At 45.9% G+C, this 531,258-nt stretch overlaps 9 protein-coding genes, 9 long non-coding RNA genes and 4 pseudogenes across 36 annotated transcripts; 12 read left to right on the top strand and 10 right to left on the bottom strand.

Annotated features, from left to right (window-relative positions):
• Positions 1 to 24,281: 24,281 nt before the first annotated feature.
• On the top strand, positions 24,282 to 42,055 carry SLC48A1 (solute carrier family 48 member 1). Its single transcript, XM_081851890.1, has 3 exons — positions 24,282 to 24,495; positions 37,141 to 37,308; positions 38,719 to 42,055. The coding sequence occupies exons 1-3, from the start codon at positions 24,357 to 24,359 to the stop codon at positions 38,853 to 38,855; spliced, it is 444 nt and encodes a 147-aa protein (XP_081708016.1). The 5' UTR covers positions 24,282 to 24,356; the 3' UTR covers positions 38,856 to 42,055.
• Positions 39,099 to 43,083, bottom strand: LOC309336245. The gene is made up of 2 exons (XR_014153929.1): positions 40,740 to 43,083; positions 39,099 to 40,639 (listed from the first exon to the last, which is right to left on the bottom strand). It is a non-coding gene; the product is annotated as an uncharacterized lncRNA (long non-coding RNA).
• A 28,129-nt stretch (positions 43,084 to 71,212) lies between these two features.
• On the bottom strand, positions 71,213 to 120,582 carry LOC309336254. Of its 3 annotated transcripts, XR_014153945.1 has the most exons (6): positions 118,177 to 118,564; positions 99,345 to 99,495; positions 96,252 to 96,368; positions 82,333 to 82,449; positions 71,397 to 71,544; positions 71,213 to 71,287 (listed from the first exon to the last, which is right to left on the bottom strand). It is a non-coding gene; the product is annotated as an uncharacterized lncRNA (long non-coding RNA). The 3 variants fall into 3 exon arrangements; XR_014153944.1 differs by lacking the exons at positions 82,333 to 82,449; positions 118,177 to 118,564 and adding an exon at positions 119,900 to 120,582; XR_014153946.1 differs by lacking the exon at positions 82,333 to 82,449 and having other exon boundaries at positions 118,177 to 118,350.
• On the top strand, positions 91,113 to 117,636 carry LOC309336229 (twist-related protein 2 pseudogene; annotated as a pseudogene). Its single transcript, XR_014161614.1, has 2 exons — positions 91,113 to 91,914; positions 115,129 to 117,636. The product of XR_014161614.1 is annotated as a twist-related protein 2 pseudogene (transcript).
• LOC309336278 lies at positions 118,447 to 119,606 on the top strand. The gene is made up of 2 exons (XR_014153975.1): positions 118,447 to 118,520; positions 119,148 to 119,606. It is a non-coding gene; the product is annotated as an uncharacterized lncRNA (long non-coding RNA).
• A 1,492-nt stretch (positions 120,583 to 122,074) lies between the features above and the next one.
• On the bottom strand, positions 122,075 to 308,778 carry HDAC7 (histone deacetylase 7). 6 transcript variants are annotated; one of them, XM_081851707.1, is made up of 27 exons: positions 308,701 to 308,778; positions 306,115 to 306,339; positions 234,311 to 234,385; positions 175,753 to 175,961; positions 174,147 to 174,237; positions 163,350 to 163,452; positions 159,330 to 159,445; positions 158,290 to 158,412; positions 156,492 to 156,601; positions 155,084 to 155,206; positions 153,914 to 154,097; positions 152,125 to 152,336; positions 150,809 to 151,006; positions 149,625 to 149,853; positions 148,872 to 149,005; positions 145,996 to 146,116; positions 145,777 to 145,826; positions 142,563 to 142,670; positions 139,909 to 139,964; positions 138,854 to 138,941; positions 138,295 to 138,414; positions 133,677 to 133,774; positions 128,331 to 128,449; positions 127,419 to 127,552; positions 124,646 to 124,730; positions 124,039 to 124,171; positions 122,075 to 123,111 (listed from the first exon to the last, which is right to left on the bottom strand). In XM_081851707.1, the coding sequence occupies exons 4-27, from the start codon at positions 175,912 to 175,914 to the stop codon at positions 123,069 to 123,071; spliced, it is 2,940 nt and encodes a 979-aa protein (XP_081707833.1). In that variant the 5' UTR covers positions 175,915 to 175,961; positions 234,311 to 234,385; positions 306,115 to 306,339; positions 308,701 to 308,778; the 3' UTR covers positions 122,075 to 123,068. The 6 variants fall into 6 exon arrangements, with proteins under 6 accessions (XP_081707833.1, XP_081707834.1, XP_081707831.1 ...); XM_081851708.1 differs by lacking the exon at positions 234,311 to 234,385; XM_081851705.1 differs by lacking the exon at positions 306,115 to 306,339 and having other exon boundaries at positions 308,701 to 308,757.
• LOC309336271 lies at positions 160,995 to 163,634 on the top strand. Its single transcript, XR_014153966.1, has 2 exons — positions 160,995 to 161,140; positions 163,385 to 163,634. It is a non-coding gene; the product is annotated as an uncharacterized lncRNA (long non-coding RNA).
• LOC309336249 lies at positions 259,035 to 264,044 on the top strand. The gene is made up of 2 exons (XR_014153933.1): positions 259,035 to 259,818; positions 263,669 to 264,044. It is a non-coding gene; the product is annotated as an uncharacterized lncRNA (long non-coding RNA).
• A 24,494-nt stretch (positions 308,779 to 333,272) lies between the features above and the next one.
• LOC309336260 lies at positions 333,273 to 342,311 on the top strand. Of its 2 annotated transcripts, XR_014153953.1 has the most exons (3): positions 333,273 to 333,514; positions 335,670 to 335,852; positions 342,218 to 342,311. It is a non-coding gene; the product is annotated as an uncharacterized lncRNA (long non-coding RNA). The 2 variants fall into 2 exon arrangements; XR_014153954.1 differs by lacking the exon at positions 333,273 to 333,514 and having other exon boundaries at positions 334,536 to 335,852.
• A 7,788-nt stretch (positions 342,312 to 350,099) lies between these two features.
• On the bottom strand, positions 350,100 to 350,708 carry LOC309336235 (histone H2B 5 pseudogene; annotated as a pseudogene). The gene has a single exon. The product of its transcript is annotated as a histone H2B 5 pseudogene (transcript).
• Positions 350,709 to 350,901: 193 nt separating this feature from the next.
• Positions 350,902 to 351,512, top strand: LOC309336234 (histone H2A type 2-B). The gene has a single exon (XM_081851892.1). The coding sequence runs from the start codon at positions 351,069 to 351,071 to the stop codon at positions 351,456 to 351,458; it is 390 nt and encodes a 129-aa protein (XP_081708018.1). The 5' UTR covers positions 350,902 to 351,068; the 3' UTR covers positions 351,459 to 351,512.
• Positions 351,513 to 351,868: 356 nt separating this feature from the next.
• On the bottom strand, positions 351,869 to 352,278 carry LOC309336241 (histone H4). Its single transcript, XM_081851903.1, has one exon. The coding sequence runs from the start codon at positions 352,216 to 352,218 to the stop codon at positions 351,907 to 351,909; it is 312 nt and encodes a 103-aa protein (XP_081708029.1). The 5' UTR covers positions 352,219 to 352,278; the 3' UTR covers positions 351,869 to 351,906.
• Positions 352,279 to 353,920: 1,642 nt separating this feature from the next.
• Positions 353,921 to 354,569, top strand: LOC309336233 (histone H2A type 2-C pseudogene; annotated as a pseudogene). Its single transcript has one exon. The product of its transcript is annotated as a histone H2A type 2-C pseudogene (transcript).
• An 8,439-nt stretch (positions 354,570 to 363,008) lies between these two features.
• Positions 363,009 to 366,566, bottom strand: LOC309336231 (histone H3.2). The gene has a single exon (XM_081851891.1). The coding sequence runs from the start codon at positions 365,617 to 365,619 to the stop codon at positions 365,209 to 365,211; it is 411 nt and encodes a 136-aa protein (XP_081708017.1). The 5' UTR covers positions 365,620 to 366,566; the 3' UTR covers positions 363,009 to 365,208.
• A 136-nt stretch (positions 366,567 to 366,702) lies between these two features.
• On the bottom strand, positions 366,703 to 367,238 carry LOC309336232 (histone H2A type 2-C pseudogene; annotated as a pseudogene). The gene has a single exon. The product of its transcript is annotated as a histone H2A type 2-C pseudogene (transcript).
• A 304-nt stretch (positions 367,239 to 367,542) lies between these two features.
• LOC309335345 (histone H2B 5) lies at positions 367,543 to 368,420 on the top strand. Its single transcript, XM_081850300.1, has one exon. It carries the CDS (start codon positions 367,654 to 367,656, stop codon positions 368,032 to 368,034), a length of 381 nt encoding a protein of 126 aa, XP_081706426.1. The 5' UTR covers positions 367,543 to 367,653; the 3' UTR covers positions 368,035 to 368,420.
• A 1,094-nt stretch (positions 368,421 to 369,514) lies between these two features.
• On the top strand, positions 369,515 to 370,655 carry LOC309331678 (histone H4). The gene has a single exon (XM_081844034.1). The coding sequence runs from the start codon at positions 370,267 to 370,269 to the stop codon at positions 370,576 to 370,578; it is 312 nt and encodes a 103-aa protein (XP_081700160.1). The 5' UTR covers positions 369,515 to 370,266; the 3' UTR covers positions 370,579 to 370,655.
• A 2,962-nt stretch (positions 370,656 to 373,617) lies between these two features.
• On the bottom strand, positions 373,618 to 393,953 carry RDH8 (retinol dehydrogenase 8). Its single transcript, XM_081851814.1, has 6 exons — positions 393,785 to 393,953; positions 390,093 to 390,254; positions 385,220 to 385,399; positions 384,088 to 384,181; positions 382,350 to 382,533; positions 373,618 to 375,510 (listed from the first exon to the last, which is right to left on the bottom strand). Exons 1-6 carry the CDS (start codon positions 393,888 to 393,890, stop codon positions 375,286 to 375,288), a joined length of 951 nt encoding a protein of 316 aa, XP_081707940.1. The 5' UTR covers positions 393,891 to 393,953; the 3' UTR covers positions 373,618 to 375,285.
• LOC309336267 lies at positions 385,799 to 398,955 on the top strand. Its single transcript, XR_014153963.1, has 2 exons — positions 385,799 to 386,071; positions 398,253 to 398,955. It is a non-coding gene; the product is annotated as an uncharacterized lncRNA (long non-coding RNA).
• Positions 398,956 to 400,669: 1,714 nt separating this feature from the next.
• Positions 400,670 to 526,721, top strand: COL5A3 (collagen type V alpha 3 chain). Of its 6 annotated transcripts, XM_081851659.1 has the most exons (67): positions 400,670 to 400,816; positions 426,330 to 426,497; positions 426,770 to 426,983; positions 428,545 to 428,707; positions 437,588 to 437,710; positions 439,423 to 439,554; positions 443,266 to 443,385; positions 445,148 to 445,339; positions 448,825 to 448,872; positions 450,059 to 450,100; positions 451,736 to 451,798; positions 452,042 to 452,116; positions 452,794 to 452,877; positions 454,634 to 454,690; positions 458,838 to 458,891; positions 460,051 to 460,104; positions 460,203 to 460,256; positions 461,178 to 461,231; positions 461,311 to 461,364; positions 462,751 to 462,795; positions 464,687 to 464,740; positions 467,469 to 467,513; positions 471,598 to 471,651; positions 472,413 to 472,457; positions 472,812 to 472,865; positions 479,071 to 479,115; positions 479,868 to 479,921; positions 486,098 to 486,142; positions 487,002 to 487,055; positions 487,284 to 487,391; positions 488,525 to 488,578; positions 488,668 to 488,721; positions 490,073 to 490,117; positions 493,522 to 493,575; positions 494,569 to 494,613; positions 494,930 to 494,983; positions 496,508 to 496,561; positions 498,754 to 498,807; positions 500,085 to 500,192; positions 503,046 to 503,135; positions 504,101 to 504,154; positions 504,468 to 504,575; positions 506,549 to 506,656; positions 506,910 to 506,963; positions 507,142 to 507,195; positions 507,562 to 507,669; positions 508,662 to 508,715; positions 508,815 to 508,868; positions 510,576 to 510,629; positions 511,782 to 511,835; positions 512,081 to 512,188; positions 513,025 to 513,078; positions 513,449 to 513,502; positions 514,592 to 514,645; positions 517,080 to 517,133; positions 517,593 to 517,700; positions 518,975 to 519,028; positions 519,603 to 519,656; positions 519,744 to 519,851; positions 519,943 to 519,996; positions 520,406 to 520,441; positions 521,081 to 521,134; positions 521,257 to 521,515; positions 523,076 to 523,188; positions 523,418 to 523,486; positions 523,716 to 523,952; positions 526,143 to 526,721. In XM_081851659.1, the coding sequence occupies exons 1-67, from the start codon at positions 400,744 to 400,746 to the stop codon at positions 526,287 to 526,289; spliced, it is 5,358 nt and encodes a 1,785-aa protein (XP_081707785.1). In that variant the 5' UTR covers positions 400,670 to 400,743; the 3' UTR covers positions 526,290 to 526,721. The 6 variants fall into 6 exon arrangements, with proteins under 6 accessions (XP_081707785.1, XP_081707786.1, XP_081707790.1 ...); XM_081851660.1 differs by lacking the exon at positions 439,423 to 439,554; XM_081851661.1 differs by lacking the exons at positions 400,670 to 400,816; positions 426,330 to 426,497; positions 426,770 to 426,983; positions 428,545 to 428,707 and adding an exon at positions 433,775 to 433,911.
• On the bottom strand, positions 412,066 to 414,073 carry LOC309333487. 2 transcript variants are annotated; one of them, XR_014152535.1, is made up of 2 exons: positions 413,891 to 414,073; positions 412,066 to 412,325 (listed from the first exon to the last, which is right to left on the bottom strand). It is a non-coding gene; the product is annotated as an uncharacterized lncRNA (long non-coding RNA). The 2 variants fall into 2 exon arrangements; XR_014152536.1 differs by having other exon boundaries at positions 413,876 to 413,960.
• Positions 526,722 to 526,858: 137 nt separating the features above from the next.
• LOC309336246 lies at positions 526,859 to 529,916 on the bottom strand. Its single transcript, XR_014153930.1, has 2 exons — positions 527,482 to 529,916; positions 526,859 to 526,888 (listed from the first exon to the last, which is right to left on the bottom strand). It is a non-coding gene; the product is annotated as an uncharacterized lncRNA (long non-coding RNA).
• Positions 529,917 to 531,258: the final 1,342 nt, after the last annotated feature.

Here is a 531,258-nt window from a genome sequence, read left to right as displayed (position 1 = left end):
CCCCGTCATTAAAGGACTTTTTGTCGGTGTTTGTTTGTTTTTAACCACTAACTGCATGGAGAGCATCCTCTCGAGTCCATCCTTACTTCTGAATTGAGTCCTAATGGTAGTGCGCGCCCCCCAGCTTTCCCCTCCCACCGCCCCAAATCTGAATGAATCCCTCCTCCACCTTTTTCCTCAATGGAAGGGGTGGGAGGCAATGTTCTCGGCTCCCCTCCCCCTCCCCGTCCTCCCCCCCCCCCCTGCGCTGGGCAGCTCGAGGCTCACTTGCTGCATGGGCTTCCTCAGCAGTCCTGCTACTGCCGCAGGGTGGGCAGGTGGGAGAAGGGTGTTGCATAGCTTTGCATGCCGCTGCCACTGCCTCCTTTCCCAGGCAGAAAGTGAGAGAGCATGGCCGGCTGTAGAAAGAGCCGCCACCACTGCCCAGCATGTCCTTGCAGCTGTTCCTGGTCGGTCCCGGACTCCCGCTGCTGGGTGTCCCTGATGGGCAGGCACCATGGCGCAGGGTGCCACTAACCCTAATGGGTAAGATGGCCCTGACTATGGTCCCTCCTCCTTGCCACATCTAGGGGCAAGAATAATGCCATTTGACATGGTGTGAGTACATTATTTCATCCACTGAAGTCCCGTGACATAATGCAACACATTATACATAACTGCTTATGCTATGGTGTTACCTCATTCAGTTGACCAAACTGATCTTATCTACAGAATTAATTGCCCAAGACAGGGACCAAAGACGTAGCGGGGAGAATACGAAAGATAATTTATAGTTAAATCAATTTGGGGATAATTGGATTTCTCACCGTAACAAAACAATTCTGCATTTTGAAAAATGCAAAACTTAGTTAAGAGAATCTAAGACAGTGAAAATTCAGCGTGGCATCACAGTTGGTACAACTTTGGGCTAGATTTTATTTGGTAGAAGAATGTCCCCAATATCCTAAACCAATTAGTTAATACAGTACTAACTATTCTGCTCTGAAGCCCATCTCTCAGAAACACACTGTCCTTCATGGGGCCTTATTTACTTAACACAGAGGAAACACACCAGACTTATCTTGAATCAAATTCAAAAAGCCTCAAAAATTAATCAGTCATCAGATTCAGATCAACAATATTCAAAAACAAGCCACAATCTTACCTCACTGATTAATTCAGTTGTTAACCACGTTGAAACAAGTCATATGGGTTTATAAAGCAATTGCTCAACTGAACCAGTCCTATTCCAATATTCGCCTGCATCACAGGTCAATCACCCAGTAAAATATCACCCCCTGCACCTTGTGACACCAACCCGTCAGCCACCAGATTTGATGAGCTGGTCTGTATGAAATATTAAATTGATTGATTTCACACATAAGCGCCAGGTTTCCTAAGGCACAGGAAGAGCTGCCATTCAGTCCTGGCTCATGGCAGTTTTTACTGGCATAAATGAGAACAAGGAGATTGAGTTTGGAGATTAGGCAGTTATAATAGCGCTGTCTCTAATGGCCAGTAAAATCTTGGAAGCCTACTTAAAGGCTTCAAGGAAGGAGCATGTGTGAGAGAGATATACAGATGCTGCCTTCGGAATGCTGGATGTTTGGGCCCTTGGCTTGTGCCTTTGATTTTGGCTGTGTCCATACTAGGCTATCCTAGTATCCTGGGTCGCTGTTTCCATATGTGCGTTGATGCATCTTCGTCCACACAGGAGCATTTCAGTTTTAGGCCTCTCCAATCTATCTCAGTGTTTCCTGTCCACACTGGGGGGCTGTGCAAGATGGGATGGATATATTTGTTCTTTGTGCTGTTGTCCTCACCCACAATTACAACACTCTCACCCCCCATGAATCCCAGAAGCCTGAGGTCCATGGCAGTCAGGTGTGCAGAGGCAAAACTGGGCAGAGCAACACAAGTGATTCTCCCTTTGTCCAGTAGGCTAGTTACTTCACAGACTCCCCCCCCTCCCTCTCTTCCTCCTCCCCCCAGGCATGCAAGAGCCATTGTCAGAGTTCAGGGACACATTCCAGCCAGGCAAAAAGCAGTGCAGGGTGCAAATCAGGGCCAGGGAGGAGAGTGACAGCGGCATGATAGAACTGAACATAAGAAGAGCCCTGCTGGATCAGACCAAAGGCCACTGAATTCAGATCTCACAGCAGCCAACCAGATGCCGGCAGAAACCCAGCAACTGTGACCCGAGCGCAAGAGCCCTTTCCTCACTGGACCTTTGCTTGTGTCAGCCAACCAACTGTACACCCACAACTCTAGAGGAAGAAATAAAAAGGCAATAAAGACAGAATAGGTTTGTGAAGATTCCAAAATACTTGTCTCGAATACACTTGGGGGCGGTCAGATGCAGCATTCTGTTCCATCTTCAAATGTACTATTGCTGTAGAAAAAAATCCAAATTGGGGGAAACAGGCTGAGATTCCATCAGAACTGTCTATTTTGTAAAGCAACCCAACCAGGAAAGGTTATCCTTGCTGATCCACAGGAAATGGTGATATGACACTAATCCCTGCTCCTTGAAAACTCCAATTCCCATCAGCTCTGACAAGCATCATCAACAGTCAGGGATGATGGGCATTTAGTCCAGCCCCGCAGAACACAGTGAAATCTGTTTTGAACACCAGACTGAACTGCTAATTTGCTCCAGCAAAATCTAAATGTCTCATGACACCTTAGAGCCTAACAGCATTATTGTGACTTTGGTAGACTTCACTGCATAACAGAAAGAGTCATCCCTCCCTAGAATAGAGGTAACAACGCAGGTCTGTGCCACTTCTTTGTCAGGCTCAAATATATACAAGATAAGAACAGAGTGACTAATTTCATAGCAGCAGCCACTGAAGACATCGGCTTTCAAGCTATTACATGCTAATTTAACACGTGAGAATGAAACCCAAACTGCCCATAAATCCACCCTGAATACAAACATATTGTATTGTATGTTTTTGTAGGCCACAGCCCAGTTCAGCAGACGCATGCCTTTATTATGATTGCAGTGGCGTGTGGTGAAACTTTTCACAGGGGAACAGTTAGGGCTAGAGGTGCCAGCTTGTGAGGGGGATTGGGGGGGAGGGGAGTGCGCTTGACCTCCAGGTGTCCTGGGATGCATGAGCATTGGGCCTCCCTCCCTAAGTTGGCCAGAAGCTTCCCAGGCTTTGGAAGGGACAAACCAGGCCTCTGACAGGATGCTGGACAGGGCCATCTTAAGCATATCCGGCACTGTGGTGCAAAGCTCCCTCCGGCACACCCACCCACACCCACACACCGTTTCCCAGAGTTTTATAGGGAGGACGGTGCTGCCGGCAGGGCTGGAGGAGGCAGGCAGTGGCTGGAGGGCGGCTCCTCTCGGGGGAAGAGGCAGAGGCTGGACATGGCACCTCCCAGCTCAGCTGGCCACTTCGTGCCATGGTGGCCATGGCAAATGGAGGCTCCGGGTGCAGTGTTGCTTCGGCGTGGCATGGCAGAGGTGGGTGAGGGCAGCAAGCTGATGCCAGGAGGTGCTGCGTCCAGCCCCCGCCTCTTCCCTGACGCCCTCCAGAACTTGGTGCCCTGCCCCTCTGTGGGTAAGACTGGTGCTGGAGCCCTGCTGCCTCCTTCCCAAAGCTGCACGGGCTTTGGAAAGGTAGTGGGAGGGCTCTTGGACCCATTGGAAGGAGGCGCCAGGGAAACATTTAGGTCCACTGACTGCACACCACTGCATTGCACGCTTTCCCTGGCCAGATTCAAGCTTTGGTCTCAGGTAAGGCAGCTGACAATTGCCTTTTGTAGGGCCTCACCTTTCAAAAGGGCAGCCTTTGTTTTTAGGCCTGATGATACTTGCATAGTAAACCGTAGTTAATCATAACTGTGGTTTAAAGTGACCTGTAAACTCTGTCACTGACTATAATTTGTCAGCATTACACAGTTAATCAGACTGTAAACTGGAACAGTACATGATTCCACAGGGCATCCAAGATGAAGACTGTGCTCAGAGATTGACTTAGTCTGGCATGTTAGTCAGCGCCCAGTGAGTCAATTAACTAAGAGACCGTCCTCCCTTTCCTTCCTTCCTTCCTTCCTTCCTTCCTTCCTTCCTTCCTTCCTTCCTTCAATGCTGGCCCAAGAGAGTCAAAGTCTCCTGCCCTACACAAGGACCTTTAGAGAACTTAAGCACTGGGGGGGGGGGAATCATGGTGCCTCCTCATGTAATTCAAAATAAATAAGTAGGAAAAAGAAAATAAAAATGGGAGAAGAGTGTCCAGTGGAGTCTAACAAAACTACTCCAATGCTTTTTTTTTTGTTAAATTCTTTCCAATATCTATCTATCTATCTATCGTGTGTGTGTGTGTGTGTGTGTGTATGTGTGTGTGTGTGTGTGTCCCCCTGCTTGGCTGGTACCCTCAGCATGTTCTTAGTCTGCCTATTTGGTAATCTAGCCCTGAGCCAGACCCCCAAATGGTGCCATGGGAACAAAAGAGGTTTCTTGGCAGAATTCATGACCAAATGGAACTGCCGTGCTTATTTATATACCCCTGACCTGAGGTTTTTGCATTCAAAGTGAGTTTGCAACAAAACTAAATGCGCTAATGTTCCACAACAAGAGAGTTCATTATAAAACCCCTCCATTCCTCGGGTGCCTGGGAGGGAGGGAGGCACACAGCAGACCCTCCTCCTTCCCACAAGCATCTGGACGGTCCCTCTTTTGAACAGGATGCTGCTCCAGAGGGATCTTTTGTCGACCCATCAAAGTTCTTCAGGTATTCAAAAGGCAAAGTTGGCAAAGCTCTGCCTTGTACTATAGTGCCTTGTACTATAGTACAATCTTCACAGCTAGTCATAGGGTTGCCAGATGTAAAAAGAGCTCAGGGCTCCTGCACCTTTGGTACTGTATTTACTCAAATGTAATGCACAACTTTTTTGGCCATGTTACGTCGTGAAAATTAGAGTGCACATTAGATTCGATGGTGCATTTACATTCACCAGCAAATACTTTTTTGGTTTCAAGGTTTCGAAAATTGAGGTGCGCATGAGATTTGCTGGCGCATTAGATTTGCATAAATACGGTAGTTGTGTAGAAGGGGGATTTCAGCAGGTGTAGTGCCTACATTTTCTGAAATGTCCTCTTCTACAAAACTACGTTTGTAGGCACGTTCGCAACCCTCAGGAGCCACGCCCTCTTTTTGCACCTGACCAAGGTGGTCTCCTCCCCTGCTCTTCCTAAAAGCAATTCTTTAAGACCAGCGTCTCCAGGAAAGTCTTTCCTGTGCCACCTGAGCTTCAGCTTACAACTCCAATTCCACCTGGAATTCCCTGACACTTTTTGACAAACCCTCTCATCTCTATGCACTTGTCGAGACTCATCCAATGAAGATAATAAAACTTCTGTTCAGGGACCACACACTGCTTCTAATCCCCTGCACACAATACCTACAGGGTTGGTATGGAATTGTTCAATACAGGAGTGCCAGTTTTTCAGCTGGGCTTGTAACTGTGCCTTTCTTTGCTCCTTGATCTGCAGGCATTTAGTTCATAGCTGTCAACTTTCAGATTTGAAAATAAGGGATCAGCAGACTCACCTGTCCCAGGGACAGTCTATGGGATATCTAACAATCCGGGATAGCAGCGGGAAGCAGCGGGAAACGGCGCTGGAATAAGGGAATTTCCCACAAAAAAGGGAAGGTTGACAGCTATGATTAGGTGGCAATAATGTTTCTATCTGCTGCAAAAAAAAGCTTTACCTGCTGGTGTCTGCAGCTGAAGTGCAACGGATATCTGTATTTATATATACCGTATTTTTCGCTCTATAAGACGCACCAGACCACAAGACGCACCTAGTGTGTGGAGGAGGAAAACAAGAAAAATATATATTCTGAATTCCAGAAGCCAGAACAGCAAGAGGGATCGCTGCACAGTGAAAGCAGCAATCCCTCTTGCTGTTCTGGCTTCTGGGATAGCTGCGCAGCCTGCATTCGCTCCATAAGACGCACACACATTTCCCCTTACTTTTTAGAAGGGAAAAAGTGAGTCTTATTTTTTTCTCTTATGTTGTTAAATCAAAGCAATGAGAAGCTGCTAGGTCCTGACCACTATGTCCACCCTGCATCTTTTTTACCAATTGCAAACATCTACGGTAATCTAGCAATAAATGAAAGCTGCTGGGTTTGGGGTGGAGGGGGAAGGGATGTGAACAGCAGCCCCAGTTGATTTCCTGTAATTGCCCCATTAAACAGAGCTCTTTCCACCATGTCAAATGCAGGTACCTGAGCTCTGCTCTATCTCACACTTATCAGTTTATTTAACTGGCGTTTGCTACCTGTATCTGAGTAATCATTAATCTTTTTTAAGAGCCGCAACAGGCCCAGGCAGGCTTGCTGCTAACATCACATATATGTGTTGACATGTGAGTGGTTTTTGTGTGTGAGTGTCTGTGTGTGTCCTGGGCAAATAGCAGAACTCAAGAAGGAAACTGAGCTTTCAAAAACACCCCTTTGCAAACTGAGCTAACAGAACTTTTATCGCAAAGCATGCCTTTGGGATGCCAACCTTCCTTCAAGCCCCTGTGAATACAGTGCAGCTTGGATCAGCATGAATTAGCAGGTGATCCTGTGCCATGGGCAGTTTTACCTGCTGATTTCTATACATCAACTGCTGCCAAAGGCCAAGAGCAAGTCCAGCCAGGTTTTTCTTCTGGTCAGCTGGCCACCTTATTTCCCATCGTAGCAGCAGCAGCTGTTCCCAAAGGCTTCCAAAAGAGCATTTGGGAAGGGCATGGAGAAGGACTGGTGAGCAGGGTGAGTCCTGAGGGCCACATTTGGCTTGCAGGCCTAAGCTCCCCACAACCCCACTCTACGTAGCTGCAGGAGGGGCCCTGCTAGGATGTAGCATCAGGGCATCCCATGCTTTCTGGAGAAGAGGACCCCAACCATCCCTGGACCCCTCGGAATAGAAACAGCAACCGTAGGAATGATGCCAGAAGCAGCTTGAGCGAGGGCAGCCCCCTCAGCCTTGCCAGCAGCGGCGTAGCGTGGGTTATCAGCACCCGGGGCAAGGCAAGTAATTTGCGCCCCCTAACCCGGGGCAAGGCAAGTACAGTAATTTACTCGCCCAAGCAGCAGCAGCGAGGCTTCTCTTTCCCCCACGCTCTCCCGGAGCTGCCTCTTTTCTTTCCTTTTTTCCCTTTCTCCAAGGCTTTTCGCTTTCTCTCCTTAATTGATTCCCCCTCCACACAGCGTCGTTTCCTGGCTGCTCCCCGCCCCCCTTCCCCTCTCTCTCCTCCTCGCTCTGCTTGCCTTGCCCTGCCCTGCCTGAGGGCGCCCTGAGGAGACTCCGCTCTCCTTTTTGACCAGGCGAGGTGGAAAAAAGGGGGGAAAGTCTCTTCCCGCCCCCTCGCCAGACTCCCGGCTCGGCTCGGCTCACTACCCAGGCGGCCAGTGGAGAGAGAGCCACAATTACCATAAAGCTCCTCTCCCTCCGCTTCGCCAAGCTGTCAAAGCCCGGCAGCAGCGGCAACGGCAGCAGCAGGCGCAGCCAGACCCCCGCCAGCCAGCCAGCCAACCTGCCCGCCCGCCTGCCCGGCTTCCTCTCCTTTTTTTGCCCGCGGCAGAAGGCTTCGCTCTCCCCCTTCCGCGACCTCCTCGCCAAGCCGAGCGAGCGCGGGCTCCCTAACCCGTGGATTTTAGTAGGGGCAGAGAGCTGCTAGTGCGAGTGCGCCCCCCGCCCATGTTGTGCCCGGTGCGGCCGGCCCCCCGGCACCCCCCACGCTACGCCACTGCTTGCCAGTGCCATTGCCTAAGGAAAATATTTGCAGCTATTTCCTTTCAACTGGAAAAACCCTATTTCCCCATCCCCAACGCCACCAACAAGAAATAAATCTGGCTTGGTTTCATTCCCTTGGGACAGGCGTGACCTGTTCTGCTTTCCATGCTTCCTGACCTTAGAGTAGATGTGGGAGATAAGGACTGTGACGCAGACCTGAGAAGCGGGAGGCGGACCGTGATGGGGAAGTGCAGGAAACTCCGGAAAGGATCGCACAGTCCGACACGGAGAGAGGCTTTTCTGCACCAGCGCTTCATACCAGGCAGTCCACACAATCCTTAGTAGGGACAAATGGTGCAGAAACACCCAAAGTTGGTCAGTGGGTGCCTGGATGCAAACATCACAGGAACGGGCAGTAGGAACAGCCAGGAACGGGGTTAATTACTCATTTATCACATTTTGAATCCTCTCTCTCAAAGGAATTTAGGGTGGTATGGAGGGTTTTCTCCTCCCCAGACCTTCACAACCATCTTGTGAGGTAGGCTCAGAACGAGAGATTATGCCTGGTCACCTGGCTTTATGGGTTAACAGGGTTTTGAACCCAGGTCTCCTTCATGTTCACAAGAAAGTACTCTCTTTCTACTATAGCACACTTGCTCTCACCATGGACACTTTATAAGTGAGAATAATCATCAGCCCTGGAACCGATTTTAATTCACATTTACTGTAGTTATTTTAATATTTTGCTTACTAAAACAAAAGACCTCTAAGAAGTTTAAAGTACACTTTTCTTTAAAAATATATTTTTATTAGTTTTCAAATTATTATGGAACTACAGAGACAAGTAAACAATATCAAAAAAATTCAATAATATATCCAACTAAGAGCAGAGCATATGAAACCTAAATGCCTTAACCTAAACCTAAATGATGCCTTATGAGGAATGGCTAAGGGAGCTGGGCATGTTTAGCCTGGAGAAGAGGAGGTTAAGGGGTGATGTGATAGCCATGTTCAAATATATAAAAGGATGTCACATAGAGGAAGGAGAAAGGTTGTTTTCTGCTGCTCCAGAGAAGCGGGCACGAAGCAATGGTTCCAAACTACAAGAAAAAAGATTCCACCTAAACATTAGGAAGAACTTCCTGACAGTAAGAGCTGTTCGACAGTGGAATTTGCTGCCAAGGAGTGTGGTGGAGTCTCCTTCTTTGGAGGTCTTTAAGCAGATGCTTGACAACCATATGTCAGGAGTGCTCTGATGGTGTTTCCTGCTTGGCAGGGGGTTGGACTCGATGGCCCTTGTGGTCTCTTCCAACTCTATGATTCTAGGATTCTATGCAACACCCAGTAGTCTTGAACACAGAGTGTGAGAGCCAGTGTGGTGACTAACAACACACTGAGCATGTCCCCGAGGCGTCGGGTCTCAAATCCCACTTTAGGGATTTTTATTGTTTTTATTGATTTTAAAATGCAGTGTATAACACACTGAAACATGCAGTCCAGTCCACTGTTCTGGCTTCTGAAGAATGTGCTTGGTAGTTTTGACCAGCCTTGTGCAATTTTGTGGTCCTCGCAAATTTCTCTCCCACATTGTTCCTCAAGAATTCACAATGAAATATAGCACTGGTCGTCACAAAATTGCATTTGGAATGATCTCTGGCAAGATCCCATGACTAATATGATTCCAAACATTGGGCTGGCCTCTTGTCAGAACACGATTATGAATTCAGAAGTGAGATCTAGAATCATATTATAGAACTGTCGAGCTGAAAGGGATCGCGAGGGTCATCTAGTCCAACCCCCTGCAATGTAGGCATCTCAACAAGGATTCAAAACAGAGAATAGGGAGAGAGGTTAGAAAATGAATGGCATGAGGGGTATCCAATATCATTCCTTGGGTGCTTTCCAAATAAGGATGGGTCGTTAGTCAATAATTTACAGGAGTTTCTCTTAAGAGTTCCAATTGGCCAGCAACACTTTCCTCCAGGAATACTGCATTCTGTCCCTCCAGCCTCATAATTCACTATTTTTATTTTCCCACTGTTACTGAACACAAGAACACGATTTGTTGGTTTGGTGTACTGGGATTGCTGGAAAGATGCCCCCTCCCCATTTTGCAAGCCTTCCTAAGTATGCTGATACCAACCTTTTTTCCCTTCCTTAGATCAATTTTTGCCCCATTTCTATCAGCACTCGCCATCTCAGTTCACAGAAAACACACCGGACCGTGTACTTCTCACCACTGTTTTGAACTTACAGAATGTGGAATTTCTTTCTTTATTTTATAGTGGGGCGAGGGAGGAAGGGCTTAGGTTTCTGTATTTTATTTTGGTATGACTAGTCAACCATGCACTTTGCACATTGCCCTGGGATCTGGAAAGATGGTTTAGAATATTTTTAATCACTATCTCTGGCTGGAATTTTTGTAGCCATACACACTACTGCAGCCTTGATTCTATTTTATATGATCATTCTTACACATTTGGAAACAGGATTCAATTTTCCAAATCTTAAGTTGAAATCATAAGGCATATCTTTAGCTCATAGAAACAGTTGGCATGTTTCCTTTTATGCAAATATATGTGCAAACTTAGAGATGACGTACTTGGCATCCCTTTATGGGTGGATGGCAATAAAAAGGATCACTTCCACCTGCAGTTTAAGTGACCAGCAGAGCAGACAATGTCTCATCAGTTACATTTGGACCCTGCAAAGAGAAACCTGCAATTGGTTTTTTTATAAATGTTTGTGGGAATGTTTTAAAGTGGATGTTCAGCATCTCAAGAAATAGGATGGAATAGGGAGTTTGATTGGGCTGTATGGAACTAATGTGCTTTAGAATCTAATGCAATGCTTATTTAGAGACTGATCCAGTCAAAATAGTTGTTTTGGGTATATTGGACTCCATGGTGTGTACATGGAAAGGAATCTCAGGCCTAGGAACCAAATGTACCCTTCCAAGGCTCTGTTTTGGATCCTGGATCCTCCGAAGGCCACCCACCGTCCTCCATCACACCCTCCCCCGGCCCAGTTCCACACCCTCCCCAAGTCTTCTAGCCCAGCTGAAATGTGTCCCTGAACTCTGAGAATGCCTCCTGCTCGCCTGGATGTGTGTAGAAACTATCCTACAGAACAAACTTCACATTCATTGCTCCAGCCTTGCCTCTGGCCCTGCTCACCGCAGGCATGTGGCCCCCAGAAGTTCCCTACCTGATCTGAGAAAAGTGAGTGGCCAGTGATGCCCATTGACACAGAAGTTCCTAACTTCACATGCACACTGATGGGTCTGAACAGGCTGTGACTAACCAGGGTGTGTGTATATGAAATCACAACAAACTGTTCATGGAAAACATTACGGTAATTCAGTATTTGAAACAATTGAAAAGATCTAACAGGCAGTCTTCAAGTAACTGGTCCCATTAGGACAACTATTGTTTGCACAATGGGATTTCAGCAAACCCCCCCTTCCCTTGTACCCAACCCTATTCTGCTGCGGAGGGTGGGAGGAACCCCTAGAATGGAGGGGAGGGGAGGGGGGAGGAAGGGAGGAAGTCCCACTGCAGTAATCCATACTTAGTGCTGACTTCAAGATACATTGAATACAGCCCAAGACAGGGAATCTCGGAAAAAGAATTGAAAATAAAACTGCCAATATTGCAAAGCCGTTCTACAAATTGATGGTGCAGCTACATCTGGAATAAAGTGCAGAGGTCCAGTATTTCCCATCTCACAACAGGAGACACTGGAGCTGGAAGAGGTGCAGAGAAGGGCCGATGAAGAAGACAGGGCTCCTTCTCTACAGGAAAAGAGTGGCCTAGGACTTTGGGCTGTTTTTGTTTTAGGGGGAAATCCAGAATATAATTAAGGAAGGATGTGGTAGAGATTCTGATGTATGTTGAAGTGTGGAATGAAAGAAAGGAGTCTCCCTCTCTCAGGACTGGGCAGACCATGAAACTCAACCTGGCAGAACAAAGGAAGCGAAAGAAGGAATTTTAGAAGGATGTTAACAGCCAATGAATGAGGACCCCTTGTGGAAACATTGTGGAATTACCAGTCTTTGCCATGGTCAAAACAAAATAAAAAAATTCCTTCCAGTAGCACCTTAAAGACCAACTGAGTTAGTTCTAGGTATGAGCTTTCGTGTGCATGCACACTTCTTCAGATACACTGAAACAGAAGTCACCGGACCTTTCTATATAGTGAGAAGGTGGGGAGGGGTATTACTCAGAAGGGTGGTGGGAATGGGTGATTGGCAGATAGCTGCGATGAGCCTGTTGACGACTCTTAACGACTGCAATAGGTCTAACAGGAAAAAGCAAGGGGTGAGAAGGTGAAAAATGGCTTTGTCATGTATAGTGAGATAAGAATCCAATGTCTTTGTTCAAACCAGGTCTCTCCATAGTTTTAAGTTTGGTGATAAGTTGCAATTCAGCAGCTTCTCTTTCCAGTCTATTTCTGAAATTCCTTTGTAATAGAACAGCTACTTTGAGATCTTGTATAGAATGTCCTGGGAGATTGAAGTGTTCTCCTACTGGTTTTTCTGTCTTGTGGTTCCTGATGTCGGATTTATGTCTGTTTATTCTTTGGCGTAAGGTCTGGCCTGTTTGTCCAATATAGAGAGCTGAAGGACACTGTTGGCATTTTATGGCATACACAATGTTAGACGATGAGCAATTAAATAGTCCCGAGATGGTATGTGTGATGTTGTTGGGGCCAGTAATGGTGTTGTCCGGGTGTATGTGGCAGCAAAGTTGGCATCTGGGTTTATTGCAGGCTCTGGTGCCAGTGTCCGTGTTAGGTCTGGTTGTAGTATTATTGTGGGTTAGGAGTTGTTTAAGACTGGGTGGCTGTCTGTAGGCAATGAAAGGTCTTCCTCCCAGAGCTTGAGAAAGAGAACTGTCATTGTCCAGGAGAGGTTGTAGATCTCTGATGATGCGTTGTACTGTTTTAACTCTGATGATGCGTTTAACTCTGATGATGATGATGTTTTAACTCTGATGATGCGTTGTACTGTTTTAATGAAAGGAAGACCTTTCATTGCCTACAGACAGCCACCCAGTCTTAAACAACTCCTAACCCACAATAATACTACAACCAGACCTAACACGGACACTGGCACCAGAGCCTGCAATAAACCCAGATGCCAACTTTGCTGCCACATACACCCGGACAACACCATTACTGGCCCCAACAACATCACACATACCATCTCGGGACTATTTAATTGCTCATCGTCTAACATTGTGTATGCCATAAAATGCCAACAGTGTCCTTCAGCTCTCTATATTGGACAAACAGGCCAGACCTTACGCCAAAGAATAAACGGACATAAATCCGACATCAGGAACCACAAGACAGAAAAACCAGTAGGAGAACACTTCAATCTCCCAGGACATTCTATACAAGATCTCAAAGTAGCTGTTCTATTACAAAGGAATTTCAGAAATAGACTGGAAAGAGAAGCTGCTGAATTGCAACTTATCACCAAACTTAAAACTATGGAGAGACCTGGTTTGAACAAAGACATTGGATTCTTATCTCACTATACATGACAAAGCCATTTTTCACCTTCTCACCCCTTGCTTTTTCCTGTTAGACCTATTGCAGTCGTTAAGAGTCGTCAACAGGCTCATCGCAGCTATCTGCCAATCACCCATTCCCACCACCCTTCTGAGTAATACCCCTCCCCACCTTCTCACTATATAGAAAGGTCCGGTGACTTCTGTTTCAGTGTATCTGAAGAAGTGTGCATGCACACGAAAGCTCATACCTAGAACTAACTCAGTTGGTCTTTAAGGTGCTACTGGAAGGAATTTTTTTATTTTGTTTTGACCATGGCAGACCAACACGGCTACCTATCTGTAACCAGTCTTTGCCAGTAATTTTTGGACAAGCCACTCCATTAAGGGACTGTCGCAAGTGATGGCCTCACCTGGGTTGCTAATGGGCAAGGGGGGCGTGATAGGTAGCCTCCTCCATCTCAGGGTCTCCAAGGGAAAGAGTTCAATGCTGTTTGTGTACATTATTTCCCCCACATAATCCTGGAACCTGTAGGTTCTAAAGGGTCTGGCAGTTGTAGTAACTGAGAGTTCCCAGGATTCTTTGGAGGAAATAATATCATGGAATTGTAGATGGAAGGGACCCTGAGTGCCATCTAGTCCAACCCTCTGCATTGCAGGAATCTTTTGCCCAATGTGGGGCTTGAACCCACAACCCTGAGATTCAGAGTCCCCTGCCCCATCTACCAATTGAGCTACCCAACATATCAATATGCTCTAAATGTGCTTTAAATGTACAGTTTGTATTTTGGTAAATGTCAATGTGCAAATCTTATAAAATTTAAAATGATTTTTTAAAAGGAAAAAGGAGAAAAAAGAAACTAATAGTGTGTACATCTCAAGGAGAGGGCCAGTTTCTGAATCTGTTAGCTAATGTCACTGAAATTTGAAATTTCATATGTCAACATTTGAAATTTTTGAATCAACTTATTCTATGTTTTTATTAATTAGAGTTAAGAAGACTGTTTCTGAGGGTGTTTTCTCAGTTTCTGAGGGTGTTTTGTTTTGGGGGGGGGGCTGTAACCCTGCAATGAAGACCTAGTTATGCAAACAAATTGCTTACCGACTTGAACACATGGCTGCCCATCGAGCATAATTGTTTTTTGCTTTGTTTTTATAGTTTGTATTTGGCTTTTTAAGGGGAGAGGGTCAGGGCTGCTGGGGAGTGGGCCTCAGCCAACAGAATGACTGGGGCAGGTTCCACAGGGGCAGAAGCACTGGGACATCCAATCTCAGTGATCACAGGCAGGAGGAGGAGTTACACTAAGACCAGACCATGTCATTACCAAGGAGGCAGGTTTAGTCGTTGCTTGAAGACTATCCCTGCCTCCGGGTCTGATCCTGACTGGAAGGATACTGAAATCAGCAAGTGAAACCCACATGACCTGAAGATGCTGCTGTGCAATGCCAGGTCAATGATTCATAAGACCACTGCCACCCATGACCTGATTGTGGATAAAGGATTTGACCTGGCATGTGTGATAGAGACTTGGTTGGATGAAAAAGATGGGCCTGCCCTTGCTGCTGCTTGTCCACCAGGTTTCTCTTACACACAGCAACCCTGGTCATGTGGTCAGGGAGGGGGCAGTGATTTTTAGGAAGTCATTAGTTTGCACCAGGAGTCCTATTGGGAAGACCCAGTTTTCTCAGTGCATATTCTGGAAGTTGGGCAATAGGGGCAGTACAGGATTCCTTTTGGTGTACCAACCTCCCTGCTGCACCAAGGATTCCCCACCCAAGCTGCTTCAGGTCATGGCGGATGTGCTTCTGGAGACACCTAGTTTGGTTGTCCTAGGGGATTTTAACATCCATGCCGACACGACCTTACAAGGGGCCACTCGGGACTTCATGGAAAGCATGGCCTCCATGGGGCTGTCCCTGAATGTTTGGCCCAACTCATAGCCGCAGACATGCCTTAGACCTGGTGTTTACCTCTATGGATGTTGGTGAAACAAAAGAAGTACCATGGTCAGATCACTTCAGATCAACTGGACTTCTCCATGATCCTTCCTCTCTGCAGGGAGGTAGGACCAATTCGGATGGTCCGCCCCTGCCACCTAATGGATCCAAATGGTTTCCAGAGAGTAGTAGGGGATGTTTTGTCCCAAGCTGATGGCCTTTCAGCTGATTCCCTGTGGCCCGCTGAAATGCTGAGCTAACCAGGGCTCTCAACTGCCTGGCGCTGAAGCACCCTCTCCGATTGCATGGAGCCTGGATAGCCCCGTGGTTTTCCCTGGAGCTGAGGGTGATGAAACAATCGTTGAGATGGCTAGAGCACAGGTGGTGGAAAACTCATTCTGAATCGTAGCGGACACGGGTTAGAGCTCAACGTCAAGCCTACCAAGTAACAATAGCAAAGGCAAAGAGGACCTTCTTCACTGCCTCTATTACATCTGCAGAAAACAGCAGCAGGAGACTCTTTCAGGTGGTTCACACTCTATTGGAACCCCCTTTGTCATTGGGGCCTGGCAGGGACCCCAAGATCTCCTTTTCTGCAGATAAAGTCACTCAGATTCGGAAGGAGGTAGACTCCACCATGGGAGAAGGGCCGGGGTGGGAGAGTGCTGGAGTCCTATCTAGTCATGTTATATGGGATCAATTCCAATCTGTTACCTCTGAGGATGTGGACAGGCTGCTTGGACAAGTGAAACCAGCCACCTGTCTTCTTGATCCTTGTCCGTCCTGGCTCATAAAAATGAGCCAGGAAGGGCTGGGCGATGGGCTCTGTGGGGTGGTGAATGCTTCCCTCTGTGAGGAAGCCTTCCCAGACCCACTGAAAGAGATTAAATCGCTTCTTTAAAAAACATCTTTAGACCTGGCCAATATGGCCAACTATTGCCCAGTCTCAAATCTTCCATTCTTGGGCAAAGTGATTGAGCGGTGGTTGCTGAACAACTCCAGGCATGCCTGGAGGATGCGGACCATTTTGGATCCCTTTCAGTTGGGATTCAGGCCTCACCATGGGACTGAAACTGCCTTGGTCGTGCTGGTCGATGATCTCCGGCAGGCTAGGGACAAAGGTGAATGCTGCTTCCTAGTTCTGCTGGATCTCTCAGCGGCCTTTGATACCATCAATCATGGCATCCTTCTGGACTGTCTGGGGGTGGAGTGGGGCTGGGAGCACTGTTATAGAGTGGTTCCGCTCCTTTCTCCTGGGCCGTGTCCAGAAAGTGGTGTTGGGGGATGAGTGTTCAAACCCCTGGGCTCTCATTTGTGGGGTGCCTCAGGGTTCCGTCCTCTCCCCCATGCTTTTTAACATCTATCTACATGAAGCCACTGGGAGAGATCATCAGGGGGTTTGGGCTGGGTGTTCATCAATATGCGGATGATACCCAGCTCTACTTCTCTTTTAAATCGGAACCAGTGAGGGCAGTGAAGGTCCTGTGTGAGTGTTTGGAGGCAGTTGGAGGATGGAAGGCGGCTAACGGATTGAGATTGAATCCTGACAAGACAGAAGTACTCTTCTTGGAGGACAGGGGTGGGCTGGTGTGGAGGACTCCCTGGTCCTGAATGGGGTAACTGTGCCTGCCAGGTGCGCAGCCTGGGAGTCATTTTGGACTCACAGCTGTCCATGGAGGCACAGGTCAATTCTGTGTCCAGAGCAGCTGTCTACCAGCTCCATCTGCTACGTAGGCTGAGACCCTCCCTGCCTGTGGACCATCTTGCCAGAGTGGTGCCTGCTCTGATTATCTCCCACTTGAACTACTGCAATGCACTCTGCGTGGGGCTATCTTTGAAGCTGACTCAGAAACTGCATTTAATCCAGAATGTGGCAGCTAGACTGGTGACTCGGAGTGGCCGCCGGGACCACATAACACTGGTCTTGAAAGACCTACATTGGCTCCCAGTACGTTTCCATCCACAATTCAAAGTGTTGGTGCTGACTTTTAAAGCCCTAAACAGCCTCGGCCCAGTATACCTGAAGGAGCATCTCCACCCCCACCGTTCAGCCCAGACACTGAGGTCCAGCTCCGAGGGTCTTCTGGTGGTTCCCTCACTGTGAGAAGTGAGGTTACAGGGAACCAGGCAGAGGGCCTTCTTGGTAGTAGTGCCTGCCCTGTGGAACGCCCTCCCATCAGATGTCAAGGAAATAAGCAACTATCTTACTTTTAAAAGACATCTGAATGCAGCCCTGTTTAGGGAAGTTTTTAATGTTTAATGCTGTATTGTGTTTTTAATATTCAGTTGGGAGCTGCCCAGAGTGGCTGGGGAAACCCAGCCAGATGGGCAGGGTATAAATAATAAATTAGTAGTAGTAGTAGTAGTAGTAGTAGTAGTAACTTCCTGCATTGATATCTGGTGGAGGGGTTGGGAAGGAATGAGTAAGCAGTTTTAACAGTTTTAAATTTTGGCACACTTGATGTGTGTGTGTATTTATTTCACCCCTACAAAATGCTGATTTGTCTCAACATGCCCCCCCCCTTAAGCCATTGCTTGCAGTTTCAGTTCCTCTTACCTCTAAAGCCCCATGCTTGCTAATGAGAATCAAAAGGCTGATTCAGATATTATATTTCCTGGCTGTCCCTGGGCTGCCCATCACATGAACAAATGGAGCATGTGAGCTGGCATTATCCTTTAATGGTTGGCACCAACTCCCTGAACTGCAAAGGCAGCATTCCCATACCACTTGCACCAAGCTAAATGCAACCCTCATACCACTTACACAGTAAGTACGTAGCACAGTAAGGACTCAGTCAACATCCTATTGATCCTGCCTTCATCATTGGGTTTCAGTAGGGAGGCCTTTCCCCTCCTGCCTGAAGAGGACAATAGACCTGGGTCCAGTCTTGGCTTGGCTGGGAACAAACACAGCTTGAGGGGGGGGGGTGGAGCAGGGGATAGAAACCTAATGGGGAGCAAGATCTGTTGGAATGTTAGTGCTGTGAGCCCTTCCAACTTGTGCTCAGTCTGTATGTATGTGCAAATACAAGCATTGATCACAAAGACATCACACCACCAACTCTGTTGATCTTCATTTCAAGGAAACCAATGTCTAGCAAACCTGAAATCTCTCACTGTTAGGAAATTAGGGTGTGTGCAACAGGCTGATGTGAAGGACATAGAATGATTGTTGTTTTTTTAATTGTGGGGTGGAATTATTGCATTTGCAAACTGCTATATAACGAAAGCACGGTACCGCTCTGGCGGGAAGGTAAACGGTGTTTCGGTGCGCTGCTCTGGCTTGCCAGAGTGTGTGCAGTTGAACATCCTTCTCACATGTGAATTGTACAAAGGGGGCATCATCAGGCAGCCTGCTTCCCTACTTGCTACTTGCAAGCAGGCTGCTGTGTGATCTGGACTCCAGTAAGATCAAAACTAATTGGAATGGGGGAGGGAAGCGTTATTTCAAGATTTGCCAAGGGCAATCCTACACAACTTGTGTCGCATAACTGTGTTGTCTCTTGAAGGCTAATTAGTTAATTTATTTGGTTCCATTTATGAATTGCTTCACATAAAATATCTTGTAGCAATCTCACAGCAAAAGGAACTATAAAAACAATACAAAATAATTCTACTGTATATGTAACAAAATTCAATATACACAAACAAGTATATACACAGTTTCATGTGTAAAAACACTTTCAAATCCTAACCTATTTAGGAGCCCTGCTCATACTAAGCTGTAATAATTTAGTCATTTTCAGTTGAACAAGACAAAACTAACTCAGTAGCCTCATTCACACATAACACAAAACTTTGGGTCATGGTTTCATCCGATCATCTGTACCTGTAGTCCAGCATTTTACCCATGGTTTATTGGCTATGAACAGACCATGCTCATAAGTCAAGGTTTGTTGCCAGTTTATAATGCAAACCTGGGTTTATGTCAGGGGTAATCTTTCATAATATTTTGCCTGTATGAGGCCAAAATTTGGCACCCTCAAATGGATCACCTCAATCATGGATCTTCTCAATTTTGCGTCCCCATGTGCTGGGACACCCACACCACCTTAAATCTGTCACTGCTCATGTGAACCATGACTTAGCATTATGTGTGAACCCAGCTAGTGTCATGTTTTTTGGCATAACTCAATTGTTGAGCTGTCTTCAAAATCTCTTAATTTCTGTCACTCTCCTCGCCACCCCTACTTTTTTTTATTTCAATAACCAGCTTTCGTTTTCTCACGGGCACTTTCATAAATCAGTGTCAACATAAAATAATTGACTAGGAACAACATAGGTCAATCCCAGCTACTGTGGGAAAAACAGTGAATTCACATTTTTAATGTTCACTATATGTCAAAGCAGATTATTTTCATAGCCCAGCTTTCTCATGAGAGCCATTGGTACTCTTCTCAGTGGTCAATACCGAGGGGACACATTTTTTCTCAAGATGGAACTGTGCCAGATCTCTGTCTCCTCTGTTGGGAACAGAGCAGAGAGGTGTCTTTAGGCTGCAGATTCTCAGACTTTGTCAAAGTGTGTATAAGGTAAGTGATTCTCATGCCAACCCCATACTCACTCGGATTGCCACGTCTGCACTCCCAAAGCCTAAGAAGCGTTGGGAAAGACATAGTCATAGTGTGGGGTTCAGTGCCTGTGCCAGACTATTTTGCACCCCAGGCAAGGCTAAAATGGATGTAGAAAAAATGAAAAGCACAAAACCTGAAACTGCTAAATTTATTTAAATTGCAATAATAAGTAATACAATCATTTTTGATCATCTTTCTCAAATACAAAGGAAAATCACAAAGAACTCATAACCCACCTACTTTCAGCAGCCAGAAACACCATAACCAGCCACTGGAGAGACCTGTCAGGAGTAAGCATGAACCAACAGTACCAAATAGTATGGGAAACAAGAATCCACCAACAGCATACAAATCAATATGGCTAACCTGATCCAAAACACCCACCCACCCCACTCACACACGAAAACAAAGATCACCCCAGCCAACCACAAATGAACAGCCACACCCTGGGCCAACCCCAACCTCTCTCACCACCAAAGAAACACAAATGAACAGCAGAGAACCTGCACAAGCAACGCTGACACCAAACCCTACATACATTAAGCAAAATGGAAACATCGCCACCCGACCCTCCCCCATCTCCCCCCCTCCACTCCCTTCCCCATCCCCAGTGTCTCAACAAATGAAACTGATTAGTAAAAATGTTACATGGAAAAAATACGAGAGACATTACACATGCTTCTGTAAAACAAAAAAATCTTTAATAAAAAGAAAAAAGAAAGAAATACAAAGGAAAATGCTTCAGCACACAAATAATTTTGAATAATCTTGTGAATGGTGATGTTGAAATTTAAATCTCTTTAAAGTTTCAGGTCAAGTGCTGACACCTGGGCATGTTCAGCTGATCCTCTACCTGAGCGCTGGTTCCTCCAATGCCAGGAGAGGAGAAGTGGGCCATGCTGGGGGTGTCCGCTTCTTGCCCCCTCAAAAATCCATGCCCAGGGCCATGGTCCCTCTGGCACCCCACACCCCACACCCACAAACTCCTGATGCCCAGGCAACACCCAGTTGTGTAACCCAATATGTGGTAAGTTTAAGTATGTTGCACATACCCAAGACAGTCAATGCTGCCATGTGCTGAGGAGTTCGGAGGAAGCAATAAAAACCTGTTTTCCAAGCTCAGTGGTGTCATTTGAGTCAGTGCCCAGACCAGGAGCAGGATGAAAGACAAATACACTGAAGAAAAGTATCTCTGAGAATGTACAAAGTACCTTTCCCTAAGCACAAGCAAATCCTGCACAACTGAAATTAGAAGGCAGGATATGTGTTTGATGATAAGGAAATGCTACTTTAGTTCAGCAACTTTTCTTTCTTGACATATAATGTAGCTATGCATACTTGTTTTTTAAAATCTGCAGCTTTTATCTGCATATTATGGATAATTATGGGCTCCCCCACACTTCCCCTTGTGCTGTGCTTAGAAAGGAAGGGCCCAAGAAGTTTTCTGTGCTTAATAATAATAATAATGATGATGATGATGATGATGTTACGGAAAAATCTAGGTGTGAGGCTGCTCAGTCACCCAGCTCGTCGGGCAGAGCCCGCGGGTCCCTGCGGAATAAAGGAAGGAGTCCAGTCAACTGGAGCAAATAGCTGTAGACCAAAGTTTATTGCGCAATAGGTTCAAAGAGCAAATTTGAACCCCGAGGATGGGGTGACAAAGACTTTTAAAACTTTCCCAACCTATCCCAGAATACAGTTCGTACAGCATCATTGCTACGTCATTGCTACATCACTGACATGTCACAAAAGGGGAGGGGTTAACCTTGGCAAACCTGTCCAGACAAGTCCTTGGTACAAGATTAGCATAAGCAAACATGTCAGGGCAAGGCTCAGATATAAGATTAGCATAGACAATATGTCTTAAGTACCCACCACCCAAAAGTACAATAGAATTTCCTTTGCATGTCTGGAGCCTGAGGCGAGTCAGGTGATGAGATCTGGCTTCCCTTGGCTATCAATGAGCCCAGCAATTGTCACCTCTGGGAACTTCCTGGAGTCCTTTTTCAAGGGGAAAATAGCTTTGGAATGGAGAAAACTGGCAAAGGAGATGATTTTATATTATTTTTAAAGCTAGGTAACTTCCCTGAGCTGTCAAGTTGAAAGGATACATTCAGGCATAATATTTGTAACATTTAACTTTAAAGATGTGTCCCCCGTAATTTCAATAATAATAATAATAATAATAATAATAATAATAATAATAATAATAATAATTTATTTGTACCCCACCCATCTGATTGGGTTGCCCCAGTCCACGCAGTCTTCCCCACTCCTCTCCCAGAAAATAAACACTCTTTAGCGATAAAACAAGTATCAATCCAACACTCTTTATCACAGAATCAGAGCAAAGAGCAACCTGCAGAAAACCCAATTTGCCATTTGTTCTGATTCAGCGTTAAAGAGTACATTAGCCGTTTTTGCAACTGCATCACGCTGCTGCCTCATGTTCAGCTTGTGATCAACTACAATCCCCAAGTCCCCTTTCATATGTACACTGTCATGCACTGGGTCATTTTTGCCAAGATGCAACACTTTGCAACTGTTGAATTTCCTTTCCTTTGTTTCAGCTCTTATCAAAATCAATCTGAAATTTATTCTAGTCTTCTGAAGTGCTAGCTACCCCTCTCAGGTTGTGCCAATTACAAATTCAAAATGATTCCCATCAGGCTTTCATCTAAAAATTGATGACAAAATGTATAGAGGTGCTGACTGATTCCAGGACACAACCCTCAGTGCCCGATTACCAAATAGGCAGAGTAGACACTTTTTAGGCGACAATGCATCAAAATAAAATGGATTTGATCTTGAAAGTGTGATAGGAATTTTATGGTCTTAGATATATGGTAATGTTCATAACTGCACATACATAGATCAGCACAGGAAGACCAACCTCGAACCATTTTGATTCCTAAACTGACCAAATGTTTTCTCTGCAAGGTCAAAGTGGAAAAGCCTCCCCATTGTCTTTTCCTTCACAAATCCTGTCTTAAGCGTATGTCTGTGTTTGAATAAGGTGTGAGCCTGTGACATGGCCTGGGAACTAAGTATTTATCACTACAAAAGAATGGCCAGGCTACCCAGGAAATCCAATCAAGTAACCTGCCAGACAGGAGATAAACAGCGACAGGAGAAAAACAACATGCAAATGTTCTGTTTTAGACAGCTTTTTGTGTGTGAAGGTGTGATAATATCTGAGGGGTGGTCTTAGGTTACATCCCTTCTGTGATGTATGGGGGTGGTCTTGATCTACAGGGTGGGAATTTCAAAAGTCTTTATAAGGCCTTGCACACCATTTTTCTGGGTCCTCCTCCTTTCCTGCGTGTGAGGGGAGCACCCTGTTGCAACAGATCAATAAAGATCAAGCTTACTAGCTGCTTTGCTTCTCAATATTCTCTGGTTGGCCTCTGTTATTTTCTCCTACCAATAGGGAACCTATGTAAGGACTGTATATGGGCTCTTGGATACCCCACAAGGGAAAAGGGCAATTTTTGTTTACAACAAAAGAAAATTACAACCAAGCTTCCTTAGTTCAATATTATCCCACTACAGCCATGGGGCCTCCACAAGGTGGGAACTAAGGTGTAACCCAGCACTGGCAACCCTTCTGGACACACCCTCAAATCTGCTGAGAAGCCACCAACAAACCATTTCTAAGTAGTTTTTTTGACTCACTGTGAATCCATCTGATGTAACCAGCTTCTTGGCCAAGGTCTCGGGATGGGCTTTATCTGATAGGAAAAGGGATCCTGTGACTCTCCAGACATTGTTAGGCAACAAGTCCCTTATCATTTTGCCATGCTGGTTGAAGCTGATGGAGCATGGATACATATGTGGGGGGGGGGGGGGGCACAGTTAATCTAGCTCTTATCTGATGTTGGTTTTTGTCTTTAATTTTGTAGTTCGAAGGTGACCCCTTGATTTTGTTTCTTTTTTCATTGAATCTGTAAACTGGCCTTCAGTCCATTCTTTAGCAGAAATGAGGGGATTAAAAGTAACAACTTTAAATTTAAAAAACTAGATACAGTTAAAACGATACAGATACAGTTAAACTGTATCTAGTTTTGAAATTGTTTGGTGGGTCTTTGGACCGCAATAAAGTTTTGATTTGATACAGGAATTGAAAAAGACAACCACCACCACTTAGGATTGCAAAGCAGTTCAGAGGAGAGATCTGGGTTCCAATTCACACTTTGAGCCAGTCCCTATAGAATCATAGAGTTGTCAAGTTGGAGGGGACCCCGAGGGTCATCCAGTCCAACCCCCGGCAATGCTGGAATCTCAGCTAAAGCATCCACGACTGCTGAGCCTCCAGCCTCTCTTCAAAACCTCCCAGGAAGGGGAGTCCGCCTTCCAAGTTGCCCCGCTGCCTTTCGCTGGGCGTCCGCCCGCCCGGACTCCGGGCAGTTCGAGGCGCGCCTGGCCGCGAAGCCCAGCCTCCCCCCGGCCGCTGGGCGCCGCTGCCGAAGGGGGCGTCTCCGGCGGGGCGGCGAGGGAGGCGGAGCCGGGGAGGCAGCGGCAGGCGGGCGGGCGGCCTCGGACGGGCACCGGCGCAGCGCGCCTTCCTCTCGCTCGCTCGCTCGCTCGCTCGGCCGGCGGGGCGATGGCGGTGACGCGGAAGCTGGGCATCCGCCTGGCCTACTCGGCGGCCGGGAGCGTGTCGGGGCTGTCGGTCTTCCTGGTGTGGAACCTGGCGCCCAGCCTGCGGCAGCCTTACACCGCCGCCGCCGGAGGGCTCTCCGGTAAGACTCTGTCCGCGCAGCCTCGCCTTCCAAGGCGCAGGGCAAGCCCGCCTCGGGAAGGGTCCGCTCCGGGGAGCCCCTCTCTCCCCGCGCCCTCCCCTTCTCGCCGGGCTTCGTCGCGAGTCCGCGGCCAGTTTGCAGCACACAGCCTGTGGGTTCGCTTTTGTGCGGCGGGGCCACAGCTTGAAGGGGTCTGGGGGACTCTCGGCCCCCTCAACTTTCTGAGCAGCCAGAGCAGGGTTATTTGCAAACTGGCCTCGCGGGACAATCCACATTGGATTTACAGTATTTCCCCTTCGCTGCCCCAACCGGAGAGCCTTAAAAACAACAACCTAGTGTCCCTACAGTTCTTTCCCCGGGTGCTAAAGGTCACTTGAATTCTTTTAAGTGCTTTTTCTAGTTGTAATACTTACCAGTTGCCCTTGTGGTGAGTATAAATGTGACAAGTTGTAGCTAATCTGTTTTTTAATTGTTGTGGTTGTTGGTGTTATTATTATTATTATTATATCTGAAGAAGGGACTCGGATGCTATTTATATGGAGAGAGGCAGTTCTTGGGATATTGCAGTCCTTAGTTACACTTATCCACCTTGCCCCAACAGCTCAGAGTGACATTTTAATTCTTTGCAACCCAGGCTAAGAGATAGCAACTGGCCCATTGATGCCCAAAGAGCTCCTAGCCTATCCCTGTAACCATTAACAGCACTCTAACATATACGGTACTTCAGACTAAAGGCAGTATGATAATTTGTGTGCGTGGAGGGGGAGACAATTATTTTGTTTATTACTGCATTTACAGTGGTACCTCAGGTTACATACACTTCAGGTTACAGACTCCGCTAACCCAGAAATAGTACCTCGGGTTAAGAACTTTGCTTCAGGATAAGAACAGAAATCATGCAGCAGCAGCAGGAGGCCCCATTAGCTAAAGTGATGCTTCAGGATAAGAACAGTTTCAGATTAAGAACGGACCTCCGGAACAAATTAAGTGCTTAACCCGAGGTACCACTGTATATTGCATCTTTCCTCCAAGAAGCTGTAGGTGCTGTGTGTGAGTCTCCCTCTCCTCATTTTGTCCTTGCAACAACCCTGTGAGGTAGGTATGGCTGAGAGATGCTGGCTGGCCCAAGATCACCTCTCGGGCAGAACGGGGATTTGAACCCTTGTATGCCAGGTCCTGGTTTGACACTCAGACTGCTGCATCTCACTGGCTGTTAGGCTTTAAAGAGCCACCAGGGCACCTAATATTTAGGATCCAACCTTCTACAAAAATATGGATATGTTGATGTTTAAAAATAGCTTGGTTTCGGCATTAAATTGTTAGCAGCTTTGTACTACCAAGTAGCAGTTTTAAGACAGGGCTTAAAAGAATGGAATTTCAGCACTTGGCACCTGTTGAACTCAAGGCCACTCTAAGCATGACTTCTTCTCCCTGCATGTAGAAGTGCAGTTGCATGCAGCCTGTTTGTGGTTTGCAATGCATGTATTTTCCTGATGCCTTTTTGAATACATTCTTCCCCTTTGTCCAGCATCACAATCGTCTCTTGTAGGCAGGCAGCATGGAGAAAACCGTGTGTCTCGTATAATTGTTAGGTCATGTCAGGGTACAGCATGGCATGATGGGATTTTGGCTACTTTCTTTTTGTACTTCTGTAGTAGTTGTCAGGGCAACTGTCACCCTCTCATTATCACCTTCATGAGAATCATATTCATTTTCTTTCTTTCTTTTATCCCCAGTGAATTTCTGAACATGGTTCTGAAAGCATTGATGATGAACCGGTTTAAACCAGAGAGATTTGGGACTTGAAGGAGCACAAGTTCAAATCCCAGCTTCTCTGACTTTGTGACATTGGTGACACTAATCCCTTGGCCTTGGCTATCCTGTCTGTAAAATGGGAACCAGAATAACCAGTCCTGCAAGGGATGGGGATGACTCAGGTGCTGCCTTTGGAGCCTAGAAATGTTTTTCAGTACCTGATCATTATTACCCTGTTAGGAAGGATATTACCAAGTTAAATGAGAAGGATTGATGACTTTGTTTATTTGGGGAAAGGCAGCTGCCATTTAATTACATTTTATTTATTTATCCAGTTTGTACACCACCCTTTACCCATAGATCTCAGGGTGGTTCACAGCATAAAAATACAATATAAAAACACTACACACACACCCCCACACCCCCACCCCCACCCCCTCCCACACACACATTTAAAAGGATTGAGGAATTTAGCCAGCCATATTCATTTCTTTTTTTCTCCATATTCATTTCTTTATTAAGTACATATGAAGCTCCTATATAATAATAATAAATTTTTATTTATATCCTGCCCTCCCCAGCTGAAGCCGGGCTCAGAGCAGCTAACAACAGTAAAATAACACAGTTTACATAAATCAATTAATTGAAATACATTCTAAAATCAATTCATTCTAAAATCAATTCAGAGTCAAATTAATGGCAACCATTGGGCTAGAGCTCTATGAGGATTACCAAAGGAGGGGGTCAGACTGTGCCTTGGCCAAAGGCCTGGTGGAACAATTCTGTCTTGCAGGCCCCGTAGAAAGATGTCAAGTCCTGCAGGGCCATAGTCTCTTGTGACAGAACATTCCACCAGATCAGGGCCTCGACCAAAAAAGCCCTGGCTCTGGTTGAGGCCAGTCTAACCTCCCTGTGGCCTGGGACCTCCAAGATGTTTTTGTTTGAAGACCGTAAGGTCCTCCGTGGGACATACCAGGAGAGGTAGTCCCATAGGTACGAGGGTCATAGGCTGTATAGGGCTTTAAAGGTTAAAACCAGCACCTTAAACCTGATCCTGTACTCCACCGGGAGCCAGTGCAGCTGGTATAGCACCGGGTGAATGTGCTCCCGTGCCAAGGACCCCGTTCTGCACCCGCTGGAGTTTCTGGGTCAGTCTCAAGGGCAACCCCATGTAGAGTGAGTTACAATAAGTCTGGAGGTGACCGTCGCGTGGATCACAGTGGCTAGGTCAGGGCGAGAGAGGTAAGGAGCCAACTGCTTAGCTTGACGGAGATGAAAAAATGCTGCCTTTGTTATAGCTGCAATCTGCGCCTCCTTGGAAAGGGAGGTGTCGAAGATTACACCCAAACTCTTAACGGACGGTGCTGGCACTAATTGTGCCCCCGCAAGAGATGGGAGTTGCCCCCCCATCCCATATCGTCCCGTCCCAGCCATAGGACCTCTGTCTTCAAAGGATTTAACTTCAACTGGCTCCCACGTAACCATCCAGACACAGCTTCCAAACATCTGATCAGTGTGTCTGGGGCCGAGTCAGGATGGCCATCCATCAACAGATAGAGTTGGGTGTCATCGGCATACTGATGGCAACCCAGCCCAAAACTCCGGACAAGCTGGGCGAGGGGGCACGTAAAGATGTTAAAAAGCATTGGGGAGAGTATCGCACCCTGCGGCACTCCACACACCAAGGAGTGGCACGATGACAGTTCCCCCAAGTGCCACCCTCTGTCCCCGACCAGAGAGAAATGAGCACAGCCATTGAAGGACTGTATATATAGAGTCAGACCTCTGTTCCATCTTCTGCAGTACAGTGGTACCTTGGTTTGCAACCGCTTTGGATTATAACCGTTTTGGATTACAACCACATCAAACCCGGAAGTGTGTGTCCCTTTTTTTGGATTACAACCCATTTTCATTTTTATTACAACAATTTTTGGGGGGAGGCCCCACTGGCGAAAGTGTGCCTTGGGTTACAGCCTGTTTTGGTTTACAACCGCACCTCCGGAACGAATTATGGTTGTAAACCAAGGTACTGTACTGTACTGTCTACTGTTACTGACAGCGAATCTTTAGGGTGTTGGGCTGTTGCCTTTTCCAGTCCCCAGATCCTTCAAATCTATTTTGACCCTGAGACTGAGGTTGGAGACCTGCATGCAAAGCATGAGCTCTACCATTTGTCATATATAAACGGCTACTTATATATCGCCACTAATTCTTACAATCTATTAGAACGTGTTGTGTTCTGAGTCGAGAACCCGTGGCCCTCCAAATATCGTTAGAACACCAGCCCTGATCAGCAGTGGTCAGGGATGACGGCGTTGCCAGCCAATAGCACCCCCCCCCCCCGCTCTACTTTTGGACCTCAGCATGCAGGTAGGTATAGGCTTGATTTTTGGAGGCAGAAGGCCAGAAGCAAATCTAGACACCATCCTGGAGTTTATGTCTTCATCCTGGCTGGGTGTTCTGGCCCTCACTGGGGATGGGAATCCCACAGGCCTGCGCATGTCTGTGTGCAATGTGACTATAGCCACGTTCACAACATACATTTAAAGCACAATGATGCCATTGACATCACTGTACTTTCCAGTGCTCCCTGTGAAGAGGGATTGTTTGGTAAGTCACTCTGGAAATCGTACTTCTGAGAGGGCAGCTGGGCTCTCCTAACAACTCACAGCACCCTTTAAAAACCACAGCTCCCAGACTCTTTTGGGAGGGGAAGGTGGTATCACCGTGCTTTAAATGTATGACATGAATGTGACTTTGTGCAAAATCCATAGAGAATGCAGGAGAACCCACCCATTAATGAGCTTTTCCCCATCTGCCATGTCTAGCATTCTGACAGTTGGAAGTAAATTTTGCTAGGTTGCAGTCTTCTGTCTTAAGACGCCGTGAGCTGTAAGTGAAAGCTTCCTGCTGAACCTCTGGGCTGTGGAGTGCCTTAGCTGGGAGCTATGCCCAGACGGGGAATCTTGGGTTGGTTTGGCAGTGCAGAGGCATGCCAGTTAAAACATGTTTTGGTTTGGGGTTTTTTTATGAAATCATTTTTATTGATTTTACAAATACAAACTATAAATGAACACAAACTAGTAAAAACATATCTATATAAAGAGATTCTCCAAATCTCAAGACTTCCCCCCATCTCCTCCATGAGGGTCTCATTTTAAACATCTACAACTGCATATTCATCCGTATCAAACCATATTGTCCATAATAATTTTTACACTACAAGTGAGTCAAAATCTTGCTCTTGTTTCCATTTGCTTACAGTGGTCTCCTAAATAACATATAATTTTTCCCACTCTTTTATAAAGTTTTTATCCTTTTGATTTCTGAGTTTTCCAGTCAGCTTTGCCATCTCGGCAAAGTCCATCAGCTTGGTTTGCCATTCTTCTCTGGTAGGGACTTTGTCTTCTTTCCAGTTCTGGGATAATAACATCCGTGTGGCCGTTGTTCCATATATAAAGAGTATTTTCTGCTCCTTTGGTATGTCAGTACCTGTAATTCCTAATAAAAAAGCTTCTGGTTTCTTAACAAAAGTTATTTTAAGCATTTTTAAATTTCATTATATATCATCTCCCAGAATGCTTTTATTACCTTACAAGTCCACCACATATGAATCATAGAATCATAGAATCATAGAGTTGGAAGAGACCACAAGGGCCATCAAGTCCAACCCCCTGCCAAGCAGGAAACACCATCAGAGCACTCCTGACATATGGTTGTCAAGCCTCTGCTTAAAGACCTCCAAAGAAGGAGACTCCACCACACTCCTTGGCAGCAAATTCCACTGTCGAACAGCTCTCACTGTCAGGAAGTTCCTCCTAATGTTTAGGTGGAATCTTCTTTCTTGTAGTTTGGAACCATTGCTCCGTGTCCGCTTCTCTGGAGCAGCAGAAAACAACCTTTCTCCCTCCTCTATGTGACATCCTTTTATATTTTTGAACATGGCTATCATATCACCCCTTAACCTCCTCTTCTCCAGGCTAAACATGCCCAGCTCCCTCAGCCGTTCCTCATAAGGCATCGTTTCCAGGCCTTTGACCATTTTGGTTGCCCTCCTCTGGACACGTTCCAGTTTCAGTGTCCTTCTTGAACTGTGGTGCCCAGAACTGGACACAGTACTCCAGGTGAGGTCTGACCAGAGCAGAGCATATGATAAAAGGTACCTTCTTTTTCTTTACATTTCCAGCAGATATTTGAACTTGTCCTATACATTTTTGCTAACTTAAAGGTAAAGGTAAAGGGACCCCTGACCATTAGGTCCAGTCATGGCCGACTCTGGGGTTGCAGCGTTCACCTCGCTTTATTGGCCAAAGGAGCTGGCGTACAGCTTCCAGGTCATGTGGCCAGCAGGACTAAGCCGCTTCTGGCGAACCAGAGCAGCACACGGAAATGCTGTTTACCTTCCCGCCGGAGCGGTACCTATTTATCTACTTGCACTTTGACGTGCTTTCGAACTGCTAGGTTGGCAGGAGCAGGGACCAAGGAATGGGAGCTCACCCCGTCGCGGGGATTTGAACTGCCGACCTTCCAATTGGCAAGTCCTAGGCTCTGTGGTTTAACCCACAGTGCCACCTGCGTCCCTTTGCTAACTTAGTAGGAGTCAAATACCACCGGTACATCATTTTCATATAATTTTCTTTCAGTGTACAATGTGTCGTAAATTTCAAATTTGATTTCCATAACCTTTCCCAATCTGCCATCTGAATATTATGTCCCAAATACTTTGCTGACTTGACCTGTTCATCTTTTGTGGGCCGCTCTAAAAACCAAACTATACATTTTAACTAATGATTTTAAATAATGATTTAACATTATTTTCTAACAATTTTTTTTGAAATCTTGATAATTCACAACTAAAATTTTCTTTTTATCTATCTTAAATATATCATTTAATTGGTGAAACTGTAACCAGTCCATTATTAAATCCCTTATCTATTCATAATCTTTTAGTTTCACCAGCTCTCTATATGTCAGCCAATTAATTCTCATATTCGCTTTTTTCGAAGATATTACTTCTAAAGGGGAAAGCCACCAAGGTGTTTTTGGCTTTTTCCCATACCAGAAAGATTGATTTTCTTATTAGATGATTCTGAAAACCTTTATGCACCTTAGCTTTCTCATACAATAAGTATGCATGCCATCCAAATCTGTTTTCATGTCCTTCCAAATCTATTATATCTGCCTTTTTCAATATTATCCATTCCCAGAGTCAGCAAAGACAGGATTCCTCATAATAAGGTTGTGCTGTAATAAACCTCTTTGCTCTCTGCCTCCACAGTTGGAGGCAGCAAGGCTTCTGAATAGAAACCACGGGAGGGAAGAGGGGTCTTGTGCTCGAATCCTGCTTGCTGGTTTCCCACAGCTTGGCAACAGCGAGAACAGGGTTGGCCTGATCCAGCAGGCTCTTCTTTTGTTCATATGTGTTCTCTACAGCTCAGTCTTGCGGTAGTTTACAGATATGTTGAAGCTTGTTTTAATGAAACGGTTGCACTTTGTTTTTCCTTCTGCTCAGCAATTTTAGAATATTAAGCAGTTTAGTTGCTTTTAATCAACTAAGTAAGTGGTTGAGGGGGAAATCCATGAGCTGTGCTCCTTCAGACAGCCGATGGCAGCTCACATGACTGAATGCTGATCCATACAAAGCAAATTCCTTCCACATAGAAAAGGACTTTTGGGTAGGAGTGTATTTTGTAAAGGAGCATCAGAGCCCTTTCCTGCAGCCTGAAGCAGTGCAAGACCATGAGAACCAAGACGTGCTGACTTACATTATCCTACCTAACTAGGCGCTGCCCCCACCCAGTTTCAGACTCTGATCAAAACTCTTATTTCAGAAGGTCTTCGCACCCTGAATGCACCTCAAATATTTTACATTTTGTTTTAGTTTGTGAAGTTTGTGAGGTTTTATATTCTTGAGGTTTTAAATGAAGTATATTGTATGGGGTGTTTTTTTATTATTGTACACTGCTTTGAGACCTACGTGGTGTGAATAGCTCCATAATGGCCAGGGATTAGGAGTCCAGTCTCCTCTGGAAAGGCCACAGTTTCCTCATGCCTACTTTATGCGATGGGAGCTCCCCTCAGATCTCAAGGAAGTGCCCCACTGAATTGGGGAGTGGAGCTCTGGAAGGCGGAAGCCGCTCTCCTGATTCTTGGAATGAACCTGCAGGATGATGACATTCATTCTTAAGAAGCTTTTTTTGCTATTTTTAAGTCAGGCAGGTAGTTCAGTCGATTGGATAAAGCAAGGCTTTGGATTAAGATCTTCTCCAAAGGGAGACGTTGCCAGACAAGTGGATCAAAAGTTCAGTGTGGATGTGAAAGACGGGAGAAGCAAACAATGGTGTGTGCTGTGCAAAAGTGGGGGATTGCATTGTGTACAGGGCACACTCCTTTCAAGCTGGCCTGTTCCCTGAGCACTGCTTGTTTTGTAGCAAGATGGTTCCTGTTATTGAAGGGATTGGGTCAAGGATGGGCATCCTGTGGCCTTCCAGGTGTTTTTTATTAATTATTACATTTATGTAGCACCTTTGTCTTCCAAGGAATTCAAGGTGTACATGGTTCTCCTCTTCTCTACTTCAATCTCACAACAACTCTGTGAGGTAGGTTAGGCTAAGAGATGGCAACTAGCCCAGGGTCACCCAGTCACCCCGACCACACGTCAGGCTGGCTGGGACGGAGGAGATTTGGAGCCCAACAGCACCTGGTTAGGTAGATGGCAGCATTCTGTAAAACCAGAAAATATTGTCTACTTGGGACCTAAATGTATAACAAGCATGTGCAACTGTAGAAATGTTAGGCATTGTGGAATACCTGGAATGAGGCCTTGGAGAGTTGTTAGCAGTCAATGTAGACTGAATGGGGAATCTGTAGATGCAGTTGGACTCCAATTGCCAACAGCCTCCAGTAGAAGGTTGCTTTATATGCTCATATGTAAAATTCTCTGCAAAGAAATGCTCCCTGTGTGGGTGGGAGAAGAGGCTTCCCGGATGGCGCTTCAGCGTTAGACTGCGTGCATCTCATCACTCCCAGGACTTACTCGTCAAACCTGATGCCACATTGGTGAAGGTTCTGTGTGAAATCTCCTTTCAGTTTTGCCTTCAGGCACACTTCTTAGCCACTGCTGTGCCAAAGGGTGCCGTCACACAGTCAAAGCTGTTAATCCAGCTGGCTGCTTTGGTGATTTCTAACAGCCGCAGTTGCCGGCAGGAACACATGGTCAGAATTGGGGGCATTGCAGGAGCCCTGGGGCTCAAATTAGGCTATTGCTGGAGTGTTGATGCTCAAATTGGGGGTGTCTCTGACAGCTGGAGCTTCTAGAGGGGCAAAGATTTATCAGGAGGCATGATCTTGAAGGTTGTTTTTGGCAGAGTACATGAAAATGTGAAGGAGGCAAGGCTGCTTCTGTCTTGAGCAATGATCTCAAACGTTTCTTGTTCTAGTTACAGATAGGTAGCCGTGTTGGTCTGCCATAGTCAAAACAAAACAAATTCCTTCCAGTAGCACCTTAAAGACCAACTAAGTCAGTTCTTGGTATGAGCTTTCGTGTGCATGCACACTTCTTCAGAAGTGTGGTATCTGAAGAAGTGTGCATGCACACGAAAGCTCATACCAAGAACTGACTTAGTTGGTCTTTAAGGTGCTACTGGAAGGAATTTGTTTTGTTTCTTGTTCTGTTTCAGGAATGCAGGCCGAGACTTTACCAAGAAATGAGTCCGGGTGCAAGGCTGCATGGGTGTGGGCCAAAAGGATCCCTGTCTTTAGGGATAGGGGGCAGCGCTGGGTTGCAGAATGGTTCCTCCCTTGAATGCCTTCCTCCTCCTTTCCAGCCAGGCAGTTGCTGATGTCACTTATCTCATTCCAGCATGCAGAAAAGGACCAAAAACACACACACACACAAAAAGTTCAAAACAACTGTATTGTGGATCTGCCCAGTTGATCCTGCCAAGGGTTTGTTTGTCCTGGATCTGGACCAAATAGATCATGCTCAGCTGAACAGCCTTCTCACAATTGCTTGTTGTGCCCAGGGGTCAGGTAGCAGGAAGACACAGAAGAGGCATTTGTACACTCCAGATGTTTTGCAGGGGAAGGGTTGCTACCACTCTGCCCCAGCGGGGTGATAGGACGGCTTAGATAACAAAGACCCTAAACCCCAATCTGAGTGCTGGAGAACTGGAAAGGTCTTTAATGCTGTTACTAGCAGTGAATCATAGAATCATAGAATCATAGAGTTGGAAGAGACCACAAGGGCCATCGAGTCCAACCCCCTGCCAAGCAGGAAACACCATCAGAGCACTCCTGACATATGGTTGTCAAGCCTCTGCTTAAAGACCTCCAAAGAAGGAGACTCCACCACACTCCTTGACAGCTCTTACTGTGAGGAAGTTCTTCCTAATGTTTAGGTGGAATCTTCTTTCTTGTAGTTTGGAACCATTGCTCCGTATCCGCTTCTCTGGAGCAGCAGAAAACAACCTTTCTCCCTCCTCTATGTGACATCCTTCAACCCTGTGCCTAGTTCAATTTTAATTCAATTAAATTCAGTTTGGGAGGCTGCTGTGCAGAGTTCTTGTTTTGCCCAGCATTTTCTGCCAAGTCACCCTGAAGACTTCCCTTCCAAAGATTCCTTTGCAAAGTCATGGTTTTTGGGAAGTGCAGTGTCAGGTGTCCCCTAACACAAGGAGGCAGCCTTGGGTGCTGAATCAGTTTCTGACACGTGAGGGGGAGCCTCTGACCGCACACACTTCCTGCTGAGAGAAGCAGCCTCTGGAATGACCCTGCATTTTTTTAAAAACCATCCATATTATTTTAAATGTAGACCAGAAGATTGTTTCTTTTTCATTTCTTTTTTTGGTTTGTCAGCAATGTTGAAAATATTATTTTTAATGTGTGTTTTTTTTTTTAAAAAAAGATTTTCTTGATTTACAAAGGTGTGTGCAATCTCTCTCTCTCTCTCTCTCTCTCTCTCTCTCTCTCTCTCTCTCTCTCTCTCATTTTTTTTCCAGGTAACTTTTTTTTTCAACAAATTGGTTTCATTTGTTGAGACATTAGGAAGAATAGGGGGAAAGAGGTGGAGGGGGAAAAGATGAGTGGAGGTGGGGTTGGGTGGTGATGTTTCTATTTTACTTAATATTTTGTGTCAGCGTTGCTTCTGCAGGTTCTCTGCTGTTCACTTGTGTTCCTTTGGTGGTGAGAGAGGTTGGGGTTGGCCTAGGCTGTGGCTGTTCATTTGTGGTTGGCTGTGGTGGTGTTTGTTTTCAGAAGCCTGTGTTTCTGTAGCCTCTCTGTGGAAATCGGCACCTGCAATCTGGGAAGTTCCCCTTCTTCAGAGCTGGCAAAGCACTGCTGAACTTCCTGTTTCCCCACCCCTTAAAACTTGCAGGAATCCTGTCTTATTGCACATCCATGGTTCTTCCAGAACAGCCCTTGCCAACCTTGTGCTCTCCAGTTCCTTTGGACTACAGTTGCCATCACAGCCACTGGGCAGGACTGATGGGATTTGGAGTCCAGCAGCATCTCCAGGGGCACATTCCACGCTAGACTTCCCACTTGGGGTGGGTGTAACAATTATGCCAGGGCTGAGGGATCCCTGTCTCTCCAGATGTTGCTGGACTGCAGCTGCCTTCATCTTTTGGCCAGGCCAGCAGGGGCTGATGGAGTTGGAGTCCAGCGTTACCTGGAGGGCCAAAGGTTCCCCAGCCCTGGTCTGAATACACCTGGTCTGAGCACCAGAGATGCAATGCCAAAATCACATCAGTGCACATAATACAAGCCCTTCAGACAGAGTAACCTCTTTTGGCTGGCTGAACTGGTAAAAGTGGATCTCCCCACCACCACCCTCAATTTCCTCTCTTGTAAGGATAAAAACACCTGGTTCTAGGAACAGTGATCACCTCCATGCTGCTTCTCAAAGCTCAGGCACTTTTACATAGGTTTGTTTTCAAACCTGTGTTTGATCCCTCAGTACATCCCTGAAACAGCTGCAGATCTTGCACTCAGTCCCCCCCGCCCCGCTCAGTGCTGATGGCTGTCTGCAGCGCTGTTTTTCATCACAGGAGGGCATTCCTTCCACTGTGTCCTCTCCCTGATTTTATTTGAAGTGCTGAGATCTAAAGGTGTTCACTAATCCAGAATATGGCAGTTAGACTGGTGACTGGGAGTGACTGCCGGCACCATATAACACCTAAAGGATCTTCACTGGCTCCCATTATGTTTCCAAACACAATTCAGTGTTGGTGCTGACTTGTAAAGCCATAAACAGCCTCAGCTCAGTATAACTGAAGGAGCGTCTCCACCCCCATCGTTCAGCCTGGACACTGAGGTCCTCCTCTGAAGGTCATCTGCTGGTTCCCTCACTGCAAAAAGTGAAGCTATAGGGAACCAGGCAGAGGGCCTTCTCAGTAGTGGCACCTGCCCTGTGGAACGCCCTTCCATCAGATGTCAAGGAGATGAAGAATTACACAACTTTTAGAAGACATCTGAGGGCAGCCCTGCATTGGGAAGTTTTTAATGTTTCACGTTTTACTATGTTTTTATATGTGCTGTAAGCCGCCTAGAGTGGCTAGGGAAATAATAAAATTATTGTTATTATTATTACTACTCCCTATTGTGGAAGAGAACCACAATAGGTGTTTGGTGGGTTTTTGGAAAATATATTTTCCTGCTCAGACTTTTCTGTTCTGTTTAATGGCAGTGTAGTGCCCTCCAGCTGTTTCTTGACTCCAACTCCCATCATCCTCAGCACAGCCAATGGTCAAGGGCTGATGGGATTTGGAGTCCAGCAGCAGCAGCCACAGTCTCCCCGCTCCTGGCCTAAGACGTGTCTGGAGATGGATGATCTGCCCTGCAGTTCGTGTTGCCATTGCTCTTGATTCTTCTCCTTCTTTGCTCCCCCAGGGGTGCTGGCTCTCTGGACCCTGATCACACATGTGATGTACGTGCAGGATTACTGGAGGACGTGGCTGAAAGGCTTGAGGTTCTTCCTCTTTGTCGGCGTCCTCTTTGGCATCATCTCTCTGGTGGGCTTCTGCACATTCCTGGCCTTGGCCATCTCACAGCATCAGTGTAAGTTGGGGAGGCATTTGCTGTTCGGCTATAGCAAGAGCTGAGTAGGTTCTGTGTGGCCCCAAAAACAAAACAAGCAAAATCAAAATTTTGCTCCCGAAAATGCTGTATTCTGCAGTCCATAATCCTCAGTGGCAGAACACTTGCTTTGCTCACAGAAGGTCCTTGGTTCAGTCCCTGGCATCTCCACTTGAAAGGATCACCCGGCAGCAGTGGGGGTGGAATGGACCTTTTGCCTGAGGCTTTGGCGACTCGCTGTTGGAAAGAGCAAGCTGCACTGAGCTCGATGGGTCAGTAGACTGGCTTGGTCTAAGGCAAATTGGCATGTGCAAAAGATAGAGGGATAAGCCACAGCTGCTGCTTTGTATGCAGAATGCCTCAGGTTCTGAGCTGGGTATCTCCAGCCAGAAGAATCTTAGGGAGCAGGGCTCCAAAATGTCTCTGTGGCTAAGAATTTACAGAAGGATGGCCCAACTTTTTATACCAAGTGGGCTGCAAGCGTATTTTGAACCCACAGGCCGCACACTGCCTGGTTGTGGAGTTGGGGAGAGCAAGGCCAAAATTGGACATGCCCCCCCATGCTGCCTACCCAAAGGTGGATAAATGAGGCTCTGGGCTTTGGGAAGGAGGCACGAGGCTCTGGCAGGGTCCTAGAGCCCTCCCTCCCTCATTTCCAAAGCTGGGAAAGCACTAACTGGGCTTTGGGAAGGTGGAGGGAAGACTCTAGGACCCTGTCAGAGCCTTGTGCCTCCTTCCCAAAGCCCAGCGTCTCACCTGCCCAACTTTCGGAAGGTGGCATGCTGAGGGCCGCCAGAAAATGCGTTGAAGGCCACATGTGGCCCTTGGGCTGCGCATTGGACCAGCCTGATTTACATGGATGCTACTGTTACGAATAGACAATACTGGGAGAGATGGACTAGCAGGAGTCCAACTGAGCATAAGAGAAGCTCATATATTCCCATTCACATTACTTAGTGTTTCCATGTGTACTGGGGAGGGGAATTTGTTAGGGAACCTGCCTTGAAGGGGGAGGCGCTTCACACTGATCCACTTTAGCTTCAACTTGGAGCCAAGGGGAGCTTTGCTTTTGCTTCTGAAGCTTCAGGTGCCGGCCTTCCAAAATGCAGGGAAAGGGATCCTGCGCACCCTCCTGCTACTGCAACTCCCATCACCCCTCTGTGCCGGCCGGAGCTGAAAGGAGCAGGAGCCAAGCATCACCAGGAGGGCCTCAGGTTCCCCGTCGCTGCTGAAGTCCATCCTGCCTGGTGATTCCCATAGGAGGCATTTATTCCATTGGCTTCCTTTGGTTGTGGCAACTCATCCAGTGGAGTCTTCAGTAATGAGCAAGGGAGGCTCTGTTCTCTCTCTCTTTTGTTTAACATTATTAATGGTGCTTGTTCTTCTGTTTAGCCCTGAAAGACCCAAAGAGCTACTACCTGTCCTGTGTCTGGAGCTTCATCTCCTGGAAGTGGGCCTTCCTCCTCAGCTTGTACTCTCATCGGTACAGGAATGAGTTTGCAGACATCAGCATTCTCAGTGACTTCTAATAAAGACCCAGACTTTTAAACTCCAGCAAGGAGAGGAGGCACGTGGAAGGAGGGGAGGCCCCCCTCTGGACAGACCCTGGCAGGAAGGTGCTGGCAAGGAGGACGACCCCTAGAAGGCCGAGAGCAGGAGCCTGCGTCCACCTCTGCTTTCCCTCCCTCTGCTGGCTTCCGTAGGCGCTCTTCCTTATTCCATTTAGCCTGTCGCTCTGCCTTGCTCCCTCAGTCTCGTGCGTATGTGTGTGCTTTTAACTTTCACCAGCGTTTTGTTCCAGCTTGGAGAGATGGTTCAAGGTCCACAGCAAGACCCAAGGTTCTGGTCCAAGTCCTCCTGGGCCCAATACATTTCCCTCTTGTACTTTGGAGCGGTGGGGAACAACATGAAGGCTGAAGAAACTGGCAGAGCCACCATCGCCACCCATAAACGTTGTCTTGTTGCCGCCTGCCGGGTGTGTGGTGAAGGCCCAAGGAGGTGAAGAAAGCAAGGGACTCCTTTCACAGAGAGATGTATTTTCATAAGCGCAAGGCACAAATCCATTTTAAGAGGAAGCTATTTTGAACAGAAGCCCTGACCCCGTTGTCGTCTTGCCGTTGCTCATGGCTTTTGAGGCAGGAAGAACGTGGGGAGTTTTGTGCCCAAAATAGTCCTCTTGCCCAGTTCTTCTCCTGGCTCCTTTTAAATTGTTGGGTTTGACGTTTCAGAGTGAGATTCAGACCAGGGATGGGGAAGCTGTGGTGCTTCAGCTGCTGTTGGGCTCCAACTCCCAACTGCCTCAGCCAGCATGGCCAGTGGGCAGGGATGCTGGGAGTTGTAGTCCAGCAACAACGGGTGGACCACGAGTTCCCCATACCTGGTTCAGGTGAAGCTATGTCCCTGCTGTTGAGGGTTAGCCTTATGGAATTTGGAAGTGACATAAAACACCCTTCAAACCCCACAGCCCAGCCCCCCTTTTAAGGGTCAGAGGCTAATGTCTTCCTTGTATCCATTGTCTAAAACTGTTACATTATAAAGCAGAAACAAAGCATTTATTTAGACTCTAATGCTCCAGTCAGTTCTGAGTGTGTCATCTGTGTCTCACACATATCTTTGGACCAAAATATGTAATTAGCCACTTGGTTCTTGCACGTGAGGGTGAGTGGATGGGTCAGTGGAAGAGGAGGTTTCATGCCTGAGGATTGGGGGTGGCTGGGGTACCCCTGTGCCCCTTCACCCCAAAAGCTCTTGGACTCAGCTCCCAACAGCCCCCAGCCAGTATGGGGTCAGGAATTATGGGAGCTGAAGTCTAGCGGTGACTGGGGGGCCCCTGAAACCCTCCCCCCCATCAATTGAAAATGGACTTCAACTAAGGAATTCCAAGATAGCCACTGGTGGTTGCATTAAATAGCATCACATCTGCATTTTATTATTGTAACACTTAACCTTTTAAGATCAAGCCTGGCCAGGAGCAGAGGTGGCTCTATGCAGTGGGTGTGATCTTGTAAGAAGGAATGGGTTCTCGGAATCTCTCTGCATCACTTGGGTCTGAATTGTTGCATCTGATCACCTGTGAGGGTTTGCCACTGTGCTCAGAGTGCTCTGATGGTGTTTCCTGCTTGGCAGGGGGTTGGACTCGATGGCCCTTGTGGTCTCTTCCAACTCTATGATTCTAGGATTCTTAACCCAGAACCCTTTGCTAGTACCGGATTCTGTGGCGCCATTTCTCTTCTCCACCCCCCGGCTCACACCATTCCCCTTTGCAGTGCTGATCTTTCCGTTGGGCACAGAGGGCTTGCTGAGTGCTTCCCATCTCTTCTCAAACAGAGAGCTGTAACCATCAGCTTGTGTCTGGTAACCTGGGTCTCATCCAAACTAGGGCCCAGATTTCTTAACATAACCTTAAACTTGACAATGTGACTAAGGGATGGATCCACTCTTTATAAACTTTTTACATCCTTATACTCTGAGTGTGTGGACCCTGCACACTGTATGCTCCCCGGTATTTAAGTGGTGGCTGGCCCTTCTTGTTTCTCGGTTTGCCTGGAAGCAACTTGATGAGAACCATGTGTCCCCTTTGGAGATGCAGGAGTTGTTCACCCACTGAATGTGAGCTTATTGCAGATCTAAATCTGGGCCTATGAAAGAATGCTAAGCAGTTCCCATGTGACATGCCTGGAGACCCAAGGAAGACAGATGTAGCAACTCTTCCCACCTTTCAGTGAGTTCTGGATTCTTCATGCGGCCTCCTGCACTTTGTAACAGCTTCATTGTTTTTAAAATGGGCATCTCAACGGCCTCAGAAGTAGATCTTAAGAGACTGGCAGGTTAATGCAGGCACAGCTATTTGTAAAGGTACCTCGGACCCAAACCATTTAGGACTTTAGAACTCATCCCCATCTATTTGAATTGGGCCTAGAAGCAAGCGGTGCAGCTAGCAAGTCAAAGTGTGATGCTCCAACTTCCTGCCCACAACCAGGAGCTGGTGAGCGGCATTCTTTGCCAGCTTTACGTTTCTGAACCATCTCCAATGGCAGCCCCATGTGGAGCACGTGATGATGTCCACTGATTGCCCCCTCCTGAAAACAAGAAACTTTGAGAAGCACAGAAGAAAATTGGTGGCTGCCTATTGTTATCTATTTGCAAATGCAGGAGAAGCAAAAGGGCAAATCCTGTTGCCTCGTGGCCCGTTTAATGGAATGAGGGGCAAGCAGGGCTAATGAGAGAGCGGGTGACTAGCTAAAGAGGACTTGGCCACTCTGGTGAAAAATAATCTGCCACACCAGCAGGGGAGGTCAGTGGTCCATCTGTAGTGCATGAAGGGGTAGGCAGGCACCAGGGTGCTCTCCAGGTGCTGGACTCCAGCTCACATCAGCTGCAGCCAGCATGGGCACTGGCCAGGCATGATGGGAGCTGGAGTCCAACAGTATCTGGAGGGCTTGAGGTGGGCCACCCCTACCTTCTGTCCTTTGCTCTCCATGGAAACTTTGGCCCTCGGCTCATTAGGGGATGGGACCTTGTGATGTTGCCCTGCTTTTGCAGTACAATTCATAGGCTGCTTTCTGTTCCCCTGCTTCCGCCCTTGGAAATAACTTTTACCAGTGTGTGTTTTGTTCTCCCCTCTGTGTGTGCGCACGCGATATTGGGGAGTCAGTGCACAAACTGCTTGCCTGGGAGAAGACTGTCCACATGCCACTTTTGTTAAAAATAAAGGGGGGAAACAGTACAAGGTGTCTGACTGTATTTCTTGCAGAGGGAAGCCAAGAGGGGTGTGGGTGGGTGTGGGTGTGAGACAGAGAGAGAGGCAGAGGGAGGGAGAAACCCCTGTGGCTGGGGAGCTCCTGAGCCAATGAAGTGTGTTTTTGCCCCCCTGGTAAGAACTGGTCTAGTACACACATGGTCTTGGTTACCTGTCTGAAGCCGTCAGTATATTTGGCTGCAGGGAACTCATGGCATCAGTAAATTCACACAAATTCCTTTTTCTTATTGGAGCAGAACAACTTCAAACAGCCTTTGAAGAGCTTAGAATCTCAGATATGACAACAAGGGTGTGTGTGTGTGTGTGTGTGTGTGTGTGTGTGTGTGTGTGTGTGTGTGGAGGGCTTCCAGCCTTTTAGTTCTGCTGTCCTCAACCTGATGCCCGACAGCCAGCTGGAGGGCACAGGCTTGGGGCAGGCTGGTCTGGTTTCTCTCCATGGTTAGCTGCAAGCCCACATTAGTTAGGTTGCAAGAAGCTGGACTTCAGTGTTCAGTTGCAGTGGGCAGTAGGGCAAATGTTACGAGAGACTTGCAGAGAAGATGGGGAAAGTTTGCTGTTTTGTGGTGGCATTATAAGTTCTTTTCCAAAGCTGATGTGTGACTTTTGCAAAGCAAATCCTGTTTGTGCTTCTCATTGCCCACAATTGTGTATTGCAAAGCACAGCCAGGCACCCAGCCTTGGATCATACCTTAGCCATGGGCTAAAATGTTCATTGTGTTCCTTATTCAGAAATGGACAGCAGGTGGAATTCAATGCAACATGCATACAATTGGCTTAATATTTTGCTTCTGTTGTACCAAATTGCTGTGCCTGAGTCTGAGTAACAGTTTCCTCTCAATGGTTGCAATCCTAAACTCACTTACCAGGTAGCAAGCCCCACTAAATTTCATAGGATTTACTTCTGAGTAAACATGGTTAGGATTGCGCTGCAAATCCTTAAGCAATGTAATGCCTGCTTTTCAGCTGAGGGTTTGGCAGTGCAGAGGGGGCCTTGAAAAGACTTACTTGAAAATAAAACCCCAAGGTGACTATCACCCATGGAAGCGAAGGCTCTGAAAAAACTCAATATGGAGGCCAACTGGCCAAAATACTGGGAGATTTTGGAACAGGAGGGCGACAAATTGAAATTGCAGAGTTTTGAGAAACTTAAGGATAAAGTGCAAGACTGGCTTCATTATTTTCAAATAAGGGAGGCCTACAATTTAGATTTTAAAAAATGGCTTCCAGGTGGAAAAATCAAAATTAGAAACAGAACTGTTAGAACCCAAAGCTAAGATACTATCAAGAATGTATAACTTGCTGTTGAAATGGAATACTGAGGATGAAACGGTAAAATCTGCTATGATAAAATGGGCACAAGATATCGGACATGACATTATGTTTGCTGACTGGGAACAGTTGTGGACCACAGGTATGAAATTTACGGCATGTAATGCCTTAAGAGAGAATATTATGAAAATGATATACAGGTGGTACATGACTCCAGTCAAGCTCACAAAAATCTATCATTTGCCCGATAATAAATGTTGGAAATGTAAAGAAACTGAAAGTACATTCTTTCTTTTTTATATATATATAATTTTTTATTAATTTCCAATAAAAAATACATAACACATCACATTTCAACTTTAACAAATTTTCACTTTTGTTTTTTTTTAATAATATTTTTATTAAGTTTATAAAGTACAGAAAAAAGAAATAAAGACATAGAGAGAAAAATACAATAAAGAGATTACAAATTTCCATAATCCTTTTTTCCATCTATTGGACTTCCCCACATCCTCCAAACCCTGCATTCTCTGTAATACAGAATATCAGCAATTTGTTAACTTATTTCCAAACTTGTTGTATCTTTCATTTTATCATGTTTCCTAATTTCCATGCTGTTGTAATTCAAATCTTATATGTTTTGACTTAAACATAATAAAGTTATTTCATTATTCCACCTTTAAATTCTTGTACCTTAATTTCCATTTCATTAGTTTACCAATGCTGAAGCAAAAATTTCTGAAAAGAGCATTTTTTAACATTCATACAACTTGTAATGTTTTTTCAAATAGTCTTTGAATTTTTTCCAATCCTCCTCGATTGTTTCTTCTCCCAAGTCTCGGATTCTGCCAGTCATTTCAGCCAGTTCCATATAGTCCATCAACTGCGTCTGCCATTCCTCCAGCGTGGGTAAATCTTGTGTTTTCCAATGCTTAGCAATCAGGATCCTTGCTGCTGTGGTAGCATACATAAAAAAAGTTCTATCTTTCTTAAGTACTCTCTGGTCCACAATGCCCAGAAGAAAGGCCTCCGGTTTCTTAGGTAAGGTATATCTAAGTACCTTTTTTAGTTCATTATGAATCATCTCCCAAAAGGCCTTCACTTTCGGGCAAGTCCACCAGAGATGAAAAAATGTCCCTTCTGCCTCTTTACATTTCCAACATTTATTGTGATATATCTTAGCAAGTTTGACTGGGGTCATGTACCACCGGTATATCATTTTCATAATATTTTCCTTCAAGGCACTGCATGCCGTAAATTTCATTCCGGTGTTCCATAACCTTTCCCAGTCTTCAAACATAATGTTGTGCCCCAAGTCCTGCGCCCATTTTATCATGGCGGATTTGACTGTCTCGTCCTGTGTATTCCATTTAAGCAGCAAGTTATACATTCTCGAAAGTAGTTTATTTTTTGGCTCTAACAGTTCTGTCTCTAATTTCGATTTTTCCACCTGGAATCCAACCTTTTTATCCACTTTAAAAACCTCCTGGATTTGAGCATAGTGCAACCAATCTCGCACCTTGTTTTTCAATTTTTCCAAGCTCAGCAACCTCCAATTGTCTCCAATTTTTTCAATTATTTCCCAATATTTAGGCCAGTAGGCTTCCATGTTAAGTCTCTTACGTGCCTTGGCCTCCACCGGTGAGAGCCACCTCGGAGTCTTACTCTCCAATAAGTCTTTATATTTTGTCCAGACCATCAAAATTGCTCTTCTGACAATATGGTTTTTAAACAATTTGTGAACTTTAACCTTGTCATACCACAAATATGCATGCCACCCAAAAGCATTGTCAAACCCTTCCAGATCTAGGACATCAGTGTTTTCCAATAAAATCCAATCTTTCAACCAGCAGAAGGCTGCAGATTCATAATATAACCTCAAGTCTGGCAGGGCAAATCCCCCTCTTTCTTTCGCATCAGTTAGTATTTTAAACTTTATTCGGGGCTTTTTGCCCTGCCAAACAAACTTGGAAATATCCTTCTGCCACTTTCCAAAACATTCCACTTTGTCCACGATCTGTAGGGCCTGAAACAAAAATAACATTTTCGGCAATACATTCATCTTTATAGCTGCTATCCGGCCCAACAAGGAAAGTTTCAATCTTGACCATATTTCCAAGTCTCTTTTAATTTCTGACCAACATTTCTCATAGTTATCTTTAAACAAATTCAAATTTTTGGAGGTCAAGTACACCCCTAGATATTTTACTTTTTTAACCACATTTAATTCTGTTTCTTTCAGGAACTCATCTGTTTCTGTAGTTGTCAAGTTTTTTACTAAAACCTTAGTTTTTTGCTTGTTCAGCTTAAATCCCGCCACCCGACCAAAATCAGAGATTAATTCTAACACTCTTTTAGTGCTAGAGACTGGCTCCTGTAATGTTAATACCAAGTCATCTGCAAAAGCTTTCAATTTATATTGTTTCACTCCGACCTCAATCCCCTGTACAGACCGGTCCTTTCTAATCATGTTCAATAGCACCTCCAGGACTGAAATAAACAATAGGGGGGATAGGGGGCACCCCTGTCGTGTCCCTTTTTCTATTTTAACAAATTTTCACTTTTGGACTTCCTTCAGCCTCTCTGATAATCATTCAAATTCAATTTTTAAATACACATTTCTTAAATTCACTATTGCCTTTCAATATACCCTTTGAAACCTGTTTATCTTTTTTGCAATATTTCTTTGACTTTTACAGAGCTTCTTTAAATGCCACTAACGTTATTTCTCTATCACTTATACTTTCCCAATAGTCCACCAACTTTCCCCAGTCCTCGATAAACTTTTGATCTCGTAGATATCTAATCTTTCCTGTCAATTTGTCCAGTTCTGCGTAGTCCATCAGCTTCATTCTCCACTCCTCTAATGTTGGTACTTGTTCTTGTTTCCAGTTCTGGGCCAGTAATATTCTCGCCGCTGTTACTGCATATTGGAAAAGTTTAGAATACTTTCTATTTATTTCATTTCCTATAATTCCTAAAAGGAAAGCCTCTGGTTTCTTAACAAATGTATATTTCAACATTTTCTTCAGTTCATTATAAATCAATTCCCAGAAGCTCTTCACTTTTTTACATTCCCACCACATATGATAGAAAGTACCATCCTTTTCTTTACATTTCCAACATTTCTTACATGTTTTATACATTTTTGCAAGTTTTACCGGTGTAATGTACCATCTATACATCATTTTCATAATATTTTCTTTTAACGCTGTGCATGCAGTAAATTTCATATTTTCATTCCATAATTTAATCCAATCGTCCATTTGTATATTATATCCGAAATCCCTGGCCCATTTTATCATAACCGATTTAACTTCCTCATCTTTTGTATGCCATTCCTGCAGAATTTTATACATTTTGGATAATATTTTATATTCGTTGTTTATTATTTCTGTTTGAAATTTTGACTCTTTCTCTGCATAGCCATATTCTTTAAAGTCCTTCTTAAACATTTCATTTGTTTGTAAGTAATGCAACCAATCATATACATGTTCTTTTACCTCTTCATAAGGTTTCATTTTCCACCTCCCCCCTTCCTTAACAATTAACTCTCCATATGTAATCCAATTTTTCCTCATATTAGTTTTTTTAACACTCATAACCTCTAATGGAGACAACCAGTGTGGGGTTTTTGGCTCGAGTAGGTTTTTATACCTATCCCAAACTTCTTTCAGCGATCTTCGGAAAATGTGGTTCTCAAAGCCTAGATGACCTTTCTTCTTTCCAGACCATAAATATGCGTGCCAACCAAATCTATTATCAAATCCTTCTAAATCTAACAACTCTGTATTATCTAATTTTATCCATTCCTTTAACCAGCAGAGACATGATGCTTCATAATATAATTTCAGGTCTGGCAGGGCGAAGCCACCTCTTTCTTTCGCATCAGTTAATAACTTAAATTGAATTCTCGGCTTCTTACCCTGCCAGATATACCTTGAAATTGTTCTTTGCCATTCCTTAAAAATAACCGTCCCTCTGATTACTGGAATTGTTTGAAACAAAAATAATAATTTTGGCAGAACGCTCATCTTTATCGTTGAAATCCTTCCCCACATGGATAATTTCATTCGTCCCCACACCTCCAGATCTTTCTTTATTCCGTTCCACACTGGTATATAGTTATTCTGATATAAGTCAATACTCTTAGGGGTTAACCAGATGCCAAGATATTTCACCTTCTTCACTACTTCTATTCCTATTTGCTGTTGCATTATTTCTATCATTTCTTGATCCATATTCTTAGCAATTATTTTGGTCTTTCTCTTGTTCAACTTAAAACCTGCCACTTGGCCGAATCTCTCCACCTCTACAAGAATATTTTTAGTGCTCTCTAAAGGTTCTTCCACCGTTAAAACCAGATCATCGGCAAAGGCTTTAACCTTGTACTCATTCCGGCCTAGTTCTAGGACCATGATGAATAACAATGGCGAAAGTGGACACCCATGTCGTGTACCTTTGGTTATCCCTATTTCTTCCGTAATCACATTGTTTACAATTAATTTAGCTCTTTGTTCAGTATATATTGCCTTTATTCCCCACCTCCATAAATTCCAGATTTTTTAACATAAAATCCCATGATATATTATCAAAGGCCTTTTCCGCATCCACGAATATTAACATTGCTTGTTTCTCATTCCTGGCAGTCAGATATTCCAAAATATTAATTATATTCCTTACATTATCCTTCATCTGCCTGCCAGGTAGGAAACCCGCTTGATCTTTATGAATAACTTCTTGTAATATTGTTTTAATTCTCCTCGCTAAGATACTTGCAAAAAAATTATAGTCTGTATTTAACAATGATATAGGCCTGTAATTTTTAACTTGTGTCAAATCAGAGTCTTGTTTTGGAATAAAGGTGATGAACGCTTCCTTCCATGTTTCAGGGATTTCTTTCTCTTTAAGAATATTATCCATAACTTCTTTCAAAGGTACTGACATGATGTGTTTCATTTCTTTGTAGTAACGTGCTGTAAATCCATCTGGCCCCGGAGCCTTCCCTCTTTTAAGTTCTTTTATAACTTCTTTTATTTCACTAATTTCTATTGGGGCATTCAGCCTTTCTTTTTTTTCTGTCGGGATCCTCTGCACCTTTTTTTCTTTCAAATATCTTTCTATCTTTCTCATATTATTCCTTTCTGTTCTTTTATATAGATGTCTGTAGAAATCCAAAAATCCTTTTCTGATACCTTTTGGACTGTCTATTTCTTGTCCCTCCACGATGATTTTGTTAATAGTATTCTGTTCCTTCCTTTTTTTGATCTGCCATGCCAGCAATTTTCCTGACTTATTAGCCGATTCAAAATTCCTTTGTCTCATTTTTTTTATATTCCATTCCACTTCTCTGTTGATTATCATTGCAAACTGAGTTTGTAGGGCCTTTATATTCTGCTTTGCTTTCACATTATTCGGTTTCTTCACTAATTTCTGTTCATTGTCCATTATTTGTCTTAAAATTTCCTTCTTTCCTTTTTCTCTGTTTTTATTCTTAATTGCATTTTGCTGGATGAAGAATCCTCTCATAACCGCCTTGCTGGCATCCCTTACTGTACTCATTTTTATACCTTTGTTAGAATTGTTTACAAAATAGTCCATCAGATTCTTTTGTGCTTTCTCAACAATTTTTTGATCATCTAGGAGGTAATCATTCATTCTCCATCTGAACGTTCTTTCTTCATATCCTTGTAACTTAAATTCTATTGGACTGTGATCTGAAATTGTTCTCGGTTGGATTTCTATTTGTCTAATTCTTGGGGTTAATTCATTTGAGACCCATGTTTGGTCTATTCTCGACATTGATTGATTCGGGTCCGAATAAAATGTAAATTGTTTTTCCAGTGGGTGTCTCAGTCTCCAGATGTCAATTAAATTGCAGTTTTTTACCATCGAAAAAAACGTCTTTGGTAATTTCCCTTCTTTACTGAGTCCAACCGCTCTTAGTCTATCCATTTCCATTGACACCACACCATTCATGTCCCCCATTATGATAATCTTTTGATCTACATAATCGAACAGTTTTTCCTCCAGATTCTTGAAAAAGTCTGTTTTATTTCTGTTTGGTGTGTAGATCCCGACAATTATTATTTTTTCCCCTTGCCATTTGATCTGGACTGCAATAATTCTTCCTTCTTCATCTTTGAAAAGTTGTTGAGCTTCAATTTTGTTCTTTACATATAATACAACCCCTCTCTTCTTACTTTTGTCGGAAGATATAAATTCATTTCCTAATCTTTTGTTGATCAAAATTTTCCTGTGTCTTCTTGCCACATGTGTTTCTTGCAAACAGATTATATCCAAATTTTTCCTTTTTAAACATTGTTCAATTTTATTCCTTTTATTCCTGTCATTCATCCCATTAATATTCCAATTCAAATTTTTTAATGCCATTGTAGCTCCAAATTAAATAAATGTTTTTAAATATTTATTTCTCCTCTTCTTCTCCTTCTTCTTGATCCTCTTCTTCTTCTTATTCCAACTTTTCTCCATTCTCATCTCCGGCATCCTTTGGTTCTACTTCTCCGATGGCTGCTCCTCCCACAGCTCCTTTTTCTTCCTCTTCTTCTGTTCTTAGTTCCTTATATTTCCTCAGGAACTTACTTGTCTCCTCTGGGCTTATCAATCTGTGTTTCTTGCTTTTATAGAAAAAAGAGATTCCTTCGGGAAATTCCCATCTGAATTCAATGTTATTTCTCTTAAGAATTTGAGCAAATGCTTTATAAGGGTCTCTTCGTTTCAATAATCTTATTGGTATGTCTTTAAAGACAATAATGTAACTTCCGTCAATATTCAATCTTTTTTCTCTGTTCTTCTGTAATATCAGATTCCTCATGTCTCTGTCTCTGAATGTTATTAAACAATCTCCAGGAAACTTTCGTGTTTAACTGATTTTACTCTCATTCTGAATGCACTTTGAATTGTTTTTGCCACCTCATCTGGTTCCATCTCTAACCATTGCGCCAACTCTTTAATCAATTTCTCCTTGATATTCTCCCCCTGTGTCTCCGGTATAGCTCTCAGCCTCAGATTAGTTTCCCTCTGTCTCAATTCATTCATTGCGATCGCGTCCAAGACCTCCTCCTGAGTTTTATTCATCTCTAACATACCTGTTTTCATTTTGTCTTCCTCCCTTTTCATTTCCTTCATTTCATTTTTCGCTTTCTTCCACCCTTCCTCTAGCTTTTGTGTTCTTTTAGATACATCTTTAATTTGACCTTTGAGTTCATTTACTGTTTCATCTATTTTTTTATCCATTTTACCAATTCTACTGTCCACCTGTTCTAATTTAGTTTCTAATTTTTTTTCACTTTGTTTGATCTCTGCAAACATTTTCAAAATTTCCGCTTTAAACTCTGACTCTTGTTTTGACCCTTTCCTATCTGCTGGTGTGCCTTCACTTGTTTTCTTCATTTTCAATTTATCTATTTTTAACACAGAGATATCTAATTATCACAATCAACCATTTGGTAATAACAAATCCCAACCATTAACGCCCTCCCCCAATCCAGAAGGGCAGAGTCACCAGTCAGAAAGTACATTCTTTCACCTTTGGTGGACGTGCCCAAGGATTAAGGCTTTCTGGGAGATGATCTATAATGAAATGAAAAAGGTATTTAAATATACTTTCTTGAAGAAACCAGAGGCTTTTCTCCTGGGCATGGTCGGCCAATTGGTGCCAAAGAAGGATAGAACTTTCTTTATGTACGCTACAGCAGCAGCAAGAATACTCATTGCAAAGCACTGGAAGACACAAGACCTACCCACCTTGGAAGAATGGCAGATGCAAGTAATGGACTACATGGAATTGGCGGAAATGACTGGCAGAATCACGAGACCAGGGAGAAGAGTTGGTGGAAGAAGATTGGAAGATTGGAAGATTGGAAATTTAAAATCTATCTACAGAAACACTGTAAAATTATTGAATGTTAATGACGTTGGAATGAAACGAAGTGGTTCTAGTAAATAAGGTAAAATAAGAATATGTAAGAGTGGATTGATATTAGATGAAAATTTGAAGTTATAATATGTGAGGTTAAATAATTAAGGGTAAACTAAGAGGGTATGAATTTGCTGAACAAATTGTTAAATGGAATACAAAAAAGGGAGGTGTGAGGAAGTCATGAAAACAAGTAAATGAGTGGTAAGATATCAGAGGGATTTTTATTTTTTATTTTTTATTTTTATGCTTAATTTTGGTTTTTGTAATTTTTTTTGTATTTTTTTTTTTTTACTGTTTTGTAACCCTTTTCTTGTTAAAAATTTAATAAATATTATTATGTTCCAAATACATTTTTATTAAGGTTATGCACATAACAAACATACAACCAAATACAAAAGAAAAAATTGTAACAAAAAAAGAGTCAAGATATACAAGCCAACTTTTTCCTCTCTCTAACTATACAAAGATAGATTAATCTGGCTATTTCACAAAACAGTAAAAGATTAAAAAAACAAACAAACCCACAGAAACCGCCCCCTGGACTTCCTTCCATCCTTTTGGTAAGTATCGAATATCTGCTTCCATTACGTATTTGATTTTTAATCTATAGACCTAAATTCACACGCTGGTAGTATTTGTTCTGACCCCGCCAATCACATTAAGCATTTATTCCAATATAGTTCCAGTATTTACTCCAATTTTTCAGAGATTTCTGTTCATCGTGGTCTCTTAGTTTACCTGTTAATTTATCAAGCTCAGCATATTTTATCATTTTAATTTGCCAATCATTTATATTGGGGATAGTTTCCACTTTCCAATATTGTGCCAATAAAATTCTCGATGCTGTGGTGGCATAGAGGAATATCGTTCTATCTTCTTTCTTAATATCTTTACCCGTCATTCCCAGCAAAAAGGCTTCGGGTCTTTTGGGAAAAGTGTATTTAAATATTCTTTTAAGCTCATTATAAACCGATTCCCAAAAGCCTTTCACCTTTTTGCATGTCCACCATAGATGATATAGGTCACCCTCCACCTCCCCACATTTCCAGCATTTCTTATCTTTTAGTCTATACATTTTGGCCAACTTCACAGGGGTGTGGTACCACCTATATAGCATCTTCCAAACATTTTCTCTCAGAGACATACATGCTGTAAACTTTATGTTACAATTCCACACTTCCAGCCACCTTTCAAAATCGATGTTATAACCAAAGTCAATTGCCCATTTAATCATTGCCTCCTTCACCTCCTCGTCCTTTGTATACCACTCTAAAAGTATGTCATAGATTCTAGATAGGGTTTCGTTTTTACCTTCTATTACTTCTACATTAAATTTTGATTTTTTGTCATCAAAACCCAACTTCTTCTTGTCCTCTTTTAGCAAATCATTCACCTGGTGGTATTGCAACCACCCAGTGAATAGATTTTTTATCTCTTCATAAGGTCTAAGTCTTGGCCCTTGGTCTGTTTTTCTTAACATTTCTTCATAGGTGGCGTTTTTTTCCTCCATGTTTGTTTTCTTCACCGTTAAAGCCTCAATTGGTGAGATCCACCATGGGGTCTTTCTTTCAAGGAGATTTTTATTCCTTTCCCATGATTGGTATAAATTATTTATTATTATTATAAAAACAACAACAGAGGGGGCCTTGAAAGAGCCCTAGCCCATAGTAAGCTGAATTACAATGTAGCAAACACATCTGTGGGGTGTACTGACACCTGCAATGCTAACAGCAATAGCAATGTAGGGTTGCCAGGTAGGCAGAGAAAAACCTGAACCTGCTCCCTTCAACAGCACTTTGAACGCAGAAATCAGGCATCACACTTGCCCCAAGATGGAGCGGAATGGGATCGCCTGCTAATCCTGCAGATCGGAGCACTGTTAAAAAGACGCCAACTACAAAGGATGGCTCAGATTGGCAGTTTGTCTGCAGAGTCTAACTAGAAGTGTTACTATATGTATTGTTTGGCCGTGTGTGTGTGTGTGTGTGTTATAAATTCAAATTCCGGAAAATAGCAGCCAATGGGGGCAGGAGGCAGATCAGAATTCGGACTGTGCTGTGCAGTATTGGGTCATCCCACCCATGACATCAACCTGATCCTGTGGGACAGTCCCATATTTTCCAAGCTCCCGTGTCGGGGTTAGGAACATATGGCGCTCCAGAGGCTGTTGGACTCCCGGCTCCCATCAGCCCCAGCCAGCATGCCCGATGGTCAGGGATGATGGGAGTTGGAGTCCAGCAACAATGGCAGGAGCTTCTGCCCATTTAACTGAGGGCAGATATTGGAAACCAGATCACCATGTGGAGCGGCAGTGGGCACAGAAGGATTCTGGGGAGAGCAGGTAGGTGTCTGAGAGAAGAACTATGCAAATGTAACTAATGCGGTTTGCCTGGCCTTTTGGCCTGCAAGAGTTATCTATTCCAAATGAAACCTTGCAGCCTAGTTTAAACTAGGAGCATGGGCCCCTGAAGCATGGAGGCTCTAGAGAGTTGGAACGTATTTGCAGATGTTCTTTTTTGCTAAGGAAAGAGACATAGATCATCTGCCAGCAGGCCGCTTGTGCAGTCCCACAAAGATACACGAGGAGGTCTTTCCATTTCTTTCTCAGCCAGCCCCCCTTTCTCCACGAGGCAGCTGGCAACCATAACCCTGACCAAAAACACTCTTCTTCTGTCTTACACAAAAGCATTAAAGCAATAAAATGGCATGATCAGAAGGAGTGTGGCATAGCATTCTTGCTGAAGTGAAGGGCTAAACCAAATGAGATAATAGAGATCCATAATTGAAATTGAAATACTTTATTGTCACTTGTACAACTTGTATACAGTGAGATTACACAAGCACCCCCACTCAGATGGACATCACTCTTAATTTTTTGTAAAAGCACCGGTGGGGTAGGGGTGTTTGTGTGATTCATGGTGTGTGCCGGGGTGTGTCTGCTAGCTAGCTCTTTCCTCCTCCACCATTTCCCTTTTCTGTACCCCAAAGCTTTCCCTAAGTGACGTGGAAGCTTGTTCCCCTTGCCAGATGCGGCCACACTACAATTCCCATCATCCCTGACCACAGGCCATGCTTCCTGCAGCTGATGGGAGTTGGAGTCCAGCAACGTCTGAGCAGCCACAGCTTAGCTGCCAACAGAGGGGGAGGGCTATTTTCATTAGAAAATGGTGCAGGGGGAAGGGTGAAACCTCCCCCCCCCAAGGTTGTGCTGCCAACCTCAATTGCCACAAAATGGGGGGGGGGCTGCATTGGCATTTCAACTCTTATTAACCCATTCTGACTTCTAGTAGCACAAAGGATTTACATTTTGTCCCCTGACAGGGTCCTTAATGCAGGCCTGCAGCAGTTTCTCCTAGGCTCCTAGAAGAATAGGGGGAGGGAGGCAAGTCAGGAATTTGGGGTATAGTTAATACAAACTGTCTGAACATGGCACACCATGCAACTCCATGGCTAGGGTCAAGAAAAAGGCAACTTTGGCACACCCAGCTTGCGTACCTTGATGTCCAACTTCACCATACTTGGGAAGTGGTGTTGGGTGGGGGGGGGAGAAACATTTGTTTAGAAGATGCTGGCAGACCCTGTTTCAAGTCAAGTTTCCAAGGCCTCAGCCTCTGTCTTGGCGCGTTGACAGGGTGAGGCGTGGATGTTTGCTTCTCCTCATCTGTGGATTTTTGTCACAGAGCCAAGAAGCCAAGAGATGCTGGTGGGAGGCCTCGATAATTGGAACATTTGGGATGAATTTGGATCCAAAGGGCTGGGACGGTCTCTTGGCTTTGATAGAGTTCCTGGAGCAGGACATGTGCCAAGGCTCTGTAGCCCTGCGGTTAAACACCCTGGCCCTGCAATTCTGCAGCAGCCAGCTGAAGTCTGGAGCCAATTACAACCGGAGTGAGTTTGGAAGAGCTCAGCTGAATTCTGTCTCTCTTCCACTCCCCACCCGGTTCACTCTGCTTTTGAACATCTGGGCCTTCTTGGAGGAAAAGAATCATCCACCCATCACTGTGGCTGACTATTGCCTGCCAAGGGGCCTCAATGCATGGAGAGCACAAATGGGTGGATTCAACAGAGGGACAATAGTCAAGCAAAGATTTCTGGACTAAATTTGGCACTGGGGTTCTGGATGCTTTAACTGAAGCACTGTGGGTCTGTGCTCGTGCAATGTTAAAACTGTCCAAACTGCAGAGTATCTCCCATACGCCTTCAATTGAAATATATGGCTTTTCACCCCACATAGTAGTAAAACAGATAAAACAGATATGCTCCTTGCCTCTATGTAACAATTATCATTAACTGCTGAGCCAGCTAACTTTAAAGTTTTAAAACTATTTTTAAACTATTCAAGATTAAAACATAATAAAATTAGAACAGACCTCGGTGCTGAAGGACAAGCAGGTATACTCGTCCCCATCCTCACTTGGACCACTGGTTTATATACAATAGAGATCCTAGATGAACTTCATATATTGTTTTCTTTCTTCCCAAATCACTATATGAACCCCTTAACCCACCCTTCACCCTCACAATTATATACCGCTATGAAACATTTAAACGCCACAATTTTCAGTTTCCAAGGTTCCTTATTAATAGTGTATTAGACTGAAGGGAAAAGAGGATTTGCTCAGCTACCAAAATATACTGCTTTATACATGTGCAATGCACTGGCCAGCAGGGGTCATTCATTGCAACAGTCTGCAATTGCTTGCCATTAGATACAATGCTCAGTGCTATTTACAGAGGTCCCTCGGGTTCCAAACGCTTCAGGTTACATACGCTTCAGGTTACATATGCTTCAGGTTACATACGCTTCAGGTTACAGACTCCGCTAACCCAGAAATAGTACCTCGGGTTCAGGATGAGAACAGAAATCGCGCTGTGACTTCACAGTGGCAGCAGGAGGCCCCATTAGCTAAAGTGGTGCTTCAGGTTAAGAACAGTTTCAGGTTAAGAACAGACCTCCAGAACGAATTAAGTTCTTAACCCGAGGTACCAGTGTAATTGGAAAGTGAATGAGAAAGGCACTGCACATGGGGAAAAGTTTAAATCTTTCAATGTCCATTGCAAATCCTCCTCCCATTAGCCTTTCCTTTTTTATCCTTCCACCAAGTCTAATTTGGCAAGTATAGGTTTGGGAACACAAGAACACACAAATACACAGGCACACATGCAGAGAGAGATGCCTTACTCACTCACAAAGACCCAATATTTCTACTGTTGTGGATTCACTTTGAAGTGATGCTGGATCATAGTTTTGTTTTTGGTTTTTTTATAATAATTTTTATTGGGTTTTTACATTTTATAACAACAAACACACACACAAAGACAAAAACACACAAATACAATTTCATACCCTAATTTTCTTTACCCACTTTCATTGACTTCCCCCCACCCCCTCCTCTTACATCCCAGTTCCAATAATTAATTCAGCAAGTTCTTACCTAACCTCTTAAACATATTCATATTGCTTTTAAAAATTTAATTCTTTTTGTTTATCTATATTCAACTTATCCAATTCTCTTATAATCATTAATTTCTTTTTTTTTTTAAGGTCGATCTAACTTCCCTTCCACAAATTTTTCCCTTTATTATATTAATTATAGGTCACATTGACCAAATAAACAAATCATAACATTTTATAGTTCTATTCTCTCTCCCCCCCCTGCCCCGGTTTCTGTCCCTTCCCAAACAAATGTCCAAAAAACAAACAAAAAATAGTTCTTAGCCCGGATTCCTCACGTCCGAGGCGTCTGATTCTCTGTCAGTCCCTCTCTGCCAACTATATTGGTAGTCCTCTTTGTTGGTCCTAAGACCCCGAAGGAGTTCAGTCAGAGTCACATCATATTTTCTTTCATCCAGAATGTTTAAAAGTGGTTGCTGCGAAGGATCATCTACTTTTCCATACTCAAAAGGAAAGTCCCAATCATGTTGCTTTATTCTTTTTAGTTTTAATATTCCAAGTACTCCAGGGACTTCCCTCTTCTTCTTTCTCATCTTTCGCAGGTTTGTAATCCAAAGGTCTTCTTGCTCATACTCTAACAATGCAGATTCCTAGTTGATATTTTCCACTTGTAGTGTCTGCACTCCTTCTTTCTTCTCTGTCAATTCCAAAAGCATCTCTTCCTGCTCAGCTGCAGAGTTTTTGTCATACGTCTCCTTTGTGCATTCAGCAGAGTTGTTTGTTTCAGAATTCAAGGTCATAAATACTTTACTCAGAGCCATACTCTGCTCTTGCAGGATTCCCACGAGAAAGAACATTTTTTCTATCTCCGCCAGTAATTTTCCCTCTGCAGCCATTGTAATGTCGCTAATTCCCCCTAGGGGGCTTTCAGTTATTTAGTAGTCCTTTTCCAATAATCTGTTACTTTGTTATTATCACTACTTTGTTTCCAATCGCCTCAGCTCAAATGTATCACCTTTAATTCAGAGAGTTGTTAAATAACAAAATTCTTTACTTTGTCCGCCCGTTTGACAGCTTCTTTGACAGCTGTCAAACTCCTTTCACTTCTTCCTCCGGCACCCAAACAGGACACTCCCGGGTTTTGGGGGGGATTACACACAAAGTTCCAAAGTTCCTCCCTTTCTCTCCAGCACAAAATCTTCTTCTATCAAATTTGTGAAAAACTTTTAAATCATCAAAACAGTATTCATTCCGCCTTAATTCTCCGTTCCTTGCTTTAAATCGTCTATAAGTAGAGGGGGTGCAGACTTCCCTTTAACACATCCCCCGATCGTGCCGAATTCAAAGGGTAAAAATTTTTTAAAGTCCAAATTCCACTACTCACGGGTCCTTTGTTATCCAGTCCAAATTTTGGGAAGAAAGTCAGCGCTCTCCGGCCATGGCTCGCGGCTTCGCTCCACTGAAGTAGCGGTCTACTCTCAGCACCACGCCACTCTCCGTACCCTCTCCGTAGCCTTTAAAAAGGCTCTTCGTGGGTTGGGGAGGGCGCTTAAGGTGCCCACCGAGTCACCAAGTCCGCAGGCTTCCGCGCCTGCGGTTTCTGAGGGTCCCCGTGTCGCCGGCACGGCAAGACCCGTCTTCAGCGGAGCCGATTCCCTCCGGAGGTCGGAGGGAATCCGCCATTAGCCGTTCGCGCTAACCCAGAAGTCCGCTGGATCATAGTTTTGGGGGGATTGGCAAAGGAATGTTACTGTCTTGGAATGGGTGGGGGGTTGAAGGCTCTTTAATGGAACTGCAATGACTAGAGAATAGTTGGAGGTATTCCTTGAATGTTTTGAGCGAGAGAAGCCACTGGAACTGGGGAAGTGACTCATCCCTCATTGCCTGCTACCTGGGATAGGTGCAGGGACCAAGCCAAGAAATTCGTGCTCTAGGTAACTTATTGTTGCAATCTGTCTGTCTCGAGAGACAATGGAAGAGTGCTCCATCGGGGATAAAGACAAAGAATTGCATAGTTATAGCACCTGCTATGGCTGTAAAGACCAATATGAGAGAGACATGTTTTATTGCAGCTGAGGTGGATGAAGGCATCCAGTTTTGCTGCTGCAGATGCACCATAGAGTTTCTTCTCTCTGTGTTCCTCCCAGTAGTCATTCCTCCTCTGGTCACTGCTATGGATGCGCAACCTGTCTGCCACCACACACTGCAAGGGGTTCCCACCAGGTCAGGGTTGATGTTGCCAACCTTTGTGTCGCATCTGCAGACATCTTTGTAACGCAGGGGAGGCCTGCCAACAAGTCTGGTGCCTGAGGCCAGTTCCTCATAAAGCACATCCTGCCATCTTCCATTCTGTGGACATGACCAAGCCAGCATTGATGTGGCTGGGACAGAAATGTGAACTTGCTCAGAATGTAGGCTCGGAAGAGCACATCTTTGTCTGAGACTCTGTTCTGCCACATGATGCCCAAAATCTTCCTGACACAACACATGTGGAAGGCATTGAGGTGTTGCTCCTGGTGGGTGCAAGTTGCCCATGGCTTACTTCCATAAAACAGTGTGCTAAACTGCAGTCAGGTAGACCTTTCTCTTGGTATTGGATGCTAGCATCACACTCTCCCACACCCTGTCGGAGAGGTGAGCCATCACTGTCGCTGCCTTGCTGATATGCTTATCCAGCTCAGTTTCAATGGAAAAGTAACTGGTTATGGTAGAGCCCAGGTAGCAATAGAAGTCATTTTAGAAGAGGGCTAAGGGCTAGCTGGCTGTGCAACTTGTCACCTTCCAGATCTGGTTGGACTCCATCAGGCCCAGTCAGCATGGCCAATGGATGTGGAACTTCTCACTCCTTAGGAAAATGAGGAACACAAAACTCTTACACACTGCCCAAAAAAAGGGGCAAATAAGGACATCGATTTGCATAAACTTTGCTTAAGTGTTTTTGCTGGGCAAGTCGATCAGGTATATGAAGACGAGCAGCAAAGTCAGTCCTCAGGGAATGTGCAGGCGACCTTGGAATGGACAGCTCACGGAAGAACCCCGACCAAACCTAAGAGGAGGCGTGTAGTGGTGATAGCGGATTCCCTACTGAGGGGAACAGAAGCAGTGATCTGTGGGCCTGACAAGATGTCTCGGGAAGTGTGCTGTCTCCCCGGGGCTAAGATCTAAGATGTAACTGAATGACTGCAAGGAATCATAAAACCCACTGACAAATACCCCTTCCTCTTAGTTCATGTGGGAACCAATGACACTGCAAGCAATAGCCTCCAGAAGATCAAAAGAGACTATGAGGCTCTGGGCAGGAAATTGAAGCAATTAAATGCACAAATTGTCATCTCATCTGTCCTCCCAGTTGAACGACGTGGCCCAGGGAGAGAGGGAAAAATAGTGGAAGTGAACAGCTGGCTTCGCAAATGGTGTAAACAGGAACGGTTTGGATTCTTAGATCACGGACTGCAGTTTCTTGAAGATGGACTTCTGGCAAGAGATGGGCTGCACCTCACAACGGTTGGGAGGAATGTTTTTGCCAAAAATCTCAGAAACCTCATCAGGAGGGCTTTAAACTGACTAATGTGGGGGAGGGAGACAGTGCTCCTGAAGGTAGGAGTCTATCAATTGATGAAGATGATCATCCAAATGTCATAGACCAAATGGAGCAAACAGCACACAGACCTAGTGGTGGGAGGAAAAAATCCTTAAATAAGAGACACGGGGGAATGATTAATGGACTTCAATGTCTGTACACTAATGCGCAAAGCATGGGTAATAAACAAGATGAGCTTGAGCTCTTGGTACAGCAAACTAAATATGACATAATAGGCATCACTGAAACCTGGTGGTATAAGTCCCACGACTGGAATGTAATAATGGAGGGATACAATCTATTTCAGAGAAACAGACCAGACAAGAAAGGAGGAGGAGTGGCATTATATGTCAGGGATGTGTATACCTGTGAAGAGATCCAAGATTTAGAACCTCAAAGCCAAAGTGAGAGCATTTGGGTCAGAATTAAGGGAGAAAAGAATAACAGGGACCTCATTGTGGGAGTTACAGATAGGTAGCCGTGTTGGTCTGCCATAGTCAAAACAAAACAAATTCCTTCCAGTAGCACCTTAAAGACCAACTAAGTCAGTTCTTGGTATGAGCTTTCGTGTGCATGCACACTTCTTCAGATACACTTCTTCACACTTCTTCAGGTATCTGAAGAAGTGTGCATGCACACGAAAGCTCATACCAAGAACTGACTTAGTTGGTCTTTAAGGTGCTACTGGAAGGAATTTGTTTTGTTCTCATTGTGGGAGTTTACTATAGATCCCCAAGCCAAACGGAGGACATAGATGATGCCTTCCTGGAACAGATGGCCAAGCATGCAAAAGGAAGGGAGATAGTAGTAATGGGGGACTTCAATTACCCGGATATTTGCTGGATGTCAAACTCAGCCAAGAGCATAAGGTCAAACAGATTCCTCACTGGCCTTGCAGACAACTTCATTGTCCAGAAAGTGAGAGAAGCAACAAGAGGAACAGCCATTTTAGATCTGGTCCTAACCAATTTCTTGACTTTAAGAAAGCCGACTTCATAAAACTTAGGGAAGTGCTGGGTGAGATCCCATGGACAGTAATACTAAAAGGAAAGGGAGTTCATGATGGCTGGGAGTTTGTTAAGAGGGAGATAGTAAAAGCACAACTTCAGGCAATACCAATGAGACGGAAACATGGAAGGTGCCTAAAGAAGCCAGGGTGGCTATCTAAAGAACTTTTAACTGAGTTAACATTAAAAAAGGATGTGTACAAAAAATGGAAAAGGGGGGAAACCACCAAAGAGGAATTCAAACAAATAGCCAGCACGTGTAGACACAAAGTCAGAAAAGCTAAAGCACAGAATGAACTCAGGCTTGCTAGAGAGGTTTAAAGCAACAAAAAAAGGCTTTTATGGGTATATTTGTAGCAAAAGGAAGAACAAAGAAACCGTGGGGTCACTCAGAGGAGAAGATGGTGAAATGCAAACAGGGGACACAGAAAGGGCTGAACTCCTCAATGCCTTCTTTGCCTCAGTCTTCTCCGATAAAGAAAACAGGGACTTCCGGAGGCGGCGCGAACGGTAATGGCTGCCCTCTTCTAACCGGGAGAGGGTAGCTCCGCTGAAAAGGGTCGTCCGCTACGGCGAAGCGGAGACCCACATCGGAAAACCGCAGGCGGCAGAAGCCTGCGGTCTTGGGACCTGGCGGGCACCAGGAGCTGCCCCCAAAACGTTGAAGGAACCCCGTAAGGGGCTCCGGATCGCGGAGGGGGTAGCGGCGCTGAGGGTCGTTCCGCAATCAACGGAGCGAAGCCGCGTAGCTGTTGCCGGTGAGCGCTGACCTTTCTTCTTGGAATTTTTGTTTCGGAAAGCAACAACCCATGAGTAATAATAGACTTTGTACAATTTGGAACTTTAAAGTATTGAATTCGGCTGAAAGCGGAGTGACGAAAAACAGGAAGTCCGTCTTCCACTCTCATTGAACATCAAAGCAAAGAGCTGGAGGAGTGGAGGTAAAGAGAGATCTTTTAACCTAACTGATCTGAGCACCCATTGAACTTTATTTTAAGTGGAATAAGGACTTCATGCTTTTTAGCTGTATGGTGATACCTTTCTTCTATTGGAGCTACATTTTAAGTAAAAAACCCAGGTGCTGGAGCTGCCTGAGTAACTGAGCTGTCAGTTTGCAGTTGGCAGACTTGGACACTTTGAATCTGAACTTTGAAACAATCTGAGAGAGTTTGAACTTGTTACTTTGAAGCATTTGGATTACCAGCATGCACTATTTGAAACACTGTTGCTGCTAAATATTAAACTCTAACTCTGCTGGAATTTTTTACTGAAGGTCCCTGGATTCTGAAATTTGACTTTATTAATTTTACTGGAACTGATCTCTTCCCTAGAAACATTTTAAACTCCCCCTAGAGGATTTGGGACTTACAGCAGTGACTTTTATTTCACTTTCCTTTTCCCGGCCCTCTGTTTGACTGTTACCATCTGGGCCGTTGCTTTCTCATGGGAACAACTCAGCCTGACCTTGACTTTTAGATAACTTTGGAATGAGTGGCGCAAGAAGGAGAGGAAGAGCTAGACAAACAACTTTGACATCTTTAACCGCAGCCTCACAGACACGTAGATCATCTGTTCCTACTTTGCCTTCTGAGGAAGAAGCTGCTTCTCTGCCACGGGCAGGGGAGGGAGAAACTGAGGAATTACAGCTGGAAGATATGGCCTCAGGGGCAAGCACCTCTATTTTAGAGAGAATCTTTGAAAAATTGGAATCTCTGGACAAGAAAGTGGAATCTTTGGATAAACAGGCCGATGAGCAAACATATAAAATTGACCAGAACACAGAATGTTTAAATAGATTAACTGGACAAGTAGCACAGAACACACAAGCAATTGGAGAATTGAAGGAGGCTGCAGGAGAAAACCGGAAATTGGCTGAGGAGACCAGCCAAAAACTTGAAAATTTAGAACAAGAGGTAAGACCACTCTGCAAACAAGTAGGTGAACACCAGATTTATCTTTCTATGATAGAACTGTGGAACAGGGAGACCAACTTAAGGATAAGGGCGATACCAGAAGTGGAAGAAGGCAACTTAGCTGAGTTTCTGACTAAAGAATTTTCCAAATTTTGGAACTTAGAGGAAAAGGACTTTAAAATTGTATCAGCTTTTAGACTTGGAAGACTTATAAAGAAAGAGAAGCCCAGAGACTGTTTGATAATACTGAGGTCAAAGGAGGAAAGGGACAAGATTCTGGGCCTACACTACGGAAAGTCACTGGACATTTCGGACAAAAGAATTGAGATTTACAGGGACATTCCTAAACAACTGTTGGATCTTAGATCTAACTATTTGGAGCTGACAAGATTGTTAAGGAACAATTCAATCATCTTTAGGTGGGAATTCCCCCAAGGATTATCTTTTGCCTTTAGAGGGAAGAAGATTAAAATCAGAACGTTGGAAGACAGAGATAAATTTTTGAACGCATACGGAGAGGACCTTCACAAAGGAATTGATCTACTTCCAGGGCCTGAAACACCAGAGGCACCTGCACCCTTGGATCCAGAAGATCCAGCGAATAAGGTACCACCCCTTGAAAAATAACCAGATTTATTCAGGATGTTTCTGCAACTCTTGAGTTGGAACATTAATGGTTGTAACATTCCGGAAAAAAGGAGGAAAATTTTTCACATATTAAAAAAAGAACAACTGGACATTATTTGCTTACAAGAAACACATGTGACTAGGCTCCATAGAAAAGTGTTAATAAATAAAAGACTCGGTCAAGAATTTATATCTTCGGATAGAGTAAAGAAGCGAGGGGTGGTGATATATGCAAAAGAGAGCCTGTCACCTAAATTTTTATTTAAAGATGAACATGAAAGAATTCTAGCAATTGAGATACAACATCAAGAAGAAAAGATTTTAATATTAGGAATCTATGCACCAAATGATGGAAAATCGGAATTTTACAAGAAGTTGCATGAGATTATGCTGGATTATCTGGACTATAACAACATCATTATGATGGGAGATATGAATGGGGTCGTATCGACTAACATGGATAAGTCACAAAACCAAAATGTTACAAAAGACGGCAGACTACCAAAGACCTTTTTTGAAATGACAGACAATATGGACTGGATTGACATTTGGAGGACCAAGAACCCCCTGGGAAGAGAGGGAACATTCTTCTCTGAAGCCCAACTGACCTGGACAAGAATCGACCAAATATGGATAACTAGAGGTCTGGCACCCAAGGTTAGAAAAGTGGAAATCTGCCCAAAGACCTGCTCCGACCATAATGCATTGAAGATGGACATGACACTACTGCCAACCGGTTCCTTTAGATGGAAGATGAATGACAATTTGTTCAGAGATCAGGAGATTATTAAGAAGGCCCAAAAAGCTTTGAAGGATTACTTTGAGATAAATATGAACACTACGGTGGAAAAAAGAACTATCTGGGACGCAAGCAAAGCTGTGATGAGGGGGTTCTTGATACAACAGAATGCTGTAAAGAAAAGAATACAAAATGGAAGGAAAGACAAGATCCTACAGAAAATCAAAGAACTGGAGAAGAAGTTAAGATCTAACCCGAAGTCACAGCCGATTCTGAGAGAAATTAAACTTCACCAAGCACAATATTCTAAATTGATAAACCAGGAGATAGAGTGGAAGATCAAACTAATGAAACAAAAAACTTTTGAATCGGCAAATAAATGTGGGAAACTGCTAGCTTGGCAGTTGAAGAAGAGACAAAAACTAAACACAGTCACAAATCTAGAAATTGAAGGAAGAAACATTCAGAACCCCGCGGAGATTAGAAAGTGCTTCCAGAGATATTTCAAAAAATTATATACTCAAGGGCCGCAAGACGAGGTTGAAATTAAACAATTTTTGGAAAGAAATGGATTAACAAAGTTGTCACAAAAAAACAGAACAATCCTGAATAATAAAATAACACGACAAGAGATTGAACAAGCCATTCAGAACATGCAATTGGGCAAATCTCCAGGGCCAGACGGTTTGACCTCCAAGTATTACAAGGCATTAAAAGACTATTTGATCCAACCAATGATGGAGGTCTGCAACGAAATTATGGAGGGGAAGAGGGCGCCGGAATCGTGGAAGGAAGCTTTTATCACATTGATACCAAAACTGGAAACTGAAAAGACACAATTTAAGAACTACCGTCCCATCTCCCTTTTAAATGTGGATTACAAAATATTTGCAGATGTTTTGGCAAGCAGATTTAAAAGACTTTTAAATGAGGTAATCCATAAAGACCAAGCAGGCTTTCTTCCAGGTAGACACATGTTTGCTAATACAAGGAACATTATTGACATTTTGGAACTTTTGCAAACAGACATAAACACAAAAGCAGTGCTAATTTTTATAGATGCGGAGAAGGCCTTTGATAATATTTCTTGGAAATTTATGAAGGGAAATTTAAAAGAAATGGGAGTGGGACGGGGGTTTGAGAACGGGATTGACGCAATATATTCAGAACAAAAGGCCAAATTGATAGTTAACAATGTGGTTACAGAAGAGTTCAAAATTGAAAAAGGAACACGACAAGGCTGCCCGATTTCCCCTCTGTTATTTATTTCGGTTCTGGAGGTGCTCTTGAACATGATCAGAGGGGACCGGTTGGTGGAAGGGATTCAGGTCGGAGCGAAACAATACAAACTTAAAGCTTTTGCAGATGACCTAGTTTTGACCCTGCAGGAGCCAGAATCTAGTACGAAAAGAGTATTACAACTGATTCAGGACTTTGGTCGGGTGGCGGGATTTAAATTAAATAAACAGAAAACTAAGGTGTTGGGAAAAAAATTGACAGATACAGAGTCAGAACGGTTTCAGAGAGAAACAGAACTAACTGTGGTTAAAAAAGTAAAGTACCTAGGGGTAAATATAACAGCAAAAAATCTGAGTCTATTTAAGGATAACTATGAAAAATGTTGGTCTGAAATTAAGAGAGACTTGGACAGTTGGACAAAACTGAAGCTTTCTTTGTTAGGCCGAATTGCTGCTATTAAGATGAATGTATTGCCAAAAATGTTGTTTTTGTTTCAAACACTACAGATTGTGGACAAGACGGAGTGCTTCCGGAAGTGGCAGAAAGATATTTCTAAATTTGTCTGGCAGGGCAAAAAGCCCAGAATTAAGTTTAAGATATTAACTGATGCGAAAGAAAGAGGGGGCTTTGCCCTGCCAGACTTAAAGCTGTACTATGAAGCCGCAGCTTTCTGCTGGCTAAAAGACTGGCTACTTCTCGAGGACACTGACGTACTGGATTTGGAAGGTTTCAACAATGCTTTTGGTTGGCATGCATACTTATGGTACGACAAAGTTAAGATCAATAAGGCCTTTAAGAACCATATTGTTAGGAAAGCAGTATTTAATGTCTGGACAAAATACAAAGACTTATTGGAAAACAAGACTCCGAGGTGGCTTTCACCTCTGGAAGCTAAGGCCCGAAAAAGACACAATATGGAGGCCAAATGGCCAAAATATTGGGAAATATTAGAAAAAGATGGAAACAATTGGAAATTGCAGAGTTTGGAGAAAATGAAGGATAAAGTGCGAGACTGGTTACATTACGCTCAGATTAAAGAAGTTTTTAAAAATGACAAAAAGTTAGGGTTCCAGGTAGAGAAATCGTAATTAGAAACAGAATTGTTAGAACCAAAGACTAAGGTACTATCTAGAATGTATAACTTGCTGTTAAAATGGAATACACAAGACGAAATGGTTAAATCGGCTATGATAAAGTGGGCACAGGACATTGGGCATAACATCATGTTTGAGGACTGGGAAAGGTTATGGACCACTGGGTTGAACTTCACCGCTTGTAATGCTCTGAAGGAAAATGTAATGAAAATGATATATAGATGGTACATGACCCCAGTTAAACTTGCCAAAATATACCATTCGTCTGATAATAAATGTTGGAAATGTAAAGAAAATGAAGGAACATTCTTTCACCTCTGGTGGACATGCCCTAGGGTGAAGGCCTTCTGGGAAATGATATATAATGAACTGAAAAAGGTATTTAAGTATACCTTCACTAAGAAACCAGAGGCCTTCCTCCTGGGTATTGTCGGCCAGAAGGTGTTAAAGAAGGATCGAACATTTTTTATGTATGCAACAACAGCAGCAAGGATACTCATTGCTAAAAACTGGAAAACTCAAGATCTACCCACACTGGAAGAGTGGCAGATGCAGCTGATGGACTATATGCAACTGGCAGAATCCGAGACCTGGGAGAAGAGAGGATTGAAGAAGATTGGAATAAATTTAAGATGTATTTACAAAAACATTGTAATTTGGTTGAAAGTTAAGAAGAATGCTAGATTATAAAAAATTGGCCACCACTAAACTAGATTTGAATTCGATGATAAGTGAGATTAAAGAAAACATAAATTTTTTGGAGAATTGCTAGATTATATTTAAATGAGTGGATACAAGACCGTAAACAAGTTGATAATTTGCTTGGAAAAACGTTTTACGATGAAAATGGGAGTGGGAGACGTGAGGGAGTCCAAAGAATTGATGAAACCACGTTGTGTTGGAAGTAAGATTGTTTATTATTTGTGTATTTGTATTCAAAAACTTTAATAAATATTTTTTTTAAAAAAAGTCTTCTCCGATAAAGAAAACAATGCCCGACCTGAAGAATTTGGAGCAAATGATTCAGCAGAGGAAACACAGCCTAGAATAACTAAGGAGATAGTACAAGAATACTTGGCTAGTTTAGATGTATTCAAGTCTCCAGGGCCAGATGAACTGCATCCAAGAGTATTAAAAGAACTGGCAGATGTGATCTCAGAACCACTGGCAGTCATCTTTGAGAACTGCTGGAGAACAGGCAAAGTCCCGGCAGACTGGAGGAGGGCAAATGTTGTCCCTATTTTCAAAAAGGGGGAAAGAGAGGACCCAAATAATTACCGCCCAGTCAGTCTGACATCAATACCAGGGAAGACTCTGGAGCAGATCATTAAGCAAACAGTCTGTGAGCACCTAGAAAGGAATACTGTGATCACCAATAGTCAGCATGGATTTCTGAAAAATAAGTCATGTCAGACTAACCTGATCTTGTTTTTTGACAGAATTACAAGCCTGCTAGATGAAGGGAACACAGTGGATGTAGCCTACCTTGATTTCAGCAAGGCATTTGACAAGGTGCCCCATGATATTCTTGCAAAGAAGCTGGTAAAATGCAGCCTTGACTATGCTACCACTCAGTGGATTTGTAACTGGCTGTCTGACTGAACCCAAAGGGTTCAGTCAATGGTTCCTCTTCATCCTGGAGAAGAGTGACTAGTGGAGTGCCACAGGGTTCTGTCTTGGGCCCGGTCTTATTCAACATCTTTATCAATGACTTGGATGATGGACTCAAGGGCATCCTGATCAAATTTGCAGATGACACCAAACTGGGAGGGGTGGCTAACACCCCAGAGGACAGGATCACACTTCAAAACGACCTTGACAGATTAGAGAACTGGGCCAAAACAAACAAGATGAATTTTAACAGGGAGAAATGTAAAGTATTGCACTTGGGCAAAAAAAATGAGAGGCACAAATACAAGATGGGTGACACCTGGCTTGAGAGCAGTACATGTGAAAAGGATCTAGGAGTCTTGGTTGACCACAAACTTGACATGAGCCAACAGTGTGACGCGGCAGCTAAAAAAGCCGATGCAATTCTGGGCTGCATCAATAGGAGTATTGCATCTAGATCAAGGGAAGTAATAGTGCCACTGTATTCTGCTCTGGTCAGACCTCACCTGGAGTACTGTGTCCAGTTCTGGGCACCACAGTTCAAGAAGGACACTGACAAACTGGAACGTGTCCAGAGGAGGGCAACCAAAATGGTCAAAGGCCTGGAAACGATGCCTTATGAAGAACGGCTAAGGGAGCTGGGCATGTTTAGCCTGGAGAAGAGGAGGTTAAGGGATGATATGATAGCCATGTTCAAATATATAAAAGGATGTCACATAGAGGAGGGAGAAAGGTTGTTTTCTGCTGCTCCAGAGAAGCGGACACGGAGCAATGGTTCCAAACTACAAGAAAGAAGATTCCACCTAAACATTAGGAAGAACTTCCTGATAGTAAGAGCTGTTCGACAGTGGAATTTGCTGCCAAGGAGTGTGGTGGAGTCTCCTTCTTTGGAGGTCTTTAAGCAGAGGCTTGACAACCATATGTCAGGAGTGCTCTGATGGTGTTTCCTGCTTGGCAGGGGGTTGGACTCGATGGCCCTTGTGGTCTCTTCCAACTCTATGATTCTATGATTCTATGATTCTAAGGCTGAGACCTGGTGGCCTGTGTGTGCTTGCTCAGCCTGCTGATGGGCAAGTTCAAGGCTCCCTCCCTGCATGGTGTGAAAGTGGCCTGTGATTCTCCTTGTTAACAAGTTTTATAGGATTTGATATCGAAAACCTGCACAACCTGTCTGACCAAAACAACAGTATGAGAAACAAAAGAAGTGTATTGTGCACACGTCTCTACCCCTTTGACTCTATTGAATCTCTTCCACATAAGGACTTGCAAGATTTGAAGGTAGGGGTTGTATTTATTTTTAATAGGCAGATGATGCGTAGTCAGCCAGAAGAGGGCAGGCGCCACAACAAGATCTAAGCAGAGGAACTGTCTCCATTGGCGCTCCAACTAATTGCAGTTTTTGCAAGAGGAAAATACTTTTTCCAATAGAATTTCACACTACAGCATATTTTTCTTCACCCATCAGGAATTCCTTGAGGCTTATACCTGCTTCATGCATATATTTAAATGATGTCTTAAAAACCTAAGGTTGATATCCTATGCACACTTACCTAAGAGTAAACACAGTTGGAGATCGGAGTTGCTTCTTAGTAAACACACATAGGATTTCCACTCTTACCAGGCAGTCCTATGCAGCTTTTCTCAGAAAGATATGCTAATATGTTCAATGTGGCTTACTCCCAGGAAAGTCTTGCAGAGGATTGCTTCCTTAAGGTTTCGTTTTATGCAGATCGGATACAGATACAGGCTGAAAACACAGAGCTTAATCCAGTCCAGCTGGATTATTGTTTTTGTTTAGTTTGTGAATCAGTTTTAAAACTGTAATGAAGAGGCAATGTGTGTTTGTGTGTGTACGTGTTAAATAAAAAAAATAAAAGGTAAGAATTTGAGAGTTTGAAGGGCTTGCTAAGCATCTGCAAAACACTCTCCTGGTAAATTAATGGAATTTACAACCTGTTTATTCAGCATATCTTGATTTGCTGGCAGAAAGCTTTACATGATGGTTGCACTATTACAGTCTTTACTGAGTATTCATTCTAATTTGTTTATGGGGCAGTTATATGACAAAAAGCATTTCTGCTTATTTATTTGTGGGGTGTTTGCTATTTGTTCATTCTGTCCTTTTCTGCACATTTCTCCATCTCTTTAAAAAGGCAAAAAGTCTCCTTTTCTTTTCTTTTCTTTTCTTTTCTTTTCTTTTCTTTTCTTTTCTTTTCTTTTCTTTAGTGAATTTATTACCATTGAAGTGAAGGCCCAAGACAGGTGTTGATCATCATGTGAGCTGCGTGCAGGTGGTCTGAAGCGAGCGAGCGAGCTACCACCATTCCTGTGGAGCCTCCTTTTATTGAGACAAATATGCAAGCTAGGCAGGTACATTTTTGGGCTGTGACCTTTACACATCTTCCGTCCCGAGATCGTGGGGTGGGACAAAGCTATTTTGGCACCTGTTCCGCAGCGTCATTTTCCCCTTGCACAGTGTATGACATAGGAGACAAAGGTCTCATGGAAAAGGGTTACAGACAGGACACCGCAGACTGCTGAGACCGCAAAAGGTCAGGCAGAGGTGGAACGATGTACAGACAGCTGTGGCTTGTCTGGGGGGGGGGGTTCCCTGCACCCCAAGGTCACGCGTGCAGGCCGACCGTGGCTGCCTGCTGGTGGGGAAGTGTGCTCCCTCCGGACCCCACTCCCCACTCCGCGATATCCCTACAACCATAGAGCAATAAGGTGTTTGACCCACTTAAATTCAGCAAATCTAACTTTCCTGGTACGTACTTGATGCCCTCCTGCAAAAAAGGATAGAGTCTACAGTCACCTTTTAAATGTGTTTACCTTTGCCAGGATTGTGCCCATAACCTACAGATGCTTTTGGATTGGGGGGGATCCTGCACTTACCAGCCTATAGTAGCAGCTCGTTTGTTCACCACACAAGGGCTGTGCTGATAATGCCTTTGCTGATCTCAGCAGCTGCTTTTCTATCAGCCAACGAGGGGTCCTGTCGTCAAGCCCCTCCTCCCAGCTCCACAATAATCTGATGCCCAACCTGCACAAAAGGAAAAGTATACAGTGTTTAATGTCAAGTGGAAACCTGCTTCCTGAATACATTTTATTACACGGACAATGTTCTTTTTAAATGTGTCACATTTGCATGAAGTTGAAATGCAACTGTGGTTGCAGTTTGCAAAGGTAAAGGGCTCTTCCCCATGACCTATTTATTTCATCCTAATTTGGCTGCACGAAGCTTACTTGGAGGTTAGATTGTATCCAGTTTTTATTGAGCATTTGCTCTGATTTGATTGTGGGGGCAGTTATACAACAATGAACAGCCTCCATTCATTCCATCCTTTTCAATGCATTTTCCTGTCACTTTCCTGACTGCATAAAGTACCGTATTTTTCACCCTATAGGACGCACCGTCCCATAAGGCGCACCTAGTTTTTTGGAGGGGAAATAAAGGGGGAAAAATTATTTCCCCCCCAGGCACGGGGCTGGGGTGGGGGAAGCCCGGGCTTCCCCCGACCCCAGCCCCCAGAACAGGCAACTCTCCGCAAGCCGTGGGAGCCCAGTGCCAGGCTCCTGTGCCTTGCAGAGAGCTGCGCGAAGTCTGGGCACACTGAGCTCAGCGCGCCCAGCCTTCGGCATGCAGGCAACTGTCTGCAAAACGTGGGAGCCCGCGCCGGGCTCCCATGGCTTGTGGAGATCTGCGCGAAGCCTGGAGAGCGAGAAGGGTCGGTGCGCACGGATCCCTCTCACTCTCCAGGCTTCAGCAAAAGCCTGCATTCGCCCCATAGGATGCACACACATTTCCCCTTCATTTTTGGAGGGGAAAAAGTGCGTCCTACGGGGCGAAAAATACAGTATGTTTCCTTTAAAGCTGATTTGCCATGCTAGGGTGGCAAAGCATCCACTTTCATGGCATAAACTTAAATTTCCTGGTATGTGCTTGAATCCTCCCCACAAAATACTGAGTCTGGAAATGTCCAAAACAAATATTAAGTGCCACTGTTCTTTGTGATGGAGAATAGCTGAAGTGAAGTGTAATAGCTGCAGTGTAGTGGCTACACCCCAGGAACGCCTTCAACTGGCCGGCTAAACCAGGTGAGGGGAGCCAATGGGACTCAAGCCCTCAGTGAGTTAGGAACTTGCCTTGCATGCAAAAACAGGTTCTGGCAGGTCCAATGGTCAAAAAGATGGTTTCTGCACCTGCTGCAGAGGAAAGTGAGGGGCAGATGAGGCTCATCTACCTGGGAAGGGAGCCCATCTAGGAGAAGGAAAACTCTGATTCCAAACCTCTGCTGCCTTGCAGGAGATTTTCAGGAGAAGAAAAGTCTCAGGAGTCAAACCTACACAAATCTGGAGTGGAGTCCCTAAGGCTGGCACCTTGTAAGTCTCCTGCCAGCAACTGCGGCAGCCCAGCTGGTGATAAACATCTTGCTTTGCTTTCCCTTGGACCACATCAGCGAGGCCGAGAGGGGGGGTCTTGACATCTGGGCAGCCCAGGACCTCCATACACACTGTCCAAGCTTGTGCCTCAGGGAGGTCACTTCAGGGCTGCAAATGCAGTTGTTTGACTTCGCCCTCCATGGTTTCTTGAGACAGATGCCAACAAGTGGCTACAACTGTGAGCTGGAAAGCCCTGGATTCAAACTTCTACTTGGCTATGAACTTTCTGGGTTGTAGGGTGCCCCTGCGTGCTACTGTACAGAGCAGAGCCCTCTGAAGAGCTTTCCAGCCCAAATCTGATCTAAAGATAAAGAATCTTAAGATGGGAGGGACCTTGAAGTTGCCCATCAACCATTAGCAACTCCTGGACAGCAGACTGAGCAGGCAGCCACACCCAGGCCACAGTCCTCCCCTCTGCAGTGAGATGCATTGAATTTCTATTACCTTGGATTGCATATCTATCTATACCTACCAAGTAGCACATGCAGACTCCGTACAAATCTGTGTCCTCTCTTGGGCATTGTGTAAGTGGCCATTCTACCGTATGGCTTGAAACAGGTCACTGTTGTCTCAGTCTCCCAATGAGGATAGTAATACATGCCATACCCCACAGTTGTAACCATTCCTGGCCTTTATGATGTAATCCCAACACTTCAAAGGCAATATAAATGGGCAAAAAAGCAATAGAGTTTGAGACACTCCCATGGAATGTACCATCAGAGTCCAAACCTGGATGTAAGGCCTATTGATTTCAACAGTACTTGCTTCCAAGGAAGATGTATCAAGACTGTAGTGTCAGTGTCTGGGAACTGGGTCAGAATGATTCCCCATCACCTCCCCTTCCTTGCTTTTGTTGTTGTTTAGTCGTTTAGTCGTGTCTGACTCTTTGTGACCCCATGGACCAGAGCATGCCAGGCACTCCTGTCTTCCACTGCCTCCTGCAGTTTGGTCAGACTCATGTTTGTAGCTTCGAGAATACTATCCAACCATCTTGTCCTCTGTCGTCCCCTTCTCCTTGTGCCCTCCATCTTTCCCAACATCAGGGTCTTTTCCAGGGAGTCTTCTCTTCTCATGAGGTGGCCAAAGTATTGGAGCCTCAGCTTCACGATCTGTCCTTCCAGTGAGCACTCAGGGCTGATTTCCTTAAGAATGGATGCGTTTGATCTTCTTGCAGTCCATGGGACTCTCAAGAGCACCATAATTCAAAAGCATCAATTCTTTGGCGATCAGCCTTCTTTATGGTCCAGCTCTCACTTCCTTCCTTCCTTGCTACTTCTGTATAAATTCTTTTCCTCCATACATTGTCTTCTCAGAAGACCAGGAATAGGAGTATTTGGTTTGTACATGCATATGCACTAATTTACGTTCTATCTTTATTTTGTACTTAGCTTTATAGTGCTTTATAGTATGCTGGTGTCTCAAAACAAGGTTTAACTTGTTTTGGTGGGCAGGTGAACCAAGCAACCCTGCTGAAATTCAGAACCAGATGTGACTTACCAGCACCAGGTGCAAAACTCCTTGATTTCCCAAGCATTTGAATTGTGGCTGAATTTTTCATGCATGTGCATTATCAAAGCGTTCCTTCAGAACACAGCACTTTGAGCATCATATTACTTTTCTGCCCATTTGTGGTACAGCACCACATTGCACAACAGATCAGCCTCTTACTTCCTTGTGGCTGGTTTACAGACCACTGGATAGACATGGAGAAATTGAAGGGTTAAAGTAAGTGACCACAGATGCGCAAATATGGTGAATACCACCAACTGTTTCTGCTTTTCCATACTAGCTGTGCAGGAGGCAGAGATGCAAAATAGAGAATTAATTCGTAATAAATCTGTTTGTTTGTTTTTTAAAAATACGAACAAAGCAAAATTTTGGCTCATCGGAGTCAGGGCACATTATACATACAGGAGCTACAAACAGGCTAGATTCATATGATGGACTGACTCTGGACTTGTTTTCGTAGGCAGTTTTATGTTTTTGTGAATTCAGCAGCTTTGCTGGTTATCACCATGATTAGAGAAAACATTCTCTCTCATATGTCCTATATACAGATAGCAAACTCATTCTTGGAGTGCTAAACCTTATGTAGTCAAAGGGAACCACAAGATTTGCAGAAATACTCAAAATATACAGCCTCCCCCCACCTCCTGGCCAAAGGTGCCCAATGAGGACTGTGCATGCTTAGCAGACATAGAATGCTGATGACTGTTGCGGGGTGGGGGGGACTGAAGGGGAGTGAGGAATGGGATGGAATGTCTCAAAAAAGGGCATGGCTGGCAAGCAGGGCTTTTCCAGCTGGAACTTGGTGGAACTCAGTTCCGGCACCTCTCAGCTGAATGCGGTTGTCATTCTAAGAGAACAAGGGAGGTGTTCGTGGTGAGTTCTCACACTTCTTTTTCTAGAAAAATAGCACTGCAAAGAGTGTTGAGCAAAAGGATTCCATTCTGCAACATCTTAGTACAAATATCCCTTGCGGTGCTTCCAGACTCTCACTATTTCGGGTGCGATTCAATCCCATCCCAGAAAAATCAGATGGCGTGATTAAAGCTGATCTGGAGTTCTTCTGAAACGAACTCACTCACCCCAAAATATTGTGAAGCTTTTGTGATGAGGAAAGTGACTGGGGAAATGCACCCGCCGGGAAGTGTGGAGATGACACTTGCTTGGGACTCAAGGGCTGTCTCTTCATCCCACAAAGGAATTGGGCAAAATGCTCATCAGGCAGCTGATGTGGTGTCACCTCTCCACCCACAAATCCATCTGAACGCTCATTAAAAACAGCCCTTCTGGAAGTGACTTTACTGCACTGGCAGGCTAAATGCTGAAGACGCTGTCATGGTCAGTTCTGGTTTTGTGTGGCATACACTCCATTTCGAAGTTGTCTGACAGTCCAGTTACAAAAACAGAAAGCATTTTCTTTACCTCACTTCTATTTATTTAAAAAAGTAGAAATCTGAAAAAATAAAAGTTCTTTTAAAAAGTTAAATAAATTTGGTGATTAATAACCTGTTCAATGTAGTAAGAACCAACCTTTTGAAAATGGCAGGTATCCATCCATGACACTGGAAAGCCAACCCAGGTACGTCTGGCAGCTGAGCCACCCAACAAGCCCCGGCCATTCCTGCCTGTGTCTCAGTGCATGCCTGAGGCTCCGGGAGGGGGCACTGTGGCCGGCTGTCCTCCCCGAGGCGCCGTGCGCCTGGATCCCGTACAAGAGCGCAATGTGGAACGCGTTAATAGGGAAGGAGACGTTGCCTTTGAAGTGTCTCCCTTTGATGTTTCTCTCCCTCTTTCTCTCTCGCACATAATAAATGGAACCTTATTTTCTCTGTCAGACAAAGGGGAATCGCCCCCCTGCAGCCCCAGGCGCTGACGCTCTTTGCTTCTCCCTCCCCCTCCACCCGCCACAGCCCACATGCCAACAGGGGCCAACCTGGTGGGGAGAAGGAAAGCAGGGAGAGCGGCCAGAGCAGCAGGCCTGGCTTCTTTCCTCCTGGGGCGGAATCTCTGCTAGCAAGGAAATGCCTTGCGGAAGGACTTTCTGAGCAACCAGCCCTGCAGGGGCCTGGGGGCAGATGCCCAGGCACCCCACTCAGAGGACTTGGCATGGGGGGGGGAGCAGAGCAAGGCTACCTCAGCAAAGCTTGAAGGGAAATAGTAGAAATTTCATCTAAACCAATGTGGCCCTCCAGCCCTCTCTGTGTGGCCCTTGGAAACTCTCATTAGGCCACATGCAACCCTGTCTGTCCCCTCACTGTCCTGCTTGGCTCCCCCCAAAGTGCTTTTGCCCAGCTAGAAAGTACTATTGAGCTCTGATACATGCAGAGCAAGGCAAGCAAGGGGTGTGGCCTGGGGAGGGGGAATAGTTGGGGAGAGTCCTGAGGGACAGAAAGAGAGGGCTGGAGGACCACTTTAGGTTCTCTGGCCCGGGGTTCCCCACTCTTGTCTTAGATCTGATGTGGGGAACCTTTGGTGCTGAACTACAAGTCCCATCATCACTAATCACTGGCTATGCTTGCCAGGGTTGATGGGAATTATAGTTCAGCAACATCAGGAGGGCCAAAGCTTCCTCACACCTGCTCACACCTGCAACATCTGCTAGTTCAAAACAGCAGATTGGCAAATGAACAGATTAAGCACAGTCCAAACAATCAGGGATCCCACCCCCTAAAATCTAGTCTAATGATAAATGGTCTATTTCCCCACTTGGTATTTCTCCCTACTGGATTAGTGGACATTTTTAAAAAAACCACCCCCCACCCCCACCCAGAGGCTAGACCGGACTATTTTGCCCTCTCACACAAGCTTTCCATGGGAGGATTTTCTGAAGTGGCTCAGTCGTAGAATCGGACTGCATGTGCCATATGTTTCCCCCTGAATGTGTGGGTTAGTCTTTAGAACCAGGTTTGGTCTTTCTCCCCTGATGCTGGAGAAAGCTAACAGAGGGGGTGGCCCACAAGCCTAGGCAGCTCCCCCCCCCAACTCCCAGTCTCCTCTTCCTCCATCCTGCCCTCCTGACCAAACCAGAGAACAAAAGGTAGTGCTGGGCTGGCACTCCAGCGACATCCTGCCTTCTCTGGGTTGCCTTTGCACCAATTTCAGCTGTGCAAACATCAGAGCTGTTTGCTTTTCTATGGGCCAGTTCTAGCCCAGCAGTGGCCAGTAGTGACCCAAGGTAGCTCCTTGCCTATATGCTACTGTGAGGGTGAAAGGGGAGGTCATGGCAGCAGCTGCAGGCCCCCATGGGATCCAGGCAACACTCCTTGACTGCCCGTTCTCTACTTAGTAGAGTCCTTGTGGCTGTTTGGCATATTCCCCTCCTATGAACAGTGGAACAATTCACGGGGCGCATTCATGCTTCCCTGCAGACGGACAACTAGATGTATCATGGAAGATCCATGAACTGGATCTCCAGGTTTTATTTTTTAATAGCAGCTGTGCATGTTTGCCCCTTGGGTTGGTGTGTTGGCAGTGAGATGGTGCTTGATTCTCATTAGAACCACAGTGCTGAGGAAGGGGTGTGTGTGGTTATTTGACATTTTAAGAGAATAATACTGACGCTTATTATTTACATTTCTCACCCACCCTTCACCAAGAGGGCAGGTTACAACAATGTAAAATACAACATTAAAGCAGTTAAAAACTTATCACACCCGAAAGAATACAGTAGACCCTCAACTGGGACTCATAGTTAAGCTTTCTCTTCGCTCACCACAAGCTGTATCTAGGGATGGGTGAATTTGTCAATTTTGGTTCCTCATTTTCCCCAAGCTTAAGTTCTGTCCTCTGCATTTGCGTATCAGTTTGCGCCTTCTTGAGATGAAATGAAAATCCACCAGCATTTTAGTGCTAATTTCTCCTAATATGCACATTTGTGTATGCAAGTTTGCCCAATATACACATTTTTGCAAAGCCATTTCCCCTAATGTAATGCATTTTTAAACATTATTTTCACAAATTAAATGTTATTTCCATGCACACTTAACTGGAGTATCTCTTCCTTTCAACATATTACTCAGCAGGAGCACTGCACTGCAACATTCAGATAAGTGTGAATTATGAAGGATGACTGTGTTTCAGTTTGCACATTGTTTCAGCCGATGTGGATTAAGTAAATTAGTTCACCTTTAAATGTGAACTGAACCAAATCTCCCCCTCACTCTGAGCTGCAGCCAGGATTTGTTCACCATGAATCCCAGTTTGGATTGCACACTGAGCCAAACCTTGACTTAAAGCCCGATTGCACTGCACATTTAAAGCAGCATCAAAGCCCTTTGCACAGCCTTGGCTTCTAAAAGAATCCCTGGAAGTGGAGCTTGTTATGAGCGCTAAATTGTTAGGCTAAAATTCTCAGAGTAGCTTAACAGTCAATCCCTCTTCCCAGGGAACTCTGTAGTTCTGTGAGGGGAATCGGGATCACCTCACAATTGTCAGCACCCTTAACAAAATACTGTTCTTAGGGGAAGCCATGGCTGCTTAAAGTGGTCTGATATTGCTTTAAAGGTGTAGTGATGATGGGTCTAGCACTTAGGATGGCATCAAAAAGGACCAGGGAGGAGCAAAGCAGCGATGAGAAACTATCTGGGAGCCTGCAGATTTGTGTGGCCCCAAGAAGCCACCTTTGGGCTTGCTATATTGTGCAAACCAAGCCAAATAAGAAACAGGAAGGGATAGGGTCACATCTGCTATTCCATTCCAAAGCCCCAGAATAAGAGGAGAAACATACAGGTTTTAAAAGCAAGAGAGAGGCAATTCTTACAAGAGGAGGTAAACGAAGATGACCTAACTCTGCTATACTTCCCTGCTGTTAACCACCTCCTCCTGAAAACTGTTTTTCTATAAACAAAGCGGTGGTCAAGTCTGAGAACAAGAGTTTGCACGCCACACCTAGCTTGGCCCTGAGGGCCAGCCCCTCCTTCATGGAGAAATGAGAACAGCAATTGGGAGAAGCAGAAATCCCTCGGTAGCAGCAGCCACAACACGGGATGGCAAGATTTTTTTCCTCCCTCCTGAGTGTTTTCTTCTGCTTTTGTTAAATGCAAGGCTTATTTGTTTTGCATGTTCATTACAGGTGTTTATCAGTGGTGGACTTGATTCTGCTGAGTTAGCCATTTTATTGCCTCCTCTTTTTTTTTTTAAAAAATATTTATTAACATTTTAAAGACTGCAAAAGAAAGACAAAGAATTAAACAATACAATACAATACAATACAAATACAGAAACACCACACAACACCAACCCCCAAACATTAAATTAACAAAACCAAACAAACACAATTTAAAACACATCTAATAAGTTCAGTATCTTAACTTTCATTTACTTGTTTCAACGACCTCCTCACACCTTTTTGTATTCCACTTTAATTAACTGTTTCAGCAATTCCTTTCCATCTTCCTGTAATTTTCTGTCCTGTAATTTATCTTAACATATTCTAACCTTATTTTTCCCTTTAATATATAATTGTCTTAACATATTTTAACTTTATCTTCCCTTTAATACTCTAATAATCTATTTGTACTTAATTCCTTGTAACATTTCTGCTAAAGCCATATAGCTCCTTTCCAACATTTTTCTAACACTCATTATTTTACAATATTTTTATAAATAATCTTTAAACTTTTTCCAATCTTCTTCCACCGACTCTTCTCCCTGGTCCCAGATTCTGCCAGTCATATCCGCCAATTCCCTATAGTCCATCAACCTGGTGATCTTCTGTCCGATGCTCTTAACTCTTTTCCAAGTCCCTTCTGCGAGTCTTCTTCATATTTATACATGAACTTTACTTTGTCTTCCACTGATCTTATTTTCATTTTCCTTCCTTTGAGGCTAAAGAGTAGATCTCGGGGAAACTCCCACCTAAAGATGATTTTATTCCTTCTCAACAGGGCAACCAAATCTCCGTAGTTAAATCTAAGATCCGAAAGGTATTTCAAGACGTCTTTCAAAATTTCCACTCTTGACTGTTGTTCTTCTAAGTTCCTCTGGTAGTTCCAACAGTCTCTTATTTTGTTCTTCTCTTTTTTCCCTCCTCTTCCAAGTCCGAGAGCCCTCACAGTTTTAATCTCTTCTTGACCCAAGTCCCGGTCCCAAAAGTCATCAAATTCCTGTGTAAGGAAATCTATCAAACTTTCCTTCTCCAGTTCAGGTAGGGCTCTGATCCTCGAAATCTGCTTTTCTTTAAATTCAATCATAGCAGGCATCAACTTATGGTCATCAAATTGCATCTGTAAGGCTGGGACTCTCTCTCTCTCCAATTGTGTTACTTTAGGTTCAACGGCAATAACTTTCTCCCTAGCCTTCTCCGCAGTTTGCCATGTCAAAGTAGATTCCTGTGTCAGTTTCTGAATAGTTTCTATATTGGTGTTCACTTTTTGTCCCAAATTGTCAATTTTGGTAGTTACCACATCCACCTTTTTGTGAAGCTGTTCCAGTGAGTCACTTATCTTACATAATACAACCACTAAGGCCTCTTCTGTCAACATTCTTAACCGATTCAAGGTCCCCAGAATCTCACAGGTTTTTATCTTGCAGCTGGAAATTCCCCCAGCTCAACTCTTGTGACAGTTTCAAAAGCTTCCTCTAGAGGGAAACAGTTCCTCTAGAGGGAAACAGTTTCTATTTGTATTAGTCCTTTTAAACTCAATTCAAACAATAAAGTTAGTTTCAATTTTCTGTTACTTTTACTTCTTTTTAAACGCAGACGGAGACCAAGGAGACAATGTATTCCTCTTATTTAACTAACTGTCAGTGAACGTTCTAATCACGGTCAGTCCTGTTGGCAGCCCGTTTCCAGGATCGGAGCGGTGGTATATTAACTCTTTTCGCTCTCTCCTGCAGGTATACTCAGTCCAAGACTTTCCCCCCTCTTCTCCTGCCACCAAGGGGGGTTTAGTATTTTTTACTGATGGAAATTTAGTCCTTTACAATAGGCTTTCTGAGACTTCAGCTTGCATCCTCATTGCTTCAATCTATTTACAAAAGGGGAAGGTGGACTTCCTGTTTTAGACCTTCCCGTTTCGGCACCAAATTAAGACGTTTAAAAATCCAATTCTCCGCTCTACTCACGGGTAGTTGCTTTAAGATCAAATTGTCCACAGGAAAAAGTCAGCGCTCTCTGGCAACAGCTATGTGGCTTCGCTCCGTGGAAGAAGCAGTCAATTCGAAGCACCGCGCCGCTCACCCCACGTCGCTCCGGATCCCCGAAACCGGGTTTCCCCGCGAGTAGGGGAGGCGCAAAAGGTGCCAGCCGAATCCCACAGGCTTCACCCGCCTGTGATTTCTAGTGGGTCTCCGCCTTCGCCGTGGCGGCCAGACCCGGATTCCTACGAAGCAAATTCCTCCCGATCAGAGGAATTCCGCCATTACCGGAGGCGCTAACCCGGAAGTCCCATTTTATTGCCTCCTGTTTGACAACTGGCTTTTGAAAGCTTATGGTTTGGAAATATTTTTTTTTGTCACCTGCCTTGAGCAATAGGAGAGGTGCTCTGGCAAGGTGTTGGCAAAGCACAGCAAGACGTTCTCTCCCCCCATTTTAACTTCATAATAACCCTGCGAGGCAGGTTGCGCTAGGAAATGTCGACTCATCCAGTGAGCTTCGCGCCCAACATTGGATTTGCCTCCCTTCTCCGTACCTCATGCTCTATCTACAACCTTGCCACACTTAGACCTGGTCAGCACACATAGCAGATCAAGATAGCTGGATGAGAAGAGGGGACTGTGTTGCTTCATGCCGCAGGGCAGGGATCACATTTTCTGATGTAGGAAACAAGTACAATTCTAGCACAAGGTTGGACAAGAATTTTTCTCTCAGATATGCTTTGTTTTGTTTAGAAGTTGCATGGAATGAATATATACATACACATTTTTTAAAGATTTGCCGTACCTCCATCTCTTGCAGAAAAACTGCTTGGGGTCTCGGAATCAGAACCGCTGCTGCCTTGCTGTAGGAGCAGCGGATTTTACTGATTTTACCAGAGGGAAATTCACATCCACTTTCACCCTGTTTGATGTTGAAGGAGAGGGGGGGGAGCGGCAGGGTGAGAAAGCGTTGGGGGGGGAGGTCTCTCTTTCTCTCTCTGCCATTGCCCAGCCTTTAACAAATGGTTCAGAAGGCAAGGAAGAAAAGCAGTGCATCTGGAACTTTGCTCTGGAGATGTTTTCAGTGGCTTTTTAAAAAGTGAAGGCAGCCCGGAAAAAAGCCAAGGCAGGAAATCTTCCTTACATGCTCATAAGGAGGAACAGCACATCTGCACCTTGGACGCATATGGAGTTCAAAGCAGTCCTTGCACGCATCTCCTGCTCACTCTTTTAGGGCTGGTTTCTGCATCACCTTATCCCAGTACTTGAAAGGAGCCAGTTTGGTTGAATGAAGTTCACAGAATTGTAGAATTGGAAGGGACCCCAAGGGACCCCAACCTCTGCTTATAAACCTCCAAGAAAGGAAAGTCCACAGCCTCCCAAGGGAGACCGTTCCACCGTCAAACAGCTCTTACTGTCAGAAAGTTTTCTCCTGCTATTGAGTTGGAATCTCCTTTCTTGTAACTTGAAGCCATTGGTTTGAGTCCTACCCTCCAGGGCAGGAGAAAACAAGCTGGCTCCATCTTCCATGTGACAGCCTTTGAGATATTTGAAGATGGCTATCCTATCTCCTCTCAGCCTCCTCTTTTCCAAAAGAAAGGCCAATACTCGTGTAAAATTCTCAAAATTCACTCATGTCCCAAATTCAAAAAGTATCCCCCCACTTTCATGGGAGATGAATTGTCGCATGAAACCCTGGGATATTTGGCAAAGCTTTATCTGAAATTCATGAAAAACTAAAATGGAGCACCCATCTTTGTTCCAGTTTTTGCATTACTTTCATATTGAAATGAATATTTCTACATTATTTTAGCTCTGGGGCAGCTGACAGGGTGTCCTCTCATGTGGTTGGCCTACATTATCCTCAGTGTTTGGCCATGCTAGCTGCAGCTAATGGGCATTATAGTCTATTTATTTACAAAAAATATTTATATACCACTATATCATCAAAATAAGACAAAACCATTCAATAAAATAAGACAAAACTATATAATAAAAGCATAAAAAGTAAAAACAAACAACAACAAAGCATCTGGAAGGTACGACACCAGCTACCCTCTGGTTGATTTTTGCATTTGTTTTTGAAACTAATGCACAATTGTTAATCAATACAAAGGAATACTATTTGCTCAGATTGCTCATCTTTTTCCAACTTACCTAAATAAACTAAAAATTCTGCACCAGGAAAAGTTGGATTTGCAATACAGTGCAAATTACTCATATTTATCTTTCTTAATTTATCCTGCTCATGCTAGTCATAGTGAAGCTCTGCTCACTGAAAATCCTGGAAATTCCAGGTGTCACAGCCTACTTGAAAATTATTATCTTTGTCAAAAGTGAGACCTAGGTGAGACCACCCTAGACAGTGTTCTCATGGAGAGCAGCAAGGCTGGGAAACCTTCGAACTTTCCAATATTGTTGGATTCCAGCTCTCCTCAGCCCTATAGGAGCTATGGGCCGGTGACCACAGCTTCCCCGTTTCTGCAAATGGGTAAGGGAACATCAGTGGCTTGGGCCCCTCCTTCCTCCGCTCTGAACCAGGGATGGGGAACCAGGCACCTTCATTACATTGCTGGACTCCAACTCCCATCAGCATGCATAGCCCGTGGTCTGGTCTGATGGCCGTTGGAGTGCAGCAACATCTGGGAGGACCACAGGTTTCCCCTGCGCTGCCTAGGCTAAGCTTTCATAGCTTCTTCAGCTCTTGCCTCATGGTGGGGTGGGGTGGGGACCACAGCTTTAGCCAGCGTCTTTTAGGTTTCCATCCATTTCCAAAAAAGGAGAAGCAGCGGGGGAGGGAGTTCCATAGAGGAGATGTCACAGTGACAAGGAAATGAACGGAGAGGCCATCATCGATCAGGGCTGCAGGCGCCAGGATCAAAGGGACTTTACAGCTCGCCTCCCCGGGATCCTGCATGCCCATGTTCCCTGGGGTTACCGGAGCAACAGCATGTTCCAGCGGATGCTTTGCATTTTTATTCACACCACACATGTTTCCACTCTTCAGCAGGAATAATAAGAAAAACCTGCAAACCCAAATCTGCTGCCCACAACCCCTCCCCCAGTATGTATGCACACACACAAGGACCCATGCGCACACCCACAATCACACCCACCAGGCAGTGGCTATTTATGTCTTCTTTAATTTCTTGGTGCAAGGCATTTAGCCAGTTTTGTCCACTTAAGAGATAATTTTCTGACTCTCTGCCAGGTACTGCTGGATGTCCTGATTTTCTTGATTAGAAATCACTCTTGTATTCTGAACTGCTTTCTGGTGAAAGAAACAGCCTGCACTCATAAGGTATGAATTTGGATGTCTTTAGAAGGGCGAAGGCTGAACATTTTTTTGGTGCAGGTGGCAGTGGGGGGGGCAGTTTAAAGATACAAAGCTGCTCCATACCAAGTAGACTCATTGGGCCACCTAGCTCTCCCTTCTCTGCCCCAGGAGTAGCAAACATAGTTCCCAATGTTGATGGACTACAACTCCCATAATCCCTGACTGTTGACCATTGCTAACTGGGGCTGATGGGATCTGGAGTCTAACAAACTCTGGAAGGCAACACAATAGTAACAGAGAGACGAGTCCTGTGCTTGACTCTCAAGCAGACCCCCATATGCATTTCAGGGAAGCTTCTCCACCATTAGTGATCTTTTCATTCAAAAGCCCCCTGACGAGTGTCTGAGGAAGCCCAGGGTTCTCTAGCACATAGCAAAAGCCACTGCTCTGGTCTACTGAGCACATGAGAGGCAACAAGGAACGCTGCTCTGACACGCTACCAGGGATGGGGAACCTGTGACCCTTCAGCTGTTGGACTCCAACTCTCCCCAGCCAGCATGGCAAATCATCAGGGATGATGAGAGTTGTAGTCTAGCAGTATCAGGAGGGTCATAGGTTTCCCCATTGAAATATAATCCAGACTCTAGAGTTGCTCCTGCTCTGGCTGTGGTGTGTCACAAGCCCCTGCTGAAGGCTGAGGGTGAAATTATGGGATGCAGCTTTGAGTTGGTTCTGGCCAAGCTTGTTGTGGCTCCAGGCACATCACACTGGCCTACGTCACAATCAGGCGCTCCCTCTGTTACTTTCCACTTCTGGATGAGAGTCTTTAATGCAATAGATCTGCTAGGACAAACTTTTATGCAGATGTGGGTGGTAGTTGCTGTATCAGGGCAAATAGGTGTTCCCTAAGATGGGGTGGGGGGAAGGCATTGGCTGGCCACAGTCCACTTGCTATTTTTGAAAGAGAAGCTGATGGTGGGAGCAAAAAAACTGTGGACTGCTCAAAGGTGTAGTGAGAAGAAGAGAAGAGTTTGGATTTGATATCCCACTTTATCACTACCCAAAGGAGTCTCAAAGTGGCTAACATTCTCCTCCCCCACAACAAACACCCTGTGAGGTGAGTGGGGCTGAGAGACTTCAAAGAAGTGTGACTAGTCCAAGGTCACCCAGCAGCTGCATGTGGAGGAGCAGGGACGCGAACCCGGTTCACCAGATTACGAGTCCACCGCTCTTAACCACTACACCACACTGGCTCTTAACCACTACACCACACTGGCTCAATGGTGAGTGAACTGAGAATACAGCATGATGGGAATTGTAGTTCTGAGAATGAAAAGTTAAGAAGAAGACAGAGACAGAGTAGCTTTGATGGATCTTTGGATTTTGACAAGTTGGGAACATAAGATATGGGGAGCTATTGGGGCTAGGAGCTACAGCTAGGCAATACCCGGTTTTCAACATCATGATAGATGACCAGCTAAACATTGCAATATACTGATATATCACAGTGTCTGTCATGACTTTTTCCACATTGTGATTTTTGCATAGCGCGCGCGCACACACACACACACACACACACACACACACACAATTCACAATACATTGCCAGGTCAAAAATTAAGAAACCAATATCACGATATGGACTTCAAATCAGTTTTGGATGATATATTGATATATTGCCCAGCCCTACTAGGAGCCATTGTTTGCCTTATCCTCCATGAATTTGCCAACTCTTTTTTAAAAGCCATCCAAGTTGGTGGGAGCAAATTCCAAGTTTAACTCATCATTACACCAAAAATAGGAACCCATTAAAAAGCCTTCATTTTTTCTCTAAATTCCTTTCCACTTCCAAAACTTTCTTCTGCATTCAGCCCTTGTGAGATTATTAATCTCTCTGTCACCTTCCTCACTGTTGCAATAAAGCTATTTAAGGGGAAGGTGTCTGGCTCACAAAATTCCTGATGTTGTCCAATGCAGTCATCCATCTGTCTGAAGTGTTCTGAAATCATAACCCATTTTTCCTGTCTTCTGTTGAAAACTGACATGTTTTTCTGATTTGTAATCTAGCTAAATTTGTATGATGTAAAAAACAAAACAAAAACCCAAAGGTATCCAAAAGCCTTTTTGTTAAAAAAAGAGAGGGGCATTTATAAAGTTTTTATTTGTCAAAAGAAAATAAAGAAGTGGCATTTTTCATGGATCCTCAGTTCACCGAGGAAGCTCCAGAGGCAATTGCAATAGGATCAAGAGTTTTCTTGCAAGGAGAACACATTGGAAAGTAATGGTGGGGTTTTGTGATGTCCTTTAAAAATGTAGTACTTTCTGCATGAGCAGAAACACTGATAATACAGGGAAAATAAAGCACCCAGGCCAACAGTTATAGTAGTGAAAGCAACATCAGTTCCTCCCAAAAGATATGCTTGGAGCCTCCAGTCAGCTGCAAACCTCAGATATCTTCCAAGCTGTTTCTCTCCACCTCCCACTAAGGTTGCGCACATTACTAGCTAACTAATAGCCAACAACCATCAAAAAGCCATTAAAAACATGTATCTTACTATGTATTAGAACTGTAAGCCTGTCATCATGTTGGAGTTTGCATGGCCATCCATAGGTGGCCAATGTATTTCCAGAATAATATCAAAACAGCAGGCAGGAGAACCAACAAGCAGTGTGGGTGGCAGGCGGCCCAGGCAAGCTGTTGAAAGGAGGTACTTCAGAGAACAGTTTGGCAAAGCAGACTCTGAAGCACACACCCTCCAGGTAAACCATCATTGGCCATGCCAGTGCAGTGGTGGGCAGGGCTAGCTACAAAAAATAGGTAGAGCACAAGCAGGTTGCAACAGTTGGGTACATTTCAGATCCACATGTAGCCAGAGGTTTGGTTTCTGCACAGCAACATATCTCTCCATCCAAGGAAGCAAGGGGCATCATCACAGGTCAGGGATGCATTCCAACCAGGCTAAAGCACTCAAAGAGGATGTGGAGCAGGGCAAGAGAGCATTGGAGCTTAGACAGAGCCCACAGGACTAAAAAGAGAGGGCTGGAGAGCCAAAATTGGCTCCGAAGCCTGAGATTCCCCAACCCTGCAATAAGTAAATTGGAACGCAGTTATGGCAGATGTGGCTATGCACTGTATTTGCACCCAGACACTCATTTGGGTCCCATTGAACTTGATAGATTGGGATTTTGTGAATTGTGAATGGTGCCTGCATGCTCTCTGAGGCGATTTCTTGAGTGTACACCATATGCCCAGAGCTGAAGAGGGATCAAGATGCATAAAATATATTTGATAGACCCCGCTGCCCCCACCACCCAACCATCCAAATATTAATGTTGCAAAAATTGGATGTACAAATCCAGCCAGCCAAAATCAGCATGTCAAAGCATGCCATTGCTACTGACAAGAGCACATACAAGCAACCCACAGTGCATAGGCTGCATTGAAATTAATAGATCAAAATTTGTCATGTTCATTCATTTCAAGGGGTATACTCTGAGTAGGAATAACATTAGATACAGGCCCATGTTGCTTTTACATATATTCATTCCATACCATTTCCACATTGATCTGTGTTTTGTTTTGCTTAAAGAAAAACAACCCACGAAAAAACACAAATAAGTGAATTTCAGTTTCTTGAATGCATTCCTAAATGTGTTTTGATGCATTTTATTCCGAGAACTGCAGTGCAAAATTTGGAGATGTGCAAAATCTGAAGGATAACTGCATTCTGATCCACAGTAACAACAACAACAACAACAATATATATCTCTTACCCTCCTTTCATAAAAAGGTCTCAGGGACAGTTTGCAGCGCATGACACCACAATTAAAACATTAACTTATCCATATTAGTATGGGAGGCATACTAATCCCACATTACTATGGGAGGTCAGTTCATACTGGAATTCCCAAAAATCAAATCCCTCAGGCTTCCCCAGCTTTGACAGCACCAATCACTTCCTTTGAAGGCATTGCAATACCAGCCATCGAAAGGCACTTCCTCCCAACTTGAAGGTCCCGGAAATAACATAAATCATTCACTAACCTCAGGCAGGAAAATGCAACTTCCATACACTGCACCTCTTAAGACTGGAAAAGGTCTACATATTTTAACAATTTAAACTGCAGAGACACCATTAACATTGCTTCGAGCAATCATATGGGCGAAACCGCTTTTAAAAAGATATATTTGGAATTAATAGTTGAATGGGGAGGGAGGATTTGGTTCTTATTTGAATATAACCTACATTCCAAAACAATACTGTGAACATACAAATGTTTGTATCTTTGTATTTTAAACCAATAAATATTTAATAAAACAAGAAACGAAACAAGAACCAATACTGTGAACAGAGCCACCCTTCAGAATTCACACTTTTCCGAATTTTGCAATGTATTTCTCCAGCCAAAAAATTGCAAACAAAATTGTGTACACTTGGGGAAAGTGTGTTTTAAGATGTACATCTTGCTGAAAGTAATATAAAATGTATTGTTTTAAGCAAAACTGCACAAAAAGATAAGGAGAAATGCACATTGTGCTGGTGAACTTTAATAATGCAAATGGATGGAGAAATGTAGCAAAGTGAACTTGAGAATATGAGCTGTGCCAAAAGTGACAGTGATACGTCTCTCCCTCTGCTGGGCACTGGCAGCCCCCTCTCTCCTGCTGCTCCTGCTTTCTCCTTCTGGAGTCATCTCCACACCACCCACTCCTATACCACTTGAACAGTCATGGCTTACCCCTTTCAAAGATCCCAATGTCCCACACTAGTCTTGCCAAACAAGACAAACCCCCAGAGTCACTAGTCCACACTAGGTTTTGTTAGCCCATCTGATGACATACACCTACAATGATTTATTAGCATAGCTGCTAAATTATCTGTGGCTTGACAAAATCTGTGGCTTGACAGAATCAAATGGAGTTTGGCTTGCATGGTCACCTGGATTAGGTTTATGATCACCAGAGGCAACCAGACAAGAGGCCTGCCCAATGCTGAGTCATGTTCTGAAATGCCAAACATCTGCCACATTCTGTCCTACAAAGCCCCATATAGGATTGCTACCTCTCAAAGAGAGAGCGAGATTCACTGAAATACATGCATATTAAAAGTGATTTTGCATTGCCTTGCAGTGGAGGTGCACTAGGGCCAGAGTACTGGGTGCTGACTTGGTAAGGTTACAGAGGCTTCCAAGTCAGCCTTTGACATGGCCCAGTAAGGGCTTGCTGGGTTCTCTCCCACGCCCCAGTTCTGGGAAGGTGCACATTCCAACACACCCACCTTCACCCACCCCATCCGCCAGCTCTCTGGAGTTGCCCAAGGCCCGTCTCATTGCAGGGGGTTTGCAGGAAGCTGGATGATCGCTGGATCCCTTACAACTCGTAGCCAGTGGAAAGTCCCCAGACAGACACTTCAGGCTAAGGGAAGTGGCCCAAACTTTGGGTCCCTCAGCTGTGGGGGGGGGGACAATCAAAACTGTCCCTGCTCCTTCTGCGCTGCTTGACACAAGCTGGCTGGGTTTTGGAAACAGCAGTGGCTCCACACCTCCTTACATTTCCTCTGCAAGGCTGCAATCCTGTGCTCGCTTACGTGGGGATATCTCAGCAAAATGGGGACTGCAAACCTGCAGAGGATTGCTTGGTAAAGAGTACCGTAAGTCTGTTTACAAGTTCCAGAGACAACCCTGGGACATTTATGAGAAAAAAAGCATAGGGTTGGGTTGGAATGCTTGTGTCTCTAATGGAAAAAAACTACATTTTCAGACTTTTTTTGCCAAAGCATTTGGTTTAACTCTAAAACCAGTATGTTCCTGTGTAAACAGAAGTTGACACAGGGAAGGGACCACTTTACCTACTATTAATCCCCTGTGACCAAGATGGCAAACACCCCATCTCTCTCAGATATATCTATATCGATTTGTTCCTCCTGAGAATAGCCTGCATCGTTATAAGCTTGTGGCACTGCAGTAAGTAGCCCCAGCAGCAGCAAATGCTGCCCCATTTATCTTTTGATCAGTAGCGAAGGCACCAACCCAATGCAACAACTGCTTTGCAATCTTCATTGACAAGGTTGTGGGCAGGGGTCAGCCCCGGCAGACCCTTGTCAATTACAGTGGGTGAGGGAAACATCCTCTGGCATCCAAACGGCTGGCTAGAGCATCTGTGCCTAAGGGCTGGGGGGGGGGGAGGATGTTGGGGGAGAAGAGAAGAGGAAAGGAAGGCAATCTGGAACCCATAAGCTCTCTTGATGTTTGTATTATCGTGGAGGACTGCATTGGTCTGTGCACGGCCCCTCCCCTGGAACGCCTTACCCTATCCGTAAAGGGCATTAACAACATTTTCATAACGTCCCTCCTCTCTTTAGCCCTTTAGGAAGGGTGGAGGGAAAGGAGGGTGAATAAGCAGATCCTTGAAGGTTGGAGCAACTCAGAAAGCCTCTGCCGCTCTGGAAGCCGTGGGGCTTTTTTTTAGAAGGGTCCCACCCTTAAGGTTGCCCCATTTGAACCTCGGATCGCCTTGGCTTGGATGCACCACGGCCTGTTAGATCCAGGTCCTTGCCGCGTCTACTGAGAGGGAAGGGAAGGAGATCCGCAAAGGATGAAAGAGGAAAGCATGTGCCCAGATTCACCGGAGGGGAGCTTGGTGACCAGCGAGGAGGAGAGCGAGAGGGTCCCCAAAAAAGGCCTGCGCAAGAGGACCCAACTAGGCAAACCCTTGGCCTCAGCTCCCCTGCAGGAGTGCAGTGCCCCCTCGCCCCAGGGGAAGCGCAGCAAGCGCAGCCCTGTGCCACAGACCTTCGAGGACATGCACACGCAGCGGGTGATTGCCAACGTGCGGGAGCGCCAGCGCACCCAGTCGCTGAACGATGCCTTCGCTGAACTGCGCAAAATCATCCCCACGCTGCCTTCCGACAAGCTCAGCAAGATCCAGACACTCAAGCTGGCGGCGCGATACATCGACTTCCTCTACCAGGTTCTGCAGAGCGATGAGCTCGACCACAAGATCTCCAGCTGCAACTACCTGGCCCACGAGAGGCTCAGCTATGCCTTCTCCGTCTGGAGGATGGAAGGGGCCTGGTCCATGTCAGCATCCCACTGAGACCCACCGGGAAGGTATGTCCTGCTCCATGCTCTTCTCTTGCCTTGCACTTCTTCTCTAGGCTGAGTTCCAAGACCAGGGCATGGTTAGCTGCAGACTGCTCTTTAACTGTAAAAAGTTATAGTGCACATACAAAAAAAGCACAACTTTGGGCATGTGCAAAATATCTTTCCAGTCACCAGTGAACAACCATAACCAGCTTCCAGATATCTGCAACTAGGCATAAGGGCTTTCTGGTCAGAAGGCTGAAAAAGCATGGTACCCTGACAGTCTTTAGATTTGAGCAGTTTTAGACTACACAGAGACAATGTGGAAGTTGAAAGTGGCACATTCCTGCAGCCGATGGACACATGCCTTTCTTTCATCCCACAGTCACTTCTGGTCCCCAGACCTGCTTGCCAGAAGATAGCGGGTAAGGAATACCCACACTACAGGCAAATGACTCCTCTCTCTAAGACACCAGCATAAAACAATGTGCACACTGTCATTTGTCCCCTGTAAAAAAACTAAAAAAAAAAAATCCCATGGCATTTCGTAAAGACATTGAGCAGGGATACAAGAACTGCATCCTAAGCACACTTCTTTGGAAGCAAGCCCCTCTGCATTTGGTAGGACTCGCATTCGAAAGACGGTGCTTAGGACTGTGCAGAACTTTGCATGGGACTGGGGGAGAAAGGTAAACGTGGGTCAGCAACTTGGGTTGTTGTTTTGTTAGAAATAGGCCTGGGCTGTTGTTTTTTTGTCCCTTCTAAATTGAGCAGTTCCTGGATTTCAGTAGCAAAACCCACCACAAACTGCTGGATATGCCAAGCAGGTGCTGGATCTCAGCTGAAACCGACATGCTTGAGCTGGTCATTTTTATGTGTTTGATTAAGCTCAACCTATATGTTCATGTGTATTCAAATTTCATGAACCATTTATTTCTATAAATGGCATTTATGTAAGCAGAAATGCCACAAATATGTATCATTTTCTGCACCTGATGCAGTGCCAGCCCAAGATGGTCTCTCCCCCCCCCCTTGGTGCCTAAGCAGAGCCCACCGAGACCAACATTTTTGTAAAGTCTCACTTCACCATTCAAATACCGATTCCTGCCAATGGCTTGTCCACAAATTCAGATAAATTCAGAGATGGTCAGGCCCAGAAGATGCCTTTATCCTTTTAAATGAAAAGCTGGATTATAGGGAATTAAGTACAAATTGCTTTCTGTTTTGGCTGTAGGTTGTAATCCAACATCAGTCATATTTAGAGTAGAGCCACTGAAATGAATCGAGAGGACTAAATTGTGCCTTCTGATTTCAGTGAGTCAGTTTGGAGTATGACTAATGTTGTATACAATGTTTTATCTTTATTTTGTGTTTGGAAGGCAGACCCATTCCATATCGCCTTTATAAGCAGGCCAACAAATTTTTCACCAGGGACTCATTGCATTCATCCATTTCTAATAGAAATATAAAACCTACACTCACTGAAACATACATTCAATCCCCCACAATTCTCCTCCATATTAAACACATTCATAATGAGACAAATAGGCATGCCAGAGCCCCAAACACACTTCATAACATGACTTGCAAAGCCATCCTGTTTTTTGTAGATGCACAAACCATCTGTCACCCTTTTCATGTTCCTGCAAGAGAAGTCAGCTCTGCTGTTCCTATTTCACAGACTTGGAAATGGAGGTTGATAAAAAGAGCCAATCGCCTGGATGCCTGTTCATGTGCCTGCCCTGGATAACAATGGCACCTGATCATTATTTCTATGTGTGAAAATGATGTATACCTCCCTCAGAATAAAACCACACTTTTGGCATTATATAAATGTAAACAGCTAGCATCTCCTGCCTCCATATGTGTAATCACAAACATGGATTAAAACTGCACCACTGCAGATATGGTTTTACATTGGGATGCCACAAATAGATAAGATAAGATAAACTTTATTTGCATTAGCCAACGGCCATAGCAACATAAAACAAGCAATATATACAAATAAAATATATACAAATAAAAAATACAGCAATGGGTAAAAAGGGCAATCATATGGCCAAGATTATCATTCAGATAGTGGCCCTTAATCTCATTGCACCCTCGATAAACCTCGCAACCTTTGCTGTTGTCTGATCATTTTTTATGCCACAAATATTTATGCGCTCCTTGCTGCCTCAAGTAGACCTTAAATGCTACCCCACTTCCCTCTGCAGTTAGGGTCAACATTTTTAAAAAGTCTCACTGAACCATTTGGACATAAATTCCTGCCTTCATCTATTCTTTTCTTGCAGAGGGCAATGATTTCCTTTGGACATGGTTTAAAAAATCATGGCAGGCTTGGGTAAATGCCGCTTTTGAAAAGCACCCAAAATTCAGCCGTCTGAAGCAGCTTGCATCACTTTGCTGCATGGTATGATTGGCTCAGTTTTGGTGCATTAAACTGCGCATTTCCTGCTGTAAATTCATAGCCTGAATAGTCAGGGAGCCAGTTTGCAGTTATTACCATCAGATCCACACACAGCCACCCAAAATTTTTTGCAGGGTGTTGCGCAAACAAGCTAAATGCACATTGGATGCACAGCAATGATTCAAATCAGAGAGAGAAAGGCTTCTATGCTCTTGAACAGGAAACATGATGCACAGATATGCCTACCTCAGTTAATGAAATGCATTGCAGAACAAAGATTCGGATCTGCATTGCAAAACAGAATAATTGTAAATCAGCATGTGGGGAGGCAGAAATACTGCGGCAGGTTTTAGACACCCTAGTTGGCTACATTGTCTGCTGTGACTTTAAGGGTTTCCAGGAAGGAAGAATTTCACTAGCTGTGATCCCTTCCCCTGCCCCCCCCCCAACCTGGATTTCTCTCATTTAGAAACTGAAGAATCTGGTTCTGGATGCCACTAAGGTTGCCCAGGGAGTTAAAGAATGTTATAAGGTTACTTATTCATATCAAACAGGTATCCAATGCCAAGACCCCCCCCCAAAAAAGGAAACTTGCACTAACGTATCCCAAAATTCTGCAACAAGGAAAGCATAATTCTGCAACCCATATAAGATATGGGCAAAAATTTTGCAACCTCTCTTCTTTTGCATCATTTATCCTACATTTTGTTCTTCCTTTGCATACATTTCCCCGCACCTGTTATTTGAAGTGATGCAAATAACTATGTGACAGAGCAGGGAAGCCCAGTCTTCTGGTCGCCAGAACTCTTGTTCAGCAGGCATAGTCTTGCAACCATAAGGACTAGAAAGCTTAGGGGAAGAGATAGAACTTAGTGGTAGTGGCGCATCTGCTTTGCGTGCAGGTGGTCCCAAGGTACAAATCCTGGCATCTCCAGGTCATGCTGGGAAATAATTCTGTCAGAAACCCTGGAGAGCCACTGGCAATCCGTGCCAAGAGCACGGAGCTTGAGCTGGACAGACCAGCTTCCTATGCCTTATGAAAAAAGCAAGCAAGCCAGGATTCATGTGGCCCAGTCCTTACAACTCTGCTTTCTAGTGCTTAAAGACTTGGGGCAGAGGCCCATGGCGCAACTCTGCATAATATTTGCATATGCTGATTTCTATGGATAGATGCCTCTGATAAATTGCAATGGCAGGTGGGGAGCAGAGGTCTCACCAGGATGAAATAGGGAAAGTGAATATATATTTCTTTTTAAAAAGGGGAGGCAGGAGATCCGAGGTCTGTTGCAAAAGACACGAGACATGGGCCCTCTAGGCCACCTCTTAAATATTCCCCTGCTCAAAAGTTAAGTTCCACTGAACTTTAGGGTTACCAAAACTCCAAGTAAGCATGCAGAGGATGGAAGCTTTCAAAAATGAAGGCTGCAATCGTGCACACATTTTGATGGTTAGTTAAGTCCCATGGAATTCATTGGGACTTACTTCCAAGTGAAGCTGCACAAAATTGCGCTACAAACTCCACAATCAATATTCCAATTTTGCAGGTCTGGGCTCCCCCCCCCCCCCCGCCCGTGAGGAGAGGTTTCTGCAGAATGCTGCTTGACATTTTAAAAGACAACCCCGTCCACCTCCGATCATTCTGTTGACTTCTTCAGTACATAGCCTAGTTTCTGGACCAGCTGCTCCCCAAAGCTGCTGACCAACACCTTTATAAAAATGGGAACATTTGATTTCAAATTGACAACTAGCAAGCAAAAATATATATCAAAATCAATACTTGTAAAAACAGGAAATGGCATCAATTCTTCAAAATAATGAGAAATGATTGAATTAAGTAGCTTGCCCTGTCCTCCTAATGGGGTCAATAGAACAAATTTGATCCATCACCCCGCCAACACCCCGCAAAGGAATTTCAGAAACATGTAGGTGCAACCCTGGAAATGCCAAAAATTACCACGGACAGTGGCATCACCCGCAAAAGTGTACATTCAAAAGCACACACTCCAGGATCAGCTCTGCACATGCTGGAACAATCTTCTTGGTTAGCATGTCCCATCCATGGCTTAAGCCCCTGGGATGGGATGAAAACAAAACAGGGCAATTAATGCCGAAGAAAACGGTGATTGCTCTTTGAGATTGCTGCAGGCAGAGTATCACCCGGAAAGAGGAAAGTATATCAGACCTAGCCTGATCTCTGACCCTGTGGCTACTCTCTCCCACAGGGCAATAACCTCTCATGATGCCCCCCTCCTTCGGCTCAGCCCCTTTTTATTATACAACAGTGAATTCAGTTTTTGTTTTCTGCCATATGTTGGAAAAATATTGTCTGCTGCCGGAGGAAGGAGAGATGAAGCATGGGGGGGGGATCTAACCAACCTGAGAGTCTTTCCCCTTGGCCCCTCAACCTTCAGGATGAGTCTGGGTAACATTAGCTCCGGGGTCATTCTGTCAGGAGGACAACACCCCTCAGCTGGGCTACAGTTAGTTGTTCTTTTCCCCCAGCAAGAACTGATGCGAGCCCGAGACTGATGGCCTATGGAGGTTTCCCTTTTCTCTAGGTTGGTTCTCACTTCGTACCTTGACAATGATCATGGGCACCTTGCAAGCCAGCGCAAAGTGCTTACAGTAAGTTCCAAATATATACAGAACATACTGGATTTTTGTAGCCTGTAAGTTCCATGATCCATGTGCTCAGTCCTTCCATTAGAATCAATGGGGCTTAAGTAGCAGCTAACATTGGCTGGGCTGTGAGTGCATAAGGAACAATCCTCAGTCCTGCTCAGATCCATCTGTATTCCTACCCGAGTAAGCAGCATCTGATTGGGGCAGACATCAGAGGCATTACTACCCTACACATTTCCTCTTTTTCCTTTCTGCAGTGCAAACAACTCTCACAAATCCAAAGCACAGGGGGAAATAAAGAGAAGTCCCCTAATCAGACTTTAGGCAAGGAAATCTTGGAGCACTTTGTGCTCCTGGATACTGCAGATAGGTTCTTTCTGCTCTTGAAATTCTGTTAGAAAAGCTGGAGCTGCACAACCTGAGGGAGACTTCTGTGTTAGTAGCTGTAGCTATGCCACAGGCCTGGTTCCCCAACTGAAGCACCCATTCACAAAGGTCGTGATTTAGGACTTCTTGTCTGCACTGCCAAATTAGTGCATGCCCAGTGTCCCCTTCTCCACTTGTCCTGTGGCTCCTTCGCTTTGCCACATGCAGCAGAAGAGCCGTGGCTCAAAGACGGAGCACCTGCTTTGCACGCAAAAGGTCCCATGTTCAGTTTCTGGCATCTCCTGGTATGGCTGGGAGAAACCTCAATCCAAAATGCTGGAGAGATGCTGCCAATTAGTATAGACAATACTGAGCTAGATGGGCCAACGGTATGACTTTGTAGAAGGCAGCTTCTTGTGGTCCTGGGCTCACCCTAGATTCACTACACTACATTTGAGTTTCAGATGTTTTCAGGAGGAATGTTGGTGGAACCACCTGCCACCTGGTTCCCATTTAATCTCCTGGGTCCTTTGGTTTAAGTGGCATTTTGCTTATTTATTTTCCCACTTAATTTATTTTCCTCTTGACTGTTGCCATTTTTAAACCTGCCAATCAAACAACTCATGGCAGTGAGCGCACAAGGAGCAAAATGACTTCAGTTTTAAAAAACAAAAGATGAAGCTGTATTGCAACAAAAATAGCAAAACCATTACACGGTGAGCTAAATTCAGAGCCATCTAACCCATCCATGCTCACTATTAAAATGAAAGAGCAAGCAAAGCATTTCCCTGCCACCTCCAAAATGTAGCAAGTCTTGCATTCCATCAAGTTACCGATGGGAGAATGTTTCAGAACAAGATTAGAGAAGTCCTGCAATGCAGAACATCGAAAGCTACTTTATACCGAGTCAGACCACTGGCCCATCTATTTAAATTTACTGCATTTATATCCCAGCCTCTTTTCATCATGGAACTCAATGTGTCCTGCAATGGACTCCCAGGTGGTCACCCATTCAGGTACTAAACAGACCCAGACCTGCCTAGCTGCCGCCAGGTGTCTGCCTCACGTACCTTTAGGCCAAACCCTGGCATCTAGCTCAGTACTGCCTCTAGCAGCTCTCACTGTTCCCTGAAGATCAAGGGAGGAGCAGAAACACTGTCTCTTGATCTTCAGAAAATAGTCCCTACAGAGCAAGAGACCTCATCTGTCCTCCTCATCACTGCGCTGGGCTGGGCTGGGCTGGGCTAGGAGAGGAACCTCTCCTCCTAGCTTAGCATTGCAACAGGGACATCACTGCTGCTAGAATTTTTTTTTTTAATAAATATTTTATAAAGTTTTAGAAAAGACAACAAACATAAGAAAAAACAAGAACAATTACACAAAAATACAAAATTATAAAATACATAAGAAAAAAGAGAAAATAGTTTCAAAAAAGAAAATAAAAAACACATTTTAAGAAAAAAAAGAAGAAAAAACAGAAAAATCCCTCTTTTTACTTCTCATCTTTGATTCACTTATTTTCTTGACTTCCTCACATCTCCCTTTTTTGTATCCATGTTGAAAATTAATTCAGCAAATTCATATTCAATTTATTTGTCTAATTATCCATTCAATCTTATTTTTAACCTCGTTGCTAGAACCCCTTCAGTTCATTTCAATGCCATCAACATTCAAAAATTTTACAATATTTCTGTAAGTAAATTTTAAATTTCTTCCAATCTTCTTCCACTGACTCTTCTCCCTGGTCTCGGATTCTGCCAGTCATTTCCGCCATCTCCATATATTCTACTACTTGCATCTGCCATTCTTCCAGAGTGGGTAGGTCTTGTGTCTTCCAATGCTTTGTGATGAGTATTCTTGCTGCTGCTGTTGCGTACATAAAAAGGTGTACATAAAAAGGTGCACACATAAAATTTTTGCACACAGGAAAGAGGATGGTGCCGCGCCAGAGGGAGATGGTGCACCTTTGCAAGAACATTGGGGGGAAGAGAAGGAGGTGCCTAATTTTGAGAAAGGGCTGCTAGGCCACCAGAAGTAGCTTTGCAGCCTTTATATATACCTGGGCCAGATGCAGACTGTGGGTTCACCACCCCTGCGGTAGAGTCTCAGGTGAGGTTTTTTCCCCCAGCCCTACATGGAGATGGCAGGGACTGAAGTGGATATCTTCTGCTGGCAAAGCTGGTGCTCATCCAACGCATGATGGTTCTTTCCTAGAACAGATTTGAAATGAACAGCTGTGATGGATACTAATTTGATTAACCATGGTATTTGTTGCTACTGGATTTAAAACCAAAACCAAAATGCACAAACCTTACAAATACAAGTTGGGGTCTATAGGGGGTGAGATTCACTGGATGTATGTTGTATCATCAAGGGGTGGAATCTGGAGAAACTGCCCTCAAATAGGCTCTAGTGTACCAACAGGGTGATTTTCCTTCTCCTTTAGTTCTTTATGGTGCAATCAATCGTACGCATGCTCACTCAGAAGTTAAGTCCCATTGTGTTCAATGGAGCTTAATGCCAATAAAGTGTGCACAGGATCTTAACCCCAAACTGAGAACTGGACTACAATCCCAAGGAAATTGGGAATGTGTGTATGGAAAGTGTCTCAGAAGATACAGCATGCATCCCCAAAGGCCAGCTCCATCCCCACTTTTAGCCTGCTTGCTGAAGGGAAGCAAATAGTACGTGGCCCAGATTAGGTGGAAGTCAGTTCCCAACCTTCATGATCACATATGGTGCCAATGCTTCATTGAAGCATGTAGGAAGCACATATCAGTTTTTGGCTGGCAAACATCATTTTGACTTAAATGTTTTCCTGCAACACTCTCCCCCCACCTGCTGCATGCTCCCAGCACATGCACAAACACATGCTCACTTTCCCATACTTTAATTATTACCCAAGTTTATGTATCAAAGTGATTCTGAATAAGAGAATACCACATACCTTATCAACAATTGGTGCTATTCAACCAAGTGTCACTTAGAGTAGACCCCCTTGAAACTGATGAGCATAACCAACTTAAGGTCATTTAATTCCAGTAGATCTACCCTGAGCAAAATTTAGCTGCATAACACCTATCATGAAATTCAGAATAAAATGAATCACAGTACATAGCTCTGAGGTCACATTTCAGGGAAAGCCTCTGAAAAGAAAAATACCAAAGCAAGAGTCTGAAGCTTAACGCGGCTGGTGCTTGCCTAATATAAGTAGGAAAGGTGTTTCATAAGGCAGGTGCTGCAACACCTTCCTCCCGATAATCTTGGAGTGGACATCAAGAGCACAGGGCTCTGCTCAAAAGGTTTCTCCTGGCAAACAAGGTGACTGGACAGAAGCACATGGCGTAAGGCATTCCATGAGATATTAATACCACTAGGGATGTGGGAGAAGTTCTATATTGTTTGCATTTTAATAAGAGACTACCTAATTCACACTCCTTGAACCCAAACACAAGAAATTTGCACTTTCCTGAATTTTGCAATGCAGTTCCCCAACCTAATAATGGGTACAAAATTCATATATTCAGGGGAAATGTGCATAAATGCATACAATTGTGAAAACACCACACAAAAAATACATTGCATTAGGTGAAATTGCTTGCAATAATATTAGGTGAACTTCACACAAAAATGCTGACAATTTTTTCATGTTTTTTTGTTTTGTTTTTTAAAAACTGAATGGCTGCCGGAATGTGGAAAGCCGAATTTAAGGTTGCAAAGATGAGAAATTGAGGCAAAACAAAACTGACGTATTTGTCAATCCTTAATATCATCCATGCCACCCAAAGCTACCAAAAATGTTTTAAAAAGCAAGAATTCCATGAAAATAAAGGGCAGTCACTGCCAATGCCCCATTTGTATTCCCAGAAGGAATTAGCATGTATATGACAGGGTGCTCAGAAATCATGACGGAGCACCAGGGAGGGGGCTGCTATATAACTCAGACCCTAGAGAAGTATAGGCTTGTCCCTGTGTGATGAAGCCAAAGCCTCTCGGATCTGGGTTTGGTTCTCAGTGGGTTGTGTTGTTGCTGTTGTTGTTAAACCTAGGATAGAGGTTGCTTCTGGACTTTAGCACTTTCTGCCAGGATCACACATATATTCAAGTAGATGCCGATAACGCCCTTTGCGCAATAAGAATGCATCTTCATAACTCACCATAAAAGAAAAAGGCTACGTTGCAATAAATAACAATGGCTAAACAGTGCTATTGCATAATGGATCCATTTCCAGTAAAGAAATAAGTAGGACTTTGTGTGGTAAGATAAAAACCACTCGGCAGTGATGTTGTATAATGTCTGCACAAATTCCGTGAAAGCAAATTGGAGAGATTACTCAACGTTCGCTTTGTCTGGAAGTGACCACTGGCTCCTTTCCAGGGTTTGCATTTGATTGAAGGCAAAAACCCATTTTTTCTGAAGTGAAATTCCAGTCATCCCTCGGCTGGAACCCTGGAAAGCCCCTCCCAGTCTGTGTGGACAGCACTGAACTAAATGGACCAATGGGTCTGATGTGATACAAGGCAGCTTCCTATGTCTGTGGGGCAGGCTGCAGTTAATGAAAGAAAGGCACCAGGGGCACAGGCGGCAGCTAACCTGGAAGTAGTGTTGTTGTTGTTGTTGTTGTTTAGTTGTTTAGTGTCAGACTCTTCGTGACCCCATGGACCAGAGCACGCCAGGCACTCCTGTCTTCCACTGCCTTCCACAGTTTGGTCAAACTCATGCTGGTAGCTTCGAGAACACTGTCCCACCATCTCGTCCTCTGTCGTCCCCTTCTCCTTGTGCCCTCCATCTTTCCCAACATCAGGGTCTTTCCCAGGGAGTCTTCTCTTCTCATGAGGTGGCCAAAGTATTGGAGCCTCAGCTTCAGGATCTGTCCGTGGGTTAAGAACTTTGCCCCAGGATGAGAACGGAAATCATGTGCTGGCAGCACGGCAGCAGTGGGAGACCCCATTAGCAAAAGCGCTCCTCAGGTTAAGAACAGTTTCAGGTTTAGAATGGACCTCCGGAACGAATTAAGTTTGTAACCCAAGGTACCACTGTATAGCTCAATTCCAGTCTTTACAGTGGGGCCAGAATCTGGCCTGATTCACGTATCACTTATCTTTAGGCAGGCAAGCCACAGGGGGATGCTGGATTCTATACTAATCTCTCTCTTCTCTCTCTCTCTCTCTCTCTCTCTCTCGCTCTCGCTCTCGCTCTCGCTCTCCTCCTATGCATTGTGCAAGTTTAGACTTAAGATACAAACAGCCCTAGCCTGCTAATTCTGGACGGATGTGGCCTGGGTGACATAGCAGGTCTCCTTGCCTCCTGATGCAGCTAGCCAGATGCAAGCAGCAAAACACAACTAGGATACATTCCCACGGCCTGTGTACCCAGCATCTCCCTCCCTCAGGCACCTGCCCCCCACCCTTCATGGCAGGCAAGAAGGGGCAAGCAAAAGGGCCATGGAAGGAACAGGCAGGAAGGAGCCACAGCCGCCTTTTCTCTCTTTTTAAATCAACATATTAAAGGGCAATGAAGTGGCAAGCCTGCGGCAAGGGTTGGTGCAGTGCATGGAACATGTGAAGTCTGTGCCCAGAGGGCTTATGGTCCATCTACATGAGGGATGGGGAACATCTTGCTCTCCAGATGTTGCAGGACTCCACCTCCCATCAGCCCCAGTCAGAAAGGTGATGCTGGGAGCCGCTGTCTAGCAACTTCTGGAGGGCCAGAAGCTTCCCCACTCAGGTCAGCATTTGCTGCACAGATATCTAGTGAACTGGGAGATTAGATCAGTGATTCTCAAAGGATGCGGCAGGAGAGGATGACAAGTGTGGCGGGATACTTTTTCAAAATGAGAACAAGAGCATTGGCTATTCTTCTACAGTTCTCCATATTGTTGTGAACAGGGATGTTCAACTTGGACAAATATGAAAGACTGGAAAAGAGAAAGGCTTCTTTCTCTTTCTGTTGAGGAGTTTGTTTGTCTCAAGTAAGACCCAAATGTAAATGGGATTACCCAGCAAAAACACGCTCACTCCTCTCACTGAGTTTGTATACATACTTATTGCAAGAGGCTTGTTTATAATTATATTTTGGGAATGATTCATGTTCCTCTGTAGCTGCATTGTTTTATACTTTCTGGTTGTCCTGTGATCATATTATAAAGTAGTTGCGTTCTGTGCTATAAATCATGCACTGCTGGTTGTTTGTTTTTGTTAACAATAAAAAATCCAGTGTGGCACCAACTATTTTTTTTATTATTCTTTTTTCTATTTTTATTATTATTTTTTCCAGAGAAAAAAGGACCAATGGATTAGATGATCAGTTTAAGGGTGGGATAGTCTCTGGACAATAGGCAGAGAAGCACAGCTCTGCCTGCTGGAAAGATTGTGCGAAAGCAGATGGTCGCAGAGTGGGGTGGAGAACAGGGAGCTTGGCAAACAGGGAGGATCTCCCAGCCCAGACTGTAGCATGTCCACACTCCTACTTTTTATACCAGTTTAGCTACTAAGGTTTCTTCCCTGCGCCCCAAGGTATCCTGGGAGTTGTGGTTTCATTAGGGTGCTGTGCTAATCCCAAACACCCTCTAAGCTACAGTTCCCAGGCTACTGGGACGGGGAGGCAGGGGGGAGAGAAGAGGGAATGGCTGTCGGTCAACATGTCAGCTCAACACGGCACGTTTTACTTGAATGTCTCTTCCACTCCAGCTCATCATACTTAGCCCTGCCACTGTGCTCAGAGCACTTCACAGATCTCCTATGAAGATCTCCTATGAACCAAATGAAGCTTAAAGCTTCAGGGCCCCTGGTCCTCGAGGCAGTGGGGGAGCATTCTTTGCTGGCACCCAGGGCAGGCACGTGTGTGCCAGGTGCAGGAACTGCCTTGTGGGGGGAGGGCGCACTGCTGGAACGATCCCCACCCACCAGAGCTAAGTGGGGCCGCACTGCACTGCACTGCCTGCCCAGCCAGTGCCACCCTGCTTTGAGGAGTGCACTCACGGCGCCCTACAAGCCCAGCACCACTTTGCAAGACTTGCAAAAACAGTGCGGGCTGGCAGGGTGCGTGCCTGTTGCATCCTTCTCACCCACTCTCCAGCTGGATGACATTGTGAGGAATACCCCCTCCCAAAAAACCCCTGCGCCTGGGGTGATGGTGCCCCAGACTTGCCCATGCTACGCCTCTGCCTGGAGGATCCCCAGAAACGACCTTCATCCACATGAAGTAGCACCACTCAAATTGGTTTTTGTTGTTGTATATATTTCAACAATCCCAGAGTTTGAGAGTCAGGAGCACAGATGTTGTAAAAGTGTGGTGATCTGTCATGCAACAACCCCATTGAGAAGAGAACCTTGTTGGTTGCTAAGGGGCCCCCATGACAACTCAAGTTCCAGGGCCCAAAAAATGCAGGTCTGCTACTGCACAGTTGCATTAGATGCTTACTAACAACCATGTAAGGTTGACCAGTACGATCATCCTTAAACTGCTTAGGAGAACCAGAAGCCTTCCTATTAGGAATTGTAGGTAAAGAAGCACACAGGCAGAATCAAACATTATTCTTATATAGAATCCTAGAATCATAGAGTTGGAAGAGACCACAAGGGCCATCAAGTCCAACCCCCTGCCAAGCAGGAAACACCATCAGAGCACTCCTGACATATGGTTGTCAAGCCTCTGCTTAAAGACCTCCAAAGAAGGAGACTCCACCACACTCCTTGGCAGCAAATTCCACTGTCGAACAGCTCTTACTGTCAGGAAGTTCTTCCTAATGTTTAGGTGGAATCTTTTTTCTTGTAGTTTGGAACCATTGCTCCGTGTCCGCTTCTCTGGAGCAGCAGAAAACAACCTTTCTCCCTCCTCTATGTGACATCCTTTTATATATTTGAACATGGCTATCATATCACCCCTATATGCTACAACTGCAGTGAGAATTATTAGCCCAATGATGGAAGCAGGAAGAGATACCATTGAAAGAAGAGTGGCAGATGAAATTAATGGACTATGCCGAATTGGCGAAAGTGACTGGGAAAATTTGGAACCAGTAGGACCAGAATTTCTTGAAAGACTGGAACAAGATTATGTTGTATTTGAAAGATGACTGTAAACAACTGACATCGCTAATAGGGTTACAAGAAGCTTTGTAGGCTTAAATTATCATTTATTACTACGTAAATGCAATTTACAAATTGTTTATTTAAGATTAGGATCTAATAGTAATATTAATAAGAATAAAATGCATATTAGAGATTAAGTTGGAAAACCATAAGTTGAGGAGGAGGGAAGTTCTAGACTTATATAGCCAAATGTTTTTATTTATTTATTTATAAGATTGATGTTATGATGGAAAATATTTGGAAAAACCAATAAAAATTATTATAAAAAATAAAAATAAATGAACTGCTTAGGAGAACCCAGTAAGTTTATGGAAGAGACAATTTAAACCAAGAACTTCCTCGTTCATTGCTCAACCTTCAGGGCCACAAGACTAGATTTTATTTTATTTTTTTATTTTTAAAGAACTAGAGAGTCCCAAGAATCCATGCCTAAAATTGCACTGTTAGAATCGCTTGTTCAACAACTGCATTATGGTGGAGTGGAAAGAATACCCATCTGATTTTATTCTTATGAAAAGCAGACATGGTCTGCATGATCTTTGAGGGTGCCGAGAGATTTGAATCAGAGCTGTGGCACTGGAAGACAGCCACCGTAGGGTCATTTGGGGGTGGGGCTTTAAGTGACCACCATACCAGCAAAGGATTGAGAGCTGCACTGCAGCTCTGTCCCTCTTGGGACTTATCTCCAAAACCCCCCAAACATGTCAGGGCTGACGGAGAAAGAGCATGATGTGGACGACTGAGAGCGGAAGAGCCAAGCCTGTTTTCAAAGAGGCTCCATCCATCTCAGTAAATGCTGGCTTGGGTTTCTTTGTGGGGAGAGGGGACTTTGGCCTTGTTAAATCTTGCATAGAGATTAAAAGGGAGAGGGGTTTCCAGGATGGGCTTTTCAAAAAATCTTGGCTGGTGCATTGTTCGCTCATCCCAAGCATTTCGCTTTTGAAAGCAGGAAGGTGTGAGTTATTGCTACACATAAGGCCAAACTATTCCATGTGTTCCAATGCATGATTGATTTTCACTTGTCTACATTGTTTTCTTGTTTAATGGCATTCATGGGAAGTGAGTGATCAGGCTCTTTGCAAATGGTGTGGGTGTGTAAACCCCCGTGCTACCACCCCAACAACCCCCTCCCTGAAGATTGGTATTTGCAGAAGGGCCGTTACTATTGAACATTTTTTTTAATTTTTCCCTCTGCCAATTCCTCCCCCCCCCCAGGAAAAGCATTTCCCCCTGGATCCCCCCCCCCCGGGCCTTAATGTTCCTCTTTCCAAGAACTGCCCATCAAGGACAAAGGCTCTGTCCAGATTTTTCATCTCTGAGGTGGGCTGGTTCAGGGCACCAGCCCTGCAGAGCTCCCAGGCCAAAAGGAAAACCACAGCTTCTACCCCCCCCTCCGAAAACTTCCACCCAACCTTTTGTGGCTCCCCCCCCCTTGTGGCTCCCCCCCCACCAGCTTTGTTAACTGCAGCTCCTTTCCCTCACTCCATACAAGTTGAACAGAGCAAAAATGTTTATTAAAATCAATCAATATATCATTTGTAATGGAGGAGGATGGGGGGAAATGTGCCTCTCATTAAGAAAACTCTTAACGGGTTTTATCCCCCACTCCAAAACAATTATTCAAAAGATCTGAGGGTGGTGGTGGGGAAACATGCTTTTAATCCCCCCCCCATATTGCACTTTAACCTAAAGTGGCAAACAATCATAAAACACTAATATATGAAATGCAAAAGATTTCAACAAAACAAGATAGTAAAAGTCCAAAAATAAAATAAAATACATAGGAGCCGGATATAATAGCGGGATCTCACTAACTAAAACAACAGCAATCTGAAAAAAATAAAAACCCAGCAAAGTAGACAGACAATGCAAACAGGTTCTGCCGACTCAGAATCATCTTTAAAGAGCCGGCTGCTTACAGCCGTTTATTGAGCTTTTGGCTATTTAATGAGCATTCCTTTGAATTTCTTTTCAGGGTAGTTAGGTGGCATTTATACCAAAGCAAGTGTGATCCTGTGCATTTCTTCACCAATTTCCCATCTTTGGGAAAATCGATTTGTTGTGCAACAGCTCCAATCAACTATAATTGTACTTGAATCTGTATGTGATTTGATCTAGTTTTGGGGCTAGTGGCATTTTTTTAGGTGGAGTTTTTTTTGGTTTTTTTTGAAATTTTAACTGCACTGGACTCTTTTGGTTCAGTTTCCTTTCATTCTGAAACAAGTGGCAAGTGCACTCGCTGCCCCTTTACTATCAAGCCAGGTTCAAGCTACTTGTTTTAATTTACAAAGCCCCCGAATGACTTAGGTCCAGTGTACCTTAGGGATCCCTGAACCCTATACTCCAACTCAATTACTAAGATCATCTTGAGGAGGATCATTGGCCATTCCCTGAGTTGGTGGCGCTCACTTGAGAGTGACAAGAAACTGAGCCTTTGGCATCATTGGCCAAGTGCTATGGAATCCCCTGCCAACCGAGATCCAGAAGGCACCTTCTCTGCCAACTTTTAAACACCTGCTAGCAGTACATAGTTAGCTGGGGAAACAACAAAAGATGGATTTCTGCCCAACTGCTTCGTAATTTCAACAGCCTTAGATTCAGGGACAAGCAAGCGTCCCATGACTAGAGGCATCATATGGTGTGCACACTCATTTATTTCATCCCACGTCTCAGCTCAAAGAGGTTTGAGAAAACTCTGCAAAACATTTAAGCAGTGAATCCATCCCAACGATCTGCCCGCATCCCGCTTGCTCAAAAGCCCCTGCTGACATGAATGGATTACTTACGCAAGCAGCTTAATGTCGGAGCAGCAACCTTGCGCAAGTTCACTGCTCTGATGGGACACTGCCCACCCACGGTGACCACTGATGCGATGAGCAGCAGGATGGCCATTTCAAAAAGGTCACTGTAACTGTGTCTCTAAGAGACACTAGCAGAGACAAATGCTTATCTCACGGTGTGAAAAGCTTTACTCAACCGACTGCATCTCAAGCTGCTGCAAGTACAGCAAGAGCTTCTGACCACATCAGACAGACAGAAACTTAAATATTCCCTATGACTATGGAGAACCAAACTTCTCCTCAACTTCCTTTCCCTTCTTAGTTAGTGATCTTGTTGCTTTCTTCTTTCTTACAACCTGTATTTTAAACTTTGTTTCTGAGTCAAAATGCTGAGTTGGTTTGAAAATGCAAGAGAGAACAAACACATGTGGATCTCCTCTGCCTGCAATTTTAGATCTTCTAAAGGCTAAAGTAGATGCGCTCCAAATATGATGCTGCCACTGGTGGCCTATTGGCACCACTTTTAAGTGTGCCTGAATTCAGCTGTCAGGGAGAAAAAAGCCACTGCTTTGTAGTTTTGGAAAAGCCCACAGAGGCAGCATCAGCCCAAAGCCACAAGTGCATTTAAAAGCACTTTGGAATACCCCCCCTGCATCAGATAATGTGCATGGCCCCTTCCAGAAGTTATGCTGTTCCCGCCTTCAGGTGTCATCACATTCCCTTTCCCTGGGTGGGAACTTGGCTCCCACTGTTCTGCACCCAGGAGTGCCAACTAGAATAAAATATTGTGGGGGCCCAGGTAAGCCCCACCCTACATAATCAATCACATGATGCAGTGCACACACATTATTTCAATGGGAATGCCCATAAACTTTGTGGGGGTCTAGCCCCCTCAAATATTTCATTGTGAGGGCCAAAGCCCCACAGCCCCTAGAGCTGGCTCCTATGTCTGCATCTAAGTTTGGAAACGACCCCAAAAGGTATCCTTCTAGCCTGCTCCAACACTTTCATTCACACACACAGAGCTCTGCAGTGAAACTGACAAGACTGAGGAAAGCCTGATCAATTTCATGAGAAAACAGAGAGGAAGACTTCGAGAGAAACTGGCATCAGGGAAATCCATATTGTTTTCCCTAAACTTGCCAGTTTCAGTAGAAAGCAGAAAAGGTGTAGGTGGAGAAACTGGTGAAAACTGACAAGGTTTTCCTACATTAGTTTGTTGGGGGAGGAAAAGACGAAAAAGAGAGAAAGATTGGGGTGGGGGGCACTGCCACTCTTTTCAGAAGGGATCCAATCACACACCAGCGAAGAAGAAGAAGAAGAAGAAGAAGAAGAAGAAGAAGAGTTTGGATTTGATATCCCACCTTTCACTCCCTTTAAGGAGTCTCAAAGCGGCTAACATTCTCCTTTCCCTTCCTCCCCCCCAACAAACCCTCTGTGAGGTGAGTGGGGCTGAGAGACTTCAGAGAAGTGTGACTGGCCCAAGGTCACCCAGCAGCTGCAGGTGGAGGAGCGGAGACGCGAACCCCGTTCCCCAGATTACGAGTCCACCGCTCTTAACCACTACACCACACTGGCGAATTCAGGTTGCACAATTATAGTTTATTGGGAGGTCTTGCTCAACAAACCCACTTCCATTAAAATGGGAGTTTTGTGGTAAGGAAATTGATGGACGGAAATGCACTGGCAAGTGTGAGGCAACACTTGCTTTGACACAACTTCATCCAACCTTCCCAAACAAGCAAACCAGAATGAATGTTCATGAAATAACTTCCCTTGTCTAACATCCCTGCAAACAAATCAGGACGAATGTTCCACAAACAGTTCCTCTGGAAGTGTTCTATACGCAGGGGCGCCGACTTATAAAAAATATTGGGGGGGCCCATACCGGGGACCCCCAAGAAGGAGGGCTGAGGGGACCCCCTGGTTGTGGGGGGCGGACTAAGGGGGGGAGGGAAGGGAGACCCCCAAGAAGGAGGGCTGAGGGGACCCCCTGGGTGTGGGGGGTGTACTGAGAGGGGGGAGGGCAGGGAGAACCCCAAGAAGGAGGGCTGAGGGGGCCCCCTGGGTGTGGGGGGCGGACTGAGGGGGGGAGGGAAGGGAGACCCCCAAGAAGGAGGGCTGAGGGGACCCCCTGGGTGTTTGGGGCGGACTGAAGGGGGGGGCAGAGGGAGACCCCCAGGAAGGAGGACTGAGGGGGCCTCCTGGGTGTGGGGGGAGGACTGAGAGGGGGGAGCGGAGGGAGACCCCCAAGAAGGAGGCCTGAGGGGGTCCCCTGGGTGTGGGGGGTGGACTGAGAGGGGGGAAAGGGCCCCCCAAGTCTGACTCCGCCAGAGCCTGGAAGAAGCCCAGCTGGGCCTGCCAGCCTCCAAGTCCCAGGGAAGGAGGCGTCTCCCCGATTCAGTGGGGCTGCCCCAGGGAAGATGGGGAGCTGAAGGGAAGACTTGGAAGGGTCTCCCTTGGGGGGATCTGGGACTCCTCTTCCTCCCTGGCGCCTGCTCTCGAGGAGGCTGCTTCCCACACCCAGGGGGCCTCCTCACCCCCGCTCTTGGCCGTTCGCCCCAGGAACTCGCCGCTGTTGGGGTTGTAGATGAACCTCCGCCACTTGGCCATAGACTGGCTGAAGGGCTTCTTCTCCTCCTTGGCCATAGAGAGAGAGAGAGAGAGAGAGAGGCTGGAAAGAGAGAGGGAGCTCGGCGGTTCGCGGGCGGCGGTTTTTCCCCTGCCGAAACAACAGCGGCTCCTCAGAACCGCTAAGTAACTCTCCCTCAGGCGCCCGGCGGGAGAGCAGAAGAGAGGAAAAGGAAAGAGGGGCTGGGCCAGTTGCACGCACCGAGCAAAACTACTCGCGCCGCCTCTTTTACTACCGTAATAATTATTTGTTTTAACTCATTACTGAATGTATTTTAAAAGGTAACTATCGTCAAACAAGGAAAATAAAAAATACCAACATAATTTTGTGATTTTACAAAGCATAATATAACTAATAATTTTCTTAAATTATTGGGGGGGGGCAGAGCCCCCCCAAACGAATTTTTGAGGGGGCTCGGGCCCCCTCAGGCCCCATGGAGTCGGCGCCTATGTCTATACGTATGGAGATAAATGAAAGAGAACGGAAGCAGGAAGTTCTTCTCATGCAGACACCCCTGCAAAAATGGCGGGAAGCGGAATTGTGCTTCAGTTACTTCCACTCACAAGATTCACAATGACAGTAGAAGAACATTCAAAAATGCATCGTTGCCTTTCACACCAGTGGCAGGAGAAACGCTCAGCTGTGCTTTTAGGGCGTCAGTTACGGATTGCAGACCCAGCCAAGGCTGCCATGTGTAGTTCAGCCCCAACGGGCATGCTTGAAAGCTGACCGCCTTAGCAGCTCATCAGCTGGTCCATTTCTCCTCCTTCCTTGCATTCCAGGAGGGACACAAGAGGGGAAAATGGGGAGGAGCAGGCATTGAAAGTGTGAAAAGAAAATCCAAGTAATTTAATGTGATGTGGCTATGCTGATGATTTAGTCCAAGTAATTTAGGGTGCTGATGATTTATGGTGCAAGGGGCCTTCTCTGTGGCTACAATCCCAGGCTCCACAAGTCCGGGCCAAGAGAGATCTGGCTAGCCCCACTTCTAGTTACCTTCAGCCAGCAAGATTTTACTTACCGTATTTTTCGCTCTATAACACGCACCCGACCATAACACGCACGTAGTTTTTAGAGGAGGAAAACAAGAAAAAAAATATTCTAAATGAAACAGTGGATGTATGATTTTTGTGGTTCATGCTGTGGCCACAGACATGTGATCTGACTGTGAGTTTGGAGTAGCCCAATGCAAAAATCCTGAGGATCCATGTGGATCCATGCTTTGTAACCACATTTTTGCACCACTGTGGCCCCAGGCAAGTGGGTGCATGATTTTTTGGGTGCAAGATGTAGCCATGGAAATGCTATGTGATCTGTGCCCGAGAACAAATGTTGGAAATGTAAAGAGAATGAAGGTACATTTTTTCACCTTTGGTGGACGTGCCCAAAGATTAAGGCTTTCTGGGAGATGATTTATAATGAAATGAAAAAGGTATTTAAGTATACCTTCCTGAAGAAACCAGAGGCCTTTCTCCTGGGCATGGTCGGCCAATTGGTGTTAAAGAAGCATAGAACTTTCTTTATGTATGCAACAACGGCAGCAAGAATACTTATTGCAAAGTATTGGAAGACACAAGATCTACCCACCCTGGAAGAGTGGCAGATGAAGGTGATGGACTATATGGAATTAGCGGAAATGACTGGCAGAATCCAAGACCTGGGAGAAGAGTTGATGGAAGAAGATTGGAAGAAATTTAAAGACTATTTGCAGAAACACTGTAAAATTAATGAATGTTAAAATGATGTTGGATTGAAAATAAGTGGCATTAGCAACAAAGTTAAAAAGAGTATGCAAAAATGAATTGATAATGGGTGAAAATATAGAGTTCTAACATGTTGAGATATAGAGTTAAGATAAGTGAAAGAGGGCAAGGATTTGCTGATTTGATTATATTAATGGGAATACAAAAAGGGGAGGTGTGAGGAGGTCAAAGAAATAAGCTAATGAGTTTAAAGTTAAAAAAAAGTGGATTTGTTTTAATCTCTTTTTTTCTGTTTATTTTTCTTGTTTTTTGTCTGAGAGTTTTTTCTTTTTTGTTTTACTATGTATTTTTGTACTTTGTAAAATCTTAATATTCTTAAAAAAAAAAAAAGGAAATGCTATGTGATCTGATGGTGAATTTGGGGTGACCCAGTGCAAAAATCCCAAGGATCCATGTGGATCCGTGCTTTGTAACCACGTTTTAAGTGGGGAGGGAAGGAAAAGCACTCAAGGGACAAGGAGCACGCGTGGGGTGGGTGGAGAAGGATGCTGCTAATAATGCAGGCGAGGGGTTTAAGGGGAGAAGAAGCACGCGTGGGGTGGGTGGAGAAGGATGCTACTAATAATGAAGAAGAGGGGTATAAGGGGAGAAGGCTCCTCTCCTCTCCCGCTTTGCTCCTTTAAAGAAGCAGGCTTTCTGTCCCTCTCTCCTCCCCACTCAGCGGCTCTTCTCCCGCTTTGCTGTTTCAAAGCGAGCCACGGAGGAGGGAAGGAAGGGGAACCATGGATCCTCTGCTCACGACTGCAGCAGATCCCCCCGCCATCCGTAGGCATTCCCTCCATAACACGCACAGACATTTCCCCTTACTTTCTAGGAGGAAAAAAGGTGAGTGTTATGGTGCAAAAAATACTGGAATCAGATTTTCGGTGGAAACAGTTATGCAAGATTAAACTGGAAAATAAAAGAGGGTGGCATTTGGATGAGGGTGCTGTGTAGATGCTGCACGAAACTTGTGCTGGCAGCCCCAAGTCCACAATGAAGTCCCCTTTGGAAGGACCCTCCGGCAGGCCTGGCAGGCACAGCTGCTGAAATCCTTTCTCCATGCAGCTCCCAAAAGGTTCAGAATGTCTGATCCTCCCTTTTCTCTACTTTTGGCCCATTAGCCAACATGCAACAAACAAACAAACAAACAAACAAACAAACAAACAAACAAACAAACATTGCAACAGGATGCTTTTACTCTGATGTTTTACCTGTCTCTTGTGGCTGTTTTCAACACACTTTGTTGTATTCCATTGCTGGACTCCAACCCTCAGCACCCTTAGCTAGCAGGACCAGTGGTCAGGGCTGATGGGAGCTGTAGTCCAGCAATAGCCAGGGACCCCACTGTGTCCCTGCTCCCCACCTGCCTCCTCACTTTGCCTAATGGTATAGGTCTGGCCATGAGGATGGTGGTTCCTAAGAGGAGCTCAAGAGGAGGCAAGCAAGGACGACTTCTGAGCTTCGCCTCTTTCACTTAACGGAAGTGGCAGACCTGCCACCCCAGACCCAGTGTGGGAGTGTGGTGGTGTGTAGGGACCTTTGATGATAGCTTTGCACAATGCATTAGTGCTACATGTAACTTGGAGAGTGGAGTATTCCTGTAACATAAAGAGCTGGACTGTAGGTACTTAGCACTCGTTAGGAGCAGATAAATCTTTAAAGCAAGATAGAGTTACAAAGACTTGCTGATCAATATATATATATATAAAATCCTCATCTGGTTTGTGATCCCTGGAAGGATGGTGGTTTTCAGCTGCTTTCATTTAAATAATAAGGAAATGCAGTTCAAAAGGATCAGCTCTCTCATCTCAAAGGGGTTTTATGCATTTAATTTCCTTTGGAGAACAGGCCCCGGAGAGGACTGGGGAAAAGAGAGGCACTAAATATGAGCCAGCCCAGCCAATCAGAAGGTGCAACTTTTAGACGTTAAAGGTTTCCAACAGAAGCAAAAAGGAGGAAGACCTTCAGGCCAGGCCAGTGTCTTCCATATGTTAACATCCTTGAAGGTTTGGGCTTAACCTCCTGAGACTACCCTGAACAAACAGCTGATAGTTTAACCTGTTCAGTTGATTGTTATCACTTCAGACTGGAGACAGGGAATTTTATTATTATACATTGCATTTCTTAATACAGCTCTGCCCAAAGGACTTTCAAAGCAATATATAGCATACCAACCAACAATAATGGCATTGAAAAAAATGAACCAGGGTACAAATGAATTTTTTAATGCCTCCGTGCACAGAGAAATCTAGCACATTGTGGTAAGAGTTGTAGCTTACCCTTCTTGACATACTGGTTTTCTATGTGCCGGGTTGAGTGCATTCAATCCTGCCATCTCCCATTGCAGTAGAGGCTAGAAACTTGTTTACCATGCAATGAGCTACTTGCTGAGAGACAAGCGCCCAGGCACCCAGATGGCCTCATCCGTTCTGCTTAGCAGGGGGGAGCCATGGTGATAGTACTTGTTGCATCCAGTATAAATACAGACCTTCTGTAGGCCAGGCTGTTTGTTCCTCTCCCATACAAATACCCCCTGTAAGTTGTCAGTTTGAGTTTGCCACTGATTTCTTTTTGTGGGTTTTGTTTCTCCAGGTCCATTCAGGAAGGTGGCCAACAGGTAACACGCTTCTGCCTCACCCAAGAGCAGCAACAGAGGAACTCTTCTCCAGAGAAACTCAGGGCATATACTCTGTATGATTCTCCATCGCCAGCTCAAAAACAAGACCAAACGTGATCACCATCCTCTTGGGGAGAAGAGAGCCCAGCTGAGATCTAGGATGGAGATTCCAGACTTTCCACCATTACTCTGGGAAGAACTGCAGACATAAGCGAGGCAGTGACTCAAAGCAGGCCCAGACTGCTTTTGCTTGTAACAAGCTGATCTCAAAATGTATATCTAGAACTCTTTCGATGAGCTAATTTATTTTTGAATTTGCAGGTTTTAAGAATAATTGTTTTATTTTCAATAGCTTTCTGCTTCCTGGGAGGTTCTTTCCACCTGCTCCCCTCCAGCTATCCACTAGGACCCAAAACAACAGGAATGACTTAAATCCTCTTGAGGTGATCTCCTGTCACCCTCCTTCAACAAGGACTTGAGCTCTAAAAGCCTCACTCCCTCCTCTCCCAATGGGGTTATGGTTATTCCACTGCCAGAAAAAAACATATTCTGTACATGCTCAAGAGCATTACACTTTTGGTGGTGCTAGTTTATGATTCAAGGCTAAATCCTGCCCCTAAAACGCAGGACCTGCCCTGGCCTGGTGAGACCCAGCTTCCTCCATTGAGGTCAGCTTGCCCCTTCTAGTGATCCCACAATGGCCCATTCTGGCCGAAGTCTCATTGGGATAAGCACACCTTGCTATTGCCTAACACAGCTACTCACCGCTGCTAAATGGTCACCATATGGTGGTGGGAAATGAGAGAAACCAAATGCTTCTGGGGTGGGTGTGTATCTATCAGCAGTACAGGCTCAGTAAGTGGTGCAGTGGTCATTCTGTCTCCCCAGGGAACTGAGGGACTCATAGAATGTAGTTCTGTGAGAATTCTGAGAACCCGCACCAAACCACAATTCCCAGGAACTGTGGGACTGGGTGAGCCATTAATCTTAAAGTAGCCTATAAAACAAAGCCAAATTTATACTTCAGACATACTCATTTTTTTCTGAACACAGTGGATTGCAAAGGATGCAAGGCCTTCATTGAGAGACTGCAACTCAGTGGTGGAGCACATGATGTGAACTGCCCTGAGATGTTATGATAAAGGGTGGTATAGAAGTCCTGATGATGATGATGATGATGATACTTTGCAAACAATGTCCCAGGCATCTGGCCTCCAAGGAATGCATTGCCTGCTGCCATGTGACAGCGACAGATGTGGCACACTCTTTCAAGGCCAGATCTGCTGCCTCCTTGACAGTCCTCCCCATGTTGAATCTACAGTGGCCTCTGGGCAAAGAGGAGGTCCTGCTGGCCTCCTGCCACCCTTGTTCCTGATATAGATCTTCACTCACTACTGACAAGGAGGTGGGCGCCATTTTGTGGTATGCCTCAGGTGCCAAAACGTCTTGGGCCGGCTCTGGTCGCAGACTCAGTCTCTGGCATCTCCAGGTAGAAGGATCAGGAAACTGATGGTGGCGGAAGAAACCCCTCTCCACCAAGATCCTGCAGAGTTGATAGTCCTTGGAAAATGGCCTGACTGGTCCAAGGCAGCTCTCTTTGCCAGGGTTACTTGGCGACTGTGCTAATATCCCATCATTCCCCTTGTTGGGTGGCTTAAGGCTGGAAAATGACACTTCCTCACTAAATGTAACTGATACATTCTTTGAATTGCTTCACAGGGGGCAGAATAACTGCTGAGCCCTTGCTTGTAAGCTACCTACTGAATTATGGTACATAAACTGGGGGCTTGCAAAAGGGATGAGGCCAGAGGTGACCACTGGAACATATACCATAGAGAGCAGTAGCCCTGGCTACTGACCATGCTTACTGGAGCTGGTGGGAGTTGTACTGTAGTTCAGCAGCCTCTGGAGGGCCAAAGGTTCTCCACTCCTGATTTAGAGAGGTGTGGGAAGCAGGCAGACAGTTCCCGTTCCCAGATAGGAGGAGGAGGGAAGGGGGTCATCTGCTCTTGCCTTTAGAAGTAGCTTGATTATCTGCAAAAACCAGAATGGGAAGCTTTTCACTGCCAGCTGGAACATTGCTGGCTATGCCTGCAGATCCAACTGCTATACAGGCACAGCTGAAGAGGGTGTTAAAACAGCTGGCAACCCTAGCCTCCTGTTTCAAAGAACACAAAACACCTGTATCTTTGAACAGTTCCCTGATTCTACAAGACAAATGACTATTGTTATGTATGGTTATATGGGTCCTTAGAAAGACATTCAAAGGGCATAAATCCCTTTGCAAATGGCAGGAAGGACGTACTTTGTAATTATTCTGCTCTGATAATGCTATAGATGTATAAACATACATATGGAGAAACAGAGGGAGACTTTTTTAAAAAGTTGTTTTGCAATTGTTTAACCCCCCCCCCCCAAATTCAGGGCTTTTGGATCTTGCTAAATCTCAAGCACTTCAAAACACAATAAAAGCTATGATGGTGCCCTTGTTTGCAGATAAGACTAGTATATTTTCCAGGATTCAAAAACAAGCCAACATCCTCCACCCAATATAACATGTGATTTTGTAGTAAGAATGTTTTTTAGAGAGCCTTACCAACAAGGCTGTCAGCTTTCTGAACTGCTCCTGCTCATCTGCCTTTAACTGCTGAAGTTAAGCAAACACTTTAAAAAGTTCAGCCGGAGCCTGGAACTTAGAGGGAAAGCAAGGAGAGCTGTTCCTGGTGTGAAAACAAAGTGCTAAATATCTGCACGATGAGTTGCTGCTTAAGGTACAGGGACTGCCAATAATAATGCTGGCAACCCTTTGGTCACAAATTTTACTAGCTATACGGTTCCAGGCTTTAGATGTGCAGTGTGGATGTGAACCTAGCCTGGCATCACCTCTTCCCCACTGTACACAATACAAACATTAATTATTGTTTTGTATATTATTGTATTGTAAATGAGCAACCCAATTCACACATCTTTCAGAATCTAAAACACAGCTCCAATATTCCACAAAAGTCAGTCTTGACACTCACCTTCCTTGAGCAACTTTTCATCATTCAGCAGGATGCTGCAAAACTGAGGGACTTGCTGCCTCCATTTCCCCAAGTCTGTTTTCCTAGAAGAGCTCTTAAGAGAAGCTTGCTTCCTACTGTCTCTTCCCATCTCCTCTACTAAGCCTAGGCAAGAGCACAGCATCCTTCCCCAGCAGTTCACTTCATGGATTGAGGCCTCAGAGTAGATTGCACCAATCAAACACATCTCACTTAACTTTTGAGCCCCATCCACCACTAAGTGGGCTGTAGCTACATCTTGCTGCAAGGCTACCTTTTGAGATGGAAAAATGGGCTTATGGCCTGAGATCAGGGCTTGCACAAATGTACCTAGAGAGAGTTGGGGTTGGGGTGGGGAGAGAGGGTGGTATATGTGGGATTTTCAAGAATCACAACATAATGTTAATAAATAGCAAAACCTGCAATCCTGGGTGTCAGGTGTTGCTGTGTATCTTCACAGTGCCAGCTTCCTGATTTCACAGTGGTGTGTGTGTGTGTGTGTGGTCTTTCAAAGGGTTTTTGTTAACCTGTGAGTGTGAAGAGAGCTGAACATATTAGGCATTAATCAAGAGTAGCACTGTGTGAACCACCCTGAGACCTGCAGGTATAGGGCAGTATATAAACTCAGTAAGTAAGAATACAGTGGTACCTTGGGTTACAGACGCTTCAGGTTACAGATGCTTCAGGTTACAGACTCTGCTAACCCAGAAATAGTACCTCGGGTTCAGAACTTTGCTTCAGGATGAGAACAGAAATCGCGCAGCGGCAGCAGCGGGAGGCCCCATTAGCTAAAGTGGTACCTCAGGTTAAGAACAGTTTCAGGTTAAGAACGAATCTGCAGAACGAATTAAATTCTTAACATGAGGTACCACTGTAATAAATAATAGCACCCTGGGTCCACAGTCACAATCGTTAATAGAGATCAACTCTTTGCATCTTCCTTTCACCCACAGGTTCATGCTCAAAGACATGACCTCCCCAAAGAACCATGGGGACCCCAGCTTGCCTCTCACAAAGCTACAACTTCCCAGAACCCTGGAATCTCATAATGGTGCAATGAGACAAAAAACAACCACCCATTTTTCAAGGCTGGCAGGAATGTGAAGTGTGTGAAAGGGGCCCTGGAACTCCCATAAACCAGCACTTCCTCCTGCAAGCGGCTTAGTCTTGGAGCGCCTTCTATGATGATGTAGAGAGTTTGACCTCTGGGTGTCAAAAATGCTCCATTTCTCAGACTTTCTTAGTAATCAGGGAATTTTAGTGCTTAACATTCTGGCTTTCTGGCTCATGTTGCAGCCAGCACCCTAACGATCCCGATACCCCTGCGAATGTGAGTCAGTCCTGCATCCTAATATGTGTAACAACATCACCGCCACGTCTGGAAGTAATTAAATGTCTCCGCACTCTTGTCATCTGACTTCCTGTTGCAGCTCTCTCGTACCTTCCTCCAAAGGCTGAAGCAGCCTCTCCTTTTCCCACTTAGCCAGCAGCAGGACTCTTTAATAAGGTCTGGCATACCTCAACCCACCCCAAACAAAACACTCACCTAAACCTTGTGACCTCTCCCTGCTTAGAGAGTCTGATTCCAGACTGGTAATCAGTGAGTCAACGGTTTAGCACATTTGCACATGCATGCTCTCTCTGGCCCTAGGAAGTCCCAGGAGACCCAATCACCCTTGCCAATTCCACTAGCCAGGAAGCTCACTTTCCCAGTCTTGCTTCAATCAGGCAAGTTCAGTTCTTGGAAGGAAGAAACCATCTCATTGTGCCATGAAACTAGGCAGTACAACAAGGCTTTCTTTGTGGTGGCCCCTGCTATGACCAGAGGTGAGGTAGATCAGCACAAGATGACTTCACAATGGAGGACTCAGCACCTTGAGCATTGCCAGGAGGGTGTGTGTGTGTGTGTGTGTGTGTGTGTGTGAGAGAGAGAGAGAGAGAGAGAGAGAGAGAGAGAGATGCCCCTCTAAATCAAGTAAATCAAGTAAATAAATAAAAATTACTTAACTAACCAATTGAATTGCAGATAACTTGGTTCTGCCCCACCCCCAAAACCTGCTCCCCAACATAAATCCTGGTTACGTCCGTGCCCAGCACCCTTCCTTTTTAGCAAGATGTGTGCTGACTCCCATAGGCACCACTGATCAATACCTGCTGCTGGAAAAGAGCAGTGTTCCAGAGCCTCAGTAAGAAAATCTACCCACTTTTTGGGCAGAGCTCCAGAAGCCACCACCCTCAGCATCAGCACCAGCACTGCTACTGTCATCACCACACCTGGGACGGAGCACTCAGCCCATTTCTCATACTTTCAACTCTGCAGATCTGCTTCAACAAACAGCCGTTTATCAGCAAGCCGCCTGATGGCTGTTGGGGCTGGTTAGGGCAGCTATAAATAAAAATGCTGTGCAAGGATATTCCTGCCAAAATCCCTTTTTCTATACCTCTGTTAAAGATGCAGGAGCCCTGGGTCTTTTTTTACCTAGTCACCCTACTGCAGGTTGTGGAGGAGCCATTTTGAGGAGGACTTGTCAATGTGTGATGATGGGGGAGCATGTGCAAGTGTGCTAGCCTCCCTCCCCATCCTTGTCTCCATCGCCCTCTGCATCTTCCCCTGAACTGTGTGCAGCAGGGAAGCCTTCTGTACTCAGGGAGGCTTTGCATATTTTGGATCCTTGATTTTCCAGAGCTCCAAAACACATTGGATCAGTCAAGGAGGGGGGCCTTTGTGTGCAGTGACATTTACCCACACCCACTGCTGGTATGCTGCCCTTGGAGTGTCGGCAAAGGTTGTGGGCAGCCCTCTGTCCAAAAAGGGGTTCACCACCCCTGTTTCACACATGTATCTGTATACACACTTGCCAACTGAGAATTACCATTCATGCATTTGATGGAGGAAGCTGAAGTCCAAGAAGTCCAAACCGCAACAAACTTCATTTGCAGCTGTGTGGAACCTCCAGTTTGGGGGCCAAATGCAGATCCACAGGCCATGCCTCCTCCTCAGACCACACCCCTCTCCAGATTGCTCCATGCCCTGCCTCAAGTGCTTTCCCACTGGTTGGGATGCATCTATAAACTATGGTAATGTCTCATTTGCCTGACTGTAGACAGGCGTGTGTGAATGGAGAAACCTCTGACTTTTGTTGGAATGTAGACTACCATACCAAGGAAAGAATCATATCCATTTGCTTGGATTGCTTTTGCCTCCCTGGCAGATTTCCTATGAGCAAATGCAGTCCTCAGACTGAAACCCTGCTTTAAGGTGGCACAAGACTGCGGTTTTTGTAGCTGGTTCTAGTTGTGCCGTTGTTTGAGAAATGGAAGCAGAGCTCAGACACATGGAAGAATGGTCCAGCTTTGGGCTACAAGAAGCAACATGCATGGGCTGCAGCAAAGGCTCAATTTACTGGTTGGTTGAGATCCAATGGTTTCTATACATGGTCTGTCTGTACACTGCATCCTCCCCCCACCCCCATTCCTTAGCCAGACCACCCTGCAGTGTTGCAACCACCCATCTCTCAAATCTGGCCACTGACAATGGGTTGCGGCCCCATTGAACATGGCTATTTTCCAGGACAGGGAAATTCCTCAGCGTAGGAAAAAATGGCATTGGGATCATTTCCATGGGCGCCCAAAACCAACTGACTGCAGCTTTCCAATATACGTAGACTGCTTGTACACACAGCAAAACGGAAGTGTGCAGAATAGTCACATGTCAATCTGCATGAAGACGACATGCCTTTTCTCTACATACAAGTGCTTTTGTTTTTTGTTTTCATAGAAAGTTTGCTGTGTCAGTAGCAGCCCTTTACAGGTGAGAATTATCTACCATCCCATAAAACCATAAAGCATCTATGTGGAACAGAAACACTGCTCATCTGAATAATGGAGCATCTGCACATTTTAAAACATAAGGACTAGAAGCCTGTGTCTTTCAAACAAACAAAAGGAACATGGAAAAAACCCCCAAACAAATTAGATTTACAAGAATCCAAAGTCTGTATATTGGTTGGGATAACAGAGGACAAATTCTTCACTCATGTTTTCCATTCTACCCCCACCCCAAGTTTGCTTTTTGGAATAAGGCTGCTTGTTTTCACGAATCAGGGAAAAACAAACCAGCTGCAAGCACCATAGGGTTGTGTATTTACATAGCGCCTTGGTGATGGTGAAACAGTGGACCAAGGGCTTTGAGTCCACAAGGAGGTGCAATTGCTCCCCACAAAGTTCTATGGAAGGTAGACAAAGTGTGTGTCTGTATGATCTGTATATAGTGCAACTTAGGAAGGTCCTAGACAAAAAGGGTAAGTTTGGGACAGTGGTTAACAGGAGCTGTTTGACATCCAAATGTCTTCTTCTGAAAATTCTCCCCTTGCAAAACCCAGCTCCTATGATGATGGGGCATCCTGGCATAAGGTAACAATGTCTTGCTTAGAAAAAGGAAGGGAAATAGCATCTTGGCTCCTCCTCAGCAGGCTCCTTCCAAGTGGTGGTGGGCGGCGGGGGGGGGGCGGTCTTTGGTTCTGGAGGGGAAAAGGCACCACCCCAACGTCAGAGCAAACTCTCAAGTTCTGCATCTAGCCTCCTGTGTCCCACTGGGAACCCTTTGTGATGTCAGATTTTCAACCCAAGACGATTCCAGAGAGGACTTCAGGTTTGCGACCGCTGCTTGCCCTGTGGAGTTCCACATGAGGCAGCTCCCAGTCACCAATTAATCCTGGCCACCTGCCACAGGCCCTTTCTACAGAGTCTCTGCCTGAACTTTTAGTCCGTTTTCCAGGGGAACATGGGCTGCATGGCCGGCAGGAGCCTGGGCTGTGATATGAGTAAGAAGCCACAAAGGAAGCTGTGTTCCTGTAGGAGGATGAAGCAAGCCTTCACTGGTTCATGGGCTCTTCTTCCATTGGCTCATCCTGCCGCCTAAAAGCAAAGGAAATCAGTTAGCACAATACCTTTGTAAAATCACAGGTGGCTAAAGAGCCAGGGTTCTCTACTGGAGCATGTTGAGATTGTGCAGGTCACCTGGCAACCATCATATGCGCATTTGTAACCTCAAGGATTGACTGCTGCAACACACACTTTATGGGACAGTTCTTGAAGACTCTTCAGAAGGTGCAGAATGCAGCAAAAACAGACCTCCTGGTTGGGGTGGGACAGCATATATCGTCTGTGCTGCATAATTTGTGAACAGCTGAGGATCAACACACAACCTGAACTAGGAGTAAATTCACTTCCAGCCCCAAATATGGAGTGTCAAAAGATAAGCATATCCTTGACTGTTTCTTGTTGGAGGTGTGGAATAAAGTTATCATGAACTTGGGCCCACCAATCTATTTATTGACCATATTTGCATTCTGTCCTCACAACAACCCTGAGAGACAGACTGGATGTGAGGCCACCCAGTGGGTTCATAGAGAAGTGCGCACATGAACCCAAGTTTCCCAGATTTAAATCAAATGTTCTCATCTAATATATCACCCTGGCTCTTTCTAAAAGTGGTGGCTGTCTCTTCAAAGTGTGAGCCTCCACTGAAACAGATGCTGCAATCCTCACTGGATGGCCGTTTTGAAATGTTTCCTCCTGCAAACAAATGCATTTCAGCCGTTCCTAAAAAAAAAAAAAAAAGTCTGATGGAATTCCCAGCATGTCCCAGAAGGGTACATGAGCTCCAGTAGGATTTGCATTTGGGAAATTTTGCTTCTTCCCTTCTTTCAAGTGGTTATCTTTTGAATTAAATGTTGTAGCAGCCATATTTATAGCTGTATGTGTACATGCGTGCACAGTTTGCCTGCAAAACCGACTTTCACCCATGAAACCACTTTCATAGTCCAAGGAGGCATAACTCACCTTTTCTCTGCCATTACGGAAAGTGAGGCCAGTGCTGTCACCGTCTCCACCTCTTCTGTGTCATGATGTTGCGCTTCCAGGAATGAATAAGCCACAGTGGGGGCAAAGCGCCGCACAGAGCTCCAGTACTGGCCTGAAACAGAAGAGCAGGATGAGTGCCTGGCTTGTCCCCACTGGCCAGTACTCAGTCAAGCACCTAAAATGGTGCACAGGGCACAGGAGCTTCTTTGAGGGTCAGAACCTATTGACCCAATCCCACAACCTCAGGATGCTGCTCTCAGCTGAGTTGTGATGGCAGCCTATGGTAACCCAGGGCAAAACAAGACTGGGTGGTAAATACACCTTTGCATTTCATGTGCAGGTTTTTAAACAACAAGCTGCAGCTATTGGTGTGTCGCAATGGCACCAGAACAGGCGTGGAAAGGGAATTTAACCTTTTCTCTCTCCTGCTGTGGTCTTGAGGAAAAGGGAAGCAAAGCCTTTCCTTTTGAACTCTGAGATACCAAGGAAAAGGCAAATGACAGAACTAGCTGCTGCCTGTTAGTCCACCCTTCCCACAGGCCTGCCAGCCTGCTGTGCAGGAAGGAAGGGCCTTCACCACACTTACTTTGTACCCGGATCACTGCCTCCAGGGAGCGCACCGCGTTGGCACTGGGCTTCTGCTGCAGGGTTTCCTCGGGGAGAGGCTCAAGCTGTGGGAACAAAACAGGCTGGGATGTGACTCTCATTCTCAGACTGTGCTATGAATGGTTTGCACACAAGCAGGTCCTCACAGTGAGCTTTATCCACATGTCCAACTGCATGGAGATGGACTCGGGGCTTATCCACACCTCGGTTTGCCCCACCATTTTCCCCTGGGAAAACTCACAGTCTAGTGATGAATCAGAAATGACAATCGGGTTTTCTGTGGAGTGCTGATTGTTCCAATTTAGCACTAAAGAGGGGTTTTCTGAGGGAAAGCAGAGGGGCCAAGGCAAAATCGCTTGGACCCGTGCCTAGAAAACATGGGACAATTGAAATAATAATAATAATAAATTTTTATTTATATCCCGCCCATCTGGCTGGGTTTCCCCAGCCACTCTGGGTGGCTTCCAACAGAATATTAAAATACAATAGTCTATTAGACATTAAAAGCTTCCCTAAACAGGGCTGCCTTCAGATGTCTTCTAAAAGTCTGGTAGTTGTTTTTCTCTTTGACATCTGGTGGGAGGGCATTCCACAGGGTGGGTGCCACTACCAAGAAGGCCCTCTGCCTGGTTCCCTGTAACTTGGCTTCTCACAGGGAGGGAACCACCAGAAGGCCCTTGGCGCTGGACCTCAGTGTCCAGGCAGAACGATGGGGGTGGAGACGCTCCTTCAAGTATACTGGACCGAGGCCGTTTAGGGCTTGAAAGGTCAGCACCAACACTTTGAATTGTGCTCAGAAATGTGGAGGAAGTGTGGAGGAACCCTCAGAGAAGAAAAAAGGATGCTTGCAGGCAACTGTTTTACAAAAACTGTTTTTTCATACAGAGCAAGGGGTTTTCAGCCTGAAGGCAACATTCCTTTGTAGAAGGTGTAGAAAATAATCCTGCTTGTTTAAACAGTGTTTTAATGAGTATGGTGCAAGGTGGTCTGCCATTTGTATTGTAAAGTGTGTGACGGGGGAAGTTGGAATGTGCTCAGAGGAGGGCCAAGATAATCAAGGGTCTGGAAACCAAGCCTTATGAGGAATGGTTGAAGGAGCTGTGTATGCTTAGCCTGGAAAAGAAGAGACTGAGAGGTGGTATGATAGCCCTATTCTAATAACTCAAGGGCTGTCCCATGGAAGAGGGAGGAAACTTGTTTTCTGCTGTTCCAGAGGGCAGCTCCCCAACCAGAGGAATCAAGTTACAAGAGAGGAGATTCTGACTAAACATCAGGAAGAACTTTGTGATGGTAAGAGCTGTTTGACAGTGGAACTGACTCCTTTGGGAGGTGGTTGGCTCTCCTTCCTTGGAGGGTTTTTTTTAAAGCAGAGGTTGGACAGCCACCTGTCATGGATGCTTTAGCTGAGATTCCTGCATTGCAGAGGGTTGGACTAGATGACCCTTCCCACTCTACAATTCTATGGTTCTGTCTGGTCAGGTGAAAGTCAGAAGGGGTGGAGACGCCTTATCTCAGTAGCAAAAGAGGGATGTTCTGGTTGGTGACTACAGGCTTAGAATTTTCATTTGGACTGTGTGATTGGCTGGTGCTGGGCTAAGAGGGACCACAAGAAGGGTATAAATGGCCAGGTGCTATTGAGTTGGGGCCAATCTATTCCTGTGGGTTGGAGGCTGGGTCCATGTTGGTTTGTGCTAGACTTGAGAGGAAGACCGAGTGGCTTGGTGGCAAAAGACTTTCTTGGGTGACCAGATCACTTGTCTCAGGCTGAAGAGACAAGGGGAGGACCTGTCTGCAGCACTGACGGAGAGCAGGAGGCAGTTTGAAATGCTGCCCTCTGGTGCCTGGTAGCAAAGTCAGAGGAAGACTCCAGGGCAGGGCAGGCTGCACTAAAGACAAGGCCAATCGGGCAAGAGAGTTCCTCAGAGCTGTCTTGGTGCGTGGACCCATCCAGTTGGACAAAACCACCCAAGCAAGTACAGATCAGCTCCTGTGAGGGCTGGGGGAAGTACCAAGGGCAAGAGCCTGTGGTTTCCCATCCCTGATAAGGCAGCGTTTCCCAGACTTTGGTCCCCAGCTGTTGCTAGACTACAGCTCCCATCGTCCTTGACCATTGGTCCTGCAACATTCTGTGATTTGCCTCAGGTGCCAAAATGTCTTGGGCCAGACCTGGCTGGAAGAAATAAATTTGTGGAGTGGCCACATCTGAGTGGTGATATCACCTGTTTGGCTTACAGAAGGTCTCAGGTTGGATTCCTGGCACTGCCAGTTTTTCTGTTTCTATTTTAGATTGTGAGCCTCGTGAGATTGGGTTCTATTACACCTGGGTTTTTTTGTAAAGTGCTATACACAGTTGAGGGCAATTTCGCATGGGGGTTTCGTTCCTGGCCCCTGTGCATGTCCTGCTTCATCCCTGTACCGCCCATTTCATGACGTGTTGAGTGACATTTTGGGTCAGTTCTGGGTTTGGTGCTGTGTACGCACACATGATGGCAATAGTTGTAGCCTGTACATAGATGGCAGTTACCAGTGCGTGTGTGTGTGTGTGTGTGTGTGTGTGTGTGTGTGTGTGTAGGTGCTGGTACTCACCATGAAGTTGTTATATTAAGTGCCACACTTTTAGCATTTGGGGAGAAATGGTGCTGGTCTTGCATACCCTTGGGTATCCCCAGTAAAAAGCACTGGCAGTTACCTAAATATATCATTCTAATCCCCGGAGGCTGTCCTTGATTCTGCTAAGGATGGGCTCCACTCACCTCATTGCCCAGCAGGACAGAGACACAGGCCTCTGAGGCATCGCAGATGGCAGTCAGATCATGGCCCCCTTCCAGGGCAAGGACAAGAGCACCTCCAGCCACACTCATCAGCTGCCGGGTCATGTAGCCAAAACCTGGAGGGAAGCCAAAGGAAATGGGAGAATTAGACTTTATGGCCCTCACAGACAAGAGCACCCTCCCTGTGCATGGAAGATGTCCCACGCTGTCCTCTTGAACACACCCAGACATTCCACACTTCTCTCTCTCCCTTTCTGCCCCCCCAGCACCCCACTTTCTCTGAACCTCCTTCCCAGTTATAAAGTGGATGTGGCTGATTCATAAGGCAAGCACTGCAATGCCTCCTTCCCCAAGGAGTGACATCTGTAGTCAGACCAGGCTGATGTGGGCATAATGATCAATGGGTCACCTAAGTGCACTAAATCCGTATTTGGCACCCCGCCAGCAAGTAATCTTACTGAAGTTTTTGAGTGGAGTGCTAAGCAGACATCGATGCCCCCACCTTTAAACACTTTCTGGATATAACTGAATTGATGGATTCCTTTTCTGGCCTTTTTTAGGACAAACTGGTTGGGAACCCAGATTCCATTACAGACTCTGAAGTCCTGATACTGTAAAGAGCGCTTTTCCTGCTTAGCTACCCTGCGGGTCCTGTTTCTTCAGATACACCACTGTGTAACCAAGGGCTGGTGAGGAGGACACCCTGTTCATGGTGTGAAGGCCACAGTGGGCTCTGAGGCCCTGGTGTTTGATTGTGACATCATTATCATGGGGTAGGTGAGGATGCCATCATTTCTGACCAAACCTGGACCCCCAATCAGTCTTAGGTGATGGAGGCAGATTTCTAATTATCTGGAAAGAAGGGTGAGTTTTTCAGTCTGTCAGCAGCCTTACATTTGGCTGAGACCTTGTAGCCTCCCAGTGGCGGCGGATGGCCGTCAGCTGCATCAAAGCCGGCAGACACCAGTACCACATCCGGAGAGAACTCCTGGGCTATCGGCATCACAACAGTCCTGCAGAGGAGGGAAAACAACAAGAGTCTAGGGTGGCTAGCATCACTGTCACTGGGCTAGCACACTCAATGCTCCTGGGCTTCTGCTCCCAGAGTAAAGCAGAACACACTCTAGCTGTAAGGATGGTGCAGAATTCTGCATCAAACCCCTACCAAAAATTCTGCAATGCAAATTCATGACCAGTGTGTAAGGCACAGAACTGTGTGTGCTTTTACGATGCATTATACTTCTGCTCGAGACTATCCATATTCCTTCCTTCCTTCCTTCCTTCCTTCCTTCCTTCCTTCCTCTCTGCAATAATTCATTCTGATTTTTGCAAGTCACGTGGAAGAATAAGAACCTACACATGGCATGGCCTGAAGGCACCTGATCATTCAGCCACCTTGCTGAAATTAAGAGGGTCGGGGTCTGGTCCCTGACTAAGTGGGGGATCACCTGGGAACCCCATGAATTCAATCCTCAATCCTATTACGGACGGAAAGTGGACTATAAATAAAGCAAACCATAGAACACAAGGCACAGACACACAACCTTCTATGAAATATTAAGACCAATCAACAGAAGACAATGGGCCATATAGAATTTTTACCCCAAGGTGCTGCTTTATAAAGTAATTATGGAAGGGTCATAGCTCAGTAACAGAATGCCTGCTTCTTTTTAGACAAAATGAAACAGGAGGTTTTTATTACAGATTTTGAGCAATGCAGTTGAAGTACCAGACAAACAAAAAATAAAAGGGAAAGTTGAAATAGGAAAAGGGGACATGTATTGAGGCGTTTTTCACCATATAACCGTTAAATGTAATACAGTATACTGCCCTGCTGACTATGACGGTCAAGAAAAAGCTGACCAAATGTTGACAGAGCACCTCCAGGAAGGCCCTTGAAAATCTGACACAAGTAAGTGTGCATTTCTGTCCTAAGACTTTTCCTGAAGCTTTTCTTCCGTGGCTAATGAACCAATGTTTTCTTTCTTTCCATAAAGCAGGAGAGGGCAGGAAAGTTTAGGCAGGAAAATGTCTGGAGGGGAGAGGGTTGAGATGCAGTCTCCAACCTAGCATAGGTCTTTCAGAGGAGACTGTAGCTGCATCTCCTAAACAAACAAGCAGTCCAAAACACTCCCCCCCCCACAAACCAGAACACCCACCAAACATGAATAAATGAACAGGACTCTGAGGATTTTTATTTTCTGAATGTGGTTCAGCAACATGGATAGCTTGGCCAATGTTCAGCACCCTCTCTTGCATCAGAGACATTGGCAGCCATTGTTTGTGCATTTTCCAAAGCTCACTTTAGCAAATTAAGGGCTAGAACTTCTCTTTCTCCAGCTGAGCCTAGTTCGATCTTCTACTTTTTGCTATCTTTCTTTCCTGAGTTCCTGTGGTATGACATGGACCCGGTGGCCTATGGCTTCTCTCTCCCTGCTCCTCTCCTCTTTCAGTGTTTCTCAGATGTTTTGAGCTCAGCCTCCCTCCCTTCCCCTTGACACTCGGCCAGAGGCGAGCTGCTTCTCAGCCCTGTGTTGCCAGACTTGCTTTCTGGGACCACTTCTAAACCCTTGCCAGTCGCCTTGGGATGAAAGCAACCCAGAGCCCTTGTTTGCATCAGGAGGCTGTTCTGTAGCGCTGCCTGTGAAATGACGAGAGCTCACGGGCTTGGACCCGTTCCCAGCAACGCCAAGGCTAAGTTGGCTCAGGATTGAGTTCCTTTTTAGATGCTCCGTGGCGCAAGCTTTTCCCAGCTCTCATACAGAAAGTTCAGCAGGCCTGCAATCTTGCCCGCTGGGATGAAATCCCAGCCTACTCCAAAGGCCCATCCATCAGCTGGGTCATGCTTGCCAAGCAACTCAAAAGAGGCACGATATCCACAGGGCCTGGGAGCTGCATTTCTGTGTACAGTGAGGGTGGGGGAAAACTATTTATAGAGCCCTTTTAAGTGCAATCAAAGCACATATGCTGGGCAGCTGTGGGAGGGCGGCCTTTTTCCAAAGCCCAAGCTTGGCACGTATTGGGTTTGTGATTCCAAACTGGGGTTGTGCCAAGCAATTTCAGCCTCATTCATGGGGACGGAGTCCTGGAAGTGCAGGCTCTGGCCACGTGGCTAAGAAGAGGCCTGAGGACCCCTTGTCCCTCTCCCCACTGGGGAGCAACTCCTTCTCACACTGAGAAGGTAACTGACAGCAAGTGGAGAGTAGCAGCTAAAGGCCAAACCACACGTGACATTAGTCACACAATTGGGTGAGTGTTTTTTGAAATAGCACCTATGGAGACCCTGATCCAGACTGCATCACAAAGGGGGGCTTTAATCCCTTGTTCCCCTCTATGCTCCAGACCCTGATCAGCCTGCCTATGTTTGCTAGCTTATTTGCATTGTAAGGAGAGCTTCCATCCAGGTCAGACACAGTGCAAAGAGCAGGTATGGTGTGTGAGAGTGATCTGGATTGGGACCATTGTGGGAGTGGGAAGAGTTAAAAATTTCCTTACCCTGTATGTGCTGTGTGCATGCTATATACTTTTCTCACATAATTAACACAGGTGCTAATTGTGTGAAACACATCAGGTCTTGCTTGGCCACAAGAGGCTGAGTTATGAATCAGGAAGGTCTCACTTTTGCCTTTCCTATTAAGTCACTGGGTAGCCACACTCTTGGAGCCCCAGACCCTATTCCTTTGAAAATACAGGGATAAGAGTATGGGTCTATCTTACAGAGCTGTTGTAATAACTATAACAAGACAATGTCTGCAAAGGGCTTTGAATATTCCAAAAGTACAAAAAAATTAGAATTGTTGCAGTTATTACATGGGAAGTCCAAAATCTCTCAGAAACTGGGACCATGTTTTTGACATTGCCGCCACAACAGGGCTAGTCCATGTGGGACTCTCTAGATGTTGCTGGATGTTGCCAGCTACCATGGTCAATGGTATGGGAGAGGCTAGCAGGAGAAGCCACGCTGCAGCAACGCAAATGCCACAGAGCGAATGTGAGAAGGGGCCAAACAGAACTTTGGGTCTTGGCTTAAGGATTCCAGATGGCTTGCTAGGGGGCAGCCAGGGATGGGGGCCAGGGCCTGAGGAGTGTGTGTTGGGGGAAGTGCTGGAGCTGTCAGCAGAGGTGTGCGTGCAACTTTTGACAATGCAGGAAAGAGAAATTTACAGCCTGGTCCTAGGTTTAATCATGTTTGCTTGGAAGTAAGTCCCACTGGATTCTGTGAGAGTCGCTTCCAAGTATGTACACTCAATATTGCAGCCTTAAGGCGTCCTTTCCTGACTCTGAAGTTCTCCCCGCCCACCAACCCCCCCTCCCCCCCTCGTGATGAAAATAAAAAGAAAACCAGGCAACTCTGCATTCCTTCAGATAATATAAAACCAGTAACCATATTCAAACAGTTCATATTGCCATGTTGTAAAGTCAAAAGGGCAGACTGAAGCTTTCGTTCTAAGTTTCTCAGATCAGATTGAGGTATCTCCTACTTAGCTAGGTAGTGAAGAAGCTGAGACTGTGTGCAGAATTTTAAACTGAAAATTTCTAACAGCACAGCTTTAGAACAAATATAGGAGCTGAGATTTTGCAAGGATCAGCTCAGGTTCTGCAGAGGACATTTAATTTAGAATGTGCTACTCTCTTGTGCCTGTTTCCTCGTTCTTCTGTTTCTCCCTCCCAACTTAAATTGTAAACTCAGAACAGAAGTTGACCTTTGGAGGCTCACCATGTGGCAATCCAAGGGAGGGTCTTTTTGGCACCTCAAATGTGGAATTCCTGCCCCCTTCTGAAATAGGGCTTCGGGCAACCCTGATCAGTTTTAGATGCCAGGTAAAGACATATGTTTCTGACCAGGTGCTTAATGGGTACTAATGCCTGAGGTCACTTCTGGACAACCTGTCTGTAGAGCATCTATCCTGATTTGTTTGCAGGGAGGTTATATGGTGCTTTGTCGAACAATAGTTATCCTGCACTTTCCAGTGCTTTCCCCACAATCACATTCCTTACCAAAAAAGGTCCATTTTGGGCAGGGCTCAGCAAACTTACTGCGCCTTGGGCCGGTGTCTCCAGTGCCGATTGCATGGCGGGCCAGAGAGCGTGTGCCCATACGCGTGCACACACGCTATTTCCGGCGCACTTCTGGTTCAGAGAAGCACCAGAAATAGCTTGTGTGCATGTGCACGGGCCTCCTCCGAGCTGGATGTGCCCCAGGAATAATGTGTGCGCATGCGCAAATAATGCTTGCGCAGGCGCACAAACTATTTCCGGTGCTCCTCTGACCCAGAAGTGTGCAGCTGTGCAGCGCAGTGCCGGTAAGAGCGGGTGGCATCAGTGGTCGCCGCGGGCTGGATAAATGAGTCCCTCGGGCCTTATCCGGCCTGCGGGCCTTAGTTTGGGGACCCCTGATTTTGGTGGTTGGGAGTGGATTAGATTGCCAAATCCACTTTAAATGTGCAGCCTGAATTTGCCAGTATGGAACTGGATCCCACTTGCAAAAGAGTGACAAGCTAGAAGTGGCCTGAATCTGTTGTCATTGTGCTTTCGTATCCTGGTTGTGGTGCAACACTCGTGTGCGTGTATTAGTTAATATCTCTCTGTCTAGATTGCTTTGCGATGAAGGGTGCAGAACAAATATTTTAAATAAATGAAGAACAATGTTTCATTAAGCCACCAGTAGTGAATAAGAAGAGAATGCTTCTCAAAGAGAAACAGAACTGTGAGACTGGAGAACTCCAGACTGGTGGTGGGTATGTGTGTGTTTTGTAACACATCATTGACACAATGATAATGAATTAGTAGTGGATTTACACTGGACAGTCCACACATCAGCCTGCTTTCTTTAATGTTCTGTGTTTCTTCCCCAAAGTTACGACATAATTGCTGCTGGAGGGGCATTACTGCACTATGGTTCAATGAACGTGGAAGAAAACAAATAAACTCAAACGTAAATGGTATAAAAAGTCACAGGATTTCAGCAGGAAGCTAGAGGGCATGCACAGATTGGAAATAAAACAGTATGTCCACCCCAAAGCTTTTGTAGGCACAAGCGTTATTGAAGTGTGATCACATATAACCACCCTGATAATATCATGAGCACAAATCATCATATATGCACAATAAAAAGGATGTCTGGAGGGACCCTGAATCCTCCACTTGTTCCGAATGCAACCAAAAGGTTAATACAAGAAGACTCTACTGGTGTTAAAGCTGTGGGGGCCACAGAAAGTCTGGCATGAAGGGCAGGCCTACCGGAAAGCAGCTAAGTACTCAGGGTCCCCCATGGGTGGATCGAGGCCACCTGTCCAAGCAACGTTGACGGTGAAGCCCTCTCCAGCACCAGAGCCCACCTAAAAGAGAAAACAACACAGAGGCTCCTTATGCAGTGTGTTCTTCTGGCCCATCTCAGCCATACAAAGGGAGCTTCTATTTTAAAAAGAATCAGGGAGGAGTCAGACTTCAGCTTCGCCCCCCACCCGCCTGCATTCAGCTGTGATGAGAGAAGGAGGAGAAACTGAATGCTCCATGGTGGCCACACTGGGTTTCTTGATGTACTAGCTAACATGCTCAGAAGACCCGGGCAAATTGGATACACTCTCATCAACATTGGGTATCTATGGAATTGCTTACAATAGCAGGAAAAAGAGCAGCACAAACAATGTAAGTTGGAGATGTGTCCTTAAATCAGTTTTTAAATATACTTTGCTTCTGTGTGATCATATCACAGTGGCTTGCAAGATGGAGGTCCAAATGTAAACTTCTAAAAATGTTCTTTAAAGTACAAAGCAAATCCACAACTTCTCAGGACAGGAGAACCCAGGTGCTGTGTTTTTCTTTGGGAAGGAGAGGGACTGGTGACGAACCACAGGCAGCTTCTCCAATCTGGGGGCGGGGGTGTCTTTATAAGTTGTTGGACTTCAACTCCCATCAGCCCCAGCTAGCACCACAGTCAATGGTCAGGGATGATGGGAACTGTAGTCCAGCAATGTCTAGAGGAAAAATATTGGGGATAAGCAAGGTGTTTTCGTAGCATTTTCCTAGTTCAAATTAAAATTGGCTCTTTTCTGTGCTGCACGATGGATGGGGACACAATGGCATTTTAAGACTCACTAGAGGAAACAGCCTCATGGTGATGACAATATATATCCATTTCTTAAATGTATTAATGTGTCTTTCTAAACATGTACTGAATGCAATGCACAAAAGAAGTTTTTTAAAATAAAAACCCCAGATTGTAAGAAATCAAAACTTAAACGATTGAGTACTTGTAAGTAATGTCAGGGGATCCAGGATCCTATCACAACAATGAAAGGTTTTCACATTGCTGCTAAAGTAGTACAGTGGTACCTCGGGTTAAGTACTTAATTCGTTGTGGAGGTCTGTTCTTAACCTGAAGCACCACTTTAGCCAATGTGGCCTCCTGCTGCTGCTGCACCACTGCTGCACGAGTTCTGTTCTCATCCTGAAGCAAAGTTCTTAACCCAAGGTAATATTTCTGGGTTAGCGGAGTCTGTAACCTGAAGCGTCTGTAACCTGAAGCATATGTAACCTGAAGCATATGAGCTCATAGCTGTGAGGCCAAATTCACATACAAAAGTGTTTTCTGAAATATGCTCATGTGGTGTGATACGTTAAGAATGTGAGCAGAGGATTAGCTACTTCTTCCAAGCTGCAGCTCTACGTACAGGAAGCACGCTGACTTCTTTACCCCTCTGCACGGTGGGCCCCAGTTATACGTTGCCAGCTAAATCAAGAATTATCTCAAAACTTGAGTGCTGATTTGGCATTGGTGATACCGCAGAGAGTTTGGGGCTTGTCTGTGTGCATGTGTGCATGGTCATGTGCACTTGTGTGCGTGTGTCTAAATGCTTGCACCACACACCATAATGCCAAATGAAAATGCAAGTCCAAAGCAGGTCAAAAGAATGTAAGAGTAGCCCCTGCTGGAGCCAACCAAAGGCTCATGCATCACCCTGTTTTCCACCCTGGCCAACCTGACGTCCCCATGGGAAGACCACAAGCAGGACATGAGGGCAACAGCATTCTCCTCCCTGTGATCCCTAGCAAGTGGTATTCAGAGGCAGATGCCCGCTGACCCTGGAGGTAACTTAGGTCCCCAAATATGGCTTTTTATTGCTGTAAACAGAGAGCAAGCATAGCCTACAGCAGGACTGGCATATACTAACTTTTATTACATGTATTTCAATGGTCCTTGTAGAACTTTGAGTTGCATGCCAGCTGTTGGAGTTTGCTCCACAGCCTTCATCATCTTTGGGATGCAACCAGGTGACAGGACAGGACAGGAATTTTGCAGGAGGGGCCAGAGCAGTGGCCTTTTTCCATGGTAGCAAGGGTAATCAAACAAAATCAAATGGGAATGGGTGATGGGGGCAGTGGGTGGGTGGGTGGGAGGGAGGAGATAATATCTGGTGCACAGACAACAAATTTATGCATGTCCAATTAACATTGTACATCAGCACAACCCAGAAATGGCCAGAAAAGGGGGCATAACAGGGGTGGGGGCATTGATACACGTGAGGGTCAGAAATACCCCCCCCACCAAACGGTTGTTGCCTGTAGTTCTGCACATCTATATATTAACTTGTATGCTAGTTGGGAGGGAGGGAGGGAGGGGGGGACCCATACCAGAGGCCCTGAGAATTCTGCTCCAGTCCTGCGTCTCGGCAGAGCTGCAACATCAAAATAGACAGTGGGGCAGATGAAGGAGGGGGAAACAGCTCATAAAGTGCAGGGAGGGGAGCCTCGGGTGATACGCCACAGTCTCACAGGGATTCGCACAGCATCATAAACAATCCCTCAGCCCCTTTGATATCTCTTGCTCACAGGGAAAGATGAGAACCAGATGGGAGCCAACTATAGTTCTGGCCACTCTCAGCGCTAAGCCCCTTTGAAAGCAGGTTGTAAAACATGATGGATTTGAAATGACAAAGGGAGTTCGGCCGACTCTCCCCAACCCTTGGCTTGCATGAATCCCCACCGTCTCCTGCTAGAGCTCTCCAGTGTTGCCATAAGGAGTTCTCCCTTGAGAATGCTTTCCCCAGCCCTTCAAAGAGGGCACTTATGCTCCTAACTGGGAATTTTTGTCATTTAAAACCTTGTGAATATGGGTGAATGTGGTATGTAAATACTGGAAGCAGCCACTGCTTAAATCCTGGTAGGTTTCCAAGGGCTTATTCATACTGCATTGCACTTCAGACAGTGTAACCTCCTGACTGCTTGAGCTGATGTGTCCACCAACGCCCCAGTTGCTCAGGGAACAAAGTTGGTCAGTCAGGATGAAAACTGTGGGAAAACTGAACTACCTGTGTAAGACTAAGTTCTGGGAAGCTGGTTGGGAAGAGACCTTAGAAGGTAGAGAAATTATAGGTCAGAGTGCTCAGAGGAAGGGTGGCTGAAAGAAAAGGGGAGAAACAGAGAAACTTGAAGGAAGGGCAGGTAGAATAAACAGAGGCTTGAGGGCTGTGGGCCATGGAGATAAGAGAGCATGAGGTTGGTAGGCCTTGTCCCTGGGAGGGTCCTGTGCTTTTATGAGAGGGATGGGGACTGGAGGCCCTCCGGATGTTGTTTGACTCCAGCAGAAGGGAACATTCTGCCAGCTCTGCCACCTCCCATTTCCGCAATATTGTGACTGGGCAATCATAAAGAAGCAGTGAGGGAGAGTACTGGTTCCGTTTATCAGTTTGAATGGATCAGTCAATTCCTGGGCTAGTTTTATTTCAGGGATCTGGTGGATGATGCAAACTTCCTGTCTTTTGTGGACAAACAAAAAGATACATTTGCATCACCCATATTCTTTTCTTTCTTTTTCTTGGTGGAGGAACCAAACACCTATCATTCCTGGGCCCTTGTGATGCAGCAATCCATTCACGGTCACATGGTGAGTGCATGATGAGACCTGTCAGCACTTGTGAAATGGGGCTTCCCCTCTCTCCTCTTCATACCCCACACTCTCCCCATATCTGCTTACTTGAACAGATTTTTAGAGGGCATGTGGGCAGAGGGAGGAGAGAGGGAGAACATTCCTTTGCACAAGTAGAAATCCTTGCACCAAAGAAATGTTTGCTTTAGCTTTGCTGTTGGCATCTGTCTGTCTCGAGAGACAATGGAGTGTGCCTCCAGGGGTGAAGTCAAACCACTAGAGAATCACAGCTCCTGCTGTGGCTGCTGAGACTGGCAACTCGTAACTGCTACCTCCTGCATTGTTTTCACTGCATTAGCAGCACCAAAGTGACCTCTCTGGGATGCAAGCCTGGGCAGTGTGTCTGGAGGTCCTGGGCTGCCCAGGTGACAAACCCCACTCTAAGCCTCAGTGATGTGGTCCAGAGGGAAGCAGAGAAAGATCTTTGTCACCAGTTTGGCTGCAGGAGTTACAGGAAGGAGGCATACAAGGCACCATCCAACCATCTTAGGAACTCTTGTGTAGGGTTTACTCTTTACCCTTTTCTTCTCCCAAATATGTCCCACAGGGCATTCACTTTAGCACTACACAGGATTCTACCCAAAGCTGCTAAGTCAGGATTTGAAGTCAGGTCTCCAGAAGCAAAAAATCACTATTTGATTTTGATTTTATAGCCACACTGGCTATAAAACAATGTTGCTTGGCTTGCATTGCTCAATTCTGAGATGCCTCCTGCCTCAGGGATGCAGACCCTGTGTCCCTCCAGATGTTACTGGCTCTCATCACCCCCGGCTCACATGGTGAAAAGTCAGGGATGATAGGAGCTGCAATCCAACAGCATCTGGAGGGCCACAGGTTCCCCCAACCTGTCCTATCTCCTACCCACTTTCCCCTAACAAGGGGCTGTCTTTCCAGGGTTGTGAAGAAGAGATTCATTCAACAAAAGCTCACCTCCTCGGCTGCTCCGCTTCCAGGGAAGAAGTTGCCATCATCATGGCGATGCAAAGACATGTAGAGGACATTTGGGTCCCTGTAGAACACTTGCTGAGTCCCATTGCCATGGTGAACATCCTGAGGAGGAGCAGGAAGAGGGCAAGACAATGTGAGAGAATGCTGTTATTATTATTATTACTGATTAGATTTCTGATCCACTCTCCACTACAAAGTCACGGAATGGGTTACAACAATTTAAAAATGCAATATTAAAAACAGTTTAAACAGATTACAATCCAGACACCAGGGTGGTGCCCTGAAATAAATATCTCAGGGGTTAAAGGCCAGGTGTGTAAAGAGATGCATCTTCAGCAGCCAATGAAAAGTACAGAAAGAGGATGGTGGATGTACCTCGTTCTGTAGGGGTGGGAGTGGGAAGCCGCTGGCCATCTACTCTCACTGCCTCGCCTGCTTGCTGAACCCTAAGATTACATTCTACCTCCCTGCAAGAATCATGGGAAACCAACTTGCAGTCTGGGAAGAGGGAGAAAGACCAGCTTGGTGGATGGAGACTCACCCAGTCTATGATAAGAATCTTGCTGATTTTCCCTTTCTGCTGAAGCTGCCTGGCTGCAATCGCCACTGAATTGAAGAAGCAGAAGCCCCTGGCAAGGAAGGAGGAAGGCAAGAAGGTCAGCATCCAGGACAGACAGTGCCCTGGGGTACTCCCCCACCCCCCACCCCTGGGGCACCCAAGGCCCTCCCTTGTGTACTGTTGCCTCCATGGAATGGACCACTCCCTGTCCCTTGTCAAAGGCAAGTCTTATAATATGGAGCGAATTTTGACATTCCTCAAGAGGACCAGATCACAGGCAGCAAAGGTGATGAAATCTGTTGCGCCATTCCATTGATGCACCTCTTTTGGACTCCACAAAAGTGCATCACAAGGACACATTTTTGACCCCCTTGCCACCAGAAAACTGTTTTCTCCTGGAGACTTGCCAAAGCCTGAGCTCAGAATTCCTCTGGCTCCAACATCATGCTCATCGCCTCACAGATGCAGCATCAGGTGGTGCCATGCATGTGTGAATGAGCAACCAGGGGTCAGACACCACATGCAAACCTTTCACATTGTCTCAGACACCATGCTTTTCACTGGAATCTTTTCATGTGCTGAGCTGAGAGCCAACAGGTGCTGTGCACTGAAGTGATGCAACTCACATGTCTGCACCAGGGTGAATCCTTCAAGTGCCATTGTTTCTTGTACAGGCCAAGACTTTTACCACTTTCTATAGGTTAAGACTAGCATCTCAAATGGTGCCTGGATTGCAACTGGGAAATGGTGCAAAGCCTGGAGCATTGGGATGATGGGCTCAAAGGGCACCTTCTCATTAGGATGAAAAGCTTTGACGCAGGAAGGAGAGGACAAAGGGCCAGATTGGACAAAGGGCAAGCTATCGCAAGCTGCACAAAACCTCCAGTTAGCACAACGTGGTTCTGGGAGAAACCCTTAAAGAGCATGGGGGGGAGGAGAGGGGGGGTTGTTCTGTCTGGCAGGCAGAAATGCTTGTGCAGATGGAACTAGCATAACAGCACAAGAGTGAATTCCTCCCCGAGAGGTGCAGTCCTTACATTGCAGTTGAGGGGTCTGCGTGGTGTCCAGGAGGTCGTACAACAGCAAAGCCATTCTGCAAAAAACATTATAAAAAAAACGAAAACTGGGTGACTGGTTTGATAAACAGCATTGCGGCATCATTGCTATTACTGTTGCTGTCATTACTAATATCTACATTGCTTAAAATAAAACAAGTGCTTCAAGGATATTTTAAAGGTCCGAGTATCAAATCATAGATATTGGATGAGTAATCATAAGTGAAGTGTCAGTTACAGATAGGTAGCCGTGTTGGTCTGCCATAGTCAAAACAAAACAAATTCCTTCCAGTAGCACCTTAAAGACCAACTAAGTCAGTTCTTGGTATGAGCTTTCGTGTGCATGCACACTTCTTCAGATACACGTGTATCTGTGTATCTGAAGAAGTGTGCATGCACACGAAAGCTCATACCAAGAACTGACTTAGTTGGTCTTTAAGGTGCTACTGGAAGGAATTTGTTTTGTTTTGACATAAGTGAAGTGGTTTTTGACTTCTACTTGTTTCGAATCATGTCTGAATATATGTGGTGGCAAGTTAAATAACTGGACTTTCTTCTGTTTTCTTTCTTTCTTTTTCTTTTGCCTTGGTCTCATTATTCTTTAGATCTAGTTACTGCACTTACTGTATTCATTACATTTCATAGGCACATCACAGCCAAAGCGAAGCTCTTCTCTCTGTCACTTAGGTGACTATTTCTAGCATCTGACAAGATAGGCTTTGGCCCCCAAACAGAATAAATGAGGTTTGGTGTGTTTGCTTGTGTGTTAGAAACCCCCCCCCCCCAATAAATGAGTTGGCCTTAAAGATGTCATATCACTCTTCTTTGGTTTTTTTGAAGCAACATACTAAGAAGGCTGTTCCTTTGGGTAAGATTTTGGGTAAGATCTGGCCGATTTTGGTGGGAAAGACTTAAACCTGTGCTTGACTATTCCACTGAAATGGTTAGACAAAGAAGCGCTTAACTCAGTTCCCATTTAAGTCCAGGTGAAAACTGAGTCGTGACTAAGGTGAGTCCCACTGATTTCCAATGGGACACAAGTGCACTTTGCTTGCTCTGGATCCAGCCTATTAAACAAACTGTGCTGATGAAAATACTGGCATTTTGAGAAAGCTTTTTTGTATAACATGATCTCTTAAACACTCTTAGAACAGAAAGAATGTTATCTAAGAAATGTGTAACTCTGGTTTGATAATATATTACAAAACCTGTCAGGCATGATTCATTTAAAACAAATGCTGTTTCTGATTTATTTGCCTCTCTTGTAGTTTGGGGTGGCTTTATAAAATCAATTACAACACTGCTCACTCCATCAAACTATGCATCTAAAGGAAATAACAGCAAACTCATGTAAACACAATTTAATGCTGACAGACATATACCACTTTGAGGCTTAAAGCTAAACATTTAAATGTTTGCCCTCACTCTCAGCTGATTTTGTTTGCTGCAAATGCATAGATTTTTTTTTTGGGGGGGGAGCATTTTCCCTCATCAAGAGAAAGAGAGAGAAATTCAGCCTGAAATAGACATTCAGATTAGCCTTAATTAAAATGTCCCTGGTGCAATTGCCAAATGTCTGTGAATAGAAATGGGCACCCCCCCAACTGAAAACCCAGCAAAAGGAAACATTGCTACACCTCCTCTGAAGTTTATGCCAAAGCCTTGGGGCCACTACAGAAAAGGCACTCCTCCTCCCAGCTGCCACTGTGACTTCACTGCAGGATGCGATTTTTGAGCAAGACCTTACTGTAAGTTCCTAATAGCAGCAATTTCTCACAGTAAGTCTACTGGAACAGTCTCCCCTCTCTTCAGATGTGTGTGTGTTCTGCACCATAACAAATCAAAACTTTTGAGAAACTCTAATCAGCCTCATCAGATCGCAAATCACATCTATTTCCACACATTTGCTGAGTTTTGCATCAGCTTTTCAGATTCCTGGTTTATTAAATGGCTTGGAATATCTGACAGTGAAACTGGAGACAGAATGGATGAAGGACTAGCTATAGAAAGGCATTCCTCGATCCACTCTCTACCCCATGCAACAATGAGGACTAGACACAAGAAAGAAAGAAAGAAAGAAAGAAAGAAAGAAAGAAAGAAAGAAAGAAAGAAAGAAAGAAAGAAAGGGTTATAGCTAACATGGGTCATAACCAGAGTTGATCCACTCTAATCAGTGGACCTAAAGGCCCAGATTCCGGTGGGTCTGCTCTGCATATGACTAATGATGGATATCACCCAAAGAAATATGAGATGCTGAGGACAAAGAATACAAATAGCCTGTCTATGCATTTGCAGGAATCATCTCCATGCCTTTGTCTTTTCCAAGCCACTTCCAGAAGTGTATTTCTCTGCTATGAACTCAGAGCCTACAAACTGTAGAGACCTTGGCCCTATACACCTGGCTGGTTTGGGGGCCTCATCCAACACCTGCAAGCAAATTTTTTCTCCCCCTCTTAGCACTCTGACAATTTGGGTGGTGGCAGCAAAAAAAAAGAAAAGGACAAAAGTAGACAGAGCTGTGGAGAGGTTTGTTGAAATTCTGTGCAATTCTACTCAGAGATTCTGCCGCAGAATCTGCAGAGACACGTGCTCCTTTGTGGAAGGAGGGCTGCCCTGCCTTCCTGTCATCCTCTTACCTTGAGCTGCCTGCTGGCCACTTTGAAGGCCAGTTCTGTGACGCTGCCAGCTGCCCAGCGTGCTGCATTGCTGGAGTGCAGCTCGTTCCAGATGGTGTCGCTGTCCACCTGGACGCAGGAGGAAATGAAGAGAGGTTAGCCCACAGCGCCTTGGTGAAGGGCCCCCATCTAATCCCAGATCACACAATGGCAGGATAGGAGCACACAGGGCTATAAAAGCACTGGAAAGACCCCCCAGGGCAGACCTTTAACTTTGGACCAAGGAGGTCTGGATTCAAACATCAACTAAGCTCAGAGCTCACTGAACGGCCTAGGATACCTTTCAGCCTTAGTTCTCTGCCTGTAAAATAGGCATTTTCAAGGAATCTGCCTCACAGGGCTGTTGTGAGGGCAAATAAGAATCGCTCAGCACTTTGCATGCAACAAGTGTTCATTCACGATTAACCATGGAAATGTGGTCCCCAACAAATCAAAGTTTTTGTGGGCCTCCCTCAGACTTAACACCATCCTCCCCCCAGGCTGCATTCCAGTGGGGCTCGACTTGCCCAGTACAACCCCCTCTAGGCAACAAAGTAGGGGCAGGTAGAACCCATTCTTTTTACCTTCTTGATTCTATTTGATTTTTTTTTTCAAAAACAAACATCTTGGTTTGATCAGGATCACGTCATCGGCAAAGTAAGAGCCGGAAAACCTCAGAGATTCTCTTCTGATCAACTCCATGTGTGAGCAGAACCCCCCTTCTGCCTGACTGCTCCGGGCGCGCTTCTCTCGCTCTCCCTCTCTTTCTCTCCGGGTGCAGGGGGCGGGGGGGGGGGGAGAGGAGCCAAGGCCCATCCGTAAGGACAAGGGGAAGGAAGAGGGATGAAGGTACAGAGAGGCCCAAGAGAAAGAGCGCGCAAGAGGTTAAAGAGAAGGAGAACAGGGCTGGGCTGGGAGGCAGCATCCTGGAAAAGAGAGCGAGAAAAAAACAAAAACAGAAAACAGAAGAGGCACGCAAGAAGGCCATGAACAAAAGTGAGCGTGGCAGAGTGCCCAGAGGGAGGGGGGACACAAGAGACAGAGAGAAGGAGGGATGGGGAAGATCCCCCCCAACTATCCCTATTCCCACCCCAGAGGCAATGAGGGGGCTCCCAAACTGTGACCAGGGGGCCACCCGCAGTCTGCGAGCTTCACTCAGGTGGCCCATGGTGTGTCCGCATTTAATACTCATGTTAATTTTGTAATTGTTTTTTCATTGCTTCTTTTATTTCTCATATTGTATTTTATGGGACTCATTTTGTAATGCAATAAAATACAATGTAAGGAACAAAAGAAGCAATAAAAATGCAATTAAAAATCATACAGCATCTAGCACATTGCCAAAACAGGCACAACAGAACCATTAAGTCTGTCAAAACCCTCAGCAATTTCTGTGGGTGGGGGGAGCTCTAGGTTTGAGCTCCAAAGCTGAAGAGGCAGCCACAATGGAAATATATGTGCATTTGAAGATGTATGTGATGTGTGTATGATCACATAGAGCACCCCCTTAAAGCTATTGATTTCTGGAAGTTGCAAGCATAAGGCCTGGCTCTAACAGAGATGGTAAGCACATGCACAGGCTGTACCATTTCTGAGGAGGCTCACCTGGTAAAATCCTCCCCCATACCAAAAAAACCAAATAAAAATAATGCAAACCTGTCCTATGTAGTACACTAGATGTCATGGAACAGCCTTGTCTTGGCATCTAGTTTTCTATGCTGACAAATGTACAGAGGAGCATCCTGCCATGTGAGGACCCCCCTTCCCACCACATCTGCAGTCTGAAGTGGGGCAGCACCAGTTTAAGACTTTAGTGAGTAGCAGGCCTTTGAAGCAGGGTGGCCAGCTGAAAAAAATGGACAATTGCTGTGTAGAAGCCAGAGCTTCACCAGGAGTAGCATGTCAGGTGAATGATATCTGGTGAAGTGCCTTCTTCTGCACCAAGTTCTGGGGAGCCTGTCCTTTTCTGCACTCAGTCACCCTACCGGTGCTGGCAGTGAGGTGGCGATGGGGAGAGCATATGGAAGAAGGGAGCCTTGTCTAGGATGGGCTGAACCTCTTGGTCCTGCTTCAGAAATGTTTTGGCTGAATCAGATTTTAAAGGACATCCACCCAGATCCCACCAAAAGCTCTGGCTGGTGTTCTGGATATCTTCAGGCTCTGCATGTGGATTACGGGGTGATCACCAGGCCCTGTTGCAGATGCCCAGAGGCAGCTCTTGTGGGATCTGGTGTCACCAACAATGTCATTGTGACCTCACAATGTTCTGGCGAACCCTGTCTGTGTGTAGCAAAGGCTTACTGGAACCTGCTTCATCCGGTGGCAAGATGCTGCCAAGGCACAGTGCTGGAGCCAGAACACACCAGGGGGGATTCTGGTTGGGGTGGAGGCCATTTGACTCTCTGTGGGATGGTTTATGGGGCACCTCCACTTTACCAGTTTACCCCTCCACCCCAGCCTGGATGTTGGAAAGAGATCCACGGCAGGCGCAGGAAGAAGGAGGTAAGTGGCTGGCCACAAAGAGAAGCCCAAGGGAAGGGGGCTCTCTTACTGGCCTGTTCCCTTGAGCCAGAGAGAGGCCTCCTCAAAGCAAGAGCTTCTTGGTGAGGAAAGGCTTGCTGGTGAGCAAGGGTGGCTGGGAGTGGTGGGCAGCCACATAACAAGGGCTGGGGAAGGACTCTTGATCCTCTGTAGTCAGAGACAGGGACAGCCAGAAGGAGAAAGAACAGGACAGGAATATATATCCCCCATTCCTTTGACAGAGCCTAAGGATTGTGTCACCCCCTTAGTCATATCCTCCTCTTGCCTGCGCTGATGTTGCATCAAGGAACAGCTGGCGGTGGGGGGGAACAGGGGAGGATGGCGCCGTGTGGATGCAATGAGGAGCCAGTGCATTGGTGAAGCATGGGTCCCCCCCACTGTCACCCCCCTTCCAATCCCCACTGGCCACTCTTGCTTACATCATTGCCTATCCCAGGGAGGGGTAGCTGCAGGCCAGAAGTTGCTGCGACTTAAACTTTCAAGCTGTCCCCCGACACCCACCCACCCTTGTGTATCCCAGTTGAATGCCTCCTCCATTTTGTGCCAGCCTAGCACACAAGCTGACTTCAGAAGGGAGAGCCCCTCACTGGGTGAGGCAAGGTTTGGGAGGGCATCTTTGATGAGAAGAATCTGGTTTGATAGGGAAGAAGCTTACCCCAACCCCACCACAGGGGAGCATGACAAACATCCGCTGGGAAAGGATTCCTGTGAGAGAAAAGAGAGAAGAAGAAAGGGACTGAGGGTGCAGCTGAGCATTTTATGTGCATAAGTGCATTGTAAAACATCAGTTTAGAGCACAGCTTCTGACTACAGGCCTCTTTGTTTCCTCTCAGCCTTGGGTTGGGGGCGAGGGGTTGCATGCCTTGGCTCCTACCTGCTAGCTTCCCGTTGTCCAGCTTCAGGCGGCTGAGGGGGTTGGTGCCATACAGCAGCACATGGCGCTCCGTGTGGACGGACTGCAGCTCCTCCAGAGTGGCCTTGCGCCCCCGCAGACACTGGCAGAGAAACAAGTGGCTGTATTAAGTCAAGGGAGCACAAGGGCCAGCGGCAGGCAAAGAGGTCCCCCAAGGAAGAAGATCTGGAGTGCCGATCAAAGCAGAAGTCTAGGTAGTTCTGACGCAAGGGGCGCAATCCATGCAGGGGAATTTTGCCACATGCAAGCGCTGTTCAAATGAGCAGCGTGCCAAAAAAAGGCTTGGCCGGCCTTGTTCTTCATCTCAGGCTCTTCCCAGCTACCTCCCCACACTCAATGAGTTTTTAAGTTCTCCTCTTCTGCTGCCACTTCACCTGCCAAGATGCCACCATGTTTCAACCTTGGCTAGATGTTTTTCCCCTGGTTCAAAGGCATGGAAAAAGTAAACTGCCATTGCCTAGCAACCTCAGAGTGACTGAGCCAGTCATGTTTGATTCTTAAGTGGGAGGTATGTTTGGCACCCAGACCTGAGGTTTCCCGGACCGTTCTAAAGCCTGCCTTGCAGTTGCCAGGTAAAGAGGGGAGCAAAGAAAAGGATCTACACAGGGAATCCAATTGTTCCAAAAGAAAAATGGCTGCTCATAAATTTCCCAAAAATGTGTGAACGCTTTGGTGAAACACACATCTGCCCAGCATCTGCAAAGCGGGCGTCTTCAGAAAATGTGGCAGTGTTCACTTGCAGGATAGGATTTACAGAGCCTGAGAATGCTTCGCTGCTCAGTGAGTCAACAACTTTTGAATTAACAGGGCCATCCTGCGACACTCATAATTATTTTATGTGCACGTTGGGGAACAAACATTTTAACTGCAGAAATATGCATTGTTTTACTGTTTTCTTTTCTGAAGGGCATCTTAGTCACTGGTTAGAATAAGTGCTGTCAGCTAGCATGGGTGGGGAAGGGAACAAGGACAGCACTGGGGATCCAGAGTCCCTGTTGTCCTATGATTGTTTCTCTGTGAAGAGCAGGTTTTTCTGCCTTTCATCTTGGGTTGAGGGCCTCAAAAACTTTCTTCCTTTCCTCTCCTCTTATAGTGTTCTCTCCCCCCCCCCCACATACTCAAACACACACACTCAAACACAGGCTTGTTGGGGAATTGGGGAGGAAGAGGGTAGATCCAGGAAAATACACACTTTTTTATTTTGCAGCTTGTTTTTTGGCCCATTCTATAAAAGGGCTCCCTTGGCCAATAAACCGAGATGAGCGCCGCAACCCCAGAGTTGTCCGCGACTGGACTGGTCAGGGGTCCCTTTACCTTTACCTTTATAAAAGTTTAAACTAATAAAAGCTCACTTTAAAAAACACTAATCATGCCAGGCTCCTATAGATTTTATTTAGTAGTTGGCCCCCACCTTATCTCCAAGGAGTTCAAGGTGGTGACATATGTAGTTCCATCCCCTCTCCATTTTATCCTCACAACAACCCTTTGGGGTAGGTTAGGCTAAGAGACAGTGATTGGCCCAAGGTCACCCAGTAAGCTGCAGAACTGAGTGGAGATTTGAACCCTGGTCTGCCAGGCCCTAGTCCGACACTCTAAGCACTATACCACATTGGGAAATGTAGTTCTGTGTGGGAGGCTAAGATCTTTACTGGAGAATTCTCATCACTCTCACCAAACTACAATTCCTGAGGTTATTTTGGGTTAAAAACTGGAGGATAGACAAATGATCAGGAAAAGAAGTGGCTGAGCCTTCTCCCGTGTCTTTCACTGTGGCTAGATATGCAGAAATCAGAAGGTGAAGAAGCTTTTCACAGTGTGGAGATATCACCTGTAAAGGTATGCAGATTAAGTGGCTGTTAAATGCAGAGCTACAAAGGCTGGTAAAAAGTTGGCAACCCTTGCTGAATTGCTGTAAAATGCATATATGTTTATACTTTAGAAATGCACCTTGTTGAGATGACAATCACAATTTGGGTTTGCTGGTTCTCTGTGCTCTGTCCTATTTCCAGACTTCTCAGCCACCATAAGAAAGCATGATTAAGCAGCTGCCAAATTAAACTCAACAGATGCATTTCTTTGTTGGGACCGTGAGCTAATAAAGCCACATGAGATTAGTGGGGAGAGCTGAGCACACGTCCAGCGTGTCTTTGAAGTTTCTACTGCAGCCACATGCATGGCTGAAGGTGGAAGTAGTCTCTTCTCTCTTTCAATTTAAACTGGAAAGGGGGTTACTTCTTCAGCATACAATAGAAACTTGAACACACACACACACACACACACACACACTCCTCGCTCTTCATCATCTTATTACTTTCACCGTGATCTTCTATGAGCACCTGAAAGTGCAACAGGCAACCAGTGGTGTTTCCTGGCTATAGTTCCAAGAACAGTTACTCTAAATTTTCTAACCACTTGGAACACAAGGGCCACTCCTTCATCCAAAGATAAGAGAAATGCCCTGCTCCTAGATGTACCAAAAGTAAAAATACTGGTCATAAGAGGAGTTAATAGGCACTGTGACGAAATTATATGTTTCAACTCTAGCACTTGTGGTTGCAGAAAATTCCCTTTCTTCTACTCCTCTCTGCCACCTCCTTCCTTGCATAGATAAAGGTATCCCAATGAGCTAAAAATGAAAAGGAAGCAGAATATATTATGAAAAGCCAAGCAAATATATCCCTGGATGCTTTGTTTGAAGAAAGTGTTCAGAACACAGAATTTGGAGGGTATGCATGTATGCAAATTTCGTGCAAACTTCCCATCTCAGACTTCCAAAAGCTACAGCAAAACAGTCTCAAACCCTCCATTCATTACACTGGACCTGCACTGCCTCCTACCTCACACTGACTGCGTAGGCCACGTTCTTGCAGGCGAGACCAGATGCTCTGGATGCGGCCAGCATGTTCAGGGTGGTTGCTGTTGTCACCACACGAGCACTGGTGCTTCAACATGACTGAGTCATACACGATGCCTGCAACGAAAAGAAAAGCAGCACCCAGGTCACTCACAAAGCTGCAACACTCTCTGGGCTTGGTGAGCACTGGAAAACCAACTCGAGCATACAGGAACCATGTGGCACAGCTCTTCCAGAATGCAGTATGGACTGCAGGTGTGGAATTAGGAACTGCAATAATTACTAATGTAAATAAACACTCTGGTGGGGAACATGTCCTGGTTCTTCTGTCCACCTTTGCTTCCCATCCTGCACTCAGCTCCCACCTGTGGCTCCTAGAAGTTGTCAGCATGTGACAGTGGTCACAATCCCGGGAATGGCTTCAACTGGCCAGGTAAACCAGGTGAGGGGAGCCAATGGGTCTCAAACCCTCAGTGAGGTGGGGACTTCCCCTGTGGTCTTGTCACCTGGGTAGCACAGGACCGCCATATACACAGCCCCAGAGAAGTCACTTCAGTGCTGCTAATGCGGAAAACAACAACACCAAAGCAGTGGTTACAAGTACCCTCTCCCCTGACCATTGGGCCATGTTGGCTGGGGCTGATGGGAGCTGGAGTCCAAAAGCATCTGGAGGGCCACACGTTCCCACTCCTCTTGTAGGGAGTCCTTGGCTTGTGTGTGAAAGCTGTTGCGTTACCTGTGGTGAAGCGTGGCTTGTTCGACTGCTCTTGCACCGGCAAGGGGATTGCCTTGGAAGATGTGTCCTGGCTCAGGTGGGACGCAGTGGCAGGGGCAGGTGACGAATGAGCTCTGGAGAGCGGCCGGTGGGAGCCGCGGCTTGCCGAGACAAGCAGGGAGTCAGGATGCCTCCGCAGCTGCTGCTGCTGCTGCTTCATGCGCTGTTGCTGCTCCCAGACGTACTGGGCCTGTTGACCGAATTAAGAGAGGCACCATGTCAAACAGGGAACCCCCTCATGTCCCCTGCTACTCCTCTTGAAGCGCAGCTGTGGGGATACCTGCCTTCAGAGAGACGCGGAGTTCGCACCTGGGTAGCTGCTGCCCTCTAGTGCCTCTGCCCTGCATAGGCAGAGTCCCTTTGGTTCGCCATAAGCAGAGGCTGGCCAAGGAAAGTGTTTCTGGGGTGCTGGGGTCTAGTTATACTGATGGAGCACAGAAACAACGTCACCCTATTTTGCTGGTTTGTGAGTGTTGCAGAAGTTGGTGTATCCCATTTAGCAAACTGGGTTTGCTAAAGAATCTGGGTTTTTGAGACAGGAAGGGCTTTAGGCGCTTTGAGAAAACATTTGGAAGGAAAAAGGTGTTAAGCAGAAAATTACCTCAGGGAAAAAGGAGTAATTCCTGACCCCTTGGAGTCAGGAAGCTTAAAGAGAGGCCACTAAATATTTTACTATTAGCCAAAGATCACTGCCGTTTCCTGTATGTATGGACTTACACAGCGAAATCAGGAACATTTAAAAAGGACCAGAGTCACAGAATTGTAGAGCTGGAAGGGACCCTGAGGGTCATCTAGTCCATCTCCCTGCAATGCAGCAATCTCAACTAATCTGTAGGGTGCTGGGAGCAATAACCCAGGGAGCTGACTTATGCGGAGTGGGACCATTGGTCCATCCAGCTCAGTATGGTCTACACAGGTCGGCAGAGGCTCAACATCATCTCTTTCAGACAGGGTTCTCTCCTAGCCTTGCCTGGAGATGTTGGGGACTGAGCAGGCAGGGGGACCTTCTGCATGCAAACCTGATGCTCATCCAGTGAGCTATGGATCTTCCCAAACCTGAGGATTGGGACATAGCATATTGCTGACATAGCATTTTGAAATGCAGAAAGCATTGTGTGTGTGTCCCTTTTGCTCTCTTCCAATACCTGCTGAAGGACATGCTCCTCCTGAGGCTGACCCAACCGGCAGCGACTTTCTGTCTCTTTGCTGCTGCTTCCCCCTGCTGGCAAAGGCTCTGCCTGGGCCTGGGCCGGGTCGCTCGGATCTTCTCCTGCCTCTGCCTCCATGTCTTCTGAAGAGGGGATCTGCTGCAGCCGAGGTTTCTCGCTGGACTTGGCCATGCGCTGGGGTGGGAGGGAGAGAAGACCGAGTAAATCTGGGCTACGCAGGCTCAAAATAACCAGCCCCACAAATTTCACTGGTTCTGCAAACGTAGGCAGTTTGGCTGTGTTTTCCTATTCTGCATCCTGTATCTGAAATGCATTGCATACCGATGAATGGCCAGGCACCTTTCCTCAAGAGCTTGTTAGACGAGGGAATTAATCATTTTATTTGTTTGCTGCCTTTCCAGAGTTAAAATGATGCTCAAGGTGGCTTACAATATATTAAAAATTACATAGCAAAAGTGCTCATAAACAAAACGCCAACAAGCACACAACCAAACAGAACAATTTCCACATAAATCATAAAATCCAAAGTAAAGATACAAAAATCAACAGCAACCACCCCTCCCCACAATAAACCCCCTAAGCAACCCCCCAGCCCAAGAGTTTGTTCTGCAGCCTCAGCTTTTGTAGCTGGAGTCAGTCAGGACCGTTTCCTCCCAGGCCAGGTGGGCAGAGAGCAGGTCTTCCAGGACTCCCAGCCAAGACAAAAACAGAACCTTGGGTGCTGGGTTGCAGCACTGCCCCCTGCACTGCATTACCACCCCAGCACACAAGGAGTGCTGCCTAGAGGCCGTTTATGTCAGTGGCCCCCTCAACACAGGGCACAGAGAGCTGCTTTATATGAAGTGGGACCAGCACTCCACCTAGCTCAGCATTGTCCACACTGCTCTTGGCTGTGAGTCCTGGAAGATCTGCTGCCTGCCTTGCAGGCCTTTTTCCACCTGGCCTTGGAGGGTAGGACCCAGACTCCGGCTGCAGAAGCTGAGGCTGCTGGATGACTCTTGGGCTGGAGGATTGTTTAGAGGGTTATTGACAATAATTTTGTCTGTAACTTTATTTTAGATGTTATGATTTATGTGGAAATTGTGTACTTTTTGATGTCTTTTATTAGTTAGGGCTACTTTTGTTACCTTGAGCATGGTTGTAACTGTGGAAAAGCAGCATACAAATGCGTGGATGTATATATGTATGAATGGCAGTGATTCTCCCAGGTTTCTGGCAGGGCACATTCCCAGCCCTGCTTCACGACTGAACCCAGCCCTTCCCCATCTGGAGGAGACCAGAGAAGAGCCTGCCTTGCCCAGCTGGGTCTGCTGCTTCAGCCTCTCCAGGAAGAGCGCATGGTGCTGCTGGTAGGCCAGCTGTTGCTGGACAGCTCTGGGGCTGGACGGCAGAGGCTCCGAGCGTGTCCTTCCCAAGGGCTTGTGGGGCGTAGGCATCAACAATCGCTCTGGGGGAAGCAGCTGGGAGCGGCTGAAGTGGAAAGGGACCGTTCCCAGTCCTGGAACTGCAAAGGAAAGAAGAGAAGCTAAGAATATAATCTGGAATACATCGCTTGTCAGTATTGTTCCCATAGGTGGGAAAGTGGGAGAGTGAAATGTTAAAAACCCAGTGTACATTTCCAGCTAAAGCAGGCTCTGCGTTCACAGCACAAGCGGGAAGGAAATGCAGCAAAGCGAGTTAAGCATCACTTTGTGATAGTTCCTCCATTTTCACGTTTCCATCCCACAAGATTAAAATAACAACAACAATGCAGCAAGAAAACAGGCAAACAGTTTCTGCTGAATCCTTAGAAATGTCAAAGTGGCCTGGAAGGGGCTTTTGTCTGCCTCACTCATCACAGGCTGCCATAATAATAAAAAAAGAATGGAAGAAAAAACAAGAACAAATTCCTGAATTCTGTTCTGATTACCTACTCCAAATTGTGAAGGAGCAAAATCCTTAGATTTTTATTTTTTTTAATGCCAGAAATCTGCTTCTATCTGCTGCTTAAAAAATCTAGAGGAGCAGTGATAAGTGAGGCACATTCACAGCTGTCACAGCACAGGTGGCTAGCTGGGGCGGCAGAATTCAGACGCTGCAAGGTTAGTCTGGAAAACCCGTCCATGATGTTCTCCTCTTCCCCTCATTCTATGTAAGGGGCAGAGGAAAGGAGCTGCATGAGAGTGTCGGGATCTCTGTTTGACCGAGCTGATAAAAGCTCATCCTCCTCTGGCCGAGTCCTTCGGAATCGCCCTCGACGTGATTGACGACCTGAGCTTCTGATAAGGCTCCAGGCACAACCCCCATTCAGCAGGGTTTCCAGCAGCATGCGGAAGGATGAGATAGTATGAGCTACATGCTAGGAGTTTTATTTCTAACTACACAGACAGCAAAGAAAAATACATCCTCTCTCTGTGAGAGCAGAGAGCAACTGAAACGAACAGGAAACCAGTAACGTCACATCCGTCTCCCGTCTCCTGTGAGACTTTCAACAGTATGGAATGTGTGGAATGTAAACAGAGTCTTGTGACTCCAAAGCACTGCTCAGTAACAAACAGAAACTAACAGAGAGAACACTTAAGCGGGGACCACAGTTCCTCTTCTTCCTCCTTCTCCTAAGATGTCGTGTGGGGCAATCAAAACAAATGTTCTTGCAATAATGCAGTGTGAGCTGCCTCTCTGCATGGCATTTAATTACATAGGGTTTTGTGGCACAATCTTGTCCGAAGGCCAAGATGTAAGGGGGGCAATGAAGGACATAGCATGATGGTTATTGTGGTATTTGTGATGATCATCAAAGCAGCAAAATGAGGAACTGACAAGTGCAAAAACATATATATAACCTGCTTGTTCAGTATGAACGTTATCAGCCTAGAGCATTCTTCTCCCAAGAATCCCTCTGCTGCTACAGAACCTGCTATAAACACTACAAAACCCATCATGCTGTGCTATTTTTTTCTCCCTCGCATCTTGCTCATCTTCAATCACCCTTTGAGGAATACTGAACACAGTTCTCTTTTGTCTATGCAAACACGCACCAGTATCTTATTAAGTAAGACCCTTCCCTGCCCTATTGCCCCAAAGTGAGGGGCTGGTACGCACCTGTCACAAGAGGAGAATGGGGGAGAGAGGGCTCCAAGATTATAACAGGCTGCAGCCGAGTGGACAGTGGGTTCCCAGGCTCATGTTGCTCCAAGCTGGTTGGCAGGAAAACGGGCGCATGAGTGCTAGTCAGGACAGGCACCTTGTGAGCAAGGCCTGGGTGTGTCCGATGATCTCCATCGCCCTACAGAGAGAGAATTGGAGACGGTGGATCAAGAACACCTCCCTGAGCCCTGAACCTGGTCACAAAGTTCTCAAAGCGATGAGGTGGGTGCAAAACAGGTGAGGTATGAGGGATTAGTTCAGATCAGGGGGTGGGCAGAAAGGAGATTGAAGAGGCAAGCAAGGAGATTCTGCCCCATAAAAATACTGTCACTGAAGCTTTTCTTCAGGAGAGAATCTGAGTTTGCTACTCAGAGAACTGTAGAGTTGGAAGAGAGCCCGAGGGGCATCCAGACCAGCCCTCAGCTGAAATCAATAGGCCTAACTTACTCATGCCCACTGGTTTCAGTGGGTCTACTCTGAGTAAACCACAGCAGAATACCACACCCAGATCACTTGCCCCTTGGCAATGCCTGGTACTCTAGAAACGGTCCCAGGTACACAGGAGAAGAGCCCTGCTGGATCAGGCCAAGGCCTAGAGTGGAACACAGGAAGCTGATTTAACCACTGGTCCATCTAGCGCAGCCTTGTCTGCACTGACCAGCAGCAGCTGAACATGGATTCAGGCAGGGTTTCCCCCTCCCCCGCCCTGGAGATGCCAGGGACTGAACCTTCTGCATGCAAGAAGAAGAAGAAGAAGAGTTTGGATTTGATATCCCGCCTTTCACTCCCCTTCAGGAGTCTCAAAGCGGCTAACATTCTCCTTTCCCTTCCTCCCCCACAACAAACACTCTGTGAGGTGAGTGGGGCTGAGAGACTTCAAAGAAGTGTGACGGGCCCAAGGTCACCCAGCAGCTGCATGTGGAGGAGCGGAGACACGAACCCGGTTCCCCAGATTACGAGTCCACCGCTCTTAACCACTACACCACACTGGCTCTCAAGGCAGATGCTCTACCGCTGAGCTACAGACCATCTAGCTCAGCTTTCTGTTTCCCACTGCAACCAACCCAGATGACTCCAGAAGCTTCTATCATGGTTGTCCCCTCGGCAAAGCCCCTCTAGACATACCCTGGCAGCCGCTGCAGAAGTGGTCGGAAGTCCAAGGGTGAGTGCTGGGAGGGAGCCAGTGGTCTGAAGAGCAAACTGAGCCAATGAGCTCTCCTGCATTCTCAGGCGCTGAGCAAGGGGTGTCTGCATTAAAGATAGCGGGTGGGAGAATCAATCAACTTCAGTGACTTTCAAGCTTCTGGGCTCAAGGGGATGCATGAGCTGTCGCCAAGCAACTCCACTGTTGCTCTTCTGCCATGGAACCACTGCATGGCGGAGAGGATTCTGGGAGATCTGCTCAGGTTATGTAGACCCTCTGACAGACCGGCTGGTCCTTCCCATCTGCATAAATCATGTGTGCCTGTGAGAACACTTCCCAGAATCCTCCATCTGCAGGAGATCCTCAGCAGACGTTGCTGGCAGATCCTGGCTTTGATCTTGTTTGAATCTCGAGTCCAACCATTGATGCCCATTCACCCTGATTCCACCACATATTACAAAGGAGAACCAGCAAAAGAGAAGGGATCTGCGCAATGACATGTTTGTGTATGGGAACTATATGTGCAGCAACACATTTACTCACTTTCCAACTCTCCACTTTTCAACCACTTTGATGTCGCAAAAGCAGAAGAAAGTTGACATATTTACACCTTTCTGCCCCAATTTTCTAAGAAAGGGCCTCTACAACCACTAAAATACCACTGGCAATAACTTATTAACATAGGAAACTGCCTTAAATGGAGTCGCACCACAGGTTGGTCTATGTAACTCAGTATTGTCTACGATTCTACAGCTGAAAGGCAGGGGCTTTGCTGAGTTTCAGGCAGGGACTCTTTGCCCCACCCTGCCTGAAGATGCAGGGGACTGAATGGGAGACCTTCTGCTTTTAAATATATGCTCAGCAACTGAGCTATGGCCCTTCTTCAAAAGAAGGAGGAGGAGGAGGAGGAGGAAGATTTCTTTAAAAAAGAAAGAAAAAAGCAGTAGATAAAACCAGACAGAAAAAAACAGCTTAGCAAATGGGCCTGCTGGAAGAGGCACAGTGGTGAAAAGGACATTTTTTGCAATGGACTTAAAATTTGCCAAATCGTAGTGCAAATAACCCTCAATTATAGGGTGAATGTTGTAAAACTTAGAGAAGATTGGAAGCATTTGTGTGGGGAGAAGGGGCTGATGAGGGAGTGAAACGGAGCCATTCTTACTAGAATTAAAATGATCAAAAGGCAGGTGGAAAGGTGTTTGTGTGTTACAAGACACAACTGCCTCTTTGTGTGATCCTGGTAGGTGGAAGCCAGCATTGGGTAGGTGGGTGGGTGCAGAGCCTAGGAAACCTGCTCTTCCTGCAGGTTTTCTTGGCTTACTGATCCCACAGGCCAGTCACAGACTCCATGGGGATCAACCCAAGTCTCCAGTCCTACAGGGTCCATACCTCTTGTGCAAGTCCTGGCGCGGCCGGCAGGGCTCCGTGCTCTGGCACCAGGCTGTCATTGGGTGAACTGCACCCAGACACTGGGGTGCTGCTGCTGCTGGGAGATGAATCTGCAGGTGAGAAAGAACATGCACGGCTTTGTCTACAGCAAGACCAGGACAAGCAAAGGAAGGGGAAAGAGAATGCTCAGGTACACAGTCATGGGAGACTTGAGGATTACTGGAGGAATGCCGTAAGTCTTGGATGCAGTCATGATCAGGTATCGGGAACCTGTGGTCCACCAGACGTTGTGTGACTCTCAGCTCCCATCAGCCCCAGCCAGCATGCCCAATGGTCAGCGATGATGGGAGTGGTACTTGGAGGGGGACAGGTTTCTCATCCTTGGTTCATGCCACACAGGTATGGTGAACCAATCATGCAGGTTCACCATGAAGTTAAGCAGGTTCTATTTTGTTTATTTTTAAGATTTCTTACTCACCTTTTATCATACCATCCCAGGGTGGGTTACGACAATATGGTATGCAATTATAAAAACGTGGAAGAGTTACAATTATCAAACAAGTAAAATTGTTTTAACCAGAACAGTATAAATTCAGTTACAGATAGGTAGCCGTGTTGGTCTGCCATAGTCAAACCTGGTCTGAACAAAGACCTTGGATTCTTATCTCATTATACATGACAAAGCCATTTTTCACCTTTTCACCCCTTGCTTTTTCCTGTAAGACCTATTGCAGTCGAGTCGTCAACAGGCTCATCACAGCTATCTGCCAATCACCCATTCCCACCACCCTTCTGAGTAATACCCCTCCCCACCTTCTCACTATATAGAAGGGTCTGGAAACTTCTGTTTCAGTGTATCTGAAGAAGTGTGCATGCACACGAAAGCTCATACCAAGAACTGACTTAGTTGGTCTTTAAGGTGCTACTGGAAGGAATTTGTTTTGTTTTGAGTATAAATTCAGGAAGTGTCATTCCCCCGTGCAAACAGATGCACATGATAAGTTATACCTCTACCCAGCTGCATGAAGTACACAACCTTTCCCTCTTATAAGCCATTTCTTTTCCCAGAATACTTCATTCTGTCCCAGGTTTGTACCCAAACCCAACAGTATTCCATAGCTCAGTCCTCCTTGGGGTGTTTTTTCTTTAGGTTCCCTCCCACCTTACAGGACTATTTCCCAATGGGGGGGCACTTTTGCCATCTTTCGGGTTCCGCTGAACTTTTCATTTAATAAATAAAAATAACTGTGTTGTGGGGTTATTGTTTTTGCTTATTACCATGTTGTATACTTTTGTGTTGTCATATCGTAAACCACCCTGTGATCCTTGGACAAAAGGGGCAGGGAATAACTCTAATAAATAATAATTACATTTAATAAATAATAATAAATTTGATACTTCTCCCTTATGGGCAACACCAGGAACCACACTGGATAACTCTGACCACAGCCACACTGGACTGTTGTAAGGCAGGCCTGCATAGCTTGTGACCCGTCAGCTATACACAGTGGAAGTATCAGGAGCGCCCATATTCACTGGCACTGAAACGAAGGGGGAAGCTAAGCTTGGGGTGAGCAAGCTCCCCAGACCTCTGTTTCAAATGGGCTCATCTCAGCTGACTGAATGGGGGCTTCTTCACAAATAAGCTCATTCTTAGCCCAGCTGCGTCACAAACTATGGTCCTGCTGCATTCCCAACAAAGGCAGTTAATCCTCTGAACCAGGAAATCCTTGGAACCCCGGAGCATCCTCATGGCAATGGATGCTCCATAGCAAGACCACACCCACCAGACTCTTACCAATGGCTTCTGCCGGGCGCCTCTTCAAGGAAGGGGGTGCACTCTCCTTGCGCGTCAGTGGGTTTTTGCGCCGCTCGCCGGCCTTCTTTGTCTTGTAGCGCAACTTCAGGTTGGGTTCAGACGCTGTAGCAAATTCAGGAAAGAAGGTGAGAACCACCATATTTGACCGCTGGGGGTCAGGAAGTGCACTGGCCAGTGAGTCTTTGCTCTGGCAAGGCAGGCTCAGCACAAAGGTTGGGGATGAGAACCTCCCCAACTCCACAATGGGGAAGATGCAGGGCTGGTGGAACCAAGGCCAGCCCAAAACTCAGGACCTCTGCTAGTCCCTGAGGCAGAGAATCCAAATGTATGCCATAAGGTGGAACTGAATGAATAAAGGTGATAGGCAACATCTGCACAAAGCACAATCCAATTTCTCATCTCATCTCACATTGGTCATCTGTCATGGATGCTTTAGCTGAGATTCCTGCATTGCAGGGGCTGAACTAGATGACCCTTTGGGTCCCTTCTATCTCTACAATTCTTTGACTCTGTGATTCTTACTGTCATCACCCTTATCATTGCTACTAGACTGAAAGGGGTGAGGAGGCCAAAGGAGAGGCCACCTCTCAGCAGAGGTGGTAGGGAGGCCCCTCTGAAGCTAGCCTGCATGAGACTGCATGAAAAGTTGCTGGTGCACACACATCTTAAGAGACTTCCAGGCTTTCCCCCGATTGTTCTATGCTTCCTGCCTGTTACCCTTGAGTCTCCCTAATTATGACATTGTTTTTGTACAGCCCCGTTTTCTTCTTTGTAAGCCACTTTGAGCATAAACTGTTTGTGTGTGCGGAAATGCAGCATTCAAAAATATGAATGAGTGAATGATTAACCCAGCAGCCATGTGTCTCACAGATAAGCCATTGATCACGTTCCTCTCCAGGTCAGGAAAACCAGGTTTCTGCAGATCAGACCAAGGCTGGCAGCCCTGTCCTCCTTGCCCCTCCCTGGTTCACCTGGCAAACCCCACAAAAATGCTCTCTGACACTGCTCTTGCTCCTCACCTGTTTTCCTCAGTGGAAAGTGCTCTGGGGAGTCTCCGGAGCTGTTGGAGACAGGAGGGAAGAAACTGGGGAGGGCAGGGTTGGATGGGCCTTCATGTTCCATTGGTTCCAAAGATCTGCATGGAGGAGAAGAGAGAGCTTTGCTGCTGACTTGGTTTGACCTGAGCCACATTGTGGTTAAGGGAATGAGCAACCAGGGAGGAAGTCTGCACTTCAAATCTCATCTCAGCTGTGAACTATGGCTGGAGACAGACAGTTGCTGTGTCAAATCTGGCATTGCACATTTACCTGTAAAGTATTTATACCCCTCAGAGCCAGAGATGCTGGGGACTAAGGTATCACCTTTTGTATATAAAGTGTTTTCTCTACCACTGAGCTCGTGTGTGTCCCCCACCCCCTGCAAAGTTCATCCTTCCAGGAGCAGCTAATGTCACTCTTGCAACCAAGAAAGGACACTTTAGACACAGCACTCTTCCTTCCTATCTCCAACAACATTGCATGGGAAGTGACAGTCAAAACGGGTCTTATTCCCAATGACTTACAACAGCCTTCGCCAACTTGGCACATTCCAGTCTATTTGGACTTCAACTCCCATCATCCCCAGCCAGCACTGGCGGGGACTGATGGGCACTATGTTGGCTAAGGCTGGCTTACACTTTCATACTTCTGTGCAAACTAATGACATTCTATTTGATTTGTGAAAGCTGGGTGGTTTAGGGCTTTCCATGTGATCAGTGCCTCAGATTTATTAGACCTACTTGGGATATAGGTCAGCAACCTTTGACTCAATTCTCATACTTCGATCATCCCAAACCAAAACCTTCCACACATTCTCTCTGACTTAAAAGCTTTAGATGTAACGTCACGGAGCACTACAGAATGGAAGACCAAATTAAATTATGCAGAATTTTTCAGCGTTCTTTCTAGTTACCGTATTTTTCGTGCTATAGGGCGCACCGGCCCATAGGACGCACCTCGTTTTTTGGGGTGGGGAATGAATAAAAAAAAATTATTCCCACCCCCAGCCGTGGCTGCCGCCCCAAGCCTTGCACATGCCTGCCCAAAGCATGGGGCACCCTCCGGAGGGCTCCACGTGCTTCGGGCTGCAGGCTGCCGCCCCAAGCCTCGCGTCCCCGGCGGGACCTCCCGCCGGGCGCGCAAGGCTTGCAGACACTCGCCCGAAGCACGGCGAGCCCTCTGGAGGGCTCCGCATGCTTCGGGTGGCAAGCTGCCGCTCCAAGCCTTGCGCGCCCGGCGGGAGCTCCTGCCGGGCGCGCAAGGCTTGCAGACACTCGCCCGAAGCACGGGGAGCCCTCCGGAGGGCTCCGCATGCTTCAGGCGGCAGGCTGCCACCCCAAGCCTCGCGCGCCCGGCGGGAGCTCCTGCCGGGCGCGCAAGGCTTGCAGACACTCGCCGGGGCTGCAGGCTGCTGCCAGCAAGCCTTGTAAGCCCGCAGGAACTCCCGACAGGCATGCAAGGCTTGCGGATAGCTTCCTGAAGCCTGGAGAGCGAGAGGGGTCGGTGCGCACCGATGCCTCTCGCTCTCCAGGCTTCAGCGAAAGCCTGCATTCGCCCCATAGGACGCACACACTTTCCCCCTTCATTTTTGGAGGGGGGAAAGTGCGTCCTATGGGGCGAAAAATACGGTATGACATCATGCTCTTGTGAAAAACTTGGCTGACATGACTTTATCGGTTTGGAGGGTAAACAGGTCTTGCAGGTTTGGGCAGTGCATTCTGAAAACCTGTCAAACATGTTTGACTGGAGAAGGAAGTGGGGGAAAGAGATTTGTGTGGATGACATCAGCAATGGTACTTCTATCATACCACTTTAAACTCGCTTCCATACAACAGTGCTTCTCCAACCTTAGCCACTATCTCTCAGCCTCAGTCCTTTACCTGCAACAAGGAGATGAGAATACTGGTCTGTCTTACAGGACTGTTGCTAAGGCTGACTTTGAGCACTTAGAAAAAGCACTACAGGGATCTCTGCAGCTGGACTCAGCCCACTGAGTTCAAGAGGATTACTCAGTGGTGCAGGCTGTAGCAGAGCCCCATGTCTCGCAGAAGCGACGAGCTGTGCGCGCGTCCGGGCTGAAGCTCTCAGCGCTCGCCGCGGTCCCCACGCGTCAGGGCCGCGGAGGGCGCACCAGGCAGCCCCTCCTCACAGCCCCGTCGCTGCTGCTGCTGCTGCAGCTGCTGGGCCATGTTGCATTTTCCTTGCCTCTCTGCCCTCCTCCTCCGGGCAAGCGGCGTCGTTTGGGCGGCAGCGCCAGCGGCAACTCGCCTCAGATCACCTGACATGGACCCGCCGCCACCGCCGTGGCTACCTTACCGTAAATACCCCAGCCCAGGCAGCAGCAAGAAGAAGCTGGCAGCGGCGGCAGGTTAGGGGTTAGGGGCGCAAATTACTTGCCTTGCCCCGGGTGCTGAAAACCCACACTACGCCGCTGCCTGCACTAGCATGCATAAAACTTAAGTACGCCTGCCCCCTGAGTCCTGCCACCCACCCACCGGCAGAGCAGCCTTCTCTAACCTGGTGGCTTCTAGATGTTGCTGGACTACAGCTCCCATCATCTGTGACCACTGGCCATGCTGGCTGGAACTGATGGCACTGTAATCCAAAACATCTGGAGGACATCGGGTTGACGGACTACTACAGGTTTTCTTTCTTCCAGATGTGGAAAGCAGCTAGCACAGCAACCCCCCCCATTCTTTTTGGGTCTGGAGATACATCTGGAAATGTGTCTCCAGACTAAGCAACTGTTGTGGGCACCATATAATTTCTTTCACCAAAGAAAAACTGGTGGTGCTGGCAAGAGGCAACACATCTACGAACACCCCAAAACAAAACAAAAAAGCAGGCAATACCCGCCTCATAAACCCTGGTACCCCCATTCCAAAAAATAAAACATTTTAAAAAGAAAATATTTGGGATGAGTGGAATAGTATGGATGTTTCTGATGGTATCCATGGGCAAGATCAGATCAGAAGGAGCAGAAGTCCTTTTTCCACGTGAACCTTCCTGACCAGGACCATGAGAAATGACAGGCACTCACAGGGTATGTATGAATGTATATGGCCGGCACTTCTTTTGTGACATAACCCTGATTGCTGGTAATGTAAATGGGCCAACTACTCTGTCACAGGGTGTAATAATAGAAGTGAAAGCAGGTCACTGGAAATGTGCCCAGGCAAGGCAATGGTGTGCCAAGAGCCAGAGCACGGGAGGTGGGAGGTGTAATACCAGACAGGCTAATCATGATCCGAGGGGTGTGTGAACTGGCTCAGTTTTGCCAGCACACCAAACACCCACAGAAAGCAGGTGGAGGATTATGGAGATGTAAAACCAAGTGCATGAAAAATAACACGGCACCAAGATGTGAAGCAGGATCCTATGCATGTTTACGTGGAAATGCAACCACTATATTTAAGCAACTTGTGTTGGGGGGCAGCATATGGGCATGTGCACCAGCCCCACCCTCTACCCTCTGACTTCCCTGCTTGAGCAGGGAGCTCTGAAGGGGATTTTTAAAGATTATTCCTCATGACTGGGAACTCTGATAATTCAGGGTTCCCAACCGTGGGAAGGTCAGGGTGGAGCAGCTCAAGAAGGGTGTAGAACACACACTGTCCACAAGCTGCTTAAACACAGAACAGAGCCTGCATGTGGCTTTTGTTCAGTGGGCCTTGCCCAAGGACCAGGAGCATGGAGGATTGTCTTCTTCATCCAGAATGTCCATTCTAGCCAATGGAGTTTTAATGTTCATAGTACGGGTGCAGAAAATGATATGAGCATATGCTGTGTGTGAAAATGGTGTAAATCAAGGGCGCTCACATCTGGATAAATCAGGGTGAAACCCAGGGTATAAAATCAACCCAACCAGCTGGAGATCAATAGCCAAGCCATCCCTGCTTTACATTCTTTGGGGTTTGGGCTTTAACAAGAACTGAGACCTGGCATAGGACACAGCCAGCATACATGTATGTATTGACCTATATGCATCTACAACCAGATCACCTGTATGTAATGACTGGTGCATTGGTCCTTTCCAGAGCAGCCTGCTGTTTCTTCAGGATGACCTCAGCCAGCTTCTGCTTCACAACCATACTCGCTACAGCACCTGTTGAGCAAAAAACCGTCATGAGACGATGCCACCGAGACACAGCTCAGAGCCGTCTTTAGCACCTGCCACCCATCAGAATTAGGCTTCAGCTCCTTTCAGCAAAAGCCACAGCCCCTGAAGCTGTATCAACCCACTGGTAGCAAATCACTGGGAATTTGATTAAACTCAAGATGCATGCTGTCAGGGGTTCAGGGAGAGAGGCGCAGATGAGGGAGGAGACAGAGAGTGAGGGGGAAGGATTCCAGAGTGACGAGGAAGAGGATGACAATGACCCAAGATTGTCCATGAGTCCGTCCAGTGAATCGGAGGACTCCCAAAAGGGAGCCCCTCTGGTCAAGCCAAGGGAAGCTAGAGGGGGAAGCAGTCAGGAGCAGGGAAACGAAGGGGGAACCCCCAGTGGGAGTTGGAGAGCGAGACCGGCTGCTCCGCTGGAACGGAGTGAGGGGGGAGGAGTGACCAGTGTGTCAGAAGGAGCAGAACAGGAAGCAGAGAGGGGAAGGAGATCAGGGCAAAACGTCCTGCCGGAAGGGGAGGAAAGTAGTATCGAGGGCAGTGTAACTGTCGAAGGCAAGGTCAGGAGCAACGTACGCGCGCCAAGTTCAAAATGGGAGGCGCGCGGAAATGAAGAGAGTCCTGGGGAGGAGCCTGGTCCCAAAGCCCGAAGGAGGGGGGAGGCGGCGGCAGAGGACTCAGCCTCTGGAGAGTCCCGAAGGGAGAGAACACAGGGGGGCAGAAAGACCCTGTGGAAAAGGAAAGAGAGAAAGAGGTGGACCAGTACAAGCCTCTTAAACTGGTGTAGAGGGGGGACCGACTCAGAGGGTACTTCAGCGGTCTAAGCGTAACAGACGTAGAGTCACGGACCTCGGATGTAAAGCGAATAATGTTCTTCAATAAAAGCTTTTGTACATAAGCTGGAGTGGACTTTGGTCTCTTGTGAGCTGGGACCACGGGTGACTCTGACACATGCTAACATTTTTCAATAAGTAATTAAAGAATGGTTTCACTTAAGAAGAGTGTGTGCTTTAAAAGAAGCAGCTTGCCATTCTCACTTTTCAAAAGAGACATTTGGTAGGACATGAAGGCAAATGTTCCCCCCTTTAATCCTCATAATGTGGTGATAGTAAGTTGCAAAAGTTAGCAACGCACCAAGTTTTTTCTCTTTGTCATAGGAAGTCATCTTAATTCAACTCAGACCAATGGGCCCACCTACCACAGTATTGTATATATACCAAGGATGGGGAACCTGTGCATCTCTGGATGTTGTTAGACTCCAACTCCCATCAGCCCCAGCCAGAATGGTCAATGGTCAGGGAGAGTTTGTAGTCCAGCCACATCTGGATGGCCAAATGTGAAACATCTTGTTCTGGTTCTACCTGACTGGACTCAAGATCATCTCCTTGCACAGCATGGGCTCCACCACTCAGCAGCAGCTTTGTCCAAACCAATTTCTGCCAACCTCCTTCATTGAACGGCCCCAACTTGTACCACAATCCCCCCCCATATCCTCACCATTCACAAAACTTTCCACTGTGTCTCCCATGAAAACACCCCCCCCCCAAAGTAAGAAGCTCCAAAAGCTTTGGCCTTTTCTCAAATGAAAAGCCACCCTGCTCCCTGATTGGCTGTGGGGCCCAGCAGAATAAGGGTCAAGCTCCTCACAGCCCTCAACTGTTCATTGCATGACTCCAGGGGGTGTGGCATTGGGAGCAGAAGGGGGGCACTCTGACCTAGAGCTGCAGAGATGCCTACTTTGCACATCATAATGATCAGAGAGAAGAGTTGCCAGCTGTGTGCAGGAGCTACCCTGCTTTGATCATCACTGTTCAAAGAAGTGCAGGTTTGTGGGAGGCGCTGCTTCTCTATGAACACCTATGAGAGATCAAGGAGCAGGATGAAAGCACACACTCTCACATGCACCTTAGAGCACTTTTATGTTATGTAGAATTGCTTGCAGGTTTCCTACAGACATCTGGTTGGATACTGTGAGAATGAAATGTTGGACTAGAACATTTATGTTCTTAAGGCAATGTTTTCCAAACTTGGGTCCCAGTTGACTACAACTCCCATCATCCCTAGCTAGCAGCAATGCTTGTTTTCTAGAAAAATGGGTGCTGGTACTCATCATGAAGTTGTTACAGTAAGTGCCACAATTTTAACAACAAAAATGAGGTGCCGGCACTGCGTACTCTTGAGTACCCGGGGGGGGGAGCACTGGCTAGCAGGACCAGTGGTCAGAGATGATGGGAGTTGTGGTCCAACAAAGCTGGGGACCTAAGTTTGAGAAACACTGCTTTAAGGGAAAACACACTCAGAACTTGGATGAGGTCACCCTTCCTGTGCCTCCCCAAGAACCAGATTGCTGTTTCCAGTATCGGAACTGTGCTATGTTATTCTGGGGCACAGCACCACCTCCAAAGTGCTGACACAGCATGGGAAGTGACTGAGAGGAATTCCCAGGGGTGTCTCTCAGCAGACCCAAGAGGTGTGAGTGCAAGCCAGAAAGTAGGCTGCTTCCAATCACTATAAAACCACCCCAGCAGAGTGCTATGGATGGGCCTTGGGCCAAGGGGCTGAAGTTCACATTCCTCCTAGCCAAGGACTGCCTAGGTCATCGTCTCAGCCTCAGTTCCCTATGTGTAAAACAGGTGCATTACTGAACCAGCTGGCATGTATGGATTTTTTTAAGTTACATTTTTGATTTTTTAAAAAATAATCAGTGCAAGAACATTACAGCCCCACTAGATAAGAAATTCCATTTACAACAGAGTAAGTCTGCCATCCTCAGCTAAAGACAGGGATTTCAGATTAATATTGTATCCTTTCATCTACCTATACTGTCACTACCAAATGCTTTTTATTAATACAATGAGATGGCGGCAACCCTATGCCAACTCAGTGGGACTTCTTTCTGAGTAGCAACATATAGGATTGGACTCTACAATGTGTATTTTTCTTTCTCTACTATAATTTATGCTGTGTATGATGCACACACACAAACACCAGACCCCCAGGTATATAAATTCAATAAATAAAAATAAAATAAAATAGGAGAGTTGTATCTATCCAGGAAGAAACGGGTGCAAGCCAGCCCACTGTTCTAATTTTGAAAAATCTCAGGATCTTATGCAGATCCTATGATATGCAGGGCTGCTTTGAGTGTTATTATCTGAAAACAACAACAGCTGGGTGTAACTTTCTGAGTCACTCCTTGGTCTGAAAAACATTTGAGATTACAATGTTCAAATGGTGCAGGCTCCAGACCTCAGAAGCTTTCTCTCCTGATGATACTTGGCTACCACAATGCGTATGAAGACGTATTCTAGGAAATGGTGGGAGATGCAGCTGCTCTCCATTTTAGAATCTGTGGGGTTGAACACACTTACAATGCAAGAGCAATGCAGCTCACTCGGACCATTAAGCAGTGCATCACATGGGCTGAGACTAAGGGAGAAGAAGCTTCAAACAACAGGTGATTTGAAGGAAGGGAAAACAGAAACCAGTGAAACAGGGAAGGTGCAGCTCTACAGCTGGACGCTAGATGGCAGGAAGGGTTAACATATGGGGACCAATGCCATCAGCAGTATGAGAAATTGGGCGCCCCTGGTTGCTACTGACATGGACCACCTAAATATCTTAGAACTGCAAGAGACCTAAATTAGCTGGCTACTGAGGCAGGGCCATCCACCAGTTTCCTTTCCTGATCAACCACCAAACTCATCCATCTGCTTCCGAATAGTCCTGTCGGTCAACTCACAGGCCCCATCCATACACCCACTTCAGCTTATTTGTTATTAATTTATTGATTTATTTGATTTATATACCACCCTTCATCATAAGATCTCCAGGCGGTTCACAGAATAAAATACAGGATAAATACAGGAGTGCTGCCCCTCATGGCCTTTTCCACACTACTGGCCAACGCACAGCATCCAGTTACACTGAATTGCAGCAGGGAGTGGGCTTCATGTGGCCCTTGGATGAAATTTCATGTGAGTGGCAAGGAGCAGAGGAGGGGTAGCAGAAAGAGACACAATGGAGCGCCAGCATGCAGCCCCTGACAGATCAGCCCTGCCCCCCGGAGAATGCAGCCCTCAAAAGAGAATTACGGGCCAGTCCTTTGAAGGATGCCAGAAAGTGCATGGGGCGAATTGTTCATTCCACCCACCGGGGATGTAAAGAAGCTGGGGTCAGACTTACAGGAAGATACAACCAGGCTAAAGATTAAGAAATGCCACTAGCTCCCTACCTTGCCAGCAGCACAACTGTGGAGGTGAATCACCAAGATGTGAGTCATCAAATGGGACATGTAGTTTGTCCCAGTTAACTCTGATATTCTGTATCAAAAGCAGGGACTGTGGCTCCTTGGCCCTCCAGATTTTGTTCAACTCCATCTCCCATCAGCCCCAGCAAGCATGGTCAAGGATGATGGGAGTTCTAGTCCAGCAGCATCTGGAGTGCCACATGTTCTCTGCTCCTGGGCTAAAGCATTCCTGCAGGTAGGCTCCCAAACCTGCCTAGCAAGGAGATTCCAGAACCCAACCCATGCAGTTTTCTCTGCTACTAGGCTGCTCTTCAGCCTGGTTCACACATTTCTGGAGTGCTGTGGTTGCTTCTTCTTGGGTCTCAATCCTACGCAGTTTGGGAAGCTGGGAATCATGTGGGATGGGTGCAGCACGTGGATACTACCAATGGCAGCAGCTCCAAACCTCCAAACCTGAGAGCCATGATCTACCGCATCCCATGATTCCAGGATTCCTTCTTCACTGGAACATCACAGGAGAAAGCCATGGGAAGTGGCCATTGTGCCATGAGCTAAAGTAGTCCAGCCATGGAGTAAATCACCAAATGGAGGAAGCTATAGAATCTCTTGGCTGGGAAGTTTCATGGCACAGTTGGGTAGGCATCTGCCAGGAATGCTTGAGACACAGGATATCCTGTCTTGGGGTAACAAGGGTGAGTTACACAGCTTATTTATTTCCTTGCACTGCTGTGCTTCACGGAGGGCTGCAACACTGCTCAAGTACGCACCGTGACACACCCTATTTCATGGAGCATCAGCCTGCCCCATGATTGCTTGTATCGCCTGGACCACTATATGCCACGAGGGAAGTGCAGGCATGAACACAAAGTGTTCCAGGAAGGTGCTGACTGAGCTTACCAGGTGCCTAGCAGGATGCTGATGCTGGTCACCCATTTCTCCTGTGCTCCCAAATTTAACATGTGTCATAGACTATGCCAGGTCTCCGCAGCCTGGTGCTCTTCAGATGTTTTGGATTATGACACCCATCAGCAGTAGCCAGCATGGCCAATGATCAGTGATGATGGGAGCTGTAGTCTGAAAGAGCTGGCAGGGACCAGGATGGAGAAGGCTGGGTACCGTCATGTGCGCTGTGCTCTTGCATCAAGACTGTGGCTGTAAACTGAGGGGCAGAAGGAGACAGCACACTCAGAACCAAAGGCTTTACTTCTCTGGCAGCTCCCGAGCTGAAACAGGAAGCCTTTTATAGGCCTTCTTCCTGTCTAGAACTGCCCAAAGGCCAGCCACGGTGGGCAGGGCCAGGCCTGATCCTTAAAATGCCAAGGAAGCGGCTCTAAGCTGTAGTTCCCATAGTTCACCACATGGAGCAGCAGTACACAGAACGAAAGAGTCCTGGATTCTTATGGCTGCTTTCACACATACAAGGGCCAACCTGGGTCTGTTAATATGTCATCCAATCCTAGGCATCTGACAGACATTTCTGTATGATACAGCTATTTGGGAAGACACACAATAGACTCATGCTATGCCTTTTTAAGTGTATATTAAATAGGTAGGCGTGTGCCTAAAAATGCAATGTGTGGTTTCATTTAATCACACTGTGAAGGCAGAAATCACCAAATGGGGGCAGCTGTACTTTAAAGCACCTAAATTAAAATTAAAATAAATCTAGCTGTTTGCATTTGTGCCTCTGTGCCCTGAACAGTTCTGCTGCTTTCTTTGGCAGAAACAGAAGTATGCCAAACAAGCTGATATTTGCAAATTTTATTTTATTTTTATTTATGTATTAGATTTATATACCACCCTCCATTATAAGATCTTGGGGTGGTTCACAGGGTAAAATACAGGATAAAAACCATGAAAATAGGTAAAAACAAAACAGCAAAACAACCCCATGCCTCCCCACAGACAGATTTATAAGGCTGTAGAATATTAATCAACCAAAGGCCAGGTTGAAGAGAGAAGTTTTTGCCTGGCACTTAAAATATATATAATGAAGCACTCCACAACTGGGGAGCCACTATAAAGAAGGCCCATTCTCGTGTTGCCACCCTCTGGACCTGTCTTGGAGGAGGCACACAGAGAAGGGCCTCAGATGATGAAAGCAGAGTCCAGGACAGTTTACATGGGGAGAGGAGTCCTTCAGGTATTGCAGTCCTGTGCCGTTTAAGGCTTTATAGGTCAAAAGCAACACTTTGAATTTGACCCAGAAACTGATTGGCAGCCAGTGCAGTCAGGCCAAGATCTGCTAAATTAATGCAAATTTATACGAGTCATTCAATTCAGGGAGTTGGACTAGATGACCCTTGTGGTCCCTTTCCACACTTCAGTTCTTTGATTGTTGGTGTTTTCCCACAGCACGGGGGGGAGGGGAGGTTTAACCCTTTCCTCCACAGCTATGATCCCAATGACACCCTCTCCCTCCATGCACTGCAATTAGCGATGGGAAAAGGTCCCTTTAGGACCAATGGAAGCTTTCCCCCTATCACTAATTGCAGTACACAGAGGGGTTGCCATTGGTATTGAAGTTGTGGAGGAAAGGGTTAAATCTCCCCTTTCCCTTTGCTGTGGTCCCAAAGGAAATCACTACTCCTGTTCTTGCTATAAAATAAACAAATATCACTGTCATGACCACTAGTGACACATTTAATGCCTGTACTCTCCAGGAGCTCAGCAAAGGTCTGACAAAGTCTACTGTCTGTCTCCCCCACCCCACCCCCCACCTGGAGGTGTTTGGGATTGAATCTGGGATCTTCTGTACACAAAGCATGAAGTCTACCACTGAGCTATGGCCCTTCCTAGGAGCATGAGAATTCATGAGAATTCATGTGTGCAGGGATCTATGGAGCCTCTGAATTCTGTGCTTTTCTTAATGGTTGCTTAAGGGTGACTGCTGAAGAGACCACTCTTCCCACTGTTTTTAATACCTGCTGTTGAGAAGCAACTTGGTTCAAAACACAATGAGATCTAGTGTTTTCTTACTGATGATTTTGGGGGAACAAGTTCACCCTTTCGGCTCCCTCATCACCTTGCTGAAGAAGCTTAGGTTTGACTGGTCCATCTGCATCCCTGACGAATGTGCCCAATGGAACATGCTGGTTACATGGAAATGTCCTGCATCTTACAAAACTGCATCTGTTAGTGGCCAAAGGAGGTGTGTGTGGGGGACACTCAGCCAGCAAACATTTTTGCATGCAGTGAAGCCTCTTCTAATTTTGTGCTGCACTGACACACCCACACCTGTTCCTAGGCAAGCTCTGTGATGCTGGAGTAACACAGCACAGATGGGAGCTATATCTGCCTCACATCATCACTGCAGGCAGCAAACGACTATTGCCAAAGCAGGCAAGTTTCTCAACACTTGTGGGATTTTTGCTCTGTTACAATATCCATACGTTAAAAAAGGTGGGGGGAAGCAGGAGACATCTAGCGCAATGTTCAGGCAGCCTTATCATGACTCCTGCATGCCAGGCAGACAGGAAGAGATGGAATTAGCGATAGGAGGGTCTGAGAAAAACAACACTGGAGGAAAAGGAGGGCGGTTTGCTTATTTTTCATTTCCCTGTTTCCTGGTTTAACCTTCCTCTGCATTTGTAGTTGCAGCTTAACCCCAAGGATTATACAAAAGATCTAAAGTTCCCACCCACCTGTAGGAATTTCATATTTCATTAATTCTCTCAATTTTTAAGGGGGTTAATTTTTGAGGTGTTTCACTTCTCCCTGCTTTGGATGTGTACCATGTGTACATTTAAGGGGTTAATGAAAAGGGAAATGGGGTCAGTTAGATCTCAACACAAGTAAATGAGGAGGGGGACAGAAACCTACATCCAATGTGCTGAGAGTCTCCCCCCCCCCCAAATCTCACATAACGTTATGTTAAAGTCTTCCAAATTGCCTTGTGATTCTTTTTGACAATTTGTGGTATGTCACAATGAAAACAACAAGGAGTATTGTGGTAACTTAAAGAAACAGTAGCTGCATCCAAACAAAGTGGTTACACTCAGGTTTCACTGAAGTCATTGTGAAAAGTTGGTCATGTCAATGGTTTCAATGGAAAGTGTAACTAACACCGTCAGGATCCAACCCTGATTGCGCCATTAGCTTTCATAGGCACTAAACCACTGAGCCTCTTGGGCTTGCCAATCAGAAGGTCGGCAGCTCAAATCCCCATGATGGGGTGAGCTCCTGTCACTCTGTCCCAGTTTCTGCCAACCCAGCAGTTCGAAAGCACGCCACTGCTAGTAGAAAAATAGGTACCATTGTGGTGGGAAGGTAAATGGTGTTTCCATGCACTCTTGTTTCCGTCATGGTTTAGTCATGCTGGCCACATGACCTGGAAAGATGTCTGCAGACAAAACGCCAGCCTGAAAGTGAGATGAGTGCCGCAACCCCATAGTCAAGTTTGACTGGACTTAACCCTCCAGGGGTCCTTTACCATTTTTTACTTCATAGGCATGAGATACAACTGAGTGTGAATGTAATACTCATGCTTTAAATCTGTTGAGTCTTTATAGTTTCAGTAGATACTGAATTTATGTTTCGCTGTCAGCACAATAACATCTTTCACATATGGTTAAGGATTTGTGAAAGCTCTCCTTTTACTTCTATGGGTATTTGCACCTTACCACTTACTGGTATTTCGTGTTTGGGGCATTTATCTGCAAAAGAGAATGTTGATTTTTTTTTTTTTTTTTTTTTTGCAGGGGGTGGGCAAACTGGATTCATACTATTGTTATGCATCCTGTGTTTATAATTGTATCTGCTACCGAACTAACAGTGTGTTGAGTTTTCATTCAAAAGCATATCAGACGTCTCTCTATGAAGACATCAATCAGGGTTATGCATCCATTGTACATTATTATTTGCAAATGACTTAACTGTTCCCTGTCTGATGCATCCATTTCTTCACACAGACATTCAATAATATGATTTTTAAACATACTGCCATATCTACAGTTATACACAACAGGGAATATGAACTTTTCACAGAAGAAATAATAATAATTTAAGAAATGATAGCTATTGAAAGCATCTCTATATATTATTCCCAAGTTTACCTAGAGTCAAATATTGCAAACAATTCTCAAGACATGAATTTTTGTTTACAAATTTAAAGCATTTCCCCTTTGTGTCTGCAATAAATCAGAATGTTTATATCTCTAAACCGACACTCCTAGACACCCTTACTAGGGAATTAAGTCTTACTGAACTCAGGGCTCCTCCACACTTCTGCTTGCTCCTTGCCTTGAAAGCATTGGGTCCCAGTGGTTTTCTCAGTGTCCCACTTTCTAAGCCTGGGTCCAAGTGGTTTTGCATTTGCCCCACAGCATTCCCCTGAAAAATATGCTCTTTATTGCTGAAGCAGGATGAACGGAAATCTGCAGAAAAATATGGTTGCCATTTGTTCCAATTCAGCAGTAAAGAGTGTGTTTTTTTCTGGGGGAAAGCAGCACGACAAACAGAAGTGTGGACGAGCCCTTAGTATAGTTTATTTTACAGTAGACATGTACAGGATTGCACTGTAAATGTGGGACCAGATTCCCACCTTGAGTACCAATGGAGGATAATCCATTAGGGCAAATGGGGCACTGTCCCACCAATGGCCAGATTCTTGGCTGGGGTTGCCTTCAGAATTCACATAACCTATTCTTTAAAAAAAATGTACAGGCTGACAGTTTGTTTCCAGAGCCAATTCAAGGCGCTCACATTAGTGTTCAAAGTGACTTCAGCCCCAAATATCTGAAAGGCTGCCTCCTTTCCTACAGATCCTCCTGGGGGTTAAGCTCACCAGAGAAGACCCGCTTGGTCGTTGCACCTCCCAAAGAAGTTTGGGATGTGAGGAGGGAGAGGGCATGTTTTCGTGGTAGCCCCTAAGCTGTGGAATTCCCTCCCCACAGAGGTACGTCTGGCTTCTTCATGAATGCTGCAGACCTCTTTGCCCTACCCTTTCAAGACCTGAGATGTGTGTCTTCAGGGCTCACCCTGTTCCTGTAAACCATTTAAACTTTCTTAATTGTTGCAACCTACCCTGGGACCAGCTGGTGAAGGGCAGGTAATAAATGTAACAGCAGCATCAGCAAAAGCCTCATTTTGTCCTTAGCCAGTCAACCTTCTTACTTATGACCAATCTAGGGGGCAGCACTGGCTGCCAGCTTCCTCCTTGCCCCTTGTGGAACTGAGCCAGGAAGACAAACCGAGAATCAGTTGGCTCTGCCTGTGATTGGCTCTGACTGGCTCTGGATCCACCCTGTGCTTGGCCTACCGGCCTCTTGCCCTACCAGTCCAATGGGTGCCAGTCGCCATTGCCAGATACATCATGTCACATAGCAGGTAGAAAAGAGTAGGTGACACAAGATTATGAAACAGCAAGGAAGGAACCGTGGGCACTCCAGTCAGGGGGACGTGGGGGAAGGAGAAAGTGAGTGGCTCTTACTGCGTTTGCTTTTGTCTTTATTCAAGAGCAGCCGCAGCTCCTGTTCCTGCTTCCCGGGCACGGGATCCTGAGGCGGTGGCTCCATCGACACCTGCAAATGCAGAGAAGACGAGGTTTGATGAGCATATCAAGGATGGAGTCCAAGGGAGGGGCCATGGACCAGAGGAAGAGCATGTGCTTTGCATGCAGAAGGTCCCTGGTTCAATCCTCAGCATCACCAGGTAGGGCTGGACATGTGCCCTGCCAGAGACCTTGGAGAGGTGCTGCCAGCCAGTGGAGGCAACCCTGAGCCCAATGGACCAATTTCCTGGCTCGGCAGAAGACAGCCTCCTGTGTTCGTATGAGTCAATAACCTCTTCAGGAAGAAAGCTTTGTGTGAAATGACCCACCTGGAGTCTGACACCCGTGTCTGAGACACCTTGGTTCCCAGCACCAGGGATCAATGGCACACCCACGGCGGGAGACTGCTGAGGAGGCAAGATGGTCCCCCCCTGTAAGTGTGATCTCAGGCATTAGTTGTGACTCAAAACACTCCAGGGCTCCAAAGGAGCATGAAGCGTCCAAACTCCTTCCCTCTGCCAACCCGACTCACTTTCAGGGGCTGCGGCCAAGGCAGACCCAACCTATGTGTCCGGCCTATGTGTCCGCTGAGTCTGGATCTTTCTACCCTAAATGGCACCTGCTCTTCAGGATCTCCTTCTACTTGTTTCTTTAACTGGAATACCAGGGACTGATCCTGGTACTGCAGCTAAAGCATGCACTCTGCCCCTGGTGACTGGACCCATACTCCCTTTAGGTTTCCGTCTTTCAATCTACTACCCCCTTTCATTGCTCCCCTCCCTTCCAGTTCTTATATGCAATTAGGTCACCCCACTCACCTGCCATTGCCTTGTTAACCCCTTCTCTTCCTGTCCTCACACCCTGTCTGGGGTGACACCCTGTCTGGGGTGACTGTCTCCCATCTGACATTCCTCACAGAAGCTGAGCTTTGCCAACATGCTACTGCTGGCACCTTCTCCATCCATGGCAAAAAATGCCCACGAACACTTTGCATCATTTGGGGAAGGAAGGTCACAGACAACCACCAGATGACAGGGCTCCAGTTGCCAACGTTCAATGGTACAAAATTTGCTTTGGGTATATAGGTATAACTTGAGGAAACTGCATGCCCTGTCTGTGGAACCAAGTAAGCAGATGAGGCAAGCTAGGGAACTTGGTGGCCCCTTGATCAGACGGAAGAGTAGCAGAAGCAGCTCCTGGGATTATGGAGAGTCCCCTATAGCACCACAGTTCTTTCATAGAATTGTAGAGCTGGAAGGGGCCCTCAAGGGTCATCCAGTCCAACCCCCTGCAATGTCAGAGGCATGGCTCAATAACACAGGAAGTCTTCGGCTGGAGGGGAGAAGTCCATACGCAGGAAACAATGTTTCCTAACAATGTTTGCTACAGAAGTGCAAAAGGAGCTCTTCTGCCAAAGAAGCCCCATGAGAAGCATCAGGAAGGCAATTGAGGCAAAGCTGACTGGAGACTAACTGCTCTTTGGGGCAGTATATGTATGCATCACCTGCTTCCCTCACCCAACCCTGAGAAAGTGCAGGATACTGACCCGCAGGTGCTGGTGGCTGAGTTGCTCCACTTGCTGGTACTCCAGTCGGGGGTGCAAACTAGCCAGGAAGAGCTGGTGTTGCAGCTGCTGCGTCTGCTTCAAGGCCAGCAAGGCAGTGTCAGGGCCAGGTTTGGCGAGACGCTGTCCAATCCGCAGGTCCATGGGGATGGTCTGGGGGACCCGCAAGGAGACGCAGAGCTTCACGGCGGCTGTGGAAATGACAGGAAAATGCACTGATCAGTATGTGCCCATCACAGATTCTATTAGGTTTTGCCGTTTGTGCCACTTTGAGCTTTTACTCAACTAAGCTGTATGCCTTAGATACACTTTTCCCCAGCCTGGTGCCATTCAGATGTGGCTGGACTACAACTCCCATCATCCCCAGTTGCAGTCCAACAGCACCTGCAGCCCCAAGGTTGAAGCACACTGTTTCAAAGCAGTGGCTTGCATTTAATGTCTGGACAAAATATAAAGACTTATTGGAAAATAAAACTCCAAGGTGGCTTTCACCGCTGGAAGCTAAGGCCCGAAAAAGACCCAATATGGAGGCCAAATGGCCAAAATATTGGGAAATATTAGAAAAAGATGGAGACAATTGGAAATTGCAGAGTTTGGAGAAAATGAAGGATAAAGTGCGAGACTGGTTACACTACGCTCAGATTAAAGAAGTTTTTAAAAATGACAGAAAGTTAGGGTTCCAGGTGGAGAAATCGAAATTGGAAACAGAACTGTTAGAACCTAAGACTAAGGTACTTTCAAGAATGTATAACTTGCTGTTAAAATGGAATACACAACATGAAATGGTTAAATCGGCTATGATAATGTGGGCACAGGACATAGGGCATAATATCATGTTTGAGGACTGGGAAAGGTTGTGGACCAACGGGCTGAACTTCACTGCATGTAATGCTTTGAAGGTAAATGTAATGAAAATGATATATAGATGGTACATGACCCCAGTTAAACTTGCCAAAATATACCATTTGTCTGATAACAAATGTTGGAAATGTAAAGAAAATGATGGAACATTCTTCCACCTCTGGTGGACTTGCCCTAGAGTGAAGGCCTTCTGGGAAATGATATATAATGAGCTGAAAAAGGTATTTAAGTATACCTTCACTAAGAAACCAGAGGCCTTCCTTTTGGGTATTGTCGACCAGAAGGTGTTAAAGAAGGACCGAACATTTTTTATGTATGCAACAACGGCAGCAAGGATACTCATCGCTAAGTACTGGAAAACTCAAGATCTACCCACACTGGAAGAGTGGCAGATGCAACTGATAGACTATATGGAACTAGCCGAGATGACCGGCAGAATCCGAGACCTGGGAGAAGAGAAGGTTGAAGAAGATTGGAAGAAATTTAAGATTTATTTAAAAAAGCATTGTAATTTGGTTGAATGTTAAGATGGAGGCTAGATCATAAACAATTGACCACCACTAAATTAGATGCAATTAGGATGATAAGTGAGATTGAGGAAAAATCATAAACCTTTGGGAGAACTATTAGATTATATTCTAAATGAACGGGACATAAGAATGTAAACAAGATGATAAATTGCGGGCAAGAATTGACAATGATGCAAGTGGGAGCGGAAGACGTGAGGGAGTCCAAAGAAGTTAAGAAATTATGTTATGATATATGTTACATTGTTTATTATATTTGCATTTATGTTTAAAAAATCTTAATAAAAATTTATTTAAAAAACAACAACAAAGCAGTGGCTTGCTATCGGAGTTCCAAGGAACGGTGGCATTTCTAGGAAGCCTGGCAAAGCTTCCTCAGTGAAAAGTTCCGGAATGTTGAACAGGCTTCTCCAAAAGACAGCTGGCTCACATCTACCAGTAATCGCTTTCAATGCCCACCACAAAACAGTGGTTAGCATTCTGGAGCAGACTTCTCTAACCTGGCACCCTCCAGATGTTTTCAGGTTACAAGTCCCATCAGCCCCACCCAGGGAAGCAAATAGTCAGGAATGATGGGAGTTGCAGTTCAACACCTTCCGGCACACCAGGAGGTTTATATGTATTTAACATGTTTACTCCCCACCTTTCCACTGCAAGGTATTCAAGGTGACTAACAATGCAAAATAAAGCAATTGCCAAATACTATCATATACACTAACACAGACATGTCCAACTTCCAAGAGACTGCGATCTACTCCCAGTACAAAAAACTGGCAGTGACCTACCCATTGTCACTGGAGGAACAAGGAGCATGCGCCAGGTGCGTGTGTGGAAGGAGGTGGCTAACTGGACGTGGGAGGGGGGAGTTTAAGGGGGGGAGGGAAAGGAGGCAAAAGTTCTCTCTCTGAGGAGCCAGTCAGCTTATCTCCCCCGGCTCAAGCGCCTGCCCCCCCCCAACCCTCCTTCCCTCCCATTGCCAAAGGGACCAAGGACCCCAGTGAAGGCTGGGCTGGGCGACATTCCTTGCACTTGCCACCCGGCCTGGCCTTCCCTGCTGCGGCAATGGAGGGACCCAGCGCTGGGGGGCAGCAATATTCCTTGCCCACTTTATCTAATCCCACCATTGACCAGGATCACACCCACGATCGACCGGTTGGACATGTCTGCACTAACACATCTGGCAGGCCATCTGGTCGAGGGGTGGAGCATCTCTCTCATCAACTGTTCACCAGAGAGCATTTGGCCCTTCAGATGCTGCTGAGCTACAGCTCCCATCACTCTGGCCCATTGGCCATGTTTGCTAGGGCTGATGAGAGTTGCAGAACAGCTTCATCTGGAGGGCCACAGGTTCCCCACTCCTGAGCTAGGGCATTAAGGAACTTGGAGAACATGCAAAGTGTCCAGTGGCAGCTCCTTCTTCTGCAAGAAGATCTGCTGGAAGGTGATCAAAGCAGAGGTGGAAATGTCTGAGCAGAGAGGTAGGTTTGCCAACATGCAAGTCCATGTACTTGTAAGTGCAAGCATGAAAGATCAATGGTTGCAATTGTGTTTCAAAGTTTGAATAGCTATAAGGCCTTGATGCCATTTGCATTTGTCCGGTGTTTCTGCTTTTTGAACCAGAAAATGGTGCTCATGAGCTTTAACTTAACCCCCCCCCCCAATTTAAGTATATGGAGATAATGAAAGGTAAAACCTGAGCAGAGTTCCTAAGAATTAAATATATGTCTCTGTTTCCATGAAAAATAGCTTTTCATGTATGACTGAGTATCTGGGTGTGTCTGGTCCCCCCCCCCACATTGCTGCCCCGCCCTACTGCCAGCTTTCCACTGGGGGATGTGTCCCTCAGCGCTCCCTCCAAAAGGGTTCCCTTCCCCTAAACTAGTCCTGCCCCCTCCTTGGTGAAGGAAATTCAGAGCTGGACCATCTCTAAAAGATGGATGTCCAGCCTCCACATAAATCCCTCCAGCAACAGACCCACCACCAGCAAAACAGGCAGTAATGCCAGAGAGATGACGTTATGATTCCCCAAAAGCCCCTGGGAACAAAATGGTATTCACTGGGTGTCTAAAGGATAGTGATGTAGTTGCCAAATGAAGATCTCTGGGGACAGTACTGTATTCCACAATCAGGTCACTGCCGTAGGAGGCCATTTCCTCAGTAGCCCCCACCTAACTCCCAAAGCTGGCAGCACCACAGCAGGGCCTCAGCTGATGTCCACAATGAAGGGGCAGGTTTGTTCATGCTGCGGAAGAGACACGTGGTGTAAGGCAAAGAGAAGATGCAGGTGGGTAGGGAAGCATGACCAGGAGCCTGCAAGGGAGAGCAAAGAGCCCTCCTGGCCACAGAATAATACCTGGTATCAGAAAGACCAGACCCCGTGGCAGACGCTGCCTTTCCCAAACAAAACTGCCTCTGGCCAGCTTGGAACGCCAGCTGAAAGGAGACTTAGAAATCTATCTGACAGCTAGCCAGTCAGTCAAAGCAGCCACATTGAGGACTAGAATCATTGTGCATTGTTTCCGCTTCAGTTAACTCCAAGTAACAGAATAATCCATGCTGCAATTCTGTTTCCATGCAAAATTCAATGTAATCCAGATCCCAAAGCCATTCTAGTGGTGCTGATCCACTGAAAACCAGTTGTGCTCAAATTCCAATGAAATTAACAAGAGGCTTGGTTTGGGCAAGAGACTAGTCTCATTAATTTTAAACCTCCTTTAAAACCCCCCCCCCCCCAAAAAAAGAAACCAGGGCAGTTGGCTGCATTTAGAGTCAAGTACATTCTGTGCATGTTTGTTTTTTGTTTTTTAATAATATTTTTATTGAGTTTATGAGATACAGAAAAAAAGAATAAAAGACAGATATAAGAAATAAAATAGAAAAGTTGCGAATTTCCATGATCTTTTTTTCAGCAAATCTAATGGACTTCCCCGCATCTTCCTAACCCTGCGTTCTCTGTGATACAAAACATCAGCAATTTGTTAACTTATTTCAAAACTTATTCTATCTTTCATTTTATCATGTTACCTAGTTTCCAAAGTGTTGTAACCCAAATCTTATACGTTTTAGCTTAAACATAATAAAGTTATTTCATTATTCCACCTCTGACTTCTTGTCATTCTGTGCATGTTTGAATGTATCATGCCACAGATTATTCAATATTTGGCGCAGAAGACAGCATCCTGGAAGCCTCTGCTTTCATTTTAAAATCCAGCCTGCACAGTTGTAGAGATCATTCAGGAAAAGTTGCACACCTTGACTGGTGCTAACTTCCAATTCAGCAGGTAGCTTGACAGGAGTGAGTGATATATATCATTCCCTGTCCCCTCCCAGGTTATCTGCATATTAGTTTCAATTTGGCATGAACAGGCATTTTCCAGGGGCAGAATCTGGGTCGGTTTGGCACAGACTGTGGATTGTGGGTGGCAGTGAAGAGATGGCAGAGTGTACTTAGCCCTGGTTATGCTGCGCTTCTTTATCGAAACTCCCAACTAGCTATCAAGCAGCCTCAAAAGGAAACCAGATTAAGATTCCACCCCAGAAAAACAAAACCACTAATCGCATCCTCTCCCTCCAGACACTCACGAACAAGCCCACCAAAACCACCCTGACAGCTAGCGAATGGCTTGCTTTTGTAGCATCTAACATGATCTGACATTTTTGGGTGTTAAACTGATCCTTGGGAGGAGAGCCAATATGAAAACACACACACACACACACACACACACCCCAACCACCTCCAGTTGGCTCAGAATAGGAGAAGCAGGCAACAGGGCACTTGCAGGAAGGGAAGCAGGGACACCCCAGCCCTGTCCTGCCCAAGAAGCAGAGCTGGCTGGAGGCTGCTGTCTTTGTTAACTTATTCCAAACTTCCTTCCGTGTGTCAGGCCAACAGGATAAACAGGCTTAGAAAAGTGGAACACGAGAAATGAATTAAGGAAAGGCTTCCCACAAAGTGGGTTGCCTGCTACATCTCTGCACGAGTCCCTGATCCAGCAGAGCCTATTTCCAATCCAGAGGAGGAAGGTTCCCAACAGTGACTCATGCAGAAACACAACAAGCTGCAAATCTGAGAAGCAGCTGGGCAGGTGACAAATCCTACATCTCGTTCTAGGGCAGAGGACAGGCTTAGTTCCCCACCCCAAAAACAGTATCCCAAAGTTTGATTTTCTCCCCTGAATGAATGCTTTTCATTTGTATGAGGGAAAACAAAACACAAGCTCACATATCATAGAATTGTAGAGTTGGAAGGGACCCTGAGGGTCATCTAGTCCAACCCCTGCAGTGCGGATGGCCATCTACTTTGCTGGCCTGTTTTCTGATGGCTGCACACTGTGGTTAATCTGTAGAGAAACATGCTTTTGCCTTCGCTCCTCTGCCATCCATCCTCTACCTCGCTGCCTTCTGCCAAATCACACCATTGGCTCATCTCCGTGTTGTCCACGCGGCAGGCCCTCTCTCCTGGTCTTAACTGGGGATGGAGCCTGCGACCTTCTGCATGCAGTGCACACACTCTGCTGCTCTAGAGTCACAGATCTTCCTTTGTGGAGATCAGAAGCAGAATCTGCAGAGTTTCTAAACCATCTCAGATAGCAGGAGTTCTGGGGCCAGATGAGGCAGGGTCAGCAAACTTTTTTAGCAGGGGGCCAGTACGCTGTCCCTCAGACCTTGTGGGGGGCCGGACTATATTTTGAAAAAAATTAATGAATGAATTCCTATGCCCCACAAATAACCCAGAGACGCATTTTAAATAAAAGGACACATTCTACTCATGTAAAAACATGCTGATTCCTGGACCGTCTGCGGGCTGGATTGAGAAGGTGATTGAGCCGGATCTGGCCCCCGGGCCTTAGTTTGCCTACCCATGAGGCAGATGGACGAATAGGCTCACTTAAGTAAGTCCAACAGGCAGCTTCGTGCACACCCAGAAAGCAGCAGAGGAGAACACTGGGTCAGGATCCTGGTAGCAAGAGACACTGCCTCCAAATGGGCTGCAACTTTGGCCTCTTCTTCCAAAGGCCAACCTGGGCAGCCTCCTGAGGTCAAGTCCCTGGGGAAGGTCACATTTGCTCATTATTTCAGCCCTGAATTCAGCTTGGCCCAAACCACTTCTTGCTTGCTAGTTTATTTACTTTTAATGGTCTGCCAGGGTCTCATTAACCAGACCCTGCTGAGAGTGCTGTGACATTCTCAGATTAATGGTGCCCTCTGCCAGCTGCTATTAGCAGCTTCCATTGCCACCCCCATGCCCATCGAGCCTGCGGACGGGTGTTTTCTAAGTGCTGATAAAAAGCGCAGCCAAACATTTGTGCCTCATGAGAGTAGCTGCAGCATTTAAATCATTGCCAGCACATCATAATGCCGCAGGATCAAAACCTCACAGGGTCTTCAAGAGAACAGACAAGGCGAAAAGGAAGCTGTCCTAGGAACACTTTCTTAGTGGCAAGTGCCACTGAAGTCAATGGGACCTACTTCCTTCCCACCCCTTTTTTCCCAACGGGACCTACTTCTGAGAAGACGAGGCATAGAGCTGCCCTGCCGGTGATCTGGCATAGCAGCAGGGTTTGGGCGCAGGTGCCAGGATCCTTCTCACCAGCCAGAGAAACTAGAAAGTCAGCAAGAAGAGTTCTGCTAGCTCTCCCTGACAAGTTTTCGATGTGCGAGCACCCCTTTTCCATAAAGGCACATGCTTGCCTGAAATAGCACTGTACAGGAAAGGCTTTGCCATTTGTTAAACATATGAACTGTCCGGTGCTTACCCCATGGGCAAAAAGCCACTGTCGTTTTTTGGGAATTAAGAGAAGCACCATCCCTGGAGCTCAGGAACACAAACTTCTACCTCTTTCATCTCCCAATCTTTCCCAACAACTGTTACGCAGATGACTTCTTTCGTCAGGTATGTGCTTCTATTTTGCTGAGCTGTATGCTGCCGTGGGTGGTTTAATGAGGCATTATCACCCTCCCACAGATTCTCCCAACAACAGCTGCTGCCCCAAGGCCAGGGCCGGGCAGCCGGGTATACATAATCTCTGGAAGCAAGTCAGGCTTCTGGAAGTCCGTTTTACATCCCTACTGTCTTTTCTCGGGGCATCATGCCATGTGGAGGCAGCAGCAGCAGCAGCAAAGCCTCTCCTGCTCCCTCTTCCCCTGCATGTGTATTCTGTGTGATCTTTCTTTCTTTCTCTCTCAAAAACTAAGTTTCTAAGGCCCTAAGGCCATAGGAAAGAGTATGAGAAAATGTCTGCAGTGCCTGGGAAAAGACGCATAAAGCACACCACGCTGCCTGCAGGTGGGGGGGGGGGGCTTTGGTGACCCAAATTCATCTCCACACCTGTTTCCCTGGCTATGAATGGTCCTTCTGTAGGAGTTTTTCAGGAAAGTGTGCCTTACTTCTGTGGAATAGAAGAACTGCCTTCTGCATTTTCTCTTGACGTCTGGAATTCAGAGGTATACTACCTCCAAACATGGATGCTCTGCTTTAGCATGAATTTTTCTAAACCGGAGGTGGGGAAGCTGATGTCCTCTGGATGCTGAAAGACTACAGTTCCCATCATCCCTGACGATTGGCCATGCTGGCTGCTGGGGATAGTGCAAGTTGGGAGTCCAATAACACCTGGACAGTCACAGGTCATCTCAATTGAAATATGTGGCTACCCAAGAGTTCTGTTTGGTTCTGCTTCCACCATCCAGGTAGCTCTCATTTCTGGAGTGGGCTGTTAGATAAAAGCCATCGCTTGGGCGTGGGCAACTTGCAGCCCTTGGCTGATTTCATGCAGATTGGGGAGCATGGGTGATGCAACAGCAAAGGGGTGGCACAAAGAGAGAGAGGGAAGATGGTGAAGGTCCACGTTTTCCCCCTCTGGTCCCTCCCTCTTTTGACCCTGGACCCACCTGTCTCTAGCCCCTGTTCTCCACGGGCTCCACCCACTGGGATTCAAATAGAGCCGGATATAGGGCAGCATGACCAGTTCCCTTGTACTGGGTGTCGGGCCGAGGGGGTGCCACAACTATGATGCAGTGAACTGAGCAGAATGGAAGCCAAGAGGTAGGGGCGGGTTTGTTTGCCAGATTTTGCCCTCTCAAAAGGTGCTGCTGCTGAAATCTGAAATCCCAAAGTCCACCCCTGTTCACCAACACACCCTGGCAGATTACTTGAGGGACAGTGGAGCTCAACAACAACAAAGGGTCCCCAAGCAATCCAGATTAGTTCTGTTTTCCGAAGGACCCCTATCTGTTCTGTGGGGCAAGTGCAAAACAGCCATAATTCTGACTTTCACTTCAGACTTTGGGATCATCAGGGGCAGAAGCCGGTTTTGCTCCCCACCCAACAGATGGCGACAAGTGGGTTTTGCTTGGCTAACTCAGATGTGAGATCTCTCCACTGACTCTCCTAGGGCTGCAGCGATCACCAAAAAGAAGCCCCCAATGTTCAGATCCTTTCCTCCCAGCCTTTCGGCAGCCAGTGTCTTCCTGATGTTTTGAAGCACAACTCCCACCTACCCCAGTCAGCACAGCAGGTGGGAGCTGTCTTCCTGGAGGCTCCAGGTTGGGGAGAGCCGTTCTATGTGCACATGCCCCACATGCATTAACACACCTGCCAGGGGAGCAGGCATTCCACTGCTGCCATGGCTGGGTGGGTGTGTTGGGGAAGGTGGTTTCCTTTCAAACAGCTCCCAGCGGCCGTTGGAGAAAGCGGCATGTGTTTCCCTGCACACGGAAAAAGGCCTGGCCCCCAAGTTGTGGGGCTGTGGCTTTGGCAGCAGGACAGACGCTGTCAAAAAGGGCTGAGCCCAAAGCCTTGGCAAGAGCCCGAGCAAGGGAGGTTTCTGCCTAGAGCGCTACCTTGCCTAGTCGGGGAGAGAAGAGCCAAGCACCTTGGGAAAGGGAAAGGGAGACGTCGCTTCCCCCTGGAGGATGCAATGGGTTCCGACTGCAAGCTGATTACATCAGCACAGGGAGGATGCGGCAGCAGTGCCAAGGGAAGCAGAACAAAGATCAAAGGCAAAACAAGTGCCTCTGTCCTATTAACGGCCATTTGCATAAGTCGGGGTGGATCTCCCAACTGGTTGGGCTGGAAGTTCACTCTGGGCTGGATGCAGCAAGGCAGCTTGTTCAAAAGGCGCACCAGCCCCACTGCAAGAACACATCTCTCTGTGTGAGAGAGAATGTGGCCCTTGCTCTGCACCAGGTGTGGGGAACCCCTGGCCAAACCACAACTCCCACCACCCCTAGCTTCTGCAGGGGCTGATGTGAGTTCAGCAATACCTGGAGGGGCATAGGTATTTGTGCACATGTGCACCATCAATGTGCCATCTTATGCTCACATCAGAGACTTATGGCACCCAACGCTAAGCCATCACTGTGGGGGAGAGGGCTGTGTCAGCCATTTGTGGTGCTACTGAGTCTTTTCAGAGCCTTTAAGGGTTCGAGTTTCTATATTCATGTTCTATAGGCTCTCCTTAAGAATTTAAGCAAAATTGCCTGGCTAAACTCAAACGATCTTACTATACTTTTAATGCTTTTTGTCACCCTTGTCTGCTTTATCATTTTAATGTTTATAAAGGTTTCAGCTGATTTTTATTACTGCTTGTTGTACACTGCTTTGGTATTTGTTTAATTGAAAGCTTTTAAATCCGTAAGTTAACAGAAGAGAAATGGAATGGTTTGGACCAGGGCACTGTGTGTGCCATAACCCCACTCCAGCAAGTAATACAGCATTTATTTGCTTATACAGCTGCCTTTCTGGGGAAGCTCTCCCAAAACAGCATATAGTCATTAAATACAATTAAAATGCACACCAGCACACGAAACAAATAAAACCTAGGAACAGAACCACACAGAAGTCCGGCTTGCCAGGATGCAAGAAGAGCCCTGCTGGTTCAGGCCAATGGCCCTTCTGTTCTCCCAAGGGCCAACCAGATGATGTAGCTTCCCTGCATAGAGAGAGCATGGTGCTGATAATGCCAAGGTTGCAGAGTCGATCCTGGTGTGGCACAGCTGCATATTCCTGCAGGGCATCATAACCAGATGATCTTCAGGGCCCTGTCCAACTCTACAGTTCTCTGATTCTGTGTCTATGGGAGAAGGATGGACCATAGCCCATCTTCTTAGGTTCTGCTGTGTCGGACACTTGTGTGATTTTGTTGCTTGGCCAAAGACTCTGAAGTGCTGGGGCTAAATGAATTTCTTGGAGGAAGGAACCAGGGACATGAGGGGTCACCATCCTGTCTCTGCTGCTTCTGAACCTCGACTGTTCTGGAAGGCAGGCTTGAGAAGATGGTCGCTGAAGATGAGCTCAAGGCCTGGTAGGCTCATAAGGTTGTAGGCAGTCTTTCAAAAAAAAAAATTAAATTAAAAAAATGCTCCAAACTGTTGCAGGCATAAAGCAGAGCTGTAGCTATGGGGGAGGGGGGAGCTTTTTTTTTTTTTTTTTTGCCCTGGGAAGCCTCCAGAGGGGTGCCATCGAGGCTCCCAGCCCCCCCCCTCTCTCTCTCTGTGTGTATATATACAAATGCATGTGTGGTGAGTGTGCCCAACCTGGGTGAAATGGGGCTCACATCCTGCCTCAACAAACATCCTCCACCAAGGATCGTGGAGATCCCTGGCTGTAGCATTTGACAGCTCTGCGTGCCTTTCACTCTCCCTGGTCACTGCCAGACAACCTGTGCTTTGAGCAGAGTGGATTTGATTTAAATCACTAGTCAGTAAGACTTGATTTAAATTTTTTTTTTACAGAAAGACTCATTGTTGAGGGTATAATTTTAATATTTACAACAAGACAAAGGTTTCATTTTAGGAATAATAATTTTTCAGAGTAGTTTTGCTTCTACATTCAGGTGCCTATTCTGTACAGTTGAGGGTGAGTGCAGTTGCTGAGACCCAGTGGGATTGGGAAGAGGTTGCCAGCTGTGAAGTGCCTTCAGCACTTGCCTCAAGTCCGAGTTGCACAGACATGAACAATCATTACACAAAGATCCCAAGACTTGTGGAGTATTCTGCTCACAAGGTTGCACTTTCATTTTTACTGCTTCACACTTAGCTACTTGTGCAGATCTATTCCACTCCAAACAATCTATTCATTGAACCTCTTGGAACTTAGCATTTAAGGCGTTGATTCTGTTGTATGTAAATTTGCAAAAGAACGATGGGATTAAGGTTTTTTCCCTCAACTCTGTATTTTTATTTTATAACATTTTTTTCCTGTGAAGAAAAGGCATGCTATCTCTGTAGACACAAATTTACACTTTTAAGAACTGCAAAAACAAGCATCTGTGATAATCTCATTAGAAAAACTGCCCCAAATAATCTTACAGAAACCTCTGGAAGAGCATGACATTGTGAATGGATTAATGAAATTCAGTTACCAAAAAAATAAACATTGCATATAAAGCCTCATGCTACATAATTTTTTTAAAATCCTTATTTCCTGATGAATAGCCTTTGGACTATAATGTAAAAATAGAAAACTATCTTTAGAAAGATGTTTCATCCAAAAGCATTTTATTTTTAAGAAATCCAATTTAAATCAACAAAATCCAATTTAAATAAACAAAATCCAATTTAAAATTTAAAAATCTGATTATTTTTATATAAAAAAATCAATCATTGATGTTTATGCCCCCTGGCTCTGAGCTCCCAACCTGGATGATTAGATGATTACCAGCTATTTGCTGAGCATTCACTCTTATATGCTTGCAGAGAGGTTAGATGACGTTGCATCTAGCAAACATTATTCCACACTTTCCAGTGCATTTTTCCTGTTACTTTGCCTATTACAAAACGCTCAGGGGTAGGTGGGTGGGTGGGTGGGTCTGCAGCTCCAAATCCAAAATCAGCCACAGTTAATTTTGATTTCATGTTGATTTCATTTCACAGTTGATTTCATGTTAGAAGGTGATCATGTTTATCTCTGTGAAAATATCCCCCTGCTGTTATCTCTATGTTGAGCTCCTGCAAAAGATACAGGAACAAGCCTCGCCTCGCCCCGCCCCCCTGCCCCGGCCAGTTGGCAGCAGAACTGGCAAGGAACAAAGGCAGAAGCAAAAAAACCGGTTGGCTAAGTTTTAATGGTAAAGGATCAAAGGCATTATCCTTTATGAAAAGGGAAAAGATGCCAGCCAAGTTCCCTGGTTCAGTTTCCTTATAGCCTGCCTACCTGAGGGTTGGCAAGGCGGCCAGCTGATTTTAATCGCACCCAGCAAAGTGCTCCCACTTTTCAGTCTATTCCAACCTTTCCAGTCTAACTGGCAAAGTTGAGGGGAAACTGCCAGCATCCTGAGGCCAGAAGCGTAAGGTGATCTGCATGGGCAGAACAAGTGGGCAGGGATTTATGACCGGAGCAAGACAGGGTAAGTGGGTGGGCGGTGGATCACAAGCCAACAAATCCTGCCCAACTGGAGATCTCTGCAGGGCCCAAAGAGTTTCGGGTTGTCAGCTTCTGTACTGTACTCTGCTCCTGTGTCTTTAACCACAGGCTGGCTTGAAAACTTCAGGAGGTAAGAACTGCTTGTCAGACACACATTCCTCCACCCTTCCATTCCATGTGATGAAAAGCTTCACCAGCCAAATTCTGAACATTAAGGTGCTGTTTCTAAAGACACAGGAACAGGCCAGGACAGCTGGCAGTCCTTACAATAGTTTTAGATTAATCTGGGCTTGTACTGCTTGTGGATCCACCAAGTCAAAAATCAGCCAATTGCCACCCACTGTGTGGCCCAATAATAATATATTTTGGGGGGTTTTCGGAGCATGCATAGGAACTGCAAAAGTATGTGGGCTGTTATCAAGTGTCCAGAAAGCCATAATACTGTATGCAGCTAGTGGGCTGCCATCAGCTTGGGGTGGAGAGCTGTTTAGCTGAGCAAGCCAGGATCAGGTCCTTCACTTTTTAGAAAGCCATTGATAAATCTGTATACATCAAGGAACCTAAGAAGGAGCAGGAAGATGAGGTGCTTGTTTGCTATGCTGTCTATGCCAACTTATTGTATGCACATGCCCCATAAAGGTAGTACATGAGACCACTCTGTGCTCATCCTTGCTTACAGGAAAAGTGGGGAGGAAGCAGGCACAGCAGGTATGTTCCGAACCTTAGGCTGATTGTGAGAAGTCACTTGTTGCATTGGATTGATTTCACAACTGTTGGCACCTAAGGATGTGAGCAGGGCACCTGGAATGTTCCAGCCAACCCCTCAAGAACCTGACCCAGGTTCCTCCTGGCTGCTGGTCTTTGCTAGTTAGGACTGGTTGGCTGGGGTGATCCAGGATGATCAGTGTCTCGCTTCATTTGGGGAGCAGGAGCAAGGGTGGGCAGCAGCTAATTCCTTCCCATTTGAAGGAGAAATTTGTGAGATCTTCAGTAGTCATCCATCCATCCAAAGCAATAATTGGGCTCCCTTGATCTGAACAATTACTGGGCAATCTCTAATGTAACAATTCTGGGCAGGTGATTTGATTATGTGGTGGCAAGTACAGCTCCAGACATGTCTGAATGAAACGAGTTGTTCAGATTGTTATCAGTTTGGCTTCAGGCCCAGTTTTGGTACTGAAGCTGCCTTAGCTACCCTGGTGGAAGAAAGACAGACAGGGAGAACATTGCCCTGTTGATCTTCCCAGGTCCTCTGGGCTGCTTTTGATGCCACTGAATGCAGCAGTCTCCTTCTAGGCTCTCTGGTTAGATTAGGTGTTGGGGGTGCCATTACCCAGGAAAGTAAAAAGCTCCTTTACTCTACCATTAGGCCACCTAGCTTAGGACTGCTCATGCCAGGTGTGGGGAACCTTTGGTCCTCCAGATGTTGTTGAATGACAACTCCCATCAGCCCCAATCAGCAAGGCTAAGGATTATGGGAGCTGTAGTTCAGCAACATCTGGAGGGCCAAAGGTTCCCCATGCCTTGTTTACACTGACAGCCAACAGCTCTTGGGGGTTTCAGATGGAAAAGTCCCTACCTCACCTGGTGATGGTGGGATCTTCTGCAGTGGCTTTGACTCCTGTCTGCCAAGCCTGACCCCAGAAGCGGTACAGGGGAAACTGGTGCTGTCACATGGAACTGTCCTGGGGGTTAGATACTCCTGGTTTGAATTCTAAACCCCTAAAAAGGCTTCATCCAGTGTAAGTCAGGGCACTCCTCCTCCCATCAGAAACCAGCTCACGTGGTGCTTTTGGTTCTTTGAAGGAGGCTTTTCTCTGAGTACCAACCTGCACTGAAGTTACATTGGCAGAAGCAGCGAGCGAAGCTGTCACAAGCAGTTATAGATGAATCTGTCTATTTGTGTTCTACATCACTTCTGCATGTTTTTACTCGTGGTTCAGTGCTGTTACATTTGCGCATTAATAGTATGTAAATAAACATTTTCTTTTTCTTTCTTTGCTGTTTCTTTTCTGCTTTATTGTTCATCAACACATCTGTACAACGTTCATTCATTATTATCTATAAATCAAAATTGTCAAACATCACACCAACACCAACAAAAAAAGCTACAAATTCTCTGACATTAAATTTTCTTTATCAACCTATGACTTCCTGTCCTTTCCACATTTCTTCTGTCACAATAGCTATTTAAATCCTTGCTTCAGCACTTTTAAACTGCCAAGAGCCGCATCAAAACATTTGCAGAAGTATGAAATCTGCTGGATGACTTAAGTTTAAAGCTGCACATCAGAGGTGCAGATAAGGTTATTTCATATAGAAATATACAAAGATGGGATTCTTCCAGCCTGCCTATTCTCAACATGGACCTTATGAAATCTCCCCTCCCTTAGGATTTGAATAGCTCACTCCCTGTTTTATTCTGGCTAACATTTGCATTTGTGCGGGGAGGTTGCAGAAGTTTGAAAAATTTTAAGATTAAACAGAACACAAACACAATTATGTTCTGTGTAAAACTGTTGTTGTTTTTTTAACATGGTCTTTACCTGCCCTGAGAGCACTTTTGTGGCATGTGTCAGAACATAACTTTTCAAAAATAGTAATAGAATAATGGGTAAACAGGCCTTTGGTCCATTTAGTTCAGTTTTGTCTAGACCAGGCTTTCTCAACCTTGGGTCCCCAGATGTTGCTGAACTACTAATCTCAGGTCCTGCTAGCTAGGGATGATGGGAGTTGTAGTCCAGCAACACCTGGGGACCCAAGGTTGAGAAAGGCTGGTCAACATGGACAGGCAGTCACTCTCTAGGGTTTCATTCCCAGCCCTACCTAGAGATGCTGAGGACCGAACTGGAAGACAATATTCCACCACTGCGCTGTGACTCCCTCCAAAATTCAACCTTTCCTATACAGTTTTACCTTGGTTTTCGAACAGCTTGGTTCTCAAACGTCTTGGCCCCTGAACGCCACAAACCCGGAAGTGACTGTTCTGGTTTGTGAACTATTTTTGGAAGCTGAACGTCTAATGAGGCTTCTGTGGCTTCCAATTGGCTGCAGGAGCTTCCTGCAATCAGAAGCCACACTTTGGTTTCTGAACCAAACCAAATGTTTTGGAAGTTGAACGGACTTCCAGAATGGATTCCATTCGACTTCCTAGGTACAATTGTACTGGGAATCAGGCTCAGGCTGCCTGGGTGAAAACCAAGAATCTTAGCCACTGGATCATATGGAGGAATGTGAAATATTTAAAACAAATAAATGTTTAAAGACTTAAATAGAGTGTGCTGCAATACATATGCACCACCTGCCCTTTGTGTCTTAGTGCTTTGACTACAGCCTGCTGAACCAGTGGCAAGCAACATCGCAGCACCAGGTGGGCCAGTAGGAGGCGCCATAATGTCCACACTGCTCTTGTCCTAATGTGTCACAGGCTGCCCATTCAATAGCTGAGGGCACTTCTGGACTGCCACTGTGTTTGCATAGGATTCAGGCACATACTGGCCCATTCAGTTAGGGCTCATTTGGAGCTCTTCTGCAACTAAATCAGGTTCTCCAAAACCAACCAACCAGGCTTTTTGTGATCAAGAAAGTGATGCAAAGTATGAGATAGAACTTGCTTTCACACCACGTCATCTAACCTACCTAAAAACAAACTGAAATGAATGCTCACTAAATAGCCAACCGCCAACCGCCAACCTCTCTGCAAACATATCATGATATATGCTCAATAAACAGGTGGTCTGGAAGCAGCCCCAGCATCCTCCACGTTGGGGACTACAACATCCCTGACTGCAGGCCATGCTGGCTGGGCTGATGGGACTTGGAGCCCAGTGACACCTGGAAGGCCACAGGTTGGGGAAAGACTGTGTTATAGCATATTTTCTTTTTACAAAATATTTCCTTTGCTTTGTTTTGCTTTCTGAAGGTCCCTTCCCTATGGCCTCACACAGTCATGTTTCTTCTCCCTGCTTCTGAGCATTTGGTTCTTTAGACCTTGACTATAGCCCCTTGCAGACGTACTTCCCAACTTTCTCTTGTTTTCATATAGGGCCTGCACAGGGCAGGTATAATGCATGTAGCAGCATTTCTCAAAAACATAACATGAGCTTCCCTTAGAGGAACCAGTTACAGCCCTGCTATTTGCATAGACAGCTGCTGACATGATCGGCTGCAGAGAAGAAGACATGCCAAAGAGAAAAGGGCAACCTCTTCCGCCGGTGCAAGGATATTTACATTTTCATGTATTTTAGCATTTGGCCCACCCTGCTAAACGAGAGCCCAACATTTAATTTAATGAGCAGTCAAAACACAGCTTCAACCAACAACCATACCAGCAAAATAACATTCTAATAGTATGCAACCACAAAAGACACACACAAACCTATCAAATAAAGGATCTCACATTGTTATGAAATTATGAAGCTCCAAGCTTTGCTAAGGAGTTGCAAAGGAAGGGGAAAAATCCCAAAGAATACCTCGCTGTGTGACCTCAGGACAAAGGGCACCACTCAAAGCATGGTGGTGAGAGTGCAGGACTAGGACCTAGGAGACTAGGGTTCGAATCCCGACTCGGACTCTCAGCCCTACCTACCTCACAGGGTTGTTGTGAGGGAGACTGCAATGGGGCATGGAAAAGGTGGCCCATGATTAGCCTGCAAAATCTTTTGAACAAGCCCACCAGCTTTCTACTGCTTTCCCGCCTTGGCTTTCATCTTGCTCTAAAGCAGTTCAAATCACCTTCTCTTGCCTTTCCCAACAGACTTGCTGCTTCCCTCGGGAAAGGTAAAAGAAGCTGGATGGAGCACCTTGAGGGATGGAACAAGAGGGTGATGGAAGTCAGCTCTGTCAGCAGCTGTCACCTGCAGTGCCTCACTGTGAGGTTCCCAAAGGAGCTGAGCAGGACCAAGAAGGGGAGATCTTGCATCTGAAATGAGAAAGGAGTTCTTGAAAATAGGCATGTCCCAGGCTATGAATCTAAGGTCTATGTTGCTGAGCTGCCACAGAAAAATCACTTCCCTGCCTTCTGGGAAGGGATCACATTATTTGGGGGTTTAGAATCATAGAACTGTAGCGCTGGAAGGGACCCAAGGGTCATCTAGTCCAACCCCCTGAAATGGGAAGGATGCCTTCACTGGTATCTGTCTTTGTGTATGCCACTGACGCACAGCATACCTTCAAACACCTAGCAAACAACTCTGTTAAATCACTTGGGTGTTACAGAGTTCACACCTTTCTTTATATTTCTTTTAATAAAATCAAAAGAAAGAAAGAGGCAACAATAAACCACAAATGAAGGCAGGATTGAGGCTTCGCAAACACTGCATAGATTTTCAGCTTACACAGAACTCTCCAACAGTGAGGTTTTCTGCAAACTGAAAAACCTGCACACTGTCCATAGTTGATTCAGCAAAAGGTACTACATTTGTGGCTTGTTGCTTGAAGTGCAATGCGCTTCTGTGGGCAACTTCTGTGCAACATGATAACTTGCCATTTGTTTGCCTTCCTCCTGGTTTTAGAGTTCTGCTGTTCTGCTTAATCACAGCAGAATCCCCCACTCAAAGTTCCAGATGGGGTCTGCCAGCTGGCCTCGGGTACCATCTGAGCATCCTTGTGAATGGCCACTTTTTCTGCACCTTGCAAAAGTTTGGGTGAATGTGCTGCAACTTGGAGGTGCCGGTGGGGGGGGGGTAGGGAGCGGAATCTCTTTTGCCCCAAACTACTACAGTGGTACCATGGGTTAAGTACTTAATTCATTCTGGAGGTCCGTTCTTAACCTGAAACTGTTCTTAACCTGAAGCACCACTTTAGCTAATGGGGCCTCCCGCTGCTGCCGCACCGCCGGTGTAGCACGATTTCTGTTCTCATCCTGAAGCAAAGTTCTTAACCCAAGGTAATATTTCTGGGTTAGCGGAGTCTGTAACCTGAAGCGTCTGTAACCTGAAGCGTATGTAACCCGAGGTACCACTGTATTGCAACATCACCAACAACCACAGCCAACTATTGTGGCTTCTGCCTGGGGTGCTCTTGGTTTTCAAGCTGTGAGAATTGCATTATTCACTCTCATCGCTCCAAATCATCAAAGTAAATCATTAAAAGGCACACACACACACAGACACCTATTTTGCTGAGGTTGCAATCCACATAACTCCTCCTACTGTAGAGCCCAATTTATCTTAGCGTGCCTTTAATCTGTGAGGGTTCCCCCATTCCCTAAAACATTATGCTGTGCTGTGATTGCCTTTTAACCTGCTGTTTAAGATCTGGTTTTAGCCACTGCTGTTTTTTAATGGTTTGCTTATCCAGCTAAGTCACACTCAGAACAAACCTATTCAAGTCAATGGACTTGAGTAACACAAGTCAGGAGCTAGCGTGGCACAGTGGTTGGAGTGTCAGATTGGGACCTGTGGGGCCAGGGTTCGAATCCCCACCTGGTCATGAAGTTTCCTGGGTGACCTTGGGCAGGTCAGTGCCCCTCACCTTAACCTACCTCACAGGGTTGTTGTGGGGATGAAATGAGGGGGAGAAACGTGCACCCCACCTTGAGCTCCTTAAAGAGAAAAGGTGGCATATAAATGCAAAAAACAGATAAACCCACTGTATTTCAATGAGTCTGCTAAGTATGGCTAACATAGGATGTTACCGCATGGCAACTGCGTTCAGCTGTTCTAATGGTTTTATTGAACTTCCACTTCTATAAGCCAGCTTTGTGTGTCTTCAGACTTTTAAAGATGAAATGCAACAACAACTAGTTCTGGGGCCATTGGAAGCATAAAAAATCCTTTCCACCTATGGCAGCAGAACAGAGTGTGTTGGCCCTGCCAACAGCACTGCTAGATCCCTTATCAGGTGGGCTTTTGACACAGATCTGCAAATCCCTCCATCCTGTCTGCTCAGGAGAGACTGGCATATCATGCTTGTGTGATGACACAATCATGGCATGAACTCTTGAGATGGACTACATGACACCATAAGCCAGTCACAGTGCACAATCTCTGCATGCCAAAGGTCCTGGGTTTTCAATCCCTGGCATCTCCAGGCAGGGCTGAGAGACTCCTGCCTAGACCTGGGAGCCCAAGTGTTGGTGGACTCCAACTCCCACCAGCCCAAGCCAACATGGCCAATGGCTGAGGAAGATGGGAGTCCAAGGACCTCTGGAGAGCCTCAGGTTCCCTCCCCACTGCTGCTCTGCACTGGCTGGTAGTGGCTCCCTGGCCCTCCGTACTGAGTTAGGGCATCCTACAGCCCACCACACATCTTTGTCAGCCCCACACTAGGACTACCCTCTGGTCCATTTAGCTCAGGGCTAACAGTCTGACTCAGATAGTAGATACCTAGAGCAGAAGACAGCACGAAGTGCCAGTACTTGGCAAGTCCTCAGATTCCCAATTTATTGCGTGGGGAAGGAAGGAGGCCCTTAGGGAGTTCCCAGCTTGAGGAGGAACTTCAGTGGAGCAGAGCTGGCCACTCCTTGGAAGAGAACTGAGAGCCTCTTCTGCAGCTCTTTAGGCAAAAAGCTTCTCTCCCCCGCCCAGTGGCCATTTCCTTCTGCCTGGCCATTTCTTTAAGGGCTGTAGCTCAGTGGCAGAACATCTGCTTTGCCTGCACCAAGTCCCAGGTTCCATCCCTGACATTGCCAGGTAGGGCAGGGAAAGACTCCTTCGTGAAACCCTGCAGAGCCACTGTCAGTCATTACAAGGAACTAGATGGGCTGTTGGCCTGGAGCAGTACATGGCAGAGTGATTCTTTCAAAAGTAAAGCAGCAGAACCAAAATCTAGCAAACTCTGCCGGCAAGACAGCATGTGCCAGAGCGTAAGCTGTCTCTTGCTGGCTCATTTTACAAATCAGAATCTAAAGAACAGCAAGCAAGCAAGACTTTATAGGTTGTTCTTTTGGCCTTTAACTGTGTGTGTATGTGTGATCCGAAATAATCTGTGCAGATAGGGGCACAGCTGGGCCACCAAGCCGATGGAAGGCACTCCATGCCTCTGAGGTCACCTGAGCCTCAAGCTGCAATAATGGATCCAGAAGGGCCCCAAAGCTGTGCACCAGCTCCTTCAGAGGGACTGTAGCCCCATCAAGAGCAGGCAGCCTCCCATCGACCTGGTCTAGGGAACAGCCCAGTAACAGGGCCTCAGTCTCATCGGATTGAGCTTCAGTTTGTTGGCTCTCATCCAGTCCATTATGGAGGCTTGTTTGTTGCTTTGTTGTAGTTCTTATTTTTATTATGTATTTTGTTGTTTTTATATTGTAATTAAATGTTGAGAATTACACTGAGATCTACAGATGAAGGGTGGTATACAAATTTAATAAGTAATAATAATAATAATTGGGCCTTGTTTTTTAAGGAATCTGGGTTAGAAAACATTTTTTTTAGGAACCCCAGTTAGAAAACAGCCAGACTTACAAAAGTGTAAGAGAAGCAGAGTTGACAGCCCTGCAGTCTTGAAAGTATTTATAGCCACTTCCCTTTGCTACCATAAGAGTTGTTTAGGCAAATACACAGATGTGTTAATGAATACTGATCTCTGGGCAGATCAGAAAAGGCAGCTCATCCAGATTCATCCCCCCCCCTTCTACTATTTCCTCTTTTGAAGCTCCAGGAGGCTTCCTTAATGGCTTTCTCTGCTTTCTCGAAATCCTTGGCAGGAGGCCTCCTGGGGAGGGGGGGAAGTGGAGATGCCATTCCGGGACAGAGCCAGTGACGGCAGAGGCAGTTCTCGCCAACGTCAATGCAGAAGCAGGGAGGGAGAGGGAAGAGAAGTGCTTTTGTGCGCCTTGCCTGCTCATTCTTAGGAGAGGGAGAGCCCTGTGGAATGACACCAGATGCACCAGGAACAAAGACTGGCAGGATTAGATGAAATGAACCAGGCGGCAATGAAAATTAGAAAAATAACAATAACTGAAAACTCTCAAGACAGGAGGCAGATCAGGATCTGTTGGGATAGCAGGGTGGTTTGCAGTAGTTCAGGCAATTGCCAATCGCTTCTCAGTCACAGGGGTTGTATCCACACTCAAACAAGGCTGTGTTGTAATCTCTGATCAGCAGATTGGGACTTGTGCATACAGGTCATCCCAGTGGGTAGCTTGTGATGGGGTGCAATCAGCCATGGGCTCTGTGCCCTCAAGCCAGTGTTTTACAACTCAGCTCTCCTTTGTTGGATGGACCTCGAGGTGCTAGTTAAAAAGAAAGCAAGGTAGACCCTGGAAGCTTGGTGTCTGTCTAAAGAGGGAAGAGGGATCCGGATACATTGAGACCCAGGAATCCAAAAAGCTACCAAGCTACAAATGGTGTTGTGAACTTACTTATCCAGCATCAAATATGTATGAAAAAGTCCTGTAATAGCTTTCATTCAACTGTCAAGGATGCTGCAGAAATGGATTTCATGAATCAGTAGGGGGCTAGTCTAGATGTCCTTTGGAGGTTCCTCTCGACTCTATGATTGTGTACTTCAGTGCTGACTTGACCCTTTTTATTATCTATTATTTTTATTTTATTTATCACCCAGCCTTCATTATAAGGTCCCAGGGTGGGTTATAGGAGGAGGAGGAGGAGTTTGGATTTGATATCCCGCTTTATCACTACCCTAGGTAGTCTCAAAGCGGCTTACAATCTCCTTTACCCTTCCTCCCCCACAACAAACACTCTGTGAGGTGAGTGGGGCTGAGAGACTTCACAGAAGTGTGACTGGCCCAAGGTCACCCAGCAGCTGCATGTGGAGGATTAAGCATTAAGAACAACATTAAAAACTCTTAGGTACAGTGTGCTTACAGTTTCTGATTCTATGGTTAATTTTAACTGATTTTCTCTATCGTTTCTCTTCTAAACCTTCGTTGTACACTGTTTGGAAACTAGCATGTTGAGCAGTCTATACATTGATGAAATAAATAAACAAACAAATAAACCAACCAACCAAAGTGAGGGTTCTTTAAATGCTGCTATGTTAACTCTCGGCCCAACAGAAAGATGCTTATAGCAACATTCCATTCTCATAACCAACAATCACTTTGTGAACCCCAGTCTATGGACACTTGAAGATCTCATCCAGTCTCCTTTTTTGAAGTGAAATGGAGCATATACTGCTCTAGCAACAACTTCAAGGTGAGTTCTGGAAAGTATTTTACAAAGTTCTCGGCTCAAAAGGGGGGGAGGGGCAAACGACAAAAATTAATTACTCCAGATTCAGATCCAATCACTGTTGCACATTCCTGAAGACTCTTCCTCACCTGTCTTGCAGTCACTTACTCTCCAACTGCCTATTCTCCACTGGTTTAAAAGCCAAAAGCTTGATTACTGCTTTAGTTCAAAATTTAACAGTTGCTGGGGGATGAGGGTCATAACTGTCCAACAAAAAACATAGATCTAAAAACATGGTAGACTCGCACACGCTGGCCAGCTTCCCTTTTGACTTGACATGTTTGCTTTTGGCTTCTCAGAAGTATGTAAACGCAAGAAGCGGGCGGGGGGAGTGCCAGCCCACAATGGCACCCACCTGAGAGGGGCCAGAACTGCACTGGAAAAAAGCACTGCGTACAGCCTTACGATCCTCTCCCAACTCCCATGCTCAGGAAGGAGTACATGTTTATATGCTCAAATATTTGTTCAGCACTTCCCCTGCTTTCATTTTACACTTTAAAAAGTGCTCTGAAATTTGGGCTGGGGGGGGCACCTTTGTGACAGGCACAGGGGCCAGCCCATCAGCATTTTGCTCAGAGAAACATAGCACCGTGCAGACATGCCTTTCAATATACATTCCCCCCCCACCTGCAGAATGCTGTGGCCCCCACTCAATCCTACTTCCTCCAGGGACTCTCCATGGCACGTGTGAACTGCCTCACAGGGGAAAGCTTTTCAAATTTTGGGGTTCTTCTTCCTGGCAGAGGTGAAATGGAGATATTTCACCTAAGGCCACCTTGGATTTTATCAAATTGGAAGGTAGCTTGGCTGACATGCCTTCTGGAGCTGTTCTAACCTTCTGCAGCCAGCACCCCCTTCATCTCCCCCAACCCCCCCCCAAAAAAGAAAGAAAAAGAAAAAGATTTGGGACAAGGGTGAGGCCCGGACTTTGCACCGAAGTAGTGACGGCTGCTGACATCACTTTCCATGAGAACGTTTGCATTGGCTCTGGCACTGCGGCAGCGCTCTCCACCCAGCAGGGACTCTCCCCAGTTCCACTCCAGATCCAATTTCAATGCTTGTTTGCACAGAAAACAGCACAGGAGACAAAAGGAATGTCCAGATTTAAGCCGAGGAGCTGCCTTGCACAATCTCTGGCCCCAAGGGGGAGGGACTTCCACAGCCATTCAGAGAGAGAATGTGCTTGGCTCATGGGGATTCAGTCTGACCTGCCCTTCCACTCAGCTCTCAAAAACTTTGCTATACGTTGGATATTTGTTCACCGAAACGGGTGAGGAAAGCCCCACCTTCCCCTTCCACAAAAGGCAAAATCATAATTGGCAGCGACGGAGGCTGTTTCTTGGCAGATGGACCTGCAAGAGTCAGACCAGCTGCAATGCAGAGTGGGGTATGTGTGTCCGTACACACAGAGACACACAAACACACACATGCACAGCAGAGGCTTTTGTTTATTTGGCTCAGTCACACACAGCCTCTCCCTGCTGACCCGGTCCCTGGCTCATGCACACAGCCAGCCAGCTAGGAGGAACTTCTGTACCAAAGCATGGTCCATTCTTCGTATACTCTCAACCCTTAGCAAAAAATGGGGGAGGGGTGAAGCTGCAACTCTCCAGATGCTTCTGGACCACGACTCCCATCATCCCTGGCCATTGGCTGTTCTGGCTGAGGCTGATGGGAGTTGGTGTCCAGGCCACAATGCCCTAGCCTAGCCCTTGTGCAGAGCTTCCATTGCACAGAAATAAGAGCTTTCTCAGAGCTTTGCTACCACTGCACTAGCAAAATAAACTGGGGGTGGGAGGAAATAGGGGGTCAGCGGCAGGGGAAACCTAACACTTTTGTGGGTGGGCACTCCAGCCCCCAATAAAAGTGCTGGTTTTGACCTATAAAGTCTTAAATGGCTCAGGACTGCAATACCTGAAGGATTGCCACTCCCCATATGAAGCAACTGAGTAGATGATGGCTCGGTAATTGTATGATTTTGTATTTTTATTTTGTGAACTGTCCTGTGGACTTTGGATGAAGGAGAGAAATATTAGGTCAGTGAGTGCAGCTACAGAAATTCCAGGAAGCCCCAGGCCCTCACTTGCGCAGTGCCCTTGACGCCACCAAGTGCTTCTCCACCCTTCCTCCATGCAATCGGATGCTGCTGGTACTAGAAGGGGGGTGATGTAACAGGATAATGACATCAGGATGTTTACACACACACACACACACACACACACACACACACAGAGAGAGAGAGAGAGAGAGAGGGAGGGAGAGAGAGAGAGAGAGAGTGTGTGTGTGTGTTTGTGTGTGTTAGGAAGGCTTCCTCAAAAAGAGTCTGCCGTTTTTTGGAACACACAGATATTAAGACACAGGTCTTTGGAGCCCTGCCAGCCCTGAAGAGTATGATGGGGAGGAAAGCCACATTGCAGCAGTAAGAAGTTTGGCCAAATTCAGCATCTGCATATTGTTTCCAAGGGGGGGAAAGGAAAAAAGAGGAAAAAATAAAACTTGCACACATTTTCCCCACCCTGAGGAGCATGGTGAAATAAAAAGCCCAGGGTCCCAGCATTTCCCATGGCAGGCAGAATGAGAGTGCCAAGCCCGCTCTTGGCACATGCGGCATGTGCACCGCCCACCCTGCCATGCCCCTCGCCAAAGGGCACTGCAGTGACGCACATCCCGCACAAAACGTTACAAGGCTGTGTGGACCCAACATGTTGAGGCTGCTCCATCCCACTCCTGCCAGCCCTGTGTGCATTCCAAAGTGGATCCTTTGCCAGCACTATCTCCGTGCTACAAGGCCTAGCTCCCCCCCCCCACCTCGCCCCCTCTTTTAGAAGCACCCAGGACAGATCGAGTGCATTAATTGGAAACACAGGGTGTTGCAATCACACATGGATGACTCTGCTTTCAGGAACAAATGTATTCATTCTTTGTGCTGGAAGCAGTTCCCCAAATGGAAGGGGGCACATTTTTGCTGAATTAGCTCATCCTCCCTCCCAACGTGAAGGCAGCAAACAGCACCACAGGGACCTCGCAGCCCAGGCTCCGGACACTGCAGCTGCGCCCAGGCAGACGTGCTGCTTGCGTCAGAGAGAAGGCCACACAGAGGTGGTAGTGGCTGCCTCAGAGATCCCTGCCTTTCACAGCCAGCGGCTGTTTGGAAGAGCTGGGGAAGAGATTTTACCATGACTTAATTTGAGCCCGAAGGTCAACATCACATTTACAAAGTCAATAAGGAAGAGCAAAATAAAATAATAACAATGGGCAACATCCAGCATTAGTCATATGCAGAGTCAAGCCTGATGTCAATGGACTTCATTGGCACTACTCTAAGAATCCATTGGGTTCTACCCCATAAACAGCAGCTCCTTGGAACACGAGGGGCTCCTTTTCAAGCTTCAACCCAATTAAAGACATTTTTAATCAAGCAATCATAGGGATGCTAGGGGAGCAGGGGCAGGAGAGTGCTAGAGTCTTGTCTAGTCGAGTTGCATGGAATCAATTCCTATCTGTTACCTCAGAGGATGTGGACAGGCTGCTTGGACAAGTGAAACCAACCACCTGTCTTCTTAATCCTTGCCCATCCTGGCTTACAAAAGCAAGCTGGGCAGGGCTGGGCAATGGGCTCCACGGGGCGGGGGGGGGGGCTTCCCTCTGTGAGGGAGCCTTCCCAGACCCACTGAAAGAGGCATTTATTAAACCAATTCTTAAAAATACAAGGCAACTTCTTACGTTCCTGTGAAATGTCCAGCAGTGCCTCTTGGGAACACAGAAAGCTCCCTTAAATTGAACCAGGCTCTTGGTCTCAGTACAGGGGAAGTGTTGAGATGCTGCTGGACAGCACACCTGCCATCCCTGATCATCCGACATGCTGACCGGGGTGGATGGGAACTGGAGGGCCTTACTTTCCCCCTCCCTGATGCAGGAAATAGACACAGCCTTAATCGACAGCACAGTTAGCACGGGGGTTGATCCTGTCCTCGTGTGTGGCTGCTTTCCAGATGACTATTCCACAGAAATTGCCTTTCTTCCAAGCTATGAATGATCTCAAACATCTCCCAAGTTCAGGCAAGTTCCAGTTCTGCCATTAACCACCTGCTGTGTGTTTATGGTCCAGGATCTAATTTTAAAAACAAACAAACATCTATTTGTGAAACTATTCCAATCCAAGCAGATGGGAATCTATTGTTCAAATTAAGATTTCGAGGCACATGGCTGGTGTAAACGCTGTACAATGAACTGAGGTGGAAAAGAAGGCTAAAAGCCCTGCCTAGGGCCGTAACTTTCTCAAGTGCAGTGACCTCAGCACTAACCAGCTACCCTTTACCGCTTGAATATTGAGATTTTAATCAAAGGAGCACCTCTAGGCTCAGCTAACATCATGGAATTTCCACTTCTGGCTTTAAACTCATTGGAAAGTTTCAGTTCTCTTCAGTTCTTGAGAGCAATGTCAGAACTCCCCATTCAGGCAAGCTTGTAAATAGCTACTCGCCTACTCTTCTGCGGTGAGTAACCATTGCCACTAAGGTGAACAGCTAGAGAAGAATTTGCAAATTACGTGAGAGCTGCTTCTCTACCCTTGCCACCCTTTCAAGAGGGGAAAAAGGCCATCAGCGTCCTGGGCCGCATCCATACCACACATTTAAAGCAGCTGGCTTCCCGCAAAGACTCCTGGGAACTATAGTTTGTTCAGAGCACTGGGAATTGCAGCTCCGCAAGGGGGTAACCTAGAGTTCCCAGGATTCTTTGGGGAAAGCCATGTGCTTTCTATGTGTGGTGTGCACAACGCCTTACACTGGGATAGAGAGGCAGGTGGGCAACTAATCCATGTAGATCAGTGGTGTCCAAACTTTTTTCAAAGAGGGCCAGATTTGATGAAGTAAAGGGCCATGAGGGCCGGCCAAAGGGTCAACCAAAGTGAGACCAGAAAACTCCTTAAAAAAAAGAAGAAAAAAAAGACCCACCCCTGTTCCTCAGTTTTTGGGGAGTAATTCAATTATGGTACTGATTCACCAATAACTTTTAAAACAAACTCACATTTTTTAAAATTACATGAGGTGATAAATGACTGGATCAATGACTGAAAATATATGTATATATAGCGTAGGCAGCAGCATCTCGAGGAGTGTGCATGAACAAAGGCAAAGTGCTGAACCGAACATTTGATTTGCTGGCACAGTACGGCCACATGGTGTGTGCAGGATTCCAACTATGCGTGGGCAAGACCTCGTGCAAAGTCAGCTTGTACCGTGAGATCTCATGAGAAAAGCCCTTCCAGTTCTGGAGCTGTCGTGCAGTACAAGCACTGAGAGATTAAAGGCTTTTTGCCTGCTGCATCCCCTTGGGGTTACCCTGTGCAAAAAGAGGTTTCAAGCTCTTAGCCTTGCTTCCTGGGCTAGACCCACTCGAGGTGCCAGCTCTGGGACTGGTAGGCACGCTCTCCTCCTCTCTGGCCACCTTATAGACGGCAGGCTGGCCAGACATGGGTGGCTCCAAGGGTAGCACCCTTTTCACATACACACATTACCGTTCGACCTGAACCCCCACGTAAGATGCAGGCTGACTGTGAATGCATCCATCACGTGAACTGCAAAGCCAGGAGGTAGCCTGTGCCACAATGCAGGCTGTGACTTTCTCTCTTTAAATCTTGTATCTTTTGTCACACTTCCACATTGGGGGAAATTAAGTGGTAACAGTCTTATCTGCCCACAGTGCTGCATTTTGCATGTGTGCCGAAGCTGGTAGTATTTCCAGATAATGTACTTTATTCTTCTACATGAAGCTGGGGAGAAGCATGGGGACTATCAGATTTCCATTTTTTAAGCAACCATTTCAAATACATCTGGCAGAAAGGTAACAACTGGTTCAGAGATTTGAAACCCTTCAGGTTCAACACAATGGGCCTATTCACTGACAAAATGCCATTGTGAACTGCTATGTGTGGCTAGATATAGAAAAAATAGTTTGTTTGCATCAGGGACAAAACAAAACAAAACAAAACACCTTATGTATCAATGCACTAAGAAGCAGAGAGAATTTGGCTTCTACCTGCTTCAGTGAAAGGCTCCATCTAACGCAGCTCAACTGACCTGCAGTCAAATTTAGATAGCTTAACCCATGGGTAGGCAAACTAAGGCCCAGGGGCCAGATCCGGCCCAATCCCCTTCTAAATCCCTGCCTTAAAGCTGAGAAGTGTTTCTGTGACATCAGAGCAGCAAAGCCAATAATAACACATAGCACTGCAGCTTCCATGGAGATCAGCAGTTCTGGCAGATGACCCTCAGATCATGAATTATAAAGGGCATTTGTCTAGATACATTTTTTTAAAAAGCACATACCGTGATCACTGCTCTGTCAGCAGATCTTGAAAGGCTGCATGATTGGTCTGAAGTTCCAGTATCTATGTGCAGGCTTGCAATGGAATAATAAGGGACGGGTAATCCAATTACCGTATTTTTCGCTCTATAAAATCATAGAATCATAGAATCATAGAGTTGGAAGAGACCACAAGGGCCATCGAGTCCAACCCCCTGCCAAGCAGGAAACACCATCAGAGCACTCCTGACATATGGTTGTCAAGCCTCTGCTTAAAGACCTCTAAAGAAGGAGACTCCACCACACTCCTTGGCAGCAAATTCCACTGTCGAACAGCTCTTACTGTCAGGAAGTTCTTCCTAATGTTTAGGTGGAATCTTTTTTCTTGTAGTTTGGAACCATTGCTCCGTGTCCGCTTCTCTGGAGCAGCAGAAAACAACCTTTCTCCCTCCTCTATGTGACATCCTTTTATATATTTGAACATGGCTATCATATCACCCCTTAACCTCCTCTTCTCCAGGCTAAACATGCCCAGCCGTTCCTCATAAGGCATCGTTTCCAGGCCTTTGACCATTTTGGTTGCCCTCCTCTGGACACGTTCCAGTTTGTCAGTGTCCTTCTTGAACTGTGGTGCCCAGAACTGGACACAGTACTCCAGGTGAGGTCTGACCAGAGCAGAATACAGTGGCACTATTACTTCCCTTGATCTAGATGCTATACTCCTATTGATGCAGCCCAGAATTGCATTGGCTTTTTTAGCTGCCGCGTCACACTGTTGGCTCATGTCAAGTTTGTGGTCAACCAAGACTCCTAGATCCTTTTCACATGTACTGCTCTCAAGCCAGGTGTCACCCATCTTGTATTTGTGCCTCTCATTTTTTTTGCCCAAGTGCAATACTTTACATTTCTCCCTGTTAAAATTCATCTTGTTTGTTTTGGCCCAGTTCTCTAATCTGTCAAGGGCGTTTTGAAGTGTGATCCTGTCCTCTGGGGTGTTAGCCACCCCTCCCAGTAAGACGCACCAGACCATAAGACGCACCTAGTTTTTGAAGGAGGAAAACAAGAAAAAAAATATTCTGAATCTCAGAAGCCAGAACAGCAAGAGGGATTGCTGTGCAGCAAAAGCAGCGATCCCTCTTCCTGTTCTGGCTTCTGGGATAGCTGTGCAGCCTGCATTTGCTCCATAAGATGCACACACATTTCCCCTTACTTTTTAGGAGGAAAAAAGTGAGTCTTATAGAGCAAAAAATACGGTAGTTCTTAAGAATCTTGCTAACATTCAACCAGGGATTCAAACAAGGGTTGCAGCTGTTGAGACAGAAGTGGACTCCTGGCCCCCTTCCTCCAAATCAAGGCGGCCTCCTCTTGCCATTACAGGGCATGTTTTGAGAGATATCCTTACCCTTCTTCACCCCTCAGATTGCTTGGAAGAGTACAGCAAATCAAACTTAGTGAAACAAACAAACGTTAATCTCGGATACTGTTGGTTACACTGCATGTGATGAAATTGGAGAGGGGAAGAGATACCTTTCAAGATGGACAGTGGCACTCTGAAAAATCCATCACCTTCCCCAGTAACTCTTCGGACCATTGGGCTGGTCCTGCTCTCAAACCCCATTTCCCAGGGCTGGCTCACCCATGCAGGAACACGGCTTCATTTCTTTACACTTGACGGCAGATGAATGTGTGAACGTATTCCATTGAAAAGGACTGCTCACATTCACATGTCAGAATAAGCTGCTAGTTTACTATGAATAAGCACTACATTGCTACATGCAGCCTGATCACACATCCCCTGGTGGAAAATGCAGTGAAGTCAAAATTAAGCTTGGTTTGCTGTGCCACCCAAACCCAGGCTCCTGGGCCAATACAATGGGGGAGACATGAATGCTCTGTTGGTGGCATCATAGCCATTGTGCTCTATTCACTGCAGTCTTCAGGGAATGAAAACCAGCCCTAAGCATCCTTTGATTGGGTCACAAGGATGCTCTGTGCGCGCGCACGCACACACACACACACTTATTTTATAATGGAAAAAGCACTTCAAATTCTTATAGCAAAATGTTTCAGATTTCACCTGCATGAAGGCAGAAGTTGAAAAGCTTTGCTATAAGAATTCTAAATCTTTCTTTCTTTCTTTCTTTCTTTCTTTCTTTCTTTCTTTTTCTTTCTTTCTTTCTTTGGGGGGGGGGTCTACCAGGATCTGTATCAAACTTGTCTGTTGTGTTGTTTGAAGCTTTCATTAGACACTTTTATACACTCCAGTTTTGAATGTGTTCAAAGAAAGTGTGAACGCACACGCAAGGGGCATTTCCTGACCCGCAAGAGGGTGTGGTGTGGCAGAGATGGGCTTCCACACACTCCGCCAAAGTGGACAATGACCCAGAACGTAACCCATGTGCAAAATGGGGGGGGGGTGCCAGTACCTGTGTGTATCTGAGAATCTCAAGACCTACACAGGGACTGCACCCTTCCTTGTAAGAATTTTGCAACAGGAGCTGGTCTTAAGAGGTAGGATTCCAAGATATAACCTGCCGTGTTTATAACAGTAATTTTCCACCACCGCCACCACCTCTGGACGATGTCTCTCTAGCCCAAATCTCACACCACCCCCTACATATCTGTAGGTTTGTCAAACATTCTTTATACTCAGGGTGAATTGTGGGAAATGGTATCACAGTGTGATTTGGAGAGAGGGAGTGCAGTGTTTAAAAAGAAATAGTGAATTCCACAGATGCTCAAATCTTATAACAACTAAATTTATGACCTGTATAACTCATGCTGATCACATCATGGTCAGTGTTTTGTTTTGTTTTTAAAGATTTTATTGGGCATAGCCCAGAGTCTTTTTCAAGCAAATCTTCACAACTGTCAGGGATAAAAACTTGTTGATTTTTAAAGGGAGGGAGGTGAGATTCCCTGGAAACTTCCTCCTGACAGAGAAACTCCTGGGCCCCAAGGCAATGTTAGTGAAATCCAAGGCTGGTCCCACTCTTAGGCTTGGCCCCCTTTCAAGATAGGAGTGGCCAAACCTATTTGCGGGTTCTAAATGGGAGGCCAAGGTGGCTGACTGAAAACAAGAGCCCCCACAGGGCAGGAGTTTGAAAGTCCAGTGGGGAAAGTAGGCCAAGAGAGAGAGGAGAGGGCCTGTACAGGATGTGGGGTGGGCAGGTGAGGAAAGACCAGGAAAACTGAGTTTGACAAAGGAATTCTCCAAATCTTTACCTGCAGGAAGCATGCCTGCAAAAGTGGCTGACTTACACAAGGAAATGCATCACAGGATAAAGGAGGACACCCATTTGCATTGCTTTGCGCAACCGAATTTATATGGTTTGGTGCACATTTGGAAATCATCACTGTAAATTAAGCAGAAATGCAATGCATGCCAAGGGGCGATGGGTAACTTCAAGGCTCCTGCTGGGCCTTTTTATGGCTCCTGATCCTCAAACCAGATGTGGACCAGAAGCCGCCCATCAAAGGCAGAACACCTTCAAGCAGAGGACTGTTCATTGCAGGACACTTGGCCATCTGAATGCCTGCCCCATTCTTCAGCGGAGGACCATGTTCTCTGTGTCCTCTTCCTCCTCCTCCTCCTCCTCCTCCTCCTCTCCTCCACCCCCCAGGCCCTCCTTGCTTGTACCCACTCCCTTCCCAGCAACCCCCACTTTTTTTACTGTCTCTGCTGCTTGTTTGCTGCATCTCTTTCCTGCCTCCTCCCCTAAATCCCCTGAGGATCTGAATGATTAACTCTAGGCGCTCTTCTGGGAAATGCAAGGGAGAGATGCTGCTGGCAATCGCCATTTTGGAGCAAGCCCCCTTCCGCCACCTCCCAACATCTCATTGGGAACTTACTCATAGCTAAAGGCAAAAATCAAGGAAATCTCTCGGCAGCCTGGCTGAGGCCTAAGGCTGCAATCCAGGGATGGGGAATCCAGCCCCATGAGCTTGAAGCAACACAGCCAATGGTCAGCTGTAGCTCAACAACATCCAGAGGGCCACAAGTTCCCCTCCCCTGCTATAACCAGTGCTTTTTTCTGGGGTGTATGCAGGGGTACGCATACCCCTAAATATTTTGTGAATCTAAGTTTAGCTTCATTTAGGGGCACTATTTCAATATGAGTAGGAAAATTAAAGTGCCCATAAACATTTTTTTTAAAGAAAAAAAGCAGTGGTACATGTGACTATTGTAGCAGGAACCCCCCCCCCCCATCATTCAGTTTGTACAAACTTCACACACACTCACACACTACATACGCTACGCTTCTGTTATAAATTCATAGAAAATCAACCATCATCGGATTTGCACTGTTCTACTTTTATTTTACTCCATGAAGGAAGGACTACAAAATGGGGAAGGTTTGATACAGGGCACCATAATCCCTTCAGCATCCCAGCACATCCACAGGAGCCCTGCCCAGTTGCTATGCCAACCCTGATGGTCCTAGACAGAAGACAATCAAGATCACAAAGAACTTGCATATGGGAGTGGATTCAGCATGGACTGGAACAAAGGACAATGATCAGATCTTCCCTCAGGGGGCAGGAAACTGCGACTACCTTTTATCTTCAGAAAATGACTCATGGGGAGGAGGAGAAGGGAACCAGCCAGGTGACAGGACACTCAGGTTACCACCGCAACTCCTCCCTCAACCCCTCCTTTCTGTAATGATGTTTCTGGGGGTGGGCTTGACCTAGAGGAGGGGAATTTCAAAAGTTTTTATAAGGTCTTGCACACAATTTTTCTGTGTCTTTCCTCTCACCTGCAAGTGAGGGGAGCACCCTGTTGCAACAGTCAATAAAGGCCAAGCCTACAGGCTGCTGATTTGCTCCAATTTACTCTGGTTGCAGTTACAGATAGGTAGCCGTGTTGGTCTGCCATAGTCAAAACAAATTAAATTCCTTCCAGTAGCACCTTAAAGACCAACTAAGTCAGTTCTTGGTATGAGCTTTCGTGTGCATGCACACTTCTTCAGATACACGTGTATCTTCAGATACACGTGTATCTGTGTATCTGAAGAAGTGTGCATGCACACGAAAGCTCATACCAAGAACTGACTTAGTTGGTCTTTAAGGTGCTACTGGAAGGAATTTGTTTTGTTTTTACTCTGGTTGGTGTCTCTACTTTTTGTCCAAGGGAGCCCTCGGATTTTTCCGGTAACACTATAACCACATGTACCACTACCTAGGAGTAAGAACCACTGAGCCTGATCAGCTTATGGAGCAACAGACTTCTGTGCTTCAAAGTTGCACAGTCATCCTAGCTTCTCAAGAATTTATTTCATAAAATTTATGAACTGACAAAAGAAGTTATGATAAAATGGGCAGTCGATTTTGGATATAATATTGATTATGATAACTGGGTAAAATTATGGAATGAAGGTGTGAGGTTTACGGCGCGTTCTACTTTAAAAGAAAATTTAATGAAAATGATGTACCGGTGGTATATCACTCCGGTTAAACTAGCAAAAATGTACAGAGTGGGTAACAAAGCTTGTTGGAAGTGTAAGTTAAAAGATGGTGAATTTTTTTCACATGTGGTAGACATGTGAAAAAATGAAAAAATTCTGGGACATGATTTATAACCAAATTAAAAAACTTTTAAAATACACTTTCCCAAAGAAACCAGAGGCTTTTTTGCTAGGGATAATAGGGGATGTATTAAGAAAAGAGGATCATAAATTATTTATGTACGCCACGACTGCCGCTAGGATTCTAGTGGCTCAAAAATGGAAAACCCAGGAAATCCCAACTTTAATGGAGTGGCAGACGAAAATGTTTGAATACGTAGAATTGGAGAAAATGACCTATAAGATTCAGAACCAAAAAGTAACAAAGTTTGAAAAGGAGTGGAGTAAATTTGTTGAGTACATACGGAATAACTGTAGAAGCTTAAAGACTGTAGCAGGATTAATATAAATCTTGTGATGTGGACAGCGTGTAAATAAGAATCTGTAAGAGAGGATGTTAATTGTGAAAGCCGAAGTAGGGAAGGAAGGAAGTCCGGGCGCGATAATGAGCATGGTAAATAAGAAGATACAAAAATGTTGAACATAAGAGTATATGTTTTATTTAATTTTGTTTTGGAAAACCAATAAAAAGCATTTAAAAAAAATTCATAAAATTCATTGACTGCTTAATGGAGAAAAAACCTCAAAGCAGTTTACAAAAAAGTTAAAACTAAATTTTCACTTTAAAAAAATCACAATGATTTAGAGCATACAAAAAATAGACAAAAACAAATTAAAACTCACATCAACTTCTAAACATCTGGGCAGGCAGGCTTGTCTGAACTAGAACGTTTTTACTACCGGTAGGTGCTGAAAAGAACACAGAGAAGGCGCCTGCGTGACCTCAACAGGCAGGGAGTTCCAAAGTGCAATTGAGTTCTTCTTACCAAGATGGAACGGATATTCTGTGGCACCTGTAATAGTGCCAATTCCGCAATCTCATGAGACTATTCTTTCCTGTGCAGGGATACAGAATTGGATACCAACCTAACTAGCTAACTTTCCACACTGATTTCAATGGGATCTAAAGACAACCAACTTACGCTGGATTCAAACCACCACATCTGCCAGTTCCTCAGAAGTGCAGCATTCTGTACCCTGGAAAATGCAACACTGGCTGGCTGTTCAAAGCTACTGCGATTCCTGCATGGAATGGGACTGAACGGGGTTCAGGGGCATCTCCATGGTGTTTCTGTGCAACAAGCAATACCAAAAGAATCCACAGCCCCCATTTGAAAAATAAATAAATCCCTTTCTCCAGCATTCAAATCCTAGTATTTTGTCACTGGGAAAATGCAATTCTTCTCTCAGCTAGTGGGGCCCTTGCTTGTTGGAAGTCCTGAATGGAATGTGGTTGAGCAAGTGATTAGGCATCTGTGGATGCAAATAAACAAATAGTGACAGCTTCCCCCACCCACCATGCTTGTGCCATTAAAACATGCACCTCTGTGATTATTTTCTCTCCCGTTACACATATTATTCTCCTTAATTGCAGGAGCACACCTTGCAACCATCCAAAATCCACCCCACCCCCCACACTTTTCACACTAGCCACAATCTAACCCGGCTTTCCTCCAAACTACTGCTTTCCAGGGTTTTGGACTCCAAATCCCACTAAGCCCAGCCAAAACAGGAAGTAGTCAGGGACGATGGGAGCTGTAGTCAAGAGAAATCTGGAGCATGCCAGGTTAGTCAAGGCTGAACTAATCCAGCCTCATCCACTGGCCCTGACCAAAACCGTCCCCATTTTAAGAAATGTCTTGATTTAAATGGAGTGGGAGAGAGAGATCTTACTGGCTATGTGCTCCGTCCGCTGCAGAAACCTCATTCATCCTGCCCTAATCAGTGCGTCTCCCACTGCAAACAAAAACAGAGTTTATCTCCCCATCCCATGACCCCGAAAAAGCACTAGCCCAAGTGTAATGCTGTGGGTAGAATGCTTGTATATAACTTAACTGAAAGGGGCTTAGCATGAGCTGGGCCTGTCTAGAACAGTAATCCTATGCACATTTAGTTAGGAAGAAACCCCACCAGGGCCGTCTTACTCATAGGCGCTAGGGGTGCGGTGCACCTGGGCACCGGGCTCTCAGGGGCGCCAGACCGAGAGTCTGGGGAAGAGCCTGCCCGTTGGTCGGAGTGCCACAGTGGGCTCTTCTGTTGCGAGTTTGGGGGCGACTGAGCCAGCGAGGCACTGAGGCGGCCAGCTCCGCCCTCCCATGCGCCGGGGGTTGGGGCACCGGGCAGATCTTTGTACCCTGGTACTGCATATGTTTAAGACAGCCCTGAACCCCACTGAACAAAGTGGAGCTTATTTCCAAGTAAGCATGCATAGAACTATGCTGTAAAGAATCTGCAAGCAGTTGCTGCATGTGTTGGTGGGGCAGGGCCTGGCCTCCCCAGTCCAGTTTGTTTGAGACTGCTGAGTCCAGCAATCCAAGTCTAAGCAGCCAGGATTCCCTCCCTTTTTAAGCACAGCTGGAAGCTTTGGGTTGGAATGGGCAGCTGTGAATAAAGAAAAAGAACAGCATGTATTTGGAAGAAATCAGCTCTAGGCTGTTACCAAATCCCACTTGCAGATCACTGCAGCCTTCACCTTCACCTTCTGTTGGCAATTAATAGTAATAATAATTTTAAAAGATACAAGGACTAGAAACACTATGCTAAGTTATGGGGGCAGGCAGGTGGGTAAGGTAGCACCTCTGGAGCAAGTGGTTGGTGTGCTAAATGCCACATTTCACACTCCCATTTCCAGATTCTCAGCCCCCATGCCAGCAGCCAAACTTGGTAATGCACCAAATTCCCAGCACATGCTGCTGCTGCTGAGTCTGCAGCTGGCAAAAATCTGCACACCTCCAAAGCCTAAGCTGGCTCCTGAGCCTCTACTGCCTAGGCAAAGCAGCCAACGGTGCTCAGACCACCAGCTCCCGGCAAAGCTGCTGTCCTCAGCCCATCTGGCAAAATCATTCCTTCTCTCACCCCAAGCAGCTCCCCCCCCCGCCCCCCCGCCGGCCAACACATTTGTTTCTGAACTTGTCTAAACTAAGCAGGGAAAGGAATGTCTCTTTGGGGAGTCTGGCAGGAAGTGGTTTGGGTGCTTCTCCCCCCCCCCCCCCCCCCCGTTTACCCAGGATCCTTTCATTTCCAGCTATTGTGGGCAGAGGAAGCAGCAGCCCCTTCTGAGGATGCACAACTGGAACACTGCAATCCTGGAGGAGCCTCCAAGAGCAGATCCGCTCAGCCACTCAGGGTGAATTAAACCCACCATTGACGAAAATCCATTTGGTCTATTTATAGCAACTGCCAAAGACTGCCTAAGTACTCTTGCACAGCTTGGAATATATAGTCTCCTCTTCCTCTCCTTTATATAAGAAAGGAAGGGGGAAAGAAATTCCAGCAGAAGTGGGAAGTGGGACAGTCTCAACAAGTTGTAAAGTTGGCTTTGGATACATTCAATGTTCAGCTGCAAAAAAGCAGTACATTTCAAGAAACTTGTGCTCCCTCTCTATGATTTTTATTTTATTTTCAAACATTTCTATACCAGCCAGGGTGGTTCACGATGATATAACATCAAGACCAACAAATGAGGGAGTTGTGGTCCTACAACATCTGGAGAGCACCCCCCCCCCCCGCTTCAATGGTGTGTGTCATTTTGTGATTTACTCTTCCAAATTTGCTGACTTGTTATTATCATCATCATCAACAACAACAACAACAACTACTACTTGCTGGTTCTGACCCCTTTTATTTTATAGCACTGCTGTCTTTCATTATAGGTCCTTCAGATTGGTGGCTTTTATCTTAGTTATTCCATACTTGGTACTGTTTTTAAATATGCTCTACACAACTAGAAAAAAACTTGAAAAATTTGTGGTCTACGAAATTATGAAATACATATTATCTATATTAAGCCTTCCCCAAAAAACCCTGAAATCCCATAATCCTATGCAACAGAGGTAGATTTCTGAACACCCAAAGCCACCAGGACTATCCCAGTTCTTCCTCAGTCCAGCCGCACTTCCATGTCCACACTGCATGAATTAGTGGCTTGCTGCAGGCCCACTCAGTGCCCCAGTGCAGGTGATGGGTTGGCACAGGAGAAATGAAGCCTGCTTCCTCCAGGTACCATCCAACAAGCTCTAGAGCATCACAGGCTGCCAACGGCTACAAGCCATGGTGTGTCCTCTCCTCTGTCGCAGGCAGCCCACCTCCAAAGAGTTTTGGTCCTGCTTGCGGGCTTCCTTAGGCACCCAGTTGGCCATTGTGAGAACAGGACACTAGACTGGATGGGCCTTGGGCCTGATCCAACTACATCCTTCTTATGTTTATCACCTGATGTTTGCCTCTTAGAATAGGATTTGTATGTGCAAATACTGAAAACTCACATATAAACCTTGAATTTTAAGGCAAAGAAGAATCATCATCTGAGGTCACAGAGGCCATCCTAATCTGTTGCCAATAAAGTTACAACTCTGCAATTGTTCTACAGTGCACAACCCACGCCAATTTCCATATACTTGCCACTTTGCATCTTTCATTCTGCTTCTCTTACTCATAGAGACATGCAAAACAATGGCACCTATCCTCTCATCATGGAAAATCCTCCTCGGCCCCCTCCCACTCAAGAGTGCAGTAGGTCAGCCTTTCTAACCTGGTGCCCTCCAGAGGTTGTTGGACTACAACTCCCACCAGCCCTGACCATTGGCCATGCTGGCTGGTGCCGATGGGAGCTGTAACCCAGCAAGACTGGAGGGCCAGTTTTCTCTGCCTTGCAAGAGTGTAAGGGTGAGAATCAGCACCACCTCTGCACCCGACCTCAGAGGACCCCACAGTGTCCTTCCTGACTGGAAGAGAGGAAACCCAATGCCTCAACTCATGGCAAGGACACAGGCAGCATCTTCAGAGAGCCAATGATTCTGCTGTGTTTTTGTCTCAAGAGAAAATGAACACTACAATATAAAAATAGATGCTGCAGAAATAGATGATTTATTCTAGCCCAAGGCTGACTGGAATGAGGAGAGACCAAATCTTTTGCAGAGATGCATTGGGCAACCTCCTCTCTGCGTGGGTATTTCAGAGTCACAGGAAGCTACAGAGATTTCCTTTTTCATTAAGGAGCACACAATTTAGGAGTTACAGAGAGCTAGATACTCTTTAAAATCAACCAACCAATCAAACAAACAAACAAACAAACGCAAGAGGAATTCATTTGTGCAACACTTCATTCCACTAACACAGCAAACACAAGCTGAGGAGCTAGTGGGGGTGAACCAACTTGGAAGTGGACTCTTTGCATTGATAAAAAATATATAGTTTAAGAGTTCCAAGTTTGAATAGCTAGTGTGGACACTGACCTGGGAAGTGTGGTGAACTTGGGTCTAGGCCACCTCAAGATGGTTTCTGAGATTTTGACAGAAACACATTATTAAAAAATATAAACAAATAAAAGCCTTTAAAAGAGAAATTTGGAGAGTATTCTTATGGCATATGCTCCCAAAACATGTCGGCTCTCCCAACTGTGATGCACATGGCTTTTGGTGTGTCTCTTTTTTCAAAGGTTTATACACTGTAACTTTAAGAGCATGTGCTCGAGTTTACTTTTCTTTCTTTTTTAAAAAATAATATTTATTCCAATTTTAAAGGTTACAAAAAGAAAACACTAAATTCACACTAAATACAAACAGACAAAAAAAAAGAAAAAAATAAGAAAAACAGCACAGAAAAATACGAACAAAAAACAAAACAAACCTTCCAGTAACTTATTTTCATCTACTTATTTCCTTGACCTCCTCACACCTCCCTTTTTTGTATTCTAGTTCAATTAGATGTTTCAACAAATCCTTCCAATTTTGTTTTTATGCTAATAATTTATCTTAATATACTGTTATTCATGTCTTTCACAAATTAAAAAGTCAATTTTAACCTAATCCTTATATCATTTCTGCTAAGACCACATTACTTCATTCCAACAACCTTCTAACATTCCTTAATTTTACAATGTTTCTGTAAATAGACTTTAAATTTTTTCCAATCTTCTTCCACTGACTCTTCACCTTGGTCTCGGATTCTGCCAGTCATTTCCACCAATTCCATATAGTCCATCACTTTCATCTGCCATTCTTCCCGGGTGGGTAAATCTTGTGTCTTCCAATACTTCGCGATGAGTATTCTTGCTGCTGTTGTTGCATCGAGTTTACTTTTCCCTCCTCCCTCCTAGTCCTTTTTCCTTAAGTGTCATGTCTTTTTAAATCATGAGCATGAAGGCAGGCACTGTCTTAGCATTGACTTTTGTAAGCTGCTCTGAGAGCCTTTTTAGCTAAAGCACGAGCTATAAAAGCTTTAAATAAATAAATATCAATAAAAATAGGAGTATCATATTTACTGTCTAGCTGTTTAAACCGTGCCTACTGCTTAAGTGCACCAGTTTAGCAAGGAAGCGTGGAACTGAAGCTCCATGGTGAAGAACAGCCTTGCTGTTGATCATGAGGCTCCTGTATGGATGCCATACCTTATACCGTAGCTCAGCAGAAGAGAGCACACTTTGAATGCAGAAGATCCCAGGTTCCATTGCAAACACGGGTGGGAAATACTAATGCCAACACACACACATACTTGGAAATGCTTCAAATGCACTTCACAGCCTTTTCTGAAACCTCTGCCTTGATTTGACTTGGAAGAAGGGACAGGATAGGAAACCAATACTCAGTTGCAAAGAAGGCTGCACCTCTCATGCCACATGGAGATCAGAAAAGGACACAGCAGACAAGAAGGCAAATTGATGCCTGGGGTCCCCTTGCAGACGCCCTGGCAGGGACCAAGCGTGCAGATATGTTCTTGGACATCTCCCACTTAGGAACGAACCCACTGTCCTGCCAGCACTGGGGCCCCTGTCCACTGGCCTGGGAACAGGGAGAGGGAAGTTAATGATGCTTCTTTCAGGACCAGAACTGAGATAATGACGAGAGGAGCTGCCAAGGACAAAGGGGTCCTGACCTCAAGAAAGCCAAAAAACAAAAGCAAAACCTAGAACTGCTTGATGCTACATTGAATAATAAGGGCTGCTCGCTGGGCCCTCTACTGCAGCTTGAAATAAGCAGTGGAGGATTTGGCGAACAGCTTGTCTGGGCGAAGGACACACATCAAGGCATTACCTTCCACTGTGCAAGATGAGGGGTCCATCTAGTTCAGTGTTTCCCAACCTTGTGCCTCCAGCTGTTTTTGAACTACAACTCCCATCATCCCTGACTAGCAAGACCAGTGGCAAGGGATGATGGGAATTGTAGTCCAAAAACAGCTGGAGGCACAAGGTTGGGAAACACTGATCTAGTTAAATCAATGACCCACCTGGTCAATGACCCACTAAAGCAGCAATGTCCTCAAACACAGGTTCTAAGTCTGTCCCAGACCTTCTACCTGAGCCCTCCTGTCATTCTGTGCTTGAAGCATCACTGGCTGGGCTATCACAACCCGTTCTGGTTAAAGCTATGAATCATAGAATCATAGAATCATAGAGCTGGAAGAGACCACAAGGGCCATCGAGTCCAACCCCCTGCCAAGCAGGAAACACCATCAGAGCACTCCTGACATATGGCTGTCAAGCCTCTGCTTAAAGACCTCCAAAGAAGGAGACTCCACCACACTCCTTGGCAGCAAATTCCACTGTCGAACAGCTCTTACTGTCAGGAAGTTCTTCCTAATGTTTAGGTGGAATCTTTTTTCTTGTAGTTTGGAACCATTGCTCCGTGTCCGCTTCTCTGGAGCAGCAGAAAACAACCTTTCTCCCTCCTCTATGTGACATCCTTTTATATATTTGAACATGGCTATCATATCACCCCTTAACCTCCTCTTCTCCAGGCTAAACATGCCCAGCTCCCTTAGCCGTTCCTCATAAGGCATCGTTTCCAGGCCTTTGACCATTTTGGTTGCCCTCCTCTGGACACGTTCCAGTTTGTCAGTGTCCTTCTTGAACTGTGGTGCCCAGAACTGGACACAGTACTCCAGGTGAGGTCTGACCAGAGCAGAATACAGTGGCACTATTACTTCCCTTGATCTAGATGCAATACTCCTATTGATGCAGCCCAGAATTGCATTGGCTTTTTTAGCTGCCGCGTCACACTGTTGGCTCATGTCAAGTTTGTGGTCAACCAAGACTCCTAGATCCTTTTCACATGTACTGCTCTCAAGCCAGGTGTCACCCATCTTGTATTTGTGCCTCTCATTTTTTTTGCCCCAGTGCAATACTTTACATTTCTCCCTGTTAAAATTCATCTTGTTTGTTTTGGCCCAGTTCTCTAATCTGTCAAGGGCGTTTTGAAGTGTGATCCTGTCCTCTGGGGTGTTAGCCCCCCCTCCCAGTTTGGTGTCATCTGCAAATTTGATCAGGATGCCCTTGAGTCCATCAGCCAGAAAGACAGGCCAGCCTACACCCAAAACTCATCCTTAACAGACATCTATCTTAACTTCTCTTTGAACATATCCAAGGAAGGAGATTCCACAACTCATTGAATTGCTCTTATATAGTCATGATTTCTTTCTCCTCCTCTTCCCCGCCCACCTGCCCAAATCTCTTTATGTTTACTCTTAATCTGCTTTCACCCATCCAATAATCTAAACCCTTTAACTTCCTATTCTCCTATTTTCCCCCTTTCTTACATTCTTCTTTAAATACTTGAGTTTTGTTTTTGATTTTTTAAACAACAGCAAGTCAACATCTCTCTCCTTAATCTTATCTCTCCAGAACAAGCATATCCGCTGCTTTTGGCTTTTCCTCTTCAGGATACTTGATCTTCCTCATAGCTTTCCTCTTAATCCTTTTCAACTTGTCAACATCATAATTTTACTGAACAAAAGTATTCCAACCATGACTTCCCAACGCAGCACACAGCGATAACATCACCCCTCTTCTTATTAGGCAAAACACTTGGCATTAGGTCAGGTACATGCTATGCAGATGTTGGATCAGTTCATATTGTTATACCTAACTAGCAGTTCATTTTTCATGTCTGCAAAAGCTGATGTTCTCCCTGCTGCCCCCAGCACTCCTGACTAGTTGTTAGGGCAGTTCACAGATGAAATATTTGCGTTTTGATCAAGTCCTGATCCAGCCTCAAAGCAATAAATCCCTGTTTAAAAGTCCTGCAGCACTGCCCTCCCCCCGCTGGTGTTGCACTCCAGCTCCCATCAGCCCCAGATCCAGGATGATTGGAGTTGGAGTGCAGCAGCATCTGAGGGTCAAAGGTTCCCCATCCCTGACTCCATTGCTGAATTGCCCATATCATGTTCTCATGTTCAGCAAAAAGTACCCCCTTGGAGCTAGAAGGACATGATTTAAGCACTGTACACTGTACACTGTAGTTAATTGTTGGAGCTTGTCTTCACTTATCCCACCCCACTGCCCTGCTCACAGTTGTGAAGAATATTTCTATGTTATAAATGGTCTGTGTCAACATTAAGAAAAAGAAGAAGGTAGAGAATAATATATATGTGGATGGCCCCTGGATCAAGTGGCTTTTCTTCTTTAAGTTCTCAGAGTTCTTAACCGAGCTCAAGGTTGTCCTCTGAACTAGCCAGATGCTTAACTGAGAATCAATCATAGTCAGTCAATCCTTGGGGGGGGGGGGGCACAAGTTTTTACAGCTGTCATTATAACATTAAGAACAACATTAAAAACTCTTAGGTCCAGTGTGCTTACAGTTTCTGGCAACTAGACATTCTGTTTTGGTGACTGTAACATTGGTTTAGGAGCCATGTGGCACTTAGCTTATGTATCTGAGTTTCTAACACTGTGTACTGTAGAGATGAAGAATCTGTGGCTCTGATGCAGCTGAACTACATCAACCCAGACCACTGACCATGTTGGCTGGCGCCAATGGAAGCTGCAGTCTAACAACATTTTGAGGGCTAAAAGTTCCCCAGCCCGGTGTCTATTTTGCATGATTTCTGTTTTAAATATTTCTGTTGTTTTCTGATATCTTTATTGTACATTGTGCAGAAGGTGATCACAATAATAATAATAATTCAAAGTACGATCAGCAAAAGGCTGAAGCAGAAAGAAAAGCAATCTAAATTATTCCTTTTCATAAAATCTGGCTCAAGGTGTGCTCTGCAAAGCAGAAAAAACGTCCTTCAGGAATCATAAATTTCACAGTTCTCTCTTGCATTATAAATGGCAATCAATCTAGATCAACTTTTAAACTTTAATCAAAGCTTTGGTTTATTGGTTAAACCCAATCAATTTTCTGAAGCTTGAAGACTGAAACTACAAACTGATTACAACCACCCTCCTTGCCTGGACCGTGAAAACTTTGTTCTAAAATCAATCAATTAACAATTCTGTGCCAAGGAAAAGCTGGATTCTCGACAAGCAGAAATTATGCAAAACTTTGCTTTTCTCTAATGCAGCACAATGAATTCATTCCATTTTTAAAAGAAATTGTTTTACAGAACTTATTCTAGCACAGCTAATCACAAGGAGGGTTTTTTTGGGAAACCATGACTGTTTAAAGTGGTCCAAAAGGGTTTTAATTGCATAGTGAAGGTGGGGCCTAGGACCTGGAAGACCAGGGCTCAAGTCCTCACCCCACCCAGCCAGGGCATGGAGCTCCCTGGGTGGGCTAGTCACTGGCTATCAGTCTTACTTACTTACTTACTTATTTTACTGTCCTCAATCCAAGGATCACAGGGCAGCTTACAATATAAAAGCACAAAAATAATACTATTACAAAACCAAAACAAAAAACCAATAACCAATAACCCCAACAGTTTTAAAGGCCACATATTGTTTAATTAGCCAAAGGCCTGGGAGAAGGATGGTTTTGCCTGGTGCCTGAAGATATGTAACGAAGGCACTAGCTGAATCTGCCTGGGCACAGCATTCCACAGATGGGGATCCACTGCAGAAAACGCCCATTCTATTGTTGCCCCCCTCTTGTGGGGGAAGCACACAAAGAAGAGGCTGGTCACAGGATCTGCGTTCATATAGGGAAAGGCAGTCCTTGAGGTACTGAAGTCCTGAGCCATTTAAGGCTTTATAGGTCAATACCAGCACTTTGAATTGGGCCCAGGAACCAACTAGAAGCCAGTGCAGTCGGGTCAGGATTGGTGGAGTACGCTCAAACCATCTTGCCCCAGTGAGCCACCAAATTCTCCACCAGCTGAAATTTCCAAATCATTTTCAGAGGCAGTCCCACATAATCTATCTCACAGGGTTGTTGTACAGATAAAATGGAGTGAGAGGAGAGACTATGTCTGCCACCTTCAGGTCCTTGGAGGGAAAAATGTGGTAGGAATGCAATACAGTGGTACATTGGTTCTCAAACTTAAGCCGTTCTGGAAGTCTGTTCCAAAACCAAAGCGTCCCAAAACCAAAGTGCACTTTCCCATAGAAAGTAATTAAAAACGGATTAATCCGTTCCAGACTTTTAAAAGCAACCCCTAAAACAGCAATTTAACATGAATTTTACTATCTAACAAGATCATTGATCCATAAAATGAAAGCAATAATCAAGGTTCTGTACTATAACATAAATAAGATAGTATTGTAGATGATAAAAATAATAATAATAAAAATTCTTACCTGCACTGATGATTGTCATTGTTTGGATGGGGGGCTTTTATCCATTTCCGCAGTCACTCACTCACTCACTCAATCAATCAATCACAAAAGAAAAAACAAGCCACAGTCACAAAAATGAAAAAGCCCCACAAACAAAAACACAAAAAATAGCAAAAACAAAAGCACCAAATATCACCTCAGAACACTGCAGTCAGAAATGGAAGGCTTTAATTACGATGGGGGGGGGGGGCTTACATTTGCCACACAAGGGTAAAACGGGATGAAAAAAGCCTTAATTACTATGTGCGGGATTCAAATGAGCTGTGCAGCAGTGAAAATGGAAGCTCAGGAGCACGTTTGGCTTCCGAGGCAAAGTTCGAACACCTACTTCCAGGTTTGCAGCGTTGTTGTTTGGGAACTAAGCTGTTCGAAAAGGGAAGTACCACTGTAATAGGCAACGATAAAATAACTTATCTACTTCTGCCTCCAAGGAAGCAGAAAACAACTCCTTGTACTTTCCGGTATCTGAAGAATGCTGTCACATCACAAGTCTCCCCTTCTTCAACTACTCATCACAGAACTTGTTTTCCATCTTCCTGCCCTCTCCTGCATCTAGAACCAAATCCTGCACTTGCAGAAACTGCAGCTGACACCCTACCTGTGGTACTTAGGCAGCACTGGTCTTCAACTGATGGGTCAGCCCACTACTAAAGGGATGGGCAGAACCTATGGCTCTCCAGGTCTATTGGACTACAGTTCCCATCAGCCCTAGCTAGCATGGCCAATGGCAAGGAGTGATGGGAGTTGTAGTCCCAACAACACCCAAAGAGCCACCATTTCCTCATTCCTACACTGATGGGTCGCAGCCTGATCTAAGTGGGTCACAACAAAAAACTACCACTATACAAATATATGGTAAAAATAAATGGGTCCCCAAATGTACGGGACGTGGGTGGCACTGTGGGTTAAACCACAGAGCCCAGGACGTGCCAATCAGAAGGTCGGTGGTTCTAATCCCCGCGTCGGGGTGAGCTCCCGTTGCTCGGTCCCTGCTCCTGCCAACCTAGCAGTTTGAAAGCACGTCAAAGTGCACGTAGATAAATAGGTACCACTCTGGCGGGAAGGTAAACAGCGTTTCCGTGTGCTGTTCTGGTTCGCCAGAAGCGGCTTCGTCATGCTGGCCACATGACCTGGAAGCTGTACGCCGGCTCCCTCGGCCAATAAAGCAAGATGAGTGCTACAACCCCAGAGTCGGGAATGACTGGACCTAACGGTCAGGGGTCCCTTTACCTTTAAATGTACATTGGGGTTAAAAGGTGGGTTCCGGTCTGAAAATGTTGAAGTCTATGACTATACACAGTGAGTCAACCAGCAGCAATCTCAAATGTAACTGCTAGATCAGAGCTTTCCAAACTTTTCATGTTGGTGACACACTTTTTAGACATGCATCATTTCTCAACACAGTAATTCAGTTTTACTAGCAAACTGGAGGTTAAACTAACCCCTTTCCAGCCCTGGGAGGCATAGGGAGCATTCGCTTGACACACCTACACACTGTTGCGACAACACAGTTTGGAAAGCTCTGCGCTAGATGCGTTAAAGAAATCTTTAAGTATCCTATCCCTGGAGATAACCAAAGGCTCTCTTGCTCTCTACACATGTGCCAGTACAGCTAGAAGGCACAAAAGAGAGAACCTGTGGCATGGGAGCTGGCATTCAGAAAAAGACTGTGATGTGGTTGCAGAACTGTAAAATCACATGCATGGAGTTCCCATTCAGGAGCTGGCATTGCTACAGCTGGGCAGAGTGTGATCAAGAGAAGAGGCAAAAACCTATTGCCTGGTTATTTGCTTCCCTCACAAGCCTCCTACACCTGAGATTAAAAAAACACTGCAACACAAGGACAAAACAGGAATTGTTAACAGTTAACAGTGGCAGCAGTCTAGCCCAAACATGGCCCCTTTTAAAAAGTGCTATTGATTTCCAAAGGGAAGCACCTGCTGAATATCAGGGACAAACCAGAGCAGGTTGAATCCTGAGCATCTCTAGTTGGAAAGATCTGGTACAAAATGATGGGAAAGAAAGACCTCTGCTCTGAAATCCCAGAGAGCCATTGCTAATCAGTGTAGATAATAGTAGGCAAGTATAAGGCACTCTTCTGCAAGTGGACTTCAGTTCTTAACTTTTGTCTGGATCGTGCCCAGTTCTAGGGCCTTATATCCAATCAGAAATAAGAAGGTAGTAAGAGTCCCTGGCATTTATGCGTAGTTTATGCACTATGTGACCTGAGATTGCAACACACTCCTGGGAACTCTGCACAGAATTTGCCATTTCTTCATCTTTGAAGAGAAGCTAGCAATGCCTGTGTTGCCCTCCTCCCTCTAGCCTTGCTTTCCTCTCATGCACTCTTTGGGTGCATAAGGAGAAGGTGCAGGTGGGGGGTGGGGAAGCTTGCCCTGGCAGGCTGCAAAACAAAAGGCAAACAGCAAAAGACCTAAAAAAAGAAGTTCCCACACAGCATGGACCTGTCACAACTGTGGGAGGAGATCAGCACAGGTGGCAAATGTCTCGACGTGGGTGGGGAGATAGCATCCCCCAGGTTCCACCCTGGAACCTGCCCTTCCTCTTCCACACACCAAGCCATTATCACTCGCCTCATCGGATTGCAGCAAAGGAGAGATTTGCATCACCCACACAGCTGGGACAGAAGCCACTCGCTCGACAGAAAGGCACAAAGGCTGGGCTGGAGCCTTGTCACTCATGCTCACCTTTGCTTATATATCAGGTGTGCTGACACTGGGAGCAAGCTAAGAGGTGTGCACTTGTTATGCAAGCCCTAACTGTCCCAGGGACCGTTACTGAGGACCAGTTTCACCACACAGCAAAAAACAAACAAACAAAACCAACCAACTTGACATTCTGGGTCAGCTAATAAAAAATCCACATGGCAAACTCTGCCACATGCAGCCCAGGAGTTGCTTGGAGGATTATTAGCAGATTTGGAAGATCCACAGTGGTTGACAAGGCTACCACATCTGTTCCATGCTGGAAAGAGGATTTGAGCCTGCACTGCCCAGCTCCACATGGTTCCTTAACCTGGGACTCCAGCTCCCATCACCTGCTCTCTGACCACATTGGGTTGACAGGTGTCCATGACACCTGGAGAAAGCACTCTCCCATGTGCCAATTTAGCACACTGAGGAATTGAGGGTGAAAGAGAAGTCACGCTCACACCATCCCCACAGAGCCACTGGTGGAGGAACGTGGGCGGGTGGGGGAGCGCACGCCCCTGGCACCATCAGGGAGGGGGGGTACCATCGTGGCCGCCCCCGGGACACGTGCCGTACACCCCGCATTGTGCTAGGTGCCATGCCCCAGTGGGCGGCACGCCACACCCCCAGGACTGACACCACATCCCCACAGGTGGCACGCCGCCCCCCCCCCGCCCCCAGTGCCGGAGCATGCAGCTTCGTCACTGCACAGAGAGTGCTGGTCTGGCACTTTTCCATCATCCCTTTCCAAATCACAGATGAGACATTTGCAGAGTAATAGGCACTTTCCTCCCATTTAGAGTCACGAGGAGCTGGTAGGGGGAATCAGCAGCTTGTGCCTTTGGGCAGAAGAAGGGGGGGGCAGCGGAGGAGGAGGGGAACAGTTTCCCAGCAGCAGCTCTAGGTTTAGATTGCAACAGAATTATGTATGTATTGGCTAGAATTATGTATGTTGTGTGTTTAAGGGGGTGGGGGCTCACGTCAAAACACACAGAAAACAGAGGGGCAGCTCAGCCCACCTTTTAGGCCACAGTTTAGATGATGGCAGTAAGGGTAAGCAAGCATGGTCCATGCATTCACCTATATTGATCTGGGTACATAGGCTGCCTTTCTATCCCAGCCTTCCTGCAAGTTGTTCAGAGGGGCATACAAGGCTCTCTTCCGATCCTCACAACAACCCTAAGAGATTGGTTAGGCTGAGAGCACATGAGTGGCCCAAGGCCACCAAGGAAGAAAGTTGAACCCAGGCCTCCACATGACACTAACCCTGATTGTTCTGGACTGCACCTCCCATCATCTTTGACCACTGTCCATGCTTGTCTGGGTCAACAGAGTCCCAACAATATCACGGTGGACACACACACAGGTTTCTCCATCCCTGTTGAACCACTAGGTCACAATGGCTATTACAAAAGACATGCTCTTTGTTGCTTAACACTGTCAGAATGGCCAGAAATAAAGGTCAGAGAGGAGGTGGGAACAGGCTTTGCTTGGAGTCTGGAGGGGAGAACATCCAGCATTAAAGTACCTCTTGCTGCAGCTATAGAAGTTAGAGAACTCTACAAAATTCCTCTCTCAAACAGACTCCGTTAATACAGACACAACCCTGTAATTTATAGCTCTCCTGTCAAATGAGCTAGATGATCATGAATTTAAAACATCTGGGCTGGAATCAGTCATGTTCCTCTCCCCCTTCTCTATGTTTACAGCTGTTATTCTTATCTTGCTTCCCTTCCCCACCCTCAAAAGTCTTGAACTCCTGACTGCTGTTGGGCAACGTGACTTACTCAACTAGCTGGTGGGCTAAGAATAGATGCCGTCCATGAAATTTCATGTATCCAGGACTGGCACGCTTGGAGCGTAAAAGAGGAATGCTGAAACAGGATGTGGGGAGGAGGCCATGTGCAACATGCATCTCAGAGGCTCAAGAAGGGCCTTCACAGAATAGACACTCTCTGAGGCACACACAGTCTGTGGAGACTGTACGTGTGGAAAGTACAACAGTTTGGAATTCTTCAGCTAAGAAAGAAAGAAAAACTGCTCTTCTTTGAAAGCTGGAATTCTCAGGATATAGTATTCAATGCACCATTTCAAATCCCACATCTCATGCAGCAAGACTTCAGGAATCCTAAAAGGCGAAAACCACCACCAATGACTAGGGCCTGATTCCACAAGCCCATCAGCTTGGAAGTGGATAGACCTGCATGATCAGAAGGGGCACAGTGAACCAGCACACAGGACACACAGAAACCTCGGACCGGAAGCCCCACGGCCCAACTACTAGAAGCAATCTCTTGCCACCCGCTAGCAGTCCAATAATCAAGGGACGGACGTTTTCCTCTGTGTTTTCTAGCTGCTCCAAATGAGATGGCCAACCTTCCTAAGCCCAAAGGACGCACTCCTCCAGAGAGTCACACACCGGGGGTGGGGGCAGGTTGGGCAGGGGGCAGACGTAAGCTAAGCCACTAACATGAATTTTTACCTTTGTATAATTGGCTAGCTTCTCTGTGAGGGTGTGACCTGGGAAGAGTTATAAGGTCTGGAGGGCCGCATTCAGTTCCCAGGCCTAAGGTTCCTCAAGCCTGACTTACGGCCCAAAAGGGGGGGGGGGTGAGAGGGAGTAGGCAGGAGCCTCCAGGCAGACTTTGCCTCTTGCCACAAAAGGCTTAAAGCAGAGGTAGGCAACCTAAGGCCGGTGGACCGGATGTGGCCCAATCGCCTTCTCAATCCGGCCCACGGATGGTCCGGGAATCAGTGTGTTTTTACATGAGTAGAATGAGTCCTTTTATTTAAAATGCATCTCTGGGTTATTTGTGGGGCATAGGAATTCGTTCATTCCCCCCCCCCCATATAGTCTAGCCCACCACAAGGTCTGAGGGACAGTGGCTGAAAAAGGTTGCTGACCCCTGGTTTAAAGGTTATCTGCATGTCCTCCAGCTTTCAGCCCTGGTGAGGCTGGGACTCCACCTGGAGAATGGGGGCCAGTCAGGGTGGTCCACACAGTGGAGGGCTGTGACTAAGACAGTGGCCCAGTTTTAAAACATCAAAACAAAGATGTATCACCATGCATCTAGAATTTCCAGAAATGCACATTTCCCCCCCTGTTTGGAATCAAAAGGCTGCTGAAACACGAAATTTGTGTATGTGAAAAGGCAGCTTTGACTCTTTGCCCAAAAGCCTGGCCTATAGTGTCAAGCTGAAAATATTTCAATTTATTCCCAATATTTGCATGTATGTGTGTCCCCCTCCCCGCCCCCAAAATATCCGTATCTGGAATTATGTATTTCTAGATGCCCAGTGAAAGAAGCTCCCCAGCTGCCTCCCAAAGCCACTTCCTCACTTTACAGTGTCCATTTGCCAAGCCTGCTCACTTGCTCTACCAGGAACTGCCTACAGGAGTTTTTTTGGAGTGACTGTTTGTTATGCACTCTGTTGCCTCTGAAGAGCATTCAAATAAAACCCAGCAGAAAGGCAGCTGGCAGGCTCAGGTGGCTTTCTGATCTATTATCTAGGCTATAAATAGCTGCTGGAACCCAGATGCCCGGCTTCTAATGGTTCTTGGAAAATTCTCAAGCACACCTTAAAGGGGTGGGAGCAGACCAATAGCACCTTAACTCTTAGCAGAACAAGGCTTGAAGGCAGAAAACTTTTGGAAATACCGGTAGGTCGCTATGAAATAATCTTTGCCACTGAACAGTTTGGCTACACTGGGGCTACAGTTTATTAAAATTATTATTTCAACTAGCAAACAGCCTTTTCAATTGCACCCCAGTTCCTAGCACCATAATTCTGAAACCAGGTCATGTTTTTTTTTTGGGGGGGGGGAGAATGGGGTGAATCATACATCCCTTCCCTTTGTTTTGTATGAACTGTAGTCACTTTGGGGCAAAGACTGCCAATGTTGGGAGATCTCATGCCTGACAGAGCATGGCGAGTTCAAGGATTAAGGGAATGAAAAGGTCAGGGGTTACAGACAGCAATGTTTTTCCAAACATTCTACAAACAAAGAACACTTTAAACATAGGCTGCCTGCTGAGGAACATTGCACAGGACGTTGGGACCACATTTTAGGGCACATACTTGGTTTCACACAAAGCACTGGCCAGGACAGCTGGAGCTCCTCATTGGCCCAAGTGAACTGAGTGTACAGCTTACAGGAAAAAATCAGTGCTGGTATAGCATATATTTAAAGAACATGAGTTCCCCCTAAGAATTTTGGGAATTGTAGTTTGTTATGGATGCTGGGAACTGTAGCTCTATGGAGTTCCCAGGATTCTTTCATAAAAGCCTCGTGCTTTAAATGTATAGTGTATATGCAGCCTGAGCTACAAATCTTGCCATGAAAACACTGGGTGGCTTTAGGTCAGCCATTCTTTCTTAAGTCTCAGCCCCCCCCCCCCAATCTGGAAAAGGCAGGGCAGGGATAATAATTCTGACTTACTTTACAGGGCTGTTGTTTGAGGTTGCTCAAAGGTTCACAAATTATGAGAACAAGAAAGAAAAAACAGAAAATATAGGGTGAAATTGATCCGAAACTACAACTGAGGTCAGTTGTAGTTTTGAAATTAGTGTTCGAAATTAGCCAGGCATATTTTGCACCTGCCTATCGACACTTGCGACTGAGTGAAGATGCCTGGGCACCAGAATGGGGCCCGACATCTCCACCATCTGGAGGTGCATACCTGGGGGGATCATTGGATCTTGACTGTTTTTACACACCAATACCCCATCATGTAGAATTCCATCAGATATATTTTATCTGCACAATTGGAATGAGTTTCAGGAACCAAAATGCTTTTTCTGTGCAGCCAGAGCAGGAGCAGACACCATTAAGAAAAGGATATCCCTGGATCAAGTGATTTTTCGTCTTTAAGTTCTCAAAGTTTTTAACCTGGCTCAAGATTGTCATCTGAACTAGGAAGATGTTTCACTGAGAATCCACCACAGTCAGTCCATCATTTGAAAAATAAAACTTTAGCGTTGTCTTGCCCCAAAATGGCAACTAGGCATCCTGTTTTGGCAAGTGTTACCTTGGTTTAAGGAGCCACGGGGCACCTGGCTTGCATATCTGAGCTTCCAACACTGAGGCGGAAGAAAGACGTGTACCACTTGTGACTGCAGGTGGGGAAATCACATGCCTGAATGCTTTGCCATGGGGCAGCGGAGAGGAAAGGGAAACCCTATGTAAGGAAAGCAGATGGGTATAGCAAGGTCATCTAGTTTTTGATGTTTGTTTTTTGAATACAGGGAAGAATTTAATAGTCTCTCCCACCCCACCGAAAGGTAACAAGCAGTTTGAAATGGTACAATCCAGGAGCAGCTGTACCACCTGAGCTGCATATTTGAAGAGGAAGGCGTGTGGCTGGGTGGTAGACCCAGAGCAAGAAGCACGGATTAGCTGCAGCTCCCTGTGAAACAAGGCAGATCTCCCCCTCCACTTATCTGGCATACAGGCAGATAAATAGTAAGCCATCTGCCCAGTGCGAAAAGAGGAGACTAATCTCTGAATGCCAGAAGCTTTGACTGACCCTCCTCTTACTTGAGGCTTCAGCAAACGCCTCTTGAACATTTTCCAAAAAATGTAAACGTACCCATGATGAAAGCAGAGGTTGCTCAGCAGCAAAGCTGTATGCCAGTTCCCCCAGCCCCACCCACCCAAATAGCACAAGAGTACACAAATTTCACAGGTCTGGCTATTAATACAAGCACAAAATAAAATGATGACAGAGAGGAAAGTTGAACAGTGTTTTCCACCATTTCATCCATTTTCAGCACCTCTTTTGCGGAATTCAGCAGATTTAGGTTGCCATGCCCACTGAACATCGCCAGGTCTGTTGCTCAACCACACTCCCTCAGTGTGGTTAACATCCCGAAAGAGAGGTCCTCCTCACATTTTGAGGACTCTTGTTCCTGACCATTTCACAAACTTCAAACAGATTGCACTCAAGGTCCCATGACAACAACCTAACAAAGTATCACATTCAGAGGTGCATACTAACTACCAAAGCCTGAAGTGTGTTGACTTTTCATCTGCACCAAGTCATAAGATCAAGTATAGGGACAAGACCATGAGCTTATCAACACTTACCTTTTGCCTCTGCACTTTCTAGGCACAGCCTGCACTTTCAAGTTCCGGGTCCGAGTGCTCTATTTTGGCTCTGAAGCTTTTCCCACAAAAATCCACTCTTCACCGCAGCATCGCACCAAATTGCAATTCACAGAAAACTCGAATTGCTGTTTGTTGCCCTTCAGCTTTAAAGAGTGAGTTATCATGGCAAAAGCTGTGGGGCGAAAAGAAGAGCGCTCCAGTGTGGACTGGGAAACCACGGACCTGTGCCCAGAAAGTGTGTGGCAAAAGTTAACTGTGGATAAGGCCTGAGACACAATCAGACAGACAGACACCTCAAGACTGCGAAGACAGCTAAGCTGTGCTGCTTTGACCTGTTGTGAGCACACTGGAAAGTTCCCAAGTGATTCTTACCTCCAAAAGGATGGTGAATGAGGATGAAAGGAGCACCACCAGCGCATCACGAACCATCTCTTTACATCCAGAGCTTCTCACAGACATTTCTAACTTGGGCTGTGTGTGGGTGTGCAGAGGCTTTAAAGCTACACTTCATTAAATGTGTCGAGCAAGCTGGAACTCATCCAAAGGCCAACTAGTGCCACCCATTGCTTCAGCCAAAGCAGCACTGCTCCCTCATGGAAACCAGGAATAGATGGCCAGGTCTTCATGCAGACCTGGGGCCTGGCCCTTAAAAGCGCCCAAGGCCCAGAGAACCTAGGAAACTGCCTCATACCAAGTCAGATCATTGGCCCATCTAACTAATAGTGTCCGTGCTGACTGACAGCAACTCTGCAGGGTTTCAGGCAGAGGATATTCCCAGCCCTACCTGGAGACGCCAGGGATTGAGCCTGCATGCAAAGCAGATACTCCACCACTGAGCTGTACAACCCTTTCCCGAGTGTAAAGGCCACACCATGTCCCAGTTTAAGCTGCAGATTTCAGATAAATTGAAAAGCAGGATGCTGAGAACAACTTAGGGAAAACTAGTCTGTGTCCACAGGTAGAGAAATGCAATGCGGCGAGGAGAGATTTGCAGTCAAGCAATATATATATAAAGCGTTTTGAAAACACAAGACACACTTTTATAAATACCATCTGCTGTATGCAATGCTTAATCTCAGGGTTATGAGCTTGAGCCCCACAATGAACCAAAGATTCCTGCATTGCAGGAGGTTGGACTAGATCAGGGGTCGGCAACCCGCGGCTCCGGAGCCGCATGCGGCTCTTTTACACCTTTGCCGCGGCTCCGCAGATCCTCGGGGACCCTGAGCAGAAAAGCAGAAGCACCAGAAAGAGGAAGGGGATGGAGCTGGGCAGCCGAGCCGGGCAAAGCAAGGCAGCGGCAGCAGCGGAGCTCGAGAAGCGGCGGCTGCTGGGATGGAGGAGGAGGCGGCGGCGGCCGGAGAAGGGCTGCTGCTGCTGCTGCTTCTGCCGCCGGAGGGAAGCTCTGCCAGGCGGTTTCATGGCTCATAGCTTCCCCCGGGGTAGGACGGGCGGTGGCGGTGGAGAGGGGAACGCCTCGTCTGGAAGACGGTGAGGAAGCGGCCGAGCAGCTCACGGCGGCGCCTCTTCCCTCATAGTGCAGGGAGCGAGGAGGAAGAGGAGGAGGGTGGTGGCAGGAAGGCGCGCCAGGGCGCGCTCCTTTTCGCCGTCGCGGCCGCCCGCCCGCCCTCAGGCCCCGCGCGCCGCGTGACATCGAGAGCCGCCCACCCAGGCCACGCTCTCCTCAGCCCCGCGCGCGAGGCACCTGAGGCGAGGGAGAGAGAGTGCGCGTGCTCGAGGGAAATGGCGGGGCGGGGTTTTTGTGTGTGTGTGTGAGTGAGGGGTGGCGGTGGTGCTTCGGGATCCTTTTCCGTGCCTTGCTTCTGAGTGGCCGCCGAGTTGAGGGAGAGCACCTGAGGTGAACCACAAAATGGGCCCGCACTCCCTGTCAGGGAGGAAGGGGTGAATTACGTCAGTGACAAGGAGGGGGTCCAGAGGTAGCCAGCAGGTGCCGTGATGCAGCATCTGGGCCTCAGAGAGAGGCGGGGGAGCACGAGAGCAATTGCAGAGGGAGGGGGGCTGTTAGGCACCAAAATCCTGCCTGCGGGATTTCCCCCGTTCTCTCGTGCCTATGCAATCCCTGCCCTTCTCCCTTCCCCCTCAAGATTTGCTGCAGAGACAAGCAAATGAAGAAGAAAGGGAAGAGTATTAGCTGACATGTCCCTGGATCCCATGGAAAGCACCACAGATTCCTTTGCTTACCAGCTCTTTTTATTTTAAGTTGGCTTCAAACCTGTAATTGTGTAGGTGTATGTATGTATACATACATATACACACATAAATATTCATATCTCTTCCCTCTCACCTTCCTTTCACCCAGTTTTTCTGGCACTGGTTTATAAATGCTGCTATGTAGAAATGATGAGAAAGTTGCACCAGCAGAAGGAATGGATATGTGCTGTTAGTAAAAAGAGAGGCAGTTGAACTGCAGGGAGGGACAGACACTTTTCTATGTATTAATTTGTATAATGCCCTCTATGCACATGGTGCTTTGCAAAAAATGGATATGAGAGGTACCATACCCCTCTTTGCTATCTGAAATAGACTCAGGGAAAAGAGAGAGAATGGGGGAAGGGGAAGAATGTGTGGTTATTTACATTTGGCTTGTTTTGCGGCTCCCAGTTTGTTTTTCCCTTCGGAAACGGGTCCAAGTGGCTCTTTTTGTCTAAAAGGTTGCAGACCCCTGGACTAGATGAACCCTTGTGGTCCTTTCCAGCTCTACAGCTCTATGATTCTAGAGGAACATTACTGGGGAAGGAGGATTGGGAGGAAGCAAAAGGATCTAGACAACTCACGCCAGTGAGCCAAGCCACAATGAACAACGTCAAAGCCATGCACCCAAAGAACATGTAACGGGGCGCAATGACACTCCGGGCAACATCGCGCGCCTTAAAGGTGGGGGGCGGAGGTTGGGGAAAGAGGTGAACCACCAGGAAGCCACGAGAACACGGGCAGTTCATTGGAGGCCCCAGTAACTTGTGAGAGTCTTCCCTCGAAGTCCACGCGTCATTGGGACTGCAGCCCCGGGCGCTCAACAAACCTTGCCCTCGGCACAGCACGCGGCCTCTCCGCCCCCCGTCGGCGGAGAAAGAGAAAGGAAAGTCAAGCCTCCGCCTCCCCTTTCTCTTTCTCGCGGGCGGTCCGGCCAAGTCCCTCGCCTTGTCACACACATACACACACACACAGGCCGAGTCACGCGGGGGGGGGGAGATGCAAAAAATAGCTTCTGCGGGCCTCGCCGCCTCCTTCCTTTCCCTTTCTGCCGCGCATCCCCGGCAAAGCGCCGTCTCCCTTTGCGCCCTTCGCAAGCGCAGCCGCGCGGGCAGCCGGCACCCCTCCGCCCTGCAGGGCGCAACCGGCCGACCCGCCCTGGCCGGAGAGTCGCCCCCGGCGCGCCGCTGCTCGCGCCTTACCTTGGCTGGAGGCGCCGCGGTCGCCGTCGGCGCTCACGCCCTTCTCGTCGCCTGCTGCTCGCCCTTTAAGTCCATCTGCGGAGGAGAAAAGAGAATCGGCGTCGTGAGTGGCGCTGCTGCTGCTGCTGCTGCTGCTGCCGCCCAGCGCAGGGTGCAGTCCGGGCATGGGGGGACTCTCCTTCCGCCGGCTGAGCCCCGTCGAGCCCGCCTGCGGAGCTCACATCCACGGCTCCGCGCGGACCAGCGAGCCGGCTGCTCCCGCGGCCATCCAGCCCGCGACGCTTTTGTCCTTGGCGGCGGAGAGAAAGTCGAGCTCAGCGGCGGGGCTCGGCGATCCCGGCCCGCTCCATCCCTCGGCAGCCGCGGGCGGATCCACCTGCGCCCGGCCCCGAGTCTCCCCGCCTGCTCTCTTCACACCCCCCGACGGCAGCGAGCGCAGCGAAGGCGGCGGGGGAGGAGCCGGCGAACAAGAAGGAACAGCGGGATGGAAACGGGAGGGGGGGGCGCAAGAGAAAGAAAGAAACCCACACGGGAGGGGGCGGGGGAGAGGCGCATTGTTCGCCAGGGGCGCTGGCGATTGGCGCAAGCGCAGCCAAGAGGCGGGCTGACGGAAAGTTTGCTGTTCAAGCGCTCCATCTGGTGCCGGGATCTCGGGCGCGGAGCCCCGTCGCCAGCGGCTCCAAAGCTTCTCTTGTCCTGGGCCGGACTTTTAGAATGAAAATTTGCTGGAGCCACACCGAATTAATTATTGAGAAGAAATACACGGGGGGGAAAGAAGCAAGTTGATTCCTTGATTGATAATATTTAACCCAACTACTTTAGAATACGATCATGGGTCATCCATAAAGTACAAAAGAAATCAGCTCCATAAGGACACGAATCATTCCCAAAATATTATTATATATGAGGCTCTGACATGTGCACGATAAGTACCTACAATCCCAATGACAGCTGTGAACTTGCCTTTAGCCGGGTAATTTCATGCATATTAGGTCTCATTTGAGACAAACACGCATCAACATAAAGAAGCCTCTCTGAACTTTCATGTTTGTTCCCTGTTCACAACATCACGTCAAGGAGAACTGCGGAAGAACAGCCAATGCTCCTGAGAGAGGCGTGGATACTGTATCTGGTTGTATATACCAAAATTTATTTTGATACTATATGATATGACTCGATACTATACAACCCAAAGCGCACACTGATTCCCACACCCGCCTCAAACTGAATTTAATTTCATTTAATTTCGAGTTGCCATATTCTGAAGAGCAAAAAAGAGGACACATTTGCTGACTTCTACGTTTAACTATGGATTCCTATGACAACTCTATCCACGAAAAAGAGGCACATGGCAACCCAAGTCCGACCAAGACATTTGGCTACCTGATGTGAATGACAAAAGAATGCCCCTCCCTGCCAGGGAACGAGGAGTCAGTGAAGAATATTGGGTTATAGCTGGGTTGTTTTTATTTTGATCATGTATTTTGTGGTTTTATATTCTGATTTTATCCTGTAAATCTCCCTGAGACCTCTGGGTATAGGGCAGTATAAAAATAATAAAATACATACTCCCAACTTGGTGCCCTCACAGACTTGCTTCAGCCTTCGTTTTGTGTATGGCATGTTTAACCCCCCCCCCCATCTTTCTCCCTCAAGTAAAACTAAAGTTATTTCTTTGGCTATGCAAGTCTGCATTTAGCCTTCCCCCCACAAATGTCATAAACTTTTTACAATACCTGTGTTGTTTCTATTCCCTTGTCTAAAATAAAAATATTTTTTTAAAAAAAACCAAACAAACAAACGGGCACTGCTTTCACAAAGTATACAGGTGAGGCAACCTTCCCCAAACTGGTGCTCTGGAGATATTTTGGATTGCTGACTGGGGTTAATGTGAGATGCAGTTGAAACACCTGGAGGGTCAAGACTGATAGAAGTCATTTACCTTTCCCCACACATTCCAAGTAAAGGAAACATGCAAGTCTGAGTCACACTCTGCTTACCTGGGGAGGGGGAGACCCAATGAGGTGCCCCACTGAACTCGAGGGGCAGACATGGGTCCCAGTCAAATGCTTAATAATGATTTAAATCCCATTGTTTTCAATGTAAATTAAATGTGACTGATAGCACACTTGCTCAGAAGTAAGTCCTGCTAAATTCTATGGGGCTTAGTAACAGGTAACTATGCATGAACTGCGTAAACTTGTTTTTAATGGCATTTACTTCCACTTTGTGCTTAGGAAGGCAGCCTTGAAGAGATGAGAACTAGCACAGCATGGGGGGGGGGGAGAAGGGCTGTTTCCTTAGTATCATATTGTTAATTCACATTTCTCATTCCTTTATTACCAAAAGGATAATATCCCAAGTTGTTGTTTTTTAAAAACTACAACACCTAATTGGATCGAGATATCTTTGTGAGAGATCAATCTATGCTTAATCAAAGTATGATTCTGAGCATTAAGAGAGATTGCTGTGTTATGTACCCAGGAAGGGGAAAGAGTAATTATTGATATTCTACAGCATTTTAAATAAGTTTGGGGGTATTCTTTTGTTGTTTCCGTTTTAACTATTTGTGCTTTTATCTTATGTTTTTATCTTGCGAACTGCTCTGAGTTCTTTTGACAAAGGGCATTATATAACTCAAATAAATAGATAGTACATTAAAGAGAGAGAGAGAGAGAAAGGAATCAATTTGTGGTGCCTTGTGAGACAGAGGCTGTGGCGGAATGGACAGTTTTATGGGTGGAATGGTAGCAATTCTTCTCTTCACCCTTTGGAGCTCCCTGAGTAAACTTCTACTATGGTTGATGGACAAACACAATAAATGTTATTCTCTATTCCATAATGCCCCTACACCATTTTTATTTTTTATTTTTTTTAAATCCTGTTTATTGGAGAATGGAGGAACTACAGCTCTGACTTGACTCACTAAACCCATTCTTAAAGAGGGTGAGGGGAGCTGCGGGCTTGTGAGCCAGAAATGCTGGTGTTGGTCGCCAGAAGGTAACACTGTATATACATTTTTACCGGACCCAGATTCTTGATAAAATCTCTTTCCTTCTTTCAGTAAGTTTACAGCCCTCATGGTTGGCAGAGTGAAAACTTGAAAGTTTCATGCGTTTGGTATCACTGGAAGAAGGTGTTTAGCTAGGCAGCCCCTCTTCTCCATCTCCTACCCTGCCCAATACTCTGCATGCTGCAAGCCACACCCTTGGCCTCCAGTTCTCTCTGTTACCACCAGTGCCATAACTAGCATTTCTGACACCTGTGCAAGCATCCAAAAATATGCCCACCCCCAACCAAGGGACCAGCAGTGGAGGGCACTTTAAAGCTGGCTATGAACTTTTTAAAGGTGCACTTCTGAAATCCCAGGTTCTTCCTGCTCCAGCAGAACTGCCTCTATTGAGGAACTGTTGTGGAAAATAAATAAATAAAGCTGGTGGCTGTCATCATCAATCGCCTCCTTCCTCACCAAACAGCACCAAACAGGGTTTTGCTGTTTTAGGATGCAGGCAGAGGGCTAATAAGAAACTGCTGCAGAACCACTCTGCCTGCCCAAAGCAAGCCTCCGAGATGGCAGTCTGATACACATTTGCTCAGAAAGAAGCTCATCATGTTGAGTGAGGCTGACTCTCAGGTGTGTATATGATGCATATCTGTTTTTCTGAGGAACAACAACCCTCCATTACCAAAACAATGCTGACTACAACAACTCCCCTTGTCCCTAACTATTGGTGATACTTAATGATGGGAATTGGAGTGCTGCAGCAGTGGCTGGGAGTGGGGGACAGGTTCCTCACTTCTGGTGTAGAAAATGAGAAAAGGCACCAGTTCCACTTCACGGAGCCCTAGGGAAAGTATGTGCATTCTGTTACAAAACTTTGGTGCTCTCTAGATAAAGTAAAAGGCACTATTCTTTTAGCACACTCTCCATTAATTGCATTTTCTTATGGGTTCTCTTTAATGCCACTGCATTTACAAAGTGTGATAAAGTAAAGCAGTCCCAAGAAGTGAATTTACCCAGCAGCTGAGTCATCACCTGGCATCTCAAGAAAGGAACTTTACCCAGCCTTTACCCAGCGGTTGAGTCACTGCCTGCCTTATGTGATGAGTTTGCCACTTCATTGGCAAACAAAATTGTTTTAGTTCGGCTAGATCTGGGACTGCTATTCAAACACAGAGGCTGTGTGTGTGTATGTCTATGTATGTATGTGTGTTATTCCAGGTATTTGAATCAAAACCAGCATCAGGGTGATGCAGAAGGTTATGTCTAGGCAAGAGATACATAAAAGGTCCCTTGAGGGCTAGATCCCCATCTTAGCAGGTGAAAGGTCAACTCCCTTACCGAAAAGGGTTATCAGTAGAGCTGGATCATTGTTCAAATGTGAACATCTCAGCACTCATAGAACTGCCAGCTCAACACAGACACCTTGCAAAACAGTTTTGCAAAATTCTTCTGGAAGTGAGACATGTTGAAGCAATAGCTTCTCCAGCCCTCTTCCTCTACTAGAGCTTTTGTATTGCTCCTTCCCTATTGGCAAAAGTAATGTACAGAGGATGGGGCAGGACGGGGTGGATGGAGAAACTGGGTGGGTTATCTTCCATTTCCTCTGCTCTTTCAAAGGTATATGCCAGGGAAAGCTCATGTGGTGTCCTCCAGATGTTGCTGGTCTACAAGTTCCGTTATCCCAGACCATTTGCCATGCTGGGTTGGGCTGGTGGGAATTAGCATCCACATTTAGTATATCACAGAATAATGGAAAATACCCCAGTGTAGTCTCTCTGGCAACCCTACCTACTCAAGGTAATGAACCTCAATGGCCAAATCGGGGTGCAAAGATACAAAAGAGGAGAGGACTCGCGTGCTTGTAAGAGTGGCATAAGAGAAGGGGTTTTTAGCAGATGTAGTTTGTCAGCTATTAAATCCCTCTCTGCTTCTTGCATCTGCCCACCCTACTTGGTACTGGCAATTTAATGGTTATTACCCCAGTTCAAATGTTTCAATTTCAGTTAAGATTATTGAGCGAAGAGTTTCTCTTCAGAGTCAGGTATAGCTGGATTTTATCTCCTGTTCCAGACTCCGGTTGCTAGAGAGCAAACATCAGCAAAAGGAAACTATTGTAGTCGGAGGAAACTTTCAAAATTTAAGTACATGAGAAGAGTCCTGCTGTATCACTGCCAACCTTGCATTTAAGCACTAGCCTGGAAGTGGTAAGCAACCAGAAATTCCATGCAGGTTAGTGGGAGGACTGGAGGAGCAGGAACAGATGACTCCTTACCTCCTCTGCACTCCACACAGAAACTAATCAGGATGCTAGAAGAGATAAACCCCCTCTTCTACATCCAGCATAGAAATGCAGTGAACTGCCTGCAGGAGCCACTCCCCCCCCCCCAGTTTGTTTGTTTGTAGGCTGGTTGGTACCTTTGTTGAGTTTATTTACAAGGCTGTCATATATCCAGATGAGAGTGAGGCTGGAGGTGTTTCATTTCACTGCTGTCATTTCCTGCGCCTGGTCTCCAGGGGACTCAGTTACGAGCTACACTTCCTTTCAAGTGGCTGCTTCTCTGACATTTGATATGACCCAGCTCATCAAAACCAAAACCAAAAACTACGTCAGCAAGGGAAGAGGCATAAAATTAGCACAAGCCGCTCTCATGCGGCTATTTATACCCACAAGACAAAAACAACACACACAAAAAGGTAGCTTAATTGGATTATCATTACAAGAAAATATATACCAGGGAGCATGACTATCATGGAAGTGGGGGAAATGTGTTGTACAAATCAAGAGAATTCATTCATGTGAAACTAAAAAAGAAGTCCCAAGATGCTAAGGTCCTAGCAAGTGCCACAAGGTCACTCAGAGTGAACATGGTATAGATGACCCAGGTGCGAAGGAGGTAGGAAACTCCTGCCCCCCAATAGTTGTTGTGTAGAATAAAGGTGTGGCTCGCATGGCTTTACAGATATTCGAGGCTACATTCTGCAATTGTAGGAATAGCTCAGTCAGTTCCAGAGTAGCACTTCCTATAATATGGACACTCATTCGGCCTCATACACTCTACCACTGAATTATGGCCTTTCTTGTGGCTCTACTGCCTGATGTGGGGGTTTCCCATACTTGAGACACCAAAGAACCATGTGATGATCCACCAAGCCACCCTTTATGGTGACAAAGTGGAGAAGCCATCAGGCAAAGGCAATTTCCAGCTTCTTGCTCAAGAGGGATGTGACACATAGACCAGCTTCAACTCATCTTCTTCTAAAAGACCAGGAACTGCATTTCTAACAAACAGAATTGCATGAGGTTTCCCTGGCCACTGGATTGCACTTCCCTTTTCCAAAGAAGGAACAGCACAGAAAGAAAGAAACCCATTGACTCCCTCTGCAAGGATGCACATGGGCTTTTCTCTTCAATGTCTCCTTCAACATCCCCATTGACTGGAAGAGATCGTCCTGGCTCAAGCCAGCAGATGAGAAGCAACTGGGTCCACAAAAGAGAATGCTGGCTGCAAATACAGGATCTGCCTTTCTAAGGGATACACCAGGTAAAATTTCCCTCTTCAGCAGACTCCTAAAAGACTCCCTTTCCTCAACCCAGAAACCTATTTGTAGGCCTCCACCTGCATGGTCTAATTCAGCTTTCCCCAACATGGTACCTCCAGGTGTTTTGGAGTACAGCTCCCATCTGCCCTGGTCAGCATGGCCAATGCTCAGGGATGAAGTGAGCTGCAGCCCAGCAACATCTGAAAGGCAACAAGGCTGGTCTAATGGAAGGACCAAACTGTGACTTAGGGACTGTATGTGGTCCTTGATGATGTTCAAGAATCTGCATGGAAATTCAAGAAGAAAAGCACCTGTTTCCTCAGAGGAGAAATAAAGGTTTGCCCTTAGTATGTCCTAACGGTCAGGAGTACCTTTACCTTTTTTAGTATGTTCCCCTCCCTTCTCTTGGCCACATGCAGAATCTATGTACACCAGGAGGCAGGTAAGGGAGGCAGCATTGTCACCCCAAATGGGCAGGTAGTATCCATCTCAATCTGTCCTGGAGACTGAAGTCACACATCAAAGTGGGATGCAACAGAGACACTGCTTCCCCCATGTCATTGCTGCCCTGCCTGTTGCTTTGCATACGCAGCTCTCAGTGAGACAAAACAAACCTGCTCCCACACCATCAGACTTCTTTTTTTCTGGCTAAAGAAAGTGACAGTGAATGCACCTGAAAATGTGGGGTGCTTGAGGCAACGTTGTTTAACCTCCCTGCAAACAAATGAGAATAAATGCACAATAAATGGCTGAGAGCCTCAAACCTCCCCACAAGCTATGTGTAAATGTAATCAGGATGAGTGCTCGGTAAACAGGTTGCCTGGAAGTGACTGGTGACTCATGCAGAAGCACGGAGGGATGGCTCTCTAAGCCAGCAATTTGGGTGGGGGTCATGTTCCACAGATTGTGCCTAAAACCAAAATTGCGTGTATGGGTTCAGTGGCAGCTGCGATTGCCAACTGTCATTTCCCCTGGAACCCCTCCCCTTTTTTCTTTTGTTTTGTTGTTTTATTGCCACACACATAAAGCTGAATGTGCCCAAGTTAAATGCTTGAAAGTTCTGGGGTAACTATAAAAGAAATGCTGGGGAAACACAGGGTTCCTCTTTCAGGAAGGCAGCTCTGCAGTGAACAGAAGGAAAGCAGCACCTAAGCAACTGGATCCACCCAAACTACGGTAAATCAAAACCAGAAAGAAGCAAAGGTTGCCTGCAGTGCATATGTGTTCTACATTTGATTCCAAATAAACAAGACTGTGAGCAACTGCTCTGCTCCTCTTTCTACTTCTTTCAGGAGAGTTACAGTTTGGGCCATCTTCTGCTCAAGGGGAATGCAGAGACCCCCTTCCCAGCCCCAATCCTATGGCTCTGTCTCCTAGTGGTACAGGAGAGAGGTTTGCTTTAAATGACTTTACATTGATTTAAACACAAACACACACTTGAAAAGCCCAGTACAAATGGACAGCCTGGAGACATGGTCACATCACAGAGGACTAGTATTTACGATAATTACCCCTCCATTCTGGGAACTCTGCAGAAGTGAAGGGCTGGGTGCTTTTTCAGAGGGGTGAAGGTGATGTGACAGACTCCTTGATGCCCACAGTCTGACTCTCTTTCAACCATCCAAACCAGTTTCCCACTATGTTTGGAAACAGATGACAGGGTGTTTTTTCTCCCCACCTGAGATTTGTAGGTAGCTTGGAAGAAGGGGTCAGTGCTCCTAATGTACATAGTACCGTTACAGTTTTATTTCTGGAAAACAGGCTTTGCAGGTTTTTGTTGTTTTAAAACCTACAGAACCTGTTTGACCAGTAGGCAAACAAAAATTCAGGAAGCGGAGCCATCTGCCAACCACTTTCTCTGCATTGTTAAAAACAGTTCTCTGTCTCTGTTCTCAGATTTTCACAGTGCTTTTTATAAAAGCAACAACCCTGCAAAATTCTTTCAGCTAAAGATGGCAGTAAAGAAATGAGACCATTTTCTACCATGCTGCCTTTGACTCTTTTTCTTTTCTTTTTTAAAAGGATTGTCTCTTTCCTCCAACAGGAGGGACAGAAATGTTATGTTGGAAATTAAAGTGAAAGAACCAGCTGGGTGCAGCAGCAGCAGCAGTGCCGTTCCTCTGAAAGAGTCTGGTTATAGTTAGGGGCCTCTCTGACCTACTTTCTACATCATTTACTGACGGAAATGTTAACATACTCCCCGTGCCCCAAACAATATAAACCATGGCATGGCAACTTTTTTATTTTCCGGCCAATGGATCGTTCTCAGAAAAATCAACACAGAGAGAGACAGAAAGAGAGCGCAAGAGGCTGCCCTGCCTGCCACTCGGCCCTTCCTCCTTCAAGCTACATTCGTGTACCATTAACAAATGACCTTAACCGCCACAATTAACATTTAAACAGGGCTAGCCTCACCCTTGCTTTCAGCAGCAAGACACTCCCAGCGCCAATTATAGTTTGGCCACAAACATCACAGGGCTGTGCGGAGCATAATGGCTAAGAGATGGAGCTGCCGATCAGGGCATCCCAGTTCAAATGTGCTGTGAAGTCACTAGATGGCCTTTGCGAAGTCTCTCACTCTCACTCACTCACCTCCCCGCCCCTCCACCTGCAGCATGGGGGATCATTCTTCTTTCTTCCATTCCTCCAAGGTGCATGTAATTGTCTTCCTCCCCATTTTATCCTCACAACAACCCTGTGAGGTAGGTTAGGCTGAGAGGGAGTTTCGTGGCCCAGTGGGAGAATTTGAATCCTGGCCTCCCAGGTCCTCAGTGGACACTCTTTAACAATGACACCACATTGGTTTCCAACAGAGCTGTTGCAAATACTCCAACTAGGTAATGACTGTAAAGCACTTTAAGCATCTGAATTGCATTTATCATTCCATTTGTACCCTAGATTTCTTCCCTTAAAATTTAGAATCCCTGACCAGTAGTTACTGCCACACCTACCCCATGCATTCACAGCACATGACTTCTCCTAAGGAATCTTGGGAACTATAGTTTACCCCTCCAATTCCCACCACCCTGAACAAACTACAGTTCTCAGGATTGTGGAAGGCCAAATGCACTTTAAATGTGTTTTAAATGTATGGTGTAGATGTGACGTGTACTTGCACAGGCAGCTCACCCCAGCCTATGCCTGATGGGTCTCCGCTGGTAAATGGCTCCAGCCCGTGAGTTTGCACCTCAAAGACACTATTTTTGCACCAAGACCGAAGCTCTGGTTGCAGCTGTGCCTACACACTGAAGCCCCTGAAGCCCCTGCTGCCCCTGTTTCCTTGTTATATGTTTGCTTCTCATCTCTGCTCAGGGTGTCTTGGCAATCGTAACCTGGCTTCGGTTGCCAGAACCCACAGTGTCAGGGCAAGTGAATGATCTTCCCCGCCTGTGCAAATTATCTCCGTTTACCAGAGCCACACTCTAGCAAAAGGTCCTTGGAAGCCGCACTAATAAATAATCAAGGTAGAAACACACAACAATCACACTGAGGTTCAGAGCAAGCTCCCTTGACTAGGACTGCGAACTTTTTATCCTCCTCCTGACAGGATTGCATGTGCAGTTCACAGTGGTGTGACATACAAAAACCTAACAGGAGAAGCTCTCCCCATAATTATTTATTGAGTACATCTCTCTACCCCATCTTTCCTCTGTGGAACTCCAGGCAGGGCAATGGACAGGGGGTTTCCATGCAATCTCCCATCACCACATGGGCCAGATCTGGACCAGCTGATCTTCATCACAGTTGCTGCACCACCTTGTGCCTTCAGATCCCGTGTGGTAAGAGCCTGCATGTTGTAGGGGTGGGGAACCTCGGGTCCAAGGTCGGAATGCAGCCCCCCCCCAGGCCTCTAGAGCTGGCTCTTAGAACTCTCCCCTTCCCTCACCCTGCTTCACCTCTCCAAGTTTTTGCAGCTGGAATGTGCTCCTGAATCCTGATAGTGCCTCTTGCTTGCCTTGGTGGAAGATAAAGAGGGTGTGAGCATGTGTAGGAACTGGCCTACTGTACACAAGGAAAATTCACATTAGTTGTTCCACCCACCTTTGTCTCTGGATGTCGTGGACTGGTTGGACGCAGAGGAATAGTGGGAGGAACCAGCTGGGGAACCCCCAAGGGAAGAAGGCTCAGAGGCTGGGGAGTGATGGTGGGACGACAATGAGTGGTCAGAGGCAGAAGAGGGAGAAGACTGGAAGGAGGAGGTGGCAGAAGCTGAAGAGGTAATGGGGCTTAGTGAGCTGGGAGAGTCTGGGGCAGAGAGAAGCCCAGAAGCAGAAGCAGAAGCTCAAGCCGGAGAGTGGGATGAGGGAGGCCAAGAGGCAGAGAGGAGTCAGTCTGGCGAAGAGTCACAGGTGTTTCCCCCTCCTGCTGCAACAAGCTCCCCTCTCCGCTTGTCTCCCAGAACCAGAAGTAGTATGAAAAGGGCGGAGGAGAGGTTGGTTGCAGGCAGGCGCAATCTCCAATTGCTTGGGGAAAGCCCTGGAAAGGAGGAGACATAGCCTGTTGTGAGGAGGCAGGGATGTTCAGTCTTGGCAACTGATTTTCATGGAGGAAGGCCACTGGGAATGAGGTGTTCTGCTCCTTAGGCCTGACACTCAACCAAGTCTGCGGAGGTTGTGTTTTTGCTAATGAAGAGTTATCTCCATCTTTGAACTGTGCCCACCTGCATGCTCCTGTGACCCTGGCACTACTCACCCCTGGCATGAGACCTTTGGAAGGCCTTTGGGATTTGGCTAGCACAGCGTGTGGCAGCAGAGCCAACGAAGAGCATAAAGGGGAAAGTGGTAGTGGTGGGAGTGGTAGACCATGTTCTTCACACCGAGCCTGGGGAGCTGCTAGTAGTGTACTTTGGGCTTTCAAATTTCAGCTGTGCCCTGGGCTCCCCCCGCCTCTTGCACTCCATTCAAGTCACTGTTGTGGCACCAACTGCTGTGCACTCTCGGCTCAGTGCCCAGGGTGGGCCAACCAGTAGCATTCCCCTAATCTGCCTCTGATGTTGCTCCATCAGAACAAGCAGGGCACTGCCCCACCAACCTCAACCTGCCCTCAGCCGCCACCACCCATCTGCCTGTCTCCTTTCTTACGACCAGTTCTGGGAGTGGCATTGCCTGTCAGTTTCCTCTGTGGCAGCCTCAGTCTTGCCATTGCCCCTTGCAGAACTCAGCATGAAGAGCACAGGGACAAAACTAGGCCACATCTGTACCATACATTCAAAGCAGTACTGTACCACTGTAACAGTCATGGCTTCCCCCCTGCCCCAGACCCTTATTTCCCCCGCAAAGCTACAATTCCCAGCTTGGTCGTTCCCTCTTCCCAGGAAACTCTGGGAACTGCAGCTCTGGGAGAGGAAAAGGGCTCTCCTAACAACTCTCAGCACCCTAAACAGGTCACAGTTGCCAGGATTCTTTGGGGGAAGCCATGATTGTTTACAGTGGTGTAAATGTACAGTGTAAATGGAGCCTTAGGTGGCTCTTCCTGTCACTGGCTCTAGCCTCCTGCTGGCTCGATAACGTCCACCAAAGCTGTGCCACGAGGCACCATTGTGCTGAACTCTTGGAAGGGCAGGATAGACATTTAACAAAATAAATAACTTGGGCTTGCTGTAACTTAATGCAAGGGAAAACCTGGCTGGTTAAGTGCCTCCCTGTGGTGTCTGGCACAGGAGTATTCCCAGGAAATGAGGTCGCAAAACATCTACCCGTAATCCTTGGCAGGACTCAGCTGCACCCCTATCTGGACAGGGATGGCCTAACTTACAGCATCTGTGCTCTGGCAACCTCTAGTTTAGATTCCTGTAACACATTAAACAGACAGCTGCTTCTGAAGAGGATTTGGAAACTTCAGCTATATGCTCAAGACAGTTTAAGCATATAATGGATCGTGGCCCAACTGCACTGCCTGCCAATTCTGGACCCAATTCAAAGTGCTGGTTTTGACCTACAAGGCTTTAAATGGCTCAGGACCACAATACCTCAAACCTCTCTCCTTATGAACCTACCCTGATGCCGGGATCATCCACTGGGCCCTTCTTCGTGGGCCTCCTCCATGAGAGGTCCAGAGGGTGGAAACACAAGAATGGGCCTTTTCTGTGGTAGCTTCTCATTTGTGGAATGTTCTCCGCAGGAAGGCTCATCAGGTGCCTTCACTACAAATCTTCATTACATATCTTTAGGCATCAGGCGAAAACATTTATCCTCAACCAGGCGTTTGACTGAGTAACATTCATAATAATAATAATAATAATAATAATAATAATAATAATAATAATTTATAATAATAATTTTATAATAATAATTTTATAATAATTTATCTCACTGGGTTTCCCTAGCCACTCTGGGCGGCTTCCAAAAAATATTAAAATATATGTCTATAATGTCTATTAAACATTAAAAGCTTCCCTAAACAGGGCTGCCTTCAGATGTCTTCTAAAAGTCTGGTAGTTGTTTTTCTCTTTGACATCTGGTGGGAGGGTGTTCCACAGGGCGGGTGCCACTACTGAGAAGGCCCTGGTTCATTGTAACTTGGCCTGGTTCACTGTAACTTGGCTCAATGTGAGGGAAGTGTGGTTATTGGTTTGTTTTGTTTTATTACATATTTTGTGTTATCTATGTTGTGAACCATCCTGTGATCTGTGGATGAAGGGTACTATATAAATTACAAACCAACAAAATAGCATTCTTGAGCCCATGAGCAACATAATTGCTCACTGCTGTGACTCTGGCATCTAAACCCTTGGTGGAGAAGGAAGGACGTTGCTCCACAAAACCACTCTCCACCCTATGCATTGTCAGGGCACCACCACAAGTTATTTTTGGAACCCAAACCAGTTTATTCTGGTGAGAGGTTTCCAAAGCGTGGAGTTCCTCTTCTCTCCTCGAAAGGCACGAGAAGTGGGTTTCTCGCCACACCTCAAAGGAAGGCTGCTTGGGGAAGCCATTTTTAGAACGCCAGCTGGGGAAGGAAGGCGCTGCTGGGGGAAGAGCTGAGATCTGAGTCCTTCCTTGCTCACAGCACGATTGCAAAAGAAAGCATCCGGAAAAATAGAATGTGATTCACCCCAGTGCATTGCGCAATCTCCAGGCTGCAAGCCACAGGAGGGATGCAAATGAAGAGAAAAGAAGAGGCGGTCCAGTTGGGAAATATGTGCTTGTTGGCACCCAGTTCTGCCCTTGGATTAAGACCAAAGTAGGGGGCAGGCCTGGGGAGCGTGCCCTCCTTCAGTCAGGAAGAGGATGAACGGGCAATCAGTGTTTCAATTCTGTGAACCCCCCTGAGACCCCGGGTATAGGGTGGTATATAAATAATAATAATAATATTGTAGGTGCTGCTGCAACCAGGCTATGGTGTCACTCTCAGTCAATGGTGATGTAAAATGGATCCACAGATCCACAATGGTGATGTAAAATGGATCCACAGACAGATTTCAGGCTTGCAGGATCTACTTTGATTGATTCATTGATTTTACTAGGATTCCAAGGTCCATGAGGCTCCAAAAATAACAAATTGGCAAATCAAATTACAGGAATTGGTGGAGACGGCTCAACTGACTAGTAAACTCAGAGGAAACTCAAAGCAAATTTGCGGAAAAATGGGATGGTTATAGAAGATATGTTCAAAACTACAATAATAGTTTTGACTCCGTACTAGCATTCGAGTGATAAAAGAACTAAAAGGAGGTGGACAACAATTAAGGTTGACAATTGAGCTCTTGGTACAGCAAACTAAATATGACATAATAGGCATCACTGAAACCTGGTGGGATAAGTCCCATGACTGGAATGTAATAATGGAGGGTTACAATCTATTTCAGAGAAACAGACCAGACAAGAAAGGAGGAGGAGTGGCGTTATGTCAGGGATGTGTATACCTGTGAAGAGATCCAAGATTTAGAACCTCAAAGCCAAAGTGAGAGCATTTGGGTCAAAATTAAGGGAGAGATGAATAACAGGGACCTCATTGTGGGAGTTTACTATAGATCCCCAAGCCAAACGGAGGACATAGATGATGCCTTCCTGGAACAGATGGCCAAGCATGCAAAAGGAAGGGAGATAGTAGTAATGGGGGACTTCAATTACCTGGATATTTGCTGGATGTCAAACTCAGCCAAGAGCATAAGGTCAAACAGATTCCTCACTGGCCTTGCAGACAACTTCGTTGTCCAGAAAGTGGGAGAAGCAACAAGAGGAACAGCCATTTTAGATCTGGTCCTAACCAATGTTGATGACCTGGTTAGTGGTGTAGAAGTGGAAGGATCATTAGGCGCGAGTGATCATGCCCTTCTGAAGTTTACTATACAGCGGAAAGGAGCAGCCAAGCATACTAGGACTCAATTTCTTGACTTTAGGAAAGCCGACTTCATAAAACTTAGGGAAGTGCTGGGTGAGATCCCATGGACAGTAATATTAAAAGGAAAGGGAGTTCATGATGGCTGGGAGTTTGTTAAGAGAGAGATAGTAAAAGCACAACTTCAGGCAATACCGATGAGACGGAAACATGGAAGGTGCCTAAAGAAGCCGGGGTGGCTATCTAAAGAACTTTTAACTGAGTTAAGATTAAAAAAGGATGTGTACAAAAAATGGAAAAGGGGGGAAACCACCAAAGAGGAATTCAAACAAATAGCCAGCACGTGTAGACACAAAGTCAGAAAAGCTAAAGCACAGAATGAACTCAGGCTTGCTAGAGAGGTTAAAAGCAACAAAAAAGGCTTTTATGGGTATGTTCGTAGCAAAAGGAAGAACAAAGAAACAGTGGGGTCACTCAGAGGAGAAGATGGTGAAATGCAAACAGGGGACACAGAAAGGGCTGAACTCCTCAATGCCTTCTTTGCCTCAGTCTTCTCCGATAAAGAAAACAATGCCCGACCTGAAGAATTTGGAGCAAATGATTCAGCAGAGGAAACACAGCCCAGAATAACTAAGGAGATAGTACAAGAATACTTGGCTAGTTTAGATGTATTCAAGTCTCCAGGGCCAGATGAACTGCATCCAAGAGTATTAAAAGAACTGGCAGATGTGATCTCAGAACCACTGGCAGTCATCTTTGAGAATTCCTGGAAAACAGGCAAAGTCCCGGCAGACTGGAGGAGGGCAAATGTTGTCCCTATTTTCAAAAAGGGGAAAAGAGAGGACCCAAATAATTACTGCCCAGTCAGTCTGACATCAATACCAGGGAAGATTCTGGAGCAGATCATTAAGCAAACAGTCTGTGAGCACCTAGAAAGGAATGCTGTGATCACCAATAGTCAGCATGGATTTCTGAAAAATAAGTCATGTCAGACTAACCTGATCTCGTTTTTTGACAGAATTACAAGCCTGGTAGATGAAGGGAATGCAGTGGATGTAGCCTACCTTGATTTCAGCAAGGCATTTGACAAGGTGCCCCATGATATTCTCGTAAAGAAGCTGGTAAAATGCAGACTTGACTATGCTACCACTCAGTGGATTTGTAACTGGCTAACTGACTGAACCCAAAGGGTGCTCATCAATGGTTCCTCTTCATCCTGGAGAAGAGTGACTAGTGGGGTGCCACAGGGTTCTGTCTTGGGCCCGGTCTTATTCAACATCTTTATCAACGACTTGGATGATGGACTCAAGGGCATCCTGATCAAATTTGCAGATGACACCAAACTGGGAGGGGTGGCTAACACCCCAGAGGACAGGATCACACTTCAAAACGACCTTGACAGATTAGAGAACTGGGCCCAAACAAACAAGATGAATTTTAATAGGGAGAAATGTAAAGTATTGCACTTGGGCAAAAAAAATGAGAGGCACAAATACAAGATGGGTGACACCTGGCTTGAGAGCAGTACATGTGAAAAGGATCTAGGAGTCTTGGTTGACCACAAACTTGACATGAGCCAACAGTGTGACGCGGCAGCTAAAAAAGCCAATGCAATTCTGGGCTGCATCAATAGGAGTATTGCATCTAGATCAAGGGAAGTAATAGTGCCACTGTATTCTGCTCTGGTCAGACCTCACCTGGAGTACTGTGTCCAGTTCTGGGCACCACAGTTCAAGAAGGACACTGACAAACTGGAACGTGTCCAGAGGAGGGCAACCAAAATGGTCAAAGGCCTGGAAACGATGCCTTATGAGGAACGGCTAAGGGAGCTGGGCATGTTTAGCCTGGAGAAGAGGAGGTTAAGGGGTGATATGATAGCCATGTTCAAATATATAAAAGGATGTCACATAGAGGAGGGAGAAAGGTTGTTTTCTGCTGCTCCAGAGAAGCGGACACGGAGCAATGGTTCCAAACTACAAGAAAAAAGATTCCACCTAAACATTAGGAAGAACTTCCTGACAGTAAGAGCTGTTCGACAGTGGAATTTGCTGCCAAGGAGTGTGGTGGAGTCTCCTTCTTTGGAGGTCTTTAAGCAGAGGCTTGACAACCATATGTCAGGAGTGCTCTGATGGTGTTTCCTGCTTGGCAGGGGGTTGGACTCGATGGCCCTTGTGGTCTCTTCCAACTCTAGGATTCTATGATTCTATGATTCTAAGGATTTATTATGTTTTCAGAATGTATTAGAAAAGTTATATAGAAAGGTTTATTGTTTTGTGTACATTCAAATGTAAGATAAAATATATGCAAAGGGACTTGACAGGAAGTCAAAGTTGAAGAAAAGATTTTGAAAGATAAAAGGGGAAAAATATTTACTTTCATTACTATCATTTTGTGTGCGGGTGTGGGTATGTGGGTGTCTACACATATGAGTGTTGTTGTATGCAATGTTTGGGAGGAAATAAGAAGGTAAATAACAAATAAACTAAATATCGATGTATGTAATTTTTATTTCTTAATTATATTCAGTGGTAGTATGGCTGTATTGTTTTTTGTAACATAAAATCATTCAATAAAAATTATTTTTTTTTTTTAAAAAAAAAGGATTCCAAGGTCCACCAACTAGATGCAGGGGTCCATGGATTTGCTTCAGGAGGAAAGAAATACAAAAAACCTCATACAAAAGCTTTTGTATGAGTTTGGATTTGATATCCCGCCTTTCACTCCCCTTCAGGAGTCTCAAAGCAGCTCACATTCTCCTTTCCCTTCCTCCCCCACAACAAACACTCTGTGAGGTGAGTGGGGCTGAGAGACTTCAGAGAAGTGTGACTAACCCAAGGTCACCCAGCAGCTGCATGTGGAGGAGCAAGGAAGCGAACCTGGTTCCCCAGATTACAAGACTACCGCTCTTAACCACTACACCACACTGGGAGATTTAGGGCATCACATTGCAGGACAGAGTCTCAAACAAAGATGTGCTCTCCCAAGCCCACATGTCTGCACTTCTGTCTCTGCAACATCTACACTGGTTGGGTCATGTACACAGAATGGAAGATGGCAGGATCTCCAAGGATATGCTTGATGGGGAACTGGCCTCAGGCACCAGGCCCATTGGCAGACCAACTCTGTGTTACAAAGAGGTCTGAAACTGTGACACAAAGGCTGGCAATACCAACCCCACCATGTGGGAATCCCTTGCAGGTGACCACAGTGCCTGGAGACAGACAGTCAGGTTGTACATCCACAGCAGTGACCAGAGGACAAAAGACCACTAGCAGGAGAACAGAGAGAAGAAATGTCATGGTGCATCTGAAACCGGATACCTTCATCTGCTCCAGCTGCAATAAGACATGTCTCTCCTGTATCGGTCTCTACAGCCACAGAAGGAACTGTAACTCTCCAACAATTACAGTGACTTTACCCCCAATGGCACACTCTTCCATTGTCAAGACAGATGGATGCTAAAAATATGTTTATGGGCATTTTTCTGTGGAGAGGGTCCATACCCCTCATCTGATTCTGAAAGGGGTCTGTGTGACCCTCAAAAAGGTTAAGAACCACTGAGCTAGAGGCAAACCACAGTTCAAAATAGTGGCTTGTGGGAGGAGTCAGGTGCAAAAAAAGATGGTGGGTCAGGGAGCAGAGCCAATCACCAGATCCATCACCAGGATGACCTTCACACACATGTACAAATTTACTTTGGAATATTTACCAGGGTATTATTCAGGCTATAAATCAGGGGTCGGCAACCTAAGGCCCATGGGCCACAAGCGGCCCGTGGGGGTCGTTTAACCGGCCCATGAACCCCTGCTGCCTGCTCGGTCAGCTCCCGTGCATCGTGCTAAACTGGTGCGGAGCAGAGCGGGGACTCCTGCAGCCAATGGGAAGCTGTGCACACCTCCTCCGTGCCAGAAGGAGCACCAGAAATAGTGTTTGCACATGTGTGCATGTGTGTGCACTCTGGCCCACCGCGGTGTCTGCGGGACCGTGAACTGGCCCAAGCCACAAAAACTTTGCCAACCCCTGCTATACATAGTATAACCCTACAGTACTCAGTTTGCATGATCTGAACCATATTTGCAGGGCTAGTCAACTTGTGAAGATACACTCCTCAGCTCTGCCATTTTGCACCTCCACTTATGAAGGAGAACAGTTCCTGGTTGATGTGATTAAAGCACCGGGAAGATTGCCAGATAAAAGAGATAGAAGAGAAAGATATAGGTCAGCTAAATTCGTCATAGTAAGAGATGCCTCCCGTGACTTTCCCTCATCCATGCAGCTGGCATCCTTAGGCAGGCCAACGAGATCTGGAGGAGACTACATTGCCTATCCCTAATCTCAGGCAGACACCCATTCGCATGCATTGACCAACCACATTCCCCATGTATAGTTTGCTATAAATCTTGGAAGAAGCAATTCCTTTGTGCACACAGCATAACTTTAAATCACAGCCCTGCCGCCACCCCCCAAAAGGAATTATGGGAACTGTAGTTTACCTCCTCACAGAGCTACAATTCACAGCACCCTTAACAAACTGCAGTCCCCAGAATTCTTGGGGGGGGGGGCTTAGTGTGTAGAGTTTCAAAGTTTGAACTGGATTTAAGTTAACAAAGCTTTTCTACAAGGAGCCTTCAGCTCTCCAGTTTTTGTGAGGGGGCTGAGCCAGAATCCCAGGATGCCACTGCTGGATCAGTGCCCTGCAGACACCACAAAAGTCTCCAGAAGTTTATCATTAGACATAGCCCCAGCATGTGTTGAGAACCAGGGACTTTCCAAGAGTAACCCAGGGAAAAAATAATATTTATATGTATATATATTTACAATATTTCTATGCCACCTTTCCAAGGCTCAAGGCAGCTTACAAGAAATAAATGTTAAGGCACATTTAAACAAACGATAAAATCCAAGAGAAATAACTCTGAAAAATCTTCAAAGACCAGCCAGCAGGACTGAAGGCAGGATGGAAAAGATGTGCCTTGCGAACTCTGCTTACAAGCCAAAGAAGCAGGAGGAACTATTAACTTTTGGGGCACAGACATTCCACATCCTGGGGGCAACTGACGTATTTATTTCTTCCTTATTAAATCCACACCCTTCACTTTTCTTCTAAGTATTCAGGCACGGTTCTGCACAGGCACCATTGTATCTTCACAACAACCATGTGAGGGTACGTTAGGCTGAGAGTAAGCTTCATGACTGAGTGAGGATTTGAACCCAGAATTCTCCAACCCTAGTCCAGCCTTCTAACCACTACACAGCACAGGTGTAAAAAGCCTTCTTGTGGCCACGATGGCTTGCATCTCATAAGGAACTGGGCCTTGAAGCAGGGCCTGAATAAATGACCAGCCATAATTGCTAGTGGGAGAAGCAGCATCTAAGACACACACTCTGAACTCTGCGTATACATTACTTTTGAATAGACATTCATAAGATTACAGTGTGAAATGTGCAGGATCTGTGCTATGAAGAACTTTTAGTAACAACAGATGTGTGCTCGGAAGCATACTGTCAACTACAGCAATCAATGTAACAATGTAGGCTGTGCATATATTCATTTCCCAGGCATCAGGAGACAGGCAAGTCTCACTTCACACCAGAATCATAGAATCACAGAACTGTAGAGTTGGAAGGGGCCACTACAACTGTCATCTAGTCCCACTCCCTGCAATGAAGGAATCCTTTGCCTCATGTAGGGCTCAAACCCACAACCCTGAGATTAAGAGTCTCCTGCTCTACCAACTGAGCAATTCCAAGTCCTCTTCCGAACCATCTTCAACGGCACATTTATTTATGAAATCGCACGTGTGCCCCCCCCCCACTTATTAATCACACTTGCATCTTGCCTTCCTCCAAGGAACTAAGGGCAGTGCCCACAAGGGTGTTTCCATGTTATCTTCACAACAAGCCTGCAAGGTAGACTTAAGAGCATGCAACCGGTGAAGTGAGCTTCATGGCTCAAGGACTTTGAAAAGCTAAGGGGCGAGGAAATAAGCATATTTGTTCAACACTCCTTGCCAGCAGTTTTCCCACTTGTTCTATTATTCCAGCTTTTGACTGTTCCCCAGCATGGGGGTTGCTTTCCTCACCCGGCTCAGGAAAAGAAGTTGATCTGTCAGACTGGTGGGCAGCCCACAACCTGCTGACTTGAGTGCTGGGATGGTTAGGAACAGCTGGTGTTCTCTATCTTCCTCTGTCTCCTTAATTATTATTATCTGCTGATGCATGGTTCGGGAGAGGAATCAGACCAGCGGTTTCATGCCCTGCCTTGCACAAGACTGCACCAGTGAAGCTGGGAAAGCCACGCTTCTGCTGAGCAGGGACGCAGGGCAGGGCAGGGCTGGGTGTGTTTGGCAGCCACAGGGTTCACACGCACACGGAGCCTGGGACTTTTCAGTGCACTTGATTTGCAACACAAAACCCATCTGTGAACAAACTTTGTTCTAGATGTGCAGCATGAAGACCTAGCCAGATTCCCAGAAATATTTTGCTGACACCAGCAAGGTACAGACTGGATCAGGAGGCAAATGGAGGTTTCAGCTGCAGCACATTGTCGGTTGGGGTCCAAAGGTTCCATCCAATCTGTGAACAGGAGGAGTGGAATTCTCCTGCAAGCAGAATTCTCCTTTTGTGAACGGAATTGTGAGAGTGGAATTCTCCTTCCATGAGCGGAATGGAATATTTGCTCCCATTCCATAAGCACGGCTGATCTGAAATGTGTGTGTGTAAGGAGGTCTCCAGTTTGCATCCTGGCAGGGGACCCCCTCCCCATATCTGTCACCTTTTAGATGAGCACAAGAGCAAGGGGTGTGTTTCCTTTAAAGGAGACTGAAGCAGCAGTATGGGTAGCTGATCCTGCCACACTGTAGTATAGTGGTACCTCAGGTTAAGTACTTAATTCGTTCCGGAGGTCCGTTCTTAACCTGAAACTGTTCTTAACCTGAAGCTCCACTTTAGCTAATGGGGCCTCCTGCTGCTGCCGCACAGCCGGAGCATGATTTCTGTTCTCATCCTGAAGCAAAGTTCTTAACCCGAGGTACTATTTCTGGGTTAGCGGAGTCTGTAACCTGAAGCGTATGTAACCTGAGGTACCACTGTATTGCTGTAGATTGGACTTCTAGAAAGCAACGGAAGATGCTTTAAAGGAGAGTGCTATGTGCAGCCCAATTTTCCCACTTTCTTGGCAAGGGAGGAATACCATTTCACAGGAAAAGGCGATTCCCCTCCCTGCTGGTGGTGGGTCCTGGTGTTTAGAACAAAACTCCCCCTGTGTTCCAAAGCATCATTTTCCAAAGGGAAAATCAAACCTCAAAAAATACAATGTAGCTCTAATGATAAAATCCAGCTTATATCTCAGCACTTTGGTGACAAAGGAGATGCATTTATCCAGTGTAGTAGCTGGGGGCAGCATGAATGCCTCCAACAGAGCATGGGCAATAATATGGGAGGTCCAAGATCACAAATCTACCGCCGGCAAATTTACTTGAGTAAGCCATTGTGTCTTATTCATTATGCCATTATTTTTTAAAGGAAAAATAGTGTTCCACCTCACAGGATTGCTGTGAGGCAAGACACAATGAAGATTGCTAAGCAGTTTGCACAAGCCTTTCCTGTCACAGCTGAGGTGAAGCATGATGGAACTGGAGATCCAATGCCTGGTGCTGCTGCCCCAGTTTCCTCATGGCCCTTGGCCGTGGGTCACACCCCAACCAGACAGGCTGAACTCCAATCCCATTATGGAGAGAGTAGGGCAGGGGGTGTAGGAAGCGGGAGGATCTGGTTGTCCCCATCCCTCTATAAATCAACCGTCTCCATCCTGGCATCCTCTGGATCAGAGTCAGCCAATGTGGTGACCCCAGATTTTGCTGGACGACACCATCTCTTGCCACTGGCCATGCTGGCTGGAGCTGACATCTCTGCAGGGCACCCCGAAAAGCACCACATCAGCTCCTCCTGCTCTGGATGCTGCACTACAACTCCCATCAGTTCCAGCCAGTTAGGGATGATGGGGGTTGTAGTCCGGCGACATCTGCATGGCACCAGATTGGAGAAGGCCAGTGTAAATGCTTGCTTTAAAAGCCGTTGTTCCAAGTGGGCACTGTGTGCCCATGCGAAAGAGAGAAGGCAAGGAAAGGACATCAGGTTTATTTTTTGGCCTTTGGCGCTGATGCTTTTGGCACCAGCCTCCAGACACGTCTGTTGCTGTCACCTTTTCCCCTGGTACTCAAGCAGCTCCTTCCCACGGCAACAGGATGCAGTTTTTTTAAAATATTCTCTTTTCCCCCCGATTCCCCCCCTCCTTGAAAATAGGAAAATGTGATTATAAAACCACAAATTCTGGCAAACAGCAACAGAGCAGAAGCAGGATGCAAAAAATCACTTGCGTCTAAACCAGTCTAAGAATGAGCAATTGGAATGCCACCGTTAGCCAGCTAGGGAAGGGCAGCGTACAAGTGAAACAAACTGGCTGCTGCTGAGGGGTCTGCAACTGCCTTGACCACTGACCAGCTTCCTGAGCCCTTCTAGGCTAATTGGTTTACTGAAACATGGACCTAGGCAGCATAACAGCCTTCTTCCAAGTGCTGCTAACCATCCTTAACTTGATGAGTGAATCTAGAAAATGACACAAAAAAAGTCATCACATACCCTTCATGTCCTGAAATCTAAAATTACCTCTATACTCATAGTGAAGGCCAAACCAGGTGCTAAATTAAAGCACAGACTACACACATTTGCAGATAAAATTCTGCAATTGGTTTCTTCTTCTTCTTCTTCTTCTTCTTCTTCTTCTTCTTCTTCTTCTTCTTCTTCTTCATTTATCCCCTCAAAACTTGTACAGGAACTTGGGGAAAGGGGGACTTTGAGGTAATGCATGAGTGACCGGGTGGGCCCTCAGCTTCTTCTGTCTCATAAGGTTTTTGTGAGAGTAAAACAGCTTAAAGTTTTATGTCATGCCTGAAACTCCTTGGAGGAAAATTGGGGGCGGGGAATGTGATAAATAACTTCTCAGGCATAACCTGGCAGAGCCAAAAGAAGGGGTGGTAAGAAAGGATGAGGAGAGGAGAGGTGGATTGATTTTCCAATGCGTCCTCTGCTTTCTCAGATGCATTTGTCCCACTTCCTGGTCATGGGAAATTTAAATAGAGGTTCATTCAGGAGCACCTTGACGAGTCCTGACATGTATGATATGAAATGTTGGTGGAAAGGCATGCAAGGCAAATGCTGGATTTCCAACGCATCCTCTGCTTCTCAGGGATTGCGATGGCTGTGGACCTCTCCCAGTATAGAAAACACAAACATATAAGGGGCAGAACCAAGGAGAGCTGCAGGTGGACCTGCCAAATTAAGTGAAAAACACGCCCCATAACTGGAAAGAAATGCGGGGCAACCTAACCCCGTCCCTCTCATCTGAACTCCCGGTGCCTTCAATGCACTCCCACCCCAGGAGCTCCCAGGCCCTTGGACTGGGACACTCACCTCTGTTTCAGCCACACTCCAGGTCAGGGCCAGCAAAACCTGTGGTGGCCACACCCATGAAAATGCCAATGATTTTTCATTAGTAGGTTATTTCTGGGCAGGGATGGCCCAACCATGAAGTATGGTGAGGCGGTTGCCTCAGGCAGCAAACTCTGGACAGCTGGGAGAGGTGGCAGATCCGCCCCCCCCCCTTGCACTTGTTGGCCTTCTCTGCTGCTGTCGCTGCCTGCCACACAATACCACCCACTCTTCTCTGGCATCCATTTATTCCCCGGCCACCTTCAGTTGTGTCAGGCAGCAGCAGCTGCGGAGCTGGAGGGGGGCTGTGGAGGAGAAGGGGGCAACGGGGGGGGGGAGGAGGCATTCTCAGTTTTGCCTCAAGCTGCAAAACCTACTCAGCCGGCCCTGTCTCTGGGGTCAGATGAGACCGAAGCCCAGGTGGGTGCATGGTGTGCATGCTTTGTTGACCATTTTCAGCAGCACTGGAAAGCACCCTCTTACACCCTCCCATTGGTGATTTTGGATTGTTTCTTTGATTTAGCTGCTGCATCAAAAGAGGATGAAAGTATCTGCCCCACACAGTGAGGTGACGAGTGCAGGAGGTGTTCCTCTTGATGCCTCTTGCTTGCCTGGGTGGAAAGGGGTGTGCATAGAAACCTCCGGCTTTTGCGTGGGTGGAACGTAGATTATGGTGCAAAGTTTGGAGTCGCACCTGTTGCTCCACCCATTTTTGCCTCTAGCTTCGTCTTTCACTGGCATGCGGCCCCTCCAAGGTTGTCCACAAGGCAATATGGCCCTCAGACTGAATAAGGTTCCCCATCCCTGACAAACCAAATCCAATTGGTTACACAAAAAACAGCAACATATCAGGAAATGTATGGGCTGTTTGCTTTAAATTGGGCTCCCCAGTTGTATCTTTACAACTATGCCCGATGACTTAACAGCAGGAGACTGTGACGTCATAATGGTTGCTACATGATGCAGCGGTTGCTTACATGATCTTCTGTGGCCAGGATCAGTCCCTTTTCTGCCTTTGCTGTGCAGTGTATCTATTTACATTTCCCTACGATAGATTCTTTATGCAAAATAGGAACAAGCCCTTACAAGAAAAACAGCAACAAAGATGCTTCAACCACGGAAAAGAGGGGAAACAAACAGCAGCAAATCTGCTTGGAGAAAAAGGCTACTTGGCATTGTTGATGAAGTTATACAGGTAGAAATGGTTACAGCTATGGTACTTTTATCACTGCCCCCCCTCCCAAGGCCATACCTTTCGGAGCAGACTTAAGGATGCAAACTGTTTCCGCCACAATCTGTCGGATCTCTTCAAACGGATAGGATGTAAGGACTGGCTGGATGCAGAGAAATGGTGGGAGGAAGCAGCTGGGGAACAACCAGGGGAGGAGGTGTCAGAAGCTGAAGAGGTAACAGGGCTTAGTGAGCTGGGTTAGGCTTGGCAGAGAGAAGCCCAGGATCAGAGGCAGGAGCTGAAGGAGGAGAGGAGGGAGGCCAAGAGGTAGAGATGAGTCTGGCTGATGAAGACAGCTGTGGGGAGTCTCTGCAACTGCCTCATGGGGGCAAGACCTGCCAGAGATGAGTTGCTGTGCTCAATAGGCCTGTGGCACTCCTCTGTTGATCATGTTTTTTTCTAATAAGGAGTTAACTCTAACTTTCAGGGTGTGATTTACTGCTGGCTCGCTCTTGACATGGTCCTACCTATGACTGGCATTGCATCCATTTACCAGCCTCTTTCAAGGCTGGCCTGATGCAGGAACACCTCTGAAGGAGGCTGCTACGCAACTTCCTCAATGCCCTGCTAGATTCTAATGACAATTGTATTGTTTAACCACTAGTCATTCCAATAATAAAAATAGAAACACAGCTTAAATCTGCAGAAGCAGGAAACTATAAAAATACCACAGAGTCCTATCGTCAAAAAGAAATTTCTATTTTGGCATGGTGAGATACTCTATAGCTGCCTTTCCCAACCTTGGTCTCCATATGCTGCCAGGCTACCCCTCCCATCAGCCTCAGCCAGCATGGCCAACGGTGAGGGGTGAGGAGAGTTGGACTCCACCAACATCTGGAGAAAAACCACATTGGCAACCCCTGCCCTACAGGTAGCATATTTATCACATCTGTGCAAATGGCATTTCTTTCTTTTTTAAAAATAATATTTATTAACTTTCCAACAATTTAAACACTACAAACAACAAAAAGAAAAAAAAATACAATACAATACAAAAACACTACTGTCAGGGAACTGCCATCGGAGCCAGAGGGAGAGGGAGGGCTCCAGAGGGATTACGGAGAGCGTCCCAGGAGGGAGAGAAGCAGCCCAGCTATTGGGGAGGGAAATCAGCATAGCACCAGTGGAGAAGGGGGGCAGATGGGGGAATCGGCGAGGTGGCTCCATGACTCCTCGCCGGAGACCAGTGGGGAGAGCACGGGTCCTCCGCTGCCCACACCCTCCCTGCGCAGAAGGCTTCCGCGCAGGGAGAGTAGGCGGAGATTAGGCGTCAAAGAGCTTCTTTGCTGGAAGAAGTTCAAGAAACGCCCACTGACGGATTCTGCCAGCGATTGAGACAGCGACAGGTGAGTGGCTGTCCGGACAGAATCGGGTTCACCCAGGTAACTCAGGCTGGTGTGGCGACGACTTACGCACGAGCAACCCCTAGAACCATTACAACTACCTAACACAAACACATTAAACTGACAGAACAAGACAAAACAAAAACAATTTAAAACACATCAAACAATTTCAATATCTTATCTTTCATTCACTTATTTCACATCTCTCAAATCATTTGTTTCTCCAGCCTCTGCCAAGAGGGCTTGACAGCGCCTGTCTCCTGGGAACTGAATAAACAGAGCAATGTAACAATAAAGTAAAAATGACAGAAACATTCTGAAGCCCAGAATCCAGGAGCCCATCAGCACTGGCTTGTTGGCACCTTAGAGCAATGAATAGCTGGTTAGATATTGAGACATTTTCTGAAATTTCAGGACGATGTGTTAGATGGTCATGGAGAAAACACTGCAATTTATGAGCCTCGTTTATGAATTTATAATATTTGTAATCTGGGGGGAAAGCCAAGACTTGGCTATGATCCCTATTGCCCTACTTTAAGCATGTAATCTTTGGCTAAACATCCATCTGTTTTTCTAGTGTTACAAACTTTGGATCCGTTTAATTGGTAGATGAATCAGCTAAAGCTTTAATTGCAACTTAAAATTTGCCTGCCAATTAAGCTGTGAGTTTTGAGTCTGAGAGGCTCACCAGCTTCCTTGGCACCAGTCCAGCAACGGATTATTCGCTACACTTTATGGGCTCCCTCTTCCCCTTGCCAGATACTTAAAAATAACCAAAACAGATAAATGAAAATACACAAGCTGTAAAAATGTAGCTATCAAAAACATTTATACAAAATCCTTTAAGCTGTTATTTGCATTCTCGTAAGCTCTGCTCAATATCTAAACGTTTTCAACCCCTTTAACCATTTCTTAGCTTTACTTGCCAAAACTAAAGGCCAAACTCTGTGCTGCCTCCGTCATGACTGACACAGCACAAGCAAACTCTGTTGGCCCCAAAAACATGTCAGTGCAGCAGCTGTGCAATGTGATGTCACTGCAGTCCTCTCCTGCTTCACTGGCTGCCGTTTTTGGGCGCAGATAGGTGCTGCTTTGACTAGACCAAGAGTGGGGAACTGGTGGCCCTCCAATTGGTGCTGAACTACAGCTCCCATCATCCCTGACTATTAAGCCACGCTGGCTGAGGATGATGGGAATTGGAGTCCAATGGCATTTGGAGGGACAGAGGCTCCCCACCCCTAAACGAGGCACTGCCACAATATGCAAACAAGAGGTGTGGGTTGGCATCAACCATGCTTTAAATTTAAGGTAACATGTTTGATCTAGCTGAGATTCCTGTCTTGCAGGGGGTTGGACGAGACGACCCTCATGGTCCCTTCCAACTCTTCAATTCTGTGTTTTCAAGAAGGCAAACCATAATAACGTTCATATGTAGATTAAGTCACTAGCCCTTATGATCCCCACTCTAATTAATTGGTGGGATGGAAATTGAAGGCCACACTTCACCTCTGGAGGCGCACTCTCAATGCAAACGTATGCCAACAACAATAACATCCTGAGCAAGGACTGCAGGGGTATGGAGTCAAGCACACAGGAAAGTCTAGCCCTGAAGCAACCTCTTCCGCCCACAAGGCAAAAGAAAAAGACAATCCTCTCTCACCAGAAATCTTTCAGCAGCTTTGACAGACTGACAAAACTAGGCTTTGAATCAAAGTGCCTTCTAATATAGTTTTAGGCGAGACAAACCACTGACACTGAAAATTTTGAATTGAAGAAAAGTTTCCTGTGCAAGTTAGGGATAAGGTAGCCAGGGGTCTTAAGGTGGTTAACAGAATAAAATCAAGATATAAAACCACAAAATACAGAATAAAAATAAAAACAACCCAATAACTCCCCAAAAAAACACACATTATAAAAGGGCATAGTAGTACAGTGGTACCTCAGGTTAAGTACTTAATTCGTTCTGGAGGTCCGTTCTTAACCTGAAACTGTTCTTAACCTGAAGCACCACTTTAGCTAATGGGGCCTCCTGCTGCCACCGTGCTGCCGCTGCACGATTTCTGTTCTCATCCTGAAGCAAAGTTCTTACCCTGATGCACTATTTCTGGGTTAGCAGAGTGTGTAACCTGAAGCGCATGTAACCTGAAGCGTATGTAACCTGAAGCATATGTAACCCGAGGTACCACTGTATTATTTACTGAATTTATATATAAAGGTTGCCGGGCTCCAACTCCTGGCAGCCCTGGCCAATGGTCAAGGATGATGGGAGTTGTAGTCCCAAACAGGCTTCAGGTTCTGGATACCTGCCTTAGAGAGTGATCTACTTTAGCTGACTATTTTACTTGCATGTAGACAACAAAGCCAAAAGCTTGCCTAACAACTGTAGGTGGCATCAAGCTTGCCTAGTTATTTGCAGTTGGCATCGATTCAGTGCTACTAATGAACTCACAAAACAGATTTTTTTTCTGCAGAAAAATAAAGCACTGGACCTCACTGGACACTGGTTTTCATCTGCTATCATCAACAGCCAGCAAATATTGCCTGAGAGAGAACCCTTTCTCCTCTTTGAATAACAAGGGCCGAATGGAAGCACCACTTTAATACTAACTCTGTTCCAAAAGAGCAGGGAGAGAACCTGTGGCCGTCCAGTCATTGGATTCCTGTCTGCCCTGACCAGCATCACCCAGTGCGGCACGAGTTCTAGTCCAGAAAAACCTGGAAGGTCACAGGTCCCTCATCCCTGAAACGTAGCGCTGCATCAGCAGGTAGGACACACAACACAAGATAACACTTGACAAGTTCAAACCTTGCAGAATAAAACCTTGAAATAAAGATTGGCTTGCCGGACTAAGGAGTGGATTTCGAATGGCTTCTCTACAATGTAGTTCACATGAAACTATTTAATACAGAAATGAGATATGTAAAGGGTGGAGCTCTAGCACATTTACTGCTATTTAAAGTAATAATGAAAAAAAGAGAATGGGAATAGTAATACTCTGTCAATGACGTCTTCTGAACGGTGGAGAAGACTTCAAAATGCACTTCAAAGTAGCAAAAAACAGCCTAATACATTATGAATAAAAATGAATTTTATTAACCACACATTCAAGCTTGTACTTTAAAAAATATATTCAGTGGTTTTCTTCTACGGTTTCTGAGACAGAAAGTATTCTTCTTTCCTCTGCGTAAGGGGAAAAAACTGACTCGCTCTGTGACCCCTCAGTCATGTTCGCTTTCTGCTGTGAGCCGCTGGGCGCTGCTTCCTTCGCAGAATACCCAGCGACTCAGCAGAAGGCTCTGTGCTGAATCAGATGAGTTTGCAGATGTCAACTGGAAATTATGTATTTCCTTTGAAAATAACAAGGCAGGATGCAAACATATAACAATATTATTGTTGTTGTTTCAAAATCAAAATCAATAATATAGTTGGTCTGAAATGGTTACCCATAAATCAGGATGTCTAAAAATAAGTAGTTGTGGGGAAGGGGGCTTACATTAGCCCCCACAGGGCTCCTCTACCCCGCCACATTTCAAGCAAATTCATCTATGAAAGGGGAGAGTAGGGTATGCTGAAAGTTGCCACTTGCTCATGCACCACCACCCAGCACAAGAAGCACCAGCAGACTTGCAGGCACGGGCGCAGTCAGGGGGGGCGGGAGGGGCTGCTGCCCCACCCCCAAATCAGTAAAAAGACATAGCTAGCTGAGGTTCTGCCCCCCTAACAAAATTCCTGGCTACGCCCAAGCTTGCAGGAGTCCCAAGTGGAAAAAAAATCTTTTGAGGGATAGAACTGCGGAAAGGAACACACACATCGCCAACAGCCCAGTGAGGACAGACAGCGTTGGATGATATTGGGGTTTGCATGTGTGGAAATAAAGAATAGGGTGGGTGGGGGGTGGAATGGAGTCAGCTGGCTGGCTGGAACAATGAATAGAAGCGCCCCATGCTGCCACATTTTGTTGCAGGTCCCACGTGTGCTTTGTCAGTTACCATTGATGCCTGGCCCCTGGTGGCTGCTGGAGACTGCACCACACACAGAGAGAGAGACCCCTCCACCTGCTTGGGGGCAGAGCTGAAGGGGACAGGGAGTTTTTAAGAGACAGAGATGTGTGCCTGGCTGGTAAGAAAGGAGGCCAGAGGAAGAGGGTTTCAAGGGGAACTGGTAGTATTGACATCAGCTGGGCGGGTGCCTTCAATGTACTCTTTGCAGTCTTTGCTAAAAGCATTTTTGTTTTGCCAAGCCTACCCAGATATTTAGAATGCCAATATGGTTTTAGTTTATTGTTGGATCCTCATTCACCCCCCCCCAAAAAAAAGAGTTTTGTTTTTTTTACTAATAATATTGCTGCTTTATTCTGTTTGTAAACTGCTTTGAGGTTTTCTATGATCAAGTGGTATATATGTTTTATGAAATAAATAATTGCATAAATACATCAAAGATTGACAGTGCCTGCCTGCTGCCTGCTTCTCAGCTTGAATATTTCTAAGTAAATAAAAAGTAAAAAGTAAATGAACAGATATGACAAATAATTTCAGCATGTTTTCAGCGCTATTTGTGCATAAGGAAACTGACCCTATTAGGAGGTTCTCCAGCTTCTGGGGGCAGCAGGGAGAGCGAGAAATGAAAGAGGGAGATGCTTCACAGTCACCAGATTACTCAATCCTTGATGGTGACTGACAGCTGAAGGTGTAAAGTGATTGAGCTGAAAAAGGGTTTGCTTGAGGTTGGCATGGGGTGATGCCAACGATGCCTCTGTGGTTTTCCATCTGCAATGGCTCATTCACACTTGAAAGTCATCCTTTCACATGGCGGCTCTATATGTGAACCAGCCTGAAACTTTAATCAGATGCTATAGGAGGAATACTTCAAGGTCTTGGACGAGCTGTCACATGAAACAAAGCAAAGGCATGTGGGGTTCCTTTGTTTAAGGGGAAAATAATACAATCACTGAGTTAGAGAAGACCTAAAAGGTCATTCAGTCCGACGCCCTGTCAATACAGGGAATCTGCTGCTACCCCATCCCTGATAGATGGTCGTTCTACTCAGAAGTAAGACCCATTGATTTCAATGGGACTTATTCAAAGGTTAGTGTGCACAGCATTGAAGCCTAAGGGGAGCATGTATAATTCATATAAAATTATGAATGGTATAAAGAGAGGCAGGCACCCCCTCCCCAGTATATTTATTTATTTTATTGCACCTCTGTCTTTTCCTCTGAGGAGCTCAAGGCAGTACAGTGGTACCTCGGGTTAAGAACTTAATTCATTCTGGAGGTCCGTTCTGAACCTGAAACTGTTCTTAACCTGAGGTACCACTTTAGCTAATGGGGCCTCCCGCTGCTGAGGCGCCACCACACGATTTCTGTTCTCATCCTGAAACAAAGTTCTTAACCCAAGGTACTATTTCTGGGTTGGCGGAGTCTGTAACCTGAAGCGTATGTAACCTGAAGCATATGTAACCCGAGGTACCACTGTATATACAGTCCTTCTCTCCAACTTCCTCTGCACAGCAATGCTATAGCTGGCTTAGTGTTATTGACCAACATTCACCACTGAACAGGGATTTGAACGTGGATCTCCCCAGGCAATGTGACACCCTTAGCAGTATAGCATGCGGTTCTCTTTAGGCCCATCCAATGAAAATTGACAGGAGGAAGTATTTTTTTCACAAGCACACACATACAAACATATGGAACTCACTGACACAAGATCTGGAGACAACCACGGGATAAGGTTGTAATTCCACACAATTACCTAAGAGTAAGACCCATTCCACTCACTTTTGAGAAATGACATAGTTAGTTATCTTTAAAAAGATTTATTTCACAAATCTGTGGAGGAGGGGAGGTCTATCAATAACTATCAGCTATGAGAGCCAAGTGGAATTTCCACATCCAAAGTTTGTATATCCCTGACTGCCAGATACTGAGGACACACAACAGGTGTAAAACCAGCACTGTCATGCCCAGGTTGTGTTAAGTGTCCAAAACAACAACATCCATCTCACACATTGGAAAAGATAATATTGTGATGATGATGGCCAAATAACAACTTGCTGCCCTTTCTTGGAACTCCAAACCAGCCGTCTGTTGCAGTCATCTCACTCTTGTCTAATAGTAGGGCTGGCCCTGATACAAACTCTGACAGGTTGGCTGCATCCCAACCTATAAGCCCATCAGAGCTCTTCCACCCTTTCTATCTCCCACAGCTCTGTATCCCTTCTGCCGCACAAAGTGAGTTAAACAGCTCAAGAACTGCAGAAGAACAGCTCAACATGTCCATGACCTTGGAAGCAAACACTTCATCCAATAAATATGTGGATATTTAATCTGGTCTGCATCTTTCATTTGGAGGAGCCAAAGCAACTACCAACACTTCAGTCTCCTCCAAAAGATTTCTTCCAAGAACTGACGAGGAGCACCAGCTCCTGAGTAGTCACTTCTCGCCAAAGTTTTTGCTCGCTTTATATAAACTGATCTTGCACTTTCACATAATGTTTCACTGAGGTAACATTGAAAATATCCCAGAAAGGAATTTAAAGGACTACGTGGAATTGCACAATCTTTGCCACGAAGCAGTGATCGACTGGGTACAATGTGAAAAGTCAAGGCTTACTCCATGGGCCGCAAGAAAATAAATCAATAAATCCACCCACTTGGATGGCTAAGCTCTGCAAGATTAAAAGACGTTATAGCATTTATTCAACACTTGGCTTGTACGCAAAGTTGAAGAGACCAGAGCTCTCAAGTACAATCCTTGACATCTTTGGATAAAAAGATCACGTAGCAGGTGTGGGGAAATGATTCAGTGAGGGGAATTCAACGTCACACTATGGTGCATGAATGATCCCCTTCCTCCCCCCACAGGGGTTCTCCTGACCCCCCATGAGCCTTTCCCTGGGAGGGAGGGGCCCTGACTGACTCCAGCTACAAAAGCAGAGGCAGCTGAAGAGGCCAGAGACCATCTTGGCTGTTTCTTAGTGCAGACCCAGGTCACCGATCCTGAGCTTCCACAGTTTCTGCTGTGGAAAACGTCACATGGTGTGATTTGAGTGGATTTTGGAATATAGGAAGGCCACCAACCCATCTACTATCTACACGGACTTGCCGAGGCTCTCTGCAGTTTCAGGCCTGTTTCTCTCCCAGTCCTACCTTGAGACGGCAGGCAGAGAACTTGGGACCATCTGCATGCAAGGCAGCTGCTCTACCACTGAGCTACGACCCCCCCACCCCGGAAAACTGCACTTTCTGGGATTCTGTAGTGTGAAGCCATAACAGTGAAACCAGTATAAAACTGGTAGACTTTAAAAGGATCAGTATGCCCACAGACCATAAAGAAGGCTGATTGCCGAAGAATTGCTGCTTTTGAATTATGGTGCTGGAGGAGACTCTTGAGAGTCCCATGGACTGCAAGAAGATCAAACCTCTCCATTCTGAAGGAAATCAGCCCTGAGTGCTCACTGGAAGGACAGATTGTGAAGCTGAGGCTCCAATACTTTGGCCACCTCGTGAGAAGAGAAGACTCCCTGGAAAAGACCCTGATGCTGGGAAAGATGGAGGGCACAAGGAGAAGGGGACGGCAGAGAACGAGATGGTGGGACAGTGTTCTCGAAGCTACCAGCATGAGTTTGGCCAAAGTGCAGGAGGCAGTGGAAGACAGGAGTGCTTGGCGTGCTCTGGTCCAGGAGGTCACGAAGAGTCGGACACGACTAAACGACTAAACAACAACAACAATGCCCGCAGAAGGGGACTTGGGTGCTGAGCAAGCCACTAGCTCAGCATTTGCAACAGGTCATGGGCAGCAAAGAGTCCATGGGAATGCCACAAGCCCTTCATCTTAATTAATTACTTGATTTGACTCAAGACTCATCCAAATCAGGTCAGGTGGAGTTCCCAGATCCTTGTGCCAAGTAGGACCCTCACGCTCAGTATTGTCTACACTGACTGGCAGCGGCTTTCCAGGGTTTCAGACTGAGGGCATTCCCAACCCAACCTGGAGATGCTGGGGACTGAATCCAGGACTTTCTGCATGCAAAGCAGATGATCTCCTCACTGAGCCAAGCAGCTGTCGTGGCTAATACAGCTGGTCCACCACCTACTCCTGGTTTAGTTCTGGGCTGCATACAGTGTTTTATGGTGCTTGGGTTTTTATTCCAGTTGCCTCTTAGCCTTACTGTTGTTTCACTGCATTATGGTTCCATGTTTGTTCTCTTTTTATTTGTACACTGCCCAGGGGATTTATTTTTACGAAGCATCTCATAAATATAAGTAGCATATTGCAGTTGCTAGACATGCCCCCACTTCAAGTTCACACACACATATTGTGTTGCCCTCTTGCGTTGCCCACAACAATTCCCACCCCCACCGGCAGCATGGTGTCTATCTCCCTTTGCAGATGGGGGAGTGAGAAACATTTCACTTCCAATCTTCTGATACTGAACTTCCCTGTGGCTGAGACAGCAGAGAGGAGAAGGAAAATGCCTTCAAGAAGTGAGATCGGAGCTTGAGAGTCTGGGGCAGCACAGAAGCCCAAAGTTAAAATGATGCACCCCCACACCCTCCTTCTTCAAATTAAAGCACCCTTCTTTAGAAATGACACAAGAGGTATTAGCAGGAAGAAAGCACTATCCACTTTTGGAATCTGAAGTGCCGAGTTCAAGCTGTTTCACCATGGATAAGACAGGCACTGTTGAGATTCTTTATGAGATCTCAGCGTAAAATGCTTTCACAGCAGCCTCCACCCCCCACCGGCCACCAATTTGAGACAACAGTCTCATCAGTGGCGTAGCAAGAAAACTGCTAGCAAATTTGCAAAGCTAAGCAGGGCTAGGTATGGTTTCAAATTGGATGGGAAACCATGTATTGAGATGCCTGCATCACAGGGGTTGGACTAGATGGCCCTTGGGACCCCTTCCAACTCTACAATTCTATAAAACAATTTCCACCATGCTGGCTTTGTGTGGTGCCAGTTATGGAAGGAGAGCACCTCCTGCTGGAAGTGGAAATACAGTACACTGGGCTCAGGACAAATGGCTGCAAAGTGATGAAGTCCCGGCAGACTGGAGGAGGGCAAATGTTGTCCCTATTTTCAAAAAGGGGAAAAGAGAGGACCCAAATAATTACCGCCCAGTCAGTCTGACATCAATACCAGGGAAGATTCTGGAGCAGATCATTAAGCAAACAGTCTGTGAGCACCTAGAAAGGAATACTGTGATCACCAATAGTCAGCATGGATTTCTGAAAAATAAGTCATGTCAGACTAACCTGATCTCGTTTTTTGACAGAATTACAAGCCTGGTAGATGAAGGGAACGCAGTGGATGTAGTCTACCTTGATTTCAGCAAGGCATTTGACAAGGTGCCCCATGATATTCTCGTAAAGAAGCTGGTAAAATGCAGACTTGACTATGCTACCACTCAGTGGATTTGTAATTGGCTGACTGACCGAACCCAAAGGGTGCTCATCAATGGTTCCTCTTCATCCTGGAGAAGAGTGACTAGTGGGGTGCCACAGGGTTCTGTCTTGAGCCCGGTCTTATTCAACATCTTTATCAACGACTTGGATGATGGACTCAAGGGCATCCTGATCAAATTTGCAGATGACACCAAACTGGGAGGGGTGGCTAACACCCCAGAGGACAGGATCACACTTCAAAACGACCTTGACAGATTAGAGAACTGGGCCCAAACAAACAAGATATATTTTAACAGGGAGAAATGTAAAGTATTGCACTTGGGCAAAAAAAATGAGAGGCACAAATACAAGATGGGTGACACCTGGCTTGAGAGCAGTACATGTGAAAAGGATCTAGGAGTCTTGGTTGACCACAAACTTGACATGGGCCAACAGTGTGATGCGGCAGCTAAAAAAGCCAATGCAATTCTGGGCTGCATCAATAGGAGTATAGCATCTAGATCAAGGGAAGTAATAGTGCCACTGTATTCTGCTCTGGTCAGACCTCACCTGGAGTACTGTGTCCAGTTCTGGGCACCACAGTTCAAGAAGGACACTGACAAACTGGAACGTGTCCAGAGGAGGGCAACCAAAATGGTCAAAGGCCTGGAAACGATGCCTTATGAGGAACGGCTAAGGGAGCTGGGCATGTTTAGCCTGGAGAAGAGGAGGTTAAGGGGTGATATGATAGCCATGTTCAAATATATAAAAGGATGTCACATAGAGGAGGGAGAAAGGTTGTTTTCTGCTGCTCCAGAGAAGCGGACACGGAGCAATGGTTCCAAACTACAAGAAAAAAGATTCCACCTAAACATTAGGAAGAACTTCCTGACAGTGAGAGCTGTTCGACAGTGGAATTTGCTGCCAAGGAGTGTGGTGGAGTCTCCTTCTTTGGAGGTCTTTAAGCAGAGGCTTGACGACCATATGTCAGGAGTACTCTGATGGTGTTTCCTGCTTGGCAGGGGGTTGGACTCGATGGCCCTTGTGGTCTCTTCCAACTCTATGATTCTATGATTCTATGATTCTATGAGGGGAGTGAGAAGTTGCTGGTGGGGGGTGCTTAATCCTCCCCCTTCATACATTCCCGCCACCTTCCATCAACTCCTCCCTCCCAGCCACTTTGCTCTTGGAATGGTTGTCACTTTCAAGGGGAAGGCAGTGAGGGATGGTGAGGGCTTCAATGTACAAGCGGGGAAAATTGTGACCCCCCCCCCACTGCAAGTCACACACCCCTCTCCCACCGAGACTCGGATTCCCAGGTCTGTGTCTACCACCCATCTTGTCCTGCAGTGTTTCCAGAGTACTGTTTGGTACTCAAGACACCACAGATGGAAATGTCTCTTGTAGCTCATGCGACGCAGCAGCAAATGCAATAGCTGGATCTGCATATGCTTCTCTCTCTGCCCCCCCCCCCCGCCCGACACACCCAGGGTCAGTATTTGAGGTCTCGAGGTCTAGGGTCCAGTTTTTTGAAAAATCCCTGAAAAAAGTTACACAACTTATTATTACTACTTGTGACTTTCACTCCCCGCTCAGCACCCACACATTAAAAGGCACCCCTCTGAATGCCAAGAGAGCCTCCAAATTGGACCTGAGGCCCCACTTGTTCAGCTTTTGGAAAGTCAGACACCTGAACACATTTCCTGCCTGTCTCAACAGCCCCACTCCATCCTCCCACCTTTCTGACAAGGAAAAGCAGATCAACCAAAAACCTGCCAAATGAAAAGCTATCAGAGCGGTACGGCCAGCTGTCTCAGGCAGAGGGTGGGACTGACACAAGTCCACTTTCTGAGAGATGCGGATCATTTCATTGGTTGTGAGCCATGTAGCTGCCAAACATGTTGAGAGTCCAATTCTGTCTGGCAACCAGGCAATAAAATAACAAAAAAGGAAAAGTAGCAAAAATTCCAGCAAGCAGTGGGGGCAGCAGCTCAAGTTTGTTCCAGTCTTGCTCACTGCTGCACATAATGGGCTGCGTGTGCCTAGCTTAGGACTGCCGTAAACAAGACTTGACTTGGCCTGCTCCATCCTGTATTCCAGGGGTAGGGAAGCTCTGGCTTAGGGGCCAAATGTGGCCTCTCAAGCTGGCCCTGGGTGCTGTCCCCAGGCTGTATACCCTCCACAGCCACACAACCTCTTCCAAAGCCACATCCCAGATGGGACTTGCTTCACACCCTCCTTGGGTGTTTCTGCCTGGCCAGAATGTGTCCCTGAATTTTGATAATGACTTTTGCTTGTTTGAATAGAAGATAGATAGGTGTGATTTATTGGGGGTAGATACTAGCTCCCATGGACTGGCTGGACACAGAGGAATAGTGGGAGGAACCAGCTGGGGAACCCCCAAGGGAAGAAGGCTCAGAACCTGGGAAGTGGGGGTGGGGCAGCGATGAGTGGTCAGAGGGAGGAGACTGGGAAAAGGGAGTGTCAGGTGCCAAGGGGTTAACAGGGCTTAATGAGCTAGGAGACTCCGTGGCAGAGAGAAGTCCAGATTCCGAGGCAGAAGCTGAGGCAGCAGGGTGGGAGGCAGGGGAGCCGACTTGGGCCCCAGTTTATGGGCGCCCAGTGTGGGTGGCCTCCTGACATCACGCACATGCCCTGGCCTCAGAGCCGAACTTCACCAGTACAAAACTGATGCGAGTTACAACTTCAGGACATAAGGAACATATCCCTGGACAAGCCCTCACCGGATGCCTCTACAAGACATTCAGAGCATCCATCCGGGAAACACAGCCAGATGGGTGGGGAATAAATAATAAATTATGTATATTATATTATATTTCTATACAAACAATGTGGAGTCCAATATGCTCAAAGTAATAACTTTTGCTAAATCAATTTCAGCTCTACGGAACCTCCAGTATAGATTTTAAAGCAATTTTCAAATGTTTAGGTTGTATAAAGCCTTCTCATTCCCTGTTCCACACTCCTCTAAGTTCCTGAACCAATGAGCCAATATGCACCACGTCTTTCTAGCTGCTAAAATGGAAGGTAGTATAGCTCCCTGTCTCGTGATATTTTGGCCACAGTGCCAGCCAACCAAAGCCATCACTGCAACTATCCAAAGCTAGGGCATTGATAGAAGGAGAAACTATAGCGGACATCTCTTTAGTAAAAGATCTCTTTAGTAAAGTGATCATGATCTTCTGAAGTTTACTATACAGCGGAAAGGAGCAGCCAAGCATACTAGGACTCAATTTCTTGACTTTAGGAAAGCCGACTTCATAAAACTTAGGGAAGTGCTGGGTGAGATCCCATGGACAGTAATACTAAAAGGAAAGGGAGTTCACGATGGCTGAGAGTTTGTTAAGAGGGAGATAGTAAAAGCACAACTTCAGGCAATACCAATGAGACGGAAACATGGAAGGTGCCTAAAGAAGCCAGGGTGGCTATCTAAAGAACTTTTAACTGAGTTAAGATTAAAAAAAGATGTGTACAAAAAATGGAAAAGGGGGGAAACCACCAAAGAGGAATTCAAACAAATAGCCAGCACGTGTAGACACAAAGTCAGAAAAGCTAAAGCACAGAATGAACTCAGGCTTGCTAGAGAGGTTAAAAGCAACAAAAAAGGCTTTTATGGGTATGTTCGTAGCAAAAGGAAGAACAAAGAAACAGTGGGGTCACTCAGAGGAGAAGATGGTGAAATGCAAACAGGGGACACAGAAAGGGCTGAACTCCTCAATGCCTTCTTTGCTTCAGTCTTCTCCGATAAAGAAAACAATGCCCGACCTGAAGAATTTGGAGCAAATGATTCAGCAGAGGAAACACAGCCCAGAATAACTAAGGAGATAGTACAAGAATACTTGGCTAGTTTAGATGTATTCAAGTCTCCAGGGCCAGATGAACTGCATCCAAGAGTATTAAAAGAACTGGCAGATGTGATCTCAGAACCACTGGCAGTCATCTTTGAGAATTCCTGGAGAACTGGCGAAGTCCCGGCAGACTGGAGGAGGGCAAATGGGGGGGGGGGTTGGACTCAATGGCCCTTGTGGTCTCTTCCAGCTCTATGATTCTATGATTCTATGATTCTAAAAAATAGAATAGCTGCCTCTTAAACACCCTCGACAATATTCAGTTTCTGGATGGGTGATTGTGCAGAGCATATAGGGGAAAGCAGCACAACAACATTTTGTGGTCAGAGCAATAAGAATCAGTTTAGACACAGCCTATATCTGGCCACATAATTCACAAGCAAAAATGGGGCTACGCATTTTAAAATCCTAATTGTCCCATGTCATCTGTAATCATACTTAATAGGTCAAAATGAAGCTCTGTAGCTAAATCAGGGGTGGGAAACTTCAGGACCAGGGGCCAAATGTGGCCCTTTGGGTCCCTCTATCTGGCCCTTGAAACACTCCCAATCCACCCTCCTCACTGGTCTTGCTTTGGACTGCAAATGTTCTTGCCTGACTTGGATGTGTCTTTGAACTGTAATCAGGGCTCTTGCTTGGCTGGATGGTGAACTGAGCAAGATGAGTGAATGTGTGCAGTAGCCCATGTTTGGCCCCTTGGCTCTGCCCATCACGGGGATGCAGCCCTTGAGCTCCCCTTTCCATTGTGGAATTCCATTCACTCTTCTGTGTCATTTTGCAACACCTCCACCTACCATAAAAAGTCCTCAATACTGCTTTTTTGCACTCATTATCAAGTTGGAGAGCTGCATGGCAAAATTTGGAGAAGTGTGAATTTCAAAGGATAGCTGCATTGTGGTTCATCTCATATTTTGGAAAGTACAACATTCCCCCAATGCATCCTTTCCCCTTAATATGTATGTTTGCATACACAACATTTGGGTTGGAAGACTGAGTAACAAAATTCTAAGAAGTGTGAATTTCATGCTTTGGCTGTGGCTAATTAGGGTTGGAGTCCAACAGGATCTGGAGGGAATGCCAATAGCCGCTGCCCCCCCCCCCCCAATGATATATGGAGAGAGAAAGAATCTACTGACATCTTTCAGCAACCGACAAAGGTGAAAGGAAAAGGTGAGAGATTTACAGTATAATCCTGGTGGAACTATCAGGTAGAATTTCAGTTTGTGTGCATGGAGGTTGCTTACAATGGGACAGATAGCCTCCTATGCATTGGGGATGCTAGACCATTGTGCCAAGTGGGTTTTTAAAGAGACAGGCATCATAGAATCATAGGTACCCTGGGAGCAGGGTTTGATCTGCAGGTACATTTTGTTTATGCCATATTGTATTTTATATTTCTTGTGAGACACCCTGGGAACACTATGTTGAAGGTGTGCCACACGAATTTGGATTCTTAAAAAAAAAACCAGGAGAAAAAAGACACCTCTGCTTTGTTGTTGTTGTTGAGTTGTTTAGTTGTGTCTGACTCTTCATGACCCCATGGACCAGAGCACACCAGGCACTCCTGTCTTCCACTGCCTCCCGCAGTTTGGTCAAACTCATGTTGGTCGCTTCTATAACACTGTCCAACCATCTCGTCCTCTGCTGTCCCCTTCTCCTTGTGCCCCCAATCTTACCCAACCTCAAAGGTTTTTTCCAGGGAGTCTTCTCTTCTCATGAGGTGGCCAAAGTATTGGAGCCTCAGCTTCAGGATCTGTCCTTCCAGTGAGCACTCAGGGTTGATTTCCTTCAGAATGGATAGATTTGATCTTCTTGCAGTCCATTGGACTCTCAAGAGTCTCCTCCAGCACCACAATTCAAAAGCATCAATTCTCTGGCGACCAGCCTTCTTTGTGGTCCAGCTCTCTCTTCCATACATCACTACTGGGAAAACCATAGCTTTAACTAAACAGATCTTTGTCGACAAGGTAATGTCTCTGCTTTTTGATATGCTGTCTAGGTTTATTATCACTTTTCCCCCAAAAGCAGGTGTCTTTAAAAGGTAAAGGGACCCCTGACCAGTAAGTCCAGTCATGGACAACTCTGGGGTTGCGCACTCATCCCGCTCTATAGGCTGAGGGAGCTGGCAGTGTTCTCGGTAGACACTGGAGCATAGGATAGTAACAGGAAAACTGGCTGATAACTCTGCAGCCAAAATGTCAAGCCTGACAGCACTGGTTAAAGAGCAATTCAGGGGAACCAAGAAACAGAAGCCTAGTGCTATTTCTGTGGCTGTTGCCCATGTGCGTGTCAGCAGCATAGGATGTTTCAAATGTCTGCTCTGCATTCTGTACATCCCTCCATCTGAGGGGGCCTTCCCTCCCTGTCTATATCTCATCTTGTTCTCTCTTGTGGTCTGCATTCTGCATTGTGTGAGAGCCACTATAATTTCCAAGGCTGGTTTCAGAATGACAGAAGCACCCAGCCTTACTGCTGACAGCCTCCTTGTTTGCCCTCTGGATTACCTGTCAATGTTTGTCTGTTTGTTTAAAGCTTGTGTCCTTCACTTTCCAATCACAGCTCCTCTGACAGGCTAAAACCTTGCAAGGCAAATGGTTGCTGAACAACTCCAGGCACACCTGGAAGAAGCAGACCATTTGGATCCCTTCAGGCCTCATCATGGGCCTGAAACTGCCTTGGTTGCGCTGGTTGATGATCATAGTCAGCAAGTAGATCTAGTTCAGTACTGTCTGCACCAGGGATGGAGAATCTGTGGCCATCCTGGCGCTGTTGGACTCAAAATCCCATCAGCCTCAGCCACCAAAGCCAATGGACAAGACTGATGGGTGCCGTAGTCCAACAACATTTGAGGATCGCGATCTACAATGATTGGTAGCAATTCTGCTGGGTTTCATATAGGGTCTTTCGGAGACCAACCTGGAGATGCCAGGACCTGAACTTGGGACCTTCTGCATGCAAAGCAGGTGCTCTACCAATGAGCTACAGTCTTTCCTCTGCTAGCCATCACTAGGGAAAAAATTTCTACTCCATCCCAACTATAATTCCTAAGGTTGCCCATATGCATTGACCGCGCTGCTGTGCCTTTAACAGCAAACTGGCCTGCAGAAATTAAGCAAGTGATGCTTATCTTCACACAGATCTGGAAAATGTTGCTGGCTAAACTGCTGCATGGCACAGGCTGTTCCCACATGACAGCACACCAGACACACTGGTTTGCTTGGACTGTACTCACTGGGGAGCCACAGCTACTACCTTGTCTCTGATGGATGAACCTGCACTGCTTATTCTCCTACGCCTTACATCTTTAGTGGTCTGCTAGTGTTGTTTTTAAAAGCTTTATGTATACACCTTACAAATGTAATGTGCAAAAAGGGAACTATCAAGGCAAAGACAATTAAAAGAGAGAGAGAGCTGCCAACACATTTATCTTCCATACTTTAATATGGAAAATTTACAACATTTCAGTGTTGATTTTTATTTTTATTGCCTAAAATAATAATTCCATCTAGAACACCACAGTCTTCTAAAGCTCAAGCAGAGGGGTCCTTTCACTCACCCTTCTCTCTCACACACCATAGCCCAAGTAAAGGACAGAGAGCAAAAAGCAAAAGTATGAATCACTCCTGACTATATTCCTATGTGTGTCTGTTTAACTCCCCCAATGTTCTGCAGAAAGAAGGGGAAATAAGCTGAGGACCATGCATTCTTTCCCCAAATCTCCTCCAGCCTGTTAATCTCATGGCCCCTTCCAGAGCTTTTTTCCTGGGGGGATGAAGGTGCGCATACCCCTAAACATTTTGTGAATTGAAGTTTGGCCTCATTGAGGGGCAGTATTTCAATATGAGCAGGAAAATGAGAGTACCTCTAAACATATTTTTAGAAAAAAAGCACTGGCCCCTTCCATTAGAACCTCTCTCTTTCCCTACAGGTCTCTTACCTATTGTAGCATCCATGACTGATCTCTTAAGACGGGTCCACAAAGCATGCTGAGGCCAGTCTCTATCATGGCTGCTCGTAGGTTAATTAAGCTAATGGCACCACGGAAGGCTTGGGTGTCTCGGTACTATCAGGTGTCCTGCACATGCTCAGACATTCTGCACCAAGTGGAGTAAATAAAATTGAACAGCACCTTCCCTGTTGTCATGTGCTGCAACCTAAACTGCTAAACTATTGAAGCACACAGAGGCATAAGCCAAACTAACAAAATGACCAAAAGGTATCTGGGATGGCCAACTGCAAGAGGATATCATCTGGACCTTCCATAGCTCTACTTGTACGGAAGTGAGAAGTTCTGCTGCTCACCTCACTCCTGAAGGTGTAAGCTGAGCCGTCAAAAGTTTTCCCTGTGCTGCAAGGATAGGGATCCTTGGCCCTCCAGATATTGCTGGACTGCAACGCCCATCGTGCCTGGCCATTGCCCATGTTGGTGGGGCCTGATGGGAGCTGGAGTCCAGCAAAACTTGGAGGACCAGAGGCTCCCCACCCTCAGTTCAAAGAGCAGCATTACATTTCATTATACTGGTTTTCAAAACAATTTTTATAAAGTTTTATAAATACTGGGGGGAAATCATACTCGCAAAAGATTCCTGCATTGCAGGGGAATGGACTAGATGACCCTCATGGTCTCGTCCAACTCTATGATTTGATGACTACAGCTCCCATCATCCCAGACCATTGGCCATTTTGTCTAGGGGGCTGATGGGAGCTGGAGTCCAACAACATCTGGAGGGCACCAGGTTCCCCACCCCAGTTTAAGGGAATCTTGGGGGGTCCTTGGAAACACTGCAAGACTCCTCAAAGAGGTGCCCGCCTAAGAGATGATGGTGCCTGAAGCCAAATGGTGCCACTCAGCCATCCTAGAACCAACATTTCAAAGCCTTTCTGCGCTCCATTTTAACCTTCTTCTCTTCAGGGTCAGCAGTGGCACCCTGCGAGCCGCACCCTTGTCCCAGGAAGCCAGTTCTTGCTGCTTGGCTCCCGGCCTCCTCTTCTCTTCTCATTCTTGTTTATTTAGTTTCTGTTCTGCTGGAGTTATTTTTAGGTAGTGATGCCTAGGGTATTTTGATGAAGGATATCCGGTCTAAGCCACTTTCTGGGAAGCCCATATGCTTTAATTACTAACAGCCCCATTCAGTTGTTGCGAACAAACATAGAGCTGAGTCGTTTCGGTGGGGCATGTTGAGTCAATCAGGAAGCCTCTTGCAGCAGCAGAGAGAGAGAGAAAGCAAAGAACAAGTCCAGGCAACGGTTGCTGCTCAGGGTTTTTGACAGGCCGGAGGGTGAATACTGTCAGATGGTTTGCCAGCAGATACATCTGGAATTTGGAGCTAAATGTTTCAGCACCAATCTGGATATACTGATCTGACCATTTATTTAAAAACCATTTTGGCTTCACATATGGAAACACGATTATAGCTCCCATGAGGGTTCCACAGCCATGCATTCTTAAGACCATGTTTTCCCGACCCCCCTTTTCCATTTATAGATATCTGTGGTGGTGTTTATTTGTAATCTTCTGAACCCAATTTTTAAAAATTGTTTTGAAACTAGTTATTAGTTGCTTTTATTTGGTGGTTGCAAATCACTTTTCCAGTTGAATGGGGACTCGTGTGTTGAGAGTCCTGTACTGCAAAGGGGCTGGACCAGGTGACCCTCAGGGTGCCTTCCAGCTCCACAATTCTATGACTTCCATGACCTTGACATTTGTATGAAAGGTGATTCATAATTAAATATAACAACAACAATACCTGCCTCTGGTAGTTTAAAGCACTGGCAGCTGGCAAGATATTCAGCATCCTTCAGATGCTGCAATTCTCCAGATTTTGTGATATGGTTTTCAGCTAAAAAAATAGTATTTTTTTGAAAAAGTAAATTAGAATAAAAAGTGCATGCATTGAAATAATATATCTATTTAATTGGCATTTTGAGAGAACACACAGATGTTCTTATTGTTTTTAACAGATTAATGTGGAAATGGGATGGGACAGGCAGATACAAAACTGACATGTGCGAGAAACAGACTGATCCATCCATTCCTGGATATCTCTGAGAAGCTCATAAGCCGCATCAACATTCTTCTTCTGCAACATCCTGCCTTGACCCATCCACATTCCTACATTACAAAGCCACATCTCCCTGATACCATTCTGCAAATGTTAGGATTGTACACAAACAGCATGAGTTGCCTTTAGCCATTAAAACACTCTGCACTCATGATGGTACTGTATTCTTTCTCTGAATGTGGATGGTAAGAATAGGTGTGGAGAATGTTTTATAAGACATGCTGGATCCTGAAATAGCGTGAACTTACTTCCACCCACCCCAGTGAAGTTCTGCTTCCTGCCCCTGAAATTTTTGTCCAGCACACAATGAAACATCTGTCGCATCGCTGTCCTAAAATTGAAACACAACACGTACACACACAGCTATGTTCACTCCTCTGATCTGACTAATTACGGAATCTCTCAGGGGAAGCACTGGGTCTGATAAAGAGCCCTCTGTTTTCCCTCCTCCACATTTGCTAACTGAAAAAAAAATCTGGTGTCTATTTTTAACCCTCGAACGCCCACGCCATGGTGCGCCTTGTGCTAGAGAGTACAAGCAGGCTGATCCGCTCTCTGCTCTGTTGGGAGTTTGCCAGTTTCTCAGCTACGGCTGGCAATGGTTTCTGCTCACAAGGGCAAATAACAACTAGAGCAGCACTGCAGCAGATCTGGTGGGGAGCAGGGGTGGAGTGGCTGCTGCCTCCAAAATATATGCACTTGGAAATCTATACAAATTGTTGCAACCCACCCCTGGGACCTGATGGTGAAGGGCAGTTAATAATGATGGTGATGATGATGATGATGATATATTGCATGTGCCATATCTCAGCACTTCTCAGACTGCTGATACCCAAAATACATCCCTCTTTTTTAAAAAAAATAAAAAAATGAAATCACTGGATTTATAAATTGCACCAGAAAGGATTTCCTTTAGAGTCTTTACCTGCCCTCACAGGAACCCACTTTCTGCATGAGTCACTGTTCTGGCTATATGCCAGATTAAAAGGAGACCCACCCAGTACAGTAACTCATGCAGAAAGCCAATAGGCACCCTCTTCTTTAGATTGGTTTTTTAAGAGAACCACAGAATAGAGCTGGAAGAGATGGGGGGGGGCATCTAGTACAACCTCTTGCTTAAATGGTGATGGGGATTCCACCACCTCTCAAGGCAATTTGTTTCCCCATCAAGCAACTCTTACCATTCTCCTAACATTTAACCCCAAACTGCTTTCCCACTATTTCCATCCACTGGAAGGCCACATTTGGGCTCTGAGGTTCTCCACATTTGCTCTACGGGTACAAAAAGTAGAGTAGACATGATAGTCACCCACCCTCCCTATCATGGCATCCTTGCCAGTTATCAGCCCTTTATTCTACCTTTTTTTCTTTCTTTAAGCTAGTATCCTGCAACCAGAGATATTTGGCTTAAGGTAGGTTGGGAGTGGGGAGGGAAGGGATGCTAAGGAACTGAGCATGGGGGGGGTGTATGTGTGTGTTTGCAATAAACTTTCAAGAATGCTGCATAATTTATTTTTAAAAACCTGGCTTATTTTAACCTGACAATGAATGAAAACATGCTATAAAATATGCCAGTTATTATTTGTTTTATGATGTTGCAATCTGTGTGTCATATGCAGCTCATTCAATTATGAGCTTGCTGCTGAAATGAACCTTCAGTTTATCATCTTATGCTGCAAAAGAGGGTTGGTGGCGGGGGGGAGAATGCAACTAAAAGAAATGACAGAGAACAACCATTGGAATGCATCAAGTCCTTCTGAAACAACGTAAGAATGCTGTGTATTTCCAAATAACCATTGGCATGCATTAGAAATGGGTCGTGATTCTGTGCCCTGTCCCAAAAGCACATCTCTTTCCAAATGGCCACTGAAATGCATCAAAACTGTTCTGGATCCTAATGCAGGTAACTTGCAAGGGGGTCCCCTGTAGGCTTACCCAGACATGCCACTGCTTTCAGTGAGACTTACTCTCAAGCAAGCCTGCACTGGACTGTGGTTTGCACCGATCTTGTACATGAATGCAGGAAGCACAACAAAGTGAGAGGGGTTGGACCACTATTGTGTGCATTGGCTGTTTACATAGAGTTGGAAGGGAGCAAAGGGTCATCTAGTCCAGCCCCCTGAAATGCAGGAATCTCAGCTGAAGCATCCATGACAGATGGCCATTCAGCCTCTGCTTTAAAACCTCCAAGGAAGGAGAGTCCACTTCTTCCAGTTTATTGTTATTTGACTGGACCTTTTGAGATCAGCTTGCCACCTTTTGGAAAAACTGTTCCCACTCTTGATACAAGGTCTGAAAGAGAGATAGCAGCCCAGTTTCCAGATGGGGCAGGCCACACAAGTTAGCACCTTTTCAGATTTGTTGTGTAAGAGGGGAGCACTTTCATGAGCATCTAAGCAGAAGGAGAAGAAGAGGGTTGTTCCTAACTGCTTGTTTCCTAAACTCTGTCTAACCTAGGCCGAAACACGCTGAGAAAGAAGGTTTCCACCCATCCCATGAGGGAGGCATTCGACAGCCAAAGCCCATTCTGAGCAGCTGGGCTGTTACCATGACGTTCAATCTACAAGTTGGTTTTGCAATAAGAGCCCCCTGCTAACATACCATGAGCCCTGAACAACCCACACCCCTGGAGCACTTTGGGAGTTTGCAAAGTCATGCAGATGTCTTGCAAGAGGCACTAGCTGAGGTACTACAGGCCAGGGGTGGGGAATCTGTGGCCCTCCAGATGTTATGGGAATGGGGAACAGGAGACACCATCATCTCCTTTGCTTCAAGCAGCAAAACATATTGGGTCTGCTCTGCACGCTCCTTCTCCCCTTCTCTCTGGCTAACCTCTGGGTAAATGAATACTTGGGCCCTGTTCACACAAGCATGCTCATCCCTCTAACAGCAAGGGAAGACTTGCATGTATAAATGGGTCAGTACAGAGATAACACTACAGGAATAAAAAACCTATCATCTCTTTCAGAGGGCTGCTGAAAGGCTAAACAGTGCTGTGCATCTCGGGAAAGGGCAGGGTACAAATGAAATCAGGAAAATAAAGACGTACACAGATGCAAGCAATGGCAAGCACTCTAAAGGCACAACACTGCTTGCATGTAACTGTCACACTCTCTGGCCTGGAAACCCATTCCCAAATTCCAGATGTGCAAAGTCAATTGTTGTCAGCAATGTCACTTGGAAGCTCATGTTCACCCCACATCACAAATCAAGCCCCATTTCTCATTAATCCTCTCTTACCCAACTCAGGGTTTAAACTGAGCACCTCCTTCCATGCGGCTGAATGCTGCGACACCAGGGCCCCAGGGCATTTCCCAGGGCTCCTGAGTTCTTACCATCATTGTCCTTCCCCTGGAAACTCCATGTCCCAAGTTCATTGTGCCTATAACTGTTGTGACGTGGGGTTTGTGATTTCTGCTCTCTTGACATCATATGCTGGAGACACTTCTCTAGTAACACTTCTTTATTAAAAGCAACAAGACTAAGACCTGAGGAGGGGAGAGCTACATTTATAGGGACAGGGAACAAGCTAGAAGGGATACATTTTGGAGGGAACAATATCAGGCAATCACAGTCCTGCCTTTTGGAGGCAACCAAGAAGACAGAGGATCCAAATACAGCAGCTTAAATGAACCAATAGTAGCTGTACCCTCTGGAACCAAAAGGCAGTTACTTTACCCTAATGCAAATACAGACAATAATAATACAGATATAAAATCCTTTGACTCAATACACAACAATAACATTGCTGGGCATCAAATGTGGGCAGCAGGAGGCATTCAAGCCCTCCCGTGCTCTCATTTGTATCACCATGTACAATAGCATCTGTATTTTAAGAATGTGTTCAGGCAGTGGGGATGACAGGGGTGGACGGACAAGTTGTTTTCCATTTTTTTGGGAGTGGGAATACTTTAGTATTCTTAGTTGAATTGAAATTAAGCAAAAGGAAGTCCATCCCTATGTTGTTGTTGTTTAGTCGTTTAGTCGTGTCCGACTCTTCGTGACCCCATGGACCAGAGCACGCCAGGCACTCCTGAGTACATATCCCTATGTACTCAGCACTAAAGGGAAAGCACACTTTGCATGCTCAGAGGCTTTCTAGGAATAATTACTTCACAGATTCCATGGGTGAGTCCTGGTTTCCTGCAATCCTGAGCTAAACCCCAGTGTGCCCCAGCTTAGCTATGCTGCTCCATCACAAAATGTACTACGAAAACCATCCCTTACCCCCTCACACCTTTATGTACGTTTGTGGAATGAAACCCTAGGCTGGGTCATGTTTCTGAACCATCATGGCTCCCCATAGCAACCATTAGTGATGTTGCCAAAAGGCAGCCACCAGAGAGAACTGGTGCCTAGGAGTGGAAGTCACCTCAGAAGTGAGAGAGGTGGGGGCAAGAATGTGGTCAGCCGAAACGCAACCCAATAGATATTTTCTTTGGACAGCCTGAAGGCGAGGAAGCCCCAGTTGCGTAACCTGCTCAGGCAAAAAACATCACTCCGGCTCCGAATGGGGCAGGTTTAAACAATTCAGAGCAGGGGTGATGCAAAAGGGTTTCAAGTTTCATGACTCATGGTGATTACAGCGAGTCAGCGGAATCTGCTTTAGAAACCCAAGTTTGGCTCTGGTGCATCTTGCCCCAGGATCACCCCCTTCATGCAGAAGGGAGAAAATAAAAAGGTCTTGGGTTGGATCTCGGGGCTTCAATCCCCAGTAGAATGGCAGGAAACTCCCCAGCCCCAACTCTGCCCACACAGAAAGGGAGGGGGAGAAAGCCCTCCCCATTTCTGCTGGGCTGACTACCACCAAAGGTTGGAAATCAGAAGAGTGTCCCTTGGAAGGGTCAAACCAGGTGTGGGAAACCTCTTCTGCCCCCCAGACCTTGCTGACCTACAACTGATAGTCCTGCTGGCTGGTTTAAGAAGAAACATAGCACAGACTTAGTGAGTAAAATTTACCTAGAAGCGACCAGAAAGGAAAACATATTAAAAATTGATGCGTGTGTCCCCCTCCCTCCACCGCCACTTTTTACACCACAAATGACTCATGTGGGGATTCTAAGGGCAGCCAGACACGCAAACGTTTTTTGTGGGCAAGCATTTTTGTGGACGGTGTTAAGCAGTTGCACTTTGATGTACAGGTACCGCAAATGTATCATGTATCCTTGATGGTTTGATTTTTATGCAAACAGAACCCATGGTACCTTTCCACCATAAATTTGCTGGTGATACCTCTGAAGGACAAGCGCCATTCACACATGCCTGCTCCTCACTTGCAACATGCATGCATGACGACTGCAACACTAAGTAATGGCTTGCAGGATCAAAGGAATCATTACAGCACAGCACAGATGGAGGTTTCTGAGTGAGCTCAAACACAGTAAGACCATCCCTACTTTTGGGCAATGGGAGAGGCACATGACAATTGTTATGCAAAAGTCTCACAATATCCACAATTAAAACCACACACTGGGATTTCACACTGATCTGGGTTCCCATATCAGACAACAATTATATGCAGTCTGAACCCTCCAGACAGATGTCATTTCCCCCTTCAAGTGACTCAATGGAAGCACTCTGTACATGCTTAGAAGTACTCTCTCATATCTCCTGCACTTGACTCTCCCTGGCACTATTTCTACAGTTGCATATTGACTCTGTTTTGCACTATATTCTGAAATCTTTGTGAAATATGCAATGATAACGATAACAACAACTGTGCACCCAGGGCACCAAAATCAAGAAATTCTGGATTTTGTGGCCTGCACAAAGCAAGCAAAGCAAGCAGACTTGCACAATTTCATGTATTTTGTGTGATTTATTGTGCAATATTTTGTGTTTTGCACAATTTGTCCTGGTTTTGTTACATGTGGGGAGGGGCAAGAATCTGTGGAGGGCATTCAAACCCTGGCTCCACCCACTAGGAAACATTATTGACACAAACTGACTCCTTACCCCTGGTCCAAGGATTGCTGGATCAGAACGAAAAGCCATCTAGCCCAGAATTCTGTTCCCAGTACTGGCCAACCTCAACTGTCCCGATTTAAGCAGGACATTCCATTGGGGGGCATGCTCTCACAAGAGTTACATGACTCATGTGGGAGCACAGCCCCAAGAATGTGTGTCCCGATTTTCCTCCGGGCCACGTTGGAGGGTATGCCAGATGCTTCTGAGAAGCTTACTTGAAAGCAACAACAATCCTCTCCTGTTGTCTATGTCCATCTGATATTCTGAAGAACACAGCCCCCCCAAAAAAGACATACCTAGGCTCCCTTGCACCCTTGGCAAGGAGGTGAATCGGCACCTCCAAAGCCAGGAGGGACCATGGACAAGAAACTCAAAAGTTTGCTTTTTGTGGCCTTTGTGGGCTCCTAGCCACTCCAAGTCAGAGGCAAGATTTTTCCGCCCCCCTGGGCTTGTGCCTTTGACAGGGGCTAACGCAGCCAACCCCTAGGTACACCCCTAAACATGGAGGCTCTATTTAGCTTTTGAGTTTTTAGGCGTAACTTTGTAGCCAGAAGGCTTAGAAATGTGCTTTTCAAAAAGAAAGAAAGTTGAGATTTCCATAAAGCTGAATTCTACATTCAGCATCTACACATCCCCTTGACTGTAAGTTTTTTCCCCAGAGGGAAGATGCTAGTCTGCTTCAGCAAAGAGACCTTTAAAGATTAACAAACCGGTTGCGGCATATAAGCTTTCATGGAACAGAGTCCACTTCTTCCTGCATCTGATGAAGTGGACGGTGATCCATGAAAGCTCATGCCATAATATGTTTCTTAGTCATTAAGGTACCACAAGCCTCATTTGCGGTTTTGAGTGCACTTTGTAGGTCAGGGATGGGGGACCCGTGGCCCTGCAGATGCTCCTGGGCTCCCAACTCCCATCAGCGCTCACCAGCCAACTTGGCCAACAGTCAAGGATGATGAGAGCTGCAGTCCACCAGGAACATCTGGAGGGTCACAGGTTCCCCAACCCTGTGATAATAATCCCTGGAGAATCTTGACATCTTCCTCTTAGTGGGTCAAATGAAAGATACTGTTGCTTACTTCCAGTGTTTGTCTTGTTCTTCGGCATATGCAGAAGCCTAGAGGTGATGGAGAGAGAGACCTCTGCAAACTCCAGACCTCTTGCCTTTCTTGTCTACTGGAGGCATAAATCTCAGCTGGAGGTTTCCAGAGGGACGGTAAATATTTGGGGATAGTTGCTATGACCCCTTCAAGACTCGCAAATGCTTATTTGGTTGTCGTCATCAGTTATCATTCCCTTGGGGAGCCTGACAATGCAAAACCATGTTCATGGTGGATGAAAGAGAAAATAAAAACAACACACACTCACATAAACATAGAAGACTTCCCTCCCCCCCAAAAAATAATAGTGGGGAGAGGGAAGGGAGGGCTTGTTTGAAAAATGAACACGCAGCACAGCCCCTACTTCCTGCGATGAGGAGAGTGAACAGGAAGTCCCTGTTTCCTGCTTGTAGAACACGGAGCCCTATCTGACGCCTCCAATCAGAAAACAAGCATAGCTTTGATTAAACAAACAGAAAGGGCCACAAAAGTCTCTCCAGCACTCACTTGCAGCCCAGGTCAACACCACTGTTGGGGAAACGAGGGAGGGAGGGAGGCTTGTAGCGCTGTTAGGATAACAATCCTTCATGTTTGTTTTCTTTGCTGCTGCTTCATCTTACAGCCCCTTTGCCAACCCAGCCAGATGTTTGGGATTACAACTCCCATCAGCAAAATATCTAAGGGGATGCCAAGTTGGCAAAGGGTGACTTACAGCACCAAAACCACCAGGGCATCCATCGCGCCTGAAGCTATGCCTTGCATCCCATCCTATCAGAGTTCCTTCCTGATCACTTCCTCCTTGTTTTTCTTTTCTGGCTTCTGAAAGTTTTTCTTTCTCCCCTTCACACGCGCGCGCGCGCACACACACACACACACACACTCAACTGTTCAACTGTAACTCCCATCAACCCTGGCCACACTTTCTAAGGCTAATGGGAGCTGTAGTTCAGTAACACCTGGAGGGTCAAAGGTTCCATTTTAAAAAACAACAACCATTTGATAAAAATAATTGATGCCATTTAAAGCACACACACAACTCCCCCCCCCCCCGTTCCATGCTCTATTGCTGAGTTACATTCTTTCTTTCTTTTTTAAATGATAATTATAAGAAGTTTCAAAAATTACAAAAAAGCAAAACAAAAGAGAGAACAACAAAAAATTAACAAAACATACATAACAATACATCAAAAAAGAGAAAAAAACCACATAAAAGCCAATACACCAATAACAATAAAAAAAAGAAACACACATCCATTATTCCATATCTCCATCCTTCATTTACTTGTTTCATCGACCTCCTCACACCTCCCTTTTTGTATTCTAGTTTAATTATTTGTTTCAGCAAATTCTTTCCATCTTTCTCAATTTTTATTGAGTAATTTGTCTTAACAGTCTAACCTATTAGTTAACTCAGCAAATCCTTTCCATCTTTCACTATATTCTGTCATTCAATTTACCTTAATTTATTTTAACCTTATCTTTCTATAAAATACCTTAAAGCTTAAAACTTAATATTTATTTGTACATAATTCCTTATATCATTTCTACTAAAGCCAAATATTTTCATTCCAACATTTTCCTAATGCTCATTAATTTTACACTAATTCCCAATATAAGGTTGTTTTTTTTAAAATTTTCTTCCAATCTTCCTCCAGCGTCTCTTCTTCCTGGTCTCGGGTTATGTCAGTCCTTACTGTCCGTTCCATCTAGTCCATCAACCTGGTAGTCTTATGTCCGAGGCTCTTAAGTCTTTTCCATGTCCCTTCTGCAGATCTTCCTCTTGTTTGTACTTGCACTTTACCTTATCTTTTGTTGATCTCTTTCTTAATTCCTTTCCTTTCTCATTGAGGGGTAGGTCTCGGGGAAGTTCCAACTCAAAGATATCTCCATCTCTCCTCAGCAGATCGGCCCATTCCCCACAGTCCCATTCCCCATTAAAGGCATGTTTCAAAGTCCCTCCAAACTTAAGGGCCCCCACAACTCCAACCCCCCCCCGGCCCACTCCAGATTCAACCTTCGACAACAATGGCTTATGCTCCTGTAGGGCCTCGGGCTTCTCCATTTGTGTTACTTGGGATTCAACAGCAGCCTCCTCCATTATCTTCTGCGTTTGCACTTGCTCTGTCAAAGCAGGTTCTTGAGTTGGCTCCTGGATGGTTTCTGTATTCGCTGTTTGTCCAAAATTTTTGATTGCAACAGTCATCAAGTCCATCTTCTCATGCATCTGCTCCAAAAAAGCGCTTGTCTTGCAAAAGGCAAGCACCAAAACTTCTTCCAAACACATTTTTGTTCAAGGTCACAGTCTGATCCCACGATCCTTATCACCGCAGCTGTAGAGTCCCCAGATCGACTCCAGCAACAATTTAACAAGCTCCCTCTAGAGGAGACAATTTCTATTTGTATCCATCTTTTAAAAGCAGATCCAACAAAACAAAAAAAAGTTACTTTCATTTTTCCAATTTCTTGTTTCTTTTAAATGCAAAAGGCAAAATTGGAGACAATTTGTTTCTCTTCTTTAACTATCTGTCAAAGGATGCTCCTTTCACAGTCAATGAACTTCACCAAAAATATCTGTCTCTGACACCCCGTTCCCAGGTTTGAGACAGTGGAAATTTATCTTTCTTTACTCTCCTGCAGGCTTAAACAGTCAAAGTTTCCCCTCTTTACTACTGTTTCCAAGAGGGGTTTAGATGGTTAAAACAGGAGGAATTTTAAACCTTTATATAAAACTTTCCAGACTTTAGCTTGCACAATTTTTGCTTCAGGCTATTTACAAAAGCGGAAGGCGGACTTCCTGTTTAGAACCTTCCCGCTTGAGTGCCAAATTAAAATGTTTCTTTGCCCAATTTTCCGTTCTACTCACGGGTACTTGTTTAGAGTCCAATGGTCCACAGGAAAAAGTCAGCGCTCTCCGGCAATGGCTGTGCGGCTTCACTCCACAAAAATAGTGGTCGATTCAAAACACCGTGCCGCTCACCCCACATCACTTCGGATGGGGTTTCCTTGCATGTAGGGGGGGGGCGCTCCTGGTGTCAGCCGAATCCCACGTTCCCAGGCTTCCTCCGCCTGGGATTTTTAAAGGGTCTCCGCCTTCGCCGCGGCGGCAAGACCCGATTTTCGCGGAGCGGGTTCCTCTGGATCAGAAGAATTCCGCCATTGCCGATGGTGCTAACCCGGAAGTCTCTACATTCTTTTCCCCCAAGAATGTGCTTGCACTGACTTGGGACCCTTTTTACCGAAGATAGGAAAAGAGGTAGTCCTTCAAATGAATTCAAATTTCCAGGGCTTGATGAGCTGCACCCAAGGGGACTAAAAGATTTTGCAGAAGTGATCTCAAAGTCTTTGCCTATGATCTCTGAGAATTCCTGGAGAATAGGTGAGGTCCCTGCAGAATGAAAGCAGGCAAATGTTGACCCCAACTTCAAAAAGGGGGGGAAAGAAGACCCAAGTAACTACCAACCAGTAAGCTTGACACTGATACCAGGGAAGGTCACTATAACAGATAATTAACTGGTTTGTCTGGGAGCAATTAGAAAAGAATGATGTGATTACTAAAACAGCATGCAGTTCTTAAAAACAAGTCATGCCAGACAAATCTCATTTCTTTTCCTTTTTATAGAGTTACAAGCTTGGTGGATCAGGGGAATGCTTCTGTATCTTGCTTTCAGTAAGGCTTTTGACAAAATCCACCATGATATTCTTGCAGAAAAGCTGGTAAAATGTGGGCTGGACGAGGTAACTGTTAGGTAGATTTGTAGTTGGTTGCCTGACCGAACCCAAAGAGTGCTCATTAATGGTTCCTCGTTATCCTGGGAAAACTGACAAGTGGGGTGTGCAGGGTTCTGTCCTGGGCCCATTGTTGTTCATCATCTTTATAAATGACTTGGATGAAGGAATTGAGGGGATACTCATCAAATGTGCAGATTACAGAATTATGGAATCATAGAATTGTAGAGTTGGAAGGGACCCTGAGGATGGTCTGGTCCAACCCCCTGATGATACCAAACTGGGAGGGATAGCTAACACTACCAATGACAGAATCCAGATTCAATATGAATTTAGCAGATTGGAAAACTGGGCACAAACAAAATTAATTTCAACAGGAACAAATGTAAGGTTCTGCACAAGCAGCAGTAGCAGAAGCTGCACAAGTATAAGATGGGGGACGCCTGGCTTACTAGCAATACATATGAAAAGGATCTAGGGGTCTTGGTGGACCACAAGCTTCACGTGAATCAGTAGTGTTATGCAGCATCAAAAATAGCTAATGCTATTCTATGCTGCATCAACAAAAGTATAGTGTCCAGATCAAGGGAAGTACCACTCTATTCTGCCTTTGTCAGACTACACCTGGAATACTGTGTCCAGTTCTGGGTATCACAATTTAAGAAGGATGTTGACAAGCTGGAACGTGTGCAGAGGAGGGCAACCAAGATGATCAAGGGTCTGGAAACCAAGCCTTATGAGAAGCGCTTGGAGGAGCTGAGTATGTTTAGCCTGGAAAAGAGGGGACTGAGAGGAGATACGATAGACATCTTCAAATATCTCAAGGGTTGTCACATGGAAGAGGGTGCATGCTTGTTTTCTCCTGCTCTGGAGGAGAGGACTCAAGGCAATAGCTTCAAGTTGCAAGAAAGGAGATTCCAACTAAACATTCGAAAAAACTTTCTGACAGTAAGAGCTGTTTGGCAGTGGAACAGACTCCCATGAGAGGTGGTGGACTCTCCTTCCTTGGAAGTTTTTAAGCAGAGGCTGAATGGCCATCTGTCATGGATGCTTCAGATGAGCTTCCTGCATTGCAGGGGGTTGAACTAGATGAGCCTCGAGGTCCCTTCCAACTCTACATTTTCTATGATTCTGTGATTCTATGATTGTATGTGATGTTAACTGTCATGGCTTTTACCAAAGAACCCTGGAGATTCTAGGTTGTGGAAGCTGAGAACTCTCTCACAACAATCCCTTGGCCCTCAGGCACAGTGCTATAATTCCTAGAGTTCTCTGGGGCAGATAAGATGAAGCTTCCTTATACAGAGTCAGACCAATGGTCCCTTGCACACGGCTGTCTGAACTAACTGGCAAGTGGCAGTGCAATTTCAAACAGGTCGTGTCCCGTCCCCCCCAAGCAACGGTCATGTAGTTCAGGGGCAGAGCACCTGCTCTGCAGGCAGAAGGTCCTGGTTGAATTCCCCATCTAGGTAGGACTCTGAACTAAGGACTCTGAACTACACAGTTGCTGCCAGTCAATGTAGTCAATTCTGAGCTAGATGGACCAACAGCCCAATTCAGTACAAGGCTACGCTCTGCATGCAAGGCATATGCTCCACCACTAGAGATCTTGCATGGACACAACATTCTGCATGCTTCAAGCTTACTGGAATCCTGGGAGTGGGGTGGGAGTTCATATTAATCTTTTCTATATGCATGACTTGTTTTTTTCTTTTTTGACTGTAATGTGTAGAGTGTTTGTTTTTAGCTGCTAAGACAGGGTGGGGTGCAACAGCCCTCCTGGTACTCTCATTCAATACTTTTATTAATGGCACTTCCCCCAGCCTTTTTTGTACAGAGCTTAGAACAACGTTAGTGTGTATATTTTAAGATTGTGCCAGCAAACTGCAGCCACCTCCTCATTTGCAAGTGATCATTTGCATAAATTCCCAATGCTATTATTAGCTTGCATTTATTTTTAATGCTGGATTTGAGCAGTTGTTGTGCAGAAGACTCTTGAATTATGGGCTTTTTCTCAGAAAAAAGCTATTACACATGCTAGACAAGCAAGATGGGATTGTGAGGAGTGGGCAAGATTACAAAATGAACAGGGAGGAAGGAAAGTCTGTTGACTAGGAAGGTCTCAACCTGGTAGACCAATGCCAGTTCAGGAATGATCGGTTAGTTATTTGCATATGTTTCAGTCACACCCATTCAGCCACTGACTAGACCCAGATCTGCTTAGCTTCAGCAAAGTGGTGGCTTCATATGCTTTCCCACCATAACCTGGTTCTACTTATGCAGAAGTAGCTCTTAAAGAAAGACTTGAGAAGTGAGAGGGCTCAGTGGCAGGGCACATGCTTTGCCAAGAGAAGGCCCAAGGACCTATCCTTGGCACTTCTAGTTTAAAAAAATGATCAGAAACCACTTCTGAGCCTCTCTAAGGGAGGGATAGCCAACAATGTTGTTGAACTACAGCTCCCATTGTTCCTGATCATTGGCTATGCTAGCTGGGGCTGATTGGAGTTGTAGTCAAAAATGACTGGATGGCCCCCTGTTGGCTACCCTTGCTCTAGGGCTTCCTATGGTCAACCTCAGGCTGGAGTCTTCAGCACAGTTTTCACCACCACACCACTTCAGGCACAGCTCCCACTGCCACACGAGTTAGCCTCAGCTGCCTCCAACACAGTATCAACTCTGCATGTACATAAGAAATGTACACATTTGTAAATAGCTCATTGTGCAACACCCAAGTTGGAAAGCAAAAAATGAGTTGAGACACATGCCTTCCGTATAGAGAAGCTGAATTTGGACACTTAACCTCCTGGCCTTCTTGTGGTTACAGATGCAGCTGCTTGTCTTTCGAGTATAGAATACAGAAGGACTTCATTGTAATTAACAAACAAAAAAAGTGCTGTACCAGGAACTTCAAGACAGCTGTTTTCTTACTGGCAGAAGTCTCGTGACATTCAGAAAAACTATTGAGGTGTTTGCTTTCACTCCCCTGAAGCTCTTATAAAGCTTGGCAAGAATCTTCCCAAGAATGGTCCATGGAATTTCCTAAGCCTGTGGTTGATTCATGCATTCTGTTGTGTCATCTGATGAAGCTTACCTTCTGAATTCAAGCTCCATACAAGTTTTAGGTGACATAACTGGTTTGTTTGCAAGGCTCTTTCCAACCTACTGGCAGAGCTCCTAACCCAGGCCTGCAGCAGGGTTCCTAATTCAAAGGATCAAAAGGAAGGGGGAGGCTGCTATATCCTAGAAGGGGACAGCATTAATTCCCTGTGCTAGTCAATAGGTCAGCCAAACCCTTTTCATTTCAACCAAAAACCACACCAACCCCTGCTGTCCCAGAGAAACTACTTGCTGTTTTCCAGATGGGAAAAACGAATTAGTCTAAGCCAGTGCTTTTTTCTAAAACAAATGTTTTGGGGTACTCTCATTTTCCTACTCATATTGAAATACTGCCCCTCAATGATGCCAAACTTAGATTCACAAAATGTTTAGGGGTATGCATACCCCTGTGTCTCCCCCAGAAAAAAAGCACTGGCCTAAGCTATATTTGGAGCAGAAAAAGTGGTAATAAAATGGCAGATGACTGAGGTGGATGACAGAATGTAATATTTTCAGACTACTGCTTTTAAATGGGGGTGGGGTGTCTCCCTGCAAGTAGAATCATAGAATCATAGAATCATAGTATCATAGAGTTGGAAGAGACCAGAAGGGCCATCGAGTCCAACCCCCTGCCAAGCGGGAAACACCATCAGAGCACTCCTGACATATGGCTGTCAAGCCTCTGCTTAAAGACCTCCAAAGAAGGAGACTCCACCACACTCCTTGGCAGCAAATTCCACTGTCGAACAGCTCTTACTGTCAGGAAGTTCTTCCTAATGTTTAGGTGGAATCTTTTTTCTTGTAGTTTGGAACCATTGCTCCGTGTCCGCTTCTCTGGAGCAGCAGAAAACAACCTTTCTCCCTCCTCTATGTGACATCCTTTTATATATTTGAACATGGCTATCATATCACCCCTTAACCTCCTCTTCTCCAGGCTAAACATGCCCAGCTCCCTTAGTCGTTCTTCATAAGGCATCGTTTCCAGGCCTTTGACCATTTTGGCTGCCCTCCTCTGGACACGTTCCAGTTTGTCAGTGTCCTTCTTGAGCTGTGGTGCCCAGAACTGGACACAGTACTCCAGGTGAGGTCTGACCAGAGCAGAATACAGTGGCACTATTACTTCCCTTGATCTAGATGCAATACTCCTATTGATGCAGCCCAGAATGGCACTGGCTTTTTTAGCTGCCGCGTCACACTGTTGGCTCATGTCAAGTTTGTGGTCAACCAAGACTCCTAGATCCTTTTCACATGTACTGCTCTCAAGCCAGGTGTCACCCATCTTGCATTTGTGCCTCTCATTTTTTTTTGCCCAAGTGCAATACTTTACATTTCTCCCTATTAAAATTCATCTTGTTTGTTTTGGCCCAGTTCTCTAATCTGTCAAGGTCGTTTTGAAGTGTGATCCTGTCCTCTGGGGTGTTAGCCACCCCTCCCAGTTTGGTGTCATCTGCAAATTTGATCAGGATGCCCTTGAGTCCATCATCCAAGTCATTGATAAAGATGTTGAATAAGACCGGGCCCAAGACAGAACCCTGTGGCACCCCACTAGTCACTCTTCTCCAGGATGAAGAGGAACGATTGATGAGCACCCTTTGGGTTCGGTCAGTCAGCCAGTTACAAATCCACTGAGTGGTAGCATAGTCAAGACCACGTTTTACCAGCTTCTTTACAAGAATATCATGGGGCACCTTGTCAAATGCCTTGCTGAAATCAAGGTAGGCTACATCCACTGCGTTCCCTTCATCTACCAGGCTTGTAATTCTGTCAAAAAACGAGATCAGGTTAGTCTGACATGACTTATTTTTCAGAAATCCATGCTGACTATTGGTGATCACAGCATTCCTTTCTAGGTGCTCACAGACTGTTTGCTTAATGATCTGCTCCAGAATCTTCCCTGGTATTGATGTCAGACTGACTGGGCGGTAATTATTTGGGTCCTCTCTTTTCCCCTTTTTGAAAATAGGGACAACATTTGCCCTCCTCCAGTCTGCCGGGACTTCGCCTGTTCTCCAGGAATTCTCAAAGATGACTGCCAGTGGTTCTGAGATCACATCTGCCAGTTCTTTTAATACTCTTGGATGCAGTTCATCTGGCCCTGGAGACTTGAATACATCTAAACTAGCCAAGTATTCTTGTACTATCTCCTTAGTTATTCTGGGCTGTGTTTCCTCTGCTGAATCATTTGCTCCAAATTCTTCAGGTCGGGCATTGTTTTCTTTATCGGAGAAGACTGAAGCAAAGAAGGCATTGAGGAGTTCAGCCCTTTCTGTGTCCCCTGTTTGCATTTCACCATCTTCTCCTCTGAGTGACCCCACTGTTTCTTTGTTCTTCCTTTTGCTACGAACATACCCATAAAAGCCTTTTTTGTTGCTTTTAACCTCTCTAGCAAGCCTGAGTTCATTCTGTGCTTTAGCTTTTCTGACTTTGTGTCTACACGTGCTGGCTATTTGTTTGAATTCCTCTTTGGTGGTTTCCCCCCTTTTCCATTTTTTGTACACATCCTTTTTTAATCTTAACTCAGTTAAAAGTTCTTTAGATAGCCACCCTGGCTTCTTTAGGCACCTTCCATGTTTCCGTCTCATTGGTATTGCCTGAAGTTGTGCTTTTACTATCTCCCTCTTAACAAACTCCCAGCCATCATGAACTTCCTTTCCTTTTAATATTACTGTCCATGGGATCTCACCCAGCACTTCCCTAAGTTTTATAAAGTCGGCTTTCCTAAAGTCAAGAAATTGAGTCCTAGTATGCTTGGCTGCTCCTTTCCGCTGTATAGTAAACTTCAGAAGGGCATGATCACTCGCGCCTAATGATCCTTCCACTTCTACCCCACTAACCAGGTCATCAACATTGGTTAGGACCAGATCTAAAATGGCTGTTCCTCTTGTTGCTTCTCCCACTTTCTGGACAATGAAGTTGTCTGCAAGGCCAGTGAGGAATCTGTTTGACCTTATGCTCTTGGCTGAGTTTGACATCCAACAAATATCCGGGTAATTGAAGTCCCCCATTACTACTATCTCCCTTCCTTTTGCATGCTTGGCCATCTGTTCCAGGAAGGCATCATCTATGTCCTCCGTTTGGCTTGGGGATCTATAGTAAACTCCCACAATGAGGTCCCTGTTATTCTTTTCTCCCTTAATTTTGACCCAAATGCTCTCACTTTGGCTTTGAGGTTCTAAATCTTGGATCTCTTCACAGGTATACACATCCCTGACATATAACGCCACTCCTCCTCCTTTCTTGTCTGGTCTGTTTCTCTGAAATAGATTGTAACCCTCCATTATTACATTCCAGTCGTGGGACTTATCCCACCAGGTTTCAGTGATGCCTATTATGTCATATTTAGTTTGCTGTACCAAGAGCTCAAGCTCATCTTGTTTATTTCCCATGCTTTGCGCATTAGTGTACAGACATTGAAGTCCATTAATCATTCCCCCGTGTCTCTTATTTAAGGGTTTTTTCCTCCCACCACTAGGTCTGCGTGCTGTTTGCTCCATTTGGTCTATGACATTTGGATGATCATCTTCATCAATTGATAGACTCCTACCTTCAGGAGCACTGTCTCCCTCCCCCACATTAGTCAGTTTAAAGCCCTCCTGATGAGGTTTCTGAGATTTTTGGCAAAAACATTCCTCCCAACTGTTGTGAGGTGCAGCCCATCTCTTGCCAGAAGTCCATCTTCAAGAAACTGCAGTCCGTGATCTAAGAATCCAAACCGTTCCTGTTTACACCATTTGCGAAGCCAGCTGTTCACTTCCACTATTTTTCTCTCTCTCCCTGGGCCACGTCGTTCAACTGGGAGGACAGATGAGATGACAATTTGTGCATTTAATTGCTTCAATTTCCTGCCCAGAGCCTCATAGTCTCTTTTGATCTTCTGGAGGCTATTGCTTGCAGTGTCATTGGTTCCCACATGAACCAAGAGGAAGGGGTATTTGTCAGTGGGTTTTATGATTCCTTGCAGTCGTTCAGTTACATCTTGGATCTTAGCCCCGGGGAGACAGCACACTTCCCGAGACATCTTGTCAGGCCCACAGATCACTGCTTCTGTTCCCCTCAGTAGGGAATCCCCTATCACCACTACACGCCTCCTCTTAGGTTTGGTCGGGGTTCTTCCGTGATTTGTCCGTTCCAAGGTCGCCTGCACATTCCCTGAGGACTGACTTTGCTGCTCGTCTTCATATACCTGATCGACTGTAACGAGGGAGAGATCCTCAAATGGAGTCTGCTCTTCGTCTTCCATTCTAGGGAAGAGGACCTCAAAGCGATTGTGTATTTCTAAACAATCAGAGCGAACCCTGGGCCTCCGACTTCTTTGAGTCACGTTTCTCCATATATTTGGCTCCTGTGTTGGTGAACTAGCCTCCTTCTCAGGGGAGTCCCCTGTCTCCTCCTTGGTGGAGACGGTGTGCTCTGTTGCTTCCAGCTCTCTAATTCTTTGGAGCGTAGACACACGTTCCTCCAGTTGCTGGACTTTGTCTTTTAAGAGGGCAATCAACATGCAATTGCTGCAGGTAAAGCTGCCTGCAACCTTTGGCAAGATGGCAAACATTGTGCAGGAACCGCAGGCGACTGCAGCTGTTCCCTCACTCTCCATCTTGAGAACGTGTCGTTGAAGTAGAAAACTAACATAGCAAGCTCAGCTACAGCACCTCTCTCCAAAGCTATAGTTCTTGTTTTTTTGTTTAAAAAAAACATGCAGGGATTTTTTCTTATTAATGTGAAGGAGCATTCCAAAATGGTAATCCCTCTCCTGAAGTCTGAAGTGGTACAGTCCACTTGGCCCCCTCAAGATTCTGCCATCTCATTCAGCTACATGCAGAGACGAGGCCAAAGGCTTCAACACTTTTATGTCAGTGCTGTTTTATCATTTAGCTACACAATCCTATTATGATTGTATGAAACAAAAGATTCCCATTCTTAGGTTAATCTGGGGATAATGCATGTAAAAAATTAGAGGGACAGAAATGCTAATATCTGTCATTCACTGAGGATCTACCTGTCTGTAAACTTGGTTTTCTGAAAACATATTACTGAAACATCTTATCACGACTCTAAACCGAGGTTCTAATTCCTAGGCAATGTTGTATTTTCTTTGCTGGTATTTTCAAAACTGCCTTGGAAACACTTTACAAAGTCATCAGTGAATCTGATCTTTCTCAGCTCTTTCCACTACATTTTGCAAAATATTTTCTTGTATGCCTGTTTTACCACTAACTTTTTCCTTTGCCATGCTTGAATTTAAGAGCTGTTTTCATGCATGACTATTGGCACTTGGGTGGTGATAACCTGAAAACAAAAATGCATGCACATTCAATCAGATATGAAGGGCCCACGCTTTTGAAAATGGTTGTTTTCCCCCTTCATAAAAGTAATATATGCAAGCAGGGTCCTACTCCTTTCCCACTCCTGGCTGACACTCTTATCTAACATCACATGCCAGATGTATACCTAGTTACTTCATACTTGGGAAACTGTGGCAACTAATAGCTAAACATCTATGAAGCAACCCTTGGACTCTCTGCCCTCTGCATGAACTCACTCAAAATGCTCACAAATTGGGTCAAGTGGGCTTCCATATTTGCCCATGCAAAAACTGAACACCATTGCTGTGATGCAGTGGCTGAAGATGTAGTCCAACCAGCCAGCCTGGGGAAAGAGGGAACTGTCTGGAATTCAGAATTATTTTCTGAGCTTTAAAAGAAACTAAAACGTTATATAATTCTATGATTCATTGGTGGTTTTCAAACAAAGGTTGGGTGGCCATCAATCAATCAATTTATTTAATTTTATTTTTTAATTAAATTTATATACTGCCCTTCATCTGAAGATCTCAGGGTGATTCACAGCATTAAAATACAAAATAAAAACACAAAATGTATAATAAAAGCAAGAACAAAACAAAACAGACCCATGACACCCCTCCCCAAAGACACTGAAAAGGACATAGAATGCTAATCAGCCAAGGGGATCTTTAGCTGTGATTCTTGCATTGGGGTGCCTTCCAATTCTACAGTTCTCTGATTATGTTTCCAGATCTGGACATTACCCATCTTTGTTAACATAGCAAAGTTTCACTGCTAAGCAAACAACACACTAACAGATCAACATACACGCCAACTCAGAAGTAAGCCCCAGGTAAGTGTGTATATAGGTTTATACCCACATGACAAAATAATTTTCTCTTTGAGCTACCCAAATAACCAGCACCTTGGTCAGCAACTAGTTTTGCCAGAGGGCCACTCTGAAAAGGGAGTGGGGCATGGTCTTCCCAAATGCCTTGCTGCCACTGCACATTGCCACAACTCTTTCTGTAGCAGGCAATAGAGAGGGACATGAGGCAAGGTGTCAGGTTATAGCCAGGGATAACAAAATACTCACCCTTAGCAAACAGGTTCACGTGAAACTACTTTTGCGTTTGTTGACTTTAAAATAAGAAGACCCTGTTACTAGTACATGAATTACAAGCAGGGACCAAGAGGAGGCACTGTTAAGGGAGAAATGGAAACCCTTTGTAGAGTATTCGAAGAAGTGTAACAGTCAGATACATTTACCAGTAGGACCTGAACTGTGAGCAGCAGTAATAAACAATTAGATACTAAGCTGAGTGAAATAGGGTGGCAAAAAATGATATGCAGCAGGACAAGGAGGAATTGGGAAACCATGGAGAGATGGGAGGGGAGGGGAGTAAAGACACACCAGATAGATGAAGGTAATCAAAATTTGTATGTATTTGGAAAAATATTTTTAAAAAAACAAAAAACCAACAACTGACAATGAAGCATTGTCTAGAGACCCATGAAAATATTACTCAAATTTTACTAGCAGAACTCTTCAAAATAAAACAGGAACATCAAATGATACATCCAAAATTATCCATACAATATCTTGTGCACAGGCTCAGTATCTTAGAAAATATGAAATAATCCAAACAGCCCTATAAACAAAGGTCCCTCTCTCTCCACAATCTGCATTCCAGCTTTCATTGCCTTAGACTATTTACTCTCTCTTCATTTACATCCTCACTCCATGAAGTTTGGGAGACAAAGACTCAAAGGCAACTCCCTTCAAAATAGAGACTTGCAACTCAATACCTTCATCACATGATCTAAGATTATAAAAGTTTAGAGTAACAGAAAACAATCCACAGGTATTCATTAACCCATTGAGGAGCTTTGTTCTCCTTGGCTTTAATACAGCCCCATGGAAAAACCACGTTAAACCTTCTGCAATATACCTTCAGCCATTTTCAATTTTAGGCCATCATTAATGCACATATATTTTCATTTCTGTGCGAATTATATCAATTATACTTAACAATTCTTACCTAAAGAAGCTCAGACCATCCCTTCCACAAACACTCTGGTTCAAGATGGCTCTTGCTCAATTTGTGATGCCAGATGTGACCCCCAGGTTCTGCAGAACCCAATTACTGCTATTCTACGCTTATTTTTCAATGAAGAATCACTCTTGCTGAAATCAGAGGGAGTTATATCTCTGCTTCCATTTTAAACGTCAGATATTGTGATGCTCCCCACTTCACAAGGCTCTCAAAGGACTCCATTTTTATTCTGAGTAATCAGAGGGGAGGGGGGAAATTGCTCTATGTCAGTGCTTAGTTGCAATAAATATTTGGCTCTGGGCACTGTTTTATCAAGAGGCAAATAAACTGGCAGAAGTTCAGAGAGGAGCAACAGAAACAATCAAGCAGCTGCAGGAGCTGAGATAGGAGAGAAGATTAAAGAGCAGGATACTTCCAAGGGGTAACCACTTCCAGAGGGGCAGCCTTGTTATCCTGTTGCTGTAAAAGTGACCAGGTGTCTCATGGCACCTTTAAGATAGATTTATTGTGGCATAAGTTGTTTTTGTGGACTGGACTCCACTGGTGCATTAAGTCCATGACAGTTTACTACACCGTGAGAAATCTGGCAGTCTGGAAGGTGTCAGGACTCTTCGTTGTTTTTGCTTCAAGGGGGTGCTCCAAAGAACCACGAGAATGAGTGAGTTTTTACCTAGAAGTCTTGGAAAATTCTGTGTGATCCCTTGGACATGCGACACATTTCTTCACACAAGTTTGGGGCCATGATTGTGAAAACAGTAAATTCAGTTTAACAACTCTTCCTCCTCCTCCTCCTCCTCCTCCTCCTCCTCCTCTTCCTTTTTAATCTAATTTATTTTGCATGTTTGCAGTCTGCTTCTCAGCTTGGATCATCAAATGACCAGAAAACAAACCCAACTCAGCTGAGTCCTTGTGCCTATGGCCTAACTGCCAAATTTGTTTAAAAGTCAGAATTCGTAGTTGGTTAAAAACATGTCTAAAAAACCGGGACACCCTGAAAGCTGTTGAGCTTTTTTTTACAAAAATGCCAAAACGCCAACACAATTATCCGATTGACTTGTCTAAGATCCAGGATAAAGTGCCACAGTTTGGAAATTCCCACCCCGGGCATCATTTCTGCCTTTGAAATCCTGGTAATGTCCAGGAAAATCTGGATGTATGGCAGCCCTACTAAACTGAAAAGAAAACCACAAAAAATTAACACAGTCTTCACCAACCTGATGCCCTCCAGATGTTTTACAGCATGGCCAATGGTCAGGGATGATGGGAATTGTATTCCAACAACATCTGGAGAACCCACAGGTTTTCCTAGTCAGGAAAACACAGGAAGTATACAGAAAACAGTAGGGTGATCAAGACATAGCTGAAAGCTATCCACCTAAGACATCTGTTTTAGATATTTATTAAAACAAAATAAAAAAATTCCTTCCAGTAGCACCTTAAAGACCAACTGAGTTAGTTCTAGGTATGAGCTTTCGTGTGCATGCACAGATATCTGAAGAAGTGTGCATGCACACGAAAGCTCATACCTAGAACTAACTCAGTTGGTCTTTAAGGTGCTACTGGAAGGAATTTTTTTATTTTGTTTTGACCATGACAGACCAACACGGCTACCTATCTGTAACTAGATATTTATTAACTTCACCTTTTTCTTTAACATGATTTTATGTACATTTGTTTTTAATTGGTTTGTGTCTATTTTACTCCTGCTTTATATATAATTAAATATGTCGACCACTTGGAGATATTTCTGAGCAAGCTGTTTATAAATCTTCTTAATAAAATAATATAAAGCAATGCATCACCACCGCGGCATCTCATGTTGACATCGTTCTTCTCAGTGGAATCATGGAGAGGCTTTAAGGAGGGGGGGGGGTGGCCCTGCAGCTGTGGCACTCCAGATGTTGAGGGACTTCAATTTCCATCAGCCTCCAGCCAGGTCAGGGATGATAGGAGTTGGAGGACAGAACAACACATATATTGAAAGCACATTCAACCCAAATTTAAAGTGCATGGTTTCCCCCCAGAGGATTATGGGAGCTGTACTTTGCCAGGGATGCTGGAAATTGCAGCTTTGAGGTGGGAACTACACATCCCAAGATTCTTTGGGGGAAAGTCATGCACTTTACATGTATGATGCAGACCTGCCCGTAGCCTGCAGTATCTGCAGTAGAGCCACACAAACTCACCCCCCCCTTTCTATCCCCAAGGCAGGCAAGCAAGAGGCATTATCAGAGTGCCATACCCTCCAATGTTTTCTAGCAGAAAATGGGACAAGTGTCAGCTGGTGTGCCGGCTGGCTTGGGCAGGAGCAGGACACCCAAAGATGCGTGAATCAGCTGACTGCCTACCCTGCTTTAGCCCCTACCTGGCAGCTGCTCACTCTCTTCCCTCTTCGCTTGCTTCCTCCACTTGCACTGCACCTCAAACCACCACAACAGCAGCAGTGGCTTTGGCAGAGGCAGAGAGGGGCTGGCATGAGCGGCGCACATGTCCGCTCTGGTGGGAAAATGCCCCATCTCACCCTGCACACAAGGGTTCTGCTTTACAAAAGTTCCTCTGCTAAGCGTAAGTGCTGGCTCCTCCTCCTCCTCCTCCTCCTCCACTTGGCAGTGGCAGTGCTGGATGAAATCAGTTTCTTGGATGAAATCAGAAGCTGGGATGGCTTCTGTAATCCCATGAATGTCCTGGGGAAATAGGGACATTTGACAGGTATGGAGTACAAAGACACAGCACTCGATGAGGATGTGAAGAAAGGCTGGTAAGGGTATGTGGCTGAGGAGGGTGTGTAGCCTAGGGAGAGTGCCAAGGGCCTGATAAAGAGTTCCAAAGGGCCACATTTAGGTTCCCCAACCCTGATCTATTCCTTTGTTATGAGCATACAGACCTGAACAATGAGCTCCAGATCCCTTGAGTAATGCAACATTTGCCTCTCAGCTAGCCATCCACTACAACGATGGGATATATAAGAATGGACCAGCCAGGTAGTGCCCCTGCCCCCCCCACCCCACCCCACCCCACCCCACTGTCTCATGTGTAGCCTTCTGTCTATGGCTTTCTTTCTCCTGCTAAGGGCTGCTTTCCTCTTAACTGGGCCTCAGATCTCCTCCTTCAAGGACAAAGCAAGATCAAGCCAGGGAGCCCACCAGGAAATGCACCACAAAGAAAGAAGTAAACATCCTCCTCCCTTTGTCCAGTTTCCTTTCTAGGATGTCAATCCCCAAAGAATTTGCCAGGACTGCAGGAAAAGCTGCCGCAGCAAAAGCAAAAAACCCCATGCTGCAGTTGACGCCTAGGGGACACAGGAAGCTGCCAGAGTGTCTTCACCAACTGGCACAGGCTCTCCAGGGTTTCAGACAAGGGACAGTCCCAGCCCTACCTGTAGATGCCAGAGACTGAACTTGGCTGCTCCTGAATGCAAAGAAGAGAATCATAGAATCATGGCACTCTGGAGCTGGAAGGGTCATCTACTCCAACCCCCTGCAAGCAGGAATCTCAACTAGAGATTCATCCATAACAGATGGCCATCCAACATCTGCTTAAGAACCTCCAAGGGAAGAGAGTACACCACCTCTTGAGGGATTTCTTTCCACTGTCAAACTGCTCTTACTGTCAGAAAGTTATTCCTGATGGTTAGCTGAAATCTCCTTTCTTGTTACTTGAAGCCATTGATCCTCCCCTCCAGAGCAGGAGAAAATGAGCTTGGTCTACCACTGAGCTATGGCCTTTCCATTAGCAGGGAAAGCGACTGGTTGCCACAGGCTTCTTGCCTCGTTGCCCCCAGGTTGCAGGATATCTCACAAGTCACAAGACAATCCTTAGCCTGAGAAAACTAGAAATGAAGCAATATGAAGAGTCAGCCATGATTTAGGTCACAGTCCCATGTACAGTTTGATGAGTTTAGCAGTGTGATTCTAGTCAAACGTTCCCTACAGGGAAACTAACATGATTTCAACTTAAGGTTTATTTGGAAGCAAGTCCCATTGAATGCAATGGGATGCGCTTCTGAGTGAGTTGTGCAGGACTGCACTGCAGAGTGAGGCTTCTGAGAACATATAGATAGGACTGGACTTCAAACGGCATTTATAAAAACAGTCAAGCTGCAAGAAAACCTATTCCATGCAGCAGGATAGGGATAAGGAACCTCTGGGCTGAGGCCACATGCACCCCTCCAAGTCCCTCTGCTCTGTCAAGACCACACCGTCTTTCCAGCTCCACCTGCTACTGGCCCTGCCTCACACCATCGTGGAATGTTTTTGCCTGGTTGGAATGCGTCATTGATCTCCAGTAATAATATCCTGCTTGCCTGGACATGTCATAGAGAGGGATGTGTGAATGTGTGTAGGAATGACAAAAAGGCAACATTTACCATTGCTGCTCTGCCCACTCTGAGCAGGTGTGCCTCTCCAGACTGGTGTTTTTTGCTACAACATGCCACTGATGCAATCGCACTGCATCGGCAAAGGATCCGTACTGGACACATTGTTCTGCTTTATTAGCTGCTCAGAGATGCTTTCCCAATGTTGCAGCATTATTGTCATCTAGAGGGACACTCTTGTGCTATAGCACAACAAAAGTGGGCAGAAAAATAAACCTGGAACATTTGGGATATAAAAGAGAGAGAGGATTTCAGCAGGAAGCTATGGAACATGTGCACAAACAGTATTGAAAGTGGGATCAGGAATAACTGCCCTGGTATTACTGTGAGCCTAAATCATGATGACTGCATCAGAAAGGGAGAGGCCCTGAGTGGCTGCATGCACGCGGGAGTAAATTGCCACTTGCTACCAGCTCTTCTGCATTCACCCAGTGCAGTGCTTGCACATTTAGGAGGACTGGAATAAATGGGGGGAAATTCTCCAGCAACGCTTCAATCAGTTTTAGGAACAAATAAACAACCATTTATGTTCACCTAATTCTCATTTCCATCTTGGTACTTTTGAACATTCATGCTGCTGTGATCACTGAGAGTTTTTCAACTGAATATATAATAGATTTTCCATGTTAATCTACAATATTTTATTTTTTAAAAAATATAAAATACTCAAATGTTTTCAAAAGTAAAAGATATAAAGTACTGGATTTCTAAAGTGTTGTTGAATATTTTATTAACCAACAATATTTGATTTTAAAAAAACAACCCATTTTTTGAACAACATTTTCAAATGTTCAGAAATGGAATTCAGATTCAGAGCCCCCTCTGTTCTTCCCTGGTATCGATGTCAGTAGTTACCTGGGTCTTCTCCCCCCCCCCTTTTTTTTTTTTTGAAGATGGGGACAACATTTGCCTGCCTCCATTCTGCGGGGGCCTAACCTGTGTGTCTATTTTAGTACAACTCACAAATGCCGAGTCCAGAGCAGAACTGGCTAAATTGGCCAGTGCAGATGCAACTTTATTGTTCTCATCAAACCATGCTTCCTCTCTCGCTCTCAGAAATGTAAATATGTATGCCTTTCCTCTTTTTTTTTTACACAGTCATGCTTCTAAGCAACCTAAGAATTCGTTCCACTCACAAAACTCCTTGTGCTTCCTCAGTCTCCCTGCTTTGCTGCTTTTGCCTCACTGTCTGAAACCCTTGTACCAAACATCACACCCTGAACCCAATGCATGCCAATTGCAACAAATAACTATGAAAAGCTCTTGAAGGAAGCTGGTAACAAAAGTGAGCAAACAGCACATCACTGAGGAAAAAGTGATCTGCTCTGGATCTATTAGGCGGCAATTGTACACCCAGTTTCTTGTGAGTAAGCCCCCTTGAACTCAATGGATAGATTGCAACCCTAGCTGGACTTACTGCCAGTGGCGCAGCGTAGTTTGCTAGTGCCTGGGGTGGGGCAAGTATTGCGGCCCCCCAATGGACTAGGCAGCTGGGTTAGGGGCATGTGCCAGGGGCATGTGTGGAGCCCATGTGGAGGGCAAACAGAGCCTGCCTCCAACAGGCTCCTCACCCGCTGCCTCCCTCCACCTGCCCATTAGACAACCCCACCTGCTGCTGCGCCTCAGCTGCCTCTGGGCCAGGCTACATATTGATCATACTTAAAAGTTATTAACTTCCTGCCTTCATCCAGCCTGAAGATCTCTCCTGAAAGTTCCCTTCCTTGTTATCATCCCCTTTAAAATTCTAGATAGGATTGCACCTTGCTCATACTCATGATGGGCAAGAAGAGAAGGCCAGGAGGAAAACAGCAGCACATTGCCTGTGCAGGCTGGGGTGCCACTGAAAGAGGGGTAAAGCACAAAAGAGGCTGGCTCACTAAAGCAGAGGGGGAGAACCTTCAACTCCCACCAGTCCCAGCAAGTTGTACTCCAGCACCATCTGGAGGACCACAGATTTGCCAGACTCACCCTAAAGGCGTGGACCGTTTCACATGCAACTCTTTCTTTTCAGTCAGGTAGAATGGGCAATGCATTCAAGTGCTTCAAGGAACAGTTACAACACCAAGCATTTAACTCTATTTCCATGCTTCCCAATAGTAGCATTCTGTGTAACTCAGAACTCTGCCAATTTACCACAACAGACAATGCTGACTAGAAAAGCTAGCTGAACAGTTAATACAACTTAGACAATTCTGTGCCTTGCCCATTTTATCCATTCTGGGGACTGAAATCGCTGCTGACTTGTTTTAAGAATGTACATCCATAAATCCAGAGTCTGGCTGCGAAGGCATGCGTCGGAAGGCAGCTATGGCATGGCCAGGCCTGTCACAGGAGCCAGGCCACAGAGTTCTTTCTCTCCCACCACATTCAAGGGGCAGCATAGTGTCAGGCCATGCTTACCAGCTAGTGGTTTCCACCACCAACTCTTTGAGTGCATCTGTCTGCCTAATGTGAGAAAGTAGGAAGTCACAAGACGCACAGAAAACATCAAGAGCAGCCAGCTACCCGCAAGGCTGCCTGTTCCCATTTTCTTCTCTTAGGCAAATAAAGCAACCTGTGTGAGCTGCAACGACTCACCCCTGTGGAGTCCATGCATCCAGGGAGCTTTCAGTAAAATCCTCGAAGGCAACGTCTCATCGTTCGAAGATAACTTTTCTCTCTCTCTCTCTCTCTCTCTCTCTCTCTCTCTCTCTCTCTCTCTCTCTCTCCCTTTTTAAGAAGGAGGCAGTTTTCTTAAACCACAAGATTTACCGAGGTTCACAGAGAATGAGAGAGAGAGAGAGAGAGAGAGAGAGGGGCAGGCAGGCAGAAGGGGAGGGGCTGGGAAAAAGAAAGGCCCAGAGGCCGTATAGAATGACAATGGAAGGAAATGCTTTATCAGACTCAGAAAGACCAGCCAGCCAACTCTACCCTGGGAACAAGGGGCGGAGAGAGAGAGAGAGAGAGAGAGAGAGAGAGAGAGAGAGAGAGAGAGAGATCCTGCAGAAGAGAAAAAAGTTAGCCAAGCTGCTGTGGTCCCCTCCCTTGGCAGCAGATGTCCTCTCAAAAGCACCATGTCACACACAAGGCAGAGAACAACAATGCAACAGTCCACTCTGCTTTCTAAAAAAATAAATGTGAAAATAATAAAATGAGGTATAGTTTCTTTAAGAACCGCGACGTGGGGAATGAGAAAGAGAAAGAGAGCATTAGAATCTGAACAGCATTTTTCAGACACACCCTTCTCCTGTCTCCCTTTCTCTCTCTCTCTCCCCGACTTCCATCCTTCCAAGATCTTGTGAGTCAAAAGTTAGCAATGTGTTACCGTAATGTTACCAATGTGGTACATGGAATCCGAGAGAGTTTATAGCTAATAAAACACATACACATATGTTGAAGGAGAAAGAAAAAAGGATTCCCAAGTGGCACAACCCATCAAGACGGACCCCTGCCCAGTCCAAACTTGTGCAAAGGACACGTTTGTGGTCCAGGCAGGTCCCCACCACCAAACTTCAAAATCTCAGAGCGATTTTTGCCAACAGCTTCTCTGTCCCTGGGTGAACTCTTCTGAATTTAGGTGCAGAGTGCAAATGATTATTTTGTGTGTTTGTGTATTTGTGGGGTGTTTTGTATTCTTTCTGGTGGCATAATGTATGTTTTGTTTTTAAATGTGTTTTCGCTTGGAGATCTTTGGATAACAAGTGCCATGTTATTATTATTATTAGTAGTAGTAGTAGTAATAATAACAACAACAATCAGTGCTATTTTTCTAGGGGGGGAATGGTGCCAGAACTCAGCATGAACCCTTGCACTCTTATAGTGGTAATGGCGTCCACCTGAGAGGGGCCAGACCTGAGTTCCTGCGACTTCTGGCTGAAATAATAGTTTCTTAACTAAGTCTGGGTGTGACGTGGCATTTTCACAACTGTGCTTTTTGCACACATCTTTTAAGATTGGTAGAGGGCAACACTCTTCACATCCTACATTCTTACAGAATAAAGTTTAGTAAAAACATGCAGGTGATATTTTGGAATTCTTTTTGCCTCTACAAAAACAAACTACCTTTGTGTTCTTTGGCTTCTCTACGCACAACAGACTTGAACTGCTTCAGCCAATCCCATTTCCCAGATAATTCTGGGAACTGCAGTTCTGTGAGACATCAATAACAGAAAATTTTCAGCATCCACTCTCACCAAAATACAATTCCCCAGGATTTTTGTAAAGAGATTTGAGGACTAAAGAAGATCTGATACTGCTCTCTCTCCTACAGCAGCCAACCCCAAAGGGCTTCCTAATTTATGTGTCTATAGCTTGGCATTTCTTATCACTGAACCTACGCAGCCATTTAAAGCATATTCAATGCCCATTTAAAGCACACGGTGGCTTCCCCCAAATAATTCTGGGAACTATAGTTTGTTAAGGCTGGTGGCAATTGTATCTCTGTGAGGGGTAAGTTATAGTTTCTGGGATTCACGTGCTTTAAATGCGCACTGCATGTGGTGCAGATGTGACCATTGGAGGAACCATCTCCAGCCCGGAGCCCTGCAGAAATGGTCAGACTTCAGCTCCCATCAGCCCTGACAAATATGGCCAGGGAAGGTATGAGTTGTATCCCAACTAGATCTGGAGGCACCAGGTTGGGGAAGCCTCTGTTAGAGCAACATAATTTTGGGCCCTAGGATGGATTCAGTTAGAAATGTCATACGTCATATGGTATCTGGAAACACAGCAACAACAACAGTTTACCATGTACAATCTCTGCAGGCAGACAAGACTGGCAGATCTCATCATGCAATGCAAACATTTGGTCCTCTTGCACATTTGTTTTGGAATATTTGTGATGACCCAATAATGTGTGTTGGGAATAAGCTGGTGATTTGGAAGGGCTGTGTGGAAGCTAGAATACGTGTATTACTGGATTTAATAGATGAGGAAAACATGATGTTACTGCCTTCTGAATAACTTAAAAATAAATTCCAGTTTAAGCCAGAATATAGCTGGCATTATATTCACTTATATGACATCTGTTAGTGGAACTATCTAGACCAGATGCCTGCCTTGTCTATAGGATTATACTTATTGAAATCAGCACCAGCTACAAATAATAATAAGAAAAAGTATATGATGTGTATATGTGTGAGAGAGAAGGAGAGGGGGAGAGAAAGAGGGAGGGTTAAAATAAGGGTGAAGAAAATGGGTCTTCCAGATGTTGTTGGATTCCAACTCCCAAGCCAGCATGGCTAATGGTCAGCAGGTGATCCCAGCATGTTCAGACTCCTTCCTCTGCAACATCTGCACTGGCTTGGTCATGTCCACAGAATGGAAGATCACAGGACCCCAGAGGACATGTTCTACAGGGAGCTGGCTTCAGGCAGACCAACTCTGCATTATAAACAAGGCGTGCAAGGCTGGCAACATTAACCCTGCCATATAGGAATCTCTTGCAGAGGACCACAGTGCCTGGAGACAGACAGTCAGGTTGTGCATTCATAGCAGTAACTAGAGGAGGAATGACTGCTGGAATGAGTGCAGAGAGAAGAAAGGCCCTGGAGCATCTGCAGCAGCACAATTGGATGCCTTCATCTGCATCAGCTGCACTAAAACATGCCTCTCCCGTATTGATCTCTATAGCCACAGCAGGCGCTGCAACCGTCCAACAGCTTGACTTCACCCCCAATGGCACACAGGAGTTCCTCCATGGGCTCCTGAGACAGAAGGATGACAACAAAGATGAGCATCAAGCAACATCTAAATGTCTGGAGGTTCCCCAGTCTGGCTTTAAAGCATTTGCAGGACCCAGCATTATATCACATAATATAGGAAATGAAACTAGAATAAGTATTGCAATTAGTTAATTTGTTTATTCTATCATTTGTGAGTGAGAAATATTTAGTATCCTCCCTTCCAATTTACAACAAATCTCCCAGGACACAGCAGCTGCATAGCTGCAGAGGGGCAGGGACCAAAGTTCTTGAGCTTTTCTTGGGAAATCAAAGTTTTTGAGCTTTTTTAAAAAAAGGAAATCAAAGTTGCCACATTAGGGATTACCATGCCACCCTACAGACCCCCATGGAACCCAACAGACTGCCCCGGCTCCCTATGCTACTGCCAGGACAGCTTACAAAGATAGCTAAAACTCTGCTCTTGCAATCGTATGAAAGGGGTCAGTAGAATTAAAGAAATCCAATGTCAGATTTGAAATTAAAATGTTAGAAGGGCAGGGCAAATAAAAACATATTTACCTGTTGCTGAGGAGACAGGAGGCTGAGCACCAGGCAAGCCTCTTTAGGAAGAGAGTTCCACCAATGGGGAATCACCACCCAAAATGCCTTTGCCCATAGCTTCCTCCATGGAAGCCCCCTCCTGTGGGTCCCTCTTGCAGCAGACTTAACCACAGGGACTGCTACTCCTCAGGTGGGTGCTGTGCCCTCCATGCAGTGTCCAGCCAGACAACATTTTAAATTCCCTATGATGTCCCAAAGGGATGCTGTGCCAGGCACTCTGGAACATGGTGGGAAATGTAAAATGGCAACTCGTCGTGGTGCACAGTTTGAAGGCCAAGGTCCTCTCTTATGGCTTTTCTGCCCGGTAACTGGCATCCCACCTCTGACCAAACAGGGTTGCTTTTATCAGTCATCGCTATTAGCTGTAGAAGCCATTGCGACTTCTGGTGTCACTCCTGTGAAGAGGCCTGGTACTGCAGAGCAAGGTCTTTGGCATTCCCTTCCCCCACCCCAGACAGGTCATTGGATCTTCTCATGGGAAAAGGGCATTGGAGAAAAGCCTATTCAATCAGGCACAGAACAGAAGCTGCAGTGCTAAATATGGAGCCCACAATCCCCCCTCCCCTGCCTTTCCACTCCGCCCCCCAGCGCAGGCTACTTTGTGCTGATGAATGAAGCTTTGAGCGTCCCCCATGAATACCGCATGGAAGAAGCTGCATATCGCTTTCCACCCCAGGGAGGTTCCCTTATCAAAAGCCACTGCGTTTTGTTTGGTTCAGGACAGACAATGGGATGCTCTTACCCTCCCCCCACCCCCAACAAGTGTTACCTTATCATTCTTCTACCAAAAGATGTGAGAAAGGTCACTAGCCTAGATGACTTTTTAAAACAAAAACAACAAAAAATAGGCAGATTCGTAAGGAGATAGATCTATAGATGCAGAGCAAATATCACCGGTCATGTTCTCAGCTGCAACAGGAGCCACCAGTCTAACACCCAAAAGGCCTTGTCCTGTCTACAAATTCACACTTTGTTTTCGCAGTGGCCAACTAAGGCAATAGCTCTTTACCAGCTCACATGTGAAAGGCTGGCATTGCAAGGGCATTCAAAGCCAGAACAATCACCACAAACTAGGTCTTTAAATAAATAAAGCTGGAAGGGCAATGAGGAAAACACTGGAATACAATGGCTTGGCAGCGACATCATCTGGACACACTATGGTAACTGAAAGAAGGGATGATAACAACTCCAGGGGAGCCAGCTAGTGCTGGAGCAGCCAAGCAAAGCAGGCTACCTGTGGCTGGAAAAACTTCAGATTGATTCACAGCGGATTAGTGCATCGCGTGGCTTCTCCACCCTGCATCTGGGGTTGGTTCTTGGTCACAGGAAACTGGAGACAGGGCAAGATGGTAAAGAGTTTGACCCAATCTGACAGAAATGAAGTTCTTGTTTGGGGTTCTGGCACCAGGGGCTGCAGATGGCAGGCAGTGAGCAAGGCTCTGTATCATCTCCAGCCAAAGAGCCATGTCTCAGTTGGACCTCACACAATATTATTGGGGATGAACAATCAAGGGCAAGAAATGTACGCTCCTAGAGTCTAAGAGAGACAGTTGGCAGGAAGGTAAGAACAGATATACACACTGCACTACCAAGTTCTTTCTCAAGGGGATGGGAGGAAGCAATTCTAAGACCTTATAAAAGTATGCAAATCTATCTCATTTGGATAGATTTGGTGATTTAAGCTGTCAACCGCTTAAAATATTTGTTTTTGTCTACCTTTGACCAACTAAGTATAAATCAGTTTACCTATCACCAAAACCTCAGCACAGATGCCGTTTTTAAAATCCAAACTCATGTGAGTAAAATTGGTGCACAAGTTTACTCATATGCAAAGCATGACATCACACATCCAGCTCCTCTTCTGTAGTGTCTGCTAGAACTTTCTTCTTGGGATGTTTCAGCAGCCAGTGAGGTGAAGCAGTGGACGTGGTGGTTGATGCAGAACTAGAGCATTGTGACACAACAGGTTAAGTTCTAATAGGTCCCAGGGGCTGGTATGAAGATATATTAAGCAGCCCCTTTGCTGAAGCTTAGCAGGGCTGCATCTGGTCCATGAGGATGGGTCAGGAATTCTCTGTATGGTACTTTGAGTTCTACCCTGGGAAAAAGGTAAGGGATGTGTAACAGACAACAAAAGAAACCACCACAAAGCAAAACCAGCTGCCATTGTTAGAAAGGACCATCTTTAATATCTTCTTTTTTCATTTCCTTCTATAGTAACTCTCCTCTAAACTCCTTGCCCCTCTCTGGTCAAAATCAGGACTCACTGATTCATCAAGGATGGGGGCGGGAGCCTTTTTCAGACTGAGGGCAACTTTCCCTTCTGGGCAGCCTTCTGTGGGCCACATGCCAGTGGAGCCAGAGAAACCAATGCTGGACAAGGGAAAGACCAAAAGGGTTTGCCGAGTTCTGAAATCCCACCTGCTGACCACCATACAGTGGCGGAGGAGGCCACTCGGGCACCTGGGGCACCGTGCCCAGGGGCTGTGTGAGCCGCCCATAGGGGCAGGGCACACCGCAGGGCCTCCGGAGTCTGGCTGCCTCCTCCCACTCAGCCACCCTACAGCAGGGAAGCAGTGGGCCTACGCAGGCGGAGCCAACGCACCCAAACCACCGCTTGTCTCCCAGGCATTCATTATAATATCCATACACAAATATGATGCCTACGGATGTGTGAACTTCCTTTAGCTGCCTTTGCAAGTGTTAACACACAAACACACACACACACACACACACACACACACACATTTCCAAAGCAGTTGTGGCACTGAGAAGCGTCGTACATTAAATTGTAGAGATAAGTTTGAAGGTATTTGTGGCCAATACCCGGGACTTACGGCAGCAGGGGCGGAGGAAGGGGGGAGGTGGGGGCGGGCTGCCCCATGTGTCACCACTGAGGGGGGTGACAAAATGCCGGGCAGCACTCACCGCGGGGCCTGCAGCGTGCCCAATCCGCCACCCCTGTCCTTCCACTATGTCTCCAACGTACCGTACTTCTACAAGGCAGTTTATTGTGGACCCCGCGCTGCTCATTCATGGCAAATTTTACACAATACCCACACGGAACAGTCCTCATCAAAATGACACCCCGTATTATTTTATGATTTAATCCAGAATGCACCATTTCTGTGGAAAATCCGATGTGTAAGAAAGGCCCACTCACTTGGAGAAAAACAAAGCTCTTGCTGCTATTGTTGAGGGTTGCTTTGTGCATGTCTTAGGAACTGGACATGTTTTCATGTAAATGTGTTTATATTATAACATGCTTTCACCCATGCGTATGCTTGGAGATCAAGCAACTAAGAAGTTAAACTACAAATGATAATGATGGTGATTAGGATTATCAGGGTTAAATGAGGAGTTGTCAGTTGGCATTTTGTGGATGTTGCGAAAAAACTTGCATGCATGAACATCAACTTAAAGAATAGCACATGTTACTGCAGCATAAGCTCTCATGGACTCAAGTGCATTTCATGAGATGCACTTTTCTTCAGAGTGTTTCTTCCTGCCATGACACTGGCACAGTGGCATGGCATGGGTTGCAGGCACCTGGGGCAGGCAAGCTGCTGCCACAAGACCACCCTCCCTCCAGAGCCAAGCGGGGACATGCTGTGCCACCTGCCCACAGTGGGGAGCCCGGCCAGCCAATGCAGCCCTTGGCAAATGAACCCCCTGACATCCATGGAGAGGACGGGGGTCACCGTGGGCCTGGCCACCGTGGGCCTGGGCTGCTCCTGCTGCCATCTGGAGAGCTTGGTGTGCCAAGCACAGAGTGAGCAAGCACTGACCAGGTGGCCATTTTGCAAGGGGACCAGCCTTGGTGTGGCCTGGAACCCCCGACAGCTGGCAGGCAGCAGACAGTGAAAGACAGGGAACCGGGGACAGGGTCTGCCAGCACATGCCTGGGCAGCAGTGGCAGATACCCAACAGGCTGCTCTGCCACCTTCCCTGGGGCAGCACATGGAAGCCAATGCCTTTGTGGACGCACCTGGTTGTACCCCTTCGGAATTTTGCACCTGGGGCCACGATCCCATCTCTCCCCTCCCCCCCCCCCGCAGTGGCACAGCTTTCTACTGTGTGCCTGTTTTTTGGTGTGGTTGATTTGCTCTGGCCAGTTGCAATTGATGAATGTTCCCCTGTTGTTTGGCTTTAATCTGTTAATTAAATAAGCAACTGTATTTGTAAACCGCCCTGGGATCACAGATGACAAGCAGTGGTACAGAAATCAAATCAATAAAACATAGCCTGCTGATTTCAGTGTGGGTGGCTTACACTGAAGTAAACTGCCTTATTTCATATCTGAGAAGTTTGCAGCTGATGTTATTGCCTCTGGTTACTTTCCTCCCTCCTATTTTCTGTAACAATGTGCTCTATGGGGCACAAGAATGCATTTGCCTGGCACCTCTCGGCACCCTCTGCCAAAACACAGCTTGGCTCCGAAGCAGCCGAAGCAGCTGTAATGTGTGGCAGCAACAGCTGATCTCCATTTTATGACTAGTAACTCCAGTTACAATCCATGATTTTTCAGTCTGCCTGGAGCTATTTATAGCCGCTCCAAATAGGAAAAAAAGAGGGGCATGAGGAGGAGGCTGCGAAGAACATGTGCAGCTGTTTGCTCCCCTTTCCTGTCGCAGCCCCTGGAGGGGAGATTCAAATATTCCAAGAAAACAGGAGGGGGGGGTTGAATGAGGAACAGCTGCTAAAGGGGAGGGAAGAAATGCACCCTATAGGGAAAGCCCAGCAGACTTCAGGAAATAGACAGCGGTCCACAGATGCTTTAAAAAAATGAAAATGAAAATAAGAGACTTTATTAGGATTCCACCTAGGGATTTAGGGGAGAGCCAGCCAGAGCCTCCACACCCTGATGCTAAAAGGGGGGCTTCCAACACTACAGTTCTATAATTCTATGAAATCACACTAAGCTGGAAATGGATGGACTTTTGCAAACTAAACAGAGACTCAGCAGGGAGAGGCAGCTTGGCTCTGATGGCTTCATTCTCTCCACCCTTGCATTACAACCATGCTCACCCCCACCCTACAGACCCCAAAGGAAAAATGGTTTCCCACAGTGTGCGCTTGGCTGTGTTTCATAAAGGCCATACCAGAGTTCCAGAAATTTTCTTTTTCTTTTAAGTATGCCTTGGGAAATGGGCCAGGGCAGAGCAATAGATCTCCCTCATTGGATTTCTACTGGTGAATAGTACAACTAAGCTAGTCTTACCCATGGCATATTGTGAAGCATTCGTTTCGAGTTAGGGTTGCCAACTTTTCTACCTGTTGCTGCAGCTGGGCATTTAGCCGCAGCTAAGCAAGCAGATATCAGCAGGGGGAAATCTGCAATGGTCCCCTGCTGATGTCTGTACATCTTAAGTGGCTGTTTAAAGGTACAGGAACAAGCCTGGTTGGTTCCGTGCCTCCCCTCCCCCGCCAACTAGTTGGCACCTCTATTTTGCCCAGTGCTTCTCATCTGTATCTTTTCTACCCCACCATTTCATAAGTACCCAGCGTATTTTGAGTGTGTTTCTTCTCAATGACTTTTCTTTCTCTCTTATTCAGCTTCTGCTTTCCCTGTGCTGCTGCCTTTTTGATTGCCCCCCCAACAAATAAAACAACCCACAAAATCTTCTGAGTTATGCACTGACATGTGCAAGGTGACCGTGTCTGTGTGCAGATGAAGAGGGAAACCTGGGGAGTTGGTTGGATGGTTACTGCAGAGCCATAGTCACCAGGAGACTGCCCCCCACTGTCCGATGGCTGGGTTGGGGAATCTGGAGTCCTCCAAATGTTGTTGGACTACAACTCCAATCATCCCTGACCATTAGCAATGCTGGCTGGGGCTGATAGGAGTTGGAAGCCCCCCCCAAAAAAAAAAAATCTGGAGGGCCACAAATTCTGAGATCTTCCCCCATTTTCATATTGTTTAACATCTACATGAAACCACTAAAAGTTATTCAGCCTTCACAACTCACCAACCAAGCCTCTGTGCAGAGGAAGTTCTGTAACTTTGGTGCCGCAAAAGAAAAAACCTGTCTCAGGTCCCAGCCCATCATTCTTCTGATGGTGGTGGGATGCATAGTAGAGCCTCTGATGTTGAGTACAATGGGTGGACAGGATTCAGTGGGAAGAGGGACTCCTTCAAACATCCTGGTCCCCAAACCATTTGGTGCTTTTAAGGTCAGAACCAGCACTTTGAATTGTATCTGGAAATGAGTTAGAAGCTGGTGCAGATGGCACCAGGTTGTGGCTAAGGCTGATGGAACAATACACAAAGTGGGCTCTAGAAACCAACCTGGCCACCCCATTACGTTGTGGAAAATGCTTCTCACGCTTCCTACATTTCTGTGTCTCAAGCTGCCATTAAAAGTTTGTCAGTGTTTGTAAAAAGCAAAAAAAAAAAAAAAAAGAAGGAAAGGGTTCTGACCTCCCTTTGTCTCTTCAGCCTGGTCCTCGGACCCTTGTCTGCATAAAAGAGTCCACGAGAATATCCTTGCAGAGTTTTATTCTTAAAAGTCTTTGTGCAAAACATGCCTGCTACCAACCAACCAACCCAAACACCAGCCTCAGCAACAAACTAACATTTCTCACTTATATATACAACCTGCTGACCCAGCTTTATTCGCATTAAAGAAACAGCAGCCATTTTAGCCGTGACAAAGTTTTGAAACAGGGCCAGGAAAATAGTGGCAATTCTTGCTCACCCACACAAAGAGAGGTGAAGGAATCTGAAGGCTTCAGGCTAGGATGACCACTTGACCAATTCCAGAAGCTCAAACAGTGGTCATAGACATAGGAAGGCCGCAATGCTGAACCTACTTGCTGAGGGGCAAATTTCCCTGATGTTAGTGGGACATATTTCTAAGCAAATGTGCCTAGGATTGCATTGCCAGGCCCTTCTGCCTCACAGCATCCCTGGCAAATCTCCCAATCTGGGAAGAAAAGAAGAAGCAGACCAGTGGGTAGAGGTGATACAGATCTCCAAAATCATGAATCGTGGGGAGAAAGTCGATAGAGAGGAATGTTTCTCATTGCAAACAACAGGCAGGGCCAGCATCAAAGCTTGGTCTGGTTGGGCACCTGCCAAGGGCCCATATCTGAGCAGGGGCACCATTGAGAAGACTCAGCCCACTGGACTTGGTTTTCTCCATTGCAACCTCTTGTTCACTTGCCCCTCACTCTTGCTACCAAACAACAGCTGGGGGGAGGAGCTAACCACTGGACCTGCTTGCTCAGTGGCTGCACCTGGCAAGAAGTGGTGAGGGAGAGGAGCAGCAACAGCTAGCAACAATGGCAAGAAGGGGATAGGCTGATGGATGGGACCTGCTGAGGGTGTCTTGCCTAAAGCCTCCCCCCAACCCCCGTCCCCCAATGCTGGCACTGACAGCAGGACTTCATAGGCAGGAGAGCAGGCTTCACCAGTCATGAAACTGTGGAGCTGGAAGGGACCCAAAGGGTCATCTTCCAACCCCCTGCAAAACAGCCCCAGCCATGCTGGCTGGAGTTGATGAGAGTTGTAGTCCAGAATATCTAGAGGGCACCAGGTTGGCAAAAGATGCAGATGATTCAGAAGAAGAAACAAACAAGTTCTTATTTGCACTTTGCATTTTATCTTTTGTTTTTATGCTGTGAACTGCCCTGAGGTTGTTGGATGAGGGGCGGTGTACGAATTTAAGAAATAAAATAACTAAATAAATAATTAGCTTGTAGAATTTTCTGCCACAAGATTTTCTGATCACCTCTAGCCCAGACGGCTTTAACAAAATAAAACAAAAATTGGACAAAATGCTGGAGGATAATTCTATTCCAAATGGATCTTCCTTGCTCAAAGGTAGTATACCTGATACCAAATGCTGAGGACAAAGCATTGGGAAGGGCTGTTTGCCTTTGTGCCCTGTCTGTGGGCTTTATCTGGTCAGCCAAGAGTGGAAAGAGGCTTCTGGACTAGATGGCCCCACAACTGCTCCAACAGCTTTGTTCTTGCGTTTTTAACCCTGACCTGTAGTCCCTGCAGTGTACAGCCTACATCCCTTACCTGCTTGGTGCTGTGAGGGTTAAAGGAAAGCAATGAGGCAGGAAGCAGTTACATGGGGGAGAAAATGCAAAAACCCCAAGCCTGCCTCTCACTTTTCCCCGCTCTGCACCTGCAGTGTGGGTGCTTATCAGATCAAAAGGCAAACCAGGTTCCCATGCCACTCGCAGGTGCAGTGCCTGCCTGCTGGCACCTTCTCTCTCTCTCCAGGCTTTTGACACCTGAAGTCTGCTCCTGCAGAAGGAGGTGGCTTGTCCGTTTAACATCTCATTTTTGAGACAACTAGAGAATAAAGGTCCAGGTTGAAGGTGGCAGCAGGGGTGGGGTTGGGGAGGGGGGAGGAGGGAGAGGGAAGCAAACAAATGTTGAGCTCTTTAATTTCAAGTAAGAAATGCCTTAAATCAGAGAGTGGCCCTGCAGATGTTTTAAAGCACAGTGATGAGAACAGTTGAAAACAACTTACAGTCACAGAAAGAAGGTGCATCCTAAAACCTCTCCCCCCCCCCCAGGTGTCATAAGTCAGAGTAAAGAGGAGGAGGCCTTGGCCACAGCCAGGCTGCCAGTGGTATGGATGATAGAACTCGTAATCCAACAACATCTAGAGAGCCACAGGATCCCCATCCCCAATGGCTATGCCAGTGAGCTGAGCTCTAGAATTAGGGTTGCTAACTCTTAAAATAAAAAATAGCTAAGGAGAAGGACTTGTGGCTGCTGGGAAGGTCTGTGGGCAAAGGCCAGAGAGCCCTAATCATTCTTTCATTTTTGCAAGTCTGGGGCAGAGTGGCCAGAGCATTGGACAGGGCTCCAATTCCCACTTAGCTATGAAGCTCTCTAGCACTTGCTCCTTCTGAGCCCAGCCTACCTCACAGGGCTGCTGTTGCAGCAATAAAATGGGGAGGAGGGAACTTGAACTCCTTGTGGTAGATTATTGGGGGTGAGCTTGAGAGAGTAACCCAGTTCACAAGCTGCCATACATTTGGAGTACATTTAAAGCACATACCACTCTCCCATAGAATCCCAGGAACCATAGCTTGTTAAGGGTTCTAGGAACTGTGGCACTGTGAAGGGCACAATTCTTTGGGGGAAGCAATGTGCTTTAAATGTCTGGTATGGCTCTGGTTGGTAGATCATGCAGTGGGAGAGAGGGTTTACTGAAAAACAAAGTAGATCTAACAAGCCTGATATTTGCCTGTCCCTGGGTCTGGGATGCCAACAAATCCCTCCTGAGAGACCTATTCTTTAACTGGTGCATTCAATACTGCCTGTCCAAAATTCTCAGTGTGGTAGCTATGAAAAACCCTGTGAAATATTGTGCACCTTGCCGGTTGAAACTAAATGGCTGATTCATATCTACTGGTGGATGGATGTTGAGGGAAGGAAGGGGATACGACATTTCAACCTGCCAACTCTTCAAAAGGAGCGATGCCACTGAACGGGTTGTCAGGGAGTCAAACTGGGGGTGCTTGAGGGGGTATACTCTGAGAAAGAGCAACAACTTTCTCTTCCGCATCCCATCTCTTCCCCACTCCAGTCACTTCCCAGGGGAGGGAGAATGCAACACCTTATCATGGGTGTAGCCAGGGGGTGCAGGGGCGGGGGGCAGCTGCCCCACTAAATCAAGTAAATAAATAAAAATACTGAACTCAGTTTTTTCACAGATAACTTGGTTTTGCCCCCCCCCCCCACACACACATAAAGCCTGACACCCCATAAAATAATTCCTGGCTCCACCCAGGCACCTTATGTATTTCTTTTTCTTTGTGGGAAGAACATCCATGAATTTTGGTCCTGGGACAGCTATAGATATATTTCAGAAGCCAGGAGAGAGAGAAGGTGTGAAGGGGCCAGGCAGAATGACAGGCCTGGGGAGAAATGGGGCCAAAGATGATCCTGTTGTACAAACAAAAGCTATGGCTTGACATTGATGTCTTCTTCATTGCTACAGCTCATATCCTCTCCCTCCAAACTCTGGTGCATCAATCAAAATTGGGAAGGATAAAAGAGAAGCACGGCAGAGACTCAGTGTCTGCTCAACTTTCTCCATTAATGAACCATGGCTTGGCTGCTTTGGGAACACCACTAGATTGTGACTTTGGGACTCACCTCAGGCAGCAGCACTGAGTGGTTTGCCAGTGCCCGGGAGGGGCATGTGGGCACTGGGGGGGGGCACAGAGCGCAGGGTGAATGGAGCCTGCTGTGCCACCCCAGCTCTTGCTGCAGCCATCAGAGCAATCCCCCACCGGAGCCAAGTGGACTTCCTGACTCCTCTCTAGCATTGGGACTGTGTGCACTATCAGACTTATTTCCTGGTATGCTGAGGTTCAGGACATCAAGCATACAATGGGGAAATAGTGTGCCTACTGCCCCATATATGGCTTGGCTTTCACTGTGTTGACCTCTGCAATGAAGTAAGCTCTGGGTCTTGCCTTCTGACCATATGATGCCCAAAGCACCCCAGTTTCAGACCTCCCCTGCACTCCGCTGAGTAATTGTGGCATCTTGGTTAACATGTGTCCTATATTTCAACTTTCTGGGTCAGGCAGATGGTCTGAAAAAATAATTGACATACACTTCAGTTCCTTTGTTTTGAGTAATGATGAATAATAGTGTTGAGCAGCAAACTCCCTTCAACCCAGAATCGAATTGGCAATTATGAATACTTGGAGTATGAAATAATTGTCTGGGTTTTTTGCACACCGCCTTCCTTTCCAGGGTGTCTGTGAGTCCCTACAATGCTGCCTGGGGCATGTAGCATGGAGGGAGCATGTTGCCTAGATGACTAGGCTGAGGATCACTCATTGAGCACCCAAGTCCTAAAATGGGAGGCTCATCCCCACCCCCTGCAAAATGAATGACATAAGCGAGCCTCTATGAAGCTAATGCACAATAATCTTTTCCTTGGTGGAGTAAGCAAGATTTGGGACATCTCCCTGACCCACATACTCAGGGCTTTGGCCCAGGGGTAGGCAACCTAAGGCCCGTGGGCTGGATGTGGGCCATTCACCTTCTCAATCCGTCCCATGGATGGTCCGGGAATCAGCGTGTTTTGACATGAGTAGAATGTGTGCTTTTATTTAAAATGCATCTCTGGGTTATTTGTGGGGCACAGGAAACATAGTGAACGTGCCCGTGGCTGGAAAAGGCTGCTGACCCCTGCTTTGGCCTCATCTGCTCGGTTGTGGGTCTTTTGCTTAGCTAGGGCAGGACCCCACCTGAACAGCTACCTATCCTAGGGTTGGGATTTAGCCATCTTCCCGGTTGGGGCTGGAGTAAAAAGTGGGTGGGGCCAAAGGTGGGCAGGGGCAGCCCTTTCTTTCCATTTATTTCTCTTTCCTGCCCTCTTTGCTAACCCCCTTCCTGCTCCTTGTCACCCAAATGAAACCAAGCAGATGGCTCTATGCACCCACAGATCCCTTCATGATTCAACTGCTTGCACGCTGGCAAAGCATGATCTGGGGCCACACCTGATTTTTCTCCCCAAATTTTGAATTTCCTTGACCAACTGCAACACACTGTTCTGTGAGTGACATACTCCTTTTAAAAAGTTCTAACTTAAGAAAATAAGAAGAGCCCTGCTGCGTCAGGCCAGGCATTGATCTCGTGCACCATCCTGCCCTCGCAGTGCTTGGAGGAAGCACACAAGCAGGACAGGAGAGCAACAACCCGCTCTCCACTTGGGATTCCCAACAAATGTTAGTCAAATCAACTACAGTTTAATCTAGGGTAGGGGGTTAAATCACTCAACTTGTAATTGGTATTGTAAGGGTGATTTAGTGGAGTGTTTGGCTAGAACAGGAGAGGACTTGGGTTCAAATCCCTCCTCTGGCATGAAGCTTTTTCACCTGTTGTTCTCCAGCCAAGGATGATGTGGCATCCAGCCAGGTAAGGTGAGAAAAGGCCCACCCTTGGTCTGTATGGCAACAGAGAACCCTCTTTGGACATGTAAATGGAAGCTCTTAACTGGCCAGTATCTTACAAAGAGACTTGTCTAATCCATTCAGTGTAGATTCTAACCTCACTGGATATAGGATCAAAGGCGCCGCCATCCCGCTGTTCCTTGACCTGGTTTGGAGGCTGGTGCTGGGACTAAGCGTGCTCAGGGCCCCACAAGCTCGGAGGACAGCGGGGAGGCGGAGCGCCACCATACCGGTGTTCCCCGACCTGGTTTGGATTCCCCGACCTGGTTTGGGGGGGGGGAAATAAAGGAAAAAAAATTTCCTTTATTTCCCCCCAAAAAACCTAGGTGCGTCCTATGGACCTGTGTGTTTTATGGGACGAAAAATACGGTATATACATGCATATTTTAAAATAAGTCCCATCAACTGCAGTGCTCCCAAGTGAGTGAGTATAGGATTGTAGCCTTGGGCTAGTCACTATCTGCCATTCAACATCCTTGGTGGAAAACGGAGGGATATAAATAAAATAAAATACATAAATGATAAAACAAACTCTCTTCTGAGCATTGGTAGAGCATGAAACTCTTAATCTCAGGGTTGTGGGTTCAAGCCCCGTGTTGGGCAAAGAGATTCCTGCGTTGCAATGGGGGGAGGGGGGCTAGACCAAATTACCCTTGGGGTCCCTTCCAAATCTACAATTCTGTGATGCTACATAGGAGCAATGGCTACCAGTTTTAGCGTGCTTACTAGGACAAATGCACACAGTGGCGTAGTGTGGGGGTGCAGGGGGGGGCCGGCCGCACTGGGCGCAACATCTGGGGTTAGGGTTAGGGGGCGCAAATCCACGGGTTAGGGGGCGCAAATTACTTGCCTTGCCCCGGGTGCTGACAACCCACGCTACGCCACTGAATGCACATAGGTTTGCAATATTCTTGTCTTAAAGTACAAGCAGAGAAAGAGTTTCAAGGCAAGGGAGCTCTCCTCTGAATGCACCTGGCCATTAGGAGCTGGGCAAATTTGTGTTCTGTGCCTGCTATTTTTAAAAAAGTTTTGGCCTTATTGCTGTGTTTGAGGGAAACACCCACACAACTGACAAACTTTTCTAGTAATCCTATATTCTCTGAGTATCACACTTTTAGGTAGTGTGGAAGTGTGCCAACAATTCTGAGACATCCATATGTGATCAAGAGAGCCCGAAGGCTTGGGAAAGTGCTCTGTGTGGCTGTGCTGCATCTTTTAGGGCTTCATTGACTGGGCAACGTGGGTTTTCTGAGCAATTCCACAAATAGCTCTGTCAAAATCCCTCTGCTCCTGACACAAATGTTGCCTTTTTTATTATTATTGGCAGGACGTCTTCTGATTGCTTCTGCACTGGATACTTTCTGGGTAATAACAGCACTCTTTTTACTCACTTTTTACAGAATGTCTTCACTACATCATTAACTCCCCCCCCCCCCCCTTGTATTGCCGTCCCCGGGTTCAGCTTCCATTTTTGTTCAGTGAGTTTCAGTGGGCCTTACTCCCAGGTGAGGGTGTGTGGGGTATAGTGTTTAATTAGGCAGCCAGGGCTCCTCCGGATGACAATATCTTTTTGCACCAGGTCAGTGAGGACCACTTGCTTTGTTAAATTCTCCCATACATACAGAACTCCCTGTGCACTTTTGGACTGTATCTGTAGCTTTCCCCCTCTGTGTCAAATAACTGGGGTCAAATAAGTGCTGTTTACTTTTTATGATACATGGAAGATGGATCTCCCTCAGGAGATTCTGGACTCTCCTTCCTTAGAGGTTTCTAAGCAGAGGCTGAATGGCCATCTGTCTTGGATGCTTTAGCTGAGTTTCCTACATTGCAGGGGGTTGGACTAGATGACCCCTGGGGTCCCTTCCAGCTCTGTGAGTCTATGTTTTTCTGCTTCAACAATATTTCATTATGGTCCTATCATTTTAAGTAATTGTATTTTGTATGAATTATTAAAATTATAAATAAAACATGTTCTATTTACAAAAAAACACCACATTTATATATCAAATCAAATCAAATTTTATTAAACGGTCACAGACCAGATTAACTCGTACAGCTAGTCAGCAAAAGATAACACCGGAAAAACAAAGGACAATTTCAATACAGATTAGGCCATAACAGCAATTTAAAATTAGACAGCATAAATAAAATTAAATATTTGCCTTCGCCTGCATATTGACATTGGAAAGCTCTTGTTTCCTGCGCCTAATAGCGGCTACACAGAATTTGGCAACATTGATCGTAATTTCAGGGACCTTATTTTCTACCAAGGCTCTCATACATAGGAGTTCTGGTTCATTTTTAAGCTTTTGTAGAACTGGGGCAATAAAGGTCAGGTGTAGGTCCTCGTAATAACTACAGTGCAACAATACATGCAGACTTGTTTCCACTTCCGATGAGCCACATGGGCAAACACGTGACTCATATGGTTTGCCCTCATATCTGCCTAACAACAGGGCAGAACGTTGAATCTGGCCAGGGTAAAGGAGTGTCTGTACTTAGGTATTTGTAAATCAGCCAGATAATTTGCGGGTGAGAACCCTCTCCCAAAGTCTCTAATTGTGGCATGTTTATCCATTTTGCCCATATGACATTGCAGCTCTATGTCCCTAATGCGTTGGAGCACTTGACTTCTGGCACTCTCATATCCTGCCGCTATCAAGATCTGCGGGGAGAATCCCAAGCTTCTTATCTTTTCAAACAGGGAAGCTTTCCAGGTAGAATGAAAGGTGTCTAAGAGTGTTAAGGGAGCCAAACCGGCCGGGGAAAAAATAAGTTTTAACCAGTAGTGTATCTTTAGAATCCACAGCCGTGCGTTAACGGGTGGTTGTCCAACTTCTAAGCGGACAGCTATATTAGATACACAAGGGGGGATCCCCAATAAACACCGATAGAATTTTGTTTGAAATGCCTCCATAGGCGCAAAATTTTTAAAACTGCAGACCTGGGATCCATAAGTGAGTTGTGGGAGTATTTTTGCAGCAAAAACCTGGGAGGCCGCCGGAACGTATTTTCCCCCTTTCCCATGAAATAATCTTGTAAGGGCTTTATTGGCCCTTCCTGCGTTGGCAATGGCGTTTTTCATCTGTTGGTGCCATGAGACCCTTTCCTGAAAAGTTATTCCCAGGTATTTGAAAGTTGCTACCTGGTCAATAGGTTGACCATTAATTCTCCATTTGTGTTTCCTTCTTTTTTTTGAGAACACCATAATTTTAGATTTGCTGTAATTTATATAGCTACCTTTCTACTGGTAGGATGGGGGGAGCATGAACGTAGCCAGGATTTTTGTTAGGGAGGGCAGAACCTCATATTTGTATTGATTTTTATTGATTTGTACTTATGGGGGGGCTGCCCCCCTTAGCTACACCCATGGGGGGCACAGGAAGGAAACAAGGTCAGAAGAGAGCCATGGTCGGAAAAAGGTTGGGAAACACTGGATTACGCTGTGGATCTTGTTCTGCCTATTCATTCCAGTAGCTCATTGGTGTGGGTGACACCCGTACTGATCGCATCTTGCACTTGCTATATGCTCCCAATAGGATTGTGACATACCAGACCAATATTCCTTGCATTGCATGATACTCTGGTCTCCTTTATAAAAACAACACCACAACGAAGGATTAAATTTTCTTTTGGCTCCATTTGCCACACCTACTGTACTTGTCTGAGACCATTTCATGCATCTGATGATGTAGGGCTGTCATATTTCAAAAAGTGAAAATTTGAGCTAGTTTTAAGGAAATTCTCCAAAATGTAGACTCCTGACATCAGCTGCCATATGTTTGGATTTCCCCAGATATTTTTAGCTATTTCTGCCCAGGCACGGCTTCTGACTGCAGTATTCCAGCTGTGTCTGGGAAATTCCGGGCATATGGCAACCCCAGATAATGTGGTCTCTGGCTCACAGAAGCTTATGTGACACAATACACTTGCTGCATCATGCAACTTCTTGTTGATTCAGGGTGGGGGGAAGGTGGACGAGTCCAGCTCTACTGTTTGGCAGGGTGATGTGACACACTCTCTCTCTCTCTCTCTCTCTCTCTCTCTTGTCATGGCTCTTTATTGGTTGCATTAGATATTACATCTATTCCATTCATCATCAAAAAATATCATTGAGTACAGAAAAGAAAAAATCATGAAAAAACACCCATACTTATTAAAAATATTCAACACCATGTATCTCTGTAACTTTAAATCATAAATAAATAACCATCTACTTTTCTAATGTGACTTCCGTCTACCTCACTGCAGGACCTTTCTTTCTTTTTTAACTGCATCCTTTTTCACCTTATCAATCACCATCATCAAATAAAATACATTATCCATCTTTCATGCAATTTGCAAAAATTAATCGAAGCACAATAAAGATTTTATTTGGGAGCAATGTTTTTTAAAGTATCCTCTATAGCGCTCCCACTCAATTATAAACTTTTTGTTTATTTGATTCCTGATTATTTCTGTCATCTTTGCAAGTTCCAAATACTCAACGAGTTTTATCTGCCATTCTTCTCTCATTGGAGTTTTCTCTCCCTTCCAATCTTTAGCAATCTACATTCTTGCTGCTGCTGTGTATAGGAATAGCCTTCTCTTATTGCAAATGTTTGTTTGAAAAAAATTTAAAATTCCTCACCACATGTGTTACATTGTTCCCTCAGCCTGTTTGCACCTCCAGCATATGTTTAAATTTGTTTTGTACATTTTTGGCAATTTACTGGGGGTCATGCGCCATCTATAAAACATTTTTCTGAAGTTTACCTTTAGTGTGTAACAAACAGTAAACTTTAGAAATTTAGTCCATAATTTTTCCCAAGCATCCATCTGAATGGTATACCCAAAATCCTTTGACCATTTAATCATTGCTTCCTTGACTTCTTCCTCTTTTACTTCCCAATCTAGCAGGAGTCTATACATTTTAGGTAATAGGTTTTTTTTATTTTGTATGAAGTCTTTCCCCAACCTTAAAACTTCTGTCGCAAATCTTTTTCCTCTATCTAATTTTAAAATGTCATTTATTTGATGGTACTGCAGCCAATCCGTGAAATGATGTCTGATTTCTTCAAACTTCTCTATTTTAATTGGTTTTCGTCGTCCTCTAATATTTCTTTATAGGTTGCCCAGTTTTTCCCCATATTTTTCCTCTTTACTGAAATTGCCTCTAGGGGGATAACCACTAAGGTGTTTTTTGTTCTAATAGGTTTTTATACCTATCCCACACTGTATATAATGATTTCCTTATTATATGATTCAGAAAGCTCCTGTGTACTTTGACTTTTTCATAGCCTATGTAAGCATGTGTCAGGGCTGCCCGAGGTCCCAGCTCACAAAGGACCAACGCCAGTTCTTGTTACGTATATACAAAAGTCTTTATTGAAGTTCAGTTTCGATTTCAAAGCCGCGGCGCGCAGCTCTACGTCTTGAACTCTAGACCGCTGAAGCTCCGTCTGAATCTCCTCCCCCTAGACACCAGTTCAAGACTCTAGCCTTGCTCCACCTCTTCCTCTGCTCTTTCCTCCTCTGGGTCCGCCTGTCCACTGGGGTCTTCCCCTTTCTGGACTCTTCTGACGCTGAGTCCCCTGATTCTTCCCCCTGCCTCCGGCGGGCTTTAGGACCTGGTTCCCAATCCGGGTTTTCTGCTGTCCCGCGCGCCTGTACATTTGAACTTGGCGCGCGCGCCCAGCCGGCAACCTTCCTCCTGACCGTTACACTGCTCCTGTCACTGCTTCCCCCTTCGGGGGGGCTAGCTGGACCTGACTTCCCCTCCGTTCCCTCACTCTGCGACAGAGGCGTGGCCAGCTCTGACTCATCTTCTTTCCCTACCGGAGGAGACGCTGGCCCTGACACATGGGACTCTTCCCCCCCACTACGCTCTGGTGGGGGAACTGGTCCTGATCTTCCGCTGCTGCTTTGGGAATCACCGCTGGCCCCTTTCTTCTGGTGTGTCCCCCCTGGGACCCCCCTTGCCCTGGCCATCGGCGCCCCCCTTTGGGAATCTTCTGAATCACTGGAGAAGCTCATGGAATCTCTCAGGCCACTGTCATACTCCCCTACGCTCCCCTCAGATTCTTCCCCTTCGCTCTCCGTTTCCTCTCTCCCCTGTGTCTCGGCTCCTGAGCCCCTGACAGCATGCCATCCAAATCTGTTGTCCCATCCCTCCAAATTCAATAAATCTGTATTCTGCAAGATTATCCACTCTTTTATCCAACATAGGCAGGATGCTTCATAGTAAAGTTTCAAGTCTGGCAATGCAAAGCCCCCTCTATCCTTAATATCAATTAATAGTTTATGCTATATCCTGGGTTTTCCCCCCTGCCAAATAAAATTTGATAAATCCCTCTGTCATTCCTTGTGACCCCCTCAATGCAGCTGATTTTGAGTATGCAGAAAGGTTAGCAAATAGATCATTCTTTATTTAATTTTCTCCCTTTTACTCCCTGGGACAGTTGCTTGTGAGGTTTTCTGCCTCAGATGCCCCAGGCCTTGGGTACTGGGCAGCTTCAGCTGAACAGTTCAATTGACTCTGGGAAGCTCTCTTGGTTGAACTCTCTGATTTAGAGGCCTGATCAGAGCAAATAACTGTGGTGTAGTTTGTGATGATAAAAGTGGCAGCTAATGTATGTGGGATTATAGGGGAACATATGAGCTGGCAAGGAGGATCACAATTTATTTGGCTGGCTCATTTCGAGAGAATGCCGGAGCCTTAAGTGAATTTCCATTCCTGGATTTGGGGATTTGGCACAAGGACACAGGAGGATTGAAGCAGCCCTTACTCAGGCTTTGCCTAGTTGCTTTATGGTATTATGATGATGATGATGATGATGATTATTCCGTTTGTGTGTATAAGTGAATCCAGAAAAGAAATGGGACTTAGCAAAGCCAGGGATTGTTGAGATCCTGGGCCACAAAGACAGGAATCTCAGATAAACCATTGACACAGAGAGCATTTCCCTTTTCTGGATAGGACTTTGGCCAAACAAAACAAAAAACTCTTTTCCCCCAGCAGGAAGTCTCGCTCAAAGGCTTTTGTTGTGACCAAGTGTAGATGCTGATCACAGACAAACTGGGGAGTCTGATTTGGAGAGAATTATCTCTACACAGAATCCTTTGCCCTGTTCAGCTGTTCGGAGATGTTCTGTTTACCCCAACATTTGGGTCAGGGGCCATCGCTGAATTATTATGGAGCAGATGATACTTTCATGCAGAAGGTCCCAGACTCAGCCCCTGGCGTCTCTAGCAAGAAGGATCAGGTAGCAGGTGATGGTGGAAACCTCCCTGTCTGCACAATACCCTGGAAAGCAGCTGCCAGTCAGAATAGGACAATACAGGGCTAGACAGACTGATGGCATAAAGCAGCTTCTTAAATTTCCAACAGGGATGTAATCTGAGCTAGGGTTTCCCAGGGCTGGACTCTAAGTAGAGCCTGATCAGTTTTATCCTACCCTTCTTTCTTAAAACAATAAACATTTCAGTTGCCAAAGCTAAAGGTCACTCCACTGAAAGAGCCACTGTGAGCTCTCTCTATTTTTTATTTATTTATTTATTTATTTTTGCAAAGTCTTCTTTGCCCATAGTTGTTCCGACTGAACAACTGAAAGGAAAGAAGGCAGTTTGAAAGAAGGCTGGCTTGCGCTCATCTGAGGCTCACCTCTGGCCCTACTGGCTGGGATGTGGGACTGCTGGCCCTCTAGATGTTTGTTGGACTAAAGCTCGCATATTCCTGACCATTGGCCAGGCTGGCTGGGGCTGATGGGAGCTGGAGCCCAAGAACGCCTTCAGGGTCACAGACTCTTTCTCCTGGGCTGCTGCTCTAAAGCCTGTGGAAGAAAATAAATGTGTGTACATGGTGAAAAGGAAAGCAAAGGCTTCCTCAAAGCACAGCAAGTCTTTTCAAAACTACATTCTAATTTCCGCTGGAGAAGGGATCTTTTTTATATAGCATTAGTGCTGTTCTGATCCTTCTGCAGACAAAAGGAAAAAGACACATTCAGAACCTGGGAATTGGTGGGGGTGGAAATCGGGGGGCTGCTGTCTCTGCTCCCTTACTCCAAAGTGAGCTCAATTAAAAGACTTAGGGCAGCATCTGTGAAAGGGGTTTGCCAGTCTGATCTTTTTATTATTTCACTGATATCCCATGTGATAGCCTCCCAGAAGCTCCTCCTACACAACCACTGACCCAGTGAAATTCATGTGGGAGTGGGGAGGCTTGAACCCCAGTCTCCCAGGTCAGAGTCTAACCCCTCCCATACTGATCTGTCCTAGGATTATCAACCTTTGCCAGCCTAGCTGCTTGCGATCCTCTGAAGATGAGGAGACCCAGATTCAAATCCTCACTCCATCATGAAGCCCATTGGGTGACCTTGGGCCGGCTGCACTCCCAGTCTAACCTACCTCACAGGGCTGCTGTGATGATAAAATAGGAGAGGAGAGCCATGTATGCCAGGGTGAGGAAGCTTGATGCCCCCCCCCCCAGATGTTGTTCCTTAGAGGAAAGGCAAGATGTAAGTACAATAAATTAATAATAATAATAATAATAATAATAATAATAATAATAATAATTTATTTATATCCCGCCCATCTGGCTGAGTCTCCCCAGCCACTCTGGGCAGCTTCCAATCAAGTGTTAAAAACAATACAGCATTAAATATTAAAAACTTCCCTAAACAGGGAAGTAAGTGGAAGTGCATTGTGTGTCTGGTCATATCACACGCTCAAGTTTGTGTGTTCACTGACCCAGTCCTTTTGAAATGCGTGTGTTTGTGTGTGCACATATTTCTATCTTGGCTCATGCTGTCCTGCGTAGCTGTCTGGGTGTGTCGATGGCTTACAGCCGTCTGTGGTCTGCAGCTCACTTTGCAAGGCCAGGATGATACCCAATTGCCCACAAGGCCCAGAGGATCTGATTTCTAGTCATGCTCTGAGTCGGATTAGTTAATCACAAACATTGCAAATCCCCGTGCACTTTCCCACGGCCTGATCTTGGGGCTCATCCCAGCTCTGCTTCATAATCTGCAGCATCACTCCCTCTTTCCAGAAGCAAAGGTGGGGGGGGGGGAGGCACCATAAACCAGCCTGAGCTGTAGATGAAGCCTGACATGAAGCAGAGGTTCCCTGGGCAAGGGCAGGAGCTCGGCAGCAGAGCAGCAACTTTGCATGCTGAATGTCCCAGGTTCAATCTCCGGCATCTCCAGGTACGGCTCTGAGAGTCTTCCTGCCTAAAAGTATGGAGAACAGCTGCCAGTCAGTGTAGACAGTACTGAGCTAGGGGAACCAACTGTCTGATTTGGAATAAGCCACTTTCCTATGTCCCCATGTTCAGTCCAGAGTGGGGTATGTACAGTGATTTTAGACTCTGGACTTCCTGGCCTTATGAAGGGGACATGTTAAATGGTGTTTTCCAGGGCCCTCTTACTCATTCTACTCAGGGGTCCCCCAGATCTCTGCTCCAAAGTCCTGCTCTGATATGGCCACTGGGAACCTCAGGGTGAAACAGTGGGACATCCCAATGCACACATCTGAGAAAGTCGTCTTTTTGAATGCATGAGGATTGGGCCATTACTTCACCTAGAAATGCTCAGCTCGGCTCTGACCAGGGAACACACATACTCCACCAGTAAGCTGCAGCTCCTCCTTGGCCTCTTGTTATAAACCAGATCAGTAAGAACCATTTTTGCATGTAACCAAGCCCAGAGGGAGGGCTGGCTCCCTCAGGCATACTGCAATCTCCCTCTGGTCCCAAGCCCCACCACTGTACAGTTTTAGGGTAGCACGACCACTGTGGCTGCCCCGGCTGCAATGCTGCAGTGCTGCAGAATGGAGTGTGAGTGGAGGAGGGCTCCGAATTTTAACATCGCACAAGGTGCCACTGAAATCTGAGAGCCCAAAGTCTGCCACCAACCGCCCCTAGGGAAAAGGCAGATGAGCAAGTTTGCAGGAGCAGCTGCTGATCCTTCTGCTCATGCCCACGGCTTTCTGGCGCTCGGAGTGGGTGAGCAAGTGGCAGGAGGAGCAGGGACAGGAATTACAGGATCCAAGCGGTCAGCAGCCCCAGGGGCCCCTTCCAAAGTGATGGGCTGTGGCAGCTGCCTGGTGAGACTGACTCTGCAAGCTCCATTTGACCCTCTTGTCCAGGAAGACCCTCTTGCCCCAGGAAGAAAACTTACTCCCGCCTTCCAGGACTCCAGAGTTCTGGCTACTGAGTGCAAAGGCCCTGGGATGGGTGACAGGCATGTAGCACTTGAGAGCTAAACTGTAATAGTTGTGGAAGTCTTTATGCCAGGAGGGAAGGACCTGTGGCCCTCCAGATGTTGCTGGTCTCCAAGTTCGGAAACAATTACCAGCTGCAATTAGACAGGCGCCTTGCATCAGAATGTTTAGGCATTTACTTGAAGACTTTTTAAAGAAAGCTTTTCATGACATGTGGCCCATTTATTTATGGGATATTGATTTTACACCTATAGAAATAGTTTCCTTGTTTTTAGACTTCCTACAGATGGCTTTATTGTGTTTAGAGTTTGTTGGGGTTTTTTTTCTGACTTGGTTGTCAAACTTAATCTGTTCTGGGAGTCTGTCCGACTCCCGGAAGGGTTCGAAAACCAAGGTGCGTCTTCCGATTGGCTGCAGGATCTTCCTGAACTCAATCAGAAGCCGTGGAAGCCACATCAGACATTCAGCTTCCAAAAAAGTTCACAAACCAGAACACTCACTTCTGGGTTTGCAGCATTTGGGAGCCAAAATGTCTGAGTACCAAGGCATTTGACAACCAAGGTATGACTGTATTTCATTTTTATCTTGTTGGCCCCTGCTTTAATGGCTTCAGGCTGTGGAGCCCTTCATAAATTTGAAATATAATGATGGCAGCCTCAGCTCCCATCAGTCCCTGACCAGCAGGTCTGCAGGCCATGATGGGAGTCGTGGTTGAGCAGCATCTAGCAGGGTGCAGACACCTCTTCTCTGTTTTATGCCCAGTGAACAACATGTTAACGAAAGTGACATACAACATCAGGCAGACAGGTCTAAGAGACACATGACCTATCAGATCTGCTGCCACAGCTGTGGAACTTCCTTCCCTGTGTGCCAGGATCTTACTCCTACTCTTTCAAATCAGCAAGTCAACTGATTGATTAATGGATCAATCAAAGGCTTTTTAATTGACAAAAATATCATAGCTGTTGAGGGATGAAAGCAGGCAACGTGCAAACTCACCCTCTGATGGGAACACTTCATCCATCCTTGCTGATCCATCATATCTAAAAAGGCAAGGGAGGGATTTATTTCTGCCAAGCCATGTTCTCTGCCTGCTTGCCTCACCCCACCCACCAACACTCCACCTTCTTTTTATCACAGCGGTTGGAAGACAGTTGAATGTCTCCTTAAGTACAGAGGGTGAGGAAAGCTTTGCTTCTGCAGATAAGGAACCAGGACCCTTTGGGACCTCTTCAAAATCTGCATGTGGACGTGCAAGATGGGGAGGCTGTGCGTCTGACAGATGGCGGACACAAGCAGATATCCAGGAGCTGTGTTTTTGAGGTCAATTTACCGAGTCTCTCTGCCGTTATCTTTGTTTCTGTATTTGTTCCAGTTTTTTTTAGCGGGGGGGGGGGTAGTCTTATCAGCTGATTCCTCCTCATGTTTACCTTACGAGCTTGGCGGAGAAGAGCTCTTTGTGGTTAAAGTAGAGCTGCACCACAGGCAAGCGTTGGCTGAAGAAGGAACATCTCAAGATGGCTACCTGGGAATGTGTGCTAAGCCCTCACAGAAACCTCTGTACTGTAGCTAGTGCATGTAAGGAAGCTGAGGGTCAAAAGTCAATTCCCTAAGGTTTTGGAAGGCTCAATACCACAGCATTTGAGAAGCTGTGACCTGAAGCAAGGATCGGGGGGAGGGGACGGGACGGACCTGTGGGTCTCCCAGATGTTGTACTCCAACTCCCATCAGCCCCAGCCAGCATGGCCCAATGGTTAGGGGTGCTGGGAGTTTTAGTTTAGCCACATCTAGAGGGCCACAGGTCCCTGCACCTGCTGTACTGGAGTAAAATATGTTCCAGAGTCCTCTGGCATAGGGCCCTAACAATTTATCAGGCTATTTGTCCATTCAGCCCATCTTGCCTTTTCTGTCTTGCAGAGGCTCTCCACGAAGATCTTAAGCAGAGGTTGTTCACATCACCATCTACCTGAGACCATTTTGAAAACACACACCTGAGAATAGCAGGGACTGAACCCGGGCTCTTTGGCAAGGACTGGAAAGCTTATGATCACTCATAGTGCTAAGATCCCTTTCCCAAGCAGACTACAGTGGTACCTCGGGTTACATACGCTTCAGGTTACAGATGCTTCAGGTTACAGACTCCGCTAACCCAGAAATATTACCTTGGGTTAAGTTCTTTGCTTCAGGATGAGAACAGAAATTGGGCTCTGGCGGCACAGAAGCAGCGGGAGGCCCCATTAGCTAAAGTGGCGCTTCAGGTTAAGAACAGTTTCAGGTTAAGAATGGAACTCCGGAACGAATTAAGTACTTAACCCGAGGTACCGCTGTATACTGTAACTCATCAACGTCAGTGCCCTGGGAAGATGGAGGAGGTTAATCTGTCTCAAGCCAGACTTCCTTTTGTGCCACATTTCTAGGTGCAGGTCCAGCCTTTAAAGCGCCATGTCCTGGCAGTCTCTCTCTCTCTCTCTCTCTCTCAGTGTGTGTGTGTGTTTTCTAGCGCTTTCCCCAGGAAAACGCACATTTTACTGCTGAATCTGGTTTTTCGCATATTACCGTTTGCTCCGATTCAGTAGTAGATTTTGCTGGGACAAAAAATAAATCTGCTTGGACACAGAGCCTGAAAGCATGGCAGCAAAGGAAGCCTGGACGAACCCTCAGACGAGGTGTGCTCTGTTCAGCTTGGGGGATGCGGCTGCGGCTGCGTCCTGAGAACCTGCTTCAGAAGCGGTGCAGGGCAGACGCTCCATGCGCTTCTGAGCTGGGCTCTGGGCTTTCTTTGCACTGGAAAAGCAGCAGTGTGGATGAGCCCTCCAAGAAGCAGCTGGGACAGGAGGTGGAAAGGGAGGGAGAGAGGAAAGAAGGGGCTTCTTTCAGCCTAAGGAGATAAGAGGGGCATGGAAGGGAGAGAGTCCTTGCATCTTCCTCTCCTCTCCTCTACTGTGCAAACCCATCTTCAGATTGACCACTTCTAGGGAGTCTTCACAGTGGCATAGCTCAATAATTTTAGACTGGGCAGAATGGTCTTACCCTGGCGGGTGGGTGCTCTTTAGCCAGTAATGTGTATTACTTCACTTCCTCCAATATGTGGGAAGTCAGTTCTGCTGCATTTGGGGCCCCTCCTGCTTGTTCTGGGACCCCAGACCTCTGTTGTTGGTGCCGGTTGAACCATTTTGTTGAAGAGACTGAGATTCAGGCTCCAGACCTTTGCATCCTTTCCTGTCCCTTCAAACATGGTGGGGCTTGGCAGAGGCAGAGCTTCATGCTCTGGCACCGGGGGTGGGGGCAGAGAGCAGGAGAAGGCGGGGCTGGCGCACATCCTGGGGGTGGGGCAGCCACGATGGCACCCTGCACTCCCCCCCCCCCACACTCCTCTTCCTCCGCCAGTGGGGCTTGTCTCTAACTAGCAGGGGCAGAGGAGAGGAGATGCTCTCCTGAACAGTCCTGGGGCAGAACATTGGCAAGCCAAGGCAGTGGCCAAGGCAGTATAAAGGCATGTCCCTAACCCCACCCTTCCTAGTCCCATCATGGAGGATAAGGAGGGAAAGGTCAGCTGGATCTTGATGGCTCTGCTGTGTGCTTCTGTGTTGCTGGAAACTGCAGGAGGGGAGAGTGACTGTTGCTCTCAGGTCCTCCTTTGTGGTTTCCTGTAGGGATCGGCTGGCCACTGTCAGAAACATATGCTGGACTAGATGGACCTTTGGCCTAATCCAGCAGGGCTCTTCTTGTCTTCTTATGCACCACTGGCTTCATGAGGCTGCCTCTGCTTCACCATGTGCTCCACTCCCACCAGTAACAGTGAACTTGCAGGCAATGCACAGAAAGGTCTTTGACAGCCTCTCTCCTCTGACCTGGTCAGCTTCAATGCCCTCAGCTTCTTTCCCAGCTCTCCGTCTCCCCAACTGCCTCTCTGTTCATGGGAGCTATCTTCTCCCACATCAGACCATTGGTCCATCTAGCTCAATAGTGACTATGGAAGAAGATGAGAGCAGGACAATCACATTGAGAAGTGAGGGAAGGAACCCCCTTGCACTTCCTCTATAGCATGTCATCCATGGACACCAATTGTTTCTGTGGCACTCCTTTTTTCTGATCAGCAAATAGGATTCAAAAGCCTTCCAAGATTCTGCCAGGTACTGTCCATGTGCTCTCAAGCATATCAGTGAAACCATAAGGACTAGAAACTTTCCCCATTTTTAAAAAATCCACCCACACCTTTGCATGAAAGCTGATGTGCCAGGAGGCTGGATTCTGTTGCTGCACCTTTGCTCCACTTGCACAGAATTGTGACACAAACTCAGCCCTGTGGTTTTAATTGTTTGACTTATTCAACCCTCAAATCTTAAGGAGGGGCAGAGGGGGCTGGCAAGTTTAGAAAGCTGCTGTTTTTACAAAGATATGAGAGGAGTTGTTTTGGCAAAAATGGAGGGAGTTGAGAGGTGCGGGATTCCGTTAATAATCCCCCCCCCCAATAATCTAAGCACTGCACATATTCTTAAACCGGGAATAAATCTGACCTGGAGTGGAAGGATTTTTCAGGTTTGTTGTTCAGAGGTTACAAAGGAAGCACTGAGTCAGACACTTTGCAGCCCGTCTACATTAAATTTTCAGTCTCTTCCTTTCCTCTGTCTTGGCTGCGAATTGTTCCACCAACAGTAACTGCCCCCATAAGAAATAAGGGAGGGGAAAAGAGATCTTTACTGAAGCCCAAATAAAATAATAATGGTAAAGTAAAACAAAACTGCCATGAGATTTCAGAAGGAAACGAACCCTGAGAAGGCCTCTCCCCCTTCCACTGCAACTGCTTGGGAAAGAGGCAGCGCCACACAGAGCTGTTGTTACGAGATCAGTGGCTTCCACTTCCCATTTTCTAATTAAAGACTCTTCAGAGAACCAGGGGCGTTGCTAGGTGCTAAAAAAGGACCCAGGGGTGCAGGCCTGTGGCACAAATTTGCATCCATTTTGCATATGCTAATTTAAGGATGCCTCTGGGCAAAAGTAGAGGGCAGGTGGCTGAGGACTCCCAGCACTGCCTGCTTACTACTTTGCCCCATGGTCTGTGAGGGATGGCAAGAGGCAGCAGAGATGTGCCCAGGGCCCAGCTGTCCTGTAAGCAAATTTAAAGAGAGAGAGAAATTAAAATGGGAGAGAAAGGGGCCAGAGATCTCGAGCCAAGGATCCCCTGGGGTGGGATGGAGGGAGGAGAGAGATTTGAGTCACTTCACATTGAAAGCTCTATCAAAAGCACAGCCCTTTCAAATCCACATGTTCCAAAATAACACAAGAACCAAAACACAGATACCCTTGGAAGTCCAAGTGGAGTAAGCCCACTTGAACGCAGTGGGGCTTACTTCTGAGTAGACCAAGGGCTTTTCTGTTGGGATGACAGGGTGGCAGGCCTGCTACCTCTAGCAATTCCTAGGACATGATCTATGTTCCACTTCACTTGTGTTTTATTCATAGATCCTCTACAATTCTATATGCTTGTAGAACTTTATAATGGGCACAGCATACAACATCCTAAATAACTAAGGCATACCTTCCAACATTTCTCTGGTGAAAATAGGGGCAACCTCTTCTGCATCAGGAAGCTTCTCCCGTGCTTGATCTTGCCCCACACATAGACGTCATGCTCACATGTACACATAGACATCAATCACCTTGAGTCAATGACAGGTTGTCCTTGCAGGATTGTTGTAAAGAAAAAATGTCTGAGGGAAGGAACTGTGTATAACACCTTCCACAGATAAATAGAATAAAATAAAAATTTAGCCTTAAGCTGCCTTGAGTCCCTGTGAGGGGAAAAGGTGGGATATAGTAGCAGTAATGGAAACTGTGAGAAAGATCAGGAACACACGATAGAAGAAATCCTATTGAACTCAGTGGGATTAAGTTCTGAGTAAAAATGCTTAGAATTGCAGTGTAAGGCTGCCCAGTCTTTATCCACTTACCTGGGAGTAAGCTCCATTGAATACTGTGGGACTTACTTCTGAGTAGACAGTGTAAGGCTCCATTTTCAATAAAGGAATAAATACTCATTAAAAACGGCTTGCTGCTGAGGCACTGCATGCAGTTCATGGATTTAAAGTGTACTGGTGACCTTTTCCTTCAAAATTACAAGAAGGGCTTCGTATGCCAGATTTACCATTTCCTTCATTGGGTGCAGGGATTTTATTTTCAGGATAAACAGGACTCCCACTCACCCACACCACTCTGAGATGGGGAGGGGAGGAAAAAGGAAAACCAGGACATTCTGGGATCAAATGATAAACCGGGACATCTTCTGTAATTTCAGGACTGTCCCTGGAAAATCAGGACACTTGGAGGGTATGCTAAGGTTGTGTTGTTGTTTGTAAAAAAGCAAGTTTCTAGACCTCATTGTGGCTGCAAGTATGGATTTCATAGGGAGAAGAGAAGTAGGAAGGTTTAAATGCTCTGCATAGCAGTTGTCTTCTGGAAAAAAAACAGAACAAATGGTGCAAATTTGCATGACTTATGCAGGCCGCATCCTTCTGGGCATGTCATTTGAGTGGCTTTGGGTCACGTGTTTTAAATGCATGTATAACTCTGCCTGTGCCCACCCAGATGATGTCAATGCTGGTACCTTGGGGAGGATTAGCTTGAGCAGCATTTACTGAAACATGATGGGCCATTGGAGTTTGTTGAGCCTTTTGCCTTGGAGGACAAGAAGATTCACTCCTCAATTAGAGTTTTGATGGTTTCGGAAGTGGCACACTGCCCTCCAGTGGCCAGACAGCTGAACTGAACAAAACAACAACATGTAGCTCTCTTCCTCTGGGCTGGGCCAGACGTTTTGCTTCCTGGGAGGCAAAGGACAAGATGGTGCCCCCTCCCATTCCACATACAGAAGCCGAACAGGCTGGCACCGGAATGTTAGTTCCACACTGGTGTCAGTTTGGGAGAGTGAGGCAACCAGGGGCGCTTAGGAGAGGCCTTAGGAGAAAGAGTCCAGGGGATCCTGACCCTGCCCACCAGCACCTGCTGCCTCACCAGGCCTCATGGCAGAGTGTCTCAAGAGACCTTCCATATCAACCCCAATTGTACGACATTACAGCAGGATCATGAGCCCTCTCCCTACAGTGTTGTGCAATGTCTTTCGACTTAACCTGAAGCAAATACATATTAAAATGAATGTGTAGAATCAAACAACAAACTACCAGTGTTCTAAATTTCAAACAGTCAGTTTTCCTGAAGTCCACCAGTGGACAATGCAGGTACCTGGCCTTCCTCTGGCCAATATGTTCCTGCACCCTGGGATGGAGAGGGGAAGGGACAATGTGGCAGCAAGGTTGTCGCAGTGGAAATGCTCCAGCAGGAGCTGCACTGGATTGGCTCTGCTGATGTGTTGACCCCATGACAATCTCAGAGTTCGCTGGGAAGAAGGATTGACTGTTAAACCACTCTGGGAATCTGTGAGGGGAACATGGGTTTCTAATAACTCTGAGCACCCTTAACAAACTACAGTTCCCAGGATTCTTTAAGGGAAGCCATGACTGTTTAAAGTGGTGCAGTACTGCTTTAAATGCATAGTGCAGATGGGGCCCCTGTGTGGGCAATGTCTACTCTAGTCTTAAAAGTCACAATGATTGCTAAGTTTTCCAGTTGCTATTATGGGGCTGGCCTCAGCACCAAGTTTAGCTCACTGCACATTGCTTATGTCTTAACAGAAACCAGAAGAAGCTGCAAGAAACAGTGAAACAGAACGAGGACTAAATGAACTGTATATAAAATTATAATAATAAAATATGCTCATCTGCTTAATTTGAATGACTTTATCCATGGCATAGGAATCCAACTGTCATTGGCTGCCAGAGTCTAGATTAGTGCAGCAGAAATATTTTGTGGGGGGAAATGATTGATCTATCTGTTTTGTGTTTTGTCCTTAGAGCATCAGCCTTCTGACTCATCTGAATTTTGTACACCTCCTCAAATGTGGGAATTGCTAGCACTTTTTGTGAATCGTTAGAGTAGGTGGGTAGATCATGCTCTTTGATTGCTCCAAGGCACTCTGCCTGCCTTCTCTGAGTTCCCCACGTGCACTCCTGGAAAGAATGGTGAAAGCACCCAGAGCGGCGGAAGTAAGTGCTGAACACTCACAGCCACTGCTGACAGATTTAATTTGGTTATTAGCAGCAATGTTGCTGTTGATGCTGCCAGTGCTGCTGCTGATTCTGCTGGTGATGCTGATGCCACTGCTGCCTGCCAGATATCGCAAGGAGTTGGCAGGTTAGCAAAAAAAAAGTATTGGAGGGGGGAGTTTGGGCCTGCAGGCTGTCAGTTCACCACCTCTGCTCTAATGCACAAACTCTTAGGCAACTGAAAGAGGGAGCTGTCCTTAAAATATAAAAAAAGATGAAACTCACAACTCTGCAGCTTCAGGATTATGGAAGGAAAACAGAAAGCCAATGTGTGTGTATGGCTTTTGCTACTCATATGGAAACAAGCAGATTGCAGGGAGCAGACCAGAGATAGTCAATAGTCCTTCAGATGTTTAACCACAGCTCCCACAGCTTGCATGGCCAATAACAGAGGTGTAGCATGGGGGGGGGGGGCAAGGAGGCCATGGCCCCAGGTGCACATTTTTGAGGGGGCATAATCAGGCACCTCCATGACAGCCATGGACCCCCAGCAGCTGAGGTGTGGCAGCAGGCAGGTTGGTCTCGTGCTCAGGTGAATGGAGGCAGCAGCAGAGGAGCCTGTTGGGAGCTGGACTCCATTCACTCTCTCCAGCCACTTCCTCCTGGCGCATGCACCCACCGCAGCTGCCCAGCTTCTCCATTCTAGAATTAACTGATGTCTTCTTCTCCTCCTCCAAATTTGTATAACGTTCTTCATCCCAAAACCACATGCCAATTCACAGCATAAAATCTTAATTGTTGTAAGGATAAAAAGGAGAAGGGCTCCCACAAGCCAGTCAAGCTATTGGCTACAATCCTGAAATTCTCAAGACACAGTGAACCATCACTGAGATTTAAAATATTTGTGTTCTCACAGTTCCCACCCCTTCCAAAATTCTGCTTAATTGCTTGAGCGGCACAACTGCTTACCAACCAATTCAACATAGCTCACATCCTGCCAGATGTTGTGCCTGCTAGGTGCTTTCCACAGCAGCCAGAACAAACACCAAGAAGCTGATCCAGTCCCAGAGCCACCATTCATGACTAGTGAGCTGCATTTGCCTTGAATAGTCACCGGCTGCTTGCACTGTTGGAATGATGGGTTTCTACAAAAGTAGGTTGAAGGTAGGTCCACATTACTGTTACTATACAATCTGTTTTATATTTTGAATATTAAACTAAGAAAAGGGCACATGGTTCTCTCCCTCTCCCTCTTACCTTCACAATAACCTTTTGAGGTAGGTTAGGCTGAGAGACAGTGTTTGGTCCAAAGCCTTCATGGTTACAAGAAGATTTGAACCCCAATCTCCGTGGTCCTACTCCAATGCACTCAGCACTAAAGATAAGGTAAAGGTAAAGGACCCCTGGATGGTTAAGTCCAGTCAAAGGCTACTATGGGGTTGCGGTGCTCATTTCGCTTGCAGGCTGAGGGAGCCGGCGTTCGTCCACAGACAGTTTTCTGGGTCATGTGGCCAGCAGGACTAAACTGCTACTGGAGCACGGAGGACTGTGATAAGAGCCAAAGCGCACGGAAACACCGTTTACCTTCCCGCTGTATTTATCTACTTGCACTGGCATGCTTTTGTTTTTGTTTTTTTGTTTTTTTAATAATATTTATTAAAAATTTTCAAATATAACAGAAAAGAAAAACATCCAAATTTAAGGCCTTATTTTCAATGTCATCTTTCCAGGACTTCCCCTCCCCTCCCCCTCTTGTATTCCAATTCTTTCAAATAGATTCAGCAAATTCTTACCCCAAGTTTTAAAATTATTATCATTAACCCAATTTAAAAAATATTTTCCCATCCCCTAAAATCGACCTGTTCCCTTCCACGAGTTCCCCTCTTTAGTATACAATACAGATTAACATAAAAAAATAGAAAAAAGAATAAAATGTAATTTAACACCCTTTGGATTCCAAATTTCCCTCCCCCCTTTCCCGGTTGCGTTCCCAATGTCTACTGTCGTCCTGGAGCTCCCACATCTAAGCCATAGTCCTTCACCAGTCCGCTTTGCCGTCTTTTTAATAGTCTTTGCCGTCTTTTGGTCATCTTTGATTTCGAATGTCCAATCTTGGAAGGGGTCTATCTTCCAACTTTGTCCAGTTCTTGTTATTCTTGTTGTTCTTGTTGTTCTCTCTTCTCCTCCTTTTTTTTTTTCCCCCTGCTCTCCTGCACAAATGTTCTAATTCCAAAAAGCTTGTAATTCCTCTACAGAGGCTTTGTTATTCAGGAACAAAACATTACGTCAAGTCCCTTCCATTCTTCAATAGATAAATCTATTGTCTCCTTTAGTGTGTAGACCTCTGTAGACAAAATAGTGTTCCATTTCTGCAGTTTCCCAGGAGATAAAAAGTCCGATTCAAATTCCATGCCAGCAATACTTGTAATGACCCACAACTCCTCTAGAGGGATTATAATAACTCAGTTTCCTTCCCGATCACACCCACCAGTCAAAGTAACTTATTATTCCTTGTTTTAAACAGTTTATATCCAATTTGTAACAAATGTAACCAGCAAAGTCCTCGTAACAAAGTTCTCTTTTTGTTCTTCAGTTTTGGCAGCTCCTTTGACAGCTGTCAAAACCTCTATTTCTCCTCTCCCGGCGCTCTCACGGATCGCTCCCGGGGTTTTTCGGGGGGGGGGGGTTGTATTTTAATTCACATTCCACTTTTCTCCTCCAGCCCAGCTTATAATTTTCCATCGCGAAATTAATAACTTTATCAAAAAAAAAGGTTGCACTCGATCTTAGTTGTCAGGTCCTTTGCTTTAGCTCCTCTACAACAGGAGGGAGGCTGACTTCCTTTTTGCACCTCCCCCGCTCGCTCCGAATTTAAGAAAAAATTTGTTCCCCTTTTTAATCCAAGTTCCAATTACTCACGGGTTATTCTTTTAAGTCCAGATTTTCAATGGAAGAAGTCAGCGCTCTCCGCCAAATGGCATGCGGCTTCACTCGGCAGGGGAAGCGGAGGACTCACAGCACCACCACCACCCCCCCGTCACCCACTCCGTAGCCTTTAAAAAGGCTCCTTCGCGTGGTCGGGGGGACGCAAACGGTGCCCACCGAGTCACCATGCCCATGGGTTTCAGCGCCCATGGTTTTTGAGGGTCCCCGCGTCGCCGGCGCGGTAGAACCCAGCCCCTGCCGAGCAGGCTCCCTCCGGAGCTCGGAGGGAGTCCGCCATTCGGCGATGGCGCCAACCCGGAAGTCGCGCCAACTCGGCAGCACATATACTTCGGCAGCACATATACTAAAATTGGAACGATACAGAGAAGATTAGCATGGCCCCTGCACTGGCATGCTTTTGAACTGCTAGGTTGGCAGGAACTGGGACAGAGCAACGGGAGCTCACCCCATCGTGGGGATTCAAATCGCCAACCTTCTGATCAGCAAGCCCAAGAGGCTCAGTGGTTTAGACCATAGCGCCACCCGCGCCACACTGACTCTCCATAATAATGAAATTTTCTGTGTGGCTTGGTCAATGCCTTTGCCCAAATTCTGATATGCTGGATAAAGTCACTCCATTGTATGATGATTTACACAATACCCAAATGAACCCTCATAGTTTTCTTAGCCTGCCTAAGATTGCTAACTATTTTTCCCTTCTGAGAGAGCTCCTGTATTTTAAACTAGTATGTGACAAATAGTGATTCAGAGCATAGGAATCAACTTCTAGGGGCCAATGGGTCTTGCCCCCCCAATAAATATTTGAGGGGGCCAGGGCCCCCCAAAGTTGATGGGCATCATTCAAATGGTGTGTGTGCACCTTGTCATGTGATTGATTATGTGGGGTGTGGCTTACCTGCCTCTCCATATTTTATTCAAGTCGGCACACAGATTCAGAGTCAATGTTATTCCTCATGGTTGCTTCTGTCAGCCACAAAAAGACTCATTTGCTACTGGAAGGAATTTTTTTATTTTGTTTTGACTATGTGGATAGTGTCATTATATGGTTTAATCACTAGGTGGCACTGGACTTTCTTGTAGCTCAGCAGAGGTGGGTGCTTCCTGTGTCTGTTCTGTTCTTCTTAGAGAGGGACAACAAAGTACTTGGCTAGCTTCCTGACTCACATCTTTTAAGCTCTTCCATGACAGTGCCCAAATTTCAGCTTGCTGTACCACTTTTAAAGGAACACTGAAAGAATAACTGCATTTTAAGAGTTGCTGCCAGGTTTAAAGGGCCCTTTACACTGGTCTAGTTGCCCTTCCTTGTGCTGTCCTGGCTGCCCTTCTCTCTTCCCAATAAGCTTTTCATGTGGCAGTGGCCAGAACAGGTTCCTTTTTGATTAAATAACTTTTGGGGTGACGGGGGGGGGGAGTCCTGCATCAGCAGATGGGGCCCCAGAGGCTCTCTAAGAAACCTGTTATCTGAGCAGCACCCCAACTTGCCTCTGCAACTTGCTGTTTGCTGTGTGGAGCCCAGAATTCAAACTTGAAGTCCATGTCTAATGGTACCTTGACTGATTGTTTAATTTCAATACTGCTTAATATACTAAAAATATAGAAAACTGAAGCAACAACAGACAACTTAAGCAAAATATTATAAGAAATACAGTTACATATAAAAAGATTATGTTAATACTAAGTTACTAACATATATAAAGCAATGTCAGTTCATTTCCCTTCCAGCACACCCTCCCTCTCAGCCTCCGGATTCTCACTCAGGGTCCAACAAACTCTCAGCCCACCTACCAAAGTTCTCCTTCACTAGGTCCATTATGTGGACAAGTTCTCTGGTGTTTTGTTTTGTTTTAGAAAAATATGGCAATAGAAAACTAGCGCAGAGAACAAAGTACTGGGTTAAAGCCAGAGATGCAAGTATTCTGTTTGCGGGGTAGATGGGAGCAGTAGTTCTTTTATACGGGGGGAACATTCCAAAGCGGTATCTCCACCTCTAGCCCCAAATGGTACAGTTCTCATTCTGCTGCATGTATAGGACCAGCTGAAGAGAGCACTGGAAACTGCAATTCAGTGACAAAGCTGGGAGCATTTTTAACAAATCACTTCCAACAACCCTCAGGATGCTGCAGTCCCAGGTTGTTTTCCAGCGCTTTCCCCACTCTGGAAAGCTCAACGACAATCCACTGAAAGCCTGATGTTTTCTCCAATTATGCACTAAATAACAAGTTTTCATGGGGAAAGCACCACAGAATAATGATGATGATGATGATGATGCTTGGACACAGAGCTTTTAGGCATGGATCAGTACCTGAAAGAAGTGAAGCAAAAGGATAGCCCCAATGTCTCCTCTTACTTTCACAGAGGGTTTGATGTGTGCAATGTAGCCAGTTGCACAAAGTTAAGAGTCACATTCATTACCCTGCCTTTTTGCCACCTACATTTTGCCTCTGACTAATGAGGCACCACATAGTTAAGAGTTGTCTCGATTATAGTTGTGGTGGCAGCTAAAGATGTGGCTTCAAAGGGCTCACCCAAGGACTCCTTCAGAAACAGCACTCACCTGGATTGCCTTTTAAATTTGGCGTCAAATGCAAGCCCTCTTGGGACTGGTTCCCCTTGGGTGCCCAAAGTGGAGCTTGCTGTCTTTGTTTGCAGGTGTGGTCTTTTCTGCCTCAGGAGCCCCGCTTCTTCCTTGGGTCACTTGATGGCGTGGAGACCCATCAAGTCAAGCATTGTCCACACTGACTGGCAAGGAACTTCCCCAGCCCTTCTTGGAGATGCCAGGAATTGAGCCTGGGACTTTCTGCATGGAAAGCAGATGCTCCACTCACTGCACTTCCCCAGCCGAAATATAGCTCATGTTCCATCTGTTTTTATGTACTAATACACTATACAATATCATATTGTTTTATCTGTCAGATATGTTCACTGCCTTCTATATCATTTGTGGGTCCCCCTGGAGCTTTGGTGCTATTTGGGGGACCACCTACTTTGTGCTTGTCCAATACAAAGAGCAACACACGCAGCAATGGCCCTGTGCCTCAAGGAATTGGCAACGCATTTTGACAGGGTGAAGGCCGTACCACAGTCTTCCTCAACCCAGAGCTCCCTCTGTATGCTGCTGAACTACAGCTAGTAGTTCTACAACTAGTAGCTAGCTGGGAGTGGGGGGAGTCCATCAGCACCTGCAGCACCCCAAGGTTGCAACATAGGGTGCTTTGCTATCCCTCTGGAAAAGCTGGTTAACATATGTATGAGAGCCCACAGCATTCTTAAAAGTGAAATGAAGGTGCAAAGGGGGTCCTGGTGGTGCAGCAATAAAACTGCTAGCCATTTGCAAAGCAAAGCAGGGTCTGGTAACTGGATGCTGAGATTCCTGCATTGCAGGGGTTGGACTAGATGACCCTTGGAGTCCCCTCCAACTCTACAATTATGTGATTCTAAGAAACACACAGGGATAATGGGTGTGTGTGTCAGAGAAAAGTGTGTTCCTTCCCACAGGTGACTATTTGCATATTTGGAGGCCAGTAGGAGTTGGTCTCCATCAAGCTCTATTGCTGCAAACAGGAGAAGTAGCCCCTGTCAGATTTCAGAAAAGGAACAGAGCTAGCAGAGAGAGAAGCAACAAGCAGGCCAGCAGCAAACATGGTGGAGGCAATACTGAGGTGGAAACCAGCCGGCCCCTCTGCCCCGCTATGAGCAGCCTCTGCCGACCAGATTTCGATCAACTCTGTATGACTGCACATGCCCATTAGGTGGCAGCATAGAGAATGACAAAGAAGAGGGCTGTAAAACACCAAGAGAACAGGGATCGCACTGCTTATTCTGTAGCGATCATATTCTTCCTAATACGGAAGCAGCTTGCACTTGTTACATTGGGCTGCCCCCCGCTCCGCGCCATGCCATTTTCCTAGGAAGCCTATTGAGGATGCTATGCCGCAAGTGCCCCCCTCCGCGCCCCGCCAGGATCTCTGAGGCTTAGAAAAGTGCCCAGCGGGAGACACCCATCCATATACAAAGAGGCTGTTGTCTCAAAGCTTCAATAAAGCCTCCCGCTGAGCAGATTTTTTGGGGGAGAATCGGGAGCAGCGAGCGAACTGGACCTTCCCCATGACTAGATCGATTCTGCTATACTAACTTGCCCAGGTATCGATGAATTGCATACAGGTTGAAGGATGGAGCAATCAAGTCAGTTTCAGGAGTTAATCTCTGCCCCTAAAACGGACGAGGTGCTCAAGTGTTCTAACCAGCGGGACCATCACCGCAGAACGTAGCCTACTGCAAGCTATATAACTAGATTCCTTTTATGTAGATTAGGGCCCGTTTCAAAATTGTAGCATTTTTAAAAAGAAATTAAGGCAGTACTAATAAGAAATTTCTGTGGCAAAAGCAAAATCCAGAACTGTGTGACTGCAAAACAATCTACGAAACTGAAGTAACGGAGGATGGGCGGAAAGAGGGAAACATTGCACTTGTTTGATAGGTTGCCGCAGTAGCAGACCAGCTTATGCGTAGAAGATTTCTGGAGAAATTTAAGAAGTCATTGCCTTTTATTGCAGGGGGGGGGGGAGGACGCCAACGTGCCAGGTAAATATACTGCGGTTTGGAGACAAGTGACTCGCTCTCTTCTGAGAAAAGTGGGTGGCTCTTAAAAGAGCCTTTGGGTTCTGGGTGGCCTTTCTCAGCAGCAGAGTCCGCTTACTTGGAGCTGGTGTACTTGGTGACAGCCTTGGTGCCCTCCGAGACCGCGTGCTTGGCCAGCTCCCCCGGCAGCAAGAGGCGCACGGCCGTCTGGATCTCCCGGGAGGTGATGGTGGAGCGCTTGTTGTAATGAGCCAGGCGAGAAGCCTCTCCGGCGATGCGCTCGAAGATGTCGTTCACAAAGGAGTTCATGATGCTCATGGCCTTGGAGGAGATGCCGGTGTCGGGGTGGACCTGCTTCAGCACCTTGTAGACGTAGATGGAGTAGCTCTCCTTGCGGCTCTTGCGGCGCTTCTTGTCGCCCTTCTTCTGCGTCTTGGTCACCGCCTTCTTGGAGCCCTTCTTGGGGGCCGGAGCAGACTTGGCTGGCTCGGGCATTGTGCAGGAAGCCCCCCCACTTTCTGTACCAGCAAAAAGAAGAAAAAAGCGAAGTGTGAAGCGGGCTAACTCATCCCAGCCCTGTATTTATAGTCTCCCTATGCAAATAAAGGGTTCCAATGCCGAACGTTTCCATTGGCTGAGGGCAGCATTTTGTAGCGCCGCCACTGCGCACGGACATGCAAATTAGAGTGCTGCAAGCGCCGGCTTTTCATTGGGCGGCAGCTGCCTCTCCGCTCCCGATTGGCCGCCTTTAGAAATTGTCTTCTTATTGGCTCTGCTGTGCTGGTGACAGATCTGACCAATCCGTAATTGCGCTTCCCTGGGCCAGGAGGGCATAAAAGGCGCCGGGGGTTCTTTTCTTCTTAACTGCCGTTTTATTTCTTGTTGCGCCTCTGAGCGGAGCTGAGTCAGGGTCGCCATGTCTGGCCGCGGCAAGCAAGGGGGGAAGGCGAGGGCCAAGGCGAAGTCGCGATCCTCGCGCGCCGGCCTCCAGTTCCCCGTCGGCCGTGTGCACCGCCTGCTCCGCAAAGGGAACTACGCCGAGCGGGTGGGCGCGGGAGCCCCCGTTTACCTGGCCGCGGTGCTGGAGTATCTCACGGCTGAAATACTGGAGCTGGCGGGCAACGCTGCCCGGGACAACAAGAAAACGAGGATCATTCCCCGTCACCTCCAGCTGGCGGTTCGCAACGATGAAGAATTGAACAAGCTGCTGGGAGGAGTCACTATTGCCCAGGGGGGAGTCTTGCCCAATATCCAGGCTGTTCTGCTTCCCAAGAAGACAGAGAGCCACAAGCCCAAAGGCAAATGAGGAAGAAGCGGGCTCTTTCACCTAACAACCTAAAACATCTGTGCATCACAAAAAGGCTCTTTTAAGAGCCACCCACAAATATCAAAAAAGGCTGAAAAAAACCACTTCTAGTGTAAATGCGTTCGTAATGAAGTGCCTTTCCCTCCTCCCCCCGCAAAAAAGGGAAAGGAGCTTTTGAATTTTGTGGGGATGCATATAACGCGTGTTTTAACGGAAGGGAGTGAGTAACTTTTTCCTTCGCTGCACATGATCTGCAGTATGATTTGGAAACGGGAGGTAAAAGAGCACCGACGTCTGGCAGCTACAAAGTGGCAGAAAGTTTGGTACATAAGGCTACTTTGTAACAGCAATACAACTCTTTGTTGAAAACATAGATGGCCCTGAAAAGGGCCTTTTGAGTACAGTATTTTTTTGTTAACTGCTAATGCTACTACGGCATCGCCTAATTTTAGCCGCCGAAACCGTACAGAGTGCGGCCCTGGCGCTTCAAGGCATAGACCACATCCATGGCAGTCACGGTCTTCCTCTTGGCGTGCTCCGTGTAAGTCACGGCATCGCGGATGACATTCTCCAGGAAAACCTTCAGCACGCCCCGGGTCTCCTCGTAGATCAGCCCAGAGATGCGCTTGACTCCTCCACGGCGAGCCAAGCGGCGAATCGCAGGCTTCGTGATGCCCTGGATGTTATCGCGCAGCACCTTGCGGTGGCGCTTGGCGCCCCCTTTCCCGAGCCCCTTCCCCCCTTTTCCACGGCCCGACATCTTAGAGTTTCAAAGACCTTGCGAATGAGAGAGAGAGAGACAGGCAGCAGTTTCAGTTTATATAGTCTGAAAGCCGACCTGAAGGAAAACTTTGAGCGGGGGAAACGAGCGGGGAGTGAACACAGGCGAGTATACTGTTACAACAACGCTATAGGGCAATGATAAGTCAGCTTCTCCAATCAAACGCAGCAGTATTTCAAATCAGCCAGTAATAAATTAGCTGCAACAATTTAACTGCGAGCGCGCGCTGGCGCCTTCCCTGCTTTTGAGCAGGCGTAGAAAGGTATTCTTATGACGTGCAATTCACTCGCTTCCCCTTCATTTCTGTGTAGGGTCCCTGAAAACTCTGACCACTACCAGGACAATGGTACAATCTGAGCATATGAAAGCTGTTTTGTAATGTCATCCTATTGGACCATCAAGTATTAAAATACAACTCAGCTTGCGCTGGAGGTTGATGTACTGTACCTACATGAGAGGGCATGGGCAACTCTAGTCTAGTCTGTCCTTTAACCCATGATGGCCTTTCTTCAGGCTTGAGGGATACTCTTAAGGTTGCTTCCCTCATTACCTAATTCCTTTTTTCTTCATCCTCACCTCAGTAGGAGGAGGAAACTTTTGTGTTTTCCCTGCAGAGATGTGACACCAAGCATGGCTTGCTGCATTCCCAAACTGAGGTAGTTAGAACGAGGACATTTCCTGTAAAACATGTATTTCCTGCACTAAACATAGCCCTGTCCCCAACGCCAAGGTAAAGCGGGCTCTTCCACCCAAGTGCTAGTGTAAAGTTCAACTTCTGCTGATGGAACGTAATCGTCGACATGGACGGAGTTCCGCCTCCTCATTCAGAGTAATGTTGGCGATCTAAATAAATAATTAAAAAAATGTCCAGTAGCACCTATTTTATTTATTTCGACTGCGTCTGACCAACACGGCCTCCTACCTGAATCTAGAATCATGGTTGGCGATCTTGTTTGAATGTGACCCCCTATTTCCCAGGACACATACACTCTCAACCAGGTTCTACATGCTGGATCTGCTTGGACACACTGCAGACCTTTGCCCCCCAAGCTAAGCTCCAGCAGCGTGGAGCGGAGCTTCATCAGGCACGTCTATTCCGCACATCTCTGGGACCTGCGTGTTAAGGGCGAGAAATAAACAGTGATTATGATAATAATTCAAAGGATACATCTATAATTGACCAGCTATCCACGAGACCAAAGCTGACACATTAACTCTAGGGCGAAATTTAGCGCGCACACGACAGAAACAAGCTCTTCCTTATGGCATAATTTAAATTACTTCATTCATCAAAGCACACCTCAAGTATTAGAAACACTCCCACCCCTTCTGTCAGACGACTGTAAGAAGAAGCCGCGGAAGATCGGAGTGGGGAGCTGTTATGCCCCAACTTTTCGATTGGCTGAGAGGGCTCTTAAGCTCATTCCCACTTGGGCGCGCACATGCAAATGATAAGCCTGTGATTTCCGACTTCCAATTGGATGAACGCGTCGTCTCCCCCTCAGGTTGGTGCAGACTTAGAAATCTTTTTCCCAATTGGTTTATTTTATTTTTTTACTCCATCTCCAGCCAATCAGAAGCGTCATTTTCGAGCCTCTCGGAAGGTATAAAAGCCCCTCGCCGGTTTGCCTCCCGTAGTTGGCTCGCTTTCTTGGGAGAGGAAGTTGTGTGGATTCAGCGACGACAGCATGTCTGGCCGCGGCAAGCAGGGAGGCAAGGCGAGGGCCAAGGCCAAGTCGCGCTCTTCGCGGGCCGGCCTGCAGTTTCCCGTGGGCCGCGTGCACCGCCTGCTGCGCAAGGGCAACTACGCCGAGCGGGTGGGCGCCGGCGCGCCCGTCTACTTGGCGGCCGTGCTCGAGTACCTGACGGCCGAGATCCTCGAGCTGGCCGGCAACGCCGCTCGCGACAACAAGAAGACCCGCATCATCCCCCGCCACCTGCAGCTGGCCATCCGCAACGACGAGGAGCTCAACAAGCTGCTCGGCAAAGTCACCATCGCCCAGGGCGGCGTCCTGCCCAACATCCAAGCCGTCCTCCTGCCCAAGAAGACCGAGAGCCACAAGGCCAAAGGGAAGTAGACCTTGGCTGCCCCCAAAGGAAAAAAACCCCTCGCTGAACGCTGAACCCAAAGGCTCTTTTCAGAGCCACCCACACCTTCCAGAAAAGAGCTGACAATCGCCTGATTGCTGTTGCCTCAATCATTTCTTGCTTTCCCCTTTGCTACAGTTTGTAGAAATGGAGGCCATATGACATGTGTGCTTTCAAATCATTTATCATTAGTTTTATTTGTTGATGATATTCATGGTTATCAAAGTTGGCAATTATGTCTTTGATCTGTTACCGGAAAAATCCGAGGGCTCCCTTGGACAAAAAGTAAAGACACCAACCAGAGTAAATTGGAGCAAATCAGCAGCCTGTAGGCTTGGCCTTTATTGGACTGTTGCAACAGGGTGTTCCCCTCACTTGCAGGAGAGAGAAAAGACACAGAAAAATGGTGTGCAAGGCCTTATAAAAACTTTCGAAATTCCCAGCCTGTAGGTCAGGCCCACCCCCAGAAACATCATGCATACCTTACAGAAAGGAGGGGTTGAGGGAGGAGTTGTGGTGGTAACCTGAGTGTCCTGTCACCTGGCTGGTTCCCTTCTCCCCCTCCCCATGAGTCATTTTCAGAAGACAAAAGGTGGTCGCAGTTTCCTGTCCCCTGAGAGGGAATCCAATCACTGTTCTTTTGTTATAGTCCGTGTTGAATCCACTCAGGTATGCAGTCAGTTGTGTCCTTGATAGTCTTCTGTCTGAGCACATCAAGCCGGCTATCAGAGTTGCCATGCCAACTGGGAAATGCTCTCACGTTTAAGGGATTATGGCTGACCAGAACCAAGCCACCCCACTTTGATAGTCCTTGTCATATGGAGTAAAATAAAAATGGAACAGTGCAAATCCGATGTATGGTTGCTTTTTCTATGAATTTATAACAGAAGCGTGGCGTATGTAGTGTGTGAGTGTATGTGAAGTTTGCACAAACTGAATGATTGGGGTGGGGGGTTCCTGCTACAGATCCAAGTTTAAATTACAGCTGTATTGTCATGGTTCCTATTTGGATAAGCTCCTGAGCCTGACAAACCAAACCAAAACATAATGTGTGGTGCTGGGAATGTGATAGCTTGTCAGTTTGGACATTACTTGTTGCAGGCAACTTCAGCACGTGAAGCACCCAAACACTTGGCTGCCAACCTGTCTCAAAGTGTAAAAACAGAAGAAGAATAAGCACTATAAATCTAGATTAAGGTAGGTAGCCATGATGGTCTGATGCAGCCAAAATAAATAAATAAATTGTCCAGTAGCAACTTAGAGATCAACTTAGGTTTGTTCCGGGTATAAGTTTTTGTGTGTATGCATTTCAGGTATCTGAAGAGGTGTGCATGCACACAAAAGCTTATACCCAGAACAAACTTACTGTAGTTGGTCTCTAAAGCATGATAAAGATTTTCTAAAAGTTGCTTGTCATTAAAAACTAGGTATGGAGTTTGCTGTCGGTGAGCAATTCTTCCCCTAGCACAGGCGTTACTTTCCTGCCATTGGGGGGCCTTTTTCCAATTTTCTAGCTGGAGAATAACTTGGGGAAAGCGAAATGGAAGATGAAAAAACATGCTTGGGCTGCAGCCACCTCTGTGTTGGCAGGGATCCTGTGTGTACCCCCCCCCCCCATGTCCTGGAGCATGGTCTGATTCCTGCCTCCATATAATGTTTTCAACGAGCTGTTGAACCACTTTGTTGAACATATGCATATTTTGGCAGATCCCCCTTCCTTTGGAGGATCTAGTCTGACAGTACCCTTCTGAGTGCTCTTGTCTTAACATACAAATTATACTGCTGCAAGATCATCATGGGGTCACTCAGAGGAGAAGATGGTGAAATGCAAACAGGGGACACAGAAAGGGCTGAACTCCTCAATGCCTTCTTTGCCTCAGTCTTCTCCGATAAAGAAAACAATGCCCGACCTGAAGAATTTGGAGCAAATGATTCAGCAGAGGAAACACAGCCCAGAATAACTAAGGAGATAGTACAAGAATACTTGGCTAGTTTAGATGTATTCAAGTCTCCAGGGCCAGATGAACTGCATCCAAGAGTATTAAAAGAACTGGCACATATGATCTCAGAACCACTGGCAGTCATCTTTGAGAATTCCTGGAGAACAGGCGAAGTCCTGGCAGACTGGAGGAGGGCAAATGTTGTCCCTATTTTCAAAAAGGGGAAAAGAGAGGACCCAAAGAATTACCGCCCACTCAGTCTGACATCAATACCAGGGAAGATTCTGGAGCAGATCATCAAGCAAACAGTCTGTGAGCACCTAGAAAGGAATGCTGTGATCACCAATAGTCAGCATGGATTTCTGAAAAATAAGTCATGTCAGACTAACCTGATCTCTTTTTTTGACAGAATTACAAGCCTGGTAGATGAAGGGAATGCAGTGGATGTAGCCTACCTTGATTTCAGCAAGGCATTTGACAAGGTGCCCCATGATATTCTTGTAAAGAAGCTGGTAAAACGTGGTCTTGACTATGCTACCACTCAGTGGATTTGTAACTGGCTGACTGACCGAACCCAAAGGGTGCTCATCAATGGTTCCTCTTCATCCTGGAGAAGAGTGACTAGTGGGGTGCCACAGGGTTCTGTCTTGGGCCCGGTCTTATTCAACATCTTTATCAATGACTTGGATGATGGACTCAAGGGCATCCTGATCAAATTTGCAGATGACACCAAACTGGGAGGGGTGGCTAACACCCCAGAGGACAGGATCACACTTCAAAATGACCTTGACAGATTAGAGAACTGGGCCAAAACAAACAAGATGATTTTTAACAGGGAGAAATGTAAAGTATTGCACTTGGGCAAAAAAAATGAGAGGCACAAATACAAGATGGGTGACACCTGGCTTGAGAGCAGTACATGTGAAAAGGATCTAGGAGTCTTGGTTGACCACAAACTTGACATGAGCCAACAGTGTGACGCGACAGCTAAAAAAGTCAATGCAATTCTGGGCTGCATCAATAGGAGTATAGCATCTAGATCAAGGGAAGTAATAGTGCCACTGGATTCTGCTCTGGTCAGACCTCACCTGGAGTACTGTGTCCAGTTCTGGGCACCACAGTTCAAGAAGGACACTGACAAACTGGAACGTGTCCAGAGGAGGGCAACCAAAATGGTCAAAGGCCTGGAAACGATGCCTTATGAGGAACGGCTAAGGGAGCTGGCCTGGAGAAGAGGAGGTTAAGGGGTGATATGATAGACATGTTCAAATATATAAAAGGATGTCACATAGAGGAGGGAGAAAGGTTGTTTTCTGCTGCTCCAGAGAAGCGGACACGGAGCAATGGATCCAAACTACAAGAAAGAAGATTCCACCTAAACATTAGGAAGAACTTCCTGACAGTAAGAGCTGTTTGACAGTGGAATTTGCTGCCAAGGAGTGTGGTGGAGTCTCCTTCTTTGGAGGTCTTTAAGCAGAGGCTTGACAACCATATGTCAGGAGTGCTCTGATGGTGTTTCCTGCTTGGCAGGGGGTTGGACTCGATGGCCCTTGTGGTCTCTTCCAACTCTATGATTCTATGATTCTATGATCACATGGATGATGTATTTACAACAATTATATCCTATGCTTAGGCTTTGAGTCATAAATTTTAATAAGCTGGAAAGGCAAAGAACTTAGAGGTGCACCCCACCCGACCCCGTAACCAAATATATGGCAGAGGGCCTTGGGGAAATGAGTATAGCACGAAAGAGCAGAATACTACCGTATTTTACCTTGTGGCAGGGAAGGTGCTGTTTATGGTGTTCCCTAGAGAGGCCTTTTGAATTAATGTGACATGATGCACATATCTAAGTTGAGTCCAAAATTCAGCTGTGGATATGGGCAGTAGATTTGGGAAGAAGTGCAATGACGGTATTCCACCAGGTGACCTGTTGGAGCCTTTAGGACGTATCAAACTTATTTTACTGCTTTGTTGTGGGGAGTGGCCAGATGGGAATTGGGGGAAAAAGAAGCACAAACAAAATTTTATCAAGCAAAGGAATCCATTTAAAAAATCAGAGCTGCTCTTCAAAGCACAGGAAGGAAAATTGAGAAAAAGCACACAGCATAAAGTCAGCAATTGTGCAAATAATACTTGTTGTTGTTTTACATTTAGTGGTATGGGTAGCAGATGCAAGAGGAAGCCAAGGGCTCTTGCCCTGTCCAAATGGGTGTGGCAGAAGAGGTGCAGGGATGGAAGAAGCTGCACGATCAGAAAACTGCCCCTCTCCTTGACAACTCTTTTGTCCATCAACTTGGGTCACCATACTCTGCATCTCTGCTGCCATGGATGCCTTTAAGCCCTCACACTGGACCTCAGATACACAGTGGTACCTCGGGTTAAGTACTTAATTCGTTCTGGAGGTCCGTTCTTAACCTGAAACCAGTGGTGTAGCATGGGGGGTGCAGGGGGGGCGGCTGCACCGGGCGCAACATCTGGGGGTTAGGGTTAGGGGGCGCAAATCCACGGGTTAGGGGGCGCAAATTACTTGCCTTACCCCGGGTGCTGACAATCCACGCTACACCACTGCCTGAAACTGTTCTTAACCTGAGGTACCACTTTAGCTAATGGGGCCTCCCACTGCTGCCGCACCACTGCCACATGATTTCTGTTCTCATCCTGAAGCAAAGTTTTTAACCCGAGGTACTATTTCTGGGTTAGCGGAGTATGTAACCTGAAGCGTATGTAACCCAAGGCATCACTGTATAGCATCTGCAGATGAACAGAGGCAGAGGCACTAACGGGAAGTGAATGAATGGAGAATCCCCACCTCCCATGTATCTGTGGAGTTTTACACACATTCAAAAGTTGCCAATTCAGCCAAAGTACACCCTGCCATCAGTAGAGAATAAATACCATTTAGATTTGCAGAACTGGCACTTGTAAAGTGTTTGCTCTGCACTTGCAGGAAACCAGTTACTTAGTGTGGCAGCTCCTACACTCTGGAACTCACTGCCCATTGATATTAGGCAGATGATGTCTTTGTATTGTTTTCAGTGCCTGCTAAGAACCTTTCAGTTTCAGCAAGACTATCTAGCCATGTGATTTTAGCATGTGATTTTTAAAGTATAACAGTTGTGCAGTTACTGGTTTTAATTTTCAGTGTAACTTGTTTCTAATGATTTTAACAATATTTTAATGAAGAATTTCAATTGTCTTTTGTTCAAATAAGTGGTATGTAAATTTTGTTTCAATAACTAATCCAGCTTTCCCCAACCTCGTGCCCTCTGGACATTCTGGATGGCAGCTCCTGTTATCTGCAGCTGTCTGGTCTGCACATAAGGTGGATTCAAGCACTGACAAAACCATTGTACTGACATGGGAAAACTAACTTTTGTAAATTGAACTAAACAATTTGTTTTCTAAAAATGATGTTTTAAAACTTGTCTCATCACGTATTTGAATATGATCTACTGCACCCTCTGGAGAGTTTATTTCAGGTGTGTGTCAGAAGGTAGAGGCCCAGTTAACAATGCAAGATCAGTCTTAAAGTGAGCTCCTAGCTGTGTACTACTGGCCTAAGAATCCAAAGAGACCTGGAACAGAAGGCTGAAACATAAAGCTCTGTACTGCATATGCACACACATTAACAGCAAAAGCAATCTCCCTAAAGTGCTACTTGACAATTTTTTTATTTATCCAGATAGAGAGTGAGATAGTAATTTTCTACCCACAAATCTCAGCAAATGAGAGTAGTTAAGAAAGTACTGACTTGATATCTTAGGGTGTTTATGCAATGGCATGTATTCAGTTGAAGAGTAGCAGAAAAGGGTTCCAAATGTACTCAAGCAGCCAGTATCTGCCAGCTTCCACCATCTTATTTGGTTTCAAAACAGTAATTATATCCTAGCCGACAATTATTCAGTCCCATGTGCTTCGTTTAACACAGGATGTCTCCAATGGGATGTTTTTGATCTTGATTTCTGGTTCTTCAAACACAAGAAATGCAAAGAGCAAGGAAAGAGGCTGTTGCAAATTCTCTGGATTAACGAGCAGTTGCTTTCTCAAGCTACCAAGCAAGCAAGCAAGCAAGCCTTGGCCTAAGTGGAAATTTAGTGACCAAAAAAAGTAGACTGAAGTGGCCCTCTGGGTCTTCTAGTTGCCAGAGCAGCCTCCAGATTTCCAAGGCCTTGGGTGCATCACAGACTGAAGCAGTGGTTTGTCTATGAAATTAACAAATAATTCCTTCCCCAAGGGAGTCCCTGCCTCATAAGGAGGACTGGGACCTCGGAAGACCACACCTCGGAAGATTGGTGAAAAAGCAAAGTCTGATCTTTATTGAAAGAACAGGAAAAAACAAAACTGTTGCAACAGGGTCCCCCCTCACGCCACAGAACCTCGAACAAAGGGCTGCTTTGACTCTTATACCTTTTGGTTTCCATACAGATCAATAACAGCAGAGGTGGTGGGAAGCGACCTGAATGTGGAGAAGAGGGGATTAACATAAGGTAAGTAGGTTGTTGTAAGATCTTGGGAGGTGTCAATTTTGCTGGAGGGCTGGAATAATATGTGTTGAGCTTCTTCTGGATCTGGTTAATGGCTGTTCCTTTATCTACAGGAAAGCTTTCCGTAGCTGCTAATAATCAGTATGCAGATCGTGAGGCTGGATGTTCGGGAAATGGCTTCAATGTTAATGTGAGATCCTGCTCTGCATTGCTATCAATTCGAGTGTGATAATAATAATAATAATAATAATAATAATAATAATAATAATAAATTTTATTTATACCCCGCCCTCCCCAGCCAAAGCTGGGCTCAGGGCGGCTAACAACAATCAAAATAATCCAACATTCTAAAAACCTTTCATTATAAAAATTAATTAAAATCAAATTGATGGCAACCATTAAGCAAAATTCTGTGCAGATTGCCAGAGGAGGGGGTCAGGCTGCGCCCTGACCAAAGGCCTGGTGGAACAGCTCTGTCTTGCAGGCCCTGCGGAAAGATGTCAGGTCCCGCAGGGCCCTAGTCTCTTGTGACAGAGCGTTCCACCAGATTGGAGCCACGGCCGAGAAAGCCCTGGCTCTAGTTGAGGCTAGCCTAACCTCTCTGTGGCCTGGGATCTTCAAGATGTTTTTATTTGCAGACCGTAAGTTCTTCTGGGGGACATACCAGGAGAGGCGGTCCCGTAGGTACGAGGGTCCTAGGCTGTATAGGGCTTTAAAGGTTAAAACCAGCACCTTAAACCTGATCCTGTACTCCACCAGGAGCCAGTGCAGCTGGTATAGTACCGGATGAATGTGATCTCACAGCGAAGACCCCATAAGGAGTCTCGCCGCGGCATTCTGCACCTGCTGGAGTTTCTGGGTCAGTCTCAAGGGCAGCCCCACGTAGAGCGAGTTACAATAATCCAGTCTGGACGTGACCGTCGCGTGGATCACAGTGGCTAGGTCAGGGCGAGAGAGATAAGGAGCCAACTGCTTAGCTTGGCGGAGATGAAAAAATGCTGCCTTTGTTATAGCTGTAATCTGCGCCTCCATAGAGAGGGAGGTGTCGAAGATTACACCCAAACTCTTAATGGACGATGCTGGCACTAATTGCACCCCCGCAAGAGATGGGAGTTGCCCCCTCAATCCCATATTGCCCCGTCCCAGCCAGAGGACCTCTGTCTTCGAAGGATTTAACTTCAACCGGCTCAAACGTAACCATCCAGCCACAGCTTCCAGACATCTGGTCAGTGTGTCTGGGGCCGAGTCAGGATGGCCATCCATCAACAGATAGAGTTGGGTGTCATCGGCATACTGATGGCAACCCAGCCCAAAACTCTGGACAAGTTGGGCGAGGGGGCGCATAAAGATGTTGAAAAGCATCGGGGAGAGTATCACACCCTGAGGTACTCCACACACCAAGGAGTGGCGCAATGACAATTCCCCCGCAAGCGCCACCCTCTGTCCCCGACCAGAGAGAAATGAGCACAGCCATTGAAGGACTGTGCCCTGGATCCCCACGTCAGCAAGGCATGGTGATCGACCATGTCAAAGGCTGCTGACAGGTCTAGGAGAATCAGCAACCCCGACCCGCCTCGATCCAGCTGCCTGCGGAGATCATCTGTTAGGGTGACCAGAGCCGTCTCGGTCCCATGACCAGCACAGAAGCCGGACTGGAATGGATCGAGAGCCGATGTTTCATCCAGAAACCTACCAAGCTGTTCAGCAACAGCTCTCTCAATCACCTTACCCAGGAATGGAAGATTTGAAACCGGGCGGTAATTGGATAGATCTAAGGGATCTAATGATGTTTTCTTTAAGAGCGGGCGCACCACTGCCTCCTTCAGTTCCCCTGGGAATGTCCCGGTGCCAAGGGACAAATTGATGATATCACCCGGGGGGGGGGGCGCCCGCACCTCATCTGGACACGCTCTAATCAGCCAAGACGGGCACGGGTCTCATGTTTGCATACTTATTGGAATATAAAACTATTTTGGGTTGGACTCAGTAGATGGCAGCGTGGTGGAGAGTGTTTTGGCAGCTAGGATTGGATACATGCAGAAAATACAGCATAGTGCAGCGTTTTGAGAAAAATTCATTTCAGTAAAGATACATTCAAGGAAAAGTTATATATTTCAGTAAGGATACATTCAGTACTTTCAGATACATTCCTATACATTTCCATAAGGATACATTTAGATACTTTCTTAAGTCAATGAGAAAACGCAGCAAAATGATACATTCTCAAACAATGCATTCTCCAAGGCACAGTTTATTTCTTGTGGTATTTTAAGGCATAATTCTATAACTTTGTTATTGGTAGGGTCATTTTTCCTTTATTCCCCTCTCTGACCATGACTCTCTTATGACATCTTCAAGAAGCAAAAGGGCTTGCTATTCTATTCTCAAGGCAGCACCAGCAGCCGAAAGTTACTAAATATGTAGAATAGAACAGCACTGACCAAGAAGTGGATGAGCCACTTCAAAGGCATCTTAGTATATAGACCAACGTCACTAGACCCTTGGGCTATTTTAACAGGGCAGACAAAGTATTGTCTAAGACAGGCATAGGCAACCTTGGCCCGCCAGATGTTTTGGGACTCAATTCCCATCATCCCTGACCACTAGTCCTGTTAGCTAGGGATCATGGGAGTTAGTAGTCCCAAAACATCTGGTGGGCCGAGGTTGCCTATGCCTGATCTAAGAGCTTTCTTTTCCTTCTATCTTTTAAAGATTTGTCTTCCACTACCTTTTAGCATTAACGTAATGTTCTGCCACAATCTCTTTCCCCATTTCACAAGTTTTCTTCACTTGCCAGAGGCTTCCATTTTCCTGCCTCAGCCAAGGGTGGTGTCTGTGCTTTTGTTTCCAGCAAACATTGCTGCAAGCTCCAGATCTGAAAAAAAATCCCTATCAGAGGAGCTGTCCGATGTCGCCTCCACTGAGTTTTAATGGCCATGTGGGCATTGGGAATGCTGCAAAGGGCAGACTGCTGATGAGCTGGCTGGCTCATCAAGACACCCAAAGCACTACTTGACCATTTCAGAAGTAACAAGGTAGTCGTGTAGCAAGCTCTGCACCCCACCCATTAAAATTTCATCCATTTTTTTATTCTCCCCTGTAATCTTCAAATGGAATTTATTTTCTCATCTATTAAAAGAATATTTCTAAACTGCCAGCTCATAAAAAATGTGACGGTGGGGTACAATGAAAGCATTGAGGGATCATAAAACTATAAAATATAGAAAAAAATGATTACCACAGAATCATAGAATTGTAGAGTTGGGACCACAAGGGTCATCTAGTCCAACCACTGCAATGCTGGACACTTTTGCTCAGTGTGGGGCTCAAGCCCATGACCCTGAGAATACAGTAAGTCTTGGGCGTGTGTGTTGAGATTCCTGCATTGCAGGGTGTTAGACTAGATGACCCTCAGGGTTCCTTCCAACTCTACAATTCCATGTTCTGCAGACACAAATGTGTTTTCTGAAAACCCTTTGTGAAATGAACATTTTCAGCAGGTAATGAAATACAGTATAGTATCAGAATTGTAGGTACATGTCTCCCTCAGCCTACTCATAGTTATAAGGAAACAGTAAGAAAGAAGCACTACATTTAGGAGAGTGTACACATGGACCCTACCAGGCCACAACTCAACGAGGCATTGCTCCTGAGGAAGAGTGAGTGTGCTTGCCATCTACAATTTTTATAAACCAACATGCTCTTTGTAAAAAATGGGGTATTTGTGCCCCTAACTGAAGCATTTGAGGCATGCAAAATATTTAAAACAAAAAAAGACAATGGTGCCGATGTTCCTAGAGTGAAGCAAAGGTGTTATATAAATTTCCCTCTCCCTCCTTGAAGTGTACAGCAAGTGCCAATCAGCACCTGGATTTCCTGACCTGACCTGGAATGGATCAGGCTGATCCAAAGATGCTGAAGCCCATTGCAGTCAATGAATGCATGGCGCTGGGCCCAAACAGTGCAAAAGAGACCCAGCAGAATCAAACCACAGAGCAGACGGAAAGACTCCTCTCTTTGCTTGGCTTTGAAATGCCAGTTTCTGGGTGCTTTTAACTGTTAGAAAATGCGTTGCTGAATTAAATCAGGATCTTAAAATAAAGTCAATCCATTTCATTTCTCTAGAAATCCCGACCGGTTGCAACCAATGTACACCCATTCCTATTTAAAGCAGGGGATTTCCAGCTCAAAATTTCCACTAAGGCTGAAAGCCTATAGCCACTTACCCAGAAGTCTCAGCAGGACCTCCGAGTGAACATGCACATGATCATACTGAACGTCAGGAAGACGAACATCAATGGCCGGTGCCCAAACGCTTGCCGACCTGCACCTGGATTGTGCAGTGCAAATATACTGGGTAGGAAGTAACGACAGCTCCCTTTTTTGGTGTGTGGGTGGCCCTTAAAAGAGCCTTTGGGTTGTTTTCAGCTGTGCTGTAGCGACTGGGAAGCAGTTTAAGCCCTCTCGCCACGGATACGACGTGCCAGCTGAATGTCTTTCGGCATAATGGTGACCCTTTTGGCGTGGATGGCACACAGGTTGGTATCTTCGAAGAGACCCACCAGGTAAGCCTCGCTAGCCTCCTGCAAGGCCATGACGGCAGAGCTCTGGAAGCGCAGGTCCGTCTTGAAGTCCTGGGCGATTTCTCTTACCAGGCGCTGAAAAGGCAGTTTGCGGATCAGGAGCTCTGTCGATTTCTGATAGCGACGGATCTCCCGCAGGGCGACGGTGCCCGGCCGATAGCGATGGGGCTTCTTCACCCCACCCGTGGCCGGGGCGCTTTTCCGGGCAGCCTTCGTGGCCAGCTGCTTGCGAGGGGCTTTTCCTCCGGTGGACTTGCGGGCAGTCTGCTTGGTCCGCGCCATGGCTCTTCCTCAAGCAGCGAGACAGCAGCTCGCTCCTGCAGGACGGATGCAAAGCGGCGGAAAGGACCTGGGAGCAGAGAATTTATAGGGAAACCCTCCTTCCCTGATTGGCCGAGAACGCGTGCGTTGCGGCTCATGGGTTTGAATTTCCCGGGCTTGGAAGGGATTGGAGGCCACCTCTGAGCTCTCGGTCCCCTCCCAGACCTTCTGCCTGAAAGGTGCTCCAGTTATATCCTTGATCCTAAGCACACGACCTATAAAATAACCTTTTGGTCGGGGGGGGGGGGCGCGAACCCCGGCCTATCCTACCTCACAGGGTTGTTGTGAAAGTAAAGAACAACACATATCATGCGTGTGGAGTGAGTCTTTAGCGGTAATTCCAGCTCCAGTAGCGCGTATCTTAAAGTTGCTGCAGTTAAAAAGCTGACGAGCCAGATTTGTGCGACCACAGGGCATCCCAACCCCCACCGTTCCTAGTGTGACAACCGTTTTTGGATCAAAGAGAATTTAATTAGCAGCAGTTTTGAGTTGAGGAGCTGAATAGGCTTCTTTGAACTTAACAGGCAGAGGCAGTTATAGGGCTAAAAAAAACCCCGCGCTACGCAATGATTGGTTCAGAATCGTACCCCCTACCGCCGAATCCTTAGATTTTACGGGGAGTCGGTAAAAATACCAGGGTTAAAGAGTATACTATGTGTCAGCTCCCGCGTTACACATACGTAATTCTTTCTCAGGTTGCACCAGAGCCAGATTGCCTTGGCATGCCAGTTCGTTTTCTAATATTTATATGTTCGAGTACCCCAAGGTGTATTTTAGATATAAAATGGGGCGGGTAACGACTGCGTGATCCACGTAGGACATCATTCTTTAACCAAGAGCTGTTCATCAACGGGCATTATTGATACCCCGAACAGCCAATACTTCTCAACCACGGAAAGTACAACTAAAACAAGGCTCAGCTTCACCTAATTTGGTGGAATGGTAATTGTTCTTCGCGGATTTATACGATTTAACCTTAAGAGCTAGGAATATTTTGAATTCCGTTCTAAACACAAGACAACTTGCTTTCCAAAGTACTAACAGCCTGGACTCAGCTCTTTTCTGGAAGGCGTGGGTGGCTCTGAAAAGAGCCTTTGGGTTCAGCGTTCAGCGAGGGGTTTTTTTCCTTTGGGGGCAGCCAAGGTCTACTTCCCTTTGGCCTTGTGGCTCTCGGTCTTCTTGGGCAGGAGGACGGCTTGGATGTTGGGCAGGACGCCGCCCTGGGCGATGGTGACTTTGCCGAGCAGCTTGTTGAGCTCCTCGTCGTTGCGGATGGCCAGCTGCAGGTGGCGGGGGATGATGCGGGTCTTCTTGTTGTCGCGAGCGGCGTTGCCGGCCAGCTCGAGGATCTCGGCCGTCAGGTACTCGAGCACGGCCGCCAAGTAGACGGGCGCGCCGGCGCCCACCCGCTCGGCGTAGTTGCCCTTGCGCAGCAGGCGGTGCACGCGGCCCACGGGAAACTGCAGGCCGGCCCGCGAAGAGCGCGACTTGGCCTTGGCCCTCGCCTTGCCTCCCTGCTTGCCGCGGCCAGACATGCTGTCGTCACGGGCTCTCACGCACCACACGCAGCGCGCACAATGCAAAAGCAGCACTGACGGGCGAGGGCCCAGGCGGGGGCCTTTTATGCCTTCCTGGAGCCTGCAAGTGCCATTTCTTATTGGCTCATCGGGCGTCCTGCAGCCACAAGCCAATGAGAAAGCACATTTCTCGACCTGACCAATCACAAAAGTGGAAACGGCACTCTTCCAATAGGAACGGGAAAATCACAGTCCTATGATTTGCATGTGCGTGCGCAGCGGAGATGATATCAGGAGGCGCGGCAGCCAATAGAAACATGTCAGCCCAGCAACCTTCATTTGCATAAAGGGCCTTTAAATAGAGGAAGGGCTGACACCGCCAGCGCCGCATTCCTCTTTGCAGTTCGCCGTGACCAGAGAAAGGTGGTTTCCGAGGGCTGCTTCTTTTCTCCAGAGCGAAGACTTCTTTTTTGCCAGAATGCCCGAGCCAGCCAAGTCTGCTCCGGCCCCCAAGAAGGGCTCCAAGAAGGCGGTGACCAAGACGCAGAAGAAGGGCGACAAGAAGCGCCGCAAGAGCCGCAAGGAGAGCTACTCCATCTACGTCTACAAGGTGCTGAAGCAGGTCCACCCCGACACCGGCATCTCCTCCAAGGCCATGGGCATCATGAACTCCTTTGTGAACGACATCTTCGAGCGCATCGCCGGAGAGGCTTCTCGCCTGGCTCATTACAACAAGCGCTCCACCATCACCTCCCGGGAGATCCAGACGGCCGTGCGCCTCTTGCTGCCGGGGGAGCTGGCCAAGCACGCGGTCTCGGAGGGCACCAAGGCTGTCACCAAGTACACCAGCTCCAAGTAAGCAGATCGTGCTGCTTAGCAAAGAACTCAATAACCCAAAGGCTCTTTTAAGAGCCACCCACTTTCTCACAAAAGAGCTTGAGTCATTTTTCATCCCGAGTTTCCATAAATGCTGACATTGCACACCAATTTTTATTAACTATTAAAACATACGTGGTGGTGTTCTAAAGACACTCTTTCCCCATGTAAAGTATTATGTCATACAGTATTTTGTGTTCTGTGATTCTTTCCCATATTGCATTAAACCAAGTTAGGTAGGGCAGCTTATGGAAAAAAACTACTTGCAGGTTAGAGTGGTGGCATAGCTCAAATACACCTTGAGCAGGTGTGCTTCACAAAGCTATGCATAGTATTTTCAAAAACTTAATAAAAGCTTTATACAGTAAACTTGAGTTTGTGGTGAATCAAAAATATGCTAAGAATGTGGTTTGGATGATGGGAGCATAAACTTTGCTACAGAATAACTAGGCCTGGCGTTTACAATAGAGACTCCTAATTACTGGACAAGCTTCTACAACTAATTTTTATGAGTAGCTAAAAGTCACATGCTATAATTACTGTTCTTGTGTAGCAAAATTTCCCAAACGGTAGTTTTTAGCAATAATGTCTCCTGGTATCTTAGAGCCTCAGAACTATTACGGTGTTAGGTTTTTGTGTATCACAGCCCCACATCCTTCAAGATACATAGAATTGTATAGTGGGACTGGTTGTTGAGGGTCATCTAGTCCAACCCTCTGCGATGCAAGAATAAATTAGATCATACATGAAGTGCAATCCTAAATTGGGAGGCAAATAAAGGTATATCTGACATTTGTTTTGCAACCTATGACAGGCATTCTTCCTCTCTAAGGTCACAATGAGGAGTTACTGAAGGAGTTGATACTAAATTATGAATAAGGTTTGCAAGTTTTAAATTATATTTATTATAGAAGCCCAGATTTGGATGTAGCCTGTGGGTTTTGCTAATTATATGTCTGTATTAAAAATGAGGATGCAGCAGAACTTTCATGTTATAGAACTGAAACTTCCAAATTAAGTTAATCTTCATTGTTCCTATACGTCACCCCTAGTGATGGCATGTGGGGGGGGGGGAAACACTTTTATTGGCATTTACAACAACTTTATCCTGCTTTTCTGAGGCTTATAACAGCCCAATAAGGTAGATCTGGTTTAGGTGGTAAACTACTACTACTGAAAAGAAAACCTTGCCAAGGTAGTCCAGTGAGTTTCAAGTTTGATCAGGGATCTGAATAGGCAACTCCTGGTACCATAACTCTTATTTGATTACACTACACTTCACTCTCCAAAGTCCATTATATATTTGTTTATGTGTTTGTGTTTGTGTGTGTGTGTGTGTGTGTGTGTGTGTGTGTGTGTGTGTGTGTGTATGTGTAGAGAGAGAGAGAAAGGGAGAGAAGAAATCAAATACTTAAGCACACCAAGTAGGAATCGGGACCAGAATTTTTTTTTTTTAATATTCCCTCCATCCATGTTCCAAAACACGTTTGGATTTAATCTCATTGCAATCAAAGCAGAAACAGTTTTCAACACAAATCGCATATGCACCAGTTTCTACTGAAAACATGGTCTTCTCCACAGGACTCCTGCAAGAAAACGCACTTTTCTTTCTCAGTAGGTAACAGCACGGCTTACATTAAGGCGTCTTTGGCGTCTCCGTAGTTTATTAATTGTATGCAAGTGTTAAAATAATTTATCACAAATGCACATTGGCGCAGGCTGCTCTCATTCCTAAACTTCATTTACAGCGTCAAAGAAAGCGGACCGACTTTTTCATCGAAGGTATTATCAGTCGTTTTTATCTTGCAACAGTTTCACAATTTGCCCTCTGCTAACAAAGCAGCGCAAATAAGCAGGGGAGGGACGAACGAGTTCCGTTGGGCAGTTTTGTATCCATTTTTTGCTTGTTTGTCTGCTCTCTCCTGCCTCCTCTGGGCAACCTGAGAGCGTTCTCTTCTACGCAGACCCAAGAGCAAACGAACGGCGCCAAATAATTCAGCTTGAAGCGGCGATTTGCGATTGGGCATTTTGAAAATCTCCCGCTGCTCATTTGAGGAGCAGCGCCCTATAGCGAGAGAGGCGTAGTTAGGTGGCACCGCCCTCCCTGGAGCTGCCAGTTTTCATTCTGGTCCGCTTACAGAATATATAATTCAGCCGCGTTCTCTTCTCTTCTGCATAAGCCGGTTCTTTCTTTCTTTGTGCGTCTGCTTGGAAGATGTCGGGCCGTGGAAAAGGGGGGAAGGGGCTCGGGAAAGGGGGCGCCAAGCGCCACCGCAAGGTGCTGCGCGATAACATCCAGGGCATCACGAAGCCTGCGATTCGCCGCTTGGCTCGCCGTGGAGGAGTCAAGCGCATCTCTGGGCTGATCTACGAGGAGACCCGGGGCGTGCTGAAGGTTTTCCTGGAGAATGTCATCCGCGATGCCGTGACTTACACGGAGCACGCCAAGAGGAAGACCGTGACTGCCATGGATGTGGTCTATGCCTTGAAGCGCCAGGGCCGCACTCTGTACGGTTTCGGCGGCTAAATATTCCTGCAGCGAGCAACAAAATATCCAAAGGCCCTTTTAAGGGCCACCTACTCATTCATAAAAAGCTGAATTTTCCTCATTGAGTAACGTTAACAAGGTAGGGATGGGAGCTTGTGAAAAGGCGGTAGTTGCTTGATTTGCAACTGGTCCGACGTGTATGTACGTAAATCAAGAAAGTCGAGATGTGCGGTGGCCGCTTACAGTTCTGTTCGTTTTTTAAAAAATACTCCTATGCAACGCTTTGAATCATTTTTTTATCTCCCGCTTCTGACCGCTTTTTGAGTTAAAAAAGCACCCTATTGGTTCTTCAGTGAAATTTCTAGGGGAGGCAGCCTTTGATCACGGCCCTAGGTTCACCTCGAAGGGGCTTTTGGCGCAGAACTCGGCTCCTCCCTTCGCTGTCCCCCACTCGAGAGTCAGGCTGCAAACTCGCTTAGGAGCCGCAGGAGGATTCCGGACGCTTTTCCTTTTCCTCGGAGAAAAGCGCGGGAGGCGGGGAGGGCGGGCAGACAAAAGCCAGCGGACGAAAGCCTGGTCTCCGGGCTGGAAACCGCTCCGCCTCGTTTCCCAGCAGCCTTTGGGCCCATGGCTTGGTTCGCCTCCTTGTGACCTTGCGCTGTCTGTGACTAACGAGAACCTGTTGCGTCCTGCCGTCGCCTAGAGGCGCAAAGCCCTCGGGGATAGGTAGTTCCGAGGCGGCCCCCGCGGGATTCAGGTCCGGGCTGCGCCTTCTCCCTCGCTGTGGAAAAAGGGACGAGGACAGCAGCTGGAGTCCTTTCTCTCAGACATACGATTTTTCTGCCCGCGTTTCTTATTTCGGATTTTCCCCACCGGCTTGTCCAAAGCCAAGGGGGGCACTTGCCCCTCCCCCCCGTCCAATCAAAATCAATAGAAATCTGAGGTCCTGCGCTCTTGTCGGGCTCTTGGGCACGAAGCCAGCTCCGGCATGGACTGACGGCATGGCTGTCCTGGTTGCCTTTCTTCTTTCTCGATTTGCCTCCTCCAGCTCTGGGGAGGATAATATTCCGGCTTTGCGGCAGCCCCCGCCACCCCTCTCTCTGTGCTTGTGCTGCAGAGCCTTCTAGGCAGGAGGTGCTAGCTGAGCATGTCAGCAATTATCTTGAGATGTGTCAGTGGAAATGCCTCCCTTCTAAGGGTGGTGCCGGTGAGTGGAAACAGGATCGCAGCCAAGGCAGGGAAAAGGAGAAACAAGAGGGGAGGGGAGCTTGAAGAAGTAAATCTCTCTCCCTGCTCCCTCCCCCATAACCAGCAATATCTTAGCAGTAATTAAATAATGGGTTGTATTCAACTAACTTTTATTTCCAGTACACCTGCTTAGGTTCATTAATTCTAATGGGTGTAAAGGTAAAGGGACCCCTGGTTTCCCCAGCCACTCTGGGTAGCTTAAAGCATATCTAAAAACAAAATAAAAACATCAAGCATTAAAAACTTCCCTAAACAAGTCTGCCTTCAGATGTCTTCTAAAAGTCAGATAGTTGTTTATTGCCTTGACATCTGCTGGGAGGGCGTTCCACAGGGCAGGTGCCACTACTGAGAAGGCCCGCTGCCTGGTTCCCTATAACCTCATTTCTAGTAGTAAGTTACCCCATTCAGGACCAGGGAGTCCCACATACCCGCCCGCCCCCTGTCCTCCAAAAACAGTACTTTTGTCTTGTCAGGATTAACGACGCATGGCAATCCCATGCTGAATGCCTAGTTTTTTTTAATTAACTTATTAATTGATTCTTATTCATATATACATAAATACATAGCCATTACAAAGTATCTTTTTGTAATATACAAAGATAAAACAGCTACTGAGTCTGAAAAAGAACAAGGTCAGAAAGAGGAAAAGACAATAAAAGGAGAGACCTAAAAAGAAAAGAGAAAGGGAGAGGAAAGTGAAAGAAAGTAAAAACTACAGAAAGAAAAGAGTGTAAAAGGACTTCCAGGTCTCGGTTCTGCATTCTATCTTCTATAAACCGATATTTTTTCAGTATTCAAATCCTGATACTATAAGCTCATTTTCTCTTTCAAACAAAAAATCCACAAGGAATTTCCAATCCTTAACAAATGTCAGTTACGATTTTTTTTTTGACGTGCTTTCGAACTGCTAGGTTGGCAGGAGCTGGGACTGAGCAATGGGAGCTCACCCCGTCGCGGGGATTCGAACCGCCGACCTTCTGATTGGCAAGTCCTAGGCTCTGTGGTTTGACCCACAGCGCCACCCGCGTTCCTCGGATGTAAGCATAATGGAACTTAATAGGACTAACTTCTGAGTAAACATGCATAGGATTGTTCTGTGCAGAAGAATAAAAACATTCTGAAGAAAAAGGTTGTATGTTTTAATGTTGGGCCAGGAGTCAGCATTGCCAGGCACCTGAGGAGGTTCACTGCCATCTACACTGTCTGGAGCTGTGACTGGATGCCACCATTTTGTGTAGCCTTGTGTGTGTATGCCTCGGCCACCTAGGTTCCTCCTTTGCCAGAGGAGGAAGAGGAGCCCTTCAGAACCCCTATCCCCCAGACAACAAAGAGGAGCAAGAATAGCATCCACTGGAGGCAGAGAGCTTTGGCAGCTTCTCACCAGTGATGGCAATGAAGAGAACAGGGACTTCTATGGACAGGGGAGGAACAGCAACCAGGTAGCTGCAGAGCCCTCTCTGTCTGGACTCACTGCTGCACTGGCAGTGGTGAGGAGGGAGCTGCTCTCTGGTGGCCCAGAGCAAGGGAGCTACAGCACTGACTTCTGGTGTTCTCCCCTTCGCTGCCCCACAACAAGTGTCTCTATGCATGGGTGAGTGCACAAGGGGGCCACCATGCAGAACACAATCTTTAGGTCTCTTGCCCACAGCCCCAAAACCTGGAGCCAGCCCTGAAATGATGCCCATATGTGGTGCAGTTGGTGTGCCTTAGCATTCCTTCCATGGGGGGGGGGCGGGTAGAGGAAGGGGAAGTGCCACTTTGAAGCACCTTCTATCAGTGCTTTGAAAACATATATTTAAAATAACACACTAAAGAAAATATGGTGCCCAATTACTTGAAGGTGCCCTTTTAATTGACCAAATGTTTTATGTAAACTGGTTAATCAAAGTGATTGATCAAATGTGCAATCTTACTCTAAGTAACTATTCTGCATGGGTATAAGTGTCTATGCTACTGAAATATCTCTCCTGCACATTGTCTATACAAAAGCTTGGAATGGCAAACTGCCCATTTGGCCTTAATGGGCAGTGTCACTAGTTGCATGGCACATGCACTGCTCATTGTATCCTCCTTGACAAACCATTCGTCTCCAGGAAAACAGTTTCATTCACAGGCTGACTTTCCCAGGCCCCTCTCAAGAACACCATTCATGATTTTCCTTTTGGCATAATAATGATTTTCCTTATAGGTCACATGGCAAGCTTCTACCCTGCTTGGTGAGGATGAAGTTCACCAACCATTATTCAGCACTGGCACTCCTTTTGGGAGATTAGAATTGGCAAACAATTATCTGTGGATACAAATGCCATATAAATTCTTACTGGTGATGATATTAACTGGTTAAGGAGGGTGGTAGGGTGGGGCAGGTGGCCAGGCTTGTGGAACATAATGAAAGAGCCCTGCTGGATCAGGTGCATCTAGTTCCGCTCCTGGTTCTCAAATTGGCAAAGCAGATGCCTAGGAAAAACCCACAAGCTGGACTTGAGGGCAACAGCATCTTCTCTCCACTGATGCTCCCCAGCAGTTTCTCATTCAGGTGGTAGTGCCATCATGGCTGAAAGCCACCGGTAGCCTTACCCTCCATGAATTTGTTTAAACCCTCTTTGAAAGCTATCTAAGCTAGTAGCCATCATCACATCTTCTGGCAGCAAATCCCATAGCTATAAATATGTACTGTGTGAAGAAGTGCTTATTTTGGTCTGTCCTGAATGCTCTACTATTCAGCTTTATGGGAACAAGAACCCTGTATGAGCAGGGCCTTAAGACTTTATATGAGTTTTTTGCCAGGTCCCATGGGGCTGCTTTCCCCCACCAGACTTGCACAGTTCTGTCAAGGTTATTTAGAGTCTGAGAAGGTTCACTGAAATATGCCAATATCCTTTCAATTTCCCCTCACACTTTTGCCTAGCTTTTGTCCTGGATTTATTTCAAACTTCACTGGAGGCAACATTCCACCCTGTGTTTGTCGCACGCAGCACGGTTGCATTCTGCTGCAGCTTACCTTCTGCCGCAAACTGTGCTATTGGTCTTGCTGTCTGCTGTGGTGAAATTATGCGACTCACATAATTTATGCACTTAATTACATAAAGTATGTTGCTGTTACATTATTCTACCCTGTTCATTTCAATGCAAATAGAGGGAAATGTAATCAATGATGTATCATTTGCGGACTGAAAGCAATAACAACAGCAAATCCCGATGGCGTTCGCTGGGTTGATTTCTGTTCAAACATGGGACAAGTAAACAAACATTGGCAAGTCCTGCTCCTTTTTCTGTTGGAAAGCTCTGACATCCCTACTCACACCCCAAGGGACCTGTTGTCTTTAATTCCTCCCCAGCACACATTCCTTATCTGTAAATTCACCAGAACCTGGTAGCTTTAAAACATGGGAGTGGACTGATCTGTTGCAGAATGTCTCTGGTCATCCGACAGAGCCTTAGCAGGGCAGGGGGAAGAGGTGAGGCTCTGCTGCCATCAGGGCCTCACCCACCCTGACCTCAAGCAGGTGTGACCCGGCGCCGGAAACAGCTGCATGTGATGCATTTGAGGAAGCTCATGCTGAGGTGGAAGATGCCTGTGAAGCGAAAAAGCAAGTTGTAGTAGGTGCCAACGGACAGATCCCCTGAGGTGTCTGCATACTTCAGGGCCACCAGCGGTGTGTATAGAGTGTTCGTCTGTGTCCGGAAAGGAGGACGCTCCTTGGCGATGACGTTCACAACAGCCTGAAGGAAGGCAAGGTGGAAAGAGGTTGGTATTTTGATACAGCTGCTTCACATCCCCATCCTAACAACTGCTGCTTTCACGTGTTTGGTCTTCCTTGATTTTGAAGCAGTGATTCTCACAGTGTGTGCAGGAGAGGCCAGTGCTAGACAGCAATAGGCAACTGTTGTTATTTTTTCATGGACGTTTGGGGAGGTGCCTTTCCGTTACGTAAAAGGAAGAGGAATCCTGGCATATTGAGTCCAGCATTTTGCTCTTGTGGTGGCTAGCTCACAAGCAGTCATGAGCACAATAACCCTAGCAGTTGGTAGTCAGAAGGATACTGCCTTTGACACCTCATTGTTCCATAGTGAGGCAAGAGCATCAACAGGAGCACTGTCCATGTCAGCCAGAAAATCCCCCAGGCCATGCAAGAATCCAGCAGGTTCCATCAGTCTCAGGGTGGACCATCTTAGTGGTTCCATCACCCTTGCACAGGGGAGCAGGCAGCCCAAACCTTACCAGGAATTGTGTGGCCACGGCAACTGATTCAAAGCAAGCAGCTCCCCACCCTGCCCCAGCCATCAAGGTCTGCTCTGTGGCAAAGATGAGGCTGAGGGTGTGGCTGATATACTGACGCAGCCTCAGGGTTGTCATGGAGGCCATGATGTCCCAAGCTGACCTGTTTGATTGCAACTCTCTCCCACAAGAAGTTAAACAGGCACCGTCCCTACTGAGTTTCAGATGCTTGGTCAAAACCAGTTTATTTCTGGATGCCTTTGCACCCTGAATGCTTCTTGGATGATTTAAAAAACAAAACTTATTAAAAATATATTTTAAATTATGAGGTTTAAATTTCTGGAAGCTTAATTCATGTCTTAAATCCTGTATGTTCTGTATTTTATCGTAGTATGTCACTTTGAGACTTGCATGGTGAAAAGTGAGAAATAAAGTTTAAAAGAAGCAAATAGTAGCCTGAGCTGGATCAAGGCATTTTGCTGTCTGAGGTGAAGAAGAAGATGATGCTCCTCCCAGTTCCATGTACAGAAGTCAAGTGGACTGGTGGTTGAATCTCAACTTCAACACTAGTAGCAGGACAACATCCTCCACTGCATCTGACAGGAACAGGGGAACTGAGTGGGACAGGGAAGGCCATGTGTGGCCTGCACAGCTCTGTCCTCCCAACACCTGCCATCACTCCCCACCAGTCAGCATTTGCCACCTGAGGCAGCTGCCTCACTCTGTCAAATGGTAGAGCCGGCCCTGGGTCTGAGCATGCATTACAGGACTTCTCTGCTGCCCAGGAGGACTCCCCTGTGAGTGCCTGAGGGCCCTGCTCTTGCCACTTACCATCTGGCCTGGGGTGGGGCCTGAAGCCTCACAAGGACTGCTCCTGCCACTTACTATCTGGCCCAGGTGGGGCCTCACAGGGACGGTTGTTGCCACTGACGCTGCTACTGCCCAGGAGGACCCGGAGGGGTGCAGAGTTCTTTTTAACATGTTTTAAAATGTTCCTTTCCCTTTAGATTTTTATATATGGGGGTGGGATGGATGTTTGGGTGGGCTTGGGAATTTGTTAGATTTTGATTAATTTGTAATTTTTGCAGTTTTTATTTGTATTGTTTTATTGTTTTCTGGGTTGTTTTTTGTTTTTGTTTTTGTTTTAAGGTTTTATTGTTTTAGGCTGCGAAAGGATAACATTAATTGCCATCAATGGAGGCTACTATGAGGCTTGGGATTGCTACCGTGGAGGGGCGAGGGAGGTATGGCGGTGGGGGCAGATGTTATAGGCGAAGGGGATTGAGATATGGATATGCTCGGGGGGGGGCACTAGGTGGCGCATCGGAAGATGGCTGACAATAACATCTCTCCGACCCACACAAGGTAATTTGGAGGCTATGATGGGGGTAATTAGCCTCCTTAACCCCCCCAGGATTGTGGGGGGGACGGCCCTTGCCTGCTGTGCCCTATACCACCCCCGAATTTGTGGGGGTGGGGGCACTAGGCACAAAGCCCTCCTGTGGGATTCCGGCACTCCTGGACGCCGTCCCTGATCCGTGACGCAAGTTGCAAGAATCTTCAAAAGAAACAATTTGGACAAGATAAATTGCACATACTTCAAGGAAAAAGGGGGAGTAAAGACTGCTGACAGAAGAGATCTCTGATAACAAGACAAGAATAAAATATGAGAAGATACGTCAAGATACGGTACGACAAATGACTGAGGGGGGAGGGGGGGAACCTGCCTTTCCTTTTTTTATGTGATTAAACAAGAATCCCCTCCCCTAACGAGTCAGAAATTAAGGACTTAAGCTGTGGATTTAAGGCTGTGTGGAGATAAACTTTCGAACCAAAGCAATGTTTCAAGACGAAGCTGGAAAGCTAAGAGTTTTGGAATGATGCAGTTAAAAATGCCGTCGCCATTTTGGGAGGCATTGTTGGAGCTCTTGGGTCTGGGAGGAGAAAGAGAGAAATCAACTTCTCAGTGGGACTTAAGAGTGACAAATGCCTAATTTATGATGGAAAGAGCGATGTTATCTACGAAGGAGATATATGGAAACCATCTGGACTTAGTTTGGAGGAACGGGAAATCCACACAGGATTATTATATTTGCTTATCGGCTTAAGGAAACTAACAGAAGAGATTGTAAAGGAAAAAGAGAAATTATATGAACAAGATATGATGTGGAAACACAAAGATAAGACTGGATAGAATTATGAACTTTGTTTGGACTGATTGGAACTGATTTGGACATTAACACAGTAATAAGAAGATGATCTGAATCCCCCTTTGGATCTTGAATTATGGGTTCCCCCAACAAAATTTAAAAATTTAGCTTTGTAATTTGGAATTTATGCGATGTGATTTAATTTGATGTGATTGGCCAGTTAATAAAAATTATATTATTTTTTTTAAAAAAAGAGATATGGATATGCTCGTACCCCTTCCAATCTGCGCCTCATCCCGAGGTACGAGGGTAGGATGAGCAAGGATTACTCACCTCCGTCACTGGTGCTGTGCAATGCCAGGTCTATAGGCAACAAAACCGCCACCCTGCGAGATTTCTTTATCTCGCAGGGGGTCAACCTGGCTTGTGTGACGGAGACCTGGGTGCGCAAAGGGGCAACAGTTACCTTACGAGAGATGGCGCCCCCGGGTTTCTCCGTCCTCCACCAGTCCCGGACTGTGGGCCGGGGGGGGGAGGGGAGGAGTGGCATTATTAATCCGGGAAGATTGTCCTTTCAGGGCTCTACCATCGCCATCGATCCCCGGCATTGAATGTGTTGGCCTAGTGTGGGGCTCCGAGGAGAGCTTGGCTGTCTGGCTGGTGTACCGGCCACCTAGTGCACCAGCAGCCACCCTGTCAGGCCTGCTGGAGGCGGTGGCCGGCTGGGCCTTCGAGTTCCCTAACCTATTGGTATTGGGAGACTTCAACTTCCATGCTGATGCCACTCCCTCCTCACAGGCTCTGGACCTGGTGTCTTCCATGGCGACACTAGGGCTCTCCCAGTTTGTTTTGGGCCCCACACATCAAGCAGGCCACATGCTGGATTTGATATTTGGCGTAGGTATAGATGTGATCATGTCTCCTTCGATGAAGGTGCCATGGTCTGATCACTATGCTCTGAAAGCCAGGTTTGACTTTCCACCCCCACCCTGCTTAGGTGGCGAGCTGATTTGGGCTCGCACACAGAGGCTGATGGACCCTGATAGATTCCGCCACGCCTTGCGGGACCTTGCTCCCCCTGGCGACTCATTGATTGAGCTTGTTGAGGGCTGGAATATCCAGCTCCTGGCAGCCATCGATGAGATCGCACCGAAGCGTCCTCTGCGACCCCGCAGAAACCGGGCTCCCTGGTTTACCGAGGAGCTCCGGAAAATGAAGCGGGACCTCAGACGGCTAGAGCGAGTATGGCGATGGACTCGTGACGGAGCCTCAAGAACATCTTATAGGGCTTTTATGAAAACCTACGAGGCTGCTATGAAGCCTTCTTAGAGGTGAAGGCTGCTAAGAAGTCTTACTTCTCGGCCTCCATTGCATCCGCTAGCTATTGCCCGGCGCAATTATTTAGTATAATCAGGTCTTTAACGTCCCCTGAGGGACAGCCAAATTTAAATAACAATTTGTCACACAGCTGTGAGGCATTTGCGAGCTTTTTTGTGGAGAAGGTCTTGTTGCTCCGCCATGACCTCCCTGCCAATTTGGATACAATAAAGGAACTGGAGGCCCCTCGACTGTCCTCGGGTTCAGTATTGGACCACTTCGACCGGATATCCCCAGCCGATGTGGACAGACTCCTCCGAGCTGGAAAGCCCACCACCTGTCCTCTCGACCCGTGCCCGTCTTGGCTGATTAGAGCGTGTCCAGACGAGGTGCGGGCCCTCCTGGGGGATATCATCAATTTGTCCCTTGGCATGGGGACATTCCCAGGGGAACTGAAGGAGGCAGTGGTGCGCCCGCTCTTAAGGAAAACATCATTAGATCCTTTAGATCTATCCAATTACTGCCCGGTTTCGAATCTTCCGTTCCTGGGTAAGGTGATTGAGAGAGCGGTTGCTGAACAGCTTGGTGGGTTTCTGGATGAAACATTGGCTCTGGATCCATTCCAGTCCGGCTTCCGCACTGGTCATGGGACCGAGACGGCTCTGGTTGCCCTAACAGATGATCTTCATAGACAGCTGGATCGAGGCGGGTCGGGGCTGCTAGATCTGTCAGCAGCTTTCGACATGGTCGATCACAAACTTCTGGACCACCGCCTTGCCAACGTGGGGATCCAGGGCACAGTCCTTCAATGGCTGTGCTCATTTCTCTCTGGTCGGGGACAGAGGGTGGCGCTTGCGGGGGAATTGTCATTGTGCCACTCCTTGGTGTGTGGAGTACCTCAGGGTGCGATACTCTCCCCGATGCTTTTCAACATCTTTATGCGCCCCCTCGCCCAACTTGTCCAGAGTTTTGGGCTGGGTTGCCATCAGTATGCCGATGACACCCAACTCTATCTGTTGATGGATGGCCATCCTGACTTGGCCTCAGACACACTGACCAGATGTCTAGAAGCTGTGGCTGGATGGTTACGTGGGAGCCGGTTGAAGCTAAATCCTTCGAAGACGCAGGTCCTGTGGCTGGGACGGGACGATATGGGATTGGGGGGGGGGCAACTCCCATCTCTTGCGGGGGCGCAATTAGTGCCAGCACCATCCGTTAAGAGTTTGGGTGTAATCTTCGACACCTCCCTTTCCATGGAGGTGCAGATTGCAGCTATAAGAAAGGCGGCATTTTTCCATCTCCGCCAAGCTAAGCAGTTGGCTCCTTACCTCTCTTGCCCTGACCTAGCCACTGTGATCCATGCGACGGTCACCTCCAGGCTGGATTATTGTAACTCGCTCTACGTGGGGCTGCCCTTGAGACTGACCCAGAAACTTCAGCGGGTGCAGAATGCTGCAGCGAGACTCCTTACGGGGTCTTCGCTGCGAGATCACATTCATCAGGTGCTATACCAGCTGCACTGGCTCCCGGTGGAGTACAGGATCAGGTTTAAGGTGCTGGTTTTAACTTTTAAAGCCCTATACGGCCTAGGACCCTCGTACCTACGGGACCGCCTCTCCTGGTATGCCCCACAGAGAAACTTACGGTCTTCAAATAAAAACATCTTGTTTTTATAGTTGTTCTGATTTTGAGTGGAGTGCCCTACCTGGGTGGATGGAGCAGCCAAGTAATTTCGTTGTCCCCGAGAGGGGGCAATGACAATAAAGATATTATTATTATTATTATTATTATTATTATTATTATTATTATTATTATTATCTTGAAGGTCCCAGGCCACAGAGAAGTTAGGCTGGCCTCAACTAGAGCCAGGGCTTTTTCGGCTGTGGCTCCGACCTGGTGGAACACTCTGTCACAAGAGACAAGGGCCCTGCGGGACTTGACATCTTTCCGCAGGGCCTGCAAGACTGAGCTGTTCCGCCAGGCCTTTGGCCAGGGCACAGCCTGACTCCCTCCCTTGGCAATCTTCACGGAGCTCTGGCCCAATAGTGGCCAGTGGCTTGAATTTAATTAATTTTATAATGAATGATTTTAGAGAGTTGTTTGTGTTGTACTTTTGTACTGTTTTATTGTTGTTAGCCGCCCTGAGCCCGGCTTCGGCTGGGGAGGGCGGGATATAAATAAAATTTATTATTATTATTATTATTATTATTATTATTATTATTATTATTACAGGACAGAGCAGGTATCTCGACTGAGCCAGCCCAGCCAGCTTTCAGTGGAGGAAGTAGGCAGGAAGAGAGAGGGTTAACTATCAGAAGAGAGGAGCCTAGCTGAGCACCAACTTCCCCACCCTCAGGAATGCAGGTTGCCAAGGGAACTAGGATCTCCCCAGGTCTCTCAAGGGGAGGGAAAAGGAGAGGAAGAGAAGATTGACAGTCTGTCTTTTCAGGAAGAAGTTGGAGGGGATCCAATGAGCCCGCGGAGGGAGTCCCACTGGGGGATGGTGTGTGATAGGAGGCGGAAGCAGAAACTTCAGGGTCAGAAATCCCATTTAAGTTGGAGGAAGGAGAGGGACTCAGCACAAGAGTCATCGCAATTCATGATGGCGGCAGCTGGGTTAATGCCGTCTGGCGTTATCTGTGTACTTGGTCAATAAATCACCATTTCTACTTAACTACGCTCCCTGTGCTGGATTCCTGACAGCAGGCTAGAGAAGGAGGGACCAATGGATGCCAGTGTGGAACACTGGAAGAGGCCAGTTCCTGCTTTGTCTTATGCAAACAACTCAGTCCGGTGAGGTGAAATCTGTCAGGGAGGCTGTAGAAGAACTACTGGCTTTAAAGCTTTCCTACGTCACTCATGAGGGTGACCCCTACCTTAGCCACATACTCAGGGGTCTGGCCCATGGTGGTGAATATCTCATGGGAGGCCGGAAGATAGACCTCCTTGAAGTACCGCACGGTGGCAGCATCGGCTCCCGGGAACTCAGAGCGGGCCACTTCCTCCATCAGTTTCATCTCAAATTCTGTGTTGACTGGACCGGGCTCTACCATGGAGATGCTGTGTAGAAGAGGGATTGAAAGAGAGCAAGAGAGAGAAAATGAGGCAGCATTTGGGCCTGGGATCTTCCCATCAGATGCCTAAAGTTGGAAGGAAATGGCCAGGGCCCCTGTGCCCTTGCCTGCTTAATTGCCCCAGGGGAATTTCCTTAAATTAATGTTCATTTTAGATATATAAAGGCCTCCATGAATGGGACTTAGCTCTGCCATTGAGATCAACATGAGATCCATTATTTACATATACAGTGGTACCTTGGTTTTCAAACATAATCCGTTCCGGAAGTCCGTTCCAAAACCAAAGTGTTCCAAAACCAAGGCGTACTTTCCCATAGAAAGTAATGCAAAATGGACAAATCCATTCCAGACTTTTAAAAACAACCCCTAAAACAGCAATTTAACATGACATGACATGAGCCAACATGAGCAATTTAACATGACTTGACATGAGCCAACAGTGTGACGCGGCAGCTAAAAAAGCCAATGCAATTCTGGGCTGCATCATTAGGAGTATAGCATCTAGATCAAGGGAAGTAATAGTGCCACTGTATTCTGCTCTGGTCAGACCTCACCTGGAGTACTGTGTCCAGTTCTGGGCACCACAGTTCAAGAAAGACACTGACAAACTGGAACGTGTCCAGAGGAGGGCAACCAAAATGGTCAAAGGCCTGGAAACGATGCCTTATGAGGAACGGCTAAGGGAGCTGGGCATGTTTAGCCTGGAGAAGAGGAGGTTAAGGGGTGATATGATAGCCATGTTCAAATATATAAAAGGATGTCACATAGAGGAGGGAGAAAGGTTGTTTTCTGCTGCTCCAGAGAAGCGGACACGGAGCAATGGTTCCAAACTACAAGAAAGAAGATTCCACCTAAACATTAGGAAGAACTTCCTGACAGTAAGAGCTGTTCGACAGTGGAATTTGCTGCCAAGGAGTGTGGTGGAGTCTCCTTCTTTGGAGGTCTTTAAGCAGAGGCTTGACAACCATATGTCAGGAGTGCTCTGATGGTGTTTCCTGCTTGGCAGGGGGTTGGACTCAATGGCCCTTGTGGTCTCTTCCAACTCTATGATTCTATGATTCTATGAATTTTACTATCTATGTAAGTACTCTGTATGGGCTCTTGGATACCCCATAAAGGAAAAGGGCAATTTTTGTTTACAGCATAACGAGACCATTGATCCATAAAATGAAAGCAATAAACAATGTACTGCAGTCACAAAATCAATCAGTAGCTGAACTGGGTTCCACACAGTCATACACAAAAAGAGCCACAAAAACAAAAGTGCAAAATAGCAAAAACAGACAGACCTCAGCGTAAGACTCAACAGGATGCTGGACTAGATGGGCCATTGGCCTGATCCAGGAGGTGTCATCTTTGTTTTAAACTGTGATTTAATATGGTGTGTGAACTGGGCCCATCTCTGTTTCTATCTGAGTGCACCTTTCCCTGATGTTTCGGGGAAGGACGTTGCTTGTGCAAATCCCTTCCAGTTTCACTAAATTGGGTAGAAGAATTTAAGCTCTTTGAGATCTGCCCCCATGTCGCTCACTCAACTCACAAAATGTTGAATTTGAGGAGTTGCACAGCTAGGCTTTCACAGAAACCTTCCATGGCAAACTTGGAGGCCGCATACACATCGTTGAAGGGGACACCTGGTTGGAAAGCAGAAGGGATTTGAGGTGAGCATACCGTCATAGCACACTGCTCCACAGGTTGCTACATTCTTGATAAAACAGAAATGGTAAGGCCAGAGACAGCTATACAAATTTTGCCCTAGCCTTCAACTTGACCAGCCCACCTCCTTGCTCGCCCCACAAAGAGGAAGATGAGCAGCTGTGGTGGAGGGACTGGGGGCTATGGGGAGAAACTCTTTCTCACTGTTATGGTTGTCATCCTCTTGCAGCCACTGCAGCTTCTTGCCTTCCTCTTCCTGGGGATTGCAAGGAGGAAGACTTTTCTCTTCCACTAAGTGGACCCTGGCTGGAATGTATGGATTCACTAAGTGTGTGCACAGCCACGACACACCTCTCTCCTGGCTGTTTGGCACCCCTTCCACCTGTCACCTGAGGCATGTGCTCCTCCTGTCCCCCACCTCTTCCTGCATTCAATCCAGGCCTAAGTAACACAGAGGAACAGCTTAACTGGGACGGTACTTAGGGGCTTGAGGAATATTAATGGTTGTGACACTTGGATGTGTTGCACCAAGGAATAAATAGAAGCTAACATTCAAAGCAGGATTGCATATTATATTGGAAAATGTGTGTATGTACCCTAGAATCCACATCTGCCAGAACAAAGCAATTTCTAGAACTGAAGATTAGAGCTTTGTGACATACTTAAAAAAAAAAAAAAGTCAGATCCTTAATGCTGAAAGTTTGTCACAGATAGGCATAGATCCAGGAAAATGAGACCCAACATTTCATCTGAGAAAAGGTTCAGATTTCTTTTCTAAATTTTTGAGGTAGAACTTGGTGTTCCAAAACTCATTCCAACTCATTTCTATCTCAAATGAAGGATCCTGCATGCTCCTTATCACTTGTGGGAGTTTCACTACTGCTGACAGAGAACTGATCTATGGGGCCATGAGGTCTCTTTGGCTACAGAGGGACAGAGCTAAGCCAAGGCTTTGAGGCTGTATCAGTTTGGATATCTTTGCTCCGCTTCCTCCTGCCCTCCCTTTCCGTTCATACCTTGCAATCCCATGACGCTGCTGATCACTACAATGTGTCCTCTCTGTCTTTGCTTCATTTCAGGGAGAACTGCTTTGATCATGCGGATGGCACCAAAGAAGTTGGTCTCAAAGATGCGCTTCATGTCATCGATGGAAATGGACTCTACAGGCCCAACGAGCCCCACACCGGCATTGTTCACTGGGGAACATAAATTATGATATTAAGAAATATCTATGTTCCATTAATCTCCTGCCAGCATAGCTTCCCATCCTGCCAGAGCATTGTCTGGACAGGAATGGAAGTCCCCACTTTATTTCCACCCCTGGTTTCATCATGGCTCTCCATATTCTCCTCCTAACAGGAGCTCTTCCCCTGCCCCCCTGCAGTGCTCAATCAATGGCTGTCATTTCTTCCTGCGGATTAGCCCAACATTACGTCCTCCAGCTGTTTTGGACTACAACTTCCACAAGTCCCTGCCAGCATGGCCAGCAGTCAGAGATAATGACAAGTGCCATTTAACAATTTGGGGGGGGGGGACCAGGTTGGGGAAGGGATGTTAGAGATAGATGTGTGAGTGCTCTAACTCTGTTGTGGACACTTTGTTAGGCCTGAGGACAAGGGATAGAGCCTGGGACAATTAGTATCCCAAGCATGTACTTGGTATACAAAATGGCCTCTCCCCATGGGAAACATTGTGGTTGCTAGGCAACCACAGCATCTCATCATCACAGCTGTACCTAGCAACCCCAAATACAATGCACCCCACTCTTCTTAGACATGACAAAAGGGACTAGGCCATGACGGATGACAGAGGGCCCATTTTGGACAGAGAGAGTGTGTGTGAATTTGCTGCTGATATATCACAGCCCGGTTGGAGCCTCTCAGACTTCCTTTGCAGCTTTTCTACCTGTAGTGTAGTAGAGGGGGATGTCATTGAGGGCAATGACTCCATTTGCCACAGCACCAGGATAATAGATAGAACCTTCTTATTCTGGCAGTGGAATGCAGTGATAACAGGGCTCTCAGGTTTTACCATTGTTTGTGACAGATTCGCACAAAGGAAGTCCTACACTGTGGCTGTCAGCCTATTTTAGTACATTCTCATAAACTAGGTGCCACATTATGCCATGTGCTGTGTGTGTGTGTGTGTGTGTGTGCGCGCATGCCTGTCTGTTTATCTAATAAATAAAACAGCTCCCTGGATTTTGACTCTCCTTGGAAGCAAGGCTATGGGCACCATTATCTACTCATTGTTTTACCTCACTTGAAAGTAGTTTCTGTGCTTGTGAAACATACACATTTAAGGATCTGAGAAAGGTCCTGAGCACATTGAACTGAAAACACAAACCAACATGTAAAAATGGGAAACAGAAACAAAAACAATAAGCTATTTTAGTAGGATAGTGGATTGAGCACCCTGATCTACAAACTACATCACCTGCAGTTAATTTACGCTTTTATTGCTTAGTTGGAATGTGTCCCTGAGCTGTGATAGTATAGTTTGCTCCCTGGGTGAAGGATGGAGCTGTGTGTGCATGTGGCTTTGGTTTTCATGTGTCTTGAAACAAAATAAAAAAATTCCTTCCAGTAGCACCTTAAAGACCAACTAAGTTAGTTCTTGGTATGAGCTTTCGTGTGCATGCACACTTCTTCAGATACACTGAAACAGAAGTCACCAGACCCTTCTATATAGTGAGAAGGTGGGGAGGGGTATTACTCAGAAGGGTGGTGGGATTGGGTGATTGGCAGATAGCTGTGATGAGCCTGTTGACGACTCTTAACGACTGCAATAGGTCTTGCAGGAAAAAGCAAGGGGTGAGAAGGTGAAAAATGGCTTTGTCATGTATAATGAGATAAGAATCCAATGTCTTTGTTCAGACCAGGTCTCTCCATGGTTTTAAGTTTGGTAATAAGTTGCAATTCAGCAGCTTCTCTTTCCAGTCTATTTCTGAAATTCCTTTGTAATAGAACAGCTACTTTGAGATCTTATTACTTCAGTGTATCTGAAGAAGTGTGCATGCACACGAAAGCTCATACCAAGAACTAACTTAGTTGGTCTTTAAGGTGCTACTGGAAGGAATTTTTTTATTTTGTTTTGACTATGGCAGACCAACACGGCTACCTATGTGTCTTGAATGCAGCCTAAGGTACAAAGATAAGGATCATGTTCCTTGCTCTGCCCATTTTTTGCCTCCAGCTCCACCCACCACATTCAAACGCCCCTCAGAAGGTTCTCTCCAAGGGAATGTGGCCCCCAGGCTGATGAAGCTCCCACAGCCCCTGCTCTAGAGTGACCAAGAGGGAGAACCAATGACGGGGGGGGGCATGCGCAGAAAGGAGCAGGCTGGATTCTCAGTGGTTGGTGGGAGGGGGGGCACCAAGGGCAGGGAACATATTTAGCCTCCTCCCCGCAGCATGCCCCTTTGCTTTCTTCTTTGTAAGTGTGTGGCAGACAATCTCCCCCTTGAGGATGAAAGCTGCAGAGAAGGCAACTTCTGCCTGCCATAGGGGCTTCTCCCGTCTTTCTCTTGGGCAGAGAAAATGCCTGCCCTTCAAGAGCTGAATAAAACCTGCTTATGAAACCTGCACGAGTAATTAAGCTTCAGGAGAGAAGCAGGGGTGCCGACTTATAAAAAATATTGGGGGGGCCCATACCGGGGTCCTGCCCCGGGAAGTTTTCTAAATTTTAGATGAAAATTAGTGAGTTTTAAAGTTTTTTTAAAGTATTTTAGAGTCATATGATCAACATTAGAACCCCGAAAACTCGACTCTCTATAACTCCACACTCCGGGAAACTCAACAAGCCTGAAACACTTTTTGGCTTTGAAAAAAGAAACAAAACATAAACATGCACGGTATTTTCGTAAAAAGCTAATTTAATTTACAGTAACAATTATGCTTATAGACTATTACAGAGCAGTGAATATATAGCTCTGAAAAGACTGAAATGATATTTAAATAAATCCTAAACTATCATTAAAAGAATAAAACATAAAATATTGCTGTCGCACAGTAATAGCACTTTGATTAATAAGTGAAATAGCTAATTTAAGCTTACTTTGAATAAGGCTGAGGGTTCATTAAATAAAAATAATATCTCAAAGTTAATGCTTTAATACAGTTAATAAAGTTAATACAGTATGCCTAATACTGTATGTAAATACTGTAATACTGTATGTAAATAACAGGCTTTAATTGGGTCTTACACCCTAAAAATATTTAAGTATTTGAAAATAACTAATACAGTACTATAGTAATATAGAAATACAGTACTAAACTAGTACTAATATTTCAAAACTGAAAATTTAACATTCTGTATGTATTTAATTCTCTATTTTATAAAGATTTTTAATATCTGACAGTGAGTTTGGAGTAGCCCAATGCAAAAATCCTGAGGATCCATGTGGATCCATGCTTTGTAACCACGTTTTTGCACCACTGTGACCCTAGGCAACAGTGGGTGCGTGATTTTTTTGGTGCAAGATGTAGCCATGGACATGCTATGTGATCTGATGGTGAATTTGGGGTGACCCAGTGCAAAGATCCTGAGGATCCATGCTTTGTAACCACGTTTTTGCACCATTGCAGCCCCAGGCAACAGTGGGTGCGTGATTTTTTTGGTGCAAGATGTAGCCATGGACATGCTATGTTATCTGATGGTGAATTTGGGGTGACCCAGTGCAAAGATCCTGTGGATCCATGCTTTGTAACCACGTTTTTGCACCATTGCAGCCCCAGGCAACAGTGGGTGTGTGATTTTTTTGGTACAGACTGTAGCCATGGACATGTAATGTGATCTGATGGTGAATTTGGGGTGACCCAATGCAAAAATCCTGTGGATCCATGTGGATCCGTGCTTTGTCATCACGTTTTAAATGGGGAGGGAAGGAAAAACACAGAAGGGACAAGAAGCACAAGAGGGGTGTGCGGAGAAGCAGCTGGCTAAGAATGCAGGGGAGGAGTTTAACGGGGTGGGGGGGAGGAAAGGAAGGCAAAAGTCCCCCCCCCCCAAGCCAGCCCTCTCTCTCTCTCTCCCACCTGCATGTTTCTCGGCTGCCTGCGAGTCCCTAGAGCACGGAGAGGAGGAGGTGGTGGGCTGGAGCCTGCACGCAGTGTGACTAGGAAAGAATTAGAAGGAAGGACGCGATCCTTTCCTTAACCCTCTGCTTGCCAGGAGGGCAGGGGATTCCCTGCTCTTTGTTGAGTTTGAGCAAACGCAGCAACAGAAGCGGGTGGGCAGTAAGACCCTGAGGCAGAATGCAGGAAAGCAGCAGCTTCCGCCTTCCCTCCGCCCGACCGCCCGATCTTATTTTTGCCTGATTTTTGCCTATTTTTGCCCCTGCGAGTCAGCTCCAGGGACCACACATTCGCTCAATAACACGCACAGACATTTCCCCTTACTTTTTAGGAGAAAAAATCTGCGTGTTATAGAGCGAAATTTACGGTAATAATTTTCTTTAATTATTGGGGGGGCAGAGCCCCCCCAAACGAATTTTTGAGTCGGCGCCTATGGAGAGAAGATGTGGTGGGGCATGCGCTTAATAGAGTAGAAAGCACCCTCTGCTGAATTCTCTTTAGCACCTCCCTTTCCTCACGACAGCAGATCGCTGTCGATCGCGGGCTCATTTTCCTTTGCTTTTTGCCTAAAAGCACCCGGCGCCGCTCGCTCTCCCCTGCCTGGATTTTCTCCTGAGCTGTGAGGCAAAATGCTTCCACAGCGCTGTCTCTCCGCCCCCAAAACGGAACCCCCACCTCTAAAAAAAGCTCAACAACTTTGACCTGAACCCCTAAAAAGGGGGGTAGATCACTGCCAGATTTTAATTCTGAAAGTCCCTCAGGAGTTGGCCACCCCTGCCATAGGATAAAGGAGTTCCTCCTGGCTGCACCTTACCCAGAACATCCAGTCGTTTCTCTGGAAGGCTGTTGATGCACTCAGCCACAGACTCATCATTGCAGACATCAAGGCGCTGGATGCTGAGGGTCTTGTTGAGTGTGTCCCCAGCAGCTGCCTCCAGCTTGTCCTTCTTGCGCAGGTCGCGCATGGTGGCAATGACTGGAAGGGAGACAGCACACAGGAGCATAGCCAAATGTTCTGTGGTGCTGAGATGCATTCAGAGTAGATTGGAGGGGCATCATGTCCATGAAAAACTGCCAAAGTGTGCATAGTAATATACATCTAACCCCACAGGTTTAAATTAGTATTTTCAAGTGTGTGTGTGTATGTGTCCAAGAGCTTTGCACTCATTGGACAGAGCACTGAAAACCAGCAACAGGTTTGCTTTTTACTGAGCAATCATGTGGAAAAAAGCCTGTATGCATTTAATCAGATCCCTACAAGGACTAGAGACTTGAATGCATTTTAATGAAAACTGAACATCTTGAAAAGAGTGGGTCAGGAACCCTGAAGCTTCTCCAGTTCAGAAAGAACTCAGAGAGGGGGAGGGGGGTCTAGTAGCTCATAGACATGCTCCCCCGCCTCCTCAAAGCAGTGGCGTAGCGTGGGGGGTGCAGGGGGGGCGGCCGCACCGGGCGCAACATCTGGGGGTTAGGGTTAGGGGGCGCAAATCCACGGGTTAGGGGGCGCAAATTACTTGCCTTGCCCCGGGTGCTGACAACCCACGCTACGCCACTGCCTCAAAGTCAGTTTGCTGTTACATAGCCTGACACCTGTGTGGCCCAGGGAGCCAATTGGCTGGCTTAGAGGTAGGGAATGTGAGATTTTTTGCTAGGGGTCAGGAGGGCAATTGAGGATTCATGCATTGTAAGCCGCTTTGGGGTCACGATGCTAAATCCCTCTGTCGTTAATCCCCTCTGTGGAGGGAAGGTGGGGGGATACTTTGTTGCCAAGACTACTAGCAACATGTGTGTGCACTTATGTTTTTCTATGCTTATGCTTGGGTTTTATACATGTGTGTGCCTCTCTTTGAGAAATAATGATGAGGATAATGAATATCAACCACAAAACACACAGACACACCATGGATGGGGAGTTATGTAACAAGAGCACTTAGCATATATAAAGGGCAGGGAACCCTCCAGAACCATCCAAAGCTCTTGGGTGTCAAATAGCTCCTGGAGAGCCCACAGGCCCCCAAACCCAGGTCTAAATATGCTGCAGCACACAGCTGTATAATACTTAGCATTTAGATAACACATCCAGGGGGTTCAAAACGCATGCATCAACCCAGTTACAGTAATCCTTACATCAAACTTGCAAGGTAGGTTAGTGTTATTACCCACCACCCAAAGTTCGGCAGTTTGGTGGTCAAGGACATACTGGGGAGGGGATATAGCCCAGGGACAGAGCAACGCTTTGGACTCAGAAGTTCTCCATTTCAGTCCCTGGCATCTCTAGTTTTTGTTTTGTTTTTAAAGGACCAGGTAAACAGGTGTGAAGGATGCAAAATGTCTCCCTGTGATTCTGGAATCTAAGAACAGAGAGAATACTGTGTTAGATGAACAAATAGCCTGACCTGGTGTGAGGCCTGATCCTGTTCCACACTGCAGATGACGCAAGGGAGGTCAAGGGAGGGTTGTTCATGTGGAAGAAAGCTGCAAGGCTGACACCCTGATTCATAGCTTTGCTTTATGCTGGCAGGTGAGGATTCTTTGTGCTCTCTCTCAGTCTGGCCTCAAATTGCAAAGAGCTAAAGCTTCTTGTTTGGTTTCAAGCAGCATCCTGCATAGCAGAGGCCTACGGGGCTCAATTCAGGTGGATTGGTTTTATTTTTTTTAAAAAAATCAAGTTTCTAGACCCCACAATTGTAGACAAACAGCTTTAAATGTTGTAATCAGGCTATCCAGATGAAGCTTTCTTGATCTACCTTGCCCACCTTCCTCTTTCCTTTTCAAAGGCTCCAATCACCTGCCCTAGCAATCTGTCTCCTACTAATATCCTTTAAAATCCTACTCTTCTCCCTTCTGTATTCCAGTAGCTAAGAGAGACTGGGGTGAGGGGAGCTAATATCCTCCACACATGTAATTTAATACAATAGAGCATTTCTCTGTTGTCACAGAATGTAAGGGGGGAAAGGGAATGAGCAAAGAACTCTAGACTCTTTTGGTAATGGTATTTGTGATTGCATTTGCAATAGGAAGTGTGAGTGTTTCATAAGGTTTTTCAGTCTGCGGAGCAAGCGCCACAGTGTGTGTATATACCTGCAGTGCGATTGCAGGCTGTGTTGACTCACTGCGACCACATGCGATACTCTTCTTGTTGTGCATGATGTATGAGGTGACTGTCACCAGTTTAGATGGCCTTAATAAAGGCTTGTTCAAACTCACGGGGAGGAGGGAGTAGGGCTGTTAATGTCTATTGCCCATGATATCAAAATGGAACCTACATGTATAGGAGCAGTGGACTTTAGAATATAGATTTGGGGGGATGGACAAGAAGAGGATGATCATTCCTGCCCTCCCCCTTTTATTGAGCTTCCAGAAACATCAGACTGGCTGCTTCTATAAACAGTATGCTGGACTAGATGAATGTTTTAGCCTGATCTAGCAAGTCTGTCCTTGTGACATTTCTGCCAGTGGGACATGTCTATTTTGTGCATGCAGTGTGTGTGTGTGTGTGTGTGTGAGAGAGAGAGAGAGAGAGAGAGAGAGAGAGAGAGAGAGAGAGAGAGAAGCTGTGTGGTTTTGGAAAGCTGTGCATACTGGGCAAACAATGTTTGTGTCTGCTGTTGAACACACAAGTGTTTGCATTGCTGCACATATCTGGTGTTTGTGCACATACAAATGTATGTCAGTCCGTCATGCCTTACCTAACAGATCACTCTCTACCTAATGCCCTTTGGACTCAGCACCTTCCTGATCTAGTTACTTAACTCTGGACTGTGTGAGCAGCACGAGGCTTCTCATTAGGATTCTGCCTCCCATGGCAAGCAAAGAGCAAAGTAGGTGGGACTGGAATGGAGAGGGGTGGGGGGCAGAGAAGAGCTGGGCTTTGGTAACATTCTTACACCCATGCCATGTGTAGTTTGTTATGCAAGTGGCCTTTGGACAGTGTCTGGATCCAGCCAAACTGCTGGGCAAAGAGGAATGGCTTGTTTCTGCTTAGCCTGTGGAAAATAGGGCAGCAGTGGGTTGGGAGAGATTTGGAGGTGGAGGTGGGAAGTGGGCAAAGGCGTTGGTGGCTGGAAGTGTAGCTGCTGGGGGGAAATCCTGGGAAACAGGCAGAGAATATAGCAAAGTTCCTGCAATACTGAAGGGAGGTCCGACTGGGTGGGCAGCACAGGCAGGCACATTCCCTGGGCGTGAAGATGCCAGGGTGGGTGTGACAGCATGCTCTAGCTGCCAGACATAACAGAGCCCTGAGAATAATGGCTGGCTCAAGGGAGAAAACCAGAGCATGCTGCATTCTTTTAACTCTCTGATTATCACCCTCCCTGGTTCCACAGTCCCTTCCTGCAAGTTGCAGGGCTGAACAGTGCAGAGCTTTGTGGGTACCCTGTTTCCTCCATGTGGGTTTGCTCCTCTGCAAGAGGTCCCACACCAGAGTTTCAGAATTCCAAAAAGAGCACACAATCCTCCCCTGAGCAAGTTCCACACCAACCCCCTTAGCAGATGCCCCAGTCTCACCGTGAAATCGCTTGCTTGGGTCCTGTGCCAGTTGCACAGCCATGCGCAGCCCGATGCCCGAGGAGCAGCCAGTGATAAGCACAGTGCGCGGAGCCGCCTTGGCCATGGCTGAGCTGCAGTGAGTGGTGCCCGAAGGGATCAGGGTTGAGAGAATGACAGAGCTCCTCCAGCATGTGACCCAGGGATCAGCTGGAGGCTTGAGCTGGTGACAGGGCTGGGCTGGGCGGGGGAAGCTCTGAGCTCCTTCAGGGCAGATGGCCACCCCTCAAAACCTGTGACTGCATTTCCCAGGGCTGCATCAGCTGCGCCTATGGAGTTTTCACCGACAAGCCCGGCATTTTGCCCTGTTATGTACTCTGGTGGGTCATGACAAACACAGCCAGGCCTGGTGGATGAATAGCTGTCAGATCTTAGGCACCTTAGGAAAACATAAAAACTAGAAACCCTATATGTGCAGGCAGGCATGTTAGTGCACACCCAACATGAATGTGTATTTATAATAGGGTAGTTAAACAATAATCAGAATGAAGACTGATATGGTTAACATGCGGCTAAAAGAGTGCTCTATTAGCCAGGAAGTCCCCAGTTTAGTTGGGCAAGCAATGATCTCTCAGTCTTTTGCCCTCCAACTGAAATATGGAGGGTAGGAATTCAGATTTGCCTTACGGAGTCATTGATGAGATAATATGTGTAAAGCCTTTAGAACACTCAGAAGACAACAGTTATGATTTACATCTATATAGTTGTTTTTAAAGAGATGCCTTTCTTCATTTTCCTTCGGTTTTCCAGTCCATGCTACAAATGACATGGGGGAATTCAGTAACATGTTACCAATTTTAAAACAAAACCAGGGGGATGGTGCTAATTAAACCAGGTGAATTAATGCAGAAAACAAGGGTGTGACAATAGGTAATGCAAGTCTGGGAGAATCGGGATCCAAGTGAGGGACAGGAATGTGAAGCGATGCTTTATGTCACATGCTTGTATAATATTGGGGTCTAGATCCATTTCTTCCCCTTCTATTTGCCAGGAGGTCATGGCCATCACCTCCTGGCAAATAGAAGGGGAAGAAATGGAGGCAGGGAGAGATTTTACTTTCTTGGGCTCCATGATCACTGCAGATGGTGACAGCAGTCACGAAATTAAAAGACGCCTGCTTCTTGGGAGAAAAGCAATGACAAACCTAGACAGCATCTTAAAAAGCAGAGATATCACCTTGCCCACAAAGGTCCGTATAGTTCAAGCTCTGGTTTTCCCAGTAGTGATGTATGGAAGTGAGAGCTGGACCATAAAGAAGGCTGATCGCCGAAGAATTGATGCTTTTGAATTCTGGTGCTGGAGGAGACTCTTGAGAGTCCCATGGACTGCAAGAAGGTCAAACCTCTCCATTCTGAAGGAAATCAGCCCTGAGTGCTCACTGGAAGGACAGATCCTGAAGCTGAGGCTCCAATACTTTGGCCACCTCATGAGAAGAGAAGACTCCCTGGAAAAGACCCTGATGTTGGGAAAGATGGAGGGCACAAGGAGAAGAGGACGACAGAGGACAAGATGGTTGGATAGTGTTCTCGAAACTATGAAGGTGAGTCTGACCAAACTGTGGGAGGCAGTGGAAGACAGGAGTGCCTGGCGTGCTCTGGTCCATGGGGTCACGAAGAGTCTAAACAACAATAGACTAAACAACAAGATCCTTTGGGCCTGACGTTTGCAGTTTTGTGTTTCTGCAGTTCTGTGTTTCTGATCTCTGTCACTAGATGGCGATATACCCCAATAATGGCTCAGGCCTTGGCTGATGATCAAGATGTTGCTTCACCCCTCTAGGCTGTGCTGGGACCAAACAGGCCCCGCTGAATCAATTAGGGAATTGAAAGGATGTGGTTTTAAAAAATAAAATAGAAAATTCCCTAACAGTTTAAATCTGCCCTTTATTTCAAAAAGCTGAATTATTGTGAATTATAACTGCATAGCTTCTGTACACCACTGAATCTGGTCCATGGGGTCACGAAGAGTCGGACATGACTAAACAACTAAACAACTAACTAACTATATATTTATATATTTGATTAACAATACAAATACTGGTTGTTTTTTTAAGGGGGGAACTTTCTGATTACTTTTACTGCATCTGCAGTATTTGATATGTCTGACCTACGGTAATTAGATTTACCTTACTGTGCAATCTTGCATATATACTCAGAAGCCATTCCCATGGAGTTCAGTGAGATTTGCTTCTGTGTAAATGAGTACAGGATTGCTGCCGTCCCCAGGTGCCATTGCACTCCAGACTGACAAAGAAAGCCCGAAATAAATAATGAGAACCCGGACTCTGCTGCTTCATAGGAAGGATTACAGAAAACAACAGTGAATCTTGTGGCATCTTAAAAGATGAATAAATTAATTAATTATGGCACAAGCTGTTTGAAAAACCAGTCTAGTTTACCAGGGCATGATTTAAAATACAACATGAAAAACTGTTTACAACAAATTACAATCACAAAAATAGGATGTGCCCTAAAATACATATCTCAGGTACCAAAGGCCAGGTTAAAGATATGCTCATGCTATGGTAAATAAAGATATGCTATGGTAAGTAAAGATATGCTCATGCTATGGTAAATTGGTTAATTTCTAAGGTGTCACAGGCCCTTTTGCTTCCACTGCCACCCCTACCAGCCTGTAGTATGATGCCCACTCCCAGCACCCCAGCACCCCCTTCCTTTCCTTTCCCCTCTCTTTCTCTTCTTCCTTCTCTTTCTTTAAATGAACTTAAGACTGCTTTACAGATCTCCAAGTGGCTTCTCACATGGTTTGCACTTCATGTGCATGTGGGATGGTGTCCAATCACCAGGGCTGTAAGATCTAATTGCCAGTCTGGCTGGCATTTGTATGCAGCAGGGCTAGTGAGTTTGGTTTATTGAATTTATGTGTTGCTTCCCGAAACAGACACTCCAGAGCAATTTACAAGAAAAAACCACAGTGGTACAATAGAAGATTCATAAACATAATAAAAACATAATCAGTGTGAAAGCCTCTAGCATTGGTGCTGCTCAGACTCCCAGGAACTCAGAAATGTCTGTGCCAAAAGGATGACAAAGTCCCTGGGAGTGTGTTCTGTAGGTGGGTGGTGCTATCTTCCTTTGGCCTTGGCCAACCAAATGAAGGGAAGTGACAGAGGCTCAGGCACAATTTGACTGTATCTCATTAAAGAAGTACGGTAGGTCCTAGCTGTGTGCCGAGGGCTGATGTTTTCAGGGCCGTTATCTACCTTCTGTTGGTTGCACAATGAAGGTGTGCTCATTTCTCATGCAAAATCCACTTGTAAGATTTGTTCTGTTGAGAAAACACCACATCTTAATAATCAGACTGCCAACTTTCATTATCATGGGTGGTGTAGTCTTCCACTATGTAAAATGGGATTACAAATGAAGATACTTTGGGGCAGAAAATTTGTATGGCATCAATCTCCCACTAATCAGCATAGTATACAATCCCATAGGAAATTCTTCCCATTGCTTTTGCATCCCTTCCACTCATTTTTGCGGGGAAACATCATCATCATTAGAATTTATATACCACCCTACCCCAGGAGGTCTCATCCTACCCCAGACTGTGTCCAGTCTGCATAGCCTGCTGCACAAAATCCACTGTCTGAGCTGCCCCCTCAACTTTCCACATTAGGATTGCCTCTCCACATTTCCCCCAACTCTTTCGCCAGACAATGGGTGTACCTGTTTTCAATTGATGACCTTCCTCCCATCCTACAGAGATGTAGAGTCCCACATATTTTTGAGAAGGGACTTGACTATAAGTTTACCATGAGGGGAGAGGATGAGAGGGCAAGTGGATCTGCCCTATCTCTAGGGTTTGTTGTGGCTGTTCCATTGCACACCCCCTTCCTTCTCACCCCCCCCCCACAAGTCCTTGGGGGTGGGAGAATGAGACTGAGTCATCCTGTTGCCTCATGGTATGAATCACTGGCTCAGCTCCGAAATTGTTGACCCAGATTGTTAAGTTCCCAGCAAATATTTACAGCTGTATCTGGAGTAACATCCCTCAGCCCCCAGGCTGGAACCAGCCCAGTCTTCCTGCTGGCCCTGCCTTTATGGCTGCCTCTGCATGCAAGAGCTTAGTGGGGCCTCTGTCTGGGAAGGAAAGCAGCTTTGTCAAGCTTGTGTGTCCATGTTTCATCACAGGACTGAAAGCAGCAAACAGTCAGCTGGGATGTATTGATCAGGATAGGCAGCACAAAATAATAAAATAAAGGAGCATGTGCCATTTTTTTGCCCAGGCAGAGAAAGGGGAGGGAGCATGTGCCAGCTTACTGCAGGTGCCACCTTACTCCCAGTACGCCCGCTGCTGCTGGGGTGGGAAAACACGACATGTAATGACAACAGGGCATGGGGTAAACTGGACTAAAGACTAAGAGAGCATGCTAGGGAACTTGACACAGCATTTCTATTTTCCATGGCAGATACCATCTTGGCTGTGAATCCTGGAAGACCCGCCTTGCAGGCCTTTCCCCTCAGCTACAGAAGACCATCTTGGCTGTCTCTTAGTGCAGACCCAGGTAACTGAGCCTCAGCTTCCACAGCTGCTGCTTGACATGAACTACCATTGGCAGGATTGGCAGCAACAGCAGCAGAGACCACCTGGGTTATCTTTGGAGCTGGAGGAGGAGGAAGAAAAGACAGAGGGTGAAGAAAGAGCTGTGAGTGCTTTCCCCATCCTTTGAACCCCCTTGAAAACACCACAAACTGCTGTACCTAGACCTGTGTGTGGATAACGCAGCTGAATGGGGCACAGCTGTGGGCAGCCTCAGGAAGGACCACCCACCTTGAGCCTGCCCATAAAAGTCCAGAGTGAGAGACTTGGGTGATGTCCACTGTGCCCAGGAACTCTTCTCATTGTCTGCTTTCTGTGGGTGAGCTGAGTTGCTTTTGTCCCTGGGTGAGAACCCAGAGGCGGAGGGGAGGGTGTGTTAGAAGGAAAATGAATTGTTATTGATTTATATAAATTAGTAACTTTGTATTAATGTAACCTTTTTATATGTAACAATGTACTTTTGTAATATTTTGCTTAAGTTGTCTGTTGTCGCTTCTGTTTTCTGTACACGCCTTAGATATATTTTTAATATATTACTGTAAGTGGTATAAAAATTAAATAATAAATAAACATTTAGTGACTCCTGCAGGGCTGCTCACATTGCTGGATTCTGAAAATGCACTCAGGAAATCAGAGCAGAAGTAACTTGGACTGGTTGCAACCCTCCATCTAGGACACATGCTCTCCCTCGCTGGTCGGAAGAGAGGTGATTTGTGATTGGGCCTGTTTGGCAACAGGGACAATGGACAGGACAGCCCTTTGGTTTCAAGGGACACTGTGTTCCTCTGACCCTGTGCCTCGAAGAGTAGCCTGATCGGTAGATATTAAGCAAATCTGAAACTGGAATAATTGGTGGGAAAAGCTTTCTGTACAAAGTTTCTATGTTAGGAGACTGCTGCTTAAAAACACAGGAGTAGGGTTTGTCTGTGGTAGGAATCCTACTGGGGTCTTCTAATCTGATAATTTTATTCCCACGGGGGGCGGGGGCTGTTTTATTGGCCGTTGGTGACGCATTCACCCTGGGGCAAATGCAGCAGTGATGCGATGCCTTGTGCACTCAAGTCCTGATTGCGGGTTTCTCTAAAGCCACCAGAACACCACGCTGCACTGAATGTTGGTCTGATCCAGCAGGACTCTTCATCCGCCCTGACGCTGCTGGGACTGAGGCCAATGTAAGAGTGATTGTGTGGGATTTTGTGTCATGTTTGCCTTAAAGGAATATGAGCAGAGCCGAAGATATATGAGCAGGGCTGAGCTGCAACTGCCCCGAGCTACTGCAGCTGAAATGATACAACATGAAATAAATCACTTGATACCATATTCATCAACACAGCGATATTAGGAGTTGTGTGTGATGGATAGAAGGTGCCAAGAAGCATTGTGAGTTGTTGATTGAGAGGTGGGGTAGGTGGAGGAAGAGGAGGTCCCCATGACTTCCGAGCTCAGGCCCCATAACTCAGCACAGGCTCCTGACTAGAAAACTGCCTGATGCTGCACCCCCCCCCCGCCGCTGGCATCTCCCTTTGGGTGCCCCATCCTGAGAGAACAGAATAAAGAGGAGAGGGCTGCATTGCATAGCTCTCATTCCCCAGCTTCCCTGGCCCTGCGTCCTAACATGCCTGGGCTCCCAGGGGCTTTTCTACCCTTCTCCATCTGCATGTTGAATGCTGGCACTTGCACCTCCACCAGAATCCCACCCCCACCCCCAATAAAGGCATTCAACTTTACCACCTCCACTACCCTGACCTGGGGGAAGCAGGCGCGCGCGCACTGCGAGTGTTCCTGTTTCTGGGCGCTCATTCTAAGTGGGAATGCAAGCACTGCTGGGGGAGTGACGCGCCCTTTGCTGGCCTCCGGTCCTAGCAAATGCCCAACCTGACACCCTCTAGAGCCAGCCTGACTTCCCTATACATAGCCTCAATCTGAACACCACCCAGCCGCAGTATAGAAATCCAATAAAGGATACTAATAATAAAGTGGGAATTATCAGGTGTGTGTGCTGGGTGAAGGGGCATTTGTATGTGCGTGAGAGAGACAAACAGAGCCAGAGACAGCGTTAACATGCTGTTCCTGCTGAGTACCCTGAGGAAAGTCAGGGCGCGCTCCCTTCGCCGCTCTGGGGCAGCCCGCTCCTCAACTCTTAGCCGCCCGGGGGACCGCGCTGCGTCCGGGAAGCCCCTTCGCGTCCCCTCCCGCCGGGGCGGCCGGGGCGCCTGTCGGGCGCGACCGGGGGCGGGCGCGGGGCGGGGCCGGCGCGACTCTCCCGCCCCTCTCTGGCCGCGGCGCTGCCTGCGCGCCTCCCCGCGGAGTCTGCGAGCGGAGCAGGGAAGCGCCCTGTGCGATCCCGGCGCCGAGCGAGGATGGCACAGCTGGCGAGGCGCCTGATCTGCTTGCTGGCCCTCCTGTGGCGCGGACTTCCCCGGACGGGGGCAGGTAAGGGGCGCCGGGCGCTAGAGGGAGGCTTCGCAGGAAGTGGTCTGGGCTGCTGTCCGGGGGCCTCTTACGCCCAGCGCCGAGCGCGCGTCGGACAACGCGATGTAAAGGAGCCGGACCGCAGTGGCCCCTCCAGCTCCATATTGTCCACCCAGGCAGCCAGCAGCTCTCCCCGGGGTTTCAGGCAAGGGACGTTCCCAGCCCGATGCGGAGAAGCCGGGCATTGAACGCGGCACGTCCTGCGTGGAAAACAGGCGCTCATCCACGGAGCCCCTTCAGTTTGAAGAATGGACGTGCCATTTAAAAGAATGGCTTCCAGCAACGCCTTGGGGCAGCCCAGGTTTTTGAGGGCTACCTATGCCAGTGGGTTTGTCACACTGTTTGAGTCTGATAGCTCAAGCTGAGAGCAGGAGACACTTCATTTCAGGGTCCTGGGTTCGAGCCCCACATTGGATTCCTGCATTGCAGGGGGTGGACTAGAGGACCCTCGTGGTCCCTCCCTTCCAACTCTACGATATATTGTTCTATTATCTCCCTATTCCCTGGCGCCTCCTTCCACCCCATCACCAGCCACCTGTTCCACAGGTGAGCGAGCAGAGAGCCCTGCGCTGTTTGAGGGGTTCCCGCAGGCATGTGAGGATGTGTGGACTTTAGGTATCCACAGGCATCGGAGACCCAGGACACCTCCCTCCGAAAATCCGTGCAGGGGAAAAGCAGAAGCCCCCCCGCAAGCCCCACCGAAATGTCGGAGGGACCGCAGCGAGGGCCATTTATCCCGCGCACATCCAGTTCGGGAGAGTCCTCTGTCGAGGGAGGTTTATCTCCGTCATGTTTTGGCTGGTGCAAAGGAGGGAGGCGCCACCTGCCAGTATGGATCCAATTCCTACCTCAGTGTTTGCGTCCCTTTCCAAGGGTCAATGCACATAATCCCAGGGCGCACCCAGGGTGCTTGCCCACAGTATGATGGTGGTAAATATTTATATATCACTTTTTAGTGTTCAAAGTATTCAGTTAGAAAATTTGGTTGGTTAAAAAAGAAAATACAATTAGAGTTTAAAGGTGCCACAATTAATAGGGACAGTGGATTTTTAATGAACACATTATCATTTTTAGTACAAGTGCTTATGAATGCCTCTTCTAAGATGCTGCCTGATGCTGGCATATGCATTTGTGTCTAAATACAAAGAAAGTGTGATTCTTGCTTCAGAAACTATCCACATGTTAATACATAGAAATATAATTGATGGATTAACCAACCTTAATTTAACATAATGCATACTATTGATTGATTAAAATGTATTTAATAGAGTTGCAGTCCTAATGTTATCCCATCATTGTGGACCTCCAGACCTTCTTGGTAGTAACATATACTTAAAATACCTTGATCCCAAACACTCATTTAGCATTCTGAGCCTGCAGAGCATGCTCCATCCTCTGCTCCGAAGAACAACATCCCTCAAAATATTTTCTTTTTGTGCTTCTGCAAACAGTGTGGTTCTCTTAAGCCTGTTGTTAGCTCCTACTTGTGCATGGATGGCACTGGTGTGGCTACAGAAGGACCAGCACATTATGAACAGATCATTATTAGTACATACAGATGGTGCCTGCAACAAACAAAGTGTTGCAGTTGTGAAGTGCTAGTGCTCATCATTCCAGCCATTTCCATATAAATCGGATCACTTTCCCAAGGCCACACCTTAAGCTTCATTGTGTTAGGCTACATTGTTCTTATGCAGTTCATGCTTAAAATATGACTTGTAGCACCAAGAATGCATACTTTAAAATATATGTTGGTACACATGCATGCCATGGAGAACTTCTGCAGCTATCATGCAAATGGCTGCAGGATTGTATTGGATATAGCAAGGTCCATAAATTTAAAGTTGCTCAGAATACAGGGGGCAGGTTATAAAATGAGACTTGTTAAATTTCTTAAAATATCTTGTTAAATATCTTCACCACTCATGTTAAGTTTGGTAGTTTTAGATTCTGGACTTAATGTGGGCTATGTGTGTGGGCTGGTGGGGTGGGATTCCCATTTAGATGATGCAGTAAGTCAGCCCTGCTGTGTTTGGGGGTGGGGTGAGTAGTGCCCTGGACTTCTGTCCCCAACCAAGTTCTTCCTTGATCCTCAATTGCCCCCAGTTTGTTTGTTGGTTCCATTTAAATTGCTGGTGTTGATCTGTAAAGACCCACACAGCTGAGGACTGAGGTTGTTCTCCTGCATGAACCAGCCTGTTTGGTGTGTTCACCGTCTAAGACCCTGCTCTCTGCGTAGGATATTCCCTCTTGTGAAATGCCTTCCTTGGAGGTATTAGGCTGGTTGCTTACTCTTCTTTCTATTAGCATCAACTTAAAATATATTTTGATTGCATGAGTGTTTGGTGGGTGATCGCATAGAAATTATGTCCCTGCCCTTTTATTTCTACCTGCTGCATAGTTCTACTCCCTATCTATCTATCTATCTATCTATCTATCTCTATATATTTGTTATTTAAGGCCAGCCTTATGTGTATGTTTATAAAAATGTGTTATATTTCCCCCCAAATTGCATTTCTTAATTCTTATGTCAGCTGCCATGAAGATTGCTGTGTAGAAAAGGTGAGGGGTGAGAAGTGTTTGTTAATGAAATGAAATAAGTTAATAAGCAGGAATCTATGAACCACAGAACCACCAGTGTTCCTAAGATCTTACTTATAGATGGGCTGGAGGCAGAAGGCTTGCAAGGGAGACTGGATGGGGCTCCAGGGTGTGTGGGGCAAGCTGTGCAGTTTGCCTTTCTCACAGCCACCCATGAAGATGAATAACGCAGACAGGCACCCACAGCGAGGGGCTTAGATAAACACTGTGCAGAAAAGTACACACTCTTGTATCTACCCTGCGTAGAAGGCGACCCTCAGACACAAAGAGATGGGCAAATACAGATGGTAAATGGACACATTTGAATAATGTTCTCTCTGTATCTCTCTCACACACATGCACACACAAATATTCAAGTGTACATTTCTTGATATTTATTTATTTACTTATTTTCATTGCTTATTTAGAGCAACTACCTTTCTCCTTAAAACAACCCAGCCAAACCTCAGAGTGACAAGCAATGCTACGATCACATTGTTTTTGCACCAGTTTCTCCTAGAAAAGGAGTTTTATGGCATCTGCTTACCCCAGTGTAAGTAGCTCTCTAAGGAGCTATCTACCTTACAAACTGTGCTTGTTAGTTTGTTTAGATCAGAGGTAGGGTACCTTGTTGGCCAGATCTTTATCTCCCCACCAGCTCCTGTGGGCCAACTCATCTGTCAAAGTTGACTTGTGGGGGGAGGGATCTACTTCATCAGCATGTTCCCCACAGGGAACTCTTTGACAAAGTGGCACCCAATAGGACTGAACCCTGCCCTTCACCCATCAGCTGATTGCACCCTGTGGTTTGGGGGAAATGGTCTTGTGGACCAACTTGGACCCTCTGGTGTCCCAAATTGCCCCATGGACTGGAGGTTCCCCGCCTCTTGTTTAAAGTTATACTCTGCCCTTTAGATACACCATTGTGATTATGCCTTAAGTAACATAGCCACTCTATAAAGACAGTATCCATATAAAGCAAATAAACAAAACTTTAAAAACCTGTTTGGGGTGAAGAATATTGTTCCTGGCAGCCTTGCTGTGGAGAACATTCCAAAACTTGGGGGGGGGGGAGGGTGTTGTCACCACTGAAAAGGCCCTTTTCCTGGTAGCCACCCACCACACCTCAGATAACATGGTAAACTGGAAAAGAGCTTCTGAGTATGGACAGGCACTGGTGGAGTCTGGCCACTTTCACATACTGTGACCCCTTAAAGAGCTTTGAAAGTTAGGAGCAGCCCTTGAAACTGGGCTCAGAAATGCAGGAGAAGCCAGTGCAGCTGAAAAAGCTCCACCACAATGTGCTTGTCATGCCCCTTTCCCTGTAAGCAGTCTAGCATCTGTATTCTGAACTATTGTAATATTCATTCAGGTAGCAAATGTAAAACACTTTGAAAAGAGAGGCTTTGCGCAAATGCTAAGTGTTATTCCTGGCGTGAAACAAGTAGCAGCAGTACCGTCTAGAAAACAGGTTTGCCGCAACCTTTGCTGATTTTGCACAAGGCTTGATATGACACCTGCAGGGATCAGCATGGGGATCTATGCAATCTTGTAAATTGCAAGATACCTCCAGGTATGCAAACACTAAGCAATGCAAAAGAAAAAAGAAGGAAATCTTGGGCAAGGGCAAGGTGGTAGTTTTTACACAACAGCCTTCTGTGACTAGAAGTGCATGCAAGCTTTTGAGGAAGATCTTGAATGAGCAACGGTGGCTTGTGCAGCTCAGAAGCTTATTGTACCCTTGTGCCAAACTGCTGTGGCAAATACAAAAAAAAGTTCTTTTCACCCACACATGGATGCTGGAACATGTTTCAGGCTACTTTTGTGTGGCCTGTTCTGGAAGGGCTGGTGTGTTTCACCACGTGATGCCTGGTGCTGAGTGAGTCCCTGTTGGTTCAGATCAGATCAGAAGAATCTTTAGTTGCACCAGCCACTAGCCATAGCAATAAAATAAAATACAATGAACCGAAGTTATAGATAAAGGCTTAGCTATACAAAATACATTCTAGAGGTTTTCATCAGTACCTGTAATCAAATAATATATCTTATTCTAATTGCCCCTGCTAAAATTTTTGCAGTTTTGCTGTCACTTGGTTATCTTGATCTGCCTGAAGAAAAGGCTCTGTTGGTTCTTGCACTTGCCTTCATTGATGGTGAGTGGTGAAGACAAAGCCTGTCTGGTGAGTGTAACTGAGCATGCTCAGAGAAGACAAAATGGTAGCAATCCACCAAATGATGATATTTTACTGCTTTTAGGATGGGGCTGGATTTTCACTGCATCAGCAGTAAAATTCTAAGCATAACGATCACTCCATGTGGGATGCAGCACATGGCACAAGTTTCTGCCCTGTCCATGCAAACTGCCAAGATAATAGCTTGTGGTGCCATAGAGAAGTTGATGTTTACACAGAGGTGTAGAGTCCTTTGTGGCCTTGGCAAGGAACTGTTTCAGTGCCCCCCTCAAAAAAAATCACTTTACTGTGACCCAATAACTCTCTCTCTCTCCAACAAGTGAGTGCATATACATATTTAAAAAGTACAGGTAAAGGACCCCTGGACGGTTAAGTCCAGTCAAAGGTGACTCTGGGGTTGCAGCGCTCATCTCACTTTCAGGCCGAGGGAGCTAGTGTTTGTCCACAGACAGTTTTCCGGGTCATGTGGTCAGCATGACTAAACTGCTACTGGTGCACGGAGGACCATGATGAGTGCCAGAGTGCACAGAAACACCATTTACGGTACCTTCCTGCCGCAGCGGTTCCTATTTGTCTACTTGGACTGGCATGCTTTCAAACCGCTAGGTTGGCAGGAGCTGGGACAGAGCAATGGGAGCTCACCCCATCACAGGGATTTGAACTGCCAACCTTCCGATTGGCAAGCCCAAGAGGCTCAGTGGTTTAGACCACAGCACCACCCGAGCCACTGATCAGAGCATGCGCACACTGACCTGCATCCCCCGCCACTCAGGCACTGATGTATGTGACATCGGATGTCTGTCTGTGCAGTGAGTATTAAACAAACAGTCTCTCCTTCATGTCGCAGATGTCTGGAAATGCAGCAGAGAGCCGGCAAATGCGTTTGATCACCCTCATGGCCATTGTTGATGCTCAGTAGTGTTAACATCATCATGTCAAACATTTGCTAGGGGAATGCAAGATACTCCTGGCCCCTTGAGCAAGTTCTGACACGGGTCTAGGACAACTACAGAAGGGGAAGAGAAGACTGATAGTATGAGATCTTGATGCTTTATGATGGCTTGGCAGCTGGACCAGAGCTGGACAAAACAGCTCTGTTCTCCTTAACCAGACCTGAATGAGGGCATCAAAAGCAGAAAGGCCCAAGACATTTGAGCCCAAGAAACATCTACAGCTTCATTCCAAGCTCATCAGAGACTTGTTTAGACATGATGGAGAAAAAATGAGAGGCCTTTCAGGCAGATGAGCTCAGCGTCTGCACCTGAAGTGCCACAGGGATTGAGGGATGGCTCTAGATGACAGTTGCCAGGAGATGGGCTTTGTCTGCATGCATGTAGCAACAAGCTTGCGGGCATCAAATAGTGGTCAAGAACAGAGACAGATAGTCATAGGTGCTTGGTCTCTGTGCGATTTGGATGAATGTATCTCTTTTTGTCAATCACCATTTGATTTCCACCAAACATATAATCACTGAGGACTAATGCTGCTTATCCCACCTCCTAATTTCCACTGTCTCAAGCGCTATATATAGGAACATTTTGCAGAGCACTGGCAGTGCTGCCAGGACTTTTAATCAAAGAATGATAGAGCAGGAAGGGACCTTGAGATCATCTTGTTCAGGGCACACTGTGTGGTGCCCTCCAGATGTTGCTGGACTGCAACTCCCATCCACCCCAGCCTGCATGTCCAGTGGCCGGGGGTGTGTGTCAGTTGTAGTCCATCAACATCTGGAAGGCCCACAGGCTCCCCTTCCCTGTCTTGTCTCACCCAACCTCTTGCTCATTGTGCATGTGTCTCTCACAAACCACACGTTCAGGCAGGGGAGTGGGGGTTATCCTTGTTCTGTGGGCCAGCAGTGCAAGTATGTGAGGGTGGGAGAAAGGGAGGGCTATCACTATGCCTAAAAGTCTATCATAGTTCAAAATAGTAGCCCTAATAACAGGGAGCACTTCTACGGCAAGGCATTTTGTTTCCCATTATCATTGCTCCTATCACCAGCGGCTGGGAGCAGCTGAAACCCTTCAGTCCAGTTTTCCCTCCTTTTGTGTGTCTGTTGCTGCCCCCCCTACAACAACTGGTGTCCCCTATGCACAGCCGTCCCTCGCTCCACACAGGTGACTTGCTCTCCAAATATAGTTCACCCCCCCCCCAACCTCGGTCACCACCCCAGTTGCTTTTGTGCAACAGCAAAATGCTGCCACGGTGTCCGTTTGATGGGGTAATATGTTGCAACATAGGGAAGTGATCAATTGGCCTTTCTGTTTTGTCTCAAAGGGTAGGAAGAGCAACATGTCCCCAGCCTAGGGTCTCCTTTTCCAGACTGTAACCTCTTATCCTGTGCAAGTAGGTTATGTGCAGATTTCCTGAATGACTATTAAGTAAGATTTTGGGAGAATATGTTATTTTGAAGATGCATTTTGCTTCTGATTCTCCATAGTGGTAACTTCATGAGAATGATAAGGAAAGACTTGTTTGGTTCAATATCTTGCAGTTTGTGTGTTCACAACCAACTGAATCACCCACAAATCCTGCTAGTCCACATGGAGTAGCAGGATCGTGGGCCGGGGAGGGAGAGGAGGAAGCTATTTTTGCACCCTTTATTTATTTATTTGAAGATATTTATACCAGTCTCCATTATTGTTTCCAGAGAAGTTTCAACAACTAAAAACAATAAAATTAAAATACTATTTAAAATAAAACAGTAACTAAATTCATAAAAAATGTTTAAGTTGCTCAAAAGCCCAGGCAATGTGTGTATAGCCTATGCCTTAAAAGGAGTTGTTCAAGGTACCACTTTTTTTGAGGCACTGTTTGTTTTGAGGTACTGTTTTCTTTTCTGTTGTGACTAGTAGGAATGTCCCGGATGTATTGACACATCTCTTGAGGGACAGAGAAACTTCAGTTTTTCTAGAACCTGCCCACTTTTATTTAAAAAGCAAGGAAAAAAAATAATGATGGGCTGATGTTACTCAAACTCACTGATCTGCACACACAAATTGACACTGGAAAAGCAATGTTTGTTTCACTTCAGCACTCATGCCATAGTGACTCACGGGAATAAATCATCTCTTAATGATTATACATGGAGATAGATGCAGGATACAGCACCCTGAGAATGTTTGGTTTTGAGTTTTAAAAAGCATAAGTTTCTAGCTCTTGTGATTGCAGAGAAGAACATGAAAATAAATAGGCAGTCAAGAAGTGCAGGTGGAGGAAACCAGGAAGGGCTTTTAGTGAGAGAAAGTGGTGCATAATGGCTAAAAGACTGAGCTGTGAAACAGGAAGACCCAGTTCATATTTTGCCTCTGCCATGGACTTGTTTGGTTTTAAAACATGGGAACAGTAATGCTGACCTACCTTTAAAAAATAAAATTATTTATACTTTTCAAATATATACATTTCATTGATTTTACAATCATTTTGACATTTTAAAACTTAACTTCCTTCCCCCTCTTTCTGCGGTTCCTTAAATTTATTTTTAATATCTTCTGCATATCCAAATTAACTTAACTTACTCATTTATTTATCTCTCTCTCTCTCTCTCTCTCTCTCTCTCTCTCTCTCTCTCACACACACACACACACACTTATGTAGCTGCAGGTTATTACAATAATCCTGCCAGTGTTTATATCTGTTTACAATTGATCTGTAAATATTAAATAAACCATTTCCATTCTTTTATAAAAAGTTTGTTATCTTGATTTCTTATTCTTTCACCATTTCTGCATATTCCATAAGTTTTTGTATCCATTCTTCCTTTGCTGGGACCTCTTCTTTCCAGTTGTGGCCCAAAATGCCCAGTAACGCTGACCTACCTTAATGCTATGGCCTACCTTACAGGGTTGATGTAAAGACCACATTTTGTGATTGTGAGGAACACTCTGAAAATGGAATATTGCTGTTAATGTTGTTATTTCTACAGGGAAGGGGAGAGATTCTTTATTCAATTGTTCAACATGTATTTCACTTTTGCAAGATTGCCAGACCAGCAGAGTATCTGGCTTAGATTTTAGCATCCAGACAGGCTCAGCTTCTAGAAACACATGGGAGTTATTTCAGTTCTGGTGTTTGCTGATAACTTTTGTGAAATACCACAAGCTATATCTGAGCTGAGTGGGGTTTTTGGTGGTCCCAGGGTGGGACCTAAATTTGCTCAGCATCTCTTGGTTCTTCCTTGGTGATTACTGTTTTACTGGTCCTACAGTTCACCTCTCCCCATTTTTCATAACTCTCCACACTACATTTGCCCCATTTCTTTCCACAAATTCTAGTTTTGAAATGAGAGAAAGCCTAAATGATTTCTGTATTGCGATCCCAAAGCATATAACTCTCTTGCTCTCTCCCTCCCCCCCCCCCCGTGTGTACACAGAGACACACACACATACATATACCTCTATAGGCTGTATCACATGCTAAGCCTACTCAGAGTCCTCACTGAAATTAACGGGCCTAAATTAGTCATGTTAATTAATTTCAGTGAGTTTACTCTGAGTAGGATTAGTAATGGCTGCAATCTTATCTATCTATCTATCTGGAAGCACACTGCATAATTTATTCCAAATCACCCAACATGGGTCTTCTTGTTGCAAAATTTCATTTTGTTTTTTATTTTAAAATATTTGTTTGTTTTGATTCATTGTATACAAAGTTATGGTTGAGAACAAGGGCTGGGGCAAATACCTTGGAGTCAAGAATGTACACAGCTGCTTGCATTCTGTTCTTTGGCCTCATTCCTGGACAGCTAATACTCAGAAGCATGCAGTTTCAACCACAACTTTCTCTGAAAGGGGGTCAACAGGACATCAGGCCATATAATGTAGCCTGCACTTCCATGCCACACAGGATTGCAAGTACTGCTGCCTGCCTGATATGTCCCAGTATGGCAAGACTTAAGGTGACATTGGTGGCTGCAAATGCCAGTACTAAGGTCTGCCAAAACCAGGCCATCTCAGCTGAATGTAGGAAGCTACCTTCTACCTTAGTCAAACTGCCGGCCCATCTCATTTAAAATGGTCTAGACCATTAGTAGTGGCTCTCCTGAGTTTTCAGATGGGAGTCTTTCCCAGCCCCTTACCTGGTGATGTTTGAACCTGGGGCCTTCTGCATGCAAAGTAGGTGCTCCAGCCCCAGCCCCATAACTCTATGATTTCCCCACAATCATAATCATAGAATGACACGCAGCCTTGGCTTCCAATACTAAACTGAAACCAGCACTAAGTCGAATGTTAAGAACTAAGAGAGTGGTCTTGCTCCGTACTCCAGTATCTCTATGTATTTCTGGCACTGGCAATTAGAAAGGCAACCAGGCGTGTCAAACACCAGATATACGTTAATTGTTGCTAGCCACTCTTGGCAGTGGGTTTCAATTGTCATATAAATAAGTAGGACTGCATTAGGAGTAGCCTTCTTGGCAGTCACAGGGCCAAAGGATCACAGAGATGGATGAAAGGATTGAAAATTATGTGCTGGCTGGCCACATAGGGCTCTTCTAACCTCTATTGTGTGGGGGAGAGAAAGGCATGGATAGACATGTGTTTATATGGAACAGTGCTTCTTAAACTGTTGGCCACTGCAATAAAATATTCGGCTTTTCTAGCACTGGGCAGCGTGTTGCATTCTCTAGACACATGGGGGTAATCTTGAGAGGCTTCCAAACAAAATCTTCACTGCTTCATTTGCCTTTTCTAAGTGTAACTCAGTGCATCAATATGCTCATGTGGCTGGGATGAAGTGTGCCTATAGCTTGTGAGTGCCTATAGCTTTCCACTGCAGTGCCATGACTGAAAATGCATGTTTCAAAAGGCAAGCTGTAAAATATCAAGAGGTATCGTATGTGTTTCCTTGTGGCTTTTGTCTCTTCTTCTCCCCTACTGATGCTTCCTCACTATTGAAACGTAGATTGTACGCTCCTTGGGGATGGGGGCCTATCTGTTTTAGCTTCTGAAACCCTCAGTTGTCATGTATATTGGAAGTTCATGATGGATATAATTTGCTGCTGCTGTTATTAACTATCATCACCACCATGCAGTTTCTTTATTTTGAAAATGACTGTGCTGCCCTTCAGTAAAAACCCTCAGGGCAACATATAATGAAAACCAGTAGAAATACAGAGCATAACAGAAATGAAATAGCAGAAGCAGCAAGAGAAACAAAATAAAATTTAGCAGAATGGACAAAATCATAACCAAGACTAGCTTATACTACTTGCTGAAATGCATGTGATTCTGGGAAATGTTCAGTGTTGTGGTATATCAAACATTCTGTTAGTGCAAGCATTTCTGCTTGTCAGATAAAATGACCCCCCCTGCTCTGGGGGTTCTTCTGTGCCCCACTGAGCCAATTTCATGGGGCATTGGGGCTCATGGTGGAAGGAGAGTGGGGAAAGCCCCTTTGCATAAGCAGAAGTCCTTGCACATGGCTTCCTGCCCATTCCATTCCATTTCTATTAATAACATGGTGGGAAAATGCCTGTTCAGGTTCCTGATAATGGGACTTGCTGCTCCTTAGAACAGATGACAAGATAGACCTCCTACTGCTGACTTGGACCTTGACTTTCCACTCATACATTTGTACTCACCAGGACAACATTCATTTTCTCTGCAGTGGTGGTTGATTCTCTAATCTAAATGTCATCAGCTTTCCCCTTCATATTCTCCCAGAACAGTTTGTTATCATTGCTTTATACTGGAGGGTTTTATCTGTTTAGACAGTAAGGATAAGTTAATGTTTTTTGTATTTGGCTTCTGAGGAAGCTGGAATATTTTCTAGCTCTGGAATGAGGTGAATGATTCTGTGTTTGGTGAGACTCTGTGTTGTGTTTGGCACATCTCTCTGCATTGGGGTGCCTGTTTGTGCAGTTGTTCCAGGCAGCCACTGCAGACAAATTGGCTTCTTGCTGGTTTTGAGTCAGCTTTCCACCTGCTTCTAATACAGTATTAGGATGGTTCCCATGGGCTGCACCACTTATTGTTCAGCACCATGGACAGGTCACCAGGGAGGTCACCTGTGCTCAGGGAAGGAGATTCAATAACATGCAGCAGCAGTAGGTGGTGCTTACAGGTTTGACATCATTGGCTCGGGGGTTGCCCTGGAATTTATCTTCTTTTACTGCTGGGAATGGAAAATCCAGATTTTGGCAGGTCGTGTAGATGAGCCAATGGGGACATACGCCCAGCTGTGAACATCTGGCAGGCAAGGGCTCTGGCTGGAGCTCCATGGCCCATGTATCCGGTGGAGGAAGACTTGGCTGGCCTGTTTCCTTTTCCATATTTTTTCCTCCAGTGGAGCTGTTGCTGCCTGAGCTGGTAACTTGTCAGTGTATCTAGCAGCCCCCGAAGCTGAGCCAGGGACACTCATTATCTGGGGCCAGGGATGGTCCCTAGGCCTCTTTCATTTAATCAGTGCTGAAAAGCTTCTGTGTGCTGGAAATTAGCACCATTTTATGTCTCTTGCATGCCCCCCCCCCAATGTTTATGTATTTGCTCCTTTCCTGTTGCTGGATCCTTCATCACACTAGGAATGCTTGGATAACAGAATCATCCTCATTGGCACTCCTTTACCCGAGGGGTCTGAAGTAGCACAATTTCTGTGGTCACAGGAATCTATAGCTCCTGACTTCTACAGGGACCATCACCAGGCAATCCTGCTACTTTGCTAAGTAATGGAAGTAGCCAGACACACAGGGGAGCTTTCCCCTCTCTTCTTTCCTGTGGCTCCCTTTGAGGCTTATAAGCCACCAGGAGGGTCTGGAACTTTGTAGCATCTCTCCAGCCCTGCCCTTCCTTACCTGGCTGAACAGCTTTCTTGTGAGCAAACAGCTGATCTATCAGCTTCCTCCTCTTATTCTTTACACCTATATCCCAAGTGATTCTATCATCAGCACATTATAGGATCTAGCTATAAAGGTAAAGGGACCCCTGACCATTAGGTCCAGTCATGACTGACTCTGGGGTTGCGGCACTCATCTCACCTTATTGGCCGAGGGAGCCGGCGGTCATGTGGCCAGCATGATGAAACCGCTTCTGGCGAACCAGAGCAGCGCACGGAAACACAGTTTACCTTCCCGCCAGAGCGGTACCTATTTATCTACTTGCACTTTGATGTGCTTTCGAACTGCTAGGTTGGCAGGAGCAGGGACCGAGCAACGGGAGTTCACCCCGTCGCGGGGATTCGAACCACTGACCTTTTGATCAGCAAGTCCTAGGCTCTGTGGTTTAACCCACAGCGCCACCCTAACTACTAGTGATACCTGAATTGGACTCACATCTCTGTATACTCCACTCTGTAGCTTCAATTGGATCTTGGGTACAAGAGGTGATGGGGGTGGAAATAGTGGTGCTGAAATTCCTAGGATAATGAGGAGAAGAGAGTTAGGGCTACATGCAGCTTAGCAGAGGAAAACCCATTTCCACTGGTCAGCCAGCCATTTTGTATTGTCCATGCAGAAGCCAGCTACTCTGAACGGGAGAAAGTTTAGAAGATACTGTTCCACTGGCCTGCTGGCCTATTGTATTGCATGCATATTTATTTTATTAGCCACCTTAAGATCTTCTGTTGGAAAAAAGAGATAGGAGTTAATGAGTAAATGAAGTGTGATGGTTTTTCAAAGAGCCGACCTAAGAGACAAACAAGGTGTTATAGCTATCTTGTTCAGGCAGAGTTGTGGGGAGGGGTGGCTTTCCCCCACCTAAAACTGATCTTTCTTCAGCATAGTGATGGTATTTTCCCCTTGGTCAGTACTGACTTATGTGCCTGCTTAGCACACACCCCTTCTCCACACTTAGTCTACTGGGAATCTAAATTTATCATCCGTCACTTCCATTCAAGCCTAGTTTGCGCTGAGCCACTTCAACCTGCAGGTGAGGGAGGAATCTTATTGATTATCTGACCTTCCATACTAGCAAAAATTCCTTGCAGAAGAGCAGGAACCCCAAACCATTGGTGAGAAGAGTAAGCAATAACTTTATTCTCCCTTGTTCCCTGCTTCTGTACGGAGGAGAAATATATGTCTCCTCCCGTATCTGCACTGTGAAGCAGCCCAGCCTAATGACACAGGTTTATTATTTCCCTGAGAGCTAGGCCTCAGACTTGAAGCCTGGTGGGGTTTTCTGCCTGCATTCCTCTCTTTGGTACCAGCACATTATGTTCCTTGGGATCAGATCCTGACTACATGAGGCGGGGCCTGGGATCATCTCAGTTTGGGGCAGAGCAGGTCAGGGCTGGAGCCTACAAGCAGCCAGAGACCACCCACAGTGCATTTTTTCCAAGCCACTTGCGGTTCATCGTTTCCTCCTCAGCTCCCAGGCTGCAACTTTGTGAATAAACCTCCTCCTTCCCACCCAAGCTTTCCTAGTATCCTTCATTCCACCCTGACCCTAGCCCTGTCCCTTCTCCACATTTTTGATGCACACCAGGGCAAATTGCAGATGAAGAGGGAGATCCCTTATTTAGCCTTCCAACATCTTTTTTAAAAGGTAAAAACACAGCCATGAGGAGAGGGAATTTAATCCTGCCCCCTTGCCATTTTCCTGATTGAAATTCACCTTCCTAAACTGCTGTTAGCCCCAGGAGGGGAAGGCAATGGGCACAGTATAGGTACTTGTGTTTCTGCTGGGCCTAGAAGTGAGCTTGGGGGACAATTTTGATCAGGGAAATGGCACTAGAGGAAGGGTTAAGCCACCTTTCCTCAGTGTGATGGCCCAGATTCGGTTTTTGCATTCTCCTATGCCTTCTTTTTAGCTTAAAAAGATGTCTGGAGGTCCAGTCATGGACCTCCCATGTCACATGTACTTTTGCATTCAAATCCAATTCAGAGCTTTTTGCTGCCTGATGTTATCCAAAAACATTGTGGGGGGATGATAAACACATAGAATAAGCGATGCTGGGTCCACTTAGCCCTATGGTTTTCAAACTCCCTGCCCACTGGGAAACGTTTCCTCGATTTGCCAGCCAAGGACTCTTTGCACATGTCATTGCAGGAGATTTGGTTGGAGGCAGCTGAAGACCAAGTGGCCAGTGGCTCCATGCAGACATACTCTGTGCTTCCCTGTGACTGAATTTCAGGAGAAGGTTGGACCTCTTTCAAAGATCATCTTGCCGTGGGACCCCGATAAGCTTCCCTCGAACTCCGTTTGGAAAGTGCAGATGCCATTCAAAGTTATGCTACCTGTAAGCAACAGCGACATCTGTTAGCTAGAAGCTAATAGCATGAAACTCAGCATCTGGTAGTCAGAGGAGTAGCATAGACATGGAGGCTTAGGTTTGGGCTATTTATTTGGGCTATAGCAGTGAGATCTGCAACAAAATGTTTTATTGAACTTATTTCAGATTTTAAAAATATATTTTATTACAGGTTTTGTTTATTTAAAAATTGGAGCCTTTTTTAGATCAATATTTCAGATTCTCTCAGCAGAGGCAGTCAATGACATTTGCAGCCAACTCTGAATGGAGCCTAGCTGGTATCTGTGGTTTTGATTTCCCACCAATCATCCTAGAATATTCCTGATCTAAATGGCAGGTTGCTCTGAACCACAATGTCATTTCTCTTGTGGCCTCAGAAACATAGTCGGGTTGGGTGATATTTGCCTCGCACGCTTGTGTGAGCCCTTCTCACCGTCTCTGGGTGTGTACTTGCATGAGAAACTGTGTCATGTGAGTCAGGAGCTCATAGATCTTAACCATGGCAACTTCTTCAATCTGAGAACTTTGGAAAAATGTGCTTTCCAGATTGCAGATGTTATTGCAGCCAAGATCCATGAACTCTTGGCTCACATGAGCACGCACTCCTGAGCTGCTGAACTAGCCCTCAGTTTTTTCTCCTCTTTGGCTTCTGATGTGAGATTTTGTACAACTCTTGTTTATTAGATGGAAACAAAAAATCTTGTTCACATCTCTTTGTGTTTGGAACACTGGCACACAGAATGTATCCATCTCAGCTTACTTTAACATGAACAAAGGCAAACCGCATTAGGGATTAATTCAGAAGGCATGTGTGAAACTTTATGGGCAGAATTCCATTTTCAATCCCCCTTTGCTGGCTCTAAGAAACGGATTTCCGTGGGAAATCTATCTGCCTGTTCAAATTTTAGTTAGCCGTGTAAGCACACTGTCATTCTTTCAATAATGTCAATTGCTTGTTTCTGTTGAACCACCCTGTGCATCACACACAGTTGCACTGAATCATGGGTTTTGTAGTCTCAAGGCTGAGGTGGGGCAGCCTCTCATTAATGGGCAGTTCCTATACCTGCCATTGTATGTGATGAGGCTGCAGCCAGAACACTTTCTGCTCCAGGAGTGGAAAATATGGGTGGGATTCAACAACTCACAAGCTCTGCCAGCCGAAGCCTCTGCCAGCAGGTAGGCTGGGCCTGCCTCAGATTCCATCCCTGTTTTGCCCCTGTTCCTCTGCTGGCTTACCTTCCCCCACTGCCGACTGTGGGACAAACTTAAAAGTCCTGCGGGTCACAAGAGATGGGGGAAAGAATGAGCTTCATTCATGGAAGGAGTCAGGAGATGTAACAGCTGCAGCTGCCGGTTAATGCATGGTGGTTCTTAAAGGATGGAGGAGAAGAGCAGCAAATCAGTTATTCTGGAGTAGATGCCTGTACAAAGTTATTGGTTTTGTGCAGAAATCCATTCCCTACTTTTTTCCACCTCAAAGGAGACTGTGGGAGGGCACTGCAGAGTTCTTTCCTGTTCTGCATGCTAGCTGTGAAGCTGTTCCTTCTATTGTAGGCAGCAGATCCCTAGGAAAGGAGTGTGTTTGCAGGAGCAGGGAAAGGTCTTCATCTTCCCCCAGTTTCCCCCTTGTCCTCCTCCCAGCATAACTACAGAACTACAGATGCATTAAGCTGCTGTTGAAGTACTTGTGCTGGCTGGATGTGGTCTGGATGTGGTCTTCGTTCCCACTGGGCTCAGCCTAAGCCTGCATTCAAAACAGGCTTCTGCCTGTGTTGTGTAATGGGCTCAGTTGTACAACTTCAGACTGGTGGTGAGGAAATCACATTTTTGAATGTTTCCTATGTTGTTTTGTGTGGCTTTAAAAAAAGAATATCCCTGCAAGTAGAAAATTTACTCAGCAGCAGTCTAGGCCACCTTTCTCTGTGTAAGGAGTTTAAAAAGAAACAGGGAAGGGCACTGAAATAGTAGATGACCCTCAGGGTCCCTTCCAACTCTACAAGTCTAACTCATGTGAAATCTGTTTCATATAAAACAGAACTCTACATCCAGGCTGCATTCTGTTGCGTGTGTCAGTTTGTTTTATAGAATTTCACTCTATAGGTGGGATTCTATTTTGATTTTGCACATCTAACTGTGACGTAGGCATGCTGTGTGATTCCCAGACTCCTACATTCTCCTGTCTTGGGGCTCCCTGAAACCAGCCTTTGTTGGCAGTGGGTTGCTGGTGACATTTAGAGAGGGACAAGAGATTGTTTGCAGATGCTCAGCTCCCAAGGTCACATTTTCCACCACTGAATTTCTGTGTGCAAATGGGATGGCAGGAAAACAAGCCTCCCCGCACGTCCCCATCATGCCCAGTTGCCATCCCAGCATGTGGCTGCTAATGTGGGAAGGTAACGTGGAAATCCTATTGAATGCTTTGCTTGGACAGGGAATGGTGACGGGGGTGGGCAGAGAGCAGCAGAGCGGAGACAATAAGTCCATTGGGAGCATTGTCAGCTGGAAGCAGGATCTTAGAACTAGGTCAAAGGAGCATGGGAGATGGGACAGAGTTGTGGCTTCTCTAGGGTCAGAGGTTCCATGTTCCCATCCCAATGCAGGAGGCAAAAAGAATTTGGTGGAAAAGGACTGAATGGACAGACTATGGTGTACTAGAACTCCCCACACAATTCCCAGCAAAGGTTAGAAAATTTGTTCAGGGAGAGAGGGAGAGAAATCATTTTTTAACCTCCAAGGAAATCTTTCTGCAGCCTCCTCACCCATCCTAACCATTGTGGAAGGTATTCTCAGAAGTGGGGGTGGTGCATGCGAAACCTCCAGTTCTCTTGCTACAAGGACCCTTAAAAAAGGCAAACATTAAAAATGCTTGAATCGAGTGAAACAGACCTTCCTGTCAGTATGCGAAGCACACAATGGCCCCAGACTTAATTCTGAAGGGAGGGGGAGAAATGGTAGAACCTTCCCGCCTTGAGAAACTGCCACAGACAGCTTTTTATAACCACAGTGAGCGATTGAGGGGAGGTGTTTAATTTCCATAACCAATTTATTAGCTTTTAAGGAGCCACAAGGCTCTTGGTGGTGTTCATTTCCAGAGCCATGGGAGGTGCCCGAGCTCAAGTCTGCCAGCTAGGATATGGTTCTCCGCCAGACCAGCCCTTGTGCCCTTTCCTGATGGATGGAGGCTGTGCATAGATTGTCAGTGCACTCCGCATATGCACAAATGCATTCCTTCCTTTAATGTAGCGTGGCTTTTTCCTGGCTGAGCCCTGGCTTCTTTGCATAGGAGGGGAAGAGAATGGACACGACTCCTCCTTTGCCTCCCCCTCTTAGTCTTTTAAAAATGGCTCTGTAACCCTGGTAGAGAGCCTTGCTCTCTCTCGCCCCTGGACCAATGTACACACATAGGCTAGCCTAGGAGTATGCATGTGTGAAACACAGGCAGAATTTGCTTCTGTAATAAATGCCCAGGCCTCCTCACGGGGCACCTTCCTGTTTTCACAGACTTAGACCGACCTGATGCACTTGTGCTCTGCTTTCCTTTGGTTATGTGGGCAATTTAACACTCATCCTTCTGTATACAGGCCCCCAGAGGAAGGAGGGTAGTGGTTAAGAGCATGAACTATGAGCTCTCAAATCCTTCACTTCCATACCCTCCAACATTTCTCTGATGAAAATAGGGACGTCCCATTCCATGATTATAATTTTACTATTTATACCCCACATATCTTACTGGGTTACCCCAGCTGCTCTGGGCGGCTTCCAACACATATAAAAACATACTAAAACATCAAACATTAAAAACCTTCCCATATACAGGGCTGCCTTCAGACGGCTCGGGGGTCGGATAACTCCATACCCTCCAACATTTCTCCAAGGAAAATAGGGACATCCTAAGGAAAAGTGGGACATTCCAGGATCAAATCAGAAGCTGTGATGGCTTCTCTAAATCAGGGATGTCCCTGGAAAATAAGGACACTTGGAGGGTCGGCACTTCCAATTCATATCAGCTATATACTCACGGTGTGGCCTTAGAAGCTGCTTCGTGCCATGCCAGGTTTATCTGTCTAGCTCTGTACTGTCTCCATGGACCGGCGGTGGCTGGACATTCACCTCTCCCTCTCCCTGACATCGTATTTGAATGATTTCCTTCTCTATGTTTTTAGCTGTTCTCATTTTATCTGTAAGATGCTGTCAGGGAAAAAGGCATACAGCAACAACATAATTGCAACACTAGCCTGCCTTACTGGGATGTTGAAATATATAAAGTCAAATATGGACACAGCTCTGAGAGATGGAATTCTAATGCAAGAAAAAAACCTTAAAATAAAATAAAAACCTTGTATGAGCAGTCCACTAATAACTGAGCACCCAACACATTACTTTGAATTGTGCCATCCTTTAGTATAAAGTATCCAGGCCAAGGGAAGCCACAGAAACACACACAGGCATTCTGGACATTGCTCTAGTCCTTTACATATATGTGTAAATAAATAAACTGAATGTGTAAATAAATAAACTGAACATTACTGAAAGTTACTTTTCTAGATATTTCTGTTATTTCCCTTTACATACCCTCCAACTTTTCTCCGATGAAAATAGGGACGTCACATCCCATGATTATAATTTTACTATTTATACCCCACACATCTTACTGGGTTGCCCCAGCTGCTCTTGGCAGCTTCCAACATATATAAAAATACAATAAATCATTAAACATTTAAAAAACTTCCCTATACAGGATTGCCTTCAGATGGCTCGGGGGTTGGGTAACTCCATACCCTTCAACATTTCTCCAAGGAAAATAGGGACATCCTAAAGAAAAGCGGGACATTCTGAGATCAAATCAGAAACTGGGACGGCTTCTTTAAATCAGGAGAAATAGGGAAATAGGGACGCTTGGAGGGTCTGCCTTTAATCTAACACAGGTCAAAAGATTAAATACTGTGGCAATAACTCGGTGGGGTTGATGTTAAAGCTGATGCCTTAATTAACTTAACATACTTCTTGGTACATGATTTGTTAGTTCCTTAACTCTTTGCTTAAACCACAGGTAGGCTTCTTTTTAAAAGCTAAAAAACTTAAAATAAAATAAAAACCTTGTATGAGCAGTCCACTAATAACTGAGGAATTATTGAAGAACTTTGTCAGAATGAGGGAGGTTGACTCAAATCCCCTTGCTCCGGGAGTTTGCTGGAATCCCTTTGTGTGGAAGAAACTGCCATTATTTTTCGCTTCTCAGTACATTGAAAAAATATATACAAAGGTTGAAAGGCAGGAAGCATGCCCACCTGTTGGAAGAGAGGCCATCCGAATAGTGGCTCTGGTTGCTCTAGGAACCAGAGAACACCAAGGAAGAGGTCGCCTAACACAGGATAAAGGGAGAAGGTTAGTTGGAAGTGACAGGGGGATTCCATTAATGCCTTTGGGTGCTTCCAGATGACTTATCTATAGAGCATTCATCCTTCTTTGTTTGCAGGGAGGCTAGGTGACGTTACAACAAAACAAGCATTATGCCATGCTTTCCAGTGCAATTTCCCATCGCTTTCCTCATCACAGAAGTCCCATCTTTTCGGGAAATGGGTTTGTTGAGCTCAGTATCAACTTGAATTGTACAATCTAAATCTGCCAGTATGCAACTGAATCCTAGCCAAAACCATCCAAGGTCTGGGTGCACCATCTCTCCCTCTCCCTCTCCCTCTCCCTCTCCCTCTCCCTCTCCCTCTCCCTCTCCCTCTCCCTCTCCCTCTCCCCCTCCCCCTCCCCTCCCCCTCCCCTCCCCCTCCCCCTCTCCCCCCTCCCTCTCCCTCTCTCCCTCTCCCTCTCCCTCTCCCTCTCCCTCTCCCTCTCCCTCTCCCTCTCTCCCTCTCCCTCTCTCCCTCTCCCTCTCTCCCTCTCCCTCTCCCTCTCCCTCTCTCCCTCTCCCCCTCCCTCTCTCCCTCTCCCTCTCTCTCCCTCTCCCTCTCCCTCTCTCTCCCTCTCCCTCTCTCTCCCTCTCCCTCTCTCTCCCTCTCCCTCTCTCTCCCTCTCTCTCCCTCTCTCTCTCTCTCCCTCTCCATCTCTCTCCCTCTCTCTCTCTCTCTCAGCATCTAGAGATCTTGGTCTTCAGCAAGCCTATATTGCTTTAAAATACCTGCAACTGATACAATTTTAATAATAATGAAAACTGGGTTTCTGGGATTCTTCCAGTTTAGGAAAGATGCAGAATGTCTCTTGCATTCTAGAAGATGTCTCTCACAGTCAGTGGTTTGCCAGTTCCAGTGGGTTTTTAATTTTGGGCTCTAGAAGTGAGCCAAAATTTCCAAGAAGACAAGTTTCTGAGAACTTTTGTGAGGATCTTTCTTTTCTTAGGCCCACCCCGTCCCTGGAAAAAGAGGACCACTTTGTAGAATTTTACCCCAATACTGTTTTTGGGTAATACAGTAATACAATTTGGGTAATACAATAAAGATTGTATAAGACAATCTTTCCCCCAAAATTTTTTAAGTTTGAAATTGGGGGTCATCTTATACACAGAATGTTGTAATTAAATATATAAATAAATACATGCCACCATCCATATTCTTTCCCCCCAGCCTCCCCTCACTATTGGCCTCACAACAAACCCTGCAGCCCCCGCTCCGGACATTGTCCCATCCACCTGGTTCCCTCAGCCGCCCCCCTGGCTACCCAGACCCCCTGTAGTAATGTTGCCCCCAACCACTTGCCCCTCCCTTCTCCTGTCTCTGCTCTCCGGCCAGACTAGGACGCCCAGGGCAGGGTTGGCAGGCAAATCACTTTTTGCAAAACAGAACAAACACGACCCGGTAGGGCTGCCACCACTCCCTATGTTCCAGGGGACCCAGAATCACAACCCAGGGAGAAGGCTGCGACCCGTTATCCTGGTTGTCCCCCACTCCACAAGCTGCATCCACAGACTTGCAGACAGAAGTTCTACGGTATAGCGTAACCAAGCGTAAGGCTAGGACTTAGCTATTCCCTCCGGAAAGGCACACAAACTAAAACAGTTTCATTCTTAAAAGTTTATTTTAAAATAACATAAGGAACATGCTAAAACAGCAGGCACTCTTTTGAACGTTACAGATAAGAAAATAAAGACATTGTATAGTCTAGCTAGCTTTACATACTCACAAGGTCTAACACCAATAGGATAGTTGAGGTCCTTAAGAATCTGCAAGTTGAAGGCTTTTGAAGATCTCCATTTCAAAAGACGAACGACGGCTATTAGTGTGGAACATCAGAGCCGGGCATCTATGCGGATTGCAGAGCAATGGCGGAGAGCAATTTCTCAAACAATTCCCTGATCTTTTATTCAGAATTCGCACTTGGCGTCGTAACTTTCAAGCCAATCATAAGACTCAAATTATTTTTAAATTCGCCAATTTAAAATTGGCTTGCTGGTCAATCAATTTACCCCTTGACAGCTGGGCCAATTTGGAATTCAAACTTTAAATCAAAGGGTTTCCTCCCTTCCGTGGAAATTAGCCAGATACACATTCCCAAGCAATTCAAGGACAGATAGCATCACTAGGGGGGGGGATGTTTACACCCTCAAACTCAGGTGTTAGGTCTTTCATTAAATCAAGGCTTCCTTGGTTCCAATAAACCTTTCACGCCACGGAGCCAGCTAGTCTGGGTTTTAAAGATACACAACCTCTTTCCCAGGGTCCTTGTGGCCGATGAAACTCCCACAAGGCTTCACTCCTTTTGCTTGACCAAAGAATGATTTCTAAATAATACTAACTTTACTACACCCCCCATTCCCCAAGCGCACTCACTCAGGCAGCTCTGGCAGTCGCAGCTCCTCGACCAGCGTCTGCATCTGCTGGCGCTCATGGAGTAAATATGGCACATCCCCTAAATACTGAGTCAAAAGTGCAACACACAGGTGGGAGAGCTGGAGCTGCAGCTACAGTGGAGTTGCACTGAGCTGACAGGAGCAGCCGCCATTACACAGCTTGCCTCACTGTTTGATGTTTAAATATACTGTACTAAATATACTGGTGTTTTGAATATTTAATAAAATATAAAAATTGTTCAGTTTGGTGTTTAAAATATTTATGTCTTAATTTGGGGCTCAAAAAATAGGGGTCATCTTATACATGGGGGTGTCTTCAACACGGAAAAATATACTGGCTGCCAGCCTCCAAGCAATGCCCCAGAGTGATACAAGGTCTGGGACATTGTGGTGAATGCAAAATGCTGCCCACACAGTCGATGTTGCCATTTGCAGAAGCTCTGCTACTGCCCTGCTGTTGAGTATAACAGATAATGGACATGCAAGTCTTAAATGTGCCAGCTAATAGGCCACCAACACTACCGTTGCTGGGCTGACATGGTCTGCCATATACAAATTTTCTAAGGCTTGGGTCTACTTTCTTAGTTTCCTTTCATCCCACACCCACAGTGGGGCAAGCCTATGGATCAGGCTGGTTTTTATTGGCCAGGAGGGCACTCTGGTCAGCAGGATGTTGTGTTATCCTTTTAACCGCTGCCAATGCTGAGGATGCCTACATGTTGGGAAGGTAGCCAGTGATGGCAAGAATTGCTTGACAGAGCCTGTATCCTAAGGCCATGGTGAGATTGGCTTCCACAGGCATTCACTGGATCAGGCCAGAGCCCAGGCTGCCATGAGTCATGCATATGTTGTCGCTGGTCTGGAAAGCTCCAGGGGAAAAGTTATATGGTCTGTTTGACTGATGAATTCCAACTTCTACTAGTTTGTGATAAAGCAGAAGGCACAGGAATAAATGTAAATGTGCTGCTTAAGATTCAACCAATGCCAGTCCTGTTTTCTTTCTGGATTTTCAAAAATCTTCCAGCCTCACTATGGAATCCATTCTCAAGAATGGTGGTTGTGAAGTAGTTTCCCTTGCCTTTTTCATTTTGTAGATGCAGAATGACAAAAAGGTGCAGAATTCCCCCCACTTCCCTTCCCATTCAGTGTGTATTAACGTGCACAGTGAGGTTTCTATCATGATTATTGATGGTGAGCATAGAATAGAAGTGGTAATGATTGTTCCAGATTAAGTTATCCATATTAAAAGTATGACATTCTGTTTAGACTCCTCAGTTTATTGGAATTTGAAGGCATGTTGACACATGGCATATTTTAGGAATAAGATGCATTTCCCCCCATTCATCCAGCCCCCGCAAGTCACATGTGCCATGAGCTGAGTGCATGCAAGCCATCAGCCCATCTGCACAGCAGACGGAGATGACGGAAGAGCTGGCATGGCAATGTGATGGTGCTCTGAGCCATGCCGTTCTGCTAGACTTGGCATGGCTTTGTTGTTGTTGTAGGGGAATGATGGTCTCTAATGTGCAATATGGCCGTTATTGAATAAGGCCATCTTAAGAACATAAGAAGAGCCCTCCTGGATCAGGCCAAAGGCCAATCTAGTTCACCATCCATTTCTTCTCAATCACCCACCAGATGTTTATGCGAAGTTGGGATGCAGGACTTCTGTGCAACAGCACTCTCCTTGTTCGTGATTCCCAGGTCCTTCAGAGGCATACTGCCTTTGACAGTGGAGGTAGAACATACTCATTGTGGTGGTGGTGGTGGTGGTGATGATATTAATTTATATCCCACCTCTTCCCCAGTCTGAAACTTAAGGAAGCTTACACAGATAAAATAGAGCAAGCTAAAAAGACAGAAAAGACCATCATAAAAATGTAATTAAACACTAATAGAATTAAAATACTATAAAAAGAGCCATTAAAATCACAGACAATAACAATAATAAAAAACACACATCACAGCACCAGCCCTTTCCTCAAAAATAGTCAGTTCCCAAAGGCCTGTTGGCATAGAAAGGTCTTTACCCACTGGGGGAAGGACAGCAAAGAGGGAACCAGCGTAATCTCTCTAGTAGCGAAGTTACAAAATTGAGAAGATCCTCTCCTGCCACTGATCTTCCATGATTTTGTCTAAATCTTTTTTAAAGCCATTCACCTTGGTGGCCATCATGACTTTGGATGGAACTTCAAGAGATACCTAAGATGCTGGTGCTGCTTTGGGACAAATACTGTCTGCCTGTGTGTTTGCTTCTGTATCTCTAAATGCCTATGTGTAAATAAATGCAAATTATTAGGAAGACAATATGTGTTTTTATAAAGTTAAGGTGGAGGGGAGGAATCTCCTGTTTTTCCATCACCAAATCAAAAGCCCAAAATGTTTCAGGTGCACCCAGAAGTTTTTGGAGTTTAGCTCCCTTTAGCCCAAGACAGCATGGCCAGTGGTCAAGGATGATGGGAGAAGTATGAAATGTAAGAGAGGCATGGAAAAGGTTTCAGTTCCCATGGTGTCCAAACACTTCCTTTTTGATCCCACATCTACATCTAGCTAAGCAGGTGCTATTGTTTTCAACAAACACATCATCTTTATGGTGTGTGGCAAGGCTTTCATAGAAGAAAAGTGACCTGTCTGGGCACAGAAGTGAGGACTGCCCTTACTTCCTCACCCCCAGGTATGACTTTGTATTGTGGGCAAGGGGTAACTGTGTCCTGTTCTTCCCTTCCAGATGGCCTTGTGGATGTGCTCCAGGCGTTTGGTGTGCGAGAGGGCAAAAATGGGGTCTCTATCGCTGCTGGTATCTGCACCCAGAGAAATGGCTCTGATGAAAGTGATCTTGCCTTCCGCCTAGAGAACCAGACATATTTCAGCGCCCCAACCAAGCAGCTCTTTCCTGGTAAGGGTGGAGCATGAAAACTCATTGGATTGTGTATTGCATCAAAGCTGATGGGCAGGCTCTGAGCCTTTTTTGTAATATTTTTTGTTTAAATTTTCAAAAGTTTAACATATATTTCAGTACATGAATTTGTATTTTTCCAACTTCCCATCCCATTTTCTCCCCATCTGCTGCACAATACCTTCTATTTCTTATACCATCACTTCAGTAATGTTTTCTCTAATTCCTTCCCAGTTCTCACTGTCATGATGCATTGCCTTCCTCCCTTGCAGATGGCTCCTTCCCAGTGGACTTCTCAATACTGGCTACTCTGCGAGCTGCCAAAGGAAGCCAGTCATTCTTGCTCTCTGTATATGATGAGCGGGGAGTACAGCAACTTGGTGTAGAGATCGGACGGTCTCCGGTCTTCCTCTATGAAGACCAGCTTGGCCACCCAGTGCCTGAGGACTATCCTCATTTTCGCCGAGTCAACTTGGCTGATGGCAAGTGAGTTGGGATCGGTGGGGTGGGAAGAAGCCACTGAAAGTTGTTATCTGATTTGGGCACACATGCACACAACTGAAAGACCAGTTTAGGTCTACAGTGTCTTATATAATTTCAAAGAGCTGATGGTTGTATAATGAAAGTCTCATGGGGAAGGGCTACAGTTCAGTGGATAGAGCATCTGCCTTGCACAAAGAAAACTCTTGGTTCAACCTCCAGCATCCCCAGGGCTAGGAGTGTCCCCTTGTTTGAAACATGGAGAGCCACTGCCAGTTCGTGCAGACAATACTGAGCTAGATAGACCAGTGGTCTGACTCAGTAAAGACAGCTTCTGTATGCTTCTATCATATTCCCTTGTGCACACATTCCCATCGGCCTGTCCGGTCAAATAGATTTTGCCAATAACCCAAACCTTTTTAAAATCCTTGAACAGAGATAAGAAGAATGAGTGGACACTCCCCACCCCTGTGGACACACCCCAGGCACACACATACACAGATTTTTCCTAAGGTGGTATCCCAGCCCTAATATTCCACTTTCTAAAGATGGGGAACCTGTGGTCCTCTAGCTGTTGCTGGTCTTCAGCTTCCATCAGCTAGAGTCAGTATGGTTGATGGTCACGGCTGATGAGAGTTGTCATCTAGCAACGTCTGGGGGGGGGGGGGTCAAATGTTCCCCATGTCTGCTTTAACTCTTTGCTTTGATAATTCCTTATTAAATGCCATTGAATTGTGGTGAGACATTTCTGCTCATCTCCATTCCATGATTCTCATATCCCATATCTGTTCCTGTGGTCTTCTCCAATTACACCATTCCTTTTGGTATGTGTGAAGTAGTGAATAAAGTATTGGGTTTGATCATGCCAGACATTTGTTCACATTATTCCAGGGCCATTAATTTTACTGGATGGTCTTAGCGAGTTCCTTATCACATACTCTGTCAACCCAGCCTACCTCTTGGGGAGGTTGTGAGCATAAATGAGATGTGAACTTTTAAATGATATGGAAGCGATTATCAGTGGAGATCCTCAGTCCAAGATTTAGCTGAGTAGCTCAAATCCATATATCAAAGGGTTGGTGTATTGGGTAGATTTTGGACCGTGAAGAGCTGGGTTCAAATCCCCACTTGTACATATTCAAAAACTCGCTGTGTGGTCTTGGGCAAGTCACTCTCTCTCATCCTAGTCTACCTTATAGGATAAAACAGATAACCGCACATGTGCTTTCCTGAGTTCCTTGGGAACAGGGTGGGATACAAATAAAGTGAATTTTAAGATGTGGGAAACAATCATTATTAATGTGAAAATTCAGTGTTGCCTCTTTTCTCCTCCTGGATCATATTACCACAGCTTCTTTTATGCCAACAGCAAATAGCACTGTTTCCAGTCTCATTCTCTTGGCCTCTCTGGGTCTGTTTCACACCCCCTGTTTCACTATACATGGTGAAAGTCAGTCCACTCCACTGTCAGATGAGAGTATGATCTAGGTCCCCAGTGCCCTGTTTCCAGGCACCTTATCTATCCCACTTAATACCCACCTTTCTGACCTGTACCATCCCTTGGCAGGTGGCATCGCATTGCTCTGAGTGTGGAAGGTGGGAATGTATCTTTGAGCATTGACTGTGAAGACCCTGCAATACTTCCCCTAAAGCGAGCCATGCAGCCAGTTGTCAGTGTTGATGGTGCCACCTTGCTTGCAGCTCGCCGGCCAGATGAAGATGTTTTTGAGGTAGGAAATATTGTTCAGAAGTCTCAAATGCTTTCTTTGATCATTTCATGCACCTCTAACTGCTGCCAAAGAGTGTACCAGTCAGTTAGATAGTCTATATTTGCCTACAGATGTCTTCACAAACAAAACTCTAGTTGGGATGCATGACCCACCAAACATCTGGCCTTACCAATGTGCCAACATTGTTTCTTATGGGAGTTACTGAATCCAGAACTCTGTGTACCCAATTCCAGTCATGCTGAGGAGATTTCACCCCTCCCATATCCAAGAATCTCCTGAGGTCTCTGCTGACTCTACAGAGAGGAGGAGCAATGTACTGCTCTCTACTTAATTAGTGTGTGAGAGAGAGTCAGTCAGTGTGTCGGAGAGAGAGTGCAAGAGATCGTGTTTATAGATAAGATTGCTGCTAAGAGCAGCTGCAGGCACTCAGAGTATAGCATTGATTTATGCTCAGAATTTGTAGCTCTGTATATAGTTTTGTATTATAGCTGTAGCAATAGAATAAAAGGAAGATATTCTACAGAGCTGCTCTTCGAGTGGTTTATACTCTGCAAGACTCTGCAAAACGCTGCTGCGCAACGACTGTATAATTGTGGAAGCGAATCCGGTGCTCTCAGCTCCAAGCTGTGAGTCCACAGCACTGTGACCTGTTCCTGTGGGAAAGGAGGTCTCTGGCAGTGCTACCCAGCTCGCCTAGCCCAGTCGGGGCTGTAGTGCATGAGTCCAGTTGGTACACTGGCTCAAGGGCGATGCTGACATCGGTTATGGGCCCAGTCGTCTGACCAGTCGTTGTTCCAGTCATCCCAGTCGTCCCAGTCGCCAGAGGTTTCTGTTGCTGATTGCTGGACGGTGGAACGGAGGCTGCATGCTGGACTGATTTGTGGTGCCTAGAAGCAGAGCTGTGTTGGAGCAGAGTGTTCAAGCTGCTGCTGTTGCTGTTGCTGCTGCTGCTGCTTGAGGTATGTTGCTGACTGCCAAAGAAAGAAGATAGCATCCCTGTTTGCCTGTTAATTGCGCTCTGAGTGGGAGAGAGAGTGGCTGAAGGAGTCCAGGGCTTTATCTGTGTTTGCATGAGGGAAGTGTCTTGCTCTAAGTAATAGCAGACATGGCCTGTGCACATTCTGGCCAGATGGCTCTATCTTTTCCCCTCCTCACGCCTGAAAACTATGCAGTTTGGCAAGTTAAGATGAAAGCGCTTTTACAGAGGGAAAAGCTATTTCACACGATAGAAGATGACCCTCCAGATAAGGATGATGATGATTGGGCTGAGTGGCATGCTGCAGATATGAAAGCCCAAGGGACAATTGTTTTGAGTGTTTCAGACCACTTGCTGGTAAACTTAGAGGGTCAAGAGACTGCACAAGCTGTTTGGCATAAGTTGAGAGATATGCATCTGAGACAAAATGCTGGTTCCAGTGTGATTTTCTTCAAGAAGCTGTGCAGGTTGCAGTTGGAGAAAGGTGGTGATTTGCCTAGCCATCTATCTCAGTTAAAGCGTCTCAGACAGGACCTTGTTCAGCGAGACCTGGCTATTTCAGAGGCTGTGTTTGCAATGCTGATGATAAATAGCCTAGATGATTCTTACGATGGAGTAGCTGCCCAGATTTCTACAATGCCTTCTGACCGGCTAACAGAAGATTATGTGTCTAGCGTGCTCCTGAATGAGTGGGATCGCAGACAGGCTGCTAAAGAAAGCCGGGACTGTGCTGCTAAAAATGTGCTTGAAAATGTGCCTGAGTTTTCAGCAGGGGAAAGTGAAAGTGAAACTGCTGCTGTTAAAGCACTAAAGTTGAAGCGGTGCTTTTCATGTGGAGCACAAGGCCATTTGAGTTTTCAGTGCTGCAAGAAAACTTCAAAGAAAAAGGGAAGCTTCAGAGGCAGAGGGGGAGGAGGACGAAATCCCCAAGCACCTGCTACTTCAAAGGTTTTGATCTCTCGCTGCTGCAATCAACGTGGGCGGAGTTTCTTCGTGATCGACTCTGGCTGTTCCAACCACGTAGCCAAAGATAAGGATCTCTTTGTTCAGCTTGAGAAGCAAGAGAAAGAAATTCATCAAGCAGATGGGACAGTTCTCACGAGTGAGGCTAAGGGAACTGTGTTCTTAAAAAGCCTGAATGCAACTATTAAGAATGTCCTGTATGCGCCTGATATTCAGGACAATTTGTTGAGTGTTTCCCAGCTTGATCATCAGGGGTTTAAGGTGGTGTTTACTAAATCTTGCTGTGAAATTCGTCAAGATGGCAAGCTCATTCTATATGCAAAATGTGTAAATGGTCTGTATCAACTGCCTTTTGTTTCAGGTACAGGCACTGCAGAAGCAACTGTGAAAGAGTGTTGCAATTTGTCTGTAGATGAGAATGAGAAGTTGCATGACCAATGTATTCATTATTACCACCGTGTTTATGGTCATTTGAATTTCCAGGCTGTGCAAAAATGCCTGATTTGGTTCAGGGTATGAAGCTGAAATAATGTCCCTACCACATGAAATGTGTTTCTTGTGCTGAGAGTAAGGCAAGGCAAGCTCCCAAAGGTACAGAGTCTGGGAGAGAGGCCAAGAAACCATATGAAGTCATTCATGCAGACTTAGTGGGGCCTCTAGCGCTCTCTAGAGGCAATTCAAGGATTTTCATGGTTTTGATAGACTCCTATTCGAAATATGTTTGGGTCTATTTGCTGCAGAAAAAGTCTGAAGCCTTTACTAAGTTTCGTCAGTTTTGTAAATGGCTCAGGAATGTACATAATGAGAATGTACGTTGTATTTTCACTGACAGGGGTGGAGAGTTTTGTTCAGAAGAGTTTGAGGCTTTTCTTTCTGAACAGGGCATTGAGCATAGGACTGCCACGCCCAGATCGCCCTGGCAGAATGGTTTATGTGAGAGAATGAACCAGACCCTGCAGCAAGGAATTAGAACACTGTTACATGATTCGGGGCTGCCCAATCCTTTTTGGGCCGAAGCTCTTTCGTTTTTCTGTTACGTGTATAACAGGAGGTATCAGTCTAGTGTAAATTGCACCCCATATGAGATGCTTCACGGAAGGAAGCCATGTGTGAAGCACTTTAAAATTTTTGGTTCGGAGGTTTGGGTGCACACCTCGCAGGGTGACAAACTGAGTAAGCGTGGAGAACATGGTGTTTTCCTAGGATATGAGAAAGGGTCTTATCGTGTCCTGATCACAGACACGAAAACCATAAGGCTGACCAGGAGCATTGACGACAATCCACAATGGGACAGAGTTGGCGTTTTTCAGTGCCATCCCATTTGTGATGATGGTGCAAGAGGGGCAAAGAAAGTTAAGAGGGAGGCAAGTTCTGATGTGATTGATAATCCTGATGCCAATGTAGTTCTGGATGGTGGCACAGATTATCAGAGCCCAAAAGCCTCAGGTGAGTCTGACGCTGATTCAGACTTAGCAGCTTCATATACTTTAGCTCCCCATTCTCCCAAAGAGGAGGAAGCACCAGAACAAGAGGATCAGAGAGTTTTGCGCAGATCTGAGAGAACAACCAAGGGTGTACCACCGAAAAGGTTTTCTGAAGAGTTTGCAAAGGCTGCGGTCACATGCAACTCTGGTGGGGTTTTTAAACCTAGCATGAAATGTGCTGAGAGTAATAGCACAAAACGCTGCATTTATTTCCTTACCTGACATTTGAAGGATCAGGATTGAAGGAGCAAGCATGTGTTTAAAGTGGTTTGTTCAAATCTGCCTAATTAGAAATGTCAATTTGTATCTGAGAGGAAGAAATGTGTATGAAGATTTTTCTAGAAGCTGCTTATTCATTTGTATATTCACAATGTGTATTTTGTGTAAACTACAGGTTGAGATTTATGCTTTAACTCTTTCCTAATAGACACAGAGTGGTTGAAGTAACTGTTTAATGATGTGATAAAGTATCTTAGATAAAGGGGGAGAAAGATACCTGCAAATATGTTACCAAGGTTGTAAGCAGAGAACAACTTTTGGAGTGTGTGTGTAAATTGCAGTTATGTTAAAGATTCTTGAATGGTCGGATGAAATGGGGGAGGATGAGGAGATTTCACCCCTCCCATATCCAAGAATCTCCTGAGGTCTCTGCTGACTCTACAGAGAGGAGGAGCAATGTACTGCTCTCTACTTAATTAGTGTGAGAGAGAGAGTCAGTCAGTGTGTCGGAGAGAGTGTGCAAGAGATCGTGTTTATAGATAAGATTGCTGCTAAGAGCAGCTGCAGGCACTCAGAGTATAGCATTGATTTATGCTCAGAATTTGTAGCTCTGTATATAGTTTTGTATTATAGCTGTAGCAATAGAATAAAAGGAAGATATTCTACAGAGCTGCTCTCCGAGTGGTTTATACTCTGCAAGACTCTGCAAAACGCTGCTGCGCAACGACTGTATAATTGTGGAAGTGAATCCGGTGCTCTCAGCTCCAAGCTGTGAGTCCACAGCACTGTGACCTGTTCCTGTGGGAAAGGAGGTCTCTGGCAGTGCTACCCAGCTCGCCTAGCCCAGTCGGGGCTGTAGTGCATGAGTCCAGTTGGTACACTGGCTCAAGGGCAATGCTGACACATGCCACCTTCTTTCGTGGGTCTGGCAGGAATCTGGGAGGCTGCGTGGACTTTGGGCTCACAGGGCCAGATATTTTATAGTGCCACAAATCTTATAGAATCCAGATGCCCTTTTCTGCCCTAGCAGTCACCTTGGCACCCTCTGAAATGTAAATTGATGTTGGAGCATGGAAAACCAATGACTCGTGCACAGGTCCCCCCCACCTCCCGTTTCCACCCTTCACTCTCTGAAGCTTGCTGCCTGTATGGTTGAGGGAGTTTAGCAGAGCCTGCCTTTGTATGCCTGTACTGACTGCCGGATTTACGTTAGGATCTTTCTTATGGAGCTTCACTTAATTTCAGGCAGGGACTGCAGACACAGAACTGAGTGGGCTGTCCTTTTATGGCCTTGGAGTCACAATGAGAAAGTTAGATCATCATACCATGGTCCTATTGTGACTGTGACAGTGAAACTTCTGGTATGGGTTGCCTGAGCTCATGAGATGACACAGAATATTGTCTGCAAACATTGCAGCTACTCAGGAATGTTTGCTGTCAGCATCAAATGAAGAAAGGGACAGTTGTCAGTTTGGCTGGGATTAAAACCTCACATAGGCCTTATGACTGGAAAGAGGTCCCAAGACGTAGTGAAGCTAAAGGACAGGGAGCCCAGAGATAATGTAAGTGATGGAAGGGTGCACAATAGGCAGCAAAAATGGCTTGTCTGGTAGGGCAGAGCTGCAGCAAAAGCCTCCGGGCAGTAGTGTCATGGCTGCTTACGGGGAGGAGGAGTAAGGCAGCAACAATATCAGGGCTGGGTGGGCAAACAGGTGGGAGCACTGGGTTGAGTCTAGTGATGTGACTGCATATTCCCAATCTGGCTGTTGCTTCACCCGTCCTCCTCCCAGTAAATGGCAGCAACACTTCTGCTGGGAGGCCATTAAGGTGCCTCCATCCCATGAAGTGAGCCACTGTGGATAGGCAGAAACAGGAACCTAAAAAGGGGTAGGGGAAGAAGGCATGAGGAGAAGGCAGAGAAGAGGAAGCCGTATCTGTCTGCAGTGAGGAGATTCTGCACTTTTGTGGAATGAGTGCCCATATATCTTACCTTTTCCAAACAGAAGTGGAAATAAAGTTTTAAAAGGAAAACCAAGAAGGCAGAGGGCCTTCTTGTTAGTGACGTCCTCCCTGTGGAATGCCCTCCTGTCAGATGTCAAGGAGTTAAAGAATTACACAACTTTTAGAAGACATGTGAAGGCAGTCTGGTATTGGGAAATTTTTAGTGTTTGATTTTTTATTATTATTATGCTTTTAGATATGCTGTAAGCCACCCAGACTGATTGGGGAAACCCAGTCAGATGGGTGGGGAATAATAATAATAATAATAATAATAATAATAATAATAATAATAATATTTCAAGTGCTGCAGATGTTTTTCATCTGAAGAGAAAATCCCCGATCTCGCCCCAGGGATTCCCAAATCTGGGCGGGACAACGCTGGCCCTTTTCCAGTGGTCTCCAGAAGCAGAGAAAACCCCCAGCCGCCTCCTACATTCTTGCCCCAAGCACAAAATGTCAGAGGGCAGAAGGTCTTTGAAGGCATCTAGGCCGGGTCCTGGGGGTGGCCAAGAACAAGCACTTCTTGTAGTGGCTCTCAGGAAACCTTGGCCCAGAGCCATTAGCCTCTGGGGAGTTGGGCGGCAGCGACGGAGTGCCTGGAAGTTTTGGATGTGGCCATTTTGGACTGTGGAGCAGCTGTCTGTTGGGTAGCAATGTGGTGGGAGGGCTCACTGGAACTGTGTGTGTGTGTGTGTGTGTGTGTGTGTGTGTGTGTGTGTGTAAGGAACCAGGAGGAATGCTCCAAAGCTACATTGTATGCCTGTTCTGTCACACTTCTCTCATAATCCTCTCTCCTACCTCCAGCAAGGAATGCAGCTAATCCTCCTGAAGCAGAACAGGGAGCCTGCAGTGAGGGGTGGGCTTGAGAGGAACAACAGGGCAAGAAGTGCAGGAACTATAGTTTCACAAGCAGTCACTATTCTGCCTTCTGTCAAATTCCATTCTAGTTAGGTGAAAGGGGACTCTGGGACTCTCATTCCTTGCTCCAGCCCTTCAGTTAAAACCACTCCACACAGCAATCATGCTCATGGCTGCAACACTGGCATTTTCCATAGTAAACAGAAAGTATGAAGGGCAGGTACACATCCCTGGATGTGTGATGGATGAAGGCCAGAGATCCTTGGCCAACAGGCTCCTCAGCATGTGTTCGCTGCCTGTTTCGGGATGCTTAGTCAGAATTTATAATTTCTAAGGAAAAAATGGTTTTTTAAAAGCCTCTGTTGCTAAAGACCTGCTTAAAATATCTGAATGACCCATTTGCAATATTAACCACCTTTCTGCAAGCAGCCAGCCTGAATTGTGTGAGAGAGTAGGGTCTGTCTCTTTGTTCGACATTTGGTGATGCAATTTTGGTGATTAAAATTCTTGGATATCTCTGTAACCCTCCCTATCTCCAAGTCCACCTAACTGGCTATTCTCCCCACAGAATAAATCTGGGAGGGGGTTATGCACAGAGGGTTCACAGCATGCTTTTTGCTAGACAGTAGTATATGAAAATGTGATACTCTGCAATTTGGCTGGAAGTAGATTGAATGAGCTGTGACATCAGTGAATGGGAACAGAATGCTAGGAGGTATTTTAGAAGTGTGCCTTAGTAAATATGCATTCACAGGGTCTTAAGTGTATATTTTTTACAAAGCTGGGTATGCAGATGTTCTCTCTCTCTGTGTATGTGTGCATATGCGATTCTATTTGTTTATGTGTCTGGGAATCTGGACACTCTCCCAGTCCTGGCGGCTCCTCCCTCCCTGTGACTTCCTTTTTGACCGAGGGGCTTCCTTTGCTTGATCCAGCCCTCTCTGTCCCTACCTGACCCTTGGGCCATGACTCACTCCCTTCCCCTGTGCTCTCCATTTTGCTGCTCGATTTTTTCCCCTTTCCATCTCCAAATGAATGTTGGGAGCACAGTAATTGTGGGTCCCAGCTGAGCAGGTGGGAGCAGGCGGTTCCGGGGGCTGTGCTGGAAACAGGCCCAATGGACATACTTTAGGAGATGATTTATTGGGAGCATATGTTGCTTGTGCACCAGGGCTGGCTAGGATCACACAGGCCCAGTGGAGGGAGAGGGGGGCATGTCCAGCTGCAACTCAAAGCATGTTTGTGTACATGCACAGTCATAACAATTTGGCATACTGTGCTGTTGGCATTGTGGTCCCAGGCAAGAGAGATGAAAAGAAAGAAGGGGAAAAGGGACGATTGACTTCTTTTAGTGCACTCTAAGTTCCATTGGCATATGAGTATGCAGACTTTCAGACTATACAGAGCTCTTTGCCAGGCTCCATCATTGGCTGGGTGCTAAGTTCTGTGTTGCCTAAATGTTTGCTGTCTGGAGCATGGTCCAGAGATAGTGAATCCAAGAGTGGACAGGAGATTATTTGGATTGTTGTGCTGTATCCTTACAAAGTCCATTTAGGAAAGGATGAGATCAGCAGTCAGGCAAATGGAAGAAGAGTCTGATATTCATGAAGCCAATTCTGTATGAACACTGGCAAGGAGGCCTGCTAAGAAAATATCCAAGACCAAGGTTGAATTGATCTGGACAGATGGACACAGGGCTTCTAGCCAATTTGAAGGTTGGGCTGAGGACCAGACAAGGCCTGGGAGTGCCTGCATGGGCAGCAAACAATAGAGAAGATCAGCGTTCGCCAATCCTTTGGGCTGGCTAACTGACTGAAGCTGTGGCTTCTGGAATGGGAGGATCTGGGTTAGAGTTCTGTGAGGTGTGATACCTAAAAACAGCATAGTTCTGGGGAGAAAAGCTATGAGTTCTTATCCTTGCATGGCAGAGAGAGAGCAACCTCCTCCTAAGAGATGATGTGGTATTGTGGTTAAGAGCAGGAATGGTTCTCCCACCTCACCAAGTTCCAACTCACAGGGTGACCTTTTGTAACTAGTAAGGCTTCAGGCTCCCCTCTCCCAATTTTGTAACAGAGGGATAGCTATTCTGATCTTGATGTTGTAGGTGGAGACAGTCCAAGAAAATACAGTATACACATTTGTCTCATTTAATTGTCTCCACAGTCTTACCACACTCTCTTCTCATTGCAGTAGAAATGTACACACAGACATGTGGCAGATGGTACATGCAAACATATACACCCTGACAATGACTGCCTGTTCTTTCAGTGTGTGTGTGTGTGTGTGTGTGTGTGTGTGTGTGTTTGTACACATGGGCACATGTTTGCAACAACATTCTGACATGCTGTGTTCACTCCCCCACTCCTGTCTTCCTTTCAGGGTGATCTCCAGCAGCTGCTGATTGTGCCGGATTCAGCAGCTGCAGCCCACTATTGTCAGCATTACATGCCTGATTGCGACAGACAGCTCACCTATGTGTTGCATGCCCAGGATCCCGAAGAGGTAGGAGAGCAAAGTACAGGGGTTCCCTGTATTCGTGACTATTACCCCAGAGCTGAGCCAAATTTGGAGGCCTATATAGGAGCTAGGGCTGGGGGAGATATTTGATTAAGTCAGCATTTAAAGGCAAGCCTACTTAATTCACACTTTCTGGAATAGTACATGGACTGAAAAACAGCCATTCTGTGAACTCCACCCTCTTCTGAATTCTGCAATGTACAGAAATGCATATACTAAGGTAAAGTGTGCGTATAGACGTCTATATTGATGAATGTAACATACAAAATGCTTTATGTTAGGGGAAATTGCATCCAAAAGTGTGTGTACTTGAGGTGGCAGAATTCCAGAGATGCTAGGCTGATTCAGAAAACCTTCATACACATACAGAGCTGGATTCATCCAATGAGTCCTGCTAGGAGAAGCTCATGCCAGGACTTGGGAATGCTACAGCAAAGGCATATTCAGCCTGTGGTAGAGATGTGGAGACTGGCCTTTTTTTTTTTTTTTGTACATCATCATGCCTTGCTGAAACCTGGACCTGGACCTGCTTAATGTGGGGGCCTCTGATGTATTCCCCAGATATTGCTTGTCTTCTGCATTTATTACACACTGACAAGGGTTGTGGGGGTGGAAGCAGTATGTGATGGGGCCATGGTCAGGAAATATAGAGCCACATATTTTTGTGTTATCAACTATGGAAATCCCCAGGCTCTCAGCTTCAAAGCATGAGCGTATATAAGCATCACTAAATGGACTGAAGGATTCATGCAGTCTGACGTTTTAAGAGGGCTCATGGGGGCAGGGCAGGGGAATTGATTGGAGGGCAGCATGCTTTGAAATGTCAGTCAAACCTTGGAGCAGAGCCTGCTAACTTCAGGGATGTGGGAGAGATAATAGAATCATAGACCTGTAGAGTTGGAAGGGACACCCTGAGGGTCATCTAGTCCAACCCCCTGCAATGCATGAATCATTTGTCCAAAATGAGGCCCAAACCCACAACCCTGAGATTAAGAGTCTCATGCTTGACCAGCTGAGCTATTCTGAGTTATTAATCTGTCGTCTGGGGAAAGTGGATCTCCAGAACCAGGCTACACCCTTCCCATCATGATCAGAATGGCATCCATCACTCTGCAGCTGCCTGTGGAATTACTGAAAGGTCTCAGTGCCCTGCTCTGCCTGGATCCTATGTTGGAACAGAACTCTGTGTGGAAACCCCTCTTGCAGGAACTGCTTTTAGTTCCATTTGGTAAGCCCACAGCTAATAGGGCCAGCCATGAGCCTGGATCGTCCATTTGAGGGTTGATGGAGATTGCTTCTGCTGCCTGTGGGATGTAGTGGGCAAAATGGGGTTGACCCCAAAGGCATCCAGCAGAGCCCTGGGCATGATGGAATGGAGGCAGAACGTGAGTATGTGGGCAGAAGGGACAGGTATAAACTGTTACTGGATCAAGCCATCTTGGCCCCAAAGCAAGCAAGGGCTAGACTATTGGGTGAAGGGTCTCTCTTCTGTGTGCCCTGTTCCCCTCTGCCTACCTGTCTCTTGGGAATGGGCTCCTGGTGGCTGGGGGTGGGGGTGGCATCTCTTGGTGTTCCATGGGAATAGTGGAGTGCCTCTCTTCTTTCTCAAGTGTCTGCTTTCTCTCTCTTTCCCTCCCCCCATCCTTCATTGTTTCCTCCCCTTCTTCTGTCTTCTCCCTCCCCCCAATCCTGTGCAGAACATTCCCCGCAGGAAGGGCAAGAAGGGCAAGGGCAAGAGAAAGGGCAAGGGCAAGAGGAAAGGGAGAGGCAAGAAGAAGAGGAACAAGGAGTCGCCGGAGACGTCCTCGCTCACTCCGGCCCCCGGCCAGGTAGAGAGTGCAACTAACTGCCCTCTGCTGGCCTAATAACACACAGCCTCTCCTGGCCTAACCCTCTGCCCGCCTAACTGAGCTGTCCTGCCTAACCTGCCTAACTCGCAGCTTTTCTCCTGCTTTGTCCCAAGCAGTTCTTCAGGCAGAACTGCCTGCTCAGTGCTTGCCTCCTCTGTCCACATGTTGCTGCCCCTCAGGGGCAACCATGAAAACCATGTTCAGCAGCCGCTGGCCTCGGGGGTCATGAACTCTAGGAGAGCCGGGAGTTCTGGGCTCACCTCCATGCTTCTGATTCCACTGGTGCCAGTTGGCCACAAAGCTTTTTCTTCAGACGCGCAGGTGAGTTTACATGCCTGAGGACACATTCTCCTCACCTGTGTGCCAGGTCATGTCTCCTATGGGTCTTCTCCTGATGTTCAACCATCAGTCATTTTCAAAGTCGAGATGAGCCCGTGAGTCGATGAGCTTGATCAGCCAAATTTCCCCAGGAAACTGGAGTAACGCAGGGCGTTTGCATGGATGGGAAGCTACAGTAGCCTCTTCGTAGATCACAGAGAGTGTTCACATAGATTTATGGCTGGCTTCATCATGGTGTGATGATACTGGCCTTTAACAAGGCAGGCATGTTGAAATGTAAATAAAGAAATGTAGGCTCAAGAAAATGGATTGCTTTGGACCTTGATATTTTGAATCAGTAATCAGTATCTCTTAAGACACTGTCCTGTTAGGCAGCCTGGATTTTTTAAAGGTATATTTCCTAAAGGTTTTACTTATACAACACAGTATAGAAAAAAGTGCAGTAAGGAAAGGGACATAAAGAATATCAGCTTAATTCAGAACATGGTGTTGATATTCTTTGTGTCCCTTTCTTTATAGTGCTTCCCCCATATCCCTTGAATTTTGTTGTAAAAATAAAAATGTTCAGAAATCAAGGCTGCATAATATGACAGTGTCAAAAGAGATACATCATCAATTATTGGTCTGCCCTTGAACTTAGACCAGCTTTTCATCTGCTATATTAGGGGTGGGGAGCCTGTGGCCCTGCAGATGTTGTTGCAGATGTAACTCCCACCAGCCTTAGTCATTGGTCATGCTGGCTGGGGCCGATGGGAGTTTTGGAGTACAACAACAAGGACACTCCTCGTGGAATTCACTGCAGTTCCAGTTTCCTTCCTGAGTGGAAAACCTGAGTTTGCAACTCTGTCATGTGTGAAACAGCCTAGAGAAGTGTTTCAGGTTGGTTAGAACCCCAAAGCTTTGATTCCCCTCCCCCCAGGCTTAGGGGAGAGAAATGAGCATCATGCCTCGCCTCTATCCAATCCTTATGACATAGGTATGTCTTCCTGTGCCCATTGTATTCTCTTCCTGCATTTTGCTGCCCTCCTCCCTTCCTCCCATTACTGGCCCTTTTATGTCAGGGCAGTATCCAGAAACTTGTGAAATATGGGTCAGGGGGCTGCTGAGCTCATGCTGCCAGTGAGTCACTGTTGGCTTGGCCAGGGAGAACCATTTTCCTGCCAAATGGAGCAGTTGGAGGAGTTCCTCCCTCTGGGATCAGAACTCCAGCTGCTGGACTGCTCAGTACTGGCAGAGAAAAAGCATCTTTCCCTCTCTTCCCTTTCCCAACTTCTTCCCAGGAAAGAGCTGCCACCCACCTGCCCTTGCTTTTCGCCTTGACGTGGGCTTATCCCTCCCTTTCACCATTCCCCAAACACTTGGCTATGAGCAAAGTTCAGGACTGCCGGGCAGTATATCACAAATAGGCATTGGATACTTTTACACAACCCCCCCCCCCACCATTTAGCATGGTCAACAAAAATGGATCATTTGGAATTTGGCAAGGTCACCTAGTCTTACACATATGTAGAGATCACACCCTGCTTCATCTTGAGACATCTTGGCAAAGCTCATTGAGCCTGCCAGAGGGCTTGCAAATCTTGTTTGTTATTCCAGAATCAACTAATTCAAATTAAAAACTGCTCGTGTAAACCTATAAAGACATACTGTAACTTGGAGTTGGAGAGGTGGCAGTACTGTTTTGGAGGTCTGAATATCAGGTGTTGTGGGGGGGGGGATCTAATGCATGTTGGATGCTGGAAGAGAAAATTCTACCCTCCTCCCCCCGCCCCCGGCCAATTTTGGGATCTGTCTGAGATTAAATTGCATAACAGCAGTGCATTTTAAAATAATTTGTTGTGATTATTTACTTATGCCTCATAATGACCCAAAGTTTAAACACTCCCAGGGAATAAATACATGGGAGATGAAATATGCGACTGGGTGCTCTTGGGTTCTGTTTCCTTTCTTTTCCTCCTGCTTTCTCAGGTCAGACACTGGGTGAATAAATTAATTAAACCATTTTTATCCAGTTCCCCAGCTGAAAAGATTCCTAGAGCAGCTTACATATAATCAATAGTGAACAAGACAATCTCTGCTTGCAGACTTACAACCTGAAAGGTGCAACACAAAAGGATGGGGAGGAAACAGCGAGGAAAGCAAATTTGGACCAGAATTCTCAAAGTTACAAAGTAGTTCTTATAATGACCAGTTGGAATGGAAACAGTTCAAGGAGAAGAGGGACCAAAACCAGTAGATTTCTCAGCAGAGCTGATGGAATGGCCTTGGTTTCTTTCTCTTCCATTGCTTCAGCCTAGCCTGATAGATTCACCACAAATCACATGTGCTATTCCATTCTGCTGCAGCCTCTTTCACTCCTTGATGGCAAAACAAAACAAATTCCTTCCAGTAGCACCTTAAAGACCAACTAAGTCAGTTCTTGGTATGAGCTTTCCTTGATGGCAGTGGGCCTCAGCAGGAGTAAGAATGGACTGGCCATGTTTATTCATTTGACTGAGGAATGACAGCTCGGTGTGAACCAGCATTCACTGATGCACTTAAGTCCCATGCAAAAATCACACTATGGGTGACCAGCGATCCATAGGATGGGCAGTCATAGCTGGCATGTGAAGCAGATGCACAGAAGTGATTCTGCCTCCCCCTCATGTAGCAGCTGTACTTAGATTTCCAGATATGTAGGTTTTGCTGATATGGAATATGCCTGATGTCAAGAACTGTTAGGGTCGCTGTGTCTTGAGGTTTGGCTTTGAATTTCACCAGCCTTCAGGGTCTCCAGGGGAGGTTGCAGATCTCAGAGTGTTGAAAGTGACAGACTATTTTGTGCTTGGCTTGAGAGCTTCTGCTGTTCATACTGCCTCTGTGCCCACTGGGCTCTTCCCTGCAGACATTATGCAAAGCCATGCTCTTGCCTTACCTGGTGCTAGTAGCACCTGGAACTGCCCTACCAAACTTTATCCCCATATCTGCTAGCAAGTAGCCTTTAGCTCTCAGGCTCCACCCTCTGGAATGCCAGTGCTTGAGCCCCCAGGAAACCTGGCTGCCTTAATGCTAGGAGGCTTTAGGGAATGGTAGCTTATTATTTTACATTTCCGCCCCAACCAAACCCTATTGGCTCAGAAGCATGGCTGGCTCTAGTTGGTGTAACCTTTAACGTGCTGGGCTCCATTAGCCCTGGTGTTTTCCTTTCACCATGACTGCCCTGGTTGGCTTTTGGCTGATGGCATATTTCTAACTCCTGGACAAATTGTACACCACCATGCGCTCACTGCTAGATATAGAGTAACAAATATATAACAGCACATCCCAAAAATTCTGTATTTAACATCTTATTTACCTTCTGCCACCCTCAAGTATGAGATTCCAACTCGAGCTACACCTACAAAGGCAGCCACTGAGTCCTGGGAAGAGAGTCCTGGAGTTATTACTGCAGCCACCATCGCAGTTGGCTTTAACCTCACAGACAACTATGAGGTAAGAGGGCTTGGGGGAAGGACTATGCCAGTCATGGGAGAAGTGTTCTCTCTTTCCCAGTGGCCATAGAAAGTCTGATACAATTTTCACGAGTATTTTAGAAAGGGATTACTTTGGTCTAATCTATGTGTTTAGAAAAAAACATGTGGTTCAGCCTCTCTGGGACTTTACCATGTTAAATTACAAATGGATCACCACACATTTGAAGGCTTACCTTTTGTTGTATTAATAATTGTAGTGTTATTATTATTATTATTATTATTATTATTATTATTATTATTATTATTTTAACCCACACCTCTAGGCACATGGAGAAGAACATGTTAGAGAGAAGGAATCTTTTGGTCTATTCAGTTTGACAGTCTAGTTTTTGACGTGCCAATATATTTTGATGTTAGGGGAACTTTCAGATGTTTATTTGCCTACCTATGTTTTGAAATCCTCCAGTTTCACAGACACTGTCCCACTTGCTTTTGCCTAACCTCAATCAGCTGCCGCGAATCACAGAGATTAAAAAGGCTGTCTACAGCCCCCATGATGCTGAGCAGTAATTAAACATAGTTTCTCCACCTCAGCAGTACCTAGCAGTCCCTGCAGTCTGCTGCTTTTCATTCATACTATAACATCCATGACAGATACCTAAACTTTCTTTGAGAAACTTCAGGAGGAGATTCCACAACAATCCGTATTCTTTTCCTGAATGAGCCTTATAGAATGTGCTTTCACTGACAGGTGATTAGAGTTCCAATCCACCGCTGGAACTTGAGTTGGATGTGTCTCCATCACAGTAGGGTTTGCACATGACCAGTCATAGTTGAGTGATTAAATTACTACTGGGGAAATGTAGCTGTAGTTTACTGCAGTTTCCCCAGGGATAATTGAAAGAGAAGATGTGGACGGTTCTAGGGTAGAGAGTACGGTATACCTATCACTGTCTGGGGCAGAAATAATGGGATATTGTGTCCTTTTCAAGGGCAGCATTATTCAATAGAAGGAAAGGAGAGCTGTTAAATTTCTTTCTCAGCATGTGGGTAAAACAAAGAGGGACAGCAGGAGTTTAATCCTCGCAGACTGGCAGTGTAAACTACTGCTTACTGTAGAAATTAATGTGGGAGTAAACCCCTGCTGTTTGAAAACATGACATTTCCCTCTAACATTTAACCTCAATTTACATTCCTGTAATTAAAAACCATTGTTTCTTCTCTTATTCCCCAGGCTATTTCACACATGGCCCTGTCATTCTACCCAAAATGCTTGAGCAAGCCTTGTGCTCAAGTGCTACCCCACACAATAGCCATGGAACTAGGGACTGTACACTTGTACAGTTGCATACTTGTAGCCCTTGGTCATGCTAAATATTCCATACAAAGGAGGGGCACCCCAAGGGCCACTGTGATTGGATGCTCTCGATTGGATCACTGTAATGTGCTCTTCTGGGGCTTCCCTTGAGGTTGGTTCAGAGCTGCAGCTGATGCAGAATACCGCAGCAAGGTTATTTGGTAGAGTAATAGATGGTATATAAATACCTTAATAACTTTTTTAAAGGAAGTATTGAGACTGATACTCATGTGTAGAATCATGTAGAACTTTACAGTGTCTGTGCTGGCCCTCCCAGGAATGGATGAACAAATGCTCTTTACTTTCTTTGAAAGGGCAATAGAATGTAATCATTTGGTCGTGGGGAGGTAGTCCAGCAAAGGAAGCAAAGTGGCTACAGGAAACAGGCAGACTCTGCTGTGCTTAATTTCTCCTATCCTGACAGGACCTTTTTGGAGAACAGTATGAGATTGGTGAGGACTCAGACCTGGATGCCAATGGCACTTACAGAGCATATGAGGAGAGACTTGACTACAGAGACAGGGAATATGAGGACTACTATGACCGAAGGGATGCGAATGAGGAAGAGCGGTATGATCCGGCTGAGCGCAGTGAAGACACCCTCCAGCTCCCCCCGGTAATGACCACAGAGACACACTTCTGAGGTCTACTAATTCCCCATCCCTGGTTGAGCCCCCATCATACCATAGTATTTGGCCACCTGCCATTGCCCCATTATGGCAGAATTGGGGAACCTGTTACCCTCCAGATGTTGGACCACAACTTTCATCATCCCTGATCACTGACTGTGCTGGCTGGTGCTGATGGGAGTTGTAGTCCAATGACACCTGGAGGGCTGCAGGTCTTTCCCCCTTGCATTGCAGTCTCAATCTAAAGTAAGCAGAGTCAACTTGAGAAGGTAGCCCATCTAGGAGATGGAAAACTCTGATCCTAAACCTCTATTGCCTTGTGGGACATCTTCAGGAAAAGAGAAGGTTAAGGAATAAACCCTACACAAATCCAGAATGGAGTTATTAATACAGTTAGATAACACACTGTACACCTCCTTCTGGCAACTCCTGCAGCCCAATGTGCTTTCCTTTGGTCCACATCAGTGAGGCTGAGGGGGGGGGGTCCTTTTACCTGGGCTTCCCAGGACCTCCAGACACATTGCCCAGGCTTGCCTCCCAGGGAAGTCACTTCAGTGCTGCTAACACAGTGCTTTACTTCACCCCCAGATGCCCACTCCATTGTCTCTCAAAACAAAATAAAATAAAAAAATTCCTTCCAGTAGCACCTTAAAGACCAACTGAGTTAGTTCTAGGTATGAGCTTTCGTGTGCATGCACACTTCTTCAGATACACTGAAACAGAAGTCACCGGACCTTTCTATATAGTGAGAAGGTGGGGAGGGGTATTACTCAGAAGGGTGGTGGGAATGGGTGTCTCTCAAGACAGACAAATACCAACAACAGCATGAACTTAGTTTTGCAACGTGTGCTGTGGATCTACATGCCGGCAGTCAAATGCTGGGTCTTGTTTCCTTCTCATCACGTGTCAGGAAGGGATTTGCCTTAAAAAATATATATGTTAAGATTTATGTATTCATCCTTTATTAGGAGCATAGGAAGGTCAGTATTGTTTACACTGTCTAGTAGAGGCTCTCCAGGGTTTCAGGCATGGGTCTCTCCCAAGTCCCAACCCTACCTAAAGTTGTCAGGGACTGAACCTGGGACCTTCTCTATGCAAAGCAGAGGCCCTACCACTGAGTTGTGCCCCTTCCCTTACTGGAAACAATAATTGCAATGTGTTTTAAAGATGTGTTTGAGTCCTTTGGGAACTGCAAAGGGATGCGTGCTGCTGATGGCATGGGCATTAGCCAACAGCCACCTCTGTAACTATCTTCCGTCTCCCTGCTCAAGTGGAACCATTCTGAAAACAGCTGTTTTTAGCTCCACAGCTTCCCTCCAGAAAGAAACAGCTATGTTTGTTTGCAGTGGAGCAGAGGTGCTATGAAGTGACCTCTGCTGTTTCTTAGACCATTGCATCTGTCTTCACCCTGAGAATCGCCAAGAATCCCCTCTTTTTATGAGGAAAGGGTGAGGAATTTAGGAGCAAGTAGACAGCTATAATGTTAATGACAGATGTCTACTTAAAATATTTTTTCCACAGAACAGCTTGTTGCTGTTCCCTCTCCCTCTCGGCCCACCTCACTAATTTGTTAGTCAACTGGCCTGTGCTGGAGTGTTGGCATTTAAACCAGCACATCAGGGAGGAGCAGCAAATGTTCCAAGCTACAGGAGTTGTGTCACTTGCAGAACTGTCTAGATTCTGGCACAGAGGACATTAAAACTGGCATTCTGTGGACCTGCCCAAGCCTAAGCCTGAGCAGCTTTTTGAAGAAGAACTGCAACATGTCCCTGATTAGGCTGAGCTCCAACCAGGACCCCTCCATACCAAGTGAATGGGTTGTAAAATGGCAAATGCAGGCCAATATAAGTGAATGTGGATACATGTCAGGGCAAAATATATATCTATCTTAATTTAACATATATGGTCATGGGGTCTAAACTGGTGGTGACAGATCAGGGGTGCTTCCATTAGGAAAGGAACTGAAAATAAAACTTCTGATGTTGTAATGACATCATACAAATCTATGGTATGACTGCATTTGGAATAGTGTGTACAGTTCTGATCGCCTTGCCTCAAAAAGGATATTGCAGCATTGGAAAAGGTTCAGAAAAGGGCAACTCAAATGATCCCCTATGAGGAAGGATTGCAGAATTTGAGAGTTTTAGGTTTAGAGAGGGAAGAGGTGACATGGTAGCTAAGTTTATAAAATTATGATGCCATGGAGAAAGTGGATAGAGAAAAGTTTTTCTCATTGTCATAACACTAGAATTCATGTGCATTCAGTGAAACTGAATGTTGGAAGATTAAGGGCAGAGAAAAGAAAGGGCCGTATTTTTCGCTCTATAAGACACACCCGACCATAAGACGCACCTAGTTTTTAGAGGAGGAAAACAAGAAAAAAAATATTCTGAATCAAATGTTGTTGAAGAGGAAGGAGGAGGGAGGATCAGGCTAAGGCATCACAACAAGAGGCGCTGTGCAGCTCTCCCTCTTGCTGTGCTGGGTTCAGCAGAGCTGAAGCCAGCAGCAATCCCTCTTGCTGTGCAATCCCTTGCGCAGCAATCCCTCTTGCCTGCCCACTGTCCCAAACCTTCCCAGGGCTGCAGGGGGAAGCCCCGGCTGCCGGCAGAGCAGCACAGCTCCCCCCCCACACACCAAAGAGCAGCTCAGGAGCATGCCGCACTCCGACAGTTTGGCCCCAGGACCACACATTTGCTCCATAAGATGCACAGACAGTTCCCCTTACTTTTTAAGAGGGAAAAAGTGCGTCTTGTGGAGCGAAAAATATGGTAGTTCTTCTTGCAGTTCATAGTTAAACTATGGAACTCAACTCCTACAGGAGGCAGTGATGACACCAGATGGCTTTGAAAGAGGAATAAACAAATCCATGGGGGAAAGGACTATCAGCAGTTACTAGCCATGATGGCGATGTTGCACCTCCACTCTCAGAGGCAGTAGATCAGTTGCTGGGAATTGCAGGTGGGCAGAGTGCTCCTGCGCTTGAATCCTGCTTAACATTTTCCCCACTGGGGCATCTAGTTGACCACTGTGAGAACAGGGTGCTGTGCTAGAAGGGCCTTTGACCTGGTCCATCAGATTCTTCGAATGTTCTTATGTTAATAGACCTCCACCCAGTGCTATTTTTCTCGAAAAAGAGGTGCCGGAACTCACAATGAGTTCTCTTATAATGGCAATGGTGCCCACCTGAGAGGTGCCAGAACTGGGTTCCTGTGGGTTCCGGCTGGAGAACCCCCCTGCCTCCACCCCCTTTTAAGCTGCTATGGTTTGTTTCTATTCCATGTAGCTGAACAGCAGACTATAAAAGGCTCCTTGTCCATTCATGATTCCCATTTAATTTACCTGTCTCCTTTCTGTTCATCAGGGAGAGATCCCACCCCTTTAGGGGAAAGGCAGCTTTCTCCATGGTATGAGTGACTCATGCAAGTTGGCCATTGCTGTTATTTATATGTTTCCTTTGTGTCTTTACTAGGAAAAGAATCTGAAAGGAGAGAAAGGGGAGCCAGCCATCATAGAGCCAGTGAGTATGGTACATGTTCTGTAGTGGCACTGGTGCTCCTCCATCAGTATGACTAAGGGCTGAAAGCCACTTGGTGATGGGGGTGGAAGGGGTGGAAGATACCAGCAATAAGTTATGGGAAGGTTTTTGGGTGTGTGGCAGGCTGTCAGTAGTAAATATGGGAGACAGTGTAGAAGTGATGCAAGCTGTGCAGCAGAAGTCGAACCCTGCTGTTAGGCCCTGAACAATGACCCAATTCTGCTGGCAGTTCCCTTTGGCAAAATGTTTGCTTGCAAATGTGGCTGTGCAAAACCTTTTTCTTTATTTTCTTGGATTTTTTGCCATCTTCTTGCACACTAGCATCATAAAAATAGATACGCCTTTTTCACAAGACAGATCTGAAGCAACCTTGTGCATTGTGTGCATATTATTTTGGCCACAGTGTAGATCTGAAGCACAGTTGTGTATTTTGTGTATACTACAGTTGTGCATCATGTTTTCCAAATAAAAGTGCTTGCAGCTGTACAAGTCTGCATCACATGCACAATTGTTGATGCCATTCAAAAGCACAGGCCCTAGGAGACATTACCTAGTAGATTTGTATCATTGTTGCATATCAAATATGCAGTTGGCCACAGTGTTCAACAGCTGGGACAATTAACCCTCTTCTTCAACTGAATAGTAATATTCACAAGTTTACTGTCTGCACAAGACACCTATCCATAACTTCATAACAATAGAACATAGAGTATTTAGTGGCCTGGTATTGTGGAATACTTTGCCAATAAAGATTCAGCAGACATTTTCTGTTTTAACTTTTAAATGTCTGCACAAGACTTTTCTATTCTGCCAGGCCTATGGAGGCAATTAGTAATACATTTTTCCACAATGGTTAATTGATATCTATTTTTAATTTTTAAACATTTTTACTGTATGGTTTTGTGCATTTTTGTTGTTAACCTCTTTGATTTTTTTTATGAAAAAGCAGTCCATAAATACTTTTATAAATAAAGTAAGTGCATATATGTTTATTTCTTTGGAACTGCAAAATCATTGGTATTTCTGGTATCTTTACAGGTACCAAAATGAGGTTTTAAGTGTGTTTAAGAGTGAATTAATCTATATAATGTAACTTAGAGTACATTTCATTCCTTGTCCATGCCATCTGTGTTAACAGCTGTATTAAATCTTTTTCTTTTAATTGCAGGGCAGGCGTTTTGAGGGGCCAGCTGGTTACCCAGGTCCACAGGTAAGGAAAGTAATAAATTCAGGCCGTAGGAGGAGAGCTGGTGTTAGTCTGACACACCAGAGGATTCCAAAGTGGATGTGTCACCTGGTCCCCCGATTCACTTGTTCCTCTGTGGAATAATTGTACCTTGTGCCCTGACTGTATTTGTTGGGCATGTTCTGTACTGATGTTTTGGGCAGTATCCATAAAATAGTGATATCATATTGCATGGGTTTCTGAGTGAATTGTTCCACCTTCATGGTTTCTAAGATTCTCTTTGGAGTCATGGGATTCAGCATGAAATTGGCTTAAGCGCACTGGGGCTTTCAAGGATGTTGTAAGTTATTTCTCCCCAGTTACCTCTCCCATATTAGGCCACCAGCCTGTCTCCAAGTGAGAACAATGGGCATCTTATAACTGAGTGCCAGTTTCAAAAGAGCTGAGCTAAGGTTTGGGGAAACAGAGTTCAAATTCTATTCTCCCTCTGCCCCCCCCCCCATTTATGCTAGCCTCTACCATTCAAAAAGTGACACACAAAAGTATATCATGGACTGTGGGTATTTCCAGAATTTGCAAATGTGTTGTGGAGATACTACAAACACATCGTTGGCAACAGGGTTGTTTTCTTATTGGATTTCTCCCCAAAGGGTACATCCAGATCCAACAGGAGAAATGGTACTGGTTGGCATTTTGCTGTTGATGGTGTCATGTGGGTTCTGTGAAAAACTTGCTTGCATGAGGAACACTGATCCCACAATGAGCACTTGCCTGGTAGCAACCTAATTTGCACTTCTAGGGGAGGGACACAATGGGAAAACATATCCCCATTTTTAGCCAAAAGAATTTCCCCAAAGGTTCTGAAACCTGCAACCTGTATAAATTAAACACGTTGGCAGAAGCAGAATAAGGGCACAGGTCCATGCTTAACAGCTCAGTGTCCAAGCGTTTGTTTTTCTCCATGAAAACCCACTTCTTAGCACTCAGTTGGACTCAACGTCAATTTGGGATTTCTACAGATTGCCATTTTCTTTGGTTGAGCATTAAAGGGTGAGTTTTCATGGGGAAAGCTTCAGAGGAAAAAGAAAAAAGGGGTGCTTGGATGTGGAGCTTTAAAGTGCAGGCTGTACCTGGAAAGAGCAGAACAAAGGATAAGTGTGGGTAAGCCCATAATGATGGATGTTTGTATCTAGTAGTAGTATTCTGTTCTGGCTAGATGTGGGGAGGAATGAGGAGCTCTGTAGAGCATTGATGCTTCACCCCCTGAGTACAGTGGTACCTTGGTTTACAACCATAATCAGTTCCGGAGATCCAGTTATAAACCAAAACAGGTTGCAACCCAAGGCGCGCTTTCGCCAATGGGGCCTCCCCCCCAAAATGGGTTGTAATAAAAAATAAATAAAAATGGGTTGTAATCCAAAAAAAGGGACATGCACTTCCAGGTTTGATGTAATCCAAAACTGTTGTAATCCAAAGTGGTTGCAAACCAAGGTACCACTGTACTTAAAATCTTTGGTACTAGAATCTACTGGAACCAGGGTCAGGCGCAGTGGTTGCAATGCTGGCTTGGGGTTTTCTGGTGCCACAGGGAAGGGGAACTGGGTGTTGGATTTGGGTCAGTGAGATGCCTATCTTCATTTTCTGTTTGTCTCTTCCCAGGGTGAGACGGGTCCAATGGGACAGGGAGGGCCAGCAGGATTGCCAGGAGATCCCGGTGAGCGGGTAAGGAAATCTCTGTGCAGTTCAAGAGGCAGAAGGGTAGCCTCCCCCTTCTCCAGCCTGGGGATTCTTAATCTTCTCAGAAGCTGGTGGGGGCGGGGAGGAGAAGGTGAGGAATCACCGGCATGCGCCCCTTTCAGTGTACCTCAGTGCTTGGAGACAGGTCCTAGCTTGATGCAGATTTCTTCTAGCTCAACACTTCCTGGGAATGATTGATGGGTGTTTTCTTGCTTTTTTTCGGTACAGGGACCCCCAGGACTCCCAGGCCTTCCAGGAGCTGATGGCATTCGTGGGCCTCCTGGGACAATGATTATGTTACCGGTAGGTGATGCAGGATGATGGGTGAAGCGGGTTTGAGGAGCTGAGATCAGGGGAGATCTTTAGGAGGAAGCTTGAACAGCCAGTCCCTTTGGAAAGCAGATTCCGGAGGAACACCATCTTTTGGGCTGGCTGGGATTTAAAACAAAGTCTGAGCTCTACTCCAGAGCATGGGAGCCTCAGTGTACAGCTCTTCCCAAACCAGTGGTGGGAGCCCACTGGATCCAGAGTAACGGGAGTGTGTACCCAGACGATGTCTGAGGGCAAGGACTGCATTGTTTTTATTAATCTGTAAACTGCTGTGGTAGCCTTGCTGAACACTGGGATTAAGAAGCCTTGCAACCACCAAATAAATGGATTAAAAATTGATTAACAAAGAAAAAGGCACATATTAGCCTTTCCGCAATTTAAATGTCTCATTCTCCCATCCTGCCAATTTGACAGGCAATAAAATAGGGGTTCAGCAACCAAAATAGAAAGTCAGCTTGAAGCTTGATCACGCGGTGCTTTCATCAAGGAGGATGCTGCCCAAAGTGGGCAGGGCGGTGGCTTGCCTGCCACAGAGGCCGTTTTTGGCAGCATCTGCCTGGTGACTCTGACATGTGCTTTGGTTAATCTAGCCATGACCTCACAATCCCATCATTTCCTTCCCTGACTTTGTCTCATTGACCCATTTCTAGTTCCAGTTTGGTGGTGACTCAGCTAAAGGTCCATCTGTGTCCTTCCAAGAGGCCCAGGCCCAGGCTATTTTGCAGCAAGCCAAGGTACGTGCGGGTATCCCCTGATCCTCTACTTGTCGTGGGGCTTAAACTCTTTGAATGGCTCCTTTTCTTTTTGTCATGCAGTCAATATAGCTTCCTTGCTCTTTTCTATGTGTCTAGCCACTTGGCATGTTACACATTCTCTTCCCCACCCCCTCATCTCTGTCCAGATAATAAACTGCAAGCTTCCAAGTGTGGCCCATCACAAAATATTTGCCACATAATCCAACTTCATCTGCACATTGCGAAAGAACGTCCCTCTCAAGCTATAGCAAGGCTCTTATTAACCCACACCATTCTTATTCCCACAGTAATAGAAAAGGCGCCCCAGGCAGAAAGTTGTAGCCCAGCTCAAGGAATAAGCTAGTAGAAATGTTCAAGTCACTTAGGCAAGTGAGACAACATGATATAGGAAACCAGGAAGAAGACCCACACCCTGTAGGGTTGCTAGCCCACTTGATCTGGGGCAAAATGTTTCTTGCTGAACACAGACAAGGTTGATGACTAGGCTGAGAAATCATCTGAAGAAGAGGCCACCATACGAAGGTTTGCTTGATGCTTACCCTGCAGCTGTATCCTAAGTCAAGGGTAGCACAGCTAATGGCCAGGGATTGTGGGTGGTGGGCACAAGGTTGACTACTCCTGCCATAAGTCTTAAGTGAGGAGGCAATTTCCATTTTATCACTTGACTTATGTCAGGTAGATTAGAATCATCCCTGTTTTTAACAGATGAGAGAACTTCCTTCGTTAACACTAATCTCTGGGGTGCTGCTAGTTCCTTAAAAGATTCAGGGCACAGGAGACAGATGCAGTTTGCACCTGCTAATTTGATGTATAGCTGCAAATTCGGGCCAACATTCAGAGTGGAAATAGGAACCATAAGCAAAGTTTTAAGAAAGGTTTAAAAGGGTGAAGGCATAAGAGATTCAGAATCTGGGCCACTCCTAATAGCACCCTGCCATGCCAGCCTCTTGATTTAATAGGATTGTATATCGTTCTGCCCGGACACTGAGGTCCAGCTCCGAGGGTCTTCTGGCGGTTCCCTCACTGCGAGAGGCCAAGTTACAGGGAACCAGGCAGAGGGCCTTCTCGGTAGTGGCGCCCGCCCTGTGGAATGCCCTCGCATCAGATGTCAAAGCGATAAACAACTACCTGACATTCAGAAGACATCTGAAGGCAGCCCTGTTCAGGGAAGTTTTTAATTTGTGACATTTTAGTGTATTTTTCATCTTTGTTGGAAGCCGCCCAGAGTGGCTGGGGAAACCCAGCCAGATGGGCGGGGTACAAATAATAAATTATTATTATTATTATTATTATTATTATTATTATTATTATTATTATATACTGCCTAATCATCCAAGCCTCTGAAAGGCTGGCGGCAGTATTGCTTTCCTGTTTGATGACTTACAGTGCTTTAATATGTTGGGATCTGCCCAGAGTGGCTGGGGCAACCTGGGCAGATGGGCAATATATATAAAAATTACCAATCAAACCAGAGGTTAAAACAAATAAACCTATTCCCCCCAACCCCAACCCCCATGCTCCCAATCCCAGTTTGGTCTCGCATGCACACAATTGTGGTAGAATGCAGCAACAATTACAGAAATCTGTTTATTCCCTTCTTTCTTCCCTACTTCAGTTCTGCCCTGTTGTCCAGCTTCTTCCCACAAACCTCCTTGCTTGCTGCACCTCAGTTTGTCTTTGGTTCTGTTTTAAATTGCCTCCCTGAGATTCATTGTTGTATTTCTCTCCTTCTCAGCTATCCATGAAAGGTCCCCCTGGCCCCATGGGACTAACAGGGCGGCCAGGCCCACTGGTGAGTAGCTGACATTGTTTGGAGCTACCCTGTATAGTCTGGGGAGTGTCTTTTTTGTGGAGGCAAGATTTGGACATTTGCCCTTTCTTTCACACCACGCAAGAGGCTTGGCTGAGAAGTGCACTGTGCATCTGGGCTGGAATGAGAGGAGGTGATGGGGCCAAATTTTGAAGTTTGCATTTCTGCATGGAAAATGCTTCACTGGAGTAATGTGGAACATGGCACCCAGGTGTTTCTACCTCTATTAGAAGATTGGGGCATGGAGGGTGAAGAACATGCTCACCTAGCACCCGTCAGCTGATGGCTGGGGCTCGTGCGCTGGGTGCATGAGGGGGGTGCCTGGTTCATGCCTCTCCAAGATTCTGCACCTGGGGCCATGCCCCCTCCCCCACACTACTGATATTATGACATCACATTGCTCCACTCTCCTCCACCTCCTGCTGTTGGCAACATGCAATGTATGGAGATGTGGATCATTGTGCTGCCTAGTAAGACAAGCAAAGTTCTCCTAGAGTTACAGAGGGGGTTGCTGTTTTCAGAGGCAGATGGGCATCTATTACTGTTTCATCTACATTGCTTCTAGAAATGCACTGCTTCTCCTGGTATGCCCTGCGGAGGACCTTAAGGTCCACAAATGACAACATTTTGAAGGCCCCAAGTTGCAAGGTGGTTAGATTGATCTCAACTAGGGCCAGGGCCTTTTCAGTACTGGCCCTGACTTGGTGGAACGCTCCGTCACAGGAGACTAGGGCCCTGCGGGATTTGACATCTTTCCGCAGGGCCTGCAAGACAGAGCTGTTCCTCCTGGCCTTTGGTTTAGACTCAGTCTGACTTATGTTTCCCTCCCCTTATGGTTTTTATCTATGGGCTACTTTTAAAATGAGGCTGCATTTTAAATTGCATTTTAAGCTGTATTTTAAATTGGTTTCTTTTCCTATTATGTTTTTACTGTAATATCACTGGTGTTAGCTGCCCTGAGCCTGGCTCTGGCCGGGGAGGTTGGGGTATAAATAAAATTTATTTATTTATTATTAGAAAGGATATAAGGGGGAAGAGATTCCACCCCCCTATTTATGGGGCTGCCAGCTCTACTTGCATTCATGGACATAGCCAAGGTGTGGGGTGGGGGCAGCTTTCTCCCCCAAATCAATAAAAATTAATAAAAATCTGAGGTTCTGCCTCCTCCCAACAAAAATCCTGGCTACACCCAGGCTTACATTCTTGATATTTGGTGAGACATTAAGAGATCAAAACTGCTTATAACATTTTTCTTACCAGCCCACCAGATGAAGGATAATATAAGAAATATAATCGATGTTATAGAATATCTGGAGGTCAGGTATGAGAAACAAGCAGCTTTAATGTTTATAGACGCAGAAAAGGCCTTTGATAATATTTCATGGGCCTTCATGAAGAGGACAATAGAAATGATGAACTTTGGAGAGGCTTTCGGTAGAGGCAATATACTCGGACCAACAGGCTATTGTGAACAATGTGATTAAGGAAAAATGAAAAATAATGAAGGGGACAAGGCAGGGGTGTCCCGTCACCATTATTATTTATTTTAGTGTTAGAGACCCTGGGGAAAAAGATACAAGCGGATGAGACAATTAAAGGAATAACAGTAGGAAGTAAAGCATATAAATTAAAAGCTTTTGCAGATGACCTTGTGATAACTGTAGAAGATCCCAAGAATAGTTTACAAAAGGTTTTAGAGAGGATCCAGGAATCTGGACAGGTAGCAGGTTTTAAATTAAATAAAAATAAAACTAAAATCTTGGTGAAAAACATGACAGAGCAATATAAAAAGGACTTACAACAAGTTGCAGATTTATGCATACATTAAAAAGTTAAATACCCGAGGGTATGGCTGACAGCTAAGAATATACAGTGGTACCTCTGGATGCGAACGGGATCCGTTCCGGAGCCCTCTTCACATCCTGAGTAGAATGCAACCCGTGACTGCACGTCTGTGCATGTGTGGGTCGTGATTTGCTGCATCTGCACATGCACGTGATGTCATTTTGAGCGTCTGCGCATGCGCGAGCTGCAAAACCTGGAAGTAACGCATTCTGCTACTTCCACGTCACCGTGGAGCGTAACCTGAAACTGCTCAACCTGAAGCATATTTAACTCGAGGTATGACTGTAAATGTATTTAAAGAAAATTACATAAATTATTGGAAAGAAATAGAGAAATTTAGAGATTTGGGGTAGGATGAATTTATATTTTTGGAGAAAGTATCAGTGATAAAAATGAATGTATCGCCAAGAATGTTATTTTTATTTCAGTCAATACCGGTACAGTACACTTCAAGGAAGCAGTGCAGAGCAGCAGTGCAGTGCACTTCAAGGAATGGCAAAAAAATATGTCTAGGTTTATCTGGCAGGGGAAGAAACCAAGGATAAAATATAAATTGCTAACAGATGCTGCCAGATTTAAAATTATACTATGAGGTGTCCTGCATTTGCTGGATCCTGGAATGGACAACATTGAAAAATGCAGATATTTTAGATTTAGAAGGGCATGATAATAGTTTTGGATGGCATACATATTTATGGTATGAAAAAGCAAAGGTACACAAAGGTTTTCAGAATCTTTTAATAAGAAAATCATTTTTTTATGGTATGGGAAAAATATAAAAACTTATTAGAACAAAAAAACACCTTGGTGGCTTTCCCCTTTAGAAGCAATATCTCTGAAAAAACTGAATATGAGAAGTAATTGGCCAACATATAGAGAGCTGAACTGAGGCAGAATACCAGGTGAAACTAAAAGACTATAAGAGATTTATTAACAGATTGGTTACAGTTACAGATAGGTAGCCGTGTTGATCTGCCATAGTCAAAACAAAACAAAACAAATAAAATAAAATTAAAAAAATAAATTCCTTCCAGTAGCACCTTAGAGACCAGCTATGCTAGTTATTGGTATGAGCTTTTGTGTGCATCTGAAGTATGCACACAAAAGCTCATACCAGTAACTAACTTTGTTGGTCTCTAAGGTGCTACTGGAAGGATTTTTTAAATATATTTTTTATATTTTATTTTATTTTGAGATTGGTTACAGTTTCACCAACTAAATTATGTTTTTAAGACAGATAAAAAGAAAGGTTTTAATCATGAGATATCAAGATTTCAAAAAGATCTGTTAGAAAACAATAACAAATTACTGTCGAAAATGTACAGTTTGCTTTTGGAATGGCGTACAAAAGATGGACAGGTCGAGTCGGTAATGATACACTGGGCAAAAGATTTGGGACACAATATTCAGATGGCAGATTGGGAAAGAACAAAACAAATTCCTTCCAGTAGCACCTTAAAGACCAACTAAGTCAGTTCTTGGTATGAGCTTTCGTGTGCATGCACACTTCTTCAGATACACACATGCATGCACACGAAAGTGTGCATGCACACGAAAGCTCATACCAAGAACTGACTTAGTTGGTTTTTAAGGTGCTACTGGAAGGAATTTGTTTTGTTTTGACTATGGCAGACCAACACGGCTACCTATCTGAGATTGGGAAAGGTTATGGAAAACAGACTTGAAATTCACAGTATGTTGTGTGCTGAAGGAAAATTACATGAAAATTATGTACCAGTGGTATCTGACTCCTAGTAAGTTACCAAAATGTATAGGGCAACTACAGACACCTGCTGGAAATGTAAAGAAAAAGAAGGTACCTTTTATCATATGTGGTGGACTTGTAAGGCAATAAAAGCTTTCTGGGAGATGATATCTAATGAAATTTTAAAAAATGTTTAAAATAACCTTTATTAAAAACCCAGAAGCTTTCTTATTAGGAATTATAGGTACTGACATCCCAAAGGAGCAAAAAAGACTTTTTATGTATGAGACAACAGCCGCTCGGATGTTAGTAGCCCAGAGATTGAAAGAAGACAAAGTCCCTTCCAGAGAGGAATGGCAAACCAAGCTGATGGACTCTGCAGAGATGGCAAAATTGGCTGGAAAACTCAGGAATCAAGAGGACAAAAACTTTATAAAAGAATGGGGAAAATTATAAGTTATTTAGGAGACCACTGTAAGCAGATGGAAACATTTCCAGAATTTTAATTCTTCTTGTAATGTAACAAAAATGATTTCCCCAAAAACCCAAAACCTGCTTATAACATTTTTGTTTTGGTAGGGTCTTCCCGGGAATTCTGGTCTGAAAGGAGACTCAGGTGATCCCGGTCCACAGGTAGGTTGCTGGAGACGAGTAGGCAGGGTCTTTAATTGCTATGGGATGGAGCAGAGAAATGCTACCCACGTTGAATAGACAGGAAAGCTCTTTCCCTGCCATCTTCTCCGAGGGTGTCCTGCTTGCTGGCCTTGTGCTTGGATTTGGGGGATTCCCACAGCTGAGGGAGGGGGAACTGGAGGCCCTCCAGTTGTTGGCTGCTCACGGCTCCCCTGCATCCTTGGCCATTGAGCATGCTGTCTGGGGCTGGTGGGAGCTGGAATCCAGCAACAGCCAGAGGACCACAGGTTCCCCATTTAAACTTGCAGGCATTTCCTGCTGTGGTGGGGAAGCCCTTGCACTGCAGGGCTCTGGAATTACTTGCAAATGAGTTATGAAGCCCATTTTCTCAGTCTGTTCTCCTTCTCCTTTCCCCCAAGTAGGCAGGGGTGAAAATCTCCCATCTCCCCAGGATCATGTACATCTCTCCCCTTTTGGATCTTTCATGTACATCCCTTTCAATTTTTTCATTGTGCTTTGCCTAATCTCTTCATCCCATACTGACAATTTCCTTCTCCTTTTTCCCTTAAAAAAAAAAGTTGCTGCTTCCAGGCAGTAATATCCTGCTTCCAGGCAAAAAAAAAACAAACAAACAAAAAAAAAAAAAGCAAAAAGCAAAAAACCAACAGCTTTCACAGCAGCTTATGGTAAAAGCATAGACAATAAGATTGCTTCCTAAGTAAGCAACGCCTTACCACCCTTCTCATTGCAGGTTGGGAATTTGCCAGCCCAGCTTCCCTCAGCAAGGTATCCCAAAATCAGGGACTGCACTAGAGGAGGCCTTCTGTCTGGCAGGGGATCCCAAAGCAGATCCTCTCCTACTTTGAATTGGGCCTGTATAATCTCACTGATGGCCAATGCAGTGTGCTCACTGCAGCCGGCACAAGGAAGCAATCTTGCCATTGCATTCTGGACCCTCTGCAACATCTGGGGAAATGCAACTTTGTAAGATAAATGTTACAAGTCATATCATAAGTTTCCATTGATGGCAAAAGCTTCCACATGTCAATCATTACAAAGGGCTCCATTCTTCTTCTAACATGGAGAAAAATCTTGAGGTGTTAGGAGAGGTGACATGTGAAGCCACTCTTGATCTGAACTGTTTCCCTTTTTATTACAGGGCTCACCTGGGATCCAGGGATCAATAGGGCCCCCAGGGAAAATTGGCAAGCGGGTAAGCACCTTTGCTCCAGGATCCCATCCCATTATTACATTGCGTAATAATCCTGCCACCCCCTTTTCCTCACCCTTTCCTTTCCTTTCTCAAAAAAGGGTCGCTCAGGAGCAGATGGTGCCAGAGGACTTCCAGGAGAAACTGGACCTAAGGTCTCTAGATCTTTCTTGAGGGGTGGAATTGGTGGAGGGGAGGGAGTGAATTCCAAGATGCCCAGTCCTACTGTGGGTTGACATTTCCTGCAGTTGGCACAACTAGTAGGGTGCAAGTAGAGCTAAGACAAATGTTTTCAACTGGTATGTTGACATGGGATCATTTTCTTTCTTTCTTTCTTTCTTTCTAACTTCTTCCTCTGTATTTTGTCCAAGTCCTGGAAGCAAAACAAATGTTGTCTAGGGACATGAGAAGAGCCCTCCTGATGGAACAGATCCAGGGCCTATCCCCCTCCTTTCAATACTGGCTGGCCAGAAGCTTCCACTCAGCCCACAAACAGGGCAGGAGGGGAACAGTCCTTCTCCATTGCCTGTCCTTAGCATCTGACTACAAAAAAAAAAACCCACACAAAAAAGCCCTAGAATGTATAATTTTTTTAGCAGGAATTAATGGGATGAGCACTACAGTGCAAGAGTGTTCCTCCAGAGAGCAGCCACATGGTAATATTGGGGAAGCATTGCAGAACACCCGCTAAAGCAGAATGATGTGTCAGCACACTAGTATAAATCCACCCCATGAACCATTATTGCATCAATTACATATTGCAGAATTCATCTGCCAAAAAAAGGGAACCAACCAAACACCAGTTTAGACAGACAGACAGACAGATATAGATATTACACATACACTTCACTCTACTGGGAATACATATACGGAATATCCCCCCACAGACCTTGCTGGGTTGTCAGGATGGATTTGATCATTACAACAAAGCTTTTTTGCACAATTAAAAGGATTGTAGGAATGAGAAACAAAGATCTTGGGGGATTTTAAAAAGGAAGCATTTTCAATATAGGCAGACATGCTCACTGGCCCAAATATTGGGCTGTCCTTGTGGTGCTAATGCTTCTTTCTTATAGGGTGACAGGGGCTTTGATGGGCTCCCAGGACTTCCTGGAGAAAAGGGAAATCGAGTAAGTATCTCCAAATATTTGTAATACCAGGGCTGCCTATTTTTGGTACCATTTCTAATTCTTGCTTTACTTTTTACAGGGAGATGTAGGCACGCCAGGCCCCCCTGGAGCTCCTGGTGAGAAGGGCCCCAAGGTAAGCATTGATCCAAGGCTTGTGGATGGAAACTGATAGCTGGAAAGTGCAAGACGCAATGAGTGTTGTTCTTTGGAAAAATACTGCAATTGCTCTAAATTGAATTGCATTGGCCCAAATTATTGTGACAATGAGCAGGGAAATGCGTGGTTACAAGATAAGGGCTGCTGTAGCATCACTAGGGTGGCCCAGTGCATTAAAGCTCAAGGGAAAAGGTGGGAAAGGATTGGATCAATATGTGGGATCATCTCATAAATCTATGGAAAGAGGAGATACTTGATCAGTTTCAAAGCAGACCAGAGGCGCCATCTTCTTGAGAAGATTGCTGGGGCCTGTGCATGCGATGTCATGACATCATGTGTGTGACACCATGATGTCATGTGTGCAACATTGCATGATGCCACGCAATGCCCTGACATTGTATGTGCAATGCCAGGGGCGGAGCTGACTGCCCCCTGAATATTGAGGGGGCTTGGCCTCCTCCAAAAATACTTCAGGGGGCCTGAAACTGCCTTGGTCCCTAGGAGCTGGTGTGCTTGAAGCAGACATTATCACAATTTATATTTGTGGCAGTGCCACTGCAATGCAAGCAGGGTTCAGGTCTATGATACAAATTTGCATACAGTTTGCTAATTTATATGTATAGAATGCTATGAGAAATTAGTATGATGGATTTCACTAGCACTGTGCTTTTTGCAGTGCACCTAGCTGCTCTGTAAGTGAAATGATAGCATGAAATAAAATGTAAAGAAAATGTAGGTGCAGGAAATCTTGGGCTTGCTGCAAAGCTTTGGAGCTCAAGCTCCAAGTGCCACCCCATAACATTGCCCCTTCTCTGTGGGTTTTCAAATGGTGTTCCATGGTATTGCTTCTCAGGGATTCTGCAGTGAGATCAGTCATACAACAGACCAGCTTTTATGAAAGATGGCTTCCCCACCACTGCCAGCCTTCTCTTGCAATGTACAAATGTAGGGAGGCTATTAGACACTTATGGGAGTTGATTAGAGCCTGTTTAGTGCCCATCATGAACTGGGTGCATCTTGGAACATGTCCCAGAATCCCCTGCACACAGAGGGATGCCACAGGAGACTGGTGATCCTCAGCAGACAGGACAGTCTCAAAAGTATTCTCTGAAGACAGAAAGGGTCTATTTGGCGTCGAGCGGAAGCTGCTTAATACATAGGAGCCCTTAGGAGCAAAACACACCATCAGAAATATGGAGAAATTGAGGGTAGGGGTGGTGAGTGCACATTAAGTGGTTATTGTGTGTTTCCTCCTTGGGTTTTCTCTGTGAATGCGTTTGTGAAAGCTGGGGAAACCAGCAGCTGGGGTGGACACAACTGAACACCAGGGTGGTGCTCTCACTCTACCTCCTTCTTTTCACAGGGCTCTGATGGTGCGCAAGGCCCCAGAGGACAGCCTGGGGAAGCTGTGAGTATCTGCCCACCAGATGCAGGACTGCTCAGGATGCCTAGGTGCTCTGGGATGAAGTTGGCCTATGCCACTTCAGTGGGGGTGGGAAGCAGCAATGGAAACCAGGAACCTTCGGGGAAACATGCAGTCTTGCTGTAGCCGGGAATGTGAAATGACAGGTACAAGTGGGGGTATCATAAACAACCTAACAACTGCCATGCTGGCTGATTTCCCCTTTTTCTTTTTCTTTTTTAAATGTACTTCAAGGAGATGGCACAAACTGCATGCTTTCAACAATTTTCCTGTCTTTCTAAAGCATTTGTTTCTGAGAAACGAATGAGATATTGTTATTAATGCCTTACCACCTTAAAGTAATAACCAGCTGTTATGCTCAAGTAATAACCATCATAAGTCTCATTTTGGAAAATGAAAGATATAGGAAAGCCAGATAATGCAAGGCTTTAATGTGTTGTTTGCTGTCTTTTTTGAAATACCATGGCTGTGGGGAAAATAATTTTATAATTTATTGAATCAGTGCAATGGTGCTTTCTAATCTCCATGTTAATGTTGCAAAAATACTATATTATATCTAAAGCTACATTTTAAAATAAAAAGAAATAAAAACAATGACTAGGCCAGGCTAGATCAAATGTCCCTCTTAATCCTGCACTCTTTATCTGCACTCATCCACACTTCAGTTTGGCCTGAGCTATCCAGGCACGGGTTCAAGAGGTTTTTCTTTTGTCCCACCGATTTCCCTGGGAAAAGCTGGGGTTTACTGCTCAATCAGAACAAACTCAACAGTAAACTGTGGGTTTTCTCAGGGAAACTGGCAGGACAAAATAAAAGCTTCTTGAATTTGTGCCTGGAAATCTCTGGACAAAGGGAAGTGTGGAAGACTGGAGGAACCAAGGGGTAAAACTGTTTCTGGACTGAAGAACTTTAGGCTGCCATAGTGAAGTTGGATGTTCAAGTGCTCCCACATAAAAAAAGAAAAAGCTATGTTTTTTCTGGGAAGGAGCCTTCTTCTTAAGATGTTCTTTTTTTATGCGCAGGGAATGTTTTGGTGGGGAAGCACTCAAATGTGCAACATTGCCACCTACTGCCCATAGCGGTACAGTCCAAGAGAAGACTCTCCTCCCCCCTGCCCAAGATTCTATACTGGGCTGCCCTCAGTGCCGGATTTATGTGTAAGCTAAACAAACTACATTTAGGGCCCCACTCTCTTGGGGGCCCCCCAAAAAATTAAAGGAAAAAACTGGATGTACATTTCCAAAATGTAAGATAAAAAACAAATAAAATAAAACTGACATACAGCAACAGTGTTTTGTGTTGTGTCGGCTCCTATGATGTAAGTAATGGGCCCCGCCTGCTATATAAAGGGCCCCATTACCTTCAGTAGCTTAGGGACTCATCAAACCTAAATCTGGCCCTGGCTACCCTAAAGGCATTCTTCCTGAATCTGTCTGATGCATTTTTAAGGCCATTTATACTGAGGCGGGATGAAGCACCTGCTCAGGTGGTGGGACCTTCTTATTGGCAGCTGCTGGCAGAGGGCAGGGAACAGAACATTGTGACAACATAATGCAAAGTGAGGCATGACAGACATTGCAGAAGTGGAGAGAAGGGAGGACCTTCACTGTAATGTCTACCTCTTTGGGGTTGCATTCCATTATAGCAACACCACAATTTTCCATAAATTTGATTCTGCGTATTCATTGCAAGTATAGTCTTTGCTGCAAGTTTTCTAGCATGCACTTCTGGGATGGATAAAGGTTTGCAAAAGGAGGCTCCACTGAAAATAAAATAACGGTTGGGGCACACTTGTCTGAGAATGCAGAAAGGCCTTCAGAAGAACATGCAGTGCACATTATTTAGGCATCACTAACATGTCCCTCTTTTTTCCTAGGGTATCCGTGGTTTGGCTGGCTCACGAGGTGCTCCTGGTCCCCCAGGCCAGATGGTATGAATCCTTTTTCCTCTCCCCTTCCTGCGCTTGGAGAAAACAGAAATGAATTCAAGGGGAGGGTTGGACTAGGGGGCTTCTTCGTCCTTCCAATTCTGTAATTATTCCATGTTTCAGTGAATGGGAAGAATAGCATTAAGAGGCAACGTTTAACACATCTGAATTCCTGCTCTGCTATTTGCAACTCAAAACTTGACCTTACCATTTGAATTTGGGGCATTGTTTAACTTTCGAATTTTGAGTTTGGTTTTGAGATTTGCTTTTGATGTTGTGGTATTTATGTATGTATTTAAGGCCCAGTGCAGATATAACATCTCCCAATCCTCATTTAGGAGATTAGGCATGTGCTGTAGATTTGCTTTCTCTCTTCCCTCTTCTCTTCCAAATGAACATTGTCTACTCTTTCATGGTTTGTTTTAACCACAGTTTAGCATCACTCTGCACAAGTGCTAGCCATAGGCTGTGCCCAGATGGGTGCATTATCTTGCAAATGGGTCATTCTCCATGTTTTTTCACTCATATAAATTTCTGTTCCTCTGCTTGCCATCCCCCAGCTCTGTGCTTGGCAGAAAATATCCTGAGTATGTTGTTGTTTTGCCTCTCTCCTCGGTCACCCTTCCCCCAGTTAGTTTACAGATCTAAACTTGTTTGTTTGTTTTTTTTAAAAAAAGAAAAGTATTTTTGTACACTTCTGATGTAATAGGATTGTGCAAGATCTGTAATAATAAAAACAAATAGGATTTGGATTTGATATCCTGCTTTATCACTACCTGAAGGAGTCTCAAAGCGGCTAACATTCTCCTTTCCCTTCCTCCCCCACAACAAACACTCTGTGAGGTGAGTGGGGCTGAGAGACTTCAGAGAAGTGTGACTGGCCCAATGTCACCCAGCAGCTGCATGTGGAGGAGCGGAGACGTGAACCCGGTTCCCCAGATTACGAGCCTACTGCTCTTAACCACTACACCACACTGGCTCTGTGCTTTAGTGCTTAGAGTGGGTGCGTGCATGTGCCAAGCTTCCTGTAAATTTAGAAAATTCCTCTCTCAGGCTTCTACAACTGTCTTCCAACTTCAGCTTAAAGCTCCCCAGATCTGATCATGTTGTTGGGAGAGAGATGAATCAGTTGCACTGTTTTCTCAAACCTCTCCAAAAGTCTCCTGCAGCATTTCAGAAGTTTGGGGGCATTCACGTTTGCCATTTCCAGCTGTTTCCTTAAAAAAGTCTCTGACAGCTCTATGCCCTAGGGCAGTGGTTCCTAATTAGCTAAGTACTGCAGACCTCCTGTTTTTCAAAAGCTTAGCCTTAACCCCCATACTCTTGAAAATTTTCATATCTCTACATACCCTCCAACATGTCCCAGTAAAAAACCAGGATGCATGTTTTGAGGTGCCATCAGAGTATGGCACCCAAAAATGGGATGTCCCATTTTCAGGACAATTGAGGGGTATGAAATCTCTGTGGTAGTTTTTGTTATGTGAATGGTGCCGCAGACCCCCTGGGTGGGTTACATGGACCCCCTGGGGTCCGCGGACCACCAATTGGGATCCACTGCCCTAGAACTTCCTCCTACAGCTGCAAAGGCTCTTAGAAAACAGCAAGAGGCTTCCACCCCCCTCTCAGCAACACTATTCCCAAGGTGCTTTAAGGTGAAGGTCAGTTGGAGATGGCTGGGAAAGAAGAATTACCCTAGTTTACAAGAAGACTGGCACACGCTTGCTGTCCCTCTCTATTCAGAGGACTAACTGGACCCAAGCATTTATTTTTAGAGAATTTGTGCAAGTCTGCTCATGCAAGGAGCAAAGAGAAGAAGGGGTATGGCAATAGACACCACACAGTGAAGGTGAGACACAGACACACACACACACACACTGCACCAAGGAGCACAAGGAGCATGATGGGATATTTGTTATGACTGGATTTTCTACAGTAAGGAAAATTCTGAATTGAAGGAGGAAAAAGTACAGGCTGGCATTTTGAGGAGGACAACGTCATGTGGATGGTGTGGATGATGTGAAAAGCTTCCAGGCATGAGCAGCACAAAGTCCACAATAAACTGCTGTGTGGAATGGCCTATAGTTAGCATGAGCCAGGATTGTGCTAATAACTGGTTTGAAAAAGGGGTTTAGAGAGAATTTGCAAGCTGTGCTATTAAGCATGAGCCTCACAGCAGACACAGCAATACCCTATAGTTAAATTAGATAATGGAAGGGAGAAGGGCATTCACATGGGAGATTGGAGGAGTGAAGAATCATGTGAGTGATTAGCAAACTCATAATTTGATAACTGTGACCAGGAGATTGGAAATATTACATCTGCATTGGGTCTGAAGGGCAGAACTCACATTTCAGTGGCAAAATGCCAATGACTTCTCAGAGTAGCAGCCCAAAACAAAACAAAAAGCCCAAATGGAGACTAAATCTGAGAATCCTGAAGTTAGAATTTGGAGCTTCCTGTTTTGAAACTGAAAAACAAGAAGTAGTTCATAAGACTCTAATAGGGGTGCCATATATCAAACAGTGAAAATCCGGTCAGAGAAGTTGTTGAGCTTTTGAGGGTGGGGCAAAGTTGTTGAGTTTAGCGATTTCTACCCAGACACTACTTCTGACTTCAGTATTCTGGATATGTCCAGGAAATTCTCGATGTATGGCAACCCTAGATTCTGATACAGTTTCATTCTTGGCACGTCTTTTGAGTTTGTTCTCTGTTGTGTGTTCCCATCCCATAGGGTGTCAGCGGTATTGATGGGGCCCCTGGACACAAAGGGAACTTGGTAAGAGACACAGACAGTTGTGAATTTCCCTGGTTTATGGTAAAGGGAAAAGTTGACTATGCTCATGTGGTAAGGCAGAGACACAGCATGGCTCCTGACAGTCCGGCTTTTGTGTGTTACATTCCTCCAACCAAGGGTTCATCTTCTGCAATAGGTAATCTTCCTCCTCCCTAGGTGGACCCCGCCTGTGTTGGTGTTCCAGGACAGTCCACCCTGTTCTATCAAGAAATTTCTCGTCTTGCCCAGTAGCTCAAAATGTGGATAGACAGGCCTCAATTTGCTGCTTCTTCTCTTCCAGCAAGGCAACCAGCCTGCACTTGCTGCAGATGTAGTTTTGCACATTCCTGGCAGGAAAACAAACGTGTCACAGGTGTTGCGGTCATGGCAGCAGCTCCCTCACCATCCATGTCTCTTGGTCCCATGTACACCATGAGACAGTGCTCTGGGCCTCCCTTTCATAGCACCCTTGCAAATGCCCCTGTTTACCTAGAATTTAATTCCTACGATGCTGTGGAATATGCTATTTACTGGAATGAGATCCGGAATATGTAAAGGAATAATAAAGGAAATTGGTCAATCATAGAATCATAGAATCATAGAGTTGGAAGAGACCACAAGGGCCATAGAGTCCAACCCCCTGCCAAGCAGGAAACACCATCAGAGCACTCCTGACATATGGTTGTCAAGCCTCTGCTTAAAGACCTCCAAAGAAGGAGACTCCACCACACTCCTTGGCAGCAAATTCCACTGGTCCATTGAGTATGTGAAGCAGAGTGCATTTTCTTAAGGTCTCCTCCATAGATCTGTGCTTAGGAGGTCTTCCAGTGGGCTTAAGCTTTGGAAACACTCAAATTTCAAGCTTTCATTTTGATTTAAAACATTGTAGCCTAATCTACAGTACAAAGTTTGAGATCATCACAAAAGATGCATCAAGAAGGGCAACCTACAAACTAGTCCAGTCATTTTGATTTAGTAATCGAATTTTAAAGGAGTCTTTGCATGATACCATAGAATCATAGAATCATAGAATCATAGAGTTGGAAGAGACCACAAGGGCCATCGAGTCCAACCCCCTGCCAAGCAGGAAACACCATCAGAGCACTCCTGACATATGGTTGTCAAGCCTCTGCTTAAAGACCTCCAAAGAAGGAGATTCCACCACACTCCTTGGCAGCAAATTCCACTGTCGAACAGCTCTTACTGTCAGGAAGTTCTTCCTAATGTTTAGGTGGAATCTTCTTTCTTGTAGTTTGGAACCATCGCTCCGTGTCCGCTTCTCTGGAGCAGCAGAAAACAACCTTTCTCCCTCCTCTATGTGACATCCTTTTATATATTTGAACATGGCTATCATATCACCCCTTAACCTCCTCTTCTCCAGGCTAAACATGCCCAGCTCCCTCAGCCGTTCCTCATAAGGCATCGTTTCCAGGCCTTTGACCATTTTGGTTGCCCTCGTCTGGACACGTTCCAGTTTGTCAGTGTCCTTATTGAACTGTGGTGCCCAGAACTGGACACAGTACTCCAGGTGAGGTCTGACCAGAGCAGAATACAGTGGCACTATTACTTCCCTTGATCTAGATGCTATACTCCTATTGATGCAGCCCAGAATTGCATTGGCTTTTTTAGCTGCCACGTCACACGTTTGGCTCAGTGGGATTCTAACCCAGTCAGAATTCTTTTGGCCTATCTCAGATTTTAGCCTCTGAATTAGTTGCTTAATTGGAGGATGCATATCCAGAAAAACATAAGATCCAGCTGAAATAGTGCATTTAGGTGCTTTCATTATGCGTGAAGTCATGGGGAGGTGGCTGCATTTATAGTGCAAATTCACACATGAATGCTGAGATTTCTGCAGGGTGGTATTTTTTATTACAAGGCAATTTAATTCAGTAAGTAAAATCACACAAGGAGGAAGTATGCAATGAAGTCATTCCATTTGTGTAAGGACTTCCACTTGTGCATCGGAACCTCCCCTCCCTCTCTTCTCCCTGCCCCCTGATTTGCTCCAGTACGTTGGGGGAATTACCAGAATAAATTTGGGGGGCACGCATAGGGAGGAGAGGAAGAAGAGGTTCTGTCACACAAAAAGAAGCTGGTAAAATGCGGTCTTGACTATGCTACCACTCAGTGGATTTGTAACTGGCTGACTGACCGAACCCAAAGGGTGCTCATCAATGGTTCCTCTTCATCCTGGAGAAGAGTGACTAGTGGGGTGCCACTGTCTTGGGCCCCGTCTTATTCAACATCTTTATCAACGACTTGGATGATGGACTCAAGGGCATCCTGATCAAATTTGCAGATGACACCAAACTGGGAGTGGTGGCTAACACCCCAGAGGACAGGATCACACTTCAAAACGACCTTGACAGATTAGAGAACTGGGCCAAAACAAACAAGATGAATTTTAATAGGGAGAAATGTAAAGTATTGCACTTGGGCAAAAAAAATGAGAGGCACAAATACAAGATGGGTGACACTGCTTGAGAGCAGTACATGTGAAAGGGATCTAGGAGTCTTGGTTGACCGCAAACTTGACATGAGCCAACAGTGTGACGCGGCAGCTAAAAAAGCCAATGCAATTCTGGGCTGCATCAATAGGAGTATAGCATCTAGATCAAAGGAAGTAATAGTGCCACTGTATTCTGCTCTGGTCAGACCTCACCTGGAGTACTGTGTCCAGTTCTGGGCACCACAGTTCAAGAAGGACACTGACAAACTGGAACGTGTCCAGAGGAGGGCAACCAAAATGGTCAAAGGCCTGGAAATGATGCCTTATGAGGAACGGCTAAGGGAGCTGGGCATGTTTAGCCTGGAGAAGAGGAGGTTAAGGGGTGATATGATAGCCATGTTCAAATATATAAAAGGATGTCACATAGAGGAGGGAGAAAGGTTGTTTTCTGCTGCAGAGAAGCGGACACGGAGCAATGGATCCAAACTACAAGAAAGACGATTCCACCTAAACATTAGGAAGAACTTCCTGACAGTAAGAGCTGTTCGACAGTGGAATTTGCTGCCAAGGAGTGTGGTGGAGTCTCCTTCTTTGGAGGTCTTTAAGCAGAGGCTTGACAACCATATGTCAGGAGTGCTCTGATGGTGTTTCCTGCTTGACAGGGGGTTGGACTCGATGGCCCTTGTGGTCTCTTCCAACTCTATGATTCTATGATTCTAAAAAACGTCCTTGCATAACTGGGACAATTTTGTTGGATCCAACCCATAGTTTTCAATCAAGCTTTCAATTTTGTAATTCATATAGTTCCTAAACAAAGTACATGCTAACTTACTTCTGTAACAATTAACACATGCTGATTTGCAACTAAATGCAGCCTTTATGCTACTGAGGAGCATAATCCAAAATCTTTATTCATGTGGCCCACATCCTTTTGCATTGCAGAATTATGTCCCCCTAGAGACAAGAGAGTCAATTGTGAAATAATGGATGTCTTGTTTTGCTTTCTGTGCACTTGGAAGGACATTGTAAACAAGATCACTCATTCTGAAGATGAAGGCTACAATATTACCACAGAATTAGGTGTGCTCCTCCAGCATATTTAAATCTATTGCTGGATTGTGGCCTAAATTTCCAGAAAAGTCTAGAAGCAACATATAGTAATTACTGTACAAAACGGTGCTTTTGTTGATTTGTTTCCATCTGATAGATCATAAGCACTCATGTTCTTTGCCTATCATGCAGTTTAATTATTTGGACTGGAGCAATAAATAGGTTAACTCAGGTTAGCTCAGCGAGGTTAGATGAGCCGGTTCCTAGTCTCTGTGCAGAATTTTTTAACTACACTGAGGTGCTTCTACTTACCTTTATATGAAACCAGACCCCCAGCTCAATCAGATAACTGCTGAGGAAGGTTTAGAAGGGGTAAGTGCAGCCAGCGCCACAGTGCCAGTATCCCAGATGGGCAAAGACACAAACCTTCCCCTTTTCACACTTTTCATTTTTCAAATCCCTCCAGCAAATTTAGCCACAATTTTGTAGCACTTTGTGTGCTGTCTCTTTTGCTCTATGCTACTTATGTAGCTGTAGCTGTATATGCACAGAACATTGATTGACTGCAGGATTTCATGTCCCCAGGGCATTCAAGGTGAACCAGGCCCCCCTGGACAGCAGGGAAACCCTGGATCTCAGGTGTGTGTTTTTCACTACAGCATATATGTATGTGATGTGGGGAGGGCAAATTAGATGTGATAGAAACATACTGAACCTTTCTTAAAACAGCAACAAACAGTTGATACTGTGTGTGTTGGGGGGGGGGTAATTTTGAAGGGACTGTGGCATGCTCTGGCCAGGGGCAGCTAACTCTTTACTCCCAACTATGGTCTCGACATAAATGTTCTCTGCACATAGCTGCTGTTAACCCCAGGGTTGAAGTTCCCCTTAGTATCTACTTCAGTCCTGAGAGTGATAACCAAGGGTACTAGGGTTGGGCTTCATTGGGTAAAGACTGGGGAACATAAAACATATGGAAACATAAACAACTCTCAAGATGTGATAAGAGCCTGCTTTGTTCCCTCCTTTACAGGTGAAATGACAGGCAGACACACCAGCAAATTGAATGCTGGTTCAGCCATCAGTCCCCCCACTCACATTTCAGATGCACAGTGCACCTACTTATTTTTAAAAGTACTACCTGAATATTCTCATCATGGGGGAGCACCTTTCTGATATCTTGGGGGTCTTCAAATCAGTGCTGTGCTCGCTGATCTACTTGAAACCTGCTCCCCTGCCCCAAGTTTAACTCTGGAGGAGAGAATGTATGTTTAAAATTGAACAGAGCAGCCTAAGTGCTCTGAAATCTGTCTTCACCTGTAGAAGCATCAGGAATGTAGGACTGTTCCCCCCTTTTAATTAATATTTGCCTCATCCCCTAATTTGCTTCTTTCTCATAGGGTCTGCCTGGTCCCCAGGGTCCTGTTGGGCTTCCAGGCGAAAAGGTGAGTTGAAGCATGGATGTTTTGAGCCTCAGCATGAAAATATTGCTTATGGGCTGGGTGGGTGTGTTTTAGAGGCCTGCTTTGGAATGTACTGGTTGGCCTGTTGCAGTGTGTCCAGATACATGCTTTTCGGTCTGGGAGATCTCTGAGCTGTACTAGAAAATCCCTGTTCACAAAGCATTTCTTGCTGCTGTCAGGATTCACACCTCCTTTACCATTCACATTTAAAAGGACAAGTTATGGGGCAATATCAACACAAACACATTTACATCGCAGTCCCTATTTTCCTGCTCTGCCTTGAGCAAGACAGGATTCAAATAATGCCTTGTTGACCATCCCTTTTCTTCCTTGCAGGGCCCACAAGGAAAACCAGGGATACCAGGAATGCCTGGGGTGGATGGACCTCCAGTAAGTGCCAAGAATCCACAAACCGTACATGACAATGGGTGTTTCCTTCTGTAGTTGCTGCAACATCTGGATCAGTGGTGGCTGGTGCCCATTGCGACTGGCTGGGTAGACATTAGGGACACAAACAGAGGTTGAGCCAGAGCCCATGACAGGCAGAACCAACTAATTATAGTGGCCCCCTCCCACCTTCCTTCCTGCTGAGTTCTGCAAGGGCAACACTTGGACTCATCCACATTTCGGTTTGCCATGCCGCTTTCCTCCAGGAAAACCCTCTCTTTACCACTGAATCGGATCAAATGTCAGTTGGGTTTTCTGCAGACTGACCTTTGCTCTGATTCAGTGGCAAAGAACAGGTTTTCCTGGGGAAAGCGGCGGGCAAATGGAAAACCATTCAGACTTCTGCCTAGAAAGCATGGGACAGCAGAAAACCGCTTGGATTTGTGATTTCTAGGCTTGGAGCAAGTGGAAGTGTGGATGAGCCTTTAGACTAAGGAGCTGGCAGGCAGTGTCAAACTCTGGACCAGTTGTAAACAGGAAGGCAGGCAGGTGGGGGCTAGGTGGGGGGCAGGCTGAGTTTGGTAGGTTTTGGATCCTATTCAACTCAGTACATAACAGTAGGGTAGTTCACCCTAATGTACCAACATGCATTCTCACTCGCGGGATCATCGCCTTGTTGTGGTGAGTGGGCTTGCACGTTCCTATGACCCTTGTGAGTGAAGCCGTCGGGAATCTCGTACTCCCAGCAGGGTCACCCAAAGGGGTAAGGTCAAAAGGAGGAGCTAGGCAAAGAATGATCCAAAAAGTCCTCAACAGCAGAACAGGTGGATGATAACAAGTGGTATGTTACAACAGCTGTGAGGCGATGAAGGCTGCAGCAGATAAAAATCTGCCAGTTGTCATGATCCTCATGCCATTGGAATAGAGCCTTACTGCAAAACTGGGCTGGTGAGTGTGCACTGATCTACACACGTAAAACAAATTTACGCACAGGCGTCTTCCAAAAACCCATCCCAAACCCAAACCCAAAAAAGTCCCATGGCAATCGGCAGATGGTAATGGGGCAAGACTGTGAAATCTGGAAGCCCCTAGTCATGAACCGGCACCTGGGCAGTGGATACAGATTCAATCTCTCTGACTCAAGGAATGAGGCAGTTGAGCAGCCCTACTTAGGATCCACTCTGCTCACCCCCAAAAGGGGGAGGGGCTAGAAAAGGTGCCCTAAGCATAGTCTGCCTCCCCTTTCCCCCTGACTGGATTACTGCACCCAGTGGGGTGCACCCAGTGGTCATAAAGGACAACTGAACTTTGGAACATGGAATATACAGACTTTGTTGGATAACACAGATAATGAGCATCCCGAACGCAGAACTGCCATCATTGCAGGAGAGCTGTGGCATTTTAACATTGATATTGCAGTGCTTCAAGAAACTCGAAGAGCAGGTGAGGGACAACTGAAGGAAGAAAAGGGAGGTTACACATTCTTCTGGAAAGGTCTACCTGAACAAGAACATCAAATACATGGAGTAGGCTTTGCTATCATAAACGATCTTGTGAGGCTCTTGTCAGAAGTCCCTACCGGCATTAATGAGTGACTTTCAACCCTTCGAATAAAAACTAACAGTCTACTATTTTAAGTGCTTATGCACCAACACTGGATGCTGATGAAGACATTAAAGAAAAATTTTACTCTCAGCTGGATACCATCCTATCAGAGACACCTAAGACACATAAAAGACACATAAGACACATAAAATTATCCTCCTGGGTGATTTTAATGCAAGAATTGGCCAAGATTTCAATCTGTGGCCTGGGACCAGGGGTATAGCTAGCTGCTCTGGCACCTGGAGAGGCAGGGGCGAGGCGATCCACGCACAGGAACACTGTGGTGATCCGCCCAGTGGGGCAGCACAGTGAGCTGCCCACGGAGTCTGCCTGGCGGATGCAAGCCCCACACTGCCATTTTGGACAATGTGGGGCCCCAAGCCACCGTGTCAGTCCCAGGGGAGATGCATGGCTCAGGCGTGCTGCAGGCCCCGCGGTAAGTGCTGCCTCTGTGGTGTGCCATTTTGTCACTCCCTCAGGGATAACACCTGGGGTGGACTGCACCCCCCGCACCTCCCTTCCTATGCCCCTGCCTGGGACTATTGGGAAAGAAGGAATTGGCAACAGCAACCAGATTGGAATCTTACTTTTGACGATATTTGCAGCACACAACCTTGTTATTACCAACAGACTCTTTAGACAAAAAGCAATAAAACATCTTGGAGGCACCCCCGGTCAAACCACTGGCACCTCTGAGACTTTGTAATTGTCCGAGCTGAAGATTGCCATGATGTGCTCCTTACCAGAGCTATGATGAGTGCCGATAACTGCTGGGCAGATCACTGATTAATGCACTCCACAATGGCTATCAAGATTATACCTCAACACAGGCTTCAAGGAAGGAAACCAAGGTACAAAATGAACACTCAAGCCCTTCAAGATCCTATTAAGCAGGACTGCTTCTTAAGGACCATCTGCTTTTGGAGTTCCCTGGTAACAGCAAGGAACACTGGACCAAGCTAAAAACATCCATTATTGCAGTCTGTGAACAAACTATTGGATACCAAACCAAGAAACACCAGGACTGGCTTGATGAGAATGACAGTGAGATTGAATGCATTATTGACAAGAAAAAGAAGGCCTCTGCTCTGGTCAGACCTCACCTGGAGTACTGTGTCCAGTTCTGGGCACCACAGTTCAAGAAGGACACTGACAAACTGGAACGGGTCCAGAGGAGGGCAACCAAAATGGTCAAAGGCCTGGAAACGATGCCTTATGAGGAACAGCTAAGGGAGCTGGGCATGTTTAGCCTGGAGAAGAGGAGGTTAAGGGGTGATATGATAGCCATGTTCAAATATATAAAAGGATGTCACATAGAGAAAGGTTGTTTTCTGCTGCTCCAGAGAAGCGGACACGGAGCGATGGTTCCAAACTACAAGAAAGACGATTCCACCTAAACATTAGGAAGAACTTCCTGACAGTAAGAGCTGTTCAACAGTGGAATTTGCTGCCAAGGAGTGTGGTGGAGTCTCCTTCTTTGGAGGTCTTTAAGCAGAGGCTTGACAACCATATGTCAGGAGTACTCTGATGGTGTTTCCTGCTTGGCAGGGGGTTGGACTCGGTGGCCCTTGTGGTCTCTTCCAACTCTATGATTCTATGATTCGATGATTCGATGATTCAATGATTCTTGCAAAGAGATAGAAACTGCTCCCCTAAGGAAAAAACCTATGCCAATGCTAAGGCTGAAATTAAAGAAGAACCAAACAACTAAAGAACACCTGGTGGATAAAAAAGTTCAAGAGATCCAGCACTTAGTCAACACTCATGATGCACAGAGTTTCTTTAAAGCCACAAAGACCATCTATGGGCCAATAAATCATATAACCCCTACACTCAACAGATGGTACCACACTTCTAAAAGATAAGCTATTGTACTGCGCTGGAAAGAACATTACCAACATCTCCTTAATTGCATCTCCCCCATAGCTGCTGAGGTCCTCTCACAAATTCTGCAAAAACAAATTAGAGATGAGCATGTAGTATTTCCAAATCGGGAGAGCTGTGTACAGCTATTAACCAAATGAAAAACAACAAAACCAGCAGACCTGATGGGATACCTGCCAAAGTCTTCAAAGTGGGCGGAATCGAACTTGCACAACCACTTCACAAGCTCAGCAAAAAAATTAGAGAGAGAGGAGATCCCAGCAGACTTTAGAGATGCCAAAATTCTCAGTCTCTTTAAAAAAGGTAACAGAATGGATTGTGGAAACTATCAAGGCATCTCTTTTTTAGCTGCAGCCAGCAAAATTCTTGCAAGGATCTTAGCAAACCATCTATTAACAATATCTGAGGTGACCCTTCCTGAATCCCAAAATGGTTTTAGACCTTCTAGGGCGACAGTGGACATGATTTTACCAACTGACAGCTTCAAGAAAAATGCAGAAAGCAAAACCAACCCCTGTATATGACCTGACTAAGGCATTCGACACTGTAAATTGTAATACCTTGTGGACTCTCCTTCTGAAAACTGGCTGCTCAGATAAATTTGTGAACATCATCCAGTTCCTCCATGATAATATGACAGCAACAACTGCAGATAACAATGGTTCTCAAAGTAAACCATTCACAGTGGGATGAGGTGTTAAACAAGGTTGTTTTATTGCCCCAACTATTCATTATTTTCATTGCAATGATCCTACACTTTGCCGAAGGGAAACTCCCCTTTGGGGTAGAAATCGTATATTGAACAGATGGAAAGTTCTTTAATCTGAGCAAGTTGAAAGCAAAGAGTAAGGTTACTGTAACTTCTGTCATAGAGCTTCAATATGCTGATGACAACGTAGTCTGTGCACGCTCAGAAGATCACCTCCAAACCATCCTAAATATATTTGCAGAAGCTTACGAAAAGCTTGGCCAATTGCTCAACATTCAAAAAACCAAAGTGCTGCATCAACAAGCACAAAACAACCCTTCCTCAGCACCACAAATCCAACTCAATGGTGTAACGTTGGAAAATGTCAGTCACTTCTTCTACCTGGGCAGTTATCCTTCCACAAGGGCTGACGTTGATGCCGAAATCCAGCATCGCCTGAGCTCTGTGAGTACGGCTTTCTCCCAATTGAAGTGCAGAGTGTTTGAGGACTGGGACATTTGCAGGAAAACCAAAATGCTTGTTTACAAAGCTATTGTACTACCAACCTTATTGTATGCTTGTGAAACATGGACCACTTATAAACGCCATCTCCAACTCCTCAAAAGATTCCATCAACAATGTCTCCGGAAATTTTTACACATCACTTGGGAAGACAGGCAAACTAATGCCAGTGTACTGAAAGAAAAAAAGATCAGCAGTGTTGAAGCAATGATTCTTCAACATCAACTTCGTTGGACTGGTGATGTTGTGCGGATACCTGATTATAGTCTTCCAAAGCAACTACTCTATTCTGAACTTAAAAATGGTAAATGTAATGCTGGTGGCCAACAAAAGAGGTTCAAAGACTCTCTCAAGGCAAATCTTTAAAAATGTAGTATAAACACCGACGACTGGGAAACACTGGCCTGCGAGTGCTCCAACTGGAGATGGTCATGGGTTTTGAAGACGCTCAAACTCAGGACAAAAGGGAGAAACACGTTAAGAGGAAGGCACGCTTGGCAAACCCTCACCATGACCACCTCCCACCCAGAAACCTATGTCCCCTCTGTGGAAGGACATGTGGATCCAGAATTGGCCTCCACAGTCACTTACGGACTCACTTTTAAAACCGTGTTTATGGAAGACAATCTTACTTGGCTATGAGTGATCACTAAAGAAGAAAACCAACCTGCATTGATCAGGATGGAAAGAAACCCACAGAGAGATCTATGTTAATGCTGTGGGGTGGGGGAAAATCAGGGTTGAACTATCAGCACTGAACCTGGTAGGGACGCAGGTGGTGCTGTGGTCTAAACCACTGACTTGCCGATCAGAAGGTCAGCGGTCCAAATCTGAGTGAGGGGGTGAGCTCCCGTTGCTCTGTCCGAGCTTCTGCCAGCCTAGCAGTTTGAAAGCATACCAGTGTAAGTAGATAAATAGGTACCACTGCAGCAGAAAGGTAAACATTTCCATGTGCTCTGGTTTCTGTCACGGTGTTTCGTTGCACCAGAAGTGGGTTAGTCATGCTGGCCACATGACCCAGAAAACTGTCTGTGGACAAAAACCAGCTCCCTCGGCCTGAAAAACGAGGTGAGCACTGCACCCCATAGTTGCCTTTGATTAAACCATTCAGGGGTCCTTTACCTTTTTACCTTTTATCGAACCTGGTTCAAGCTCTTACCATACCCACACACCCTTCGAGAAGTAGTTTTTCTTAAGTATTTTACATTTTCTTAAATATTAATAGATTCCATTTCTTTCTCCACATTTCCCAGTATTTCTTTAACAGGCAATGGAAGAAAAACCAGCCAAATAAAAGCAGATGATTGCTGATCCCCACCCCACCTGCCCCCTGCTTACATGTGTTCATAAGCAAAAGCAGGAGCAGCCAGGAGGGAGAGCTTTTTTGGGGGGGGGGGGAGCATATTCCATGTTCAATGGCTCTTTGTTGAGTGCTGCAGTATCTTTAATCAGGCATCACCTCTTCAAGCAGCTGTATCTTTCATCGGTGTCTTCTACATTTCTTTTCAGGGTCATCCTGGAAGAGAAGGGCCAGCTGGGGAGAAAGGAGCACAGGTAAAAGCCTGAGTCTACATGCTACGGAGGGACCTGAAGGTTGTCCCTTGGTCTCTTCCTCCATGCTAAAAACTCAGACATAGTATAGACTAGGTCATTTTAATATTAGTGTCTTCAAGAAATGTTTTGGGATGCATCTTTTAAAAAATCTATCTCATTGCTTTTGCTCCCACTGTTAGAAGCTTTTCAAACAATTAAGTACAGATTTCTAGAGACTGAATTCCAAAATCTCAGTAGAGCAGCCAAAAAATCTTGCTCTCTGTTGAGGCCACTCCATATTTACATCACCTGTATGATCCCCACCAACACAGAGCTTTCTCCCTTGCAACATGTAAAGTCATGCCAACTGCAGTCCTGCAGGGAAGAAGATTCTCAAAAATTCCATATTCAGAAAGTCCTTGTCCTTGTGGTAAAACACAAGTCAAAGCCATTGCATGTCTTATTTTACTGCCTGTTTTACACAAAAATCTGTGACAAATATTTAAGGTTAAATTGCTCTGATTTCTCCACAGTTTCCTCTCTTCTGAACAGTTGAGGCGTGACATCAGGGAGAATGTAGCAAAATGTCTGAGATATACCATGAAATGATATCACTATAAGACTTTTAAATCTTAGCATGTATTAGTTCTATCTTAAAGTATCTCCTTTTATGAATAGACTCCAATTTAATGCTTTGACTTATAAATTTTTGTGTCCTCTGGATGCCAATAAGAGAGAATGATTGAAAAAAAGAACAACCTTTTTTCCTCCAGGGTCTGTCTGGTGCAGCAGGTCCAATAGGCTACCCAGGTCCCCGTGGAGTCAAGGTAGGTCCTTGTTGCCTCCTTTTACCAAGTTCTTTAACCCAGAATGAGAATCACGGCTGGGTTTTCTCCCCGCACCACACTGCCACATGCTACTGGATCCTCAATTTACAGCTGCAGTCTTGGAAGTAAACCTAACGAAAACCAATGCCATTACAAGCAAGAATTATTGAATCATCATAGAATTGTAGAGTTGGAAGGGACCCTGCAGATCATCTAGTCCAACCCACTGCAATGCAGGAATATGCAACTGGCCATATGGGGATCGAACCTGCAACCTTGGCATTATCAGCACAGTGCTCTAACCAACTGTGCTATCCAGCCGTACTCAGGTTATGTAAGGTTCTTCTGTGCAAGATACTCAAGCCTTTGGTACCTCTTCATACCTGACATCTTGGCCTTGTCTTTCCAGACTCAGTATCTGCTCATGTTATCCCAGATCTAGCATAGAGCTCTCTCGAGCTCTCTCTGCGCACATTCCATAAATTGAGTTAATTTGCACTTATTTTGTTTTAAAAGAGGTACATGAGCATCCATTGGTACTGCATCTTTAATACAAGCCACAATCCCCACTATTTAGTTTGCATTATTTATTGAACCTTTAGTGGAAATTATTAGATCAAATGCTACAAATAATGTAGCTAAAATTGGTCAGAAGAATTTAAAATTAGCTCATATACAGATGATGTCACACTATTTGTAAACAAATAGAGCAACCATACAAAATCTGAAAAGCTAGCCTTGAACATAAGCAAATAGTTTAAGGGAAAAATTGCATATTGGTCACATTTAATTACTTCATAGTTGGGGGATTTGTTGGGGAAACAGCAGTCTAAAAATGATGATGTTGCCAAAAATAATAATTTTATTTTTGAATTTACCTTTGGGAATTCACTTAGATCTTCTACAATTGGCTAAAGGTTTTTGTAGATGTTTTTGGTGAAAGACCCAGAGCAGTTCAAAAATCTCTATTTAATGTAGAGTTGCCCCTTTGTTCGATTCCATGTACTGGGTAAATAATTGGGTATATACGGTAATTCAAAGGAATATTTTCCTCTGCAAATTTAAGATTATTCTGTACAGTCATGTTGATCATCTCTTTATTACCTCTGCCAGACATAATGGAGTCCAGTAAGTTCTGAATAATACTGTTTGTTGCTTGACTCTTAGTTTAAAGTCCAGAGACACCCTTGTTATAGAACTTAATACATTTTCCCATTGCTTGGTCGAGACCGAAATCTCAAATCTTTATTCCATTCCTCCTTTAATATCTGTGTATCAAACTGGTTTGCTGCTAATAAACATTTGTATAAGACGATAGTGGATTTTTTTGTTAAGAATTGATCAGCTGTTTTAATATCTCTATCATCTCTGAAGCTGTAAATATTTGCAACTTAGAAACAGTATTCATACCTTAATTACTGAGTGTGGTTCTTTAGGAAGACTCGGTGAATTTGAAATGCCAACAAATACATGGAGATGGGTGTGGCAGAATGGGTCATAGAATCATAGAATCATAGAGTTGGAAGAGACCACAAGGGCCATCGAGTCCAACCCCCAGTTTGGAACCATCGCTCCGTGTCCGCTTCTCTGGAGCAGCAGAAAACAACCTTTCTCCCTCCTCTATGTGACATCCTTTTATATATTTGAACATGGCTATCATATCACCCCTTAACCACCTCTTCTCCAGGCTAAACATGCCCAGCTCCCTTAGCCGTTCCTCATAAGGCATCGTTTCCAGGCCTTTGACCATTTTGGTTGCCCTCCTCTGGACACGTTCCAGTTTGTCAGTGTCCTTCTTGAACTGTGGTGCCCAGAACTGGACACAGTACTCCAGGTGAGGTCTGACCAGAGCAGAATACAGTGGCACTATTACTTCCCTTGATCTAGATGCTATACTCCTATTGATGCAGCCCAGAATTGCATTGGCTTTTTTAGCTGCTGCATCACACTGTTGGCTCATGTCAAGTTTGTGGTCAACCAAGACTCCTAGATCCTTTTCACATGTACTGCTCTCAAGCCAGGTGTCACCCATCTTGTATTTGTGCCTCTCATTTTTTTTTGCCCAAGTGCAATACTTTACATTACTCCCTGTTAAAATTCATCTTGTTTGTTTTGGCCCAGTTCTCTAATCTGTCAAGGTCGTTTTGAAGTGTGATCCTGTCCTCTGGAGTGTTAGCCACCCCTCCCAGTTTGGTGTCATCTGCAAATTTGATCAGGATGCCCTTGAGTCCATCATCCAAGTCGTTGATAAAGATGTTGAATAAGACAGAACCCTGTGGCACCCCACTAGTCACTCTTCTCCAGGATGAAGAGGAACCATTGATGAGCACCCTTTGGGTTCGGTCAGTCAGCCAGTTACAAATCCACTGAGTGGTAGCATAGTCAAGACTGCATTTTACCAGCTTCTTTACAAGAATATCATGGGGCACCTTGTCAAATGCCTTGCTGAAATCAAGGTAGGCTACATCCACTGCATTCCCTTCATCTACCAGGCTTGTAATTCTGTCAAAAAACGAGATCAGGTTCGTCTGACATGACTTATTTTTCAGAAATCCATGCTGACTATTGGTGATCACGGCATTCCTTTCTAGGTGCTCACAGACTGTTTGCTTAATGATCTGCTCCAGAATCTTCCCTGGTATTGATGTCAGACTGACTGGGCGGTAATTATTTGGGTCCTCTCTTTTCCCCTTTTTGAAAATAGGGACAACATTTGCCCTCCTCCAGTCTGCCGGGACTTCGCCTGTTCTCCAGGAATTCTCAAAGATGACTGCCAGTGGTTCTGAGATCACATCTGCCAGTTCTTTTAATACTCTTGGATGCAGTTCATCTGGCCCTGGAGACTTGAATACATCTAAACTAGCCAAGTATTCTTGTACTGTCTCCTTAGTTATTCTGGGCCGTGTTTCCTCTGCTGAATCATTTGCTCCAAATTCTTCAGGTCACGCCTAATGATCCTTCCACTTCTACCCCACTAACCAGGTCATCAACATTGGTTAGGACCAGATCTAAAATGGCTGTTCCTCTTGTTGCTTCTCCCACTTTCTGGACAACAAAGTTGTCTGCAAGGCCAGTGAGGAATCTGTTTGACCTTATGCTCTTGGCTGAGTTTGACATCCAACAAATATCCGGGTAATTGAAGTCCCCCATTACTACTATCTCCCTTCCTTTTGCATGCTTGACCATCTGTTCCAGGAAGGCATCATCTATGTCCTCCGTTTGGCTTGGGGATCTATAGTAAACTCCCACAGTGAGGTCACTGTTATTCTTCTCTCCCTTAATTTTGACCCAAATGCTCTCACTTTGGCTTTGAGGTTCTAAATCTTGGATCTCTTCACAGGTATACACATCCCTGACATATAACGCCACTCTTCCTCCTTTCTTGTCTGGTCTGTTTCTCTGAAATAGATTGTATCCCTCCATTATTACATTCCAGTCGTGGGACTTATCCCACCAGGTTTCAGTGATGCCTATTATGTCATATTTAGTTTGCTGTACCAAGAGCTCAAGCTCATCTTGTTTATTACCCATGCTTTGTGCATTAGTGTCCAGACATTGAAGTCCATTAATCATTCCCCCGTGTCTCTTATTTAAGGATTTTTCCCTCCCACCACTAGGTCTGCGTGCTGTTTGCTCCATTTGGTCTATGACATTTGGATGATCATCTTCATCAATTGATAGACTCCTACCTTCAGGAGCACTGTCTCCCTCCCCCACATTAGTCAGTTTAAAGCCCTCCTGATGAGGTTTCTGAGATTTTTGGCAAAAACATTCCTCCCAACCGTTGTGAGGTGCAGCCCATCGCTTGCCAGAAGTCCATCTTCAAGAAACTGCAGTCCGTGATCTAAGAATCCAAACCGTTCCTGTTTACACCATTTGCGAAGCCAGCTGTTCACTTCCACTATTTCCCCTCTCTCCCTGGGCCACGTCGTTCAACTGGGAGGACAGATGAGATGACAATTTGTGCATTTAATTGCTTCAATTTCCTGCCCAGAGCCTCGTAGTCTCTTTTGATCTTCTGGAGGCTATTGCTTGCAGTGTCATTGGTTCCCACATGAACCAAGAGGAAGGGGTATTTGTCAGTGGGTTTTATGATTCCTTGCAGTCGTTCAGTTACATCTTGGATCTTAGCCCCGGGGAGACAGCACACTTCCCGAGACATCTTGTCAGGCCCACAGATCACTGCTTCTGTTCCCCTCAGTAGGGAATCCCCTATCAGCACTACACGCCTCCTCTTAGGTTTGGTCGGGGTTCTTTCGTGAGCTGTCCATTCCAAGGTCGCCTGCACATTCCCTGAGGAATGACTTTGCTGCTCGTCTTCATATACCTGATTGACTGTAATGAGGGAGAGATCCTCAAATGGAGTCTGCTCTTCGTCTTCCATGCTAGGGGAGAGGACCTCAAAGCGACTGTTTATTTCTAAACAATCAGAGCGAACCCTGGGCCTCCTACTTCTTTGAGTCACATTTCTCCATATATCTGGCTCCTGTGTTGGTGAACTAGCCTCCTTCTCAGGAGAGTCTCCTGTCTCCTCTTTGGTGGAGACGGTGTGCTCTGTTGCTTCCAAGAAGAGCTCCAGCTCTCTAATTCTTTGGAGCGTAGCTACACGTTCCTCTAGTTGCTGGACTTTGTCTTCTAAGAGGGCAATCATCATGCAATTGCTGCAGGTAAAGCTGCCTGCAACCTTTGGCAAGATGGCAAACATTGCGCAGGAACCACAGGCGACTGCAGCTGTTCCCTCACCCTCCATCTTGAGAACGTGTTGTTGGGGGTGGCTACAGCGGTCCTCCATCATAAGAAGCGTGCAGACAGGACAAATAACTCCCCCCCCAAAAAAACCCTAGGTCTCTCCCAACAAACGTTTGAGACTAGCTCCCCTAAATCTAAAAGATGCGCGCCGCTGCCCTGCACGCTCTGATAAGCTCCTCCCACAGCTAATCACCTGCCTCAACAGAAACCCTGCCCCCTCTGACCTTTGCACAGAGAGAGCAGCTAATCAGCCACAAAGAAACACACACACACAGACACACACACACACAAGAAAACCCTTTTTGCTCCTTCTTCAGCTGCTGCCCTGCAAGCTCTGAATGTCATTGTTAACCTTGAAGGAAGATTCTATAAAATGATTTTTAGATCTTATTTAACATCAAAACATCTTCACTGTATGTATAAAATGGTCAGTGTTGGAGATGTAAGATGCCTAACACACACATCTTAAATATTTTCTGGTACTGTGTTAAAATAAAACAAATTTCGGGATTGATATTGTTAAAGAAATTGAAACAATTATGGCATATATTCTGCCAGTAGACCCACTGGTCTTCTTATTTGGTTGTAATAAGGATGCAGGGACATGGGTGGTGCTGTGGTCTAAACCACCAAGCCTCTTCGGCTTGCCGATCAGTGAGCTCCCATTGCTCTGTCCCAGCTTCTGTCAACCTAGCAGTTCGAAAGCACACCAGTGTGAGTAGATAAATAGATACCACTGCAGCGGGAAGGTAAACATTTCCATGTGCTCTGGTTTCCGTCACGGTGTCCTGTTATGCCAGAAGCGGTTTAGTCATGCTGGCCACATGACCCAGAAAGCTGTCTGTGGACAAACGCCGGCTCCCTCGGCCTGAAGCAGGAGGAGTGCCACACCCCATAATCACCTTTGACTTGGTTTAACCATCCTTTTTTTACCTAGTAAGGATGCAATACCGTTAGATGTCAGAGAGATGGTACTCTAAGTGCAGCCTGTATACCTATTGCTTACAACACATGCCATTGGCACATGCCAATGTGCATGACTGGTTCACTAAAGCTGGGGCACAGTCTGTATGGTCAAATTAACCCATTTGTTTCAGATCAGAGCGGGTTGACAGATTTATGACTCTTTGGCTGAAATAATTTTTGTTGTTAAATCATGTACTGGTATAGTAAGATATACGGAAAATCTAATTTACATGTTTTGTCAAGAATACTGGTACTTTATTTTTAGACTAAGGTTAGTGGATTATTGGACTAAGGCTTGTGAATAGCAGCTATTTCTATTTTTTAATCAAATGTGTTAAATCATTCAAATGGTTTTTTCTTTAACAATATGCATCTATTGTCAAATAAATAAATAATTTTTTAACACTTGATGCTATTAATTCTTCTGGCTAACACTGTTGTACCTTTCCATGTTTCCGCAGGGGGCATTTGGCATGAGGGGCCTCAAAGGTAGCAAAGGTGAGAAGGTGAGTTTTTAGGTGAGGGATCTATTTCAGACAACAGATCTCATGGATTTCTTCTAATCTCCGGATATGACTTGTCTGTTCCTGCTTTCTCTACTTGTTGTACACCATGTAACAAATTATGGAAGTTTAATCTGGGGAATAATCTGGGTTTTCTATGCTCTGGTAGCCTCAAGGTTAGATTACTGCAATGTGTTATACGTGGGGCGGCCTCTGAAGACAGTTTGAAAACTTCAGCTAGTGCAGAATTCAGCGGCCAGGTTGCTCACTGGAGTGTTCTTTTTTAAACAAGCTGAGATTTTATTTCTTCCTGATGAATTATAAAGTAATGGTGTTAAGTATCTACCTGCCAAATTTAACATCTTCTTTATTTTCTAAAATTCTTATAATTGCCAACAATTTGTAACTGGGAAAAGTGAAGATGTTCAGGAGAATCTGCATTCAAAATTTTGCAAGTAAATTTGAGTTAGTAGTTCTGCTAGCAGGTTTGCCAGCTAATTGGCCTAATACAGGCAATTTGTACCAGTCTCTGGACACTCGGATCCTGAATGGGACCCCTTACCCTCTCAGAAAACTGGAATATTCCAACACTTCCCAGTCATCCTCCAGGAGCAGTTTTGTGGCTCAGCCCATTTGGGTCTTTTGGAGGGTTTGTGCTGTTGGCAAGGATTGTAAGGGGAGGTTTTGGTAAAAGGTAAAAGGGAAGGCTCTCTGAGCATCACCCAAATTGGGCAGCTAGTACAGCAGAGAAGTTGTGGACACTGGTAGTGTGAATATGTATGCTTCTTGATGCCACAACTCAGTGTCAAAGTTAGAGACCTGGGCACTTCTACTGCTTCAGCTACCTGTTGTCTCTTTATAGGGAGAAGATGGATTTCCTGGTTTCAAGGGTGACATGGGGCCAAAAGGTGACCGGGTGAGCGATACCCTTCCCCATATGCTAATGGTTCTTTACGTTTGAGAACTTTGAGTGTGCTAATCACACAGTTTAACACATTTGTAAAGCAAGCTAATGTATACTTACCTGCATCATTTTCCTAAATGACTCCAGTTCTTGTACTGGGGAATCTGTAAATCTCTGACCTCCCAATATTTTTACCCCCGGATTCTGCTAAAACCACCCTTTTGTTTTTATTTCTGACAGGGTGATGCTGGCCCATTGGGTGTACGTGGTGAGGATGGCCCTGAGGGGCTGAAAGGGCAGGCAGGACCTGTGGGGGAAGCAGGTTCTTCTGGGCCAGCTGGTGAGAAGGTGAGTCATTGCCCCATCACCCTCCCTGTGTCTAATTTTAGGAATGAGCGCTCCCCACATTAAATGGGGGGCACCCTTTGCTTGGTCACGCTCAGCCCCCTGGGGCACCATTAGCACAGCCTTGGCTTCACCTTCCCCAGGTGGGATACCTGGAGGTCTCCGCCTACCTCAGCCAGTTGCCCAATCCCACCTGAAGAGGCATTGCCAAAGTGATCAGGCCAGGTACGGGGAGGGACCACCTGCCCACACAATAGGGGGAGGATCTTACCTGGGAATAGGTAGCTAGCTGCTTTACGCTGGGTTCACACTACTTTGCACCCAGTTCTCTTCTCTACCCACTTTCAAGGACTTGTCTAGTCCTTTTTTGCAGTGGTGTAGCATGGGTTGCCGATGCCTGGGGTGGGGAAAGTGTTGAGCCCCCTGGGGGGCAGCTGGGATGGAGGTGCACACCAGGGGGCCCTTTCCCCCCTTGGGCCCTTTCCTGCCTCCCTCCCTCCTGGGTGGTCGGCCATGGCCCCCTCCCCCTTGACCCGGCTGGGTGGCATGTAGGTGGCAGTGGCAAGGCATGTGGGTGGGGGGCACACTGGTGGGCATCCATGCTAGGAGAGCTCAGGGCTGCCCTTGCGTGGCCCACTGTTGCCTGCTGGCCATGACCCCTCACTGCTGGGGAGGCCAGTGCCAGGAGTGCCAAGTGGAGCTGCCACTGCTCCTTCCGCAGCTACCGTGGCTCAGCCCCCACCGCAGCCTCCTCCTCCCTGGCCTGGGCCTGGGCCACTCCTCCCTGGGTCTGGGCCACTGCTCCCACCGGCACCCAGCGTTCCCCGGACCTCGCCACCTCACAGGCCAGGAGAGTCAGCGCCTCTGGCCAGTCCAGGGGCAGGGCGCACACAGGCGTCCAAGAAGGAGGCACTGCCCCAGCCCCAAAGGATGAAGGTTGAGGGCCCGGCCCAGGCATGGCTTGCTTCCATGTGGCTCCAGAAGGCAGCAGGAGCTCAGCAGGGAACCTGTTGTGGGGGTGCCTGGTTGCGGTCCTCTCATAATTTTGCGCCTGGAAGTCACCATCCCCGTGGCCCCCCACATGCTATGCCACTGTTTTGGGGGCACTTTAAGACTTTGATCTTTTATTTTTGCAGGGAAAATTGGGGGTGCCAGGCCTACCAGGATACCCTGGACGCCAGGGACCTAAGGTGAGTATGAGGAGATTTCTGAGGTAAAGGAAGGATGACATGTCCTCGCTCGTCATCTGTTTTACTGAGACGTTGTGGTTTTCCTGCAGGGCTCAACTGGATTTCCAGGGCCTCTGGGCCTCATTGGAGAAAAAGGCAAACGGGTGAGTGGAGCCATGGGAAACAGGGGCCACATCTGGAAAGCGCCATGTGAATGGGTTTGTAGGTGTGGTAGGGCTGCCATATTTCAAAAAGTAAGTTGCTGAGCTTTTTTTAGGGAAACTTTATTTTTCGATTGACTTGCCTCGTGACAAGTTGTGAGATAGTTGAAAGATAGCAAAGAAAAGAGAAGCCAATGAGATTAAAAGAGTGGCATGACAGAGCCAGATGGAGGAAAGGCCACTACATTGGTACCTCTGGTTACGAACTTAATTTGTTCCGGAGGTCCGTTCTTAACCTGAAACCGTTCTTAGCCTGAGGTACCACTTTAGCTAATGGGGCCTCCCACTGCCGCCAGCACGTGATTTCTGTTCTCATCCTGAGGTAAAGTTCTTAACCCGAGGTACTACTTCCGGGTTAGCGGAGTCTGTAACCTGAAGTGTTTGTAACCCGAGGTACCACTGTATAAGCCATGGAATTATAATTTTAATATTTTAGAATTGCTATGTTTCCCTTCATATCATTAAGTAATTGGCACCAATCCATGTCCATCATCATCATCATCATCATCATCATCATCATCATCATCATTTTTTATTTCTACCCCGCCCATCTGTCTGGGTTTCCCCAGCCACTCTGGGCAGCTACCAACAGAAAATTAATAATAAAAAGTGACAACATCAAACATCAAAAGCTTCCCTCAACAGGAGGTGCACACCAGGGGGCCCTTCTCCCCTTGGGCACTTTCTTGCCTCTCTCCATCCTTGGTGGCAAATATGGGTGTCAGAGAACAAGGCCTTCAGTCTTTTTAATAGGGTTCTCTGGCCCACGCCTTGCAATGTACTAGGGCTTAATCTGATTTGGGGTTCAACCCTGAAACCTGATTTCAAAGTGAAGGGCTTAGTTCTGAAATTTATTAAACCAAGATAAAAGTGCATCTGAGCATGTGCAGAGTGCTTTTCCTCAGTCCTTACGCATCTAGGATTGAAGATAAGGCTTGCCAGGGCAGAAGGCATGATTTTCAGGGGCAAGCCTGCATCTGAGCTAACTCACCCCTTCCAAACTTGGCCTCCCATCATCCCTCACATTGGCGAGGGATGATGCGAGTTGTAGGCTGACAACATCTGCAGGGCAATAGGGTCTCCATCTCTAGTTTGGGTAATCAAGAGATGAATTGGAGCTGAAAGGAAGACAGCATCTCTGGGCAAGACAGGACTTCTTTGCCTTAATAACTCTGGTGAGTGGAGCGTCCTAGAGGGACAGAAGCCTCTGGATGACTAAAGTGCTGAGGCACGGTGCCATGTATGGGTGCCCTACTTTTGTGTCTCATCTTCTGTTTCTCTTTATGTTTCACAGGGCAAAGCTGGCCAGGCTGGGCAGACGGGACAACGGGGTCCCCCGGTGAGCTTTTACCCAATGTGACAGCACAGCTTATTTTTATTGTTATTAACCTCTTTTAGTTGCTTTGTACAAAAAGGTCTCAAAGCAGCATAACAAGATAAAATATAAACAGAAAAAATAGCTTTAAAACCAGACAATTTGAAACAGTGAACAATTCAAAAATCATAATATGTTCATCCAACAACACAATGCATTGAACAAGACCTACCCCACCTCATTAAAAGATTAGCACCAGGGGACTTCCGGTTAAGGCAGCATGGCAGACGCCACAGCAACGGGCAGCTCCTGAAGCCAGCCAGAACCTACAAAGCTACCTGGCTGGCTCCTGGGCTGCTGGAACTGCTGCTGCCAGCACCACTGGTGTTGTTACCAGCACCAATACCAGAGAGGAACTGGTGGCACCCGGAGCAAACAGCAAGCCCCCCCCCCATGACCTTGACCAAACCAGGACCAAGGGCACCCAGCCACCCGGGGCTCCGAGTTCAGGAGGACCTCGGAGCCAGAACAGAAGCAGGAGGGGAAGGAGAGAAAGGAGCCCAGACCCCACCACTTCTGCCTCCACTGCTGCCAGCACCACCGCCAGAGGGAAACCGGGGTGTCCGGCACGCCTACCGAGGGAGCCACAGCCTCCCTCCCCCCCCACAACCCAGTGGAGCTCTGAGTATAGGAAACAGCCTTACTAGAAAAAATAACCAATAAACTGAAACTGACACGGGGACAAATAGAAGAAGACACCTTTGTCGGACTTGCGTTCGACTGAGCAACTCTTCCGGTCGGTCGAGTCCTCCGACATGATTAATGACCTGAGCCTTTGATGAGGCTCCAAGCACGTTCCCCCATTATGCAGAGTATCCAGCACGCAGGGAAGGAGCCGAGATAGTATGAGCTACATTGCAAAGAGCATTTTATTTCTAACTACGCAGACAGAAAAGGAATAAACATGCTCTCTCTGTGAAAGCAGAGAGCAACTGGAACACAAAGGAACAGGAAACCAGGAAACATCACATCCGTCTCCCATCTTCCGTGAGACTTCCAACAGTCTGGAATGTCTCTGGAATGTAAACAGAGTCTTGTGACTCAAAGCACTGCACAGTGGCACAAACAGAAACTAACAGACTCCCCTTTATCACATACACAGCCCAACAAGACAATGACAAAAATCCACCAACAGCATACAACTCAATATGGCTAACCTGATCCAAAACACCCACCCACCCCCTCACACATAAAAACAAAGACCACCACAGACAACCACAATTGAACAGCCACACCCTGGGCTAACCCCAACCTCTCTCGCCACCAAAGGAACACAACTGTTTAAACTGTTGGTTTCACATTGTTCTTATTGCCTGTTTCAATTAATTTTATAAAAGCTGTCTTATGAAATGTTTTAACTTTAATACTATAGCACTGATCTTTGGTTTTATTCTACTAATGTAAGCTGCCATGAGAGTGCTTTTGCTAGGAGGGTGGCCTAGAAATCATTAAAATAAAAAGAACTTTTTAAAATGTGATGGGTAATGGCAAGGACCAGAGCTAAATATGGTTACTTCCATCTTCTGTGATATTTATTCAGAAAAAATGAATATCCTGTGTAACCCCCAGCAATTTACAGAAATTACAGAATCAAAATGCAGTAAATGTACTGCTACAAATAAAGATAGAATAAGAAAAATACAATTAAAATCCCTCATTTAAAACAGTGCAGGCAACTGAACAGGATAGCAGGTGACCTTCTCAAGTGGCCATGTGGCTATTAAACATCCTTCAGGATAAGATAGTGGCTTACAGCGCCCTCCGTTCAGCTGCCAAGGGACTGAGGCACCATCGCTCAACGTGACTCTGCAACTGCCTGGCTTCCCTGGCAAGCGAGAGTCAAGCCAATGGGAGACAGTGCTTCTGCATTGCAGGCCATGGATACAATCCAGGAGAATACCTTACCAACAGTATCAAAAGCAGCTGAGTTAGGAGTCTTGACAGGGACACCCTTGCCATCTTTCCTGGAGAAGGTCATCAGGGTAAAAAACAGACCTGAATCCAGATTGAAATGAGTTCTGACAATCAGTTTCCCTGAAAAAGGCCTGCAGCTGGACTGCCTGCCCTTTTCTCAAGCACCTTGCCCCCAGAAGGAGAGTGGCCAACCAGGCAGGATACTTATACCATCTTTCTTTGCCCTCTAGAGAGCAAAAGGTAGTCTTAGAATTCCTGAGAGCTCAGTATAAGGAGGATGGAGGAAAGACAGATTGCCCAAGCTGCCTCCTCTGAATTGGGGACCTTACAATACCCACATGTAAGAGAGCTGAGGGGACCAGGTTCAAGAATAGGCAGAACAACTTCACCCTGTAAGCTTAGCAAAGGTCTCTGCAACCAAGAACTCAGGGGCTGTGTAGGATTGACTCAGACACTTCCCTGTGCTGATGTGGAGCTGGGGGTGGAGGAGGCGGCTGCTTACCGTAATTTCAAATACACAGACACTAACAAAAAATTACTTTGCTGTCATTTTTCACCCTGCTCTAAAGTTTGATGCTCATCTAAAATTGCACTAACATAACCAGTCAACATTTCCCATCCATCCATCCACTTGGAGCCATGGTGTTCTAATGAATGTAGATGTTATTGGGGGCTGTCTACTATAGAGCTGAAATTCTAAATCAAATCCTCCTGATTTGAATTTGCTCATGAGTATTTGAATTTATATTCTCATTTGAATTTTCTTCCCAGTCTTCATTTTTTCAATTATGGAAGCTTTTAGAGTGGGTTTTTTTTGGGGGGGGGTAAGTGATAGTGTGTAAAATATTTGATTTATCAAATTAATTAGTACTTCCTCCAGCTTCCTCCAAACTGACTCTAAGTAAAGTTGAATTTGGTGAGTTAATACCATTATTACCTTAAAACCCACTACGATTCTTTAAAAGAACTTCTAAGTCTACTTTCAGTGTGAAATTTGAACACACAAACATAACATTCAAAAAGATTACTTTAAAATCTTGAAATGTTACTTCACTTTGGATTTGGATGTCATTTCATTTCTGTTCTGGTGCAGATACCAGTTCTGAAAGGAGAAACCATGCCTTTTGTGCACATATGCCTGCAATCCTTACACTCTAACACAGGCACCCTAAGGCCCATGGGTCACAAGCAGCCCACGGGAGTCATTTAACCCATGAGCCGCCCACTCAGCGAGTCCCGGCTTGCGGTGCTAAGCCGGTGCAGCACGGCATGGGGACTCGCTTCCTTGGTGCTGAAAAGTGCTGTAATGACAGTGAGAGATATTGTCTTCTGGAAGTACCCAGTCTGGTTGCTCAATTTCATCACTCTAAATCATGTGGGACCTCCAAAGTCTGGCGCAGCCCCCACGTGGCATTTACCAGGCTATGAAATTAGTGTCATTTCTCCCTTTCTAGGGTCTTCCAGGTGAACGTGGTTTGCCAGGACCCACAGGAAAACCAGGACCAAAGGTATGTCTGTCTTTTTGCTGTGCATGTTGTACATTTCTCTGTGACCTCTGTTTGTTCACCTGTGCCCAGTGCTCTCCATTGGAGCACAAGACTACTCTCATCTACATAATTTATGTGTTGGCTTCCACTGATCTCATAACAGGACCTTTTTAGACTCTGCCTAGAATATTTTCTAAGGAACAGCCCTGAGGCCAAGCTGTCTTCAAACCTTTTGTTCTCCCCTCCAACCCCCCCCCCCCGCCCAATCTCTAAGTTATGTAATTTCACTACTACTAAGAGGCAGAGCTGTTCACTAGAGACTACTGTTTCACCACAGGCTATTGTTGAAATCACTTGTACATCCTTTGGGTGGTTTAGCCATGATTACGACTTCTTTTTGCTGTGTCAGTTTCTTGCTTACAGTGCAGTTTCCTTTTAAATGATGTTAATTTAAATGAAGAACTTTTTGACGGTAAGAGCTGTTTGACCATGGGATGGAAGGTGGTGGACTCTCCTTCAATGGAGGTTTTTAAAGCAGGTCTTGGATGGCCACCTGTTCTGGATGCTTGAGCTGAGATTCCTGCATTGCAGGGGGTTGGACTAGATGACCCTGGGGAACCCTTCCAACTCTACAATTCTATGATTCTATAGGTTATTTATGAACAAAGAAAACAAGAATATTAGGCCATACACTCAGTTACGACAACCCTCTCCCCAACTTGCTGCTTTCCCCACAGGGAGTAAGATTTTGATATGGAAGAGCTTTCAAACGTGCTATTCAAAATCGAATAGTCACAGGAACTCTGCACCAAGTCAGCCATCTGGATGAATTACTTCACTCACATGAATTGAATTTCTAGTCCTTATTGTGCCCCTACTGAATGAGAGCTTCTTAATGCTGCCTCTTCAGCCTTATTCCTCTAAGACCACTTTACATGCTAGTCCCCAACATTTATTGCAATCAAAAGCTGGGATCTTTTTCTGCCATCCCTCAACAATGCTTTCTTCCCACAGGGTGATTCAGGCCACGATGGAGCCCCAGGAATTGTTGGGGAAAAGGTAAGCTGAGGAATCAGGTCAGTGCAAGGGAAGGAACCCTGGAGACGGTGATATCAGCAGAGTCCAGTTTCCTGCTTTGGCCGAAGAATCTATGATGTCTTAGATGCCACCAGAGTTGTGGAGGGTGAGGTTTTACTCTAGGTAACAGACCCATGCTGCAGTGGGTGGGAAGAACAACAGCTGAATTGAAGAATACAAATGCCACCAATGAGGTCTAAGAGGTTAAGTGATAGAGATGGGCAGGAGGAGGTCAAAGGCAAGGCAAGGAAGATGGAGAAAACCTCTCACAATCACGTTTCCCCTTCTCTTTCCTCAGGGTCCCTCTGGTCCACAGGGCCCTAATGGATTCCCAGGCCCCAAGGGCCCACCTGTAAGTATCCCACAGACCCCCAGGCCCAAGTTCCTACTTGTCTAGAAACATGGTGTTGGTAGGGGACAGTCGTCCCATGAGGCATTCAAACACAAGAGTGTCTTGTGGAAGAAAAATGTACAGTCTAGCTGTTTTAGGCCGACACTTGAATTAGAAGTGCAAAGAAAGCAAAACCCAGTTTAAGCATCTGCTATGGAAACAGCCTGAGATAATATTGTGTCCTTTACAAGATAGGACCCAAGTATGTGAGGGCAAAGGGGGGAGGAGCCCGTGGTGACAGCCAAAATGACTCCCTTTTGCCTTTGAGGTTTTGAGGTATTGGGGGGTGGGGAACTAATTCTTTCTTGGAGAAAGAATCTCAAGAATCCTCAAGAATCTTAAGAAGCCAGTCCCTGCCTCCCTTCTCCTATAGGAAAAATGCTTTTAAAGCCAGTCTATATCTATCTATCTGTCTGTCTGTCTGTCTATCGTCTTTGTTTGACTCTGATTCATATAACAACTTGCAGTTACTTGTATATTTTGTGAGATGTGTTGTATGGTATATATATTATTTTGAAATGGCTTATTCTTATATTTTGAATGACATCATACTGATTATATATTTACTAACAGTTATCCGCCAGCGTGTTGCGTTTGCATTTTTGTAGATTGTCACATTTTGCAAGACAGGGCTTTGTGTCTGTTCATGATCACGGCAGTGCTACCTTTTGATATTTAAGCTTCTGATTTCTGGTCAGTATTTGTTTGAAGGTGAATTTCTGTTCAACAGTTCTGAAGAAATTTGTTCAAATTGAAATCTACCCCCACCCCCGTTTGTTGTTGCTACAGGCGATACATTCTGACAAAATGAACTTTATCTGCAACTTCTAACTGTATGAAAGAGATGGGGGAGGGGGGAACCAACATAAATTGTGAGGCATGTTTCTATCACAAAATTGCAATGTTCATTTTGAAGATTCCTGGAGAGTACCAGGTGGCTGATCATATTAGATCTCAGTTAAAAGAACCCCGCCTGAGCTGTCTTATTCCCATCTCTGCTCTCTGGCGTTTAGACGGGGGTCCAGCTGGGTTGTCTTCATATTCCACTGCCTTCCCCTCTTCTCCCATGTTCTTGATCAGAGCACTTGAAAGAGCACAATCCTTGTCTGCTTTTGGAGGACCCATGATCTGGTTTTCATAGGCTTGAAATGTTTCCCAACTGCTAATCTTTCTCACAGGTTCTTATTACTTTATTGCATTGGTTTTATTAATCTGCCTCAGCACAGGCTGCCCAACATGTGTTGCGTTGTGAAATGGGTACATAGTTTCACAACAATCTCACACCAAAAGACAAAAAGTATTGTAGGCAGTACCATGAAGGGCAGTTGTAGACCAGACTGAGTCCTATGACACAAACCTTTTGCACACTTTCAAACTTTCTGATGTGTGTTTGGAGTGTGCCTGCAGCTGTCTAAGGAGGGATTCTTGGGTAAAGGATCCCTCCTGGCCATCTGAGAGTTTTCTTTTAACTCCTGCTGCTTGTAGGGCCCTGCTGGGAAGGATGGTTTACCGGGACATCCAGGTCAGCGTGGTGAGCCGGTGAGTATCATTTTGAGCACAGTGCAAAGTTGGTTCTAGTCATTTGGGGGCTCTAGGCAAAGGCCATACATTCCAAGTGTTCTTTCCCTGTAACTTCAAACCCTCTTCTTGGCCTGCCTATACCAGCACAGGAGCCTCCACCCTTTTCTCTTAATGGGCTTTGCATGCCACTGCTGGCTCTCCACAGTGCCTTCCACTTTGTTGCTGGAGCAAAGGAAAACAAGATACCATTTCCAAGTGAACAGAACTAGCCGATCGGGCAACAGCTGAACCTCTGTTTAGTAATGGAAATGGTGAGGCAACTGTAGTGCTGGGCACATCAAGCAGTTGTTTGGCAGTGCCTTAACAAACTCAGCAAATGTTCCATTTTTTGAATGGATGAGTGGCCATGATTGAGATCTACATGGGACTCCTTGCTTGGTGCCATTTCTTTGGATCCTGACCTTCATTTCCCCTCCCCTTAGGCGAACCGATTCAGAGGGCCCGCCCCTGTCACTTAATGTATCCAAATGGTTTCCAGAGAGTGGTAGGGGATGTTTTATCCCATGTTGATGGCCTTTCAGCTGATTCCCTAATGACCCATTGGAATGCGGAGTTAACCGGGGCTATCAACTGTCTGGCTCCGAAGTGCACACTCTGAGTACATGGAGCCCAGACAGCCCCGTGGTTTTCTCCAGGGCTGAGGGCGATGAAACAATTGCTGAGACGGCTAGAGTGCCGGTGGCAGAAAACTCATTCTGAATTGGACCGCACACAAGCCTACCAAGTGGCGATAGCGACAGCAAAGAGGACCTTCTTTACCACCTCAGCTGCATCTGCAGAAAACAGCAGCAGGAGACTTTTTCAGGTGGTTCTCAATTTAACAGAACCACCTTTGCCCTTGGGGCCTAGAAAGGACCCCAAGATCTCCTGCAATGATTTTGCAAAGTTTTTTTTGCAGATAAAGTCACTCAGATTCAGAAAGAGGTAGACTCCATCATGGGAGCAGGACCGGGGTGGGAGAATGCTAGAGTCCTGTCTAGTCGGTTTCATGGGATCAATTCCAATCTGTTTCCTCTGAGGATGTGGACAGGCTGCTTGGACGAGTGAAACCGACCACCTGTCTCCTTGCTCATCCTGGCTCATAAAAGTGAGCCAGGAAGGGCTGGGCGATGGGCTCTGTGGGGTGGTGAATGCTTCCCTCTGTGAGGGAGCCTTCCCAGACCCACTGAAAGAGGTGGTCATTAAACCGATTCTTAAAAATACATCTTTGGACCCAGCCAATATGGCCAAATATCGCCCAGTCTTAAATCTTCCATTCTTGGGCAAGGTGATTGAGGGGGTGGTTGCTGAACAACTCCAGGCATTTCTGGAGGATGCGGACCATTTGGATCCCTTTCAGTCAGGATTCAGGCCTCACCATGGGACTGAAACTGCCTTGGTCACGCTGGTTGATGATCTCTGGCGGGCTTTGATACCATCGGCCATGACATCCTTCTGGTATGTCCCGAGGGGCTGGGAGCTGGGGGCACTGTTATACAGTGGTTCCACTCCCTCCTGGGCTGTGTTCAGAAAGTGGTGGTGGGGGATGAGTGTTCAGACCCCTGGGCTATCACTTGTGGGGTGCCTCAGGGTTCCGTCCTCTCCCCCATGCTTTTTAACATCTGTATGAAGCTGCTGGGAGAGATCATCAGGGGGTTTGGGCTGGGTGTTCATCAATATGCGGATGATACCCAGCTCTACCTCTCTTTCAAATCAGAACCAGTGAAGGTGGTGAAGGTCCTGTGTGAGTGTCCGGAGGCAGTTGGAGGATGGATGGCAGCTAATGGATTGAAGTTGAATCCTGACAAGACAGAAGTACTCTTTTGGGGAGATGGGGTGGGCAGGTGTGTAGGACTCCTTGGTCCTGAATGGGGTAACTGTGCCCCTGAAGGACCAGGTGCACAGGTGCCTTCTTGGTAGTGGCACCTGCCCCGTGGAATGCCCTCCCATCAGATGTCAAGGAAATAAACAACTATCTGACTTTTAGAAGACATCTGAAGGCAGCCCTGTTTAGGGAAGTTTTTGATGTTTGATGTTTTATTGTGTTTTTAATATTCTGTTGGGAACCACCCAGAGTGGCCGGAGAAACCCAGCCAGATGGGTGGGATATAAATATATTATTATTATTATTATTATTATTATTATTATTATTATTATTTGTTATTTGTTAGGGATTTCATGGCAAAACTGGCCCACCAGGACCTGCTGGAGTTGTGGGACCACAGGTAAGGAAGAAAAGCTTTAGTTCTCATGATCACAGTCAAAACAACAAAAGATATCAGTAGCCACCAGATGAAGAACAGATGGTGGTGCCTGACTAGAGATGAGGGGTTCAGAACTTCACTGTGGGGTCTAGAACCTCCTTTGTGTGATCGTGTGCAGAGGGCAGATTCTGTCAGGCCTTGGCCTTGCTCTGAGTCAGGCTGCAGCTCGGTCCAGTTGAGGCACAGGCAGATAAGGATAAAAAGGGCTGAATGTTAGAAAGCTGATCAATGACAGGGAAGGATCAGGTATCAGCCATCAGTTTAAGGAGGCTAGGAATCTGCTGGCTGTTCAGGGACAAGTTGCTCAAACTGAGCAACTGGTTTACTGCAGGAGTCAGTGTGTCCCAATAGTCTGGTTAAATCACCTGAAGATATTCAAGCTGGGAGGTCAGCTGACTTTCTTTATTCATAAGGCCTGGTCTGAGGAACTGGAATCTGGCAGGTGCAAGAGGAAAGGTGTTGGAGACTCTGGTTTGACACACACATACACACCAGTGCCTTGTAGCTTCTCACAACTGTAAGAGGATAATAATTGTCTTGCTTGATTAGAATAAAGTAGGCTGCAGATCTATCCAGTTCAGCCATCAATCTCCACCAGGGGATAGTTAGATACCCTGCAAGATGTTTGCAAACAGAGTGTGGTAGAACTATTTATTCCCTGTTTTCCTTTTAAGGGGTCAAGGCTTTTTAGTTCAGAAGAAAAAATGGGAAAGACACAATCAAGATTTATAGTGATTAGAGAGAAATTGCACTCTCCCTTGCTCTATCAATACTCCTAGTCATTGATTGGAAATAGGTTCAGAACACAGGAACAGAAATACTTCTTCAGGCAGCTCATAGTTAACAACAATACCCACAAAATGTGATGATGGACACTAATGTACATGACTTGGGCTGGGGGACAGGTAAGGGAATTCATGTAGGAACAGAATTATCCAAGGCTGTCAACCATGATAATTTTCAACAATAGCGACAGCAGCAGCAGCAAAACCCTCCATGCACAGCCGTCATAATCACGGGTGCAGGAAAGAGGTGGTTGGGTGGGAAGGGGCAATCTTTTATCATGCCCTGCTTGTTGCTGCATTGTGCAATACATTCTCACTCTGGTGTCTCATGAGGCCTACCGGGAACTAGGAACCAGCAAAATCCGTCGCCAGTTGTCCCAGTGCATCCAGGCAGTCTCTGCTGGTTTTTGCTCCCAAACTGCTCTCAAGTGGTATACCTTCTCCGTACCACAGGGAAACTCTGGAGAAACTGGTCCCATGGGAGAGAGAGGCCACCCAGGCTCCCCCGGTCCCCCTGGAGAACAAGGGTTGCCAGGTGCCGCTGGAAGGGAAGGTGCCAAGGTGAGTGCTCACCCAGGAAATGTGTGTCATAATAACAAACTGTAAGAAACTTGTGAATTAATACATCAGATCTGACACAAACAAGAAATAGGCTTTTAATGCCTACTGCTAATTTAAATTAATTTATGAAGGCTGGGATTTCATAGAATCATAGATTTGTACCCAGTCCAACCCCCTGCAATGCAGGATTCTCGACTAAAGCACCCATGGGAGATGGCCATCCAGCCTCCAAGGAAGGAGAGTCCACATCCACTGCTGAACAGCTCTTTCAGAAAGTTATTCCTTTTTTTTTTACTCCTATCCCAGTCAAGGAGGAGTCGGTACATCTTTGAGATTATCTTGGTTTTATTATTTAACAATTCTCTTTCCAATTTAGAGGGCTCAGTAGCCAAACCGCTATTATTATTATTTTGTCTTGTCTGAATGTCTCAAAAAGTTGGTGGTATTGTAATCATCCAGAGAGCTGATATTTAATTTCATCATAGTTCTTAAGTTTTATTTGATCCCCTTCCTCTATTAATAAAGAGGTATATATCATCCAGCTCCCTAATGTTTAGTCAGGAATCTCCTTTCTTGTAACTTAAATTCATTGGTACGGGTCCTGGCCTCCAGAGCAAGAGCATACAAGCTTGCTCCGTTTATATTTTTCTAGTTCTATGTTTTCTTTTGTTTTGCTATATTTCAGATTTTGTACGCTACTAGATGTAGGAAGTTTAGAAAAAAATACAAAAATAAAATTCCAAGGCATGATTTGAAGCATTGAGTTTGGCATCAATATATTAGTTTTTTAAAAAATACAGTTAATCAACAAAACATCTGAGAGTTTTTTAAAGTATTCCTGAGGGTCAAATGGCAAAAGGGTGAAAGCTGTTTTCCTTTTGTGTACAGTGTTGCTTCACTTGTGTTCCTTGCAGTTTATGTGGTACCAGAGGTGGGCTAGATATTTTTGCAGATTTAATAATAATGTTTAGTATTTCCACAGGACTCTAGAATGTGCAGAGTACTTCTATGTTTTCTCACTGCAGCAATACTGTAAGGCAAAACAATATTATCACCTACATCAGGCATAGGCAACTTTCGGCCCTCCAGATGTTTTGGACTACAATTCCCATCATCCCTGACCACTGGTCCAGTTAGCTAGGGATCATAGGAGTTGTAGGCCAAAACATCTGGAGGGCCGAAGGTTGCCTATGCCTGACCTACATACTGCAAATGGGGAACTCAGGCTGAGACAATGGTGGTATACTCCATTTAGGATTGTCCCAAACCAGCCATCTTTTCTGAAGAGTTTTCTGCATTTCTGACCCAAGGAAATGTCATGGAATGTCTTGGTTTGCATAATTTTGCTTTCCTGAATAACTATTGCATATTAGGGGTGGCATGCCAATCAGTTGTTAATCAAAGACATTACACAGGAACCTCCTGTCATGGTGCAGAAGATAATTTCTTCAAGAATAGAGAGGGCAGCTCCCTGCCATCTCTCCCCATTGGAGTAATGTCTTTCTGCTTGTGACACATGTGGGGGGGGGAGAATTTCCCTTTTGAATACCACCCACCAAAATGAGAAGGATGAATCTGGGCGAAGATGCCACCAAACTCTGATCCTAGCCTGAAGATAGCTCAGCTGCCAGCTGTTTTGGAGGATTTCTATCCCAAACAGATAAGAACCTCTCACTTTAGGTCCAGCTCTAGAAATACTAAACTGTAAGGAGCTTTGGATTTACTTTCCCAAAATTCAGAGGAAACAGAACATAAAAGAGTGTGAAATATATTTGCAACATGGGAAGGTTGCTTAACAACTGCTGCACAGAGCAGCATGTGGGGAAGATTTTAGTAAGGAATTCCAGAGAAAATCATTTCAGCACCAAAGTCAATGCATTTAAAGAAGGCTTATTTAGAGAAAGGGGGAAAAGTAAGGAAAAGAAAAGCCAACAATCACATGCACACACTTGCAAATCTAAAAGTATTCTAATTTAGTTAGTTAAATGTAACCTCTTGAGCAAAATATTTGGTTTCATATTATGTACAGAATTCCTTGGATAAGAGGTTCTGAGACAGTGGAACACCAGATTGGTCATCTGTTTGGATGGTTCCAAGGGGAAGTGAGGGTGAAGCTTGCATATTTATGGAAATCTGAAACCAGTAAAAGCTGATATTTTTATAGAGTTAGATTGGTGTTTGGCTCAACAACCAGGAAATCTCCATCTCTCATGCAAGCATCCATACAAAAATTACACAGAGACTGCTTCTGCCTCTTTAATACATTATTGTAAACAAGGAATTGAAGATGAAAATGTGCAATGAAGATAAAGACAAGGGTGTATATCTACTCAGGGACCACCAGAGGGGTATCAAATCACAGACACTCAAGAGGGAGCTGTTGGTTTTAATCATAATGCAGGAATTGTCAGACTGCCAAATTCTGTCTGTAATAGAATCCCTATTGAAATTTGGATTGTTAATTCATGCAGAGTTCTTTCATGTAGTCCCAACATGGACATCCATGTTAATGTCAATGGATCTATTTCATGTATGTTGCAAAAGTGCTGCATCTGGGTTTTTTTAATATATAGTTTCAGCATTTCGGTAAAAGCCTACACGGGAACTAAAAATTTATTTCTGCAGCCTGAAATCTTCAAAATCCAATGCAATGAGACACGTGTGCAAAGTACACATGCATGAAGACATCTGATATCCTTTATGGTCTAAAGTACAGGAGGGAAGACTAAACCAGCCCATATCAATATGGACAGAAGTATTTCCCATGCAGATGGACAAAGAGGGCATAATTTTTCTTCCAAGATTTTGTACCTCTTTCCTTCTCCCTGCATAGTAACCAGGTTTTTTTCCTAGGGTGATCCTGGACCTAGTGGCATCCCAGGCAAAAATGGCCCTCCTGGAATGAAAGGCTTCACTGGGGCTCGAGGTCCTGCTGGGGAGACTGTAAGTGTTTGTCACATGGGTGAGAAGGGACTGGTGTGTGTGTGGGGGGGTGTTACTCCATTGGATATGGAGCAGAAGCTGCAGCTTTGGCATATCCTGCAAAAAGTTTATGTGTGTCTCATTTATCACCTTCCTCCTTAAACTAAGAGCCTCAAATTATGAAGTTTTCAATGCAGCCCTCCCCCCTTCTAAATGCTGCCTACACACCTCTCCCCAAATCAAGCTCAAGCAATCTGCACACATAGAGATCATGCCCACATTTGAGGAAGGTGTAGCACTTAGCCCACCAGCTTCCTTTATTTCTTAGAGCTACTTTCATATCACCCTTCAGTCACCCTTTTTGGCATACTGCACCCTCTGGTGAGAGACTTACCCTATAGTGCAGAAATAGCCAATATAATGCCCTCCAGATGTTGCTGGACTACTGCTCCCATCCCCCTTCACTGTTGGCCATGCTGACTGGAACTGATGGAAGCTGGAGTCTCAACAACATCTGGAGAACACCTGCCATAGTGTATGAACCTAGAAATGAAGCAGAAGCACAAATACAAATGCATTTTGTTTTTACTCTGCTAGAGGCACATTCCTGCTTTCACAATTGGGGTGAAGTTAGCTAAACCTTGGCTTGGGTCTGTTAGTTATACTTTCCCTCTGACCCTGGAGGAGGAACTCCCTTGCCCAACACTTCCTGCGACCAATCTGACTTTTCATTCTAAATCAATTTTTGCAAGAAACCAAAACAAAGGAAGATGCTTTAGACTGATTCAGGTCATGGACCCATCTAACTAAGTATTGTTTATATTGATTGTTCCCAGCCCTAAATGGAAATGGCTGGGGATGGAATCTGGGACGTTCTGTGTACAGAGGATGTGCTCTGCCACTGAAGCTGCATCCATTCACTTCAGGTCTCAAAAAGATGAACAATTCTGAACCCTCCCTAAATGTTTGTTTTGTTTCCTCCACAGGGGCCAACTGGGTTGAAGGGGGCTGAAGGGCCCCCTGGTCCTCAAGGTCCCACAGTAAGTAGGCTGGCATTTCCTCTGGGGCTTAAAAGGAAGGCAGGAGTCCTCAAATATGTGTTCTGTGGGGCACAGTAGTGTCAACTGTTGATGAGGTAGAGCAGCCTTCCTGACACGGTACCATCTAGGCTGGGGAGGGCTGTGATAGGGAAGCATTTGTTGCAGCAGAAAGGAGTCTCACCTGGAATGCTTGGAAGTGACATTGCAGCCTGTGTTGGTTTGGTAATGATGACCGTTGCCTCCAGAAAGAGACCTAGAATAGTGAGGGCTCCAAAAAAGGAGATGGGTATATATATTTGTTCTCTTCCAACAGGGTTCCCCTGGTGAACGTGGCCCCTCAGGAGCAGCTGGGGGTATTGGGCTACCCGGGCGAGGGGGCAACCAAGGACCTCCTGGCCCAGCAGGGGAGAAAGGGGCACCGGTATGTATCAGTCACACTCCCATGCCATCAGTGACCAGTCACTGAAAAAGAAAAGTTCATGATTCAACCCATGGGCATAGTCAGGAATTTTGGGGGGGTTGGGCAGAACCTCAGTTAGCTATGCATTTTTATTGATTTAGGGGGGTAGCTCCCCCTCCCTGCTCCCCCTTGGCTATGCCCATGCCTCAACCCATTCAGGAGGCCACACCCCTGACCCTGCCAACTCGATAGGGCTGAGGTGTATTCAGCCCCCAAAGTCTGTTGGGATGGGGCTGAGCCCTCCCCAATATTGAGGGCTTGGGCCTCGCAGCAATAGCGACAAGCCTTGCCAGGCCTTGTGTGTGTGTCGCAACACACTTGATGTCATACACGCACATGACAGCCCCCCCCCCAACGTTGGGTGGAACTCGGCGCCTCTGCCTGACCCCATGATCTAGTAGCCTAGCCACCCCTCACCCCCCAATCTCAGGTTGTCTTTGGTCATGCATTGGTAGAGAAAAGCCATTCTGTATAGACACATGTCTTTATTACTGCTTCACAGGTTCCAGGGATGAACCTTAAGCTCTGCTTTTTATTTGCAGCATAAAGGAATCTTTCAGCCAGATCCTCCTCCTGTAATCCTTTTCCCTATCATGCCTTCTTCCATCTGAAATATTTAATGTTCCTATCCAGTTCCACCTGTGGTAGTTCTCAAAAAGATCCCCCCATCTTTTTGTCATATGCAGCATTTCATGTGATCAACTAATATCCAGTTAAGTCCTACTCATAATAGATCCATTGAAATTAATGGACTCAAGTTAGTTGTGCCCATCAGTTTCAGTCAGTCTGAGTAAGACTAAGATTGGACATAAATGCATTCCTTCCTCTCACATTGAATAGGCTATTGTTTGAATTTTTGGATGGGGAGTTTAGGGTTTCTTAGGCAACAACAAATGTGCACACAGACTTCTTTGATAGCCACTCCAAATCTGACTGAGCTGTGTAAAACAGAAAAAGGAGAAAGGAAGAAATAAGTTCAAGATAGCATTAAGATGTTTCAGTGTGTATCTGAGTGTTGTGTCAAAGGGGAAGAAAACAGGAAACAAGGTTCAGTGATGGAGATTTGGTGTGTCACACTGCTACCAATGGAAAATGTTAATAAGAAAGGAAAAGGGGTTATAGGCAAAGGTGGGTGCCAAAGTCAAAAAGTGGGAAGGGTGTTGTAAAACAGTTGTCCAAATGGCCAATTATATTGGTAAACAGGTGCATTTAGGTTAATATTTGCTTGTATGGGTTGCTAACATCAGCACTTTTAAAAAGCAGCCAAAGTGGAATGCTCATCAGGACAGGACAAACAATTCCCTGTGAATTACCGTATTTTTCGCTCTATAAGACGCACCAGACCACAAGACGCACCTAGTTTTTGGAGGAGGAAAACAAGAAAAAAAATATTCTGAATCTCAGAAGCCAGAACAGCAAGAGGGATCTCTGTGCAGTGAAAGCAGCAATCCCCCTGCATTCGCTCCATAAGACGCACACACATTTCCCCTTACTTTTTAGGAGGGAAAAAGTGAGTCTTATAGAGCAAAAAATACGGTACATAAGCTACATATAGAGCTCACTAGAGCAAGTAATGAAAAAGTCAGATGAAGCAGACATAGCCTGAGACATTTTAAGGTCCCTGTAAACTACTAGTCTCCATGCCCTCTGTGTGATATTACTGATACTGTTCATAAAGGTAAAGGCAAACCCTCACTGTGATCAGCTCCCGCCCAGAAACTTATGTCCCCATGATGGAAGGACATGTGGATCCAGAATTGGCTTCCACGGTCACTTACAGACTCACTGTTAAGACTGTTGATGGAAGACAATCTTACTTGGCCACAAGTGATAACCAAAGAAGAAAATAAGAAGACTGTTCATGTACTTACCCCAGTGCCATTCTCTGTCCTACCCCTCCCCTCCCGTCCTCATTTGTATCTCCCCTTTCCCAGGGTGAGCGAGGCCCAATGGGCCCATCTGGCCATGATGGAATCCCAGGCCCATTGGGTCTGCCGGGCCCAACTGGACCACCAGGACTTGCTGGAGAAGATGGTGATAAGGTAGGCAGCCTGCGCTCCACCTGAATTTGGAGGAAGAGGGGAAACTTGCACAGGGTTCATACAGCTACAAGGACCAGTTTTTGTTTCCTAGACAACAGATTCTTGGCTATCCCTAGCAATGATTTCCACAGCCTTGGTTTCTGCAGCCAAGACTTGACTCAGTGGACATGTGTTTTGCTTGACAATGGTTTCTGCAGCAATGGTTCCCATGGTGATGCTTTATGTTCTCATGCGGCTCTGCTTCTTTCTGCAGGGAGAGATGGGTGGCCCAGGACAAAAGGGAAGCAAGGGTGACAAAGGAGAAGCGGTGAGTTTGAGGCAGGTGGCTGGCAGACTTCAGGGTATTATCCCTTAAACTGTGTTGCCATGATTGCTTATAGATTCTTTATTAGCTGGACCAAGGAGATCTTTTGAAAGAAACTAGAAGAGAGAGAATGAATAATTAGGGAGAGCATTGCTGTTTCATGTTCTTTCTCTTCTTATAGGGTCCCCCAGGACCTACTGGGATCCAGGGTCCTATTGGACATCCAGGCCCTACAGTAAGTATTGACTCCATGCCCAAATCTGTACTGGCCTACATACTCCCAAAGCTTTCATAGAAAGGATTGTCTCCTCTCACAGTCCTCTGGGCACAGCTCAACTACCCTCCCATATCACCATTTTCTTTCATCTGTCACAGAGTTTTTAAAATTATTTTTAACAAAATGAAAATACTTCTTACTCAACAGAGGACCTCTAAGCAGCTCTGACTGATGTTAGTGGACATCACCATATGCTTCAAGACTAGAGGCTTGGCTGAGTGCGATGCCTCCCACTTCTGTAATCCCAACTTTTTGGCTCTACTAACGAGAGATGGAGGGTGTTTCTGTTTCAGTGGGAATCCTGACATGGTGTCTTGCTAACAGGGAGCGGATGGAGAACCTGGGCGCCGAGGGCAGCAGGGCATGTTTGGCCAGAAAGGAGATGAAGGAGCCCGTGGATTCCCAGGTGTTAGTGGCCCATCTGGTTTACAAGTGAGTGCCGGAGCCAGGGGTTAGACAACATGAAACTATTAAATTGGGGGTACCTTGGAATAACTGGGCCTCTCCTTAAGTGAGCTCCTGCAGTGAGAATGAAAGTCAGTGATTTCCCCAGCTTTGTTCAGTAGGTTTCTTTCTCTTTTTTTGTAAATAATATTTATTAATTTTTGATTATTAAAATCCAATATAAACCACATTTTATCAATCTCAAATTACAATTCAGATTCAAATATATATCAATTATAAAGCCAATTATACATTTTGTATGACTTCCCGTGTGCTAGATTTCAAGGTGAGATGATTTTATTTCATCCTGCTTCCGATGTCTTAATTAATCCAATTACATTCTTAATCTTGATCCCAATTACATTCTTGATCTTAATCAGCAGCTACAGAGTTTTTGACTTCCATTCGTATTGGCACATTTAATAAATTGTATTTCGGCAAGAGGAGTTCTGTATCCCATATTGTTCAGTAGGTTTCAAGGCTATCTAGAAATGGTTTGTAGGGAACTTGGGACTGTGACTAAAGCTAAGGCAAACTTCTGTATGAAATTTTAAATTCAGTGAATTCCATGAAATTCAAAATATTTTGTTTTTCTAAACGTTGAGGGTTAAATAAATGGTTTCACAACTGTGGATTGCTGAAAAAATTATATTTGCAATAGTAAAAATTCAAAATTTCTTATTTGAATTTCTATATTTAAAAAAAGTATTTCAGTCAGTTGAATCTTACCACAAGGGCCTTAACTATTCACAGGCACACACATCTCTCCACCAAATTTGAAATTTCTCCCCAGATTGAAAAACCCTGATATAAATTCTGAAATTTAAAACTAAGCATTCACATTTGAATTCTGAGTACTTAGATTATGGCTTTTGAACTCTCATATGTGCCTGCTAGCCAGACTAGTGGAATATCAGCAGAATGGTGGAAATGCTTTACACTTGCTTACTTTGTTGGGGGGGGGTGTCCTTTCTTCACAGGGGATGCCAGGGCCGCCAGGGGAGAAGGGCGAGAGTGGCGATGTTGGCCCAATGGTAAGAGTCCATTTGCTTCACCTAAACCTGCCCGCGAGTCATCTGCCTGTGACTCGTTGTGAATCTCATCCTCTCTCTCTCTCTCTCTCCTCTCTTTAGGGCCCACCAGGAGCTCCAGGGCCCCGAGGCCCCCAGGGTCCCAGTGGGGGCGATGTGAGTAACATTTTTTTCATCTATATAAAGCAAGATGGGGCAGAATTTATTTATTCATTATGACACCACTCTTTAGCCTATAAAACTCCTACAACCGCTTGTATAAGAGTAGTTAAAAATAAAACAGTCCTAGCCCCCCAGGCTTGCAATCTAAAAGACTCAACATAAAGGGAAAGGGGGATGAGGAGAGCAGATGAAAACAAGGAAACTCAGGCATGCATTCTTAAAGTTACACTGTAGTTCTTAATGACCAGCTGGAATGGAAAAGGGCCTCTTCATCAATCGAAACACCCTGGATAGACATTTCCTGGACTCGTTCCTCCCCTGGGGAATGGTGGGAGCACCAGCATATGGACCAGAATTTGCTGGATGGATGGAACTCTGTTGTTTCTGATTTTCTGTAGAGGCTGAGCTCAGGGGCCGAGGAGAAGGATGTGAGGATTTCTGATACCACTGTGGTTGGAATACTATGAATTGATTGTATGATTTAAAAACAAAAAAAAACAAAAACCCCATAGATTGCATAAAATGGCAGGACAGATAATAAAGCAAAACATAGCGTGTATCCACCTCAATCTACCCCTGTTGTGTCACATGCCAGAGATGTGGATAGCTCAGTTGGGAGAGCACAAGTCTCTGAATCTCAGGGTTGTGGGTTTGAGCCCAACGTTGGGCAAAAGTTTCCTACATTGCAAGGGGTTGGACTAGATGACTCTCAGGACCCCTTCCAACTCTACAGTTCTATGATCCTATGCTCTGGGTGCATTGATTCCTTGTGGTGAGGTCACACGTTCTGCTTACATGATAGTTATGATGTACTTATCACAGCGTGAGTAATCCTCTACATGGTAATGACGTGTGGTAATTGACTATTAAATGAAGTTATAGTGACAACTTCAAACCATTATCAAGTGGTGGGTGTTTATTTACTGGTTGGGTTTTTATGCCATCATTCTAATAGCTCTAGCTGCAATATAAACAGAACCATAAAACATGGGTTCTTGAAGGTTCTCTGGATCTAAAGGTAGAAAAGAAATAATTTAATCAGATTAGTGAACTTTGCCAATAAACCCAGCATATAACTAAAATGATAGCCAAGTTAATAGTTATAATTATTAATTAATAGTAATAATTAATGATTTAAAAATCAGCCTTCCCCTTTATCAGTAGCACTGCTAAGCAAATTTAATACATAAAAATAAAAATCCACCCCTTTTCACATGCCTATGCTGTACTCATTTGATGGACAGATGATACCACCAGAGGAGTACACCCAGTAGGTCTCATTAGCTGCAACTGTTGAGGATAAATAGGATAAAAGAGCATGTAAAGTAACCTCATGGGGACCTCCAAGAGCATTTAGGCAAGTGCCCAGACTCAGAAGTGTCTGCAAAGAATGAAATGATTCCAACTTCTATACCACAACCTGTATGCATAGAGAGGAGTATCAGGGTTAGGAAATATTTTGCATATATTGATCATCACATTGAAACAGGGCTAAAGATAATAAGTGTTGGTTATTTTCTCTGAGTCTGAGGGGGAAGCTAACAGTGAATGAGTTAAGTTGCAGGATGGAAAATATTTGGTTAAATATTAGTGGGTGGAGAAAGTCCTGAACTGTTCAAACAGGTGATAAGATTTGACAAGGGAGGCCACTGTGGTGGTCCAAGGTGTGCTTTTGTCTTAATGTGTCTCTTTTCATTCCAGGGCCCACAGGGGCAACCTGGTGGGCTGGGACAGCCAGGTGCTGTTGGTGAAAAGGTGAGTCCAAGCCAAGATATTAGGGGATGAGAGCTGCTCTCTGCACTTTGTGGTGAGTTCAGGGACTGGAAGCATTGGAAGAGCCCTGGGATTTTTCTCTAGGGTGCTTGCATAGTGGGGGTAGAAGCAACAAGAAAGGCATCCTTCAATGTGTAAGGGAAGGAGATGACTGGACTGTTCACCAGCAGCACATGCAGATATGCTCTTCTCTCCAGCAGCAGAGTATTTTGCCAGGTGCGGGGAACTGTGGGTTAAATAGGACAGAGAAAATGCAGTAAGTTTTAGGAAGGCACAAAATGGAGGGAGGTGTTTGAAAGCTGGAGGTGTTAAAGGGGCTGTAAGTGTTGATTATGTGTGTGCATTAAATGCTGGCATGTGGAGAGAAAATCATAGAGCAAATTGGGGGTCATGAGGTGCATAATTAAACTGGGAGATAGGGAAAACTTTCTCAGAAGAGCCATGCTCAGTTTACAAAGTGAATAGCGCTCGGGCTGAAACTTGCCTCAGGATATAGTCCTCCTGATCCCAGAGTCCCAATTCTTGAATGTTTGTTTGGAGACAGAAGGCTGTGTTTGCAGAGTCACACAAGAAGCTCCCTTTGCATGAATGCAAGTGCAATCTCCTTCCAAATCATGCATCTGAAACAGATCAGAGAAATCACATCTCCTTCCATGTCATTCTGGCTAGAAATGGGAACTGAGCCATTTCCTGCTTGACCCGCACTTTCTGAGCATGGGTCTGAGTGGTTTCCCCCCCTTGCCCTGCTCCTTTCCAAAGAAAAACCTGCTCTTTAGCGAAATGTCAGAACTAATGGCAATCTGGGAAAAATCCCAATTGCTGCTTGCTCCAATTGAGTGCTCAGGGGCAGCTTTAGCTGGACAACTTAAGCTGGATGAGTCCTGAGAGATGCGTCCTTCTCTTAGCAGAGACCAGCTCATAGAATAGTGACTATATTACTTTACAACCCTATCAGATAGGAAAAGGAGCATCCAGAAAAGGTGTCAATAGGTCCTTGGGTCTTTTCATTTTTTTAAATTGTGTTGATGGAGGGATTTTAATATGTCAGTGCACATTTTCTGAAAAGCCGATCCAGGTTGGAACTGGGGAGCAGCATGACTGGACTGAGATTTCCATTTCTTTCTCCTCTTCTAGGGTGAAGCAGGGGAAGCAGGAGACCCTGGACCTCCAGGGGAGCCAGGCCGGCAAGTGAGTTTGGGAGAGAAACGGGGGGGGGGGATGCAATACCCCTCCCCGGAGCTCTCCTGGAGTATGTCTGCTCCAACCCAGATTCTGTTAAGGCTGGATAAATCACTGTGGCTGAGTCACTTAGCAGAGATGTGACTCTCTTTACTAAGATTAAAAGAGCAGCATGAGAAGCTGCTTTTGCAAAGTCTGTTCCCATCCTAAATCCCATCCCCATCTGATTGGCGTCTCTCTGTGTGAATTTGCAGGGGGTGAAGGGTGATGTTGGTGAAAAAGGAGATTCTGGCCAATCTGGAGCTGCAGGGCCCCCTGGAAAGAAGGGCCCCCCAGGAGAGGATGGAGCCAAGGGGAACCTGGTGAGTCATTGACTTCGGAACTGAAAAATGGCAAGGGCTACTTTCTTCAGTGATGTGTCAGTTTAGCTCCCAAAGAGCTGCAAAGAAACTCCCTGGCCCTGCTGATCACCCAGTCCTATGATCATAACAGATTCCAATGAAACTGGCACTACAGAGGCCCATTGAGCAGAGTTATAGCTTCAAAGAGACACTCAGAGAAGAGCCATGGAACAATATTAGAAGAGACAAAAGAACCGTTTGTTCTTACCTCTGGCACAAGGCAGAACAATCCAAGGCAGGAATGTATGTTTACCCATCACCCAGTGAACTGTGCAATCAGTGACGGACCTGCATTTCTGGGGCCCTGAAACTTGAACTGTTATGGGGGCCCCTTTGAAACCAGCAACGAGGTCTGGATAACCACTGTTAGGTTGTTCAACAACAGATCACCACAGGGGTTTTTTGGATTATTTTTTTTAATTAATGACTACGCTTCTGATTTTGATTAAAATTGCTGTACTGGATTATCTTACATGTCAAAGTCACTGATGTGGATAAAAAATTCCTATGCATTATAAATTTCGAGTTATGGAGGGGATGAAAATTGGGGAAATGTTATGTATTTTATTTTTATTTACCTACCAAATTTATATACCACCTTCATCACAAGATCTCAGGGTGGTTCACAGAATAATATACATGCATGATACACTTTTAAACCAATGTGGACTATAGTTGTTTCCATTAGTTTCATAGTAGATTCACCCCTGTGTGCCATCCGGACTTCTCTAGGTTTCCTCTCTAGAGAACTGGTGCTTTTTGTAGTCTGGTATTCACCACTCCTATCCCTCCATTAGGGTCCAATAGGATTCCCAGGTGACCCAGGCCCATCCGGAGACCCTGGTCCTCCAGTGAGTATCTGAATTTGAAAGGAGCCACTGCATGTTTGGTATCTGGCTTTGGGTGATGGATCCCAGTTTATTAGGAGAATGAGAAAAGTCTTGAAGACATTACTTCTCAGTTTCCAGCACTGGATGAAAACTTAAATATCAAAATGATGGGGGGGGGGGCGTTTGGAGAGATCTGAGCATGCTTGGTGACCACAAAATGCTGGCTGGTTGGAACCAAAATGGAAAACTGAGGGATGAGGGAATGGTTCTGGAACCCTGAACTAGAGCACTCAATGCTGCAACATTTTGTTGCAGTTCTCTGTAGTTAAAGCAACTTGTTCCCAGGTGAGAATCGATAGGTTCTGATTCGCTTCTGTCTTCTTCTGCTCAGGGTCTGGATGGAGTTTCTGGTGAGAAAGGTGATATAGGGGATCCTGGACTCCCAGTGAGTATGGCAGATATATTACCCTACATTGGTTATGTTGTTGTTTGGCTTCTTAAAAAATCCCTATGGTCAGTAGCCAAACAGCACCTGTCTGTAGTTTGTGACATACATTGAGTATTGCTTCACTGCATAGTTAAACTGGTTTGCTTCATAGTTACTCTACCCAATGAAACACAATGAGTTGACATTCATCAAAGAGTTTAAATATCTGTGATGTAGGAAGCTTTCACTCTTTGCATTTTTTCTCACTTTATACTAGGTGTGGGGTGGGGATACTTTGGCCTTCCATGTGTGGATGAACTACAATACCCATCATCCCTTGGCTATGCTTGCTAGAGATGATGGGAACTGTAGTTCAGCAACATCTGGAGGTCCAAAGTTTTCCCACACCTGCTTGATACTGTTACCTAGGGCTGGTGCAAATATAAAGGCAAATAATATCATTTCATGTGGTAACTGACTGTCATTCTTTTTATTTTTTTAATTATTACATTTATGTACCACCTTTATTGTCCAAGGATCTCAAGGTGGTGTATATGGTTCTCCTCCTCCTCATTTCATCTTCACGACAGCCCTGTGAGGTAGATTAAGCCAGGGGTTGACAACCTGGTCCCTACCACCCACCAGTGGGCGTTTCAGGATTCTAGGTGGGCAGTAGGGGGTTCTACTGAACAAGCTGAATCCTCCTTCCATTGAGCACTGGTGGGCGGTAAGGAAATTTTACCATCAAGAAAGATGTGTTAGTGGGCAGTAGGGATAAAAAGATTGACTACCCCTGGATTAAGCTAAGAGATGGTGATTGACCCAAGGTCACCCTGTGAGCTTCATGGCTGAGGGGGGATTTGAACCCTGCTCTTCCAAGTCCGAGTTCAACATTCTGGTACCCTTACACACAGTGGCACTCCCATAGACACTGGCAATGGGACTTGCTGGAGAGTAAGTCTCATTGAGCTCAATAGAGTTTACTTCTGACTTGACATGTAGAGGATTGTGCTGATTTTACAAGAGATTTTCTGTCTCTGCCACCAGAAATCCCTCACCTGAATGATGTGGCGGTTGAAATAATAATCCACTCTGTTTTATTTTCAGGGACCCCCTGGAGCTTCTGGGGAGCCAGGTCCTCCTGGATCACCAGGAAAGAGGGTACGTTGGGGCTGCCTTTCCAGTGAAAGGGAAGTCTAAGAAGCTGCACATTCTCATTTACATTGCTTACATAGATTACACCTTCAAAATAAATGCCAAAGGATTTAAATTTTTGGTTGAAATTATGTGTATAAATACTTGGGAGGCTGCTCCATTGAACTCAGGAGCATGATTTTGAAGAAATCACTCGTGAGATTTGGGCTGTCAGTTTTCTGTGTTGTTTAACAGCATGGTCCTATATCTCATGGTTTTAGAGGAAACCTGCAGAATGGCGGACAATTTCATCTTGTGTAGATGTGTGGATCTGTTGCACATCAGGTGCATGCCCGCATAAAGAATTTGATCTAGTCCATAACAAAAACAAAACAAAACATAAAAAAGAATCCTGGCCTAATAAATACATGTTACTAAACAAACTTTGCAAAAAAGGTGTTCCAGTTCCAGTGCAGAGCTCCAGAGCTTCTTGCTGAAACAGGTCATGGATCCAGCCTTGGAATCCATGCTAATGTCTCTGTACATTTGGTCTTCTTCTAAAGTTTGTTACCAAAAGACTGTTCAGATGATACATTGGTTTGCATTTTCATTTAATTACTTTTTGGGTGTGTGTTGTAAGGCAGCTAAAACAGAATTTGAGGGTAGATTAAATAATACTTATATACATATATCCAAAACAAGAGCCCTCTTCAGTTCTTCCCTGCCATGCGTAGTGCCCACTAATGCAGGGAAGAGGGAGCAGGGCTATTGGCTGTGCCTCTGGTGTTGTGTGCTCATTCTTCCTCTCCTGCCACATCCACAAAGGGGAGCCTGTGCCACACAATCTGTGCCCTGATCCTTTGCATTTCATACATCTGAGAGGAGTTGATGCTCCAAGTAAGACTGAGAGCAGTAGGTTCCAGAATAGATGGAAAACTTAAGGTCACGAGACCCTGGACAAGGACTGTGGTGTTGATTTAGAGGTTGGTAGGTTCAGAACCATGCTTAGTTATCCAGCAAAGGCAAGGAGGAAGTGCTGGCGCAGAGCAGCTGTTAGAGCGCGGTGGTCTGGGCTAGATAGTCAAGATTAAAGTCCCAAGCCCTGAATGCTACATTTGTCCAGTTAAAGATCACTTACCTTTTTATGTAGCTGTTTGCATCTTCCAGACTGCTTGGGAGCCTTCTGGTCTCTGGTACCAACTGGCCATGTAAATAACTAGGTTGACCTGTCTCCTCAGGTTCAACCTGCATTTAAGGATTCCTAATCCAAATAGTGCCAACCTTCTTGAATAGCCCACTGGCAATAGGGGTGCCATTGTGTTGCTCTCTGCTTGACATTACTTACTTATTTGTCACCTAATTCAGGACTTGCAAGACTCTCATGAACCTGTGGTTATCTATCCAGGAGTAGGGGGACTGCCAGTCAAATTCAAAGGTGCCTGTTTGGCATAGGAGTCAACTCCTAGGGGCTGAGGTCCCTTTGTCTGCCCAATAAAATATTTGAGGGGGCCAGCCCCCCCCCATTGATAGGCATTACCATTCAAATGATATGCATGACCATGTCATGTGATCGATTATATGGGGCAAGGCTTACCTGCCCCCCCCCCAATTTTTTTATTCAAGTTGGCCCCCTTGCTGCTTGGCAACTTTAGCTCATCACCCATCCTGATTTCCCATGCACTAGAACCTAGTAACATAGCCCAAATGATCTAAGGGCAGGGCAGGAACTAGTATCACTTGAGTAGTTCTAGAAACCAACAGACCCCAGGAATTCAGTTAGGAAATGTATTCAAGAGAAATAGATGTGCAGACAGTCACTATAATTTCATCACTAATTATAGTTCTATCATTATAATTCCATCATTGTTTTTTCTTATTTGTATTCCTGTATCTATGTGTTTCCACTAAGGTTTAGATGGTGCTCCATTTGACCTGTTTGTTTGTTTTTAATTGACAATACAGTGGTGCCTCACAAGACGAAAAGAATCCGTTCCGCGATTCTCTTCGTCTAGCGGTTTTTTCGTCTTGCGAAGCAAGCCCATTGACGGCTTGGCGGATTAGCGCTATTAGCGGCTTAGCGGCTTTTAGCGGCTTTTAGCGGCTTATCAGCTTAGCGGATAAGTGGATAAGTGGCTTAGCGGCTTAGAAAAAAGGGGGGAAGGGGGAAAAAGTTGGAAAAACTCGCAAGATATTTCATCTTGCAAAGCAAGCCCATAGGGAAATTCGTTTTGCGAAGCGCCTCCAAATTAAAAAAACCCTTTCGTCTAGCGGGTTTTTCGTCTTGCGAGGCATTCATCTTGCGGGGCACCACTGTATGTTTTTTGAAAAAGCATATGTTCAGAACATAATTGGATTTAATAGGACTTTGAGAACGAATAGGACTTCAATCTTTCTCTAGAAGGAGGGGAGGAAAGTTGCTCATCAAACCATTTTATGCAGTGATTCTCTTTCTCTGTTCCAGGGACCTTTTGGGCCAGCTGGCCGTGAAGGTCGACAGGGTGAGAAAGGAGCCAAGGTAAGAGAGAACACTGTCCTGGGTTTCCTCCCCACTGTGTTTTTTCCTTCTGTTTCCCTCTGTGGAATTCAGTCCCTCAACTCAAGATGCATAACTATTCAAATAATAGTGCAAAACCAGCCACTGCTGTATGGCGCATCTTGCATCTGCTGGAAACCTGAATCAGTCTTGGATTAACTGAGCATCCCTCCTCTAGGTTTTTATTAGGGATGTTGGAGAATTCTGACAAAGATTGGAAATGGGAGTAGGAAGTGCTGGTGACCGCTTACTGCATGGAATGGAAATCACTCCAGTGAATACATCAGTTATGTAATTTTGCCACAACAGACCGTGAGACAAGTAACAGCTTTGGGCAGAAGAGAAACTGCAGGGGAATGAAAACAGTGCTGCCTGCATGCATCCATTACTGGGCAGAACGGAAAACAATGCTGATATATTTCCCTTTCTGTCCGTCTACAGGGGGAGCCTGGCACAGATGGACCCCTGGGGAAGATGGGGCCTGTGGGTCCGCAGGGACCCCCAGGCCGACCTGGCTCAGAAGGTCTACGTGGAATTCCGGGTCCTGCTGTGAGTATTTTCCTTCACTTGATAACAAATGTCTGGGGAAAGGATGAAAGTAATTAGAAAACTAGACCCCAAACATTTTTTCAACAAAGAGAGTGGACAACTATTCTTCAACATTTTCACTTCAGAGAGGACCAGAAACAATTATATTTAAACTCCAGGCAGCAGGTGAAGTTAAGTTACCTTCTTTTTTAAAAAAGAAAAAGCCGCATTTCCCTAATGCCAAGAGAACTTTGGCAATGAGCAAGGTGCCTTGGGAGGGGTGAAGAAAGAACCCCCACTTTGGGACAATCCCAGTCTTCAGGAGTGACCAGACTAGGTAGTTTGTTAGGTCCCTTTCAGATGCAGGCAGTGATTCAACAGAGATGTTGATGCACGAATAAGGAAACCATGTTCTCTTTTTAAAGCAGTTCATTTTGTCAGCTTGATGGAACTGAAGCAGTGAAAAAATGGCAACGGAAGCTCCAGCTGTGCATGTAGTTGCCTTACACACAAACACACAGAGCTTCTTTAGATTTCAGCCTATTTAGAGATACAGTGGTACCTTGGGTTAAGTACTTAATTCATTCCGGAGGTCCGTTCTTAACCTGAAACTGTTATTAACCTGAAGCACCACTTTAGCTGATGGAGCCTCCAGCTGCTGCCATGCCGCCGGAGCACGATTTCTGTTCTCATCCTGAAGCAAAGTTCTTAACCAAAGGTACTATTTCTGGGTTAGCGGAGTCTGTAACTTGAAGTGTATGTAACCCGAGGTACCACTGTATATTTTGTTTGTGTGTTTCAGTTCTTCAAGCATCCCTAATTGACAATCTTTGCAAATCCCGATACAAATTGACCTGATGTGCAACTGCCAGTCTAATGTGTGGAACAGAATGCAGTTAGCAGCTTTCACACTTCCTGAATATCCCAGCTTAGTTCTTGGCTCTAAAACATATAAAAAATGCAGTTCCAAATGTATATTTTGAAGGGGGGAGTTTAACATTATGTGTTTAAATACATATTTTAATGTATATAGAGAAGTGGGTTTTTTAAAGAATTGCAGATTAGTGTGGAAATAGTAGGTGCCTCCAGAAAGGGCACAGACTAGAAATAGCCTCCTCCAGCCATCCATCCATCCATCCCCATGTCAACCCCACTATATCTGCTTTGACTTCATAGGCGTGCTTTCTGTAGTCTCTCCCTCCCCACCTTCAGCGGGGCTCAAAGCTGTGCAAGTGTCTTGCTTTACATAATGCTTCCTTCTGTGGTCTCTCACTTTGCCCTTCTTTCTCCCCTAGGGTGAACAAGGTCTCCTGGGAGCGCCTGGCCAGGCAGGGCCACCGGGGCCTGTGGTGAGTGGCAGGAAATGGAGGGTCCAGGGCAGGACAATCGGACAACAGCTTCCCTTCTTCTGGAACTCTTAAAATGGAAGCTGTTTATTCCATGCTACTCCTTTACTAAGCCCCATCCACCATAGAAAGGGTCTTTCATGGGTATGTATTTGGGTGGGGGGAGAGCAGTGCTAGAAGCATATTCCTGGAACTACAATAAAGAGAAGCCTGGCAGTGGAATAAGTTTCCCAAGTTTGCTTTGTATATTATGAGCATTGGGCATCTGTGGTGAAAAAAGCAAGGGAGGAAAGCAGCTGCTCATTCAGATTGAGCAGTTACTAAAGCTACAGCCCAGGACCGAGTTGGGCTGAATTCCCATAGCCATGGGCAGCTGTGAGCTGATGACTTGTGCATGTGAAGCAGCCATCATGGATGAAAAATCATGTCAAGCAAGTGAGTCAAATTTCAGCCACATCAATTTGATAAAAAGGCAAAATGATCTGAAACCCTCCTACTGATTCCTGACTGGATTGTGGCCTGCGCTGAGTCCGGAAGCTCAGATGAGCTCTTGATGCAGCTCTTCTTCTGTTCACAGGGTCCCACGGGGCTCCCAGGCCTTAAAGGTGATCCCGGCTACAAAGGAGAGAAGGTGAGTGTGAGCAGCACCTGCTTCCTGGTGGGAACAAGCAACTGGCTCCTCCCCCTAACTTCCTAAATCTCTCCTCTTTCCTTCTAGGGTCATGCAGGACTCATTGGGTTGATTGGCCCCCCAGGTGAGATGGGTGAGAAAGGTGACCAGGGGCTGCCAGGGAACCAGGGAACACCAGGCCCCAAGGGCGACCCCGTGAGTAGATGGGAACTCCGTTCAGATGGAGGGGGGTTGGGAGCAAGGCTGGGAAAAGGGACTCTGGCTGATGCTGTCTCCTCCTCAACAGGGAATCATTGGACCCTTTGGGCCCCCAGGCCCACCTGGATCTCCTGGCCTCTCAGTAAGTACCACCACCAACCTCTTCATCCTGGATTCTTGTCAGTTTCCAGTGCGTGACAATTCAGATCTCTGTACATGTTCCTCAAGAGAACCTCACCAAAGTGATGTCTGAAATGAGGCCCTGTTTGGTACCCAGATCCTCTTCCCCAGGGCAATGCATGTCTGCCAGTCTTATGGGTTCCCAGGCGCCTCTCCTTTGTTCCAATGTCCCTCTCTATTCATACAGATGCATTTCCCTTGCAACATTTCTGCTCTGCCGCCACATTAAAACATGCTTCCTCCCTGACCCCTCTGCATTTCCTAATCCCCCTTGATGCACAACCCCCTCCTTGCTTCTGGGGCCATCTCACCAGTCACAGGGTGCCCTGCAAGCTCCCTTTCACTCATCCACCCCTTTTCTATCTCCTCAGGGACCTCTGGGACAAAAAGGCAGCAAAGGCTCACCGGTGAGTGGCTCCAGTTCCAACAGGTGTTGTGGGCCAGAGGAAGGTGGGAACTTGCCCCAGGGCTGCATGTAGTAGTAGAAAGAGCTGGCTTCTTCAGCCTACATCATGGTAATAAATGTACCCACATTGCATAGGTTGGCTGGTATATAATTTATTATGCTTCAAGTAGCCATAGGAAGGGACTAAAAATCTAAACAGTGGGTGGGGACACTGAAATCCTTACTCATGGGAATGCTGCTTAGTTCCCCTCCCCAGCTTCTAAAGGCAAGTTTTCACTATTCACTGTTGGTTGAAGCTGCCATGATTGCAAATGAATTGAGACCCTTCACCAGGAAAACTGGATATTGGATGGAAGGATTCCAGTCTAGTTTTCTCTGTGGAAAGAATACTGTTGTATGCAAGAGCATTCAGTCCTGGGAATGGCTAGAATTGCCACATGAGTACAGCCTAGATGCAGGTCTGTCACCTTATGAGAACAAAGGCACAAAATCCAAAGTTTGGGAGCCAAGTGGGGTTTTTAGTGTTCAGGAACAGGGCCTTAGTGGTCCTCCCCCTACCATTTCCATTAGGCGTTTTCTACGTGTACTGAGATGAAGGGGTTCTGAATTTGTGCTCAGGCTCTGTTCTGTTGTCCTGCAGGGGCCTATTGGACCAAAAGGTGATCCAGGATCTGCAGGACCCCCAGGGCCGCCAGTGAGTGACGGTAGAGAATCAGGAGGAAGGGATTATCCTGGGACCACCACCACCCACTTCCTCCCCCCCTCCCATTGTCCCTTGCGTCACACCTTCCCTGCTTCTGGTTCCCCCACTCCTAGGGTCGACCTGCTGAGCTGCGGGAGCCCCTGCCTTTGGAGAGTGGCCGCAAGAGCCGCCGCGACTGGGAGCTCGGGGATCAGGGAGATGCACCCGGGGAGATGGATGCCGACCCCGATGCTGAAGGGATGGCAGAGGTCCTGGCAGCCCTGAGCTCCTTGCGTGACGAAGTGGAGCAAATGCGGTGTCCCCTGGGCACTCAGGAGAGCCCAGCCCGGGTTTGCAAGGAGCTTCAGTTTTGCCACCCCCACCTCACAGATGGTGAGATGAAGAATCGTCCGGGGCATAACCAGGGCTAAACAGGGAGCAGGGAGTGGGTCTGTACCTGTTGCAGTTCCAGCCTGGCAGGAAGGAGGAGGAAATTGTTCCTGCCTTCTTATCTTGCCTCTCCCGTGGTGAATGCTAGATTACAAATGCTGTGGGGGCAGGGACCTTCTTCTCATTAGTCTGCAAAGTGTGCACTTTGATTGTGCTATATAAGTAATCCCATTTCAGACTCAGGGGGGAATTGCCTGATTGAAAAATATCCCCACGGGAGAGCGGGGCAGGAGAAAAATCCCTATACCTACAAAACTAACATATCAGAGAGAAGGCTGATTCTGAAAACTCTGTGGGTGGTTTCTCCTGCAAAGGCTCACATCTGAAACCACTGTGACGTCTCTTGGATATTTTCAAGAAATGAGGTGCCTCAGGACTAGGGAAGGTATCTGGGCTAGGAAACATTGGCCCAGCTTCAAGGTTGATTTCTCCAAGTTGGTGCAATCCCAACCCCACCCCAAGCAGGTTTGGGAGTATGGTGCTTGCCTTAGCAGTAGTTGCATGTCCTTAAACTTTTTTTCTTTTTTTTTTTTTTTTAAAAGCTGTTTAAATCCAGCTACAAGGGAAGAGGTTTAGCAATCTTCCGCCCTTGCATTCCATCCAGTATTTTAAATTCAAGCTTATGGTGGCTTGAAGCAAAAGCTGTGCTGGCCTCCCTGTTTGCCCACTCCCAGCAAGGCTCAGAGAGAAGAAATGTGGCAGCTATAGCTCTCACTAGAGTGTGAGCCATGGCAAAATACCAGACAGGGTGCTGGGGGGTTAGAGGTGGAGGAAAGAGGTAGCCCACCACCGCCTCGCATGAGCCGGCGTTGGAAAAATTATTTAAAAGGGGTCTCTGGGTAGTAGTCAACTATGTTTTACTCAGAGTAGACCAGTTTAAATTAATTGACCTAACTTGGCCATTCCAGTGGGTTTACTGTGCATAAAACTTGATTGAATACATCCCACTGTAACAAAGCTATTCATCCAAATGTGATGACCCAGCCACCCTCCCTGAAATCTCACAATCGCTGTGTCAGTTTTCCTGTGAATTTAAATACTGTACATCCATAAAAGACACTTTTATCATGGGAGTGCAGAAAAGAAACACCTAGTCAGGGGAGAACCTCAATGATCAAAGAGGACTAATCAAGCTTAGTAGCCATGGAAAGCTGGCTGGCTGCTGAAGGAAGAAAATGGAAAACATAGGAGACAGAAATGGAATGGAGTGTTCTGGAAAAGGGTATGACTGAGTGGCTGGGAGAGAAGCACTCTGCACCGCAGCATTTTGTTGTAGTCCACACTTGTAGCCTTAAAATTAGAAGACTGTCATCTAGGAGATAAAGCAGATATTAACTTTTTACCTACCTGTCATGGATTCTTTTAACAAACTCTGGGATTGAAATACTCTCCAAGCATTCATTTAGGCCTCTGACTTCTCCTAGTTGCAGTGGGAACATCATCATCCCCTAAGTATTCCCTGGCCTCTCCTGCACTGACACCTGTCCATTTGTTGTTCTTCAGGTGAATATTGGATTGACCCAAACCAAGGCTGCAGCCGGGATGCCTTCAGAGTTTTCTGCAACTTCACAGCTGGGGGGGAAACTTGCTTATTTCCTGACAAGAAAGTTGAGGCAGTAAGTAGTTGTGCTCAGTATCATTAGGGATGGCCGAGGGAAAGGACAGAAGCTGTGGTCATAGTGTGTTGTGAACAAGTAGAATGAGGACTCGATGAATATAATGATTGTAAAGTAGTTTGTTCATTGAAAGGTCTATGCAAAGGATTGGTTTTATATACATGCATGGCTCAGGAACCTGAATTCAAAGTCCTAAAATGAGAAACCAATATGCAACCTGTGCCCCTAGGTGCGACTCGCTGCCTGGAGCAAGGAGCAACCAGGAAGCTGGTTCAGCACATTCAAGAGGGGCAAGAAGGTAGGGCTTTTCCTTCCATTTTGCCACCCCGATGACTCCCGGAAGCAGTCTGAGAAGGGCATGCAGTGCTTCTCCCCGTCTCCCATGATCTCCCATGATCAATCCCCAAGTGGATCCCCACGAGGTGTGCTTTGGGGGGGGGGATAATCATAGCAGGAAGAGTATACAGCGGCTTTCCACCATTTGGCCTAATCGGGCCACCCCTATATCTCCTTCTTTCTGTTACCAGTTCTCCTATGTGGATGCAGATGGCAACCCCATGCAGGTTACCCAGCTCACATTTCTGCGCCTGCTTAGTGCCATTGCACACCAAAACTTCACCCTCCTCTGCCAAAATGTGGCTGCCTGGTATGAGGCCGACACCAACAGCCACACTCGGGCTTTGCATTTTCTTGCCTTCAATGGTGTGGAGCTGATGCACAACAGCACAGAAGCCCTTGTACGAGCCTTATATGATGGCTGCCAGGTAAGCTGTTGGCCTTCTGCTCCACTGTGACCATGTCTTTACGTCAGGCTTGCCTTTCCCTATATATCTCTGGAGATTGTCTCGGGGCCTCCTGATGTTCACCCCAGGATTTGGGAGGAGCTCCATGACTTGCAAAGGGAGGGTCACTGTTATGGATGGGCAGCTCACTTTCTGGTCCATCTCACTTTTGCATGTGTTTACCGATTAGATCTCTTCCATCTCATTTCTCCAGTAATTATAAATATCTGCATGAAAATTAATGTTTAAACATGTATTTCAGTATGATAGATTGGCTCTGTTGGTTGGTGCTAGATGAGAGCTGCAGAGCCACAGGTTACCAATCCTGGCTTAGAATAACATATCACTAAGCATTTGGGATGCGGGTGGCATTGTGGGTTAAACCACAGAGCCTAGGACTTGCCGATCAGAAGGTTGGCAGTTCGAATCCCCGCAATGGGGTGAGCTCCCGTTGCTCAGTCCCAGCTTGTGCCCACCTAGCAGTTCGAAACCACGTCAAAGTGCAAGTAGATAAATAGGTACTGCTCCGGCGGAAAGGTAAACAGCATTTCCGTGTGCTGCTCTGGTTCGCCAGAAGCAGCTTAGTCATGCTGGCTACATGACCCAGAAGCTGTCTGTGGACAAACGTCAGCTCCCTCAGCCTATAGAGATGAACGCCGCAACCCCAGAGTCATCCGCGACTGGACCTAACGGTCAGGGATACCTTTGCCTTTAAGCATCATTAGGCGATGGGGGTGAAGTGCATAGTTCTCTAGAGCATGAGTAGGCAAACTAAGGCCCGGGAGCCAGATCCGGCCCAATTGCCTTCTCAATCCGGCCCACGGACAGTCCAGGAATCAGTGTATTTTTACTTGAATAGAATGTGTCCTTTTATTTAAAATGCATCTTTGGGTTTTTTGTGGGGCATAGGAATTTGTTCATTCCCCCCACCCCCAAAAAAAATATAGTCCAGCCCCCCCCCCAAGGTCTGAGGGACAGTGGACTGGCCCCCTGCTGAAAAAGCTTGCTGACTCCTGGTCTAAAGCAACAAGGTGATCTGTGGATGGCCCATGGTAATTAGCAGAGTGGGGTGGCTGAAATACCCAGGGATTCATATAAATAGGGCTCTAGTCAATCTCTTCCTTAATTGCACGCACACCTTGAACAACAAAGGCAAAGTGAGACTACCGTCTGGCCAAACAACCTTTGCTGCTTGAGGTGAGCAGGAAGTCACCCCCCCCCCACACACACACACCGCACCCACTGCCTGCGACTTCTATTGTGCTCTGCTTGATGGCAGACTCAAAGCATTTGTCAGAGGGCTTAGCTCTAGAGAAACCCTGCAAGATAAATAGATGGAAAGAGAGAAGAAGACATGACCCTCTCCTGCAGTCAAGACACAGGGTTTAGTTACCACCTTTGTAACTAGCCTTAATTTCTCTGCAGGGATAGAATCTTTTCTCTTGGCTGCTGCTTTGTCTAGAGGCTTGTCAACTCCTCATCTGGCAGGTGTCCTGGGTTTTTTAAAGCTTCCTGACAGCCTGAGATTTAACGGATCTGTTTTGTATTCTGAAACCTCGGCCAGCTGGCAGTTGTTGCCTGGAATTCCTGGGCCTGCAAATATAGCAGAAGGAGATGATTGGTGGACTCCCTGGTGATGTCACAAACTGTCCTTCGCTCTGTATGGAAAGGTTGCTTGTTAGTGTTCTTCCTCATGGGGATGTGCCTGCTCTGTCTCCCAGGAAAAGGCTCACATATTCCCCCTCTACAATTCTACAATTCATCCTTCTCAGTGAGAGATACATGCCCTGGCATGTGTGTTGGCACTGGTTATTTCCATAGTTAGATAGCTTTCTCCCTTGTCTCTCTGAGTAGACCGCCTTGTCTTTGTGGGTTCAAGGCCATTGCCTGCTTGCCCCCCCCCACCTTAACTCAGTGATCTTATGGCTCTCTAAGAGAATTCTTTTGCCTTTCCCAAAACCTCCAGTGAAACCATGAAACCATGTCATCCTCTGTTCCACAATCAACTTCCCTACAGCAAGCACCCACAATGTGGCTACTTTGCCCACTGATGTGCTCTTCCAGCATTGTCATGTGATTTCCTTACTCCTGTCTCAGGGCTTCTACACAGGCTTCTCACCCCCTACCTCCCCCAAGATTTGGCTCCTGACGTTCTCTTCTCTACTCCTCCAGGTACGCAAAGGCCAGGAGCGGACAGTTCTGCAGGTTGTGACACAACACGTGGAACAGCTTCCATTGGCCGATGTGGCTGTTCAGGATTTTGGGGACACCAACCAGAAGTTCGGCTTTGAGCTTGGGCCTGTCTGCTTCAGCGGCTGAGCCTGAAGATGGACAGCTCCCTCTAGACTGTGGAACCACCCCTGGGGAAAGAGAGAGCTAAAATGCTCCATTCTCCCTGAAGTTGGGCGTGGGAGATGAGCCAGCCCTGGAAAGACCTGCCGTTGTATTTAACCAGATGACAGCCTCCTATTTATGCGGCCAAGGTCCCCTTGGGGCTGTGACTCTTGGGGAGCAAAGCAGGGTCCAGACTGAGCCAGGGCCCTCCCTTTCTGCAGCCCCGACAAATGGTGCTATTATGCCGCCTTAGTGAAGCACTGGACTGACTGCTCAGCACTGGCCACCTGCAGGGATGGGGGCAATGGAGACCACATCCCACACTGCTGACCTCCTGCCCGTGCCCCCCAAATGAAGTTCCCAGGGGCATTAAGACCTTGCCCAAAGTATCTTGTAACCTGGGACTTCAGGACCATTCTATCTGTACAGCTTCCCGTGAATGGACATGGGCACAGTGCAAACTGAATAGGGGGAAAGGAAGACTTCCTTGGGTGATCACAGAACAGGATTCAGGTTTGAATTTTACCCAAGACTTAAGGACTGATCGTTAGGTGATCCAGAGCTTCTATGCTCTCCCTTTTGAGCTCAGTTTAACTGAAAGATATGTCAAAACAAAATAAAAAAATTCCTTCCAGTAGCACCTTAAAGACCAACTAAGTTAGTTCTTGGTATGAGCTTTCGTGTGCATGCACACTTCTTCAGATACACTGAAACAGAAGTCACCAGACCCTTCTATATAGTGAGAAGGTGGGGAGGGGTATTACTCAGAAGGGTGGTGGGATTGGGTGATTGGCAGATAGCTGTGATGAGCCTGTTGATGACTCTTAACGACTGCAATAGGTCTTACAGGAAAAAGCAAGGGGTGAGAAGGTGAAAAATGGCTTTGTCATGTATAATGAGATAAGAATCCAAGAAGAATCCTATTGCAGTCGTTAAGAGTCGTCAACAGGCTCATCACAGCTATCTGCCAATCACCCAATCCCACCACCCTTCTGAGTAATACCCCTCCCCACCTTCTCACTATATAGAAGGGTCTGGTGACTTCTGTTTCAGTGTATCTGAAGAAGTGTGCATGCACACAAAAGCTCATACCAAGAACTAACTTAGTTGGTCTTTAAGGTGCTACTGGAAGGAATTTTTTTATTTTGTTTTGACTATGGCAGACCAACACGGCTACCTATCTGTAACTGAAAGATATGTGTCCGGGCATGACAATGGTATCCAGCTTAGATTGGATAATTTGGGCCCAACAGAACCTCTTAAGATCTTCTAGGGACTAGTGGGACAGGGAGGGGCCCAGCCCCCCAACCAAGAAATGCCTAGATGCTTGGAGTCTGTGCCCCATTTTGACCATCATTAACTCTTGTCTATTTCTGTTCTGGTGCCAGATGGTACCCATGTAGCACACAACACAAAGTCTGGGGAGCTAAGAGGGGGCTGGGTATTCCCCACCCCCACTTTTAGTCCTTCTAATAATCCCAGCTGTGAACTTTCATGCTAGGAATAGGAAATAAGAGGAAGCTCTCCATCCCCTTATCACCCTTGTCTATCATTCCGTCCATGCTGGGCAGAGAGTGAAGAATTCTGGGTTCTGTTCTCTAGGCACTCTCCCCATTTTTGACAGATGCCTGAAAGATATGGCTAGCGATTCTGACATTCCTGTCCTTCTGTGGAAGGGTGATGATATGGTGCTAGTTAGTTCCCAACTATCAAAGAACCTGAATGTCTGCCAGCTTCCTGTTGACCAAAGCTCCTGAGAGTGGATGCAGGACAAAAGTCTGAAATGTTTGTTTTCTGTGCTGTCCCACACTCATCCCTTGGCACTGACCTCCCTTCAAACTCTGGTGCTAGAAGCCTTGATTTGTATGCCTTTTCTTTGTATCTCAGGCTGTGGCGCCAAGTGGATATGTGTGTTTATCTGTGAGTGTGTGTGCGTGTGTGTTATTGTATCATCTAACAATCTGTATTAAAATCCTCAGAGCGTGTGACTGCCCCACTGTTTTTGTGCCAGCTGGCTGTTCGAGAGACACCAGCCAAGCCAAGACTGCCTAGGTGCAAAAACAGAACTCAAAGCTGGATAGAAAGGCTTCCGGGATGGTTTCCTTGCCTGTTGGCTTTCTGGAATGACAAAAACATTGCAGATGACCTCATGGCTTCCCTGTTCTTTTGCTTGGTAACAAGGATTCTGTTTGATTAAAAGCAGATGTGTTTTCCTTTCTCAAGACAAGGGGCTATTTTCTAAGTCAGGGATAGGGAACCTTTTTTCCTCCAGATATTGCTAGACTCCAGTTCTGACCCTCCTTGCTCATTGGCCACAGCGGCTAGGGCTGATGGGAGTGAAGTCCAACCATACCTGGAGGGCCAAAGATCCCGTACCCCTGTGCTTTTCCCTCCCAGAGTTCAGAGGGTGGCTATACTTGCTGCACCAGCACCACTTGTATTGGCAGGACTTGACAGATAAGTTTAAGTCCATGGCTAAAATAGCTTCCTTGGGAGATGAGCACAAGTGCTGAACTAAAATGGAACAGGACAGTGCAAGATTTAGGGGGGTGTGGGTAGTTCCCACCCCCCTGGGCACCAAGCTGAGGTGGGTGCAAAATTGAGAAGATCCATAATTGAAAAGATCCACTTGGGGGTGCCAAATTTTGGTCTCACTCAGGGTGCCATATTACCAAAAATTACCAAAGTACACCCCAGAGTTATTTACACAAACAATGCACCTGCTCCTCTTCTCATTCCCCCCCCCCTCCATCATGGGTAACAATGCACAACCAGAGAGGGATTTAGGAGAAGTGAAATGCCAGTAGACAAATGTCACAGCAGGGAGTGCTGTTAGGAAGAGAGTTACATTCTGTCTGTCCTCCTATTCAGCGGGAGGTAAATTGAGGGCTTTATATGCACTCCTTGATGTCAGTCCATGGCCAGATCTGATTGGCTAAATAGCACTGTGCTGTCAATGTCATATTTATGGCAGGATTCCCTATTGGCAGCGAAAGCAGTGGGAGGAAGCAGCATATGGGGAACAGTGGCTATGAGCAGGCATGAACAAACATGCTAAAACTTAGAATTCCCTCCCATTCCCACCCTCCCCATGGCAAGTTTCACTGCAGAATGCCTCTCTTACAAAAGATGTGATATAGGACAAATCCAGCTCTCCAAGCTTGGCTGTCTATGTTAGTTTTAGCAGTTAACTGTGACATGAATATTTCAGTAGATAGAGGCCTAAATTCTAATATTTCTTTTCTGTCACTGCCTTCACTTTCCTGAACTTGCTCATTTTATTCATTTTTGGCAATTCTTGGGGCTTAATTGCAATCAGGATTCAGAAGAGCTCATTTTTCTTTTTAACACCAGGACATGACCTTACAAAGTGTAATTTTTTTAAAGAGAGAGAAGATGGCAGTGCTTCCAATCAGAGGCAGAGGCAGTTGTGTTCAGTCATCTGCCTGAGCACATGAACATTGTATTTGCGGATGAGGTGCACCCACCCCCAGGGCCCTTGTGCATCCCCAAACACCCCTGTATTTGCATTTCCTTGAACAGAGGTAGAAATCTCCATGTGATCTGGGACACTTACAGAATCAGGATTCTCCACTGAACATAATGTTCTTCTGGGATATAAGCAACATGGATTGAAGGGACTTGCAGATCTTCCCTTTTCAACACAGGGACTGGCCAGGACAATGTGTGTATGTGGATATCATAGAATCATAGAATCATAGAAGAGTTGGAAGAGACCACAAGGGCCATCGAGTTTGTGGTTTGTGGTCAACCAAGACTCCTAGATCCTTTTCACATGTACTGCTCTCAAGCCAGGTGTCACCCATCTTGTATCTGTGCCTCTCATTTTATTTTGCCCAAGTGCAATACTTTACATTTCTCCCTGTTAAAATTCATCTTGTTTGTTTTGGCCCAGTTCTCTAATCTGTCAAGGTCATTTTGAAGTGTGATCCTGTCCTCTGGGGTGTTAGCCACCCCTCCCAGTTTGGTGTCATCTGCAAATTTGATCAGGATGCCCTTGAGTCCATCATCCAAGTCGTTGATAAAGATGTTGAATAAGACCGGGCCCAAGACAGAACCCTGTGGCACCCCACTAGTCACTCTTCTCCAAACTACAAGAAAGAAGATTCCACCTAAACATTAGGAAGAACTTCCTGACAGTAAGAGCTGTTCGACAGTGGAATTTGCTGCCAAGGAGTGTGGTGGAGTCTCCTTCTTTGGAGGTCTTTAAGCAGAGGCTTGACAACCATATGTCAGGAGTAATAATAATAATAATAATAATAATTTATTATTTATACCCCGCCCATCTGGCTGGGCCTCCCCAGCCACTCTGGGCGGCTTCCATGGAAACCAAAAATACAGTAAAATATCACATGTTAAAAACTTCCCTGAACAGGGCTGCCTTAAGATGTCTTCTGAATGTCAGGTAGTTGTTTATCGCTTTGACATCTCGTGGGAGGGTGTTCCATAGGGCGGGCGCCACTACCGAGAAGGCCCTCTGCCTGGTTCCCTGTAGCTTTGCTTCTCGCAATGAGGGAACCATCAGAAGGCCCTCGGTGCTGGACCTCAGCGTCCGGGCAGAATGATGGGGGTGGAGACACTCCTTCAGGGAGATAACCAGAGCATGCACCACTCTGGCGAGACAGTCCGCATGCAGATAGGGTCTCAGGCTACGTACCAGATGGAGCTGGTAAACAGCTGCCCTGGACACAGATTTGACCTGTGCCTCCATGGACAGCTGTGAGTCCAAAATGACTCCCAGGCTGCGCACCTGGTCCTTCAGGGGCACAGTTACCCCATTCAGGACCAGGGAATCCTCCATACCCGCCCACCTCCTGTCCCCCCAAAACAGTACTTCTGTCTTGTCAGGATTCAACCTCAATCTGTTAGCCGCCATCCATCCTCCAACTGCCTCCAGACACTCACACAGGACCTTCACCGCCTTCACTGGTTC

This window comes from Podarcis erhardii, assembly GCF_964252035.2.
Source record: "Podarcis erhardii genome assembly, chromosome: 2".
NCBI classification, from domain to species: Eukaryota; Metazoa; Chordata; class Lepidosauria; order Squamata; family Lacertidae; genus Podarcis; species Podarcis erhardii.
This window is presented reverse-complemented; position numbering and strand designations above follow the sequence as displayed.

Bases quoted from the DNA above. Each gene is read 5' to 3' on its own strand.
- SLC48A1 (XM_081851890.1), top strand. From the start codon at position 24,357: ATGGCGGTGACGCGGAAGCTGGGCATCCGCCTGGCCTACTCGGCGGCC. The intron at 24,496-37,140 runs GTAAGACTCTGT...TTGCTCCCCCAG, and splicing joins CGCCGCCGGAGGGCTCTCCG to GGGTGCTGGCTCTCTGGACC. The intron at 37,309-38,718 runs GTAAGTTGGGGA...TCTTCTGTTTAG, and splicing joins GGCCATCTCACAGCATCAGT to CCCTGAAAGACCCAAAGAGC.
- HDAC7 (XM_081851704.1), bottom strand. From the start codon at position 234,476: ATGCCCGGACTGCACCCTGCGCTGGGCGGCAGCAGCAGCAGCAGCAGC. The intron at 174,238-175,752 runs GTCAGTATCCTG...CTGCATTTGCAG, and splicing joins TCAGCCACCAGCACCTGCGG to GTGTCGATGGAGCCACCGCC. The intron at 154,098-155,083 runs GTATGTCTAGAG...CTCTCTCTGTAG, and splicing joins CTTCTGCAGCGGCTGCCAGG to GGCGATGGAGATCATCGGAC.
- LOC309336234 (XM_081851892.1), top strand. From the start codon at position 351,069: ATGTCTGGCCGCGGCAAGCAAGGGGGGAAGGCGAGGGCCAAGGCGAAG.
- LOC309336241 (XM_081851903.1), bottom strand. From the start codon at position 352,218: ATGTCGGGCCGTGGAAAAGGGGGGAAGGGGCTCGGGAAAGGGGGCGCC.
- LOC309336231 (XM_081851891.1), bottom strand. From the start codon at position 365,619: ATGGCGCGGACCAAGCAGACTGCCCGCAAGTCCACCGGAGGAAAAGCC.
- LOC309335345 (XM_081850300.1), top strand. From the start codon at position 367,654: ATGCCCGAGCCAGCCAAGTCTGCTCCGGCCCCCAAGAAGGGCTCCAAG.
- LOC309331678 (XM_081844034.1), top strand. From the start codon at position 370,267: ATGTCGGGCCGTGGAAAAGGGGGGAAGGGGCTCGGGAAAGGGGGCGCC.
- RDH8 (XM_081851814.1), bottom strand. From the start codon at position 393,890: ATGGCCAAGGCGGCTCCGCGCACTGTGCTTATCACTGGCTGCTCCTCG. The intron at 385,400-390,092 runs GTAAGGTGCAGC...TATGTTCCCCAG, and splicing joins GAAACGACTGGATGTTCTGG to TGAACAATGCCGGTGTGGGG. The intron at 384,182-385,219 runs GTATGAACGGAA...CTTTCCAACCAG, and splicing joins CAGCGTCATGGGATTGCAAG to GTGTCCCCTTCAACGATGTG.
- COL5A3 (XM_081851659.1), top strand. From the start codon at position 400,744: ATGGCACAGCTGGCGAGGCGCCTGATCTGCTTGCTGGCCCTCCTGTGG. The intron at 426,498-426,769 runs GTAAGGGTGGAG...CCTCCCTTGCAG, and splicing joins AACCAAGCAGCTCTTTCCTG to ATGGCTCCTTCCCAGTGGAC. The intron at 519,029-519,602 runs GTGAGTGGCAGG...TTCTGTTCACAG, and splicing joins CAGGGCCACCGGGGCCTGTG to GGTCCCACGGGGCTCCCAGG.